This window comes from Ovis aries, chromosome 18, assembly GCF_016772045.2.
Source record: "Ovis aries strain OAR_USU_Benz2616 breed Rambouillet chromosome 18, ARS-UI_Ramb_v3.0, whole genome shotgun sequence".
NCBI lineage: Eukaryota > Metazoa > Chordata > Mammalia > Artiodactyla > Bovidae > Ovis > Ovis aries.
The window spans coordinates 15581267-16157982 of record NC_056071.1 but is presented as its reverse complement, the minus strand read 5'-3'; the positions used below and the strand labels follow the sequence as shown (position 1 = coordinate 16157982).

The 576716-nt window shown below is 46.5% G+C and overlaps 2 protein-coding genes and 3 non-coding genes across 20 annotated transcripts; 3 read left to right on the top strand and 2 right to left on the bottom strand.

Annotated features, from left to right (window-relative positions):
- Positions 1-141186: 141186 nt before the first annotated feature.
- On the top strand, positions 141187-191475 carry KLHL25 (kelch like family member 25). 4 transcript variants are annotated; one of them, XM_042235073.1, is made up of 3 exons: positions 141187-141319; positions 176001-177800; positions 189872-191475. In XM_042235073.1, exon 2 carries the CDS (start codon positions 176012-176014, stop codon positions 177779-177781), a length of 1770 nt encoding a protein of 589 aa, XP_042091007.1. In that variant the 5' UTR covers positions 141187-141319; positions 176001-176011; the 3' UTR covers positions 177782-177800; positions 189872-191475. The 4 variants fall into 4 exon arrangements, with proteins under 4 accessions (XP_042091007.1, XP_042091008.1, XP_004017781.2 ...); XM_042235074.1 differs by having other exon boundaries at positions 175998-177800; XM_004017732.4 differs by lacking the exon at positions 141187-141319 and adding an exon at positions 156562-156633.
- A 27043-nt stretch (positions 191476-218518) lies between these two features.
- On the bottom strand, positions 218519-539328 carry AKAP13 (A-kinase anchoring protein 13). Of its 13 annotated transcripts, none has more exons than XM_060402005.1 (39): positions 539125-539328; positions 478967-479057; positions 448208-448251; positions 417302-417449; positions 403076-403372; positions 393370-393553; positions 367962-368160; positions 362254-365263; positions 358279-358412; positions 313429-313504; positions 307033-307169; positions 299482-299852; positions 297245-297298; positions 293981-294046; positions 291962-292154; positions 288971-289079; positions 278717-278759; positions 276871-277003; positions 269814-269988; positions 255973-256040; positions 253718-253784; positions 249104-249239; positions 247618-247730; positions 246868-247020; positions 246017-246267; positions 244381-244506; positions 244147-244264; positions 242845-243093; positions 239525-239601; positions 238577-238758; positions 238402-238484; positions 235757-235951; positions 231191-231352; positions 230444-230514; positions 229946-229990; positions 227368-227418; positions 225922-226344; positions 224045-224384; positions 218519-222951 (listed from the first exon to the last, which is right to left on the bottom strand). In XM_060402005.1, exons 3-39 carry the CDS (start codon positions 448238-448240, stop codon positions 222902-222904), a joined length of 8322 nt encoding a protein of 2773 aa, XP_060257988.1. In that variant the 5' UTR covers positions 448241-448251; positions 478967-479057; positions 539125-539328; the 3' UTR covers positions 218519-222901. The 13 variants fall into 13 exon arrangements, with proteins under 13 accessions (XP_060257988.1, XP_060257984.1, XP_042091000.1 ...); XM_060402001.1 differs by lacking the exon at positions 478967-479057 and adding an exon at positions 529324-531941 and having other exon boundaries at positions 539125-539316; XM_042235066.2 differs by lacking the exon at positions 478967-479057 and adding an exon at positions 529324-531941 and having other exon boundaries at positions 227368-227415; positions 539125-539316.
- Positions 311301-311372, bottom strand: TRNAW-CCA (transfer RNA tryptophan (anticodon CCA)). Its single transcript has one exon. It is a non-coding gene; the product is annotated as a tRNA-Trp (tRNA).
- Positions 539329-543193: 3865 nt separating the features above from the next.
- Positions 543194-543265, top strand: TRNAY-GUA (transfer RNA tyrosine (anticodon GUA)). The gene has a single exon. It is a non-coding gene; the product is annotated as a tRNA-Tyr (tRNA).
- Positions 543266-573490: 30225 nt separating this feature from the next.
- On the top strand, positions 573491-573593 carry LOC114117041 (U6 spliceosomal RNA). The gene has a single exon (XR_003590836.1). It is a non-coding gene; the product is annotated as a U6 spliceosomal RNA (small nuclear RNA).
- The last annotated feature ends 3123 nt before the right edge of the window (positions 573594-576716 follow it).

Here is a 576716-nt window from a genome sequence, read left to right as displayed (position 1 = left end):
CCCCGAGCACTCCATGCAGCCACCACCAGTCAGCTGGAACTGGCATGCAAGGTAGAGGCTCGTGTGTCCTGTGGAGCACTTAGATTTAGGAATTAGAAAGACCTGGAAGCTCTATCGTGGACCATTGTATGACTAGGTCCCTGGATGATTCTGCCCCTCAGTATCCTCCCCTTAACACAGAGGCTGACTCATTAAAAAAAAACTGAAATCATGCCACTTATAGCAACATGGATGGAACTGGAGGTTATCATACTAAGGGAAATAAATCAGATAGAGAAAGACATATATCACATGATATTCCTTATATATGGAATCTTAATGAGCTTTTTACGAAACAGCAAGAGACTCGCAGACTTAGAAAATGAATGGATGATTAATACAGGGAAGAGGGGAAGGGGCAGACTGGGAGTTTGGGATGGACGTGTACACACTGCTGCTTTTTTCAAAATAGATAACCAACAGGGACCTGCTGTACAGCACAAGGAACTCTGCTCGATATTCTGTATTAACCTAAATAAGAAAAGAATTTGAAAAAGAAGAGATACATGTATATGTATAACTGAATCTGTTTATTTTATGCCTGAAACTAATGCAGCATTGTTAATCAACTGTACTCCAATATAAAATTTAAAACATTTAAAAAAATAAACAGGAATAATTTAAAAAACACACACACACACACAAAAAACAGAGGCTGGCTGAGGCAGTACTGGAGAAGTGCCTAGTATCTCTAGCACATACTGAGAGCTTGGGAAACAGAAGCAGCTGGTGAGGGGGGAAGAGCCATGTACTGGGAACAGACAGGACACCTAGACAAGTTCGAGCCCTGGTAGTGCCCGCCGAATCACTTGGCATCTCTGGGTCTGTTTTCTCACTCATTCATCAAGAGGTTGGATTACAATTCCAAGGACCGCTTGTAACTTTTTTTTTTTTTTAGCTTTTTATTTTGTAGGGTATAGCTGATTAACAAACAATGTTGTGAGAGTTTCAGGTGGACCGTGAAGGGGCTCAGTCATACACGTACATGGATCCATCCTCCCCCAAACTCCCGTCCCATCCAGGCTGCCACATAGCATTGAGCAGAGTTCCCTGTGCTAGACGACAAGTCCTTAATGGCTATCCAGTTTAAACATAGCAGTGTATGTGCCCATCCCAAACTCCCTAACTAGCCTTTTCCCCCATCCTTCCCCCAGCAACGATAAGTTCCTCTCCTAAGTCAGTGAGTCTCTATTTTGTAAGTAAGCTCATTTGTATCATCTCTTTCTAGATTCCACATATAAGGGATGTCAAAAGACATGCTTCCTTCTCTGTCTGAATTACTTCACTTGTTGTCTGACACCCTCTAGGAAGGACCACTTGTAACTTTAAATTTTCTGTTTCACCTTGCAGAGTCTGAGGAGTGATGGAGGGAGAGGGAAAGAAGATTTAGAGACAGTTATACGAATGTATATACACATATAGACATATATGTGCTCATAGACATATATATAAATGAATACAAATCTGTACATAAGTGCAAATTCTGTATATATATTATATATATATATATGCTTCTTTTCTTTTAAGATTTCTGTCTTCTCAAAAATGCTTTCATTAAGTACTTCTCTTGTCCAAGGGCCTCCAGCAGGTATCACATTGCATGGGGGCAGTGGTTCCAGGAGACACAGCTTGCCTGCACCTGAGCACCAGGCACAGAGCTCAGGTCATCCTCTCTAGGGACAGCATCTTCCCTCCAAGCAGAGCTGTCTCTTGCCTCAGGCTCCTGAAGGCTCAGAGCCAGTGGAGGAGGAAGAGAACGTGTTTGTAGAAAGATGCTAAGAGTTTCCCCTGACTTAAGCACCAAAAAGCGTTACACTTGATCCTATAGCTTCTGTGTTAGGAAGCTAGAATTCCCAGGAGCTTTCTGCGAGACTGGACTTGAGTAGGTGGAGAGGCTCAGAGGAAGGTCTGGAGCGTGTGCTGAGTTCTGCACACACCTGAGGTTAGAGCTGGCCAGGGACCAGGAGGAAGGATAATAACAGCTTCCTTGGTACTGCCCCTCAGGGAAACGCGCTGAGAGAAGGTGGGGGAGCAGGGGTGTTGAAGGATGAGTCAGGTACTCTGGGAGCAGAAGGCAACCAGGGTAAGCTCACCTTCCTGGAGTTCTGGTCAAGAAATGGAACCCTTTCCTCCAGCAGAACTGTGTAATGGCTTCGTTGCTACTAGAACACTCAGCATCCGTGTACTGACTAAAAGAGAATTCTTGGGCTTCCCTGGTGGCTGATGGGTAAAGAATCCACTTGTCAATGCAGGAGATACAGGTGTGATCCCTGGTCCAGGAAGATCCCACGTGCCGCAGAGCAACTAAGCCCCGTGCGCCACAACTAGGGAAGCCTGTGCTTTAGAGCCCGGGAGCTGCAACTGCTGAGCTCATGAGCCCTGGAGACCGTGCTCCCCAACAAGAGAAGCCACCGCAATGAGAAGCCTGGGCACCACCGTTAGAGAGTAACCCGCGCTGGCTTCAACTGGAGGAGAGCCCGTGCAGCAACAAAGAGCCAGCCCAGCCAGAAACTGACTGATTAATTCATTAACTTTTTTGAGCTAGACTGCCTGTATTTGAATCCTAGCTCTGCCACTTTTACCTGCGTGACCTCGGGCAAGTCACTTGACCTCTCCGTGCTTCAGCTTCTTCAACTGTAAAACAGAGATGCAAAGAGTATCTACTTCATAGTGTTACTGAAGATTAAGCCAGTGCTTAGAACACTTGGCCCTTAGTAACCTCTATACACATATGAATTATTATTATTATAAGGATCCTGTTTAAAGTTGCTACAGTGCTCTTGCAGTGGGCAAATGCATCTCTTGTGGCTGATCACTTACAATTTCTCCCTTGACTCCTGGGCATCCCGTGGTACATCTTCAGCCTTTTCCTTCTGAGGTCGTTTCACTCCTCTGGGTGACAGTCCCTTATCAGGGTTTTCTCTCTCTCTCTGATCTGCAGCTGTTTGCTCTGTAGATTCCCCAATTTGAGACAGATGACAGTCCACTGTGGCTTTCAAGAACCAGGGGATATGTGTCAAGATCTTAGAGAATTCCCACTAGCATCCTTCTCAAAAGATGTGGGATCAGAAAGACAGTGTCCCCTGCACCTGTGCCATCAAGGGTAAGATTCACTGCACACGGGACTTCCCTGGTGGTCCAGTGGCTAAGACTCTATGTTCCCTATGCAGGGGGTCCAGGTTCGATCCCTGGTCAGGGAGCTAGATCCCGCATGCCACAACTAAGACCTGGCACAGCCAAATAATGAGAAAATGCATATTTTTTAAAAAAGAATCACGGGACAGCGCTTTCCAAAAGTAATGCTTCAATTTCCAATCTCTCCCCCCTACCTTTCTAACTTCACATATCTTGTCTTTATGTCCCTTTTGATATTCTCCTGTGGATAAGGGTTTCAAGTTCCAACACCAGTTTCCAAGTATCTCCTTTGTCAGTCTGCTATCACCTTCCTTTGCAATATGAGAATAGTTGGCCTTTATTGGTTTTACTGAACTCCAGCTGAAAACGAGTTGAGTCCCATTTTAAGATTCTTTTGAGAGCAAGGGTGTTCATGAGCAAAAGGCAACTGCTTCATATAAATACTGAAAGGAAAATGGCCTGGGAACCTTGCTGGATGTTCAGGATTACTCCCAGGGTTCAGGGTTGAAGGAAACAGGTTATTTCTTCCTTTGCATGAAGCCATTTCCTCACCAGCAGAAGCAGGCTGCACCGGCATTGGAACTAAGGCTGAATCTGCACAGGAATGCTTTCCACCAGCTGTCTGCTCACTTCCCTTTGAGGCCAAGTTCATGATCCTCTTAAAAGCATGTTTTCTCATGCAGAGGAGCTTGGCAGGCCAGGGAGTGTATGGTTCTTTGAAAGTGTGAAAGTATTAGTTCTTCAGTCCTGTCTGACTCTTTGCATTCCCATGGTCTATAGCCCGCCAGGCTCCTCCGTCCATGGAATTTTCCAGGCAAGAATACTGGAGTGGGTTGCCATTCCTTTCGCCAGGGGATCTTCCCAAATCAAGGATCAAGTCCAGGATCATGTATGTGTGTGTAGTGTGTGTATATTTATCAGTTCAGTCGCTCAGTCGTGTCCGACTCTTTGCGACCCCATGAATCGCAGCACCGCAGGCCTCCCTGTCCATCACCATCTCCCGGAGTTCACTCAGATTCACGTCCATTGAGTCCGTGATGCCATCCAGCCATCTCATCCTCAGTCGTCCCCTTCTCCTCCTGCCCCCAATCCCTCCCAGCATCAGATCTTTTCCAATGAGTCAGTTCTTCGCATGAAGTGGCCAAAGTGCTGGAGTTTCAGCTTCAGCATCATTCCTTCCAAAGAAATCCCAGGGTTGATCTCCTTCAGAATGGACTGGTTGGATCTCCTTGCAGTCCAAGGGACTCTCAACAGTCTTCTCCAACATCACAGTTCAAAAGCATCAATTCTTCTGCACTCAGCCTTCTTCACAGTCCAACTCTCACATCCATACATGACTACTGGAAAAACCATAGCCTTGACTAGACGGACCTTAGTCAGCAAAGTAATGTCTCTACTTTTGAATATGCTATCGAGGTTGGTCATAACTTTTCTTCCAAGGAGTAAGCATCTTTTAATTTCATGGCTGCAGTCACCATCTGCAGTGATTTTGGAGCCCCCAAAAATAAAGTTTCCACTGTTTCCACTGTTTCCCATCTATTTCCCATGAAGTGATGGGACCAGATGCCATGATCTTCGTTTTCTGAATGTTGAGCTTTAAGCCAACTTTTTCACTCTCCTCTTTCACTTTCATCAAGAGGCTTTTTAGTTCCTCTTCACTTTCTGCCATAAGGGTGGTGTCCTCTGCATATCTGAGGTTATTGATACTTCTCTCGGCAATCTTGATTCCAGCTTGTGTTTCTTCCAGTCCAGCATTTCTCATGATGTACTCTGTAGAAGTTAAATAAGCAGGGTGACAGTATACAGCCTTGACGTACTCCTTTTCCTATTTGGAACCAGTCTGTTGTTCCATGTCCATTTCTAACTGTTGCTTCCTGACCTGCATACAGATTTCTCAAGAAGCAGGTCAGGTGGTCTGGTATTCCCATCTCTTTCAGAATTTTCCACAGCTTATTGTGATCCACACAGTCAAAGGCTTTGGCATAGTCAATAAAGCAGAAATAGATGTTTTTCTGGAACTCTCTTGCTTTTTCCATGATCCAGCAGATGTTGGCAGTTTGACCTCTGGTTCCTCTGCCTTTTCTAAAACCAGCTTGAACATCAGGAAGTTCACGGTTCACGTATTGCTGAAGCCTGGCTTGGAGAATTTTGAGCATGACTTTACTAGCATGTGAGATGAGTGCAATTGTGCGGTAGTTTGAGCATTCTTTGGCATTGCCTTTGTTTGGGATTGGAATGAAAACTGACCTTTTCCAGTCCTGTGGCCACTGATGAGTTTTCCAAATTTGCTGGCATATTGAGTGCAGCACTTTCACAGCATCATCTTTCAGGATTTGAAATAGCTCTACTGGAATACCATCACCTCCACTAGCTTTGTTCGTAGTGATGCTTTCTAAGGCCCACTTGACTTCACATTCCAGGATGTCTGGCTCTAGATGAGTGATCACACCATCATGATTTTCTGGGTCATGAAGATCTTTTTTGTACAGTTCTTCTGTGTATTCTTGCCACCTCTTCTTAATATCTTCTGCTTCTGTTAGGTCCATACCATTTCTGTCCTTTATCGAGCCCATCCTTGCATGAAATGTTCCCTTGGTATCTCTAATTTTCTTGAAGAGATCTCTAGTCTTTCCCATTCTGTTGTTTTCCTCTATTTCTTTGCATTGATCGCTGAAGAAGGCTTTCTTATCTCTTTTGCTGTTCTTTGGAACTCTGCATTCAGATGCTTATATCTTTCATTTTCTCCTTTGCTTTTCGCTTCTCTTCTTTTCACAGCTATTTGTAAGGCCTCCCCAGATAGCCATTTTGCTTTTTTGCATTTCTTTTCCATGGGGATGGTCTTGATCCCTGTCTCCTGTACAATGTCACGAACCTCATTCCATAGTTCATCAGGCACTCTATCTATCATATCTAGGCCCTTAAATCTATATATGCATGTAACTGAACCACATTGTTGTACATTGTTGTACAGAAATTAACACAATATTGTAAATCAACTATATGTCAGTAAAAAAATTTTAATAAAAAATTTTAAAGGGAGAAATTTGGCCATAGACACATACAGAGGGAAGATGAGATAAAGAGACACAAGATGAACGTCCTAGGAATACGCAGGACTGAAGTGGTGCATTAACAAGCCAGGGAATGGCAAAGATTGACAGGAAACCCCCAGAAATCAGGAAGAGGCAAGGAAGGATTCAGAAGCACCATAAACTTAAGACAACTTGATGTTAGACCCCTAGCCTCCAAAACTGTGAAACCATCAATTTTTCTTCTATAAGTTACGCAATTTGTGGCACTTTGTTACAACAACCCTAGTAAAATACATGGATACCCACATACCGTACTTAGCCGTCAAATCCTCCCCTGTCAAACTCAGAAGCATCTATGCCTATCACTCAGAGAGCTCCCAGATGCCCTTTGACAATAAAGCTGGCCTGGCCCTCCATGTCTCATTCATTCATTTCCTTAAATTTCCCAAGTATCAGTTCCATGCCAGATACTATTCTGGTAGCTTGCCTTGGATTTCCCAGGCAAGAATACTGGACAAGTTTGCATTTCCTTCTCCAGGGGATCTTCCCGACCCAGGGATCGAACCTGTGTCTCCTGCACTGGCAGGCGAAATCTTTAACACTGAGCCACCAGGGAAGTCCAAAACAATTATACTCCAATAATAAAATAAAACTTTAAAAATAATAATGAAAAGTCAACTTGATCAACCATAGTAGAAAGACAACTATATCATCTTTACGTTAGACTGTTAAAGGCTCTCTATAAAAATATTACAGAATCATTAAGTGAAAAGGAAACCAAAGGATCCACAGCAAAATCTTGGAGGGAAAAAAAGTGTGATAGAGAGTGGGCAGGTAATTAATTTAAAAACATGGATCATGTTCCCTTTCTAGATTGTGTGATGTCTGAGCTATTTGGCAGCTTTTGTATTTTTAATTAATAGACTTTGGCAAGGGGGAGGGGGTGGGCAGGGGCGGTTAGTTTTAGATACACAGAAAAATTGAACAGAAAGTACAAAGAGTTCCCCCTCACACACTCTCCCACCTCCAGTTTATCTGGCAGCTTTTTAAAATTTGTAATCTGATGTGCTTTCTCATCCTAAAGAAAAATCTTTGTGTCTAATTTTATGTCTGTCACTGTGTGTCCTTTTTCATTAAGAGCACCTGCAAAATCTCACCCGCTTCAAGTCCCACAAAACCCAGGCCCCTTCCTGTCCCCTCTTTAGCCTGTTTCATTACCACTGCAGTACCACGAGGTGGGCATATTAGAGCCAGACTAGGAACTGAGCCACAGGGAGGGTGAAGGACGTGTCTGGAGACACAGGAGGAAACACTGAAGCCAAGAACCAGCACCCAGAGCCTCCTAGACAGGCCCGCCGCCAGTCGCCTCCTGCAGGGTGCCCGGATGCAGTCACCTCTGCAGGCAGGTATTAGACTTCACCTTCTCATCTGGGAACAGGGACCATAGCAACAACAGGCTGGTGGTCACTTAGCCACACACCTGAAATGCAAGAAGCTCCAAAAACAGAGGGCTTTTCCAGAATCAGCAGCAGCAGAGCCTGAAACTCAACTTTAACTAGAGCAGGCTTGAAACTCATCATTCAAAAAGCTAAGATCATGGCATCTGGTCCCATCACTCCATGGCAAATAGATGGGAAAACAGTGGAAACAGTGACAGACTTTATTTTCTTGGGCTCCAAAATCACTGCAGGTGGTGACTGCAGCCATGAAATTAAAAGATGCTTGCTCCTTGGAAGAAAAGCTATGACCAATCTAGACAGCATATTAAAAAGCAGAGACATTACTATACCGACCAAGGTAGGTCTAGTCAAAGCTATGGTTTTTCTAGTGGTCAAGTGTAGATGTGAGAGTTGGACCATAAAGAAAGCTGAGGACCAAAGAATTGATGCTTTTGAACTGTGGTGTTGGAGAAGACTCTTGAGAGTCCATTGGACTGCAAGGAGATCCAACCAGTCGATCCTAAAGGAAATCAGTCCTGAATATTCATTGGAAGGACTTATGCTGAAGCTGAAGCTCCAATGCTTTGGCCACCTGATGTGAAGAGCTGACTCATTGGAAAAGACCCTGATGCTGGGAAAGATTGAAGGCGGGAGGAGAAGGGGGTGACAGAGGATGAAACGGTTAGATGGCAGCATTGACTCAATGGACACGAGTTTGAGCAAGCTCCGGGAGTCGGTGCAGGACAGGGAAACCTAGCGTGCTGCAGTCCATGGGGCTGCAAAGTCAGACATGACTGAACAACCGAGCTGAACTGAACAGCGGCAGAATCTGACCCGAATGGATCGGAGCGTATGGTTTATCCTCACTGACCCAGTGTTTTTTCTTTCCCCCTCTCATTTTATTTTTAAAAATTTATTTATTTTTAATTGAAGGATAATTGCTTTACAATCTCATGTTGGTTTCTGCCATACAACAACATGAATCAGCCATAGGTATACATATGTCCCCTGCCTCTTGAACCTTCTTCCCACGCCATCCCACCCTTCTAGTTGTCACAGAGCCTGGTTTGAGTTCCCTGATCTGACCCAGTTTTGTGTGAATATGTACCTGTCTTGCTGTTTGATTTCAAAGGCTGCCCCAGACCCCACAGGGGCTGCTGTGTTATACACAGGTCATGCACGGCAGTAGCTTTTCACAAGTCTGCAAGGCTCTGAATTCTGAAATATATCTAGCCCCAGGGGCTTGGATAAGGGGTTACAAACCTGAACCTAACTCATAGGGTGATGGTAAGGATGCAAAATGATAAAGCATGTGAACAGGCTTGGAGAAATATACAGTGCTTGCCAGATGTCAGCACCGTCATAGCCCTAAAAGCAGAAAAGTAAGAAGAGAGAAGAGAAGTAAGAAGAGGGAAGTAAGAAGAGGGAAGCTGGACTTCCCTGGAGGTACAGTGGATAAGAATCCACCTGCCAACGCAGGGGACATGGGTTTGATCCCTGGTCCAGGAAGATTCCATAAGCCTCGGGGCAACTAAGCCCATGTGCCCCAGCTACTGAAGCCTGTGTGCCCTAGAACCTGTCCTCCACAACAAAAGAAGCCACTGCAATGAGAAGCCGGTGCACCGAAACTAGAGATCAACCCCCACTCGCTGCAACTAGAGAAAGCCTGCACACAACAACAAAGACCCAGCACAGCCAAAAATGAGCTAATTAATTTTTTAAAAAAAGATGGGAGAAGCCTCATTTCAAGCTGAGCAACAGGTCCACTTGAAACATTACCTGAGAGCAGGCTCGCCACCTACATAATGACACCAACTCCATGCCCATTTGGGGTACAGTCGCCCCTTCATACACCTGGATTCCGAAGGAGCCCTGCAAGGGTAGTAGAAAGCTGGGATCCATTCCCAGGTCCCCACTGATGAACCATGCTGCCCCAAGGCTCTCTGGGCCCCCATTTCTCGTCTGTAAAAAATGGGGGAGAATAGCTAATTGCGGGCTGTTATAGGCTGAATTGTGTCCTCTCCCCTCATAAAAATTCATTATTGTTGACATTCATTATCTCAGAATATGACTGTGTTTGGACATAAGATCTTTATGGAGGCCATCATGTTAAAAGTAAGTTCATGAGGGTAGAAATAAACCTAATATGACTGATATCCTTATAACCAGAGGGAAATTGGACACAAAGACATAGCATGGAGAGACACGGGGAGGCTCCACCACCCACAGCCAGAGGCCTGGAAGAGACAGATCCTTTCCTCCCAGCTTCCAAAGCAGCCAATCCTGATAAGACCTCAGTTTGGACATCCGGCCCCCGGAACTGTGAGACAATAAATTACCTACTGTTTAACCCATCCCATCCATGGAGGCAGCCCCAAATGAATATAGCCTGTGTCAAAGTAAGGTCTCCCTTTTCGTCTGTCTACCATTCCTGTTACTCGGGTGGCGATGATGTGTGCCATATGATGTATATATGATCATTTCAGCAAATACAGCTTCAGGTTGAGCCTGATGTTGACAGGAAGCAAATTTCATAATTCTCCATGAAAAATCAACTTTGCATAAGCACCTGGCGCTAGTGGTAAAGAACCTGCCTGCCAGTACTAGAAATGTAAGAGACACGAAGTCAGGAAGGTCCCCAGGAGGAGGGCATGCCAACCGTGGACAGAGGGGCCTGGCCTCCGAAGAGGTCCCAGATGATGCCTTTGCCTCCCAAGAGCCCCATCTGTGTCTGGAGCTCCCACTTCTTGGACATAAAAATTCAGCCTATTTGTCAGTGCCTGAAGCACCCATGTGGAGGAGGAAATGGCATCCCACTCCAGTATTCTTGCCTGGAGAATCCCATGGCCAGAGAAGCCTGGTGGATTACAGCCCATGGGATCACAAAGAGTTGGACACGGCTGAGCGACTAAGCATGAAAAACACATCTGAACTTCTGAGAGTCCCCCTGTACCTTCCTCTGTGATAGGAGAGAGAGTTAAGACATTAGATACCATTACCTAGACTTAATGCAAAAAGCATAGAAAATCATCACCCACCAAAGGCCAATGAATAAAACCAGCCTGCAAAGTATTAATAGAATACACTAATTTGCAGCCCCTGACCGGATCAGCGCTGCCTTTCAGATTTGCCTGCCTGAGCTCCACTTCCCAGCCTGGGACACCAAAGCCTCCAGTGAGCACGCAAAGCTTTCTTTTCCATTAAGCAAAGATCAAAGAACAAAGATTACTAATGGCAAGAAGCACCCAGGGAGCACCGCGATATCAGCACTCGGCGCACCAGGCGCATAAGCAGGACCTGCAGTCCTGTTCCAGGTGCTCAGAGCTGACCTGGCCCCAAGGCCCAGCTCATCAGGTCTTCTTCCAGTGCTGTGTAATAGGCTCTGGGATGCAAATATGCCTGCGCAAATCCTCAGGGACCGTCTAAACACCCACCAGGCCACTTAGTCTCTGTTCTTGATTTCAGGGGCAGCTCCAGGGCTTCACTGGTGGTCCAGTGGTTAAAAGTCTGCCTGCCAATGCAAGGGACATGTGTTCGATCCCTGGTCTGGGAAGATCCCGATGCCTTGGGGCAACTAAGCCCATGCACCGCAATTACTGAAAGCAAGCTCTGGAGCCCACGAGCTAAAACTACCGAAGTCTGAGCATCCCAGGGCCTCTGCTCTGCCACCAGAGAAGCCACCACAATGAGAAGCCCAGGCACCGAAATGAAAACCTGAGGCTGGAGGCAGATGGGCCCCCCTCAGCAAAAAGCAATTGGGGATTCATTGTCCGTTGACCGAAACTCCAAGACAAGAAGAGCAGGGCAACTAAGGGAGGAGGCTGGACCCTGCACAGACCACATATTTCTCATTCCCAAAGTCAAGAGACCTCCCCAACCACACATGGCACAGAAAAGGCTCCTTGGAAGCCAAAGGGGAGTCATGTCAAGGGATGTTCTACCCATAGGCCTTTGTGGTAGGATCCATCTTGACTACATTCACACACATGGGAGGATCCTGAGATGCAGCAGATATGGACTGTGAACCAGGCAAGTCAGAAAGACCGGCCAAAGGAAGCCCAGAAGGAATGCCCCCCATAGAAGTAATTCAAACTGCCACCAGGGTGCAACTCAGCAACTCAGGGACTCTCCCTCTGAGTCTGCCCGTGTGTCTAGCCACACATACTGTAATCCTTTTTCCTCCTGATAAATGCTTGACTTGCTTCACTACTTCCCATCTGTGGAAATTCTTTTCTGCAAAGCTGAAGGGCCAGGGCCCTGGTCACTGACCACGGGTCCAGTGGCTAGGATCTGGTGCTTTCACCACTGTGACCTGGCCTCAATCTCTGGTTGAGAACCCAAGCCCCACTCCAAGCCGTCTGCAGGCCGAGGCCACCCGAGATCAGACCCAGCACAGCCATTAATAAATAAATAATGTTTTAATGTATATGGAACATCTGAAACTCAAAAACAAAAAAAGTTGGCTCCAAATCACCAATCCCATAAAGACAGACAAGGGGATGTTAGCAACTCCCCACTCCTCACACTTTCACAGCAGCCGAGACAGAGTTCCTTCCTCTTGCCCTGCAGGGTGCATAGTGACAGATTCCCCAAGAGCATGTTGCCCGAGCGCCAAGCTGGGTGAGAGCTGAACGGGCCCTGGTATGTCCTTTACCTGAGCCCACATTTGCTCAGGAAGGCTCTTCCCACAGCCAAGTGTCCGCGTGGCTGTGGGAAGATGCTGTGACAGGCCAGGTGCCCTTCCAGTTGAAGTGAACAGTCTGCCAGGCACAGACTTGCTGGGGTCAGTGACAATTAGCTGCTTCCAGCTGGGACCCTGAAGGATTAAGCTGTCTTTCCATGGCACCCTGGATGGTCCCCTGAGAAGCAGAGAGCAGAGCAACACCACCAGAGCCAACAATTAGTTGCTGAATGAATGAATGGAAGACACTTTACCCTAAGTCATCCAGCATGCCATGCTTTTCTGCTAACTGTGGCTCGGCCGGTAAGGGGTCTGCTGGCAATGCAGGAGACCTGGGTTTGATCCCTTGGTAGGGAAGATCCCCTGGAGTAGGAAATGGCAACCCACTTCAGTACTCTTGCCTGGAGAATCCCCATGGACAGAGAAGCCTAGCAGGCTACAGTCCAAGGGGGTCACAAAGAATAGGACTGAGGGACTAACACTTTCACTTTCATTCAAGTGTAGGACACGCTGCCCCGTTTCACACAAAATCTAGTGGAAAACATCAGGAAAGCAGATCCTACAACATGAAGCACCTTCTGCAGTAGTAGAAAGTTTAACATGGTCACTAAGGTCTAATTTACCTCAACCTCCTACTGAGGGCTGCCCCAAAAAGCCCTATTCCTGCCTCCCACACTGAGCCACCTCACCTTGTGCACATCTTAGAACAGGTATGCCAGCTCTGTGCCAGCTGTTAGGCTGCACTACATTTCCCAGAATTCCCTTTCCTTGGGTGTTTCCTCTTAGCGCGGGCTCCAAGAGAAAGTCTCTCAGGAGAGTTGGAAGATGGAAGGGAGGCAGCAGCTATTTTGTAGCACAGAGGTTGCTGATCAGCATATTCGCCTCTGAGGTGAAGCGGCAGCTAGTCTTGTCATTGTTCTCTTCTCCTTCTAAATATTCCTTCCCTGTCTCTGCCTTCTGGACGTGTGTGTTCAGCTCCATGTGTGTGCTCTACCTCCTGCAGGTTATCTTCATTTCCAAGGTCAAATGTAACAAGAACAGACGGAGAGTTCAGTTCATCTTTATGGGATTTCAACTTGTGCACATGGGGTTCCAACCTGCTTGTGATTTTTCCTTCTTGACCACCTGACTGGTGCCTCCCTGGACTGAGACAGCCTTGCAGAGACAGCTTGTCCAGTGTCCTTAATTGCAGAAGCCACATCCCTGCAGAACATGAATTATATATTTATCCTGATTCTTGACATGAACTCTGTCCAATAAAACAAGGGATTTTAGAGACAAAAATCCCTATCTTTTAAAAAGAGATAGGTAGAAATGATGGCACAAGATATAAAAGCACCCAGCACAGATTATGATACATAGTCAAAGCTCACTAAACATCAATATCAATTTTAAGTGGACGAGGGTTTTGTGAAGATGAAAGGAGCAATGCTTACGGAAATGTTTTGAGAACTATGAAATAATATTCAGATGTCAGGTTTCATTATTTCTACCCTTAGGGATGTTACTTATATTATCAATAATATAGACAAAGACTGGGCTTCCCAGGTGCACTAGCCTGCCAATGCAGGAGACTTGAGAGATGCATGTTCAATCCCTGGGTCAGGAAGATCCCCTAGGGGAGGGCACGGCAACTCACTCCAGTATTCATGCCTGGAGAATCCCATGGACAGAGGAGCTTGGCAGGCTACGATTCACAGGGTTGCAAAGAGTCGGACATGATGGAAGTGACTTAGCATGCATGCATGCATGGACAAAGACTATCGCTGTATCTGAGGAGACAGTTCTAATTCTTTCAGACTGGTAACCTGTCTTTTCTGGTAACTGGGAACGTGTATCTCTGTACCAAATACCACCTTATGTCAACTTTACCTGCATGCCCTCTTCTGCTTATGTGGCAGGCTCACACATGTTCCCAGGCAATCTCAGAATGGTCAGGGTATGCATGGATTGCTTACTTCCCCCCACCCACACCCCATGGGACTTGCAATGAAGTCATGTTTCCAGAACTGGGATCCAATGGCCAGATGCCACTGCTGGGCTCCTACCTTATGAACCAAAGAGTCTTGTTTCTGAACATATGTGATAATTAATGTCCTAGGAGAGCTATGAAGCCAGTTACACACTTTCTTCCCTCCAACGTAGATTGACCCCACTGTCTCCAACTCAGTCCCTGCCGTTTCATTCTCTGCCTGCTCTTCTACTTCCTACAAATACTCCTAATTGAGCTGGGGACCTGAAGCCATCTTCCGCATCCCACAAGAGCTGACATTTTTCTGTCTTCTTGTGGTGACTCTCCTGGAATGACTGCTATTCCCACCAAGTTCTCAAGGATTCCACTGCTGTGTTGGAAGCCAGAGGATGGAATGACCCGGCACAGTCCACTTCTAGAATTTGGAGTGAGACCACCCTCCCCCTTGAGGATTGTGGCCAGTCAATCAGGGACCCTCTTCCAACCAAGCCCAAGAAGCCAGGTTAATTCTCCGTTGTTAGCTCTACTTGCACTCGGCCCTAACTAGCAGATGGCACCATCTGCCTTAGAGCCCACGTTTACCTTAGTTACCTTAGTTCTGGTCTCCCAGTCTACGAAGGCAGTTGAGGCAGCCCAAGGGAGGCAGCTATGCTTCAGAAAAAACATTCAGTAATTGGATCCTTATTCAAACCAAGCAACCACAGAGGACATCTTTAAAACAATCAGGGAAATGTTAATATGGGCATTGTATTAGATGCTAAGGGAACCATTAATTGTTCTGGGTGTGATCATTGTAAGGCAGTTTTTTAACAGTCCTTAACAGAGATTTATATTGAACTGCTTACAGGTGAAATGATAATGATATGGAATTTGTTTTAAAATAATGCAGAAAAAAATAAATGGGGAAAAGAAATAAAATAACGAGCAAAATGGTGATAATGCTGGATCTGGCCAAGGGTATGAGGGGGTTTGAAAAACTATTCTCTCTACAGAAGAAATTAACACAATATTGTAAATCAACTATAGTTCAATTTTTAAAAAGATATGGTGGTGGTGGTATAGTCGCTAAGTTGTGTCCAACTCTTGGGGCTCCATGTACTGTAGCCCACCAGGCTCCTCTGTCCAGGGGATTTCCCAGGCAAGAATACTGGAGTGGGTTGCTGCGCCCTCTCCTAAGAGCTCTTGCCAACCCAGGGATTGAACCTACATCTCCTACATTTCAGGTGGATTCTTTACCACTAAGCCATCAGGGAATAATTTTTTAAAATTATATATGTATATAATCACTGCAAAAACTAAGTGGCTGTAAATTTTAAAAGTAAGAATGTATATTTATAACTGAATCACTTTGCTATACAGCAGAAATTAACACAACATTGTTAATCAACTATGCTTCAGTTTAAATTTTTTTAACTCTCTCTATATCTCATACTGGTCAAAATTTTCCACATCAATGTTTTTAATTTCTGAAAAATGTACAGAGACTTTCTACCTACAGCTGAGTTTCTACTCTATCAGAGCTTTTGACAATCTGAACTCCAGTCAAGAAATGGGAATCCAAATGGGATAGAGAAAATCTGAGTTTTCCCCCAGGAAAATGGCACCAGGAGTGAATGAACACAGAATCCTGAGGTCCCTGTTTAAAACTTACTCTCTCTGGGTTCTAAAAACTGCAGTTTATTGACCAACTTTTAATGGCTATGCCCAAGACCATCAAGGACTTCCCTGATGGTTCAGCGGTAAAGAATCTGCCTGCAGTGCAGGAGACACAGTAGACACAAGTTTGATCCCTATGTTGGGAGGACCCCCTGGAGGAAGAAATGGCAACCCGCTCCAGTATTCTTGCCTGGAGAATTCCATGGACAGAAGAGCCTGGTGGGCTACGTACATCCCATGGGATTGCAAAAAGTCAGACACCACTGAGCAACTGAGCATGCTTACATCAAGCCTATCAGACTCTACGAGAAAGTAAAGCCTAGAAATAAGAATGTATAAAGATTTTTCTATCTTTTTTACAAATTTACTTTATGTCTTGAAATATATGTGTAAATCATAAATATATTTAAAATGAAAGAGTTGCTACTGTTTGAGAAAGCAATAAAACATGCTATCAAGTTCAAATCACCTTCAAATGTTAATAAACATATAGGCAACAAAAACTACTATCCATATTATTAGATTTGACCATTAATATGAAATAGAAACCTCATCTGCACCGTCAAACAGAAAACTTCTCACTCTTTCAGATTATATAATCAATCACCCAATAAAAATACTCCTACATTTTGATCCTAATGGAGTTTTCAGGGGTTCTAAGGCAGAGTTTCAAATCCTGAAAGATGATGCTGTGAAAGTGCTGCACTCAATACGCCAGCAAATTTGGAAAACTCAGCAGTGGCCACAGGAATGGGAAAGGTCAGTTTTCATTCCAATCCCAAAGAAAGACAATGCCAAAGAATGCTCAAACTACCGTACAATTGCACTCATCTCACACACTAGTAAAGTAATGCTCAAAATTCTCCAAGCCAGGCTTCAGCAATACATGAACCATGAACTTCCAGATGTTCAAGCTGGTTTTCGAAAAGGCAGAGGAATCAAAGATCGAATTGCCAACATCTGCTGGATCATCGAAAAAACAAGAGAGTTCCCAAAAAACATCTATTTCTTCTTTATTGACTATGCCAAAACCTTTGACTGTGTGGATCACAATAAACTGTGGAAAATTCTGAAAGAGATGGGAATACCAGACCAACTGACCTGCTTCTTGAGAAATCTATATGCAGGTCAGGAAACAACAATTAGAACTGGACATGGAACAACAGACTGGTTCCAAATAGGAAAAGGAGTACATCAAGGCTGTATATTGTCACCCTGCTTATTTAACTTCTATGCAGAGTACATCATGAGAAATGCTGGGCTGGAAGAAGCACAAACTGGAATCAAGATTGCCGGGAGAAATATCAATAACCTCAGATATGCAGAGGACACCACCCTTATGGCAGAAAGTGAAGAGGAACTACAAAGCCTCTTGATGAAAGTGAAAGAGGAGAGCAGAGAAGTTGGCTTAAAGCTCAACATTCAGAAAACTAAGATCATGGCATCTGGTCCCATCACTTCATGACAAATAAATGGGGAAACAGTGGAAACAGTGTCAGATTTTTTGGGGCTCCAAAATCACTGCAGATGGTGATTGCAGCCATGAAATTGAAAGACGCTTACTCCTTGGCAGGAAAGTTATGACCAACCTAGATAGCATATTCAAAAGCAGAGACATTACTTTGCCGACTAAGGTCCGTCTAGGCAAGGCTATGGTTTTTCCAGTGGTCATGTATGGATGTGAGAGTTGGACTGTGAAGAAAGCTGAGCACTGAAGAATTGATGTTTTTGAACTGTGGTGTTGGAGAAGACTCTCGAGAGTCCCTTGGACTGCAAGAAGATCCAACCAGTCCATCCTAAAGGAGATCAGTCTTAGGTGTTCATTGGAAGGACTGATGCTGAAGCTGAAATTCCAATACTTTGGCCACCTCATGTGAAGAGTTGACTCATTGGAAAAGACTCTGATGCTGGGAGGGATAGGGGGCAGGAGAAAAAGGGGATGACAGAGGATGAGATGGCTGGATGGCATCACTGACTTGATGGACAAGAATTTGGGTGAACTCCGGGAGTTGGTGATGGACAGGGAGGCCTGGCGTGCTACAATTCATGGGGTCGCAAAGAGTCGGACACAACTGAGCAACCGAACTGAACTGAAGGCAGAGTTAAGGTTTCCTAAATTATCCTGAGAAATTTCACTTCATCTTTTTAAATAGATGACTAATTTCAATTTTCTTACACAGTGTTGGACACTCCACACAGAGGATGGTACATGTGTATAGAAATCCTCATCTTTCTTTCTGGGAGAAGACAGCTTCATTCAGATATCTTCAGCCCATCTTACCCAATGGTCAAGGAGTCTTTCAATTGGCAAATAGGAATTGAATCGCTATAATGCTTCAGGCACTGCCACAGGCAAAGAGTGTAAGGAAATGGGCTTGCTCAGTGATACAATCAAAAGTATGGTTTTTTCGGTAGTCAAGTGTGGATGTGAGAGCTGAAGAAGGTTAAGCACTGAAGAATTGATGCTTTTGAATTGTGATGTTGGAGAAGACCCTTCAGAATCCCTCGGACAGCAAAGAGATCAAAGCAGTTGATCATAAAGGAAATCAACCCTGAATATTCATTGGAAGCACTGATGCTAAAGCTGAAGCTCCAATACTTTGGCCACCTGATGTGAAGAGCCGAGTTATTGGAAAAGACTCTGATGCTGGGAAAGACTGAAGTCAGGAGGAGAAGGGGGTGACAGAAGATGAGATGGTTGGATGGCATCACTGACTCAACGGACATGAATTCGAGCAAACTCAGGGAGATGGTGAAGGACAGGGAAAGCCTGGCATTCTGCAGTCTCCATGGGGTCACAGAGTCAGGCACGACTTAGCAACTGAACAGCAATTGTGATACAGTAATGAGAGCTAACGTTTAAAGTGCGTTTTTGTGGCTTACAAAGAATAAAGTTCTCTTACTATCTGAGCAAGTCTCTGAACCGTAGTTTCTTCATTTGAAAAGGAAGGACAATATTATCCCCCAGTTGAACAGTTTTGAGGTTTGAGTAGTTCTCAGGGTTTTTGTTCATCTGCTTTGTGCTTTTGTTTTCAAGGTTTTGAGCAGCCACTTTGCACCAGGGGACATGTTTCTTGATAAGGACTTTTCTTTTTTCAGCTGCACTGTGTCTCTGTTGCTGCCCAGGCACTCTCTAGTGGCTGCAAGTGGGCTACTCCCCAGTTGCCATGCATGGGCTTCTCACTGAGGTGGCTTCTCTTGCGGTTGAGCACAGGTTCTAGGCAAGCAGGCTTCAGTAATTGCACCTCTCAGGCTCCAGAGCTTGGGCTCAGTAGCTCTGGTGCACGGGCTTAGTTGTCCTGTAGTCCATGGAATCTTCCTGGACCAGGGATTGAACCTGTGTTCCCTCCATTGACAGGTGGATTCTTAACCACAGCACCAGGTGCTGTATTCCTATGGCTACCCTAGACAGTTGCTGTAATGCTTTTATGAACTGTGATACCTCCTAGCACCCAGCTTGACAGAGTGCAGGCTCCTTAAATGTCCCTTCCCCTCCCATTCACTTATTTCACTGGATCTTTCCTGGGACCCCCTCCTGGCTCAGGTTCCCAGCCCGCCTCTTTGGCAGTGATTCAATCTCCCTTCTGCCTCAGGCCTCACACGGATGAAGCCCAGCCCATCATGAGAAGCATCCAGTTGTCAGCACAGCACTGTGATGGGCAGGGCTCCCACCAGCCCTGCCAACGTGACCCAGACAGGGCAGTGGGCTGTGGAACTGGAGACAGGAGGAACCAGTCAGTTCTGCTGCATTGAATTAGACAGACTGAAACTTTTTAACCGCTTCTGATGCTGCTGAATTCTTGGGAACCACTTGAACAAGCAGAGCTTTGTGTTCCGTTCTTGCAAGGCTGACCCTTGCACAGAGCCTACAAGGGAGCTGGGGGGCGAGGAAGCTAGGCAGACTCTCCCACTCCTCAATTATTAGTAACATCAATCCCCCTCATCCCCATCACATTGTCTTAGTTCTCCCTTCTGACTGAGGAATCCCATTAATGCTCTGTGATGTACATTCCAAATGACATCACCTCGTTCTTTGAAATTCAAAGAGCTGGATTAATGAACCGCAAACTTCAAGCAGATTGGCCGTGTAATCCATCACATCAGACCGCAGCTTTGCCACTGCCTTGAATTCCAAAGGATGGCAGAAATTTCCCAGGCTGTTTTTGAAAATGAACACAGGAGCTTGAAACAACAGCCTACGCTGCATTCATCATTCCTAGCAATGCCATGTGTCTTCTGTGCGCTGGAAATCAAACAGTCTCATTCTCTGTCCGGCATTTTTTTGTTGAGAATTTAACCTGTTCCAATGTCATATTAAATTCCAATCTTTTCCAGAAAAGTCTGCATTTAATCCCTCATTTCACCAATCTATTGAAAATATCCCTCTTGGCAGCCTTTCAGAAAAGCCATATGAATTGCAAACTCTTTTAGATTTTGTTGAAGTATTAAGAACACTACTTATCTACAGATTCAACAGAGGCTCTTTTATTTCATTTCCCCATGCTCCTTTAATATAATGTCAGGGCCACAAAAACCAGGAGCAGTGACTGGTCACAGCCATTCACAGTTCCTTCTGTGGTGAAAATGACATTAAAGTCAGCAAATGAAAAAATATATATCAAACTAATTACCTCCTTTTCCTCCAAAGCAAAAGATAATCTAACACCATTCTTTTGGACATAATGCCACTTATTTCACATAAAGGGGTTTCTATGTGCTCAGAGAAAGGTGGTGTTCAATACGTGTGAATCAAAACCCAAATTAGCTAATTAACTGATGTGTCTGACAATGAAATGATGAATCCATATGCTGTGAAAATTGTCAAAGGCACAGAAGATGTCACAGAAAAATGTCATGTCAGGTGAGATTAGTTCAGAATTTCTCTGCTGGTAAAACAAAAGAAGCTTCTTTATTTTTTAAAGCACCATCGCATAAAAGTTTGGTTAGCTGGGATGATCAGGAAATGAATCGTTGCTGGATTACTAAGTTTTCCAGAGAGCTGAAGGGAAGCATTTGGTTTTTAGTTTAACTATTTCCCTATTAATGTGGCTTGCTGATTCAGAAGCATCACTATGAACACCACAAATTACTTACTGAAGGTCTAGGAACTTGTTGCCTCAGGGGATTATTTGTCCTTTCGTTGAGTTGCTGCAAATGGTGCTGGATATGTCTGATGAAAGAAAGTGAAAATGAAAGTCACTCAGTCGTGTCCAACTCTTTGCAACCCCATGGACTATACAGTCCACGGAATTCTCCAGGCCTGAATATTGGAGTGGGTAGCCTTTCCCTTCTCCAGGGCAGAATATTGGAGTGGGTAGCCTTTCCCTTCTCCAGCGGATCTTCCCAATCCTGGGATCAAACCCAGGTCTCCCACATTGCAGGTGGATTCTTTACCAGCTGAGCCACAGGGGAAGCCCTATGGATTTTGCCTGATGGTGACCTCAAACTGAGCTCTCTGTTTCCTGCCTCTCAGGTGGACTCTCAAAGTCGACTGAGTCTTAGACAGTCGACATGCTGCTGAGGTGACTTCCAAGGTGTCATTTCTGATGATGATGCGTTTACCTTTCCCAAATTCCTGACCTCCAGTGAGAATTGGTTAAGATTTGGGTCATGTAGAATGTACCCAAACCAAAGGCTCCAATCATGTACTTTTTTTGCAAGAAGAGACTAATGCAGTAATCATGTCTTTAATAGTCTCCAGCGTTTATATGGTGTGATGGGGAAACCCATTCCTAACTAATCCAATCTTGAGTTATACAGAAGAGAAAAGACAAAATCAGATTCTCAACTAGAGCTTACCAACGTGTGTGTGCTCAGTAGTTCAGTCGAGTTCGACTCTTTCCAACGCCTTGGACTGTAGCCCACCAGGCTCCTCTGTCCATGGGATTATCCTAGCAAGAATACTGGATGAGTTGCCATTTCCTGCTCCAGGGGATCTTCCTGACCCAAGAATCAAACCCATGTCTCCTGAGTCTCCTGCATTGGCAGGTGGAGTCTTTACCACTGAGCCACCTGGGAAGGCTGGCAATCAAATGTCTCACTGAAAATTCCAGCAAACCACAGGAAATGTCTATGCTGATGGAGAAATGGATGATATCAATATCACTGAAGTTACCAAGTAACACTTAAAGATAAACCAGTCCTTGAATTTAACTACTGCTGTACCAGCTCTGTGTTTTGGTTTGTAAAATTTTTTGAAATACCTAGCTCTAAACATTTGCACTTGTACTTCAAATTTTCTAGAAACCTGAAGCTGTTTAAAGCGACTATGCACTTCTAACTTTTCCCAGTTTGTGGGGAAGTCAGCACATTTTAAAGCACATCATGTGGCCTCTTGCCTGCCTCACCAGGAGACGCAGGACCTCCGTTTTCCTTCTGCAGTGTCGTCAGTTTATCTCTGCATGTTCTATGCTTCGTCACGGAGCAGTAAGACAGTGTTCCTCAGGCTTTCCCTCCCAGCTGGGGGACTTTAGGAATATTTCTTCATTTTTTTAAAATCGGTGAAATACAGAACATTATAGCACCTACCTCAGAAAGCTGGTGTGACGATTAAAACAGACAACGCAAATCAACAGACAAGTATGATTGGTGATGGGCAGGAAAGCCTGGCGTGCTGCAGTCCATGGGGTCGCAGAGTCGGACACGACTGAGCGACTGAACTGAACTGATGATGTACCCACTGGAAGGAAGATGAACCTCCTTGGCCTCGATTTCAATTCTTCCTGGATTCTGTGCCTTCTCCAGTTTTTGTCTGTTTGGGGGTTTTTGTTGGTTGTCTTCTTGGCCAGCCCTCACGGCATGTGGGATCTTAGTCCCGTGACCAGGGACTGAACCTGTGCCTCTTGCGCGGGAAGCACCGAGTCTTAGCCACTGGACCACCAGGGAAGTCCCCGGTTTTGGTTTCTCGTTTATCTTCTGTTTTCCCTTCAATCGTGTAGCTGTCATCCAGCCCTTTTCATGTCTCCTGACCACCTGCTCCTTTTAATTTTCCATTTCATACTTACTGTGGGTTGCCAGAATAAAATGAAGTTTCTTAGAATTGTGTGTAAAGCAAGAGAAAAGAGGCCCTGAACTGGGACCTCCTCTCAGCCTTAAAATCCTTCCTGAGAGACTTTGTGACAGTTACATCTGGTCCCCAGTAGCTGACTTCCCTTTTCCAGCAGCTGTGTTGGGACTTCCTGAAGCCTGACTCATCTGGCGTGATAAAAGACCAGGGCATCTTCCCAAAACATTCTTCACATTATCAGTTTTGTCCAAGAATGAGGACCTGGGAATAAATGCATATTTATGAAACATTATGCAATACTATTAAAATTTTATCATAATGAAAATTTATCATAAATGCAACACTATGAATTTTTTTCAAAATGTTGGTTAAAGAAAGTGCAAATGTTTAATACATGCAGTATTTTTTTTTAAGTACCTGAATCTAGTCAAGCCTCTAGACCTAATTCTTTTTTTTTTTTTAGAATAGAGGAGAAACTATTACAGATTGAAAGAGATATAAGAGCTGGAAAAACCAAATGCCGTGTGAAGACATTGTCTGAAATCTGATTTGAAGAATCGATCCAGAAGAATCAGAGGATTTTGATACAATCACGGAACATTAAACACAAAAGAGGTAGTCTCTAATATTAAGAAGTGATTGTATTTTTGTTGTGATGATGATATTGTCGTTCCATTCAGTTCAGTTCAGTCGCTCAGTCCTGTCCGACTCTTTGCGACCCCATGAATCGCAGCACGCCAGGCCTCCCTGTCCATCACCAACTCCCGGAGTTCACTCACACTCATGTCCATCAAGTCCATGATGCCATCCAGCCATCTCATCCTCGGTCGTCCCCTTCTCCTCCTGCCCCCAATCCCTCCCAGCATCAGAGTCCTTTTCAATGAGTCAACTCTTCGCATGAAGTGGCCAAAGTACTGGAGTTTCAGCTTCAGCATCATTCCCTCCAAAGAAATCCAAGGGCTGATCTCCTTCAGAATGGACTGGTTGGATCTCCTTGCAGTCCAAGGGACTCTCAAGAGTCTTCTCCAACACCACAGTTCAAAAGCATCAATTCTTCAGTGCTCAGCCTTCTTCACAGTCCAACTCTCACATCCATACATGACCACTGGAAAAACCATAGCCTTGACTAGATGGACCTTTGTTGGCAAAGTACTGTCTCTGCTTTTGAATATGCTATCTAGGTTGGTCATAACTTTCTTTCCAAGGAGTAAGCGTCTTTTAATTTCATGGCTGCAGTCACCATCTGCAGTGATTCTGGAGCCCAAAAAAATAAAGTCTGCCACTGTTTCCACTGTTTCCCCATCTATTTCCCATGAAGTGATGGGACCAGATGCCATGATCTTAGTTTTCTGAATGTTGAGCTTTAAGCCAACTTTTCTGCTCTCCTCTTTCACTTTCATCAAGAGGCTTTTTAGTTCCTCTTCACTTTCTGCCATAAGGGTGGTATCATCTGCATATCTGAGGTTATTGATATTTCTCCCGGCAATCTTGATTCCAGCTTGTGCTTCTTCCAGCCCAGGGTTTCTCATGATGTACTCTGCATAGAAGTTAAATAAGCAGGGTGACAATATACAGCCTTGATGTACTCCTTATCCTATTTGGAACCAATCTGTTGTTCTATGTCCAGTTCTAACTGTTGTTTCCTGAACTGCATATAGGTTTCTCAAGAGGCAGGTCAGGTGGTCTGGTATTCCCATCTCTTTAAGAATTTTCCACAGTTTGTTGTGATCCACACAGTCAAAGGCTTTAGCATAGTCAATAAAGCAGAAATAGATGTTTTTCTGGAACTCTCTTGCTTTTTCCATGATCCAGCACATATATTTTTAATCTTTATCTATTGACAATGCACACATACATACTCAGGAGTGATATGACGATTATTATTCTATGATGATATTGTGGTCATCTATTTTTAATTAATTTATTTGTTTTTGATTGTGCTGGGTCTCCATTGCTGCAAGTGGGCTTTCTCTAGTTGTGGCCCTCAGGCTTCTCAATGCGGTGGGTTCTCTTATTGCAGTGCATGGGCTCTCAAGCACACAGGCTTCCGTAGTTGTGGTGCACGGGTCTAGCTTCCCCATGGCATGTGGGATCCTCCTGAACCAGGGATCAAACCCGTGACCCCTGCACTAGCAGGCGGATTCTTAACTGCTAACCCACCAGAGAGGCCCCTATAGTTATGTATATATATGGATATATATATATATATCCTGAAGTTGGGGAAGAATACCTCAGGGATTATTATACTCTTCTCTTTACCTTTTGTAAGTTTGAAATCTCACATGACAAGGGACTATTGTTTAACCACCTCAAAGTGTTAATCAGGTGTAAGAATAGCCATACATCACCCCAGGTGCCTCTAGGACATCCTGCCACTATATCCACCCCTCACTGTCTTCTTAGAGACCCAAGAATGAATAGACTCCACCGTTCAAATGAACACAAAGATGACCCAGGACATCATTTTGCTGCAAGAGTAGGAAGGTTTGAACTGCCGTCTCAGGTGTCTTGAGATGTCAGTTCCTGCCTCTCAAGTGATTAAACATTACTTTTCATGTCTTACCTTTTGTAAGTTTGAAACCTTTCCAAATGAATCTTTAAATATATGGGCTGATACATTTTTAGAATGTCATCTTAGCTCACACATTAAAGCACCACAGCTCCCTGGGATGGAAAGCCAACTGAGAACTTGATCAATCCAGCCATCCATCATCACTCATTTAGAACCTACTGTGCCCCCAGCCAGGCAGCTCTGAGCAGTCAAGCTCATTAGCAACCATTCCTAATGTAGCCTTTGACACTTGGAGGCACTTCTTTTCATCCAATCAATTTGGCAAAATCATAGTCACCGTGAGATTCTTATTTGCAGTTAACAAGTTTTGAGAGAAAATGCAATGTGTCATTTTTGACCTTGTATCAAATTGTATTTTTAATTAATACATAGACACATATAAAGGCAGCATCAACTGCTCTTAACCAAGTTAATGAAAACTTATACAAGGAAAAACCTCACCTATCTCAATCTCCTTTGGCCTCAGTTCCTCTGGTCGTTCCAATTTGTTAAGCACCAATTTGTTACGGCTGTTTTTGGAATCCCTCATTGCTCCCGAATAAAGAGTCTCAGTTCTTTAACACAGGCAGTCTAAAAAAAACAAAGAGCATGTACCTGGAGAATCAGGAAATAGATACTCATGCCCCAGACTCTCCAGTGTGAAACGTGTGACTTCAGAAAGTCACTTCTCTGCTCTGAGTCTCGGTCTCCAAATGTAAGAAGTCAAGGCTAACTGGACCTGTCACACATTTATAAGGATTATAGAAAATTATACCAGCCTCCATATTATGAGAATTGTGCAAAAATACCCAAGAGTTATCAGTAATGTTTAATCACTTGAGAGGCAAGAACTGACACCTCACACCCATGGCTGATTGATGTCAATGTATGGCAAAAACCACTACAATATTGTAAAGTAATTAGCCTCCAATTAAAATAAATTAATTAATTAAAAAAAAAAAAAAAAACAAGAACTGACACCTGAGACCTCAGTTCAAGCCTTCCTACTCTTGCAGCAAAAAGATGTCCTGGGCCATCTTCCTGCTTATTTGGATGCTGGAGTCTGTTCATTCTTGGGCCTCTAAGTGAGGGATGGACATAGTGGCAGGATGTCCTAGAGGCATCTGAGATGATGCATAGCTGGGCTTATACCCAGTTAACCCCAGAGGTGGTTAAGCAATATTCCCCCGCCACGTTCTTCACTTCGACTACCAGTCATGGTGCCTCACTGCAACTCAGTGAGGACCTATCAGAATCTGGGGGTCCTCCTTCTCTAAGACGTCCCTTGCTGTGTTATGCTAATACCACTGCTGCAAAATATCAAAGGAAATAACTTTGCACCTCACATTCCCGCACCAAGTATTATTGTTGTTGTTGCTGTTTAGTCGCTAAGCCGTGTCTGACTCTTTGCCACTGCATGGACTACAGCCCGCCAGGCTCCTCTGTCCATGGGGTTTCCCAGGCAAGAATACTGGAATGACTTGCCATTTCCTTCTCCAGGGGATCTTCCTGACCAGGGATCAAACACGAATCTCCTGCATTAGCAGGTAGATATTTTTTATATGACAATATATTGGGTTGTCCAAAAAGTTCATTCGAGTTTTCCATATCTTACGGGGAAAACGCAAATGCACTTTTTGGTCAACCCAATACATTCAAGCAACAGATGCAAGCATTTCTTCACACGACCACCCTCCATGGACAAGGAAATCCAATGATCCAAACAAGACAGGGTGGTGGAGGAAATTACTGTCTTATCTAACAGGATCATTAAAACCTTGAAAGTGGCATCGAGGAGGACTGGAGGGGTGCTCAGGATGATTGGAACTTTGCATAAGACGAACGGCGGCTGTCCACCCAGAGATGAGTTAATCCAGGGGACAAGAGCCCCCTCTGCTAACTTCTCCAGAAACTCAGCGTCCTGAGCTGAGCCCTAACAGGACATGGGTAGGCAGGTGGCCTCAGACCTTCCAGCAGATGCATCTAGAATGAGTGCCAGTGTCTTAGAGCCCACATCTGGCAGTAACATCAGTGTTGAGTCAGCTCTGGCTTACCCACCCTCAGGCCGCTCCACTGTCCCAGCACCCCCAGGCCTTTCACAGCCTCCCAGCTTCTCCATGCCCCATTCCCTGCCTGATTAGGTAAGGCCACTATCATTTGAGAACATGCTTATCATATATGTGATATTGAATTTCTGTTCTTTCTAATAAACAGGAGCAAATCTCCGCTCACTCAGCCTGACCCTTCTCATTCTCATTCTGAATTAGACTGCTGCTGCTGCTAAGTCGCTTCAGTCGTGTCCGACTCTGTGCAACCCCAGAGACGACAGCCCATCAGGCTCCCCTGTCCCTGGGATTCTCCAGGCAAGAATTAGACTGAGAACACCACAAAGCTGGAGGGGGATCTCGAAGTGACCAAATCCCTCAGGTCCCTTGGTTCTATTCTTCTCAGTCCCCTAGCAAAAGTCTCACCACCCCCATCTCAGATGTGAATAATTCCCCATGCATTCTGGTTGCTCTCCAAAGTTTTCTGGGTAGCCTCCTTCCCTGTGTTTTGGGTACACACAGAGCAGCGTCAAAAATACACCATGACAGTTGCAATCTGGGATTTGGAGAACGCTAGGTTCACATGGCAAGCCGGGGTGATGGACAGGCCCTGAAAATAGAGCCCATCTGATGAGCTGGAATGAAATGCATGACACACTCCAACCTGCCCGGGGGGGGAGCAGAACTGTGCAGTCAGAGAAACAGATCAGAGTTACCGGCAGCCTCCTGCTTCAATGAGCCTGGGGTCAACTTCTGCCCAGACACCCAAAATCAGGACATGTGGAAGAGACCCTTGGGGTGATCCTGAGGCAGAAAGCCAAGAGAAGGACTGTCCATGCAAAGAAAATGTGGAGCATAGGCCACTGCTGCAAAATGCAGGCCCAGAGTCTGCCCTCCGATTACAGATACATGAGCCCTCACCTTGCCTACCGCCTACCTTTAGGATGAGAACCGGTAGGCTACAGAGTTAATTACAGACCAAGCTGCTCCTGCTGTGTCCTCTTCCCAGTACATTTTACACACCGGGAGTTGGGTAGAGGTTGCTTCCTTCCAATATTAGTCCCCAAATAGGTACTCTCTATACAGTCGCTCTAGTGGTAATGGCACCCCACTCCAGTACTCTTGCCTGGAAAATCCCACGGACAGAGGAGTCTGGTAGGCTGCAGTCCACGGGGTCGCTGAGGGTCGGACACGACTGAGCGACTTCACTTTCACTTTTCACTTTCATGCATTGGAGAAGGAAATGGCAACCCACTCCAGTGTTCTTGCCTGGAGAATCCCACGAATAGAGGACCCTGGCAGGCTACAGTCCATAGGGTCTCACAGAGCCAGACACGACTGAAGCGACTTAGCTCAGCACACACAGCATACAAATATCGGTTAGGGCTTCCCGGGTGACTCAGGCAGGAAAGAACACGCCTGTAATGCAGGAGCACCGGGTCCCATCCCCGGGTGCGGAGGATCCCCTTGAGAAGGAAATGGCAACCCACTCCAGTACTCTTGCCTGGGAAATCCCATGGACAGAGGAGCCTGGCGAGCTACAGTCCATGGGGTCCCAGAGTCAAACACGACTTAGCGACTAAACACCACCGTGATAAGTAAAACTTTTCGATTTTACATGTAATGTTGAGGTTTTTCTCCAAAGTTAAAGCCCATGGGGATGGGTCTCCCCACAGTGTGCTGAGAGCAGTGAGAGTATGTATGATCATACCCTCACGTGGCCATGGTGGACAACGGACGCCAATCAATTCAGACAGTGCTGGAAAGTCAACCTCTGCCCCTGACCTGGAGAATTCCACGGGCTGCAAAGAGTCTGACTCGACTGAGCAAATTTCCCTTTCACTTTCATTTTCCGCCCCACCAGCTTCTCTGAGGACAGCCTCTCCATTCCTGAGCCTCTGCATATGCTGAGTCACTCAGTTATGTCCCCTCGTGGCCCCACGGACTGTAGCCCACCAGGCTCCTCTGTCCATGGTGTTTCCCAGGCAGGAATGCTGGAGTGGCTTGCCATTTCCTCCTCCAGGGAGCCTCTGGACAGCCATTGCAAACTCACCATGAGTGGGAAGAATGTGGGCAAATCCTGGCCCCAAGGGAGAGAGCCTGGGGGGAACTCTGACCTTGCAGGCAACCGATTCAGGAGTCACAGAATCCCGAAGCTCAGTGATCCTCGGTGTCAGAGGATAAAGTGTCCATCAGGATTAAGTGTCTGCATAGTAGCAGGCACAGAATGATGACCAGGGAAGAACAATTTCACCATGATTTTTTTTTTAAAGATTTTTTTTCATGTGGACCATTTTTAAAGTCTTTATTGAATTTGTTACAATATTCCTTCTGTTTTATGTTTTGGTTTTTCTGGCCTGGAGGTATGTGCAATCTCAGCTCCCAGACCAGGGATCGAACCCACCCACACTCCCTGCGTTGGAAGGGAAGGCTTAACCACTGGACCAGGGAAGGCCGCTCAGCATGACTTCAGTGACGACTGGGAGACATACCGTGGCATCGTCTAAGTGGTGTTAACATCCATTGCTCCAAAAATATTACTGGGCGAAACAACTAGAGAGAAGCTCCTGCTCACGGCAACTAGAGAAAGCCCCATGTGCAACCCACTCCAGTAGGACCCAGCGCAGCCAAAACAAACAAATAATTAAAAAAGAGAGAGAGAGAGAGACTTAAGCAGGACCTTACTCGGAGCTAACGCTTGTTTAGTTATTACTAGGCGCCAGGCCATGTGGTAAATTCCTCACCAGGCTTTGAGAAGGGTACTGTTATTATCTCCATTTTGTAAATGAGTAAATGACACTTAGAAACATTGTCACCAAGGGTCACCTTGTGCTCACTGCAGTAGTATCCAACTCTGTGACACTGTGGATAGTAGCCCGCCAGGCTCCCCTGTCCATGGAATTCTCTAGGTAAGAATACTAGAGTGTGTTGCCATGTCCTTCTCCAGGGCATCTTCCCAACCCAGGGATCAAACCTGCATCTCCTGCACTGACAGGCAGATTCTTTACCACTGAGCCACCAGGGAAGCCCCAAGGGTCAACTAGGCCATGATGACATTAAGCGTCACCCAGCCCTTTCTGATTTGATTACCACCGTATTATTAATACTCAGTCTCCCATAACAGTACCATCCTCCAAGAGGCACCTAGGGGAGCACCAAAAGGGAGCTGAAAGCTAAAGTGGGGTTGAAGGTAGAAGAAGGGAAGAAATGTTCACAAAAAGATGGTGTCTTGTCCTAGACAAAAAGCAAGCATTTCCCTCCTAACTATAGCGACCTTCATTTTCTTCTCTGTGTCCATCTACATTTCCAAAATTTCTCTGACAAACACATGAAGGTGTATAAAAAAATAACAGGTGACTCCCAGCATAGCCATGGCAGCTAAGTCAACCACTAACCCATCTCAGCTGCTCCCTCCAAAGCTTGTAAACAAGTGTGCAGCATCAAGAATTCACATTGTGATGAAGAGTGACAAGGAGACTGTTGACACACTTCAGAGATTTGATGGCTTTGGCACTATGGTTCTGGGAAATGTCACTGAGTTTGAAGTCGCACCAGAGGGAAGAAGAATTACTAAATTAGATCAAATTTTCCTAAATGGAAACAACAATGCCAGTTCCTAGAAAAGGGCCTAAAGTGTGAAAGGATTTCCTTGACTTATGCTAGATTCTCTTTTGTCTTATAATGACAACAAAATAGAACTTTTTAACATTTTAGTGCTTGTATTCTGGAAACTAAGTTTCCAATTAAAAGGAAATGCTTGGAAGATGTAAATACCTGTTTTTGCAAGTTAATCATGATTATATTGAAAAAAGAAGAATAGTTTGTTTTTTGAAGACCAAAAAAAAAAACACGGCAATATTGTATAAAAATTGTCAGTGAGGCAGATTCAGAGAGTTTTTAAGCAGAAGAATCAGGGTTCTTAACATTGCACTAATGGTCAGTTTTCATTCCAATCCCAAAGAAAGGCAATGTTAAAGAATGCTCAAAGTATCGCACTACAATTACACTCATTTCACACCCTAGCAAAGTAATGCTCAAAATTCTCCAAGCCAGGCTTAAACAGTATGTGAACCATGAACTTCCAGATGTTCAAGCTGGATTTAGAAAAGGCAGAGGAACCAGAGTTCAAATTGCCAACATCCGCTGGATCATCGAAAAAGCAAGAGAGTTCCAGAAAAACATCTACTTCTGCTTTATTGACTATGCCAAAGCTTTTGACTGTGTGGATCACAACAAACTGTGGAACATTCTGAAGAGATGGGAATACCAGACCACCTCACCTGCCTCCTGAAAATCTGTATGCAGGTCAAGAAGCAACAGTTAGAACTAGACCTGGAACAACAGACTGGTTCCAAATCAGGAAAGCAGTATGTCAAGGCTGCATATTGTCACCCTGCTTATTTAACTTATATGCAGAGTACATCATGAGAAACACTGGGCTGGGTGAAGCACAAGTTGGAATCATGATTTCTGGGAGAAATAACAATAACCTCAGATATGCAAATGACACCACCCTTATGGCAGAAAGCGAAGACGAACTAAAGAGCCTCTTGATGAAAGTGAAAGAGGAGAGTGAAAAAGTTAGCTTAAAACTCAACATTCAGAAAACTAAGATCATGGCATCTGGTCCCATCACTACATGGCAAATAGACAGGGGAAACAATGGAAACAGTGACAGACTTTATTTGGGGGGGGCTCCAAAATCATGGCAGATGGTGACTACAGCCATGAAATTAAAAGACGCTTGCTCCTTGGAAGAAATGTTATTATGGCCAACCTAGACAGCATATTAAAAAGCAGAGACATTACTTTGCCAACAAAGGTCAATTTAGTTAACGCTACGGTTTTTCCAGTGGTCATGTATGGATGTGAGAGTTGGACTATAAAGAAAGCTAAGCACTGAAGAATTGATGCTTTTGAACTGTGGTGTTGGAGAAGATTCTTGAAAGTCCCTTGGAAGGGATTCATCAATCTTAAACAAATTCAACCCTGAATATGCACTGGAAGGACTGATGCTGAAGCTGAAACTCCAGTACTCTGGCCACCTGATTCGAAGAACTGACTCATCTGAAAAGACCCTGATGCTGGGAAAGATTGAAGGCGGGAGGAGAAGGGAATGGCAGAGGATGAGATGGTTGGATGACATCACTAATTCAATGGACATGAGTTTGAGCAAGCGCCAGGAGTTGGTGATGGACAGGGAAGCCTGGCGTGCTGCAGTCCATGAGGTCGCAAAGAGTCAGACATGACTGAGCAACTGAACTGAATGACATCATTTCATATCACAGAGGAGGATGGTGAGACATCAAGATAGTAAACACCTGCTGAGGGACAGGGCGTGATGAAGTCAAGGGGAGAGAAACCAGGGATGCACCTGGTGGGGGCTCGCTCCATCTCACTGTGTTCTGCTGAATTTTTCCAACAAGGAAAGCATCAGGAAACCAGAGACAGTTTAGGAAGATTAGTAGTGTGGCAGAGTGAAGGGCGGAAAGGAGTTGGGAACAGCTGCCCAGAGAGGGTCGGACACGACTGAGAGACTTCACTTTCACTTTTCACTTTCATGCGTTGGAGAAGGAAATGGCAACCCACTCCAGTGTTCTTGCCTGGAGAATCCCAGGGACGGGGGAGCCTGGTGGGCTGCCGTCTATGAGGTCTCACAGAGTTGGACACGACTGAAGCGACTTAGCAGCAGCAGCAGCAGCCCAGAGAGAAACTACTGTAAGAAAGGGCTGGCCAGGCTCCAGGTTTGATCTCAGCCAGGGTGCTTGCGTCAAGGAGCAGCAACGAGAAAATGTCAGACCACAGAGAAGGAAGCTGTGACCAAACCTGAAAACCAGGTGTGCCTAGAGCATGAAAGTGCTAAAGGGGTGAGAGACATATGTTCCGGAAGAGAAAGCAGGAGTGCAGTGCTTGACCTTCCTCACCCAGATATCAACCAAAGTTGAACTCCAAAATCCTGAAAGCCAAGAACTTAGGCACCTTCTCCCGACCCAATCCCGGTCTGCCTCCACCACCACAGTTCAGGACTCTAAATTGGTACATCACAATCTTTTCCCTTAAGCATCACGCGGGACATTTATTATTTCCAAATGCAACATGCCTCTCATATGTTGATGAAATCCATTAAAAAAACATTTGTGGAAATAAAATGCTATGCAATATTTTACTGTTGCACCTATGAGAAGAAATTTCATTGCAGGAAGTGATCTATGGAAGACAGCCCCACAGTTCCTTGTGTGTGACCTGCACCCCTGACCAGTTTTCTCCAATTCGAGAATGTTTATCATGGCTTCCCTGGTGGTTGAGTGGTAAAGAATCCACCTGCCAATGCAGGAGACACGAGTTCAATCCATGATCCAGGAAGATCCCACACGCCGAGGAGCAACTAAGCCCATGCGCCACGACTATTGAGCCTGTGCTCGAGAGACAGGAGCTGCAACCACTGAAGCTCGCGAGCCCTAGAGTCCAGCTCTGCAACAAGAAAAGGCACTCAAGTGAGAAGCCTGCTCACTCCAACTAGAGCGTAGCCTCCACTAGCCACTAGAGAGAAAACCTATGCAGCAACAAAGACCCAGCACAGCCACAGTTTAAATATACATATATATAAATTAATTAAAATAAATTTTAAAAATCATTAAAAAAAAAAAAAAAACTGGGACTTTCCTGGTGGTCGCTAAGAGTCTGTGCTCCCAATGCAGGAGGCCCGGGTTCAATCCCTGGTCAGAGAACTGGATCCCACACGCTGCAGCTGAGAGTTCACATGCCACCAAGACCATCAAAGGTCCCGAATGCTGCAACTAAGAACTGATGCAGCCAAACAAAGAAATAAATATATTTTTTTAATTATTAAAAAAAAGAATGCACATCAGAACACAGGTCAGTACATTTTTGTAGACATAATCTTGAATCTACTTCAATTTACTGAAACATGGATAAGTACTGATTCTTTCACTATTGCTACAATGAGTTACTTATGAGTCCCCCTCTACCGCGTTAAGACTATGTCTCTGGTTTGCCACTTGGTGGTCCCTAACCCTGTAAATATCCTCTGACCTCCTGGCTACTAGGAGAGGGGGGTGAGGCAGGGGCCGAGGGGGCAGGTGCTTAGGCACTTTTCAGACCCAGACACCACCCTGACCTCAGTCATTTTCTGATTTCTCATCTCCTGACAGACAGATGCCTGACCCTGTCCATCGTACGAGCCCCCAACATTCTGACTCCGTGGATTAACCCTCCTGATCAAAATCAATTCATATGCCTGATCTTCACTCATTCCATCTTGAGCAGGGATTGTATGGCGTCCTATGGATTAGTTGGTATCCTCCATGACACAGGCATTAGTAAAATGCTGGTAAGGGGAGATATTGGATGGTGAAGGAAGGATTCAGGAGTAGAGGAGCTGGAGCTACAAAAGGGTAAAGGGAATGAAGATAAAAGAGCTTGCAGAAGAGTCGACACATAGGGACTCCCTGATGGCCCAGCGGTTGAGAATCTGCCTTCCAGCACAGGGAATGTGGGTTCAATCCCCGGGCCAGGGGGGGAACTAAGACCCCACATGCCTTGCAGGTCAACTAAGCCTGTGTACACACCGCAACTGCAGAGCCCATAAGCTGCAGCAAAGGACCCTGCATGGTGCAACTGAGACTCAACACGGCCAAAAATAATAATGATAATAAATAACACATAGAGTGCAGACTCCGACCCCCTTCTACCTTCTCAAGGGTCGTCTCCACATATGACACTTTTTGAACCAGTATTTCAGGTGGCCCCTGGTCTGCCATGTTATTCTGTTCCAAACAGCAGTGCTCTTACTTTATTCCCTGGTGGAAATAATTAGGTGAACAGTGCACCACTCAATTCCCTTTGTCCAAACATACCTTACCGATGTTCATATGCCTTCACCCTAACCAACAGGCCATCTCTCTCCCGTGGCTACTCACTACTCAGTAGACTCAGTCTCATGTAGAAAGAAAGAAGCTCTCAAGTGAGAAGATTCTGTTTTCTAGGAAAATTGTGGCTTTGGAGCTTGGAAGAATTGATGGCCTTCAAATGAGATAATTTTTTCCCCATTAAGAAACTATAAATATGCTTATAGGAGGAATTTAAGAAGTTCCAGACATTATTAGCATTATATTTACCTATATATGTTACCTATAAGGCAACACAAGCTTATATGAATTTATCAAAACTTTCCAAGACCTGTTCATTCAATGGCCATATTATCCCAATTGAACTGACCATTAAATATATTTCTGGGAGCAAGAAGCCAGAATATTTGAATTCAGGAGAGGCCTCAGGGGTTAAAAAAAAAAAAGTTGAAGTTTATAACTGCTCTGTCTGTGGTCTGAACACACTTTCCCAGCCATTACACAGGGAGAAATTTCCTGGCATAATCATTACTGTCATTTCCTTCAACTGTTGGATTAACACTTCAGATTTCCACCTTCCAGAGTTTTTAGAGAAAGCCATGTGTACTCACCCTCTGAATTATATAAAAGGTAGCTTGAAATCAGCCTTGCTTTCTTTTCTTTGATTGATTTTTATGTCTAAGTGGATTTTTCAGACACTCGACTCATTGGAAAAGACTCTGATGCTGGAAAAGATTGAGAGTAGGAGGAGAAGGGGGTGACAGAGGATGAGATGGTTGGATGGCATCACCGATGCCATCATCACCCTGCATCATCGATGGACATGAAACTGAGAAAACTCCGGGAGATAGTGAAGGACAGGGGAAGCCTGGCCTGCTGCAGTCCATGGGGTCACAAAGAGTCAGACACAACTTAATAACAGAACAACAACAACTTGAACTTGAATCTGAAACATGGAACCTGAGAGACCAAGCCAGGCCGTGAAAGGGAGAGAGAGTCACACCAGCTTGGAAAGCTCTTCCCTTGTATTCTGCCACCTCAGCCATAGCTCATGTCCAATTTGAACGGGAGTGAACATTTAGCTGATCTCAGGAGCAAGCTGAAACAGAAGAAACTATTTCAGGAAGGAAGGGTGAGGGACTTCCCTTTAAGACTTCTAGTTTCTCCAATGCGACACTGTAAAGCAATTGTCCTTCAATTAAAAAAAAATAAACAATGGCTCCGAGTTTCCAATGCAGGGGTCATGGGTTCAATCCCTGGTCATAGAACTAAGATCCCACATGCCAAGTGACAAGGACAGGAAAAAAAAAAAGTCCCTTGAGGGAAGGATGATCTCTTACAAAGTAACCTTTGAATCACTTGAACTTAAGGCATTTAATTATAAGACAAATGTACATAAACTGGGGGTTAACTGGGTCCCTGATTGGACCTCAAATATAAGACCATCACTGTCATTTTACAGATGAGTAAAATGGGGTCAGGGATGGAAGACAGGCTGTTTATACGAGTCAAGGACCCATGATCATATAGCAACCTCCCATCCCAACTGATTTGTGCACTCCTACTCCCAACTCCATAACTGCATCACTTATCCACCCTTCATTCATTCAAAGTTTATTAAGCATCTAATAGGCCCCAGGCCTTCGTAACCATGATGCGGTTGCTACTGGGGAAGCTGATAGACTAACAGGGAGAGAAACACAAAACTCTCCGCCCTGTGAGGACGCTGAGTTTGAGCCCAGTGGGCCACAGCAAAGAACCCAGCTGGATGGCTGCTGCAGAGACCTCTGGGAGCAGTGACAAGGACTCAAGCTCCAGGCATCACACCAGAGAGGAAGGGATGAGCTCAAGCAATATTGCATAGGTTAAAATCAGCAGAATTGCTGCTTGATGGAATGGGAGAAGTAATGCCAAGGGGGCTCCCCAATATCCCCTCCCTCAGAATTTGTCTTGAGTGTCTGGTCACCTATAAGAAATGGGATGTAGTGAGGAAAGTGGGCAGGTTATCCAGAAGGCCAATTAGAATGGGAAAAATAAGAGAGCACCACCAAAAAGCCCCTGAAAGGGGAGAGAAGGAAAGACTCCCTCCAATCAGGAAGGCTTCCTAACAGAAGTGACCCCTGAACTGAACCTGAAAACAAAGTAAAATGTGAAGAGCTGATGGGAGGGCAAAACATTCTGGGTAATGGGCCAGAATGGGCCAAGCAAGAGGAGGCAGGTTTGGGGGATGCAGTGGAGCCCATTGTGGCCCAAACAGAGGATGGGGAAGGAGGCATGGACCACAGGAGATTTAACTGGCTAGTGATCCCGCTTTCTATACAGGGCCTCAAATGCCGGGGGGAAGAGTTTGGGTTGTCCCCTGGGCAGGGGAGAGCAGACAAGTGACAAAATCAAAGCAGAGCTTCAGAAGATGCGTCCCCAATGTTTTCAGAGTCAGTGAGATTTCTGTCAGTCTTCTGATCCTAATCCAAAAGCAGAGGAGTCAATCCCACTGCTTTGGAGGCTTGAAAGTGAATAGAAATGAAATTAAATAAAACCCCTTCCACCGTCCTCTGGTTGGTCTCTCTCCAGCAACAGCGGATGGAAAGAGGGAGCAAGGATGGTGTTGGCCCTTTCATACTGTCTAACTGGTAAGTCTCAGATAAACTGATGGTCATCAGTGAGTGCCTAGTGACCAGAAACAATGTCCACCCTCCGAGGAAAGGGCGAGTTTTCCGGAGAAGCTGGGGAGAGGAACTTTTGGAGTCCTCTGACAGACTTGCAGGTGGAGAGGGGGCGGGGCGGAGAAAGCACCACCTCACTCCCGGTAGCCCTGACTCCATCCCAACAAGGAGCTGGCCAGGGGACAGGGCACCCAGGGAGCCCGGCATCCTGTGTCCACAGCCCATAGCATCCTCATGGCACACGTGGGTCCAGCCAGTTGGCTCTGGATTTGTGCAAGTAAGACACAGGATTCCAAAAGAAAGAAATGAAGTACCAGGTTTGAGAAAAGTCCCAGGAGTCCTACAGAATGGAATACAGCAAGTATCTCAGCCCCTGGTGCCCTGGCAGTCAGCACCCCAAATCCAAACACTGGCCCCCTCGAGGTCACCAGCCAAGAGGAACTGGCCCACCCATCCGTCGGTCTCTCTTCATCAATTTGGGACTCCCTGGCAACAAGGGCCACCAAGGCCGGTACCTGGACTCCATCTCAGAGTCAGAACCTCGCACAGCACCTGGCAGAAGCCGGACAGACTGGCTGACTCAGAGGGCGAGAGAGCTGGGCAGGAGGCTGAGAGCTATAAACAAATTAGCATCTCTTAGAAACGGGTAATGTTAGCGAATCGTGTCACTTCAAAATATTCTACACTAACCCTGCCTCCTTGTGTATGGGCTCCATCGTTAAGTTGTGTCTGACTCAGTGCAACCCCATGGACTGTCGCGCACCAGGCTCCTCTGTCCATGGGATTTTCCAGGCCAGAATGCTGGAGTGGGTTGCCATTTCCTTCTCCAGAGGATCTTCCCAACCCAAGGATCGAACCCGGGTCTTCTGTCCTGGCAGGTGGATTCTTTACCACTGAGCCAGTTACATGTATGTGTATACATATATGACTAGACGTACAAATACACATATACATACATGTGTGTATGCAACACATATGTATGTATATATGTGTGTATCTATGTACGACAAATGATTAAATTGTGCTATTTCTTATGAGTTTTTAGGTCCAAATCTGAACTGCCGTTTTGGAGAAGTCTCTTTATTGGGCTCTATCATTTTCATGGGAGTAAACAGTGCACACCCTGTGGTGGAGATGTGGAATTTTTGCACACCCGCTGCATGGGCTCTGTGTACTCCTGGCAACTGTGACCCAGTTTCCTTTCATGAACATCATCTTGCCCTAATTTGCTTGGTGGAACTGTCAACAAGACTGACATCCTCTCCCCTGGCTGAAGGGCTGGGGCCATCATCAAGGCCAGACAAATGAAACTAACTCTCTCTCTTTAGGGATTTGATATCCAGCAGAGGGATCCAAGGAAAGAAATCAATTATTAGACTTTTATTAAAAAGAATATCTACTTTATACTTTTCACACAAAATAACGTATAATGTCAAATAAAACAGCAATGCCACATCACTCCGGAGCCAGCAGGGAAATTGTTAAGGGGACTGTGATCCCAGAAGCATGGACAGGGGCTGAGGGGGGCACCAGTGACCAAGGACTCAGCTCTGCACCCTGGAGAGATAAAGTAGCTGAGAATATGGCCACCTTCCCCTTCTTTCACCTTCCTCATGCCTTAAACATGTTTTTAATGTATTACATTTTTTATGTCTTTATTGAATTTGTTACAATATTGCTTCTGTTTGCGTTTTGCTTTTTTAGCCCAGGAGGCTTTGGGATCCCTGATCAGTGATCAAACTCGCACCCCCTGCACTGGTAGGTGAAGTCTTAACCACTGGGCCACCAGGGAAGTCACTAAACTTTTTTATATAAACCAACAATGTCTTGCTGCTGCTGCTGCTGCTAAGTCACTTCAGTCGTGTCCAACTCTGTGCAACCCCATAGACGGCAGCCCACCAGGCTCCTCTGTCCCTGGGATTCTCCAGGCAAGAACACTGGAGTGGGTTGCCATTTCCTTCTCCAATGCACGAAAGTGAAAAGTCAAAGTGAAGTCGCTCGGTCATGTTCGACTCTTAGCGACCCCATGGACTGCAGCCCACCAGGCTCCTCCATCCATGGGATTTCCCAGGCAAGAGTACTGGAGTGGGGTGCCATTGCCTTCTCCAAACAAAGTCTTAGTCACTGATTATTCCAGGGGAGTGGAATAATCCCACAGAAGAAATATAAAAGTTATAATCTTTGTCTTTTATATTTCTTCCTACTACATAAGGTGTGATGACTATCATATAATCTAATACAACAAACCCACCATGTAGGATCTGTTGCGCCCATTTCACAGTATAGTTGGGGATCCAGGAGACCACAGCACCCTGGTTGGATTCTGACATGAGTGCGGCAGACCACAGAAAAAATTCTGTCGCCAGATGAAGTGGTTTGGCCAGTGGGGTTATCATATGGCCCACAGGTGGTTCTTCGCAGATACACTGTGCTAAGTAAGCACTTAGCTACAAAAGCCAAATGTATTAGGCACAAAACAACTAAACAAAAGCACCAGGTGTGATGGGAAATTAACTGCCCAATACTCATAGATTAATATTGAAGGCAACACCACACACTGGGCCAAACAGTGAACTTATTAAGGTTCGCAGGAATGAACATTCTTATGTCTGTTATATCTTGTAAGGATGCTGGGCGTGGGGTAATAAAAAGACTGGCCCTCTGATATGACACTGCCTGTGGTCAGCTGCTGCTATCAGAGTCCTGGGGCGAGGGGAAGGTTATATTTGGGAGCTGACGCCAAGGCAGTGGCACCTTTGGGAACGCCAGACATATTTTGTTAACTAATAAGAAACATTCAAAAAGAGAGAAGAGGAGGAAGGGGAGCAGTGGGGAGGAGGAGGAGTAGGGAGGAGGGGGAGGGAAAAGGGGAGGGGGAAGGGGAAAAAGGAGAGGAGGAGAATTAAACGGGAGAAAAAAAAAAACATACAAAACCTTCAGTTCTTTCACCCCCATGGAATTGCCTCTCAAGTAAGTCCTAGATTCTGACTGTCTACTAACCCAGCTCTCCAGGCTTCCCCAGGCACGGGTAAACCCCATATAGCCACCGACATTAGCCGGACTCGGTTTCTGAGTCCAGGTGCTTGCAACCAAACACCTGCTTCCGAGGGGGCCCCAAATTAGAACTAAATAACCAGACCATCAGGGTACAAATGGAAGCAATGGTCACCCTCAGCTTATGCTGTAATCTTAAGCGGGTAGAACAGTTAAGTCTCTAGAACATCCTTCTTTGAATGAAGAACCATCAAATGAGCACCCGTTGGGTACAGCATCTCATCACAACCATTTTCAGAGAGAGAGAGACAATCAATAACCATTTTGTCCTGTACGACCCGCCCTGCTCTTAAACATTTCTTCGGGGGACAGGGCCTACAGCAGCTGTGGGCCCGGGTTATGTATCAGTCAGTTTTCCTGCAATTTAGTGTTAAATAATGCACTAACACATGCTAAGCAGGGCAACATGCTGCTTTGATCGTCACTACCCTCTTTTTGCAAGAGTTTGGAACATATTTTTGGGAGACTGAGTTGAGCAAACACAGACTACCTTAGGGGTTAGTGTGGGGAGCACAGAATTGAAGTGTTTCTAGAGAGGGGGAGAAGTAATGCATGTTTGAGCATTTCAGTCTAACGAAATGGAACACAGTGGAAACATGCAGGGTTTTCACGTTTTCAGTGACTGTCATAATATTAGCATCTTTTCTTGGTGTGCTCACTCACTAGGTACTTGCGGCTATTTTAGGTTCTTTTTATTTGTTATTTCATTTAATCCTCACTGGTGAAGAAGCAACACAGACTGGGACTGAGATGTGTCCATTGCCTCCCAGATGTTGAGTAGGACAAGCAGGGATTTAAATTCAGGTTTTTCTTCATATGAACAGACTGAGGATTGCCGGGGGAGGGTGGGGGGTGGGAGAAGGATGGAGTGGGAGGTTGGGGTTAGTAGATGAAAGCTTTTATATACAGAATGGATGAATAACAAAGTCCTACCCTATAGGACTGCTGTATGGCACAGACAACTATATTCAATATCCTATGATATATATTGTTAACCTTAAAAGTGTATTCTAATATACACCAGGTGCAAACAAATACTGTTTGATTCTATTTTACAAGGTACCTAGGATAGTCAAATTCACAGAGTCAGAAAGTACATTGGTAGATGCCAGGGCCAGGAGGTGGGAGGGCTGGGGAGGGGGGAAAGGGGAGTTGGTGTTTAATGGGGACAGAGCTTCAGTTTAGTTAGGTGACAAACCCAGGAGATGGATGATGGAGAGAGTTGTGCAAAAATGTGAGTGTACTCAGTGTCACTGAAGCTGTACAGTTAAATACAGTTATAATAGTATTTCATTTTCTATTTTACCACAATTTTTAAAAATAGTGAAAAAAAATCCTTTGATAAACATATGACAAATACTATGATAAATAATAACAGAAAAGAATCTTTTAAAACATGCCCATATATATATACACACATATATATATATGAATCACTTTGCTGTATAGCAGAAATTTCACACCATTGTAAATCAACTATACTTCCATTTTTAAAATTGAAAATTAATTAATTAATTAAGTTCAGGTTTTGCAAATTCCAGAGCCTAGGGTTTTCCCAGCCTTCCTTGACAATCCTTCTAAAAATGAGGAACTCACTTTAGACTCACTCTATACATGAGATTTTGAGATTTTGGTTTCTGAGTTGGTTTCATCCAACCTTCTCTTGTAAATGAGAACAGTGAAGCTGGGGGTGAGGGGGATCTTAATTAGCACTAGAACTTGGGTCTTCTGAACCCCAAACAAGTTCCCTTCCCACAGCCTCACCCCACAAGAAACCCTCCCTTAAATCCATCACTGTGCTTATTAGGTTGAAGTCCTTGTTATTCCAATTCTGCAAGTAACAAATCTTACAAACAACAAATCAATGCATGAGGCCTGCATTAACACTTGCTACTCTCTCCTTTGCCTGCATATTTCTGTTTTTTCATCTTCTCCTTACTGGAACCACCTCCCAGGTCCTTCTGCCGTGTAGCTCTAGCAGCTGCTGGCTTCTGGCTATAGCAATCCCATTTTGGAGCCTGGAGTCATTCGGGAGTGGCCAGGGACAGTGGGAAACAGGAGAGCTGTTGAGAGGGGCTGGTTTCAAGGGCAAAGGAACAGCTGGGACTGGAGGTGGCCACTGCCAGCCGGGTGAGGGCAGAGCCGGCCCTGGGGAGCGGGAGGGTGCAGACGTCTGGCCACAACCCTGCAGAAGCCAGCGAGCTGGAGCCTGACAAGGCTTAACTGTCCCTCTAGGGCCGAGCTTGGGATGAACAGGTGTTCCCACGGCTGATTGGGCAGCTCAGGTCCTAACAGGAACACGGGGCGGAGTCGCCCGGGTAGGGAACAGAGGCATTTATTCCTAGGTGAACAGGAACACTTAGCCTGCAGCCGGCCAGAGGTTAAGGCAACCCTGAGGGGCAATGCTACTTAAATAGTGGTCCATAAATGTGGGGTCTGGATGCTTGCCACCCAAAAGCCAATAAAACAGGCCAGCTTGTGGACAAGAAAGCTTACTTTATTTCAGATCCCAGCAACTGGGTGGGGAGGGTGGACATCTGTCTGAAGGCCAACTGCCCCGCAACCCCCGCCCCCCACGATAAGCAGAGAGTGAGAGCTTTTATAGACGGAGGGGGCTACAGGCGGAACCAGCACAGTCAGCTCTGATAGTCAGCTTCAGATTGGTCATCGGTGGTATGACCAGTGTCGTCTTGATTGTTTTAGGTACAGTTCATCTTCAGTGCCAGGGTGGTTTGCTTCCATTCCTCTGAGGCCAGTTCTGGGAACTGTGGCCATTCATGTCCTGGGTCGAGTCTGGTCATCCTGCAGGTAACGTCTTCCACCCAGTGGGGGTTTCAGTATCTACAAGACAGCTCACGGGACATGGCTCAGAGTATTATCTAAAGGTCCTTGACTCTGCTTAATGACTTCCTTAGTACTATTTGGTCTCCTTTGACTGTTTTCCTTAGTTGCCGCATGTTCTCACTTCTCTGGTTAAATTTCTTCTTTGACTAAAGTTTTTCCACAGACAAAAGGCAGGCAGAGGACACGGGGGACAAGGACCACAAGGTCCTGCTGTGTTTCACCTAGTGAACAGCATCAGCATCACCCAGGAGTTCGTCAATATGCAAACTGTCAGGCCCCACCCCCAGGCCTACTGAATCAGAACCTGCTTTTTAACAAGATCTCCAGACGATCCCCACGCACAGTAAAGTTTGAGAAATGCTGGTGGAGGACCAGAAATGCTGGTGGTGGGTCTCCAGGTGTTGTTCCCAGACCAGCGGCACTGGAGAATTTGTGAGGAATGCACATTGTCAGGCTCCATTCCCAGCCTCTGAGGATGGGGCTCAGCAAAGCGTCTGAACGAGCCATCCAGGCAGCCCTGAGGCACATCAGAGTTGGAGCAGCGCTGATTCAGAACATTGTAGCTGTGCAGTCACTCAGTCATGTCTGACGCTTTGCCGCCCATGGACTGCAGTCCACCAGGCTCCCCTGCCCATGGGATTTCCCAGGCCAAAATACTAGAGTGGGTTGCCGTTTCCTTCTCCAGGGGATCTTCCCGACACAGGGACTGAACCTGCATCTCCTGCATCGGCAAGCGGGTTCTTTAATGCTGAGCCACCAGGGAAGCCTGATTCAGAGTATAGCTTATACATCTCAGAACGAGGCAGTTTGGAAGGATCTCAAGAAAGCCATCCTTATTGTGGCTGGAAGACCCAGGAAATGAGCTCCAGTTGGCTGTATCTGCTGCTGTTGCAGCCTCCTGACACACTAACCCACAGAGATCAGATCCAGAATCCTCACTTCCCCAATCCTCATATTCCCCACTGAGCCGAGATTCCCAGGTTTCACATCTGAGCTGGTCCGAAGGTCTCTGTATCCAGAATTGGTCATTCCAAATTAGTGTAACATATTCAGGCAATCTGGACCCGCCTTCCTCACCACCCCCACTCTGGCCACAAACCAGAAGAGCCAAGATAGGTAATCTAACTAGGGTCTCCCTGCCCTTAAGGACCAGATATGACCCGCTGGAACTTTTGTCGGTCCTTGACTTGTAGAAATCCAGGTTCCTCTCCTAAGCTTTCTGGCTGTTCCTGAAAAGTTTGCATAATCTAAGGGTCCCTTCCAGGTTCAGGTTCCTGTAGCTAAATCCGGTCAGCAGGTGGATAACCTCACTTACCCCTGAATGGGGCTGCTAAGTCGCTTCAGTCGTGTCCAACTCTGTGCGATCCCATAGACAGAAGCCCACCAGACTCCCCCGTCCCTGGGATTCTCCAGGCAAGAACACTGGAGTGGGTTGCCATGTCCTTCTCCAATGTGTGAAAGTGAAAAGTGAAACTGAAGTTGCCCAGTCGTGTCTGACTCTTAGCGACCCATGGACTGCAGCCCACCAGGCTCCTCCATCCATGAGCTTTTCCAAGCAAGAGTGCTGGAGTGGGGTGCCATTGCCTTCTCCATGAAGCCCCTAATTCCCAGAGCACCAACCTGGGCAATGGACCCAGCACAGTTGTGGTGTCTGTGGATTAAAAAAAACACCTCCCATTGGAAGTAGCAGACTTTCCAAAGGTCCTGAGAAAGGGGAAAGGGAAGCATGTCTCAGAAAAGCAAATCATTTCCAATTAAGTAACATATCCCCATTCTTTCTTTTAATTAATTTATTTATTTGGTGGCACCAAGTTTTAGCTGCAGCATGTGGGATCTAGTTCCCTGACCTGGGATGGAACCTGGGCCCCTGCATTGGGAGTGTGTAGTCTTAGCCATGGGACCACCGGGGAGAGGGTCCCTATTATCCCCATTCTTAAAAGTCCCAGCACCTACCACGATATCCTAATATCCTTTCCTGTCTCTTTTCACCCCCTTCCTATCTTCTCTCTGCTCCTTTCTTCCCCACTGCCCCACCCCATCACCACACTGTTGCTTATTTACAATGCAGAGAAATTTATCTCTTGACACACACTAAAGTATGCCCTCCTTACCTCATCTTCTATACCGAGCAGGATATTTTCCTAAATAAAATATTTTCTTTCCTAACAGTAATTCTAGTGTCAGCTAAGAGACAAATAGATAAAAAGCATGAGTTTTTGCTCTACTAAAGCACACAGCCCCTCCTCCTTCCTGTTCCCTCACTGGAAAAGTCTTGATCTTCCTTCCTTGTCTTGTTTTCTGAAACCTAACTTGAGACCTCTTCTTTTGTTTTTATTAATTCAGGTTATTTCTCTCCTTCCTTTGTTTGAGACCAAAACCTCTTTCCTAGCTCTTTTATTTTGTACAGAGCTAGCCATTACCCACACTACTGCCAAGAATTTTATAACTTTCACCCGGGAATCCTTTCCAAGGCAAGCTTTACTCAAAAGTCAAAATTTGGATATTCTCAGTGTAAAGGCTAGAGTTCCCTTCCAAGGTCTAGGGGCTTAGGAGTCCCGGGGGAAAGGAACTCCTTCAGTAATTCTGCTCTCATATTCATTCCCAACACCAGCATCCTAGCTTAGGACCCTCACTATCCTTTCCTCCACAATTACAACGTCATGAATGATGTCCCTGACTGGGTCCCCATTCTACTCACCACCTCCAGGTCCCCACTGACGGAGCCAGCTCTGTGCTCACAAATCTTCAACAGCTCCCAGTGGCCGATAGAATAACACTAACAGTCCCCCAGCTCAAGTCGTCCACTGAAATGAGAATGGAGCGGTGGAAGGAAGATGGGAAAAACAGAAAGCTGGGAAGAGGAGGAGACAGCACTGGTGTCTCAGTGTGGAGGGAGGAAGAGGAAGAGCTGGTATCCACGCAAGACGGTAGAAATCGGGGCACTAGCCACGAAGGTAGTTACCAGAAGGTAACCCACAGGACGAGGGCGAGACATCCTGGGGGCCACCTTGGCCATCAGAGAGTCAGCTCAGGAACCAGACCTCCGGGCACTCTCATTATGAAAAGAGCTGGAACAGAACAAGTTACGATAGAGTCAAACATGGGGCATGGAGAAAAATGAGCCAGGTCAAAGGCCAGTTTGCCAAGGGAACTGGTGCTCTCCAGAAGTAGAGAATAAATGTATGGATATCAAGAGATCCAAACGTATGGATCTCTATGTTCGTGATGCAAACGTGTGGATCAGGAGATTAGGGTTGACATATATACACTATGCGTACTGTGTATAAAATAGACAGCTGATGAGAACCTGCTGTGTAGCGCAGGGAACTCTGCTCAGTGCTCTGGGGTGATATAAATGGGAAGGAAATCCAAAAAAGAGGGGATACGTGCACACGTATAGCTGATCCACTTTGCTGAACAGCACAAACCAACAGCACTGTAAAGCCACCATACTCCAGTAAAAATTAATCTCTAAAAATCCGTGCTAACGCAATGTCTCCGTTTTCTCTTGTTACACTCCCCTGAGGGGTTGGGGAGATGTGTATGAAAGGCCAGCTTTGGGATCTTATTTCCAGAATAAGCGCCACTTGTTCCACCCCTTCACCTGAACAGGCATAAAGGTTTTGTTTGCCTTCCACATTCCTGCCTCTTTGCTTGAGTCGAGCACCTATGGCCGGTGCTTTGGGACTCATGCTGCCCTGGACAGAAAGTTCTCCAAGGTCAGGTGCTCCACCTTATGGGTTAAAAGGCTGTGTGTGGCCCTGTTTCAGCATATGAACTGTGTGTATAGCGTCATTTAGATGTTGCTAATGAAGGTCTGGGAGAAGGAAATGGCAACCACTCCAGTGTTCTTGCCTGGAGAGTCCCAGGGACAGAGGAGATTGGTGGGCTGCCATCTGCGGGGTCACACAGAGTCGGACACGACCGAAGTGACTTAGCAGCAGCAGCAATGAAGGGCTGGAAGCAGCCAAAGGAACCATGTGAGGGGCTAAGAAGGTGATGCTAGTCGAGAAGAGTCTTCAGCCACATGCAGTGAGAAATCATTATTTTGTGTGTGTGTTTAAAGCCAAATCTAACCCCTGGGGAAGTCTGAGGAGTGGAATATTGAAAAGCACAGATGAGATGGAGAGAAAGTCATAGCTATTTGTCCAGAAGGTGATGGGGTAAGGCTCTGGTTGTTTCAATGATGGAAGAAAGGAAAGCATTACCTAGGGAGACTGGTAAGGAGGATAAGTGTTCTGTGAGTGGCAGCAAGCATTTGGTTCGCTTTTGGTTTGGATTCAGAAAGACTTGGGTTTGACTCCCTGCTTGTTATTTTCCAGATTATTGGCTAATTCCATTTATGTAGTCTCAGTTTCCTCATCTGTGAAATGGGAATCCAAGTACCCGCCCCAAAGATTTGTGGGAAGAATGAAATGGGGCCATTGCCCTGTAAGTATCAAATATCTGGTCCACACTCAAAAAGCGCTGGTTCCTTTCTTCCCTCCCTCCTTCCTTCCTCATTCCCTGCCCTTGTCCCATTAAACCAGCGCCTAGAAGGCAATCCCTGCGTGCGTGCTGTCTTGTATCCGACTCTCTGCAACCCTATTGACTGTAGCCCGCCAGGCTCCTCTGTCCATGGGATTGTCCAGGCAAGAATACTGGAGTGGGTTGCCATTCCCTCCTCCAGGGGGTCTTCCGGACCCAGGGGTCAAGCCCCATTCTCCTCTGCCTCCTGCACTGGCAGGCGGATTCTTTACCACTAGTGCCACCTGAGAAGCCCAGAAGGCAGTACATTCGTAATGAAATAAAATTACATTGTCCTCCCCCGGAAGCGTGTCACCAGTGAACTCTGACAAAGTTTGGAGGACTTGCAAATAATCATATAGGAATTATCCGGAGTGCAAAGAGGAATCGCTGAGAAACCAATTTCATCCCCAGCTTCTGAGGGATTATTACAAGCAGTGGTGAGTAATAAGTGTATAAAGATGACTGGCATTACAATAGCCCCATTCATCCACCAACATTTTCAAAGTCGCTCAGAAATTTTTCCAAAACCGAAACCCATCCCTCTCCCAAGAAACAAGCATTTTGCTGGTTTATCTGTGAAATGATGTCTCCACCATTCCCCCCAGCCCTCTCCCCCATCCTGGATGAAAAACATTCCTTCTACTGAGCTGCCTCAGAGACATGGCTGGGAACAATGTTCACGTGGAGAGGGTCAGAAGAGACCGGAAATGAGGATTTGCCTGAGATCCAGCCAGGATGTCAGAGGTAACTGTTCAAAACTTTGACAATGGTTCATTAAAAGTAATGAAACAAGGCCATTTGCAGCAAGATGGATGGACCTAGAGATTGTCACATGAGGGAAATAAGTCAGACAGAGAAGGAGAAATATTGTACAACATCCCATATATGCGGAATCAAAAAAGAAATGATACAGATGAACTTACAAAACAGAAAGAGACTCACAGACTTAAGAGAATGAACTATGGTTGTCAGAGGGAGGGATGGAGGGAAGGGATAGTTAGAGAGTTGGGGATGGACATGTACACGCTGCTGTATTGAAAGCGGATAACCAACAAGGACCTACTGTCCAGCACAGGGAACTCTGCTCAGTGCAACGTGGCAGCCTGGGTGGGAGGGGAATTTGGGGGAGATGGATTCATATGTATGTATGGCTGAGTCCCTTCACTCTCCACCTGAAACTATCACATTATTAGTCAGCTGTACCCCAATACCAAATAAAAAGTTCAGTACACACTGCTATATTGTAAATGGATAACCAACAAAGACCTATTTTATAGCACAGGGAACTCTGCTCAATGTTATGTGGCAGCCTGGGTGGGATAGGAGTTTGGGAGAGATGGATACACGTATATATACGGCTGAGTCCCTTCACGGTTCACCTGAAATGACCACAACACCGTTAATCGGCTATACCGCAATACGAAATGTTCTTGGTGGTAAGAAAATATAAATAAATGAAAAAAATGAAAAGTTAAAAAGGAAACTTTTGAAATGGCTGTGAGTGGTACATGCAAGAAGTCTCCAGACAGACAGGGCACCCTGTGAGGTACCTCCACCCCCGACTTCCAGATGCTTCTCACCCACAGAGCTGAGGTGCGTTGTGAGCCTTAAGAGCTGCCGTGGGGACCATTTGCTTCAGTTCATTTTTCTGTGGGCATGTACGCTGAGAGCAGCCAGCTGGTGACCCGTGTAGGCAGAAAAACAACTTCGCTGTCAGGAAAAACACAATGTCTGCATCTGGCAAAATGCAGACCCCCACAGGGCCCTTCACGGAGCTCCTCGGTGACTCAGAGAGGAGAATGTCACCTTCTGAGTCACCAGCGTTGCCCTGGCCAGCTGGCCTTGCCACCCCCCAGATCTCCTCCTCGGACCCTGACAAGCTCTTCAGTGAGACCACCACCAAGGGCCACCAGGAGATGCTGGGTTGGTGTTGACAGCCACAGAGGAGTCCTTCTGACTGCCCTAGTTCAGTGGAATGGCTGGGGCCTTTGGCAGCTAACCTAGAAGGACACATTACTTTATGTTGGCATAATCCATTTTGATTAAGAAATCCATCCAGAGCAGGCTTGAAATTGTCCTCTAGCAAACAGGGTCATTTTGGCAAAGAGGACAAGAAGAAAGAGAGTGGACAGAGAGCCTCTTCTGCGGTGGAGGCCCCTGGTGAGCGTGTCTTCAGGTCTGACTGCTCCATGCAGAGCCGGGCGTGACCGAGCATCGAAAGCAACCCAGCTGGTCAAAGACTCAACTCTACCAGCGCGTGGCAATGACACAGACCCAGGGTAAGTGCATAAGCGAGACTGCAGACAAACAGCCACTTGGTTCAGGACAGAGGCCCTTGGTTAAACTGTTTCAACTTTCAGCTGGGCTTGTGGCTTTGAGTTCATGGAGCTCCAGGAAACACCAGGAAGAGATAACATGGCATGGTACAAAGAAAACAAACTTATTTTTTCCTCAAATGGTAATATTTATTGGGCAAAGGGATTACAGTTTAACGAGGTGGTCATAAACTACATAATAAATAAATTGATACTATATATGTATTCGTAAAAAGTGAAAGTGTTAGTCACTCAGTCTTGTCTGACTCTCTGTGACCCCATGGACTATATAGCCCACCAGGCTCCTCTGTCTATGGAATTCTCCAGGCAAGAACACTGGAGTGCATAGCCATTCCTACTCCAGGGAATTTTCCTGACCCAGGGATCAGACCTGGGTCTCCTGCACTGTAGGCAGATTCTTTACCATCTGAGCCACCAGGAAAGTCTCTCTCTATATATACTTATAACGTGATGTAGATATTATATAATCATAATCATTACAATATTTGTATAACTGTAATATTTATACACATGTATTGTGTGATGTAGAAATACTATAAATATGCATATGTTTACATTATTTCCATAATATATAAATACATGCTGCCTGATGGGTGTGTGTACGTGTATGTACAGTTAGGAACGAGTGCTCTATTTTAAATGCAGATCCTCAATAGCATTCTTTTGTCTGTTTTTCGGTTTGTTTGAGAACAGCTTTGAAGGCGGGTCTGGCCTTCTTCTCCCTTAGTCTTCGCGTTAGTAAAATGGGAGCCATGCATATCTAGCTCACAGGGCTGTTGTCAGGGTGAAGCCTTGCCGTGGACTGCATCATTGCCCTCAGTCTTTGCTCCTCGCTCAAGCTTTGCCTGGTGGGTTTGATGCGCCCCGCTCCCGGCCCACCACCTCCTGGCACTGTAGGCATTGTCTAACCATCCCCTGGCTGTGGACTCGGCCACGTCACTTGCTCTGACAGAGTGAACGAGCTGAGCACCACAGTGTGCCAATTCCTAGCACAGGCCATGGAGGTCTTGTGTGTTTCCACCTGGCCCCCTGTCCCTCTGTCATAGGCAAGAGAAAAGCATGCCTTGGCTGGACTCCGGCTCCCAGAGGATGCGAGACACATGGAGAAGAGCCACCTCAGTGACCAGAGCCCAGAGCAGAGCCATCCTGGTTAACTCACAGACCTGCGGCAAGAACCACCTAACCACCCCCAGCCCCACTCAACTCAGATCAGCCAAAGCCTGCACAGTATGAATAGGAACAAACGATTGGCTTTGGGTTTTGTTTGCTCTTCTTTCTCTACTTGCTTTAGGAGTAAGTTTAGGTTGTTTGTTTGAGATGTTTCTTGTTTCCTGAGGCAAGACTGTATTACTATAAACTTCCTTGGAAGCAACTTAAATGTCCATTGACACGGGAATAGACAAAGAAGATATGGTACATATATACGATGGAATGTTACTCAGCCATAAAAAAGGATGAAATAACGCCATTTACAGCAACATAGATGGAGCTAGAGACTGTCACACCAAGTGAAGTAAGTCAGCCAGAGAAAGACAAATATACGATATCACTTGTAATCCAATCTAAACATGATACAAATGGACTTGTTTACAAAGCAAAAATAGACTTACAGACATCAAAAACAAACTTATGGTTACCAAAGGGGAAAGGTGAGGGAGAGGGGTAAATTAAGAGTTTGGGACTAACATATATACACTACTATACATAAAATAGATAATCAATAAGGACTGCTGTATACCACAGGGAACTCTACTCAATATTCTGTAATAACTTATATGGGAAAAGAACCTGAAAAAGAACAGAAGTGTATATACGTATAATTAAATCACTTTCCTGTACACCAGAAACTACTACAACATACTAAGTCAACTATACTCCAAAGAAAATAAAAGCTAAATTTAAAAAATAAATTAGTCAATAAATGAAAAAATCCCTGCAACAGAAAAAAAAAATTGAGGCTTTTTTAAACTGGTGAACTTTGGGATGGTTTGTTATATAGCATTACTGTTGCAATAGCTAACCAATACACTTATATCTACACACACACACAAGTACATACACACACTCATAAAGTACCTCCCTAGAACTAACTGTATAATGGATGGACACGCAGTAAGTAGTAATTTCCTTCCTTCTCCCTACTACATTTCAAACACTGCTATACACTGGGAAGCCGGAGAAAAACAAACCTCAGAGAAATTTTCAGGTTGGTGGAAAAGGAACTATAAGACATTAGTTCAAATCCTAAGTCTCTTGCAAAAAATTAACAGAAGCCATGGAAAGGGAAAGCAATAAGCAAATTCCTTCTCTTCCTCAGTTTTCCCCTAAAATATGATAAAAGCAGATGTTTTCCCAAAACAAATTTCTATTTCCTGAGACCATATTCCATCAGATAATTTTATGAGTTTAGAAAGACTCCTTTATTATGGGAAGAGCTTTTGAGGTTGTGTCTATGCTTTGCCTTAATGCTAAGTTTCTGTTGGAGATTCTTCAAGAGGCAGCCTGCTTTTGGTGGGGTCAGAGAATGTTGCAAATCCAACTAAGGTGAGCCTCAAGCAGAAAAGAACTTCAAGGGAGATAAAAGGGCTTTTCCCTTTATCAAAGTTAAAGAAAGTAGTTCAAAAATGGACCTACTTTTCTGAAGACAAAAGCATACGCTCTCCAGGCAATGAACCCTCATGAAAGGAAGCGGTTCCTGAGAAGGACTTTGTCTGCCCTGGAAGGATCATATCCACTAGGAGGTAAATACGAAGATACTGGGGATTTTTACCTCTAATCAGGTAATACCCGTCATTGAATGTTCATCCAGTAATGGGACAGCCCAACAATTCCTTTCCTGTCCTTAAATCTCCCCTGTCAAGGCAGCTTTAAGGATCTTTCCTGCGCTTTACCCCTTTGAAATGGCCATTCCGTGGTGTGCTGTGAGAGCAGCCTCGGCCTGACGGAGAATTACTGGCTCTTGACTTGTCAGCTCCAAGGAAACGGCTGTGCTCACTGGCAGCTGAGGCAGCTGGCGGAAGGAAGGGCCCTGAGGTGTGAGGTCTGGAGTCCAGCGGGAATGATGGTGTCCAGAATACAGTCCTGCCCCTACTCCAGCCAGGTCCAGAAGAGGGACCTGGCTTCAGAAAAAGGACTCGGAGATGTGTTGGCACGATCAGGCTCAGTTCAGGAAAACTCGGCGCCCTGGACAGCACTTCCCTGTCACTCTGATGAACAGAGAATTCCCTTCTAGCCGGATGGCTCAACCAGCATCATCCTTCTTATACCATGGACCGCAAAACACCCTCCCCTAAGTAAGTTCCTTGCAGACTTGCTGTCTATTATCTCGCTAGTGTGATTTATCGTGTCACATATCACATCACATGAAATTGCAGCTATTTGATTGTTTTTGATTGATGGAAAGTACAGTTTCAAGAAGTGTTAATTTTTGGTCCGGTTTTGTTTAAGTCTTTATTGAACTTGTTACAATATGGCTTCCGTTTAATGTTTTAATCACGAGACATGTGGGATACTAGCTCCCCAACCAGGGATTAAACTCACACCTTCTGCATTGGAAGGCCAAGTCTTAACCACTGGACTGCCAGGGAAGTCCTTTGTCAGGTTTGTGATACTCAGTGAAATTTAAGCATTTTAATAGACTGTTCTATGCATGCATGTGCGCATCATAATTCAGTCACGTTGGATTCTTTAGATTGTAGCCCGCAAGGCTCCTCTCTCCATGAGATTTCCCAGGGAAGAATACTGGGTTGCCATTTCCTCCTCCAGGGGATCTTCCCAATCAAGAGATTAAACCCGACTCTCTTGTGTCTGCATTACAAGCAGACTCTTTACCCACTGTGTCATCAGAGAAGCCCAATACATTTCTCTAAGTTTTGGCAAAACACAGTCAATAACCACACCCACAGTCAAGATTCAGAACCCTGCCAGAACCCCCAAAAGTTCCCTCATGCAGCTTTGCAGTCAGTCCCCTCCCCACCACACCCAGCTGGGTGAAATCACTGATGAGTTTGCCATTCCTGTTGATTTGCCTTCTACAGAATGCCATAGGGATGCAATCATGCCATAGGTAACCTTTGAGTCTGGCTTCTTTCAAACATCATCATATGCTTGAGATGTATCCATGTCTGGGTCTGTACAGCAGTCTGTTCCTATTTCTTGTTGAGCAGAATTCCAGTGTATGGATTCACATTTTTTTTTCATTCCTTCACCAGTGGATAGACAACAGGGTTGTTTCCAATTTGGGGTGGTTATAAATAAAACCACTATAAACATTTGCAAATAGGTTTTTGCATGGGTGAATCTTTTCATTTCCTTTGAGTAAACACCTAGCAGGGGCTCCTGAGTGGTAAAATATGTGTTTTCAACTTTATAAGAAATGACTGAACTACTTTCCAAAGTGATTGTTCGACTTTGCATTCCCACCAGATGCTTCTAAGGGAACTTCCTGGTGGTCCAGCCGTTAGGACTCAGTACTTTTACCGCCATGGCCCAAGTTCAATCCCTGGGCAAGGAACTATCCCACAAGCTAGAAAAAGGAAAAAAAATCAAACCTTCTGAGAGCTCCAGTCTAACATCATCGCCAACAATGACCAGACTAGTGGGGAGTGGGGATGGTCAGCCATTCCAATAGGCATGGTGTGGCAGCCAATGGTAATTTTGTAAAAACCTGTACTGGAATATAGCTGATTTACAATGTTGTATTAGTCTCAGGTGTACAGCAAAGTGAATCAGTTATGATATATACATGCATGTCTGGTCAGTCGTGTCCAGCTCTTTGCAACCCCATGGACTGTAGCCACCCAGGCTCCTCTGTCCATGGGGATTCTCCAGGCAAGAATACGGGAGTGATTTGCCGTTTTCTACTCCAGGGGATCTTCCCAACCTAGGGACTGAACCCACATCTCCTCCGCCTCCAACATTGGCAGGTAGATTCTTTTTCAGATTCTTTTCCCGTATAGATTGTTACAGAATATTGAGTAGAGTTCCCTCTGCTGCACAATAAAGTCCTATCAGTTATCTATTTTAAATATAGTAGGTATATATGCCATCCCCAATCTCCTGATTCATCACGTCCCCCCATTTTCCCTTTGGTAACCATAAGTTTGATTTCAAGATCTGTAAGACAGTTTCTGTCTTGTAAATAAGTTCATTTGTATCATTTTATTAGATTCCACATATAAGTGATATCATATGATATTTGTGTTTATCTGACTTACTTCACTTAATATGATAATCTCTAGGTCCATCAATGTTGCTGCAAATGGCATTATTTCACTCTTCTTACGAGAAAGATATTCAGATGCCCGAAAAGCACACAAATAGATGCTCAACATCATTAATTATTAAAGAAAGGCAAATCAAAACTACAGTGAGGTATCACTACACACCAGTCAGAATGGCCATCATCAAAAAATCTATAAACAATAAATGCTGGAGAGGGTGTGGAGAATAACCCTACGCTGCTGATGGAAATGTAAATTGGGACAACCATTATGGAGAACACTGTAGAAATTCCTTTCGAAACTAAAAAATAGAGCCTCCATATGATCCAGCAATTCCACTCCTGGGCATATACCCAGAGAAAACCATAATATGAAAAAGATAGATGCACCCCAGAGTTCACTGCAGCACTATTTATTCACAACAGGCAGTACAGGAAGCAACCTAAATGTCCTTCAACAGAGGAATGGGCAAAGATGCAGTTCATAGCTGATTGTGACTTTAGTTTACATTTCCTTAATAACTACTAATGCTGAGCATTTTTTCATGGGCTCATTTTCTACCCATACATATTCTTTGGTTAAGTATCTGCTCTTTTGTCCATTTTGTAAAAACTAGGTTGCTTGTTTTCTTATTTTGAATTGTGAGAGCTCTTTATTCAAGTTCTTCATTCACAAAGTTAATACCAGAATACTAGTTCTTTATCAAATGTGTTTTGCAAATATTGTCTGCAAACTATCTTGTTTTTTCATTTTCTTGAAATAAGTGTCTTTTGAAGAGCGTAAGTTTTTAATTCTGATGAAGTCCGATTTATTTCTTTTCTGTTATGGTTCATGCTTTTTGTATCCCGTATAAGGAATCCTTGCCTAATGCAGGGTCACAAAAGAATTTTTCCTATGTTTTCATCTGGAAGTTTTGTAGTTTTAAGTTTTACAATTATTATGATTCATCTTAGCTAATTTTTGCATAGGGTGAAAGTATGGTTCAAAGTTCTTTTCTGGCATACGAGATATCCAGTTTTTTTCCAGCATCATTTGTTGAAGAGGTCATTCTTTCTCCATCGAACTTCTTGACATCTTTGTCAAAACCAGTTGACCGTATATGTGTGGTCTATTTCTGGATTCTGTTCTATCCCATTGATTTATGTGTCTATCCTTTTCCCAATACCACATGGTCTTGATTACTGTGGTTTTATAGTATGTCTCAAAATCAGGTGGGGGAGTCCTCTAACTTTGTTTTTTTGAGTGGATTTTCTTTTTTCAAAACTGTTTTAGTATGTCAGGTCCTTTGCTTTTTGTATACATTTTTAAATTAGCTTGTCGATTTCTATAAATAAGCCTGATGGGTAACTTACCCAAGGTCACACAATTCGTATGCATTAGAGTCAGTTCAGTCTCCAATCACTGTTATGGATCCAAGTTCACGATCTGCCAGTGGGCCCCACACAGACGGCTGAAGGAGAGTATCGTTATGGCGAGTTCTAGCAGAGCTCTCCAAAGGCCAGGAGTGCCGCTCACAATACTTGGGGAAGAAAACCAACCCTGTCTACAGGCACCTAGCCCCTGTCTGGCCTTATCAAGGCAGGAAGGACAATTGGATATTTGTCTGGAACAAATCAGACGGTCATAGACCCGTTGTCTGGGGACCCAAGCTGAAGCCTTGACATCCCAGGATTCTCAGTTTTAATAATCCCTTTGCTGTTGAAAAGTCTATTCAAGCAAGTCTCTGTCTTGCTTTCCGGGTTTGCATTCTCAGTTCCCACTGGAAGGAGTCCTAGCGCTGCACGCTCTTATCTGGTGCCCAGACACCCTCCCCACTCTCTCCAGTACTCTCTGTCACTGGCTGCTGCTTCAAAGCAATGGATACTCAAGACACAGCCAGGCTCCCCGGGCCTGAGTCTATCCCATGGCTGGCCCACCCACAGGGCAGTTCCTCTTATCTCTATCCCCTTCCCAAATCAAGCCCAGCATTATTCTCCCCCACTGGAGAGCTTCTAAAAACACCCCTTCAAGCAACCCACTATCCCCACAGTTTTTCGACCATTGTATGTCTTCTTTGCCATCAAAAAAATGAACCAATGCCATTTGCAGCAACATGGATGGACCTAGAGATTGTCATACCAAGAGAAGGAAGTCAGACAGAGAAAGAACTCTATCATATAATGTCACTTACATATGCAATCTAATAAAAATGATACAAATGAGCTTATTTACAGAATAGAAACAGACCCACAGATCTAAAAATCAAACTTATGATTACTAAAGGCAGACTAGGATAGCAAGTTAATTCCAAAATTGGGATTTGAAACCAGATAAAACCGTGTTTGAATCTCAGATCTGTATTTTAGATACTTAATTTTCTGCATTGATATTTCCTCCTTTGTAAGATGCCCCGCAGGGCTGCCAGGAGAACTCAAATGAAAGAAGGCATTTGCAGAGTCTGACACAACTGCAGGTACATAGTGATGCTGGGCTGGATGAAGCACAAGCTGGAATCAAGATTGCAGGGAGACATATCAGCAACCTCAGGTATATGCAGATGACACCACACTTATGGCAGAAAGCAAAGAAGAACTAAAGAGCCTCTTGATGAAAGTGAAAGAAGAGAGTGGAAGAGCTGGCTTAAAATTCAACATTCAAAACAATGAAAATTATGGCATCCAATCCCATCACTTCATGACAAATAGATGGGGAAATAGTAGAAACAATTACCAACTTTATTTTCCTGGGCTCCAAAATCACTGCAGATGGGGACTACAGTCACAATTTTAAAAAGACACTTGCTCCTTGGAAGAAAAGCTATGACCAACCTAGACAAATTAGCATATTAAAGCCCAGAGATATTATTTTGCCAACAAAGGTCCATAAAGTTGAAGTAGCCATGTATGCTTTTCCTGTAGTCATGTATGGATGTGAGAGTTGGACTATAAAGGAAGCTGAGCCGAAGAATTGATACTTTTGAACTGTGGTGTTGGAGAAGACTCTTGAGAGTCCCTTGGACTGCAAGGAGATCAAACCAGTCAATCCTAAAGGAAATCAACCCTGAATATTCACTGGAAGGACTGATGTTGAAGCTGAAGCTCCAATACCTTGGCCACCTGATGTGAAGAACTGACTCATTGGAAAAGACCCTGATGCTGGGAAAGATTGAAGGCCGGAGGAGAAGGGGATGACAGAGGATGAGATGGTTGGATGCCATCATTGACTCAATGAACATGAGTTTAAGCAAGCTCTGGGAGATGGTGAAAGACAGGGAAGCCTGGCATGCAGCAGTCCATGGGTTTGCAAAGAGTCAGACATGACTGAGCAATTGAACAACAAGGGTTGCAAAGATTTCAACTGTAACAAAGGTTACAACTGAAGCGACTTAGCACACACATGCCTGATGATAATAAACTCTATGTTGGCCCCTTGACTCCAGATCCCCATTAGGGTCTGCACCCTTTCCCCACCGGCCCACACCACTGAGAAGGTGGCCCTCCACAGAACCCCCATTGTACCACCAGTTCAATGTCTTCTCCAGCCAATCATGTAGAAACAACCTTGGAAATATTTGGCTGCAGAAAATTCAAAAAATCCTCCATCACAAGAACAGCAATCTTTCATCCATAGATCCCTCGTGCTGACTTGATTAAGAAAAATGGGCACTTACTTTTCATGATCCAAGAAAAAATAACTCTTTCATACTTAGAGAAAGGGACTCAAGCCTGATATCTGACTCTCTGGATAGAGCCATTCTCTTTTAATCGTGAATGGCCAATGAGAGAGCTTGTCTCCATCCCTGAAGGACCATAATGAGTGTTTAGATTTCATTTTCTGACTTACAGCAGAGCTAGACAAGAAATTAGCCTTCCTTCCCAATGATGATTCCATTGACTTGTGATTAGAAAAGCTCGAGACTGTTTCCCAATGGAACTGATGGCCAGTGCCTGTCTGCCCCTGCTTCCGGTCCTCCATCCACCCCTGCCCTCCTCCTCCTCGCCTCCAGTTAACATACTGTCCACCCTATTCACCCCCATCTTATAGATCCTGATTCATTTTCCAAATGTTGGTCAGCCACCTCCTCGCTTATAGCAAATCTCACTTGCCACATCTAAGGGGCCACCACATGTCAGCCTTAGCTGGGGACACGCTGACCTCACACATCCCACATCTCTACCCCAGCACAGCCTGAGCACAGCCACCACTGGGAGGCTGCAGGTGGAATCCCAAACCTTGGTCCAGGGATGGCAAATACCTCGTGGGTGCAGGCTAAGTTACTTCAGTCCTGTCCAACTCTGTACAACTGTATGGATTTCAGCTTCTCCTCTGTCCATGGGATTCTCCAGGCAAGAATACTGGAGTGGGTTGCCGTACTCTCCTCTAGGAGATCTTCCTGATCCAGGGAGCGAACTCGAGTCTTTTATGTCTAACCTGTGTTGGCAGGCACATTCTTTACCACTAGCACGACCTGGGAAATCCCAAAGAGAAAGGTACTTAGGTTCAGCTGAAGCACCAGCCTGCTCCACCCAGAGAAGGTCCCTTGGTGAGAACCAGGGAGCCTGAGCTGTTGGAGCCCATTCCCTGTGAATCATTGCGGGCTCTCTTTCACACCCTTATCAAATCTATCAGCAGATTCAGTTGGCTCTACTTTAAAAACATATCCGGAATTAGACCATTTCACCACCTCCATTGCTGCCACCCTGATTGAACCACTTTCAGATTGGAATAAAGAGAGTAAAAATCCTGAACTGTAAGGGGAAAAAAGTAGGACCCTCAGTGGGCAGAGGCCCCAAATGCCTCTCTATCCTACATACTTTTCATGTGCCTGGGTTGCAACAGGAGAATATTGCAGGCTGGCAGAAGTAAAAACGAGAGAACACAGGAACTCCACTCCTGGATGTGTAGCCAAGAGAAATGAAAACTTGTCCACGCACAAACCTGAACATGAGTGTTCACGGCAATGTTGTTCACAAGAGCCAAAAAGTAGAGACAACCCAAATGGCCATCAACTGATGCATTGATAAGCCAAGTATGGTACATCCGTACAATGGAATATTGTTCTTCAGTCACTGAGTCATCTCTGACTCTTTCGTAACCCCATGGACTGCAGCCCACCAGGCTCCTCTGTCCATGGGATTTCCCAGGCAAGAATACTGGAGTGAGCTGCCATTTCCTTCTCCAGGGGATCTTCCCGACTCAGGAATCAAATCAAGGTCTCCTGCACTGCAGGCAGATTCTTTTACCACTGAGCCACTAGGAAGGCCCTGCTGGAATAGTATTCAACCCTAAAAAAGGAAGGAGGGACTGATCATGTTGCAAGAGGGATGAAATCTAAAAATATTGTGCCATATTTGCATCAGGCACAGAAGGGCAAATATTACATGATTCCATGCATATGAAATGCCCCAGATAGGAAAATCCATGGAGGGGTACGTGGGAATGGAGAGTGACTGCTAACAGCTACAGGGTTTCTATTTGGGGTGATGAAAATGTTCTGGAATTAGGTAAGGGTGATACTTTCACTATTTTTAAATATACCAAAAACCACTGTATTGTTTTAGATGGATTTTATACCATGTGAATTCGGAGAAGGCGATGGCACCCCACTCCAGTACTCTTGCCTGGAAAATCCCATGGACGGAGAAGCCTGGTAGGCTGCAGTCCATGCGGTCATGAAGAGTCGGACATGACTTCACTTTCACATTTCACTTTCATGCATTGGAGAAGGCAATGGCAACCCACTCCAGTACTCTTGCCTGGAAAATCCCATGGACGGAGAAGCCTGATAGGCTGCAGTCCATGGGGTCATGAAGAGTCAGACACGACTGAGCAACTTCACTTTCACTTTTCACTTTCATGCATTGGAGAAGGCAATGGCAACCCACTCCAATGTTCTTGCCTGGAGAATCCCAGGGATGGGGGAGCATGGTGGGCTGCTGTCTATGGGGTCACACAGAGTCAGACATGACTGAAGTGACTCAGCAGCAGCAGCATACCATTTGAATTATGTCTCAATAAAAAAAATTAAAATGAGAGAAAAATAGAAGGAGAAGTTGTTGCCACTCTGCTCCAGACCCTCCCACATCTCCCTGCCATCCTCACTGGCCCCCTCCACGGGCCCCTGGCACTACCCTTGCCCCACAGCTGGTTGGTGGGTAGCAAGAAAGCACACATACAGCAGTTGCTATGGTGACATGTGACTGGTCCGAGCCTTGTTTCTGCTCCTCATCTCCAAAGCAGGTGGGCAGCTGTGCCCAGGACAAGCACAGATGCATTGATACCACATGGTACCATTGATCTTCATTTCTGCAGGGCATTGCCAGGGCACCGAGGTTTCTAACTGAACCATGGAGCTTCTGGAAACAGTAGCCTAAAAGGTTTCTCTGCCATCTGGTCTTTTAATGACCCTTCAGCTCAAAACACTGAGGCTTCCAGAGAAGCAGTCTGGATTAAAATGCTACTTTTTCTTGCTGGAGTAGCTGCAGAAAGAAAGTTCTGAAGACACAGACAATCTTTAGATTCCTTCATTTCAGGAATAATAATTCCTTGCCCTTGAGTAAGAACAACTCCTTATTTTTGTATCTGTGGTTTGCAGCTTTTTAAATTCTTTTTTCAGTTTTTTAAGGGAATTCCACATTGTTCTGGGGCTTCCCAGTGGCACAGTGGTAAAGAATCTGCCTGCCAATGCAGGAGACACAGGAGATGCGAGTTCAATTCTTGGGTTGGGAAGATCCCCTGGAGGAGGAAATGCAACCCACACCAGTATTCTTGCCTGGGAAATTCCACAGACAGAGGAGCCTGGGGAGCTACAGTCCTTGAGGTCACAGAATCCAAAATGACTGAGCACACATACACACACACACACACACAAACACACACACACACATACCACTACTCTCCCTAACAACACCTGCTTTTCAATTCACTACATGGGGCAGGGGTTATTGGTTCCATTTTCCAGACAAGGTGAGTGAGGCACAAAGGGAGCAGGTTTGTTTAGGATCAGCGTCTCACAAAGAGTAGATCTTGCTCTCAGAGAGTATTGGAGTCAAAGGAATCCACACATTCTCAAGTCCAAACCCTTCCCTTGACAAAGGAGGAAACTCAGGCTCAGGGGGTTAAGTGTCTGGTCTGCAGTCGCACAGCGGGACCCAAAATTCAGGTCTTCTACCCCAGCCAGGGGCCCCAGCTCAGCATCTCCAGGAATGAGCCATGTGACAACACACGCCAGCTACGGTGATGCCACAGGAAGGACACCTGATCAAATTCTCGTCAAAACATTGACTTTGAATCTGAACATACAGGAACAACAAAACAGATCCAGGCTGACGGACAATCTACAAGCCAAATGAACAGGACTGTCAAAAAGAATTTCAAAATCCTGGAAGAAAGTTCTCCCCCAAAAAGAGGGAAGACAGTTCTAGAAAAAAAAGGGGGGGCAACTAAAGAGACATGATCACTAAATGCAGTGCATGGTTCTTGAATGGACTCCGGACCAGGACTGAAAATCCCTGCAAAGAACAGAAAGAGAAAAGCAACTATGGTATATTAACACACACATGTGGAATGTAGAAACAGATGAGCCTGTCTCCAGGGCAGGAACAGAGACTCAGACACACAGAACAGACTGTGGACACTTGGGGCAGGGGGAGCAAGGGGAGGGCGGATGAACTGGGAGAGGAGCGTGGACAGGCAGACACTGCCGTGTGTCACGGCTACCGCTGGTGGGAAGCCGCCGTAGAACCCAGGCAGCCCAGCTCGGGGCCCTGTGATGACCCAGAGGGAGAGCGGGAGGGGGCGGGGGGGATATATGTACACAAGTGACTGGCTCACACTGTTGTACAGCACAAACTAACACAACATTGTAAAGCGACTCTACTCCAATCAAAAGAAGACCATACCTGGGATCACAGGACCATATATTACACGGCGGTCGTTTAGTCACTAAGTCGTGTCTGACTTTCCACTCCGTGGACTGTAGCCCACCTGCCTCCTATGTCCATGGGATTCTCCAGGCAAGAATACTGGAGCGGGTTGCCATTCTTTCTCCAGGGGATCTTCCCAACCCAGGAATCAAACCAGAGTCTCCCGCATTGCAGGCAGAGTCTTTACCAACTGAGCTACCAATATTCAAGTATTGATCAATTTTTTGAGGGTCACAATGATGTCGTGCTCGTGTGGGAAAATGTCTTCACTCTTAGGAGATGCATGTTGAATCACTGGGAGGTGAAACAGCAGAATGTCTGCAAGTTACTTTAAAATGTTCAAGCAAAAAAGGGAGAGAGAGAGAGAGCAGAGATAAAAGTAGTTAAATGTTAGTAATCGACCGATTGGAGTGAAGAGTAAGCAGGTATCCATCTTCCTGCTTGTCTATAGGTTAGAATTTTTTAGAATAAAAAACTAGGAGGTTGTAATTATTCTGCAATAAAAAAATAACTGGGAGGATGGGAAATATGTAAACAAATGAGTCCTTCGATTACACAAGAGATTGGAGGAGCTCCTTTCCCTGATCACTCTATGACCAGGGCGCTCGCAGTGATTCAGGCTCAGACAGTTCTGGAAGGATGGAGGCAGGGCTGGCATGAAGGATTTTCATGGTCTTCTCCAGACTGCGGATGTATTTTTTTTTAATTTGGAAATCCCCCGAGTATCAGGGACAATGTGTGTGATACTCTAGTGGCTGCTGCCATCTCGTGGCTCGCAGAGTCTTGGAGCGGCTGAAAGCCAGAACTTCAGGCTCACCTTATGCTAATGAGCTGCCCTCCTCCTCCCGGTGGTCTGGTGGCCGAGGCGCTGGAGACTAAAGGTTTAAACACTTCTGTTAACTTCCTTCCGGACTGAGCATCAGTGAGACACAGCCTCCATCCTTGAACCCACTCCCCAGATGCTCAGTGTCTTTTGCCTTTAAAATGACCAAGACTAAGAGAACTGTCATTGATTTTATTCTATAAACCCAGAGCCAGGGAGCCAGTTAGTGGGATTTTACTGCCGTTTGCACAGAAGATTGACTTGCTGGCATTGTTTTCTTGTTTGCAAAGACTACTCAGAATGATACCAGGCACTGTTGATATCCTGATGCTGGAAAAGGTTGAAGGCAGGAGGAAAAAGGGATGACAGAGGATAAGATGGTTGGATGGCATCACCGACTCAATGGACATGAGTTTGAGCGTTCTCCAAGATATAGCAAAGGACGGGGAAGCCTGGTGTGCTGCAGTCCATGGAGTCACAAAGAGTCAGACACCACTGAGCAACTGAGCAACAACTGCTGATACCACCTCTTCAAACCTCCTAACAGACAAAACTCAGAGAGCAAGGCAGAGAAGGCTCCCTTGACTGGGAGATGGCCACAAAAGGGAGAAGGAGTGGGCTGCCTTGGGGGGAAAAGGGAGTGTTAGGAGGAGTGTTAAGAAATAAAAGTGAACTCTGGGTTTTCTTTGCAGGCAGGATGGATGTGGTGCGACCTCTGGGGACTTTGGGGTTGGGCTGACTTGGGTGTGTATTTCAGTTTTGTGAGGCCACTTCCTGTTTGAGGCAGCTTGGAGATAGCACCTTCCTAAGGGTTCATTATCTACGTGAGAATGATAACACTTGGGTTATTGAAAGGACCAAAGATTTTTTAGGCAGTGCTTCTCAAACCTGAAGATCTGGGGGCTTAAAACATGCACTTTGAGGCCCACCTCCATAGTTTCGGATTCACCAGGTCCCAGGTGGCCCGAAAACGAGCATTTCTTTTTTCTTTCTTTTCTTTTCTTTCTTTTGGTGGGGGACATTAAACCACAGAAACTTACTTTCTCATTTCTGGAAGCCAGAAGTCCAAGATTAAGGTATAAGAAGGAGTGGTTTCTTTTTTTTTTTATTCAAGTATAGCTTCCCAGGTGGCACTATAGTAAAGAATATCCTTGCCAATGCAGGAGACACAAGAGGTAGGTTTGATCCCCGAGTTGGGAAGATCCTCTGGAGGAAGAAATGGCAATTCAGTCCATTATTCTTGCCAGGGAAATCCCATGGACAGAGGAGCCTTGTGGGCTACAGTCCATGGGGTCACAAAGAGTCAGACACGCATGTGCATCTTATAGTGATTTACAATGTTGTATTAATTTCTTCTATACAGCAAAGTGAATCATTTATACATACATACATACATACATACATATACATATATACATTATTTTCCATAATCTTTCCCATCATGGTTTATCCTAGAATGTTGAATATAGTTCCCTGTGCTGTACAGTAGGACCTTGTTTTTGATCCATTCTGTCAATGGTAGTTTGCATCTGCTAACCCCAAATTCCAATCCATCCCTCTCCCATCCCTCAGCCCTCGGTAACCACAAGTCTGTGCTCTGTGTCCGTGAGTCTGTTTCGTAGATGAGTTCGTCTGGATCACATTTTAGATTCTGTATATAAGTGATATCATATGGTGTTTGTCTTCCTCTTTCTGACTTACGTCACTTAGTATGATCATCTCTAGGTCCATGGATTGCTAAAAATGGCATTCTTTCATTATTTTTTACAACTGAGGAGTCCGAATGTGCGTTTCTATCTATGTCCCAGGTGATGCTGATGTTGCTGATCTTGGTAGCATATTTTGGGAACCAATATTTAAAGGATTAATCATCACAAAAATCAGGCAAACACCTAGTAGGTAGCTGACAGGCAATGAAACGTCTGCCTGACACCTCACCCCACTCCACACTACATACCCTTGTTCCAGTGTTGACGCATGCATTTCTGAGACTGAGGCTGTCTCTAAGAGCACGCAGCAAAGTTCCTCCTAAACGTACTTCACAGCATTTGTGAATGGATTTGTTGCTGTTTAGTCATTAAGTCATGACCACCAGCTTCCTCTGTCCATGGAATTTCCCAGGCAAGAATACTGGAGTGGGTTGACATTCCCTTCTCCAGGGTATCTTCTCAACCCAGGGATCGAACCCACGTCTCCTGCATTGGCAGGAAGATTCTTTACCAATGAACCACCAGGGAAGCCCATTTGTTTTATTGACCTACCCTAAAGGGTCAGAGTATGTCAAGGCTATATATTGTCACCCTGCTTATTTAACTCATATGCAGAGTACATCATGAGAAATACTGGGCTGGAAGAAGCACAAGCTGGAATCAAGATTGCCGGGAGAAATATCAATAACCTCAGATAGGCAGATGACACCACCCTTATGGCAGAAAGTGAAGACGAACTAAAAAGCCTCTTGATGAGAGTGAAAAAGTTGGCTTAAAGCTCAACATTCAGAAAACTAAGATCATGGCATCTGGTCCCATCACTTCTTGGCAAATAGATGGGGAAACAGTGGAAACAGTGTCAGACTTTATTTTTTCAGGCTCCAAAATCACTGCAGATGGTGACTGCAGCCATGAAATTAAAAGACGCTTACTCCTTGGAAGGAAAGTTATGACCAACCTAGATAGCATATTCAAAAGCAGAGACAGTACTTTGCCAACAAAGGTCCATCTAGTCAAGGCTATGGTTTTTCCTGTGGTCATGTATGGATGTGAGAGTTGGACTGTGAAGAAAGCTGAGCACCGAAGAATTGATGCTTTTGAACTGTGGTGTTGGAGAAGACTCTTGAGAATCCCTTAGACTGCAAGGAGATCCAACCAGTCCATTCTGAAGGAGATCAGCCCTGGGTGTTCTTTGGAAGGAATGATGCTAAAGCTGAAACTCCAGTACTTTGGCCACCTCATGGGAAGAGTTGACTCATTGGAAAAGACTCGGATGCTGGGAGGGATTGGGGGCAGGAGGAGAAGGGGATGACAGAGGATGAGATGGCTGGATGGCATCACTGACTCGATGGACATGAGTCTGAGTGAACTCCGGGAGTTGGTGATGGACAGGAAGGCCTGGTGTGCTGTGATTCAAGGGGTCGCAAAGAGTCAGACACGACTGAGCGACTGAACTGAACTGAAAGGGTCTCCCTACCAGCTCTCCAGGACCCAGGCTCACTGCCTCTCTGGTCACAACCATCAAACGAATCACCAGCAAAATACCTAATAGAGGAGACTGTTTCAAGAGCAGTGTGTGTGGAAAAGACCTGAAGATTCAGTTCTTCCACAAACCCAATGAAATAACCAATAATAGGTGAAGCTGCCCAAAAAACTATTTAAAGCAAACGCCATCTTCAGCCACCTTGGTGGAATTCTAGCCTTCAGCTCAAAGGGAGATACAGATCCAAACAGGTTTACACAGATTGGGCTACACTGGAAAACTCACATCTTGAATAAAAAATTAGTTCTATGAAAGTCTAAAAACAGACAATAATCAAACACAGCCTCCAAACACAGATGATGAGTAAATTCTATGTGTTCATTAAAGGTTTAAAACAGAAGATCTCAACCTTCATTGCACATTAGATTTAACAGAGGAGCTTTTAAAAATATTAGTGCCAGAGCTCCCCCTCCCCACCCCACCCCAGAGACCCTGGTTTAATTGGCCTGGGGTGGTGCACCAGGTAAGGTATTTTTTTAAAAGCTCCCCCAGTGATCATAGTGTGCAGTCAGGAATAGAAGCCACTGTTTTAATATTAGCCAGACACTGCAGGAACATTAGCTAAATAATGCAAATATCACCTAACCCAGGAGTTCCCAATCTGAAATGATTGTGAGAAACACCTGAGGTTGTTTTTTTGAACTTCAGATCCCTGGTCTAACTCTCAGTCTACTGAATCAGAATCTTCTACAACAAGTACAGAACTCAGCATTTTTTCAAAGCTCCCTGCTTCTTTCCAATAGTCAGTCAGTGATCTGTAATAACATTTTTTTCCTGCTAGGGGTGCATGTCAGCCTCCTCTGGGGCTCAACCCAAGTGAACTAAGTCAGCATGGGGGCTGAAAAATCAGTATTCTAGAAATTCCTCTTCTCTGTGATTTAGCTGTGCACCCTGTTAATATCAGTAACCAGAGTTAGGACAGTTAAAATAATAAACATACTCTGGGGGCTACTGTGCCTGTTAGCTACTGCTGCATAACAAAAGATCCCAAAAGTTTCTGTCTGAGAAACTGTATTTGTTTTCTCACAGTTTCTGTGGGTCAGGAATGCAAGTGTGACTTAGCTGGGCCCTCCAGGTCTGGGTCTCTCCCATGCTGCACTGAAAGTACCACTGGGGTTGCACTCAGCAGTAAGTCAGCCAGGGGCTGGATCTGATTCCAAACTCACGTAAGTGATTGGTGGCAGGACTTCCTGTCAAGTTCTTGGATTGAGGGCCTCCGTTCCTCACTGGCTGTTGCCTGGAGACCTTCTCCTGATCCTTGCCACATGGAGCTGGTAAACAGAGGGAGCAAGCAGAGGGCCAGAGAGAGATAGAGCTAACAATAGGAAAGTTGTGGTGGTTGTGATCTAATCACAGAGGGGGTACTCCATCACCTTTGCAGTGCTGTTTATTAGATCAAGTCACTGTACAACATGAGATGCCACCGCACACCTATTAGAATGTCCAAACTCCAGGACACCGGCTACCCCAAATGCTGGTGACACTGCGGAGCAGCAGGGATGTCCCCTCACTGCCGGTGAGAACACAAATGGTACAGCCACTTTGGGAGACAGCTTTAGTCTTACAAAACTAAACATCCTCTTGCCATATGATCCAGCAATCACTCTCCCTGGCATTCATCCCAAGAAGTCGAAAGCATATGTTCACACAAAAACCTACACACAGATGTTTAGAGCAGCTTTATTCATAATTGTCAAAACTTGGAAGCAACCAAGACATCCTTCAGTAGGTGAATGGATTAAAAGAAAAAACAAAAAACTGTGATACACGTAGAGAATGAAATAGTATTCAGTACCAAAAAGAAATGAGCCATCAGGATATGAACAGACGAGGAGGAACCCTTAAGTTCCTATTACTAAGTGAAAGAAGTCTATCTGAAAAGGCTACGTACTGTATTATTCCAACTATCTGACATTCCACAAAAAAGCAAAACTGTGGAGACTGTAAAAAGGTCCTTTCAGTGGTTGTGAGGGTAGGAAGGAAGGGAGACGAATAGGTGGTGCACAGAGGGTTTTTAGGGCAGTGAAAATAGGGTGTGTGCAGGATTTCCCTGCTGGCCCAGTGGCTAAGACTCTGTGCTCCCACTGCTGGGGGCCCGGGTTCGACCCCTGGTCAGGGAACTAAGATCCTGCTTGCTGCAACTAAGATCCAGCACAACCGAAAAAAAGAAATACCCTGTCCGCTACTACAATGATGGATACGTATCATTACGTAGTTGTCCAAACCCACAGAATGTACCACACTGAGAGTGAACGCATGTAAACGATGGACTTTGGGTGACAATGATCCATCAGTGCAAGAACACCCATTGTAACAAAGACACCACTCTGGTGGGGGACGGTGCATGTGGTGAGGGTGAGGGTGTCTATGGGAGTTTCTGCACCTCCCTCTCAGCTTTTCTGAGACCTTAAAGCTACTCTTAGGGACTTCCCTGGTGGGCCAGTGGCTGACTCCACTCCCCCACTGTAGGGGGCCTGAGTTTGATCCCCAGTCAGGGAATGAGAGCCCACAGGCCACAACTAAATCCTAGCACAGCCAAATAACTGAAAATTTAAAAACAACTCTTAAATATTTATCTAAAATGGATCTTCCCAGGTGGTGCTAGTGGCAAAGAACCCGCCTGCCAATGCAGAAGACGTAAGAGACTCAAGTTTGACCCCTGGGTCAGGAAGATCCCCTGGAGGAGGGCATGGCAACCCACTCCAGTATTCTTGCCTGGATAATCCCATGGACAGAGGAGCCTGGTGGGCTACAGTCCACGGGGTCGAAAAGAGTCTGACAAGACTGAAGCGACTGAGCACACACATTTTTTAAAAGTCCTTAAAAATGTTTTTAAAGCAAGTCAGTAGACCAGGCCACCCTCAGGGGATGGAGGTCAGTGGGAACCACCGTGAGAATCGACGTGGCACAGCTGCCGTGTACCAAGAGCTCACCAGACCCCTTCCAGGACTCTGCACACCTGACTCGTGGAACCCTTAGAATACGGGGAAGAGGGGAAGCTAAAGTCAAGCAGGGCAGGAGGTGTCCCTGAAGCCACGCGGCTGGTAGGCGCAGAGCTGGGACGCCAGGCCCCGGCCCATGCAGTGCGCCCCCCGCCCCTGACTCCTCATCAGGAGCGTCTCCATACAGATCCTGCTCCACCCACGCGTGCGCAGCCATAGGGAGGAGTTGGGGGGACAGACTGACGGCCGTGATCCAGTTGCCCAGATGGGGCATGGACACGGCTCCCTTAGCCGGGCCACAGTTGGGAGGTGGCCGCTCGCAGCCAGGCCCAACTCTTCGGCTCCCAAAGGGGGCTGTGAACACCGCCCACCCCCACCTCCTCCCACCTCCACCCAGCAGAGGCCCGGAGCACCGTCCCAGTTAGCGTCGAGAATATTCATGGGCTGCTTCTGCCACCCGACTGTTTCTTAGGAGCCCTGAATAAGCTGGATTAATAAGCTTTCATTTGCCATCCATCCTTTGGCATGAATTTTGCATTAGGCTGCATTCAGCTCGGTTCCAGCTGACACCATTCTTTCTAAGACAACGTGCTCCACTCCTGGACACGGGTGTGTTTACAGGAGGATGCTACCAGGGGTGGTACAGGAGTTCCCAGGGCCTCTTCAGAGCATTTTTATGAACACGTGGGCCCTCCGTGCTTAGGAATTAAGACTCATGCAGACCCTCTGGGATTTATGTTGTTACTGAAGTGGGCGCCTTTCTCTTCGCATTAGAGGAAATGACTAGGGTTTCTGCTGAGTGTCTGGCTTGGGTTGGCGCTGGGGAAGACTGCCCACCTGGAGGAGAATGAAGGGTCAGAAGTGGCCTTGTGAGAGGGGAGAGGCCACAGACACAGTGTCCTCAGGCTGTGGGCCCCGCTGGGCTTCAGTGACCTCCACGTGGGCCTAAAGTCAGTCCAGCGGTCTCCAGGAGGCCCTTGGGGGTTGTAATGCATGAATCTGACCCCTGAGCTCAGAGCAGAGAGCTGCCTACCTGGGGGTCCCTATATCTATCACTGAGGACCTGGGAAGGACCCCTCAACCACTGACACGCATACCATGACTGAGGACCATTCGCTCAACAGGCCGCGCTGACCACACAGGTTTCGTGGGGAGGATAGCAGCCCCCTTGGGGTCAGGCGCAGCCCTGGGGTGGGCTGGGATGCTGCAGCGCCAACGCGCTCCAGCTGATGCTGCTGGTCCGCGGACCACACTTTGAGTAACCGAGGCCAGTTCAGAAGTTACCAGATGATGCAGTGACTGGCCACTCATGCGGGTGACAGGAACACAGGCATGGCACTGCCAGGGTGCCCAAGGCGCTGCCTCATGGTGCCCTCCTGCCCCGAAGACAGCATTCATTTCTCTTCTTAATATTTATTTATTCATTTATTTGGCTGTGCCGGGTCTTAGTTGCTGCATGTGAACTCTTAATTGTTACATGTGGGATCTAGTTCCCTAACCAAGGATCGAACCCCAGGCCCCCTGCACTGGAGCGCTCTCAGCCACTGGACCATCAGGGAAGTTCCCAACAGCATCCATTTCCGAGCAGGAGTGAAAGTGAGAAGACAGAAGGTGTCAAGAGAACAATCCCCTTTCCATCCTGACTTCAGCTCAGTGACTCCAGACTGTCTCCCCAACAAATGTCCCAGCTGCCACAACAGGCTGGGTACCAACTAATGGGGAAAAAATATATGAGAGGGTTTAGAAAAGCATAAAACAGAGACATAATACAAGGTCAAAGAACCACAACCTAGCTCGGAGGTTTAGGGCAATGAGCTGCCCGCAGCATCCTTGCGGCCTCGTCCTCATGGAACCCCTTTGGTCATCACTCCCGTCAGTGACCCCGAGAAGCCCCCTGAAGCCAACATGCCAAGAAGCCATGCTGTATACACAGCTCGTGATGTCATCAAAGTGGTCATCCCCGAGACGAGAGGCTTTCAAAAGGGATGCCTGATTGCCTCCTAGGCTTTCAGCTCCTGACTGCTGTGTTTGTTCTTTTAATCCTCCAGCCCCTGAAGAGGTTATGGGGAAAGCATGTCATTTTCATGGGTCCTTCCCCAGAGGCTCAGATGGTGAAGAAACCACCTGCAATGCAAGAGGCAGAGACAGGAGTTCGATCCCTGGGTCGGGAAGATCCCCTGGAAGAGGAAATGGCAACCCACTCCAGGATTCTTGCCTGGAGAATCCCATGGACAGAGGAGCCTGGCGAACTACAGTTCATGGGGTCACAAAAAGTCGAATGTGCCTTAGCAACTAAACAACAAACAGCATATCCTTTGTGGGTAGTGAGGCAAATATGTATGTAAGGAAACAGAGGGTAAGGAATACAGTTGAGGAGACCGGATGGAGGGCCATGGATTTAGGAATATCTGGGTGTACCCAGAAATGGGGCTTCCCCAGTGGCTCTGTGGTAAAGAATCCGCTTGCAAGGTGGGAGACATGGGTTCAGTCCCTGGGTCGGGAAGATCCCCTGGAGGAGGTTGTGGCAACCCACTCCAGTATTCTTGTCTGGAGAATCCCATGGACAGAGGAGCCTGGTGGGCTGCAGTGCATAGAGTTGCAAAGGGTCAGACACAACTGAAGCGACTGAGCGCACACACACCCAGAAATACCCAGCACCGAGCAGGCCTGGGCCTCACGTACGGTTTCTGCATCCCTCCCCGGCCAGCATCACCCCATCACGACACGTACACGGCGAGCCCCTGTTGGACCTAGTGCCAAGCTAAGGACTGCTTGGCAGGGGGTGGAGGGGTGGGGGAGGCGGTGGGGGTGGGGAGCTGTTGGCTAGCAGAGAAGGGGATAAATCAAAGAAAACTGAAGATACATTCCTTCCCCCAGGAAATGTAAAACTGAATGTAGAAATGTTACACTAAAAACAAAACTTGCAAGAAATGCCAGAATATGCCACAAGCCAAGTGAGATTTCCGGCTGCTCAGCCCCCAGGAGTCCCAGGAAGGAGACGTTCCGGGACTCAGAGGCAAGAAAGGGTTTCTGACCTGCGGCTGTGGTCGAGAGGGAGAAGCAGCGGGTGTCGGCCGTGACGACAGCCGTGGCTGTGGCTCTGAGCTGCCGCACACGGCGCTGCTCAACCAGTGGGGCCGGGCCGCGCGGCATCAGGCGGCAGCAGGAGGCGGGCCACACTTCCCCCTAGCGGCCACCTGGGGACTGGCACGGAATACTGCAGACAAGGCCGGGCAGCCACTCCCTGGATGTGCCTGGGGGCATCCTACAGGGAAAGATTTGAGCCTGTCTCCCATATGGGCTTCAGACCTCCACAGAGCTTCTTCTGGGCTGCAGGTCCCCCTAGGTGAGGCTGACCTCTGGACTCAAGGCAGAAAGGAACCCAGGTGCCCGAGATGTCCAGCTGAGAGCAGGGCCGGGACGCCAGAGTGGGCAGGCCAGGTGCAGAGAGGCTGGCCAGATGACCACAGTCCCCACCTGTCTGCCAGTCTGGGGAGAAGAGGACTGGGTTTTGAGGAAAGGACTCAGCCGCTAGACACACACACACACCCCTCCCCACCCCTGCACACAGGCGTCCTGATGGGAACTCTGGCACAACTGGTTAATACATTCAGCTGTTAAACAAAATGGTGATTCAAGCCCACCCAGGGACGGTGGGATGTGATTTTGGCTTCCCTGGTGGCTCAACTGGTAAAGAATCTGCCTACAATGCCAGAGACCCAGGTTCGATCCCTGGGTCAGGAAGATCCCCTGAAGAAGGGAATGGCATCCTATTCCAGGATTCTTGCCTGGAGAAGCCCATGGACAAGAGGAAACTGGTGGGCTCCATCCATGGGGTCGCAGAGTCAAACACGACTGAGCGACTAACACTATGGTAAACTAACACCAAGAGACATAAGCTCTTTCTCCATCATCCAGTGAGCCCACTTCAGCGGGAGGGAGGGCTAGACAGAGCCCAGGGTGGGAGCCGAGGTCTGCAGGCAAAGGGCAGATGGTCAACCTCCGGGGACTCTGTTTAAGCCCAGGACACACCTGTGCCAAGCTACCACCTACGTGTGCCATCACCTGTGTCAGCCTAGACCCACACACACCTGCCACACCTGTGCCAACTCACTCACCTGCAGTGATACTGAAGTGTACAGTCAGTTACCTTCCTGCTTACGAAGGAGAAAATTTAAAAGACCACCATCCAGTGCCTGGAGCCACTAATTTAATTTCATTAATTTTAGCAAAGCCAAAACCCACACTGTCAAGTGGCTCCATGTCTTCCCAAAAAGCATCCGAACCAGCATTCAGGAGTGAACACTAATGGAGAAAATAAATTATACTGTTAGAATCCTGATGGGGGAAAAAAACGTATACCTTGAACATGCCTGAGGCTTAAATGGGTAGCAAACTAGTTAAATTACCTTCCTGCAGGTCAACTCAGGGCATCCTAAAAACTGCAAACTCGAGGTGTTCAGGGAAGTTCTAATGCACATCAGCTCCCAACCTGCGGCCCCGCTTCCACATTTATTTCTATCAGCGCTGCCTTGGCTGTGTTGGAAGTCAAACGGCCAGAGGAGACAAAGTTAAATTCTTACCCCACAGCGAAGACGGGCGGAAAACTTTCCCTGACAGCCAAATGCAAAGTGATCTCCCATTTTCCTAGTGAGAATATGTTATTTTAAAAAAAGTGTGGGGGTCAACTTGAAAACCCAAACTTTCTGGGGATGTGGAACGAAGAGTCAAATGTCAGTTTATAAACAGTTCATTTATTCACTTTTGTGCTAAGTGTCCTGCCTGGCGTAACTCGAGTTTTCACATCGAGTGTCATCATTTAAGTCCGCAGCGGGAGCCGTAGCTCATTCACGGCCCCTCACGCATCTGCCAATCACAGCTCCTCTATAGTCACTTACACTTGGCACTGATGCCGCCTTTCTTAGGTCCTGTAACTGAAGGAAGTGCAAGGTATGAGCACCAAAAATGCAAAACTTAAGCCAGATTCATGAAACTTGCCAAACAATTCCTCCTGGATTTGTTTTTCTTACTTTTACAGAATTGGCAATTATGAGAAAATCATTATGCCTCAACATTGTGTGTTGTTAGAGATCCTGCTCCAGAGTATCTTATCAATTGTTGGGAATTTTTCATATTTCAATAATCTTGTTTCTTGAGAATTGTTTTATTTTTAATACTCTCACTATCGGAAAATAAGAATCTCTGATTTCAAGTTTTGAAAAGGTTTTCCAAGAAAAAAAATTTTTTTTCTCAAGTATTGCTCTTTTAGTGGAAATACAGACCAGTCTGACTACTTTCTGGCCTGGAAAAGTTTGTATGTCCTACTGTGTGACCAGCTTAATGTTCAGTTCAGTTCAGTCGCTCAGTCGTGTCCGGCTTTTTGTGACCCCATAGACTGCAGCACGCCAGGATTCCCTGTCCATCACCAATTTCCGGAGCTTGCTCAAACTCATGTCCATTGAGTTGGTGATGCCAACTGAACTGTGTGACCAATTTAATGCAACTGAAGTCAGCTAAGCTCTAGAAAGCAAGCTATAGAGCGTGACACACCATGCAATATATGTTTATTACTAGCCAGCAATAAACAAAAATAACCATTTCTTCAGGCAACATGAATCTCCAGAGAGTTATGCTGGATGCAAAAAGCCAGTCCCCAAAGGTTACATACTGTGTGGTTCTACATATATCAGATTTCTGAAATAGTGTAATTAGAGAACTGGAAGATAGATTCGTGGCTGACGGGTGATGGACGGGATGAAGGAAAGAAGGAAGCAGATGTGACCAGAGAAGCGCAGCAGGAGGGACGCTTGTGCGATGGGCATGTCCTGCATCTCAGCTGCATCAGTGCCAGTATCCTGGCCGAGACGCTGCACCAGTGTTTTGCAAGAAGTTCCCAAGGGGCCAACATAGATAAAGAGTCCATGAGCTCTCTCTGAATTGTGTCTTATAACTGCACGTGAATCTACAATTATCTCAAAACAAAAACTTTCATTTATAAAAGCACCACTGGGAATTCTTTCACCCAGTGGTTAGAACTCTGTGTTCTCACTGATGAGGGCCTGGTTTTAAGTCCCGGTCAGTGACCTAAGATCCCACAAGGCATATGGTGTAGACAAAAGAAAAAAAAAAAAAAAAGCACCACTGTGGAGAACAGTATAAAGTTTCCTCAAGAAACTAAAAAGAGAGTTACCATATGATCCAGTGATCCCACTCCTGGGCATATATCCAGAGAAAACTCTAATCCAAAAGGAGACATGGACCCCAATGTCCGCCACAGCACTGTTTACCGTAGCCAAGACATGGAGACAGCCTAAATGTCCACTGACAGGTAAATGGATAAAGAAGATGCGCTTCAGCGGAATATTGCTCGGCCATTAAAAAGAATAAAATAACGCCATCTGCGGCAACATGGATAGACCTAGAAATTATCACACTAAATGAAATAAGTCAAAGAGAAGCATCATGTGATATCACTTATATGTGGAATCAAAATGTGATACAAATTAACTTGTAAAACAGAAATAGACTCACAGATCTAGAAAACAAACGTACGTTTACCAAAGGGAAAGCAGAGGGAGGGATAAATTAGGAGTTTGGAATTAACATATACCCCCAAAAAATGTTATAGAGATTTTTTAAATGTTTACAATGGTTGAAAAAGTTGAGGTAATGAACAGTCTTTAAAAGTTTACTTAAACTACTTTGTGGTTTAAATCTAAGAAAATGAAAACACAGTTTCAAATATTTTGAGCATTCTTTAATACTTTTAATAGGAGAAAGTGCATATAGAGCTTCTTCCACCAGGCCCTGCAGTGGATAAGTTTTCATTGGATAATATCTATTTCATTTATCCTCATACTGACTTTCCAAGACTCAGATTATGATCTATAGTTTATAGAGGAAATTGCTGCTCAGAGAAGTGAAGCAGTTTTCCCAAAGTCACACAGCTAGGAACTGGCAGGTCTGAGTTCAGGTTTGTGTCAATTTATGGGGTTTATTTGGCCATGCCCCACAGTCTGTGGGAACTTTATCCCCTGACTACCTGGGCCCTCCTCACTGAGAGCGTGATCCTAACCCTTTGACAACCAGGGAATTTACTGGATTTATATATTTTCCATCACCAGGTCTGCCAGCCACTGAAGATACAGCCATGATTCCCAGAAGCAGAAAAACTTTCAATTACAAGGCCCTGACTCACAATAGCAAGAAAAGGAAAAAATCAAGTAAAAAACAAACTTACTCTTTTTTAAAGGCACAAATATACATGAGAACTAAACGAAATATGTGATCCTGGATTAGGTCCTGAACTGTGGGAAAATGTTTGAGATGAAATTAAATGAAAATGAAATGAAAAACACTAGTGGAAAAGTTGACAAAATTTTAATAAAGTTCATTATTCTTCCCTTGTGGCTCAGACTGTAAAGAATCTTCTTGCAATGTGGGAGACCACGGTTCACTCCCTGGGTCAGAAAGATCCCCTGGAGAAGGTAATGTCTACCCGCTCCTGTATTCTTGCCTGGAGAATGCCTTGGACAGAGGAGCCTGGCAGGCTATAGTCCATGGGGTCACAGGGAGTCGAACATGACTGAGGCCACTAAGCACGCATTGATTAAATAACAGTATTGTGTTGATGTTAATTTCTGGCTTTGGGTAATTGTACTGTGGTTTTCTGAGATGTCCTTGTTTGAGGGCTTCCCAAGTGGCGCTAATGGTAAAGAAGCCACCTGCCAGTGCAGAAGACTTACGAGATGCAGGTTTGATCCCTGGGTTGGGAAGATCCCCTCGAGAAGGAAACGGCAACCCACTCCAGCACTCTTGCCTGGAGAATCCCACAGACAGAGGAGCCTGGTAGGCTATAGTCAGTGGGGTCGCAAGATTCAGACACAAGTAAGCAACTAAACCACCGCCATCATGGCAATTCTTTGTACTTTTTAAATAACTTTTCTCTAACTCTGAAATTACTTCAAAATATTTTCAATTTTAAAAATATTCTGTGAAATATTCAGAACAGCTATCCAGGTAAAACTCTGAGATGAGCATATTCTTACAAAGAAAGGTCTGCAAAAATACCACTCAGGTCCTGTGTTTTCATTCTTTCCTCTTTCCCTTCTCTCCATGAAAACAAAAATTAAAGAATGATTTGGGAGGCTTCCCTGGTGGCTCAGTAGTAAAGATTAAAAAAAAAAAAAAAAAAGAATGATTTGGCTCCACTGTTGTTCAGTTGCTAAGTCATATCCAACTCTTTGTGACCCCATGGACTGCAGCACTACAGGCTTCCCTGACCTTCACCATCTCCTGGAGTTTGCTCAAACTCATGTCCGTTGAGTCAGTGGTGCCATCCAACCATCTCATCCTCTGTGGCTCCCTTCTCCTCCTGTCACTGTAGAAAACCAACACAAATTCTACACCAAGGCAAGCCCTCTGAAGGTGTAAGCTGGTCACCTTCAAAACATTCTCTCTCATGTATGGCAGAAATCAAACCAGTATTGCAAAGCAATCATCAATCAATTAATATTAAATAAATGTGTATATATGTTTAGAAACATTCTCTGGCTGCTAAGTAACTGGATTGGGGGGAGGGAATTTCTCCGGAGCAGCGTTCTGATTTACTCGCTGTCAGCATGGGAAGTATGTCTGCCGCCCTGCAGGTGTCAGAGTTGCCGCCCTCTTGGCCCAGAATCTAAGTCAGCACGCAGTGAATAGGGAGCCCCAGGCACCTCGCCGGTGAGAAACTACAGCACCAGGGAGACAAAGACCAGGGAGCTGGGCTTATGATCAAGCAAGAGGGGTCTGGAGGGTTAGCAGAGCCGCATTCTGGTAACGTTTAATACAAAGAGCTGGGATACCCACATTCAAGAGAGAGTGATCATAAACGCCTGGATACCCACATTCAAGAGAGAACGATCTTAAACGCCTAGACACGAAATAACACGTAGAACTGGCTGTCTGGGCTTACGTAATATTTTATGTAATAGAAAACCCTAGAACACCCACAGTTCAAGCCACCCCAGCTCCCCTCGGGGCTGACCTCCTGCAGTGTTATCTTGCGCAAAAGCAAATCCAGCCTGCCGCCCACCCTCAGGCTCCCAGCCTGCCTCGGATCCCTGCTTCCAAGTCGCGTGCATTAAAGAGCATCAGAGTCAGGGAAAGCCGTAAGAAGGTGCTTTGTAAATGTATGAGAAGGAGCGACTTGTAAATGTATTAGAAGGAGCGAGTTCTCCGCTCTCACGTTCCTCATCGCCTTGCACAGTATGATAAAGTTTCCGTGATTCTGTCTCTCTTTGACACCTACATATCAACAGTCCCTGCTGCACAGAGCTGACTTCTCTCAACACTCAAAACTGCTTCTTACACCACGCACACACCCAGAGGACGAGGCCAATTTTCTCCATAAATTTGTAAACTTGTTACCATAGAGACAGGCCCCGGGTGTTTCAAGGGTGGATCCGCAGTGCCACCTAGTGGGTTATCGGTTATCCTGCAGTCCCCCAACCACACTATTGGATGACATTTTTTTCTTCTTTTTTCCTGTTTTCTTTTTTCACTCTCTAGTGTTCCCCTTCAGTGGAAACAGTGTCAGACTTTATATATTTGGGCTCCAAAATCACTGCAGATGGTGATTGCAGCCATGAAATTAAAAGACGCTTACTCCTTGGAAGAAAATTATGACCAACCTAGACAGCATATTCAAAAGCAGAGACAGTACTTTGCCAACAAAGGTCCATCTAGTCAAGGCTATGGTTTTTCCTGTGGTCATGTATGGATGTGAGAGTTGGACTGTGAAGAAGGCTGAGCGCCGAAGGATTGATGCTTTTGAACTGTGGTGTTGGAGAAGACTCTTGAGAGTCCCTTGGACTGCAAGGAGATCCAACCAGTCCATTCTAAAGGAGGTCAGCCCTGGGTGTTCTTTGGAAGGAATGATACTGAAGCTGAAACTCCAGTACTTTGGCCACCTCATGCAACAAGCTGACTCATTGGAAAAGACTCTGATGCTGGGAGGGATTGGGGGCAGGAGGAGAAGGGGACGACAGAGGATGAGATGGCTAGATGGCATCACCATCTCGATAGACGAGAGTTTGGGTGAACTCTGGGAGTTGGTGATGGACAGGGAGGCCTGGTGTGCTGCGATTCATGGGGTTGCAAAGAGTTGGACACGACTGAGCTACTGAACTGAACTGAACTGAGTGTTCCCCTTCAAGATTTCTAGGGATGTTTCCACAAATATCTACTTAAACCAAAGGTTTTCTCATTCTGGTTTTATTTGAGATGTAATTGACACACGTAAAACACTATGTAAGTTCAAGGTGTTGGCTGACTCACATCCATCATGAAATGATTATCACAATAAATGTAGTGACCATCCATCATTTCATATAAGTAGAAAATTAAATAAAAAGAAAAAAGTATTTTTCCTTGTGATGAAAACTCAGGATTTACTCTCTTAACGATTTTTGTGTAACATACATCATTATATATCTTAATTACATATAAATTATATCTATCATGTTGTACATTACACCCCAACATTTATTTATCTTATAACGGGAAATCTGTACCTTTTCAGCACCTTCATCTACTTCCCTCTCTCTCCACTCCTGTCTCTGGTAACCACTCAGCTGATCACTTTTCCTATGAGTTTACTCGTTCAACCAAGTTTTTCAAAGCTGTTTGCTTCCCCCATGCAGAAATAGTGTCTGATGTCAGACCTGGCACAAGCATCCTACCTCATTTCCTGAATGCTCTGCCCTTCTATTCCATACTGACTCTAGAGAAGTCAGGAGCAGCCACGGAGGTCCCTTGAATGTCACGTACAGTGACAAAGATAAACCAGTGCCTGACGCGTAGGAGAGCAAAACTCATCAGGGATTTAAAACAAAAGATTAAGCCCTCCTTTATCACTTTATTCATTTGTTCAGCCCATGTGGCTTCTACTTCACTAATGTAGATGTGCAGGGTGTAGGGCCTTTTTTCTTTGTTTTTCTCTAAATGAACTTGTTACCAAAGAGTGTTTGGGATCCAGTTGTTTGCCGCTGAAAAGCCAGTAAACAGCCCAGGTTGGTGGAAAGGCAAGTTTGCTTTGTTTCAGATGCGGGCAACTGGGGACATCTGTGCAAAGGCCGACTTCCCCCACCACTTGGCAACCAGTGGAACGAGAACTTTTACAGACAGAGGGAAGGGGCAGTAGTCTGAGCATTCTTTGACATTGTCTTTCTTTGGGATTGGAATGAAAACTGACCTTCTCCAGTCCTGTGGCCACTGCTGAGTTTTCCAAATTTGCTGGCATATTGAGTGCAGCACTTTCATAGCATCATCTTTTAGGATTTTGAAAGAGCTCTACTGGAATTCCATCACCTCCACCAGCTTTGTTCATAGTGATGCTTTCTAAGGCCCACTTGACTTCACATTCCTGGATATCTGGCTCTGAGTGATCACACCTTCATGGTTATCTGGGTCGTGAAGATCTTTTTCGTACAGTTCTTCTGTGTATTTTTGCCACCTCTTCTTAATATCTTCTGCTTCTATTTTAGGTCCATACCATTTCTGTCCTTTATCGAGCCCTTCTTGGCATGAAATTTTCCTTTGGTATCTCTCATTTTCTTGAAGAGATCTCTAGGCTCTCCCAGTCTATCTGGTCATCATGTAGACAACTTCTTCCACCTGGTGTTTTAGTATCTATAAGACAGCTCACAGGATATGGCTCAGAGTATTATCTATAGCCCTTGAGGAAGAACTAAAGGTCCTTGCCTGTGCTTGCTGCTGCTGCTGCTGCTAAGTCGCTTCAGTCGTGTCCGACTCTGTGAGACCCCAGAGACGGCAGCCCACCAGGCTCCCCCATCCCTGGGAGTCTCCAGGCAAGAACACTGGAGTGGGTTGCCATGTCCTTCTCCAATGCATGCCTGTGCTTAGTGGCTACATTATTATCATTGAGTCTCCTCTGACTGTTTTCCTTTGTTCCCACACTTCTCACTTCTCTGATTAAACTTATTCTTTGACTCAAGTTTTCCACAGACAAAAGGCAGGCAGAGGATATGATGGGGGAGGGCAAGGACTTAGGGTCCTGCTCCATTTCAAGCTTTCTCATTCCATTGTGGAGCAGAGAGTTGGTATCAATAAATTCAAGCTCTCCTGCCCCCATTTTATCCTGAGTCTGGGGGCAGGGGAGGGGTGGGTCTTCAGGGTCCACACGCCTACCTTCCTGCCCATTTAGGGCTATGACTGCCCACCCCCCGCCCCAAGGCACAGTGTACCACATCTGCCTGGTCCAGCCGTGCTACATCTCATGGTCGAAGCCACCCCGTACAGCTCAGCCCTGTCATCCTCTCAGTACAGTAGAAGAGGGACACCCTCAGTGAACAGCTCCGATTAATAATCTGTCGACAGATAGTTTTCATGCTTATGGACATGACCCAATCGAGGGCCCTGGCATATAAAGATGAAACTAGGCTCCTCTCGCAAGCTCATGGGCTCCTGAGGAGACAGACTTTTCAACAAAGTCAGAGCATTTACTGCAAGAAAGACCCGGGTCCACAATCCCTTAGTCAAAATGCTTGGGCCAGAGGGCTTCCCTGGTGGCTCAGACGGTAAAGTATCTGCCTGCAATGCAGGAGACCTGGGTTCAATCCCTGGGTCAGGAAGAGCCCCTGGAGAAGGGCAAGGCTACCCACTCCAGTATTCTTGCCTGGAGTATCTCACTGACAGAGGAGTCTGGTGGATGACAGTCCATGGGGTCTCAAAAAGCAGCCAGATGGGTCTGGAACTCTGAATTTGTGGGTTTTAGGAAAGTAATCAGTCTAAAGATTGTTTATTTCCTACTATCTGCAGCAGGGTCTGGGATGTCATCTGTAGTCAACCTCACCCAGAATTTTGTAGCGAAACTCAGGAGGAGGAGTAAAAGAGAAATAAAGATGATGCAGAGCTTCATGGGAGCTCAGGCAGGATTTGCCACCAAATGAGGTTTAGCCTCAAAAAAGGAAAAAATTCTGCTTCTCAGCATTTTTGTTGGAGATGACATTGGGAAGTGAGACCTGGCCGGAGAGCCTTGTAGATGGTGGGAGGCAGGTACAGGGACCCCGGTGAGGGCTACCCAGTGTGTCAGGGATCTTACAGGGGTCCGCATTCTGGAACCTTCAAGCCAGCTCTTCCTCAACTCTTCAGCTCTGCCTCAAAACTTTGCAGGATGCCTTCCCTGACCACCCACCCTGCCCTATGTAAGTTACATTGACATTCCAGTAAAAAGTTCCATGTGTTACTTCTCTGATCCATGGGCCTGAAATTCTTTCTTTCTGTCTCTGTTTAGTTGCTCAGTCACGTCTGACTCTTTGCAACCCTGTCCATGGGATTCTCCAGGCAAGAATACTGGAGTGGGTTGCCGTTTTCTCCTCCTTCCCAACCCAGGGATCAAACCCGCGTCTCCTGTGTCTCCTCATTGCAGGTGGATTCTTTACCCACTGAGCCATGAGGGAAGCCGCTCAAATTCCTTAAGTACAAGCACCATTTTCTCTCCCTGGCACTAGCTGCTATTCAAAGTTTTTCGATCGCAGCCACTCACACCCCTGCAAGTACAATCGCATCCGCCGCTAGTAAGAATAACAGCAAAGCATTCATCAGGAATTTGGTGGGGAGGGTGGAGGGTATGACTTCAGTCTCGGACACAAAAGGAGAGGAGACGAAACCCCTCAAGGGTGGCCTGGGCTTGTATTTTCTCTCATCCTCAATTCTCAGGATTAAAAAGCTGTCTCCTACTCTGGCCAGGAGACAGAATCTTTTTCTGTACATTCATCCTCGAATCGGTGAAACTTCCAAAGCAGCAGTGTAAATATTCATGCAGTAAACAGGGTGGGGGGAAGCCAGATGGAGGGGGTCTCCACAGTTATTTTTGCTTCACTGTCAAAATATTTAACTGATACATAAATCTTTTAAAACACGTTCATTTGGCACTGCGTGCAAACATTTCCACGAACATTCATCTCTCCTCTGTCACTAAATGTGGTTTCCACTTCAGCGTATCTTTCCCCACTTTATTCAGAAAGGCTGGATCCAAAACCCAGAATATAAGACCCGAAAGGACTTGCCTGGACTAGGGGGCAGGCCAACCTCTGAGCAGCCTTGGCAAGCTGACCCCGGCTCCTGCCTTCCTAGCCTCCTCAGAAATTAGCAGGCAAAGCCACTCCTAGAGTTGTAAATAGATGCCAAGGCAGTTCAGAGAGCCAGGGGAAGGGCCAGCAGAGAGGGGATATTTCTGGAACATGTCTGTTCTCTGAGGTTGGATAAATCAGCCTGAACTGCTCAGAACTCTATTTCCTGCAAACGAGGGGAATGTAAAACCATATTACTGGTTCAGCATGGGTTTTTTCTCAGGTTTTGAAGACATGCACAGCCTAACACCAAATATATTTTTAATACACTGGAAACGTGTGGTGGATTTTAATGAAAGTGATTAGACCCAGGAAAAGAGGTGATGTAAAGTCCAGCCTTCTGCCACGCTTCCCTCCCCGCCACCCCAACCGGGTCAGAAGTCAGGTGGAGCATCTACTCAAGTTCAGGGGGACTGCGCTGTGGCCCACGGAGAGTGCCCAGGGCTGTCCCCTGACGCTAAGAGCAAAGCTTCCAGGGAGGAAGACTCCAGCTTTGTGAATTCCCTTCCATGTGGCCAGCTTCCCTTGGTGGCTCAGATGGTAAAGAATCTGCCTGCAATGCAGCCTGGGTTCGATCCCTGGGTTGGGAAGATCCCTTGGAGAAGGGAATGGCTTCCCACTCCAGTATTCTTGCCTGGGAAATCCCATGGACAGAGGAGCCTGGTGGGTATAGCCCATGGGGGTCACAAGAAGTCAAACAGGGCTGAGTGACTAGCAGTTTTCACTTTCCATGCAAGACCACATGAAGGACCAACTTTGCATTCAGCCTTGCCCTAAGCAGGGAGGGTAAAACAATGCCTACAGTGCCCTAAGCAGGGAGGGTTAGACAATGCCTACAGTGCCCTAAGCAGGGAGGGTTAGACAATGCCTACAGTGCCCTAAGCAGGGAGGGTTAGACAATGCCTACAGTGCCCTAAGCAGGGAGGGTTAGACAATGCCTACAGTGCCAGTGCGGCCAGCCTGGCAAGATGCTGGTTCAGTGGGGCCAAACAAGGGCCCCCAGAGATGCTCAGCGACTAATCCCCTGAACCTGTGGCCGCGTGATCTTACCTGGCAAAGGAAACTCGGCAGAAGGGATTCTTTTCAAATTTATTTTTAATTGGGGTGTAATCAGTGTTGGTTTCTGCTGTACAACAAAGTGAATCAGCTGTACACACATATAGATCCTCCCCTCTTGAGCCTCCCGCCCATCTTCCACCCCATCCCACCCGTCTAGGTCGTCCTGGAGCACAGGTTTTAGATCCCTGTGTCTCACAGCAAATTCCCACTGTTTCACATGAGGTAGTGCACGCTACCCTCTCTATCTGTCCTGCCCTGTCTTCCCCTGCTGTGTCCACAAGCCTGTTCCTTATGTCTGCATCTCCTCTGCTGCCCTGCAAATAGGTCCATCAGCACCATCTTTCCAGATTCCATATATACGCATTAATATATGATGTCTGTCCTTTACTTTCTGACTTACTTCACCCTGTATAATAAGGCTCTAGGTTCATCCACCTCATTAGACTGGGCTCAAATGCATCCCTTTATATGGCTGAGTGATATTCCATCGTATACACATACCACAGCCTCTTTATCCATTCACCTGTCTGTGAACACCTAGGGCAGGTGGCATTAAGATGAGAGTCCTCAGAGGGGAAATGATCCTGGATGATGAGGATGGGCCCAGTGCCACCCCAAAGGTTCTTACAAGAGGAGGCAGGAGGGCCTGAGTCAACAGTAGGAAATGTGGTGAAAGCAGAGAGGTTAGAGGGATGCAGGGAGGGGCCGCAAGCCAAGGAACTCAGGCGGCGTCAAGAAGCTCGAAAAGGCAAGTAACAGTCTCCTCTGAAGCCACCAGGAGCAATGTAGCCTCGCTGGCCGCTTGATCTACCTCCAGACTGTGTCTTCAACCCCAGAGTGGTGGTGACTTTCATTATTGATAGCTCTGGGAGTGTCAACATCTTTTATTTGTTTCTTTAAAGCCCATCCACAAGCACCCTTTATAATTTGCTTTGTTGCTTTTTAGTTGGTAAGTCTTGTCTGAGTCTTCGTGCCTCCCTGGTCCCACTGAGCCTCCTGGGAAGCCCGCCCTCTATAATTAGACACTTCCTTAAAAGTCTCCTCGTTTGAATCATCTGAATGAATTCCACTTCCTGTCTGGACCCTGCCTGACGCATCTGCGAAGAGGAATACTTCTTCCCCTTTGACTACAGAGGCAGAGGCAAGAACAAGCGGAGATGCACTTGGGCAGGGCAGAGATGAAGTGGCAGGAGTCGGGGGAGAGCGCACGCTTGACTCCAGCTGTCTCTGTGAAGAAAAGGGACAGTGAAAGTGTCAGTCGCTCGGTTATGTCTGCCTATTTGCAACCACATGGCCTGTAGCCCACCAGGCTCCTCTGTCCATGGGATTCTCCAGGCAAGAATACTGGAGTGGGTGCCATTCCCTTCTCCAGGGGATCTGCCTGACCCAGGCATCAAACTTGGGTCTCCTGCTTTGCAGGCAGGTTCTTTACTGTCTGAGCCTCCAGGGAAGCCCTTGTGGAGAAAGGTGGGAAATTAAATGCTAAAATGGAATCAAGGCAGTTCTGAAGCTTTGAAGAGCGTGGCCAAAGCAGTGGAAGGACCACTGTGAATTTTCAGAGGCATAACTCTTCCTCTTTGGGTGATTGTTTTTATCGACTGAGCCGCTGAGTCAGGTCACATGCATCTTCAGGGCTTTGCCCTGTTCCGCTTAAGAAACCCCAACTGTAGCTAACAGTCAAAATGATGTTCAGGGCAGCTTGAGTTCATGGACCGAATAGGGCTCACTGTATTTATCACAAAGGGATTAATAGTGCTGGGCACATCAGTGAAGATCAAATACACACCGACTGCAGAGTAAGGGCCCTACCCCTTCCTATCTTATCTTGGACTATGTCATGGCTTGAATTATCAGAGGAGAGTTCATGACTCCTAATTCATCGAGGGCCAGGTCAACTGTGTAATCCACAAACACAGACTCCCATGGTAACACCTTGAGACAGCATGGTGCGGTGGAACAAGCAAGGGGTCTGGACGACTTGACGACTCACTAGGTGCGTTTTGGCAAATCCCTTAAACTCCTTGCCTTTCCTCTTTCTCTTCTGTAACCTGAGGACACGCGCGTGTCTGCTCCATCGTGTCAGTCATGTCCGACTCTTCACGACCACACGCACTGTAGCCCACAAGGCTCCTCTGTCCATGGGATTTCCCAGACAAGGATACGGTTGGGGGGTTGCCATTCCTTCTCCAGGGGATCTTCCCCGACCCAGGGATTGAAACCAGATCTCCTGTATTGTGGGGGGATGCCTTACTGACTGAGCCACCAGGAAGCCCCCAGGGAAGTGTGACTTTCCTTCAAGTGCTCTGAGCCTTTGAGCCCTGAGAACCAGAGCTGAGCTGGGACAGGCGGGGAAAGACGGGAAGCAGCGTTAGTCTCATCAATCCTGGAGCGGCACTTACTGCAGCACCTGCCGCAGAAAGAGCGCTGAGGGAGAGAATCTTCTAGCGCACACACATTGAGAGGACCAGCCTAAACAACAGACCCAAACCTGAGGCTCAGAAAAGTCAAGTCATTCACCCAAGGTCACACAGCCAGGAAGAATTCTTCCTTGGTGTGGCGATGGCTAGGCATGTCCTACTCCAGTTCCCCTTATTTGAACTTTGGTCTATTTGATCAGTGGTTGCAATTGACATATATCCACTACTATGAAATATATGGGCTTCCCAGGCGGTGCTGATGGTAAAGAACCAGCCTGCCTGTGCAAAAGACGTAAGAGACACAAGTTCAATCCCTCAATCAAGATGATCCCCTGGAGAAGGGATAGGCTACCCACTCCAGGATACTTGGGCTTCCCTGGTGGCTCAGATGGTAAAGAATCTGCCTGCAATGAGGGAGACCTGGGTTCGATCCCTGGGTTGAGAAGATCCCCTGGAGGAGAGCATGGCAACCCTCTCCAGTATTCTTGACTGGAGAATCTCCATGGATAGAGGAGCCTGGCGGGCTACACTCCTTGGGGTCCCAAAGAGTCAGACACGACTGAGCGACTAAGCACAGCACAGCTGATTCACTTTGCGGCATGGCAGAAACTAACACTACATTGTAAAGCAACTGTACTCCAATAAAAATGTTTTGAAAAAGAAATACCTGATTTTCTAAGATGAGAGACAGTGCTTTTGGATCAACCTGTCTCCAGATGGTTCAGACAGCGAGCAAATTCAGCCAGCCCCACATCCCTTTGCTAAAACCCACACTGAAACAGCTCAATAATAAAAAGATGAATGGCCCAATTAAAAACTGGGCAAAGCATCTGAAAAGACATTTCTCCAAGGAAGATATGCAAATGCTATTAAGCACATGAAAAGATGCTCAACATGGTTAGCCATCAGGGAAATGCAAATCAAAGCCCCAACCAGATTACCACTTCACAGCCACTGCTAAAGCTGTCATCAAAAGGTCAGATAGTAGGGAGTTCCCTGGTGGTCTAGCAACTGGGATTCTAAGCTTTCGCTGCCTTGGCCCGTGTTTGATCCCTGGTTGGGGACTGAGATCCCAAAAGCCGAGAGGCACAGCCAAAAAAAAAAAAAAACAAAACTTTAAAAAGTCAGATAGTAAGAAATGTTGGTGATGATGTGGAGAAATTGGGACCCTGAGACATTGCTGGTGAGAACACACAACGGTGAAACCACTTGGGAAAACTGTCTGGAGGCTCCTCAGATGGTTAAACATAGATTTATCATATGACCCAACAGTTCTCCTCATAGGTACATACCCAGGAGAAACGAAGACGTATGTCCACACAAAAACTTGTACGTGAACGTTCATAGCAGCGTTATCCATAAGGTGGAAACGCACCAAGCGCCCATAACCCAGTAAATGAATAAAATAAGAGGTGATGTATCCATACAATAGAATACTATTCAGCCACAGCAAGGAATGAAGTACTGATACACGCTACCCACAGACGAACTTGAAACCTTCTGCTACTCGAGGGAAGCCAGTCACAAAGGACCGAGTGGCACGTGACCCCGTGCAAGAAACGTGCAGAGCCGACAGCTCTGCAGAGACAGAAAGCAGGTGGGCAGCCGCCAGGGGCCCGGGGAGGGGAGATGCACCAAAGGGTATAGGCTAACTTTAGGAGCGATGAAGCGCTCTAAAACCCACTGTGACGGTGGCTGCACAGCTCTGAATATTCGAAATCCTCTGAATTGTCCACTTGGAATGTGTAAGCTGTACGGTGTGTGAATGACATCTCAATAAGCCTCTAAAGAAAACCCACCATCCTGTGCTCGCCTCAGCCACACACATACCAAACTCGGAACGATACGGGGAAGATGACCACGGTCCCTGTGCAAGCGGGACGCGGTGACACGTTCCACGCTTCATCTACTGTCAAAGCCAGACCCCCTCCCAAAAATGCTGAAACGTTTTGGTGCGCTTTGCCTAAAGAGAGAGTCCACCAACAGAACTCAGTTTCAAATGTTTTCTTTGTTTGATTTCATTCTATGCAAATATATCATTTAACGTCAAAAGCACGCATTGTTTTTAAAAGTTGGTGTGAGCTTTTGAAAGACACAGTCTGGTTCCCAGACCTGCCTGGGCTGAACCTTGGGACTTTAGGCTAGTCACTTCCGCTCTGGGCCTGGGCCTCCTCACTGCGAAGGGGGAACAGTGGCGCCTCTGCTACCCTGTAATGGGGCTCAGGCTGCACCTCACCAGGGCCGTCCTGGGAGGAGGTGAGCAGGCCACTGGCTGTGTCTGCTCAGTTGTTGCTGCTGTCGTGTCCCAGACTTTGTCACCCCGTGGACTGCAGCACGCCAGGCTTCCCTGTCCTGCACTCTCAGAGTCTGCTCAAACTGACGCCCGCTGAGTCGATGATGCCATCCAACCATCTGATCCTCTGCCACCCTCTCCTCCTGCCCTCAATCTTTCCCAGCATCGGGGTCTTTTCCAGTGAGTCAGCTCTTCACACCAGGTGGCCAGAGTACTGGAGCTTCAACTTCAGCATCAGTCCTCCCAGTGAATATTCAGGGTTGATTTCCTTTAGGGTGGACTGGCTTATCTCCTTGCAGACCCTCAAGGGTCTTTCTCCAGCGACACAATTTGAAACCATCAGTTCTTAGTCACTCAGTCTAGAAATACTATTTCTAAAATGCTAAGCAGGGACTTTCCTGGGGGCCCAGTGGCTGGGACTCCTCAGTCCCAATGCAGGCCAGGTTTAATCCCTAGTCAGGGGACTAGATCCCACATGCTCAACTAAAGATCCCAAATGTCCAACAAAGGTCGAAGATCCCATGTGCTACAACTAAGACCCAGGGCAACTAAACCAAAATTCGTTAATGACACACTGACAATTTTTAAATTAAATGAAATAAAATGCTAAGCAAAGTGAGGGTGCAAGCTAAGTGAACAGCTAAACACACAGTGTGCCTTCAGCTGCAAATAACAGAAAACACTCTCACAAAACTGCAAATTCTGAAGGACAGTGGGGACCAGGAGGTCTAGTCAGGCCCCCTGCTCAAGTGTGCCCTTTCCTGAGCTGCTCTGTCTTTAGACAAGAAGCAAGATGGCAACAGTGTTTGTGGTCTGCGTGTGTGTGAGCACACTCAGTCATGTCCAACGCTTTGCAACCCCCTGGACTATAGCCCACCAGGCTCCTCTGTCCATGCGATTCTCCAGGCAAGAATACTGGAATGGGTTGCTATTTCCTCCTCCAGGGGATCTCCCCAACCTGTGTCTCTTGCATCTCCCGCCCTGGCAGGCAGATTCGTTGCCACTGCGCCACCTGGGAACCTCGTAGACTGACACTCGAATGTCCGTCCCAAGGTCTCACATCTTAGAGACTTAGCGACTCAGGAAGCTGAGCAGAGAGCTCTTCGCTGATCCACTTCCTTCAGGACTGACACACGCTGAGCCCAGCTCTAGGTCCTGGAGATCCTTCCATCCCTGGGAGAATCAGATAACGATCAGAAAACAATGTTAAGACACTGTAATTCCTGATGATGAACAGTGTTAAGCAAGAAAGAAAAGGTGCTGAGAGCGCAGCATCCCTGGGGGCAGAGGCTACACGCAGCGGTCTGGGAAAGCACCTCCTGGTAGGGTGGATGGTGTTGGGGAGGACAGGGCGGGAGGGGACAGATGATGCTGGTCCTGGATGGCCCTGTGCTCGAGTTCTGCTAAATTCCAAGAAAAATGTAAAGCCATCAAAGGACATCTGATGTGGAAGATGCGGATTGAATCACGGCTTTGTCAAATGATCCCTTTTCCAGACCCTCAGTTTCCATGGCTGTAAAATGGGATTAAAAAGGGACTTCCCTGGTGCTTCACTGTTTAGGAGTCTACCCACCAGCGCACGGGACACACGGGTTCAATCCCTGACCCGGAAAGACTCCACAGGGGGCGGGAGCAACCAAGCCCCCGCACCGCAGCTGCTGAGCCTGTGTGCCCCAGCGGCCGCGCCCCACGAGGGAAGCCAGTGCATGGCGAACCCGAGCGCCTCAGCCAGAGAGCAGCCCCTGCTCACTGCAGCCAGAGAAAAGCCAGTACCCAGCAAGGCCCGCCGCAGGCAAGAGTAAGTGAATAAAATGATACCGAACGAAAATTGTAACCTGGGGGTAAAAATTCCTACCTCCGGACTTCCCTGGTGGGCGAGCGGTTAGGACTCCTCATTTCCGCTGCAGGGGGCATGGATTCGATCCCTGGTCGAGGAACTAAGATCCCACGTCGTATATTTGAAAGCTGCTACCAGAATAGACGGAGAAGGAAATGGCAAGCCACTCTAGCACTCTTGCCTGGAGAATTCCATCCAGAATACATATCAAAAGTTCTCATCACAAGAAAAAAAAAAGGTCACTACCTATGGTGATGGAGGTTAACTAGACTTGGTGTGGTGATTATTCCACAATATATACAAATACACAAATACCATTATGTTGTACACCTGAAACTAAAGTAACATTATATGTCAATTATGTGAACTTAATAAATAACTCATTCACAGGGTTACAAGGACAAAACAGGACAATGGAAATGCACACTGCAGCCCTCCAAAAAATATTAGCAACCTCTTCCATTGTTTTTTTAGAAACTGAAGCCTGAGATGTTTTGGGGGAGGTTGTCTGCAACCTACTTTGAAATGCATCAGAAAATAAACTGTTTTGATGGGTCTGGAGTGTGGTGGGGGATGGGTATGTGTGCAACGAAACAAGTAGAATAAAAGTTTAATGGATGAGTCCGGGTGATAGATACATGTCTATCCACTGTAAAATTCTTTGCACTTTTAGCTATTTTTGAAATTTTTAGTAATAAATTTTGAGGAAGGAAGAGGTACCACTTTTTTTTTTTTTAAAGAATTTGCAAATGTTGTCGCCTCCCTCTCCAGTTTCTTTCTTGTCTGATGGCGTTAGCAAGTCACCTTACAGTCCTGCCGAGTGATTCGGTCCGAAGCGGGATAGCCACCTAGGCTTGTCGTGGCCCCCGCTGTGCGCTGACCTCAAGGTGACAACGCTCTGGGCTTTGCAGGGAAGCCCCTGGCTAAACCGAGCCTTGGCCGGTGAAGAACGTGCGGGACTGCCGCCGCCAGAGGGCGCGCTCGGGGCGTCCTGCACTCGGGCCGCGAGGATCGCACGGAGGGAAGCCTTGCTCCTCCCCTGGAGCCCACGGCCCTTCCGACCAGGTGACCTACAGGTAACAGCCCTTCGATCGGGATGGTCTCCCCGAAGATCCTGATGAAGGGACGGAGGGAGCAAAGTAACGGTGAGCAAGTGTCAGACAGTGCGAGATGCCTTCCATCATTTTTATGTCGTTTTAGTTATGAATTGGAGAAGGCGATGGCACCCCACTCCAGTACTCTTGCCTGGAAAATCCCATGGGCGGAGGAGCCTGGTGGGCTGCAGTCCATGGGGTCGCTAAGAGTCAGACACGACTGAGCGACTTCACTTTCGCTTTTCACTTTCATGCATTGGAGAAGGAAATGGCAACCCACTCCAGTGTTCTTGCCTTGAGAATCCCAGGGACGGGGGAGCCTAGTGGGCTGCCGTCTATGGGGTGGCACAGAGTCGGACACGACTGAAGCGACTTAGCATGCATGCATGCATGCATAGTTATGAATCAGTCTGAAAACAGAACGGGTGTTGAAGCGCAAAGGGTATAGACGTCATTCCTGGCAGAGACTCCCAGGTTCTTCCCCGGGCAGAGCAGCTTTTTTCGGGGTACTGACATTTCTCCCCAACCCCCACCCCTCCACAAAGGGACTCAGAGTAGCTGCGTCCACATGGCTGACAGAGCACTTCGTGGTGGCTTCACCCAGCATCTCTGCCTCACCCAGCATCTTCAAGGAGGCTACCCACCCCACCCAGGTCTGCCCGTGGGGTTTCTTCATGTGGGGTTTCAGGTGGCAGGAAGAGGGAAAAGGAGGGAGGAAGGGGTGGAGAAATGAATGTTAACCTTGAACTCTCCCACAGCTTCATCTAATGGAGACACTTTCAGAGCCCATCTATCTGGTACCCTAGTTACCGAGATTCAGACCTAAGTTATCAATACCTCAGTATTTTTAAGTCATAATTACTCAAAGCCACTCTATACAAACCAGTAGTTTGCTCAAATTTTCTTTTTTGTGTAACCAGAGCCTGCATGGGTGCTAAGTTGCTTAGGTGAGAGTGTTAGTCACTCAGTCGTGCCTGACTCTGCGACCCCATGGACTGCAGCCCACCAGGCTTCTCTGTCCATGGGATTTTCCAGGCAAGGATACTGAAGTGAGTTGCCATTTCTTCTCCAGAGGATCTTCCCGACCCAGGGATCGAACCCAGGTCTCCTGCACTGCAGGCAGATTCTTTACTGAGTTAGGAGCTAAGTCACTTTAGTCGTGTCCAACTCTTTTCGAATCCATAGACTGCAGCCCACCAGGCTGCAGCCCTCTGACCATGGGATTCTCCAGGCAAGAATACTGCAGTGGGTTGTCATTCCCTTCTCCAGGGGATCTTCCCGACCCATAGATGGAATCCAAGTCTCTTGCATAGGCAGGTGGGTTCTTTACCACTAGCGCCATCTGGGAAGACCTGAAGTCTCAAATACAGTCCTCAGAAGCCTCTACCCCATGCCCCCATCTCTCCACCCAACAGACCAACCCAGAGCCTCTGGGTGTGAAGCTCCAAGCCCAGTGGGGCTTCTCAAATGTCAGCCACCTTATCCTCTCCTAGAAAGGAAGAGGGATTCTGCCAGAAAAGTCACCTCCTGACTTTAGACTTGCCAGATTGGGAGGAGAGGAGTTCTGAATCCCATGGAAATTTGATTAGAAAGGATGGTATGTCCCAGATTTCAACTGGCGCTTCTTTGGTGTTTAAAAACTTGTATTCACGAATAATACATGTTAAGCCTGAGAAATAAGATGAGCATGGAGACAATTAAATTCATCCATGAACCCATACTGAAATAAACAGTCCTGCGTTTTGATATATACTGCACTGAACTTTTTTATTTCTGTGCATCTATTAACACACATGCCATTTTGCTTTAAAAATATAAGGTACATTATTTGTAGCTTGTTTTGTTATTTAATAATGATCATGAGTAGCTTTCAATGGTTAAAGGATAATTTTTTAATGATGAAAGTGTGACTCTCCTACATATGTAAAATGAACACATGTTTAACATTTTATTTAATTCGTTACTAATGAGGGAACCATTAAGAGGTAACAAAGAAGTCAAAAGCAGAGACAGGGACTTCCCCAGTGGTACAGTGGTTTAGAACCCACCCGCCGATGCAGGGAACACGTTCCACCCCTGATCTGGGAACTAAGATCCCACACACCACAAGAGCAACTAAGCCCAAGTGCCATAACTATTAAACCCACCACCCGCAGCTACTAAAGCCTGCGAATTCAAGAGCCTGAGCTCCACAACAGAGAAGCCCCTGGAAAGAGAAGGCCTCCCACCGCAGGTAGAGAGTAGCCCCCATTCTCCACAACTAGAGAAAGCCCTCATGCAGCAACAAAGACCCAGCGCAGCCAAAATAAATAAGTGATTTTAAAAAGAAAGAGACATTTATGAGAAATACTGAAATGGATTTACAAATGAATGCGAAAGTAGGTTCTTCCACTGGAGAGGGGCTAGTCAAATGAACCGCCACTGGACAGAATATATTTGCATGTCTGTAAAAAATTATTTGCATGGCTATCTGTTGTGAGGATATAAAATAACCCGAAGGCCATGAAGTGTGAGGAACCCCATAGAATCAGAATCAGTTAACCCAGGCGCTTCGCTGGTGGTCCAGTGGTTAAGAATCTGCCTTGAAATGCAAAGGACAGGGATTCAATCCCTGGTCCAGGAAGATCCCACATGCCTCAGACAGAGCAACCAAGTATGTCCATGCTCTCTTTTTCATTTCAGTTCAGTCAATCAGTTGTGTCCGACTCTTTGTGACCCCATGGACTGCAGCACACCAGGCCTCCCTGTCTATCACCAGCTCCTGGAGCTTGCTCAAACTCATGCCTATCAAGTCGGTGATGCCATCCAACCATCTCACCCTCTGTTACCCCCTTCTCCTCCTCCCTTCAATCTTTCCCAGCATCAGGGTCTTTTCCAATGAGTCAGTTCTTTGCATCAGGTGGCCAAAGTACTGGAGTTTCAGCTTCGGCATCAGTCCTCCCAGTGAATATTCAGGACTGATCTCCTTTAGGATGGACTAGTGGGATCTCCTTACAGTCCAAGGGACTCTCAAGAGTCTTCTCTAACACCACAGTTTGAAAGTATCAATTCTTCAGTGCTCAGCTTTCTTTACAGTCCAATTCTCTCATCCACACATGACTACTGGAAAAACCATAGCTTTGACTAGACAGACCTTTGTCGGCAAAGTAATATCTCTCCTTTTTAATTATGCTGTCAAGAGATTTCAACAGGAAGGAGACAAGCGTATGAAACTTCAGAACATGGTCAAGTTCCCTTTGACTGGCCTGGACATGACACCTCACGTGGTTAAGCGAAGCCAGAGCAGCTGGAGTCTGCCATCCCACTGGTCTCCATGGAGACGGCCCTACGGACTCGGGAGGGACCCTGAGGACTACATCTATGACCTGTATGCCGTGTGCAGTCATCATGCCACCATGCACACAGGTCTGCAGTGCGAGAGGCCGGGCGCCTGTGCGGACGATCCCCCCAACGTGTTGTGCTTGCGACAGGGTGGCTGTGCTTTAGAACCTTTCTTTCTCTTCCAGCGGGAAGTGTGCCGACCACGAGGGCAGCTTTCACCTTCCAGTTCTCCGTTCCCTGGCCTCATCTGGTCAGGCTCTGACCCGAGCAGGGAGAGTGGTGGCCTGTGCAGAGGGGTGGCCTCCTCTGGCTCACCCAGGACTTGCCTTCTTGACCTCACCTGCACAGCCCCGTTTAAGGTTCTGCTCTGCTTCCTTGAGGGCCTAGCATCTCCCTGATTTGGTGTGGTTGTGGACCACTTTTTTTTAACAGTGTCTTTAAAGTGACTTGTAAGGGTTTTTCTTTTTGCTTTGTGTTCAAATTTATTTTTTTATTTGTCAAAGCAGTAGTGCTCCTCATGAAATTTAGAGACTAGAAAGGGGCAAAAAGAATAGTGCCATCAACCCATGAGGATACCACTCCAGAATAATCCATGAGATTATTACTCAGAAAGTGGTGGTGGGCATTCCCTGGAGTCTAGTGATCAAGACTTTGCACTTCCACTGTAGGGGGTGGGGGTCCAGTCCCTGGTCGGGGAGCGCAGAGCCCACATGCTGTGCGGCATGGCCAAAAACTTCAAAAGGAAAAAAAAAAAAGGTAATATTTTTAGAAACTGTGATAAATAACACACAACAGAATTTTCCTTTTTAACTATTTTTAAGCATACAGTTCCGGATAAGGCAATGGCACCCCACTCCAGTACTCTTGCCTGGAAAATCCTATGGACGGCAGAACCTGACGGGCTGCAGTCCATGGGGTCGCTGAGAGTCAGACACGACTGAGCGACTTCACTTTCACTTTTCACTTTCATGCATTGGAGAAGGACATGGCAACCCACTCCAGCGTTCTTGCCTGGAGAATCCCAGGGACGGGGGAGCCTGGTGGGCTGCCGTCTGTGGGGTCGCACAGAGTTGGACGTGACTGAAGCGACTTAGCAGCAGCATCCAGTTCAGTGTCATTAAGTCCATTCATATCCTCATGCAGTCATGACCACTGTCCATCTCGAATTTCTTTCATCTTCCCAAACTGAAACTCTGCATCCATTAAGCAGTAACTCCCTGTTGACCCCTCCCCAATCCCCTGGCAGCCACCGTTCTTTCTATGAAGCTGATTACTCTGGGTACCTCGTGTGAGTGAATCACACGGTATTTGTCCTTTCGTGTCTGGCTTACTTCCCTTAGCGTAATGTATTCAAGAGTCACCCGTGTTGTACTGTGCGTCAAAATTTCCTTCTTTTTTAAGGCTGAATAGTATCCCATTGTAAGTAGGTAACATTTCCATAAGTGGCGTTTATGGAAATAAATGTAAGTCCAATGTTTTCTGTAAGTTTTGGCCATTACTTTATACTGTTGTGACTTGTACTGATGGGCTCTGTTCAGGTGAACCTCTATGGAGCACCTGCTCTGTTTCTTGCTTGCCATGAGCCATAACATCTCAGAGGCATGTTGGAAATGAAAAAAATCTCAGCCTCTGTCTCCCAAGAGTGTAAACAAGCGATTGGGACGGCGTAGGCACACATAATATGAAAGAGCGGAGGTGTGTATTAGGTTCTATGATTGAAGTGTGGACTGTGGGTTCCAGGAGGAGAGAGTGGCCAGAGCACCCCTTTCCTGGAGGGTCAGGGGAAGCTGCGATTAGTAACCTGCCACCTACACTCACGGGGCAGACACTTAGTTTTTGTAAACGTTATTTTTATGACTGCAGGATATTCTGATGATGAAACTCTAGTGTGATATATGACCATTTCCTGTTGTTGAACACATACATTATTTCTGGTGTTTAACTTTGAGGACGACAGTGGTGAACACCTTTGTGCATAGTCCCCTTTGTGTCTCTGTGAGACTGAGTCTCAGAAATGGAGTGATGGGGTTCAGGGCATGCATGCATGCTGGGGAGGCACGTATACCGGGGGCTTCTTGCCTGGACATCTGTGTGGGGGGAACTCGATGTGTGGGTGGCCAGGACTCGGGTGTCTGCGTCCTTCCCACTCAGCCCGTTTGGCAGAAACACTTCTCTGGGACTTTATTGCGTCCTCAATTCAGTGGTTTCCACCACAGGGCCCCAGGGTGCTGTTGGTTCGTAAATGCAGGGGGAGGTGGAGGAGGGTTGGCCCTGCCGGTTGGTCTTTCAGGCTTTCTGAGACTCCTCCCTGGCAGTCAGCCCCATAACATGGTGAATGAGCCTGGCGGGTCCTAGACCCCCTCCTTGGCCTTGCACACTTCCTCTCTTAACTTGCTCTTCCTCCAGGAGGCAAGAGCTTGAGTGTGACTGGACACAGTCTTTTGTTCCTGAAACCCAGTAAGTTCAAATTCTTTCAATATTTAGATGCTGCAAGCTGCAGTCAGTTGTGAAAGGAACGATCCAGCTTGGAGTGTGTCTCATCATGGAGCGCTTTGGATGGCCTCTACTTGCCCTGCGAAGCACTTTCTAGGAGAAAAAGGAGATAGAGGATCTACTGAAAAATCTATTAAAACCAGATTTTAGTACTAGACTTTGTATCTTACATATTTTATATTTATATTCTGTGGGAACCCCTTTGTGTGTCTAGTTGGATTTTTCCTCTTGGGGCATTCCTGGTCATATCTCCATTCCTTGATACTAAGTCACAGAGTTATGTACTCAGGGACTCTGAGAATTGAAAGAGACTTAGAGGGAATTTAATTCCACTCATTAGCTGGTGAAGTAACACCTTCTCCAGCATCCCTGGTTGGTGTTTGTGTAACTTCAGCTTTGGTAAAGAATCTTCCATGTGGAACACTGTTTCTCAGGAAAATATGGACCAGCGTGTTGCGTGGTTTATAGCTAGAAACTGTTGAGGAAATAGGACATGCTAGCCTCATGTTGCTCTTTTTATGGGATAGACAGGAAAGTGCCTGGAAACCCATAGCTACCTTAGAGGCAGTACAATTAGAGGAGTGTGGGCTAGAAGCTAGACACGTCTTCCTAGCTCTGTGACGTTAGGCGAAGAGCTTTATTCTAACCTGGTGGCCACGCAAGGGAGCTGAAACGCTCATGTCTGCTTCTTGCGGTCTGTTACCTAGGAGTGACTCAGATATTTTCTGTGTTTATTTCCCCTTTCCCATGCTTAGACGGTATAGCATCTGCCTACAATGCAGGAGACCCGGGTTCAATCCCTGGGTCGGGAAGATCTCCTGGAGAAGGAAATGGCAACCCACTCCAGTATTCTTGCTTGGAAAATCCCATGGACGGAGAAGCCTGGTGGGCTATAGTCCATGGGGCCGCAAAGAGTGGGACACGACTGAGCGGCTTGATTTAGGTTGGACATAGCTTTTTTCCAAGAAGCAAGCATCTTTTAATTTCATGGCTGCAATCACCATCTGCAGTGATTTTGGAGCCCCCCACAATAAAGTCTGTCACTGTTTCCACTGTTTCCCCACCTACTTGTCATGAAGTGATGGGACCAGATGCCATGATCTTAGTTTTCTGAATGTTGAGTTTTAAGCCAACTTTTTCACTCTCCTCTTTCACTTTCATGAAGAGGCTCTTTAGTTCTTCGCTTTCTGCCATAAGGGTGGTGTCATCTGCATATCTGAGGTTATTGATATTTCTCCTGGCAATCTTGACTCCAACTTGTGCTTCACCCAGCCCAGCATTTCTCATGATATATTCTGCATATAAGTTAAATAAGCAGGGTGACAATATACAGCCTTGACGTACTCCTTTCCCGATTTAGAACCAGTCTGTTGTTCCATGTCCAGTTCTAACTGTTGCTTCTTGACCTGCATATAGGTTTCCCTGGAGGCAGGTCAGGTAGTCTGGTATTCCCATCTCTTGAAGAATTTTCCACAGTTTATTGTGATCCACACAGTCAAAGGCTTTGGTGTAATCAATAAAGCAGAAGTAGATTTTTTTTATGGTATTCTCTTGCTTTTTTGATGATCCAATAGATATTGGCAATTTGATCTTTGGTTCCTCTGCCTTTTCTAAAACCAGCTTGAACATCAGGGAGTTCATGGTTCACGTATTGCTGAAGCCTGGCTTGGAGAATTTTGAGCATTACTTTGCTAGCATGTGAGATGAGTGCAACTGTGCGGTAGTTTGAGCATTCTTTGGCATTGCCTTTCTTTGGGATTGGAGTGAAAACTGACCTTTCCCAGTCCTGTGGCCACTGCTGAGTTTTCCAAATTTGCTGGCATATTGAGTGCAGCATTTTCACAGCATCATCTTTCAGGATTTGAAAGAGCTCAACTGGAATTCCATCACCTCCACTAGCTTTGTTCATAATGAGGCTTCCTAAGGCCCACTTGACTTCACACTCCAGGATGTCTGGCTCTAGGTGACTGATCACAGCTCATGGTTATCTGGGTCATGAAGATCTTTTTGTATAGTTCTTCTGCATATTCTTGCCACCTCTTTTTAATATCTTCTGTTTCTGTTAGGTCCATACCATTTCTGTCATTTATTGCTTTCTTTTTAATGGTCACATATTTTTATTATGTTGATATTTCTATAATTTATTTAGCAAACTGTTACTGGACTTCCAATTCTTCATTTGTATAAACAATACAGGGACATTTCCTTCAATTTGAATATCTTTGAACATTACCTGACTAATTCCTTCAGATAAATTCCTAGAAATGGAAGTCTTGTGTGGAAGGATAGGCACATTTCCAAGGTTTCTGATACCTGATGACAAATGGCCTTTATAAGCCTCTTTCTAACCCACTTTAAATCCTCCCTTAATCTCAAATCTGATATAGATTCAGAGACTTGAGGCTCCCTGAGGTAAAACAAAGATTGCCAGTTATTTCTCCAGCAAACATGGGTTTATTTAGGATCAGAAAAGAATTGCAATTTAGGGTCTGCAACCATGATGAGCCACAGGCAAACCCCCGCGAAAACCAAGAAGAGCGCTCTTACAGCCGGGAAAGGAAGTGGGCGGGCTGTAACGTAGTCGGTGGCTTTTCATTGGCTGGGTTGTGATGGCCTCTCATTGGCTGAGTTCCTGTGTCCCCTTAAGAGGGAGTTCGTTCTTCTTTATAGAGCCTGAGAGCTCCCTGATCTGGTCTTCCGACTCTATTTTAATTGAAGTTTCTTTTTATTAATATTTTAGATGCCCTTTAGCAAGAAATCATTCCTTGCACTGAAATTTCACTTGGTTTCTCAGTAAAATTATTTGCTAACGAAGGAAAACACTACAGAGTGTGAAATCAATGGATGATTCAAACAAATGGGCAGATAAATCAACCTGCAGTTTCGTTCTTGCCAAGACACTTCAGTCATGTCCGACTCTTTGCGACCTCGTGGGCTATAGCCCACTAGGCGCCTCTGTCCATAGTGATTCTCCATGCAGGAATACTGGAGTGGGTCGCCATGCCCTCTTCCAGCGCCCCTCTTTCATAGTCTGCTCCTAATGACACCTTCTCCTCTCTGTGTCCAACACCACCGAGAACTCTCCACCCTCTAGCACCCTCTGCTCAGAAGCAGAGAGAAAAGGATCCTTCAGAACACTGATACCAGGACTTCCCTGCCGGTCCAGTGGTTAAGACCCCACGCTCCCAATGCAGGGGACCCAGGTTTGATCCCTGGTCAGAGAACTAGATCACACAAGCGGCAGCTAAGATTTGGCACAGCCAAAAAAAAAAAAAAGAACAACAGTGTCTTGAGACCCAAGTTCCCCACCCCCCCCCCACCCCCTTGTCGCTACTTTTTCCCAGTTAGAGTGATTTCCCAGCACTTTTGAGCAAAGATTGAGGGCATCTTGTCTTACTAAGCCTGTCATAAAATTACTCTGATAACATCCATCAGGCAAGGTCACTGGGAGATTTGGACAATGTTGAACTTTACCCAAGCCCCGTTCTTCCAGCAAACAAAGATGGTTAAAATGTTTCCCCCGAAACTTGTATGTTCCAAAGTCCTTCCATCCTTATGCATTCTGGAAAACAGAAAGCATACCACAAAGGACTGTCCCATCTGACTTAGATAAGACTTGTTGTCAGGCTCTCTCATGACTCAGATACCCACTTATTACCCATGATGAGGCCAGACACAGTCCCTCCCACCTCAAGTTCTTTGTGATTGCACAAACTATTGGTCTGCCTGAAACTAATAGTCACAGAGGGGAACACTTCCTGTCTGGCTGACTGAGCCGCCCCCCTGATTACAAAAACAAGTCCAGTTGTACAACCACCCTACCGATAACTTGTCTGCTCCTCCCTAGACAAGTTTAAGGTATTTTTTTAAGATTCTTTTTTTATGCGGACAATTGTTTAAGTCTTTATTGAATTTGTTACAGTATTGCTTCTATGTTTTGGTTTTTCCACCAGGAGGCATGTGAGAGCTTATGTCCTCAACCAGGAATCAAGCCCGCACTCTGTATATTAGAAAGTGAAGTCTTACCCACTGGACCAGCAGGGTGGGCTCCAGGACTCTTCTACTCTCCCCTACAAAACACTCAAATCTTCAAATCTGGAGTATCCTGCCTATTGCAATGACTTAAACCAAGTCAGTGACATTGGTTTGATTTTTGTCTCGTTTCATAGAGGAGGGTGGGAGTGATGGGGGACCTCTAACACACTTCTCTTAACTCAGAGTGCAGTTCTCTCTCTGGCTCTCCTCTCTCACTCCCAGAAGCTATCAGCTGGGGGCAATTTCTAGTAACTCCCAGAAAAGCCGAGGTGCGTGTGCTCCCACCAAGGATCCCATCCCAGGACATCTCTGCCTATTTCCTTTCTTTAAGGGATGTCTCCAACTCCTGAAGTCTCTTAGCCTGGCAGGCTACAGTCCATGGGGTCACAAAGAGTGTGATATGCCTGAGCGCGCACGCGCACACGCGCGCACACACACGCGCACGCACACACACACACACACACACACACACCCTGGCCCATAGAGTCTGGTGTACATTAGAAGGAGTCCGAAAAAAAATAAAAAAAGGAGTCCACCTTGACAGATTCAGCGCCCTGGTCCTGTCATGGGGCAGAACCTTTAATACAAGTTAATCACTAAAGAGATAGTGCCTATAAGCATAAATTATACATAATGGCCCATCTCTGGCAACCCTGCCTCCCAGGCAATGAGCATTAAGCTAAAACACCTTTGTTCAGCTCACAAGAAACATCTCCACCAGCTCCACCCAGGATTGGTTGTAGGCAGGAAGGCATTAACACATCCCTACCCCACCACCTTCCTCTCCAGAGTCTGGTCTGAACCAGGTCTCCCCGCTCCGCTTTTAAGTATAAATGAAGCCTGAATTCTAACTCAGGGAAGATGGTTCTCTGGGACGCTGGTCTGCGGTCTGCTCAGTCAGCTGGGCTTTCCCGGTAAAGTCACTGTGGCTCGCTCCAGTAACTCGGCTCTCGGTTTACCAGGCTGACGCAGCGAGCGGTAGGAGCGTGGGCTCGGGATAGGCTGGAAGTCTGGCGTAAACGAGGAGCAAGCTGGCTTTTAAACCCCATCCCTCTCCTCCCCCTCTGCTAGGCACTCCAGGTCAGGACTCGGCCGGCTCTTCTGCGAGTGGCTTCATGGCGGAGAAGCCGTGGAATCTTCTGGAAGGACAGGTAGGACAGGTGGAGATGGGGAGGTGGGGGGCAGGGGGCATGAGAGCAGAGGAAGGGTCTTCCAGGCGGAAGGGGTGCTGGGCAGGGAGGAGCAGCCCCTGGGGGCGGGGAGCCGCTGCTGGAGCCCTGCTCCGGGGGCTTAGAGCGAGGCCCCCCTCAGGCTGAGTGCTCCCAGCCCACGCCACCCAGACCGGTCAGGCAGGGCCGCCTGGTGACTCAGAGGGCACAGGCCTAGGAGCTGTGGGCTGAACCGCCCGCAGATCCGTCATCCCCAGAACCTTAGAAAGTGACTGTGTTTGGAGACCGGACCTTTAAAGAGATAAAAGTGAAAGTCGTGTTCAGCTCTCTGCAACCTCATGGACTGTGGCCCACCAGGCTCCTCTGTCCCTGGGATTCTCCAGGAGGAATACTGGAGTGGGTGGCCATTTCCTTCTCTAGGGGGATCTTCCCAGCCCGGGGATCGAACCTGGGTCTCCTGCATTGAAGGCGGCTTCTCTACCATGTGAACCACCAAGGAAGCCCATTAGAGAGGTGAGTGAGTGAAGTCGCATCTGACTCTTCCTGACCCCATGGAGTGTGACTGTGTTTGGAAACAGGACCAGAGATGAAAATCATGTTCAGCTCTCTGCGGCCGCATGGACTATAGCCCACAAGGCTCCTCCATCCATGGGATTTTCCAGGCAAGAGTACTGGAGTGGGGTGCCATTGCCTTCTCCAGGAGATCTTCCTGACCCAAGGATTGAACCCAGGTCCCCACATTGTAGGCAGACGATTTACCCTCTGAGCCACCAGGGAAGTCCACTTTAATGAGGTAAGAAGGTTAAATGAGGCCACCAGGGTGGAGCCCTGGTCCCATCTAACTGGTGTCCTTGTAAGAGGGAGAGACCTCCGGGATGGACAGGCACAGCGAAGAGCCCCTGTGAGGACGCAGTGGGGGAGCGGCTCTCTGAGAGCCGAGGAGAAGGGTCTTAGGAGAAACCAGCCCTGCCAGCACCTTGGTCTTGGACTTGCAGCCTCCAGAATGGTGAGAAATCAACGTTTGTTGTTTAAGCCCCTGGGTCCTTAGAGCGGGTTTTTCTTAGAGCAGCCTGAGCAGGAGTCAGCCTCAGACTCCAAACCTCCATGCATGCGTGCTCAGTAGCACGCAAAGGGTCCAACTCTTTGTGACCCCATGAACTGTCGCCCGCCACGTTCCTCTGTCCATGGTCTTCTCCAGGCAACAGTGCTGGAGTGGGTTGCCAATTCCTTCTCCAGGGGATCTTTCCAACCCAGGGACCGAACTCATGTCTCTCATATCTCCTGCACTGGCAGGCGGGTTCTTTACCACTAGTGCCCTCTGGGAAGTCTCCAGACCCCCTTACTGGGTACCAAACGCCTCACTCAGCCTCTCTGAGCCTGTCTCCTGATCTGATGCATAAAACAGAGAGAAACCCCACCCAGGGCAGCCATGAAGCTGGAGTGAATCATGTGTGTGAAATGGACATCTAATAAGTGTGCAGATATGGACAGAGAGTGTAATCTCTAAAATGAGATAGAGACTTCCCGGGCGGTCTAGTGGTTAAGACTCCACACTCCTAATGCAGGAGGACTCAGGTTCAGTCCCTGGTCAGGGAACTAGGTCCCACACGGCACCTCTAAAGATCCTGCATGCAACGACTACAATCCTACAGGCTGCAGCTAAGGCCCGGCGTGGCCAAATAAAAATAGATAAAATGAGGTGCGTGCCTGGGGTAGAGGGGAGCAGATGCATGGGGTGGCAGAGGAGGAGGAAAAGCTAGCTTCTGTATACGTTTATTCTACATCTTCCCAGGACTTGTCCCTTTTTACATACGGTGTTCATAGTGTAATACAGAAACACACGGGTGTTTCCAGCGTGTGAAGAAACATCACCCTTGTACATTCTTAGTTTGTGCACGGTCTTAACGCACGTTTATGCATAACTGCAATGCTGTGTGTGTGTGTGTGTGTGTGTGTGCACGCGTGCGCGCGCTCAGTCTGACGCGAGTAAACAGATGCGCATCTTGTCGGGGCCCATGATTCTTAGATGGACTGACGTTGTTTCTATTGTTTAACTGCCAAGATGTGTCCGACTCTGCGACCCCATGGACTGTAGCCCACCAGGCTCCTCTGTCCATGGGATTCTCCAGACAAGAATACTGGAGCGGGTTGCCGTTTCCTTCTCCAGGGGATCTTCCTGACTCAGGGATCAAACCTGCATCTCCTGAATCGGCAGGTGGGTTCTTTACCACTGGGCCACCAGGGAGGCCCCAGATGTAGTGCTAGGATTGTGCAATTAAAAAAAAAAAAACCTCTGGAGACCTGTGTAGAGAATAACAACTTGGCCACTAAGATTTCTGTGCATCCACTGATCTGCCAGGGGAGGGAGGGAGTGCGGCTGTGGCTAGATGGCATCAGGAGGTGGGAGTTTAGTGGAGAAGGGCAGAGTACCTGTGCCCACCTACCCCTCTGGACAGGATCTCTGGGTGGGAGCTCCAAATCTCTGCAGGTCACTGTGAGATTCCATCAATGAATGAGGGCCTTCCGGGCACTGGGGGCGCCTCACTGGCACAGACATTGGCATGAACATCACTCTTGAGATGGTCCACTTTCATGATTAATAATAATGTGGTTATAACCAGAACATGGTTAATAATCCACAGTGGGAAAGCTATGAAGAGGAGACAAATAGAAACCAGAACACAGGAAAAGGGAAAGGGGTGGGCGCTGATGAGGGTGCCCCAGGCAGCCTGGGCATGTATGAGGCTCCCTTTGAGGCCTCCCCAGAATGAGCAGAGGTGCTTTGATGGGGCAGGACACGTCGGGGGAGTAACATTCTTGTTTGGAGAGATAAATGGCTTGGGGCTTCTGTCATTTGGGCATCAGGGTAAATGTGGCCGCTGTCACAGTCACAGACGTGGCCCCATGGCTTGTGAGTTCTGTATTTCACGGGACCTCTGTGTCCAGAGAGCTCAGTGTCTAGGATCCTCACAATGAGGCAGTCTAGGGATCCCCAGAGCAGACCCAAGTGGGGAGGAAATGGGTCTGCATTCACTCCATGAGCAGTTTTTATCTATTTAGCCTGAGAAACACAATATACACCTCTGGGTCTGTGATGCTATGTTGTATCTAGAAAAACAACAAAAACTGCCCAGACTTAGGTTTCATCCAGCTGATTGAAATTCCTGGCCATGTGACCCTGGACAAGTCACTTAATGACTCTAAATCTCAGTTGCTCTGTCTGTTGTTCAGTGACTCTGTCGAGTCCAACTCTTTGCGACCCCATGGATGGTAGCCCACCAGGCTCCTCTGTCCATGGGATTCTCCAGGCAAGAGTACTGGAATGAGTTGCCAGTTCCTACTCCAGGGGATCTTCCCGACCCAGGGGTTGAACCGGTGTCTCTGGCGTCTCCTGCATTGGCAGGCAGGTTCTTTACCCCTAGTGCCGCCTGGGAAACCCCACTGGACTGGGGTCCAGCCTTCATTCTAACTTAGTCACCTCTCTAAAGATGTCATCTTCAAATATGGCCACATTCCAAATGCTGGGGGTTAAAGCTTCAACATATGGCTTTATGGGAGTGGGGGATACAAATAGCCCATAACATTGAATAAGTAAGAAAAATTCTCTACCATCTGGGAGCTCAAAGAGGTTCTATGACTACTATCTTTAAAGCACGTGCATGCATGCTAAGTCACTTCAGTTGTGTCTGACTCTGTTTGACTCTATGGACCGTAGCCTGTCAAGGCTCCGCTGTCCACAGGATTCTCCAAGCAAGAATACTGAAGTGGGTTGCCATGCCCTCCTCAAGGGGACCTTCCCAACTCATGGATCAAACCCCTGTCTTTTTCACTGGCTGGCAGGTTCTTTACCACTAGCGCCACCTGGGAAACCCTATCATCTAAGGCAGTTTTCAAATATATTGTAGGCGACCTATCTTACTATGTAAAAAAGATTAAAAACTCTGATATCTCTGGTTGCAGAAGCAAGAGCAGGAACCCACATCACACTCCCAGGACCTGCAGGGAGTTCTCAAACCCTTATCAGGGCTGTGAGATCTTGAAAACTAATAAAAGCTATGGTTATTAGGCAGTGGTTACAGGCCAAGTGCACTTCTGAAAACAGGAGCACATAACTCAAGCAGCAAACACCTGAGATGAGAGCTATAATCCCATTTTACAGATGAGAAGACGAGCACAGAGGGGAAGGTCACTTCCCTTCTATACGAGCTGACTCTGGAGCCAGGACCTATGCTGAGCTTTCCCACGAGCTGCGGAAGTACAAGGTAAGTAATCCTGACTCCAGGGCCATCAAATCTGATGATGATGGTAATGATGATGCAGAAACTCTTCAACTTCCTCTTCCTGGAGGGAATGGCTGCTTCCTCTACACCAGGGATCCCCAACCTCTGGCCCCCAGACTGGTACCTGTTATCAGATCAGCGGTGGCATTAGATTAGAAATAAAATGCACAAGAAATGGAATGTGCTTGAATCATCCGGAAACCACCCCCCGCCTTCCCAGTTCATGGGAAAACTGTCTTTCACGAGACAGGTCCCTGGTGCCCAAAAGGTTGGGGACTGCTGGTCTCAACTGCTTTCTATGCCAGGGTGCCCGTCCTACTATAAGTCCTTTTTGTGATAAGACATCCCTGACACTTGGGGAAGGAAACAGCATATTCATCAGGAAGGAATACTGCTTGCCTAGGCAGCCCCCTTTTCTTCAGCCAGTCACAGGAGAGAGGGAGACAGACAGAATAAGAGAAAGTCTGCTGAAGACGTGACCTAGGCACTCAGTAAACGTTAGAGGACAACTCAGGCTTTTCACTCCGTCATTCATCCTGGGGGCCTCTGACCCACCTTATACTGTACAACATCAGGCAAACGCTATCAGTTTTCTGAGCTCTGGTTTCCTTGCCTGTAAAGCAGCAGATCCCATAATGGGTTTTGCCCACATCAAATGAAATGATAACAATTTGCCCAGGACCTGGAATATGTTGGAACCCAGCAGGCATTGCACCACCCACCCCAACCCCACCCCCAACCGCCCCCCGCCCTCGGATGGCTGCCTGGAGCCTGGTCCAGTGTGGTTCGGCACAGCTTCCGTCTTGGGGTAGAAAGCTGAGGACTTTGAAGCGTGGTCTGGTTTACCCGCCTGCGGGCACCGCACTGGGGATGGGACACAGCTCTCTGAAGGCGCAATTAGGCATCATTTGCATTTCTTATAGAGAGCAGATGCTCATTTCCATCAAGAAATGTTCCCATACGGCCCTGGCCTCGTTGCAAATTCCATCAAGGGCCGGTCTTGCAACTCTCAATTAAAGGTATCCCTAGGCCGCACCAGAAAAGGAACTGATTTTCCATCTGGCCCAGAGGTTCTTTGTTGCTTCAAACAGGAGGGAAGCCGGCTTTCTTGCGTGCAAAGTCCCCCGCAGCTCTCCCTGATTCCCACGTGGGGGAAGGGACGGCACCAGCACCAGGCTCATGTTCGCACACGCCATCTCCACCTGGGGGCGCCCCTGGGATTCTACCCCACCGTAACACCACCCCACCCCGGATAAATTTGTGTGCGCGCGCTCAAACGTGTCAGATTCTTTGCAACCCTACCCTAGAGTTGGCTATAAAATGGAGAATCGGATTCCCAGATCAGGAGACTTCTTCACACTAAATATGCAAAGGGGGTTCCCCTCGAGGCTGCAGTTTACCGGGCATCCTCAGAGTCCTAAGGGGTCTTCAGGCACCCTCCACCCCGTGGCCTGGTAGCTGGTCCAGCTCTCCCTCATCAGGACCTCCAATTCACTGTAGCTTTTCCCCAGTCTCTCCTTGGCCTCGCTCCTTCAATCTGATTCCTGACCGTGCCCAGCTTCCCTCACCCCCACCCACCCGCCTGCACAACTCGCCCTCCCCTCCCCGGGACTGCGCCCCGCATCGGTAAATGCAACCAAGGCTCTGCCCACTTCTCAGCCGCCTTCCCAAGGACCGGCCCCACCCACCTGCCACCCGGCAAGCTCGCCCTGCTGCTCTGGTGGGAGAGCGCGGCCTCGGTCGTGCCGTGTTTTCCCACAAGTGGCCGTCAGAGGGCGCTGGTTACCTCCCGTCCCCCGGCCCCTGTCCACCCAGCGCAAAGCCTCCTGCTAACACCAGTGCAGCCACTCAGTCCCCTCCTGCCAGGACTGCTCAGCCTGCCCTCCTAAGCAAGGGTCCGGGGCTCCCTTGACTTTCTTCTTCCACCGCAAGATCGTCTCCTTTTTCGTCCTCTCAGGACCCGCCTGGGCTCTGAAACCCTTCACTGGAAGTGAGAACTGAACTCCTTGTCCTGTCTGAACCCCACGCTCCTTAAATATAAACGGGTGGATCGGGTGTGGTCATAGCTGTTCAATGATTCCATGAGATCAGTAGAAAAGTCTCTCTCCCCTTTCTGGGAGGCAGGAAGTGTCTTGGAGGGGGTGTAAGCCAGAAAGAGGCCATCTCTCCTTTTGTTGTTTAGTCATGAAATCGTGTCTGACTCTTTGGTGACCCCATAGACTGTATCCCGCCAGGCTCCTCTGTCCATGGGACTTCCCAAGCAAGAATACTGAAGTGGGTTGCCATTTCCTCCTCCAGGGGATCTGCCCCACCCAGGGATCGAACCTGCATCTCCTGCACTGCCAGGCATGTTCTTTCCCACCTGAGCCACCTGGGAAGGTCCCATCTCTCCCTTCTGTTTCTTCTAATTGTCCCAGGAGTTCCCAACAGATGTCCTCTCAAGGCTGGTTGGCCTGAAATACGCCATATACCCTTATCTACATCCACCACCAGCAAAGAGTTTGGGCCTCCATGACTGACTTGGATCTATCAGGATTGTTCCCCTCAGGCTGGGACTGAGATGAATGCCCCTCGAAGCCCAAAGCTGACTGAAGGAGGACAGATGGGTGTTCTGATCCAGAGAGGAAAGCCGGGTGGGCGAGAAATGAATGTCGAGTGGGCAACTGGCAAACTCCTGGTCCCCAGATCCCACATGGCTGTAGGGCTCTTTCCACCAGATTTTTTCAGATCACGCCTAAACACCCATTCCATGTGTTGTAGGCAAAGTTTGGCAGAAAGTGGCAGAAGGTAGCATCCCACCAATGTTCTGATCTGTGCCTCTGACGTCAGTAGCACAAAGGGTGAAAAACAGCTCAATCGGCTTTCCTGCTGGTTGCATAAACTCGGAAGTGGCTTTTTGAAAGATGGCTTTAGGAGACCTGTGAGAGGCGGGGCATGCTTCCCTGCTGTAAGTCCACGGACCAGGGCCTGGACTGTGCACACCCCTGCTGCATTTCTTGGCTAGAGCCCTTCGGATGCCCTCTATGTAAGCTCCACAGGAAAGAATCCCATCCACTACCTTTTCAGCTGGGAAAAGAGCCTGAGAGGGTGATTCCAATCAGGCCAGTTGGTTTAACCTCGTGAAATCAGGTGGTAAGCAGTTGAAAAAGAAGTCTCTTTAAAAAAATAAATAAATATTCATTTTATTTTTGGCTGCACTGGGTCTTCATTGCCCCATGGGCTTTCTCTAGTGGAGCTGAGTGGGAGCTATTCTTTGTGGTGCACGGGCTTCTCATTTTGGTGGCTTCTCCGGTTTATAGAACACAAGCTCTAGGCACACGGGTTTCAGTAGCTGCAGCTCATGGGCTTAGCTGCTCCTCAGCATGTGGGATCTTCCTAAACCAGGGATCGAACCTGTGTCCCCTGCATTGACAGGTGGAGGCTTATCCATTGTACCATCAAGGGAGTCCAAATGTGTTCTTTGCCGTTAGTCTCCAGCCACAGCAGCCTCTAAAAGGAGCTACCACGGTGGTACCCCAGGCCTTGTTAGGTCAATTTGTGGAAAGCCATTGTGCTCTGGCGGCAGGAAGTGAATCTCCTTTGAACCCAGCCCTTGCAAGGGGGAGCCTCAGCCCAGTTTTCCTGTGATCTGTAGGGCTGGGGCAGGAGCCTCTGGACTGGGGTAAGGGAAGCCACTTGGGAGAGGGGCAGGCTGGGGGTGGGAACCTTGTCCCCGGTAGGGCCTCCTGGCACAATTCTCCTTGCCCTTATAAAGAGACATAAATGAGAGAGGGACACTCCCTGCCTCAGAACTTTGTACCCGAATATGATACCTGGACCTGCTTCAGCCACCCTCTGACCACGCAGGGACCCTCAGCCTAGGAATGGTCCAGACACATGGAGAAAGTGTCCCCTGCTGTCCTGCCTATGACCCTCCTGTTATGCTGGCTTAATTGAGGTTGGCCATGTAGATACCTGCGTGACACACGGTGTGTGCTGCATCAAGTTGATTAATATGGCACCCACCCCTACTGGGGCCAATAAAAAAGATATTTATTTATAGTGGCAGCTAATAGAATTGTGACAACTGGGGTCTGTATCATTTTATGCATTTTAAGAATTCTTTTGGTTGTCTGTAACAGTCACTCAGCGATAGAGAAACCATCTGCTAATGCGGGAGACGTGGGGTTGATCCCTGGGTTTTCAGCTGGGAAAAGAGCCTGAGGGTGATTCCAATCAGGCCATTTGGTTTAACCTCATGAAATCAGGTGGTAAGCAGTTGAAAAAAAAAAAATCTCTTTTTTAAAAAAAATATTCACTTTATTTTTGGCTGCACTGGGTCTTCATTGCCCCGTGGGCTTTCTTTAGTTGAGGTGAGTGGGAGGGGGTCACAAACTGAGCAACTGAACAAAAACAACAGTAGTCACCTAACTTGAAGGAGGTTTAAACACAAATGAGAATTTATTGTCAGAACATGGGCCTGTCTGAGAACACACAAAGCTTGGAATGTGGTTTTGGCCTTGAGAACACATTGAAATCAAGGTTCTAGATGCCCTCGGGCCACCCACTCTGTACCTGGGTTGTGTAGTGTCCCCCAAAACTCATGCTGACCTGGAAGCTCAGAATGCAGTCTTATTTGGAAATAGAATCTTTGTGGTATGATTAGTTAAAATTAAGGTGAGGTCACACTGGGCTCGGTTGAGCCTTCATCCAATGACTGGTGTGCTTATAAGAAGACATGCAGAGGGCTTCCCTGGTGGTCTGGTAATTAAGAATCCACCCCCCGATGCAGGGGATGTGGATTCCTTCTCTGATCAGGGAACTGAGAGCCCACAGGCCAGGGAGCAACCAGGCCCAGGAGCCACACCTACTGAGCCTGTGCTCTAAAGCCTGAGCCGAAACTGCTGGAGGCCAAGAGCCCGTGCTCCGCAGCAGGGGAGCCCCACAGTGAGAGGCTCGTGCGCTGCAACAAGGGAGCCCACGTGCAGACAAAAAGAAACAAAACCAACATCTCTCTTTAAAAAAAAAGATATGCAAACAGATGCAGAAAGAAGATGTGAAGACACACACTGAAATATCGAGGTGATGTGTCTACAGACATGCCAAGGACTGCCAACAGGAGCTACAAGAGAGACAGGGAAGGATCCTCTTCTAGAGACTTCGGATGGAGTATGGCTCGGCTGGCGTCTCGATTCTGGACTTCTAGCCTCCAACTATGCACAGTTTCAGTTGTTTTAAGCCCCATGGGTTGTAGTAATTTGCTACATCAGCCCTTGGAAACAAATATACCCTCTTCTTGCTTATGCCAGTTTCTCTTTTCCCTCTGGCTACGGACCAGCCCCTCTACAACGTAACCCACCAGGCCACCACGAGCTTGCAGAATGGGTAGTCGTCAATCAAGCTTCAAAAAAAGAGTCGTCCCTTTCTACCTCCCCAGTAGATGTCTCTGGGAAAGAACTTGAATTAGCCCAGCTTATTGCAAGATGAATCTGGACCACTGGGACGTCCCTGGTGGTCCAGTTGTTAAGACTTCGCCTTCCAATGCAGGGGGTCCAGGTTCCATCCCTGGATGGGGAGCCAAGATCCCACATGCCTTGTAGCCAAAAAATCACAATATGAAACAGAACCAGTATTGTAACAAATTCAACAAAGACTTCAAAAACGGTCCTCATCAAAAAACTAAAAAAAAAAAAAGAAAGAAAGAAAGAAAAGAAATCTAGACCAATCAGCTATGGCCACAGAGAGTGACGTAGCACCGGATGTTAGCTCCCAAAGTTGCCATGACGATGGGAAATGGGATAAAGGAGAACTTCTAGGGTAAAAAGGGCTCACTGCAGACACCCTTAAGTCATTATTCCATAAATGCTGGCGTCTCTGGACTGTGTTCATCTGTCCCTATTATGTCCGTGTGTATCTGTTGATGAAAACTGGGGTAAAAAAAAAAAAGGAGGAAAAAACACTGAATCTTAAAAAGCCAGAAATCTAGGCTGACCAATGGAAGACTTTGGCAATGTGCAATGTCAAAGAGAGGAAGGACCCCAGTGATCTGGAAGGACTAATGGCACAGCTTACAAAGTAAATAATCTGATGGTCCTTCCCCCGTGCTGTCTGCCTGGAATGGCAAATTGATGGCCTTCAGCTCTGCGGATCTCAAGAAGTGGTCGAAGAAAATGGTGCTTGCTTCAGTCTTTGTCTCTGCGGGTCTTTCTCTTCTCAGTTGCAGTGTGGAAACTGAGACAGTCACAAAAAGACAAACGCTGTGTGATTCTCCTTACAGCAAGTAACCAGAGTAGGTCAGTTCATCGAGACAGAGGGTAGAATGCTAATACTTTGATGCAAAAGAGACCTGGGTTCACCTCTGAGTTTCCCATAGACCTGAGCATGAACTTGGCTGGGCAACATAGATGCTCAATTTTCAAAAATGTTTATTGAACCAAAATAAACATTTTCTCATTCAAGTAACTAATTCATATTGAGTGCCAGGTTCCCTACAATTCTTGGAGCCACCATCCACAAATTTACAGTAGCCTCTGATTCCCCAGCCTAAGCTGGAATTGGTAAGCTGCCCTAGCCCATGAACATTTGGGAGTGTGCGCTTTCTCTGCTCTGCGTGTAAGGTCCTGGCAGCGTTGCAACTCTGGTTTCAGAAATGAGGAGCAGTGTAGCCCCACTGCCATTAAACTTGTCAAGTTTAGTTTCCCAAAAGGTACGTTGCACGTCTAACACTGCCACCTAACGAAGACCCTGGTTGGTTACGTGGACTCATCCAGCCCAGCTCAGCAATGCAGTCACTGACATTCACATTAGTCTATTGGGTTCACATCAGGGAGGAGCTGGAATTCACCCCTTGAGATGTTCATCATGGAAGGGTCTCAGCCATCATTTAACGTTCCCCTTGTTTTTATCTTATTCTAATTTATTTATTTATTTTTGGCCATGTGGGGTTTTCATACCAACCAGGAATTGAACGCATGTCTGCTGCAGTGGACGCAGAGTCCTCACCAGTAGACCAGGAAGTAGCACCCCCCCCCCCACCTCCTTATTTTTATTTATTTAGTTTCAGCTGCATTAGAACATCATTGCTTCGCCCAGGGTTTCTCTAGTTGAGGAGAGTGGAGTGGACGCAGAGTCCTCACCAGTGGACCAGGGAAGTAGCCCTCCCCTCCTTATTTTTATTTATTTAGTTTCAGCTGCATTAGAACGTCATTGCTTTGCCCAGGTTTCTCTAGTTAGGGAGAGTGGGGGCCACTCTTCGTTGAAGTGTGTGGGCTTCTCATTGCAGTGGCTTCTTTAGCCGCAGAGCGCAGACTCTGGAGTGAAAGCTCCATAGTTGTGGCGTGGGCTCAGTGTTCCGAGGCATGCGGATCTTCCCGGACGAGGGATCGAACCTGTGCCCCCTGCACTGGCAAGCAGATTCTTACCCACTTCACTACCAGGGAAGTCCACCACCTCCCCCCTTGTTAAAAATGAAGACACTGACACCCAGAGACAGTTAAGGGACTTTGTAATAGAAACAAAAGGTATAAATGGGGATCAAACCCAGACCTTTGGAGACCAAGTACAGACGAATTTCCACTACAACAGGCTACTGCCTGAGTTTTTAAGTCATCTCTGCTCAGGAACCTAGCCAATTTTCTTAGTACTTCTCCAGTTTTAATGTATGCACTGTCAAAGTAAGCGTGTATAAAAATGTACATTGTTAACTATGATAATTAAATCCTGGACTCCTCTGTACATTTTACTATAATAGCATATATCACAACATTTTATAATTATCTCTTTGTGGCCTGTCTCCCATTCCTCCCCCACCAGACTGTAAATTCCCTGACAACAAGGACCGTCTTGTTCTCAGGACCAAGCAGAGCAGCTGACACAAGTATGATCCTGGATAGATGGTAGTTAGATCGTTAACTGCGAATGAGACGTGTATCGTCTGTAATAACAAATGTGCATTTCATCTCTTAGCCTTTGGAGAAGCAAGTTATCTGAGAACGCTTAGGGCATGCATAGATGCCCCAGTAAATTGTCAGAAGTGTAACAGAATTCTGCAGATTCCTTGTGGTTTTTTGTTTGGGAGGCTTTTGTTTTATTGCTCTGTAATAAATTTCAAGCATCCTTTATGTGTCAGGAGACAGGATAACTGAATCAAATATTTTAGCAGGACCCAAATTTTAAGCATGTGATCTGCTATAATAATTTTCAGAATTAACTCAGTTGTTCATAATTCTTTATGTGCTAAAAAGCTGGGTGGCCCAGCCAATGATATATCCATCTGGGAACCAAAAGCAATTTCAGAAAAAGTCAAATCCTTCACTCGTGTTTCTCAGAAACCAGAAAGTACAGCTTAACACATGGTCCAGAGAAGCCCTTATTAGAAAATCCTCTCTTTTCCTAATTCTCTCCCTCATATCCTGCAAATTTTCAGCATCACCTTCTATACATTTTTGGTGCACTTCTGGATCAAAGTGGTGAAATCATATCATCAATGCATCTCCTCTCCAGCCTCAAGCCAATAAAATGGTACTAAATTAATTTTAAAGGTACAAACACCCAATAGAAAAGAGATGGAAAAAATACAAAAAAAAAGAAAAGATGAGGAGATGGGATACAAAGAGGCAAGAGATTTCAGCACAGTCCTGCAAGATAGTGAGCCCACTGAGACACCATAGTAACTACTGGGTGAGAAGTCCCAGCCAGGAATATCCTAAATGCTATTACACTCTGAGGCTCCCAGCATGTCATGCAGACAGAGAGACTCAGGATTCAGAAATGCTTGGTGCAAGTGAAATGTGAGGCTGACACAGAAAATTATAGAATATGTGCCCAGGGAGCCAGTGGACTCACCGCCTCACACACGCACATGTGGAAACACTGACGCCTGGAAGCAATACATACCTCCCCCACGCAAACCCTCAGACAGCTTCCCCTTAAAGAAATGGAATGTTCCAGTGGAAAGAAGCTCTGTGTTCTGGCGTTTAGGCACCCCGGATCATGAACAACAGATCTCTTGATCATCTTTCTTGAGAAGCCTCACCTAGGAAATGCAACAGGGCATAATCCTTCCAAAGGGGAATTTAGCAATTCCAAGGCAGAGGGCAGCTGTGTGTGTTCTTGACCAGAAGGTCAGCTTCTGCAAATCTACTGAAGCAGCATGAAAAAGACACGTGCACAAGGGTATTCTGTAATAGCAACTGACTGGGCCCAAATATCGTCCATAGCAATGGATTGAATAAACACTGGTACATCAAGGGACTTCCCTGGTGGTCCGATGGTTGAGACTTCATCTTCCAGTGCAGGGGTTTGGGGTTCGATCCCTGGTCAGGGAGCTAAAATCCCTCATGCCTGGGGGCCTAAAAAATACAACATAAATAGAAACTGTATTGTAGCAAATTCAATAAAGACTTTTTGAAAAATGGTCCACATTAAAAAAAAGAAAACTTTATAGAAAAAGAAACAATGGTACCTCAAAACAATGGGAAGCTTTACACCCACAAAGAGAAATGAGGAAGTTGCTTATAAACTTAAGACCCCATGGGCTGTAGCCCACCAGGGTCCTCTGTCCATGGGTTTCTCCAGGCAAGAATATTGGAGCAGGCTGCCATTTCCTTCTTCAGGGGATCTTCCCAATCCAGGGATCGAACCCGAATCTCTTACATCTCCTGCTTTGGCAGGGGTGTTCTTTACCACTAACACCACCTGGGAAGTCCCGCCACAGTGCTGATCTGCCTTAATTATACATACATCCCCTCCCTCCAGAACCTCCCTCTCTTCCCCCCAGTCCCATCCCTCCAGGTCATCACATTAACAGGGGTGGGGGGCAGGGAAGCAAAGTACAGAGCAATATTTAGAGTATGTTACCTTCTACATAAGAAAAGAAATGTGAATATAGACACTTTTTTTAAAAAGAATAGCATGATAAAACAAAACCAGTTGTAAAAACCGTTTACCTAAACACCTCACTTAAAAGTCAGAAATTGACAGACTCAATAAAAACAAAACCTAACTGTATTATTTGCAGGAAACACACTTGAAACATAAAGATGGAGGCAAGCTGACTGTAAAAGGATAGGTTAAGATCTATCACACAACCACTAAGCATAAGAAAGCTGGCGTGACTCTGAAAATAGGCAAGGGACTTCCCTGGTGGTTCAGTGGCTAAGACTCCACACTCCCAATGCAGGGGGCCCAGGCTCCATCCCTGGGCAGGGAACTAGATCCCCGTTTTGGATAAGGCCTGGCACAGACAGGTAAATCAGAAAAGAGCTGCCGAGGTAAACTTCAAGAGAAAGAACTCTACTAACGATCAAAATGGGGCATTTTGTTATAATAAAAGGGTCAGTTCATCAGGAAAATATAACAGTCTTACCTGTGCATACAGCTCGTAACATAGCTCCCAGATACATGAGATAAAATATGAGAGAACTGGTTTTCCTAATAGATCCCTGCAGCTTTAGGCGGTAAGCTTCTCGTTTGTCACTTTGAGAGCGTGCCTAGAGTTGACAACTGGCTGCCCTGATTTATCGGGGTTTTTTTTCTAAGACTTCTGCTGTTAACAATAGCCAGTGTGCTCCCCGATCCTCAGGCTTTTCTTCGCTTCCTACCATCCAGCTCTCACAGCCACTGCAGCAGCAGATGCCTTGCTTTCCACCCACATTTTACCCCAATTAACCACAGGTTAAAGGCTTAATAATCGCAATGCCGCTGCATGCCAGGTGTCCATCACACCCTCTTGTCACTAATAACGGGATCCTCAAGGCTTCAGTTGGTGAGTAATCCAGCTCCAAACATCTGTCTGCTTTCTAGGGGTCACACCTGTTATGACTGTCTCTGTCTGAGCCTCCCAGACAGCCAAGCCTGAGGCCATCTGAAGGAGCTGGAGTGTGTGTGTGTTGGAGGTGGGGTGGGGGCGGGTGGGAAGGAGAGTGCACTGTAGGGAAGGGAGGGGAAGCGAGGCAGGAGAGAGAAAGAGCCAATACAAGGGTGTATTGCCAGCTGGCCATTGCCTATTAATGTGCACAGCCCTGTGGGACCGCCCGCTTCTCAGCACAGTCTGTCTAGGAGGGGGAAAAAGGGAAGAACTGATCAGTTGGCTCCATCTCCACCAGTCAAAGGTTGGCCCTAGAGTTGTCCTTGTGGGGACACCAGCAGGGAATCACAAAGTCGCCCTCCTCAGCATCAGTGGGGTAGCCCTCTGGCTCAAGACTAGAATCGTACAACATGGGAGCTGTGAAGGAAAGCGCAGTCAAGGCGTGTGACGGCAGTCAAAGCCCCTGAAAAGAGGCTTCTTGCAGCAACAGCTGGGAAAGGACGTCTGAGGCCGAGAATCCAGATGGTCCATAGGAAGGGTCTGATACAAAGTATCTGCCAAACCTAAAGAGTAAATTGGCACAGCCACTATGGAAAACAGTGCAGAGATTCCTCGTAAGATTAAAAATAGAGCCACCATGTGATACAGCAATCCCACCCATAGGTATATATTTGCGGAGAAAATGAACACAGAAAGTCAAAAACATGCATGTTCATAGCAGCGTTGTTTACTAGTGCCAAGACACGGAAGCAGTCCAAGAGCCTATCAACAGATGAATGGGTCAAGATGCCGATGAAGGTGGTATGCATATACAGTGAGCACCACCCAACCACTAGAAAGAAAGGGAACAATGAAGTCCCACCTTTACAGTAGCACGGAGGGACCTGGAGAACAGTATGAGAAAAGTGAAATGCTGAATGATATCACTTATATGTGGGGATCTAAAAAATAACACTATTGTATGTGCATGTAAGACAGAAACAAACTCACAGATCTAGAGAACAAAATAGCTGTAACCACAGGGAGAGGGAGAGCATGAGGGACAGGTTAGAAGCGTGAGATTAGCAGATACAAGCTATAATATCTAAAATAGATAAGCAGCAAGGATACACTGTATAGCACAGGGAATTATAGCCGCTATCTTGTAATAACTTATAGTGGAGTACAGCCTGCAAAAATACTGAACCACAGTGCTATCTATACACCTGAAACTAATATAATATTGTAAATCAACTATAGTTTGATTTTTAAAATAATAAAATGGGAAGTTCTCACCATCAAAAAGGAAAAACCCTATAAGTAGTGCATTAAATGTGAAGTATCAAATGCGTTCCCTTTGAAGTCAGAAAGGAAACAAGGTTGCTAAGAGCACCGTTCCTGTCTACAATGTTACCCTTCAGGGCAGTTCAGTAAAGCATGAAAAGGAAAGAAAAGCTATAAGGATTGGACAGGAAGAAATAAAGCTGTTCTGATTCACAGAGAATAAGGCTGTATTCTTAGAAAATTCAAAAAATCTATAGATGAACTGTTAGAATTAATAAGTGAATTTATAAGGGACAATGGGAGAAAAAGGTCCATGTAAAAAATCCATTTTATTTCCACATGGGAGCAACAAACCAATAGAAAATGAAAATTTAAACATATACCATTTACAAAAGTACCAAAAACACCAAATATTGCTCAACTATGGAGCCCACAGATGAGCAGCTCAACACTAATTACCGAAAAGCAAAAAAGCAAGTCAAGATAAAATGAAGTAAAAACACTCAATGCCCGAATGGGCTCTGAGCTGTTAACTTCCATTTCTGTTTCATTTTGTTCATTGCCTCCAGCCTAGCCCAGGTCCTGTCTCCAGTAGTATTCCTCCCTGGGAGGCGTAATTGAAAAGGTGATAAGACCTGTTCTGTAAACTGAAAGATAAATATGAGTGGTAGATTGAATGCCACCAGACCACTCTGAAGGCCTTCTGGGGAAAAGGCAAAGATACTCCCTGGATGGGATCTGACTCTCGCAGTGTACCTGGAGGCCAGAATCTGAAAGAAGAGCTCAGAAACTTTACAAACTGTGCGATGGAGCCTCTGGCTCTCCTTTCCTTCCACTCAGAAATCTGAAAGAAGAGCTCAGAAACTTTACAAACTGTGCGATGGAGCCTCTGGCTCTCCTTTCCCTCCACTCAGGCGTGGCATTGGGAGACTCTGCTCTACACCCGTGTCAGTCGAGTGGGAGAAGAGCCTTTCTCACACATGGGAAAAGAAACCTGTCCATTGTTCGAGGAATTGGGCCAAAGCTCCCTTGGGGTTGAAAAGTGAAAAAGTGTTCATCATTCAGTCGTGTCTGACTCTTTGCAACCCCATGGACTGTAGCCCACCAGCCTCCTCTGTCCATAGAATTCTCCAGGCAAGAATACTGAAGAGGGTAGCTGTTCCCTCCTCCAGGGGGTCTTCCTGACCCAGGGATCAAACCTGGGTCCCCTGCATTGCAGGCTGAGCCACGAGGGAAGCTCCTGGGGTTGGCTGGAAGCTACTTGTATATATCACCCACTTTCCCACCCAAAGCCCCAGCCCCTTGCGTCTCACCCTCCACTCGTTTTGCCCACAGCACCATTTCGTTTGTTTGCCTGAGATAAGCCTTCCAAGCCTGATATTGCAACCCTCAGTCCCTCATTCTTTGTCACGTTCTGCCAGGACATTCCCGGGGCTTCAGGAGCCTGTGCTGGCACGTTAGAGCTCCTGGACGGTTCACCACAAGGCAATTTGGTTTCCTTAACTAAAGCTGACAAGGTTTAAATGACCTTTTGACATGTTGGAAGCCAGGGGAAACGCATGGACTCTAAAACACAAAAAGTCAGTACAGTGGTTCAGACTCCACACTCCCGATGCAGGGCTAGATTCCCGGTCAGGGAACAAAGACCCCACATGCCAAGTGATGTGGCCAAAATAATTTTTCTCTTTAAAAATATCAGTATGAATATGTATTTAAATGTTCACAAAATGGAACCTAAGCAGCTAGTCAATTTCAATTCCCTTCAGCCTTTCCTGGGTTCTGTGTGAATTACATTTAGCGTGGTTCATGGATACATTTTAATGTGCTTAGGGGGAAGATGCTGTCTCTAAAATTTGGAGCACTCAGTGGCCTTCTGAAGTCTCATATGGTGGTCTCAAGTTGTGTCTGACTCTTTGCAACCCCATGGACTATAGCCTGCCCGGCTCCTCTGTCCACAGATTTCTCCAGGCAAGAATACTGGAGTGGGTTGCCATTTCCTTCTCCAGGGGATCTTCCCAACCCAAGGATTGAAGCCAGGTCTCCTGCATTGCAGGCGGATTTTTTTACCCACTGAGCCATCAGTGAAGGCTGGAGTCTTATATATGGGCCTCCACAATTTCCAAGGTGGGCTTGCAGGGGAACTTCACAAGTTGAAGATTAAATGAGATCATAGAAAGTAAACTACTTTGAAAGAACAAGAAGTATCTGCATAAATGCCAGTAAATGTTTTTTTAGGCTCTTTGAGGATCTCTTCTTATCCTCTGCTTTTCTGATATTAGAGAATGAGTCACGATTCCCCAGGCCTCTTCCATCCCCAACTCCTACTTCTGTTTCCTCCACTAACCCAAGCCCACTCTAAATCTGCCACCCAAGCCTAGACAAACTTCAAGTAAAGAAAACTTCGCTCTGTCATTTCTTGTGCCCCAGAGAAACATGGTTTTTCTAAGGCTCACAGGCTCACAATGTCACATCACCCGTGCCTCAAGTGAAAAAAGTGTTAGTCATTCAGTCGTGTCCAACTCTTTGTGACCTCGTGACCATCAGCCCACCAGGCTCCTCTGATCATGGGATTCTCCAGGCGAGAATACTAGAGTGGGTTGCCATTCCCTCCTCCAGGGGGTCTTCCTGACCCAGGGATGGAACTCGGGACTCCTGCATTGCAGGCAGATTCTTTACCATCTGAGTCACCAGGGAAGCCCCACCCATGCCTTAGGTATCAGCAATTGATTTAGGAAGATTTGGGAACCAAGATTAATAGGGACAAATTTGGGGTCTCCTCAATGCCCTGCACCAGGGACAGGCTTTGTGGACGACAGTTGTTCAATGGATGGGGAATGGAGTCTGGTGGTGGTGGTGGGGAGATGGTGCAGGCGGAAATGCAAGCAATAGTTGGGGTGGGGAGAGGCAGATGAAGCTGTCCTGCTGCTCACCTCCTGCTGTGTGGTTGTGAACTGGGGGCTGGGGTTCCCTGCCCCAGCCCATTGTCATCTGTCCTCCCGGAACCCTTCCCTTTTCCCCTAAAATGTTTCCAACATACTTAGTTCTCATGCTCAGTCCCCCAGGATTGAAGCAAAGGGGCGTTTCCTTCCTTCTTCCTCCCTATCTTTTGAGTTTGAAAGCTCTTCTCAGCAAAACCAGGATTGTCTCACATTATTGTTAGTTCATGGGCAGGGGATGGTGGTGATGATGATGTGCGTGTGGGTGTGTGTGTCAGTTGTGTCAGGCTCTTTGCGACCCTGTGGACTGTAGCCCACCAGGCTCCTCTGTCTGTGGGACTGCCCAGGCAACAATATGGAGTGGGTTTCCTACTCTGGGGGATCTTCCCTACCCAGGAGTCAAACCTGTATTTTCTGTATCTCCCGCAGTGGCAGGCAGATTTTTTACTATCAGCGCCACCTGGGAAGCCCAATAATTATGATACTAATAATTTTTGTGTCGTAGAGTTGTTTTTAAGGGATGCAAGACCACACTTTGTGATTTCTCCAGCAGCCTCTTGGACTTTAGAATCCATATTCTCAAACTATAGCATTTATTAGAGAATGTGTGATTAATCTAAGTTTTGCTCATGGTTTAAAAAAATCCCCTGGGGTGTTAGAAGACCTTGAGTCTAAAGCGATGAGGGCTCTTTGAGGAGATACTATTTCCCCACACTGCGCATCACCTGTGGAGTCACAGACAGATGGACAGAATCAGGAATTTTCTTCCCTACCCCCCGAATCTGCTCTTCCTCCTCTACTCCGTTTCTGAGTCTGAAATTGGTCATTGATTCACCCTCTGAACCTTGGAGTCACTTTCAATTTCTCTTCTATCTTCATGGCAAAAGCCAGTGTTAATTTCCTCTCCTGTGACGCACCTCTTTCTGGCCAGCCCTGCTCTGAATCCTTGCCTGTGATCGGTCCCCACACCTGGAGCCCTATCCACACTGGTCCCTACCAAACAGTCCAAAAGTTGATGTTTTCCCAACCAAAGTTCATGTCATGAAGAGCTGGGGATAGTTCTCACCTGATCGTCTATCAGGGTAAGGAAATTTTCTTTCATTAGCAATTTTAAAAAATCAGGAGTAAGGATTTACTGTATAGCAGATATTCAATATCTTTTAGCATCCTGTCATGGAAAAGAATCTGAAAAAGTACATACATATGTGTGTTTACATATGTGTGTATGTATATGTGTATATGCATAGATATTATAGAAGTATATATGCTGAATGTTTGTATACTGAATCACATTGTCGTATACCTAAAACTAACACAGTATTGGAAATGAACTGTACTTCAGTTGGGCTTCCCAACTGGCCAAAATGCACAGGAAATCTCTCTGGACTAGGTGGTACTAGTGGTAAAGAACCCACCTACCAATGCAGGAGACATAAGAGATCTGAGTTTGATCCCTCTGTCTGCAAGATCCCCTGGAGGAGGGCATGGCAACCCACTCCAGTGTTCCTGCCTCGAGAATCCCATGGACAGAGGAGCCTGGCGGGCTACTGACCATGTGATCTTAAAGAGTCAGCACGATTGAGGCAACACAGCACAGCATACCTCGATTCCATAATAATTTTTACAATCAGGAGTAAGTATTAAGTTTACTATTATTTTTTAGTATCTTAAATAGCATGTGGAATTCTTATTGGATCAACTGGTATGCTATATCTTATTAAACCATTTTTTATTTTTATGCCATTTTACCCCCCTATGACAAACCCTACTTCATCAGCGCAGCATATAATTGTTTGAAGTTGAATTTTGTTTGTCAGTGTTTTGTTTGGAGTTTTCACAGATATGATTCTCAATAATCAGGGCATTACAATAGTAATGATTTTCAAACAGTGAGCTGTATGGCCCTTAGTTTCCATAGAGGCCCCAAGTATATCTGAGGATGAGGAATAGAAATAGAAAGGGAAATAGAAAAAGGAATAGCAACTCTTTAATTTGACATTTTTATTGAAATGGGTGTAGATTCGCACGAAGTTATAAGAGATAGTCCAGAGAGATTCCCTGTGCATTTTGGCCAATGTACCTCATTCGTAACATTTTCAAACTTACAGTATATCAGAACCAGAATATTGTCATTCCGTAATCCAGGGTCTTACTCAGATTTCCTGAGTTTTACTTATACTGTGTGTGTGTGTAGGTTTATGTAAGTTCACCTGGGTAGATTCATGTATCCACCAGCACCGTCAGCCACTCAGCAGTCCCAGCACCACAGAGACCCCTCATGTTACCCTTTTATAATCACTCCCATACCTCCTGACCCCCCTTGACTCCGCCCTTCTCTAATCCCTGGAAACCTATATTATGTCCTCCATTTCGGTTTTTTTTTCCACTTCAAAAAAATGTTTCTTGAATGGAACGTACAGTGTGTAACCTTTCAGGATTGGGATTGGCTTTTCTCACTCAGCATGATTTCCTGGCTATTCATTCAAGTCAGTGTATGTAGCAACAGCTGGTTCCTTTTTCATTGCTGAGTAGTACTCCATGGTATGGATGTTCCGAAGTTCGTTTAGCCATCTGTCTGCTGAAGGACATCTGAATGGTTTCCAGTTTTTGACTATTACAAATAAAGCTGTTATGAATATTTGCATACAGGTTTTTAGGGAAATGTAAGTTCTCATTTCTCTGGGATAAATGCTCAATTGATGGGCTGTATGGTAACTGCATATCCAACCTTATAAGCAGCTGTCAAACTGTTTCCCGGGGGTGATGGTAGCATTTTATATTCACTTCAGCAAGTGTAAGAGTGAGCTCGTTTCTTCGTTTCCCTGCCAGCATTTGGTGTTGCCACTACTTTTTATTTCAGTGATTCTAATACGTAGGTAGTAATAGCTCATTGTGGATTTTTTTTCCCTTTGAGATGTAGTTGTATACAATAATTATTAATTTCAGGTGTTCATCGTGGTTTTATTTTGCATTTCCATGATGGTTGATGATGTTTAAGACTTTTTCACACGCTTATTTGTCATCTTACACCCTTTTCAATGAAGTGTCTATTCATGTCTTTTACCCATTTTCTAATTATTGTCTTTTAGAAATTGCTCCTTTGTTGAATATGCTTTGCAAGTATTTTCTCCCAGTGTGTAATCTTTCCTCTTCAGAACAAAAGTTTTTAATTTCAGTGACATCAAGTTTATCAATTTTTCCTTTTATGGATCACATTTTTTTGTGTGTCAAGTCTAAGAACTCTGTCTCTAGTTCTAAATTCTAAAGATTTTTGTTCTTTTTGCTTTATGTTTGTATCTATGATCTGTTTTGACTTAATTTTTGTATAAGGTGTGAGATTTAGGTGAAAAGAGATTCTTTGTGGATGTTCAGTTGTCTTAGCACCATCTGTTGTAAAGGCTATTTTCTCCTCCGTTGAATTTTTTTTTTTTGCACCTTTTCAAAAAACAGGTGAGGATGGTTGTTTGGGTCTGAATCTGGGTTCCCCATGACCTTGCGTATATCTCTCTGTCATTAACACACAGCCTTGAACCCTGTAGCTACGCAATGTCCTGAAATCAGGTAGGCTGATTTTTCCCACTTTATTCTTCCTTTTCAAAATTATTTAGGCTATCTATTTTGTTTTGTATGTCTATATACATTTTATTTTTTTAATGTTTATTTATTCTTGGCTGTGCTGGGTCTTTATTGCTAAGCAGGCTTTTCTCCATGTGAGCGGGGGCTACTCTCCAGCTGCAGTTCGTGAGCTTCTCATTGGAGAGGCTTCTCTTGTTGCAGAGCACACGCTCTAGAGTGCAGGCTCAGTAGCTGGGGCACATGGGGTCAGTTGTCCCATGGCAGATAGGATCTTCCGGGTCAGGAATTGAACGTGTCTCCTACATTGGTAGGCGAATTCTTTACTACTGAGTCACCAGGGAAGCCCTCCATATAAACTTTAGAAAAGGCTTATCTGCATCTGCAAAAAACCTTGTGAGATATTGACAAGAGTTGTTTTAAGCCTATCAGTCAGTCTGGGGAGAACTGGCATCTTTATTGAGTCTTCCAATCTATAACACAGTATGTCTTCCCATTTACAGAGTTGTTCTTTGATGTTTTTCATCAGCATTTTGCCGTTGTTAGCATTCAGATCCTTTACATGCTTGGTTAAGTGTATAATATAAGTATTTCATTTTCATTAGGCTGACTGAATGGCATTGTGAGACTATATTAGCTCTCAGAGGGCTGGGGCGGGGATTTTCTATGTAAACAGTCAGGACATCTATAGATAAAGGTAGTTTTCTTTTTTCTTTCTTAATCTGCATGCCTTTCATCTATTTTTTTCTTAGGTTTGTGGACTGGCTAGCATTTCCAGTACCATGCTGAGTGAGGGTGGTGAGAGTGGACACCTTTTGCCTACTCCCAGATCTTAGAGGGAAGGCAGGCAGTCTTTCACAGTTAAGTTTAAAGTTAACTGTAGGATTTTCGTAGAGGTTCTTTATCAATTTGTAGAATTTCCCTTCTGTCACAAACTTGCTGAAAGTTTCTGTCATAGTGGGTATTCAGTTCAGTTCAGCTCAGTTCAGTCGCTCAGTCGTGTCCAACTCTTTGCAACCCCATGAATCGCAGCATGCCAGGCCTCCCTGTCCATCACCATCTCCCGGAGTTCACTCAGACTCCTGTCCATCAAGTCGGTGATGCCATCCAGCCATCTCATCCTCTGTCGTCCCCTTCTCCTCCTGTCCCCAATCCCTCCCAGCATCAGAGTCTTTTCCAATGAGTCAACTCTTCACATGAGGTGGCCAAAGTACTGGAGTTTCAGCGTTAGCATCATTCCTTCCAAAGAAATCCCAGGGCTGATCTTCAGAATGGACTGGTTGGATCTCCTTGCAGTCCAAGGGACTCTCAAGAGTCTTCTCCAACACCACAGTTCAAAAGCATCAATTCTTCGGTGCTCAGCCTTCTTCACAGTCCAACTCTCACATCCATACATGACCACAGGAAAACCATAGCCTTGACTAGACGGACCTTAGTCGGCAAAGTAATGTCTCTGCTTTTGAATATGCCATCTAGGTTGGTCATAATTTTTCTTCCAAGGAGTAAACGTCTTTTAATTTCACGGCTGCTGTCACCATCTGCAGTGATCTGGATTTTATCAAATGCTTTTGTGTCATGATTCTGGGTGGCACCAGCAGTAAAGAATCAGCCTGCTGATGCAGTGAGATGCAGGAGACACAGGTTTGATTCCTGGGTGGGGAAGATCCCCTGGAGAAGGAAATGGCAGTCTGCTCCAGTATTCTTGCCTGGAAAACTCCATGGACAGAGGAGCCTGGTGGCTACCGTCCATGGGGTCGCAAAGAGTGAGGCACGACCGAGTGACTAAGCACAAATTATAATCATATGAGTAATGTTTTTAGCTTGTTGAGATGGTGGATTTCACTGAGTGGTTTTGAACACTGGACCAGGCTTGCCTACCTGAAATGTATCTCACGTGGCCTTGGCATATAGTTCTTTTTATATTTTGCTAAATTCCGCTTGCTAGTATTTTGTCAAAGAGTTTTGTGTCTGAGTTCATGAGGAATGCTGGTCTACAGTTTTCGTTTTTGGTATTGTTTTTGGTATCAAGGTAATAGTAACTTTATAAAATGAGTTGGGAAGTGTTTCTTTCTTGTCTGTTTTCTGAAGAAATTATATAGAATTATATACAAATTATATAGAATTATATAGAAATTATAGAATTATAATTACATAGAATCATGTGGAAATTATATAGAAGAATATTAATTCTTCTTTACATGTTTGGTAGAATTCTCCAGTGGATCTATCTGAGGATGGATTTTTTTTTTCAACACTTTTAAAATGACTAATTCAGTTACTCTAGTGGTTACAAGACTAATCAGATTGTCTGTTTCATCTTGTTTGGATTTTGGTAGGTTGTGGGGTTCTTTCGAGGAAATGGTCCTTTTTCACTAAGTTGTCAAATTTATCACTGTAAAGTTATTCAGTATAGTATAACCTTATTACCTTTGTAGTAAAAGATATATAATGCCCCCTCATTTTTAAAACAGAAAAACAAAGAGTTTGTTACTCTATTGTATGTTATAAAATAATTATAGATTGTGGAATGCAGTTTAAAGATGACAAATGCTAACAAGCACCTTGTATTATATGGCACTGCCATAATTCAAAATCTTTTTATCTTGGAATTGTTTGGCACTAAAAATTAAAATTTGTGTTCACAGGCACACCAAGGCGTGTATCCTATAAGGATGATATCAGTGATTTTTTAAAGTTGTTATTATTCTGGTGCCTCAACCAAGCTTTATAAACTTCTGTGATAATTATTTAACACTTTAATTATTTAGTTAAATTATATGAATTATTAAATTATTTCTTTAACGTTTTAATGTTTATTCCTGTAACAGTCTACATTGATTTTTGGAAAATCATCCCCTTTTTTTTTCCTTTTAACAAAAAGGGGTAGAAAGTTTATTACTCTATTGAATGACAAAAAATTGACAGAATCTGTAGAGATATCCTCTATTTAATTCTTTTAATTGTTAATTTAGGTCTTTTCCTGCTTCATCAGTCTTCCTACAGCCTTATCAGTTGTACTGATCTTTTCCCCAAGAACCAGATTTTTGTTTCATTGATTTCCTCTATTTTCCTATTTTCCATATCATTGATTTCTGCTTTTGTCTTTATTCCTTCCTTCTTCTTGTTTTGGGCTTATTTTGCTTTTCTTTTTCTAGACTCTTGAAGTAGACTCCTGGGTTATTAACTTGAGACTTTTCCTCATTTCTAATATAAGCATTCACTGCTGGAAGAATCCTTCTCAGCATTCCTTTTGTGTCATCCCAACATATTTTGATACATTGTATTTTTTGTTTTCATTCAGTCCCCTGCGGTTTAATAGAGTGTGTTTCATTCATTCTCCATGACCCACTCTTAATACAATGACACCACAAAAAACTTCAGTTTACAGACAGATCTCAGCTATGTCCTGTGTGAAAAAGAAAAACACCAAGAAAGTAGAAATGCTCTCAAACTCAAGTGTGCATCTGGAAGCAATTCAAAGGTATCACACTGGCCTTAGAGGAGAGTCAGAAAGAAATTATGTGGGAAGAAGTGAATGTAGTAGACAGTCAGTCCAGCCATCTGTCAGCTTCCTGAAGACCTGCTCAGCTTCCTGAAGACCTGCTCAGCTTCCTGAAGACTGGCTCTGCTCCTGTGAGGAGAAAACATGAGGCATTACTAGATGGTGTACGTGAAATTCAATCCTCTGTTCATTATGCCAAAAAGCTTCTTATTAAGACCTCGTTTTCTCTGCTTACAATAGTTTTACAGGGAATTGGACTTCTGTGGCCTTTAATATTGAAAAGATGTCTTATTGAGATTGATTGTGTGTGTGTTCTATTCCCCCCCCCGCCCCCCCCACCCCCGCCTCCTGCCCACTTCCCCCCACCACCACCACCGCCCCCTGCCCTGAGATGAAGGCTTCTTTTTTGATCCATGGATTTTTGGAACTGAGTTGTTTAATTCCTACATGTACAGAAATGTTCTAATTGTCTGTTATTGATTTCTAGTTTGATTCCATTATGGTCAGAGAACATTGTGTGATTTCATTTTATTTATCTATGTTTTTATTAAAGTGATTTTGTTTTTGAAAAAAATTTTTGAGGTTTATTTTATGTCTCAGGAGATCATCTATCTTGGTGAATGTTTCTTGGGCGCTTGAAAAAGAACTTATATTTTGTTGGTGGGCAGAACGTTTTATAATTATGAATTAGAGCCTGATGATTGATTATGCTGTTCAGACCTCCTGTATCTCTGATTTTAAGGCTGGTTACAACTCTAGTTGTTGTTGAGTCACTAAGTAATTCTGTCTCTGTGTGACCCCATGGCCTATAGCCTGCCAGATTCCTCTGTCCATGGAATTCTCCAGGCATCTAGTAATTCTTTTTTAACAGTCATTTTTTATTCATTTACTTATTTGGCTGTGGTGGATCTTAGTTGTGGCATGCGGGATCTCTAGTTGAGTGTGGGTTCTAGTTCCCGGACCAGGGATTGAACTGGGGACCCCTGCCTTGAGAGCTTGGAGCCTTACCCACTGGACCACGAGGGAGGTCCCAAGAATGCTAGTATTTCTGTAAGTTGCTGAGAGGGAAGTCCTCGACTATAACTGTGGATTTGTCTGTCTCTCCCTCCAGGTCTATTAGTTTTTACTCTACCTATCTTAAGGGTCTGTTGTTTGGTATATATATTCTATTTTCCTAGTGGATTGATCCTTTTTAGGAACTTTTCAAACCCCTTTTGTTGCCATTGAGCCCTTTCTGTTTTCTATACCTCTTCAAGGTCTTTTTAATAACTTATATTTTCCCAGAAAACCTTCAACATCATTGAGGTTCTCAAAACATTTTGTTATCCCAAAGCATATTATGTGTATATGCATACATGGCGTTTCTATATTTACATAGCATAAACAATAATGTGCAAACACTATATACTTTATAGCATTGCTTTGGAAGGTTTTATAATATACATAAATGTGATTGCACCCTATGTATCCGTTTGTAGATTGCTTTTCTCACTCAGCATCATGTTATCCAGATGTATCCATATTAACACATAAAGATACCTCATTGCCTTTAAGTGCTGTGCAGTAACCCTTTGTCTGAATACACATGAACAATTTATCCGCTCTCATGCCTGGTTTTTCCTGTCCTGAATTTTCATTGTTATGGGCCTGAGTAGGCTCTGATGCAGGACAGTTAATTGGGAGTTAGTCACGCTTTTCCCTGCCTTCTGGTGTTTTCTCCTTAAACCCCACCACCCATCTCCCTTCTCCCTGCCCTCCCATAAAACTCCAGACTCCTCCCGGGACTCCTCTTCTTTTCTGAAATCTCTCTCCAAAGTTTTTACATGTCAGGCCTTTATACCTTGGGAAGCTTTCTCTACCACTGTGGAATTTTCCTCACTCAGCCAGCCAGGGCAAATGTTGTTGTTCAGCCTCTTGTCTCTTCACAACCCTGTGGACTACAGCATGCTAGGTTCCTCTGTCCTCCGCTGTCTCCCAGAATTTGCTCAGATTCATGTCCATTGAGTCAGTGATGCCATCTAACCAGCTCATCCTCTGCCGCCCCCTTCTCCTTTTGCCTTCAATCTTCCCCAGCATCAGGGTCCTTTCCAGTGAGTCGGCTCTTCGCATCAGATGGCTGTGGTATTGGAATTTCAGCATCAATCCTTCCAATGAATATTCAGGGTTGATTTCCTTTAGGATTGACTGGTTTGATCTCTTCACAGTCCAAGGGATTCTCAAGAGTCTTTTCCAGCATCACAGTCTGAAAGCATCAGTTCTTCACTGCTCAGCCTTCTTTGTGATCCAACTCTCACATCTGCAAGGGGCAAACACTGTCTCCAAAATTCATCTCCCCCCTTCAGCTCTGCCACGGTCTTTCACTTGAATCTCTGTGGAATTGCCAGTTTCATTTTGCTATGTGTGCATTTTCTGCCCCCATTGGGTCTGGTTTGTGCTATTTTTAAGGACAAGTACAATGATTTATTGACCTCTGTGCCCCATCTCCTTTCAGATTTACTCAGCTCCCAGTGTTGTTCTAGAACCTGCTGGGTGCTTGATCGACATTTTTGAAAGCAGCACACCAATGAACAAAGCCTGCAGCTTTTAAACAACTTCTACAGGCCACTCCCACTCAGCTATGCAGGGACTCATTTGAGTGTGGAATAAAATCCCACAGGGCACACTGGCTGTTTTCCTGGAGAAACTTTTCTGGAGCCAGACTCAGGAATCCTGCAGTCCAGTCCTGGCCACACCCTGCACTGCTTTTGTGCATGTTTGAGAGAGGTCCTGAGGGGTGGAAGGCCCCCATCCGAATAACCGGGAGGGATCACACCCCTAATTGGAACAGATTTTCATGGGTGGCCAGTGAGAGGTACAGGGCTCCCACCTATCCAGCTGGGGAGTCACCAGAAACCACCTGCAGAGTTTAGTATTCCTGAATGAAAATTACAATTGATTCAGTACTTAGGGTAAGTCACCCACAAACATTGCTCAGCATTTGACAAATCCCAGCTGCTAATCATTTATGGTTTATTAGGTCCAAGACTCTGGGCTAGGTGCTCTTTTCTTCTTAATTGAACCTTTTTAAGTACCCTACGTGTGCTTCCCGTCTGGCTCATTAGTAAAGAATCTGCCTACAATGTGGGAGCCGCAGGAGATGTGGGTTCAATCCCTGGGTCGGGAAGATCCCTTAGAGGAGAAAATGGCAACCCACTCCAGTATTCTTGCCTGGACAATCCCACGGACAGAGAAGCCTGGTGGGCTAGTCCGTAGGGTCACAAAGAATTGGACACAACTGAAGTGACTTAGCATGGCATGGCATAGCAAGAACCCTTGCTGTAATAGGAATTAGAAGCGGTGCTAGTAGTACCATTCCCACTTTATTGATGGAGAGTCTGAGGCTCAGATGAGGCAAAATATCCTGCTTATGGTCACACAATAAGTAGCAGAGCCGGGATACAAGCCCAGGTGAGTCTGCAGTCTCCAAATGCTGTTTTTCCTTCCCTCCCTCCCTTTTCTTTCTCCCTTCTTGTTAAACATGATTCTTTATCATACAAAGAAAACCTGATTCCAGGCCATATACCTAGAGTACAAATGTCCTTTACCCTTCTTCTCCCATCCTGGGGCTTCCCTGGTGGCTCAGATGGCAAAGAATCTGCCTGCAATGATGAAGACCCAGGCTCTAGCCCTGGGCTGGAAAGATCCCCTGGAGGAGGGCATGGCAACCCACTCCGGTATTCTTGCCTGGAGGAGCCCATGGACAGAGGAGTCTGGAGGTCTATAGTCCATAGGGTCACAAAGCATTGGACATGACTGAGTGACTACCACTTTTTCTCCCATCCTAATCTGAGCATAGAAACACGTGGTCTATTTCATTTCGAAGCCCATGACTAGTTTTTAAATGATATTTTTGGAGAGGCAATAGATTCCCACGGCTCAGAAATCAAACTCCAGGACTGTCAACACGTCTACCCCGCACCAGCCCCACCTCCCCTCCTCACCCACTGGGCTCATTTTTCCAAGTCCTCCCAGAGCATCTTCATTTGCATCCATGCATGGACAAGTGCCCTCTCTGATTCCTCCCACTTCAGGCCCAGAGATAGCACGCGCTGCACACTGTCTTGCGTCTTCAACAGTTGTTTATGAACCATTGTTCCATGCTGTGTTTTGCCTCTGGTTTTTGAGAAGGAAGGGAGTGGGTTGAAGGCCCCAGCCAACATTTCTCAAAGGAGGCGTTTGTTCTGAAATGTTCTTTTATCTTCCTTCCTTTGGTTCATTCCCAGCCCCTCGGCCTGGCTTCTCCTTTGCTGGTCCCTGGATGTCTGCACCTCTTCCCTAGTGTCTTTGCATGTGCCCCCTGACCAAAGGCATTCCTCCCTTTGCCCTTCCCACACCGCCAGGATGCACTGCTTGATACAGAAGCTCGAGTGTCCCACTCTGTTAAGTAACAGAGGCTTTTCTGGCAGTGTGAGGAGAGTGCCTGTGAGAAATGGGGTTCATTTGTTGTTCAGTCGCTCAGTCGTGTCCGACTCTTTGCGACCCCATGAACTGCAGCCTGCCAGGCTTCCCTGTCCATCACCAACTCCATGAGCTTGCTCAGACTCATGTCCATGAGACAATGATGTCATCCAACCATCTCATCCTCTGTCGCCCCCTTCTTCTCCTGCCTTCAGTGTTTCCCAGCATCAGGGTCTTTTCCAGTGAGTCACCTCTTTGCATCAGGTGGCCAAAGTATTGGAGTTTCAGCTTCAGCATCAGTCCTTCCAATGAATATTCACAGTTGTTTTCCTTTAGGATTGACTGGTTTGATTTCCTTGCAGTTCAAGGGACTCTCAAGAGTTTTCTCCAGTACCACAGTTCAAAAGCATCAATTTTGTGGGCTTTATGGGCAGTGCTGAATGGAGACTGCCAAATGGCTACAGCATCTTGGGTTGGAAGGAACAGGAAACCCAGAGTCCTTCTTCTTCATGCCTTCCCACACTGCCACCAGTGAGGGCAGGACACTGTCCCGCCTCCCGTAGCCTCTGTCCTGCCAGCTCCAGCCCTGCCCAGCTCCTTTGTACTCCCAGAGCTGAAATGATGACTCATCAGTGACCTTGATCCCTGCTGCTCTCCTAGAAGGGCCGTCATTCCCTCCTGGCCCCTCCCTTGGGAACCAAAGCTGACAAAGCCATCTCTTGCCACAGCCTTGCCCTAGGTGGGGCCCACCTGACCAGGAGTTCCATTCTGGGGGAGCTTGACCAATAATGCAAGGCCTGATTGAATTTATCCAACACTGAGATCAGCAACTACTGACTTAATGGTGGCTAATACTGCTGCTAAAGCTACATTCAATTCATTCTGAATTCATTCAGTACAGATGTATGGAGAGCCTACTGTAGGCAGGCACTCTTCAGGCCTAGAAATGAAGCAGCGATACAAACCCTTGTTCTCAGGGAGTTTGCATCCTGGGAGAGCAGGCAGCTAGTTAGATAGCCCCATGCCAAGTAAAGTGTGTGTGTGTCGGGGGGCGGCACTGCCAGTATTTGTGTGTTTGCATGGTCAATCAGGAATACCTGTAGATGAACAAGTTGAGTCTATTACTTGTTGCAGTGAGGGAGCCCACATACCATGGGAGAATGGAGGGCATCTTGGCCCAAGGGTGTTAGGTGGAACCTAGAGTAGGATTTGGGCTTTGGCTGGGTAGTTTGGGAGAGAGCCCAGGGAAGTGGAGGCATTGATCTGTATTGTGTGCTGTCAGAAAGCAGTGATGAGTCCATGATGGTGTATCTTAGTAAACCTCATCTAAAAGGAAGGAGACCAGGTGGAGGCCAAAGCTGTAAGTCATAAAGAAACAGAGGTCAGTCTGATTAACCAGGAGATACAGATTTGAGTATTTTGTGGCTTGGATGGTGCTCATGTTTTCAATGTTCAGATGTGATTATGGTCTTGTTTTTGTCTTGACCCAGTGCGGTCACAGAGAGACCTTGTCTGATGGTGATGTTCTGCCAAATTATTTACCTTCAACTGGAAAACAGCACAGCCTAGCTGTGCATGCAGGGCCAGTTCCTGGGGCCATGGCTGCTTGTCCGTCAAGCTCTCTCTCGCTTATTCGCTCTACCTTGTCCAACTCTTTGCAACCCCATGGACTGTAGCTTACCAGGCTCCTCTGTCCAAGAGATTTCCCAGGCAAGAATACTGGAATGGGTGGCCATTCCCTTCTTCAAGGGATCTTCTCGACCCAGAGATCAAACCCAGGTCTCCTGCATTGCAGGTGGATTCTTTACCATCTGAGCCACTGAGGAGCCCATATATGCTAGTATACCTGTTTAAGAAGATAAATAAAAAGCCCCCTCCAGCTGCTGTGTTGAGAATGGACTCTAGGGAGCAGAGATGGAAGATGCTTTGGGGGGTTGCTGAGATGGCTCAGGAGAGGAGAGATGATGGTGGTTTGGATAAGCCTGGCAGAAAAAGTGGTAGGAATTGCTCAGATTGGACACAGATTTAGAGGTGGGGTAAAACAGAATGGTGTCAAGATTTTTCATTGGGGCAAAAGATTGAATTGTCTTTTCCTGTGATGGAGAAGCCCCCTGAAGGAGCAAAATGTTTTTTGCAAGGTAATGCATCAGGAGCTCATGGGGGAGGGGGTGTGCCAAGCTGAGGTGTCCCTAGAATCCAAGCCCAGCCATTGAGTAAGCAGATGCCCCTGTAGGCCTGAAGTTCCTGGAGAAGTTTGGTGGGAAGACAGATTCAAGAGCTGCCAGTGTTTATGTGAATATAAGGCATGGCCCTGGATGAAATCACATAGATCTGAGCATATTTAGGGAAGAGGTTTTGTCTATCTTCACTCACTTCCCAAGCACTCCAATTATTTGGACATCTGGGAAGTGAGGAGGAATCACCAGAGGAGACTATCACCAGACTATCATCCAGTGAGGTAGAAGAACCAAGAGTTTAGCCTTCTGTTCACAAATATGTATTGAATTCTGCACATCATCTCAGAATTTCTAAGACTTTAGATTTTGAACTACTGGAATACTGGACAGGTGGCATTGCCAGGTCAGGAAAAGAGGTTTGAGCCAAGACTGTTGGCTGACACCAAGAATTTGTTCCCTTTTTCTTGATAAAAGAACCATGGCTCTGCTTGGAGAGGCAGTGTACCCATATAAGGGTCTACATAAAATGTAAACGGAAGCATCATGTGGGACTTTTGCAGCCTGCTTCAATGGAGTTGGACTGCCCTGGTGGCTCAGATGGTAAAGCGTCTGTCTACAATGCAGGAGACCCGGGTTCGATCCCTGGGTTGGGAAGATCCCCTGGAGAAGGAAATGGCAATCCACTCCAGGACTATTGCCTGGAAAATCTCATGGACAGAGAAGCCTGGTGGGCTACAGTCCATGGGGTTGCAAAGAGTCAGACACGACTGAGCGACTTCACTTCACTTCACTTCACTTCATTGGAGCTAATGCGGTTGGGAGGCACACACCTGCTCTTCTACTCTTATTCCTTCCTGCTGTCTGAAAGATAGATGTGATAGTCGGAGCTCCAGCAGCCATCCTGAATCATGAGGGCTCAGCAAATGGAGACCAAGCATTGAGGATGGCGGAATGGAAGTACAGGAACCCATAATCCTCATAACTGTGGAGTTGGCAACGCGTCATAGATTACTTAACTTTAGATTAAGTTAAGAAAGAAACAAACTTCTATCTGTTTAAAATTCACAGTTATTTTAGGTTTTCTGTTATACTGTAGCAAAATTCCATTCTGACATGAGATTTAGTCACAGTATTTCTAAACTATGTGGGCCACTTGTGTGAGGAACCAAGCTGTCTGCAGTTTGTCATGGCCCCTGCTCTCCCAGGACTCCGTGCACAGTCGAGTGGACTGACCAGTACACCTCTGTTACTTGGGTCATAACAGCATTGGCTGGTAGGGGCTATGCTGGTGGGTTTGCTCCGGGGTCTGCAGTGAGGACTGAGACAGATGGCAGAGCAAGTTCCATCTTCTCAGCTCCTTTCAAATCATATCTAAATGCAATGACTCAACACGTGTTCTTGGTCTGATTTTTGTTCCATTGCCTACATTTAATTTTAATTTATTCCAGTACCTAATTTGAGCTTGGAGTTGAGGAGGGGGGAGAAAAATGATAATGTGGACCAGATTTTAGATGGTTGCACTTATAATTTCACAGAGAACCTCGATGGAATAATAAGCAATGGTTATGAACTTGCTAAGAATCAATTTGGTATGTGGAGCTTCATCCAACTGACAATTATATAAAGACACAAGCTCTAGAAAATTGGCAGGAGGCTAAAACTACAAATGTGATCTGTGTCATTTCTTTAATGGACCAGCTATTTTGATGCCTCTTTTTCCCCTTGGAAGGCACCTTAACACACACTTGGCTAACTTCTTACCTCTGGCCAAGACTGCTCTTGACTATCAGAACTTTTGTGTCTGACCTATCTCCAGATCGAGGCCCAGTGGAGACGTAAACCTATTACACATATGTGCTGTAACTGCGCAGTTGCTCAGGCTTGTCCTGACCCCATGGACTGTAGCCTACCAGGTTTCTCTGTCCATAGGATTCTCCAGGCAAAAATACTGGAGTGGGCTGTCATTTCCTCCTCCGGGGGTTTTCCCTACCCAGGGATAGACCCCGAGTTTCTCTTGTCTCCTGCATTGGCATCTGGATTCTTTACCACTGCACCACCTGGGAAGCCGAAATCTGTGATATACTGAGCACTGAGTACCAGGCCCATTGCACGTGTGCTCGCATCTGTTTACAAATAACCCTGCACAATAGGTTCTAGAATCTTCCTTTCACCAATAAGAATCCACCGCTCAGAAAGCCTGAGCACTCTGTCTCTAGTCCTCAGCAGCTCTTGAGAGTAGAGCCGGGATTCAAACCCTTTGCTCTACACCGTAAGGCTTCTGTCCCACAATGCCTTGTGTCTCCCCCTGTCCTCTAATAGCTTTTGAAGCCTGGAATCTCTTCTGTTCAATCTAAATGGCTTCCTGCCCTTGGGGTCTCCTTCCCAGTGTCTACCAGTCACAATTCCACCCCTCACCCAAATCTTTTGTGCAGTCTCCCTCCCTCTGCCATAAACTTCCTTGTGCTTTCCGTCCGTGTGAACTCTGCTTCCTGGGAATTCTCCCCACCCCATGCGTGGCTCTTACAACGCATTTTCTGGACGTCACCAGAGCTTTTGGTATCCTTAAGTGACATACCTGAATGATCCATTTTCAGTGAGAGGGCGGAACGAAAGGACTTTTTTTTGTGCACTTAATTTTGTTATAGTTTGTTTCTTTTCATTCCTCAAATAACCCTACGAGGACTTTTTAACCCGCCGCTTTACAGGTGAAGACGCTGGATACACAGCAGCCTAAAGAGGTGCAAACCCAGGAAGCAAGAAGGAGAAATTATAATTCCCGCCCCCGCGCCCCCGCCCCCACTCTGAGCCTAGCTCATCGCTCAGGCATCCAGCGAATGTTAGTGGAGTGAATTAATGAACGGATGAATGAATGAATGCCTGCCGGTCAGCTTGCAAAAGGAACTCGGTGAGAAACGAGGAGAACTGAGAGATCTGAAGTACCCTGAAAAATACTTATTCCAAGTACAGACGGGGTTCAGTGGCTGAAGAAAATCTCAAACACTGAGGCAAGCTCAGCATAAAAGAGAAACGTTTGTTTAACGCTTTCATGACTAAAAGTATGTCTCCGAAGAGCAGGCAGAGAAAATGTATTCGCAGTCCACAAAGCTCGCTCCTTAGGAGAGCCCCGGAACACCCGTCGGTTTTGTTCACCAACTTCGGCCGGCCGCCGGGGCGGGCCGGTGCCTGCCCCTTTAAGAATCTGGTCGAAGTCCTTTTCCTCTGCCTGCCCCGCCCCCTCGCGGAGCCGGCGCGGCCCGGCGCCCACCCCTTTCTCCCCCGGAGGGCTTAGCTACGGGCTCGACTGCCCGTCCGTCACAGAGGCGCCGCCTCTAATTGGCTGAGGGTCGGGAGGCGGGGCGGGAAGGCCGGAGAAACTAGTTTGTTGGCGGCGCCGGGGCTGAACCGCAAAGCGGCGGCGCGCTCCGCGGCGTTTGGGAGCCGGGGGGAGGGGAGCGGCAGCGGCGAGGGCTTGAGGGACCTCGCGCGCGCGCGGCCGGGGGGGCGGCCTCTGAGCGCGGCGGGCGGAGCAGCCCCGAGCGGTGAGTACCGGGGCCGGGTTGGGGACGAGAGTCGGTGTAGCTGCGCTTGCGGCCCCGGCGGTGGCACTTGTCACCACCCACCCCGCCCCGGGACCGGGGGCGCCGGGTCCTGCGCGCCCCGCCGTGTGGGCACCAACCCCCTCCTCCCGCGCCAACGGGCAGAGCGAGCCTCGCGGGCCCGCCTGCCTGGGGAACAGCGCCCCGGGGCTCGAACCCCCGGAACCCCCTAGAGCACCACGGGGTCTCGGGGCCGGGGACAATGGTGGGGAGTGGAGGTCTGGAGAGAAGCACCCCTCCCAGCTCCGCTCCTCCGGCCTCGAGCGTGCCTGGGGACCCGACGAGGTTATTTGCTTGAAAGCTCAGAGCGACGGAATGAATTGTTTTACAAATAGGATGTTGCGCGCGGGAGCTGCAACTCTTTCCCCCACCCCCCAGCCCCCGGGAGTGCTTGATTCATTGAGTCCGCAGACTCTCTTTTTAAAAAATTACTATCGATCCTGGAAAGAGGAGGCTGCCTGTCTTTGAGGATGTGAACGGCCCGGGCTCTGCGAGGTAGTCCCCGCGCACTTGACGCCGAGGGGCCAGATGGCTGCCTGCCTCGTGCAGAGACAGCCGAGGGGCTTCCCCACGGGAAAGATCGTCCACGCGAGCCGGGCCCCGCTTGCGTCCCACCTGACAGGGCCCCTCGTCCTGTGCTGAGAGCTTGGAGCCGCCGAGGAATGGGCACCCACCCGAAGTCCCGCCGCCCGGGGTGGCCGCCACCCTAGCGGGTGCAGAGCGAGCCTCCTTTGGCCCGGCTGTCTGGTTCACCCCATTCCGCCCTGGCTCCGGGACCTCGCTGCACCTGGGCACACCTCACTCCTTTTCCCCCTTGTGGTTGCTTGAGGGATCTTCGGGTTGGGAGTCCGTGCCCCTCAGGGGCACCCTACACTTCTGCGCTGCTGTTTCAAAGCCGCCCCCGCCAAACTGATTTCTGCTCTCTTTGAGCAGAGGAATCTTTATAGAGACCTTGACAAAGGGGTTGTTGTGGGGATCGACCCAGGACCCCCGCAGGTTTAGTGCGGCCGCTCTTGTTCCTGCTGGGTTGCTTTGGGGCTGGGTCAAGGCTCCCTGAGCTTTGGCCCTCCCTGGTGATTCAGGGCGGAGAAGGCCAGGTGTCTGGGCCTTTTGGTTTCACTCTGGCGGCGTGCTGGAGGGAGGGAAGCTGCCGGCGGCCGTGGGAGAGGAGGCGGGAACCTCAGCGGCTTGTCATGAGCCAGACTCCGGTGACTGTGACTTGGGGTCAAGCCCTTTCGGACCCAGGGCCTCAGTCGCCCCATTCACAGATGGGTCTGATGCTCCTTGAGCCCAGGTGCTGTTCTGATTGCTCCAGGATGTTGCTGAAGGCTTGCATTTGAGGACTGGGAGGAGCAGGACCCAAAGCCCACCCCAACCAGGGGGCAGGTTTGGTATTCTTAACACGGGGGCCTCGAATCCCCAAGACCTGCCTTTGAGGATGACGAGTCAGTCTTCTTACAGGCCGGGCAGCTGTCTCCACCTTGAGTCATTCCCTTTGTCAGGAAGTGACTCCGCGGAGGTTGTTAAAAGGAAGGTAGTTAATGGTAGACACCTTGGTCCTGGGGCTGCAGCTGGTTTTATGTTTGCAGTGCCCAGAGAGGAGCTGGGGGCTAGTTGCACACTCCCCCTCGGAGGCGGTTTCTGCAGCCTGATGCCCCTCAATAGCATCTTAGACCTGCAGGCTCTCCGTGTGGGAGAGGAGAGCAGGAAGAAAGACCACATTACCCGGGCCTTGGACTTGCTGGGCTGCAGGGAAAGGAGGCTTGGCTCTTTCCATCTCTCACTGTGATGGGCTAGGGGCATCAGAGGGAGTGTCCTTTAGTGGGTGGTGTGTTCATTCATGTGTTAATTGATGTTTGAAGGGGCTTGATTGAGCCCACACCTTCCGGGAGCCCCCTTGGACCAGGATGTGCTGCCACGTGGGGTTAGGAGGTGCCCACGGTACCCCCAGTGACAGAGATAGCGAGGGGATCTAAGGGGGGCACAGGAGGGGAGCACAGGTGGTGAAGGCTTCCTGGAGAGAGGATGCTCTGGTTGGGTAAAGATGAGAAAGGCAGGTCCTGGGCTACCGCCTCCCCGGACCCATTCACACTTCTCCCAGAGGCCGCTTCATTGCCAGCCTCCAGGCCGTCGCAGGTTGAGGGCAGAGAGCAGGCAGGTGGGAGGCAGTGGAAAGGTTCACCTGGGACTGTGGTGGTCTGGCCCAGGAGTCCCCCAGGAAGATGAGGGGGGCGCTTCTGGATGCTGCCTCTCTGCGCAGGGAATCCTGCGAGGTCCCACCCCATGAACCCCCAAGACCAGCCCGTCCCCTGAGCCCTTAGTAGCTCTGGACCGACGAGGCCTCAGTGTGGGTGTGGCCCGTGAAAGGCCAGCAGGTCTGGCACGAGAAAACAGGGTGACCAGACACAAATGAATTGGCTGATTGAGATGCTGGTTTTCATCTAATGTGGTAAATTTCATAATTGAATTGCCTTAGGCAGCCCAGGCTGTTGAAGCGTTTTCCCAGCCAGAAAACACTTAGTTTTCCCAGACATCTGGGGTCCGGGGGCAGCAATGGGGAGTGTGTGTCCACAGCTTTTTACACCGCCTCCCAGCAGGCCTTTCCCCTTAGGAACCTGGGTCTGTCTGCAGGTGATGGAGTCAGTCCCGCCTCCCAGCAGGCTCCAGTCCCTTTCCGGGATCCCCGGGCCCCTGAGCCACACTGTCCTCCCACCCCGATTGGCTGAAGCTGATACCTGTCAACTTCAGGTGCTCACCTGGCCAGCCTGACTCCGGGTCCCTCAACTGTTCATTAGGAGCAGGGAAGGGGGCATGTGGGGCTGGAGGTCAGAGAGGGACTCAGGGCTGGGAGGGCTCCCTGTTATGAAGTCTCTTCAGCACCAGGTTGGGGAGGGGGGAGAAGAGCATGGACTCTTTGAACCCGACCTTCTCCTGGGGCCCCCACCACCTGCACCCACCCTGCCCCCTCCCTTTAGTGCCAGGAGACTCTCTTCTTTCTTACTGGTAAACCTTTCCTTCCCAGCCCTGTCACTACCCTTTTGGATGAAAAACGGTAGGCGCGTGTGGCTCATCAGCCTGTTTTTAGAAGTGCCAGCTCTGTCGTCTCAGAAACCCAGTTAAGCTGGGAAATTCCACTGCATTTTCTGCAAATACGCAACGATCTCCCAAGCCATTCCTTTCCCCACTATCATTTCCTGCACCCCTGGGCTGGACAGAGTTTAGAAGAGGGTCTCTGGGCTTCACCTTGTTTCAATGTGACCGAGACCAAGGCCACCTCTTCACCGGCCATCTCACAACTGGAACCCTCGCCCCTGGAAGGTGTCGGCAGATAAAGCCCTGATGGTGGGGCCTGGGGGTCCTGCCCTGCCCCTGCCTGGCTGTGTAACTTCCCGTAGGTCTGCTTACCTCCCTGGGCCTCAATTTGCTCTTCTGCAAATTGTGTGGATGCTCTTCTGTACAGTGTTTCTGTTAAATATCTTGCTGCTAAATCTCAAAAGAGAGTTTTGGTATCACGTCGTTTTATAAGGCACGAGTTACTTGCATAGCTCTCTTGGGCAGGAGGGGCGAGGGGCAGCTGGTAGAGTGGAGGGAGCTGAATTAGAAGACAGGAGCCTGGCATCCTGGTTCCCAGCTCTGCCGCTGACGATGGGTGCTGGGCCTTTGGGCATGTCACCTTCCTTCTCTGGGTCCTCATTTTTTCCATCTGTAGAGTGAAGTGAGGGCAAGCGCCCCACTTCCTTTTCTTTCTGGGTGAGTGGAAACTGAGTCAGACTTTGCCGATAACTCCAGAGGGACAGGGCTATTCCCTGCCTCTGGCCCCTTGGAGTCTGGGGCCCAGGGGTGAAGGGCAGCAGGTGTGGGAGAACTGAAGTTGCTCCCTCCACTCTGGAACAGATGGAATGAGATCTAGCCTGGGAGATGTCCCCTGGGAATGTCCCCTGGGCATTCCCAGGGGACACCTCCCAAAGAAAAGTGGGACAGAGCTCCCAGGAGCTAGTGGGATCACCAGGGAGTCTGGGGGCACAGAGGATACCATGCTCCCCACACTTTGCCAAGGAGGTGCCTGCAAGGCCAGCCTGATGGCTCCTTATGCGAGGAGGCAGGCTGCGGGGGCTGAGCAGGGCCGTGGGAGAACTGTGTCAGACACCGCCAGAGGGAGGCCCACATTGGCTACGGTGAGGCTCCCCACCCACTTCTGTCTGCCGGGAAGGCGCCTCCGACTGGCGGCTGCCCCTCAGAGTAGCATGCAAGGGATAGGGTGGAAACAGAGCCTGGCTGGGTTTCTGCCTACTCCTTGAAGGAGAGGCCGACCACAGATCAACCTGGGCTGACCAGAATCGATCTCCTAGTTAAGATAAGGAAGGCGCGGCCCCTTCCAACTCCTGGACTAGCTGCCTGCCAGGTTTGCAGTTGGCCAGGTCAGACTTGTCCGCTTCATCTGGGCTGGGGTGAGGGCCGAGAGACGGGAGAGCTTTTTTTCTCAAAAGCTATGGTGATTGTACCCTCCATCCAGTGTTCAAGTCCTGCTGTGTCCCGGCTGGGCTTGCGGGACCCTGGGCAGCAAGTCCCTTAATCCACCAGTGAGCGCCTGTGTTGTTCGCAGCTTTGGAAATCGGATAAAGCAAGAGGTACAGCTCCATTCAGGCAGCGAGCATGTATTTAGCACCTTCTGAATGGCTCACCCCAGACTAGAAACTGGGAAGGGAAAGTCAGCTTTAAAGAGGGTTGTCCTTGGAATTCCGCTCACCCTCTGGCTTGGGAGACAGACAACTAGCCGGGTGGTTATGGCTCAGCGCTAGGCTGTGAGTGATGTGACGGAGCCACAGGACACATGAGGAAACAGACTGTCGTTGGTGTCCCGATTCTTCACGTGGCCAGTGAACTTTTAAAATTCTGTCTGCTTTTGGCTGTGCCAGGCCTTTGCTGCTGCACACAGGCTTTCTCTAGTTAGAGTGGGGATGACTCTCGTTGCGGTGCTCAGCTTGCTGCACACAGGCTTTCTCTAGTTAGAGTGGGGATGATTCTAGCTGCGGTGCTCAGCTCGTTGCTGTGGTAGCTTCTCTTTTGCAGGGCATGGGCTCTCGGTGCACGGGCTCAGTACTTGCGGCTCTTGGGCTCAGTTGCTCTGTGGCATGGGGGATCTTCCCCGATCAGGGATCAAACCTGTGTCCCCTTCGTTAGCAGGCCGATTCTTAACCATGGGACCACCAGGGAATCCCCAATGAGTGTTTTTTTGCAAGCTGTTTTCTGCCAGGCTCTGCGGCGCAGCAGAGAACAAGACAAGGTCCTCACCATCCTGGAGCCCCCATTCAACTGGAGGAGGCAAGCAACAGATAGATAAATAAATAGAGCTTAGGTTGGGCTGCAGGAGGTGGGTGGGGTGGGGTGGCAGCGTGAGGAAAAGGATCGAGGTGGGGCATCCGCTTAGACCAGGGAGCCTAAAGAAAGCTCCTCTAGGCTGACAACATTGAGCTCCTCTAGGCTGACAACGTTGAGCCGAGACCTCCAGGACAGCAAGATGCAGCCATGGGAGGATCTGAAGAAGAGGGTGTCAAACAAATGAACAGGCTGTGAACATCGTGTGCTGGAGAGGGGTTTGAGACGAGACCCAGGGAGAAGCTGCTTTTCTGATTTTACAAAGGCCAAGAAAACATGTTCCTTTTAAGATGTGTTATTATCTTTAATGTTAATCATACGTTGGTGGATTCCTTTATCAACAAACAGTATTAGAAGATGTGGAACCTGCTGTGAAAGCAGCCTGGTCCTTGGTATCTGTCTTCAGTTTGGGGCATAGCCTTCTCGTCCCCCTTTTCTTATACAGATTTTGTCCTTATGTAATTTGGATCATACTCAGTATTCCAGTGTCTATCACTTAGTGCATGGGTGGATCTTGTTCCCTTTTCACAGCTGTGTAATATTCCACAGCATGGCCAAAGCGCTATCTTTTTTTTTTCTTTTAGTCTCCTAACAGGGCACTTTTGACTTGTGTCTGATTTTTTTTTAAACCCTCCATACAAGCCATGAATTCATGTACGTCTTGATCATGTATCTTCCTGGTCTTTAAATTTTCGTTGTCCAAACTAAATGCTTTTTGCAAAGACTAATAAGCCAGTTTACTGTCCTACTGATGGTGTCTGGGAACCCACCTCTCCACCCATACTTGCTATTATCTACATTTTCCCTTTTAGCTAATGTGATTGGTAAAAATGATCTCATATTCCTTTAAAAAAAAAAAAGTGATCCAGTTTATTCAGGCTTCCAGGTTTTTTGTAATCCATCATTGTTTTTTCCAGAAGATCAAGGTTTAGCGAGTGCTGGCTCTGCCTCTTGCTGGTCTCCTGACCACGGCTGGGGACTCAGCCTTCACCCTGTGTGGTCATCTGTGAAATGAGGCCCTTTTAATCCCTGCCCCCTGCCAGGCTGCTCCGTGTTGTGCATGGGGAAACATTCCGGAAAGTTCATTTTATGCTGAAAAGCTCTGCAGACATCATGGGTTTTACTAGTGAAAGGTGACTATCTGGAGCCTGGAACATCTGAACGGATGTGAGTGTTTCTAAGCAGCTAGTGTGTCCAGGGGAGGGGCCGGATGGCTTTAGGTGGGACGTCTGCCTTGCATCCCTGAGATGGAGGAGGCCTCATCCAGCCCAGGAGGGTAGAGAAAATTCTCTAGCTGGTCCAGGGAAAGGCTCAGAAAGGGGCATTGATAACTACAGACTGACCCCTCCTTTATCTTTTGTTCAGTCACTAAGTCGTGCCTGACTCTTTGCGAGACCCCATGGACTGCAGCACGCCAGGCTTCCCTGTCCTTCACTGTCTCCTTGAGCTTACTCAAACTCATGTCCATCGAGTCGGTGATGCCATCCAACCGTCTCATCTGCCGTCCCCTTCTCCTCCTGCCTTCAATCTTCCCTAGCATCAGGGTCTTTTCCAATGAGTCAGCTCTTTGCATCAGGTGGCCAAAGTATTGGAGCTTCAGCTTCACCATCAGTCCTTCCAGTGAATATCCAGGATTGATTTCCTTGAGGATTGACAGGTTTGATCTCCTTGCAGTCCAAGGGACTCTCAAGAGTCTTCTCCAACACCGCAGTTCCAAAGCATCAGTTCTTGGCACTCAGCTTTCTTTATAGTTCAGCTCTCACATCCGTACACGACTACTGGAAAGATCATAGCTTTGACTCTACGGACCTTTGTTGGCAAAGTGACATCTCTGCTTTTTAATATGCTGTCTAGATTTGTCATAGCTTTTCTTCCAAGGAGGAAGCATCTTTTAATTTCGTGGCTGCTGTCACCATCTGCAGTGATTTTGGAGCCCCAGAAAATATAAAGTCTGTCACTATTTCTGGAGGCCAAAGGCTGGGGCTCCTAGAACTTTGTGGATTGCCATGTTTATTACTTTGGGAGTCCTTGTCTGTTTTCCTTTAATGGGAGGCTTTAAAATAAGCAAAAGATTGACCTAAGAGCTTTTGTACTTGATGTGGTAACAGGCGGGAAACTGTGGGGCCTGTTGAAGGAAAGATGGGACCTGGGGCCTCTGGCCCCATAGTGGGGGAGGTAGGGAACCTGGTGGACAGGAGTCCCTGGAGAAATTCATCTCCACTGGGATTCAGGAGCCTGGGGACATACAGGCAGGCTCTCCTGTCCTTCCCCAAGTGGACTGTGACATGGTGAGCCCCTGTTTGGGGGAGCAAGCAGCATCCAGGCTTGGCTACAGTTCCCCTGCAGCAGTGTGGGACCTCAGGCCTGATGAAGGCTTCAGCCTGACCTGGTTGGGACGGCTGCAGGGCCGCGGACAGGAAGATGAACTGGGGAGCATGACAGCATATGAACGAGGGGGCAGTGGCTCTCCCAGAGGGCCCTGGTCAGGAGGTGTCCTGCCTTTTTAGCTCTGCAGCCAGTGAGCAGGAGGAGAGCAGGCGGCGACCGTGGCTGCAGACGCATTTCTGCCTGTATTTGTTGTTGTTCAGTCACCAAGTCATGCCCGTCTCTTCTGCTGCCCCATGGACTGTAGCCGGCTGGATCCTCTGTCCGTGGGATTTCCCAGGCAGGAATAAGGGAGTGGGTTGCCATCTCCTCTTCCAGAGGATCTCCCAGGCCCAGGGATTAAACTTGCGTCTCTTGAATTGGCAGACAGGTTCCTTACCACTGAGCCACCAGGGGAGATCTTTTTGCAGTTACTGGGCTGGTTTTTTCACGGAGGGAGTGAGGGGAGCATCTCACGCAGGAGCTGGCCGTCAGTGGGGGCAGGGCAGGGTTTTCTGGCTAGGTGCCCCCTCACTGCATGCCCAGCCCAGCTCAGAGGGGCTTTGTGGAGTCACAGTCAGATGGAGTCCCCAGGTTCAGTTTCAGGCAGTAGAATGGACTGGCCTGTCCGTGTCGCAGGAAGTTGCAGTTGCTATTTTTACCGCTCCAACTAGGACTTTTTACAGGAAGGTACAATTACAATACAAGCAAAATGTCAGGGTTTGGCTGGTCAGCTGAGCCCTGGGAGGCTGCCTCAGCTCGAGGCTGGGACCGCAGCACGGTCCGTGCATGTGTAAAGTGAGCCTCATTTGCCTGTGGACACATACCTACCCTGGGTGCTGGGTGACTTCCTCTGAACTGCCTGCAGTGTCTGGGGTTTTTCCTCCAGGCCAGAAAGAGACCTTTCCTGGGATTTGCCCAGATTGGTGCCCTGATTGGGGCACCTTGACCTTGTGATGGGTCTTACGGTGGTGAAGCCAGCCTGGACAGTTGTAAGCCTTTCTGTTCCTGACTGCCCGGGAAGTTGAAGTCTTATCAAATGAAATTATTTAGAACCTACTGCGTGATAGCCACACTGCTGAGTGCTAGGGGTAGAGGTGGGTTAGACAGACCTTGCATCACCCGTGTAGCAGTAAGGATGCAGAAAGTGCCAGTTGTCCGAGTTGGACAGCACCTGATTTTTTAAAATATGTATTTATTTGTACCAGGCCTCAGTTGTGGCACACGGGATCTTCGGTCTTTGCTGTGGCATGCAGGACGTTTAGATGCAGCAGGAGAAATCTTAGTTGCAGCATGTGGGACCTAGCTCCCTGACCAGGGATCAAACCCAAGCCCCCTAGATTGGGAGCTGAGTCTTAGTCACCGGACCAGCAGGGAAGTCCCCACCTGATGTTTTTAATGTATATGCGTTATGGCTGGAGGACAGGCAGGGCTTACGTTAGCTTCTGTTGCTGCCTAACAGATGAGTACTAACTTAGTGGCTTAGACAGTGCCTGTCTGTTAGCTCGCAGTTCTCTGGGTCAGGAGCTTGGGCTGAGTCAACTGAACTCTCCACTTAGACTGTCACAAGGCCAGGGTCAAGTGCCAGCTGGACTGGGCTTTTATCCTGAGGCCCGGGGTGGGGGGTGGGAGGGAGATTCTGCTTCTAGGCTCATTCAGGTTGTTGGGAGAATCAAGTTCCTGGTGGTTGTAGGACTGTCAGTAAGTGGGCTCCTTAACTCCATGCCAGATACCCTTCCCCCACACCCCACCTCCAGGCCAGCAGGACCCTCAGGTCCTTCCCTGCTTCAGATCTCTGACGTCCACTTCTGCAGTCAGCTGGAGAAGACTCTGCTTTAGAGGACTCATGAGATTAAGTCAGGGCCACCCAGAGCATCTCTCTATTTTAAGGACTCCTGATTAGTTAGTAACATCATCAGTTATGTCTGCAACTCACTTTGCCATGTAGGTAACATGGTCACAGGGGTGGAGAGAGTCATCTTTGAATTTTTCTGCTAAGGGCTCCTGCCAATGGGTTACAATAGCAGCAGCCTTAGTAACTTCTGTTCTCTTGAATGGAATGAATTTTGTGTGTCTCACTGTGCTCTTTACATGGGCTGTCTTTTATTTATTTGGCTGTGTTGGGTCTTAGTTGTGGTGTGTGGTCTTTCCCTGTGGCGCATGGGATCTTAGTTCCCCAAGCAGGGATCAAGCCCTTATCCCCTGCATTGCAGGGCAGACTCCGAACCACTGAACCACCAGGGAAGACCCTGGACTATCTTATTTAATTCTCAGGAAAGCTGTTGATATAGGAACAGTTATTTCTCATTCCCCCCCCCCCCATTTTTCAGATGGAAATACTGAGGCTCAGAGAATGTAAGGACCTTGGGCCAGTCATATGGGTAGAAACAGCAATGCTGGGATTCGAAATCAGGGCTTTAGCATCTCACCACCCCATCAGGTGCTTGTGGCCAGCATCTCTGGTTTAAGTCCTGTGATTGGTAGAACACCCTTTAGAACACAGAGGAAGGTTGCTCTTTCCCATCCAACCTTTAAAACACTTCAGTGTGAAACATGCCTATCATACTTCAGGTTAGCCCAGCAGATACTGACGGCCACTCGCTTGGATATTTTTGAACCTTATTGCAGTGGGTATTTGTGGTTCATCTTCTTCCCTGCTCAGCAGTATTACTGAACATCTGATGTACTCCAGGCAGCAAAGAAGACACAGAATACCGTCCTCAATGAGTTGGAGATAAAAATAAAGGCAGAGTACACGATACTCTGAAGGAATAGGTATTGCTAGAGAAGCACGGCCACAGCGCTGCTGCCTAGGCCAAATAGAACGTTAATTGCAGGAAATATAGTTGTTTAGTCAGTAGGTCATGTCCGGCTCTTTGCAGCCCCGTGGACCGTAACCCACCAGGCTACTCTGTACCTGGGATTCTCCAGGCAAGAATGCTAGAGCGGGTTGCCATTTCCTTCTCCAGGCGATCTTCCTGCCCCAGGGGTTGAACCTGGGGCTCCCACACTGGCAGAGGGAGTCTCTACTGCTGAGCCCCTGGGGAAGCCCTGATAGCAGGACACCAGACGAAAACTGTTCTCCTGACTCTCTGCTGTGCTCCTGGTGCAGCCCAGGGCCCAGCAGCTCGCAGGCGCCCAGAAGTTACTTGTAAGGTATCTGTTGGGTTGGTTAAAACATTGGTCTGGGTTTTTCTGAAGGATGGAATGGAAAAACCTGAGTGAACTTTTTGGCTGACCTAATACTATGTCCAAGGTCCTGTACATGCCAGACAGATGTCAAGTCCAGGAGCCTTACGGAGAGAGGGAGTGGGGCTTGAGCAGGAAGACGGGGGAGGAGAGAGCTTGAAAGTCCAGCATGTGCCCCAGCAAGTGTCGGGGGCGAGGGGCTAGGGAACAGAGTGAACGAGGCTTGGACGTCAGAGCCTCCTTGAAGGCTTTTGAGCAGGTGGTCCAGAACCAAGTGTCTGGCACCGGAGTGCCAGGAGAGGGGGAGCCCAGCCTACAGTGGCCAGGCCCTCCCCTTGTTTCTGGAAAAACTAGCCACACAAGGGACCTGGGAAGCAGGATTTAATGGAACTTGGTGGGGCCAAACGATATGCTAAAAATGTATCTATGAATGAGTTGCAATTTCTGGGCACCCATGTATTTGGCTATAAATACACATTACATGTGTAATTTCAAGAGACCAAGAATTATCAGCTGCAAAGCCCAAGGGCAGCAGCCCACGCCCAGCCCCTGTAGTTTGCTGTCTCAGGCCCTGCCCTCTGCAAACCGCCAAGGACTGTTATTTGGGGGGAAATGAGGGGTCCTGTGGCGAGAAGACAGCATCTGGTGATGGAGGGAGGAGCAGAGGGGCCTGAGTGCCACGAGGGGAGACTGGCAAGTGGGGATCAGAGGGCGGCTCTGGTGTGCCCGGTGCCCGCACGCCGGGGAGGAGCTCTCAGGAGCCCCTCCGGGCAGGTGATTGCCCTGTCACTGCCCAGCACTTTCCATGGCAGTTTCTTTTTCCGAGTTCTTATTTTAAAACCATGGTTCACGTGGAGGGTGAGGAAGTTCTGCTTCTCACAGCATGGTGCTAGAAAGTCCCTGGGAATCTGTTGGGGTCCATGGCATCAAAGCTGTTTTCATAGTAACATCCAGATATTATTTGCCTTTTTCACCCATTCTCTCCAAGTGCAAAACCCCGTGAACCAATGTTTTCCAAGTAACCATTGCACGAAGCTACCAAGTCATGCGTGGGTGAATGAGCCAGAGTGCAAGACAGACTGGAAGATGGGAAGGTCAGAGTATGTATGTTCACCACGCGGCTCAGGTCCCACACTGCAGTTGATCCTTAAGAAACTGCTGTTCAGGATGCCCTGGTGGCTCAGTGGTAAAGAATCCGTTTGCCAGTGCGGGAGATACAGGTTCGACCTCTGTTCTGGGAAGATCCCACAGGCCGCAGAGCAAGTGCTGCTCAACAAGTCTTAGCGTTTTGTCAAAGAGGCATATCCACAGTAATCTGGAGAGGCTCTTAAAATCTCCTCCCGTTACCAACCCCCTATCCAGGTGAGGCTGTATTTTCTTCTAGTCTTCAATGAAAATATTTTACAATGTTTAGGAGTATGGGATTCATAGCTACATACTGCTGCTGCTGCTGCTAAGTCTTGTCCGACTCTGTGCGACCCCCACCAGGCTCCCCGGTCCCTGGGATTCTCAAGGCAAGAACACTGGAGTGGGTTGCCATTTCCTTCTCCAGTGCATGAAAGTGAAAAGTGAAAGTGAAGTCACTCAGTCGTGTCCAACTCTTAGCGACCCCATGGACTGAAGCCCCCCAGGCTCCTCCATCCATGGGATTTTCTAGGCAAGAGTACTGGAGTGGGGTGCCATTGCCTTCTCTGAGATACATACTACTATATATAAAGTAAGCAATGAGGATTTACTTAATAGCACTGGGAACTACTTTCAGTATCTTGTAATAATTTGTGATAGAAAATAATCTAATATTTATATATGTAACAGTCGCTTTGAACACCTGAAATTAGTACCAGATTGTAAATAAACTATATTTCAATTTTAAAAAAAAACACTTTAACAATAAATTGGATGCAGAAGCAGATAGAGAATCTGACTGTTAATAAAAAAAAATTTTTGAAATTAGATTTATGAAAAACAACTTATCTATGCTAACATATAGCAAGTTTATTATTATTTTTCAGTTAACTAGTATACATTTCAATTTTGTCTCAATTTTAATTTTGTGTGTAATAAATGTCAATAGATTGAACCACATAACAGAAGCCCCTTAGGGCCCTCAGTCATGTTGAAGTTGTGAAAAGACCCTGAGACCAAACCATTTGAGAATAGCTGTACAAGGCAAAACCCCTGCGAGCTGGGGGCCGGATATGAGCCCAGCACCCAGCTCTGTTCATCTGTTTCCCCTTCAGTCCCTCAGGGATCCTGCAAGGTTGATCTGATTATCTTCACACCCATTTTACAGATGTAGAAGCTGAGGCACTGAATGTCTGAATACCTGGCATAAGCTTTGCAGGACAGAGGTGGCTTTGCTGGCAGCGCCCGCCAGCGGGGAGGTCCCAGACCCAAGTCCCTGCTCCCCAGGCAGAGAGGAAGGCAGACGCCCAAGAGAGAGCCTGTTAACACAGGCCGAGTCTGTGTCCTCACATTACCGTCAGATGTATCACGCATTCTTCAGGGTGGCCTGGGGCCTGGCCAACTGCAAGCACACATCCTCACCCTGCCTCTTCTCCGGAGGCCCAGGAAGGAGGGCTCAGGTTTGCCAGGTGGCAGCGAGGCACTTGAGAAATCAAGTGCTTTTCATTAAAAACAGCATTTCCTGGTCAGGCACACCCAGCCTTGGCAGCCAAAAAGTTTCTTCTTTCTCAACAGCCCATGAGGTGCCGTTTGAGCAGGGCTTTGGGGTTTTTTTGGTGGGTTTTTTGGTTTGTTTGTTTTTTCCCAAGTTTTAATAATCTAGAATAAAGCTGCTGTAATAATTTATATACAGGTTTTTGAGTGAACATGGTTTCATTTCCCTTGGATAAATACAGAGAAGACAGTGCTGCTGGTTACTGAGCAGTGATATGTGTACAGCAGTTTCCTGGCGGCTTAGATGATAAGAGAATCCACCTACAGTGTGGGAGAGCCGGGTTCGATCCCTGGGTTGGGAACATCCCCTGAAGAAGGGAATGGCTACCCACTCCAGTATTCTTGCCTGGAGAATTCCAGGGACAGGGGTGGGCTACAGTCCATTGGGTCGCAAAGAGTTGGACCCGACTGAGCAACTAACATTTCCACTTTTCATGAATATTGTATAGATAGAAATGTATTATTAAATGGACTTAGTAGAGCGCAGAAACAGTTATGATGTTTTGGAAGCTAACTTTACAATTCTTTAAGCCTGCTAACTTCTCAAGACTAAAATTTCACGTTAAAACCTTAGTCCTTTCTTTGCTGAAAAAGATATTAGTTTGGCCCAAAAGTTCATTAGGATTTTTCTTTTATTATTTCTTTGTTATTTTTTAATTGGAGGAAACTTGCTTTACAATGTTGTATTGGTTTCCGCCACACCGCAACCCAAATCAGTCACAATTTTATATACATATATCCCCTTCCTCTTGAGCCTCCCTTGCCGCTCCCATTCCACCCGTCTAGGTCATCACAGCGTGCCATACTGGGTGCCCTGTGTGAGCAGGGACTCTGGAGCAAAACAGCTCTGGGTACTGAGGCCATGTGCACATTTCTTACCTTCTCTGAGCCTCAGTTTTCCCATCTGTGTAATGGGGACAATGATGGCCTCGAAAAGGTGCCATAAGAATACAGTGAAAGAAGGCTTGTACAGGGCTTGGCAGAAACACTCGCTCACAGCAGGGTTAAAAACAAAAAGTGACCCTGGGTCTGGCATAGCATCCGGCAGGTTCTTGGGGTTGTGAGGTGAAGACAGTCTCCTCTCCGTTCTCACCAGCAGTACCTACTGTCAGCTGGCTTTCTTGCTCAGCCTACTGAGACAGTCTGTGCAAACCCAGCAGGTGTGTGTGTACTACGGGTCTGTGTGAGTGACTAGGTAGTCGGTTTTTAACAGATGTAAGAGACAGCCTCCTATTCACAGCGCTTCTCATTTTAGCAGAGAAAGCCAGTTTATTGTGTGTGTGTATATATATAATACAGTCCTGTAGTACTCCACTGTATGAATGAGCCACTGTTTCTTTAACTGGGCCTCTCACCCATAAACATCGAGGCATTTGCAATCTTTTGCTTGTAGCCAAAAGGCAACAGAGGGCAGGAGTCCTGGGTGTGGGGAGGCTGGGGCAGAGGGCACGTGCTTCTGTCCTTTTGAAACATCTTGCCAAAGCGCTGTCTAGCCACACGCCCCTGCCCTCCGCCCTCCCCATGGGAGGGGAGACCCAGAGCTGTGTCCTGGGCTTTGACACTTGAGGCACCTTCGCATTCTGGTTTGACACTGCCAGCCTGAACTAGAAGAAGCTTCTGGAACACCGAGAGAAAGCAGCTCATGACCAGTAAGTGGCTGGTGCTTGACTATTTTTTTTTTCCTCTCTTCTGGCCTTTTCTGTATGTTCATTTTCCTCCCAGGCTGTCACTCCAGGTGGCTTGCTGAAAGTGATATCTAGGCCAGAGTGCTCTTAATGACTCCATCTCTGGGCCGCTGCAGATCTTTCAGGGGGCCAGACAGGAAGAGAGACAGCCTCCCTCCCCGTCCCCAGCCCCCGCACCACCTCTGTTTGCCAAGGGCCTAGCCAGCCCTGCTGGCAAAGGAGGAACCCGGGACTGGGTGGCGATGTGTGCTTTGCGCGGGGGCTGTTCTCTGCCCCCAGCTTTGTTTCTCCTCTCTGTCTTGCTCTGGATAACTGAAAGGAAACAAGCGATTTCAACAGATGGGCGAACCTGAGCGCCGAGCTCTCTGTCCCCTCTGAGAGCCGGGATGTCCGTTTCATTGGCCCTGCTCCTGTTTGCAGCAACAGCTGGGCTTGCAGACCCCCAGTCTCGGGGCCAGAGATGGTCTGGGGGTCTCCACCGAGCTGAGGAGCAGCAGGACACAGCACTGGAGCTCAGGTGGCAGCTTCTCTCTGCCCCACCGAATGTGGAGGCATCTGAGCCATCCCTGTCTAAGCTGAAAGAAGCCTCTTTGTTGCCAGGTTGCTTTCATGAAGCAGGGTAAACAGAGCTGCTAGGACAATCTGACATCAAATGTCTGTAATAATCCTCCAAAGATTTTTATCTCAAAGTGAAAGTTGCTCAGTCACGTCCGACTCTTTGTGACCCCATGGACTATACAGTCCATGGAATTCTCCAGGCCAGGATACAGGAGTGGGTAACCTTTCCCTTCTCCAGGGGATCTTCCCAACCCAGGGATTGAACCCAGGTCTCCCGCATTGCAGCTGGATTCTTTACCAGCTGAGCCACCAGGGAAGCCCAAGAATTCTGGAGTGGGTTGCCGATCCCTTCTCCAGGGGATCTTCCTGACCCAGGAATCCAACCAGGGTCTCCTGCATTGCAGGAGGATTCTTTACTGAGCTGTCAGGGAAGCCGTCAAGAGAGGAGCGTAATTCACAGTTCACTGCAAGCAAAGGCAGTGGGGGAGGGGGCTTCCCTGGTTTCTCAGATGGAAAGAATCTGGCCACAGTGCAGGAAACTCGGGTTCAATCCCTGGTTTGGGAAGATCCCCTGAAGAAGGGAATGGCTACCCACTCCGGTATTCTTGCCTGGGAAATCTTGTGGACAGAGGAACCTGGTGAGCTACAATCCGTGGGGTCGCCAAAGAGCCGGATGTAACTGAGCGACCAGGCACACCATAGCACAAAGACGGTTGTTGGATACAAATCCAAAACTATGGATGAATGAATGAGTCAGGGTGGTTCTCTACTGCGCAGACATTAAACATTACAGCCAGGCAGAGAGACTGCGCAGGTTCATCCAGTGTTTGCACGCAGGAGGCCCCAGTCAGTCTGTGTTCAGTGATGAATGGAGCATGCCAACTATGTGAGTGGGTAAAACAATGTAGAATAGTGCTCTGTAACTGCAACAGTATAAAATGTTTGGGGATAAAGGCTGAGAATAAGAAGGCAAAGTGAAAATAGTTACTCTTTTCAGTATTTCTCAGCCTTAATCACTTCCCTACCACAAACCGTTTTGGACCTTTTATTCCTAATTGCATTCAGCCCTGCCCTTCCCCCGCATAAATTTTAATACCAAGTATACTCTATGGATATACTTAACCTTCCCTGGTGGCTCAGACAGTAAAGAATCTGTCTGCAGTGCAGGAGAGTTTGATCCCTGGGTCGGGAAGATCCCCTGGAGGAGGGTGTGCAACCCACTCCAGCATTCTTGCCTGGAGAATCTCATGGGCAGAGGAGCCTGGAGGGCTGCAGTCCACGGGGTCGCAGAGAGTCAGACACGACCTGGTGACTAACGCTGTACGTCTGTGTTCAGTATGTGTGTCTGTGCTTCGTACCCGAAACACGTAAGAGTGTTTTCTGTCCTCCAAGAGCCAGTGGCTGCCTCCTTAGGACAGTGTTCCCTCCCTCCACCTGCTGACTGCCTCACCCCCATGAGGACGTCTGTGTTGGGGCTGTGATTCCTGGGGATCTTCATCTTTTGTATTTTGTGTTGTCTTTTCAGTAACAATGACTGAGCTCTGGGGTGTGCCTGTGGGCCTGCCTCACTTGGTTGGTGGAGCTCACACCCAGTGGAGGAGGTCTTGGGCAGAAGCAGGGGTGTCAGCCGTCCGTGGCTGCATCTGCTGGGCTGGACATGTGGCAGTCATTTCAGGGCGTCATTCCACATCTTGCCCAGTGGCCCAGCCTGTCCAAAGCGCTCGGTACAGAGCCTAGTACATAGTCGGTGCTCATCACTGTGGTTTATTGGTAGTAGTACTGTTGGCATCGCCATTCGTCTCTGAGCTGCCGTTTCCTTATTTGTAAATTACAGAACTGAGAGGCCGTATGGTAGGATCCCACCTCTGATGCTCTTCTAGGTGAGTGAAGCCACGTGACTGTGTGCTAAGTCATTTGGGGTGTGTCTGACTCTTTGCGACCCCATGAACTGTAGCTCTCCAGGCAAAAATACTGGAGTGGGTTGCTATTTCCTCCTCCAGAGCATCTTCCCAACCTTGGAATCGAACCCAGGTCTCTTAAAGTCTCCTGCATTGGCTGGTGCGTTCTTTTACCACTACCGCCACCTAGGAAGCCTAGTTTTGGCCAGTGAAACGGGGGCAGAAGTGATGTGTGTCCTTAGAAGCCAAGCACCAGTGTCACACTTGCCAGAGCTTTCTCTTCCTTCCCAGTGGCACGGTGACTGGTGATATGGTGTCATTTGGGTGGCCGGGAGTGACATTGATGAGAAGACCACTCTCCGCCCCCTCGCCCCCACCACCAGCTGACCCACAGAGCACGTCACATGAGCAAGGAATATTTCTGCCCCCAGCACCACTGAGACTCGGGGGTGTGGGTTGTTGCAGCACAGCCCAGCCCATCTTGATTAAAACCGAGTCATCACCTTGTCAGGCTTGGCTATGAGGATGAGATCTTCATGTAAGATGCCCAGCACAGTGTGGGTACATGGTAGTCAGGCGCTCCATCTGGCTCCCTTCCCAACCAAATTCCCCACTGATTCTTTGCAACAGGTGTTGCTTCATTTTTCAGCAGCCTTTCACAGGCCTTGACCCCTTGCCTCCTGTCCTCTGCCTCTTCTGGGAAGAAAGCCTGTTGCCCGGGAAATGCCAGGGCAGCGTGCCACCCAGACCCTTCCTCCGGGGGCAGCCCACCCACCCCTGTGGGGCTGGTGTCCATCCACACAGCATCTATCAACTCAGAATAATAGTCCTGATGACAGAGACCGCGTCCGCCTGGGGCCTGGCTGTGTCACTCCTGAGAGCTCAGTGGCTGCACCGCAAGTGTGCTTAATGGTCGTGTGCATCAAGTGAAGAGGCCGGGGCACGCGGAGCAGGCCCTGAGGTGTCTGCCCGCCCCTCTGGGTGCTCTGGGACCCCCTTTCCCTTCCTGACTTTGGGTGTGGGCGGACGGGGTCACTGCCCGCCTGGGAGTGTGTGTGAGTGTGTGCACGTGTGTGAGACCCTTTTGCGGTGGCACTGCTGCCCACGACCTCAGGACGGCAGGTGGGTACCTGGCTGCCCCACAGGGTGCCTCGTCAGAGAGTGTGGAAGGGTTGGGCTTCCGTCTGTGGGGATGACCCCAGGGGCGGCCTCCGCCCCTCTCTCTGGGTTGCTGTTTGACACAGGACATTCTGTGCTGCCGGAAGAGAAGCCCCACTTACTGCCGAGCTGTGTATGAGGCAGACAGCCTCACCACTTGGCTGAGGCTCACTGTGCTCTAGAACTGCCCCCAGGGCCAGCCCAGTGCCCTGCAGGAGGGCCGGGGCTTGCAGGAGGCCAGGATGGGGTGAGGCCGCAGGCTGGGGCGAGGCAGAGCAGCACCCAGCAGACGCTATGACCCCATGAGACCAGGAGGCATGCCTTACGCAATTCCCGGGACTTGCCTGCAGGTTTGAAACCTTCACAATCCCAAGCTGAAAAATGAGATCAAAATAATAAACGCATAGTGGAGAATATCAACAGTTTTAAAACTGTTGCAGGTATGTCCAGTTTTTGAAGAGATATATAGTTTGTTTTTTGGTTTTTTTTTTTTGGTTCTCTTTTTTCAAAGAAAGGGCCATTGAAAAGCAGAAGTATCTAGGGAAAGGCCCCATTGACAGCTCACTTGTATCTAGGATGATCTGTGGCTCTACTTCTGTGGCAGCGATCATACTGATTTTACTCTCAATTAGCAGTGAGATCTGCCTGCTTCATGAGGTACTTAGTTTGTTTTCTACTTGAAACCTGAACAGATGGCTGCCCTTGCACCCCAAGAGCTCCCCGAGGTGTGTGCGTCCTCCAGGTGTGGGCAGAGCGGGGATCTGGGCTGCAGCATCACGGGGCGTCCTCTCGGAAGCCCCCCCCCCCCCCGGGACCCTGGCTGCAGCATGCGGCTCTGCACGCATGTGTTATCTGATAACGTTGGAATCCTTCGTGATCACAGCTCTAGAAGTAACCCAGACCCAGCAGGCTTGAAGAAAACCTTCAGGGTTTCTCCTGACTACAAAAATACTGCATACTTGTTAAGAAAAAAACAAAAATCAACTTAAAAATGAACAGAGTGGACAGTGAAAAAGCCCTTTATTCAGAAGTGAAGGTTGTAGTTGGAGCAAGGCTAGGGGAATGTCTTCTGTGTTTATTCCGTGACAGTGGTAATAGCAGCAGTAATAAAACAGCTGACTGGGTGAGAAGGAGAGGGCACGGCCGGCCCGATGCTTGTCCCATGCAATTATCCTAACAAACCTATGAGGCCACAGCTGCTTTCATCATCACTTTTGTGGCTGAGAAAAAGTAGGCCCAGAGAGGTGAACTCACTTTCCCAGGGTCACACAGGAAGGGCTGGGCTGTCTCCAGGGGCCCTGTTCCTGTGCGGGAGGGAGATCCAGCTCCAGAATGCATGCTGCCCCTCCCCTCTCTGGGCTGGGGTCCGCTTCTTCCAGCTGGGACGTCCGCGGCAAATTCTTCTCGCGCACGTCTGGCTCCAGGCCTCGGAAGTCCCTGGCCCCGTGTGATGGTGTCCCTGGCCCGTCCCTGGCCTTGCTCTTCCCTGCAGGGCCGGCGGCTTCTGGCCTCTGCACCTGCCGCTTCTCTGCCTGAAGCCTCCCTTCCCTGCCAGCACATCCTGGCTCCGCGCATCACTCAAGTTTCAGCCCAAGCGTCCCCTCTTCAAAGGGGCCTGAAAGAACCCACCGTCGTCTTCTTGCCTGGTGGCCCACTGCCTTTTTATTTTCTTCATAGAACTTTGAGGCCGTGAAAGTGTCCTGTTCCCTGGTTCGTGTGCTGACTGCTGCCACGTCTTGTCTGCCCCCTTCCCTACTGCCAACCCCACAGTGCAGCCCCGCTGGGGCAGGAACCTGGCTCCCTGCCTGGCACGTGGGAGTTGTTCAGAAAGTTTGTGGTGGATGAGCTGGTGAGAACATTACCTGCAGCCCCTCAGCTGGGCCCTGGGCTTTTCCAGCTCCCTCTGGCCTGGAAGGATGCAGTCGACACCCTCATTCAGAAAATTGCTGACTCCTAGCTGGGGATGGAAGCGGGGAGGGGTGAGTGATCCAGGACAGAGCTGGGCCTCCCAAAGAGTGGCCTTCAAAATGCAGCTCTGGTCTCCGCTGCCTTTTTCTCTGAGAGTGGCACTGGAATCTTTGGAGAGCTTGGCAAGTTTTCTTCTGAATGTTTTGCCCCTTGGCTTGTTTCCTTGTTTATTTGGGTAACTTTCCAAGGAGCAGGGAAGGGATGAGCTGGACCCCTTGTTATTTGGTGCCTTTTTTTTTGGAGGAGCGGGCAATTTTAAAACATTTATTTTAATATATTTTTTATTTTTTTTGGAGTATAGTTGCTTTATATTGTTGTCAGTTTAAGGGGTACAGCAGGATGATTCAATTAGACATACACATATATTCATTCTTTTTTATTGTGTGAGGTGATGTCTCATTATAGTTTTGATTTGCATTTGTCTAATAATAATAAGCTATGTTGAGCATCTTTCCATGGGCTTGTTGGCCATCTGTATGTCTTTTTTGGAGAAATGTCTGTTTAGAGCCTCTGCTCATTTTTTGATTGAGTTGTTTGTTTTTTGGATGCAGAGCAGCAGGAGCTGTTTGTATATTTTGGAGACTAATTCCTTGTTGGTCACATTGTTTGCAAGTATTTTCTCCCATTCTGTGGGTTGTCTTTTCATTTTGTTTATGGTTTCCTTTGCTGTGCAGAAGCTTTTAAGTTTAATTAGATCCCACTTGTTTATTTTTGTCCTTATTTTCATTAGGAGGTGGACCCCAAAAGATTTTGCTGTGATTTATGTCAAAGAGTGTTCTGCCTCTGTTATCTTCTAAGAGTTTTATAGTGTCTGGCCTCACGTTTAGGTCTTTGGTCCATTTTGAGTTTATTTTTGTGTATGGCATTAAATAATGTTCTGATTTCATTCTTTTACGTGTAGCTGTCCAGTTTTCCCTGCATCACTTATTGAAGAGCCTATCTTTTCTCCACTGTTATTCCTGCCTCCTTGGTCATAGATTAATTGAGCACAGGTACAGGGTTTATTTCTGAGTTTTCTATCCTGTTCCATTGATCTAGTCAGTTTTTGTGCCAATACCGTACTGTTTGGATGACCATAGCTTCGTAGTGTAGTCTGAGGTCAGGGAGTCTCATTCCTTCACTCTGTTTTTTTTCCTTAGGAATGCTTTCGCTGTTAGGGTCCTTTGTGTTTCCATACAAACTTAAGAACTTTTCGTTCTAGTTCTGTGAAAAATACTCTTGGTAATTTGCTAGGGATTGTATTGGGTCTGTAGATTGCCTTCGGTAGTATAGCCGTTTTAACTGTTGAGTCTTCCTATCTCTGTGTCCTCTGTGATTTCTTTCATCAGTGTCTTATAGTTTTCAGTCTACGGGGCTCTTGGCTCCTTGTGTAGGTTTATTCCTTGGTATTTTATTCTTTCTGATACAGTGGTCAGTGGGATTGTTTCTTTAATTTCTCTTCTTGATCTTTTGTTGCTAGCATATAGAAATGCAACAGATTTCTTTGGGTTAATTCTGTATCCTGCAGCTTTATCAGATTCACTGACGAGCTTTAGTGGTTTTCTGGTAGCCTCTTAAGGATCTTCTGTGTATAGTAGTATCATGTCATCTGCAAAGAATCACAGTTTTACTTCTTTTCCACTTTGGATTCCTTTTATTTCTTTTTGTTTCTCTGATTGATGTGGCTAGGACTTCCAAAACCACACTGAATAAAAGTGGTGAGGGTGGACATCCTTGGCTTGTTCCTGATCTTAGAGGGAATGCTTTCAGGTTTTCACCATCGAGAACGATGTTAGATGTGGGTTTGTCATATATGGCCTATATTATGTCGAGGTATATTTTCTTTGTGACCACTTTCTGCAGAGTCTTTACCATAAGTGGGTGTTGAATTTTGTCAAAACCTTTCTCTGCCTCTATTGAGTTGCTCATGTGGTTTTTATTCTTTGGTCTGTTAATGTGGTATATAACATTCAAGAGTGTGGTGGCATTTGTTAATGTGGCGTGTAATATTGAAGAATCCTTGTATCCCTGGGATAAGTCCCACTTGATGGTGGTGTATGAGCCTTTTAATGTATTGTTGGATTCAGTTTGCTAGTATTTTGTTGAGTTCTTTTGTGTCTACGTTCACTGTCCATGGGATTCTCCAGGCACGAATACTGGAGTGGGTAGCCATTCCCTTCTCCAGGGGATCTTCCCAACCCAAGGGCTGAACCTGGGTCTCCTGCACTGCAGATGATGCCCCATCTGAGCCAGCAGGGAAACCCCTCATCAGTGATACTGGCCTGTGATTTTCTTTCGGTGGCGGGGCGGGGGACAGATGTCTTTGTCTGCTTTGGTATCAGGGTGATGGTGGCTTTGTAGAAGGAGCTTGGGATCTGTTCCTTCCTCTGCAGTGTTTTGAACGAGTTTCAGAAGGGTAGGTGTTAACTCTTCTCCAAATACTTGAAAGAATCGCCTGTGAAGCCACCTGGTCCTGTACTTCTGTTTGTTGGAAGCTTTTAAATCATGGTTTCAATATTAGTACTTGTAATTGGCCTATTCATACTTTTTATTTCTTCCTGGTTCAGTCTTGGAAGTGTGTATCTTTCTAAGAATTTATCCATCTCTTCTAGGTTGTCCATTTTACTGGCATATAGGTGTAGTAGTCTCTCATGATCTTTTCTATTTCTGTGGTGTTCATTTTAAGTTCTCCTTTTTCATTTCTGTTTCTATTGATTTGAGCCCTCTCTCTTGTTTTCTTGATGAGTTTGACTAAAATTTATCAATTTATTTATCAATTGTTTATATTTTCAAAGAACCAAGTTTTAGTTTTATTGATTTTTTTTTCTATTTTCTTATCTATTTCATTTATTTCTGTTTTTATCATTTCTGGGCCTTTGGGCTACGATCAAATGTATTTCTACTCTGATCTTTATGATTTCTTTTTTTCTAACTTTGGGTCTTTGGATATTTGGATTTTTTGGTTCTTTCTGTAGTTGCTTTGGGTATAAGGCTAGGTTATTTGAGATTTGTCTTGTTTCCTCGGTAAGACTGTAAACTTCCCTCATGGAACTGCTTTGGCTGCGTCCCATAGGTTTTGGATGATCATATTTGTGTTTTCATTTGTCTCAAGGCATCTTTTGATTTCCTCTTTGACTTCTGTGATCCACTGATGGTTTAGTAACATATCGTTAAGCCTCTGGGTTTTTTGTTTTTCATAGTTTTTTGCCTCTGTAATTGGTTCCTAATCTCACAGCATTGTGCCTGGAGCATGGTGATATGATTTCGGTTTTCTTCAAGCTTACCGAGGCTTGACTTGTGACCTGAGATGTGACTGCGCTGGAGAATGTATGCTGTGCAGTTGAGAGGAGAGGGTGTTCTGCTGCTGTTTGGACGCAGAGTTCCATAAATGCCAGTTCAGTCCATCGGGTCTAATGTGTCGTTTAAGGCCTCTGCTTCCTTATTGGCTCTCTGTCTAGGCATCTGTCAGAGAAGTCCCTCCCTGTTCTGTGTTCCTGTCAAGCTCTTCTTTACGCTGTTAGTGTCTGCCCTGTGTGTCGAGGCGCTCCTCTGTTGGGTGCATAGAAATTTACAGTTGGTGCATCTCCTTCTTGAACTGACCCCTTCATCACTGTGTAGTGGCCTTCCTTGTCCCTTGTAGTCTGTTTTGTCTGAAACGAGTATTGCTGCTCCAGCTTTCTTTTGATTTCCATTTGCATGGAGTATCTTTTCCCATCCCCTCACTTTGTTTCTGTCCCTAGATTGGAAGTGTGTCCCTTGCAGATAGCACATAGACGGGTCTTGTGTTTATATCCATCCAGCCAGCTGATGTCTTTTGGTTGGCGCATTTAATCTATTTACATATAAGCTAGTCATTGATATGTATGTTCTTATTGCCATTTTAATTGTTTTAATTTGTAGGTCTTATTTCCTCTCTTCTTTTGCAATCTTTTGATTTGGTGTCTGTCTTTAGTGTTGTATTTGGATTGCTTTTTCTTTATTGCTTGTGTGTTTACTGTAGATTTTTGGTTTGTGGTTCCTGGGAGGTTTTGCTATTGCGGGTTTGGTATTTATGTGCCAGTTTGTTTTAAGTTGCTGGCCTCTTTCTTTCCAGTGCATTTCTAGTATCCTGCATTTGTATTCTCATCTACTCACAGTTGCTGGCTTTGATATTATATTTAATGTGTAGATGTTCAGTGTACTTCGTTTGCCTTTACTTCGTGTTTGCCTTTACTGATGAGTTTTCCCATCTGTAATATTCTTGATTCTATTGTAGTTGGGCCTTTTCTACGTAGAGAAGTTCCTTTAGGATTTAAGGCTGGTTTGGCGGTGCTGAATTCTCCTAGGTTTTGCTTGTCTGTAAAGCTTTTGATTTCTCCATCAAATCTGAATGATGAACCTTGCTGGAGAGAGTATTTTTGGTTGTAGGTTTTTTTTTTTCCTTTCATCACTTTAAATATATTGTGCTACCCCCTTCTGGCTTGCAGAGTTCCTTCTGAACAACCAACTGTTACCTTATGGGGATTCCCTTATACGTTATTTGTTGCTTTTCTCTTGGGCTTTCAGTAATTTTTCCTTGTCTTTAATTTTTTTCAGTTTGATTAATATATGTCTCATTCTTTTCCTCTTTGGGTTAATTTTGTATGGGACTCTGTGCTTCTTGGACTTGAGTGTTTCCTTTCTTGTGTTGGGGAAGTTTTCAGCTAATGTCTTCAGATATTTTCTCAGGTCTGTTCGTGTCCTTTTGGGACCCCCACAATGCCATTGTTGTGTGTTTAATGCCCCAGAGGTCTCTGACACTGACCTCATTTCTTTTCATTCTCTTTTCTTCATTCTGTTACACTGCAGTGATTTTCAACACTGTCTTTCACCTCCGTTATTTGTTCTTCTGCCTCAGTTATTCTGCTATTAATTCTTTCTAGTGTATTTTTTTAAGTTAAAAAATTTTTTAATTTTAATTTTTTTGGTACAGCATTCTATTACAGAGATGCATTTTGTGGTCCTTTCTTTTTGCTTTTAATCTTTAAAGATTTTTTACTTATTGTTATTTTTATACAATTTTTAAAGGTTACTTTCCATTTACAGCTGGTCCTGGGGCTTGTTCAGGCTTCCTGGTGGAGAAGACTGGTGTCTGCCCACTGCTATGTGGAGCTGGGTCCTGTCCCCATAGTGGGCGGAGCTGGGAACTGTCCCCGTAGTGGGCGGAGCTGGGTCTTATCCCTGTAGTGGGCAGAGCTGGGTCCAGTGGTGTGTGTAGAGGTGACTGTGAGCTCAGTACCGCTTTAGGCGGCCTGTCTGTCAACGTGTGGGGCTGTGTTCATGTGCTGCTGTTGTGTGGCCTGTGGCAATCCAGTGTTGGTGCCTGTCGGTTACTGGGTAAGGCCAGGTCTTGATGCCAAAACGGCAGCCTCTGGGAGAGCTAACGTGGATCAGTGTTCTCCCGGGGCTCTGCCACAGTGTTCTGTCGGACAGTCAGCCACAGCCGACCCTTGCCTTCCCAGGAGGCCCTCCAGGACTCACAGGCTGGTCCAGCCCCGGCTCCTGGGAAGCTTTGGGCTGGGTCTCGGTGTACCCTGTGTGCCCTCCCAGAGTGGAGTCTGTTTCTCCCATCCTGTGGAGCTCCTGCACTCCAGCCCCATCGGCCTTCAAAGCCAAGTGCTCTGAGGGCTCTTTGTCCCGACGCCAGACCCTCAGGCTGGGGAGCTGACCAGGTGCTCAGGACCCTCTGGTGGGAGAATCTCTGTGATGTAATTACTTTCCAACCTGTGGGTCGCTCACCTGGAGGCTGCAGGATCTGATGGTGTCATGAAAGCACTCCTCCTACCATCTCGTGGTGGCTTCCTTATCTTTGAATGGAAAATGTTTTTTTTTGGGGGGGGAGGGCAGGTTCCTGTCTTTTTCTGCTGATGGTCGTTCAGCAGGTCATTGTGATTTTGAGGTTTTTGTGAGAGGAGGTGAGCTCGAGTCCTTCTGCTCTGCCGTCTTTTCCAGTCGAGAGCCTTCTTTCATCGAATGCGTGCTGCCTCTTCACCTGTGCTGGCCGTTCCCCCCTTGGCGTGGGGTGTGCAGGCGCAAAGGCCCTTGTGCACCGTCGGGATGGCGTGGGCATGCTTGGCGTCTCGTAGCGGCAGCTTCTGTCCATGCCGCTCCTGCGATGGTGGGAGCAGGGCTTGGAGCCTGCTTGTGGGTCTCCTTGGGAATTCCCTGGTAGCTCAGTTGGTAAAGAATCTGCCTGCAGTGCAGGACACCCAGGTCTGGAAGATCCCCTGGAGATGGCAATGGCACCCCACTCCAGTGTTCTTGCCTGGAGAATCCCATGGGTGGAGGAGCCTGGCGGGCTACAGTCCATGGGGTCACGAGAATCGGGCATGACTGAGTGACTAAACCACCACCACCACGTGGGTCTCCTGGGGGCAGCTGCCGTCTGTGTACTCCCAGGACAGCGGGCACAGCGCTTGGCACCTACTTGCGGGTATTACGGCAGCAACTCGCTCCCACCCCCAGAGCTCCTGCAGATGGTGTCCCGTTGCCTAGGAGCAATCACAGGGAAGGACGCTCTTATGATGGTCTGGCCCTCTCCTGGGGCAGCCCCCTATAAACGGTGCCTACCTCTCTGGCGGGCCCTCGCTGCTCCTGAGCACACCCTCAGTTGCACACTCCAGCCTCTCCACGCAGCCGGCCCCTGTCCTCTTCTGACCTCTGAAACCTGAGCCAGCACCCAGCACCCCCTGCACCAGCAGATGAGTGACTCAGGTGGTGCCCACCTCCCGGGCAGGTTACTCTCTGCAGTGCCTTCTGCAAGCCAGATGCCATGCTCTCCTCCTCCTCAGCGCCGAAGCCCTCTAGTCTGGTCTCCCCACCAGTGAGAGGACTCCCCAGCTTGAGGGACCTTTCCTCCTCGACAGCTCCCTCCCTGGGGCACGGGCCCTGTTCCATTCCTTTCTTTGTCCTTGGGTCCTGTGTGGCTACATGGAGGCTTCCTCTCCCTTAGAGGAGTCTGTGGCCTTACGGCGGCATTCAGTAGGTGTTCTGCATGAGGCGTTCCGCTTGCAGGTGTACTGTCAGTGTTTGGCGGGAGCAGGTGAGCGCCCCGTGCTGGTCCCCCACCATCGGTCCCGTCCCTTCTGTGTGGTGCATTTTAACCGCTTCCCTGCAGGGAAAGCCTGTGGTCACAGGAGCAGAGCTGTTGTAGGAGCGGGATCGATACCTCTTAGCGGGATGATAAATCGCTCTTCGGGAGCCTGGCAGTGTCGTGCAGGTAATTGATGTGCCTTGTATCCATCAAAGCCCAGGGTGACGCTTAGGTCATCAGAATAATCCTGAGATGCCTACAGCTCGAGAGGGTCTGACTTACTGGGGCCCCCGAAGGTAGGTGGGCCACGGAGACAGGCTTCCAAGAGCCAGGACAGACTGACTTGGCAAACACTCTTGTTCCCCCCGCCCCTTCCTAAAATCTTTAGTTTTGAGACAGGACAGACGTCTTACAGGTACTCACGGAGAAGCAATACATGATCACAGTTGAAAGTGAAGACAGTCCCGTCAGAAAGTTTTCACACCTGTCAGCTAATGCTGAAGCTGAAGCTCTGAGCGTGGCACGCTGCAGGGCTCAGAGGATTGGTAGTCTGTCTTCCTCCCCCTTTTCCTCTCCCTCTTCCAGCACAATCCACGCCAGCCCCTCTTGGTCCTCCTCAAGGGCAGCCATATCCTCACGGGCCCCAGAAAATGCTCCTTCCTCCGTGCCCTCACCCACGTGGCAGTGACCAGAGGCACACTGGGCATCCCTCAGGTCAGACGTGTGGTCCAGGCTGCAGCAACGGCCGTGGTGTTGCTCAGCAGGCACCCACCTCGCTGGACTTGGCCCACGCTTTCGGCGCTCACCCCTCCCGCCGCTGGGAACCTCCCGTCTCACACCGGCTCCGGGTCCTCCAGCCCCGGCACAGGGCTGCATGTGTCACTGGAAATCATCTCGTGAAACCCATTCTTGGTGAATGGGGTGACCTCCCCTGGTGGTGGGAGGAGTGGCAGGACTCCCCCTGCTGAGAGCCCCTGGCAAGGCCAGCATCCTGTCCCCCAGTCCCAGTGAGTCCTGCACTCGCTGGGACTCCCGGTGGCCGGAGACAGGAAGGAAGGGGCAGAGGGCCTCAGGTCGGCGATCACCAAGCCCCCACGCTCCTCCTGTGCACAGCTCCCATATGGGGTGGCGCTGTGCTCCCGGCCTGTGTTCAGCCTCTCAGCGGCCCCGGGGATGGATGCCATGTCACCCCACAGCTGAGTCACCACCGCAGACTCGTCTCCAGGCTCCTCCTGGGTGTGGGGCCTGTCACCATGGCTGGGCAGGTGCCGGGACCCCAGGGATGCGCCGCTTTGTCCAGCCCTGGATCCCGTGTCTAAACAGCCTGGAGCGGGAAGAGAGTGGTTCCTGAGAACAGGCGGGTGTCGGGGTAAGCAGGAGGGGTGCCTTGCTGGCTCAAGGGTCTCCCACTCGGGTCCGCTGTCACAGTCGGCCTGGCAGCATCCACAGCTGCCTCGCCTGCATCTTCTCTGGGCCTGGAGCACGGCTGTGTGAGCACTGCAGCAGATGTCAGCAGGGAGAGGCTCGTGTGCCACGTGCAGCTCGTCCTGGTCATCCAGTCCGGCTGAGCCTCCACTCTGTGCCAGGTCCCATCAGTTATCACCACACACGGTCCTTGCCTTCAGGGGCTGGAGATACAGAAGGCAGATAAGCCGGTGATTGTAATTTGTGACAAGTGCTGTAAGTGGGGGAGGCGTGGGGAGGAGATGACCTCAGCAAGGTGGCCACAGTCAGGAGAAGAGAGAGCAAGCCATTCAGGGACAGTGAGGTGGACGGCAGAGCATTCCAGGCAGAAGAGCAGCTTGTGCAAAGGTCCTGAGGCCAGGGACACGTCCAGCACGGCTGGAGGGGCAGCTCTTTGGGAAATAGCAGGATGTAAGGACCCAGAGGCCACGGTGGGGACCTGGGATTTTACTAAGACTGCTGAGACGTCCCTGCAGAGTTTAGAGCTGGGTGTGGTGTGATCAAGGTGATGCTTTTTAAAGGATAACTCTGGTCTCTGGGTGGATTCAGACCTGAGCAGAAGCAGAGGCTGGTGTGGGGGTTCTGTGAATCGGGGTGGTGGGGAGGGTCAGACAGGGACTCGTGTAGAAGGTGGGGCCACAGGGCTTCTGTGAACTGGTGTGGGGGGGGAGTCGGGGGTGGGATTTGAGCACGAGGGAGCATGTTGGTGCTGTTTCTCAGGTTTAGGGGAACACTGAGAACTTTCCCAGACATGTCACAGTGGAGGGAACAATTCGGCTTCTGGGGATCTTGTAGCTGTGAGGCAGGGAGCCCAGGGTGGGGTACACAGCCCTGGGGGCCCCCGGCTCCCAGGCCTGACCTCCCACACTGCTGGCCCAGAGCTGAAGGGCAGTCCTGGGTACCTGTGGGCTTGGGTGGACACTGTGGTCCTCTCCCTGGACCACTTTCTCATCTTGAAGGTCCCCTGGGCCTCAGTATTCCTGTCAGTAAACTGGGGCCAGTGGGTCTCTCGCTTCCTAGAATCCTGGGGCTTCGGGGCTGTTGCTAAAAGGCTGGCTCAGGTCCCGGCATCTCCTGAGACAATGTGGGGCAGACGGGGAAGCGACTGGCCTGGCAGGCGCCCCTGCTCCCGGCTCTTCTTCGTGGAGCTAGGCCGGGCGCCGTCTGGGGGTGGGAACCTGCTGGGGGTATCTGGGCGTCTCAGGATCTTGGCCTGGGAGGGGGTTGGCATTAGCGGGCAGGCATCCTCTGCCGAGAGGGACAGAAGTCAGCTCTGGGCCCTGGCCGCCCACTCAGCGCTGCCCTTGGAGAGCTCACCTGACCCCATTCTCCAGGTACACATGGCTACTCTGTCGGGGTCTGCCGTGCTCTGGGGCACTTTCTTATCTTGGAGTCCTGCTCTGTCCTGCCCCTAACACCCCCCGCCAAGGGTGTCTCCACCTGGATCCCTCCAGGGTGGTCCCATGCACAGCACCCCATGGTGGAGGCGGGCTCAGCCCAACCCCACGGCCCCCGGGCTGGCTGCCCCAGCGTGGACCTGGGCCAGGGATGGAGGGAGGCGGGCCGCACGGGGCCAGAAAGCCTGAGAGGGCCTTCGCCCAGCGGCTTAGAGTGTGTGTGTGTCCATGTGTCACTGCGTGGGGAGAACAGGACTGTCCACTCTCTGGCTGGCCCTGGGGCCAGGCCCTGTGCACAGCAGCCTCCGAGCCCCCCCCCCCCCCCCCCCCCCCCCCGCAGGAGCAGGTACTGGTGACATCCTGGTCACACGGCTGGCATTACACTCCAGCGTTGTCTGTAAAGTGAGTCCGGGAGGAGCTACATACCCACAGCGTTCCAGACCACACTCCAGTGGGGCTCAGAAGCAGCCTGGCTTCCTGGCTGGGTGGGGCACTGGGCAGAGGTGTTCAGGGACCCAGAGCAGGTGGGGCTATGGGACAACAGGAACTGAGGTCAAGCCTTACCATCAGGGCCCCGAATCAGAGGCCTTGGAGCCAGTCCCCCAGGCGCCCCCAGATCAGAGGCCACGTCCCTCTAAAGGCCTCGGCACACGGGGGCGTGGTGGATGGCATCACCCAGTTGCACGCCTGTGTGTGCTCCGTCGTGTCCAACACTATGCAACCCCGCAGACTGTAGCCCTCCAGGCTCCTCCATCCACGGGATTCTCCAGGCAAGAGCACTGGAGTGGGTTGCCGTTTCCTCCTCCAGGGGATCTTCCCCAGCCAGGGACTGAACTCAGGTCTTCTGCGTCTCCTGCATTGGCAGGTGGATTCTTCACCGCTGAGCCATCTGGGAGGCCCCGGTGGATGGCCACGTTTGGGAAGGTGTCCGACAATTGAGGGGCAGTAGCAGGAATGAGGATTAAGCGGTCACACAAGGTGTGGGGACCGTGCTGTGTGGTCTGGAATCGAGGGTGGGCAGTTCAGACCTGGTTGGGGGTTGCTGCTGCTGAGCTTGTGAGGCCAGGTCAGCACAGCCTGTCGTCTGTGGGTCCCAGGCCCAGGCTCAGAGGTCAAGCTCTGTAAATAATTGCCAACAAGTGAGGGGCTCTCAGGAGGCCTGAACAGGGCAGGGGCTTTGTCTTACAAAAGAGGAGACTGAGCTGCAGAGAGAGTGGTGCCCTGGGTGGGCGGTAGCTTGGGGACCACTGTGTGCAGTCTGGGTGTGGGGTCCTGCATTTTCCCACTCCTGCAGACTGCACACGGACAGGCACACACCCCTGAGCCTGAGCTCTTCACCTGAGCCCTGTGGGCCACAGTGGCTGGTTTGCGCAGCAGTGTTCCTGGCGGGCCACTGGCCCATGGTCTGCCTGGAGCTTGGGGGCCAGAGCAGTGAGGCCAGGCCCAGCCCCGCTGTCTTCCCCACCCAGCCAGGGAGCTGGGGCCTTGCCCGGGCAGCTCTGATCACGTCACTGTGGCTTCCTTGGTTCTTTGCCAGGAGAGGAGGGAGCAAGGGAGATAGCCGTGTACTTGGATCCTGACTGACAACCGAAGCTGGAGCACAGCCTTCCGTCATCAGGTCGTTGTTCAGTTGCTCAGTTGTGTCCGACTCTGCAACCCCATGAACTACAGCACGCCAGGCTTCCCTGTGCTTCACCAGCTCCTGGAGTTTGCTCAGACTCATGTCCATCGAGTCAGTGATGCTATCCAACCATCTCATCTTCTGTTGCCCCCTTGTCCTCCTGCCCTCAATCTTTCCCAACATCAGGGTCTTTTCCAAAGAGTCAGCTTTTCAATTCAGGTGGCCAAAGTATTGGAGCTTCAGCGTCAGTCCTTCCAATGAACATTCAGGATTGATTTCCTTTAGGATTGACTTGATTGATCTCCTTGCGGTCCAAGGGACTCTCAAGAGTCTTTGCCAACACTGCACCAGTTCAAAAGCATCAGTTCTTCGATGCTCAGCCTTTATGGTCCAGCTCTCACATGCATACATGACTACTAGGAAAACCATAGCTTTGACAATACGGACCTTTGTTGATGAAGTGATATCTCTGCTTTTTGATACGATGTAGGTTTGTTATTGCTTTTCTTCCAGGGAGCAGTGTCTTTCAATTTCTTGGCTGCAGTCACCATCTGCAGTGATTTTGGAGCCCCCAAAAATAAAGTCAACAGGTCATTGCTTCAGTACAAAAGTGACCTGGAGTGAGGAGGGGTCGGGGGGAGTTACACACTTTTGAAAGTAAAAATGAAAAGGGGGTTTTTCTGGCCTTGTTACCAGCTGGAAGCACAGACTTCTGGGGTCAGGACGCTGCATGCAGTTTGCTTTTGGCCACTTCGAGGCCTAAGGTTTTGCCTCGTGTTGGCTGAGCCTCGTTTCCACAGCACCATAGTGGGGTTTGAGGTCGTGTCATTGACCAGACTTTATTAATTAAAGTGCTTTGGAATCCTTGCATTCAAGCTCGTGTCTGCTCCGGGGACCAGCACTCAGAGCCCCATGTCCCTGGCCCAGCAGAGATGGGCAGACTGGGGCATGTGGGGCGCTCGCTGCGGCCCAGGAGCCCGGAGTCACCTGTCAGAACCAGGGAGACTCCACTGGCTGCAGGTGTTCCAGCTGCTGTGGTTGAGGCAGATCCGGGTTGCGTTAGTGTCCCGCTGTCACCCAGGGCTTTGTCTCGGCTTCCCACTGGGATTCAGAATGGAGCAGGTGTCCAGGGAGTGAGCCACAGGCCAGCTGGCCTCATTGCAGCTGGGTCCAGAGGCCTCTAGAGAGCCCTGGATTTGCAGAGCATGTCTACACTGAGCGCTTAGGCTGTGACAGTGGCTCATGGTGAGCTTTCTAAGGGCAAGGATGATGAGGAATGTGGCCACGGCTGCGTGGAGCCCGGCTCAGGACAGAGCCCTGCTGGGAGCATAGCAGGGGCATGAGGCTCTGCCTGGGCTCTGTGGCTCCTTGGGGATGTTTTGCAAAAGGCCCCCTGCACGAATGTAAGTCTCCTTGGCCAACGGGGTGGCTGCTGGGCTGGAACTGGATGGCCCACGTGGGAATCCTGGCTGTGGGAGTCAGGCAGCCGGGCGCCTCTCCGAGCCTTGGCTTCCCTGGCTGCAGAATCATGCAGCAGCATCCCTGAGCCGAGGAATGTATCCCGAGCGCATGCCGCTTAGCCCTGCCCTGCTGTCCTCTTTTTTATTAAGATTCATTTATTTTTGGGTGTGCTGGGTCTTCGTTGCTGTGCAGGCTTTTCTCCAGTTGCAGCAGACGGGAGCTCCTCCCCAGTCGCAGTGCCCGGGCTTCTCGTTGCGGGGGCCCCTCGGTGCAGAGCACAGGCTCTAGGGCCCGTCACCCTCAGTAGTGGTGGCGCATGGGCTCAGTAGTTGAGGCTCCCGGGCTCTGGAGCACAGGCTCAGTAGCTGTGGTGTACGGGCTTAGTTGCTCCCCAGCATGTGAGATCTTCCCAGATGAGGGATCCAACCCATGTCCCCTGCATTGGCAGGGGGATTCTTTACCACTGAGCCACCAGGGACGCGAGCCCACCTGCTGTCCTCTTAACCGGGCTGGGGACACCGTGGCATGTTCTTGCAACCATGGGAGATGACTGTAGGTTAAGGTCACCTGGGCAGGCTCCTATCCAGAGATGAACCTCAGGCTTTACCGCCAGAGCCATCCTTTGACCTTCAGATTGAGGGGCGGGGCTTGGTCTGGGTGTGGCAGAGCTGAGCAGGGGTGGGGCGGGGCCGGCCGGCCAGGTTTGGGGGACGCTGCGGGGGCCTGGGGCCTGGCCCCTCTCACCTGTGGCCCCATCCCTCCCCCCCACCCAGCAGGTCGGCTCAGCATGTCGGTCAGCGTCCACGAGACCCGCAAGTCGCGGAGCAGCACGGGCTCCATGAACATCACGCTGTTCCACAAGGCCTCACACCCCGACTGCGTGCTGGCGCACCTCAACACGCTGCGCAAGCACCGCATGTTCACCGACGTGACGCTCTGGGCCGGCGACCGCGCCTTCCCCTGCCACCGCGCCGTGCTGGCCGCCTCCAGCCGCTACTTCGAGGCCATGTTCAGCCACGGCCTGCGGGAGAGCCACGACGACACGGTCAACTTCCAGGACAACCTGCACCCCGAGGTGCTGGAGCTGCTGCTGGACTTTGCCTACTCGTCGCGCATCGTCATCAACGAGGAGAATGCCGAGTCGCTGCTGGAGGCGGGCGACATGCTGCAGTTCCACGACGTGCGGGACGCGGCCGCCGAGTTCCTGGAGAAGAACCTGTTCCCATCCAACTGCCTGGGCATGATGCTGCTCTCGGACGCCCACCAGTGCCGCCGGCTCTACGAGTTCTCCTGGCGCATGTGCCTGGTGCACTTCGAGGCCGTGCGCCAGAGCGACGACTTCAACAGCCTCTCCAAGGACACCCTGCTGGACCTCGTCTCCAGCGACGAGCTGGAGGCTGAGGACGAGCGCGTGGTCTTCGAGGCCGTGCTGCAGTGGGTCCGGCACGACCTGGAGCAGCGCAAGGCCCACCTGCCCGAGCTCCTCCGCGGCGTGCGGCTGGCCCTGCTGCCCTCCGACTGCCTGAAGGAGGCCGCGTCCGGCGACGCCCTGCTCATGGCGGATGAGCGCACGCGGCTGCTGGTGGACGAGGCGCTGCGCTGCAAGGCCCGGATCCTGCAGAACGACGGCGTGGTCACCAGCCCCTGCGCCCGGCCGCGCCGGGCCGGCCACACGCTGCTCATCCTCGGGGGCCAGACCTTCATGTGCGACAAGATCTACCAGGTGGACCACAAGGCCAAGGAGATCATCCCGAAGGCGGACCTGCCCAGCCCCCGCAAGGAATTCAGCGCCTCGGCCATCGGCTGCAAGGTGTACGTCACCGGGGGCCGCGGCTCCGAGAACGGGGTCTCCAAGGACGTGTGGGTGTACAACACGGCCCACGAGGAGTGGTCCAAGGCGGCGCCCATGCTGATCGCCCGCTTCGGCCACGGCTCCGCCGAGCTGGAGAACTGCCTCTACGTGGTCGGGGGCCACACGTCGCTGGCCGGCGTCTTCCCGGCCTCGCCGTCGGTCTCGCTGAAGCAGGTGGAGAGGTACGACCCCGGGGCGAACAAGTGGGCCATGGTGGCGCCGCTGAGGGACGGCGTCAGCAACGCCGCGGTGGTGAGCGCCAAGCTGAAGCTCTTCGTGTTCGGCGGCACCAGCATCCACCGGGACATGGTGTCCAAGGTCCAGTGCTACGACCCGTCGGAGAACCGGTGGAGCATCAAGGCCGAGTGCCCGCAGCCCTGGCGGTACACCGCGGCCGCCGTGCTGGGCAGCCAGATCTTCATCATGGGCGGCGACACGGAGTTCACGGCCGCCTCGGCCTACCGCTTCGACTGCGAGAGCAACCAGTGGACGCGGATCGGGGACATGACCGCCAAGCGCATGTCCTGCCACGCGCTGGCGTCGGGCAACAAGCTCTACGTGGTGGGGGGCTACTTCGGCACCCAGCGGTGTAAGACCCTGGACTGCTACGACCCCACGTCGGACACGTGGAATTGCGTCACCACCGTGCCCTACTCGCTCATCCCCACGGCCTTCGTCAGCACCTGGAAGCACCTGCCCGCCTGAGGCGCGCGGAGCCAGCCAGGTGAGCCCCACTCCCCCGCGCGAACCCACTCGGGGCAAAGCCTGCATCTTCAGGGGAGGCTGGGCCAGCCAGGAAGCAGGTGACTGGGGGGCCCTCTGGGACTCCTTTTTTCTACTCTGGAGCCAGAACCTAGCCCCCCCCCCCAACCCCCCCGCCCCTTTTACAGTTAATCTTGAGCAAAGCATGTAACCCTTTTGCCAGATGGGGGCAACCATCTTAGACTGGTTCCTGGGGCCTGGCTGTAAATCAGTCGCTGGGGGTCTGTGGACACATCGTATGTGGCGTTTAGGCTAACTTTCGCAGTCTGGGGGCACAGTCTCCATGCAGGGGCACCCTCAGAGAATGGGGTCTCCAAGGATGTGTGGGTGTACGACACTGCCACAGCCACCAGCTGTGAGGTGAGGGTTCCCCAGAAGCGGCTTAGATCCAGCACTGGAGGCGCTCGTGGATGTGCTGAACGTATATATCCCCCGTTACAGTCTAATTACGGGGAAAGGATGCGGATTAATCCAGGGCGGAGATGCCTGGGGCAGAGCCCTGGACGCGGGTCCAGACGCGGAGCACCCCGCCCACACCCCGTGGATTAACAGCGTCTGTGAGTGACGGCACACACACTGCCCACCAGGGGCGCTCACACAGCGTCAGTGTCCAGAGTTTTTATCAGGGCCCCATTGTGTGGGCGTGACTGACTGGCCACACAGTTACTCTCAAGTCAGCTGGTCCAAAGTCCAGCATGACCCAAAGCCCCCTAGGTCACATGGACGTCACTGTAAACGAAGACCCTCCTGTCAGGTATGACACAGATCACCTCCCAGAAGCTAAGAGCGGACCTCTGGGGATTGAACTTGGGTCAATTACAGGCAGATTCTTGACCGTCTGAGCCACCAGGGAAGCCCCTCTGTTTGGGCAAGGCCACCAATTCTGTCCTCCGCAAATGCTGAGCCCAGGCCTCAGCCCAGACCACTGCAGTCAGGGTGTCTGGGGCCCAGGGCTCAGAGCTGGGGTAGCTCTGGGAGAGTCCAGAGTGTAGTCAAGGTGAGTGCCCCACCAGGCGGTCTGTGAGGAGCAGCAGGAGGGGAGTGGACGGGGCACTCGGGTGGGCTTGGGGCCAGGGCACTGGGCCCGGCTGTGGGCTCAGCCTGGCCTCTCCTGTGGGCAGCTGTGTGCTCCCCGGTACGTGAGGGAGCCTCTCGTCTCCTCCCATCCCTCCACAAAATGGAGAGGAGGCCTTCCCAGCAGGGCTGCCCTGGTTACCCTGGGTTACCACACTCTCTGATCTCAGTGACATCATTCCATGAAGTCACCACGTGAAACAGAAAGGACACAGTGGAGGCCAGGGGCGAGGTGACACGGTCAGGCGCTCCTTGTGGGCATCGAAGGGGCAGGGGGCTGGCAGGAGGGGCTTGTCCAGGGTGCAGAATGAATGGAGTCAAGGGAAGGGGGCCAGCCTGTCCTGGCGGGGCCCTTTGGGGGGGACGCTTTCCTACAGCCCCTCTGGGGTGATCCAGCCTGCTCTGAGGTTGGATTTGGGTGTCCTGAGCCAGCCTGGCAGGGGCACAGGGGCTGGGACGGGGTGTAGACTGGTGGGCATTGGAGAAGGTCATCCATGGTCAGGTCCCGCCTCTTAGCTCGCCTCGGATCTTCGTCCCTTGGGGTGGTGAGGTCCCGGGACCCCCAGTGGGTGGAAGGCAGAAGGCATCGGTCCTGGGGGCTCCAGGAAGCTCAGGGGAGGGTGGGATCAGATGCCAGGTCATGCCAGGGGTGCCTTGATGCCCACCCCAGGCTGTCCTGGGTTCCAGCCTCTCCCTGCCCACAGCTGCTGCCCCATGCTCCTGCAGATCGGAGGAGCCAGCCGTTGGCCCCATGCTGTTCAGGTCACAGGAACAGTGTATGGGGCCAGCCTGAGCTGAAAATTCATTTCCTCATTGGCCTGGCGGCTGCTGACAAAAATCTTGAAAACTCCATGCAGCGGAGGCAGGCAGAGGCAGTCGTACTTGGCTGGGTGGCTTCTGAATGGAATCTGATGTTTCAGCTGCTAAGTCAGATCCAGCCAGGCCTTCGAGGCCCTTAAAGGGCTCCATCCCCAGCAGGCAGGCGAAGCTGGCCCCCGCAAAGGCGTCAGATCCATACAGGGTGCGAGGCGTCGTAAAGAGCGAACTGGTGGGAACAGGCTTTGTTCTCCTTTACGGTTTCTCTGCTTTGTTTGTTGAATCTGCTCTCTTTCTCTCTGGGAGAAAACTCTGACCGGCCACAGACCTTGGTCCCCTGGGGAGCAGGCTTTAAAGAGAACATTGGTGTCTCCTTCTTGGAAACCTGTGGTCTGTAGGCCCTGACGCCTCATCCCACCTCAGGCCACCCAGGGCCAGGGGCTGTGACCTTGTCTGGTGTTGGCCTGTCCTCGGGGCCCTGGAGGGCAGTTCCTCCCAAGCAGGAGAGGGTTTGGCGGGGGGGCGGGGAGATCAGCAGGACCCCATGAGCCTGCTACTTTCCCAGGACTTCCCCCTGTTTCAGGGACTGGGGAATGGAAGCAGGCGTGGGCCCTCAGCTCTGACTCGCTGGCTGCTTGATCCAGTTGCTCAACCTCCCTGAGCCTCAGCTTTGCCATCTGGGAAATGGGGATAAAAATTGTATTCCTCACACTAGTTGAGTAGAAGAGATCAGGTGAGGGTCCAGGTTCAGAGTCAGCTTTCCTTCGAGGTTGTGATGAGGCGAGGATGGTGGTGATGGTTTCAGAATGCTTTAGGCAGCCACGGCCTCTGGTTTGGGGTGTCCCTGGGCCAGCCCCTCCTTCTGGAAGGGTCCCTCCCGCACGGTCAGGATTGCCTTTTCCGTGCCCCTGGCCGAGTGACGCACAGGCCTTGCCTCTTCAGCACTCCCCAGCCCGCAGCAGGTGCTGTGGTCTCGGACAGGGACCCGGCAGGGGCGCTGGGGCGGAGAGTGATGCCTGGGTGTGCCTGGCCCGCCCTGGGCTCTGGGTGGATGGTGCAGTTGTGGCCGGTGGACGGGGTGGGAGGGGCCCCAGACAGCAGCGGTGGGTGAGGGGCTGGGCTCGAGCACCCTTGGCAAGGCTCACGGAGGCCGGGATGAGCAGACTAGTGCCCCTGGTGCCCCCGCCCCCTCCAGCATGGACCACCCCCGCACCCAGCCTGGCTGCCAGCCGGGAACCCCCAGTGCCGGGGCCAGAGAAGGGGGTCTGTACCAGCGTGTCCCAAGTGCCCCCTCCCTGCGCTGCTGTTCCAGCCCCTCCTGCAGGCATCGGACTGGCCTAGGGTCCAGCCTGCAGTGCCTCTCTGGTCCCCGAACCAGAGACTCCAGGGACCACCAGCTGGAGAGCTCCACGCTCTGCAGCCCCGCTCGCCACCCCGGGTGACTCCCCTGGTCATCCCCGAGTGCTCTGTTTCTCGGCCATGAGCTCATTCCGTCCGCTCGGAAGTGTCTGTTGGAGGTGCTCCTGGTACCGAGACCCAGGTTGGGTGACTGGTGTGAGGCCACAGCTGGTGAGGGCCGGAGCGGGATCTGAACCCTGGCCGGGCCCCAGGCCTGCAGGTGGCTCTGGAGACCCAGGCCCCGAGCATCCCCGTGTCTGCACCCTGGCACCAGTCGCTGCCCACTGCAGCCCACCGGAGTGCTGCCCGGCAGTGGGGTGGGACGCTCTTTGAAGCTGACCGTCTGCAAGATCTCCAGGGCCAGCCCTCGCCTCCCGGGTCTCAGTCTGATCCTTGTCTCTGGATGACAGTGGCCAGGAGGCTCCTGGAGCTGGGGTGGGCGCCCACCTCTCTGGGCTGCCCGCCAAGTGTAGGCCACGCGTGGTCGTCCTTTCCTCTCGTTCTCTCTCCTGCCCTGACCCTGCCTGCCTCTGGCCTGTGGTCTTTAGAGCATCAGAAGCCTGCCTGGAGCTGTCTTCTCCTCCTGGGCACTGTGGGGGACCAGCCCCAGGGGGTGGGTGTGGGCAGGCACTCCCTCCAGTCCCGCTCTGGGAGAGGCTGAGCCTGTGATCCCCCCGCCACCACAGGAGGGTAGATTCAGCACATTCTGTCTGGCCTTAAAGAGGTGGCGGCCAGGAGGAAACCCCAGAGCTCAGGGTTTGGGGCTGGGCTGAAGGGGGATGAAGCACCCCGCGTCCGTCCGTCCATCTGCACAGCGTGGCCCCGTGCGAGCCGGGATGGCCTTGGTGGCTGTGGGCTGCCTGCCAGGGCCCCCGTGGATGACCCTCAGGACTGGGCAGTCACAGGGCTGGCGGGGGGTGCTGTGCACGGCGGTGGGGTGACCGCTGACCCCACGTGTGCTCTGTGAGGTGGACACGGGTCCTGTTGACTGGAAAAACAGTGCATAACCTAAGGGTTGAGAATTATGTTTTGTTCAGCAGACAAAACTCAGCACTTAAGCCCAGACCACAGCATCTCAGCTCTGAGGGACCTCTCTGAAGAGGTCAGAGGGGAAGCCAGTGTATATAGGAGATTGTGCAACAAAGACCAGGGAGTCCGAACATGAAAAGATAACTGGTGATTAAAGAAAACCAGCAGCTCAGCTGGTAAAGAATCCGCCTGCAATGCAGGAGACCCTGGTATGATTCCTGCATCAGGAAGATCCCCTGGAGAAGGGACAGGCTACCCACTCCAGTATTCTTGGGCTTCCCTGCTGGCTCAGATGGTAAAGAATCTGCCTGCAATGCGGGCGACCTGGGGTTGATTCCTGGGTTGGGAAAGTCCCCTGGAGGAGGAACTAGCAACCCACTCCAGTATTCTTGTCTCGAGAATCCTATGGACAGAGGAGCCCAGCGGGCTACAGCCCATAGGGTCCCAGAGAGTCAGACGCGACTAAGCAGAGCACAGACATCACAAGCACTCTTTCCTCTGTGCGGGAAGATGCAGGAGTCCGGACTCTCTGAGGCCACCCCTCTGATGCGCACCTCAGCTCCTGGGGCCGGTGCCCTTGCCTTCCCTCCTAGTCTCCTGGGTGCACAGTCCGAGGAGGCTGTGACAGCTGAGGGCTGCAGCAGCTTTTGTTTACTGATGTGGCAGGCAACATTTTGTTTTTTTAATGTAGTCCCGTTTCACAGATAAGGAAACTAGGTCCCAGAGAGGCGGCTGCCAAAACTCCGGGCGGCCCAGACCAGGGCGCCCTGAGTGACCTCAGAGTGAGTGTGGGCCTGGGCAGTGCCGCCCCCCAGCTCCTCTGCTGCCTCCTCAGCAACTCAGGACAGCCTAGAGGGGCTCCCCCGGGTCAGAGCCTTTTCTGGGGCAGCAGGGGCGCCCTGCCCTGAGGGGAAGTCCATGTCCGTCTTGTGTGCCGGGCGGGGGTGGGGGGCCCAGGCCCCCAAGTTTTGGGTTCACCACCTTAGAGCATCTCCGGGTGTTAGGGGCCCATTCGGAGCTCTGGCTAGTGAGGCCCTTGGAGGGGTTGGGGGGCCTTCACCAGCCCCACTGAGAAAACAGCAGTCGCCCTGCCCAGCGCATGGGAGTGGCTCAGGGCTGTGTGTGGAGGGAGCAGGGCGCTGACTTGACTCAGGCCAATTTCCCAGAGTCAGGGCTCTCCAGATGTGGCGTGGGTGGTGCACCCTTCTGGGAGCTTGCTGACCCCTGGGCTCCAGCAGCTTGGCAGAGCCGGAGTCCGCCTTCAGAGCCGTGGGAGCGAGGGCTGCATCCCGTTGAAGGAGAAGGGCCCACAGGTGCCTGCGCTAGCTGGAACTGTGTTCATGATCCTGTGACTTAAGCAAGTACAGACTTACAGCTAGACGTGAGCTCCCTGCCCTCGTGGCTCTTTCCCAGCTGATGTCAGGCTGACAGCCACACAGGCGAAACACGCCCAGATCTGTAAGACCGAGGACGCGGCCGCTGGGGACCAAGGCTCTGCCGGCGGGGAGCCTCCTCCTCTTTCCTTTTGGAGTCTCTGTGAAGCCCCCTCCAGCAGTTGGATGTCATGGAGGCGGCGTCATCTGTGTCTCCTGGCACAAGCCTGCTTCCTTGGTTTGGGCCACCTCTGAGCCCGTGGCGCTCAGCTGGCCAGAGTACGAGTGGCATCAGCGTGGAAATGGCTCATGGGTGGGTGTGGACCGTCGGGGTGGGGAAGACCCTTGGCGGCACTCCAGAGAGCCTGTTTTTGTTTTTTAAATGTCTATGTACTTGGCTGCGCGGGTCTTGGTTTCTTTACCTTCTGAGCCAGCAGGACGGCCCTCAGGTTCGGCACGTGGGATCTTTGATCTTTGTTGCAGCATGCCAGCTCGTAGTTGTGGCATGCGGGCTCGAGTTCCCTGACCAGGGGTTGAACCTGGGCCCCTGCTTTGGAAGCATGGAGTCTCAGTAACAGGACCACTGGGGAAGTCCTCAGAGAAACTGTTGTTAGAACTGCACGGAGGTGGACAGCCCTACGTCGCTGTCCCGAGTGTTCCCCGCTCCGCACCCACTCCAGCTCCTTCCTGGGCCTGCTGTGTCCTTTCTCCGCGAGGTGAGCAGCCCAGGAGCTGAGCTCCAGCCAGGGACCCCACCTCCTGGATGGACACACGGCCACATCCCTGCTTGGAGTTGGGCCAGATTACGCCGAGCTGTCACTGCGGGTTGGGCTTTAGAAACTGACCGTGCTGGCTAGCTGGGTTTTCTTCGCTGCTCCCAGGCCGTTTTACACTAGACCCTTCACGTGCGTTAGATGGCTCCATCCTTCTCTGGGAGGCAGGTATCGCCTTGTTTTCCACAGGAAAACGTGAAGCTCAGCGCAGCTGCTCCACCGAGCGCCTGGCACTGGAGTGTGAGCTCTGCTACCGTCTCAGCTCGTCCTGCGGGGTCCGGGTGGACAGGCAGTGCAGTGAACACTGGTCGAGTGCAGGAGTGAGCGTGTTGCCTGCTGCCGCAGCCGTGCTGTTCCTCCTGGCGGCGTGACTAGCTGTGGCACGTCTGCGCGCCGCCTGCCCCCGTTCTCTGGCCTTGTCCGCCCGCCCTCCCTTAGCGTCTCCACCCCACTGGCCTGCGTTCAGCCTCAGACGTGCTGGACTCCCACCCCAGGGTTTCTGCACATGCTGCTCCTTGCCTCTCGAGCAAACTCCTATGTCCTGCAGGTCTAGGGGTGTCCTTCCCACACCCTCTGCCACAGTAAAAGTTCTTGTTTTAATCTCTAATTTTTTTTTTTTACTATTATCTTTAAGGTTTTTATATTGGAGTGTAGTTGATAACAGTGTTGTTAGTTTCAGGGGTACCACAAAGTGATTCAGCTGTATGCATACTTGTACGTATTCTCTCTCAAATGCTTTTCCCGTTTAGGTTATTAGAGAATATTGAGCAGAGTTCCCTGTGCTATACAGTAGGTCCTTGTTGGTTATCTTTTAACTTTTTTTATTACTTAAAAAAAATCTTTTTCTCGGAGGATAATTGCTTTACAGTATTGCGCTGGTTTCTGCCATACGTTTTGTCTATGTGGGTCTTTGTTGCTCTAGTCTTGGGGAGGTGGGGCTGTTCTCTGTTACGGTGTGCGGGCTGCTCCCTGCAGCGACTTCTCATGGAGCACAGGCTCCAGGGCATGCAGGCTCAGTAGCTGTGGGCTCTGGAGCATGTGGGGTCTTCAGACCAGGGATTGAACCCGAGTCTCCTATATTGGCAGGCAGATTCTTTACCACTGAGCCCCCAGGGAGCCCCTCATTATCGTTTTAAAATATAGCAGTGTGTACATGTCAGTCTCAAACTCCCAACCTATGCCAACCCCCAGCTCTTCCCCTCTGGTAACCATAAATTCATTCTCTTAAGTCTGCAAGTCTGTTTCTATTCTGTAAATAAGTTCATTTGTATCATTTTATCTATAAGTGATATCCTATGATATTTCTCTTTCTCTAACTTCACTTAGCATGAATCTCTAGGTGCATCCATGATGCTGCAAATGGCATTAATTCTTTTTTTTTAGTTCAGTTGCTCAGTCGTGTCTGACTCTTTGTGACCCCATGGACTGCAGCATGCCAGCCTTCCCTGTCCATCACCAACTCCTGGGGCCTGGCTCAAACTCATGTCCACTGAGTTGGTGATGCCATCCAACCATCCATCCTCTGTCGTCCCCTTCTCCTCCTGCCTTCAGTCTTTCCCAGCATCAGGGTCTTTTCCAGTGAGTCAATTCTTCACATCAGGTGGCCAAAGTATTGGACCTTCAGCATCAGTCCTTCCAAAGATATTCAGGACTACTTTGCTTTAGGATTGACTGGTTTGATCTCTTTGCAGTCCAAGGGACTCTCAAGAATCTTCTCCAACATCACAGTTCAAATGCGTCAGTTCTTCGGTGCTCAGCTGTCCTTATGGTCCAACTCTCACATCCATACATGACTATTAGAAAAACCATAGCCTTGACTAGACAGACCTTTGTTGGCAAAGTAATGTCTCTGCTTTTTTAATATGCTGTCTAGGTTTGTCATAGCTTTTCTTCTAAGGAGCAAGCGTCTTTTAATTTCATGGCTGCAGTCACCATATGCGGTGATTTTGGCGCCCAAAAAATAAAGTCTCTCACTGTTTCCAATTGTTTCCGCATCTATTTGCCATGAACTGATGGGACCGGATGTCATGATCTTTGTCTTTTGAATGTTGAGTTTTAAGACAACTTTTTCACTCTCTTCTTTCACTTTCATCAAGAGGCTCTTTAGTTCCTCTTCACTTTCGGCCATAAGGGTGGTGTCATTTGCGTGTCCGAGGTTATTGATATTTATCCCGGCAATCTTGATTCCAGCTTGTGCTTCACCCAACCTGGCATTTCGCATGATGTACAAGTTAAATAAGCAGGGTGACAGTATACAGCCTTGACGTACACCTTTCCCGATTTGGAGCTAGTTCATTGTTCCATGTCCAGTTCTAACTTGCTTCTTGACCTGCATACAGATTTCTCAGGAGGCAGGTAAGGTGGTTTGGTATTCCCATCTCTTTAAGAATTTTCCGGAGTTTGCTGTGATCCACACAGTCAAAGGCTTTAGCATAGTCAATGAAGCAGAAGTAGATGTTTTTCTGGAACTCTCTTGCTTTTTCTATGATCCAGTGGATGTTGGCAATTTGATCTCTGGTTCCTCCGCCTTTTCTAAATCCAGTTTGAACACCTGAAAGTTCTCAGTTCATGTACTATTGAAGCCTAGCTTGGAGAATTGGAAGCATTACTTTGCTAGCATGTGAGATGAGTGCGATTGTGTGGTAGTTTGAACATTCTTAGGCATCGCCTTTCTTTGGGATTGGAATAAAAACTGACCTTTTCCAATCCTGTGGCCACTGCTGAGTTTTCCAAATTTGCTGGCATATTGAGTGTAGCACTTTCACAGCATCATCTTCCAGGATTTGAAATAGCTCAGCTGGAACTCCATCACCTCCACTAGCTTGTTCATAGTGATGCTTCCTAAGGCCCACTTGACTTCACACTCCAGGATGTCTGGCTCTAGGTGAGTGATCACAGCATCGTGGTTATCTGGGTCATGAAGATCTTTTTTGTACAGTTCTTCCGTGTATTCTTGCCACCTCTTCTTAATGTCTTCTGCTTCTGTTAGGTCCATATCGTTTCTGTCCTTTATTGTGACTGTCTTTGCATGAAATGTTCCCTTGGTATCTCTTATTTTCTTAAAGAGATCTCTAGTCTTCCCCATTCTATTGTTTTCCTCTATTTTTTTGTACTGCTTATTGAGGAGGGCTTTCTTATTTCTCCTTGCTATTTGGAACTCTGCATTCAAATGGGTGTATCTTTCCTTTTCTCCTTTGGCTTCCGCTTCTCTTCTTCTCACAGGTATTTGTAAGGCTTCCTCAGACAGCCATTTTACCTTCTGTTTTTTTTCCCCTTGGGGATGGTTTTGGTTACCACTTCCTATACAGTGTTAGGAATCTCTGTCCGTAGTTCTTCAGGCACTCTGTCATATCAAATCCCTTGAATCCATTTGTCATTTCCACTGTATAATCATAAGGGATTTGATTTAGGTCATATCTGAATGGCCTATTGGTTTTCCCTACTTTTCTCAATTTAAGTCCAAACTTTGCAATAAGGAAAAACTGTCTCTTGTAACAGACCTGATAAAGTCTATTTTGTCCGATATGATGATTGCTACTCCAGCTTTCACCCCCTCACTTTGTCTGTAGGTGCCCTAGATCTGAAGTAGGTCTCCTGTGGGCAGCATGTATCCTCTCCTTTTGCCATTTTGTTAATTGTTTTGGATTTGTTTTTGTAGATCTTTTTTCATCCCATTTTGTTCTCTCGTGATTTGATGACTGTGGTGTTATGTTTGGATTCCTTTTTCCTTTTATGTTTATCTGTTGTCAATTTTTGGTTTGCAGTTACCTTAAAGTTTTGATATAGCAGCCTATATATAAACAAGCTTGTTTTAAGTTGCTGGTTTTTTAATTTCAAATGCATTTCCAGTATCCTGCATTCGTATTCTCCTCTTCTCACAGTTGATGTCATATTTGTGTGGAGGTCATTTCCTACCTTTACTGTATGTTTGCCTTCATCAGTGAGTTTTCCCATTTGTAATTTGTTTCTAGTTGTAGCCTTTTCTTTTCCACCTGGAGAAGTTCCCTTATCATTAGCTGCAAAGCTGGTCTGGTGGTGCTGAATTCTCTTAGCTTTTGTCTGTCAGTGAACCTGTTGATTTTTCCATCAAATCTGAATGGGAACCTTGCTGGTAGAGTATTCTTTGTTGTCGATTTTTTTATCAGTTTAAATGTAGTGTGAAGCTTCCCAGGTGGCTCAGTGGTAAAGAATCCTCCTGTCGATTCAGGTGCTGTGGGTTCAATCCCTGAACCCCTGGTGGGAAGATCCCCTGGAGAAGGGAATGGCAGCCCACTGCAGTATTCTTGCCTGGGAAACCCTGTGGACAGAGGAGCCTGCTGGGCTACAGTCCACAGGGTCACAAAGAGACGGCTGTGTTCTCAGGATGTGTCTAAGTAACCTGCCTGCTGATGGGTGGGGCTGCGTTCCCACCCTGTTGGCCTAAACATCCCAGCATGGAGCCCACAGCTTGTTGGGTGGGGTCAGGTCCTGGTGAGGAAATGATGCTTTCCCAGGAAGGCTCACATCAGTGAGTACTCCCCAGAACAACTATCTTCAATGTCTTTGTCCCCGCCGTCTGTCACAGCTGCCCCCCACCTCCACAGGAGACCCTCCAGTACCAGCAGGTTAGGTAGGTCTTGCCTAGGCTCTTATGAGGTCACTGGTTTGTTTAACTGGGTCCTCGTGTGCATATGACCTTCCATGCACCCTCCCAGAGTGGAATTCCTGCAGTCCAACCCTGCTGGCCTTCAAAGCCAGGTTCTCTTGAGATGCCTCCTCCCATTTCAGACTGGGGAGCCTGACAGCGGGCTCAGAACTTTCACTCCCGCTGGACAACTTCTGTAATAATTTCCAGTTTGTGAGTTGCCCTCCTCGCGGGTACGGGATCTGATTTTATCGAGATTGCACCCCTCCTGCCATCGTACTGTGGCTTCTTCGTCGTGGACGTAGCGTATCTTTCTCGGTGGGTTCCAGCATTTTGTTGTTGTTGTTGATGTCTGCTCAGCAGTTAATTGTAATTTCGGAGTCTTCGTAAGAAGGGGTGAGCGCACATCTTTCTGCTCTGCCATTGTGTCTCCGCTACTGTTTTATGCACTTGCTTTCTTCCATGTTTTATTGGCTTTTTTTTTTTTCCTTTGAGTGGAGCTCAGTTTCACTTGCTCATAGGTTGCAGATGCACAAGGCTCTCACCCAGGACTTTAGACTGCAGTTCCTGGTGCAAAATGGCTCTCTAATCTCTTTTAAGTTTTGTTTTTTTCCCCCACATATAGCATTTCTCTGTGTGTTGGCTGTATATATTTGTTTGTACAAGCCTGCAGTTTCTCCCACTGGAGCACGATCCACGGAGACGGTAGCTGTGTCTCTGGGCCTGGCAAGTTGCCTGCTGGGTTGAGGGTGTGCAGAGCGTGTGTCTGGAGAAGCTGAATGGAGGTGAGCAAAGCACAGCTCAGGGAGGTGACGGGCCTGTTCCGGGCCTCACTGCTGTAGACCGGTGAGCCCCAGCCCCTCCCTGTGGCCTTGTGATCACGTCTGGCTCCAGGTAAGGACAGAGGGTGGTGGGGATTCACCTTTTCTCTCTCGTTCCTCTACAGACGCTACGTGTTTCTCCCCGCCCCACGGCCGCGGCCCTCACTCATGCACGTGGCCCTGACCTTGTCTGTGGGATGCTCCACCCGGCCCAGCGCTCTGAGCTGCCAGAAGCTGGCCCACCAGTCCTGGGAGCGGTGGCCTCGGGGGCTGCTCCGAGCTTCAGGGAAGAAGAGCCGTCTCTGCGTCCTGTGGGTCTGGCTGAGGCCTTGCCTGCTTTGCGGTGGTTTGCGGGGTTGGGGGGTAGAGGACCTTCCAGGGGGCGTGGACAGACACCAGGACTCCCTCAGCCTGGAGGAGAAAGACACGTCTGCCAGGCCTTGAGGGCATCCTGGACTGGGGCAGGAGGGCAGCACAGTCTTGGGCTCCAGGCTTCCCTGGCAACATTGTAAAGCCTCCCCACACGGGACGCCCCTGGGAATGGGTGCATCGGGGCTGAGACTGGATTGTGCTGTGGAGAAAGTCCTAAGGGAGAGAACCGTTCAGTGACAGCCACCAGGCTTTCTCAACACCAGTGTTAAATAGGCTCCCGAGAGCTGGGCCTCACCCCCAGCGACCTCACCATCTTCCGGTCAGACCAGCCGTGCCCCGGGTGCAGACACAGGTGTGCAGAGGCCCCGGGCGGCACGTGCCCATGGGGCTGCCCAGTACCTCCCCTCAGAGCCCAGCCAAGAGGCAGAGATGACCCCGTTTCCTGCCAGGAGCACCCTGCCCCCAGAGAGGGACCCTACCTGCCCAGGTCAGGAGCAGATGTGAGTGGGGGACTCCAGGGTGCCCACGACAGACCCCACCAAGGGCTGGACTCAGCTTGGAGGATGACACAGCCCCATGATGCTGGCCTCTCAACCTTCCAGCTGGTGATGGGGTCTGGATCATGTGTCCCCTAAGCTCAAAACGTGACAGTGGTCGTGAGAGAACTGCCAAGCGTTTGTTCATTTTCCCACCTCCCAAGTATCGGGCACCTCACAGGTCCAGCCGCAGCCTCGGGTTTCTGGAAAGGTCGGCTCCTATCAGCGGCCCCCGTCACCTAGTGTTAGAGGGTGTGGCTTTGTTCCTTGCCTGCCCCGGTGCACCGTGGGGGCCAGAACGGGTGGTTTCCCAGACCGCCTGCTATGCGGACTGTGTGGCTTGGCGCTCCCAAGTAGGCTGTAGTACTCATGGGGCCGGTTGCTTTCCAGTTGGCCCTGCCCCCTTACAGGACACCTCTGTGCCACCTCCGGGCCTGTGGGCGTCTCCTGGGGCCCCGAGGGCATCTTTAGGGCAGGATTCGCCCACAGATATGCACCAGCCGTAGGCCATCAGCTTCCCCTAGGGGAAAGTCAGAAGGCATGTCTCCAGGTTCCTGGGACCCCACGGCCCCCGCCTTTGTCAGAACTTCCTCTCAGCCACCCAGAAGCCAGGGGCCTGGTCCCAGGAGATGGCTCAGCCCAAGATGCCGGGGAGGAGGCAGCCCCGGTCCAGCATCCCTACTGCCTGGAGGGGCCCCCGGCCTGTTGGATTGCCGCGCTAAGTACAGGTCTGACAGCACAAAGGACCTCACAGTGGTGCTTTCTCCACAAGTTGTGTTTTTACCCATTTCTAACTTAATAAAAGAGTTGAGAAATCTTGCCTTCCTGGGGTGCCGAGGCCAGTCTTGGGGGACGCAAGGCGTGAGCAGGCTGATCTCTGTTGCAGCGGTCAGGGCTCCCGGCCTGCTGTGCTGGGGGAGACCCACAGGCACCCAGAGGACAGGGCCTCCTGTCTTCAGGTCATTTCAGCACCACAGGCCTTACACTGATTCTCAAGTGGTTTGCCGAATATTCCTTCCCTAAAAAGCCCCTGCATGAGTGTCAGCTTAAAGATGATTGCCACGTTTGTGTGCTGTGAGCCCCCAGTTAATGCTACTTTGTGTGAAAATAACACAAGCAGTGTTAAGGGAGGCATCACTACTCGAGTGTCTAGCATCAGCTACGACACTAATGCCCAGGTTGCCTGCGCTCCTTTCACACATTTTCGTAGCTATTAGGCTCTCTAAACTCAAGAAGGTGGGACAGACAGGGTTGTGACGACCACAGAGTAAAGAGGAGGCCCTGCACAATGTCCCACCGCAGGCTCTGGACACCACACACACCCCTGATCCAGGGGACAGTGGCCAGCACACCTTGGGGAAGGATGAGGCTGGCGTCCATTCCAACAGTGGTCCTCACACCTAAAATACTGGACTCAACACAGTCTACACAAGGATGCTCCCACAGGAAAACACGCCCTTCAGAACCACAGTAAGTAACTCTTCCTTCTAAATTTATAGACACGAAAGTAAAATGGAAAAGCAGAGGACCTGATCCCCATTAAAAGAACAGGAAATCCTGTGAAAGTACCAGTAATGAAGCGGACCTCACCAGTCTGCCAGACCCCAAGTTCAAAGAGCCGGTAAGAGAAGTGCTAAAGTCATTAAGAAAGGTTATTGATAGAAATTATTCTTCAGGCATCTTTGCTGAACACAGTGGGTATGAAGCTCAAGATCAACCACAGAAAGAAAAATGGGGAAAAAATAAATACATGGAGACTAAACAACAGGCTACTGAAGAAGCGCCGCTCAAGGATCACATCACAGAGGGAATCAGGAAACACCTCGAGACAAAGCGATGAGAACACAAGCGCAGGAAACCTGTGGGGCGCAGCGCAACAGTCCTAACAGGGAATTTCACAGTGGTACCGGCCTCCTGAAGAAATTAGAGACTCTCAAGCAACTTCAAAGGATAAACAAAGCTAAAGTCAGCAGAAGGAAGGGAATAAAAAGTTCAGAGAGAAAACAGATTTAAAAGGAACAGTGAGTGAAGTCGCTCAGTCGTGTCCAACTCTTTGCAACACCATGGACTGTAGCCTATCAGGCTCCTCCGTCCATGGGATTTTCCAGGCAAGAGTGCTGGAGTAGATTGCCATTTCCTTCTCCAGGGGATCTTCCCGACCCAGGAATCGAACCCGGGTCTCCCACATTGCAGGCAGACGCTTTACTGTCTGAGCCACCAGGGAAGCCCCAAATGGGGGGATAAAAAAAACAACAGTGAAACTAAGCTACTTTAAAAAAAATAAAATTGACAAACCTCTAGTCAGGCTCACCAGGGAAAAAAACCAAATAATCAAAATAAGAACGGAAGAAGCGAAATACCTTCCAGTACCACAGAAACACAAACATCATGCTAGAATACTAGGAACAGCTGGTGCTGGTGAAGTCGCTAAGTTGTGTCCGACTCTTCTGACCCCATGGACTGTAGCCCACCAGGCTCCTCTGTCCAGGAGATTTCCCAGGCAAGAACACTGGAGTGGGGTGCCATTTCCTTCTCCAGGGGATCTTCCCAACCCAGTAATCAAACCCAGGTCTCCTGCATTGCAGGCAGATTCTTTACTGACTAATCTATGGGGGAATCCAGTGGACAGTTAGACAGCAACAAATTGGACAACAGAAGACACAGGCGCACTTATAGAGACCTACAGCTGCCAAAATTGAGTCAAGAAGAAGTGTCACTTTAACAAACCAATCACTAGAAGTGAAGCAGAATCTGTAGTTGCAAAAACTCCCTGCTAACTGAAGTCCAGGACTGGACAGCTTCACTGGGAAATTCTACCAAAGAGTTTATCCTGATCCTTCTCAAACCCTCCCAAAAGACTGACAAGGAGGGAACAATCCCAAAGTCATTCTATGAAACCACCATCACCCTGATACCAAAACTAGACAAAGCCACTAAAAAAAAAAATTCACAGACAAATATCTTTGATGAATATTAATGCAAAATTCCTCGACAAAATATTAGCAAACCTTGACAACCAGCAGTCTAGTGAGAAGGATGTATCAGGATCACACCGCGATCCCCTGGCATGTGGCCTGCTCCATATCTTTCTGGTGTGCATTTCTTGGCCTGGGATTGGGGCTGGGGACCAGGATACAGGGACTTGGCTACCTTTTACTGAATGTTCCTGGGCCAGGCAAAACTGCCAGGTGAGGGTGGACAGGGTGGGTTACTCTCCAGCCTGTCTCCTGGGCTGTGCGGGCTGGTTCCAGACACTGGAGTTTCACTGCAGGCATCCTGCTGGGGCCACCCTCAGCCAGCCCAAGCACTCAGAAATTTTCACCAACAGAAAGACGTCCTTCCTACAGCAGCTTCTGTCATTTGGACACCCTTTGTGCATGAAGAAAGTACTTTTTATCCTCCACTGTTGCTGGAATGAAAAAAAGTCAATAAATAAGACTAATAAAAATATAGGAATACTTAAAAAAATCAGCAGACTGAGGGACTTCCCTAGTTGCTCCCAATACAGGGGACAAAGTTTCGATCCTAGGTCGGGGGACTAAGATCCCACATGCCACATAGTATGGTCCTATAAAAAAAAAAGATTAGCAAACAATTCAGCGGTACATAAGAAGGATTATACACCATAGTCCAGTTGAATTCCATTTCAGGTCTCAAGGATGGGTCAACATCCACAACAAATGTGATACACCCCACTAACAAAAGACACAAACTACATGATCACCTCAATAGAGAAAAGGTGATAACATCTAACATCCATTCGTGATAAAAGCTCTCACCAAAGTGGGTGTTGAGGGAACATATCTCAACATCATAAAAGGAATTTATAACATCCCCACAGCTAATACGACAGTCAGTGATGAAAAGATAAAAACCTTGCTAAAATTGAGCAAGACAAGGATGCCCACTCACAACTTCTATTCAACACAGGATTGAAAGTCCCAGCTGTGGTGAATGAAACAAGAAATAATAGGTATTCAAATTGGAAAGGAAGAGGTCAAACTCCCCACAAACCTAAGGCCTAGAATAGAGAGCCCAGAAATAAACCCACCCACCTATGGTCAATCTACAAGGAAAGCCAGAATGTACAGCGCAGAAAAGTCTCTTCAGTGGTGGTAGGAAAGCTGGACAGCTACATGTATTAACACATGAAATTAGAACACTTCATATACAAAAAGACAAAGGCCAAAATAAAAGATGACATCATAAGACTCCAAGAAAACATGGGCAAAACATTCTGTCATAAGTTGTAGCAATATTTTCTTAGATCAGTCTCCCAAGATGAAATAAAAAATAAATGATACCTAATTAAACTTAAAAGCTTTTGCACAGCAAAGGAAACCATCAGCAAAATGAAAAGGCAACGTATGGAATGGGAGAAAATATTTGCAAACAACGCAAAAGATAAGAGGTTAATATGCAAAATATACAAACAGCGCATACAACTCAATAGGAAAAGAACAAACTCCCCAGTCAAAAAAAAGGGCAGAAAACCTAACTAGACATCTCTGCAAAGAAGACAGTGCCGATTGCCAATAGGTACATGAGAAGATGCTCAACATCACCATTAGAGAAATACAAACCAAAACCACAGTGAGGTATCACCTCACAAGGGTCAGGACCATGATCAGAAAGTCTATAAATGAATGCTAGAGAGGGTGTGGAGACGTTGGTACAGTCACCACAGAGAACAGTACGGAGGGTCCTTTCAAAATTGAAAATAGAGCCACCATATCATCCAGCAGTCTCTCCCCTGGGCGCATATCCAGAGAAGGTGAAAGGTAATTTAAAAAGATCCACGCACCCTAGAGTTCATAGAAGCACTACTTATGATAGTCAAGACGTGGAGACCGCCGAGGCGTGCACCAGCAGACGACTGGCTTAGGATGTGGTCTATATGAACAAATATTAATCAGCTGTAAAAAATCATGAAATATTGCCATTTTTAGCAACATGGACGGACCCAGAAATGATCACACTAAGTGAAGTAAGAGAAGGACAAGTAGGATACCACTTCCATGTGGAATCTAAAAAAAATAATACAAGTTAATCTGTATACAAAACAGAAACAGACTCACAGAGGAGAAAACAAACTTGCCGTCGTCATCCAAGGGGAAAGGGAGGGGTGGGGAGGAATACATTTGGAGTATGGGATTAACAGATAGAAGCTACTATACATAAAATAGATAAGCAACAAGGATTTACCGTATAGCACGGGGAACTATGTTTAATATTTTATAATAACCTATGATGGAAAGTTATCTGAAAATATATATATACACACACATAGCTGAGTCACTTTTCTGTATACCGAAAACCAACACAATATTATAACTCAACTATACCTCAATTAATAAAAAATTGTGGGCACAGGCAAGACACACCACTGGGCGCTGTGGGTGACCTGACCTCATGGTGCACCCTGGTGGCAGGGTGAGGGCACCTCTGCTCTCAACCTCAGGATGCCCAGGCCTCCAGAGCCCAAACTGGGCTTTAACACTGTGAAGTAATGCTTCAGATGCTGAGGCTGAGGTATTACAGCACGTTTCTCATAAAATTAATCATCACCTGAGTGAGTGAGTGATCTCAAAAGTACAGTGCTGGTAGAATAGCCAGGAACAGCTGCCCTGCACGGCCTCCAGCGCCACCCCCGGGAGGACACTCCAGCCCCATCACACTGTTCACTCCTGCCGCAGTGCTGAGACCAGCCAAGGCAAGCACCTTCTCCTCCCAGGCCTGGTATCTGGACACTTGGGATCGGCCTTGGGTCAGGCTGCTGTAGAAAAGGCCGACAGGAAGCAGAGATGTGTTTCTGCTTTATGCAGCTGTGCCGTGAATGTAAAGAAGCCAAGACCAGAGTGGCTGCACAGGGCTGGGCCCAACCTCCTGTCTGGTGAATCTGCTGTCTTGCACTGAGGCTTCTACCTCCTGGCCCAATATGGCCACCTAGGCCCTGCCATCTCATCTGCATTCCAGGCACTGGGAGGGGAAGATTATGCTATAACCAGCAAACCTCTTTAAGGACACATAAGGACACATAAGCCTCTTTAAGGACACATAATTTCTGCACACTCCCAAGGAAGGCTGGGAAGTGTCAGTAAACCTGTATTACTGAACAAAGGGGAGAGAGGCTACCAAGGGACAATACCATCTCCATCTACCTGCCTGGTGTGCAGTGGAACCTGCCTATGTGGACCTGCTGCTTCTTCTCTGAACAGGACATGTGAGTCCAGCTATCGGCCCCTTGCAGAGCCTGGCCCTGCATGTGCTGGCATCCGTCAGCTGCAACTCTGCTGCCCCCTGACCAGTGCTTTACCTCACCTCCTTTAATCCTCACAGTGACCCCCTTAGCGGTGGGCATCCTTGTCCCCTTCCTGCTGGCGAGGAAACAGGCCAAGAGGTTAAAGCTGCTCGTCACAGGCTCACACTGGTGGGAGGCACCAGCCTGCAGTGGGCAGAAGGTGGCCTTCGGGGCTAAGCCCACTGGTTTGGGTCCCAGCTGTCTCATCTGTGTGCAGGCTTGGATAAACCATTTGGTTCTCATAGAGGCTTACCGAAGGCGGGGTTAGCAGAAGGGATTGAGGTCAAGCTCTGTAAAGCACCAAACACCAGGGAGCCCTGGATACAGTCGGATGGCCACTGCCATCGCAGTGGGCGGGATATGCGCCCAGTCTGTGCCCTGCAGGCCTGACTCCAGGCTCCTTGGCTTCCCAGGGGCCAGACAGACTCTGGGATGCGAGCAGGAGTCCTCCCACCTGGGATGGGATAAGGGGTCCTGGGAACCTCGGACCCAAAAGGACCGACAGGGCCTTCAAGGGCTGTGGCTTCCAAGGCAGGAAAGAGGACAGGACTAATTGGCCATAAGGCACCTTTGCCATAAAAAATAATGAAAAAGAAAAGGTCTGTTTGGTCAAAGCTATGGTTTTTCCACTAGTCAGGTATGGATGTGAGAGTTGGATCATAAAGAAGGCTGAGCACTGAAGAATTGATGCTTTCGAACTGTGGTGTTGGAGAAGACTCTTTTGAGAGTCCCTTGGACTGCAAGGAGATTCAACCAGTTCATCCTATAGGAAATCAACCCTGAATATTCACTGGAAGGACTAATGCTGAAGCTTCAATACTTGGGCCACCTGATGAGAAGAGCTGACTCATTAGAAAAGACCCTGATGCTGGGAAAGACTGAGGGCAGGAGAAGGGGATAGTAGAAGATGAGATGGTTGGATGGCATCACCGACACAATGGACATGAGTTTGAGTGAACTGTGGGGGACAGTGAAAGACAGGGAGGCCTGGCGTGCTGCAGTCCACAGGGTCACAAAGAGTCGGACACGACTGAGTGACTGACAACAAAGAGCAATGTTTGAAAGGGCATGACAAAGCATGAGAGATGAAGGACAAAACTAAACGCCCTCCAACAGCAGGGTCAGTGTCTCTGGAGCTGCAGAGTTTCCCAGGGTGAGGAGGGGCGCCCCCTGCCCACTGCCTCCCCTCCCTGCTCCTCAGCCAGGCCTTCCTGGGCCAGGGGGCCCTACCGGAGGTTCCAGAAACTTACTCCATAAGGATCTTCGCCATCAACATCTTTGTCCCCAGCATTTTCACGGCCTAATAGGCCATAAGGCCGTGTTGGTGTAGAAAGTAAAATAACTGGTTGACAGTTTCACAACTGGCTTCATTTGCCCCTTGGTGCCATCCTCCTATCTGCATATCACGTAAATCTTAGGAACTTTCAGGAACCACTGGCATTTAGCATTTTCATAACCACGTATGCAGTGACAGGTAGACGTAGGGGGTCTGAAAATGGTGGATGACGGACCTCCCTGGTGGTCCAGTGGCAAGACTGAGCTCCCAATGCAGGGGGCCTGGGTTGGATTCCTCAGGGAACTAGACCCCACACACTGCAGCCAAGAGATCACATGTCTCCACTAAAGAGCCTGATGCAACAACTAAGACCCGGCACAGTCAAATAAATACATATATTTTTAATCGTGGATAAAACCACTACGTATATGGCCACGACATATGCGACAGAGGGTGAGATGGCTGGATGGCATCACCGACTCGATGGACATGAGTTTGAGTAAGCTCCCAGACTTAGTGATGGACAGGGGGGCCTGGCGTGCTGCAGTCCATGGGGTCGCAAAGAGTCGGACACGACTGAGCAACTGAACTGATGTGGCCATGATAAGGCTTCCCAGGTGGCGCATTGGTAAGGAATCTGCTGCCGAAGCAGGAGGCGTGGATTCAACCCCTGGGTCGGGAAGACCCCCTGGAGGAGGAAACGGCAACCCAGCCCAGCATTCCTGCCTGGGAAACCCCATGGACAGTCCACGGGGCTCAAAAGACTGAGCAGCCGAGCACACACGCAATATGGACGCGACGAAACTTACTGGAGGTGGGAAGTGAAAGAGTGAAGCCATACTGCCTGCTGTACTAGGCAATGGTGACAGCAGTTTGCAAACCCTTCTGTGATTTGAAGACGCAGAGCTGAAGCTACATTTCCAGTAGAACTTTGGAACATCTATCAGTGGACATGTGACAAAACGCCAGAAACAGTCGTGAAAGAAGTTTTCACAACACAACACAGAGCTCACCTATGAATATGCTCTTTGTGCTTGGAAAACAGATATTTAATACCTTTCTTAATGAAGGAGGAAAGTTGAATGAAAAAGTGTGATGTCGGCAAAACAAATGAGTAAGTCAAAAAATGTATAAAATACTATGACTTGGAAGGTAAGTTCAGTTCAGTTCGGTTGCTCAGTCATGTCCAACTCTTTACGACCCCATGAACTGCAGCACACCAGGCCTCCCTGTCCATCACCAACTCCCAGAGTTCACTCAGATTCACGTCCATCGAGTCAGTGATGCCATCCAGCCATCGCATCCTCTGTCATCCCCTTCTCCTCCTGCCCCCAATCCCTCCCAGCATCAGAGCCTTTTCCAATGAGTCAACTCTTCACATGAGGTGGCCAAAGTACTGGAGTTTCAGCGTTAGCATCATTCCTTCCAAAGAAATCCCAGGGCTGATCTCCTTCAGAATGGACTGGTTGGATCTTCTTGCAGTCCAAGGGACTCTCAAGAGTCTTCTCCAACACCACAGTTCAAAAGCATCAATGCTTCGGCACTCAGCTGTCTTCACAGTCCAACTCTCACATCCATACATGATCACAGGAAAAACCATAGCCTTGACTAGACGGACCTTAGTGCAAAGTAATGTCTCTGCTTTTGAATATGCTATCTAGGTTGGTCATAACTTTTCTTCCAAGGAGTAAGTGTCTTTTAATTTCATGGCTGCAGTCACCATCTGCAGTGATTTTGGAGCCTGAAAAAATAAAGTCTGACACTGTTTCCACTGTTTCCCCATCTATTTGCCATGAAGTGATGGGACCAGATGCCATGATCTTCGTTTTCTGAATGTTGAGCTTTAAGCCAACTTTTTTGCTCTCCACTTTCACTTTCATCAAGAGGCTTTTAGTTCCTCTTCACTTTCTGCCATAAGGGTGGTGTCATCTGCATATCTGAGTTTATTGATATTTCTCCCGGCAATCTTGATTCCAGCTTGTGTTTCTTCCAGTCCAGCGTTTCTCATGATGTACTCTGCATAGAAGTTAAATAAGCAGGGTGACAATATACAGGCTTGACGTACTCCTTTTCCTATTTGAAACCAGTCTGTTGTTCCATGTCCAGTTCTAACTGTTGCTTCCTGACCTGCATATAGGTTTCTCAAGAGGCAGGTCAGGTGGTCTGGTATTCGCATCTCTTGAAGAATTTTCCACAGTTTATTGTGATCCACACAGTCAAAGGCTTTGGCATAGTCAATAAAGCAGAAATAGATGTTTTTCTGGAATTCTCTTGCTTTTCCATGATCCAGCGGATGTTGGCAATTTGATCTCTGGTTCCTCTGCCTTTTCTAAAACCAGCTTGAACATCAGGAAGTTCACAGTTCACGTATTGCTGAAGCCTGGCTTGGAGAATTTTGAGCATTACTTTACTAGCATGTGAGATGAGTCCAATTGTGCAGTAGTTTGAGCATTCTTTGGCATTGTCTTTCTTTGGGATTGGAATGAAAACTGACCTTTTCCAGTCCTGTGGCCACTGCTGAGTTTTCCAAACTTGCTGGCATATTGAGTGCAGCACTTTCACAGCATCATCTTTCAGGATTTGAAAGAGCTCAACTGGAATTCATCACCTCCACTAGCTTTGTTTGTAGTGATGCTTTCTAAGGCCCACTTGACTTCACATTCCAGGATGTCTGGTTCTAGATGAGTGATCACACCATCGTGATTATCTGGGTCATGAAGATCCTTTTTGTACAGTTCTTCTGCGTATTCTTGCCACCTCTCCTTACTATCTTCTGCTTCTGTCAGGCCCAGACCATTTCTGTCTTTGGAACAACTCACAAAGTCAGTTATTTCTGCACTATTGCCATGAACCTACACATATTTTAAATATATTCAAATATTCTGTGTGTCACAAGAAAGTGTTTTTAATTTTGTTATTCATTTCTCATGCTTTACTATGTCCTTTTTAATGTCCCTCTTATTTTTCATTATTTTATCTCCTTGGACAAAGTTGCTTTATGGCCAATTAGTCATGCAGTGGAAATATTTGGAGGAAACACGCGTAGGGCAAAAGAACCAGACATGCATCCTGGCACACCTGAGCCTGTAGATTATAGTCAGGAAAGAAGGACCTTAAAAAAAAGAAAATAGAGTGTAGCTGATCTACAATATTGTGTTAGTTTCAGATGCACAGCAAAGTGATTCAGTTACACGTTCATGTGTTTTATCTGTGTGCATGCTGAGTCATTTTAGTCGCGTCCGACTCTTTGTAACCCTATGGACTGGAGCCCACGAGGCTCCTCCATCCATGGGATTTTCCAGGTAAGAATACTGAGTGCGTATTATATTCATCAAGAATACTGAAGATACCTCCAGGGGAACCTTCCCAACCCAGGAATCGAACCCACGTCTCCTGCGGCTCTGGCACTTCAGGAGGATTCTTTACGTTGAGTCATCTGGGAAGCCCAGATGTATATTGTTCAGTCTCCCAGTAGTGGCCGACTCTTTACGACCCCGTGGGCTGCAGCACGCCAGGCCTCTCTGTCGCTCATCATCTCCCGAAGTTTGCCAAAGTTCATGTCCATTGCATTGGTGATGCCATCCAGCCATCTCATCCTCTGATGCCCTGTTCTCAAATATATACGAGACCTCAAATATATTTCCTTTTCCATTATAGAAGGAGCTGGCAGGTCCCATGGGACAGGAGCCCATGGCCCAGGCTCCTTCAGGGCCAGCCAGGGCCCCAGCCCCCCTGGCAACCCTCCCGCCCCGGTACAGGAAGGGCAGGGGCCGCCCGGCCTTGAGGTCCACTCCAGGGCCCGGGTGGGCAGGCCTGGGCAGGAGTTGGGGTCCCTCTCCTCCCCGCCGGCTCGTGTGGCCCTGCTCCAGGGGCCCTGGCCAGACCTCAGGTGACGTGCCCAAGTGCCGGCAACCCCGTCCAGGGGTCCCAGGGCAGCACTCACTCGCTGAGCCTTCTCCTGACCCTCAGTGCTCCCCGGGGGACACGGCTGCAGAAGCCGCTCCTGGGCTCACTTCCAGCCTTATGCACCCTGACGCAGCAGGCAGGCCCTGGACCCTGGCTGGGAGACGTGCCAGCTGTGCCTGTTGGGCCCCCTGAGCACAGCGTGTGAATCTGTAACAGGTCCACGAAGCCAAGATCCCATTTCCCTGATCCTGAGAAGGACGTGAGGGCCAGTCAGAGCCACAAGCCCTCCCCCGGGCCGGGGCAGAGCCTGCAGGTGGGATAGTGCTGGGTCCTTGCAGCCCATCTTCCTGTGCCCACTCACCTGGCCGCCAGGTGCTTGTCCAGGCCAGGGCCTCCTGGCCACTTTGTAAGAAGTGACTGTGAAGGATCCAGTGGAGAAGTTCGCACCAGGTGCTCTTCACCCTCATAGATGCACGTGCATCTGACGCCAGGCTCGGGGATAGCCCTCCAGCACCAGCTTTTGTATTGCTTGGCTTTTGTGTGTCCCCCTGTCCTGCTGCTCCAGACAGATAGGACCCTGTGGCTATCACACACTTGGGCCTTGCCGCAGACACTCCAGGTCCCTGTGCTTCAACTGCATGCATGCTGAGGCGCTTCAGTCGTGTCCGACTCTCTGTGACCCCATGGACCTTAGCCCGCCAGGCTCCTCTGTCCATGGGATTCTCCAGGCAAGAATACTGGAGTGGGTTGCCATTTCCTTCTCCAGGGGATCTTCCTGATCCAGGGGTCGATCCCGCATCTCTTATGTCTCCTGCACTGGCCATTTCACCGGGTCCTTAGGAGAACTGAAGACATGTGAGTCTTAGACAAAGTCCTGAGACCCGCACCTGGCACTCAGGAAACTCCACAAAGGTGAAAGTGAAAGTCGCTCAGTCATGTCTGACTCTGCGACCCCATGGACCGTATAGTCCATGGAATTCTCCAGGTCAGAATACTGGAGTGGGTAGCCTTTCTCTTCTCCAGGGATCTTCCCAACCCAGGGATCGAACCCAGGTCTCCTGCATTGCAGGTGGATTCTTTACCACGTGAGCCAACAGGGAAGCCCAAGAATACTGGAGTGGGTGGCCTATCCCTTCTGTAGCAGATCTTCCTGATCCAGGAATCAACCCGGGGTCTCCTGCATTGCAGGCGGATTCTTTACCAACTGAGCTCTGGGGGAAGCCCCACAAAGGTGAGCCATTGTTAACTCTTACCGTGAGCTTCCTGTTGGTCAGCACCTTTCCCTGAGTTGAGACCCCAGCTCGTCCCCACGCACGTATCCGTGTACATCACCTGCGGTTTCGAGGTTAGGGGTTATCAGCTGGATCACCACAGGTATTTTTGTGAACATCACGCTTTCTTCTGTTGATGCTCCAGGCCATGTTATACCCAGAGGTCAGAGTGCCGCGCAGTTTTCATGGAAAAGACGCAGGCCCGGAGGTGAAAGGGAGGGTCTGCACCGGAAAAGCGTGCAGCTTCAAAGCTACGCAGATCCGGACTGATCTCTGGCATCGCCCTCAGCAGCCTGGGCTTGGGCAAGAGACTCTCTAAGACTCGTTTTTCTCGTTCGTAAAATAAAGAAGAATCCTTTTACCTACCTGGAAGCATTGGTGGTGGAAGTAGTGGTGGTGATTTAGTTGCTAAATTGTGTCCAACTCTTTGTAGCCCACCGGGCTCTTCTGAGTGGGTTGCTATTTCCTCCTCCAGGGGATCGTCCCAACTCAGGGATCGAACCCACATCTCCTACATTGCAGAAGGATTCTTTACTGCTGAGCCACCAGGGAGCCTGGAAAGATTGCTAAGGGGCTTTGTATAAGAACATGCGTATTTTTTTCTTTCCTTAAAAATTGAGTTGGGTTGGGAGAAATCTGGGGGTTGTCGGGGGCGAGGGGAGGGGATGGTCCTCCAGCTTCAGGCTCTGCAGGGGGCTTCAATCCCTTTGGGATGCAGACCTTGGGCCCTCAGGCATCAGGGACCTTGCTTGTCAGCTCAGGTATCTGTCCTGTCTAGCTTAGGGCATTTTTTTCTAGGTGGGCTGCAGAAGGGGGTGGCGCGGAGGTGGGGGGGATGCAGGGGAGGCCTTCAGAAGAAGGCTGAGCGAAATAACTGTGGTCAGGACTTGGGTGGTACCAGGGAGCCTCAGCACCAAGTGGGTGGGGTGGGATGGGATTTTCTGGGGAGCATTTGGTTTAGAGAGAGTGGGTGTTTGTGCCTGTGTCCAGGACGACCACATGTCCTGGTCTCAGGATGTGGGAAAGCCCCCTGGAGACCAGAATAGTCGCTCGCTCCTCCCGAGGTCCCTCTGCCGACCCCTGGCCTTCCAGGCCCCCTGAGCCAAGGAAGCCTGGCTCTGGGACTGTGGCTGACCTGGGCGCGGCAGCTGGAGGTCAGAGCCCTGGGGTCATAGCAGAGGAGGGGGCTCTCGGGCCTCCGGCCACGTGAGGGCCACGGGAGGACCCCAGCACCTCTCCGGTCCCACGTCTGTCAGGAGGACCGGTCGCTGCTTTGCGGGGTTGATTACCCACACTCCTGTCTGAACGCACCCGGGGCGGTCCCCCAAGGCAGGCGCTCAGTCACTGGCTTGTTGAGCTGAACTGGTTAAGAAGGGAGTTGTGTTGGCCTTTCTGCAACAAAGAGAGAGGAAGGGCCTTGCTCTGGGAACCCAGAAGAAGCTTCCAGACACCCCGGTACTGCACAACTAATTCATCTGTTGCAGAGGGCACCACCCCACACAGGGCACTGGCTCCAGGTGGGGGCCTGTTCCCCTCCCGGGGTCCTCCCCTCCCTGTGGGTGACAGGCCCACTCATGTGCTCACATCACACCTCTGCCTGCCTGCCCCCCCCTCCGCCCCAGCCAGACCCCCATGATTGTAAAGTTGTTTCCAGGTAGACCTGTGATACCCAGGGTGGTCCCACCCGAGCAGCACCCTCCGGGGTGGGGGTCCAGAGGAGGAAGACGGGCAGCTCTCCTGTCCCCAAGATTAATCCGAAGGCCAGCATGGAGGGGAAAGCGGGCTGAGACCGGGTGGCTTCTCTCCCTCTCGGTGGCTCATTTCAGCTTCGCAATATCTTTGAGACAAGCCTACCCATGTCCGCAGAGGGGATACGCTGGTGCTGTGGTCCTACAAGGGTCTTGTCTGTTCCCCTCTCCAGCCCCAGTTCTCAGGGAGAGACATCAGAGTTTAACACGAGCGAAGAGACGGTACCCCAGAGGCCGGGCTGCTGAGTGCGGCTGGGGGTCTGGCTCCCCCGCTCTCCAGGCTGTGCTCTGATGCTCCGGCGGGCCACGGCACCCCTGGCCCCCGGCCCCTCCCGGGGGAGGCTGAGCTGTGCTCCGGCCTCACAGGTGGTGTGTGCCATCCCATACCTGAGCCCCCAGGGTGCGCGGCGCAAGGTGGTCTAGGGGTGCACTGGGAGTCAGGGCAGCGGGGGCCCAGGTTGCAGCCCCCCTTGTCTGTGGGTACCCTTATCCAGAAGTTTCCCTCACTCCTCAGGAAAATAAAGACCTCTTTCCACAGTGTCCTGTGCCCCCAGAGACGTTTCCAACAGAGTCATTTTGGGGGACGTGTTAGGAAAAGCATTATCAGAAAGGAGAAAGCACTCCAGAATTCTGGGGGTGCGGGAAGGGTCAGAGGAAACTCCATCAGAAATCCACGTTTGCCCCTGAACCCTGGCTGCAGGAAGCCCAGAGCCGCCTGGGAGCCTCAGCACTGAGGCCACCGTCTCCCACGTCTTGGTACACACGCCTCCTCCTCCTGCCGCAGCTCACTTCAGGAGCCAATGGTTCCTACAGTCATAGGACCTTGGCTCCTGCCTGGAAAGCAAGCAGAGTCTTAAGGAACCCACTCTGGCTCCTGACGCAGAGGCTTTTCTCCTCCGGAGGCTGAGTGCCTCCAGGAAGGGCTCAAGCTGCAACTAAAGACTCTGCACGCTGCAGCTGAGACCCGGCACAGCCAAATAAATAAATAAATGTGTTGGCCGCTCAGTCGTGTCTCTTTGTGAGCCCATGGACTGTAGCCCGCCAGGCTCCTCTGTCTGTGGGATTCTCCAGGCAAGAATAGTGGAGTGGGTTGCCATTTCCTTCTGGGGATTTTCCCGACCCAGGGACTGAATCCGGATCTCCGGCATTGCAGGCAGCTTCTTTGCCATCTGAATCACCAGGGAAGCCCCAAATAAATAAATAAATCAGTTTTGTTTGTTTGTTTTTTTTTTTAAATCAAATTTCTTCCGGGGAAACAAATTCCAAATTGGCCAGTTTGCCAGTAAGGACTGGCCTCGTTGATTAGGTTACGTGGTAGACTTCTATGAAGCAGACAACTTAAATCTTCAGCCCTGAATCTACTCAAAGCACATAAATACTGTGACAACTTCTAAACTTTGTAACTGCTAAACTTGTGACATCACTTTAGAGATCAACCTAAAAACGCAAGAAGGGCATGTGGTTCTGCAATTATTTTCAGGACATACGACCCTGAAAGTCTGCTGATCCCTGCCTGGGCTGCCCGCCCTGTGCTGGCACGGGCCCAGTGAATTTCTCTCTGCCTTCTGGGCCCCCTGGGGTAGAAGAGCCCCTGAAGCCAGAAAGGCTCAGAAGGATCATTTTGGATTCCCCTGATTGGAATAAATTTACTGCATTATTGGACTTCCCTGGTGGTACAGCGGATAAGAGTCCGCCTGCCAGTGCAGGGGAAGCGGGTTTGTTCCCTGGCCCGGAGGATCCCACATGCCTCGGAGCGACTGAAGCCTGCGTGCCACAACGATGGAGCCTGTACTCTAGCGCCCATGAGCTACCGATACTGAGCCTGCGTGCCGCAACTACCGGAGCCTGTGACCCTAGAGCCTGTGCTCAGCGACAAGAGAAGCCACCAAAATGAGAGGCCCACACACCGCAGCTAGAGTCCCCCCCGTCACAGTAAGAAGCCCACGGACGGGGGAGCCTGGCAGGCTACAGTCCCCCCTCTCACAGCAAGAAGCCCACGGACGGGGGAGCCTGGCAGGCTATGGTCCCAAGAGTCAGACACGGCTGAACGACTAAGCACGTATGCATGCATCACGACTAGAGAAAGCCCAGACACAGCAGTGAAGGCCCCGCACAACCAAAAAAAGATAAATAACAAAAAATGTACTGCATTATTGAACGTAAAAGGCTATGTGGCCATCAAATATTTCCTAAGCTTTTAATGACGTGGAATGACGATCATGACACATTACCAAATGGAGAAAGAGCAGGCTTATCTCATTTTGTAAAATAAACTGCGTTCATTGAAAAGAGATTGGAAGAATATATCAAACTGTGAAGTGTGCTTATTTCTAGATGCTCACTGTAGGTGATTTTTAGAAATAGTTTTATGGGGTGTAATAGATATGCCATAAACTGCACATACTTAAACTGTACAATTTTATACCATTTGAGATACGAATATACCCATGAAATCATCACAGTCATCAACTGTGGTGCCACATCCTTCACCAAGAAAGCCCTACACCAAGGGTGTAACCCAGGGGCTGTTAGTGTACGCAGAGTTACGTGACCTTGATCAGAGTCTATGTTAGAGTATTTTCATTCATCCCAAAAGAAACCCCATCCCCATGAGCAGCCACTCTCCTTCCCTGCCAACTGCCGCGGTCCTAGGCAACTGAGGCTCTCCCTGCCTTTGCCTGTACTCTGGACGTTTTGTATAAACGGAATAAAACAGTATGTGGTCCTCTGTGATTGGGCTCTGACTCTGCACGATGTTTTCAGGCTCATCCTTGTAGCAAGTATCCGTACACTATGGTTAACCACTCGAGAAACTGTCAGAACATTTTCAAAAGTGGCTGCGTCACTTTATATTCCCAGGAGCAGCACACAAGGGTTCTCATTTCTCTATACCCTCCTGCACACTTGTTATCTGTTTTTTGTTTTGTTTTTTTTTTTTAACCATTATAGCCTTCCTAGTGAGTGTGAATTGATATTTCATGTTCTGTGGTTTTGATTTGCATTTCTCTGATAACTAATGATGTTGAACATCTTTGCATGAGCTTATTGGCCATTTATGTCTCTTCTTTGGAGAAACGTCTGTTCAATGGCTTTGCCCATTTTGAAGTTTGGTCATTTGTCCTTTTATTATTCAGTTGAAAGTGTTCTTAATATATTCTAGATAAAACTCCTGTGTCAGATGAACAGTTTTTAAAAATATTTTCACCCGTTCTCTGTGCTGTCTTTTCACCTTCTTGACGGTAGCTTTTGAGGCACAAGAGTTTTTAAATCTGATGAAGCCCATCTTATTATTTTTTTTTGCCATTTGTGGTTTTAGCCTCATATCTACGAAGGCTGTGCCTAACCTCAAGGCATGAAGATTTGACCCTGTTTTTTCCTTAGCTCTTACAGTAGTGTTAGTCCCTCAGTCGTGTCCAACTCTTTGTGACCCCATGGACTGTAGCCCACCAGGTTCCTCTGTCCATGGGATTCCCCAGGTATGAATACTGGAGTGGGGTACCCTTTCCTTCTCCAGGGGATCTTCCTGACCCACGGAGAACCCATTACAGGCAGATTCGTTACCATCTGAGCCACAGGGCCCAGGTTACTTACTATGTGTGGTGTGTGTGTGGGGGTAGTATGTGTCTAATTTCAATTTTTTTCACATGTATGTATTCAGCTGTCCCAGTATGATTTATGGAGAAGACTGCTCTTTCTACATTGAGTAGTCCTGACAGCCTTGTCAAAAATCAGTTGATCACTGGAATTCCCTGGAGATCCCGTGGCCAAGAATTCACCAATGCAGGGGACACAGATTCGATCCCTGGTCAGGGAAGATTCCACATGGGGCGGGGCAGCTAAGACCATGTGTCACAACCACTGAGCCCACGCATTCCAGAGACTGTGCCCTGCAACGAGAGAAGCCACTGCAATGAGAAGGCATGCGCCACAACCCGAGAGCAGCCCCTACCCCGCCGCAGCCAGAGAAAGCCCGTGCCCGGCAACGAAGACCCGGCACAGCCAAAGCAGAGAAATAAAAAAGGTTCAGAAATCCACTGACCATAAGCGTGACAGCCCAGTTTTGGACTCTCAATTCTACTCTGCTGGCTTAAGGACAGATCTCCGTGTCTGTCCTTGAGCCAGTAACACCCTGTCTTGATAACCATAACTCTGTAGTGAGTCTTGAAACTGGGAAGTGTGTGTCTTCGAACTTGGCTCTTCTTTTTCAAGACTGTTGTAGCTGTTCTGGATCGCTGGAATTCCCATACGAAGTTTAGGGTCAGCTTGTCAGTGTCTGCAGGGAATCCCAGTTGCTGCTGGGCTTTTGATAAGGACCATGTGAACCCATAGATTAATTTGGGGAATACTGGCCTATTAACAATGGTAAGTCTCCTGATCCATGGACACAGATGTGTTTTCACTTACTTAGGTCTTCTTTTATTTCTTTTAACAATATGTTGTTGCCTTTGGAGTATCAGTTTTTCACTTCTTTCTGTTAAATTTGTGGAACACAGTTACACTGACTTCTAACATCCTTGTCTGGTAATTCTAACATCTGTGTCAGTTCTGCGTCAGGTTACAGAACTTTTATCCTCACTATGGATTAAATGTTTCCTGACATGTGTAGTCATTGTCCCGGATGCCAGACACTGTGACTGTAACTCTTGTGTGCTGGCTGTTTGCCTGGATACTCCTGAACTTTGTTTTGGGACATGGCTAAGTTATTTGGGAACAGCTGGATCCTCTTGCACGTGTGTGTGCTCAGCCGTGTCCGACTGTTTGCGACCCTGTGGACTGTAGCCCACCAGGCTCCTCTGTCTGTGGGATTCTCAGGCCAGAATACTGGACTGGCTTGCCATTTCCTCCTGCAGATCTTCCTGACCCGGGGATCGGACCTGCATCTGCTGCACTGGCAGGGAGATTCTTTACCACTGCACCATCTGAGAAGCCCAGGCCTTGCTTTTCAAGACTCAGTAGAGCTGGAGCAGTGCTCCCTCTAGGGCTAATGAGTCCCTGTTTCCTAAGAAAGAGCCTCTGTGGGGCCTCTGCCCTGTGCCCTGGGAATGGTTTTACCAGGCCAGCTGGTGGGAACAGGCCCTACGCCTGGTCCAGGGTGACACAGGCACTTTGACTCTAATCCTCTGTGCTCATTCGCCTCAGTCGTGCCTGCCTCTGCGCGACCCCATGGATTGCAGCCCGCCAGGCTCCTCTGTCCGTGGGATTCTCCAGGCAAGAATACCGGAGTGGACTGCCATGCCCTCTTCCAAGGGAGCTTCCCGACCCAGGGATGGAACCCTTTTCCCTTGTGTCTCCTGCATTGGCAGGTGGGTTCTTTACACTGGCGCCACGGGCCCATTTACTTGGCTGCACCGGGTTTTCCTGCTGGGATCTGTCATCGCGGCCCTCTGCTTCCTTGTGGTGGCATGCGGGCTTCTCTCTAGCTGTGGCACGTGAGCTCTGTAGTTGCAGTCAGGCCTTAGCTGCCCCCAAGGCATGTGGGATCTTAGTTCCCCAACCATGGATCAAACCCGTGGCCCCTGCATTGGGAGGCACACTCTTAACCTCTGGAGCACCGGGGAAGCCCCCTGTCCTGCCAGCTCCATCTCATAGCTCTCAGCTCCATCCCTGCAACTCGGGGAGTCTCCCAGATTCCACCTGTGTCTTCATCCTTGGCTGCCGCTGGGAAGCTCAGGGCAGTTGCAAGGTTTAAGGTGGGCTCAGACAGGACCTTGGTCTCTCAGGGGTAACTGTACTTTGTTGTTTGATTTCCAGCGTCCTTTAAACCGTCATTCCACGTATTTCGTCTGGAGTTTTGGTTGTTGTAGGAGGTGAGTAAATCTGGTCGATATTACTCCATCTTGGTTGGAGGCAGAGCTTCCTACCATAATTTTAATTTATTTATTCTACTTATTAATAGTTTCCACATTGTCTCTAATAAACACATGTTTACTTTGAAATAGGGGGGAAAGTGGTGGTATAAACCAGCCCTGCATGTTATTTGTAAGAGTTAAAAGTTGGAAACACCTGAAGTCCCAACAGTGACATGTATACAGTGGGATATTAGGTACCCAGTGTTCATATGAAAATGTGAAAAGAAGTAAGTAAGATATGTGTCTATATAGAACGTGGCTTTAACTCTGATAAATAAAAATGTGTACAAAGACTGTTGGTGCGAATGTAAATTGGTGTAGCCACTATGGAGAACAGTGTGGAGGATCCTTATAAATAAACCAGTCACCATGTGATCCAGCCACCCCATTCCTGGGAGTGTGGTTAGAAAAGACGAAAACTCTAATTTAAAACGATACATGTGGGGCTTCCCTGGTGGTCCAGTGGCAACGACTCTGTGCTCCCAATGCAGGGGCCTGGGTTTGATCCCTGATCAGGAAATCAGACCCCTGCAACTAAACTGATCCTTGCAACACGCCTGTGACTGAAGATCCTGCATGCCACGACGAAAAAGATCTGGGATGCTGCCACTAAAAGAGCCCCCAAACAAAAGGGTACACGCACCCGAACGTTCACACGGCGCAGCTTACAACAGCCAAGACACAGAGACGGCCAGTGCCCACCAGCAGACGGCTGGCTTAGGGAGACACAGTACACGGACACAGTGCGCTGCCACTCGGGCGTAAGGAAGCGCAAAACGGTGCCATCTGCAGCAACACGGATGGACCAAGAGAATGTTACGCTCAGTGAAGTAAGATGGAGAAAGACAAATACTATATACCATATCACTTATACGTGGAATTTTAAAACTACAAATGAATCTAGAGACAAAACAGATTGACAGACATAGAAAACAAACAACATTACCAAATGGGACTGGCGGGAGGGAGGAATCAGGAGTATGGGATTAACAGATACGAAGTACTATACATAAAACAGGCAAGTAATGAGCTTCCCAGGTGGCTCAGATGATAAAGAATCTGACTGCAGTGCAGGTGACCTAGGTTCGATCCCTGGGTCAGGAAGATTCTCTGGAGGAGGAAATGGTAACCCACTGCAGTATTCTTGCTTGGAGAATCTCATAGACAGAGGAGCCTGGAGGGCTACAGTCCATGGGGTTCACAAAGGTTTGGACATGATTGAGAGACTGACACATACACACAGATTAAATAAAACAGATAGCAATTGAGGATTGACTGCACAGTATCATGGCATCTGGTCCCATCGCTTCATGGGAAATAGATGGAGAAACGGTGGAAATAGTGTTAGACTTTACTTTTTGGGCTCCAAAATCACTGCAGATGGTGACTGCAGCCATGAAATTAAAAGATGCTTACTCCTTGGAAGGAAAGTTATGACCAACCTAGATGGCATATTCAAAAGCAGAGACATTACTTTGCCAACAAAGGTCCGTCTAGTCAAGGCTATGGTTTTCCAGTGGTCATGTATGGATGTGAGAGTTGGACTGTGAAGAAGGCTGAGCACCGAAGAATTGATGCTTTTGAACTGTGGTGTTGGAGAAGACTCTTGAGAGTCCCTTTTAGACTGCAAGGAGATCCAACCAGTCCATTCTAAAGGAGATCAGTCTTGGGTGTTCTTTGGAAGGACTGATGCTAAAGCTGAAACTCCAATACTTTGGCCACCTCACGCGAACAGTTGACTCATTGGAAAAGACTGATGCTGGGAGGGATTGGGGACAGGAGGAGAAGGGGATGACAGAGGATGAGATGGCTGGATGGCATTACCGACTTGATGGACATGAGTTTGGGTGAACTCCGGGAGTTGGTGATGGACAGGGAGGCCTGGTGTGCTGCAATTCATGGGGTCACAAAGAGTCGGACACGACTGAGCAACTGAACTGAACAGGGCCAATATCTTATAATCTATAATGGAATATCATTTGCCAAAACAAATAAACCCCAAATCACTACGATGTACACCTGATTTACATATAAATTGACCATACTTCAATTTTTTCAGTATTCTAAATTAACTATACTTCAATTAAAAAAAATGAGTACAAAGGAAACATGCTGTAACATTAGTGGATAGTTTCTTTTCTGGCTGATGGGATTATAGGTGTTTAAAAATATTTTAAAAATAAATCTCAATATGTCCCACATGTTTTAGAGAATATGAATTATAATAACTAACAATGAACCCCCTGCCCCCAAATATTAAGACAGCATCCTTGCAGAGGAGTGGCTCCTATCAGGTTGGGATAGAGGGTAGGTGGAGAGGCTGTGGGTGAAGCTCTTGAAGGGCAGGTGGGGCTGAAGAAGCAGCCCTATGGTCTAGAATCCTTGGTGGAAAGTCAGCTGGAGGTGGGCACCAGCTGGGGCTTGTAGGCGGCACTTGACTCAGCCCCCAGAGTGGGCTGGGTGCCCTGTCTTCCCTGCCCCCAACTTTCACTACTTCTGGAGGCCGCCGGTTGGCCCCTGGGGCTGTGCTCCCCAGGGCAGCACTTCAGCCTCCTGTTTGCGTGATGTTCTCAGCTGCCCCGTCGTGCCCGACTCTGTGCGGCCCCATGGACTGTAGCCCGCCAGGCTCCTCTTTCCATGGATTCTCCAGGTAAGAATTCTGGAGTGGGTTGCCATTTCCTCCTCCAAATGGGTCTTCCCCGCCCGGGGCTCAAATCTGAGTCTCCTGCATTGCAGGCAGATTCTTTACTGCAGAACCACCAGGGAAGCCCTTGGCAGCCTCTGGCGGGCGTCACAGGCCCAAGGGGAGAGCTGTCCCCCTTCCGGCCTGGAGCACCGACTGCTCGCTCAACGTTTAGACCCTCAGCAGAGCCAGAGCCAGCTCCGTCCATGCCAGTGGCTCCTGGAGACACCCAGGGAGGCAGCCTCGTCTGCAGAGCACAGCTGACCTCTGGGATCAAGCTTGGGGATCAACCAGCCTTTCAACCTCAGCCACACATAGGAACCAACCAGAACTGCTCAAATGTTGGGGTGCTCAGACCCCCATCTCCAAGGTTCTGGGCGGGGTGGTTCCCCACCCACCTGCTGATGAGTCCAGTTTGCGCAAGGCCAAGAGAAGAGCTCTATCTAGTCCACCACCTGCTCTGTGGATGTGACCCAGCCCTCCAGTGACAAGGTCTGAGCACACAGCAACGGGAGGAGGAATCTCCGGCGCCGTGATTCTGTGCTGCCCCGTCATCTCAGCAGCTCGGCGGGGTTGTAGGGGTCCCACCTTGCAGATGGAGAGACTGAAGCCTGTCTCTTCAGCCCAGGGTCAGGCAGCAGCTCCCACGACTTGTCAACAGACTCATCGACAGCCAGAATGTTCACAGAGAATTACCTGCAGAGCAAGAATGGGATTCCATGGAGGGAAGTTCTGTTTGGAGAGTGGAGAGGACCTCGCTGCTCTGAAGGGTCGGACATGGGTGCTTCTTTCTTCACCTCCCTTTCCCCACACTTACCTCTCCTGGGTGGGGGGGGGGGAGTCTGGGTGTGCACCTGGGGTCTCTTGAACTATCCCCAGGGATTTCGTGAACCCTGCAAATTCCCCAGATTCCTCCCTGGAGACTCTCAGTCATTAAACCTGGGTTAGGCCCAGGGAGGTGCATTTTTAACAGACAGCTAGTTCAAACACAGGGATCTAAAGACTGGTTTGAGGAGCTCGGGCTTAAGGGAGAACCTTGTATCTGCACATTGGCAGGATGGGCCTGGCGCTGGCTCTGGCTGGGCTGGTCTAATTCCACGAGCCTTGGTGTGATCATCCCCACATGGGGGACCTGGACCCCATTCAGGCATCAAGGGTGTGGGTCTCCAGCCAGTGAGCGCCCCTCACTCTTGGGCCTTCCACGGGGAGGTCATCCAAAGCAAAAACGAGACACTGGCAAAGCTTCATTGACCCAGAAGAACCTGAAACACTATAGGGGCCCTGGCGTCACAGTAAATACTTCCACCTAGGCCCACATGACGCACATCCCAAGATCCAAGCCTTTATCTTGTCTCTTCCTGCCAAGGCCCACTGTCTGCACATCCCAAGATCCAAGCCTTTATCTTGTCTCTTCCTGCCAAGTAAAAAGAAAGAACATGCTTTTTTTTTACAATAAAAGGCTGGAGGTAGGTGCCTTCATTCCTGTTTTACAAACTGCACTCAGAGAGGTTAAGCAGTTGGCCCAGGACACACAGGAGTAGGGCACCAGGGCATGAACTCGAGGGGATCTATTTCCAGACCTGGCTTCTTTGCTCGCCCAGTCCAAGCCAGGGGGAGGGGACGCTAGCCTAAGGCTGGGCATTCCAGGTGCCTAACTGTTCTATCGGCAGGTGGGTTCTGGATGCTAAGGGACAGGCAGGAAGGAGGGGCTGGGCTTGCCCTGGGTGTCCGGGAAGGCTTCCTCTAGGAAGTGACGGTTCACTTGAGCCAAGTGACGGGAGGGGGGACAGGTATTCCAAACCAGAAGCCCAGAGACAAGGAGCCCTGAGCCACGCTGGGTGATGGGAAGGTGGTCTCCGCCTCCAGGTGCTCACCTCCAGATGTGGAGACGGGGTGGGGGACGGGATTCCGGTGCGGCAGCTGCTGGGACAGGCTCCTCCTGCAGCCACGGGTGACAGGCTCGGGGCTCACCAGCATCTAGCCTCTCGTGAAACTGTCACAGCAAGTCTGAGCGACACCGTGGCTGCTGCCGCATGGAAGAGGGAACGGGGGCAGACAGGATCAGTAACCTGTCCCAGGTTATTCGGCCATCAGATGGCGAGACTGGACGTTGAGCCCAGACTCTGCAGTCTGCGCCTGTTCTCCCGCTCACCCTGTGGCCCCCAGACTCAGTCCAGGTCCCCTCAATGGCGTGGGACCCCAGCCTGGCCCCGTCCCCAGCTCCTTGCAGCTGCCAGGCTCCTGCGGGTGGAGGGAGCATTGTTTCAGGTGACTGGGGCCCCACCACTCTGGACACAGGGATGGGGCCAGGATGGGAACCCGGTCGTCCAGGCAACCACCCAGCTCCAACGCTGAAACCGTGGGGGTGGGGTGGGAAATTCAAGGCCCTGGAGGGGATGTGCCGACAGAGGCAGACAGAAGCAGGCCCGTTCTCAGCGGGTCTGCAGAGCCAGCCTGCCGCTCCCTTGCTCCCCCGTGCCCCCACTTGAGTCCCGCCACTCAAGGCCCTTCCCCTTCTTGGGTCCCTCTCCTCTCCCCTCCTCCCACCTCCATCCCGAGGGTCCAGAGACTCTTTCCCAGGAAGAAAGGAAGTCTCTCAAAGCTCCTGGAGGGAGGAGCAGCCCAAACCTGAGTAGGACCATTTGCAGCCGTCTGAGGAAGCGATGTCAATAGTCCAGAGGGACCTGGGGACGGCCCGGGTTAACTGGGACACCAGAGGACTTGGGAGGCCGGCAGGGCCCACAGCCTCTGGGGCGCACCGGGTTCCACCCCTGTCCGCTGGGGACTCCTCTCAGGGCCTCCGAGGAGGAGGACATGGTCCACCTGGATCGTTCCGCCTCTGGGCCCCTGAAGGAATGGGGGTGGGGGGGAAGGGGTGCAAACTCTCCAGGCAAGAATACTGGAGTGAGTAGCCCTTCCCTTCTCCAGGGGAACTTGCCCACTTCTCCTGCACTGCAGGCAGATTCTTCAGCGAGCCACCAGGGAAGCCCAAGGAAGAAGGAATCTCCCACGGAGCCTGGAATGGGAGGGGTGGCTGGGGAGGCAGGGGGATTTGCTGGGAGGGTGGTCGCGGCCCCAGGCTGAGCCAGGAGTGTAGTGCCAGAGGGAGGGCTCGGATTTTTAACTGAAGTCTCTGGCTGTGCTGGGTCTTCAGAGCAGCAGCTCTCTCTGGTCGTGGTGAGCGGAGGTGCAGTGTGCACACTTCTCACTGAGATGGCTTTCTCGCTGCGGAGCACGGGCTCCAGGCACAAACAGGCTCCAGCACCTGTGGCAAGCGGGCTCAGCAGTTGCGGTCCCTGGGCTCTAGAGCGCAGGCTCAATGGTCGGGGTGCACGGGCTTACTGGTTGCTTGGCGGCAGGTGGGATCTTCCCAGACCAGGGACAGAACAAACCTGGAACCCGCGTCTTCTGTGTGGGCAGGCGGATTCTTGACCCCTGAGCCACCGGGGAAGCTACTCTGATCCCCTTTTTGACCTTGGATCTGCTTCTATTTCTGGTTCCAAGGAAGTCACAAAACCGGGGCCCTGTTCCTCCCTGCCCAGCAGGCTCTTCTGCAGCTTGCTGGCTTCATTCATGACTGTCTCTGTCCTGCGGCATCAGTTAGCGCACTTGCTTCCTGGGTGCACGGCTGGCTTGCCCTTTGAGTCGGGTGCGGGGGTGGGGGTCCTTGGGCAGAAGTGGCCCCTTCTCCTTCAGGAGCAGGCGGGGACCCTGCACCTGGCTGACTGGCTGGTCCTCACAGAGCCTGCCCAGCTTTGTGCCTTTGGCTTCTCCTGGAACAAAGGATGGTTCCTCCCCGCCCCCCACCCCACCTCTCCCCACCCCCCGCCTCCTGCCTCCTGCCTCCGGCGATGGGAGCCTGTCCTTGGCTCAGACCCAGGCGAGGAGCTGGTGGGGGCAGGGCAGCAGAGGAGCTCAGGGCCGTGGGAACCACTCTCCCACCCCGCTGGGGGTGTCCAGATGCCGCAGCTGCCCTGATGGCTGCGGCGGGCGGCGGAGAGAAGGGACCGCTGTTCCCTGGCTTCTGGGGCAGCAACTATTGCCAGGGCTACGAGACTCTTTAGAAATCCGGGCGCGTCCAAGCTCACCGAATGAGAGAAGGCACTTGGCAACCCGGCGGGACTTCCTTCTTTTTGGCTGTGGCTGTGTGGGGAGGGGCGCGGAGCTTGGGAGCACAGAGCTGCGAATTGGGCTGATTCTGTTTCCCGCATCACACTGGGTGACCAGCTGCACCCAGGGGCTTCTCGCGGGAACAGCAGGGCAGGCTCGGCTCCAGGAGGCGCCAGCGGTGCAGGAGTTGCAGCACAGGCGCCTACAGGCGGGTTAGGGTTGGGAACAGCAGCTCCTACTGTGCATTCCAGCAACTTCTGAGGATCAGACCCAGTAAATGCCTTCAGAGCTGCATGCAAACGAGTCTTCTCCCTGAATTCGTTTTTTTGGCAATTGCCCTGTTTGGGGGTGGGACGGGCTGGAAAAAAGTCAGTAGAGAGAAGTAAACTGACATTCATCTTTTTCACACAGTAGGATCTATGTAAAGGATTACATAGTAGGATCTGTAACAAGGACGTTTTTCACTGCACTTATCTGACGGGAAATGGTTCTGACTCTTGGCGCCTTCAGGCTAGGGTCTGGCTCCAGGGGGACTTGAGTTCCCCAGGAACCACTTTGTGCTCCGGGGTGGTCCTTCCTGAAGGTACAGAAATAAGGCTTCACTGGGTCGAAGGCTCTCTCACAGCTGGGGAAGGGGGCAGGCCCTTTGCTGGGAACCAGAGTACCCTGGGACTCACTCCAGGAGGCCCACCTGGACAGGAATAAATCAGAGTCACCATCGAGACTTAAAGGACATTTATTATTATTATTTTTTTTTTGGAAGGTGGAAGGGGGCTTTACAAGGGTCTGAAGCCGATAACTAGAAAGGAAGATAAATAAAATACAAAGCCAGTATGTTGTGGCAAAATTCCAGGAAACACACTGAAAAAAAATCTTTACAGTTTAAAACTGCTTTTACTTTATACATAATTACAAATTAATATACAGCATCTGGGTTTTAACCCCTTTTTATTTAATAGGATTCAGCACAGAAATGTCCATTCAGCATCTGAAAATGACGAAATGACAGCAGAGGTATCAGGTGTCTGGGAACCGGCCTCCTGCATGTCCTGGGGTGTCCTGCGCGTCAGGTGGGGTGACACGCCCGGAACCTCAGACGGAATGGAGACCGCGGTGGCCCGTCGGAGCCCTGGAGCCCGGGGCGGTCCGGGCGGGGTGAGCAGAGGCCGGCGCGGCCCAGGCAGGAGACACGTCAGCCAGCTGGGTCTGCCCGTCTTTAAACCTTCGCAAGATGGAGAAGGAACTCAAGGCCGGCTAAGCTTCTGACAAATTCGACTGGTACACGGAAAGAAGCCTTTGTTGTTTTTGTTTTTTCCCTCTTATGGCAGCACTGAAAGACTTCTCGTCTTAAAACCTGGCCAGCAGGCAGATTTCAAAGCGCAGGTTAGCTAGGAATGTTACGCTACACTGAAAGAAAGAAAATGAAGCCAACCAAAACGAGCCGCTGGCCTTCTTTCCTGTCTCTGAGGGTCGATCGGAGCAGCAGCGCCGGGTGGGGCTGTGACCCGGGGCCGCCGGTGAGCGTGTCCCAGGGCTCCGCTGCGGGATGGTGGGCACCATGCCTCAGCCACCGCCACTGCGACACGGAGGGTTCTCTCTGGGCGTCTGCAGTCCAAGCATGTCCAGAGCCCTTGGCAGTGGCCGGGGTCCCCTCCGAACCACCCTCTTCTGGCTGCTGAAGCCCACTTTCAGTCCGTTTCTCCCAACTTCCTCCCCGGCCCAGCCCCTGGACATGGCCATCCATGGGGCACACCGGGCCCTCCGTCAGTGCTGCGTCAACAACCGCAGCTCCAAGCTGACACCAGATCCTCGGCAGCAAGAACCGGCTATGGAAAAAGAACTTCGGGGTCCGAGGGATGAATTACAGAGTACTGCTGTGAACCACACCTTCCGGGCTGGAGGTCTGGCCACCTTTTAGTTAAGGTGGGGCCTATTTATAAACCAGACACACTAACACCCACCCTCCAAACAAAGGGACAACAAGTCCCAAGGGTCTTACAGTGCGTGCTCCCTACTGCGGCAACTAGGGGCTCGGGAAGACAAGTAACAGGAGAATGTCTGCCAAAAACAACTTTTAGTGGTATTACCCTGAGACATGAGAGGATAAAAGGTAAGGTTCGTACCTTTCCAAATAAAAACCAAAACCTCGTTAAGGAGTTCCTCCCCACAGACTGCTCTCATGGCGGTAGAGGGGGGAATGTTGGCAAAGGCTGAATGACGGCAACTGGGCTGTTGTTAACCCTTTCCATTTTCAAAGCAAACAGTCAATAGCTGATTGTCATGGAAGTGAAGCCAACCGTGGGGAGCGTTTAAAGTGCACACGTCGCCCGACTAGGACAGCGACCACTGAGATGACGGGAGTCCTGAGAGAAGGCGCAGCCTCCTTCCAGGTGACTCACTCAATTCTGGGACCCTGGGTGGTGTCTCCATCTGCCCCCCCAAATCTGAATGCAAGGGAGGTCAGGCCCGATTCCCTAAGCTGAGAAGCTTGCCTTCCCAGCTTGCGGACGCTGCGGAGAGCCGAGTCTGAGTCGCCCTGAGAGGCGGCCCCTTCTCACAGGAAAGAAACCTCAGCGACCAGGTGAGGCCTCCAGGTAGGAGGCGGCCTCGAGGTCAGAAGCAAAAGCAGGAGCAGCAACAATCCCAGGTGGCTCCCCAAACCCACACCAGACGGGGAGAGGGGACCAAGGCACGGAGAAGCACGGGTCTGGGCCAGCAGGAGACACCCTTGGATTCAGATTCGAAACTCGTCCAACCACAACCTGACCAGGCGGGGGGCAGGCGGAGGGCTAATCGTTTCAGAAAACTGCCACCAAACAGCCGAGGCAACTGCAACTTCACAACCAGGTGGGAACAAAGGACACTTTGAAACTGAAATACAGCTGTGTGGCGATGGACAGAAGCTGTCCGGGCACCTCTGGTGGAGAGCCTGTGTGAGGGCATGGATGCCAGGAGGAGGACGTGGGCCCGCCGAACCAGTGACCAGGATGGAGCGCTGAGCTCCCTGGGGGTCTAAGCAAGGCCACGGCAGGCCAGCCATCCTCGGAGCTGTAGGGACTGGCGGCGGAGGCAACCTAACCTTCTGATGTTCAGGGTCTTTGGTCGGGGGGTTGGGGCGGGGCATATCGAGGTTCAGCAGAAAATCAGCTGGTTCTCAAAGCCTTTCTGAAGGGTAAGAAATCGCCGTGATAAAACGAGGCACATGAAGCCCATGGGTGGCGAGTTTTTTTAACTCTCAAGAAAGGAAGAAGACTTCTCTCGGTCAAAGAATGAGGTTGGAGTGGGAGGAGGGAAGGAAAGGGACTTCGCCCCCTACCCTTAATTTTCCTTTGGGCCTTCAAGGCACTTTGATAGACCTGGAGGAGTGAGGATGCAGCGTGGGCTGCTTGACGGGACACAGTCAAAACCGTTGGGCTGGTGTGTTCACCCTTAACACACACACGCACACACACGGACACACACACACGCACTCGGCACACAAATAAATAAATCTAGAGCTAAAACTTTTAAACCAGACCTCTTTCAAATAAACTGAAAGATAGATATCTCCATCTGCAAGGCCAGCTTGCAATTCATCAACAAGCACCAAGGTACAGATCTGTTTGTTTTTAAAAAGGTTATGTTCAAAGACCCATGCTCCTGAGGGGCGAAAGGCAGGAATCAAAGGCCACATGGAAAGCACAGAAATTTTCCAGGGTCTTCCCCACCGCAATAAGGGGGTAGCAAGCGTGGCAGGTGCGGGGGCCTCACAGGGAAATGCCCTGCACCTGCCGGCTGGCGACGAGCCTGCAGGAATACAGATGAAAACACAGAAAAAGAGAGAGAGGAGGAAAAAGAACAAGCAGACGGCACTTGTGCCATCCTCAAGGGACAGAGTACAGCAACCATCAGAACTTTAGACTGCAAAACTTGGAGAAATCAAAACTGTGCCAGGCCTCCTGACAGGAGACCCTCCCAGGCCGTGCTCTCTGGGCCAGCTCTTCTCCCAGGCCGTGCCCTCTGGGCCAGCTCTTCTCCTGGTCTGAATTGGAAGGAACCACTTCATGCGCCCAACGCACCTACCTGCACCTGCTTTTCGGCCAGCTGTCTAGGATAGGGCGGCCACCCCACCCTGGAGGGAGAGGCGGGCAGCCCCAGGGCGGGCGGAGGAGCACCGGGGGGCCACCCTCTCCCCTGGCGGGGGCGCAGGCAAGAGCGGCTTCCCTGGGGAGCCACTGCGAGATCCCAGGGGGATGGCCTGGGGGTCGTGGTCACGTGCGAATGGCCAGGAAGACCAGAAAGTGTCACTCTGCAGGGGTGACGGGGAGGCGGCCTCTCTACTTCTTCTGCGCTCAGAATCCGTGGGCAAACATCTTGGAAAGCCAATACAGGATTTCTTTTAGATCTGATGACATTACTTTTTTGTTCCCCCTAAAGTGACCAAAACACCAAAATCAAGGTGTTTCAGGGTCATTTGCTTTTTAAAGACAGCGAGCCTTCTTTCACTGGTTTTCACAACTGTTTGCCGTCCCTTCTGAATGAGAAATACACGCAGAAGTAGGGGGTGAAGTGTGCATGAGTGGGTTTGCCGGGAGACAGCCTGGGGGGACCAGCGGCTGAGACTCGGAGTGCACCCACCAAGTGGTGGCGGGCAGCGCCCTTGTGTGGAGCTGAGCTGAGCCCTCCAGGCGTCTGGTGTAGAGCACGCACAGTCCCGTCGTATTCCACGTGTCTATACAGATGGGTACCATACGCGTTCAGACGAAGAGCAAACTACCTGCTGTTTGATTTTTGGTTCTGCTCTCCCAAATCAAAAGGCAGCCAGAGCTTCAGACCACATTCGGAAACACCCTCTCGGCCTCGAGGCATTCCTGACATGTCCACAACCATCGCCTGGACTTCCGGGGCCACTATCCTTGTTGTGATGTGACCTCAGCAGGGTCGGCCAGTGGTTGGGTGGCAATCCTGGGCCTCCTTCCCCACCCTGACCCCCAGGACCGTCTGTCCCTTGGGCCCAGGCCCTGGGGCAGCGAGGAGGGCCGCCGGGTGTGGGCATCGGTGGGGGGGAGTGCACACAGGATGGTGGGGGAGGACAGTCACCGGGCAGGACAGCAGCGGGACCGGTCAGCAGAAAATCTCTTCCCCCTCCGCAGGCGCCTCTGATGCAGGGCCGTCTGGAAAAAGGAAGCCAAGAGGGAGAGAGAAATTCAGACAAAAATGCTCTTTTCATTGGTAAATTCTGTCCTGTCTTCCCTAAACACAAGTCCCCCGGGATGCAAACAGACGCTGGGCAGGTGGATGATGACTGCTGCTGCGGCGCCCCCTCCACTGATATAGTCAATGAGGTCCTCAATGATGTCCTCTGCCTATAGATCCTTGAACTCGACAGAAGACAAGCCTGGAAACAGGGATTTCTCTACATTCTCCTGCACAGAAGGGAGAGGCCAACCCTGATGAGAAGGACTCAACCTCATGTCGTGCGAGCTGATCGCACGCCCTGCGCCGGCGGGCACGTCAGCTAATCCCGAGCTGCAGGGTTCCTGGGTGTCTGGGGTCAAAAACACCTGCCTCATATCTCCTGCAGGATTAAAGCTGCCCTTGGAAAATGCTCACCAAGCACCTATTAGTATATTATTTTTCTTTTTCCTCCTGGGTCTTTTGGAAGACAGCGTCAGTTTTATTGCTTTTTGAAATGCTATATAAACCCTTAAACTTTACAACAGCACATAAGCAATTTGCATCTTTTATGTTTAAATATATTTATGTGGTAAGGGAAAGTACTTGCATATGAATATATAGAATCTTTAAAAAAAATCATCCTCCTTTACAGTAGAAATTTCTTTATACAAGTATCTCAACTTGTGTCTTTAAATAAAAAAGTTAGTGACTGGTAAAGAATCTTCTGAGATTTCAACAAATTCAGCTTTCCATTGAAGTAGCTTATTACTGGACCAGGCCGAAAGGCAGGGAGGCCTGTAACTGATTCAGAGTCTCCGCTCCTCATCTGGACAGTAAGCGTGAGAAAGGAGCCCGTGCTCCACACTCTGCCCACGCACCGCACAGAGTGGGTCCCTAAAGGCTCCCTGAATTTCGGTTCTCAGCGTCAAGTCCCAACAGCCCTCTATGGGCAGAGCAAGTGGGTCTGGTGAGACGTATGGGGGTCAGCCTCTATGCGCCCGAAAGGCAGGCGCCCCTTTCTGACCCCTCCTGTGCTGCCAGAGCCCCCCGGGGCGGCGCAGCCAGAGGGAGACCTGGTGTGCGACTTACCCCCGGGCTGTGAGCGGCTTCCTTTGCCCTTCTTCTTCTTCTCCTTCTTTTCCTTTGGCTTAGCTAACCCGAACAGGCGGGTGGACGTGGACGTGGACGTGGACACGGGGGTCTGGCTCTGAGCCTCTGGTACTTTGTTTGTCTGGCTGGCGGAACCCAGCATGTGAAAAGGCCCCTTTTCTTTGTGTGTCCGAGAGATGCTGTTCCTTTTGGGGGACACTGAGAGCTCTGAGTCCAACGACCCTGATTTGGCTATTGAAGGTGCAGGTGGCGAAGGGGTCTCCTCGGGGTTTGGAGAGAAGGATGGGATCCGCAGCAGCTTGGTGTTTTGATATGAAACCTGTGCATGGTTGAGAGAAGGGATGTGACTTGGGGGACCAGCAGCATCCTCAGTAACTGCTCAGTGGGCAATGCACAAGGGCACTGGGGATGCTGGCGTGTCAGACCCGTGCACACTCACTGCCTTGGACTCTGGAGAGCTTGAAATCAATACCCTGAACTTCTCAGTTTCATTTCCCGCCCCCACTCCCTGTGGTATCTACGAAAGTGCTAAATGACCATCTTTGATACCTTGACTACATCTATTACTAGCACTGCAAAGAATGAGTAGCACCTTGGATGAGGCAGCTCGCAATTCCTATCCCCTGGAGAGGCAGGAAGAGCTGCTTACCCCATGACTGATTTAAATGAGGGAATGGATAATTATTTCAGTGTTATGAGATTAGAGAGGTCTGTTCAGGTTAGAGGGCAGGTAGAGATGTGCTTACACCAAGATCTTGGTCAAAGGTCAAACCGAAGATTAAAAGAGATAGACTCTGAGTTCTCTGGGTAGCCTTCCCTGGGGAACCCATTCTTAGGCCACACGAAGCACACCCAGCTCCTGTGCTCCCTGCACACCTGGAAACCTTTTGCACGAAGCCTAATTGCCCGCCTCTGGAAGACGGCAATGTCCTTTTCCTTCACTGTTCAAGGTCAATCGATCAAATGAATGGCAACGTGGGTATCAGGATACCCAGGAGGCTCTGGCTTCCCTGTTCTAGAATAGCCAGGGACTATCACTGAAGCGAACTTGGGGGTCAGTGTGCTCCCCACATATGGAAGGCCTTCCTTAATCAGCAGTGGCTGCAGGAAAAGGCTTCATCCACAGTGGCGAGACATATCGGGAATGAAGCAGAGCCCAGATGTCTGAGTGTCCCCGAGCAAGAATGTCCTCTTTCCCCTCTGTGGCTGGGATGGGCCCGGCCCTGTAGCTGAGGCCCACTGACCCCGCCACGTGCGTTCTCTCACTAACCCGGGCATCAGAGCCCTTACTGCTCTGTGAGCTCAGGCACCGTGTGTCTGGTACCTACAGTGAGTTGTCTCTGTTTCGCTAAGAGGTCCTTTAGGTTCTGATTTCTCACGTGGCACAGAGCAGAGGGGTTGCTCCCCAAATCCTGGATGGCTGACCGCCACCCTCACAGACACTGAGGCTACCCCAGCCTAAACGGGCCAGGCTCAGGGCAAGGGCCTCCCAGGTACCCCTCCTTCAGTGGCCTGGCCAAACTACAACCTTTCATGCACTTCTCGACCCCTTACAGACAAAAAGGAGAAAACAGACTCACTTCCTCACCTGCCCCTCTGCTGATGCATAAACAGATTGAATAAAATCAGCCTTTATATACTATATATTCTATCTGCCTACTTTCCCCCGTGCGGGGCACACAGAGGGTAATTTTTTAAATTGCAGGATAACTGCTTTACCATGCAGTTAGTTTCTGCCGTACAACAATGCGAATCAGCCATATGTATACACACATCCACGCCCTGTCGGGCCTCCCTCTGTGGCCCCGCATCCCGCCCTCGAGGTCATCAGGACTCCGAGGGTCCTCGCCGGGTACCTGGCTGAGCCGCTCCGAGTCCCGCCGGAGCTGCTCCTGCTCGCGCTCGAGCAGCCGCTGGGCGGCGCGCAGGCGCTCCAGGTCCCCCTGGTAGGCATCCTTCCGCTGCTGCAGCTCGTCGCGCTCGCGCTCCAGGTCCTGGCGGCCGCGCCGCAGCTCTTCCTCGCGCTGCGCCAGGCGTGCCTCGCGCTCCTGCAGCGCTCTCTCGCGGGCCTCCCACGCGCGCTCGTGCCGCCGCTTCTCCTCCTGGTGCTGCGCCTGCTGCCGCTGCAGGTTGGCCAGGTCCTGGCGTTGCTTCTCCAGGCTGCGCTGCTTCTCCTGCTCGATGAGCGAGCTGGGCCTCGACGCCGTCCGCGTGAGCGCCCGCTCGCTGAGCAGCAGCTTCTGGTCCTCAATGTAGCTGTCCTGCTGCAGCACCACACCCTGCGGGGAGACGCATGAAGGGGCGATGCACACGACGGGGTGATGAGCACAAGGGGGGCAATGCCCACGAGGGGGTACGATGCCCACACGAGGGGCTGTGTGCCTAGCCCGCCTGGAGCATGGCTGGCACCCACACCCAGACTCCAGCCCTCCCCTGCTTTCTAAGCTGCTCTAGGATAAGTGCTCTAGGATAACCCTGGGCGGCAACCAAGGGGTAAGGTCAATGGTGCCAAGACTTCGATTTTGCAGTCAGAGGTCTTGTCTGGGGTGGAGTGTGCCTTTACAGGTGGGAGGAGGTATGAAGTGGATTGGTTAGATCTTTAAGAAAGGAAGTGACCCGAATTTGAGGATACTGTGTGTGAATGTGTGCTCAGCAGCGTCCCACTCCTTGCAACTCCATGGATTGGACCTTGCCAGGCTCTTCTGTCCATGGGATTCTCCAGGCAAGAATACTGAGTGGGCTGCCATGCCCTTCTCCAGGGGATCTTCCCGACTCAGGGATTGACCCTGCTCTCTTGTGTCTCCTGCACTGACAGGCGGGTTCTTTACCACTGGTGCAAAAAGTCGGACACCTACAAAGGCCGTCCAGACTGGAAGCATCTCCTCTGTGAAGGCCTGCACCCCCTGCGCTCTGGGGCATGGCTGTTAACTGTGCTCCAGGTACCTGCCATCCACCATCTGCTCAGCAACTCTAGTCTCAGAAGATCAGTGAGACTCTGTAGTGTAGTGTAAGTTGCACAGTCATTTCCAACTCTTTGTGACCCCATGGACTAAGCCCACCAGCCTCCTTTCTCCATGGAGTTCTCCAGGCAAGAATACTGGAGTGGGTTGCCAGTGCCTCCGCCAGGGGATCTTAACCACTGCCTTTTGGAAGCTTTCTCATCATGAGAGCTAGTCTCTCTTGTCTGAGGGCTGTATTTACCCATAAGAAATGTATAAACCTCAAAGATCCAGGCCAGCCACACCCTTGCTGGTCTCCCTCTCAACTAGGAAGTGAAGGGACAAAGGAGAAAAGGCACGTACCTGCAGAGCACTGAGGAGCTCGTGGAGATGGACGACGCTCTGGATGACCTGCTGCAAAAGGAATCAGCAAGCCGTCACCTCAGACCCCAGCACGCTGTGCGCCACCCGACGGGAAGCCACCCTACCCCACAGCAAGGGGCCTGCGACTCAATCAAGCACTTTCAAACTGGAAGTGCCACACAGAGTAAGCCAGTGCCCAAGTAGCCAAGAGAAACAAGATAAGATCAGACAAGCGCAACCGTGTGGGGGAGGAGTTACGTACAGTGAAAAGTATCATAAAGCTCCAATTATTTAAAATGACTGGTACAAAAATGGCATACATCCCAATTTAACCCAGCAGAAAGCTCAGAAGCAAACCACAGCATTTAGTGTAGGAGATAAGAAGCATTTCTAGTCAATGGAGAAGGAAAGAATATCAGTCAATTATTTTGAGGAAACTGGGTAAATCTTTGGAAGAACTTAAGTTGGGATCCAGCCTCACAGAAAAAAAAATTCAGTGAGCTATAAGAAAATATGAGAATGTTTTTCATTTTGAAACGGGGAAGGCTTTTCAAAGACAGCAACAAGAAAGAACACACACACACACACACACACACACACACACACGAAATTTCAACTTTTACTATATAAAAATATAAAATAAAAATCTGGCAAAGAAGACAGTGAACAGAATGAGGCAAAAACAAACAAACAAAATCTTTGATTTAAAAAAGGCTCTCAGATTAATAAGCAAAAGAAAAAACATTCTAGTAGAAAAACAGGCAAGGAACATAAACCTGCGATTCACAAAAGAAATACAAATGGTCGAAGATGTAACATTGAAAATGAGTCAACCTTATTTCAAGTCAGAACAATGCAAAAATTAAGAAGTAACTACTTGAAATTATCAAGCCAACAAAACGTCAATTAAAAAAGAATTCCCAGTGTTGGTGAAAGCATGATGAGAATGGATGAATCCTCTTGTACTGACACGGTTGGATGCAGTATAACCTTTTTAGGGAGAGGATGGCATGCTGAGGAAATAATATAGCCTTGCCAAAAAAAAAGGTATGAGGATGCTCTTGGCTGCATCATTTACAAAGCAAAAAAGCAGAGAAAGAATTGACCGTTGGAAAGATTAAATTATGGCAACTAGCATAATAATATACAGCTGTTAAATAGCATGTTTTGTACAAACGTCTCAGGAAAATGCTTCTCAAGTGTTAAGAGAAAAAAAATCAGGATATGAAGTTCCAGGGAGTATTGAAACAAACTGTGCCAAACTATTTTTATGCAATTCACACTCACAGAAACTTAGACACATAAATACATGTCCTGTGGAAGAAAAGGCTGAAAATAGAGCACCACACATTTAATAATAGTAGCTATTTCTCAGGGGTAGGCTATTTACTTATTGTTTTCCTGTTTTACATTATTGGATGGTTTTCCAGTCTTCTACCATGAACCATGTATTCCTTTTATCTTATTCGAAAACACAAAAACTTAATTATCAGGCTTAGCTCTTCGGAGAATACTTTTTGCCCCTCATTTAACTTTATTCTTAATTAACAGAGAGAAGGAGAAGTCCCAGCCGGCCAGCTGACTCTGGCTGAGCACCTGCAGTGTGCAGTCCGTGCTGGAATGCCTGGAAACCACTCATCTCCTGTGATCTCTTACCCAACTCTTCTTACTCAATGTGGGGTGGGGTGGGGGGAGTTGGTAAGTGGAAAAAACAACTAAAGGGCTGCTTTTTAAGCAGCACAGGAGTGGGGCAGTCTGTGTGAAAGCAGGTTTACTTCATTCACTGAAGGGGCTTCCTTCAGGGTGCCACAGTGTGCACACTAAGAGGCCAACACAGAAGACAAACAGCCGTCTGTGTTTAGGGGAAAAAGGAACGATTCCCTGCATCTGAAATTCTGAAACGAAGCCCCTCAGGGATTTTACGGTGTTCTATGAAAAGCAGAGAGAAGCGCAGAGCACAGCCTGCGAGGTACACCCTTGCCCCTCCCTGTCCCGGGTCCAGCTCCAGCCTGCTGACAATGTCACATGTGCAGAGTCAACTAAGCTTGGAGCCTTCAGGAGGATTTCCTCAGAGGAACCCAAGGAGATGGGGAGATGGTGAAAGACCTGGCTTACCCTGCAGGGTCGGTGGAAGGCAGGGAACCTGGTCTCTGCCAGGGGACGCCTGGGCTACTTTTTAAAGTGACATATGGAGTCAGAAGCAGTGCTCAGAGAAGAAAACTCAACTGGAGTCACTGGGCAGAATCACTCACAAGTTCCTCTGCCACGCTTCACACTGCAGCTTTGGTGCCAGGTTAAAGTTACAGCCAGGCTGGCGACAAATTCTGCTCAGCGTGAGTGGATGGAGAAGCCACGGTGGGAGCTTCGCGGCCCACGTTCAGAGAAAGCAACGGGCTTCTCAAGGACAGAGGAGCAGAGGCTGGCTTAGGAGGCAGCGATTTTCTGGCAAAAAACTGACAGGACGATGCCCTGGGGCCGACGACAGCAGTTTGCTCACCCCAGCAAAGCAGAAACGAACAGGCTCAACCCAGCAACTACAACAAAGTCCTACTCTTTGAAGAGCTCAGAGTGTCCTTACCTCACTGTTTCTCTTATGCATAAATACCAGGTTAGCATTTCCACCCTATAAAACAATAAAAAAAGTGCACGTAAAGAAAATGAAGATTGAGGCAAAAATTATAGTCATTGTGTGTCTAACTTATGCTGTGACGTCCCATGTTCGTTCTTTCTACATTAGGGCAGTGAAGAGGGGACGCTGAACTGTTGCGGAAGCCTTGCGATGAGTTCAGGTGGGGGCGGTGTGTGTTTAAACAGGGCTCTCAGTGGAACCGGTCCGCCGGCAGAGCTGTGTGCCGGAACGCGATGTCCAGAACCAGAGAGGCCTGACGGCCAAGAACACGGGGCCCAGAATGGTGCTGTTTGCTTTGAAACATGCTTTCCTCTCAAGATGAAGCAGGAAATTAAAAGGGCAAACTGGGCGTCCAAACACAATCACGGTGGACTAAATTCAAGATGCCGCGCTTAGAGGAAGGGCCCGGGAGGACGCAGGGAAGGAGGGTCTCCTAGGAAGAAATACCTTTTTCAGACCGCTGTCCGACTCGGTCCTCCTGAGGTCCTGGCCATCATCTCCCTCCTCCTTCTCACCTCCTACACAAACAAATTAGTATTGTTTCAAGTCGCAAAACAGATTAGTCAAGAAAATACTATATGCACAGCTTCGGTGCAAAATACTCCCGAACCCCAGTGATGCTGGCAGAAGGGAAGCCGCATGATTGTTAAACAGGTTTACTGACACAGAAGAACTAGGAGCAGAAAGGAAAAAACCAGTCTTATTGCCTCTTTGGCTATAGCTTAGCTGAGATCCCAGGAAAATCTTTTATTACTCAAAATGAACTCGACGCAGATGGAGGTCCCTGAGTTCCAGCAGCTGGATACTTAGGAACTCACTAAAACCTTTCCTGTCTGAGCGGGACAGAGGCGATGGAGCCACTGAGTACAGAGGGTTTCTCGCTGTGATGAAGGACTGCCCAGAAGAGCACATGAGCTCAACACCGCTGACCGAGGGGCCTCCCTGCCGAGAATCCACCTGCCCGTGCAGCAGACTTGGGTTCCATCCCTGATCCAGGAAGATCCCACATGCTGCGAGGCAGCTGAGCCCGTGCACCTGAGAGCCGGAGCTCCGCAGAAACCAGTGAGAAACCCACACACCAAAACCAGACAGGAGCCCCATGCAGCAACAAAGACCTAGCACCGCCAAAAATAAATAAATACAATCATATTAAAACACCACCACCACCACCACCACCACCGCCACCCCACTGACCTTTTGAAGCATTCATCTGATGGCTGTCAAACCCTCCAAAGGTCTCCGCTCTCCGGGGCAGGGACACAGGGCCGACCACGCCCTCCTGCTCTGCAGGGCTACTGACGACCTGCCCAAGCGAGCCTCTTAGGCTGCCGCTCACCAGACCCTGCAGGATCTCCACTGGAAGAGAGTAAACACACAACACTGACATCTCTTCTTACAATGTGAAGAAGAAAATCTCCTGATTAACACACTATATGCATAGGGAAGATGATCAGAAAATCTCAGAGCTGACTACGAGACTTCCTTTGTTTGGAGAAAGCTCTCAGCTAAGGACAGGTGTTGTAGTTGGATTCTGTTGGAAATGCAGAGATTAAACCTCCAGCCTTATTCACGTGAGATCCAGGAAATGTAAAAAGGTACAGGGAAGGTTGGAGAAGGAAATGGCAACCCACTTCAGTATCCTCGCCTGAAAAACCCCATAGACAGAGGAGCCTGGCAGGCTATAGTCCAAAAGGTCACGAACAGTCGGACATGACTGAGTGAGCACGATACAGGGAAGGCAGAGTAATTTACTGGAAGGAGCATGGCTCCTGCAGTCAGACCAGAAGCAGCCAAAAAGAAATCTCCAGGAAGTGAGGTGTGCCAATCTGAGAACAGCAGTGGAAAGTGGCAGGCTTTCTGCCCCTCCTGTAGTGACGTCAGGGGGACAGGAAGTCTGAGCATCTGAATTATCAAACCCGACCAGCCACGGTTCTTTTCTAGAGCAGCAGTGTTCCACAGAAAGGACAAAGAGCTGAACGTGGAACAGAAAATGAGCACGAGAGATGCAGCAGAGATGAAGGAAAAAGAAGGTCCATGTGGAAAGAGGAGGAGAAAAGAGGCCAGGAATCTAAGGAAAGTCACTGTCATCTTCTGAAAACACTGCAGGAAAACAACAGAAGAGGCCAGTGAAGTGAAGAAACCGATCTGAGCCTAAAAGTTTCAGTTCAGTTCAGTCGCTCAGTTCTGTCTGACTCTTTGCGACCCCATGAACCACAGTACGCCAGGCCTCCCTGTCCATCACCAACTCCCGGAGTTTGCCCAAACTCAAGTCCATCGAGTCTCATCCTGTTGTCCCCTTCTCCTCCTGCCTTCAATCTTTCCCAGCAGCAGGGTCTTTTCTTCACATCAGGTGGCCAAAGCATTGGAGTTTCAGCTTCAGCATTAGTCCTTCCAATGAATATTCAGGACTAATTTCCTTTAGGACTGACTGGTCTGATCTCCTTGCAGTCCAAGGGACTCTCAAGAGTCTTCTCCAAAACCACAGTTGAAAAGCATCAATTCTTTGGTGCTCAGTTTTATGGTCCAGCTCTCACATCCATACATGACCACTGGAAAAACCACAGTTTTGACTAGACAGACTTTTGTTGGCAAACTAATGTCTCTGCTTTTTAATAAGCTGTCTAGGTTTGTCATAGCTTTTCTTCCAAGGAGCAAGCGTCATTTCATTTCATGGCTGCAGTCACCATATACGGTGATTTTGGAGCCCCCAAAATAAAGTTTGTCACTGTTTCCACTGTTCCCCATCTGTTTGCCATGAAGGGATGGGACTGGATGCCATGATCTTAGTTTCCTGAATGCTGAGTTTTAAGCCAGCTCTTTCACTCCTCTTTCACTTTCATCAAGAGGCTCTTTAGTTCTTCTTCACTTTCTGCCATAACGGTGGTGTCATCTGCATACCTGAGGTTATTGATATTTCTCCCGGCAATCTTGATTCCAGCTTGTTCTTCCTCCAGCCCAGTGTTTCTCATGATGTACTCTGCATAGAAGTTAAATAAGCAGGGTGACAATATACAGCCTTGACGTACTCCTTTCCCAATCTGGAACCAGTCTGTTGTTCTATGTCCGGTTCTAACTGTTGTTTCTTGACCTGCATACAGATTTCTCCGGAGGCAGGTAAGGTGGTCTGGTATTCCCATCTCTTTAAGAATTTTCCACAGTCTGTTGTGATCCACACAGTCCAAGGCTTTGGTGTGGTCAGTAAAGCAGAAGTATATGTTTTTCTGGAACTCTCTTGCTTTTTCTATGATCCAACAGATGTTGGCAGTTTGATCTCTGTTTCCTCTGCCTTTTCTAAAACCAGCTTGAACATCTGGAAGTTTATGGTTCACATACTGTTGAAGCCTGACTTGGAGAATTTTGAGCATGACTTTGCTAGTGTGTGAGATGAGTGCAGTTGAACGGTAGTTTGAACATCCTTTGGCATTGCTTTTCTTTGGGATTGGAATTGTTACACGAAAATGAGCGACAGAAAAGTATCAAAGTCAAATCCCACGCAAAGTTAAGAAAAGAGAGAGAGAAAGAAAAAGGGGTGCAGCTGCCCTACACATAATAAAAGCACATCAGAAGGCCGCATCTATAGAGTGAGTAATAGGGTAAAAAAAACGCAAGATGCGGAAGACCCCAGTCAGAAGGAAGAGACACAGAAGGGAGGCGGCAAAACTCAAATAATTGGAAACAAAAGGGAAAAAAATACCCCTTTCTGAAAACTAAACTAGACTCTGAGAGAAAGTAAACCCACCAGAAAATGACTTAAGAAAACAGAAGGTGAAAGGATATGTTTACATGTTAAAAAGATGAAGATATAAAAAAAGCACTCTGGGAAAGCAAGAATTGCTGCAGACAGGCAAAGGTGATCCAATAATATGGAGAGTGGGAGTTCTTGAGGAAGAAAATCAAAGCCAGCGCACAGGAAAGACACTAAGAGCTATAAGAACACATCTCTGAAATCTGAAAAGTTTGCGACTATAAATTAAAACAGAATGCTGTAAACCTGAGGACATCATTCCAGAATCACCATCACTAAGGCATATTCTAGTAAAACGACTTGGATTTAGGGAAAAATAATCCTTTGGGCATCAAGGCAAAGAGCATGTGACTTACATATATATGGGGGAAATCAAATTATGACTGGACTCTGGAATGTTTTATGTCAGAGAAAAATGAGTAACACATTTGAGAATTAGGGTACTTGAAGAAACTGGGAACCAAGGATTTTATATCCAGTAGAACAGACTTTTAAGAGTCCTATTTAGTGACAGCAGTATTAGTGCCTGTGTGTTAGGGCAAATATAGGATACTTCATAATGTACCCTTAAGAATGAGGATTCACAGTATGGAGGAAAAGAGATACAAGTATATTACAGAAGACATTAAGTAAAAACAGGGCTTCCCAGGTGGCTCAGTGATAAAGAATCCACCTGCCAATGTAGGAGACATATGTTCGATCCCTGGGTTGGGAAGATCCCATGAAGGAGGAAATAGCAGCCCACTCTAGTATTCTTGCCAGAATAATCCCATAGACCGGGGGGGGGGGGGGGGGCTACACTCCACGGGATCACAAAGAGTCAGACAGAACTGAGCATGGAAGTAAAAGCACTGTAGCTCACAAGGGGAACTAAGTATATATTGGTGTGATTCATTACCAGCCAAGAGGTCCACTGAAAAGGCCCAAACTACTAACAGTGAAAACCCCAGCAGTGACAACCACCCCCAGCACCTAGATAGTGGTCTTGAGACATCATTTCTCACGAGAAGAAACCACAGCTTCTCAGAGAAAGGCTAATGCCAGACATGTGCAGAAAACAAGATGAGCCCGGAACATTTTAACAAAGAGCAGAGAGGCTCTCAAAGACCACTGGGGTCATGTCAAAAGGGTTCAAAGGTAACACGAAAAGGTACACGTTGGCAGAGAGTGAGGCCCTTTTAAACTTTTTCAATAAGGATAAGAAGCGTAATGGCTCAAAGACCATCAGATATATTTAAATGAGTCTATAATAATCTTTTAAAAGTACTGGTCACTTTCAGAGAATGACCATAAGTCAGTTCACTATTTTGAAAGCTGGTAAATAATAGAGGAAACCTACATGTTACAAAAAATAATAAAAAAAGACAACTAGACAGCTTGTGTCTCCAGATGGAATACTATAGGAATACAGCTTGCCAAAGGCGTTTCACCTTTGAGCACCTGAGCCCCCAAACCCAGCTGAGCACCTTCTGAAGGAACCAGAAGGCTGAAGAACAGAACTGCTGCAGGGATAAAGTTCAAAAAAGAGAAACCTGCAGGCCAGAAAGCTCAAGGATAAACTGTGTGGAAAAGAGGGACAGTGCGGCGGGTGGAGGACTGTAAATGAAGAACCTTAAAAATGAGTATCAAAAACCACAGACACAACTAAATCACAGTGTCTATCAACATGCCGAAAACCACACGTACGATTTTACATGGCCACATGAAACCATAAAGAAACCTAAGTAATTACTCTAAAAGTCATAATACCTACGGCTTGTGGGAGGGAGGGAGAGAGCTGTGATGGGGACAGGAGATGCAGAAAGGCTTTTAGGGATCTGGCCACATTTTTATTTCTGGACCTGGGAAATAGTTAGAAGGATGCTCACCTGATAATAATTTACTAAAGCAAAACATATTTTGGGTTGTTTTCTGTATTTTGTGCTTCATTTTACAACAAAAAAAGTGCTCAATGGTAGATAATGGTAGCGTGCACACCACTATGGGGGGGGGGGGCGATGCTGAATGTAAATTACCTTCATTTATTGCACTTTTCATTAAAGGTCCTCCTTTGAGAGCCTCTTCTGTGTTGGAGCGGAAGAGGGTTCTACAGCTGTGGGTTGGGGAGCAGTCCTCTGGCAAGAGCGTGCTGCACTCAGTCATGTCCCGGAAAATCATCTCCTTCTCTTCCAGCAGGAGCAGGATCTGCTGGTCCTTTTGCTGAAGTTGCTCTGTGGGCATTTGGAGAAGGGATCTGGTCATCTGACAGGTCAGCGAGAGGTGGTGACTAAGACACGCGCGCCACCTCGTGGCAACGCCCGGGACAGCAAGGAACGCGGCTTCCCCTACGCCCCCTTCCTGTTTCATCCTGAGGGTGATCTTCATCTGTCCTGAGAATTTCCGAGGTAACAAGTGTGCGCTGTGCCCCACTCTCCCACCACCCTGCTTGTTCCTCAGCCCCTGCACTCCTCTCTGGCTCTGTCCGTCGCTGCATCTGCTCTCTCCAAGGGGGCTTTCACCCCTGCATCCAACCAAGTCTTCCATCTCCTCTTCTCCAGCGACATGTAAACCTGTTGCCCGCCCCAGGCCCTCAGACACTGCCAGGCTGGCTCTCTTCCTCCCACTCCTCTGGCATGTTACGGACCTGCGCGTGGTGCCCTTGCTCCCCCTGGACTGCCTTCCATAGCTTACACACTTCCTTTTCAGGGATCTCATCCACTCCCACGGCTTCAGTTACTTCTCAAGTGCTGATAACTCAACGTGTTAGTCGCCCAGTCGTGGCCGACTCTTTGCGACTCCACGGACTGTAGCCCGCCAGGCTCCTCTGTCCATGGGATTCTACTGGAGTGGGCGGCATTCCCTTCTCCAGAAGATCTTCCTGACTCAAACCTGAGTCTTCCACATTGCAGGCAGATTCTCTGTCTGATCCACCAGGGAAGCCCATTAACTCACACAAGACACCCAAGTTCGACTCACTTTTTGGGCACCAGACTGCTGAGTCTCATTGTCAAGTGGCACCTCCACTTAGACGCCTGGTTCTCTGCAGGTCAGAAGCCTCTGTTCTCTGCTTCTGCCCCCACCCCATCCACCTCCTCCCTGGAGCCCTGGCCTCTTCCTCGGTCAACAGCACCTTTACCCCCCGGTTACCCAGGCTGGATACCGGGGGGAGGTTTCTCTCCACACTCTGTCCCACCACCCCCAGTGGTTCCTCATCTCTCACTTGCCTCCACCCCGCCTCCAGCCCACTTCTCACCCAACTTATCTGGAGAGTCCCCCAGTTGGCGTGCCCACTCCTAGTGGGCTCTCTCAGCACCTGCAAGCAATTCTCCCAACTGGCATCAATATAGATTTAAAAAACTTGCTTACATTTTGCTAAAAAACTGTATCATTCCCTGCTTGAACTTCAACCTGAGGTGGCCCCCAGGCTTAGCCTCCCGCCACTCAGCCCTGACTCCCAGACACACTAGACCTTCACTCCTTTTTCGTTTTCCACCTAACTGTTCTTCACCTGGTGAATTGGTGTTTTTTTCCCCCCAGATGTGGGTCATGTGTCAGTTTCTTGTGAGACTGACTACAGGCAGGATTCCCGGGCCCCACACACTCTCTACGTGCCTGTGGTCCACAAGGCATCTATGTACGTCCCCCCCACGGCAGGGACTCCAGTTCAGGAATCACTGCATCCCAGCACCGAGCACTGTGGCTGGCCAGGTGCCTCAGTGAAGACAAGGCTATTCCCTTCACGCTCACGTACACGGCAGAAAACCAACACGATACTGTAAAGCAATCGTCCTTCAATTAAAAAGCAGGCGGGTCTCATCTCTGCCATCCTGCTCACAGGAAGCGATAACAAGACACTGGCTCCAGTCTCAATCTGTCCATCGTTTTTTTTCCATCTCACTGTTGACAGAGAATGAACTCCTCAGGAGCCTACATGTACTTGACTCCTGGCCTTACTTCTTTCCAGAGCACAATACATGCTTCTTTCAGAACCACCTAGTAGCACCAAAGGGGAAGACACACGAGCAGCTCAGCAGACAGCAGAACCCGGCTCTGCAGGGAGCGGGGTGTGAGGCCCTGGGCCGCTCTGCGGTCGTGGGCCCGGCTTTCTCACCTGCTTAGAGTACAGCCTTGCAGGGGTGGAGACAAGCTCGCACGAGACAGCAGCCTCGACAGACAGTGGTCAAACCCCACCCGGAAGCACACTTCGCCCTGAACCACCCAGGGCCACACTTGGAAAGCAGGGCACCGTGGTGGGGGTGACTGATAAATGGATTAACTGGGAAATTATTTCCCTTAAGCACTTTTCTCTCCTTCCTGTTTTAATCTTAGATGTGCCTGTGAATTCCAGCAACTTCTTCCGTTACAAAGTACCGAGACTCACCAGGGCCCACGGACGCTAAAGCCGAGTCAGAGAACCAACATCCCCATGACCTAGCATCAGACACGTTCCCACGGGCCATGCTCACTGTACAGGGTTCCTGCACGACCTGCGTCGGCTCAGACCTGGTTTCTCTTTTGTGACGAGCTATCCCCCTCCCTGGCTCATGCCTGTCCGGCCAGCTGTGGGATCAACCAAAAATCTACAGGGGTTCTGTGTGACGGCACCCCCTTCTCCCTGCACCCCCTTCCCCCCACAACCCCCTGCCCCGACAGGCCCTTCGGCCACTTCCACCAGCTTCACCTTTTAACTCCCGGGCCTTGGTGTCCAACATCTTCTTTTCTTCCTCGTTCTCACTAGGAATTCCTTCATCTTCATCTCGGTTCCTGACACAACAGAACAGCGCGCTATTCAGAGGCCCGTTACCCCGACGGCGGCCCGCCCATCAGGTGATCCTGGAGGGTGGGGTGTGACTCACAGGGTGTTGATCGTGTCCTGGATGATCTGAATCCAGCTGCTGCGCTCCTCCTTGGAGCTGGCGTGGACTTCCACCATCTCCGGGTCCTTCATCCCCATACTGATGAGGAACAAGCCTTTCTCCTCGTGCGCCACTTCCCTCACAATCAGCTTCTTCAGAGAGATCACTGTCGATTTCTGGTCCTGGAAAGTGGGGAGAGTGCATCTAGAAAGACGTGGACGCAGCAACCCAACTCTCAAGACAGCTTCCATCTCAGGGCGGGCTAGATGCCCTCGAGGAGCCTGCGGCTGACTCGCGGCGGCGGATATGCGCCAGCGCCGCTCTCTCCACGCACCCACCCTCTCCTTCCCCCACTGCGTCCACAAGCCCACTTTCCACATTGTGTCTCTATTCCTGCCCTGAGACAGGTTTATCAGCACCAATCTTCTAGACTCCAAACCTATGGGTTAATACATGATATCTTGTTTTTCTCTCAAAAAAAAAAAAAGCACATGGCTTAACAAACAATGGCAGATTTGGGAGAAAAACCAAATAGCTGGTTATTTCACTCACATTTTATCCAACAGAAAATGATTTCTAAAAAGGAAACAGAAATTTAAGGCTATCAAGGTTCGAGCCCTTTCTGGTTTTTGTCATAGACTCTGGTTGGCAAGGCTATAAGGGGGACAATCTGTAAGACACAATGCATGAGAAATACTACAGCGACAGGCTTCTTTTGGGATCAAATGCCGCAGGCTCTCAGAAGGATCCTGAGGGAGCAGGAACATAACTGGAGGGGAGGGAGGTGGGCAGAAAACTGCAAGGGTACGTGAGAAAAGACCCAGAAGCCTCTGCCCTAGTCAATTTTGAGACGGCGCCAGAGCGGTAACCCTGAACTGCACTCACCACCCACCCTCACTGTGGTGGACACTGTTAATTACGAATAGCAGAGATGAGCCACTTGCTTACCAATGACGCAAAGACGTACTTCTGGTCTTTTTCTTGAAGGAAGACCAAGATGTCAGTCAACAGGACCGCTTGGACCTCTGCAGAGTGGTGAGGGGAGAGAGCACCACAGTCACTGGGCAGGGAAGCACCTCCAGGGCGCGCAACCAGACGATAACCCAGCAGCCCACCGACACGGCGCTTTACCACGCTCCTCCCGGGCCAGGGTCTGACACCTCCACAGGGTCCACATCTGGCCACTAGATTTCTTAGAGGCATTCTGAAATGGCATTGATCACCAAAACCCTGTTCAGGGAAGGTCTGAGCACTAAGTGCTGGAAAGACGGAACCCACAAGACAAGGTCTTTAAGAATAAAACACTTTAAAAGTTGGGAAGCAGGCTACAGCAAACACATTCCTCAAAATGCTCTTGCTCACACTGTCTCTCAGCTCCTGACCACAGTAAGGGGAAAGGCGTGGGGCAGCAGACAGGAAGGCTGCCAGGAGGTGATGCAGAGGACTATCTCAGTCTCGCCATGAAAGGCAGGCTTCTTCCACAGGCCCTGGAGGACAAGGGGGCCCCTGACACCCACACCATCTCAAATACACTGAGCACCGTGCTCTGCTCGGCCCAACACGGCGCTGGCAACCTCAACCTCTCCGTGCCACAGAGACGGCCTGCTCTTCTCAACTGAGATGCAGCAAGAGGCAAATTAACATCTCTAACTGGTTATGCTTGCCAGGGGCGGGGATGGACAGTTAGGGCGTTTGGGATGGACATGTACACAATGCTGTATTTAAAACGGATAACCAACAAGGACCTGCTGTCTAGCACAGGGAACGCTGCTCAACGTGCTGTGCTAGTCCGGCTGGGAGGGGGTTCGGGAGAGAATGCATGCATGCGTGCAGTGGCTAAGTCTCTCTGCTGTCCACCTGAAACTACCACCTGGCTGTATCCCAATATAAGATGCTTTTCGGTGTTCAAAATTAGTAACTAAATAACATCTCTAGTTGGATCCAGAAATCAAAAGAACGCCACCAACAGTTGCTCTAATTCTCAAGGCGTATGTGGTGACATTTCCCAGCACTCCCTTAAGGACAAGGTAGGACATCCCTGGAGGCGAGCCGTCTACCGAGACCTCACAGGATGGCCCCTATCTGTACCACCTTCAGCCAGGAAAAGGGCTGGGGCGCCTATGACTCCCTGGGGAAAACAACAGGCTGACTTCTGCAGCCCCCTCCTGGGTGGTCAGGCCCTTTTCCAACACTTCTGCCAAGACGGGGTTGCCTCCCTGTGTAATTCACGGCAAAGCTACAAGGAACAGAGGCAAGCAGGCCCGAGTCCTGGGGAGGTCTAGTTTTCAGCACAGACCACAGTAATTTTCCATGCACTACTATGAGTTTTGACAGCTTAGTTTTTTTTTAAAGTTTAAACAGTTCAGGTGTCTGCCAAAAAAAAAAGTCCTAACACGTAAGTTTTCAACTTTAGTTTTGATCCTACGGTTTATGTGACCAGTGTCAGCAGATGAGAGAAAAACAGTTCCATCCTCTTTCAAGGGTTACTCGACACAGGACTGGCTGTTCTTGGCACAAGTTCACTGGGGGGGGTGAAAATGAGTAGAAACCAACTCCTCTTCCGGCTGGAGACGTTTTGGGCCAGGAAGCCTATCGTTCTGCCATTGCTTGGACCAGGATTTCGTCCCAACAGCTGGAATCGATTATTTTTTATTTCGGGAATGAATGAATCAACTGCTGTGTAGAGAAGGAACAGGGCGCTGGCTCCAGGCAGTGGCCGCTCTAGGAAGCCTGCTCTCACAAGAGGACTGGCACTTCACGACCAGGAGGCGGCCTCGCTGCAGTGGGGAGGTCAGAGTCCCTGGCTGTGGTCTCAGGATGTCACAGGAGGGAGCTCCGGGGACCACGCAATGCATCACGGAGCAGGGAGATGCAGAGCTGGCTGGGGGCTGGAAGGGGTGTTTCTTCTCTCTGAAGTGACCCTGCCTGGAGGACCCTCCCCCGGGTCCTGGCACCAGGGACCGTCCTCAGCTAGGTCGGCAGTCCCCCCGGGCTCCGGCTGTTCTCCGGCCACCCCCAGCAGTGCACCACCCACACTTGACTCCACCCCTGTCCTGCTCAAACCCTCCGTTGTGAGCCCCTGCCACCACGGGGATCCCGGTCAGCCCCTCGCCTGAGCACATGTCCACCCCCAGCTTCTTCCTCTCTCCGCCGCCCGCCCGCCCCTCCCAGGGCTCCACGCTCTCACGCTTCCTTCTCTCCCTCCTTCAAGACGTGACCTGAAAGCCCCTCTCCTGGTCGCCCCTTCAGGCCTCTGTTCCAGCAGCCATCACACCACAGGGCAAGAACCTCTTTAAACGCCTCTGCAGTCCGAGCCCAACTTCTAAGCAGGGTGTCCTGCGTCGTCTACCTGCGTGCCTCGCTCTGAGCAGGGGCAGACCCGAGCTGGCTAAGGACGCTTAGGCGTTGTCGGCAGCCTACGGCATCACTGACCCCGTGGCTGGTTCACTCCCCTGAGTTTTTTGCCAGTGGGGCGGCTTTGTGTGCTCAGCTCACTGAGGGCAGGGAGGCATGCTGGGGGTACTCAAGGCTACTAGTGAGGTTAAGAGTTATGAGACAGACCCAGAGGATACGGGTTTGATGAGGAAAATTATTAAAGAAACCAAACAAAAAACCCAACAGACCAGATGCACAGATGAATGAACAGACCTCCTAACTTCCTTAACTTGATGGGGCTGATCAAAAAAAAAAACAAAAAACAAAAAAACTAAGATTAAACAGGAAATGAGTATCTTTCATGATCTCTTTTTCTTAGAGAAAAATAAAAGATATGAACAACAAATTTTAATAATAAGTCGAGTTGTGAGTTAAACGTTTCTCTAAGGTCTCAGGAACTAAGAATTCCTCTAACATTTCTTCAGAACAATCGATGATGTATTTTTAATCTCAGAGAACCTATGAATGGGGCAGCTGATGGTGCTTCCCTCCTGGCAGTGGTTTTGCCAGAAACCCCGACCCCAAATTTGCTGCCGTCTCTCATGGGGGATTACATCTGCCTTAGGAGCTCGCATCTGAGTATGAAGCTGACTCTTTGCTTTTTAAAAATCTTCTCATGCCCCTGGCTGCACCAGGTCCTTGCTGCCTTACTGTACTCGGCGTGGTTTGTGAGCCAGCTCAGCCCAGGCCTTTCTGATACAAGACTAAGGACTGAACGACGGCTGCTCCTGGGGAGCATCCGGACGAGGGTGCCCGGAAGTGGTCTGGGGACACCTGCATCCTGCCTGCTCGCCCCTGGAGCGCGTGGAGCCTCAGACATGAGCAGGCCTCACCTTTCAACCTCCCGGTTGCGCTCTTCAGAAACACGCTCCCGTCTCGCACCAGCTTCTTCCGCTTCAGGTCCTCCTTGGCAAACATCTGACCGCTCTTCATCCTCATGATCGACTTGCTGTCGGTCTTCGTGTAGATCTCGTTCAGACGGACCTTCTTCTCGTAACTTGCCACCTTGCTGTCCACGGCGCTGATCACGTCCTTCACCAGGCCCAGGGACTGCGTCAGGTCCTGCTGCTCCACCTCGTTGTCTGAGGAGGAGAGGAGAGCTCAGTCCCTACCGGGCAGGAGGGGGATGCCCTGCCTCCGTGCCCCACGGCATTGTCCGTGCTCTGCGGGCAGAGCGAGGCCGACACGCTGCGGTCACGCCCTGTCCTCTGGCTCAGTCAGAATTTAACTCTAAATAAGGTTAGACGTTTCAGTGGGACAGATGACGCGCAATCCCGAGCTACGTTCTCTATATACACATGTGTGCTGTGCTTAGTTGCTCAGTCCTGTCCGACTCTTTGCGACCCCACGCTCCATGGGGATTCTCCAGGCAAGGACACTGGAGTGGGTTGCCATGCCCTTCTCCAGGGGATCTTCCTCATCCATGGATCGAACCCAGGTCTCTTGCATTGCAGGTGGACTCTTTACCATCTGAGTCACCAGGGAAGCCCCATATATACATATATAGCTGTACAGATACTTACTTGGCCACACCAGGTCTTAGTTGCAGTACATGGGACCTGTAGTTGACGCATGTGGGATCTAGCTCTCTGACCAGGGATCAAACCTGGGCCCCGTACACTGGGAGGGAGGAGTCTTAGCCACTGGACCACCAGGGAAATCCCACAAGCTCCCTTCTAAAGTGGAAGGAATCCAACATCTTTAGGCAGGGAGAGGAGCCTCCAGTTTCTTAATCTGTGTCTTTGTTTTACCTAATCCTTAATGTAACTGTGGTGGAGCAGGATCAGCAGAGAGAAAATAAGCAGGGACTGATTCACTGAGAAACAATAGCGATCCCTGCACTTGCAGGGGAGGCGGGAGTGTCCTCTCCCAGCCGAGAGACAAGTGACCAGCTCTGCAGGCCACTGAACGCTCGGCTGGGGTCACCCAGTGGTTCCTTCCCTTCTCGCTCGCATTCACTCTAAGTCTGGTGACGTGACATTTCACGTTTGCACTCAAGAAAACCATTTTTAAGAGAAAACACAGGCTTCTCTTTTAGTCCTCTTGGATGTGGAAGAGTCCTTCAACGGGGCCTCTGCTGGACAGACAGGGAACAGGCCACTGGCAACTAAGATTGATTCGAGAGAGAGACTCACCTTTGGTACACTGCAGTATCCTCTGGAACAAAACTGGGTATTTGGTGATCCGCTGGGTTACAAGCAATATGCACTCGGGGATTCCCAGCCTCCGGACGACAGAACTGCTCATCTTCTTCTGCAAGGGAGGAGACCAAATGTCAGGAACAACCCAGAGGGGAAGGCTCGGGCTAAACCTCACGGGGACGCCAGGCTCTGGGCAACGGTGGGCAATTCTACATTTCACGCCACTACCTTCACAAAGGCCTGAAAGCGCTTGTCTTTGGTGTGGAGGTCTTTGAAGTAGTTCACAGACTGGTTGTGCTGCCCACAAAACTTGCCATACGTCTTCTTTAAGCGTTCGGCATTGTCCCCCGAGAACTGTGGAGGAGAGCAAGCAAAGTTACGCCGTCACTCGGCGCGCTAAACCCGTGTTACCGCCATGTGCCAAGAGCCCATGCTACTTGTGTGACTCAGGAGGGTTTCCTCACTGCGCTCAGGCTCGGGGGCTCAGTCCTGTCTGACTCTGTGCAACCCCAGACTGCAGCCCGCCAGGCTCCTCTGTCCATGGGATTCTCCAGGCAAGGATACTGGAGTGGGTTGCCATTTCCTTCTCCAGGGGATCTTCCTCATAACTTCCCCCAGAAGACTGAAATGGTGCAGGAGGTTTGGAAGACAGGCAGTTCCTCGAGAAGTTAAATGCAGAGTTACCATATGACCCCGCAGTTCCACTCCTGGCCATAAAAACATGTCCACACAAGAACAGGCACATGAATGTTCACAGCAGCGTTGCTCACAACAGCCCCCAACCAAGGGGAACTAATCCTAGTGTCTATCAAAGGATAAACGGATAAAATGCGGTACTCACATATGAAAAGTCCAATCACTAAGGACAACATACTGTTTTATTCATTTATATACAATGTCCAGAACAGGCAAATCCAGACAGAAAGTACATCAGTGGTTGCCTAGGGTGGGGGAAGTCGGGGAAGCTGGGGCGGGTGCTGATGATAAAAACGTTCTACAACTGGCCCTGGTGACGGCTGCTCAAATCCATGGATATACTAAACACCACTGAACAGAACGTTTTACACGGGTGGATCACACGGCTTATGAATTATAGTTCAATAAAGCTGATACGGATATTCAAAAAATAATAAACACAGAAGTATCCATGTACTGTGCAAAACGTGTTCTAACTCCCATTTGTCATAAAAATAGCAATAAAACAAAGGGACTCACTAGAAGTCTTTCATGAGGAAGCAGGCTTAAGAATGTCTCCTTGGTAAGTCAGAAAGCCATGGTAAGTTATCTAGGGCTGTTTATCCTGCTTAGCTCGGGGCAGCAGTCCCAACAGTTCTGCGTGGCCCTTCTATCATTCCCATGTGTGCTACCTCATCTGAAGCTATGCTCACTGCGGGGCAGCCGCTGAGTTTCTGTAAGTGGTCCCTACAACACACGCTAGCAGCCATTCCTGCTGAACGAAGCCTCTGGAGTCAGTAAGGCTTGATCCTCACCCCAAAGCTTCAGGGGAGCCTTTCCTTTCCCCCTGACCACCAGAGAAGCTGAAAGCAGAGATGTTTTAAGTGATCACAAAGCAAACACCCTCCAAAGGCAAGGAAACCCGACTTTTACTGCCTACCTAGCATGTACGCTGGGCACTTTGTATACACATGGCTTTTAAATTTTGAAATAGCGTTAGAAGAGAAAACCTACTGCCCTCAATTTCAAAAAGGGAAAACTGAGGGCTGGAGACATGGAACCACCCGCCCAAGCTCACAGAGATCACAGGCAGTTCCGGGACGAGAACACACGGCTGCCAGTCCCCACGTGTGTCTGTGTGCGTGCGTGTGTACGACAGAGAAGTGCCCGGGGCCCTGCTCCTGCTCACCTGCTGCACAAGCACGTCTCCGATCCTCTTGATGAGAAAGTTCTTCTCGCTTTTATCCACCAGGGAGTCCTTCTTCCGCTCGAGGATCCGCTGGAAGAACTGGCTGTGGATGCTGATGAGCTCGTCCAAGCAGGGGAAGAGCTTCTCCACCATCTGCTGCTCGAAGAGCAGGTCGGCCATCATGCCCCGGCTGTAGACGTCGCTCATGATCTTGAGGGTGCGGAGGTGGTGGAACTCCGTCTGCATCAGCTCTGGGGTGGGGGCGACAGGGCTGGACTGTCAGGGATGCCCCCCTCGCCGATTCCCCTGCTCCTGAGAGCCCGGGCCTGTCTAAAGGCTGCTTACGGCCCAACTTAAACTTTAAGGCTGGGTCAAGAGCTGCCTTTTCCCCAAAGAGTTTTCGTCCTGTTCCTGCTTTTCACGGGACCTCTCACACTACTTTCTGACAGGCAAACTGGACTCCATCCCCCTCAAATGGTGCTTTCCAAAGTTATCTTCACTGGGATTCAGGACCTTCCGTAACTGACCGTGCTCCCATTTCCCAGAAAGGACTTGTATTTAGTCTAGTTTATGCTGCAGCTGAGGAATTAGACTGTGCTGCCACAGGGGCTCTCTAAGAATACTGCATGAAAGAGCACTCACACTCAATAAAATGTTCAGTAAAAGTCAAGCAGATCATTTTACAGAGAGGGAAGGTCGGAAATAAGAGCATGTCTCTATACCTCAAACCTTTTAAAGAAAATCTTGGAGATGGCTATAATACATACTTGAAAACTGACTTGCCAAAGTGCAATAAACCACCCACCAGACAATGTGAATCGGATCTCAGCAGAGCAGATGAGGAGTCTCACCGTAAATCACTTCTTGCCGCTTGACGACATCTTTCTTGTGCTGTTTCAGAAACTTGCTGTCCACGATCTGACTCCAAGACTCTGCTTCCAGCTGTTTGGACTCAGTTTCAAAATCTCCCATTAGCTGTCCTTCATTCATGTCTGTACCTACTCCTCAAAATAAAAAAGAAAAAGAAAAAAATTGGCGTCAGAGTCCTGCATCAGTGACCTCTAAAAAGCCTCTGCTGGACATTCTTTGGGGTGATAACTTCATGCGACTATGCACTCTGCACTAAGACAGTGATATTCACAGTATATATATATATTCTATTAGAAAGGAGCATTTTCTGTTCAAGAGTGACGTACACTATATTCAACTTTGGTTAAGGGTGAAAAAGTCACCTAAATTAAGGTGATTAAGACATGATTCCTATGTGAAGCAAGAGCTAGAAGGGCCCTGGTGACTTTCCTTGTTTAAGAGAGTAGGTTTACAACTGTGAACTGAACGTGTACTCAAGGCTAGGACAAGAAGCAGTGGCTGCGGCCGAGGCAGACCACATCACTCAATGACGTCCTTCAGTGGACGAGTACCCATCAACTGGATAAGCAGGTTCACCAGCTCACTGTAAAGCATCTGATGCTGCACAGGCAGTTCAGAGACACATCACAGGAGCCAGGACAGCAGGCACCATTACTCCATCAGTGCCTGTATTCCAGCTTACGGCACAGTCTCTGCAGACACCCACCACACAGGCTGTGGCCTCCGCTTACCCTCATCAGTAAGGGACTCTGTGGACTCGTTGACCTTGCTGATTTTATTCAGTGAGTCTGTTGAGTGGGACAGGAACTTCCAGGTGTTTGCTATGTTCTCATCGTTGCCAACTCTAGGGACAGAAGGAAACACGTATGTAAGGTGTATTCTGAGAAGCCATGGTTTGTGAAGCTCTGAAAAACTACAAAAATGACAACATGGAAGGCAAATTACTTATGTCAGGTACCTGGCAACGTGCAACATGAACTATGAAGGAGGTCAGAGGCTTTGAAATACAGCTGCAACCATGAACTTTTTGAACCTTGCAGTTTTATTTTTTAAACCATAAGTAACAAGAAGAATGCTCTTCTTTCAAACTGGGTACACATTATAAATGAAATTTCTCTGTTTGAAACTCGTGTCTAACTACAACACCTTTTCCTTGTGTTCCCTAAACACCTACAGAGCCAGCACTCAACACTAAACCATATTCTTTGGACTTTTCTCGATCCCAGCGAGCACATCAGGCACCTGGTTTATGTTTGTGGTATGGCACAGAGGTAAGCCAGAGTCACTTAAAACTAAATTTTATTTAAAGGCCAACTTTTAAAAGTCATAATATAAACCAATTGAGAGGAACTTAACAACTCTGAAAAGAAGATAATCATGCCACCGAGACAGAATGATATAAAAATACCTGGATTTTTTTTTTTTTCCCTTAAGGAGGAGGAAGCACTATCCAGCACAGAGGTTAGGAAACACAGACAAAAGGAGATTTGCATCCTTCAGCTGGGAATTTTCCTCCAGCCTGAGTGAGGAGAGCTGCCAGGGACGCTTTGAGCCCTATATTTGAGGTGACTTCTTTACTTGGTAGAAAGGCAGGCACCTGACCCCGAACAACCATCCACATCACAATCAGCCCTGTACTAACCACACACAGCCGGAGCCTCCACAGCCAGGGGCTATGGCAGCTTCCACAGGGACAACATAGGAGCTCAGGGCAGAGGAGGGGCTGGGAGCCTACTGCCATCCTCGGCCCATTACTCACTCATGACTGAAGAGGCAAGATGCAAGGATGGAAAAAAAAAAAAAAAAAAAAAGATAAAACAGAACTACCCTCTCCTCCCAGGTTCATTTGACCAATAGGGAAATGTGACATCTGAAAATGTAAGTGGTTGCAGGCCAACATTCAGCATTAAATCCCTTCCCCCCCCCCCCCCCCCATTTCCACTTCTTATTTTGATCTAAAAAATCATCCTCTTAGAAGGCAGGTTCTTTAAAGGCAGGACTGATCATGGACAAAACCTTACTTGAGACGGTGTTCAACGGGGATCCTTGTTATAGAATGGCTGCATCAAATGTAACCCTCACCCTGCTTGTCTCAGCTAAGCACTGACTCGTTAAGTTACACGTTCTTTCCCAAGAGCATCTTTCTGTCAAATGGTATAAATTATGATGCTCTCATCGCCTAGATGTCACCTGTGCTGTCTCCACACCCCCACTTACCCAGCGATGTTCTGAATGGAGACGCTTTTGGAAAGCATGACGCTCTGCTGGGACCGTCTGTTGGAAAACATGTGGGCGGTAGTGGTCTCATCGGCCAGAAGGACAGCAGACCGAGGGCGTTCCTTGGGCTGGGAGGCTGCACGGGAGAGGACACCGCCAAAGTGTCAGTGACTCGGGCCCTCCACCACGGACCCGCCTGACGAGTATCAAACAGGAACAGACCGCTTTAAAAGAGACAGACCCTGGGAGTGTTAACTGGAGACAAAAACTCTACGGAGGTCAGTGTGGCGACAGTTACTGAAACTGTGAATGCCTATACCTATTGATCCAGTGGTTTCCTTCAGGACGTCTTCATGTCACAAGATTTACTTGTTTACACTTGCAATGACATACGACCAAAGGTATTCAGTGCAAAGTTCAGTAAAAGCAAAGTGAGTTACCAAAATAAGGTCGGTTAATAAATCACGGTATATCCTACTGGTGGATACTGTGAAGCTTTACAATAAAAATGAGGACACCCTGCCCGAACTGACACAAAAGTGCACGACAATATATTACGGGGGAAGAGAAAATTGAAGTGCAGAATAAAGTGCGCCACAGACCATGTCTATGTTTAATCCAAACTGGTGTCTGCTTTCATTTTAAGAAAAAAACTTGGAGAAGATAAACATAAGAAATGGAGTTACCTGTGGAGTGTGATGGAAATGAGGCAATAAGGATAAGAATCACAAGAAAGCACCATGTGTTTAAAACTTTAAACTAATTCAAAGAGAAAAGGAGACTGAAAGAATCTTAAGGACACAAGCAGCCTCAGAGATGACCTAGGCCAGTGTTTTTCCTGTGAGGGGCTTTATAGTTATGCAAATTCCCAGCCCTGTCTGTCCTGTGTGGGTGGGACCTAGGAGTCTAAGATGTTTTTTACCAGCTTCCCAAGAGTTTCTTCTGTGCAATGTCTGAGAACACAGATTTTGACCAATTCCTCTAATTTACAGGGGAGGGAAACGCAATCTGTGATCGATGTCACCCAGCTAAGCTGTCCTCATAACTACTTCTTGTGCTGTTCAGCCACTCAGTCGTGTCCGACGCTTTGTGACCCCATGGGCTGCAGCATGCCAGGCCTCCCTGTCCCTCTCCATCTCCCGGAGCTTGCCCAAGTTCATGGCCATTGCACACGCCCAAAGAGGACACTGGGGCTCTGATTTCGGGTCAGGGAGTCACACTGACATCTGGGCAACAGATGATTTTTCCGTGGTAACGAAGCTCCTGTCCCAGACGTGAGCAGCATTATCCGTCCAGCCCTAGGAGCGTCAGGAGCTGAAGGAAATGACTGGGGCAGCTGTTACAGCTTCACTGTATTACAGGATGTGCTTGACTTAATAAAATGGATAAAGCCATTCAGATTCTTTTCAGAAGAAGGTGATGTAATCATCAGAAACCTGCCACACAGCGGCATGACCAGACCCTGCTTGCAGGAAATATGCAGGATGCCAGGAGATGGGGGCCTCGCCCAACAGGGAAGAAGGGCGAGAGGCGAACAGGCTCTAGTGTGAGGGACTGGAGTACCTCAGGGTTTCAGAGGGAAGCTGGTGAGCAGATAGAATATGATGCAGGAGCAGTTCCCTGGGGGCTCAGGGGTAAAGAACCTGCCTGCCAACCGCAGGAGACAGGGGTTTGATCCCTGGTCCGGGAAGATCCCACGTGCTGCAGGACAGCTAAGCCCGAGCGCTGCACCTACTAAGCCCTCGTGCTCGAGAGCCCGTGCTCCACAGGAAAAGCCTCCGCAACGAGAAGCCCGGGTACCACCACCGGAGAGCAGCCCCTGCTTCCCGCAACTACAGAAAAGCCCGCGTGGCCACAAAGACCCAGCACGGCCAAAGATAAATACATGACATTATTTAAAACACGTCAGATGGAGGGAGGAACATCAGTCCTTGAATGGGGAAGTCCCTGACGTGAGGACGTGGACAGGCGGACGGGAAAAGAGGACATTCTGAAGAGGAGGGCCATCTGAAGGAAGGGCGAAGTTCTCGCGCAGCGCTAATGTGAAATGGAGATGACAAGCAGAGGAGGCAGGCAGGGTGTGGGCATGCGGACCAGGGAGATGGCTGGAGAAGCAGCAGCAAGTCAGCAGAGCCCTCCAGACTGTCAAGGGCAACGTGCATCAAGGGCAGCATGGGTGTGGGGGGAGGTGAGAGAGAGCTCTGTGACTGCTGGGAAACCTTCCCCGCTCAGGAAGCTGCTCACTGTCTGAGCCCCGGCATCCTCACCCGCGAAGGCCGCGGCGGCGGACGTTCCCACTGAGGGAAGCCCACCACCAAGGGCTTCACGGGCGCCACCTCACTTAAACCCGACGACCGCCTGATGATACCACCACATCCTTCCACGGAGGAGGAACGCGAGGTGTGGGGGGTGGGGGGAGCCGTAAATATTTGTCTGAGGTTATGCAGCTGCTAACACATTATTAACTAGAGGATTTTTGCAGAAACTAATGCGTGTGGCCGGCAATTTGTGAGGTAGGTGGATACCAATAAAGTCATAATGTTAAGGTAACGAAAGATGTATTAATATGCCTCTGGTTAGTAATTTGTTAAGTGGGGTGCTAGGACTCAAACCCATACAATCTGAGCCCACCACCTGCACTCTTACTGCTATGTTACCTTGGTGGGTAAAAGGGGAGTAAGACTACACATGGGGGCTGGAGGTAATCTAACAGGTAGCTTTGGGGAAGACCTTTTCATCTGATTTGAAAGAAAGCAGATTTCTGAAAGAAGAGATAAATGTCACAGAGCCAAAAAAAAGAAATTTAGTAAGAGCAGGCTTGTAAAAGGCGCTGGGGTAGGCGGACCCCTGGTTAAAGTGAGTGACGGTCTGGTGTAACTTTCATCCAGGAATTTACATGCAAAGATGGGTAATAATCAGACTTTGTCTGACCAGGACTCCACACCCTCGCCGGCAGCACAGCCTGAGTGGCTGTTCCGAGTCGTCTGGAAGCGCTCAGAACAGTCAGGCCTGGGGCAGTGGTTCTCACACTCAAGTGTGGACACTGTCGTCACCTGGAGCAACTCCTAAAACAGAGCACCGGCTCCACCCTGGACTCTCTGATGTCGTACGTCTGGGTAGGGCCCCAAACTGGCACTTATAATTGATCCAGGAACTAGGCCTTGAAAAACACGGCCTGGGGGCGAGTCTCAACCGGGTTCTGTGAGCTAATTAACGTGGTATTCATTACTGCGGTATTTATGGCAGCGGGTGGAGACAACTCAAGTCTTTGGGGGAACTGGCAATTAAAATGTGGTGTATGTTTCTGAAAGAATACCACGAAGCAATTTGAGATGATGGCTTTCAAATAATATCACACGCAGATCTCAAAACCATATTGAGGGGAAAAGCGTAAGTCATACTGTCTGATTTAAATTCAACACACAAAACAGTGAGAGATATTTTCAGAGGTACACATATGTCTGAAGACAAGGCAGACTAGAGAGGTCTGCATTAAACAGACCACAGTGTGTACTAACGAGGGGAGAGGAGAGAGCGCGGAGAAGGAGAAGGGGAAAACATTCTGCAAAACCAAAGTGGAGCTTTGCCCAGACCGGAGAAGACAGGCTGATGTGACGAAGTGTGATGAACTCAATCGGTGTGCCCCTTGAAAAAGAGAAAAGAAAAGAACACCCCCAAACTATATAATTTCAGTCTGTCAAGGAGTTTAATAAGCAAGGTCTCGTTTGATGTTGAGAGCACCGAAAGCAAGTTTCACTGTTGACTCATGGAAAAGGAGCTTCAAAAAACATGGGGGTCACTTGGTTTAATAAACAAGGCTCAGGTGCTGCCTTGTAAGCTCACTCACACACACACACAGAGGTGCACACACACACTCACTCAGGTGCCGCCTTGTGAGTGCACACACACACACACACACAGACACACACACACACACAGAGACACACAGACACACACAGACACACACACACACAGACACACACACAGAGACACACACACACAGAGACACACACACACAGACACACACAGACACACACAGACACACACACAGACACACACACACAGACACACAGAGACACACACACAGACACACACAGAGACACACACAGACACACACAGACACAGACACACACACAGACACACACAGACACAGACACACACACAGACACACACAGACACAGACACACACAGACACAGACACAGACACACAGACACACACACAGACACACACAGACACACACACACAGACACACACACACACACACAGACACACACACAGACACACACACACACACACACACACACACACACACACACACACAGACACACACAGACACACACACACACACACACACACACACACACACACACACACACACACACACACACACACACACACACACACACACACACACGCTCTCTTCTAAGATCTTCCAGAGGGTCTGATGGTAAGACTGCCAAGCTTTCAGTCCACGAAACTGCAGCCTTCTCTAAGTTACCACAAAATAGGTATTCAAACCGTGATTAAGCATAACAAAGGGACACGACAGGAGTGCGAGTGAGTCCTGAGCCAGAGAGGCCGTGCGGAGCCGTGAGGGGCGGCAGACTACTTACACTTGCTCCTCATGATGACCGTGGGCAGCGAGGACGTGTCGTGCGCCTGCAGGTTCCCCTTGGGCTGCTGCAAGGGAAAGAAATGTCGATGAATTTCACAAGTTTTGATGAATTTTACAACTTATCTTCTGTCAAGTCTCAAGAGGCCTGGAACACAAAGCCAGCTGCTCCTGTTCCTGCCAACGGTCCTTGGGGTCCTACAGAGACACAGCCACCCACGCTGGCTATCGCCTGAGCCCGCCTGGCCTGCGACTCTGTGAGAGCCGTCTCCTCTGCCTGGAACACTCCCCTCCCTTCACATGCCAGGCAGTCTCCTGTTTCAAGGTCAGAACCCGGGGGCAGAGCCACCGTGAGCTTCTGTCTTCTCCTCCCATGAGGCAGCGACTGGCACCCCTCAGAATGCTGTGCGAACCCCCCCCGAGTTCTTTCCTTATTTATGGTCATTGTCTGCGGGTCCATCACCCCCACAACGCTGGTTCCCTACGAGCAGCATCTATGCCCTTTTCATTTCCATCTCTCCAGTGACCAGCATTTATGTATAAGGTGTTAAATAATTCTTAGGGAAAGTGCTAATTTTAAGACTTTTTTGTGGCATGGAACAGAGACACCATGTGAGAAAACGGGTTGAAGCAATTCGTCTGAGATAGATCATTAGTGGAGAAGGGTCTGTTTGGAGTGGGACTCCCCCTCTTCAATGACATTCTTTTACACAGGGCAGGCTATGTCCCCGTCGCTGTCTTTCTTTGGCACAGTCACAGTGATGACATTCATACCAGAGGTCACAAATTCCAAGGCCCATGGGGTCAGGCAGGTGACAAGGAGAGAGGCATGTTGGAGGGGCGGGAGACAGCAGCCTGGGCCTGCGCATCTTGTCCAGAGGAGGCGGCAGCCACTCAGCCCAGTGGGCTGTCACCTCCATCCGCCTCTCCAACATCTAAGGACCTACAGCCCAGATTCTGTTCTGCAGGCTCAGGAGCTGCCAATGGATCAAACGCTCCTGACTTCAGACTGCCTGCCAAGTTTGATGCTTACATATATTCCAGTGGGGGTAAGGTACAGATCACAGAAAGTAAATGTAATATACACACAGACCCTAAAAAGGTGATATTTTGCATTCGTCACTCAGTTGCGTCTGACTCTTGATGACCCCATGTACTACAGCCTGCCAGGCTCTTCTATCCATGGACTTCTTCAGAGAAGAACACTGGAGTGGGTTGCCATTCCCTTCTCCAGGGGATCTTCCTGACCCAGGGATTGAACCCAGGTCTCCTGCACTGCAGGCCAATTCTGTACTGTCTGAGCCACCAGGGAAGCCTCAAGAAGGCGATAAATACTGTGGAAAAGAAGAAAAGTTCAGCCTTTGGACAAAATTTACGTCCATGGGCTGAGTAAGATCCAGGGCACAGAAGCCTGTCGCCTTTACACTAGTTCAGTGCTTCTCAGAGTGAGGTCCTCGGACCAGCAGCCACAGCACTTCTGGGAAGTTATTAGAAAGGTAAATTCCGCGGCCCCACCCACCCAGAATCGGAAATTCTGGGAGGGGGTCACTGGCCCAGTGTTGTTTTATAACAAGCCCCCGAGGCGACTCTCAAGTCTGAAGCCACTTCACTAAACGTGTTTGGTTACTGGAAGCAAACAGCACGCTGAACACACGTGTAGATGGAGCTGGATAGCACTCTTCTGACAAGAACAAAGACAGTTACGAGTGACTGAAACACTGAAAAACCACACGGGCCACCTAAACGCCCATCTGCAGCCAGTCTCGCACTCTACAAGGGCCTCTGATGAGCACTGGGCGTTACTATGTGACGTGCATACTCAGAGCCTGGACCGCCATCCACTTCCCTTGTCGTGTGATCTACGTGAGCCTGTGGAGAAAAGGGATGCCGGGCAGGCTGGCTCAAAACCCTGCCCTCCCCGCTGTCAGCACGTCAGAGCCCCTGATTTCCGCCTGCTGCCCTCATGGTCCCCAAGGAGGAAGGCTGGAGTATGAAGAGCAGAGCAGGTCTGCAGACATGGTTAAGAAGAAAGTCACTGTACTGGTGACACAGATTACAATCACAGCGAAATGTGTGTCTAATGTGGACAAGTTCTGAAAGCATTTCATCTTCCGAGAGCCACAAATTCCCGAGTGTGTCAAGAAGAGATGAAGCATTTTGGGTTACTGCAATCTCAAAGGAGGTACCGAACGATGACAAGACAAACAGAAACTCCCAACTCTTAGGATCTCATTGGTTCAAGCAGAAATGTCTTACCTTCATCTTGACCTTTGCACAGGAGATCAGACTTTCTCTACAGCCTTTGTGGACCAAGGCGCCACAATCTGAAAAGAGAGCAGAACGCCGGGTGACGTTAAACACACAGCGACTAGAGGCCACACTGATCTTCACTGCCAGGGTGGCCTACGGACTGCCGGGGAAGCTGCTCACAGCAGGGTGTGGACTACCCAGGATGACAGACTGCAGCCTCCTCCAGGAAGCAGGCATCTGACATCATTTGGAGGAGGAGAAACAAGAGCAGGTGCCATCTCTGATTAATAAAAATGAGAAAGCTGGTACTTCTCGGGCAGGAAGCCGAGAGGCTACCGAAACTAAAAGGGAAAGTGTCTGCCGTTGACGGGAATCTGCGTCACAAGTAACACATAAGTGATACGGAACTATATGTGCATACAATTCCTTCCTGGAGGAGGAAATGGCAACCCACTCCAGTGTTCTTGCCTGGGAAATCCCATGGACAGAGGAGCCTGGTGGGCTACAGTCCATCGCGTTGCAAAGAGTCGGTCACGACTGAGCACGCACGCACGCACGCACACACACAGACATTAACATAAACATGTAAGAACACCCACAAATGATATGGAAAGGCACCCCCATCACAGGGGCTTTGAAACCTGTACAACTGCGTCAAAGGCGGGGTATGAATCCGAAAAGCCACCTGTTCGTGTCCTTTTGACTTGGACTCCTATCCACCCTGAGTTTTTTGCAAAACCCTGGGTCAAGAGCTGCCGGGGAAAGGTCATCAGAATTACCCCTCAGCACCTCCAGAAGCCCTGACTCAAGAGCAAGTGGGAGACTTCCTGAAAGATGAAGCCGCGCCCACGATCTGCTGAGGACATGATTTTCAGCTCAACTCCTAGACCCACAAGGGCTGCTGACAGAAAAAACCCAGCCCTCAGGGCCTCAAGAGGGCCAGCATCAGCTTGTACTGCTGCTATGAGGTCATAAGCTGAGCTGGGCCAGGAGGCTGAAGGGGAAGTAAAGCAAGTGTGATCTGTCTGTGGGGATCCCACGGCGAGAGCCTCCCCAGGGCAAGGCTCCCTGAGAAAGTCAACAGACACCGCCCTGCAGCAACACTTCCATTCTGACTCAGGAAGGACCGCAGGTCCTTGAATGGTCACCCTTGAATCAAGGGCAGGATGCTCTCCTGATTTATATGCCCGGGTTCTGAGGATATGAGCGTGGAAAAGGCCGGAATCCCAGACCCCAGGGCCTTCTCCATTCCTTCCTCAACATCTGCTAGATTCATAGGCCTCTTTCCTAATACCACCAGTCACAGAGGATTGGACGATCCCACGATTTTCTCCTCCACTGAGTAAAGAACCCGCCTGCAATGCAGGAGACCCAGGTTCAATCTCTGGGTCAGGAAGATCTCATGGAGAATGGAATGGAAACCCACTCCAGTATTCTTGCTTGGAGACTCTCACGGACAGAGGAGCCTGGCGGGCTACAGCCCCTGGGGTCACAAAGAGTTGGACACCACTGAGCGACTAACATTTTCTCTTCCACTGAGTGAGTGTTCCTTCAGGGCAGGGTCTCTCCATCTACTGCTGAAACTTTAATTAAGCCTCCCTAGCACAGTGCCTGCCTCATGCTGCCTATTCCACAGTCTGTTTTAGACTTTAAGCTTATTTTATACAAAAGCCAAATGCCCTGTCACAGCCCTGATCCCAGGTCAAATGCGCACTTCTAACACTAAAAGGCGCGCTAGAGGCACAGCCGTCATCACTTCAGGTCCTGGCTCCCCGAGTTAGCTACTGTGACTCTAGGCCGGTTGCCCCTCCATAGGCCTCAGGCCTCAGATCTCCAAAGTGAAAAGACCCCAGTTTCCTTTCTCTGAGCTTCTCTAAGACTCCTTATGTTGCATCTCTTGAAAGAGATGATTTTTCAAAGTAAATTACTTCAAAATGTTCTACAAGGCTCATGCTGCAGAAGAGTTTTCAACTTCTTAGTCACCTGAATCGTCACTAGGACACACCCATCCTTCAGGGCCTGGCTGGGGGCAAGTTCACACTGGAGGAATCATGGCGGACAGATACGATCCCCACGAAAGAGGCCACCAGGAGCAACTCTATTCTGGTCAACAGGATGGCCAGAGCAGGAACTAGTTTGGAAGTGGGATGGGGTGAAGCTTTATTCTGGGCCTTTCACTCTCAGGCCTACGGAGCCTTCTGTTGAGTAACCTCTTCTAGCTTCACCCCATGAGAAATCGAACCTCCAGTCATTTTCCTGATGCCCTTCAACTAGAAGAGGCACTCAAGTTCATTTCCCAAAGTCAGCATGAGGGGAGACTCTCCTGGGAAAGGTTTATTAAAGGAATCAGCAAGAGGAAGCAACCTGGAGGGTTCTCAGTCAGAACTCCATCCTTGCTTCCACGATGACGCTGCAAGGGAGCCGCAGAGATGCTGTGCTCCTGGCAGTTTCTACTGTTTGTGATTATGAAGCCTTCCACGTTAAGTCATGAAGTTGCTCCAGAGGTCAGCAGTTATGAAAGGGTTATACATCTCTGAATATTAATGCCAGGGTTTCTCAGCAATATCCCTTTCTGGGGACAAGGAAGCCTTTGCAGAGAGAGTCCCCTGGGGAGTGACTCATTCTAATCAGCAAAAAGGAAACCTTTTGAGGATACTTTTCTCAAGAACTGGAAATCACTGACCCTTGTTAAATTGTCAAGTTCTCTGCTATTTGGAAATAAGGATACCTTTTGACTAAGAAATCATCATACTGCTCCCAGAAAAGAGAAGAATCGCAAACAGAAATCCAAATAACTCCTGAGACTCCAATGCCTTTGTGCCCTTCTATACATCATGCGATGAAACTCACATTCCAGATCTAGACTCTGAACTTTCATTAAAGGCTTTAAGCCCCATGAGCCAGTGGCCTTCCAGAAAGGGTCAAAGAGGAAACAGGTGGGCCGGACCAAATTTGTCTTTATTGACTTATATTCAAAACTTTTTTCCACTTACTTCTCAGAAAGTGAGACTCCGAGACTCTCAGAAAGTGACTTTTTTAGTGGTCCCCCATCATCTTTAGGATAAGCGAAAGTGCTAGTTGCTCAGTCGTGTCCAACTCTTTACAACCCCATGGACTGTAGTCCACCAGGCGCCTCTGTCCACAGAGTTCTACAGGTAAGAATACTGGAGTGGGTGGGCATGCCCTTTCCAGGGATCGTCTCAACTCAGGGATTGAACCTGGGTCTCCCGTTTTGCAGGCAGATACCTCACCATCTGAGCCACACTCCTTACTCAGCTTGATTAAGCCCATCGTGCGTGTGCACTTCCAGCCCTTGCCGTGTTCTGTCACACCTCTGAGCTCTGAATAAACTCCTTCCTGCAACTGTGTCCCTTGCTCACTCTTCCTTCCCTGACTGGGTTGGCGGGACTCCGCTCTCTGAAGTCTTCTCTGACTCTCCCAGGGAAGCAGACCCCCAGTGATCTCGGAGCTTCTGGAACTCCACACCCGCCTCCATCACGTACTGTGCCGTGCCTGTCTCCGCTCCTTGCTCCGCAGATGCCTGAGACTGTGGCCTAGTCCTGCTGACCCAACGCGTCCTCATGCACAGGCTTCTCAGCTCCCCTTCCTCCCTTCCTTGTCTTTCACATACACTGTCTTTAACTCCATTCTTCCTTGCTCTCTGAGTCTTGCCTAAGTGTCCAGAGAGAACCTCTTCTTCATAACATTTTACTTACACAAAATAATACTTTGAAACATGGGTGAAAAAAATATGAGGAAAGCTAATGAATTCATATCACGGCCAAAGAAACCACAGATTTCGAAATGGAATTAAAATGGAGTGCCACATCTAACAACTCTATCTTAAAAATGTTTAAAACTGATCATAAAACAGTAAGGCGAAGAACCAAATTAGAAAAACGGAATAAAGATTATGAACAGGCAATTCACAAAACCCATAGTTTCATCACCCTCTAGAGAATTAAATAGTGGGAATGGTACAATTACTTTTAAACAGATTTTAGGAATATTCAAGTTCTCAGACCAGTGTTTGAGATTTAAAGGACGACTCCAACTGACGTACCATAAAAGCAGAAGCAGTGTTTTTAAAATGTGCTTCTGGTAAACAACTTTTCACACAATCCACTGTTCTGGTTAACTGAGACACACATCCCCAAAGCCACAACCCAGCTGAAGCTTCAGCATACTTTATAACATGGCCACAAGCCTGAGACATGAACAGTCTGCACACGTCTGCTGCACACTCGAGAACCTACTTGAAAACCACTCAACTTGTTACCCGGCTGTTCAGTTCACAGTAATGGATTTAGTGGTGCATGTGGGCGATTTAGAAACTTTGGCCCAACTGACATCAGCTGAAGTCTTGAGGTTAAAACCTCTGTTTTGGAAAACAGACAATTACCAAGAACACACGAATTGAAGACAATCTACCACCACTTTCAAGCTTCCTGTCACAAACTCTATACCATGTTGTTAGGGAGATCAAATAATTATTTGGCCTTTCATTTATTTATTTTTCAAAAAAGATTTCCTAAGAGCAGTAAGCAATATGCTTTCATTCTTCAAAGTTCTTCAAAAAGGCCTTAGCACCATGGTTTACAGGAACAGAGCCAATCCCTAATTGACTCCTCTGAAAAAGCAAACAGCCCAGCCTTCAGTTTCTTTCCTGGCTACACAGAGGCATCAAACAAAAGAATATGAAGGAAAACTCACAGGGCTGTGAGCGCGCATCTATTTTTTGCCTCACCTTTTCAAAACTGCCACCAGAGCTTTGGTGAACTGTTATATACCACACACCCATTCACCCTCAGCAGAGAAATCCAACAACCCACTAGAGAGACTGGCCTAAGAAAATCAGCTTTAAAGAAGAGTTTAGAGGAGAGGCCAGGGCAAACTGAAATGAAATTAGAGAATGGCGTGAATACTCCAGGCCTGCCTGTTAAAGGAAGGATTCACCTTCCCGAGTTGTGTCAGGTTCTGAAGAAAGGGCTCGTCCAGCGCTTTTCCAGGAAGGGCTGTGCTGAAGAGCTCTGACTACTCTTCCTCCTGGAGACTGGTCCTAGCAGCAGAATCCACATGTAGGAGAATTCTCAGATCCTTCTAAAGGTTCGGGGTTAGAGACACATTTCTAACTTTAAGGAGAAAAAGGTCCAACTTCCTGCTATCACGTCAACACTCACCAACAACAGCAGAAAAACATTTAAATACTGATAAATTTAGAAATACATGCTCAAAAAGGATTTCTGCAACTTCTGTTTTAAATTCTCCGGGGACTGTGAGACACAGCCTGGTCTGGACTGATAGAGCAAATGACTTGTAAGATATTTTCAGTAGCTGGTGTGATAACCACAGGGCTGGTGGTACGGAACAAGACCAAAGCCACAAAAGAGAGCTACATCACCGTAGCTGGCGGGCTCACCTAACAGCAGTTTTTGTAAGAATGCTGGTAAACAAATCAACAAAAAGCAAAACCCAAAGTGCTCTGCTTGGATAAGAACTGGCTTTATTGCTGAGGCTCTTCCACCCGTCGTTTCCCCTAAACACACACTTCTTTTCTTTACCGGTTATATGTATTTCACCATCTAAGCAACGAACTCTAAATGTGAGAAAACTGCTTGTCCAGAGAGCTGCCTTTCAGGACAAAAATCTCAAGGTGAACCAGACCATCACAAGCAGTCTGAACTCTTTATGTTTCCTACTTGGGTTGAGGCTGGTCTGCTTGTTTCTTTTCTTCTAATCAAGAGAAGCAACCTACCACAAAAGTACTCAGAAGCTGCTAACACAACAGAAAATAAATCCACAGTAATCTCAGTTATCATCTTGCATGTGTTTAAAGCAAACAAAATGGAACCACTGGCAAGATCTGAAAACCCGAATATAGTGGATGCCTTGTGCTGAAGGACTCCACCAGGCATTCCAGAGACCAAATTATTCGTGGTGGTTGGAAAACAGTTGACTTATTCAAGAGGAGCTTTACATAACTGCAAGGGGGAAGAAATGGAAAGATGCTCTCCTCCTTTCTCTATTCAAGTTACGAAAATCCTAAATTAAGAGTAGAGTTTTGGTGGAGTTAAAACAAACGAACAAACTCGCCAAGTTTCTCCTAAATTAAATTACTTATTCCCAACAAAGGGGGAACTCTGCTTTCACCGTGTATTTGTTTTCCAGGAGTAAACTGCAGAGGAACCAACCTCAGGGAGGCTTTGCTCCTGCCCTTTAGCTATTTCTAGCATCTATGATCTTGACCATTTCCACCTAAGTCCACCAAAGGAACTCAGCTTTCACCACGACTATGACTTCAGACTGGTCGAGGTGTTTTCCAGTGAGGTCAAGAGTTGCTGACTTGTTCTTAAAAGTTCCAGCCTGCTGGATCTCTCAATATTTGCATGCAGAAAGATGTATTAAAGTGACTTAGAGATGTCTGAAAGACAGGCGAAGACTGACATCAACCATCGTCACACCGACCACGATAGACCAGGTGGCTGATCTTTCTAAACCGCGGGTCAAAACTGACTGAGCAGCCACCTGGGGTCTGAGGCTCCAGGGTCAGCAAACAGAATTATGTTAAACCAAGGAAAGGGCTGCTAACAGCACAAGGGTTTCCTAGGAGGTAAAGGAATTGGAGGGATGCTGTTGTTTCCTGAGATTCCTGGGAAGATCCCGGACATGAGAGGGAATGGAAGGAAGCGAAGAAAGATTCTGAGTCCTCAAATTACTCGTTTCCACTTCCTGCCAAGATCACAAATGGTGCTTCACACCCACAAACAGGAGCTGCAGGCTCTGTTCTTCAGGAAGCTGCAGAGAATCAGCCCATTACCTCTGTTCCTTGGGGAAGGTGACTACATGTTGTTTCCTTTGCTTTCAAGCCTCCTCTTTTTACAAGTGGCAGGCTGCACCGTCACACACAGATCTTAGGGCCACCACTGAACGTTGAGCTTCTTTCAACACTAACCCTGGAGTGAACTGCAAAGCCACAGTTGAGACTGGGAGCCCCTAAGTTTCTGGGGTGGGGTGGTATACAAACTGAAAATGTTATTTTTGCACCTAGGTATATACTAGGGTAACCAGGCCTTATCAAACAGTTCCTTTTTGTCATCTTTCAGTTTAAACCTAAAAGCACTAACTCTTCTTCCTTGTTGTGCTACGCAGACTTAAGGTAACTTGAGACATCTGTAGTTAGATCAAGTGACTTCCGTCAGTCAAAGAGCTGCTGGCAGAGGACATCAGGACAACACTTCCTCCCCGATAGATTCTCCAGAAAGAAGACTCTTGTGATGACACACTGGACTCCATGCAACAGTCTGCTTCCAGAAGAAACAGACAACTTGGGTGACTCAACATTAAAACTACAAATTAAGACCAAAAAACCTCCATCCTACTATTATTAACACTGTTAACATAGAACTAGTAGTCAACCCACTATTTTATTGATCTTCCATATTTAAAAAGCCTTAATAAAATATTGCTATATTGTGTGCTATCAAATATGTAAAATATTTAGCACAGATATTTGAACTCTAATCTCAACATTTACTTTTGCAATGAAAGAGAACAGTGAAGCTGTTCTGATGGATCAAAATATAAGCAATCAGGTGGATATTATACTTGCTGTTCATGTATCTACCTCAGCATCTAATTTATGTCTGTATTTATTTTTGTGGCTTAGACAGTGAAGAATCTTCCTATGACGCAGGAGGGAGGACCTGAGTTCGACCCCTGGGTCAGAAAGAGCCCCTGGAGAAGAGAATGGCAACTCATCCCAATATTCTTGCCTGGGAGATCCAACGGACAGAGGAGTCTGGTGGGCTACAGTCCATTTGGTTGCAAAGAGCTGGACACAACTGAGCGACTTTCACTTTCACTTTTCATGCATTAATACAGAGTACAGTATCTTTGTTTTCACAGATAGGTAGGTACAAATGTTAGTAGTTTTCTTTTTTTTAAAATGGCTTGCCTTGGAATCATATTACATTCTTCAATTAATTCAAGATGGAAGGAAAAATTCAAACAAAGTAGGTAGACAGCTAAAGTTAATATGTTGATGTTAAAATTTGGTGACACTTTTGAGAGTGTATTTTTAAGTAGGCTGTAAATTAGTTTTAAAAATATATAAATCCCACAATCTGTGGAACTTCCAAAACACCAGTTCCACAAAAACCATTCTGAAAACCGCTGTCTTACTGAGCTATTTAATTGCTACACAGACCGGGGGCTGAGAACTTCAGTCTACAAGCCTCAAATCTCTTGAGTCAGGTTGTTCCCCATCAGTACCAGCCCCCCACAGGTGACTCTTTGTGGGTGGTTCAGTGTCCCTGGGCCACAGACATTTCCCAGAAGCTACATGGGCCCCCTCTTCAGGGGGCATCCTGTAAACACTATTATCCACAGTACAGGCACTTCAACAGTCTGAGGTGCCCTAGCTCTATTTCATCATGGAGTGAATACAGTAAGAGAGAATTTCTATTTAACAGGGAAAGGTATGGAGGGAACAAAAATGGGCTTACGATGCCTGGTTACAAGAGGTGCATTCTCTTCCACCAGAGTGGATATTCTGCTCTAGACAAAGCAGTTGCACGCCAGACGCAGGTTCAATTCCGAGTCACTGTACTCTAACACAGACTAACAGTAATCCAACTCTTTTCACCTGAAAATAACGTGTATGCAAAAATCAATGACAGTAATAAGATGTTTCATATACCGACATCATCAGACAACTTTCTCCAGCCTGCACTTAAATCGAAAAGTTTTCTGGAGCTACTCGTGGAAGTACATAGTGAGTCATCCACTCACTATAACCATAAACCTATGGTTCTCTATGAAAGTCAACCAGCTGGTCGCTCAGTCGTGTCTGACGCTTGGAGACCCCACAGAGTGTAGGCTCCTCTGTTTATGGAATTGTCTAGGCAAGAACACTGGAGTGGGTTGCCGTTCCCTTGTCCAGGGGACCTTCCTGACCAAGGATCAAAGCTGGGCCTCCTGCATTGCAGGCAGATTCTTGACCGTCTGAGTCAGCAGAGAATAGCACAAAGAAAAGGATTCTTTGGGTCTTTAAACAAGATCTTCCATCTCTTTTGCCCCTCAACTTTCTGATAGTATTTCACATCATAACTCAGAACTGAGAGCTGGTGGGGTCCGCTTCTCATCCACGCTGGTGCTACCATGACAGTGACAGAGTGACTCTGATCTTCTCTCCAACTGCTTAAAGCCATTTCTCTCTTCAATCAATGTCAACATAGTCTGCGCTTTCTTCAGAGACCAGCTGACAAGCAGAAAAACCTTTGAAACTACCACTGAGATGACATTTACATTTTTTTTAAACTCAGTGAGCCAATATTCAAGTACAGTCTTAAAAAATTCAAACAATGCAGAAGTATAAAACAAAAACTTAGTCCCCTTCAATCTCTCCTCTAACCTCTTTTTCAAATTGTTAACAGTTTGGTGTATATCCTTATAGACATTCTCATATAGCTACATAAACAATTACTATTTACTTATCTGTTTCCTATAATTTGGGATCATACACACAGTTCCATTTATTGCCTCTCAAGTTTCCAAAATGTCGTGGAGATCTGTCGGTACCTGCAGATCTATTCCACTGGCTGAGAAACCACAGCCTGGGGGCTGAAGTCAGCTCACACCTGTTTTGCAAAAGCGGGTTCACTGGAACACAGTCACGCTCCCATTCATGTCTAATCTGTGGCTGCTTTTCTGCCATAAGAAGTGAGTAGGGTGATCATCACAGATGCTTAATAGCCTCCGAAGCCTAGTGTCCTAACTATCAGTTTCTTCACAGAAAAACTTTTTAAAAAAAGTTTATTTATTTATTTGGCTGTGCAGGGTCTTAGCTGCAGCACGTGGGATCTAGTTCCCCAACTAGGGATCGAACCCAGGTCCCCTGCATTGGGAGCTCAGAGTCTCAGGGCCACTGGACAACCAGGGAAGTCCCCACAGAAAAACAGCTGATGACCTTTGAGCGATTCCATTTTTACCACTGGCCTAATATTCCACCTAAAGAATATATTATCTTTTACTGTTAGATACTTAGCTCCTTTGAAGTTTTCCACAACACGAATAATGCTGCAATGAGTAAGTACCAAGGATCACACCTTGAGAACTCTTATTCTAAGCCACTGTGTAATAAGCAACTTGAGAAAGGTGTTTCTAATTACATATTCCAACCACTAAAAAGGATCATGTGATGGGGCAGAGGTGCCAAATATGGAAACATTAACACCAATCAGATTATAATATACAAATGCATCAAGTTAACACTTGGCACTGTTAAATTTACACAGTGTTACACGTAAAATACACTCATGGGGAAAAAAAAGAGTAAGAGAAAGGTGCTAGGCACACAGGTTGCTCAAAGAATATTTGCTGACAAACAGCTTTTGAATGAATTACACAGTGCCTTGCATATCGCAGGCAACTGATCTTCGCTGAATAAGTTCATTTAAGATAAGGAACTCAAATGCATACTTATTGGTGCTGTTAGTCACTCAGTCTTGTCTGACTCTTTTGAAACCCCATGGACTGGAACCCACCAGACTCCTCTGTCCGTGGAATTCTGCAGGCAAGAATTCCTTTCTCCAGGGGATTATTCCTGACCCAGGGATCAAAACCAAGAGTCCTGTGTCTCCTGCACTGGTAGACGGATTCTTTACTGTCTGTGTCACCAGACTTATTGACAGTTAAAAGTAAAAAAAGAAATGCAGTCTGAAGTCACCAAGATCTCCTAGAATATTCACTCAGCTCTTCCCCACTACTGAAGCAGATGACAGAATGGAAGCCACTGCTCCTCTATGTATATAAATCTAAATCACAGCAACCCACCAGTGATGCAGAACACTAAATCATATGAAAAATCTCCATGAAGATTCTTCAAGAGCTACTTACATTCAGTTATTTATTTTTTATTATTAGTTTTATTTTTACTATTAGTTTTATTCAGTTCTTTTTCTAATCCACCCGCTGGTTGTGTGGTATTCTAAGAAGCACAGATCGTCCCCCTCAGACACGTGGTCTCTGGGCACATAGTGGCGGCTGGAATTGAGACCCCTGAATATAGTCAAGAGCTTTAAACTAAAGACGGGAACAGCCCCGCCAAAGGGCCTGGAAAAAGCCATGTACACCTGCCCTCCCTTGGACTTAGAGTGAGAATTCTGTGTTACCTATGAATCCAGGGTCTGGATTTACACCATTTGTATCTCCTAGAACCCTGAGTTAGGAAGCTGTGTCTACAGGTTTGGTGGAATTCCAATCCGGCGATGATGAAACCCTATGGGATCCCCGCTGAAACAGACGCAGGACTGCGGCACCACAGGGTCACTGCGACAGAACAGGGACTCCAGAGATTCCCACGGGAGCGGAAAGAGTCTTATGAAGCTGAAGCTGAACTTATGACAAAAAAGAAAAAACCCAGATCCCATGCAAGGAAGGTAAACCGTGATGAAGAAGCATTGGCAAATGCAGGCAGAAGATGCTGACGGTTATTAAACGGTTGAAATGAATCAAGTTCCTAATGGAGAAAAGGATGTACACTGCTTGGGGATGTTCTTTTCTGCGTGCTCAGCTGTGTACGAGTTTTCTAAAACACTTATTTTGTTGAAAAGACATTTTTAAGAATTGTTTCATAGCAGAAAGCGGGTGTTCGGCCTGCTGTACTGCTGGGATACGAACTTCATGCAGCCAACTAAGAAACGTGGTCTCTCCCCGTTCTTCTCTGAGGCCAACACTCCTGTCATGGAGAACAGGCACTTCACAGGGGAGTCAACTCTCTGCAGTGGAGGAGGGAATTTCCACAGCTCTCACTGGTACAGACTTAAAAGAGAAATGGAGTATTTAACACTCAGGGCGGCTCACTCTGCCGCGCTGTTAGGCAGCCCCATGGTATGTGTGATCCTGGAGGATTCTGGAGGGAGGAAGAGGTGCCAGGATGGTAGGTCAGGGGTGTGAACAGCGATGTCCTCCTCGTGTTTACTTTAAGTACCTTGCAATGAATGCAAATTTACCTGTGCTCAATAATATCACTCATAAATTATATGTAGTTTCAACTAAAAGACAAACTCCTGTAGAAACTGTACATCTGAGAATATTAAAATAACTAGTAACTGATCAGCAAACAAGAAAATGGCAAGGCTGACTTCTCATTCCTAGAATGAGCTCTTTGGAAGTATAATATAGGACACGTGTGTCATCTTATTACACACACACACACACACACACACGCAACAGACTCTTCTGGAAGTATAATATAGGACACGTGTGTCATCTTTTTACAGTATACACACACACAGCAGACACACACACACAGCACGCATAGCACAGCACACACAGCACGCACACACAGTACGTGCACGCGCGCACACACACACCAGACTCTTCTGCCCACGAATTATCCAGGCAAGGAAACTGGAGTGGGGCGCCACTTCCTGCTCTAGGGGATCTTCCCGACGCAGGGACTGAACCCACGTCTCTTGCACCTGCAGTAGCAGGCGGATTCTTTACCACTAGTGCCACCTGGGAAGCCATGTGTAGTAGGCTAAGAATGTTCTAATGCTAGATAAGCATATCAAAAAGGACCTGGTGACCGCTGCCTCAGACAACCAAGTCACTCCAGCACTGAGAAACTGTGTCTAGCAGCTAAGAAACTATCCTGGCGACAAGGCACTGGTCTACTAAGAATGAGTCCTCTTAGAGCCTGAGCTGCAGACTAACGTGCTGGGGACATACTGGACAGTGACAGCCTTTTGTCTCCTCGAGGTCGCACGGAACATGTGACAGTGCTGGAGCCCTCTATTTCCTGGTAAGTCACACACGACGGAGGGCATGCATGTGTGTGGTATCTGCCCACGAGCACGAATACAGACACGAGAGCTCCCCAGAGGCTTTCTTTAAGGAAAAACAGGACAGAAGAACAAAGAGGGCTGAGACAACATGTGGAGTAAAATACATCCATGCAAGGCATTTTACGAACACGTGTGGGTTAACACCAGTTGTCTAAAAAGTCACAACAGCTGCAGCACGGATAACACGGGCTCTGTGCCAGCTGTCACTCCACTCTGCCTCTAAAATTTAAGGAGGCAAGTAACTGGAAATTATTATTGTAACTCTTGACTCTGCTCAGGTACAGTTTTAAAAATTTTCAAATTTCAGTAAGTTAACTATCTTGTGTTAACAAGTCACTCACAATATTTCACACAAATGACTAAAATCAAGACCGGGTCGTGACATCACAGTCTGGGCAGTGCTTCTTGGGGACTGGGTTAGTCACTGTTCAGTCCAAACTGGTTACAGGTGTAACGTGACGCCCATCACCTCCGCCTTCTGATGACTGGCCCTTCACATCAGCCACGTCTGACCACAAGCGGCCTCCCTGATCTTCCCCACTGTGCACGATGAGCCCTACTCCTTTCTGTGTGCAACCGCATTTTGAGATGTAATGCCTCATAGCAAGGGTTTGCAAACTGCAGCCTGCTTTCGTATGGCCCATGAACTGCAAATGGTTAGCACTGGAGTGAGCCAAAGTGACTGACAAGGGACCACTGGGCGGCTTCGGGCTTTGAGGCTATGAGATGGTTTTCATGCTGACATGGACTTCCAGAATAAGGCAGTGGCTTAGGGACAGCAGGAGAGGAAATTTGAAATCGGGCTCTTTGAGAGACATTAAGGGCTCCGCATTCTCTTATCTGGAATCTATGTCTCCAATGCTGTTTAAAGGAAGACAGAAAAAGGGCTACTTCTCCACATCAAAGAGGGACAGATAAGGGGTGGGAAGGACAGGAAACTAGAAACGAACGTTTCCAAGCCTGGGGCGTTTTACTGCACAGAACACACGCATCTCTTACTTGCACACGTGTAGGCGTCTTTGCTGGTGAAGGGCTTCATACACTGGCTGCAGACAATGGGACCCACGATCGAGATGGAACTGAAAGCGTGCCCGTTCACACTCTTCTTGTCCTTCTCCTTCTCTTTACACTCTTTTTCCTTCTCCTTAATTTTATCTTTTTCTTTTTCCTTTTCCTGCCAAAGAAAACAACCGACATTACATTGTTAACCAAACACTGGAAGGCCTTCCCTTCTAGAAGGCTACTGGGCTACCTGTGGTCAACAGTGGCTGGTCAATGTTTTGAATCAAAGTTAGGAATGCTGTCCTGGACATAAAAAAATTTTTTTATCAAGTTGTGTGCATTCGAGTTGCATTAGAAAAACCTTAGGAGGATTGGGCAGGTTGAACAGTTTTGTCCCTGGCTTGGAAAGTCAAAGTGTTAGTCGCTCAGTTGTGTCTGACTCTTTGCACCCCCATGGACTGTAGTTTGCTAGGCTCCTCTGTCCATGGGATTCTCCAGGCATGAATACTGGAGTGGGCTGCCACTGCCTTCTCCAGGGGATCTTTCCAACCCAGGGATTGAACCCAGATCTCCTGCACTACAGGTGGATTCTTTACTGTCTGAGTCACCAGGGAAGCTATGCCAATAGACACGTTCATTGCCTAGGCACCAGCATGGGCGCTGGAGGAGGAGGAGCCTGCAGGCCTCCTGAAACAGCCAGCGCCGAGCCCAGTTGCAGGGCGGGGAGCAGAAGAAAGGATGCGATGGTTCTGGGACCAGCCTGAGGGAGAGATGATTGGGCAGCGTGAAAAACGACTCAGGGTTCCCCACAACTGCTTCCCATCCATCACATACCCTTAAGAAAAGGCACACATCTGATAACTGCCTCCCCTACTCTAGCCAGAAACGTGAACTATCCCCCACACAGACATTTGCTGTTCCTACTAATCAAAAGTTTCAAGGTTCAGCTTTGGCCCAGTTTTCAAACTGGAGGAGGAGGGGTTTAAACCCTAAAAATGCAAAGAAATAGTAATAAGTGTTAGATCCTTAATAAAATATCCAAAGCAGCCAGGGGCATTTCAGGTACACACTACCCTTAGGAGATGAGGACCGTGTGGTCTGATCATACACTCTTCATAAAAGGTCCTTCCCAGACACGGTTAGATAGACACTTGGCTGGTTAATCAACAGCAAATGAATAATTTTCTTTCAAACTAACTGGACCCTGAACTGCAATGTATAGAGGCAGGAGGAATGCATTTAGTAGTGGTGGTCATCACCAACTTTAGGGTCCTCATTTTCCAGGGCATAGAACAACACTATTGCTGTCATCCAAAACAATCCCTGAAAAAAGAGATACCCCGATGTCAGGTATCATGACAACTATCAAAGGTCTTATTTTCAATCAATGCCTTCTATCTACATTATTTCATCTGAATCAACAACTCTGAAGTGAGTAAGGTGGGCGTTATGCCTCCCATTTCCTAACTGAAAAGATAAATAACAAAGATAATAGCAGGCAAGAGTTGGAACAATCACTATGTGCCAAGCACTGCAGAAAGCAACTGACGTGAAATTTTTCATTAACAACCCAATGGCGTGTAAGGACCAGCTATGATTTCCATGAAACACTCGAGGGCCGAGGCTGAGAGATGGCTCATGTACTAGATAGAGGCCACACACCAGTAACTGCCCAAGCTGGAGCTAACTTCCAGATCTGCCAACTGTAAAGCTCAGCTCCTGGTCACTGCACTCTACTTCCAAGGACTAGAGACGTTTGTGCACTCACAGAATGTCACACAGCAAATGATCTGCAGTTAAAATAAAAAACCCAGGTCTTCTGACTCTGTATTCAGAACCCATCTGCTATACTGAAATGGTGAACATTTGTTAAGTTTGTGATTCACGTAAAGTCCTTTGTTAATAGCATGCATATAATAAAAATCTAAGAATCAAATTGCTACACTTTAGAACTATAAAAAACAACAGGAGAGGAAGGGAGGGAAAACAAACCACTTCACTTTATAAAACAGGAAACTGTTCTGAGTGAAAATTCGTTAACTGCTAAAGTATCTAAAACTCTAATAAAAATCAGGATGAAGAAACTGAGTTTTTCTAATAATTTTTCTTTGAACTAAATTTTGTTAAAGGCTTCTCATATACAAAATGTTAAACTGAAGAGCACCTGACCTTTTTGCTCAAGAAAGCTAAAAAAGTTGCTCTGAGAGTTAAGGTCTGTGGGCAGCTAGCTTACTCTCCCAAACCTTGCTATGCTCTTCAAATCTGAACAGATAATCTCCCCATCCTTTGCGAGAATCCCAACCAGCTCCTCCAAGGATAAAAACAAAACAAAACAACAAACTCCACTGTCTCTCTCTGTGCTGGTCAGAAGCTAGTGCTGTAAAGAAGTCAGGCGCTTACCTCCCCATGCTTTGGTCCTATGAATCTCACTGTTATGAGGGGTGCTTCATGAAACCGACCCCATTTTGCCGACATGATTCGACCCCCATGCCAGGAAATACGCTCTCACGGGAGGAGGGGCTCATGCCGGCGGGCCAGGGCCTGGCAGTTTTGAGCTGCCATTAGAGCAACCACTAGAGAAACTGTAAGAGGAAGCTGGGGACTGGTTGAGAAAAGGAACGGGGGAGGGCTGAGGCTGCGGGTTTCCTTAAGATAAGCTTAACCATTTGCATGCTGCTGGTCCGGCCTACCGCCCAGGCACAGAGGACCCAGGGCACGACACCGGACAAATTCCCCTGCACACGCTGTGCGGACAGTGCTAAAGTGGCAAGACGGGAGCTCTGGCAAAACGGAGGCGGATTTTTTTCTCAATGCTGGAAGTTAAGGAACACATCTATTTAAACAGAGGTCCTCATTTGAAAAACCATACATTTCTAAAGAAAACATTTTTGGTGAAGTCGCCTGTGGAAAGGCAGTGATTGGCTGTTTTCTGAAGTTTGATTTTTCCAGGTTTAACTCCTGCCAAAATGTGTGCTGGGGAAACGGAAACAAATAGCATTTAATGGGGATAATGCAAGAGACAACTACACTGGGATACTATGAGGGGAAGTGATATTTTGATTCTTCTAAACCTACCATTTTAGACAAGTAATTATGATTTAAAAAAAAACTCTCTGGAAAACTGTGAAACATGCTATGATTAAGCGACTGAAGAAAAAAGAGAGATGATGACATCTAACATTGGTTTAAGTCTTGGCAAACACTTCTTTACCCTAGTTGGCACCTTTGAAAGGCTAAGATGTTTAGTTCTTTTTCAGACACTTCACGGGAACTGGGAGGTGAAGTTGAATGTCTTGTCATGAAGCCAGGGAGCAGATTAACATCTGGGCAGGAATCTAATCCTGGCATCCAAAAAGGCCTACTTCAAATCAGATTAAGAATCTATCTCAAACATCTCTGACCATCTCCTACTCGTCTGCAAAGAGGAAAGCTTAGAAAAAAATAAATCGATGTGACAGGGTGGTTTAGAGAGGGTCACACCCCACTCCCTCTGTAATGAGGACACTATACACACACACACACACACACACACAGTATGTACAGTATGTGTGTGTGTCTGTTATGAGCCTGCAGCAAGCAGACTCACTTATCAGGAAACAGTACTACCTCTTAAAGATGCTGAAACACAAAAGCAGGAACTGCCTGCCAGTCTTCCTGTTCTATTTCCTGTTTAGGTTCTCCCTCTTTCACACACACACACGACTCAACATATTTATTAACTCATGCCAGTTAATGAGAATTCTTGAAAGGACCTATAAAGGATCAGTACTCAACTTCCCCCAAATTTCTCATACTCACATGGCTACAGATATGAAAAAATAAATATATATATAGCATGTATTATGTTACACATATAGCATACTATATATAGAGTGCTTACACTAAAAAACTAGTGCTAACACCTATAGTAGCATTTCAATTTTTTAAGCATTATGGAGAAGTAACATTATTCAATGGGTAAGAAAACCAGTAGAGCCAGCATCATGACACCAGGAAAATATTCACTTATTTTTATGTTATCCTTTTAGAGAATCAAACATTTCTGAATGGAAAAGCCCTCCTGTGGGTACAATGGCAAAGACAGACAAGGTATTTAATGCAACTTAACATAAATGTGGGGCTTTCCTGGTGGCTCAGTAGTAAAGATTGCCCTGCAATGCAGGAGACATGGGTTTGATCCCTGGGTTGGGAAGATCCCCTAGAGAAAGAAATGGCAACCCATTTCAGTATTTTTGCCTGGGAAATCCCACGGACAGAGGAGACTGGTGGACTACAGTCTGCTGCTAAGTTGAGTCAGTCATGTCTGACTCTGTGCGACCCCATAGACGGCAGCCCACCAGGCTCCCCTGTCCCTGGGATTCTCCAGGCAAGAACACTGGAGTGGGTTGCCATTTCCTTCTCCAATGCATGAAAGTGAAAAGTGAAAGTGAAGTCGCTCCATCGTGCCCGACTCTTAGCGACCCCATGGACTGAAGCCCGCCAGGCTCCTCCGTCCATGGGATTTTCCAGGCAAGATTACTGGAGTGGGATCCCATTGCCTTCTCCGGGACTATAGTCTATGGGGTCACAAAAACAGCTGGACACGACTTAGTGACTAAACAACAATACCATAAAATGCATTACTTCACCAATTCTCCTGTTTCTTACTATTTTTTTGGTACATAGACAAAAGCTGAGCTATCCTTTGTGAGCTATCCTTCAAAAACAATCTTATTTGAAGTGAGCTGGTAACAATGATCAAAGGTGAATCTTAAGCTTCTTAATAAACTGATAATGTGGCTAAAGGGGTGCCTGCACCCCTGATAATGTGAAGTGGGTTGCAATCCAGGGTTACAGATTTGTAACTTTTGGAGAATTTCCATCGCTAGAGATAACACAAGCTGCCAGAGACCAAATCTTGGGGCCAAGAGCCTGAAAGGGGAAGCAGTCTCATTGCAAAAGAGTCCAGCCACTCTGACGGAGAAGCTGGGAGGTGAGAGGTCACCTAAAGATGGCCTGCTGCTGCCGCCAGGCTGCACTTGCACGGACACTACCTTCTTTTTGCCTGCCCCCTTCTCTTCAGCCCTCTCCTAGCCAGCTCCAGACTCCAGCCCTTTGAGGTTACTTCTTTTTGCCTGCCCCCTTCTCTTCAGCCTTCTCCTAGCCGGCTCCAGACTCCAGCCCTTTGAGGTTACTTCTTTTTGCCTGCCCCCTTCTCTTCAGCCCTCTCCTAGCCGGCTCCAGACTCCAGCCCTTTGAGGTTACTTCTTTTTGCCTGCCCGCTTCTCTTCAGCCCTCTCCTAGCCGGCTCCAGACTCCAGCCCTTTGAGGTTCCTTCTTTTTGCCTGCCCCCTTCTCTTCAGCCCTCTCCTAGCCGGCTCCAGACTCCAGCCCTTTGAGGTTCCTTCTTTTTGCCTGCCCCCTTCTCTTCAGCCCTCTCCTAGCTGGCTCCAGACTCCAGCCCTTTGAGGTTCCTTCTTTTTGCCTGCCCCCTTCTCTTCAGCCCTCTCCTAGGCAGCTGCAGACTCCAGCCCTTTGAGGTTATTAACAAAATTAAAAGAAAGAGACACTGTGCAGCTCACGCTTGCCAAAGAGTGAACAGAACTGGACAGTATTACTCGGCAGAAGTCAGATCACAAGATATGACCTGGTCTGTGACCTGAAGCGTGCTTCTCTGGGCCGCGGTTGGGGAAATAAGGAGAGCGGTGCGAGATGTTTTGAAAGGTCGGGTCCCAGTTTCTGTGTTCAGCCTCGCGTCATTTTGCTCACGTCTGCTCGTACTGCCTCGCCAAAGCCATCAGTGGCGTATTCACTACTCTGCCCCTAAGCTGGCGTCACGAGGGAGGTGGATGGAGAAGGGGGAATTCTCCACTTCACCCTGGTCTTCTGGTTAAAAGTTTGTTTGGAGAAAAGATTTCACGGGTTAAAACCAAAAAAAGGCAAGAGAAACACTTGGAGTCATCCGAACAGACGGTAAACATCATCCAGGTAAAGACCGTGTGCTTTGGTTCCTCCACCTGCTTGTCAGCACCTAGCAGAATGCTGACTCCATCAGACTCTCTTGGCCAATTAACACTGCTCTTTCAAGGAGGCCGCCTTCTGTTGACGCCCAACCAGAGGCCAAGGCAGCTGGTAAGAGAGGCACGGCTCTATTTTGAGCCCTGCGGCCACACAAAGAATAATTAAGTGTTCTGCCTTCTTTAACCTTAACTGTTTTGAATCATAAAACAAGGCTAAGCAGGAGGTTAGCGCTTAAACAGGAGACTATTCTAGAAACGGTTCGCTAGCCTCTTCGTGAGTCTTCCAGTTTGCCTACTTTCTGTCCATTCTGCACTTGGGCAGGTGAAATGAGAAAACAAAATTGTGGTGGCAGGTTTTCTGGAAAAATCTGAGTGATGACCAAACCTAGTATTTGCTGAAAGAAAAGAGATCTTACCTCATTTACAAAACTTAATAATTATGTACCTGTGCGTATGCATATAACACACAGATATATAGTGATTCCTGTGCAAGAAGTCCTTAACTGAGTCCCAATTTTTTTCCTGCTTATTTTGTTGGAGGCTAGATGGGTGAACAGAGTGAGTGTAGGAAAGTGAGAGGCAGAAAGTTTTCCCCACTGATTTGAAACATCTTCCGATTTAGCAATGGGAATTAGTATAAGAAAGTTAACTTTTTTTTCTTCTAAAAATACATTCAAAAAATATCAGAAGAGTTTTTATCTGTAATGTGGAATTATTACAGATACTTTTTATTTCTGATGTTTTTCCCAGATGAGGTACCTTACTCCTAATAAAAAAGGAGATAATATCTACTTTACAGTATGTGGAAAGGATTAAATCAGATAATACATGGGAAGCTTTCAGCATACAGTAAAAACTCAACTGATAGTGTTATCCCTTATTGTTGTTTTTCTTGCTGTTAGTTTTCTTCAGGTATTAGCTTCCTGCAGCCAGCATCTCTCAACTCAATTCCACAGGACCCCCCCATGTAATTAGTTTCTGGGTGTGTGCTGTGCCTGGAGCCTACTGAGGGCTGGCTGAGGGGGTCACACAGAAACGCCCACAACAGTACTTACCTTGCTCTTTTTACTGCTGGACATTTTGTTCTTGATGTAGCTGAATGTACGACTGACTTTGGTTCCACTCTTTAGTTCACAATCTTTCTTGGGGCTTTCTTGTGGCAGGAAATTAAAGTTCTCTTCTGTTATACTAAATAGAGAACAGAAGAGTTTTTTAAAAGATTACAGAAGTTGTTTTTTTTTTTTTAAATTAAAACACTCTACATATAATTCTTTGTAACCATCACTATCAGGTATTATTTTGGCTACAAGTCACAGCCAACTTATATGCTCATGTGCAAATGAGAAAAGGGCTAAGAGGTGGCCAGAGGCTGCTGAAAGGTTTTATATAATAATATCAACTCAACATAGCATACCACAATGCTCACGTCCTATTGCGAAAACTTGGCTAAATTTTCTTATGTCAGTTATTAGTGTTTCACTAATGGGTTTTCAGGGATCTGATGCTAACTGTTGATTAGTATTAATGATCAATTAGTCATTAATTACTGTATCTGAAATTGCTTAACCTAAAACAGCACCCAATGTATAAACTTCTTTGCATTAAACAGGTGTCTAAAAAGGAACCCACAGATGCAAACCAAGGAGTTTTTATGACTGAATGCATGTACAAGTTCCCTCATAGCAGAGGTCACACCTTTTATTTAGGTTTCTGGCACACTGGACTGTCAACATGTGAAGTCGGCTATGCACGATTTAAGGAGGGAATATATTGAATGGTAGGTAGAACCGATACTGAGGGCAGAAAGATCTACTGCAGGGCTTTCACAGAGACCTGGAGGTACTGACCTACTTGTTTAGGACACCTATGTCCTAAGTCCATCCATGATGGGTATCTCCAGACCCTGGGAAATTCACAAAGGTTGAGTTCCTCAAAGAATGCGGGGCCCTTGTACACATTATCATTTTTGCACAAAAAGAACTACGTAGAACTGTTACATAATACATCATCTATTATACAGAAATCCATTCAAACTACTTTTCCTAGTGTCCCAAAACAGTTACGCTAGAAGTTTTCCATTGGAAAAGTAATGTTTGCCTCGAGGGCTTCTGTGAGAGCAGAGACAAGCAGGACCACATGGGTCCTGTTCAGTAGCTCAAGTCTATTTATATTTAAAATACTGCTTGAAATATAAAGCAGTCTGTTACTAAGACAAAGGGGAAATGAAAATCACTGCTCTAGAAAGAACAAAGAGTAAGCAGAATATGGTTAAGTGCAAACAAGAGGACTCATATCGAGAGAGAGTTCTGGATTACTGGGTCACAATTGATTCCTTTGTGAAAAGGAAGGCAACTTATAAGACACTGCAGGGCAACAATCAGAATCCCAATTATGCTTAAAATCAAATATTTAATCTCATAAGCTTGAATAATAAACAATGAGTCAAAATAGCAATCTTCTGCCTGCTGTTAAAAACCAAGTCACTTCCCTGGACAGAGATGTGTACTGTCTGAACCTACACAGAAGAAAACAGCTTTAAAGCTTCCGAGGGCTAAGTAGGCAGCAATACTGCGTGAATACCAACACACACACACACTGTGAAACACAATGTTCTTGGACTTGGAAATTCCCGTAAGCAAACAGTGCAAAGTTCATGAAGTTAATACAAGTGTATCCTTATGTGAGTAGGTGCACCGATAATCTCCATCTACAGGACGCCACAAAGAATAAAGTAGAATGCTATCCAGGACATAAATTTAAACCGATATTCCAAATTTATCAACCAAGGAAGTAAAATTCCAGTAAGCGCAATTAACTTATTTTGCGTAAATGTGTTAAGACATTCTGGATTTCCTTCATTTCATCTTGAGAAAAGGGTAGCAAAATAAACGTATATAGTACCTCCCAGTCAGATTAGAGCTGGTGCTGTGGAAGGGCCGCGAACCTGGAAAACAAGAACGGCAGGAAAAACATCAGAACAAAAGCATCTTACCTGGATAACAGATAAAATGTTTAATGTTTTTGTGACTGACACAGATAAAGCAAAAGTAGCCTCTGAAAGCCAGTGTGGGGTGCTTTTCCTTCTGAGGGTTTGGAAGAAGGAAAACTTGAAAATGAAACCCTCAAATTAGAACTGGAAATTGGCAGCAACTGGGAGTGAATTTCTCATGGGGAAAATTTTTTTAAATCCAGGATTCAAGTAACCAAAGAAACCCCAAAATGAAACAACAAAAATGCTCAAATGTATGTCTAATTCCTGTTCTTACGAAGGTTCAGAGTCCATAGGCCATCTTTCTGAGATGCTGTCAGAGAGGAATACACAACAGGAAACGACATGTCATTTTCTGCATGCTGTTTAACCTTGTGTTCATATATGTCTATATTAAAAGTCTAGCTAATATATGCCTGACATTTTCTTGAGCATTCCTAGAAATGGATTAGAGCATTAGGAAACCAACAGAAAAGAGCATTAGACCCAACTTATAAGGTCTAGGGTTTGCCACTAATTTGGGGTGAGATCTCCAGACTTCACTTCTTCATCTCTGAAATAAGGAAGATAAAACAGATGCGAAAGGTCTTTCTAATTGATACTGATCAGATGAGTAGGGCAGATATATTATTCCTCCTTCCATAACCATCAGACCATAAACTGAAATGAGCCATTACATCAATAGCTAAATAAGACAGGGCATTAAATAAAACAAACACAGAAGCAGTGATACCATTATTTTACCTATGATAGGTTAATGACAAACGGTTTCCAAGTTTTAGGAGATCAGGTATAGAAACACCTTCTGTGTGTGATTCCAGGTAGACAAAGGTTGCTCTATGTAGCTACTGTTGTAATGTGGACAAAATACGCCTTTCTCCTTGAGGTTACTGAAACTTCAGTTTGATAGAGATTTGGAAAATGTTCTGCTACCAGATTATCAACATTTGAAACTCTTAAGAACTCCCAAATTGTTCCAGATTTTTGAATAGAAAAGTAGCTAACATGTATAAATAATGCATTAGAAACTTCAAAATGAATTCAAAGGCTTCAAAAAATTGCTTTTATAGTTTTTCCTTTTACTTGTCTGGGGTTCTCCTTCTGCTTCACTTATGATGCACAGTAACAACAGCCAGGAGAGAGAGGAAGAGCAAGACCTGGGATCTATCTTCCAGCTCTGCATGATCTGGTGAAAACACCAACATTTAAACCTCAGAATGCCTTCATTTACCTAAACAAATGAGTGTGGTTTAGACTGGGGGCTTTAGAAGTTTTACACTTAAGGAGCCCCGAATGATATAAGCACCATCAAGTTCTCTCAGGCTGCCAGGATTCTGCTGTACATGTAATCAATTATCTAGTAAGTTACCACCTTAGTAATATGAACCAAGCAAAAATAAAACCCATAAAGAAAAACACCAACCAGCAGAGAGCCTGGCCAAGACTAAGCTCCCAGAAGGTTTCTGTCAAATAAACTAAGAACTCAACAAATACTGTGAGAATCTGTAACTCCTATAAGGATTTCCAACTTTTTTTGCTGCTAAAAGATACTTCAATTCATTTTAATTCATTCATCATAACCTCTCAGGTATGGTTCTGAAAGCAGTGATTAATTCACCAATGTTTCTAAAATAAATGCTTCTGACTTTCCCTAAGTGTCAAGTTTTCAGAGCATCTAAGAACATGATATAACCAACGTTACTTCCATAACATAATTACAGACAGAAGCAAAGAAATCTGTCATTGAATTTAGCCTATTAAGTACTACTGCAAGTAAATAACATATTTCAACGAGACCTATTTTGTTTTAAGGCATGAAACAACCTGCAGACCTAATACAGTAACATTCCAGAACTGGAGCTGTTAGGCGGACATAGTATTCGTAAAAGCGTGTTCCACCCATGGAACACTTGTCTCCTGAGACGTCACACGTTGTCTTGCACATACTGTGGTTTACCTGGTTAATACATTTTGGAATCACAGCATATTGAACACTACCTTCAAAATTCGCAAGATACACATAAGCCTTTGAAACCTGCTTAAAATAGTTTCCTAAATTTATATGGTCAAGAATCAACCCTTTCCCCCTACTGCCCCATCCCTCTACCCCATAATTCTCACTGTATTTTTGAGTTTAAGGAACACATTTTGAGGAATGCTGGATATTTGATTCAAGGGTTTCTTTGAGCTTCTATACTTTGTGATGCTATTCTGTTGGATTAACTGAGTAACCGGTACTGATTAACTGAATAACCAGTCATAATTTTGTATTAGTGGTAGAAGAAATACTATTGGAACCTTAGTTTTATTTGTCATCTAACCTATTTCCAAGCATATTACAAATACTCAACAGCCTTGAGAATTTGTAAAAACTCAAAAGTTGTGGATGGAGTTTCACAACTTCCCTCCTATGACAGCTGGTATGGAGTGAAAATCTTATGTTCCTATACCAAAGGCATCTTACTTGTGAAAAAGTGTTGAACATATAAGATACTCATTTGTGCATAAGCCACTTTCCTTTAAGAACAATGCAAAAATGTCACCCTGAAGTTGATATTGCTAAATATTAAATTTTAATGTTTAAGTATTAAATAAATACTGCTCAAACTTAGGATCAGCAAATGGTGCTGAATTAGGATGCTTAATCACATTTATATTATAATTGCCTAAGACTAATATGATCTATATGAAATGAAAACAATTCATTATTTAGCTTTATATAGCAAGTATTTTCTCCATTAAAAGCAGCAATCCTGGAATTGTCTAGAAATCTCATACAACTGAAAAGAGTAATTTTCATGGGGGTCAGCATTCATTTCTTCTCTGAGTTTACTAAAACTAATACTAAATTAGGTTATTATTAAGTAATGATATAGTAATCTGAAACCTACAGTGTAGTGAAAGGATTCAAAACTAAAAGTTCCAAAGGAACTTCTTCGATCCAATAAATTCATGTGGTTTAATCTCAAAGAAAGATATTCTTAAAGAAACGGTCTGGGGTAGTTCCCTGGTGGCCTAGAGGTTAGGATTCGAGCTTTCACTCCCATGGCCCGGGTTCAGTACCCGGCTGGAGAACTGAGATCCCACAAGCCATGCAGCATAGCACCCCCGCCCCACCCACAAACGAAAAAACGGACAAAGATGGGGGAAAAAAAGGTGAGAAGAAAGAAGTCTGACAGTGACTTTTAAATGTCACAGGTGGACATCTAGGTATCTGCCCTATGAGACAAAAAAGGGGAAACAATGACAGTGAAATTCACATGACTGAATGGAGCGTTTTGAGAAGTCAGTAGGCAGCGTTATAAAAGGCACCAGGTGGGATGGGAGCCCCGTATGCCTTTGCAGGTATCTCTGTTCTGAGACGACGTCTTGGGCCTTGGAACTGGGTCACTGGATCAGGCAACATTGGTGGTGTACAAGACAAAAACTTTATTCGTTTATCCAAATTCATTTTCAAAGCTAAGCATGAAGGCGAATGATGCAGCAGTGGTGACATGCAAGAGGATAAAAGCCCCCCAGTCTCTTAGTAGGAAGCCTACGGCATTTTCAGCGCTGGTCAGGCCCTGGAGAGCAGCCACTGGACCCCAAAGTTGCTTACTTACTATGCAACTCCTCCTCCTCATCACTGGAGTAAGAAGAGCCAAGAGAAAAGAGAGTTTTAGACTTAAGGAGGAGAGGTGAGATGCTGACGGAGAGCGAGATCCGCCGTGCCGGCCGCATCTGCTGCTGGGCTGAGGAACAGGTTAACAGAAGACATTAGCGCCTGCGGATCACACCAGAACAAAGACCCACGGTGCCGAGAACCGTGCCACTGGCCTGAAGGATGCCAGGGGCGGCTGTCTGGGCCTCGAGGCACCAACTATTCACAAGTCCACCTTTCTTTTTCAATATGCAGAAAGGTAATGCGGCTTAAGAAAATGCCTCCAACAAAGACAGTACTTGTTAGATTATGAAAACAGGAAGCGCGCTACTTTTCACAGCCATCATTTACAGCTGGAGTGCCCCCCACCCTGTTTAAGGTAAGGAAACGCCTTGAGCATGGTGGTGGTCCTCGGGATTCAGTATCGGCTCTCTTCCCGCCCACCCCAAACCTCCTCACTCACTGTTGCCTCTTCAGGTACAATCTGCAGGTGACACAGTGATGATTCAAAGCTTTCGATTTTCAAGTCTGGTCTGTCCTTTGAATTCAAGCCTCATTCATCTCACTGCCTACCTGTGGGCAGACATCCCACAGCAGCTCAAACTCAACAAGCACATACGTCAACTCAGCCCCTTGCTCCAGACTTGTTCCTCCTCGTTTACTCTCTCCTTCAGTGAGTGGTGCCTAGCATCTAACTCATCATACAGGACAGAGACCTGGACGCTGCCCTTGAATCCTTTTATCGCCTCTCACTCAGCCCTTTTAATTCTGTCTTCTAGAATCCTCTGAACATCAACTTCTTCTCTGCTGCCACTGGTCTGCACCTGCTTTGGGCCAGCATCTGCTCTCATGAGAACGCTGCAAGAGCCTTCTACTCACCTACCAGCCTCTCCTTCCCAACATGGTCTTCAGTGAGGCCTCTCTGCAGTGTCAGAATCAATCAGTTGATTTAACAAAAACCACTCCACTGCCCTCAGACAAGAAGCCCAGAGTCCTCAGTCTCGCTTTCCACCTGCTAACAAACCCAGTGATCCCCTCTTGGTCTTGACGTTGGTATCACTTCTCCCCAGGGCTTCCCTGGTGGCTCAGACGGTAAAGAATCTGCCTGCACTGCGGGAGACCTGGGTTCGATCCCTGGGTTGGGAAGATCCCCTGGAGGAGAGCATGGCAACCCACTCCAGTATTCTTGCCTGGAGAATCCCCATGGACAGAGGAGCCTGGTGGGCTACAGTCCAAAGGGTCGCAAAGAGTTGGATATGACTGAAGTGACTCAGCACAGTACCCAGTTAGGCTTCTCTGACCCCTTGAGTAGGGGCTTCTGAGCACCCAATGTTTCTTTCAACTGCCACATGTACCATCATCTGCTACCTTCAACTGTTCTCATGCCCTTGAGCTGAAGTGCGGGGAGAAAAGGAATTGTACCTGGAGGCCATGCCCCTCCTTTCACTGTCTCGCCTGGTGCCTGGCAAAGGACAGGTAACTTTGACTAATTTAACAAATGAATACATGAATTTCCTTTTGTCAGGCTTTCTGGAAGGTCAACATCCTAAATAAAATGAAAGAAAAAACCCTGTACCTACTCAGCACAACAGACACTCCACACCCCAGGTAAATGCCGAGCAATGGCAGACCAAAGGGTGCAGCCACAGTGCCTAACAGAGTGCAAAGAACGCCACAAATTCACGTGCATCGGCTTTGTCAGCAGTGGCAGTCCAGTGCAAAAGGAAGATACCATTTTAATGTGTGTTCTACAGTATTCCCAAATGTGAAGCATGTATATAAGAAATGAAAATAAGCTCTCTTAATTACCCAAATCTCAGAGAATCCCCTTCTTCTGTCACACAATCACGGATCTTAAAGAAAAACCTACTTGTAAGAATAAGGAGTATCTCCAACATGTATGGAAAGAATATGTTCTGCTAATACAGGGATTCAGTTTTAAAATGCACTCAAATTTAATGACCATGAATACATTCCAGCCTCATACTTTAATCAAAAGGCCAATACCAAAAGTCAATCTGGGGATTTCCCTGGTGGTCCAGGGGTTAAGAGTCTGCCTTGCAATGAAGGGACACAGGTTTGACCCCTGGTTGGGGAACAAAGATCACACCTTCTGAGGGAGCTTATAAGCCTACACACCACAACAAAAGACCCTGCTTGCTACCTGAGACCTCACGCAGTCATAAACACGAATTTTTTAAAAAGTCAATTTGCTTGACCGGATTTCTGTTCTGATGAATTTGTCAAATATTATCTTCTCCAAATAGAACTACCCTAAGAAAGTAAATGTATTCCAATAATGTCTCCTCACACCGTCCAGTTAAGAGAGAGAGACTAAGCACAGAAAGCAGAGATAAAATACTGGCACCGCTGCCCAGCTGCCCAGAGGCCCACTCTGATCTTTGGTCATGTGGGTCACTTCGTGTTGAAGATCTGGTACATTTTATACATCAAATGCCACAGTTTGGTTCTTAAGACTCACTCAGCTTTCGTGGTCAATTACAAGCGAACGTTACTGTCCAAGCATGCCCAGGAACCTGGCCAATTCACCCACCCCGAGTGAAGGTCTGAGAACGATCCCAAGGACAAGCGCCACCTGGGGACACTGTTCTCTGTGACAACAAGCCATGTGAAATGAAGGGCAAAATGAAACCTCCGTAAGAAGCCCAGGAGGTCTCACGGTGCACTGGGTACCACTCTCCCACTGACATGCTCAGCAGGGCACGCACGTGTGCATGCTGAGTCGCTTCAGCTGTGCCTGACTTTCCAGCGATGGACTGTAGCCCCCCAGGCTCCTTTGTCCATGGGATTCTCAAGAATACTGGAGTGGGTTGCCATGCCCTCCTCCAAGGGATCTGCCCAACCCAGGGATCGAACCCCAATCAACCCCAGAGTTTACTGTCTGTAAGCATCTTCTGGGGGCAAGCGGTAACAAGTTTAAAAATACAGACTTGTGAAGGGATTGTCTGTAATAACTGGCTTATTCTGCGTATGCAAACATAAAGTTTATTCTTAAGTTCTAATGATGAAGCATCCGAGTCTCCTGGCAAGCTGGGAGTCTACACTCAACCCTAGGCGGCAAACACATTTCCTGGAGCGGCTTCTCTGAGGGCAGTGTCCCGCCAGTTTGGGAATAATGCCGAGTCTGTCTGTCTTTCTAATCTGGCCAGTGACCCAGTGACAGTCCAGGCAACAGTTTGGTGGACGTTTGCAGAAAAGCTCAAATGGTAACAGCTGGGAAAGGCTGTGGGAAAAGTTGCTAACTTCCTTCAAGGGGGAATCTAGAACACAAGTAAAAGCTGGGAAGTAGTGAGAGAGTGCTGGGTTTAGGAAGTATTAATATATTGTACTCAGACAAGCAGGTTTGCTTGTATGACACAGCCAGTTAAAGACAAGCGAGAGATCATGTTCCAGGTCTTCACCACTGCTTAGACCCTGGTCAGAGAAAAACGGACCCCTACACTGCTGGATGATGAACACATTCATTCCACAGTGACAACAAATGTTCCCCACAAGCCAGGAAACATGCTAGTACGAATGTAAAAGAAATACACATTTTAGCCCTACCCCATTATTAGCCCTGCCGAATAGTTCAAGGACTTGAGGTCACACAGCCACTAAGTATGCTTACCATAAAATACCTGAAGGGTTCCACACACTTTAGGCTTTAAAACCACAGGGTAGGTTTTAATTCTGATACTTCCAGCAGGGAAGACCATGACCAAAGGTGAATCATGCAGGCTATTTAAGAGATGTGGAGTGAAGATTTGCATGTGTGGCAGAAACCAAGAACCATCCAGTTACCCTGAGGCTTAGAGGCATAGCATGCAAGAAAGAAGTTTTATTAGTCTTCTGTTAAACAGCCAGAATTTTTATATCTGCCAAAAAAAAAAAAAATGTTTCCAGAGCAGAATAAAAAAAAAAGAAAAAGTCGGGAAATTAATTCAATTGTACATGAGGAGGGACTTAAGAGAAATACTGTCATTAAGAGTGGATAAGCCCTCCAATTATAGCCTGTGCTCACTTAGGGAAGTAGTTAGGGCCAGTTCATCATTCAAATTTACATGAAATGTACATTACAAATCAGAATGAGTGGCCTCCACTTTGATGAAAGGGCTGAACTCTCTCACTCCAAGCTCTATCCATGACGGCCACCAGCCACAGAGCTCGGAGCTCAGTCCCCCTCAGGGAGGGACAGCGACCGGCCACGGAGCTCAGACCCCTCTGGGAGGGACGGCCACTGGCCACGGAGCTCAGTCGCCCTCAGGGAGGGACAGCCACTGGCCATGGAGCTCAGTCCCCCTAGGGGAGGGATGGCCATCGGCCATGAAGCTCAGTCCCCCTCGGGGAGGGATGGCCATCGGCCACGAAGCTCAGTCCCCCTCAGGGAGGGACAGCGACCAGCCACGGAGCTCAGTCCCCCTCGGGGAGGGACAGCCACCGGCCACGGAGCTCAGTCCCCCTCGGGGAGGGACGGCCACCGGCCACGGAGCTCAGTCCCCCTCGGGGAGGGACGGCCACCGGCCACGGAGCTCAGTCCCCCTCGGGGAGGGATGGCCACCGGCCATGAAGCTCAGTCCCCCTCGGGGAGGGATGGCTATCGGCCATGAAGCTCAGTCCCCCTCGGGGAGGGATGGCCATCGGCCACGAAGCTCAGTCCCCCTCAGGGAGGGACAGCTACCGGCCACGGAGCTCAGTCCCCCTCGGGGAGGGACGGCCACCGGCCACGGAGCTCAGTCCCCCTCGGGGAGGGACGGCCACCGGCCATGAAGCTCAGTCCCCCCCGGGGAGGGACGGCCACCAGCCACGGAGCTCAGACCCCTCAGGGAGGGATGGGCACCGGCCACGGAGCTCAGCCGCCCTCGGGGAGCTCAGCTGCCTGGTCCCCACAATAAGATGAGCCAGAGTTCCTGGCGCTCAAGGACTGTGCTTCCTGGGGAGTAGCCGCACCATTCAGAGGGTCTGGCTAGCAACTGAAAGCACAGTCAAAAACCATTTTGCTTTTTGGAGGAAAAATAAGAAGAGTCCATGTGTCACTGAACACTGGCCACCTTCTGTTGGTTCTGGGTAGCTGTTGCTATGGAGACGCAGACCCTCCCCCAGGCCCCGGGAGGAGGGACTCGGGGCTGAACGGCCTCACTGACTGTCGGGTTATCCATTTCTAGTACTCTGGGTTCAAAGCCACTATAAACTGTTCAGTTATAATAATGTCCCTTCTATACAGCAGAACCACTCACCCAAAGCCAAGTCAAAAGCAAACCAAACCAAGATCCAAACAAGAACAGGAACAATGACTTCAGTTACAACTCTGAGAGTCTGTGCCTATTATCTTGGCGAATAAGTCACTATTAGGCACCTTTATTTCCAAAAGGCTAGGCTGAGAGTTGAACTACTAATCATATAAAATGAGAATGAAGTTAACACAATCATCCATTTATGCCTTAACGCCACTGTGGACATTAAAAAGATGAGGCCTCTAGTAAGTCATGAACTGAGACAGAACATCCCATTAACACAGGGCAGCTACTTCTGTCCTCACTCTTTTAAGATGAGTTCTATATCAGGAGATGGTGAAGAAACAGCAGGAGGGTTTTATAGCCTTTATTGCAGGTTCCTGAATACATGATCTCTCAGCAAGGAATGTAATATACCATACTCTGATGAGAATTTTAATCTTTGCATCAAGATCCCACACTGCAACTACTCATGAAAAACAAAAAATCTATTTTGAAAATAAAAAAAAAAGTGGGGCTTCCCAAAGACACCTGTCTGTGGCAAACATCTGGATCCAATTCAAGTATATTTTTGAGCATCTCTGATTTGCAAACGCTCTGGGCCTGTGGATGCCAGACGTCTCTACGTAACTTTCATAGCTCACTGATCTTGAATCTGTATACAGTTTCAGTAATCACTTTTGGCTGTAATCCTTTTGACATTTGCTTAACTAAAAACATATCTCAGTCTCTCTCTGTCCTTTATGAGTTTGACATTTTTGAAAAGCTCAGGGAATTAGTATTGGATAATGTTTGGGTATCTGTACTATGGTAATACAAGACAGTGTCTCTGACATAAGAGCATTACATGTGTAGCTTACTTTCCTGTGTTTCAGAACAATCCTTAAGGAAAGTGACAAAGCCAGGGAAAGGAGCAAGATGGATAAAACAAGTGTTAAAATAACACTCTGGAGGCTCCAGGTGAAGACTATGTGGTGAGTATTAGTGCTGTTTTTTGCAACTATTTTAAAAACCAGAAATTATTTCAAAATAGTTTTAAAAAATAATATCTGTCAGGTTTAGGCCCAAGAATACAATGCATTTAATGCGCTAAGGAGATTTTTATGTAGTAAAAGGAGGAAGGTCTCCAAACTGAATTCTGTGTCGCCTTTTCTGTAAATGATCAGTCAGTCATTCATTCAGCGGAAGTCAGGCACATGCTCTAAGGCAATGTCACAGGGTCTTAAAGGGAAAAAAATAAATGAAAGGGAAAATGTTCTGAATATATTTAATGAAAAAAGTAGCATACTCACTGTCCAACCCAGGATGGCTGATTGTCAGTAATGAGACGGATTTTGTCAGTGGAGAAGAAACGGCTGCTGTACAGTAATTAAATCCCTGTTGTTTAGATCTGTGACATGTCTGTGAGGGAAATAAGGGTAAAAGAGTTCTCAGTTCATGCCCTTATATTTCTAGGTTAGTACAAAACTTGACATTCCGACCCAGCAGAAGGAAATAAGGCAGTACACAGAGGAAAAGACCACAAGCCTTGTAGGCCACAAAACAGGTGCTCAACTTCAGAGAAGCAATCGAGCTTTTCTGAGCCTCAGTGTTCTTATCTGTAAAATGGGAACAATTAGAGTATCTGCCGCTTACGGTCATTTCGTATCCTTCCTAAGAAGGACGCCTAAGGACGCCTCAAACTTTGTAAGCACTTAATACATGTCTACTAAATGCACTGCTGCTGCTGCTGCTAAGTCGCTTCAGTTGCGTCCGACTCTGTACGACCCCATAGACGGCAGCCCGCCAGGCTCCGCCATCCCTGGGATTCTCCAGGCAAGAACACTGGAGTGCGTTGCCATTTCCTTCTCCAATGCGTGAAAGTGAAAAGTGAAAGTGAAGTCACTCAGTCGTGTCCGACCCTCAGCGACCCCATGGACTGTAGCCCACCAGGCTCCTCCGTCCATGGGACTTTCCAGGCAAGAGTACTGGAGTGGGGTGCCATCGCCTTCTCTGACTAAATGCACAGTCAGATAAAAATAACTTCACTGGAAATATCAGACTACGTATACACTGCCTGCCCTTTGAATATTTAAATATCATGTACACATATAGTAGGATACCAGTAATATCATTCTGATATTAAAGAGTTAGAAACAGAGATACAAATAGAAAAGGTTTTAAGATCACAAGCAAAGTAGGCTCTGCATCTGGATAGAAACCTAAATCGTTTTCACTTCCTCTTCTGAGATTAAACTGCTTACATGCAAGCATGTGGGTAACTGCAACTCCCTCGGTGAATTCACAGCTACTTCAGTGTGTAATCAGACCCACTGCAGAAGATCCTGCAACAAAACCCGTTTCCAGTGATGGTGGGACTCCTCTTGTTTTGCTTGGAGAGAGGCCATCCTAATTGCTAACTAATTTTAATTATCATCCCTTCCCTTCCTAGCAGTCTGAAATTGGTATGTACTGAAAGGGAAGCAATGAAAATCCGTTACTAGGGTGAACTTGACTCAGTTACACCAAAGACTTCTCATTATTTAGAGCTTGTTCCATGGGTAACCATGGAGTCTGAGGCAAACAGTTGCTATGTTTCAAATACAACTGTGAGGTCTGAAAAATGACATCAGTTGAAAGGCAGAGACCTTCAGCAGGAAGCTGGCTGCTGGCGACTTGTGCACATCAGGGATACAAGCGGCTCATATACCCACTCTGAGATTGCACACGAGATGGAAGACTCTGGTGAACAGAGCCCTGGGCAGGCTGAGCACACCAGGTGCTACAGGGTCAACACTTCATCTCGACAGACTCAGAAAGGCCACTTACACTGACACCACTCACGGAAAGAGAGGGCCATCACTCAGACTCCTAGGAACGTCAGTTCAGGAGAAGGTTATCACATCAACATGAGTAAGAAAACGGAAATGCTCTCATTTCCTCATCAAACGTCATCTACTTCAAAGTAACAGGGAGACTAAAAGCCTGCCATTCTGAGTTTAATACTGTTCAGCTAAGAGCCAGTTATGGAGCCTCAGGCAAGTCACTTAAATGGGCTTGACTTGCTCACACACAAAGGCTTAAGCAGAATTTGAGGGGATTTACTGGCTCTAAGTAAACTCAAGTTTTGGTATTTCACCTGGTCCTACAAGTGATTTCCAAAGGACTCTGTACACATAAGATGCAACATGTTTTTCAGATGTACTTGTCAGAGATGCTCTCTGTAGTCACCAAATTTATTGTTTCCTATTTTCCCCTCTTTTTCTGTTACTGTTGGGCTGAATAAATAGACACCATCTACTTCAATAATTATATTCTCCATATTCTTGTTATTTTTCTTTACTTCCAAGAAGCCACAAAGAGGGGACAAAAGCAGGCAAAATTCCTTTAGGCCTTCAATTTCATGTCCTTTGGACCTTCACATGACTGTAAGTGATACATTCATCACTAAATCACCTAGTGCTAGACTTGAAATATTTGGTCACTTCATTGCTACGTAGCAGGATGTAATAAAAAACTAGATTTCTACACAAAACCTTGGTCACTGATTCGAAGGACAGGTTGTTTAAATTTTTGTTTGTTTAGTTTGAAACGATGCCTTATACTTCTACCTAAAATGAAAGCCTCCTACTCAGAGACTGGCATTTTAACTTTTTTGTTTTATTAGAAAAAAATTCACTTGGAAGTGTATCCCAGAATACTCTCAGAGGTTCATCCAGGTGTTAGTTTTAAAATTAATACCTTAATTTTAAAAGTTTGCTTTGCTGAAATATTTAGATCTATGCAGATTAATGGTATTCTTTAATTAACACTGGGCTTCCCTGATAGCTCAGTTGGTAAACAATCTGCCTGCAATGCAGGAGACCCTGGTTCAATTCCTCGGTTGGGAAGATGTGCTGGAGAAGGGACAGGCTACCCACTCCAGTATGCTCAGGCTTCCCTTGTGGCTCAGCTGGTAAAGAATCCACCTGCAATGCAGGAGATCTGGGTTTGATCCCTGGGTTGGGAAGATCCCTGGAGAAGGGAAAGGCTACCAACTCCAGTATTCTGGCCTGGAGAATTCCATGGACTGTAGAGTCCATGGGATCGCAAAGAGTTGGACACGACTGAGCAGCTTTCACTTTAAAGTAGCATTAAATGCTAAAAACTGCTGTTTGCAACACTGAGTATATGCGTAATTATAGCTACTAACCTCATGTGAACATAAGTCTCGCATTCTTTGTTCCTAATATGAGGATATATTTAGGGAAACGAAACGAATCTTTTCCCCCAAAACTAGCAACATATACCTCTTTCAGCCTTACCTGCTGATTAAACATTCTGTGCTCCCTCTGGCCTGACTCAAGATCCTCTTCTGAAAGCGACACCAGAGAGTCACCCCTTTCCTGGCCACCAAAAGGGTGCCTAAGTTCTTTGGTGTTTGAAGAGTTTCCTTCTAGAGATGAGGACGGCTTGTTTCCAATACCAGCTCCTCCTGTCAAGCCTTCTAGACTGAAACTGAACACAAGACACCAGAGTTAATTCATTCTGAGACTCAGAAAGGAAGGAGGATACAAAGCCCCTGCTTTTGTGTCTCCCTTGCTTGTAACTTTCTGTCACCAGGCAAAACTGTCTGCAAGGGCCTGGCCAAATGAGTGCCCCCTACCCTTCCCCCTAGATCTTGGTGGGCTGAGAAATATACTGCACTTGGTTTGTTTTTTTAAAAAAACCTCATTCAATTTACTCAAATGCTGAACTACTTCAAGTCATCTTCTCAGACATTTTTCAATATACCATATGGATAAACTGTATTATCTATAGATCTTTTATTTGTTTGGTTTTTTTTTTAACCCTTGATCTGATGTGATCAATTTTTGCCAGACTCTGAAGCCTGCCAATGCCAAATAATTAAATGGCACAGAGAAAATATGAACATTAAGTTACCTTCTGGAGGAAAATAGGGAAGATCCAGACTTGCCCTTGCGGCCGTCCAGTGGACCTTTGTAGCTTCACATTCGACTACAATCCAGGTAACCTTTGTAACTTCACCTTCCATGACAGTCTAGGTGACCTTTTTAACGTCACAGGCATGCGTCCACCCCAGAAACCCCACATCACATAGGCGCGTTACCATCTGTGCACACCTGCGCCAAAAGCACCGCTCTGGCAGGTTTCCTGAGAATTGTTAGTTGCAGACAGGCACATGGGACACCATAAAGGGCAAAAGTTGGAAAGTTACTGTGTCTAAGAGAGGTTTAATATCTTCTTCCTTGATACTGACAAGGTGGGAGAAAAAAGCAAACTTAAGGTTTGGTATGGAAAATGGGATCCCTGGAATAAAGACTGTGGTTTGCAGAGTGAAAAGCATTTTTTGTGAGGAGGAGGCTATGGAGAAAGGTTGGCCAGCTTTCACCCTTGGGGATGCTAGCCAGAATAAATCACGTGTGTTACCACTGGATCTCAGAATGCAGGGGAGAGTGCCATGCCCTCAGTTACAAGCATGCGGAGCTGTGTTTGAAGGCATAATGAAGCTCTTTCGTTACCTCTGCTCAAAGTTAACTGCTACAGACAAAGTTCATGTATGCCGGTCCAGAAGGGTTTCTATTTGCCCTTTTCCCTATGAATCACTTATTATGAACTGAAACCATGTGCCTCTATAAATTAAACAATGGATTTTATTCTGATTTCAATATGACGACAGAAATCATGACTAACTCCAAGTAAATGTCTCCGCAAAACTCATTTTCAATAGCCAGGGTAAGAAGACAGACTAACTGAAGAAGAAATTTAGTTTTCTGTTATGAATTATTTCTAAAGCCTGAGAAAGCCAGATCCTATGGTTACCACAACATTTAATCCTGAAAGTGATTAAATCTGGCTGCTTAGCTGAGAGAAGAATATGTAATGATGAGCAATCTGTGAGCTTAGAATCTAAAGAGATGACTGGATTTGGAAGTGTAATTAAGAAATGAGTGCATCTTAGTAGCTGCCTTGTTTTTGTTATTGCTTTCCTCAGGATGTGCTAATTCCTAGGAGCTGGGAATTGGGATGGATGAAAACAAAGAGAGAAGTGGTCTACCGCAGCATGGAGACAAGCCTGTGCAGAAAACACCCGAATCTATAGCCACTTGAGACACGCAGAATGCATCGGGGAACACCATCCAGCTCCGAGGCTGCACCCCTTGAACTGGATAGGATGCCCACAGCAGAGGCAACGCAACACCGAGCTCACAAAGCAGGCCGCCATACGCATTCCAGCCGCACACAGCCAGTCCAAAGCTGAAAGCTCGGTGCTGTGCTTCATGATCCCCCCTTTGGTGGCTGCACACATAACAATACTATACCTTCTGTAATTAAAATCAGCACTCAGGGCAGCAGAGTATTGCACACCAGAGGGACACCAGCTCATACTGGGGATGACATGAAAGGCAGAAACAGAAATGGAAGAGGGAACAGGGATGGGATTATTGGGTTTAAAAAGAAGGGACACAGTTAGAGACAGATGGATTTTCTGATCAGTAAAAAATTAGGAATGTAACACTGATTTAGAATTTAGAAAACAGCTAGAACAAAACACACAGTTCTTCTATTGATGTCCATCAACATAATGTGTTAGAAATGACTACATGAACTCTTTACAGGTTAACAAGTTCAGTGTTGGAAACCCCAGAATTCCTCCTAGTAAATCCTGAACAGAGTACCCACACTCCCTGTGGCTTCCTGGCTGGGCACGCTCACAGCAGTGTTTCAACCCCACTACTGGGGACACTCTCTCTATGCCGCCCACCACTCCTCCACCCATTTAGGCTTGGATGCTAAACATAAAGCATATAACAACACAACAAAAAATCCACTTGATCATCTCCGGACCACAGCATCTCTAATCCTTCATTAAAAGGAATGATGACAAATTGCACTGGGGTAGGCCCACTGAGTCAGGTTTTCTTTTCTCCCCGTTTCCATTAAGGATGAATCTAAGCCAGAAAATTCATATATCTTTCATAATGACACCCAACATCAACATCCACCTTCAAACCGTATTCACCAGGCTTGGATGCTGAAGATAAAGCATATAACAATGGTCCTATTTCGCTGTATTTTAATGATAATGAAGGGATGTCTTTCCTTGAAAGAGAATTTTATAGTATTGACCAAAGAGTTCCATAATTTTAGGTATGTATCCATTTGGTCATCTATTTCCTTGACTATCTCAGCACTTATATTTATTCTCATGCAGTAGGAACAGAAAATCTGGGGTTGGAAATGATAAGTGAACATGAGCAGACAAAAAATAACCAACTCAGAGTATCAGGTACTCTGTAAAAAGAGCTGCATCCACAGGTCAGGATTTTTGATTAATAAAAGCTATTATTTTTAAAAAAATACACACTGCTACTATTTCAGCCTTAAAGTTCTAAGTGACATGGTTTTGTTTTTGGAAGGGAGATAACAATAAAACTAATCTGCTCCCTGAACCTTCAATGGGAAGATCTGCAGACATCAAAAAAACCAACCAACAAACAAAAAGAAAGCTAAAAAAAACCACAAACAAAAAACCCAAAAAACAAAAAAAAACGAGGAAAATGATGGAAGAATAAATATGAGCTAACCCTATGGATCTACTAAAAGTAAATCTTTAAAATAATACCATTAAAAATAAATTAAAAGGTAACATATTTTAAATCAGATTATATTAATAGTGCAAAGCTCATAAGTACAAAAGCAGAGAGTGGAAGTACACAGCTGAGACATGTCTCTACAAGTCTGCTAAGCAAGACCAGACTGACTCAGGCAAGCAAGCCCTGATACAGTTTACAAACACCCATGAGCTTCACAGTCTGTTCTTTGAAAAGTATTAATTTTATACCTCTAAGCTGTTAGTAAAAAGGCATATTATGTCTACATGGCCAATTTACTAAAAACAGAATGCGGAAAAAAGTAGAAAGTGAATATACATGCCAATTTATCATTCATTAAAAATTAAACAATATCTTTCTACGGATTTTAAACATCCCTTTACTCTCAGAAAATGATAATGATGTGAGAGACTGGGATGAAATTTAGGATAAAAAGGATGAACAACAGGGAGACAAATGGAGATCAGAAAAACCTAAGGATCCAGTGAGGAAGCTGCAGATAGTCCTAGGGTGGCAGAAACTCCTTTCACAACAGTAAGAGTATTTTTCAGAGCATCCTAATTTCCTCAATTCCTCAGCTGGGGGAGTAACATTTCATGGTTCTTTAGCTTTCGGATTTAGATAGTTCCAGATTTAAAAAAAAGTATCCTGATGCCCTACCTTTTAATACTTGCTGAAATGTTTCCATTTTAGTAGCTAAGGCTTAACACAAAATTTAAAATCGGAACTCCTGTTCTTCATACAGAAATACGACAAAGGATGAAGCCGTCACTGAAGTGGCTGTGATGGCTGTGTCCACATGGTAACCTGGGCTGCATCCAGCAACGGGTCGTCTTTCAGGGTTATCCAGGGCATGTTTTTAATAAGCCCATATTGAAGAGTTTAAAGAAGAGTCAGACAAATAAACCTCTAAAGGTTTTAGATACTTCTACTGAAAAAGGCCTTTAATAACTTGTTCTCCTGGAGACAAACGTAACCAGGCTTATGATTATCTGAGATTCGTGACAACACTGTGCTTGAGCTCAACTGTGTGCCTAAAATCTGAAATTAAAGGAAACACCCACTTAAAAAGACCAGGTAGGCAACAAAGATCATTATCTGCCCACTTCCTAAAAAGACAGCCTCAGCTAATAGTTTAAAATCTCTCTTTACAAGTATCTCCTAATATGAGACAATAACCATACTCAAACCATCGTTTTCAGATTTCTAAATTTTTTTCCAAAAATGGGAAAAGTCACACATGACTCCTGTACAGGAAATGCACTGATAAAACAAAAACTCAGCATTTGAAAAAATTAAAGCAAATCAGTACTTTTCGACGAAAAGTGACTTTTCAGCTGATAAATCACTGCAATTTTTAGCTTCAAAATTTTATGTGACCAAAAATCAGTATGGGACTGAAAGACTGAGAGGAGCCCTGAGAAATCAGGGCCATATCCACAGTGCACGGGAGACTCCCAAGTGGCTGAGGAAGAAAGGCTTTCATCACGTTATTGAAGAATGTGCTGAAAATAGTTTAGGGCCTGGTACATACATGAGCACACTTCTATTTTCGGTTCTTCCTCTCCCCCTTTTCTTGGGAAAGAAAGAAAAAGTACTCTCCAGGGTCCATTACCTATGCACAACAGACACTTCTGGACTCCTCCTTAGATAAAGTTGGGGAGACCCTACCCTATTATCAAAGTGATCTGAATACCAAAAAAAAAAAAAAATCAAGATGGAAAAAAATATTTTAACTTTTTTTTTTTTTTTTTAATAAAAGCAGAACAGGAAAAAACTTCAAATTCGAGAAACCATTTCATACAGGATGGACATCAGCAGTTAATAAGTACCTGTATTTTATTTTTCTGAAGCAGACAGGACTTATTTAAAATTAGACTGTTTAATTGTGGATGAAGCAGAATGAGATGCTTGTTAGTAAAATAAGCTCAGAGGCAAACAGTTAGTCCATCAAGTTAGTGAGCTCTGTACCTTCTCCTATGAATGGGAGGCCTCCTGACAACATCCCCAAGAACTCGCATTGAACTGAAAATGAACGGTGGAAGAGGTCAGTGTCCAGGTCAAACAAAATGGATACAAACGCGTGAAACACACAAACATCACACTAGGAAGAGACAATCACCAAAGAGAAATGGTTTGGGAGTAAGGGAATGAAAGAATGTGGAATAAGGAAAACATCATCGCCAAAAAGGCCTGATGATTTCTGAGAAGGGCTACTTTAACTCCTTGGAGCATGGAGGGAACAGTCAGGTGACCAGGAGTGAGGTTTATTAAGTTATAAAAGCAAAAGGACTTTTAATAAACACCATCCAAGAATAACTTTAACAGGATTTTCTTAAAAGTCTTTAAAATTCAGGTAATTCTCGATGCAGCTAACACTGTAAAAATTAGTTAAACTGATGAAAATGACCCCTAACTCTCATTCCAGTATCTCCAGAGGTATCAGACAGTGGTGCCAGGCAATTCTGAATGATAACTGCAATAGGAGAGTCCATGATATTATACAGGCTGAAGATACAAGCGATTTAGTGATAGGTTCTAACTGTAGCTCTGTCCTAAAATCACCGTGTAATCTTGGGCAAATCTTTTCATCTGAGCCTCAATTTCCTCACTGGAGCGACATGATGCACACAGTCACATCTAGCTTGGAAATAAAGTCATGCCAAAGGGATCCATCGTGGTTTATAAAGGAAAACAGATTCCATATAAAAGGAATCCCCCTTTCCCAATGCTGTTGTCATCTAGGACACGCGTATCCCGTCAAGCAGATTCTCTTGCCTCAGGAAGGGAATTCTGTCTGTAGGGATCATTTCCCCATCCTTATTTTCCCATATGAATGCTTAAAAAAAAAAGAAAGAAATTACAGCTTGAACAAAGTTGGGAAGGAGAGCTTTTACAAATTGCTAGGATTTCAAATACATAATAATTGCCCATCAGATAGAGCAACTGCTTATGTTATTTTTAAGGTTTGCACCCTGAACTGTATTCCAGAATAAAACGGAGTTGTAGAAAGACTGCCTGACCAGGAGACTGGAAACCTGGATTCCACTGACACTGGGTAAATGGTTTAAACTACCTACGCAGTCTCACCTGCAAAAACGGGGATAATCCCACCTGACTCATGAAGAGGATGGGAAAATTACATGAGACAATCTGATATTAAAGGACTCTGAAAAGGGTAGCAAATCAGGAGGGCGTAAGGTACTATATGAAGGTAGGTCTTCATTCACCTCGGGGCCTCCAGAACCTAGGAACGCCTGCTCTGCTTAATACATGTTAGCCGAATAAAAAAATACACGAGTGAATGACTGTAATCAGATTACGTGTACTTACAGCTATGAAATCTGAGCCCAAATATTAGGAGGTCAAGGAATTTTTAAAAAGCAAAAAAGCCAGTAACCGCTCCAGGTGAACTGTTGATATCAGTGTTTTACAACAACTGTCAGCCTCCTGCCCTGGCTGTTCGTCCTCATTTAGAACGCAGCCTTGGAGTAGGCACACTTTTACACAGAGTAGGTATCATGGCACCTGCTCTTCAAACTTAAACTCATCTAGGCAGCCAATGGTTAGAAACCAGACCCTCATTTCCACATAGCCTGCTTGGCAAACTGAAAGGGTGACACCGAGTGCCACAACAGATCCCCAGGCTGAACGACATGTGGAAAGACAGTACCAATTCAATAATGATTGTGACCTCTTTAACAGTTAAGTGCTGGTAATGCAGACTTTATCAAAACTTTCTACACTAGAAACAGATGGCAAATCCTATGAAGCACTGTGAAAAAACTTGTGTTGAGACTCTAAGATTTCAAGTTTATTTCTTAATTCAAAATTGACAGGAAATTATTCCCTTCAAATTTTCTAACCTCTCAATTTTATGAACAAATCTGGCCTAAACAAACGTTACACCAGTGTTTACTCACTATGTGACTTATATATCTCATTGTAATCTTTACTCTTACAAATACTCTGAAAGGCAGGTGTTTTACAGATGAGAGAATTAAAGCTCAGAAGGGTCAGGTAACTTGCCCAAGGTTATCCAGGTAGTAAGTGTCAGAGCTGGAGTTGGCACACAGGTTTTCCTGATTCCTATAGGAAAGCCTATATTCTTTCTTCTATACCATGGTGTCTCCTGAAAACTTTCACTAACGGTAACACCAAATCAAAAGCAAGCAGACACAGACGAGACGAACAGACCACCGCCTCACCTCCGGTGGTTCATTTCTGCGTCGCTGGCTGCGTTCTTCCCGGGACCCCAGCTGTGCCTCCGGAAAGGGGACAGAGAGCGCATGGAGCTCCGCAGGACAGAGCAGCTCGCAGGCACCTCGGTGATGCTGTCCATCTCCTCCTCCTCCATCTCACCCGAGCCAGCGGGCTCGCTCTCGCTCTCTCGACCCTCAGCTCCCACCCCATGGCTGAAGAAGCCGTTGAGACACTGCGGGTCTCTGGACCTGTTCAAGCTGGAAATCCGGGGGAGGGACACATCACTGCCGTGAGACGAGTGCCGGCCCAGGGACGCCGTGTCATCGGTGGAGGAGCTGGATCCAGTGGTGTCGCAGGCCAACTGCTCCTCCTCGGGCTGCAGCAGAGAGAAAGCATGCATGGTCGGAAACAGCAGGACTGAGAGGCCTCGACTGCTCTCCACCGAGTCAGTGCCTCTACAGGGGGTAGGACAGGCAACATCACAGCGGGCTGCAAAACAGCTTTCTTTCTTAAAGCACAATCACAGATGGACTCAGCCTCCAGTAAAGGTACAGTCCAGGTCCATCCTCTTTCTACCTTTTTACTAGAGGTGCAAAATGGGAAATATACTGTCTTCCCTTTCTTGCAGAGGAAAAGCTCTAATTCCGGCCAGTTATTTTCAGTCAATACTATCAACTATAATGAAGGGAACTTATGTCTCTGAGGTTTCTGATGTATGAAAACTCTAAATTCATACCATGTAAAGGTAAATTTTTTTTTTACAAGCCCTATCTAAAAACAAGGTAGTGTGCTTGGCTACAACAGTGATATACTGAAGTTTATATTCAAAGAGCAAGTCTATTTTCAGTGGCATTTTCAAAAATGCAGAACAGCTTATGATCCCACCTAAAGTCTGCCACAAATGTCCAAATTCTGGGCCACAAATACCTAAATGCAAGAAATTTATCCCCCCTTTTTTCCTTCAACTGAGTACTGGCTGAGTTTTATCAAGCCAAACTGTACCTAAAATAATGAGTCCTCTGCAGTCTTTGATAAAGTGATGGTGCTCTCTCCCTGGCCAACTTCTAGAGCCTACCAGGAATTGTGTCATTCTGATCCAGCAGACCGACAATCTCTACCTGCTGAAAAGCACCAGAACACATCATGTGATGGGTGAGGGAAAGATGAGCATTGTGGCATCCAAAAAGTAGAAGATAAGTAAGTGTCTGAAGATGCACGCTCACCCTCTCAGCTACACAGGAGGGCACTGTACTGTCTTCGCATCTTTCTTGTGCGTTCTTATGGTACAGGGAGCAGGAAACAGAAACAGATATTGTGATTCCCCCCCACCCGCCCCCTTCTTCACAGTATTTCCCTAATTTAGGAGTAAAGAAACTTACAGTTCTTCAAAACAGATTTTAAAAATTATAGCAACTCATGAGCCCTTTCGGAGAAGGCGATGGCATCCCACTCCAGTACTCTTGCCTGGAAAATCCCATGGATGGAGGAGCCTGGTAGGCTACAGTCCATGGGGTGGTAAAAAGCCGGACACAACTGAGCGACCTCACTTTCACTTTTCACTTTCATGCATTGGAGAAGGAAATGGCAACCCACTCCAGCGTTCTTGCCTGGAGAATCCCAGGCGCGGGGGAGCCTGGTGGGCTGCCGTCTATGGGGTCGCACAGAGTCGGACACGACTGAAGCGGCTTAGCAGCAACAGCAAGAGCCCTTTTCGTCTTGAAAGAGAAAATAACTCCTATACTAAAGAGGCTGACTCCTTAAAGTCTTAATGAAACACTTCAAAAGCACTCTCTACCTTCTCAAAGTAATCTTTATACCCTTGGGGCTGAATCTCACTAGCTCATGGGAGGTTTTTCTTTCTACTCTCTAGAATCCAGCTTCCCAGCTTAACTGCTCTTTAAACAATCAGTGAGGGATGAGACTGAGGGAGATGCGAGGGGCTGGAGAGTCAGGACTCTGAGGCCCAGACCGTCTCCTGGGCTCCCCCAAGTACAGCCGAGGCAAGATCTGAATGCAAGCTGATTTCAGCTTTTAAAAATGCCCTGTTCTATTATTATCTTCATGACTTAAAAAACGAAAACAAAAAGACCCTGAAGAAATAAGATCTCAGAGTTTGTATCAGAAATCCTCAGTGTTCCTTTTACTGGGCCACACTGGGCCATATATTTTTATTTTATAGTAAAATAAAATTATACTGAGTAGATTCTAAAATAGGGTAAGTTTTGGTTTAAAATAAAATTGTCAATGACTCCTTTCAAGTTAGTGAGGAGTGATCTGGGCAACCTACAGTTTCTATTCCTGGGGCCACTCTCCATTGAGAGGAAGAATATAAATGGTCGTGAACAGCAACTTCAGAAGACACTTTTAGGATGTCTTAGCTTTTTCACTGGACTGGGTTGAATAGTGTCCTCCTCAAATTCACATCCTTCTCAGAATGTGACCTTATTTGGTTGGGTCTTTGCAAATGTTGTTCGTTAAGATGAGGTCATACTTCACACGAGAATATTTCCTAAATCCCAGAGGAGTAGGATCCTTGTAAGAAGAGAGAGCAGCCCCTCGGGTACATGGCTTTTGGGACCCCCTGCCTCCAGAACTGTGGAAGGACAGTTTTATACTGTTTCAAGCCACCAAATGTGTGGGAATTGGTTACAGCGGCCCTAGGAAACTAAAGCTGCCTAACCCAGAGAAGCAGAAGAGATGCTAAAGCGTAGACACAGGAAGGAAGGGGTGGATGGAGTCATGTATGCGCATGGCCACCTACTCCCGCATCCTTGCCTGGAGAATCCCATGCACAGAGCAGACGGGTGGGCTCCAGTCCACGGGGCCACACAGAGTCAGACACGACTGAGAGGCTAACACACATGCACGCGGGGAAGCAAGCTTAATGGGGAAATGAAGACCACGTCTGTGCCTGAGGCTGACACACGAATCCGTCCTCTCTCGGGCTTTCAGAACTGCTTTTCCTCCTGCATATAGCAGGATGGAACACACACAGAAACTATCACCTCTACCATAAGCTTCTCTTTCCTTGGGGTTAATAAAATTATGAATATCTGCAAGTGGTGATCAGGCTAGAAAAACCCACTAGGTGTTGGAGAGAACGCCCTCTGGGCACAGAAAGGTGTGAGGGCGGCGGCTCTTTCCAACACTGGCCTTCTGGCTTCAAGGGCAGGGCTGAGCCAACAGACTGACCCAATCACACTTAGGTTTTATTTAATCTAAGGCCAAATAAATTAGGGAAAATGAAATTACAAACTAATTACACAAATAAAAGTTAACGTAGAAGTCTAAAATATGGCACCCCACTCCAGTACTCTTGCCTGGAAAATCCCATGGACAGAGGAGCCTGGTAGGCTGCAGTCCATTGGATCGCTGAGGGTCAGACATGACTGAGCATGGAGAAGGAAATGGCAACCCACTCCAGTGTTCTTGCCTGGGGAATCCCAGGGACGGGGGAGCCTGGTGGGCTGCCATCTATGGGGTCGCACAGAGTCGGACACGACTGAAGTGACTTAGCAGCAGCAGCAGCAGAAGTCTAAAATGAATGATGTTTATATGATGTTTATAAAAAGCTTGAGAGAATCTATTTCTTAAATATACGTGCAGTATAACTATTACATAAAATTGAATGGTAATTATGTACTAGATACTCATCACTGTGAGGCTTTTACTAAGAGATTAAGATGTATGATTTTTGTTAATCCTCACAACTGTTTGATTTAGTAGCTATTCTTATTTGCATCTGATGAGAAACCTGAAGCTTAGTGAGGTTACATAATAAACTCAAGTTTCTGAGGGACAGGCTTTTTTCCTTCATCTATTTCCCCTTCCAAGCTCTCCAGGTGATTCTAGGCTCAGCTAGGATTCATACACCTAAAATACATGATTTTAATTTGTCAATTGTAACTCAATAAAGTTGGGAGCAAAGTCACTGAATGGTACCCTCGAGACCATGTACTTCATTTTATGTGAATATTATTTAAAAAATCTTATAAACAAATGCTGTTCTAAGTATTGAGAAGTGGACTGTATTGATATCTATAACTCTGAAGTATATTAAAGAAATTAGACGACCTACTGGAAGAATGAGGGACAGATGCACAATTAAGCAATGAAGCAGATAATAAAAGGTTAACTATAGAATCTAGGTGGTGGGGATTCACTGCAGAATTCTCTCTACTTTTCTGTTTCAAAATTTTAAAAATAGAGTATTGGGGGGAAAAAAATGCCTGACTGGCTTTCTTACCCAGAGTTACATGATGCAGGTGTGATACAGATATGTATACGGAGAGGTGTAAACACTATACACGCTTATACACACAGAAATCTAGAAATAGCTATGCACTTTGTATCTTATTACTACACATGAAGGAATCACCCTTAACACTTCCAAAATACTAGTCCTTTAATTTTCACTCATTTATTCAAATACTTATAAATTATTATCTGTTATAGCATACTCAAGCACTTGGCCATGTGCCTTGAAAATAAAAGCATATATTTTAAATGCCTAGTACGGGCCAATCACTTAATCCATTTATGCGCTATACTGATGGCAAGCATCAGCCCCACTTCACAGTTCTGAAATTACAATCATTTCAACACTTGTGCCTTAAGAGTTTCCAGGTTTTCTCATCTGGATTCTGTAAATATATTTACTTTTATCTGAAAGTTTAAAAAATATAAGGTAAATTTTTGGCTTGATGTTTAAGTATTTGAGGGCAATTGACAGCACATGAAATAAAAGGATTTTCCTTTAAGAGCTAGCATGTTGGTGAAGTCACTCTGCTTTTTCTTAATCAATTGTGGGTACTATCTTATGATTTTGGAAAACAAAAAAAACAAAAAAAAAAACAATAAACAAGGTGTAAGGGCTGCAGCAACTATTAGTATAATTCTGTGGACTTCAATTATCCTTTTGGATAACAGAGTGGCCCAGATCATGTATTTTACAACCACATTTTCTTTCTTAGCTAGGGCCAGAAAGAACCCTAGGATTTCTTCTCACTTTAAAAGCAAAAATTAAATTTTTATGCTACTGATCTATGGAAAAGCCAAGACCTCGGGAACCAGCAAATATCCATCAGAAAAAAACATGAAGCTCGCAACACTCACCAGAGAGTCATATTTGCCAGGCAGCCAGCATGCCAAGTGGAAACATGAGGTTAAGGTGGAAAGTTCTGACAAACACTGTGGGCTGATGTTAAAGAGCCCTCTGTAAGGCTAAAGTCACACAAGTGGCTGCAGGAAGTGACCTAACGCAGTACTCATGGTTCACAGAAAAGGATGGTGCAATGCCTTGCCTACAGATTAGTCTTTAGAGAAGGAGCGTGGGAGGGCTGGAGCCTGCAGAGAGGCTCCGGGAGGGTCTGATGCTTCGCAGCAAACGCTGTGCAGATGACCACAGGGGAGGGCCTCTAGGGAAGTAGCTGACGGCCTGTCTGCCACCACTGCCATGCTTCTGTACACAGCACTGGCTACTAAAGCAGGCGTGTGGAGGCTGAGAGCAAAATCAACGAGTGGGTTTCAGAGTTGGGCCCAGCAACACATCTCAGTTTTGTCACTTACCAGCTGAGTAATGTTGAGTCAACCTTTTTACCAACCAGAGCCTCTGCTTCCTCAGGGGTATAATGAGGATAAAACCACCCACCTTGCAGGGCTGCTGGGAGCACGAAATGAGATCACCTATGTAAAAAACTTCTGTTCAGTGCCTCACATGAAGTAAGCACCTTGGAAACATTAGCCTGTCTCCTTTTCCTCGCACGTGTAAACCCGTGGTTTTGTGAATGTTAGAGAAAACGTGGCTGCAAAGCGTCTCCTGGTCACCAACCGCTGTGGCAGGGTGGAGACACTAAGAGGAAGGACCCTCCGAACCTCACTCCCGGCCTCCAGACGTTCTCGTGGGAGCGTGAAGAGGAGAGCGCGTCTCCGCCATTTCTAGCCTTCCTGAGGAACCCCAGCACGGGGTGCTGGCCAAAGTTTAGTCAGGGATATGCTTCAACTTTTAAAAATGCTACCTGTGCTGTCGTCCTGGAAAAAACTCCTAAAATCGAGCGCTGGCCATTTTTTATGAACAAAACCTAAATGGTTTTGGCAGGTTGAAATAATTAAGTAACATATAGTCAATTCTAATTCTCCTCAGCTAGGAAAATCATTCAACCTAGAGATGGCAACATTCAGGGCAAGCTGGCATGCACCTAGGAGGTTCAAGCAAGTGTTTCTTCATGGAGGAAACTTAACAATTGGTTAAAAAGTTTTTTACTGAGAAAACTGTCACACGTATATAAATGTTGAACAAATCCTCACGTATCCAGGGCCCCGTGTGAGTGATTACCAATGATTCCATTTTAAAACTGGGATTAAGAGATGATATCTAATGTATTCACCAATGCCTTTTGAGAGACAGGCACCTAGAGAACGGTATTCCCCTTGGGAAGAAGCAGACACTTTTAGGAGTCCTTACAATGCAAACCTCAAAATCACCCTGGAAACTACCTAAATTCTTTTGGTTAAATAAAGAGATCATATTGATGTTCTCCTCTGTAAACAACTTCAGAGAAGGATAGCTCTGCCAAGTTAGTGGACTTTTCTACTTTACTTTTCCCCCTTCTACAAGGAATGATGACAGGACTGCTGAAGTCCCTGAATCTTTCCAAGGCCCCCTGTGGCAAGAGGCCAAGGGTAAGGGGAGGCCCAGCGGACACAGGAGAGCCACTGAGCAGAAGGCAGGGAAAGTGCAGGTACGGTCAGAGAGGCTCACGTGCGTTCCGCACCAGAGTCCCAGAAGGCCCCTGGCGTAGCTCTAGACCAGCACCATCAGCCTACCTTGGGGACCTGATGAGCCACTGACCCAACCTCCCGCTGCTTCTCTCACGAGTTCCCGCACCCTCACAAGGGCGTCAGCACAGCCGCTGTGTCTACCCCTCCCCAGGAGGTTAAGACAACCTCCTGCAGCAGGTTAACAATACTGTGCACTGACCCGGCTACGGGAAAGGCCTCTATTCTTGGGAGACAAAACGGACCTTGCTGCAACTAGATACAAACCTGAGTCAAGAGAGCATGCCTTGGAGCCTCAAATACTATGAAAACGTGAAGTGACTCATGTGGATGGGTTTGGCTTTCCACCAGGGAGATAGCTGGATTCCCAAGCAGAGATCTAAAAATTTCCAATTAAGCAGGCAATGAGGAGGGCTGACCTCACCAAGCTCAGCCGTGAGCTTCAGGCCTAAACACATTAACCAGCCAGGACTCTGTGGTGAGCTTGTACACATGACATCTTACAGTCTGTCCTGTGGTCCTTCCTGCCCCCTGAGAAGTAGTCATTGTCATCTGACTTCTAATTCACTTGAAAGGAATGTCCATTTCTTTAGGGCTCGGTGTGAGCTTCACAACCTGCATGGAACCAGCCATGATTCTATAGAAAAGAAAGTAGTCAAGGCCTCTTTCTAAGGCCTGGCCACCTGGAGCTTCATTCTCCAAAAGGGAGCCTTTACAAGTCACTGAGATCACATAAGAGATGATGGCTAGCCGGAGTCGCACACTGAGGCTGACGGTACCTTGGAGAAGACAATGCTGTCCACGTCTTCACCGGGCGAGTGAAAAAGGTCAGAATCGCTCCCAGATTCTCGTTTAAGGACACCTGGTTTTGAGGCACACTCTCGGCCTAGTCCAACATCCAGGAAGCTGTCACATTCTGAGAAAAGAAAATTCATTCAACCACTGCTTTAAAAAAAAAAATCAGTTTCTTTTCATTCCAGCCATCAGCCTTTTAAATTGATTGACTACCCAATCTCCTCCCCTTTCTATATTTTTTCTTAAAAAAAAAATTTATTTATTTTAATTGGAGGCTAATTACAATATTGTAGTGGTTTTGCCATACGTTCACATGAATCAGCCATGGGTTTACAGGTGTTCCCCATCCTAAACGCCCCTCCCACCTCCCTCCTCATCCCATCCCTCCCCAGGGTCAGCCCAATGCACCAACCCTGAGCACCCTGTCTCATGCACTGAACCTGGACTGGCGATCTATTTCACATATGGTAATATACATGTTTCAATTAAGAAGCTGTAAAGGATACAAATTTAGTAGCTTTCAATTCTCTGTTGATAACCTGAGTTTGTCATATAAATCATGGGCACAAAAAGGAAAAAAAACAAACAGTGATTTAGAACTGTAATAACACCTATGTATTTAAACATATATCTCTTCCTCTTGGTAATTAGAGAATGTATTTCTTTTGCCACCAAAATCTGAAATTCTTCGTTAGGAAACTATGTAATAGGGTTTGCAGGCAATTTCTGTTTTGAGACTTAAGTTCTTTCTGGATCCCACTCCAGTGCTCTTGCCTGGAAAGTCCCATGGATGGGGAGCCTGGCGGGCTGCAGTCCATGGGGTCGCGAAGGGTCGGACAAGACTGAGTGACTTCACTTTCACTTTTCACTTTCATGCACTGGAGAAGGAAATGGCAACCCACTCCAGTGTTCCTGCCTGGAGAATCCCAGGGATGGGGGAGCCTGGTGGGCTGCCGTCTATGGGGTTGCAAAGAGTCAGACACGACTGAAGTGACTTAGCAGCAGCAAGATGACAGACAAAGAGGAAGCATAACTAATAAGCATGCCAGTGTATTAAACTTACAGATTTTATTATGCAATAACTAAAATATAACTATTTAACTTGTCCTAGATAGATCTGATATTGGATGAATAATGTGATGAAGAAAAATACATAATCTAGAATCTGTTTTCAGTTCAACAACTAGGATATGAACTCTGGGGAAGCAGACAGAGGGGGACCTTGACAGAAATATTGTACTGGTACCTCAAAGAATTCAAAAGGCTTAGTATACCTCAGTTAGCTCAGTATTTAACTCATTCTCTCCCTTAACTTTGTATCCAAAAGGGACATGTGACCTGGTAACAACAGAAATTAAAACACTGGTACACAGTGATACCAAGAAGATATCAGCCTCCTTCAGGAAGTTTTGGAAGATGGTACGATTCCATTCTAGTTGGCATGATGTGTGACTTGGAAAACATATGGAAGTTTATCAAATCTTTAGGTGCTACTAAGTGATGAGGGACAGAGCAGACAACCCAGCTGCCAAGCAGTTCAAGAGAACTCTACCTGGAGGCTTTGCTTGAAAGGAAATTCAAGAGGAGTTGACAGCACAAGGTGATGGCAAAACAAAACCCACTGAGCGTTTCCAGGCCTATTCACAGACAAAGCACAAGCGTAACAGACAGTGTACCCAAGTCCAGCATGCGGGCGGCCTGGCCACGGCCAGAGGGGCCACCAGCGCTGCACCTCCACGGCGGTGTCTGTCCCTGAACAAATCAAGCTGGAACACTGGTAAACATGGCAATAAGGTCACGGGAGTGGAAATGCCCGAGACACATTCAGGCTGCAGAGGAGCTTGAAGAAAATGTGTATGAGGACGGCTGAAGGCTCGCGCAGTGAAAGCAGAGCTTCACTGTACCTAGGCTTCTGGGCCACAGGCTGACAGACACCTGAAGTCATCAGGCATCAGGGTCATTCACTAGAAGGGCTGGAGCAAAGAACGCGTGCCTGTGGCAAGAGGTCTCGAAAAAACCGTCTACACAGAAGAGGGAGTGGAGGCTGAATGAGATGATGCTAGTGTTTCTCCTAATGCTTACAGTCTATGCGTAGACAGTGTGCTTCGTAAGTGGCGCAGTGGTAAAGAATCTGCCTGCCAATGCAGGAGATGCAAGAGATGCAGGTTCAATCCCTGGGTCGGGAAGACCCCCTGGAGAAGGGAATGGCAACCCACTCCAGGCTTCTTGCCTGGAGAATTCCACGGACAGAGGAATCTGTCGGGCTACAGCCCATGAAGTTGCAAAGAGTCGGATGCAACTGAGCATGCATGCACATCACACATAGGCTTAGACGGTAACTGTGTGTGTACATGTCGGTGTTCAGAGATGAGAACAGAAAGGCTTTCTTATCTAAATTAACTAATAAGTGATCATTAATTAAGTGATTAATTATTAGCCCTGGATTCATGTCGATGTTTGACAGAAAACAATAAAATTCTGTAACGCAATCATCCTTTAATTAAAAAATAAATTTATTAAAAAAATTATCAGCCCTGGATTAACCAGGAATCTAAGCCAAGGTCAAAAAGGCACTGCACTGATACAGGTCATGAATTACTTGTCAACAAAATTACCTTTTCTGTTAGTGAAGCATCTGATTGGGGACTGGGGATTATCCAAATAAAGAGCTGTCTTATGTTTGTGTGTGGGAGGGTAGGGGGCATTTTACAATCTTGGGATAGAAATGAATATATTAAGAGGCAATTTCAACACAGAAGTACTAAAACATAAATCATGCTACAGGAGTTGAGGTAGGGCTTACAGATTAATCTGCAAATGTTTCCGTTTAAAGTAGAAAAGTAGTCCATTTCAGTCTTGGTCCAAACTGTTTCTGTGTGTGTTAGTTCAATGGGAATAGCCCTGCTTTTAAAAGCCTGGAAATCACAGGTATTCTAGAATTTTGGGTGTTTCCCCCCACCTCACAGTTAGAGTATGTACTAACTTAGGTGGAGTCAGTGGCTGTGATTTTTCTACTTGCTCCCCCCACTCTCCACCATCCCGGCTTTCCCCACTTGGAAAAATAAAAAGCTCCACTCTGTGGTTGAGGGGAAAAGAGCAGGGGAGGGGGCTGCCCAAGAGCAGAAAGGGCTGTCACAGCAACTACGCCGAGCTGCTCGCTGTCCAGCTGGCAGTCAAACAGACCACGTCCAAATTCCAGACTGGAAAACACAGCGGTTCAAGACATTCTAACGGAAAATTCACAGGGAAGATCCAAACTCAGTCCCAGGAGGAACACCTCACCCAGGGAACGAACCCGAGTCTGGGATGGGATACAACGCTGACTGTAGAGCTGGGGCGGAGGGAAGAGGATGAAAACAAGGCAAACGGGAGAGAAGAGGACCCGAAGGCTAATGAAACCCCCACAGATGGAAGTGCGGGGACCCTCGTCTCACATATGCTGGCAGGTTTTCAAAATGGATGGAATCTTTCTTCCTAATCCATACGGTGGAGCATAACGAAGGTATAAATAGGAAGAACCATCACGGGGTTTAGACAGAGTGAGGTGAAGGTGAAGGTGAAGTCGCTCAGTCATGTCCGACTGTTTGCGACCCCGTGCACTGTAGCCTACCAGGCTCCTCCGTCCATGGGATTCTCCAGGCAAGAATACTGGAGTGGGTTGCCATTTCCTTATCCCTGAGGTGGGTACGGCTTCAATCCAGATCTGACTACTAAAAGACCGCCAGGCAAGAAGTCATTCTTGACCTCTAAGACTCAGTCTCCTTACCAATGAAATAGGATAGTATGTCCCTCCCTAAAATAGTTATAGTGATGGTGAGAATCTATACACTTAGTAATGGGCATCTGCGCCTCAGCACACAGCAGGCATAATGTGATACACACACCTAGTGGGGTTAGCACTTCGTCACCCTTTCCTTGTGACCTGACAAATGTCCAGTGAGGACACGACACTTTGCAGTGGGTCAGTCCTATTTTATGACCCGTTAATAAATCTCTTACTTTTGTGCACACCTTTCTAAAAGCAAGCAACATGTCATGTGCGCTTTCAAAGTGCTTACCGAGTCACTCGGGCTTAAATTTTACATATGCAAACAAATTATAGTTGGGGAGGGAGAGGAAGCAGAGGAAAAGTCTCTCAGTCGTGTCCGACTCTTTGTGATCCCATGGACTGTAGCCTACCAGGCTTTTCAGTCCATGGGATTTTCCAGGCAAGAGTACTGGAGTAGGTTGCCATTTCCTTCTCCAGGGGATCTTCCCAGCCCAGGGATCGAACCCGGGTCTCCTGCATTGGAGGCAGACACTTTACCCACTGAGCCACCAGGGAAGAAGGGTAGGAAAACTCAGCAGCAGCCCGCTCACTGGGCTTTGCTGAACCACGTTAACCGTAATCCCCATGCACCTATTTCTACTTAAATAAGCGTGCGTTTATCCTGGACTGAAGATTACACAAATGAGAGCAAGTCAAAGTGTTGGTCACTCAGTCAGGCCCCACTCTTTGCAACCCCATGGACTCTAGCCCACCAGGCTTCTCTGTCCATGGGATTCTCCAGGCAAGAATACTGCAGTGGGTTGCCATTTCCCCCTCCAGGGGATCTTCCTGACCCAGGGATCGAACTCGGGTGTCCCACACTGTGGGCAGATTTTTTACCATCTGAGCCTCTAGGGAAGCCTGAAGAGTATACAAAGTGACGTTAAATAAAGGTTATTATCTTATTTAGTCTAACACTATTGTTCTCTTGAGCTGCGTTTAAAAGCAAAGGAAACCTGCATGATTGAACATATTTAGAATTCACAGGAAACTATGCCTACAATCATCTCAGGCCTCAAGTTCAGGAGCATAATTCAGGATTTTGTTAAACTGAGGTTTAAAAAGATTCAAAAGAAACAAAGTCTTTCAGGGGGCTGGAGTATGGAGAAAGTCAACGATATTTAAGACTATGCCCTGGGGAAAATGCTCAGGGGTTCAAATTCACCTCTTTAAAGGAGTAAAAATAAACTGTGGCACGTGGAGAACCTTCCTGTGAATATTCTAACTGTGAGGCAACCTCTACAGGGCAGACAACTTCACAGCTTGAGTGGCTGAGAGCAATTGCACTTCTAGAAAAAGCCCCTCACAGCTAAGGAACTATAACAGAGTGAGTAGTATACTTTCAAGTAGAAGATTCTAGGGGATTAGATGGGGAATGGGTCAGCTACAGCTGGGAACAAGGTCAATCTTACAATATTTGGAGACCCTAAACACAACAGCATGATAATATTCTTTAACTTCTGTATGAGAGAAAAACAGGAAAAAAAAAAAACCAAAACAACCTCTTGTCATATTTGTTTCCAACACTTTCTTTGGAGCAAAGTCAGAGGGTTGAGAATCAGCAAGAAACTTCTCTTTAGGAAGAGGATTTGAACCATCTTGTTCTTAAATTTCCTCCTACTGCCATATATCCACAGCTAAACTGTTTCTAAAAAGACCAGTAAATGAGAACTCAGTAATTTTTAAAGCAAGTCAGGAAAAATTGAAAAGGTTAACAGAGGTTTTGTTGGGTAAAGCAGACTCAAGAGCCCAAAATGCAAATTACCAGCTGCAACAAAAGGCATAGGGTACTTGAGTTACTCACCAGTCATTTGGATTCTTCCCTTAAGGAAAGCCAGTAGGCTTCAGGGATGGAAGACAATAGAACACAGACATTAGGAACAAACCTTGCGTCACAGTGAATTAGTGGCTCAACTCGGGTAAGAAGTCAGGACTCCTAACAACCACAAAACATGTACTGTGTCATTAACCACCAAGGTCTTCAGGGCCTTTTACCCTTATCTAATGTCACCAATACCTCGTGAGTGCTTAAGGAAAGCCTCAACTGCTGACAGTATTTCCAAAGATTATGATTCTCAACCTAGGCTACACAGCAGAGGAACCAAAGGCTCTTTTAGAGATCTGATGCTCAGACCACACCTCAGCCTAATTAAATGGGCATCGCTAGGGGGTAGGACTCAGACATCAGTATATTTTTTAAGCTCCCCAGGTAATTTCAAAAATCAAGAGACCTGGGATTAGTCCTTAATAATATATATTTATAGTTTTATCATATTAAGAAGCCATTATCACATGTACATATATGCACAGCATATATACCTTCACAGACGAATTAATCAACTATAAAGCCACCTGTGGAAACTTACTACTAAAATGAAATTTAGGTAATTACACCTTCATTTTCAGCTCTGAGATAGATAAAAGGCCTAGAAACACAAATCACGTAACACTCTTCTCACTTATGCCACTAATGCTCATGCAGGACAGATCGCCAACATTCTGCATCAGAGTGGGATGGTGGCTCTGGATGTAGTTATTCAAGCAAACCGGAAGATGGAGAATCCCTGCTTACCTGGGCTCTGCGTGGGAGCCAGAAGAGATGCTGCGTCAGGGCACGGCTCAATGGTACACCAGTTTTCTCGGTTTATCTGGAGGGAAAGAAAGAGAGACTGAGTAAAAGTCAGGCATAAAAAACGGAAACAGAAAAAGACATGCAAAGAGGAAGATATGGTGCGGTCAAGGGTAAGATAAAGAAAAAAAGAAGTTAACAGGCAAAAGGGACCAAATGTTGAAATATGTATCTCACATCCTGGTTTGCAAGTCAGAAAAAAATACAAAAATAATTCCTGTTTATTCAAGGATTACTATACGTTGGGTATCAGGTTAAGAATTCTACATACATTATTTCATTTCATCCTAAGAACTCTACATATATCATTTCATTTAATCCCCACACTAGCTCGAAGAAGTGTATTATTTCTCTTGCCAAAGAATAACTAGGTTTGGAGGACCTACATTTGTCAACTTCTGATCTTTGGTGAGAAGATACTAAAGTATATGGGTGAGAAAGAACAGCAGGTTTCCCAAACATGCTAAGCGAGATAAGGTAGAAAGCTATGGGGCATTCTGTCCAATTACAACTGTCTGACAAAGAGCAAATGCAAGAAATTAAACAGCTTGCAAATGAACTACGCAAAACCTAGAGCCACAGGAAACAAACACCAAATCACTGACTCGTTTCAGCTCTTTTCCCAGTAGAGACGAATGGAGGCTGGGACCAGGGGCCATCATCACTGTTTCAACTCCTGGTGTGTTACAGAGTGATGCCAAAAATTTGAAAGTGATCCTTGAATGGAAAAAAATATTCAGCAGGTTCCCTGGGATTATGCGAAGTATCCCCTTTCAAAATGCAATTTGAGTGTGTATGAGGAAGAAACCTCAAATTTGGTAACCTTAACAAACCCAATCCCCATCTTTCAAAGAATGGAAACAGCAAATTTTCCTTAAAAAACAAAATAGAACCTTTCATTTAGAGAAGGATTTTCTGACTTTGAATTGTGCCTCACTTGAAATGAGCCAAATTTCACTTCCAGTGAAGTAAGTTTCTCTGTCAACAGGAAAAGCAAGGATCCATAATTACTGTACTTTTGCTCCATGAACACAGCAACAAATTTTAAATAGATAACACAAATTTTAAAAGCAGACTCTTTAACAACAGTGAAGAATGCAGAGCAACTCTGAATTATGAGGACACTGCTCTCTCCCAGTCCATGACCTTCAACACCTCTCCGGTCAACATTTTAGGAAACTTTGTTAAAACTCTTGATCTGAGAATGTTTTCATCACCTTTTCAGACATTACTCTATGGCCAATGAGTAAACAGAATTTTCTTCATTGTCAATACTTGAGGGACGAACTGACTTCACTTTTCATGTCATTTTAGGCATTTGTGTGTTACAGAAAATGAATTACGTATTTTGCAAAATAACACAAACATATAAATCATACAAAAAATAATGTACCACTTAACAAAAAAGTTAGCAGAGTATTATTTAATATACAATAAATATTGAAAGAAAGAAAGTTAAAATTCAATCAAATCCCTTTAATGGAACACACTGATGTCTGAATAATAATGACGAGAACATACTAGTGACGGGAGACAGCTCCTCAAGGATCTCCCTGTGAGTGTCTAGTGAGCAAAGGACACTGCCTGTGCTGTCATTCTAGGCTGTCCTGTTAACGAGGTCTCCATATCACACAGCCTCGGCAGACAGAGATACTGTTTCTTTCTGTGTGATGACAGATGTGTGAAGTCAGAAGAAAAGTGAGGGAGGCTTACAGCACACAGTAAAAATTCAGGGGTCCCACGGCTGGGGTTCCTCAGCTGTAACACAGCATCTCCCCGGGCCCCTTGTGTTGCCCCCGTGGGAGCAGGGCGGCAAGCAGCACCAACAAGAAGCTGACGCTCAGGGTGCTTTCTGACTTCAGACAGCAGCCATGAAACTGTCAGGCTGACCTGGTAGCTTGCAAGTAGGGTGAAATCTCAGACCCCATCACAGTTTTGACAAGTCAGTTCAGTTCAGTTGACAACTAGTATATATTAAATAGTTCTGATATACTTAAAGGTAGCAGTGGCCAAAAATCTCCTGATGACATCTATGTGGTGAAAAGCTTTAATGATTCAATGTTTCATAGAGTGGTTGTGCCTGAGTGATCATAAAGAGACAACTAATATCCACTCTAACTTTTGTATAGGTTCCTGAATCTTCTTTAATGACTACTAACTGGCTATATCCCAGTACAAAATATCTTTGGTGTTAAAAAAAAAAAAAATTAAAACTTAAAGAAAGAAATCAACACTGGAACATTATTGTTAATTAACTCCAGACTTTGGATTTCATTCCTTTTTCCATTAATGTTCTTTATTGTTCCAGGATCCAGTCCAGGATCAGCTAGTTCAGTTCAGTCGCTCAGTTGTGTCCTACTGTCTGTGACCCCGTGAACTGCAGCACGCCAGGCCTCCCTGTCCATCAGCAACTCTTGGAAAAAACCCATGTCCATTGAGTCGGTGATGCCATCCAACCATCTCATCCTCTGTCATCCCCTTCTCCTTCCGCTTCAATCTTTCCCAGCATCAGGGTCTTTTTCAATGAGTCAGCTCTTTGCATGAGGCGGCCAAAGAATTGGAGTTCCAGCTTCAGCATCAGTCCTTCCAGTGAATATTCAGGGCTGATCTCCCTCAGAATGGACTGGCTGGATCTCCTTGCAGTCCAAGGGACTCTCAAGAGTCTTCTCCAACACCACAGTTCAAAAGCATCAATTCTTCGGCGCTCAGCCTTCTTCACAGTCCAACTCTCACATCCATACATGACTACTGGAAAAACCATAGCCTTGACTAGACGGACCTTAGTCGGCAAAGTAATGTCTCTGCTTTTTAATATGCTGTCTAAGTTGGGCATAGCTTTTCTTCCAAGGAGCAAGCGTCTTAATTTCAGGGCTGCAGTCACCATCTGCAGTGATTTTGGAGCCCCGAAAATAAAGTGTCTCATTGTTTCCACTGTTTCCCCATCTATTTGCCATGAAGTGATGGGACCAGATGCCATGATCTTTGTTTTTTGAATATTTAGTTTTAAACCAACTTTTCACTCTCATTAAGAGGCTCTTCAGTTCTTCACTTTCTGCCATAAGGGTGGTGTCATCTGCATATCTGAGGTTACTGATACTTCTCCTGGCAATCTTGATTCCAGTTTGTGCTTCATCCAGCCCAGCATTTTGCATGATGTACTCTGCATTAAGTTAAATAAGCAGGGTGACAATATACAGCCTTGATGTACCCTATTTGGAACCAGTCTGTTGATCCATGTCCAGTTCTAACTGCTGCTTCTTGACCTGCATACAGATTTCTCAGGAGGCAGGTCAGGTGGTCTGGTATTTCCATCTCTTAAAGAATTTTCCACAGTTTGTTGTGATCCACACAGTCAAAGGCTTTGGCATGGTCAATAAAGCAGAAATAGATGTTTTTCTGGAACTCTCTTGCTTTTTTGATGACCCAACGGATGCTGGCAATCTAGCATACCACATTACATTTTGTGTGTGTGTGTGTGCAATTTTGCATTTTAAGACCTTTATTGAAATATATGACAAAGGTATGTATAGTCAAAGCTATGGTTTTTCCAGTAGTTATTTACAGATGTGAGAGTTGGGCCATAAAGAAGGCTAAGCATGAAAGACTTGATGCTTTCCAGTTGTGGTGCTGAATAAGACTCGAAAGTCCCTCGGACTGCTAAGAGATCAAACCAGTCAATGCTAAAAGAAATAAACTCTGAATATTCATCAGAAGGACAGGTGCTGAAGCTCCAGTACTTTGGCCACCTGATGCAAAGGGCCAACTCACTGGAAAAGACCCTGATGCTGGGAAAGACTGAAGGCAGGAGAAGGCGGTGTCAGAGGATAAGATCATTGGATAGCATCACTGATTAAATGGACAAGAGTTTTAGCAAACTCTTAAACTCTCTATCTTCACTCTTCCCGATAGTGAAGGACAGGAAGTCTGATGTGCTGTTTCCACGGGGTTGCAGAGAGTCAGACATGATTCAGTGACTGAACAACAACAAATTGAAACATAACTCATATACTCTAAAACTCCTCTACTTAACTGTCTATTAAATAGTCTATTCAGTGGTCTATTGTCTTAGCACAGTTGTGAAACCATGGCTACTATCTAATTTTAGAACATTTTCATGGCACAAAAAAGAAATCTTGCATCCATCAGCAGTCACACCCTACCCCAAACCCCTTCCCTCCCAGTTCCAGGCAACCATTAATCTACGTTCTGTCTCTGTGTATTTGCCTACTCTGGACATTCTGTATAAACGGAATCATACATTTTGATGTCTTTGGTTACTGGCTTCTTGCACTTAGCTTTCAAGGCTCATCTGTGTTGTAGCATTGTATCAGTACTGTGCCCACTGCCTAATAATCCAGAACACTGTATGGATATGCCCACACTTTCTGTATTTATTCTTCAGCTGACAGACATGTGGCTGCTTTCACTTTCTGGCTGTTATGAATAATCCTGTCGTGAATATCCACATACGAGTATTGGACATGTTTCACTTCTGTTGAGTATACGCCGAAGGGTGGAACAGCTATGTCAACTCATGATACCTTTACGTTTAATGAAGTCTGAGGGCTTGCCAGACTTTTCCAGAGTGGCTGTGCCATTCGACATTCCTACCACCAGTGCCCGAGTGTTCCAATTTCTCCACACCCGTGCCAACACCTGCTGCTCTTACCTGTTTCGATGTATCCAACTTGGCAGGTGTGAACGGTATCTCATGTGAGTATATGAGATACACTTTCAACTCTTCATTTTTTAAAATATATACATTTTATCAAAGTACAGTGGACTTTCAATGCTTCAGGTACCCAGCAAGGTGATTCAGTTATACACATACACATGTATTGTTTTTGAAATTATTTCCCATTATAGGTTATTACAAGACACTGACTGTAGTTCCCTGTGCCATACAGTAAACCTCTGTTGCTGGTTGCTTTTTTTTTTAAAATTAGAAATCTAGCATTCTATTCGTACTAAGTAGAATCAAAATGTCATAAATTTTTTCAGTAGGCAAAAATTCACAAGTTTTCTAAAAATATATATATTATACATATTATGTATATATATGTATACAAAAGCTTTTCTACTAAGCTTGATAGAGGCTTGAGAAAAAAATTTAAAAAAAAAGATGGAGAAACTGGAAAACAAACTAACTGAAATCAGAGCACTGAATATGAAATAGAAAAAGTGAGACAAACTAAATAAAAGTAAATAAAAGATGATGTAGTTCATGATCATGTGGTTCAGCTGGCTTTAAACATGACTGCTCACTGGAAACATACTTCCAACTTTTCTTTTAAAATGGAAACTGTTGATTACTTTCTAGGAAAAGGAAGACTCTATGAAGACATAATGCTGAACACCCTCAGATTTGTTTCTTTCATTAAATAAAAGAAGTACTAAATATCCTCAATGTATCAAAACATTTGTGTCAAGCCTTAAAAGCAGTAGCAGTAAAAGAACTGAGTCCTCTAAGAACTCAGTGGGTGTGAGAGAGACCTGGAAAAATTAAGTAAATACCTCTGCCACAGCATTCTGCACACATTCGGCACGGAGATGAGTGTGGACAAGGCATCCTATGATCGGTAGAAATGGGAATCAGACTGGATGAGACACTCTAACGCCAAACGATATCTGAAATTCCTTATACATTTCTGCCCAGGTCACAAACGAAACACACAGAAACACTGGGCCAGACAACAACTCTTCTCTTTCACTTTGCACAAGGCATTATTGCGCAATACAGGTTGGGGAGGAGCCAGAGACTGCCACACCCTGTATAAGCAGAAGAATGGAGAGATTAGCGTTTCAGGGAAGTTAAACGCAGAGGGTGGAAGACGGAAAATAGGACCACAGTGCCAACTGCTGCTGAGAAGTTGGAACTGATACATTTTTAAAAAGAAGTCACTGAACTGGGCAACCGTGAGGTTTATGGCGACTTTGGAAAGAAGAGTTTGAAACAAGACAGGTGATACCAGAATTAAAACTGTAAAACATCCCATTATATTTCTAAATTGATGGTACTTTCAAGTTTGCAGACTACTGTCGCCTGGATGGGACCCTTTGCCTGTCCCATTGGGAGGCACGTCGCCATTTTTGAGACGAGGCCACATGCTGAGTGAGGCTAGATTTGGGAATGGTAGATTTGTGTGCGAACTATATTGTATTGGTAACTGCATCTGCTCAAAAGACCGTAAGCTCCTTGAGAAGTGAATCCTATCTTTAAAAATTCCACAGATCTCCCCATGAGTGCACAGCAGATGCTTAGTGACTCATCTTTGAGTTTATTATCCTCAATGATTTTTATATAGAACTAGAGGGAGAACCTTTGAGATGATCACCCTGCCTCCCTTTATCAGATCCATTAGAAAGGGGGGCGGGCACAGCAGGTGAAGGGACCTGAAGGAGGCACAGAGCATTCAGAGGTGGAGTGAGGACTCACTTTCCCTCGCTCCCAGTCCAGTGCTCCTTCCCCACCCTTGCAAGTATCTCTTCTGGTTCTTCACTTTGTCTCAGAATTCAGCAACTGTTTAAACAATTTTTAATAGCAATATGAAACTGAAAAAATCTGGCAAAGGAGCATTTAACATCTCTGGAGATTACTGGCTGGAAAAGAGAGTCACTGCTTAAATTAGACAAAAATATTTAGAAAGTAAAGTATTATAATGCGAAAAATAAAATATGAACCCGGGGGTGCCAATTTTTGGAACATCAAAATGCTGTAATTGAAAGAAATGTTTTGCTTGTTTGGCTTGGCTTCGTCTGCTTTCAGGAGCCTGCGTTTTCAGTCACTAACAGTTAATTACCAACGATTTGCTGAGCAGGCTCACCGCCTCCAAGCACTCAAGGAAACCTCAGGAAATCTGACAGCTCTGCAAGCTCCCGCTAGTTCCTTCTGTGGAATCAGGACTCATTCACAAACACTTCCAACTAAAACCTACGCTGAAAATCAATATGATTTCAGGTAAATCAGAGACTTCCTCACCAGGAAACGGTGAGTAAATCTAGCCCAAGAAGCCGTCTTCCTATTGCTACCTTGTTGATTAAACCACACAGCTGGCCTGCCAGCTTTTGGGGAGGACCATGCCCACTTTAGGCAAGAACCAGCGTCAAGGTACAGCAGGAGAAAGACGGATCGTGACCCTGGTGACAATCTGCACAACAGGTCCCACAGTTTAAAAGTACGAGGAAGCTTCCTCCATTTAAAATGTTAAGGATGGACTTCCTTGGTGGCTCAGCGATTAAGAATCCACCAGCCAATGGCAGGAGACACGGGTTTGATCCCTGATCTGGGAAGACCCCACATGCCGTAGAGCAACTGAGCCCATTTGCCAGAACTACTGAGCCTGTGCTCAAGAGCCTGGGAGCCGCCACCACTGAGCCCATGTGCTGCAAGGACCAAAGTCCACGTGCCCTAGAGCCGTGCTCTGCAATGAGAGAACCCACCGCAGTGAGAAACCAGCAACTAGAGAGCAGCCCCAACCCCCTGCCCCCGGCACCAATGAAGACCCAGTACAGCCAAAACTAAACTAACTATAAAGCGTCAAGGGTTATACCCGCCTCCACATCGCAGGACAATGCATATACCCACATGGGCCCACGGATCATCCGGCCTCACGAAATAGCTCCACAGCCATGGACTACAGACTGGACAGTCCTTCCTGCCATGGAAAAAAGAGGGTGGGCACGGCCGCCGGGACACTTCAGAGCTGGAGTTCGTGGCCTTTGGTGGCACACACTCCTTCAAGGATCTGACGGAAGCCAGGGACCGCTCTTTCCCAGAAACACGCATGTGTGTGTCCAGTTAGCGGTTCTGGAGGCGGCTTCACAACTCAGAGTAGAGACTTGTCCTTCCAAGTTTTTGAGGAGCACGAAAAGCCCAAGGTGGCCAGAGTATGACTGAGGAAAGAATGGGAGACACGGCAACCGTGAGTCTCCACCAAGGTGAACCCCTCACCCCAGTTACATAAGCAAGGGAGTAAAAAAATAGGTATTATCCTAGGAAAACTGTAGCAGGTTTTCTCTTCTACAAGAAAAGAAGGAAGGAAAGCATGGAACAGCCAGGACACAGCCCAGTAAGAGGCGGCTAGGCACCTCCGGTCTGGAGGGAGCGTCCCTGGGCTGGCGAGTGTGGCCTAGTGGAACACCGAGGAAGCAGCAGGCCAGTGAGCTGGCACAAAAGGCAGGATCCACAGAAACGAGAGAGGGGTAAAGACTCCACGCTTAGAAACAGACAGGAGATCCAGAGCAGACGGTAGCGGCGCCTTCTCTTTGAGTCTGAAGTGCCAAGATGTCTTTCAGATGCTTAAAAGTCATCGATATTGAGAGAAAGACTGGAGCTAGTTTCATCTGCTCTTGAGTACAAGGTGGTGAGAAGAGTGTGAATTGGAGAGGGAGCCGCCTGGACGTGCCAAGAGGGAAGACACGCTGCTGGTGGTGCCGGTGCGGGTGACACACAGCGGCAGGCGAAGAAGCCGGGCAGGCTGGCTGCGTGCAGGCAGGACCCGCACAGCAGCGAGTGCGCAGTCACGAAGCGAAAGAAACCAAAACCACAGGCAGATACTGCATCACACCTGTCAGGATGGCTCTCATTTAAACCACACACACACACACACTCAAAAAAAAAACCCAACCCTCCAGAAGATAACCAGTGTTGTTGAGAATGCAGAGAACTGAGACCTGTGTGCACGTAAACTCTTGGGGATGTAAAAATGTGGCAGAAAGCACAGGGGTTCCTCCAAAACTTAACCAGAATCAGCATACGATCCAGCAATTCCCCTTCTGGGCACACCCCAAAAAACTGAAAGCAGGTACTCATAAATCAACATCCACAGCACCACCATTCACAATAGATAAAAGGGGAAAACAACCCAGCTGGCCATCAGCAGATGAATGGATTAACAAAAGGTAGCATACACATGTAATGCAGCAGTACTCAGCCTTAAAATAAGGAGAGGATTCTGATGCCTGCTTTCACATGGATAAACCCCAAAAACATCATACTCAGTGAAACAGGCCAGTCATGAAAGGACAAATACTGTACAATGCCACTTACACAAGATACCCAGGGTAGTCAAATTCTAGCACCAAAAAAATAAAACGGTGATTGCCAGGGACTGGGGGCAGGGGAAACAGAGTTACTGTTTATAGAGTACAGAGCTTCAGTTTGCAAAGATGAAAAAGTTCTGGACGGTGGTGATACGACAGCTGCACGGCAACGTGAACGCACTCAATGCCACTGAACTGGACACTCAAGTGTGGCTGATGCTACGTATTTCCTTACAATGACAGCAACAACAGAGTGAGCGTGCGGTAGCTCCAGAGAAGCGAGCGTGTTTAGAGAAGAGCGGTCAGGCGGCCCACAGCTGGAGGCGGCGCTGGTAATCTGGGCCAGATGCTACCAGTCGTGGTCAGTGCCATTAACCAGAGGACAGAGCGCGCAGACACGGGTGTGGAAAGAATGTCGAAACTGGCATCAGCGTTTGCGACCACATCCTGTAGGCAGTGACAGCAGCGCCAAGCAGGTCATGTTCACGCGTGACAAGTACTGCGCGGAGTGCATACAGGTAAGCCGTTTAAGAGGCAGAAGCTGAATTACAAAACCTCTCTCTCTCCTCCCGCCTGGCTTCAGAAACACTGGTGTGGCCGATAAAGTGGCCCTCGTCTCGGGTCTATTTTTCAACAACTCCACTGTTTCTCACTCATACAATGAGGTAACTTAAAGGCCACACACCCAACGTGGCTCCACTCGAACATCTTCAGAGTGCTTGCTACAGACCACAGGAAATGCCAGGCCCTGATTATACTCATGGTAACACATCTCTTCTCATGGTAGTCTCTTTTCCAAAAGGTGACCTCTAAGACCCAGGTTTCTCCATTACTGGATGACGGACTGCTCTCTGTACCACTGACACTCTTCTTAGCCATCCTGAGACTAGGCTTAGCCGGAAATTCTGATTGCCAGCCGAACTAGGAGATGGACTAGAAAGAAACAACAGTGTTGAGACTGCTAATAATTTGAGCTTAAGAGGAAAACAAAGGTAATAATTAACAATAATAAGGCCCTTTATCCAGGTTTTGCTCTATGGAATCTCTGAACTATTAGCAAAATACAAAACTGGCAACTGATTAAATGGGTAAGAGGAGTAGATCAAAACAATTCTGAAATTCTGTGTAGCAAGCAGCTGGAAATGAGGAAAACAGAGACTGCGCCGTTAAATATCCACAACTCTTGGAGGAATAAGCCACCCAAACCACTTTCTGGCTCTGACTCCATTTGCAACTCTTTAGCTAAAAGACAGACTTAATCCTCTGTCCATGCTGTATCTCCAGGACAGTCAGACTGTGGACATTACAGGTACCGAGCATCCAAAGTTCTGACGAGTCACAGTGCACATGGAACATGGGATGGGAGAAGTTAATCCAAAAAAAATGTTGACCATGCTGGTAATTTTTCACGTCTATCATGAAGCCTCGGGTCCCTTGGAATGATCTAAACCACGCCCAAACTGTGTTCCCGTCAGTCAGAAAACAGAGCGTGCATACTTCCAGTGGAGAGGGAGCTGCCTTGTTTTTGGCAGTGCTTCTGCTACTGTTTATATTTGAACATCCTAATAACACAGCTCATGGTTACACCCAGCCTTCCCAGCCACTGCCTGTATTTGCTTCCTCTGCAAATGTCTCAGGAGATGTAGCTGGAGTTACAAGGCTGAAGAAAAGGAAGCAGAAACCCCACCATCCGGACAGGGGAGCCAACACTTGAGACAGAAGTCTTTTTAGGGAATCAGACTAACTGAGCAGATAGGCCTTTGGCCGTCTTTTGCCTCCTAATGTCTTTGGTTTGAAGCGGCATGGAAGTGTCTTTGAGCAAGCAAACTTGTTAAAGAATGAGTATTTCCTGGAAGATGACACTGGGCCTACAGACAAACTGCTCCTGCCCTAATGAGGCCAGGTGGCCTGCCTGAACATCACGGGTGGGAGGGGGTGGTCGTCCTCCGTACAAATTGTCAACTCAGTGTTGACAAAACATGGCTGCAAATGTTTTCACCATTCATCTGCTACTCTGACTTACTAGTTACAAAGTATGCTGCCAGTAAATCATCAGTAACAAGAAGAATCACGTTGTTACTAGCAGGCAATATTTTTGCAAGTACCCAAAGTAATAAAGCTAGTGAAACGGAAATGGCCCCTGGATTAAAGTCAGTAGCTGATCTAGGACTCTGACTTCTTTGTCTTCGGCATGCTAGTTTTGCAGCAAGTCCCTGACACTTGGTGTGATGTCCTCCTGTGTTAAGAACAGCCTCTTAATGTGATCATGAGTTAGCTACTGAACTGTGTTAAGACAAAGGCTCCTCTCACCAACCTGTGTAGGCTTTAGAGGGACTTCCCTGGTAGTCCACTGGTTAAGAGTCCACCTTCCAATGGAAGGGACTCGGGTTCGATCCCTCGTCAGGGAACTAAGATTCCCACATCCCGAGGGGCAACTAAGGCACCACAACTACTGAGCCAAGCTGCAGCAAACCACAGAGCCCACGCACCATAGCTGGAGAATCCCGCACGAGCAAATGAAGAGCGCTCTTCCTGCAATGAAGGCCCCGTGTGACCCCCAAACAAAACACACAAAACTAGGCTTCTGAAAGATGCTGGGGAAAATGGGCCTGTTGATACCAAAGGGTGTCTGCCAATGATTCAAATTCTTCCTTATCCCATTCTGTGCACATGATTCATAGTTACTAACCATTTACCTACCATAGGAAGCCAGAAGTCACACAGGCACGGGGGGGATACTGTGAGGAGTGACACGTATGTATGTGTGTACTGGGACGGCGGAGCCAAGAACACTCTTCACCTACTTTATTATCAGAAAAAATAATTCAAGGAGGTAAGACTTCAGCATCTATTGGGTTTGATGATGGGAAGCAACGGCTGATGTGAGGATAAAGACTGGTGTACCCAGCCTTGGGAAAAATCCCAAGGGAAGGCTCTGATGCAGAAGAGCTTCCATGAACGTCACTGAACAGAACTGCCAGAGGGAATGGGTCAGAATGCAGAGTAAGTCTCAGAAAGGAGGGGCACATAACAGAGGACAGGATTTTCAAGTTAATTCACAGGGAATTGTCTGGATGTCAGTGGGAAGGAATGGAGCTGTAAATGTTATGATACCAGAAGGACAGGGTCACGGTCCAAACTTTGTGGTGACCATCACAACTCCTCTCTCTGTTCTTTACCCCAACAATCCCAGCGCACTAAGCACAGCTCACATACCATTACGCGTTATGAACCCATACTTATAAATCTTAACAGATTAACTCATTCAACTAACAAAACGTATTGAGCATTTAACATGAATTAGGGACACTGTTTTGAGGCTTAGACATAGTGAATAGATTAAAAAAATTACAAACTCCTCGGTATATTAAAAAAAAAAAAAATCTTCCACCAAAAAGGGGAGTGAGAACATAGCACACGGTCACTTGGGAACTCAAGCAGCTCACACACCTAACATAACACACCTTTAAAAACACTGATTTAAAAAAGCAAATTCAAAATGGCAGCTAAGTGAGGAGGCCACTGCTGAATGAATTAAAAAAAAAAAAGTTGTGGGGGAAAGGCTGTTAACAATGACGGATTCATATCTGAATTCAAAGTGCTGTAAAAGGAATCCCACACTGGGAAAGAAGTGAATGAGATCAGCTTTTCACACTGAAAAAGTCTCAGCAGTTAAAACTTTAAAAGATACATACAGATACAGATACACACATTCACGAAATAAAAGTGTTGGCCAACTCAAAGAAGACGTCTAGGGGACTAAGAAAGAACATGAGCTTTGAAAAGAATCACGTCTGGGGCTACATCCTATTACCTAGGATGAGCTGTGAGAAAAGTACTGATTATCCGAAAATGCTTTTCCCCATAAGATGAAACAGATACTAGGGATGTAAACATTAAGTGCCTGTCCACTGGAGGCCACAAAGCCATTCCATCACGCTGGGCCTACCATAATGGCAGCCTGCGTGACTCCCACGTGCCAGAAGGATCTTTTGAAAACATAAGCTGAGAAGTAACATACCCAAGCAAAGCAAACCCCTCCCGATGGAGGTCAAGGCCTGGCTCTTCCAGGCCCAGCCTGCTCAGCTTTCTCCCATCATCTCGGCCTCCCCCATCCTTCCCCGCCCCAGGGCCTCTGCCAATCCTTTCTAGAACGCCTTCGCTAGGTGCAGCGCTGGCATCTTCTAGTTCTCTGGACACCAGTTTTTTTAAATGTCAGAACCTCAGAATGATCTCCTACCTGAAATGTCTTCCCATCATGTGCACTTACAGTACACACTGGTTATTTCTATCAAGTCACTTACAGTAACGTGTACTTCTTGTTTCTATTGCCTGTCTTTAAGCAATACAGAAACTTTGAAGACCTATGTGCCCCTTGGACGGAGCACCATGCTTGACACTGAACAAATCATTAATACTGTTTTCATGTAGGTCTCTCAGTGACGTGACCTTCTCTGTCTTCAAAGCAAAGAATCAGCACCAAAGCTGCCCAGCTCATCTCAAACTGGAAATAGCCTATTTTCAGGACTTTTTGTGCTTCCTTATTTGTAATAAATGCCTGTTTTCTGAGAAGTGAAGTTTCTTCTACTGAAATTCTTTGGTTATGTAAAGGTGGTATGGTGCAAAGAAAAAAGAATACAAATACAGGCACATCCAAAAAAAAAAAAAAGAGCAAGAGAGAAAAAATTATGTCCTTTATGAGCTGTGGCCTTGTGTAGGGTAAAAAAAACAAAACATCACATCACTCAAGTCTTTCACGGTCCTCAGCCAGGCGCAGGAGACACCTCAAACTCTTCCTAAGAAAAGGAGTCTGGGGTGGGCGTGCAGGGACCACTGCTGCCTGACCAATCCTCTCAAAGGAAGTAACGTATATAAAAGCGTTCTGTTAAAACTGTAGAACAGCATCTGTGAAGGCAGCAAGCCTGTGCTGAGTTAGCTCCACTACTAAGGGCTGTCATGCCCCAGGAGACTGGAGAGAATTATGTATTTCAGCACGGCTTTCAATGCACCACATTCCTGTGATCCTAAGACTGAGACTTTCTATCCTCCCTCCCCTCCTTCCCTTTCCTCCCCAGACAGGGAACATCATAAAGCATGCAAAGAGCTCAGTCATGTCTGACTCTCTGTGACCCCATGGACTGTAGCCTGCCAGGCTCCTCTGTCCATGGGTTTCTCCAGGCAAAAACACTGGAGTGGGTTGCCATTTCCTCCTCCAGAGGATCTTCCCGACACAGGGACTGAACACTCGTCTTTTACATCTCCTGCTCTGGCAGGCAGTTCTTTACTACTAGCGCCACCTGGGAAGCCCAATATCATAAAGAGTCGAGCACATAAAAATCCTAACAACTAGACTCTTCTAAACAAAGGAGTACAAAAACGAAAAAAAAAAAAAAAAATCACTGTGATTTCATAGCGGAGCTCACGTGTCAGAGACACTAACATGAATAGTTAAGATCTTGGATCAGGTTCAAAATGCCAAGTTGCCCACTGCTCTGAGCCTCGGCCTGGCAAGTCAGAGCACCAGCTGATGGAGGTTATGGTGGACAGAGAGCAGTTCCCCATGATCGCAACCCCTCCACTGAGCCCCTCATCTGTGTCCCAAAGGGTGGTCTTAGTTCACTGGCATCCATGTCTAGCTTTCCGAGCCATGCTTGGCCTCAATGGATCAGTGGAGAAAAGGAGCGAGTCTCAAGTAATAAACTGAACTGATCAATCAATCCGAGAGCGCCCCTACCTCCCAGACCAGGACAACACATCCATTCCTCCTGAGCCTGCGGTCCCCTGGCTCCACACCCTCATCAGCTCAGGTACTGAGGTTCTCTGGCAACTCGGAAGCACTTGGTTGGCTTCCAGTTTCCCCTGTCTTTGCCAGAAAATGGCTAAACTTCCAAAAAGTGCTCCCTGAATCGTCCAACATTCTCAGACTCCCACCTTATGGCTGGAGTTCTTACTAATTTTAGACTCAAGGATGCCTTCTGTGAGCAATTAGCCGCCCAGGGGCCCCACCCCCATCCTGCCGAGACAGCCAGCATCACTAACGGGAGAAAACAAACACAGCAATTAACAGTCAGAGGCGAGACCTGTAAAGCAGTGAAACCGAGCCAGAATGCCCACTGTGCCACTTCGATAAACAGACTGAGCGGAGATCTTTCCAAAGGAAATAAATGCTATCTTCCCCCCAAGAGTTGTGAGAGAACAAAAAAGAGCAGAAAGAGCAAGGGAAAATAAAAAAAAAAACCTCAGGCAAAAGACAGACTAGGAGACAGAGGCAGAAGGGGAGAGACCGATAGATAATGACACCTCTACAGACGGGGCCCCGGGGTGGGGACGATGGGGACCGAGGGACACAGACCTCTCTGGAAAAGAGCAACTGATGGTGAAGTTCTCCACCTGTGATTTACAAGAGTAGGAGGTTCTCTTGAGCAGAAGAATCCACTTTAAAGCAAGTAAAATGACGCTGAAACCTAAGTGACTCGATGATTCTGAAGTCCCCACTGTTTCTGGTCAGATATTCTGCCAGGAACCTTAAAATCACCAACCCAACTCCACAGTCGCCACTGTGTGCACACACACACACAGCCTCTCAGCTCTTCTCCCAGTACAGGCTGGCCAGGGCCCCGGCTACCGGATTCAGAGGCAGGAGGAGGCTGCGGCGAGGCCCTTACCTTCAGCAGCACCACGTCCACGGTCCTGTCCACCTTGGAGATGTCACACAGGCTGTAGCGCCTCTTGTGCCGCTCATACATTTTGTCCAAACACAGAACAGAGGACACGAGACACAGGGGCAGGACCCACTGTAACCTGGGGGGGTCAGGGTGCTCCCGCAAGCCCCCAGGTCTGAACCTCTCGCGTGGAGCCGGAGGGGGTTTCTGCCGTCCAGACTCCTCTATGAAGAAAACCTCAAGGGGGTCAAACCACGCAGGAACCCAACTCCCTCACCGGCTGGAGAGCTTCCTGGCAGTGCCTGAGCCCCGGGGCGACGCACGCACAACTCACAGTGTCCACAGCAATCGCCCCTGGATGCTATACTTTAGTCAGATCTCGACGGAGAGAGAAGCACAGACCGTTTCCATCACGGGTGATAACTCCAGGAAAAAAATGAAGGCTTAACGGGCTACGCATGCCGGCTGACACACGTGGCGGGGAACAGCCCAGAGCAGGCAAGAAAAAATCCAGTATGTGCCTTGTCGGGAAAAAGACAAGCAGAGAAGAAGGGAAGACAGCTCTACTTTGCAGGGATGGCAGGACAAAATTTTCTCATGAAAACCTCTTCTTGCTTAAAAAAACAAAAGCAAGGAAAAGCAGTATTTCCTTCACAGGAAAAAAAAAAAAGCAAGCGAACTGAAATTCTGAGATTCTGTCCAGAGAAAGAGTCTCCAGTCAGCTTCTTGATCGCCAGGCAGTAGGGCTTGGTTCTGATTTCAGCTGAAAAGTCTAAATGACAGCGGAGTGAAAGCAGGAAGGGAAAAAAAAAAGCCCACTCCTCCTCCCGTGCTCCCTCCCTTCTGGGGCGCGGGCCCCTCTTCCCTCCCTCCCTCAGGAACGTCACAACTGGCCCTTTCGGCTCAGCACCAGCAGCCGCCGAGGCTTGAAAACCTAAAGGCAGTGCTGGGAACATGATTCATCCCCAGACGAAGAGGAGAAAAACAAGGCTTCCTTTTCCAGCCGGCTTCCTCCTCCTCCTCCTCCTCTCATGCTGCTTCCTATGAAACAGGCTCTGAAGGGCACCCCCAGACGCGCCCCGCGCTGAGGTCGGGACAGCATCCTGCGCACCGCAGGCGAGCACAACACGCTTCTCTGTCCCACGAAGTCAGGGAAGTGGCCACGACCCCGGGTGCGCGCTGCAGCGCCCTGCCAGCCGCAAACCAGTGATTTAACGTGAGAAAAATGCTAGCCTGAGACTTCAGGGACATGTCTCCAGGATCCACAAGGGCTTACGGAAGTGGCCAGCAAGGCTTAGAGATCGAGAGGTCAGTTAGGTTTTTCTTTTTTTTTTTTTGCAGAGAGGAAGGGAGTGATGGGGTGGGTGAGCAGGAGGGGTGCTTGAAGTCCAGTGGAGAGGAGAGAAGGAGAAGGGACCGGTGTGCGGGCACACTCAGCCGAACTGGCGAGGCCAAGGGGAGCCCCTTGAGCGCCTTCTCCCCCTTTCGAGACCGGCCTGCGGGGGCCCCATCACTCCACATGCCCGCCCTCTGGCCCCACCCTAGCCACGATCATCAGAGGTGGACCTGCTCCAGAACTCGTCTTCTCACTGTTGTCAGAAACGATCTGGGAGGGAAAGGAGGAGAGAGACCTGGGGAGGACACAGGCGGGGGCGGGGGGTGGGGGGGTGGGGCAGCGGAGATGGAAAAACTGAAAGGATATTCTCCTTCTAGGAGAGTAAGGCTGCTGACGTTTCCCTCAAGGGGCCACAGGCGGAGTCCTTGGCTTGGCCCTGCCAGTGAGGGTGAGGGGGCTCCAACGCCACAAGCAAAAGGAGAAGAGATTTAATACCGAAATTTCCATCAGTATCACCAACAGAGCTGATCTGATGGGGAGGCTTTCCAGGAACAATAAAAGAAGCAGAGATGGGCTGGTGAGTCACCATGTCCTCTGGCCAGGCTGTCAAGTGGCTGACCAGCTCAGAGGAGAGCGAGGCAGTGAACCCCACTAGGACGCACCTCCCTGCTCCCCCGGACATGAGGCAGCTGTGTCTCAACCAGCTCAAAGCCTGCAGCCCGTCCGTCCCAGTCTCATCCACGGGGTGGGGCGGACGGGCCCTCCCCTTCCCCATACGCCCATAGCGAGCATCGTGCTGTGACGCTACCAACGTGGACAGTGAACCAGATGTTGCTTTTCATGAGAGTGACAATGGAAAACAGACGACCGGAGAGAGAGTAGAAAGCTGTAAATAAAATTCTAACTCAGGCTTGCCCAAAGGGTGGGAACCCGGCCGGTGGCTTACGACGACTTTGAAAACTATGTGGCCTAGGAATACGAATGGAAAGATCCTTTAGGTTTTGGTGCAGGGAAAAATGGATGGTTTATTATCTCTTCTGTACAAACTTTCACGAAGCTGTCACTCAGAACTCTCCCTCCTCCCCACAGAAAGACAGAGCCGCCTCCCCTCTGTCCTCAGCATGGTTTATTCCCCAGTGCCTTCCCCAGTGCCGCTCCCTTCTGTTTTAATTAGAATCAAATGTTTCCTGCTTCCAAGGTTCCCAGGCTTCTCCCTAGGGATCATAGATGCTTTAATCACCATACAGCCTCTCCATTCCCAGTCTTGTCTAACTACTGACTTCAGGGCAGATAATCTACACTGATCGAAGAGATCCTCTGCCTTTTGTGTTACCTGCATGTACACTGTCTTGCAACAAAGGCAAACAGAAGAAACAAACAACAAAATCTCTCCCCTCAAAAAATTTAAAAGAAATATGTTTCACAGTAACACAACTGTCTGAAATGGCCCAGGTTACGGTTTTGAGACAGTTTTTTTTTTTTTTTTTTTAAATTTCTGCTGAGATGCTGGCTTTGCGCTGCAGGCTGGAAATTGAGACTTCCTAGCTATTCGGTACACATAAACATGTTAAGAGGATTTGGAACTGTAATTGCGTGTTCTGTTCCTTCTTGGAGAACAAAACCTCTGGGTAGGGAACACATGCCCTGGGTGGGGAACACGAATCTGCTTTGCTGTCCCTCTGGATCTGTTCGATACTCGCCACAGAAGACAGAGTCTGCGGTCCTGCGCTTTCGCTGTTGATCTGACAATTCCAAGTTTTTATCAAAAACATCTGGAACTGCCGAGCAGTTATTCTGTTAGGATTTTGAAACTCAGAAACCAATCGTTTTATTTCCAAACCAAAGCTGAGACCTATGAAGCTTCGTTTTGAGGATATGTCTTTTTTCCTTTAATTTTGGGAACTTAAAGAGTAAAATACGTTTATTATTTACAACTTCTTTTCACAATAGCAATTATTCACAAGATTACTTATATCTCCCTCGATCCCACACTCCAGCCATAACAAGGAGGCCTCAGTTCAGTTCAGTTGCTCAGTCGTGGGGACTCTGTGTGACCTCACGGACTGCAGCAGGCCAGGCTTCCCTGTCCACCACCAACTTCCGGAGCTTACTCAAACAAGGAGGCCTACATTCTTCAGTAGAAGCAACCAGTGCTAAAAGTCTGTTCATACCACAGGCCTGATGTATCTTATTAAAGATTCCAGAAAACAAAGTATAAAAATATTTTTATGAAATTTACTTTAACTAGAGCGTTTCTGTTCATGAGTTAAATTTTCCCTCGATATTTAATTTCAAGATCTAACACCTTATCCAAATTATTTAAGCATTCTTATGAGTCAGCGCTATTTGGCTTGCTTTTCAGTGATGGCAGAACCCTACCTGAAGCCCCATAGCAAAGTTTCTGAAATAGGACACCATCTAGTGGGTATACTGAAGACCCAAACAGAACACAAAGGCCAGTAAGCATCGTGGTTGGTGGGTGGGGTGTCTGCTGCTGCTGCTGAAACATCTGCTCTGTAACCTCAAAGTTCGAGCCTACAGCAAGCAGTAGCCTGTCTCTGGCTCGAAGACACCCCAATGATCAATTTCGTCTCTGCAAGGAGCAAAAGGTGGAAATCAAAAGTTCTTCCCACTCCTGGGTCTGTCACATCTCACTGCGCACCCTGGGATAATCAGACTGACTCTTGGACCTAGGTTTCCAGAACTGGGGAGTGAGAAGGGCTGGACACTAGGTCATATCTGAAGTTGCCTCTTGATCTGCTATGGTCAGCCCGAGACTAACAAATCTTTATCACTTGCCATATAACTCACAGGATGTGGGTGCAGGGGAGAAAGAAAAAGGAATTGAGACGTTCTCTCAAAACCTGCTGTAGAAAACAGTGTATTCTCGCATAATTATATTTCTCACCTCCACTTTTCACATGAAATGAAAAGGAAGGAAACGACGAGCACAGTCGTCAATTTTCACGAATCCATGACTTCATTAACTTAAACATAGTCATCAAGAGCTACAGACTTGTTGGTGGCAAAATTTACTAAAATACAGATAAAACATTGATACTGCTTTTTTCTTATGAACAGCCTCCACTTGAGCAACTCCAGACTGCTCACACTAAGTCTGCTTCCTATAAGATACCTGAGTATTTGAGAGACGATGAGAAGTATTTATAGCACCTGCACTGCGCCCACAGAGGACTTCCTTTTCCATTTCAGCTTGGGTGTTTGATCAGGCGCTGCTGATCCAGGAGAGCGAGGCAGAGGCCCCCTCCCCTGCACCTCTTCCACACCCTGCTCTGGAGGTTGCAGGAAGGTTAAAAGAAGAAAAGGGGAATAGGAAGACCTGCAGGGCGGCGACCAGCCAGCCAGCAATTCCACCGGGCAGTCCCTCTGCTATAATCCTTTCTCACCTTTCCCAAGAAGAAACTTGAACACAAGTTAGCTGATGGCGGCAGCAAGAAGCAGTTAAGATGGAAGAGAGCACGACAGAGTTTTGAAAACGTCCCTTCACCAACCTGTGAGCCTCACAGGAAAACAGGTCTCATGGAACAAGCACACAAATGTTAAATTTTACTAAAACTACCAGCAGCTTGATGATAGAAAAGGAAAGAGGAGGGGAGAAAGGCAGACAGCCAGACCAGATTTCGTCTGGCGAAGTGGTGATAGGACAATTTAACCTCTAGGGCAGGTCTTCTGGAGGCAAGACTTATTAATAATTTACTGAGTGCTTCCTGCATGCCACGTGCACCCACATGTACCATTTCGCTCACTCTTCATAAAAAGCTAAAGGGTGAAATGTCACTGTCCACTTCACAGATGCAGAAAAGTACCACTGAGTTTAAGTCGGGAGCATCAGGCCAAGTGGGCTTCCCTGGTGCCTCAGCAGTAAAGAATCCATCTGCCAACGCAGGAGAGGCAGGTTTGATCCCTGAGTCAGGAAGATCCTCTGGAGAAGGAAATGGCAACCCACTCCAGTACTCTTGCCTGAAGCATCAACCTCACGGACAGAGGAGCCTGGTAAACTAAAGTCCATAGGGTCGCAAAGAGTTGGACACGACTTAGCAACTAAACAACAAAGAGGTCACACAACTAATGAGTCTGCATTAAATTCAATTCGAGAAATCTTTCTCTCCACATGCATCTTATTTTGTCTTGAGTAATCCTCTAAACTGAAGGAAAGAACTCTCAGGGAGAAAACGCTAAGTCAAAGTTTCAGGAAACAAAACTAGAACTCACTTCTCGTATCACTGGCATTCTTTTTTTCAATCATTGGCTTTCTCACATCTGATTTTACAGAAACAAAAAAGGACAGAAAAAGACTTTTTTCAATAAAAATGACAAATGGTTCCTAATTTTAGAAAGTACCAGTAGAAAAAGTGTGTTATTACACTAAATGGACTCAACTTATTTGCCATCATTTTAATACTTGATGTTTAATTTTTTAAAATAGCTTCTCGATATGTTCATGTTACAAAAATCAGAATGCACACATCTAACAAAGAGATGAAGAGTTTTACTGACAACTGGTCTCCAGGTCTCCAGGTCTCCTTCAGAATGAGCGGCTGTACTGTTCTCAGTTTTCCTCTCGGGAACAAACATGAAATGAAGTGAAGTGAAGTCACTCAGTCGTGTCCGACTCTTTGCGACCCCGTGGACTGTAGCCCACCAGGCTCCTCCGTCCATGGGATTCTCCAGGCAAGAATACTGGAGTCGATTGCCATTTCCTTCTCCAGGGGATCTTCCCAACCCAGGGATTGAACGCAGGTCTCCCGCATAACAGGCAGACCCTTTAACCTCTGAGCCACCAGGGAACAAACATAAGTTACTTCTTAAGGCAGCTTTTAAATGAGTATCTGAAGATACTCGTCATGGCTCACCACCCTCCTCAAAGCTTCTCCTCTGGCTTGTGGTTCCCACAACTGTTCCCATGCCACAGGGTACCCAACGGAGGGCCCTTCAGTTACTGGGTGTCCTTCGCGTGATGCGAACACCAAGACAGAAGCCCCCTGGTGCCAAGTACCCTGGGACGACCAAGATCAACAGACACACCACACTGCTAGACGGATGTAAGCTTGTGCTGAAGCAAGTCACTTCCCACACCTTTTCGATGGACATATCAAAACAGGTCTCTTTCATACTATAATCACGCGATTTTACTGTAAACCCCACTTTATACATTTTCCTCTTAAAAGTGTACTAGGTATTTTGTAAACATTTAATTTTTTAGAATTTTCAAAGTGTCCCAAAGAATGCAGCTTTAAAATACATTAGTATTTTAAAAACCTAGACTGCTACGGATGCCAAAAATGCCAAGTTTAGTATCAATAACCATTTAACAGGCAACAAATTCTACATGGAAGAAACTGTTGGGATTGCTACAACATCTCACGAGTCACTGTCCTGAATCTTCAACGAGCTTTTTGAAATTAGTTCAATCGTGAGACAAATATTCACTGAACACCTATGTTTGGCACTGAGAATATAACAGAGAACCAGACGGACATTAAATGGTAAGAACAATGTGTGTGAAAAATGCCTGAATAGAGGACTCCCAGGCTACCACGAGCTCACCGGCCTTCAGATGGAACATCGGCGTCTGGCGCGTGGGAGAGTGGCTGGGATGGGCACACTGACGACAGAAATCAACAGACAGATGTGACACTGAGGAGCCAGAGAGCAAGAGTGGTAAACAGAGCCCGACGCTGGGAAAAAGTCAGGTCACGGGAGAGCTGGGCTTTGCTCTGTGGATGCTCCGTGGACCCTGGCTGGGGAGAGCAAGCTCGGGGGCCATAGTGGAGCGAGGAAGGCTGAACTGCAATTTCTTTTGAATTTCTACCATTTCACAGGGGAAATTTTAAGCTCTGTCATATACTCCACCTCCTCTGGTTATCTCTGGTTGTGAAGATATCTTACTCTTCAGACATAGTGCCTTAGTGAATCCTTAAAGAATGGCTGCTACAGGATGGCTAATCTGGGAATAAACACTTCCGTGCGTAAAAACCTTTCTGAGAAGGAAACAAGCATCAGCAGAGAAAATGGACCACTGACACGAGGTGAGTTCTATGCCCACTATGTCGGTTCTGCCCGAGAGACTGTGTCAGAGACCGGAGGAGAACCCTTGCGTGCACGCACTGGGTCTTGATCAGGAACATGGACAAAAGCTACTGCTTGAGGAGAGAGCAGGGTGGACAGTGTTTGGCAAGGAAATGGAAACAGAAGGGAACGGCCAACAGCTGAGAAACTCCCTTTCCATATGATCATCCATGAAAATAAGAATGACCTCATTTCATAAAACAGAGGCAAGGAGGTCAGGGAAACAGCTCTGACAATCGCAGACCCTGGTTTCCCAAGGGATGATGTCATCACCAGCGCGTCACGGCCGACTAGCCGCCGACCAGCCAACATCGGCCAAGATTATTTACCTGTTTGACAGTACTTAAATATCGGCTGAAGTTACAGGGCTCTGTGAGGTGTCACGAGAGATGTCCAGATGGATGAGACACTTTCGGGACCTTAAGGAAACAAACCAGGGACCAGCGCATGAAATGTACATATGAGAAAACTTGGGTAGTACAAATGAAACTCAGATTTCAGCAAGGAGTACAGAGCTCTGGCTGAGCTGCCCAGGCAGAAAAGTTTCATGAAGGTGGTGGTTTAACATGAAGGGACAGAAAGCCAGAAAAAGGGAGGGAGGAGGCAGGCAACCCCGATGCAGACAGAGATCGAAGGCACAAGTGCTGATGTGCGGCAGGCAGGACCGAGGCATCGGGACTCAAGACGGTGCTGTGACACCGGTCTGGACAAGCGTTCACAGCCTAGATTCCCGAAGCAGGCAGTGCCCGGCTAAAGAGTCAAGGTGCTACTCAGGGGCAGCAGGGAGCCGCCAAAGATGCCACAGCCTGGGAGCGGCACATCCGAGCTGTGACTCAGAAACTCTGTGCAAGTCTCCAGCCTCATCAAGGCTCCTGCTTGAGAGGATACCGCGCCATGATCCTCATCCAGCCTTGCTTGCTGTCGGTCCTCAAGGTGAGTAAACGGTTGGTCTCTAGAGGTTCCACAACTAGGATGTGAGGGTTCTTCCTACTTCAGTGACCCTGGTTCTTAGGACAACTGTGGTTTCTGTAATTGCCTACCTGGTCTCTCCGCCTGCCTACATTTCTATCAAGAGTCACGCTCTCTGCCAACTCTGACTCTCCTTATAACTCTGTGCTGTGAACCATGGTGTCCTCAGACCGCTGCACCGCCGTTACGAGTTCCATGCTCTGTTCTTCCTTGTGGCTGCACGCTGCTCTCTAGGTAGAATGCATCTCTCCCAGTCTCTCCAAAACTGGTCCTAGACATCCGAGAGCTAGGCTGTCTCTCATCCACAATCATAATACCTAGGACTTTTCAAAAGGCTGACCAGATTTAGTTAGTAAACGAGAGAAGAAGTCTTGGTCAGTGTTATACACAAAAGGTGAGCCATCTGGAAGAGTTTTTACACTTAAAGGACAGAAGTCCTGGCCAGACATTAAAACTGGTGCTCAAAATAATCATACCTTTAGGAAAAATTTGAATCCCACATAAAATGAAAATGTGTCACTTTAGGAAATCACTTGACTTGTTCTTATTTTTCACTTCACAGAATGAAGAACAGCTCCAGCAAAGTCAGTCAGACGAGCCAAAAAGTGACTCAGCTTCCCATGGACAATGTCCCTTGGCCCTCCCAGGCAAACCCACAGTACAGTCATGCCTTCCAAAAAATGAAGAAGTATAACTTGCTTTTTATATCAACTGTCTTGCTTTTTATATCAACTGTCTTAAAGACAAAACAAAGGGAAAAGAGAAAAACCCTCCAAGAAGAAAACCTACTTTTTAACACTACTGACGGGAGATAAAAATAATAAAAAGACATACAGTAAAAAAAGAATACACGTAAGTATTTTGTATATTCATGCCTGTGGCATGAATACTATGGAAATACTAGTTGCTACGATAGTTTATTTTTATTATCATTGCATCTTTGCCTTCTTTTTCTAAGGAGGTGTCTAAGTCAGCTTACAATTGATGCCTTCAAATGGTGGTGCTGGAGAAGACTCTGGAGAGACCCCTGGGCAAGAAGATCAAATCAGTCGATTCTAAGGGAAATCAACCCTGAGTATTCACTGGAAGGACTGATGCTGAAGCTGAAGCTCCAATACTTTGGCCACCTGATGCAAAGAAGAGTCAACTCATTGGAAAAGACCTTGATGCTGGCCAAGATTGAGGGCAGGAGGAGAAGGCAGAGACAGAGGACGAGATGGCTGGATGGCATCACCAACTCAATGGACTCGAGTTTGAGTGAACTGCAGAAGACAGTGAAGGAGAGCGGAGTCTGATGTGCTGCAGTTCAGGGGATCACAAAGGGTCAGACACGACTTACCAAGTGAACAACAGTAACAACAGAGGGTGCGTACAGGAAAAAAGCATGCAACTGAGCACCCCACTCAAGTTAGAGCTGAAAGAACACAACGCTTCTGCTTTGACTCAGATCACTGCGTTCAGTTCCCTCTGAAAATATTGTGTATCATGAGACAGCAAACCAGAGGGAAAAGTCAGGCTTTCATTCCTCTGCTAAGTGGAGAAGGTGGGGAGCTGCCGCAGCTAAGACTAAAGGAACGTCTCAGTATCTGAACCTGAAAGCCGAGCGCTTTTAGGGAGAAGCGGTTCTGTAAACTTTAAGGTCAAGACAGGACTGGGAACCCAGATTTAAGAGTTAGCCTTAGGGAAAAAAAGAAAAAAGCCTCTTCACATGAGGGTAAGGGAAAGAAGAAAAAGACAGATATTTATAGATGTTTTTTCCTGGCCAATCCCCAAGTGCCCAATTTGGACTGAACTGAAAATGTCCCTGAACAGTCCCTGTCCAGACAGCCAAAATACCAGTGACCGCTGGGACAGAGAGCACGCGGCTCTCGGAGGAGACTGGGAGGAAAGCTGAGGACCACGCCAGCCTCGAGGGCCTCTCCCCTCACCTGACCCCGGAAGACTCGCCCCCTGTGCTCAGGTGAGATGCGACACCTGCCTGCCTCTGAGTCCATGCTCCTTCCCTTGCACTCCTCCCCACGGAAGCAACACCGGTCGGAAGACGCCTTCGAGTGCTGCCACAGCCCAATGCCTCCACTGAACCCCTCAAGTCAAAAAACTAGCCCGTCCTTCCTCTGACCCTATCAGAACTATGCTAGCCCTCCTACCACACTTGAGTCACCCACACACTGATTATCACTGCTTTCTGGGAATCTGCAGTACAAGTTTCTTGGACCAAGAGATCTGTTTACCTGGGCTTTCCTATAGGTTTGTTGAGCATCCAACAAACAGTTCCTATGTGAATGAAACAGTATCTACCTGTCGGAAGAGGAACTTTCAGGGAAGGTCACGCATTCTCAGGAGCCAATCAAACTGGGGCAGGCAATCTAGATTCAGAAGCTCCTTTAGTCATAAATTTACATAATTCATGGATTTCTGATACAGAAACATGATCTTGTATCAAAGCGATGTCTGCTCTGCTCAACACAAACAGATGGTGTTAGTTAAACCTCATCAATAAATGGGACACGTCAGAAATTAATCAGTAAGTAAAAAAACAATCCTCTGCCTACCCTGAATTTTTTTTAAAACAACTGCAGTTTGGGTGGCTTCTGTAAGATCATCCCTGCTTGAGATTTATCTAACTAAATACATATTAATCAAGGGTTATTATTTCATTTGTTCATAATTTTCACCTGATATCCCACTATGTATTTTATACATACTTATATAAACATAATATATGTACACAACAGTCAATTTAGGACCAAGCTTCATGGAAGCATTGTGATGCTTTCTCCAAAGATATGCATGTGTGTGTGCAGGTGTGCACACGCGTGTGTGTGTGTGTTTAGGCATGTAAATTCACGCCTCAGAATACCGCACGTCACTGACTGGCCGTGCACTGTGTCAAGAGTAGCACATCTAGCCAACCAGGGAGCCCGTGGAGACAGTGTAAGTAACAGGTAAGAACATGAAGTGCTATTAGGGTAACCTTGTGAGCTCCCAGCTCTCAGCAGGAAGGACACAGAAGGCCTGGCTCAGTCTGTCCCTGCAGTCTGTACATGTAAGAGTATTATTAACCCTTCTCTTTTGCCTCCCCTGCGAGGATGTTATGACAATAAGCACTGTGTCCGTGCTCATTTGCTCAATCCTGTCCAACTCTTTTGTGACCCCATGGACTACAGCCCTCCAGACTCCTCTGTCCGTGGGACTTCCCAGGCAGGAATACTGGAGCGGGTTGCCATTTCCTTCTCCAGGGGATCCTCCCTACACAGGGACTTGATCTGTGTCTCCTGTCTCCTGCATCTCCTGCACTGGCAGGTGGATTCTTGTCCCATTGAGCCACTTGGGAAGCAACAGTAAGCATTAGTATTCTGAGGAGCACAATTTGTTCAACGTGGCTTGCTGTTACTATTTTTCTTTCATACAAGTAGACTTTCCCTGGGTCTGAATTCTAATGGCTCTATGCCATTCTTACACTGATAAACCTAAGAAAACCCTTGATCTGTTCTGTGTTACTACAGAGGTCACTCTCAATTCTACATAGAGGTTCAATCCCAAATACTTGTGTTAATGGGTTATCAATGCGAAATTTCCTATTCTCCACATAATTTTTAGCTGCAACTCCTGGCATCCCAATTAAATCAGCCTTTTCAAGCTGTACTAACAAAATGTAAAAGCATCAAATATATTTGCTATAGAAATAGGAAATCAAGAAAAAATTAAGGAAAAGAAAGAAAGAAAGAAACAGGAAATCAAATTTCAAAAGAAAGGGAATTACTTAAGGTTCTAACAGTGCCCTAAGGAGAGATGTTGATAAGTGAAGTATAATCTTCAGTCCAGTGAAGTCATACTTACAAAAAAACTGTCAATTAACTGGAAAATATGCCTTGTCAAACTACTTCCTGTGTTCTTTCTTTCAAGACACCCACCAGGCATCGAACATGATAATCGCCCATCGTGTGTGGGATGCTGTGGCAGGTCCCTAACACGGCTAAGGGAGCATCCCTGGCAGGAGGGGCGGTACTGCCAGGCTTCTTGGTTCCTAGCAGCTCCACCAAGAGCCAAGAGGAGGCTACACAAGAGGTCTGTGGTGCAGGATGACACAGCCCTTCCAAGAAGCATCTCAAAGAATCAAAGACTAAGTACCCAGGGAGGTTCCCAGGATGCATTTCACTCAAAATACCCGGTAGATAGAGAGGAGGCTGGCATGGCTGGCAGCTGGCCTGTGGAACAGCAGAGCTGACGGGACTGTCCAAGTAATCCGAGGAGCCAGACTGTGAAGCCCTTGCCACACCACTAAGTTCAGCAAGCATCTCTAACATGACGCAGAGCAGTGGGTCTCAATGTGTGGTCTGCAAAACCTTCAAGGGCCTGGAGACCTCTTCAGGGCATCCATGGGGTCAAAACTGTTTTCATAGTCACCCTAAGATGTCATTTGCCCTTTTGCTGTATTGACATTTGCACTGACAGGCCTCAGCACAAACTAAGGCAGAGGTACCAAAGTGGATCAGCACTTTGTACTTCTTCACAGTACAAAAAACAGAAAGAAACAACACTTTCACACAGAACATCCTTGAGGAAGCTGTAAACATTACTCAATTCAAGCTTTAGGTACACATCTTTCTAAGGCTACGTGACAAACAGGAAGTTGACATAAAATCCTTTTGTTATGGAGGTATGATTGTTGTCTTAAGGAAAATCACTTGTGCAATTTTTTAAGTTGTGAGAAACTATTAAAATCTCCCTTCCTTTTCATACACTGTATTTGTGAAAGGCTGGGTTTTTCCCTTTTGCAATGGCTTAAATGTGTAAGAGATGCAGAATCTGTTTTCTACTGAGCCAGAAGTCTCAGTAAAACAATGTCACCTCTTCTAATTTTGTTTTGGAAAAGTTGCTTTTTGATGAAAATATACTCTTTATGTTAACAAGTCATAAGTTTACTACTGTTGAAAAGTGAAGTAGTGGAAGTGTTACTCACTCAGTCATGTCCAACTCTTTGCTACCCAAAGGACTGTAGCCAGGCTCCCCTGTCCATGGGATTTTCCAGGCAAGAATACTGGAGTGGGTTTCCATGCCCTTCTCCAGGGGATCTTCCTGACGCGGGATCAAGCCCGAGTCTCCTACTTTGCAGGCACATTCTCTACCATTTGAGCCACCAGGGAAGCTCCGATGTTACCGTGAATGAATATTTTAATGTTATCAGTTTTAATTTCTATCATAGTAGATATTTATAGATATAACTCATATAAACAAAATTTCCTTGGAGTTCTCAATTATTTCTTGAACTACTAACGAATCTTGAGACCAAAAAGTTCAAGAACAGCTGAGTTGTAAGGCAGGAAGAGATGAGTGCTAAGGAAACCCAGGAGCCCAGGTGAGAGATGAGGGCACGAACATTCAAACCGGAAGCTTGAAGGGACAAGGTAAATTTGACCAAAACTTTTAGTCTGGGCTAAGAAGAAGGAATCTGGGATGAAAGCTTTCTAGCTTGAAGTCTCTTCAGTGGTGTTGGGTAAGTTGGACAGTCACATGTAAATCAATAAAGTTAGAACACACCCTCACCCCTCACACCAAACACAAAAATAAACTCAAAATGGCTTAAAGACTTGAAGACTTAAAGATATGACTCTTATGGGCCCTCATCAAATTCACAAGCTTTTGAACAGTAAAGGAAACCATAAACAAACAAAAGGACAGTTTGTGCAATGGGACAAAGGCTTCGTTTCCAAAATAGGCAAACAGCTCCTACCACTCAACAAGAACAGAAAGTAAACCAACCAACCAAAACACGACCTAAAGAGACTTTTCTCCAAAGAAGACATACAGATGGCCAAAGGCACACGAAAAAATGCTCGGCGTGGCTAACTACTAGAGAAACTCAAACCAAAACTACAGTGAGGTACCACACCTTACACTGGTCAGCACAGCCGTCATTAAAAAATCTACAAATAACAAATGCTGGAGAGGGTGCAGAGAAAAGGGAACCTTCCTTCCGCACAGCTGGTGAAGCATAGTTCGGTGCAGCCACTGTGGAAAACAGCATGATGGTCCCTCAAAGAACTAAAGGCAGACTCGCCCAGTAACCCTAGCTTCGGCCGTAAACCCAGCAAAACGAGACTTCAGAAAGATACGGGCACCGCTATGGCCACAGAGCACCACTCACAACAGCCAAGACACGGAACACACCCTAAATGCCCACCAACAGATGAATGGATAAAGAGGATGCGGTCTGCGTGCAGACACAGACACAGAGAAGCATCAGTCAGCCAGAAAAAGGCAAGAAAATAATGCCATCTGCAGCAACACAGACGGGCCTAGAGAGCACTGCACTAAGTGAAGGAGCTAAGAGAAAGACAAATATCCGGACATCACTTACATGTGGAATCTAAAATATGACCCAGATGTACTAATCTGTGAAACAGGGAGAGGCTCACAGACAGAGGGAGAGACTTGCGGCTGCAGGAGAGGGTGGGGAGGAGGCAGAGGCCTGATGTGGAGTCTGGGACACAGAATGGATAGACAAGGCCCTACTTTCTATTACAGGGAACTATACTCAATGTTCTGTGAGAAACCATAATGGAAAAGAATGCACGTATGTGCAACTGAATCACTGTTTAGCAGAAATTAACACAGCACTGTAAGACAACTGTATTTCAATAAAATACATTAAAAAAAAAAAAAGAAAGCAAAATAGAGACTACATGAAAGCCAATGTCTGTAGCTTTATGGATGTGAAGCGAGGGACCAACAGTTTCCTACTACGTTGAATGAAGCGGATGAACGGAGAGAAACTACAGCAGGAGTGAAAAGTAGAAACGGTTTTCTGAAGAGCAAGTAAGAGCCTTTAGGAAAAGACTATTCCCGTGAGCTGCGTGCAACCAAATTTACCTGAAAGGCACTTTCTCATAGACCATATGGCTAATTCCATTTTTGAGAGACTGAGGCCCCTGACCACACCGTAAAGTGATAAGAGTGACTCCTTCACCCGAGTTTCTGAACTGCTAGTGAGACCAGTGTCCAGTGATGCTCACCTTTATGACACAACAGTTTAATGATAGTCAGAATGATGCTGGCAAGCCATCAAGAAGAGGGTAAATTTTTTTCAGAATTTAACAGGCCTGTCAAATACATGGATATTTCAGAAATACATGACAGCAAAGACTCTTGAGGCTTTACCTCCAGCGATCTGAAAACTCTGCCATTTCTAAAAGACTCCCGTGTCCAAGCTTCCAGAGTGGAGAAGCTACTGTCTAACTGTACAGTGGTCTTCACTCCTGGGCAGGTGGTATGGAGAGCTGCAAGCCAAAATTCTAAGGAATGGCTGCTAAAGACATGGTAGGAGGCTTCATAGATTTTTCTCTCCCTGCCAGAGTCGAGTTGTCTCAGCTCTGCTACTCCCTGTGGTCATCAGCGCATACACACATTTGGGAACAGGGGGTAGGAGGAGTTATATCTCTTTAAAAGGCCATCTTATAAAAATGACAAGTATTTGTCACATGTCTTAATTAGCCTTTCTTTATTAAAAAGAAGTTCCCAAAGAAATACTTGTTTGGTGAAAATGGATGCCAATATTTATAAAGTCCTATCTATTACGTTAAAGGTGGCCCAGCAGTGCCTCTACTGAGCAACAGCTATTGAGATTTCCTCTGAGGACCAGTTTCTATCTAAAAGTTAAAAACCTTGCTTTAAAAAATATTTTGACAATTCCCACTTTCTCCTTAGCTAAATTTGGGCAATTATCATCCTCCATTAAGCTAATTGGTTAGGTGATAAAATCCTTTACACAAGAAGGATCGGCCAGCCCTTCTTTCTTTAATATCTCATAATCTCCTCTACCCTGGGGTGATGAATTACAAGAACGTACGTGCATAACTGCTGGAAGAACTGGACAACCCGGGCCTTTTCACAGCTGTTACCATTTCATGCCTTGGACAGTCGCAGATGCCGTAAAGAGACTCAGGCTGCATCATCCTTGTGCTTCCGCAGCCCCCACATTAAAGCTCTCCTTCATCTTCCGTTTCCTTTCTGCCACCTCCCTCTTTCCCGCTCCACGTTGGCACTAACTAGCTTGAGGGAGGAAGGATCAAGGCACCTTTTCACATCAGTCACTTTCAGGCAACCTTCATGCTTGCCCACCAATAAACAGGTGGTAACCCACGGGGACAGTAAGTTTCAAAGAACAGTAAGACTGATTCAAAGATTATCATGTTGAAAGGGCATGCATTATCTTGCTTTTACTAAACAGCCATGCCATGAGACAGACGTGTGGCAATAAAGGCAAAAATTCCCCATGAGGAATTAAAGATGAGAAAACTTAGCATTCTTAGGCATTGATGAGGCTTCCACATCCGGCCCCGACCCCCGCAAGGACAGCTGAGACAGCAGCTTCCAGTATGGCACCCAAACCAGAGCAAACAGGTAGAGGAACATGGAAACAGTGGCACTGAGCGGCAGGCGTCAGTCATCTGCACTCAGCCTTCTCAAGAACCTGCCCTGGCTTCTCAGAGCCTGGGGGGCTGTGCGGGTGGAATGTGCCAGGGGCGAACTTTCTTTCAAGGCCTGTAGGACACATTCTTTGGACTTAAAAAGCAAAGCAAACCTCAGAGTACAGTCCACGTTATATGCCAACCATGAAACAGTGATTTCTGCTCATAGCCTGTACGCTGGGTTCTGCTGCAAGAGCAAATGCATTAAAGTCCCACGTCAAGAGAGCCTGGCCTGCAACCCTCTTCCTGAGTCAAGGAGGAAAGAACAGTCTTAGGCAAGGAGAAAAACAATTCAATGAGCTTGATGCGAGGCAGACACAGCACTAATGAGGGAGCAGGGCCAGAACTCTATTTTCTTCCTCTGGATCATCTCATTAGGGAAGTCTAATGACTCCGAGGAAGGAACGCAGCCCACCGTGTTGCTGGACAACGGTGCTGGAGACAGGAACTGCTCCCTGGCAGAGCAGCGACAACACGAGCATCACTTTCTGGAACTGGAATGGAAAGACCGGCTCTTTATTTTAAGGCCAGCAAGGCTGTCAACAGGGGAAAAATCCCCACGTGAAACATTTCGGCAGAACTCCACTGAACAGCTGAAGGTATAACGGCACCAAAGCCAACTACAGGGACATGGGTATAAAAAGGCCTCGGCGAAAGATGGCTCCTTCTCTAAGCTCCCAGGCCTCAGGGGCCAACTAGCAGCTCATTCCTTTGCCTCTCCCAACACGGCTTCTTGAGGGGTAGGATGTCTCCCACTCATCTGACCATCACAGCACCGCCAGCTTCTGTTACAGAGCTCAATACACAGAACAGGAGAGGTTCGCCAATGGAAGGCTTGATTTAGTTATGGAAATGCACAACAGTTAAGTCAGACCTGTAGAAAGGGAACACATCCCAATAGTCTCATTTACCACTAGAATCTTCTGTTATAAATGTTTAAAAGTAAGGAACTCAGGCAATGGATACACACATGGTCTCCCCACACAGCCCCCACTGACAAGTCAAGCTGCGGCCTTCCACCAGCCCTGGCCTCACAGGGGTGGAACGAGAAAAGAATCTCCCGCGCTTCCTGGAATGAATGTGCTGCTGCCCACGGCGGGGGGTGGGGGGTGGTGGTGGTGATAACATGCGACAAGGTTCTGGTGCGACCTGAAGAAGCCAGCGGCGGAGGTGGTGACATGGCTCTTCTCTCGACACCTGTGCCACTAGCCTGGCATGGGGGGGTGGGTGCGGGAGGCTGATGCCAAACCCTTGTCCCAAGACACCTAGACCCCACCGCCTACAAGGCGCTCGGCTTGTAGATGATTCAAAGGGGAAATGAATGTGAGAATTTGACACAAATGAATTTACTTACTAAACAGAGGGAGACACACAGACTTCGGAAACACATTTATGGTTGCTGAGGGCAGAGAGGGGAAGAAACGATAGTTAGGGGCTCTGGAAGGTCATGGACACACAGCTGTATTTAAAATGGGTAACCAACAAGGGATCTGCCATATGGCACAGGGAACGCTGCTCAGCGTTAGGTGGCAGGCTGGATGGGAGGGAGTTTCGGGGGAGAATGGACACGTGTGTATGTTTGGCTGAGCCCCTTTCCCTGCTCACCTGAAACCACCACAACATTGTGAAATCGGCTATACCCCAATACAGAATAAAAGACTGAGCTAAAAAAAAAAAGAATCTGAGGTGGCCAAGTAAGGAGGAAGGTTGGCAAAGAAAGAAACTGACGTCAGAAGCGAAAAAGCCCACAAGCCCATTTCCAGAAATTATTATTTTCATAGAACAGAAAGATGAAGGGTGCTGCAAAGGAGATCCTAGCTTTGTGCTCTCCCCAGGGCGGCAGGGGCGACTCCTGAGTGGAGGACACGGCACGCACAGGGGAGCCCAAGGCCCTTCCCCGTCTCACACCATTCGTCCACCAGGGCACAGCCAGGAAACACACACTGTGAGACCCACGTGGGGTCCTGGGCAGCTCACACGTGCTTGTTTAGATCCAAAGATCCCCCTGCCTTGGTAGATGATGGTCTGCACTGAATCACAGGGAAGGCAGCGTGCGTCAAGCATGCATCAAAATCAAGATGCCATGCTCTGGAGAGGGGAAGGCCGCAGGGGTGCGACCCGTACACCTGTCCAGACAGCCTGGTGCTGTGATTATGGCACCAGGCCCCAGCCCGGACCTCCCAGAACCCACATGAGCTGGCAGCCTCCTGAAGGTGGAGCTGCAGAGCCCCACAGGCAGTGGGTGACCCCAGCACAGGAAGCAGCGTGCAGATTCAGCTATGTCTGTCCTGTGACTTCTCTCTGTGTATGGGGATGGCACAAGGGCTCCATGAAACAGAAGAGGGCCACTGACCAGGAGAGCCGGTCCTATTTAAGGACTGCCCCAGCAGAGGGAGCCCAGGCCTGGAGAGGCTGGCAGGGTGCCTCAGCTTAGCGTGGGACACTGGAGAGCTGACTTAAAGGACGAGGTGGCCTCGCAGGTAGAGGCGGGCAGGAAGGGAGAGGCCAGGCTCCAGGGTTTGGGGGCCTGGGCTGGGCTCTGTGCCAACCATCTGGGCACACAAAGGCAAGCCCTTAGAGCACTGGAGCGCTCTGGGCTCCAGTCGCTTCCTTGCAAACGACAGGGTAGAGACTGCGTGACAGAGGCCACAGTGCCGCCCACACTAAGATTCTATCAGGAGAGCAACGTGCGCTGGAAGATCTGGGATCCTGTAAAGGCAGAATCCCAGTGCAAACAGCGAGGACCGCTACACACCCCCACTGCACATCTATTATCCCATGCTTGCTACGTCTGCAAACCAGCCAAACGGGTGGCGAGGTGGCTCTAACTTCAGCCCCTTTTTCTACTGGACTAGCTTTCTTCACGGAGAAGGCAATGGCACCCCATTCCAGCACTCTTGCCTGGAAAATCCCATGGACGGAGGAGCCTGGTAGGTTGCAGTCCATGGGGTCGTACACAGTCAGACATGACTGAGCGACTTCACTCTCACTTTTCACTTTCATGCATTGGAGAAGGAAAGGCAACCCACTCCAGTGTTCTTGCCTTGAGAATCCCGGGGAGGGGGGAGCCTGGTGGGCTGCCGTCTATGGGGTTGCACAGAGTAGGACACAACTGATGCAATTTAACAGCAGCTTTCTTCAAGGAGACTGCAAGCAAGAACAGTAAATCCTGCCCGTCAGCTACTTTGTTGCTTTTCTGGTTATCAGAATGACTATCTCAGTATCACTTTCTGGTGTTCAATTAACCCTTATTTTATTTCACAAGTCCCAAAGCACAAGAGTAGTGATGCCAGCAATTCGGATCTACCAGATACAAAGTGCTCTAAGGGAAAAGGTGAAAAAAAAGTGAAAGTTGCTCAGATGCGTCTGACTCTTTTCGACCCCATGGACTATACCATCCACGGAATTCTCCCAGCCAGAATACTGGAGTGAGTAGCTATTTCCTTCTCCAGGGGATCTTCCTAACCCAGGGATCAAACAGGTTTCCCGCACTGCAGCATTCTTTACCAGCTGAACCACCAGGGAAGCCCGAAAAGGTGGAAGTTTCAGACTTAATAACGGGTGACAAAAAAACAACAACAAATCATATGCTGAAGTTGCTAAGGTCTATGGCAAGAATGAATCTTCTGAGAAACTGAAGCAGGAACTAAGAAAAAAGGGCTGGTTTTGCTGTCTCATCTCCAATTACAAGAATTACAGGCATAGTGCAATGGTAAGTGCTTAGTTAAGATGGAGAAGACATTAAATCTGTACAATAAGGTATTTTGAGAGAAAGATCACATTCATGTAACTTTTATTACTGTATATTGTTATAACCACAACATTTTATTGTTGCTGTTGTTAATCTCTTACTGTACGGATAAAGTAAACCTTATCACAGGTGTGTACGTATGCAAGAAACACAGCGTATATAGGATTTGACACTATCCCAAGGTCCAGTAGTTTGGCTACCTGATGCAAAGAGACAACTCACTGGAAAAGACCCTGATGCTGGGAAAGACTGAGGGCAGGAAGTGAATGGGGGTGGCAGTGGATGACATGGCTGGGTGGCATCACTGACTCAATGGACATGAGTCTGAGCAAACTCCGGGAGATAGTGAAGGACAGGGAAGCCTGGCATGCTAGTTCATGGGGTCGCAAAGAGTCAGACATGACTGAGTGAACAAAACAAGATTTCAGGTGTCCAAATGGGTCTGGGAATATACACTCCACGGATAAAGAGGAACTACTGTTTATCTCACGTAAGTGAAAGCTCCAAGTCAAATTTAGACACTTAAATATTTTCCACAATGTCCACTTTGGGAAGCTATATACTTATTCTAATTATTCCTATCATAAGTAGTTCAAACAGTCTCAGAAATCTTCTAACTATCTCAACAGAAATCTAGGAACCAAAGACAAAACCATTTCATTCTTACACTGATATTACAGTTCGACTCCAAGCTCCAACCCCAGAACGATTAGGCTTTCAAAACTCTTAAATGTGTATCAAGTCTGATGGCTCAGAACAGAATGCCACCTGCGACACAGACAAGGAAGACCAACATAATAAACATTTGGCTTAGCTGGACTTCTTATTAAGGCCTGAACTGAAGACAAGATTTCAAATGTGTTCGTAATAGTATTTTCTGTTCTGAACTTTATGGGAAGTATTTTCACCAGCAAGTAAAGACTACATGTGTGGTGCGGACTTAAGACCATGTTACAATTCTCTGGGTCCTTAAGCCAAGATGAGGGCATGCAGGATTCTCAGAACAGCACAATAGTGGCTATATCACTGCATGGAAGAGGCAAAGAATGGAAATGTTTAAACAGAGAAACTACTCTTTACTTCCTACATGATTCGCACACTACCGAACACTTCCATTCTTCATACATGTACGTGTGCTAAGTCGCTGCAGTTGCATCAGACTCCTTGCGACTCCATGGACTGCAGCCCGCCAGGCTCCTCTGTCCGTAGGATTCTCCAGGCAAGCACACTGGAGTGGGCTGCCATGCCCTCCTCCAGGGCTCTTCCTGACCCAGGTGTCACTGAGCCCACACCTCACCAGCACCACCCGCGACTCTCTCCCCCGACTCCTGTACTTCTTTTGGTAAATGCTACTTTTCAGTTTCCTAAATGGAAACGAGGGCAATTCTGGCAATTCTGAGATCTTCTAAGGGCCGAGCACATCGTGAAAGCAATAAAGAGCTGTCAAGCTGGGGGGCACATTGAAAGTTCCCTGAAACCATCCCTACTGTCTAGTGAATATTTCAACCACAAATGTTACAAAAAGGTTTTACTAAGGAAACATCACTGCATCCAGACAAGCACGTCTCAGGAAGAGCTCATCTGAGTTCTGTGACCCTCTCCTCCAGCACCCTGAAGGCACGTCATGGCCCATCTCACGGACAGCAGCCACAGAGTGTGAGTGTGCCCTGCGTGCTTGCTTTATTTAACTGGACTCGGGGCAGGGACAATATCTAACCTCTTTTTACCTCCCTACATATTTGATGCAATACCTTGAGAGGGAAAGGAACATTCACTTAAGGCTTACTAAATGAATAAGTAAATTGAAATTAAAGCCACAGGCCCCATCACAAAGTTGAGCAGCTGAAGAGGACCAAGATATGAGCAATCAGTATCTCTGAACCCTTTCCTGGCTAGAGTAAACAATCCCACATACAGTGTGTAGCTTTTATTCTTATGGTGGCCAACCAGTAAGGCCTCTTCTTAAAACACACAATCAAAATCTAATCTGAGAATATAACTGCCCCCATTATGCACATTATCAACAGGGACCTAAGCTTTTCTTCCTTCAAAGATCAAATGGTCACTTAAAAATACATGGCCATATACAATGGTATACTACTCAGCATAACAAGGAATGAGCTTTTGCCAGTTGCAATAAAATACATGAACTTGGAGGGAATTATGTTAAGTGAAGCTAAGTCCAACAGAGAAAAACACATACTACATGATATCGTTTATATGTGGAATTGACAGGGCAAGGGGATAAAGAGGTACAGACTACTATGTGCAAAATACGTTATAAGGGCATATTGTACAACACAGGGAACATACCTGATGTTTCTAATAATTATAAATGGAACATAAACCTTTAAAAATTGTGAATCACTGCTAAGCAGCTAAAATATTGTACACCAAGTGAACCTCAGTTTTTTAGAAAAGGGGAAGATTATGCTATTTTGTTTTAAATTAAATCATTAAATATTCTTACATATATTATCTATAGATATCATTAAATTGTACTCTTACATGACTGCGCACACACACATGAACTCACAAACATTATCTACAGATACTTTTACACTGAGGTTGCAGGTTTTTCCGCTTGTGGCTTTATGATCTGGGGTTCTTCAAGGCACTTCTTTTTGGCAACTATCTTCTTTAGAATAATATGTTGTTGTTGTTTAGTTGCTAAGTTGTGTCCGACTTGGCAACCCCAGGGACTGCAGCATGCCAGGCTCCTCTGTTCTCCACTATCTCCCAGAGTTTGCTCAAATACTTGCAAAAATTTCTTGTTTAAGTCCATGTCAGAAGAAACATCCAGAGTATCTCTAAAAATTCTATATGAAAAAGCTGAGGAGTAAGTTTCCCTGTGACTAAAGGTACCTCTAGATTTGGACCCCAAAAAAGATCACTGGCAATGGAGGCGGGGGTGCCAGTTCTCCTAAATCCCAAACATAGGTAGAGGAGACTTATTGGCAAGGCCACTTTGCTTTTTCCGGGGTGACACACACACCACAAAACTCTGTATGTAAATATGATAGCACAGACATTTTCAAAAATCTCTTTTTAAAAATTGGAAACTGTCAAATAACAGGGTAGGCTGTGTGAGCCATCTTGTGTTATCAGTGCTAGGACCTGCCCAGTCAGTTACCAAATAGTCTGAGAGAGCTGCTGTAGCCCAGCATAAAGGCTGTGAAAAGCCACACACAAAAAAACAAAACCCTTTTTAGAGACTCCTGGCCTAGGTATGGAAATGCAAGCTCGCCCCCTTGAGACAAGAGGAAGAAAACACAGAAAATGACCAAAGCACAGGGAGAATTCAGAAAGATTTTAACCAAAAACAGTCTGACACCGCCCTTACCGAGACCACGAAGAAACAGATAGTAACACTGTTGCAAAAATAACCAAGAATGAAAACTGAGCGAATTCCACGTTTGGCCATGTAGTTTTCATTTTTTATTTTTAAAGGGAGTGGTTCCAACTGGGGAGTGTGTGTTAAAGGAAGACTAGACTTTCCCGGTAGCCTAACGCTCAGCATACGGGATTTCAGAGTTGTGCTTGACTGTATTTCTTCTTGAGTGTTTGGCTGCCAGGACCGTGGGCATCCTGACAAGACACTCTGTTGCTGAATTAACTCTTCCGTGTGGCTAACAAGCTCTTGCAACGATCATTTGGAAAAGGAATTATTATAGAAATACCTCAATGAACAGACAGTCCTTCCTAATTAATCTGGCCATATACTGAAAAGATCCACAGAAGACACGGAGTATGCTGGTTTGAAGCACTAGGGCAGGCAAGCAGGAGTCAGAACTTCTTCCTGGCCTCTGTGGAGCATATCCCCAAGGTGAATGGTCCCAGAGGCTTTCTGTTCTGGACTCAATACTCAGAGTCATCTCTGCACAGCATTCTTTAGGAAATAAACAGCAGGTCTGGAAAGTCTTATCTATTCAGCAAAAGCAAACTCTCTGGACAAATACCATCTTGACGGTACTTAGCTACAGGTGAGCAAATCATAACAAGATCACGAGGCTTCTTTTAAAGCAAATGAAAGTAGGTGCTACAGGAGTCAAAGGGATCCCTCCGACTACCACTGAAAGCACGGCAGCATGACACAACGGTTTCAGAATCTTCATGTGTGCATCCATCATTCAGGGCTGTTTGTTTAAAACACAAAAAATCAAAGGGAACTGAATTGCCCAGATGTATATCCCCAGGAGGAGTTTTCTGAAAACCACAGTGTAACAGAAACATTACCCGTACAGAAACGAGTTCCAGTCAAGCGTACAGAGTTAACTAGCTCTGAAATGAGGCTAGTTGCTTAACTTTCCAGAAAGCATTTTTTTCCTTCCTATTTTGGATACTCTTTCAGGTCCATTCGAATTTCTAAAGATCTCAGAACTAAAACAAGCACCCTGTCTCCCAACTTAAATTAATGCTTGCTGCTACTCCTGAAGCTTTTATAACAATGTTCAAGAAGCAGAATCTGCAGTCTAATTGCCTTAGGAACCACTGTAAGTCACCAGTTACTTCAATGAGTAAAAAGGATACTGGAATATGAAGTTTTGAAACTAATTAATAATAAGAATGCTAAGCTGTACTTACTGCATGTCGAGCTCCAAGTCCTTGATAGATATTAACTCACCGGGGGAAAAAAGGACAGCAAAAGGTAATCTAGAACTGAACTGAACTGAACTGAAAGTGTAACTAGTATTGAATCTTTGGCAATACGTAGCGACAAACCATGAATATAACGTGGTGATAAAATGACGAACGGGAATGGACCATTCTGTGTTTAAAACTGGGCCTCTGGAATCAGGACCATGTATCATGTGCTGAGAAACCTGAAGCATTTAACATCCATGTGCTTTCTCTGCGCATACACAAGTACTAGTCTTGATACTGCCCGATTCCTTTATGCATCCTTTATTCCTTACGCAAAACTGTGTTCCAGGTTTTCAAGACAGCAGCAAAGCGCAAAGACACACAGATTTTTTCCTGTTTTACATTTGGAAGAGGTTGATTCAGAGAAACAATGAGTCAATGAGGCAATGACTGGTTTATTCCCAAGGGCAATACACAGACTGGGCATGTGTCTGAGAGACCAAATTAAATAATCCTAAACGAACGCCACTCCGCCCTCGACTACCATCACAATCTCAGACTGCAAGCCCAGGCTCCAGAAGGTTAAGGCCAGAAGACAGACAGGCTAAGAAAGTCAAGATACCAAGTCAAAAGACACACTTGGGAGAGACATGAAACTCTCTGCTTCCTCTGTGCGGTTTAGTAACAAGCTCCCCCGCAGGCTGAGACCACTCAGAAGAGAAAAAATTTTACTTGCTTTCTCTTTCTTCTCATCCACTGAGGCACACATATTCTAAAGGCAGGGACCGACAGATTACCACAACCCGTTTTTTGTTTTTTTTTTCCCCCACCATCCGTTTTTGTACAGCACGTGGGAAAAAAAAAACACACCAAAGAGCAGATTTTTATATTGTTTAGTGATGAAAGAAAAAATTCAAAAGAGTATTTCATGACATGAAATCATTTCACAATATGAAATTCAAAATTCAAAGAAAAGAAGAAAAATTAAAAAAGAAATTCAAATTTCTATGAAGATTTTATCAGAACTGTCAGTCAAATGCTTCTTTACAGGCAGCCTCGGGCTGCTTTCGCACGCAACAGCAAAGGTGATCAGCTGTTACAGAAACTGTACATCCCACAAACTCTGAAGTATTTATTCTCTGTCCTTTACAAACGTGTTCGCAAACTTCCCTCCAGGAAAAGAACAAGCAGAGTTAGATGGGGAAAAAAGGAGAAAATGCAACATAGGGAAGATGCAAAATGCTGTGTTCACGCTTCCTGCTTTCGATCCACAGCAAGGGAGGGCAGGTCAGAGGTCAGATTTCACGTCCCTGTAAGAACGCTGTGAACGCTGGACCTGAAGATCCTCATGAACTAAAAATGTCATTAAAGTATACTTTCTCTAACTACATGGAGTGGAGGCACACACAAAGCAAAGACATACCCCAGCAACAACAGACAGATTACACGGTTCTCGAATCCTGAGGCTCCTTAGGATAAGCCCACAGTAGAGAGCCTGGGGTAAGAGCTGGGGAAGAAAGCACCCCACTGGGCAGATTCTAGCTTAGAACCAAACTAGAAGTTCCCATTCTAGCAGGCCCTGACCTTGAGCTAGCCAAGGGACTATTTGGGGGTCTACTTCTTCTATCTGTAAAATGACGCCTGATGACCAACCAGAGGAGTGTCCTCTCTCTCAACTTCTGAAACTGGGGGGAAGATGAGAAGAGGGAAAGAGACAAGGAAAGGAGTAACTGTCAGTCAGACAGAGGAGGAGACCTATCCAGCGCCAGCCCTGGCATCTGGAGGCCGAAAAGAACGATGCAGACGGACTTACTTACAAAACAGGGACAGACTCACGGACTTCGAGAAGGCACTTATGGTTATCAGGGGCAAGGATGGGAGGAAGGGCTACTTAGGCAGCTAGGGATGGACGTGTACACACTGCTGTATTTAAAATGGATCACCAGCAAGGACCTGCTGTCTAGCACAGGGAACTCTGCTCAATGTTATGCGGCTTCCTGGATGGGAGGGGAATTTGGGGGAGATGGATTCCTTTGTATGTTCGGCTGAGTCCCTTCAGTGGTCACCCGAAACTATCACAACACTGTCTGTTTACCAGCTATACCCCCAATACAAAGCAAACAAAAACAAACCCAAAACAAAACAGAGTTTTGCTCTCCTCTTTGTAATGGTTAAGATACAGTCAGGACAGAGCTATCCTCACAGGAAAGCACGGGGTCTGCGGCTAAGCCTCAGGCTGTACACAGGACGCTAATCACAGGACTTCACGTGGAGGACGAAGAAAGACAGGTATTTGAATTCAAGGATGTGAGTTTGTTCCTTCCCTTTTTCAGGGGCTTCTGGAAACAAAGACACATGTTACCCATGCAGGGCGTGTTCTCTTTTCTTTCCCCAGGAGCAAAAGCAACATTTGTCTGAATAATGCCTGCTGTACAAGTAGCCACCCAGGCATTAGTCATGAATATTATCGGTAATAAGGGGTGGGTGAGAATAGCCAGCACCTCCCTACCACTGCACTCCAACAAAATGAAGCTTGTTTATCCCACTCCATACACTTGAAACAGTTTGGAAGGGTACCGTTCTGTTTAGCTAACTGGGGTAATTCTATGAAAAATACTTAGCCCTCTGAAGAGCAAAAAAAACACACCCTCAAGTCTAGACAAGGATGGCTGATTCTCTGACTGGCAATGTGATTTACTCCAGTAACTTGATTTTCCAGCCAAAGATGTGCGCAGTTTTGTTTGCTTTTGGTGCTTTTTAAAAAAAGAAAAAGAATCATGGCATCTAGCTTAGACCACTGTTCAGCAAGTTTATAAGTTCTCTTGTTTTACAAGTTAATAGCTTCAAACAAGAACAATAATCAAGACTCTGAAAAAAAAATCATTTTTGAAAACTTACTGAATACGAAATATAGAATTACCACATGAGTCAACACAGTAATTACTAAGCATATAAAAACATATGTCCATACAAACGGACAGTTTGTTAGCAGTTACTATTCACAACTATTCGGCCAAAAAGTAGAAACAATCCAAATATAGAAAAAAATATGGTACATCCATACAATGGGGTACTACTTGGCAATAAAAAGAAATTAAATACTGATCAATGTTATAACATGGATGAACTTTGAAATAATACACTAAGTGAAAGAAACCAGTTGCTGAAGGCCACACGTTCTGTAACTGCCATCTGTATGACGTTTTGGAAGAGGCAAATCCTTGGAGACAGCAAGGAGGCTGGTGCCTACTGACTGAGGCGGGCAGGGGTGAACTGCTAGTGAAGACGGGGTTCCTTGTGGCGTGATGCCAAAGTTATACAGTTGGGCAGTGGGGACGGTTGTGCAACTCTATAAATATGCTAAAAAACCGCCGCACTCTGCACTTCACCTGAATGAGTGAACTGTACGGCTATGTGAATTATGTCTCAATAGAGCTGTTATGAAAATCTAATAAACCTTTTTTTTAATCATTAAAAATGATACACTTTCTATTTTGGTCAGTATTGGGTTTCAAATTAAAAATCATCTTCGCTATCAGTTTCTATAGAGAGAGAAGCGTCAGGTTTAATCAGTGTCAGTAGATCCCTTTTCGTGGTAATTCCCATCTTGAGACATGTTAAACCTCCTGACAGACTGGAAAGGCTTGTGCTCACAGGGGAAAAAACCTTTTTCATTACAGCCTCCAAGGGATCCCTGCAGGGATCTAAGACATCCATTCTAAAAGGATGCTGTGTAAAAGCTTCACCACACCACGTCCACACCTGTATATTAGTGAACAAGGGAGAAGGGGAAAAACCCTACTGTGAATTTAAGAGCTCCCCCCGGCAGCACCACAGAGCAGACACAGCAGAGCAGGCTGAACACATTTTGTGCTCGCACAGACTCACCGCCTGGGTCTTTGGGCCTTGTTTCACCTCCGGCGTAGAAGTTCTGTTTCCCAGAGCCAGCTCTTCAGAAACTGAACTCTCCCGAGTGTTACTCAGAAAATCCACTTCATCTTCAGCTTTCGTGTCGGGCATTTCTAGGGAGAGCAAGGTAGTTACAAAGTGCATTTGAAAAATTGATTCCCTGGGCCTGTTTACACAACTTGCTCCAGGTTTCATGCATTTTGTTTGCCTTTTTTTTTGCATTAAACAGCAAGTATTGTTTGGGAGCTGGTGTCATTTCTGGCTCTGTGCTGAGCCCTGATCACAGGGTTGTGTGGTTTTCTCCAGCCTCTGTGTGGGTTTGTAGCTAAAGGAAGATCTTGTTCAATGCCTACTGAACTTCCATTTTCACTATTACCTTTTCATGATGATTCTGAGTGTGGTGCTTACTTGCACATGGAAAAGAAAACTTACAAGCTTTAAGGGAACCGATTAACAACTACAGCTAGTAGTCAGTCCATCTTATTATCATACAGGCAAGACATACTTGTGCACAGCAAGAAGAAAAGAGCCGCTGAGAATGAGATAAAGCCTTTGGGAAGAGTCTTTTAAAAACATACTACACACACTCACCCACCTAAAGTAGCCTGAGTATATTAGATGTTAACTTTCATTTCTTTTCAAACCAAAACACAATTACAAACCAGCAGGCCCTTTTCTTAAAAAGTTTCTCATGTTTTCTTTAGACTGATGCTTCACAGACCAAACGGTAGCGGTTTTGTTCCCTGACCACCATATGGTCAAGCTAATACAGGAAGGAAGTGATAAAATGATACCTGAGACAAATTTAAGCTTTGACACTTTTTTTTAAAGGGGACTCTGATGGCTGAACAGTCAAAACTCATCTTGATAATCCAAAACCAAATAGAACTATCATTTCGATTTCATCTTGAAAATTTTCTATGATTATTAATCTAGTGACACTACTACTCTGGCAGAGAAAAATGCTCCCTACAACAGAGGGCACCAAACAGAGGTTTCTTTCACCAAAGAGTACAGTTTATAGTATAGTATATACTCAGTATACAATAATGAAGTATATTAAGATTATATTCTAGGGCTGGGAAGTGGGAGAGAGGCTCAAGATGTAGGGGACATATGTATACTCACAGTCGATTCAAAAGGCAGAAACCAACATAATATTGCAATTATCCTCCAATTAAAAATAAATCTAAGAAATTGTATTCTAATAGCACACTGTGACATGTATAAAGCTCTACTTTAGATTTAGGAAAGCTACATTACTATAAATGAATACTTGTAAGTTTCCTTTCTTTGCCTTTATTTTTAATTACATGATCTTACTAGCAATTAAAAAAAAAAAAAGGCAAATGTTTTGTTGTCCAAAGAACGAAAATCTGTCTTCCATTTCATAATATGTGATTAAGGTTAAAAAAAAAAAAACTGACTAAGTAATCCCCTTAAATACTCCTTGATTAAAACATTTCTAAGTGAGTAAGACAAGTTTTTTTTGTGTGTTTTTTTTTTTTTGGTGGGGGTCGGGGGACAGGTGTTGATTTTTATTTCATTTATTTGGAGATATGATTTCTCATAAATCCTTACTATCCTGATGATAATATCCATCACCTGAAAATATGTATCTTGGCAAGCAGCACCCAGTCACAGCAGTAAACAGAGATTACTGGGACTTGCAGGGTGCTGACAGCCCCCCCAGGACTGGCCTGACTCCATCACGCAATACTAACTTCCCAAAGCACGGCAGGCAATGCTCTTGATACGTACCGGGGCCGCGTCCCTTCATTTGAATTGAAGGTATGTGATTCCCTCCTCTTGATTTCTATTTGGCTCTGCTGACAGCAGTATGTAATAAAAACAGAGGCCAATGCTATGTGGGCCCTTCCAAACCAGCAGTTACACTGATTGATGTCTGCCCACTTACAAAGCAGTAGGGTTAAATTCATAAGTGGAATGTAAACTTCCTAGAAAATACCCTTTGGTCTGAGATCACACTTGGGTGCTTTTTCTCTGGGGCAACGTGACCAGGGACTTTCCCCAGTCCTGGCTATTTTCTGAAAAAAAGCACCCATTGCTTCACCACTGGTTACTTCTCCCTGTCCTTGGAGGCCATTAGCATGGAGCACATGTGACGCCTCGAGGCGTCAGGAGTAACCCTCCCACACACATCCACCCACTCCAAACCCACAGACGCTGTTAAAACTTGATTTCTGTCTCATTTCCCTTCCTACAGCCTTAAAATCTCAGACCCAATTCCTTAGCATCCTTAATATATTTGTGTACTACTAAAAACCAAAGTCTGAAACTCTTCTTGGTATCTACCTTTTCTCATAGGGTACTCTGGAGACAACCTTACTTAGTCTGTAACTTACTTGGGTTAAATTCTGACTACTGAGCCGGAAAGAGAAATAATTCCAGCCCATGTGGCCAAAGACGCAGCACCCAAATGAAAAGAACATAGCTGGGCATCAGCTTACAGCCACTCCCGTTCTTCTGAAATGTCAACCTGCCAGGGCCCCCAAAATAGACCTGTTGTTGTGCTTTATTTTAAAAATTAAAGACCTTCTTATTTAAATCCTGAGATTGACAGTGATAGAAATTTGCTCATGGCTAACAATCCAAGATATTAAGAAAACAAAAAGCCTGAAGCCACCAAAACTACTACTATGGGTTTCTTAAATCCCTCAACTGGTAAAACAGATTATAAACGGTTAAAAACCCTTTATCAGGAAAAATGGCCACTGTGTTTAAACAGCTCTTTTTCCAAAGCAACTTCTTTCCTTCTTCTGTTCATTCATTTCTCTTCCTGCCCCACCCCTGCAACTCTTCACACATAGCTACAGTAAAGGGGTTTTTCGAAATTTAGAAGGAACTGCAAAAACAATCAAACGATAAAAACAAAACAGGCTTCTTACCTACGAGAGTCTGGGGGCGAGCATGGAGATAGGTCCTCTATCTCTGGGAAGAGGTGGTGGTCTCAAAGTGTGAACTCAACTGACCTTGAACGACGTCAAGAGTCAAAACCCAGTCCAACTTCAGTTTAAGCCTCAGCCTCAACCCCCAATAAGAAGTTCTATGAGGCTGGTCTCTTTCCACCGAGCACAAGTGGCTTCTCTTTGCTCTCTCTGGACACGGTTACCCGCAGACGGAACAGGGCTGCTGCTGTGTGAGCAATCTGCTCGCTGCAGCTGCTTCACCGAGATAAGCAGACACGTCTGCCCTGTGACAGCGCGGCAGACCAGGCTCGGGCGGAAATCCTGTATCCTAGGTCCTGCGCGGTGCGGGGTCCCCAGTTCCCAGACGGCTGGCTGCCCAAGAGCCACCGGCAATGGGACAGGAGGCCTGCTCCTCAGGCAGGAAAAGCAGGGCGTTCCCTTCCCCCCAGCCTTCACCAATGACCTAATGCCACCATGTGGGATGCTGGGCCATCGGCTTAGAAAGATACTGCCAGCTGTTCTGAAACCACCCTGACTCTAAATGTGCTCAGGACACAGACTAGGATGGTGGGCAAAGAAAGGGAGTTTCAGGTGTGTAAATAAAACACACTTTGTCGACACTGTGTGTCACAGTTCTCGAGAAAAAGGACTAAGACACGTCACTCAAAACATCTGCTCCATTCCTTTATCATTTTGGAGCACCTGGGATCTCGGAACTGTTTTCCAGGTTAGGAAACTTGTTAGGAAACTTGCAGCTGCTCCAGTGGGACAGACAGAGCATTCGTAGGTTCTGAGCTATCAAGCCAGGGCTCTGGAATACAGGAAGCAAAATCTGTCCCAGTCTGACATGACGTGTCTCTCCGGATGGTGTTGACTGGTAGCCTGGCAACCAACCCAGTGAACAGACCCAGTGAACACACAGCCTCCAAATAGCAGTGACACTTGTATTTTTACCAGCACATCCCAGAGACTCTGAAGGGAGTCTATCCCTCAAACGGTTGCTTGTGTACTCTGTGTGGCTTACCTGTCTCTGGTGCAGGTCCCTGGACAGGCAGAATAATCTCTGGCTCCTCGCTTCCAGCAAAGCACTGCTCAAGGCTCCCAGAGGCTTCTCTGCCACCACTGTCCACGGGCGGGGTCTCTGCAGGCTGCAGGGGGCTCGTCTCCCCGGCGGAAGCACGCGCTGTGGGCTCCGTCCCTGGGACCGCACTGGGAGGCCTGGGCAGTGACCCGTGCGCGGGAGCCCCCTCTGTCATCAGTGCTCCGGAGGCCTTTATGACGGAATCCACGATGCGGCTGGCAGCCTCCTCGATGGAGTCGGCACCCTCGGGCCGATGCAGGGCTTTGGTGGAGATAGTGCAAGGCAGAGCGGGGGCACCCCTTGCCTCACCTGAGGGCCCCGTCTCTGGGGGGCGTTCTCCACCCGCAGGCTGAGGAGGGTCGCGATGCGCCTGACTGTCCCCCTGGGCCTCCTGCAGGCCAACAGAGCCACAGTCTGCTCCCTCCAGCTTCTTCTCCCCACCGGGAGGCGCCACCAGCTCTGGGGGCGCAGTGCCCTGGGGGTCAGTCACGCCTGCGGCTGGTGAAGCTCCAGGCAAACCCAGGATCGTATTCTCCTCCTGGCAGGACGAGGTGTCTGGGGCGTTGTGAGATATATCCTTCGTCCTGGCCCCGAAGGCTTCTTGTAGACCACGGACCTGGTCACCGTCCAGCACTGCATCTCCACTCACCTCACACCCAGCGCTCTTCCCCAGGGACGGGGTGTTTTCCACCTCAACATCTGGAGCCGAGGAAGCTGGACTGCAGTTCGGCGCCTCGGACCCACCTGCTAACAGACTTGGTGCTGGAGCTGAGCTGCTCGGCTCTGCACCTGGGGCGTCCTGGCTGGAGTCTGCAGCCAGACCGGCTCCTGGTGGCACCAGGCTCTGTGCGGCCCCACCTCCCGTCGGCCGGGAGGCTGCTGGGGCCACTTCCTTGTTGGGTTTAGCTTCTGCATGAAGATGGGCCAAGGGTGTGCCCAGGGAGTTGCCGGGCTGCAGCGCTCTGTCCTCTGCCCCAGCTGCTGTGCCGGGCTCTTCGGGGACCCCTGGGGCCTCTGGCACAGGAGGCGGTGGTCTGCACTCTTCCTGCGATGCTTCTGAGCAGAGAGCGCCATCCTCAGTGGTGGGACAGGTCCGGGCTTTGCCCTCGCCTCCGGGGCCCTCAGGGACCACCCGAGTTCCTCCTCCTTCAGTCGCAGTGGCCTGACCCCCAGGAAGCAGGGCGGAGGCGGTGGCCCCCTCGACGGCCGGGGCTTCGGGGGCCGCTGAGGGGGAGGGGCACTCCTGCGCCCCAGTGAGTCCTCCGGGGCCGGTGTTCCCCATGCCGGGTGGTGGGTCTAGGGCCGCGGGGAGTGGGCCCAGGCCCGCCGCGCCGCCTTCTGGAGGCTGCTCCTCCGGACGTCTCGCGTCTCCGTCAGGCCCATCTCCACCACCTGTGTGTGGTTGGAGGGCTGCTCTTCCCTTTTCACTCTGGGAGGGGACGAGCAAGAGTGCGTCATCCTTGGTTACTGATTCACTGCCGCGACTGCCTGCCAGAGAGACAGTCCCGCCTGGTGTCACAGCCGGGCATGACACCCCTTCTTTCTCAGCCTTGGGGGGAGCGGCCTGCAGGTGTGGAACCACCTCAGCCGGATCTGCTGACGAGCGCTCCGCTTTCAGATCTTCTCCTTGGCTTTCTTTATCTGAAACTTGGAGAGGAGAAGCACCCACATGTTCCGGGGTGTCTGGGGTGTTCTGGGTGGAGTTGGCCAGCGGGCCGCTCGGGCAGCTGACAGTGGGCGGGCGCCGTGTGCTGAGCTGTTCTGTGGTCATGCTCTCAGGCTGGGGGGCCGTGTCGTCACGGTGTTCTGCAAGCGACACGCCACCAGACGTCCCTGTGCTTGGCTGACACCCAGGGGCTGTGCAAAGTTTATCACTCCCAGCTGTGGAGCAGATGGGTGATTCGCTGTCTTGGCTGTGAACACTAGATGACTCCACTTCTGATTTTGGGGTAGGCGTCACATCTTTGTGAGGCCCGGACAAGGTTAAATCAGAGGGCGACCCTGGTGCACACACGCTGGCTAAGGGAGTGTTGGGTCGGAGCCCTTCTGAAACCTCGTTGTCTGCAGCAGCTGGAATTAACTGAGGGTTCTGGACTCCTGAAGTGTGACTCTCTGTACAGCTTTTAGAAATTTCGGTTTCTGCAGTTTGGTCAATGGCAGCTTTGCCATTACTAATTGCAAGGATCGATTCTGCAGGTTTGTCAGCATCCAGGGGACTGGCGGCCAAGACACCGTCTGGAAGGCTGGCTCCATCCACAGGCTCGTCTGTGATTTTTCCGGCAGAGGCTCCAGCCGTGCTGATACTGGGGTCCTCAAACTGTCTCTTCATACTCTCTTCCACTTCAAGCATGTTCCCCTCAATGGCAGCATTGGGGTGCACGAGGCCATGTTCCCTTTCTCCTGTAGCCTCGGGGGCACTGGCACCTGCTGGTGAAGCGACCACCAGCCTGCCTCCAGGGCAGGCCTGGGCCAGGGCCCCCTGCAGGACGCTGCCTGTGGACCCCACGTCGGGGGCCACCGCCAAAGACGTAGTTCCTTCATCTCTGACTCCACAGGACGGAAGGCCTTCTGGGTCCTCTCCTCTGCCATCGGGCACGCTCGGAACGCAGCTGTCGGGAGCAGACGCCGCCCCAGGGTCTGTGACAGGTGCTGGCCCCACCTCACCTCCTGTTCTCGCCACACCTGTGCTCTTCTTCCTGCAGGAAGGGTCTGCATCCTCCTCCTCGGCCACGCCGGACACATCACAGGAGCTCTCAGTCTGCCCCACGGTGCTCCCCCGGCAGCGCTGACAGCTCTCAGCAGCTTCAGGAGAGGCAAGCTGCTGGCTGGGTGTGGGCTCTGACGCTCGGGGAAGAAAGTGACCATCTGCATCCTGGTCACGGGGGGGACCTGAAGGTTCCTGTGCTGTCACCGCTGAGGGCATGAGACTGTCCATCTGCTTGAGGCTTGTTTTCTAGGAGAAAATGGAAGATGTTTTTTAAAAAACTGACCATGAGAAAAGATGTCACTGACATCTGTAAGCGAAAATTCTGTGGGAGACAAGTCACTAGCATTCTAGCCCTTCTAAAGTCACAGGATGAGCCAACCTAAATAAATGCCAATAAACGCTCCCTCGGCCCTGACCTCAGTTTCCTGATAGCTGCATAATCACTAGAATGATAAAGATGCCAAGAAAATACAATATGGCTATTTTCTATATTATCGACTTTAGAAAGGAGATTAAAACTGAGCCTCAAGAAACCTTATTTTAAAACAGCACAGTTGAAAAAGCTACCTTTTATAGGGCCTTTAGAGGGGCAGAGGCAGCTTCCTTCCTGCCTTGTATACACAAGTAAAAACAAATCCTGACCAGTCTGGTAAACTCTCTCTTCAATCACAAGGAACAGACACATGCTCCCATGCCCGGAATTCTTACCTAGGAGTTACACAGCATCCCTCAATCTCCAAAACAGGCTCTGTTCAATCTAGGTTAACTACTTCAGTTACGGGGCTATAATAATTTCAAAAGAGTGGCATGATTCAATTCTTTCTTTCACTTTTGATAAAGAGTTCCTCTGTTCCTCTACTACTGAATATTAAACAAATAACATATCAAACGAGCAAGAGGGAATTTTTCATTATTCTCAGATGGTACTGTGCTTTGAGGACATTTTATAGGTCATCTCAAAAACAGGTCTTTGCAGCTTGAGAAGCAGATGCAGCCAACCATATGGGAATGGTCAGAACAGTCGTGGCTAATGACCTGGTGCGGAATGCTATGCTGTCACACATTCCAAACGCTAACAGTGAAGACTACAGTGAAGTCGGAAAAAGACGTTTGTAATGTTTTAGAAAATAAATAAAAGTTAATCTAAAGTTAAAATTATGTAAAAACCACAAGCACACGTTAGACGAAGTTTAGGAAAAAAATGGAGAGAAACAAAACGCGTCTGATCGTTAGAGAGGGTTTACCTCTGTATCAAAGTTTCAGGAACCCTTAGAATGACACTGTTTTTTGAATCCGTGGTTTTCTCTCCGTATTTATTTTTCGGCCGCACTGCACAGCCTGCGGGATTCCCGGCTTCCTGATCACAGACTGAAGCCAGGCCACAGCTGAGAAAGCCTGAAATCCTGACCACTAAGCCACGAGGGAGCTCCCAGAACTATTTTCTGAAACGCCTGGTTCGCTCCTCACTCATCGTTTGCTCTGTTAGGATAATCTCTCGCACACACCATGTGCTGCCGTCTCACTCCTCCAGCCACTCGGCCCCTGTGCCTCCAGCCCTGGATCATCACCTGCTCCTGTCTGGGTGCTGGGTCGCACGTGAAAGTTCACATGTCCAAGTGTTAAACACGTCAAGCTCACTCAGATCCTTCTAATAAGACAGTACGAGAAAAACAGGTTTGCACTGAACTGCCGTGCTACACTTCTTTACGAGAACTCAAAATCGCTTGCTTCCTCCCTCCTGAGATGGTGACCAACTCCAGAGAATTATGAAAAAGGGTCACTGAATTTAACAAAGGGTGAACATGACAGAATGGGGATTTGGAGGAAAAAAGTGGTATGGCTTGAAAGATTTTAGATGCTCCTAACACATGTATCTTCTCACAGTTCTAATTTCTCATGGTTTCTAGGAAACTATTTCCACATCTTGTGGGTAGCTTTGGCATCTGGAAACTGCTGTTTCTGAATGGACTACCATTCACCCAGTAGAAGAGCTCTAAAGAAAACCTGAGTTTTCAGCCATCTCCACAGAGGAAAATAAAATGACACCTAGTTTGGAATAAACACAACCCGGAGAGGCAGAGGCAAGTGCGTCTACAACCCTGCCATGAAGTGTCTTGGCCCGCCGGTCTCTGAAATAAGGTCTGCTCCCAGAGAAGACTCTGGCAGTGAGCTGACCCCAGATGACCTTAAATGAAATTACTGCCAAGATTTTTCCAAATCAAATCAACTCTGAAATAAAATGGGTGGAAAAATTATCTAAACTTAGCCTTTTAGATGTTACGGCCAAGAGAGATGGATCCACATGACGTGTATATTATCCATAATAAATGCCACCAGGGAGTCTGTAATGTTTTTATGTCTGGCAACAACTTTATCTTGAAGGCTTGAGTGGATTATAAAAATCTTTATTTTTTTTAGTGATCTTTTTATGCACAACTATCAATTTAAATATAGCAACGTGGTCATCACTCATTGAAAGAGTTGAGGAAAGACTTTCTTAGGAAATTTGGTTCCTGTTCTTTAGCAACAATCTCAGAAACAGTTTAGCTCATTTTGTTTTATAAAGTTAAACCAACAAATTTACAGTGTTAAACAAATTTCCTTTTAAGCCAGAAAATGCTAGCTCTAGCTGTTGCTCGGTTCTCTGTCTCGGTTCTGTGTGTGTGTGTGTGTGTGTGGGTGTGTGTGTGTGTGTGTGTGTGTGTGTGTGTCTCATTATTTTAAAAGCCTGGCAAAACCCAGTGAAGAATTTTCCCAGTCTCCTCTTGTTACTACCCCAGTGCTAAGCTCTATTGCTATAAATGCTGACTTCGAATGCAGCTAAAACTGCTCCACAGGTTTCATGATCTCTGAGGGACGCATGGCCATGTTCTAATTATGGCAAAGCTCACTGGGGGAAGGGGTGAGGGTACCAAAGACTCAAAATGGAAATTTTCTTCCTCACCATTAGCTGCTGTTGGATGTTCATAAGTTTAAAAATATGTCCAGTGCAACTGTCTCCAGGTAGTGGGGGCTCCTGGTGTGGTTCAGACTCGGAGGTTAGCATATAGACGTCCAGCTCTCGGTGATGCCTCACAGAACAGTCTCCGTAAGGGATTTCGTAGGACAAACTGCTCCAGGAGTCTGGTTCTCCAGCATCCTCCCTGGAAAGAAGCAAATGCTGGTTAAGGGCACATATGCATGTGTGTGCTCAGTCACTCAGCTGTGTCTGAGTCTCTGCAATCCCAGAGACTACAGCCTGCCAGGCTCCTCTGTCCATGGAGTTCGCCAGGCAAGAATACTGGAGTGGGTTGCCCTTTTCTTCTCCAGGGGATCTTCTAGACCCAGGGATTGAACCCACATCTCTTAGGTCTCCTGCGCTGGCAGGCAGGTTCTTCACTATTAGTGCCACGTGGGAAATTCCAATACATATGTATATTCTCTATATAAAACAGGCGAATACACTGTAATATATATATAAATATATAAAAACATACTAATGTAATATACACATATAGTCAGCCTCTCAGGCATAGGTTAAATTCTCTAACTCTTATGCAAACTTTCTAACCTCACTGCTCTTTGAGGCTCTGCTCCAGAAAGTTGGTTTGCACAGTTCCCAGGTAATTCAGACACATAACTTCAAAAGAAGTCACAAATGGGCTAAATGGAAAATGCAGGATTCCTTCCTAAGGATGTTCTTTGATGAAGATAAAGAGAAGACTGGGATCCTGAGAGAGTTAATATTATGCTCACAAACAAACAATGAGGAACAATGTATGGAGAATGGTTTTCCTCTGGTTTTCCAAAAAAGAAAAAAAGCAAGTCTTCCTAAGCATTTGTCTTAAAATGGGTTACAGCATATGCTAATTGTGGTCAATTTTACTTAGAAGGGAAGAAATTAATCGCTCCAATCTATGCAAGGTCAGTCCAATTTTTGTTAAAAACAAGTGGAGGATGTATCCTCAAAATTCTCAAAGTCAAAACTATATAGAGAAAAATACTATGTCTTATCATACTACACTTGTCAATATAATTATCAAATTCTATTTTGAATAAAGCAGTTGGTTCCAATAACATAAATTAAAACTTTTTAAATTTAAAAGATGACCAACTCAGCTCAACTCAAATCACTGCAGATAAATCAATATTCAAATAAAGCCGAAAAAGGAATAGGTAAGACAAAAGGCATTTCTGGGATAGACCTCAAAACATGAAATCTCTTTACATGGTTCCAATAAACCAGTATGTTGACAAAAGTGTCCCAGAGGTTCTGGAAGAAGGCAGAGAGTGGTGTTGGGGATCACCATCATGCTTTAGACAGGAAGAAACGAATGAATTAAGACATGTCACTACTGACAAACATGAGACGGAAACAGTACTTCAACTGTCAATCCAGTGTTTCGTCCGCTAAATCATACCTGTCCGTCCTTAACAATTCACCAGGGAATACGTGGAATCTGAAAGCTAAAACCATGTTACAGTAGAAAATCTGTAACAAACTGGAGAGCCATATACTGGCTGAAGGTGACAATTAAGGCTGTTCCAGAAGAAAACTGTTACAATTTCCATACTCAAGCAAGACTCCTAGCAGTTGCTTAAAATATGCCATGCTAAATATCTTACACATTTACCAAGTAAGAGTGTTAGTACGTCCAACTCTTTGAGACTCCAAGGACTGTAGCCCGCAAGGCTCCTCTGTCCATGGGATTTTCCAGGTGATAATACTGAGGTGGGTTGCCATGCCCTTCTCCAGGGGAACCTTCCCGACCCGGGGATCGAACCTGTGTCTCTTGCGTCTCCTGTATCGGCAGGCAGGCTCTTCACCACTGCACCACCCAGGCTGAGGTGACAGTGTCACTAGCCCTGCGTAACTCAGGCCTGACGGGCATACCTGCTTACTCAGATTACCACATACAGCCTTGCTCCGATCAGGAAAAAAAAAATCCTTGAAAACACAACTTAACTTATACAGTGCCATACGGTGTGAATCAAACACACAGCAAGCCAAGAGGGGGCTGCTGGCCAAGGCAGAGGCAATTAAACAGCGATACAGTCCATTCCTGGCAAAATGGCATTTTCTACCAACCATGCCACTGTTAATTCTCAAACTGCTTCTTTTGTAGTAAGGAAACCCAGGGACATTCCCTGCTGGAAGCACAGTCTGCTTGCCTCCCACCTCTCCCACGCTCTCCTGCCAGAGGAGCGCACACCGGCTGCCATCAGCGCTAACCCTACCATCTCCCAGTTCATCAGCCACGCGGACTGCTGCTGCTTTTGCGCCCACCTGGAAACCAAGTACTAGTAAGTGCAATTACCCTCCCACTGGCTTCCATGAATATGTGCTGCTGTGGACACTCTTCAAGCTCGCCTAGCCTGTCCATCTGGGTCAACCCCACCACCCAGCAAGTATTTACATGCCAGTACTCTCTGGGCCAGTCAACCGACCCCAAATCCTTGTCCCACCTGTGGGAGTCTGTGGACTTAGCAAGGGAGATAGGAGCAATCAAGATAAAACACCCAGTGTTCTGGAGACAGCAGGGGTGGTGGAAAAAATGAAGCAGATATGGGTTTGCAGTTTTAAATGTGGTGGGTCAGGGAGAACCTCAGTGAAGCGACCTGAGGCCAACACGTTTCCTGTTCTGCACTCGGCACTGTATAAAACCTTTACTGGATCCACAAATAAAATCCAGCAAGGCTCCGTGTAGGTGTGCTACAGCATTAAGGACAAATGTTACTAAGAAGTGGACACGACCTAACCAAGCCAGTAACTAGAGGGCCAAGAAAATATCTGCACCTGTGTGCTAGCCTTATAAGGGAAAGCCACTCAGTTGCATCCGACTCTTTGCAACCCCACAGACTGTAGCCGGTCAGGCTCCTCTGTCCAGGGAATTTTCCAGGCAAGAATACTTGGGTAGCCATTTCCTCCTCCAGGGGATCTCTCCAACCCAGGGATCAAACCCATGACTCCTGAGTCTCTCCTGCATTGGCAGGTGGATTCTTTGTACCACTGAGCCACTAGGGAAGCCCTACAGCCTATTCTGTAGTCATTAACTATAACTCAAGTAACAGTTCAGTAACACTAAAATCTATATTCAGCAAAATAAAAAAGGCAAAAAGCGTTGAGTATAAACAGTGAAGTGCACAAATTAAAACAGTGTTACAGTGGTTGGGTCATAGGTTTATTTCTTCTCCAGGATTTTTGTTTTACTTTTTCTTTCCTTTTTACTTTTGGCTGCGCTGGGTCTTTGTTGCTTTTGCATGGGCTTCCTGTAGCCGCGGTGCACAGGTTTCTCACGGCGGTGGTGTCTCCTGTTGCAGAGCACAGGCTCGAGGCGCAAAAACGGCTCCAGCAGTCAGGGCCCCTGGGCTCCAGGGCGAGGACCAGTACAGCATGCAGGCTTAGCTGCTCCGTGGCCTGTGGGATCTTCCCAGACGAGGAACTGAACTTGTGCCTCCTGTGCCCGTGGATTCTTATCCAATGAGTCACCAGGGAAGTCCTCCCCTCTAGGATTTTAGTTAATGTTGTGAGTAATTTTTTAAAGTCCCTATTCGGCCAGGCCTCACTGCTGCTCCGGATCACTTTTTACTCATGTGCGTTAGTCCATCCCCACAAGGGTTACCAAAATGTTCTGTAATTCCCTCAAAGACCCCACATTAACCTCATCTACTTCATCCTCAGGTGATCTTTTCTCTCTTCAGAGTGAGGAGCTCAAGGCCATGAACTAACATGAACGAAGTCCACATTAAACACATCTGCCCAGCTCTTCTAACTTCAGGGCACCGCTCTCAACGGTGGGTTTGCCCTGTTGCCCTATCAACTGCCCTCTGGTAACCAATTCAGGCATCGCCCCCTGGACGCCCGTAGCTTCCCACCTGTTCCTGGAGCGGTTCCTTCCCCATCCGCCTGCAAGTGCCACGAACACCCCAGCAGACAACGGAGCAGAGGAGAGAAAGCAGCAAAGTGGGTGTGCCAGCAGCAGTCTCGACCCCCCTGCACCAGCCCCCAGGGGACATCTGACACTGTCTGCAGGCGTTTCTCACTGTCCCCCCTGGGGGTGCGGCGGCTGCCCTCCGAGGCATGGGACCACGCCCTATGGTACAACACAGAGTCATCAGACCCCAAACTACCAGTAATGCTGGCGCTGAGAATCACCGCTGTAACCCCTCTAATCTGCACACAATGCCCACCGCCATTCCTTCCCTTCTGCCTCCCCACTGGCCCTTTAAACAATTAAAGGCTTTGCCATCTGGAGCCTATTCTCTCCCTTGGCAGCTTGCCTGGTGGCACAGTGGTAAAGAATCCACCTGCCAAGCGCAGAAGATGCTCGTTCGATCCTTGAGTTGGGAAGATCCACCAGAGGAGGAAGTGGCAACGTACTGCCTGGAAAATTCCGTGGGCAGAGGAGCCTGGTGGGCTACAGTCGGCTGCTGCTGCGTCGCTTCAGTCGTGTCCGACTCTGTGCGACCCCATAGATGGCAGCCCACCAGGCTCCCCTGTCCCTGGGATCCTCCAGGCAAGAACACTGGAGTGGGTTGCCATTTCCTCCTCCAATGCGTGAAAGTGAAAAGTGAAAGCGAAGTTGCTCAGTCGTGCCCGACTCTTCGTGACCCCATGGACTGCAGCCTTCCAGGCTCCTCCGTCCATGGGATTTTCCAGGCAAGAGTCGGGCTACAGTCTATGGGGTCGCAAAAGAGCCCGGCAGACTCAAACACCACCACCATCGCCTCCCCTATGGCTTCTAAGACTTCTGTCATGGGTCTCCATTGACAAAATAAACCCCCAAATCCAGTGGCTTTTTCCCCACTGAGTCTGGGTTTCATAGAATCTAAAAATGGTGACCTGATTCTTCTTTTAAAAACTTTTTCTCACTTGATGCCCTTAAGAACCCTCCTATTCATCCACTGTTTTCTCTGGCTTTTTCTTTCTCTTCTCACACCTTAGTTGAACACATGTCAACTTCCTGAACTTGGGCTTCTACTAAATGGCAGGCACTTTGCTAGACACCAGGGCTACCAGGATAAGCATGATATCTTTCTCAAGGATAAACAAATACCATTCTAAGGTCAAACATGGGATTCCTGTCCGGTGACCACAATGTGGCATATGCTGTTACTGCCACCTCCGTGGAAACAAAAAGCAGAAAGAATCTCATGGGAGTTTTACCCCTGTGTGGCGTATTATGCCCTAAATACATTTAATTGACTTTACAATGCTGTTACTTGTAATAATAAAATCATTTTAATGTATTACTAAGGAGGAAAATAATGGTTTTGAGTTAAATTATGATGCAAGCTAGAAAAATACATATTTCAACAGAGATAACACAGAGTATAAACACAGTCACTGTTGCTGGAAATACTGGTAGGGGTGGTACAAACAGTTCAAATAAACAAACGGTCCCAACATCATCTGCTTAACTTCATGTGGACACTGGCCTGGGAGCCCCTAGTCTTCAACACACGGGCAGCAGACGCACATGAAAAGGCCAGCTCAGAGGCTTGAGATAAACTGCAACAAGTCACCCGAGACACTGGTGTTCCCACTTCTATGTAGTTGAAGAGTTTCAAACAGAAACACATGCAGAAACGGAGCTGCTCTACTGATGGGGCCAAGAGTGGGCAGGAAAGGCAGAGCCCAGGCCTCCCCAGCCACTGTCCTGCCGAGTTGGGCTGGAGGTTCCCTCCCCACGCTCTCAGTTCTGAGGGACAGGCTTTCTTCCCAGTTTAAGTTCACTTCCTTTGTTCATAGAGTAACTACTCCCTGTTCTCCTGATTAGAAGCCCTCTCTATGCCTATTGTTGGTAATTGACTTGACCCTTGGCTTGCACTGACATTCTGGCCACGGAGAAGTGTGTGTGTGCCTGAAACCCCATGGACTGTAGCCCGCCACACTCCTCTGTCCATGGGATTCCCCAGCAAGAATACTGAAGTGGGTTGCTGTTTCCTTCTCCAGGGGGACCTTCCTGACCCAGGGATGGAACCCAAGTCTCCTTCGTCTCCTGCCCTGGCAGGTGGGATTCTGCAGCGGTGACTCAGTCACCCGACCCTTGGCCTTGTATTTCTGCTGTGAAGAAGGATACGCCTGGGTATCTAAAATTTACCTCAGAAACACACACCAGGATGTTATGCCATCAAGTCTGGCAGGACAGGAAGGCACACCCGCAAATTCATTAGAATTTCTGGTTATTTCAGCTGGTGGATTAAGAGGCGCCAGAGCCTCAGATGAGGCTTTGAGAGGAAAAATAAACAAATAAATAAAAATGAGAGAAAGAAGATCTGTAGATGAAGGCGTGTAAACGCTGCAGGGAGAGGGGAGCACGACGGATCTCCACGACCTCTCCGTTTTCACCCCGTGAGGACACCACCACCGCGAGTCAAGCAAAGGGCGCTTACTACCAGTGGCGTGAGCGGCACAGTGCAGGCGGTACTTCCTTACGACAGCGTCACAGGCTTCTGTGGGTCTCGGAGAACCTCTCGCTGGGTTACACTCAACCACGCCCCAGAACAGACTTCAAGACATAAAGGACTGACGCCGTGAATATGGGAAACTTTCAAGCATATATATAATTGTTAATATATATCCTTTCAAGCATCCTGTTAATATATTGTTTTCAGACCATTCTTGGGCACCCTGAGTTTTATCTGGAGAGTCCAGCTCGACTCCCAGAGCGGTCTCCCACCGCTAAGAGCTGAAAGATCTCTCGTGTTGTCCTACAACTTCTCCACTCCCTGTAACCGCTAAGGAAGGCCAGGACCTCCCGTCTTCTGACTGGCCGGGTCGCACTGTCCTGTTCCATCTCCCGACACATGGCCCGTGCTCCAATATTTGTTGGGATTTCACTCCAGGGCAGAAAAGTAGGGATATACTTTGTAAACAAATGGTTTGGGATCACTAAGAACACACTCTTTCTGAAGGGACAGATAAATCATTGCTTCAAAGGATAAAATGCTATCCATCTATTGGTGTGTGTATGCTAAGTTGCTTCAGTCATGTCCAACTCTTTGTGAACCCATGGACTGCAGCCTGCCAGGCTCCTCTGTCTGTGGGATTTCCCAGGCAAGAATTCTGGACGGGGTGGCCGTGTCATCTTCCCGGGGATCTTCGCGATCCAGGATCAAACCCACATCTGCACTGGCAGGAGGACTCTTTACCGCTGAGCTACGGGGAAGCCCCGGGACGTATGCGTGAAGTACTCACTGAACACTGGGCCCTGCTCTCGTCCATAAGCAATGGGTGCAACCTCCATCACTCCTTCACTGCTGGATTATTCAACGACGTATCAAATGCTGAGCTGTGTCTACAGACATCACCTTTCTAACTACCCTGTGCGGGAAGACTGGCAGCTGACGAAATTAAAAATGCTGAGCTGTGTCTACAGACATCACCTGAGTTATTCTCCTAACTACCCTGTGCGGGAAGACTGGCAGCTGAGGAAATTAAAAATGCTGAGCTGTGTCTACAGACATCACCTGAGTTATTCTCCTAACTACCCTGTGCGGGAAGACTGGCAGCTGAGGAAACCAACACCATAAGAGATTTAATGACGTGCCTAACAGCCAGCTAAGCCGGAATTTGGGCTGACATTCTAAACCACCACAGAAAACTCTCTCTGCTGCCTAGTTTGCACCAATGAATCAAGCTAGATATTTTTTAACATATGGACTTTGAGGGCTCAGCTTTGGAGAGATGTGAGTTCTGGATTACTATGCATTATGGACACAGAGTACAGTGTGTGCTCCGTGACTTTTCTGGACATTTTGCTCTGTCGCTTTCACTCTTGAGGGGCGACTTGGGCTCTCTTACTCCATGGTTCCATGACTTGTAGAATATCGTGTTCCTCTAATGGCCAAAGTTCTCCATTTTCTAGCTTCACTGCTTTCAAGATCCTGAAAAACGGTTTTCAACATCCTACCATGATACTAGTTGTGTATACATCAAGACCTAATACATCCCCAAGATAAGTGAAAAAAAAAATAAGTTCACACTAGATTAACATCTAAGTATCTACTGATGTGATCAAGCTATTGATACTTCGTTGTTGATTCTTCTTAATAGGATTTAAGCCACCAACCTAATTCAACAAACTCTCAGGAATTAATTTTCAGATGCAATGTTAAGCAAAGTTCTTAATCTTAACTGCATTTCAGAATTACCTGGAGAGCTTTTAAAAATCCTAATGTCCAGTTCACACCTCACGCTAATAATAAAATAAAAGTCTCAAGGAGGCCTTGAGGCATCAATATTTTTTAAAGGTTCCCAGGAGACTGTAATGTACAATTAGAATCCCCATGTGATTCTAATGTGCAGCTAAGGACACCACATAGGTGTTGATTCATTTAAAAAACAAAAGTATAGCTAAGGCTGTCAAGACTGCTATGAATACTGGCGTGTTAATATATCACACCAGTATAATATATCACCTAATCATACTATTCCCTGGAATTTATCCTACAGAAATAGTTTAACAGAGGTAAAAATTTGTAAGTAAAAAAAGAAGTTTACTGCAGCATTCATTAGTTAATTTCTGTTGGTTTTTAAGGTTAAAGTTAACATTCAACATTAAATGGTCTGAATACTCATGATAAACAAAATACTTTAGAGAGCCTCAAAAATAATTAGAAAGACCAGAGAAATAGGTAGAAGTATCATAAAGTGAAAATATATCAGAATACATAATGGAGTATCAGCTACAACTATTTAAGAAACTCCATGCAATGTGGAAAGTAGAATCTGACAATGAAATAAACTGGATATTTAAGAAACTCTGAGCAATGTGAAAGGTAATATCTGACAATGAAATAAACCTGTCTTCCGGTGGCAGCATTACGAATAATTTTGTTATGTTAACCTAATTGTTTAAAAAAGGCTGATTCTCCCTCCCTGGGATCTTCCTTGCTTCCGGCCTAAGTCACAAGACAGAGGCAGCTTAGTGCAAATGTCATTGAGACTGCTTTAAGGGAACATGGAGAAATTAACCATAACACAGAAGTCTCTGCTTGGACTCTGACACAGTCATATTTAATCCGTCCCCAGGACAACAACAGGCACTGTGAATAGATCCTCCGCCAAGAAGCAACCCAGATGGACTGACCTCTCCTTGCTCAATGCATCCTCTCTTGTTCAGCCCTCCTCTCTCCCCCAGATGACTTAGGTCAGCTAAGTGAGAGAGATTTCTATTTAAATATGACTTGGGTTGATCCACTGATTGCTCACAGAACTTACGGTCCTTTGCCTATTCCACAACAGCCATTGGCTTAATACCTACTTATTTCCCTTGTCTGGGCTTCCCTGGTGGCTCAGCTGGTAAACAATCCACCTGCAGTGCAGGAAACCCTGGTTTGATCCCTGGGTCAGGAAGATTCCCTGGAGAAGGGAATGGCTATCCACTCCAGGATTCTTGCCTGGAGAATCCCGGGGACAAGAAGAGCCTGGTGGGCTATAGTCCACGGGGTTGCAAAGAGTCAGACATGACTGAATGACTAAGCACGCAGACACATGTCCTTTGTCTACAAAGTGCCTGATGTTACTTAATGAGAATGAGAAACACAGGCACATGGGAATTATTTCAAAAGGGAGAACACTGTCACTGCTGACTAAAATTAAATTCAAAGTTGGAAATGGAAATGCTAATTATTTATTAAACAAATGTTATTTCTAGCATGACAGAAATGCTTACAAAACAGTATTTTTAAGCTGATTTAAAATAACCTATTTAAACCTTACTGATTTAAATAACCTATTCACAACAGAGGGAAAGGAGTACAAATCCATTTTTTCTGACAAGCATTTGAAACTCAGTATGACAGAAAGATTGAGAGCTAAATACGAATCCCAAACTTCAGAGTAACGGTGACCATTAAATCAGCTGATTAACAGGCTTCAAACAGTGAAGATTTCATGATTCTAAAGATAAACTATTTGCCTTACTTATACAAACCAATAACTTTAATCACAAGTCGTCACTCTGCAGACTAGCTTTTCCAGTTCAGGAAAAAGAAAAACTAATTTTAGTTCATTAATCTGGGTAGGACTCATCTTCAGGCATGAAGTTCATGTGACTTTATAGTATGTTGCTGCTGCTGCTAAGTCACTTCAGTCGTGTCCAACTCTGTGCGACCCCATAGACGACAGCCCACCAGGCTCCCCCGTCCCTGGGATTCTCCAGGCAAGAACACTGGAGTGGGTTGCCATTTCCTTCTCAAATGCATGAAAGTGAAAAGTCAAAGTGAAGTTGCTCAGTCACGTCCAACCCTCAGCGACCCCATGGACTGCAGCCTTCCAGGCTCCTCCGTTCATGGGATTTTCCAGGCAAGAGTACTGGAGCGGGGTGCCATTGGCTTCTCTGTTATAGTATGTTACGGTCATTTAAAAAAAGAAAATTTAAGAAAGGAAGCCATACTTGAGTCTAACAAACTTCTAATGATCTTGTCTATCTTTATAAGTCCCACTGCCCTTATTCAGCACTTTTCATAATTCAATTGATGAAATGGTTAATCTTATTTAGAAGCAATCAGACAGGTAAAAGAAGTCAAAATAAAGACTGGTCACGGCCTACAGGTGACATTTTTCCAGGTAACTCTCCTCTACTTTTTTCCCAGAAACTCTGTTACTTACACAGAAACCATAAAACATTGATCCACTCTCCCTGATTTATAGCACTGCAAAATAAGTAGATTAAATGCATCAGGTGTGAACTCAAACTATTTATGAAGGGTCAGATTTGTTAAAATTTCCTATTCATCACAAAAATAAAAATTCTAAAAATTACTGGAAAAAAACAAAACTTATACAAAAAACTTATGCCCAAAGCTTTAACAGATTCAACTGATACACAATTATTCTAATTACTGTGTGTGTGTTCAGCTGCTCAATCATGTCCGACTCGTTTTGATCCCATGGACTGTGGCCCGCCAGGCTCCTCTGCCCTTGGAATTTCTCAGGCAAGAACACTGGAATGGGTTCCCATTTCCTCCTCCAGGAGATCTTCCTGACCCAGAGATCGAACCTGCATCTCTTGCATCTCCTGCCTTGGAAGGCGGATTCTTTACCGCTGTGCTACCTGGGAAGCCCATGTCAGATATAAAGTTTCTAAACACATACTCTCAATCTACTTCATACTGATCTCATCATGGAGCAGGGCAAAGAGCTGGCAGACCAGCCCTGATTCAGGGCCTGCCCCATGCTGAACTGCAGTGATCCCTCCAGTCTGCCAGGAACCACACTTCACATTCCCAAAATCTACAGACTCTGGGGAGACAGGCCAGTGGCAGCAGAAAGAAACATCATGGCATGGATGGAAACATGGAATGTGGTACCAGCTACAGACCCACTGGACAAATTTCCTTTTCTCCCAAGGAATACTTCACATAGGCCTGGAAACTAACTCAAGAACATTCAAGAGTTCTTTAAAAGTTTGGTCCCAACCAGTGTTTAATAACTATTTTTAGAAAACCAAAAGCATCTAAAAATCTACTTTAACAGGCACGTCACAAAGAGCTTCTTTCACTAATGACATGATTTTCTTTAATAAAATGTGAAATATAGGCAGCTAATCACAGTACATAGTAAAAATGATACAGCTGATTCCTGAACAACTCAGGTTTGAGCTGTATGGGTCTCACATACATGCAAATATTTTTCAATAAATCCACTGAAGTACAACACAATTTACAGCTGCCTGAAACAGGCTACAGAGTTACAGCTACAGATGGCCAACTATGGGACTTGAGCATTCATGGATATTGGTATGAGTGGCAGGTCCTGAGGGACTACCATACACTGAACAGTAGGACTCAGTTTTTCAGAGTTCTTTCATTATAAATACTTGCAATATTCCAGGTGACAAGGTTGATGTTCTACATGTAGATGGAGAACAAAGTTCAGGTAAACCAAACAAGGTTTCACAGAGTTAGGGCTGCCTGAGGGCTAAAACATGATTTTTTAAAATATATATATATATATATATTCATTCCATGCAATCTATTCCAAAGCAGTTTAGTAACTCATGTGGATTAATGAGCTAAAAGAAAAGCTAAATGCTTCTTTAGATTACCGGTTAAAAAGGTAACAGAACTATCTGCATATTGGCACATATTCTCTAAAATGGTCTGCTTATAAAAAGATCCCAGAAGATATTTCCAATATAAATATACAGAAAATTTTACCTTACTCTGTACAACCTTAAAACGAAAATCTATATCCTATTAAATAGGAGCAAACTGGGTTATATGTGTAGCAATTACAAAAATACTGTTTCTCTACATACGAAAATGTATTAAGATCTATATGATTGCTTGTTTTCTAATACCAAATAAAATGCTTCCAGAAGTCCACTGAAAAGATAGCACTACAGGCGGTATGCCACTGTGTTACAAATGCATTTCTACAGGAATTTAGTCTTCTCTGTACTCTTAAGTTCTTATTTCAGGATTATCTTAAAAAACAACAACAACAAAAAAAAAACAATAAAAACACATACATTTTCAGAAGATGGTCTAGGCTATACATTTTTTCATTTATTCAAACATGCATACTCATGCAGTATCGACTATGTTTTCAGGTGCGAGAAATAATATTGACGAATAAATGAGATAGCCAAGATTCCTACCATACTGGAGGTTACAGTGTAGAGGGGTATGATTACAGTTAGACGTAAGTGTTTTAGAGCAAATAAAACAAGGTGCTTATGGCAGAAAATTCCTTGGAGTGGAGAGACTGGCACTGCAGACAGGTGCCAGAAAATGGTCTGAGAAGATACAGCAATTGATCAGAACCACATCAAAGAGCAAGCATGTGAAGCTGCGGACAGAATGCATGAGGCAAAGGGTTCAGCAAGTACAAAGAACCTGAGAGATGGCAAGCAGCTGGCCAGCGCGGCTGAGGCCAGCGTGGCTGTGCAGGGAAGGCGACGGAAATGAAGGAATGTTACGAAACGAGGTCTGAGGGTTCTACACAACTCAGATCTCACAGAGCTTCGCCAATCATGCAGGAACTAGAATTGTCTTCCCAGTGGGATGAGAACATACTGGAAGAAGTAAGCGACAGGGGTGGGGAGGGGGAAGAAAAGAATGAAACTAGTGATACTAGTAGTATGGTTAGTTAGTGGTAGCAGCTTTGGTCGTGCCAGACTCTTGGTGACTCCACAGACCACAGCCCGCCAGGCTCCTCAGTCCATGGGATTTCCCAGGTTGGGGTGCGTTGCCATGCCCTCCTCCCGGGGACCTTCCCGACCCAGGGTCCGAACCCAGGTCTCCACCGCAGGGAGAGTCTACCATCTGAGCCACCAGGCAAGTCTAGTAGTGCCGTATGAGGTGGACAGCGCTGACTTCTGCTCTCCACAACGACGGACACACGGGCTACTGTGTTCTCATTTTTCCTGTGAGGACAATGAGGCTGTAGGAATAACTAGCCCCAGTCCACAGTAAGTGAACCACCCAGAATCTGTACTAATTCAGATCTAATTCCAAAACTTCTGTACCGCTTTAGACTATCCACAGTGACAGACCCCCCCAACACTGTCCAATCATGAAGTGAAATGAAGTGTTAGTGTGAATCGTGTCTGACTCTGTGACCACACGGACTGTAGCCCACCAGGCTCTGCTGTCCAGGGGACTCTCCAGGCAAGGATACTGGAGTGGGAAACCATTCCTCCTCCAGGGGATCTTCCTGACCCAGGGATGGAACCCAGGTCTCCTGCACTGCAGGTGGATTCTTTGTCATCTGAGCCATGACGAAAGCCCACGTCAAATCATGAGGACACATTCAAATTCTGAAAATTCTAAGTCCGCTATAATACTTACCAGAATCTAGTCAGATGTCGGGTATAGTAGGGGCTTCCCTCATAGCTGAGTGGGTAAAGGATTTTCCTGCAACACAGGAGACTCAGGTTCAATCCCTGGGTTGGGAAGATTCCCTGGAGAAGGAAATGGCAACCCGCTCTAGTATTCTTGCCTGGGAAATCCCACAGAGGAGTCTGGCAGGCTACACCGGCCATGTGGCCCCAAGAGTCAGATAAAACTTAGCGACTAAATCACCACAGTCGGGTATAGTGGGCTTTCTGTCAGAATGTTTATAATATCCATAGCAAGTTTTCAACTGTAGAAAAGCACAAACTAAGAGGCCATTCCTCAGAGGAAGGGTTACATCATCCAAATGGAGAATCCATGGCTGGCTCCAAACCTCAAGGTCTCTGTATGTGGTACAACAAAATTCAGTAAGCCCAGAATGAACTTCGGCTAATTTGCCAGCGTTCCAGCTGTTACACAACTGTCAACCACCAGTCATCCTCCGCCTTCTCAGCTTGTGTCGCAACTCAAAAAGAAAGTTCAGTTTGATGCTAACACACATGTAAAACCCTGTCAAATCAACTGCAGAGAAAAACATTTTTCCGGTACTAACAACACGAGTCATTTGGGGAGGAAGCTCAAAGACACTTGCTGAGATACAGCAAAAGGCCCCATCAAATGGCAGAGAATAAACAGCGAAGGTCGGCAGCACACCCATTTGGAACCTGATACTCACTCACGGCTGCCCACGCACCACGAGTACCGCAAGCCCATCCTATTTGGGTCCTGGCTTAAGAGGAACGAGGAGGAACGGCCAGGTCAGGTCTCCTCAAAGGCGTGTTTTGCTGAGTCTACTTCTGACAGGAAGTGCAGCACCTAGTTCCGTATTTGAGGGTTACTGCAACATCTTCCATGAAACCACATCACCCTCACAGTGCCAGACCTCAAGGAGTCCTACGGCGTCAACCACAGCTCCACGGAGATGGAGCGAGAGAAGGCAAGCGTCAGCAGAGGGGAGGCGGGAGGGGGAGGGGGGCGGGAGGGGGAGGAGAGAGGGGGAGGAGGGAGGCAGAGCACTGATCCATCTTAAACTGAACAGAAAGCCACTACCTTAGGTGTTAACACACCGCGGGACAACTTATGCTCCACACACACGTGCAGATTCTCAGCACTGATACTCCTTCCTTTTTGACACAGTACAGCCATCTGCCCTTAACGACCCGAATGGGAACAGCACAAAGGAAGAAGAGCCCATCATTTGAACAACTACTCTGTATCAGCAATTTGGCACAGATTCTATGCTGCTGAATAATTTAAAGCACAAGTTTATAAGGCGATGGTTAGAACATGAGTTGGAAAGTCTGACAGACTTGGTTTGACTCCCTATTCAGACTGTACCAGCTGCAGGATCTTGGGCTAGTCATGCTTCAATTTCTCAGCAGCTCCGTTTCCCTGTCTATAGAGTGGGAATACTAGGTTTGCTGTGAGATCAAGCGACCTTGACTTTGTAAAGTGTTACCAGCATAGCATCTGGTTCTCCCAAAGTGCTCAATAAACTGTGACTCCATGGGATGCCAGGGGTGGTGTGACTCTAATGAATAAACCAGAAGGCAGTTTCTGAGTATTAGACATTTAAAAAGAAAAAGGCACGGAGACTCTGCTTATGGGGTAACGGTCAGGCAGCCACCCCTAAACCACTCTACCGCTAGAAGGAAACAGGACTCTCGGCTCCCTGCTGTTTCACGAGATAGCACTGCAGTTGTGCGGTGAACCTGACCAGAAAAGACGTTTTTAGAAGCTGGGTGGTGGTGCGGAGAGGTGTCACGGTCACACTAAGCTGAGTGCCCGTGCATCTTTGTTCCTCGCTGTCCAAATAAAGCGATGGGCTGAGTTCCTGAGAACTGCACAGGCATGCTCTCATTTAATCTGAACAGACCTATGAGGTACGTGCTGTGACTTCCTATGTCACAGATGAGGAAAACAGGTTCACAGATGACAAACAACAGGGGTGCATTCAAGTTCTGCTTTGCTATTATTTAAAGCCAAACAGCTGAATGCCTACCCAACGTGTATGTGATCAGCGATCAAGTACATAAAGAGCACAACTCCTTATACACTCTGGCTACAAAAATTCTAATAACCAATTAGAGCATACGTGTATTTACTGTTAAGAGTAAAACACCGCAATATTTAGTGATTGAGAAAACTCATTAATGCCACTACGCACTATACAAGAGTGTTTCAGATGGTTAAATTAATAGAGAAACAGCTTGACAGTTAATATGAATAATGAAAGAATGGTCTGGCTAGATAACTTTATGAAGATCATCTTACCTTTTCTGAGCCACTGCTGTTTACAAAAAAAAAAAAAGATACAAGGAAGAATTATATTCAGTTCAGTCGTTCAGTCGTGTCCGACTCTTTGCGACCCCATGAACCACAGCACGCCAGGCCTCCCTGTCCATCACCAACTCCCAGCGTTCACTCAAACTCATGTACATCGAGTCAGGGATGCCATCCAGCCATCTCATCCTCTGTCGTCCCCTTCTCCTCCTCTGCCCCCAACCCCTCCCAGCATCAGGGTCTTTTCCAATGAGTCAACTCTTCCCATGAGGTGGCCAAAGTACTGGAGTTTCAGCCTCAGCATCAGTCCTTCCAACGAACACCCAGGACTGGTCTCCTTTAGGATGGACTGGTTGGATCTCCTTGCAGTCCAAGGGACTCTCAAGAGTCTTATCCAACACCACAGTTCAAAAGCATCAATTCTTTGGCGCTCAGCTTTCTTCACAGTCCAACTCTCACATCCATACATGACCACAGGAAAAACCATAGCCTTGACTAGATGGACCTTTGTTGGCAAAGTAATATCTCTGCTTTTGAATATGCTGTCTAGGTTGGTCATAACTTTTCTTCCAAGGAGTAAGCGTCTTTTAATTTCATGACTGCAATCACCATCTGCAGTGAGTTTGGATCAAAAAAAAAAAAAACAAAGCCTGACACTGTTTCCACTGTTTCCCCATCTATTTCCCATGAAGTGATGGGACCAGATGCCATGATCTTCGTTTTCTGAATGTTGAGCTTTAAACCAACGTTTTCACTCTCCTCTTTCACTTTCATCAAGAGGCTTTTTAGTTCCTCTTCACTTTCTGCCATCAGGGTGGAGTCATCTGCATGTCTGAGGTTCTTGATATTTCTCCCGGCAATCTTGATTCCAGCTTGTGCTTCTTCCAGCCCAGCGTTTCTCCTGATGTACTCTGCATAGAAGTTAAATAAGCAGGGTGACAATATACAGCCTTGACGTACTCCTTTTCCTATTTGGAACCAGTCTGTTGTTCCATTTCCAGTTCTAACTGTTGCTTCCTGACCTGCATATAGGTTTCTCAAGAGGCAGGTCAGGTGGTCTGGTATTCCCATCTCTTTCAGAATTATGTTAGGATATATAAAAACTCTAATTCTGATTAACTGTTTGCTAACTTGTTCACAACACCAAATAAACACTGACTGGAATAAATGCTTTAATTTGCACATCTCTCATTCCATTTAAGCCATGTGCCTTTCAAGGAAGATTCTATTTGTAAATGATTCATGTCTTAGAAAAAATAAAAGCTGAAAAGTCAATGTTGCCACCTCCAAATTTTACAAAGAGGAGACATGCCAAACCCATGTATAGTCACTATGACAAATTATCCTCAATCCAGATATAAATGTATAAAGAAATAACAGGAAAAAATGAGGTACCTCAAATACGTTTTGCTAATCAAATGTCAAAACAACAGTATTATTAAGAATACTTCAAGGACATCACAATACACACCCATGCCTCTGTATCTGCAGGAATTGGTTCCAAGACCCCCCACCTATACCTATATCCAGGGATGCTCAAGCCCTTTATAAATGGTGTATAAAGTGTGTATGGACAATAAAACCATTGAGTAAAACCTTGCCAAAGTGACTTTTCTAGTGCTAACCAAGTTCAGCAGTTCAAGAACCTTTGAGAATCACTAAATCAAGAATCCTAGGTACAAAATTCCTCTTAGAAAACATGTTCTGGAAGAACTCTCCTGAATTATAATTTTCTAACACATACCTGTTTAGGGACACTAGTGTGTCAACAGAAAGTGAGTAAGCTGTTAAGGAATCAAGAGCAATGCAGATAGAAGCTGGTGATGCTGAGAAATTACTGCTTTTCTACTATAAGACTTTAAAAACTATTAAACGTTAGTAAACACATAGAATTACGTTTTTATACTGTTTCATATTTATTTGTATACAAGACAACTTCATTCTACACTGGTGATAGTCAGCTTTGGCTAAATACTGATTTTAGCCACACAGGTTTATTCAACATTCCTTATTTTCTTTGCTTAAAAATCATTTTCATTTCTGTTAATAATAAATGCAAGTAAGATGTTCAAGTCATTCTTTGTCCTGGTATGTCTTTAAGGAAATTTCAAAATTCATCAAATGAAAATAATGTGTATACTAAAGGTGTGTGCTCCTTAGAGAGTAGAGAGTGCCAACAGATCCTCATTTTCTCACAAACACCCATCAAGCCCTATGCTCTGGTTCCACGTTTTCTTCCACCTGGGTCTGTAGTCAAGTCAGAAATGCTTTCAATACCATGTGCTGTTGGCCACAGAAACTTTGTCGCCACTAATTAAGCTGTGTAAATTCGTAATTCTTTGAAGAAAACCTCTGAGGCGTAAATGTTACACCAAGAATAAACACAGGCTGGGACTGTTTGCATGCATACTGCAGCGGGGAAAAGACGTGCACAGTAGGAGTCACAAGACATGTGGAATGGCTCTGTTGTTCCAACCAACTACAAGGACCCACTCACCTGCTTAGAAAGACCAAGGTAGTACAAAAGACCATGGGTTTTAACTTAGACTTCTGATCTGGTTAAAATTACTGCCCCATTACTCGCCAGCTATGGTGATCACCTGTGACCTGAGGATAACGTGCCCACCCCCAAAGGGTTTGGGAGAGGAGAAATACATGAGAATTTACCCAAAATGCCTGACACAAATATAATAAATGGTAACCAGTGTAATTGTTAGATAAACACAAACATTATCCACAGAGAGTTCATTTTGCAATTTGCCAGCAGGTTGCCAGATAAGGAAATCCTGAGATTAGTAGCTGAATGGCTTTTTAACAAAGCAAACAATGAAATGTCAAAATTCTTAAAATGCTTCAGGTTAGAAATTTACCAAAAAAGGAAGGGGGAAAAGGGGGGCGTTACTGAAAACCAAATCTATGAATCATTAGTTTGGTTAAAACTCTGACAATTTTACCAAAAACACCTCCTCATAAAACTGTATTAAGAGTTTTAAAACAACCAATACACAAACTTGTGAATAATGCCAATTTACTAACCACATGGCCTTGGGCAAACTAGCCTTTCTGGGTCTGTCTTCTCATCTGTAGAAAAAATACTGATACTACCTGTATTAACTCTATCTGAGACATTTGCTAAGAGGTTTTAAGTACACAGTGTAAAGTGCCAACGCAGCAGGTATTCAACACTCAGTTACTGTTACCAGCCTAGTTTCCACTCAATTCTACCATCCTGTCTTGACCAAAACACAAAAGCCCCAGGTGACACAATGAGAAAAGAGGATGAGGGAATGGATACACGGAGGGAGAGAGGGATGGACAGACAAACATATGGCTGGATAGGACTTGGGCTAGAGAAACGTAAAGTTAAAAAATCGTTTGCTTTGTCCATCAATTTGAATCTAAGTTTGTACATCTGTTCATCCTTTCTCCTCGTAAGCAAAGGCAAAGCCTACACACTTGTTTTGCAGCTGATGGGCTACCAAGGACCCACTTGTCAAGTACTTGAAGAGGACCCTGAAAAGGCAACCACTGTGTTCACAGGTCGTCCTGCTCAACAGGACTGGGTCCCGTCGGGAAACGCGTACACTTGAGTATCAGTTACTCTACCACCTGACCCTGAACTCGGGTTTTAAGAACAAAGGTGTCAGAAGGTGGGCGTGGACGCCACACCCCCAGACTCTCAGAGCAGGGTCACCGCTGCGGATGCTGCGGCATGAACCACCCGCGGAGAGCCTCGGTCTGCCAGGCCGGGTCTCTGCCCTGCACACGAAGTCGTGCCAACCCCGCCCGGGCACACTGGACTCTGGGCCTGGTGTGTAGCCTCGTGATGCTGGGCAACTCACTTCACCTCTCTGGCCTCAGTTCCCCCGATTATAAAACGGGGAAAACAATACCTACCCTACTCACTCACTAGGCTGTTGGGAGAATCGAAATGCAAAAAGGTAGCCTACGGGTAACGAAAAAATAGATTTAAAACCGTATGATGGGAAATATAAACATTAGGTTATTTTAGTGACGATCTTGCACTGCTTGGGAGAGTACAGGCTGGGACTAAACTGAAAGCTGGTTGTCCCTGAGTGAGTGCCACTCACCCAGCATCCCAGGGGCCCTTCCCAAGTCTGCCTCCTGTCAAATCTGCACTGAGGGAAGTACGGTGCCCTGGCAATTCCACATTGCGTGTGTACCAGGAGTTCCGCCGTTTCTATAAAGCCTTGGGCCAATTACTTCAATTCTCTGAGCCTCTATATTTCATCTATAAAACAGATAAAACCTATTTCACAAGGCTGTAATAAGGTTAAAATGAAGTATGACCTGCAACGTACCAACCATGATTTCTAGGGCACTGCAGGCATTCAACAAATAGAGATTTGTTGAACTGATACGGAAAAGGAGGTGAAGTACTGTTAGGACAAATACTTTCAAACTCACTGTTTGGGCAAATAAAATATTTCAGCACTTTTATGTCAACACTGGGGAGTGGAAATTCCTCAAAGAAATAACTCTTCCTGTAAGGGTGATAGCACTGTAAATGATTCCTTACCCATCTAGTTCCAACAACCCAGAGGCACCGACATCACTGTTATGTATCAGAGAACTACACTAATCTTTTAAAGTGTTATCTGCTACACTGGGAAATAATTTCAAACTCTTATCAAACAGCAATGTTCAAACACGACCTGAAAAGACTTCCAACATTTTGGCCATATTTTTCTTAATATATGAAGGAAAGGACAATTAAAGAATGAACGGAAAAATAAGAAAAGGGCAGATGACATCTATGTCAGCCACTGTGCTGTGCCCACTCCCTGAAATGCTATCTATTCTTTTCTCAAAGCCCCTCCCTGAAGACGGTCCCTCTTATTCTTCCCATGTTATAAACAGGCACTAAGGCTCTACATGAGTGGATCACCCAACACCACGCAGCTCTAGCTCTACACAGGCAGACCCTGGACTCAAAACCAGACTGCTCTGCTACAACTCTCTCGACCTCTCTACTGATTGTGATTCGCAGACAACTATAATTAACATTTAAAAAAGGATAGTGTAGGCAGATCCATCAATGGGAAGGTGAGCTTCACTGATCAGTGAAAATCATTTCAGTGATTTTATGACTACACAGGGCACTTTCGTGCAGAGTCTTTAATAAGGTATCTGCACAAATCTCACTTGGTTCTAACAACCTATGGTGTAGACAGACGAGCTATTATCCATGAGGGAGGAGAAGCATGAGACTCAAGTGGGAAAGTGACTTTTTCTGAGTCACTTGTGCTACTAAGTGGGGAAATTCAGATATAAGTTTTTCATCCGTAAGCAATTCCACCATACTATACTGTCTCTCTTCAAGCTGATATATATTTATAGCTCCTTTGTGTGTTCCAAGAAATGACCATAAACCCTGTGATCAATACCCCTGATTTCTGACACTGTACATGCCCAGCCGTCAGTCATCATTCTACGAAGCCGATATTACTGAAGCTCAGAGAGGAAAAGTTACTTCATGGGTCCAAACTAACACAGCTAAAAATGGCAGAGCCAAAACACAAACTCAGATTTGACCCCAAAGTTTGCACACTTTGGCTGTACCATGAATTGCCTCTGGGTCTCAGCTCTGATGAGTGACCCAGGTCCTAAGGTTTCTTATTTGTCACTCAATGAACGAGATATCAGGTAGCTCCCAGCTCGAACATCCTCCTGTTAGACGATGCTGATGCAGCGCTTCTCTAACGCCGTCATTCCCGAGCACCCTAACCTAAGAGCCTGGGTCGTCTCCCTGCTCTGCCCATCACTGAGGGCCTTGGGCGGGGTGTGCAACCAGCTCCTCAAAACATGGGAGATGACCGTGCATCCACCTCAAAGAAGCAGGAGCAGAGGTGCAGGGTCTTCTTCGAGGAGTAAGATTTCTCAGGCAAAACTGGTAACATTTTACTTAAGGGGAATTTTCAGATTACAAATGCATCCATATTCACAATGTAAATCAAAATATGAAGACGTGTGTCCAACCCTGTGACCTCATGGACCATGGCCCACCAGGCTCCTCTGTCCAGGGAGTTTTCTAGCCACGAATACTGCAGTGGGGTGCCATTTCCTATTCCAGGGGATCTCCCCAACCCAGGGACTGAACCCACATCTCCTGTGTCTCCCGCACTGGCCGGCAAGCTCTTCACAGCCAAGCCACCTGAGCAGCCCTAGTCAAAATAAAAACTAAAGCAAAAGAGCTGTAAGTCAACAAGATCTCTTTCTTCCCTGTCACTGAACAAAGTGAAAATTAATAGCTACAGGTTACAGGAAAGGGGAACTCCCCAAAATGTCCTAAACAGAGGTTCCCTATAGACATGAGTCTTACTTAAGAGAAAGCTTTTAACCCGAAGCACATTTCACATAGAAATGACTCAGTCAGTCAAAACAGACTATGGAAATAAGCCTTAGGGACACAAACACAGAAAGAACTTGGACCCAAATCAGCACAGCACCCTTCAGTTCCCTGCTCAAAACACTCGGTATAAGCAGCAAAGAATCAAAACCACAGATTTCTCTTGGGAGAGGTATAAAGGGACTGAAATAAAGTTGATGTTTCAGCTAAGGCTAAACTGTAAACAGTTATAATTAATGTAAAATGGATACAAACGATACTTCAATTTCATATTAACTGCAATGGGAGGATAAGAGACAGGCCTACGTGAGAATTTACAGTTTGAAAGGGAGAAGGGGTAAGCATACCCAGGTCTAAAGATTTCAGTGAACAACTAAGAGAGATAACCATCACACAGCGCAGTAATTCTTAACTCCCCACAAATCTCACTGTGAATTTCACAAAACGAACTCTTTATTCAGAAACACACACGCAATAACTTCTGTTAATTTCAAAGGCTGTGGATCCCAGGAAGCCTCCTCTTGGGTTCTCCGAATCTTAGCGGGGAGCCTGGCCACTCTGGCTAGCCTCTCAGGAGATGTGCCTTCTGTTTCTGGCTCAGCCACCTTGTCACTCTTATCCCCTCACTCTGCCACTCTGGATCTCAGCTTCCTCATCTGAAAAGATGATCTCATCTCCTCTGACTCTTTATGCTGGAAATTCTAGAAGTCTACTGACATCACAGAAGAGTGAGGGATGTAGTAAAATCACCTCCTGATCATTTCTTAAATTGCTAACTATGACTCTTGAGAGTGCCTTGGACTGCAAGGAGATCCAACCAGTCCATCCTAAAGGAAATCAACCCTGAATATTCATTGGAAGGACTGATGCTGAAGCTGAAGCTCCAATACTTTGGCCACCTGCAGTGAAGAGCTGACTCACTGAAAAGACCCTGATGCTGGGAAAGATTGAAAGTGGCAGGAGAGGGGGATGACAGAGAATGAGATGGTTGGATGGCATCACTGACTCAATGGACATGAATTTGAGCAAACTCTGGGAGATAGTGAAGGACAGGGAAGCCTGGCGTGCTGCAGTCCATGGGTGGCAAAGAGTGGGACACGACTTAGTGACTGAAGAACAATTAGGACTTGGCACTTTTTCGAGGCTGCAGAACAGTAACAGCCAGAACAATCTCAGCTCAGAGTTAGATCTGTGACCGGGTGCTGCTACTGCCCTGCTGTAGCCCCACTGTGGTCGAGACTTCTCAAGTTGGCTTTCCTTTACCTACTCCCTTTCGGAAGGAGCTAAGCGGCTGTCTCACATGTAACAGAGGTGGCAGTATAAAGCAAGGCAAAGTCTTTCCTCCAAAAACACACTAGTTTCCTTAAAGCTGTGCTGCAAGAATGGTCTTGTGACATCCTCTCCTGGCATATAAAGAAGCTGTTGTAATCATTCTATTTCCCCATCTGGATGGCAATCCGTAACCAACTCTGGTTCCCGGCAAAACCTCTGCGCTCTAAGACTGAATCTGGAGAAAACTGCACTTGAACTTCACGGCAGTAATATGGAATTGATGGTCTCAACTTCTGGGACGAGGCCTGTCTTCCGGAGGCCGTAAGGCAGACAAGCAGAAGGAATCCAGTCGTGGCCAGATGGGAAGTGCGAGGGAAAGGAACGCGTTGCCCTCTGGAATACTGTCCTGGGAGAGCTCAAATATCCACAGCTCATCTGACATGAAGTGTGCCCCCTCCCGCTTGTCACTGGATCGGAGGCACCCATCAGAAAGCTTTCCGCAAGGAGCCTGCTGTTTGGAGTGATTGGGGATGTTTTAACCATGGGGCAGGTAAAGAAAAACAAATACCCCCAACCCCATTTGTATTACAGAAGTTATATTACATTGAGATCTCTTCTGGGCCCTTCCAGACTACCCCCCACCACACACACACACAGTTTAGAAGAGTGAAAAATAAAAAGCAACTAAATCGAATCTAACATGGGTAAGATACCCGAGAATTTGCAAAGACTTACTTAATTTACTGGCTGACGAGAATGGATACATGTATATGGATGGCTGAGTCCCTTCACTGTTCATCTGAAACTATCACAACTGTTTTTGTGTGATACCCCAATACCAAATAAGAAGTTAAAAAAAAATTGTTGGCTCTCTAATGCATTTTTCTATTTACTCAAGAAAAAAGGAAGACAAACTCTTTGAATGTTTTGACGAACGGCCTTCCTTCCAAGCACTCTCTGAAGAGTCAGAATGTCTAACAACTGGTCCCACAGACACACAGGCAGGGTTTCCGACAGCACGTTTCCAGGACAACTCGGCTGCTTCTCACTGCTCCTTGTATGAAGAGACCACTGCTCTCAATTTTATTTATAGAAATTACATTCAAACCAAAACTTAGTGGTTCAGTATACTTTCTATATGCAATTATTACAAGTATTTGTTTCGGGTTAACTCTTTCAAGAATTAAAGAACTTCAACTAAGAATTGAAGTTCAAGTGTATATCGGGGGAAAAAAATATATATGGCACAGAAAGACTGTTCCCTCTTGGACTAAGCTGGGGAAACTGGATGCCCTGGTTCATAGAGTGCTACCCCTACAGACCAGACTTATTCTGAGTTTTCAGTAAAATTTAAGAGGCAAGAAACAGTGAGGGCAGAGAAAGCTGAGGAAAGAGAAAAAAAGGGAAGGTGACTTACGTGTGTTCCTCTCAGACAATGAAGTGCTAAGCAGGAGCAAGCTTACCGACCTCCAGCGAAAGGCAAGGCCCAGAGTTGAGGGTTTACTTCCCAGCTAAGGCTGGAGATGCCACATGGGCGGGGTTACTGTGAATCGGGGGCGGGGCCAGCCCAGGAGGAGGAAATGGGAGAAAGCGCACTTACTCGGTCAGGAGCCTGTGCAGCTTGTGATAACCCCGCTCCAAGGCCAGGCTCACAGGTGTCGCTCCTTCCTGGTTGTGGATGCTCAGAGCTCCGCGGCCACCTGGCTTCTGCAGCAGGAACCACGTCAACCTCAGCAGCCCCAGCCGCACAGCAAAATGCATCAACGTCTCTCGGGGGCCACCATCTGCAGACAGTGGACAAGACGAAGATCAGGGAGGAGAACGTGAAAACCCAGAGCAAAAGAAGAAAGGGATGGTTCAGGTTACCGCCACTGCCTCCAAGCCCCTGAGAGCATACCATTAAGCCTCAACATATAACATGAACAATTTTACCGTGGCAGAGTAGAATCATCTCTCAAAGACAAAACGAAGCTAGAAAAAAGGATGAGAGGCCAAATCTCCTATAGGAGACAGTCCTACAAAAGAGGAACCATTTCTATATTCTGATTTAATGCAGACGTTAAGGGTGACTGCACACATATGGGAAGGGAGGGAGGGAGGAAGACAGACAGACAGACAGAAAACACTTAAGAAGTCAATGCAGCCTCGCTACATGGGGATCAGGATCCATGGGGAACAGTTGCTGGGGCTTAGATGGGTGTATCAAAAAGTATAATTACTTAAAATATATAACCCAGAGAGGACTTGGCTAGTTAAACACTAAAAACAGGTTCTGCTTGTTAAGTACACACAGGTCTTTTTATTCTCCCACATGAAGGGCAAATCAAACTGCTGGCAGTGGCAGCTTTTTTTGTTGTTTGTTTAAGAAAGAAATGCATCTTCAGGCATAATAAGAAAGACCAACTCCAAGAGGATAAGCTAACAGTCTCAGAAGGAAAACTACGTGCCTGTCTCACCTGAGGCGAAGGCCTCTTCTTGGTACAGGGTCACTCTGACAGTGGCAGAGTGAGGAAGGGCTTTGGAGTCAGACCAACCTGGGTTCCCATTTGGCATTTACTGCCCGTGTGACTGGACACAACCCGTTTCAGCTCTTGGAGCTCCCCTCCCGGCCTCCCTGGAGCGGCTCCCACGGCCGCAATAACAGCTCAGAGGGGTGGGCGAGACGTTTGTCAGGTGAAGGCTGCAGCGGTGTTCAGTGAATGTTGCCTTCCTGCCCTTTCCCGCTCTCTGCTCTGTCCCTCCTGACCTCTAATCACAATCCAGGTTCGCGACAACACTCTCTGCGCCTTGCCCGACTTGGAATGATGAGGCTGGGCTTACCTGACCCCAGGGAGTACCACTCAGAGTCCGGAATGGGAATGGTGCCCTGGGGTTGTGCCTGCTTTCGCCCCCCTCAGCTGCGCTAACATCTCTCATTCTCCAAAGCTTCCCGGAGGGCTCGACCTACCCCACCGGGCACGCCCACCCTTCTTGGACCCCAGTGATTTCCCCTTACATTTCAGTCCCTGATGCTTCAGACGTGAGCAGCAGGGTAAGAATAAATGCATCGCAACTCTGCAATTGTGAACTGCACTGTCTTCTAACGTTACACGTACCTTAGTCTAGTCTCCTTACTGCCGGGCTAAGTCTCCTGGGAGGCAAAAACCATCTTTCGTATTTGACACTGTCCTTACAGAACTCAGCACACTAAATGTTTAGATGATGGGTGACAGAGGCAGAGGCTGGAAAGACATCAACATTATGGAAGGAACCAGTGCATGTGTGGGCACCCGTGTGAATCAACACCTCGGAGCAGGTGGCCAGGCCAGAGGAGAGACGGAAAGAGTTTCCAGAAAAGGGCAAGTGTCACCACGTGACTTGTGCCTTGCGCTTGTTCACAGGCACTCTGACATCCTTACCAAATACAAAAAAGCGAATAAGGCACTGCCAGGGAACTCGGGGATTTTTTACAGACTGGTTAATCCGGTCTCACTAGATGGCACCTCCTCAAAGCAGTTCCTGTGCAACCCCAGTCTTCCTCATCCCTCACTTGCTCTGAGTCAGCTCAGCCTTCAAAAGGCAGAGTTCCAACAACAAGGCAATACACCTGCTTGAAGCTGGCACCCCAATCCAGCACCCGGAGGACCCCGAATCTCATCCTACAGTCCTCAGGAAGGTGCCACGTCTGCTTTTAGGCCGCCCCTCTCTGCGATCAACAGGTAATAAGAACAGTAACGTCCGGCAAAGGCTGCTCAATGCCATGCACTGCGCCAGGCGCTCTGTATTCACTCTTTCCGTTCTCACAATTACCCTATAAGGCCTCGTTATCCTCTTTCTGGGGCTTCCCTGGTGGCTCAGAGGGTAAAGCGTCTGCCTCCAATGCGGGAGACCCGGGTTCGATCCCTGGGTCGGGAAGATCCCCTAGAGAAGGAAATGGCAACCCACTCCAGTATTCTTGCCTGGAGAATCCCATGGACGGAGAAGCCTAGTAGGTTACAGTCCATGGGGTCGTAAAGAGTCGGAAACGACTGAGCGACTTCACCTTCACCTTCTATCCTCTTTCTGTGGATGAAAACAGGTTAATAACTGCCCACAGCAAAAATCAGCAAGATCTGAAGATGCTTCTGTCTTGAGTCTAGAAACCAATCCCTCTCCGTTCCTCCATCCCATCTCTTTTTGTAAAAAAAAAAAAAAAAAAAAAAATCAATCACACAAGCATTCTTATACTGTAGCTTAAGCACCTTCTCTTGTTTTTCTCCAAAAGTAATTTTTCTTACCTAACACACACTTTCATCATTGCTTTTGTTCCTTTCATCTCAGTTTAAAATCCAGAAGATCGACAATTTAGAACTGACCTCTGTTCTGTTTTCTCTCTTGCGATCTTTGTGTTTTCTCTGTAACTGTGAGAGCTGCTCAACTTTGCTATTCAGATCACTAACTGCATTTCCTATGAGGTCAATCGGGTCCTTTGTCCCCAATCTGAATTTAATTATGCTATGGCATTCTGGTTGTCCTTGCATCATTTAAGACAACTCCCTTCCATCTTTGCCCTCATTGTGATGGCTTTTCTGCAGATGTAATTAAAGGGCCTAATCAGTTGATTTAATAAGGAAGATTATCCTGGTGAATCTGGGAAGGCTGGATTCCAAGCCGGCTGGAAGGCTTTAAAGACAAAGCTGAGATTCCCCTGGAGAGAGAAGAAACCCTCCCGAAGAGGACAGTGTCAGCCTGTGGCTGCGGAGTCCATCCAGCGCGGGACTGCCCCTCCTGTCCAGGGGAGCTTCAGCTTGCCCCCATCTTCTCTTCCACTCTCGCCCTCCAAATTTTGGACTTGCTTAGCTAAGTCCCCACATGTGTGCAAGCCATTCCCTGAAATAACCTTCCTACTGGTTCTGGTTCTCTGGTCGACCCTGATTAACACAATCATTGAACTTATATTTTTTTCTCCCTCATTGCTTCCTTCTCTGATTTTATAACAGGTTTGACTTCTTCAATCTCTTAAAGGGCAAATGAAAAACCTCTCCTGAGTCTTTCCTGGGTTTCTTAATGAAAATCAGAGAGGCTACCATCTGAATACTCAGGACCCTCTCCCATGCCCTTTCTGTTCCAGTGTTACTTCCAGGACCTTACGCTGGTTGGTTGATTTTCCTGTTTAACTATTTTCAACTGGAAAAAAAAAAAACCCCAGCTCTGTGGGCCTGGGCCCAGCTTCCCATGGAGAAGGCAGGAGGAAGCGTCTCGCTTCCTATCTGCTCGCCTGCTGGAAGCATCCCTCACGCTCAGCTCGGCAGAGAAAGGCGCTGTGCCCGTCCTCGTGAGGCGGCTGAGAAAGGCGCTGCGCCCCGCCCTCATGAGAAAAAGGCGCCGTGCCCGGCCTCGGGAGACAGCTGCACCTTTTCAAGCCATTGGCTTTTCTGTCTACGCAAAGGGCCCCGAATTCTGTGAACAAAACGGTATCCAAGGCTCCACGTGCTTCGCCTACCGCTGGAGCCACCCTGCTCGCAGGGCCCTCTGAATGTGTGTCTGGGAGACTTCAGAATCTCCGTTCTTCCTACTGCTCTGGTCTCCTTCTCAAATAAACCTCAGGTCCAGCATGATGCAGGAATTCTCACGCCTAGTGGGGATGGGCAACAGCAGGCCCATGCGAGAAACGGGCATTTGGAAAAACGCCACGCACGACCTTGTGACGGAATCCAGGTTTGAGAGGCAATAAAACCTTTTGGAGCTAAAGTGCTCCATAATGAAGACAACACCTGTCTTGGAGTCAATCCTACAGATTATTATTATTATATACTATAAAATATCTCTACTAGCTTATTTTCTTTTTTAGCAGCTACGAATAGGTGAAAACAAAGTCTAGTGAGAGCAGCTAAGGAAAAATTTCCATGGAAAGCTATCGAGCAATCTGGAAAGGTATGGGAATTAAAACCCCAAATGATTACCATTGTGGTTTCACTAACCAAACACCAGATACAAAGAACTGAAAACTCAAGGGCTGCTGTTTAGTGCAAACTGGCTGAATGAAACCTGTCTCATCCTTCTCTCCACTCCAAATCTCTCTACCCCAGAGACGACCAGGTCTTCTCGGTTATTTATACAACACCGTGACTAAATAAGAATGTAGGTTTGCCCCAGGACCTTGGTCCTCTTTGCTTTCTTCAGAGCAGGGCTTTCAAGGCCCACCTTCTGTTACCAGAAAGTCACGTTGACTGCTACTGTACGAGGGTCTTTCAGGGGAAAAACCATCTTAGTTCACCCTTTCATTAAAAACCTGAGACAACCTCAGTGAAACTTGGTGGCTCAGAGGGAAGATACTCCCACCCCACCATTCACCCTCCACCCAGATGAACCTGTATTATTTGCCTTTAAGGCAGAACTAAGGCAAAAAAAAAAAAAAAAAAAGTCTAGTGCTTCATGTAACTAGGAAGTAAAGAACATTGAGGAAGACAAACAGAGAAGGCGATGGCACCCCAATCCAGTACTCTTGCCTGGAAAATCCCATGGACAGAGGAGCCTGGTAGGCAGCAGACCATGTGGTCGTGAAGAGTCGGACACGACTGAGTGACTTCACTTTCACTTTTCACTTTCATTCATTGGAGAAGGAAATGGCAACCCACTCCAGTGTTCTTGCCTGGAGAATCCCAGGAACGGGGGAGCCTGGTGGGCTGCCGTCCATTGGGTTGCACAGAGTCAGACACGACTGAAGTGACTTAGCAGCAGCAGAGGAGGATAAAGAAAGACTTTAGAAATAAGCTCAAATACTCTCATTCTGCTTCAAAGAAGTTTGTTTTTTTGTTTTTTTTTTTTAAAGTCCTTTATAGAACATGCTGCTTTCCTGCATCAGGGCTCATCACTGTCTTGTCCACAAGGTTACTGGATACTGGTCATGGCATGCTAAAAATGAAGAGCCTGGAACTTTCTTGCTGGTCCACTGGTTAAGAATCCACCCTGCAACGCAGGGACGTGAATTCGATCCCCAGTTGGGGAAGCAGGATCCTATATGCCGCCAGGGAACTAAGCCCACACGCTGCAACTGCAGAAGCCTGCACATTGCAACTACCGAACTTGCGTGCTTTAGAGCCCAGGTGCCACAGCTGGGGAGCCCAGCGTAGCCAAATTTAAAAAAAAAATTTTTTTTAATAATAATAAAATTTTTAAAAGCCTGCAAACTAGCACACACTCCGGGATATATTTTCCTCCATTTTACAGATGAACAAATTGAAAAACAGAGAGGTTAAATATTCTGCACACACTCTTGCAATGAAGCCAGGATATTAACAAATTGACCCTGCAGCCTATGCTTTCTCATCACAATATCAAGCCTAAGCCAGGAGTTCTTTTATTGTTTTTTAATTTATTTTTAATTGAAGGATAATTGCTTTACAGTATTGTGTTGGTTTCTGCCAAACATCAACAGGAATCAGCCACAGGTATACATATGTCCCCTCCCTCTAGAACCTCCCTCCCCATCCCACCCCTCTAGGTTGTTACAGAGCCCCAGGTTTGAGTTCCCTGCTAAAGCCAAGAGTTCTTAACGTCACGTTCACCCCTGTGGTTCAGGGAGATTGACTCCTGAAACAATATGTAAAATTTTGCAGGTAGGTTCCAATGTGTATTTTTCCCCTCCAGAGAAATCGGAGCAATTTCCAAAGGAGTTAGTGACCTGAGCTTTAAAAGTTAAAAGCACTGCATCTAAATGATTAGAGTGGGAGGATCAACCATAAATCTTTCCCCACTTCTTTGTATAAGTGTCAGGCTGAAACACCTGTAAACACCCAGCTTTCAACAGGAAGCAGTCCTCTTATGTAACAAGTGCTCTATTTAGCTGTGTGCTTACCCCAGGCACCAAGCTGACTTACCTTCCTCCTTTAAACATCTTTCTAAAAGCATCTGATGTGCAGCTCTCTGCTCTAGGCAGACTGCTTCTTTGCATTTGTCCCCCTTCCCTGGTGGCTCAAGCAGTACAGAATCCACCTGCATGCAGGAGATGTGCAGGAGACCCAGGTGCAATCCCTGGGTCAGGAAGATCCCCTGGAGAAGTGAATGGCTCCAGTATTCTCGCCTGGGAAACCTCAAGGACAGAGGAGCCTGGTGGGCTACAGTCCACAAGATCAGAAAGAGTTGGACACCACTGAGCGGCTAAACCCACCACCACCCAACAATAAACGAGGACCTATTATTGATGCTTTGCTTGTTGTTTACTTGACTCTTCTGCAGCCCCCATGGACCACCACCTGCCAGGCTCCTCTGTCTGTGGAAATCTCCAGGATTTCCAGGATCACCACCAAGACACACAACCATCCAACACCCAGAGAATTTCCCCAGGACCCCCTTTGCGGTCAGACCTTTCCCCTACTTCAAGCCCCTGGAAACTACTTATCTATTTTCTGTCCCTACAATTTTGCCCTTTCTAGTGAGTGAGTGAGTGAAAGCTGCTCAGTTGTGTCTGCCTCCTTGTGACCCCTTGCACTGTGGCCCACCAGGCTCTCCTCTCTCCATGGGATTCTCCAGGCAAGAATACTGGAGTGGGTTGCCATTCCCTTCTCCAGGGCCCTTTCTAGAGAATCATATAAATTGTGTCACAGAGTAACTTTGGAATCTGACTTCTTAGTGCAATACATTTAAGATGCATTCAGGTTCATGCGCACGTCAACAGATTACTCCTTTTTCTTGCTGAGTAGTATTCCACTGCATGGATGTACCATAGTCTGTGTGTACAGTCACCTAGTGAGGGAGATCTGGGTGGTTTCTAGCTTGGGGTGATTATAAATAATGCTGCTACAGGTACATTAGGGCAAAGATTTCTTTAAGTAAATGTAACTTTTCGTTTTTCTAGGACAGAGAGCGAAAAGCGGGAATGCTGGGTCACGTAATAAATCTAACTTTATAGGAGACTGCACACTGGCTCCTGGGGCGGCTGGCTCTCTCCCAGCGAGGTCTGCGATGTGGTTGTGCATCCTCGTGAGCCCCTGGCTGTCCTGAGAATGTGCAACACTGCCTTGCTGCGGTTTTCAGGCATTTCCTTAAGTGCCCAAATTTGAGTTAGCCTTCCTGTACAACAGAAGCTTAAGAAGTACACGGAAAGACCATAAAAATATTAAATCTGGCAAGCTTCCGATTAAAGACAAAGATGCTAAGACCCAGACAAGAGAAGGATATGTGTCTAACATCTCAGATTGGTGCTTTTCCTACAGTTCTTTCTAACCAGGTGACACGAACAAAGTATCCAATTCCTGGGCCTCCTTTAAACAAGACAAAGCAAAACCACGCAGAACAACTTTATGCCCCATGAATAACTAATGCGACCCTTCTTGACACTGATCTATGAACGGCAACCAGAACAGCCATTCCAATCACAACACAGAAACCGCGGGAGTGGACTTCCCCAGTGGGGCACTGTGGAAAACCCTCCTGCCAATGCAGGGGTCAGGGGTCGATCCCTGATCTGTGACGATTCCACATGCCGCAGCAACTAAGCCCGTGGGCCACAGCCACCGAGCTCGCAGGCTGCAACGGCTGAAGCTTACCTAGAGCCCATGGTCTGCAGTAAGAGACGCCACTGCAATGAGAGGAGCCACCGCAGTGAGAAGCTGCCGCAGAGAAGCCCACACACCACAGCGAAGAGTGGCCCCCCCACCGTAAGCAGGGAAAGCCCACGCAAAACGATGAAGACCCAGGGCAATCAATCAATCACCAAATAATCAATATGGGGGGGGGGCGGAGCCCACGCAAAACAATGAAGACCCAGGGCAATCAATCATTCACCAAACAATCAATATGGCAGGGGGTGGGGAGGAAGCCCACGCAAAACGATGAAGACCCAGGGCAATCAACCAACAAACAAACAATCAATATCGGGGGGGGGGGGGGGGGTGGCCCACACACAACGTTGAAGACCCAGGGCAATCAATCAATCAACAAACACTCAATATGGGGGGGTGGTGGTGCGGAGAACAGGAGGAGCTAGAAATGTCTGAACACTAGGTTTCTGGAAAAGTGCCCACTGTCCTGTATAATGGCAAATCTTCTGATCGCTAGATCTCAGTGATGCAGAGGTTTCTTAGGCACTATGTTAAAAAGAAAAACGATAAATGCTTTTCCCTTCATTTGAGCATCCAAGGTTCCTTTTGTATTTCACCTGGCAGGAGTGCCCGGTTTTATCTTGACAGGAAGCCCCTGACGGTGGGGGCCCCTTCCTGCAGCTGGTCACCGCCCCAGTGGTTAAAGTCAGTGGATCTAAGAGAACCAAAACTAGCAAAACCTCACTGTCCTTCTTCCACGAGAAGAACACAGCTATCTGGTCGGTCTAGAGAGCGGGGAACTGAGCGCCCTCCCGGTTCAGCCCTGCTGGGCGCTCCTGCTCAGTCAGAGTCTGCCTGTCTGCAGGGGGCCGGGGCCTTCTGGGCGACCCCTTCATAACACAATAACCAAAGTCAGGAACACTGCAGGGCGGTCCTGTGACTGTCCTGTTCTTCCAGATAAGAGTCGAGAGGATAAGCAACCCCTTCTGACAAGCGAACTGAGATCAGCCTTTCCATTCAGGTTCTGTCAGGGACAAAGCAAACACTCTGATCTCTGTGTAACTCCTAAATCTTTCCATTACATCTGCACTCAGCAGGGAAAGATGATGCTGTTCATTGGACTCCAGGTATAGGCTGCTTCATCAGATGTGTGTGTGTGTGTGTACGCACACAGACATTTACAACAGGTGTCATTTACCACAGTAATGACATAGGAAATCCCTTGTCACAAAAAGAGGAACATTTATAGATACCTACTACATCACTGCTTTTTAAAAAGTGGAGCCCCGAGCAGATGAAATAGACCAGAGTGAGGGCATTCTGGTTACAAACGCGCGGGGTGGGCGCTCCAGGCCTCGGCTTGCTCCCCTGTGCGCCCCTCCTGATTTCTCCCGTCTTTTCCTTCTTCCAATCTCATGGAATCCCTAGATGCCTTGAGAATACAATAATGAAAATCCTGTCTTTGATCTTTAGAAAGAAGTGTCAAACACTCCTCTGCTGCCCTCCTCATGAAGGATGGGCCTCTCTCCACACACGGGAGACCAAGCGTGAAGTCCAGGCCACGGAAGGGTCTCGAGCCACCGGCTACTTGAGAGCTGCCGCTGCGAGTGAGCCCTCCGTGGGGTCGTTTCCCAACAAGAACAGGCCGACAGCTTGGCAGGAGGACGCAGGAGAGGCGCCACTGAGGCCACTCTGCTCCTACGCAGCCACCATGGGAGACGGGAGGATCATCCCCCTAAGAAAGCAGCCCCATCCAAATACAAAGAATCCCAAGCTCAAAGGCTGCGGGTCATCCGAGCTCCTTACCGTGTGAGGCTGCGTCTGTCCCCAACACATTCCACTCCGCTGGCAGCTTCAGGTGCCTGAAGGCCAGGGCGACCTTCTCATCGAGGGAGTTCACGTCCGTGGACGGGGGTCCTGAGCGATCCAGGAAGCGGGTGAAGTTCAGGGCCTGCTGGTTGCCGGCGCTGGTGGCCAGGAACTGGGCTGCGTCGTAGGCCTCGTCCTGGATGAACCGGAAGTCCTCTTCTGCCACCACGAGCACGGGCAGGCCCTCTTTGGAAGCGCAGAGCAGCACCTTCACTGTCTCGCAGCAGTCATGACCTAAGGAGGCACAGGCAGCAGGGAGACAGATCAGAGCCCTCCTCCTGAGAGACGGGGCGGCGGCGGGAACCTCAGCTCTTCCTGCGTGACAAGCACACACCCCCTCCTGAAAGGAACCCCCTCCTTCCCCAAAGCTCTGACGGCAATCTTCCACACCTCACAAAACTCCATCTCTAATTCACTTTTCACAAGTGCTATTCGCGAAGATCAACTGGTTCCCCTGTTGTTGTTCAGTCAATCAGTCATGTCTGATTGTCTGAGACCCCATGGACTGTAGCTCACCAGGCTTCTCTGTCCATGAGATGTTCCCAGGCAAGAATACTGGAGTGAGTGGCCATTACCTTCTCTAGGGGACCTTCCCGACCCAGAGACTGAATCCGCGTCTCCTTGTCTCCTGCACTGGCAGGCAGGTGCTTTACCACTGAGCCACCTGGGAAGCCCCAGTGCGCCTACCAAATAACCTGGCATTAACAGTCTCTGAAAATCTCAATATGCACTAATCTGTTCAACTTGAACAAATTAAAGAATGAAAGCTCAAGGACCTTGCGATGAGGCCTACCGTCCAGTGGGAAGGCTCCTGAGCCGCCCTGGATCTGGAAACCCAGCAGGGTAAAAGTCACTTCCACGGGTTACCCAGCAGGAACTGGACTGAGGCCCCAGCACCCCACGGACAGAGCCTGGTAGGGCACGGTCCATAAGATGGCAAAGAGTCAGACACGACTGAAGGGACTGAACAGGCACCAAGCACGCGACCTGATTTCACCTCACTGTTATGAACTGACTCAAGGCGGAGAAAATGACTTTTGCTCTGAAATGCCTATTGTTTCCTGTAATGCAAAGAGAACTTCAAAGAAATTGCCCGGTTTGCACAGGGATGATGCAATGCCAGGGCCAGGGACCACGGTGCCCACTGCCCAGAGGGGCAGAGAATGCATAAGCTCTGACACCAGGCAGCAAGCCACCCGCCACCCTACAGAGCTCCACTGGTGTCTAGACCAGGAAGGTGTGAGCCCTGTGTCCGCAGGGAGGCATTCCTGGAAAATCAGATCTCCCTGGGGTTTTCAGCAATGTTATTCATTTCCAAGATGCGGAATGTATTCATCAAAACACACTTTTCCTCCACCTTTAGGCACTGATCTCAGCTCATTGGAACTATGCTCGTAACATCATCATTTCTTCCATAAATATCTTTGTGATGAGAAAAGAAACTGGAGTTGGTGTTTCTGAGTGAGCTGCGCCCCCTGGTGTGCTGCCTGAGGAACTGCAGGCACCTGAGGGCCAGGCTCCCAGAAACCACCCACATGGAGAGCCCATCCTGGCTTCTGGATGAGCTGGAGGGTCCCTGAGTGCCACCCTCCCAGACCACAGGCACAGCCAACAGAGGCTTCCCACCCAGCACAGCAAACGAAGCTTTCTGCTGTCTTTGAAAGAGAAAACAATCATTTTCTCCCCCCATGTGACCAACAAGAGAAATAAATTAATATTCTGCAGACTTCCCCCGACCCCTATGGTGTGTGTGTTAGTCGCTTAGTCCTGTTTGACTCTTTGTGACCCCATAGCGCATCAGGCCCCTCTGTCCGTGGGATCCTCCAAGCAAGAACACTGGAGAGGGTTGCCATTCCCTTCTCCAGGGGATCATCCCAACCCAGGGATGGAAGCTGGGTCTCCTGGCATTGCAGGCAGATCCTTCACCATCTGAGTCCCCAGGGAAGCCCCTTTCCCCCCAGGGGCCTCTTTAAAGGCTTTCCTTTGTGAGGAAAAGCCTCTCACTGGTGTGTAACCTAAGGATGGGAGCACGTGCCTATGACATACCAGGCATCTGCTGTGTCACTTTCTCAACACAACAAATTTATATGGCGTGTACTGTCTTCATGTCACAGGTAAGAAAACTGAGACTTCAAGAGATGAACTGCCCAGATCCACACAACAAATTTATATGGCGTGTACTGTCTTCATGTTACAGATGAGAAAACTGAGACTTCAAGAGATAAACTGCCCAGATTCACACAACCATGAAGCAGAATCTATCAGGTCTGATGCTAAACATCATGGTGTGAGAGCTCTGTAAAGCATCGCTTTTAAATAAAGAAGTAACAGTGACAGTTACGTCCCTGTCTGCAAGGAGCCCACCCTATACTTGGAATGACAGGCCAGTATGGCTATTAAAGCCAGAGGAACAGGCTCACGAACCCTGGAAATCAGTCTCCATACAAATGCCTAACTCCACCAGCTGCTCCCACTGCCTTCCCAGCTGAATTCCTTCTAGAAAGGCCGTGGGAATCAAGCATCCTCTGCCCACATGGGCGTGGCTGCGTAGGTATACTCAGGTATGCATTTCAATTCAAATATCCTGAATGTATACATCTATTACACAAAATGGAATTAGGGGGAAAAATAGTCATCTTTCTTTGAAGGGCAGCCAGTCAATTATGTAAGACACCTTCAGCAGGAACAAATCAGCTGGTTCAGGTAGTTAAGCTTCGGTTGGTTTTCCTGGCAGAAAATACTTCTTTGAAACTGTTCTGTCACATTTAAAAACTAACATCTGGGGGGTTCCCTGGCGGGCCAGCGGTTAGAACGTGGTGCTTTCACTGCTCAGGCCCAGGCTCAATCCCTAGTCAGAGGGGAAAAAATTACTAATATCTATCTGGACGTCTACCAAGCTCGGGACACTGAGTAGAAAGCTAAACACATCCACATCCACACACAAACCCAACACCACCCCCTGCTCTCAGCAGCGGCAGCTAATCACAGGAATCTACGCCCTCCAGGTTTAAAGAAAACACAAACCATGCCACTCAAGGGAGCGGGCCAGCGCATTTCACAAGGCCCCCCGGGGGGAGAGGCGCCAGCTAAGGACCTCCCCCACCACCCCACCCCTGCATATGTCTTTACTGGATTTGGTATACTGTTACTTCTGCAGGTAAGGACCTCCTCCTCCCCCTCTCCCATTTGTAAAGTCCTTATTGAATCTGTTACACTGTTACTTCTGCTGTTTATGTTTCCGGTTTTTTTGGCTGTGGGGCATGTGGGATCTAAACTCACTGACTAGGGATCCCCCTGTATTGGAAGGTGAAGTCTTAAACACTGGACTTTTCTGACAGGGGTCCTGTTCCCAACTCTCCAACCCCAGAGGTTCTTCACTGCAACCCTCAGCACTCAAGATGCTCGGTCGGGCAGCATCCTTCCTTCCTACATCTATCACTAATAATACTGATAGTAATTATCTCTATCACTAATAATCTCTGTTCCAGGCACCATTCCCAGTGCTTTCCAAATAACAGCCGGTCTAACCCTCATCACAACCCTAAGCGGTGGTACTACCACAATTCCCATTTGTCAGATGAGGAAATCAAGGCACAAAAAGGTTAAATATCTGCTCCAGAGTTCTAAAGCTCCTACCAGTGGCAGAATCCTGATCTGAACCCAAGTTTCCTTGCTCTCACGTCTGCCCCTACACCTACACGGAGACAAGAAGGCTTAAAGAGGAAAAGGTGCGACTGTGGCAGAACCAATGGGAAAGTACGGAAAACTCCACATTCAAATCCTGGCTATGAGACTCCTAAGCTGCCTGACCTCGGACCATCTTTGCTTCTCCAGGCCTCACGTACAGCGTGAGGGGGCAGCCTCTGCAGGTGCTAGGTGCCTCCAGCTGTACGAGTCTGCGGGTTTCACCAGGCAGAAGGCGGGGGGAGAGAAACTCAGGTTCCAGGAGTAGGAAACGGTTTCAAAAACGTAAAAATGGAAGCAGAGTCAAAAGGAGGCAATAATGACTGTAAGAGAGAGTGTCAGTCAGATGACTAATCAGGCTACTTTTAGAGGCTTCGTGTGAGGACAGACCCAGGTTCAAACCTAGCTTCTTACTTCCTAGACTGTGTGGCCTGAGGTAAGTGACAAGCTCGCTAACACTTTTAAATCTAGAGAGTGAGTACCCTCGTCTTCAAAGTGAAGACCTAAAATTTAGAAGACTCCTCTCAAATTCTTTAATACTTATCACCCCAAACAACATACACACAACCTCATTTCATTTCCAAATTAGATGGACAATACCTATTTCAGTCAGAATAACTATAGCTGACCCTTTAACAAGACAGGTTTGAACTGCATGGGTACACTGATAATGTGGATTTTTTTCCCCACAATATGTGCTACTATATTTACGATCCATGGTTGGCTGATGGAACCACAGACACAGAGGGTGGATGAAGGGACCAGAGCAGCTGCGGATCCTGGGGTCGGTGGGGTTCCTGGAACCCAGTGCCCTGCAGATACTGAGAGGCGACTGGACCTGAACAATGGGATGTTTCTCCCTCACGAATCTCACCAGTAATGAGAGCATTTCCCATTTATGCAGGGCTTCCCAGGGGACTCATGCTTAGCCCTTCAGGGTTATTTTTCTTTTTAAAAGGGAACTATTGTGTGTATGTGTTTGTGTGTGTGTGTGCACACACATATATGTATACATACATATAGTACACACACACATAGGCTATATATAAATATATACACATAGGTTGTGTGTACATACATATGCTTCCCTGGGGGCTCAGCGGTAAAAGGATCCACCTGCCAATGCAGGAGATGTGGGTTTGATCCCTGGAGAAGGGAATGGCAACCCACTGCAGTATTCTCGCCTGGAAATCCCATCAACAGAGGAGCCTGGCAGGGCAGGGGGTCACAACAGAGTTGGACAAGACTCGGTGACTAGAGAACAACAAAGCTCATTTTAAAACTCCTGACAGTCCTTCGAGGAACTGAATGAATGTCAATAAAAGCTAAAATTTGAGGCTTCACAATTCAATGATTAGAACGTGAGTAACATGGGATCCAAACTGAATTCTACCTTCAAAACTTAAACACACTCTTAGCAGAGATCTTACACTAACCTAACCTACAGTAATAATACCCACTGCCCCATCCATCTTTCTTACCCGTCTCCTTCCCCAAGCCTGGGCAGAGGTGTCTGGGCCACCTGGGAGCCAGGTGTCACACCGTCACTACGGTAAACATCAGCACTGCTCTGTGAGGTCACCTCCCGTATAAATACAGGGGCCAGGCCACCGTCCAGATCTTCATCTCACACTCCCCTGCACAGGCACAGGCATGCGCGTGCACACGCGCACACTCTCTCTCACAGCCAAAGGCCATGGTGAAGCAATACCCACGGAACCCAAACCTGGAAAGTGCGGACTAATGTATCTGCAGAGGAATCTAAGACTGCTAAAATGACTGTTTACTTGGCTACTAGGGTGGGGACAACAAAGGGGGCGGAAATGGAAGGTTCGAGGGGGGGTGTGTGTGCGCGCGCATGGTTTAAGGGTGTGTGTGTGTGTGTGTGCGCGCGCATGGTTTAAGGGGGTGTGTGTGTGTGCGCGCGCATGGTTTAAGGGTGTGTGCGTGTGCGCGCGCGCATGGTTTAAGGGTATGTGTGTGCGCGCGCATGGTTTAAGGGTGTGTGGGTGTGCGCGCGCGCATGGTTTAAGGGTGTGTGTGTGCGCGCGCATGGTTTAAGGGTGTGTGCGTGTGCGCGCGCGCATGGTTTAAGGGGGTGTGTGCGTGTGCACCCGCATGGTTTAAGGGTGTGTGCGTGTGCGCGCGCGCATGGTTTAAGGGTGTGTGTGAGTGTGCGCGCGCGCATGGTTTAAGGGTGTGTGAGTGCGCGCGCGCATGGTTTAAGGGTGTGTGCGTGTGCGCGCGCGCATGGTTTAAGGGTGTGTGTGTGCACGTGCATGGTTTAAGGGTGTGTGTGTGTGTGTGTGCGCGCATGGTTTAAGGGTGTGTGTGTGTGTGTGTGCGCGCGCATGGTTTAAGGGGGTGTGTGTGTGTGTGCGCGCGCGCTCAGCAGCAGAAGCACGCCTAAGTCTCTCTGCTGCTTTAGCTGTTAGAAGGCACGTGGGCACATCATGGTCTGCTCTGTTTATGTGGAACTAAAACAAAACCATGTCCCAGAGGCGGCGGAATGTAAGGAAAAAGCCATGAGGCAGACATTAACACGAAGCCATCCAACAGTGTGCCCGACAGTCTCCCTTCAGACATGAATTCACAATCTGAAGGAGAAACTCTGAATCATGCTAAGTACGATGTGCCATATATATCGAACCTGTTTCGTAGGATTATAGGCTCCGAGGGTTAAAAGAAGACTGGAGAACTGAGGGGTCCTGGCACAGTCTTTGTTAAACTTTCAGTCAGTTGGCAGTGTTACTACTGAGCATGAACCAAGGGCCTTCCCTACGTCTGGAAAACCACCCTGCAAGGCTGACAAGGCTACCCTCTCACATCATGTTTTCTATTAGGCTCAAGTGGTTCACAGAATTGGTTTTTAATCCCTATGACCTTTCAGATAAAGAGTGTGTGTGTGTGTGTGTGTGTCTGTGTGTGTGTATTTATAAATAAATAAAATTTTTTTCAAAAGCAAAAGTTATATGATAATACAGACCCATCAATAAAACTGAAATCACTGCATCTACCCACATAAAATATCTTACTACCACAAATTAGCTCTAAAGATTCGACTATTTTCAGGGGCCATTAACTTAGGACTGCCTTTGTACACACAAAATACAAGGTATTAACAATGTCTACATCTTCATGGCAAAAGAAGGGATGGGATGGGAAACCATACCCAATTTGATATAATGACCACAATTTAACTCCTTTCTATATGAAAACAGGAGCTGCAGCATAAAGAAGAGTAACAGGGTTTTCAGCAAGTTCCTGGTAACTGAGAGAGGAAAGAAAAATCACAAGTCCTTTTAAAGAGGTGGGAAGTACTGGAAATTCTACTGAGACCCTTCTGAGGGAAAGACCGCCAGAGAATTGAGAGAGGGGAAGAAGTGAGACAGACTGTTAGAGAAACAAGGCCTGAACCTCAATTCCATCTTTTTTTTACAGTGACTTCTGAATATAATGCACAGTCAGGTCTGATAAGTTTCACATCGGAAGTATGGAGTAAATCACGGGCTGGGAGAGGTTTCACCGTTACTGAGTGAATTCTAAGAGGTCCAACTCTTACATCCATACACGACTACTGGAAAACCTACAGCTTTGACTAGAGGGATCTTTGTCAGCAAAGTAATGTCTCTGCTTTTTAATATGCTGTCTAGGTTGGTCGTATCTTTTCCACCAAGGAGCAAGCATCTTTTAATTTCATGGCTGCAGTCACCAGCTGTAGTGATTTTGGAGCCCGAGAAAATAAAATGTCACTGTTTCCATTGTTTCCCTATCTATTTGCCATGAAGTGATGGGAACAGATGCCATGATCGTCATTTTTCAATGTTGAGTTTTAAGCCAGCTCTTTCATTCTCCTTAAAATGATCCTACTCAGGTGACTCAAGGCAAACCGATCTCTATTACTGTACCAAGAGCTTCCACATAAGCCCAACACAGCTTCTGAGCTAAACGCTGTCCCTGACACACTGGAGAACTGAAAATATAAAGGGGGAAGAATGAAGAAAAAACAACATACAACCAGGAGCATCTAGGCGGGAAACAAAAATTTAACTGCTCATGGTCCTCTTAAAAGCATCTAATCCTTTTTTTTGAGCTCAGAGGTTGGGAGGTGGTATGCTCCTGAGGTCAGCGAGCTTTTCCGCAGGCTCCTTATCACTGGATGAAGCACCTGTATCCATGGCAACGAAATGGTGCTACAGATAAACAAAAGTGCTTAAGCATGACCCAACAATTACTTCATTTCCTATTAGGCTAAAAGTGGCACACATCCCATCCGGGCCTTCTCTTTTGAGGATGAAACAATCGGGACTTTGTTTTGCCCGCGCGCCAATAAAAGGGAACCCTGGAAGTGCTTGCTGGGCCAGCCAAGCCCAGATCCCCTCAGTTGTTTCCTGCGACAAAGACCGCATTTGCAGTCAGTGGTGGAAAAGACAAAAAGAATACACTTTACTACTTCAGTCTGGCAAAGTATTTGAAATTGTGGTGTCTTTTTCTTCCCTCTAGAGTGGCTACACAGTTAAAGGAAATTTTTGATCTTCAGACCCACACTCTAACAGGAGAGAGGACTATTTGCTGAAGTTTACCTACTGCTAGTTTTCAGTGGCCTAATGGTAGATGTACAAATTTGCATAAAGGTACCAAAGATCTCTGTATGTGTGCAGAGAAGCATTTAAGGAGAGGGGGAGAAACAGCATGCACAGGAATCACATACATTTGGGGGGAGAAAGGGCCAAATTGACACTAAAAATCTGATGAACTATAATCAAGCTTATTACTCCAAGGCACTATGCTCCATCTTTCAGTCACTGACATCTCCCAAGCAGCTTTTCTAAACATTTCTGTTTGACATCCCCATCCCATGAAATTTTAATACTACAGACATCGCATACATTTGTATGTTATATCTGGGCTTTATATGCGAAGAGTGAGATCAGGGAAGTGGGCGCTCTCCTGGTGGCTCAGTGGTAAAGAATCCGCCTGAGGCAGGAGATGTCGGTTCCATCTGGTCCAGGAGACCCCACGCGCAGCAGAGCAACTGAGCCTGTGTGCCCCAGCTGCCGAGTCTGCACTCCACAACAAGAGTAGCCCTGCTCACCACAGCTAGAGACAGTCTTCGTAGCAACAAAGACCCAGCACAGCCAAAAATAAATAAATAAGCAAACAAAGTTATTATTATTTTTTTTTTTTTGCAAAAAGAGTTTAAAAAAAAATTTTTTTTAAACCACCTAAGAACCAATTCTCACCCCTCTGGGAGGATGCTGGCCCCACTGTGACACGTGAACTCTATCCCAGTGCTGTGTCCACAGCTCAAGAGGGCACAGGTCCACACAGGCATTTCTCCTGGACACTGGAGAGCACACAGCTTCCTTCACCTGGTCCTCCCCAAAAACAGCCATGTACACTGATTAGCACTAGACAGTAACTCAAGTCTTTTAAAATATAAAATCATGTCTGTCTAGAGATAGCCTTGTAGTAGGAGTATTTTAGGATAGGGAGACTTAGAGTCCAGTGAAAAAATAAATGATTACTTTGGCAGTGAGCAAGGGCATCTCTGATTGGGCCAGTTAAGAGCCTGGAGCTTCTTCTCAAGTGTTATTTGACCTGGAGACCTCTGGACATCTACTGCCGGAAACAGAGCCTCGGTTCATGTGAACTGAGAGACCCGGTGGTTTCACTGCAGGCTACCTGTTGAGACCTTGGCTGTAAGCAAAGATTTTTAATTACGCCCCCAAGGACTTCTGATCATGGTAGATGTACTTTTTTCCTTCCTTTCAATAACAAATCTGCTTTATATAGTACCTTCCCTTGGTAAGTGAGAAAGAAAGGAAAGATACCAAAGAGCTGAGTCAAATTCTGTGTCAAGGAATGTTTGCTATTTTCCTGTCAAACAAGAACCTTTGCTGTGAATTCTAAAAGTAAATGACAGACATGCGGGGCGATGCTAGGATTTCATGTTATGACAGATTCTGCACCAAAGCCCTTCACAAGGCTTCACCCACCGAACGCCCTGCCTCATTTTCCATCCTGCAGTGACTGCCTGCTTGGTCTATCTTCACATTTAATTAATAAAAGTGCGCACAGGACAGCCCCTCACACCCCCCGGAATTCAGTGGGCACTCAGGTTTCTTTATATTACTCATCCTACAGCCTTTGAAAGAAAACATCTTGACCTCATCCCACAAGGAGAATTAGTTTAGTTAAAATGGGATTTGGGGTTGGATTTGTTTTATATGAAGAGAAAAGAATCGAGGTATTTTATTTTTATTTATTACAAAGGCAACACCTTTTGTCTTTAGACGTATGTTTCACAGCAAATTATATTCTTAAACTAATCAATTTCATAGGTATTTTGAATGTAGTATTATACTATAAAACTTTTTTTGGTCTAGTGTTAATTAGCACAAAGACAGCTTTACTTTCAAAATAGAGGACAGTATTTCCAAAGTCTTCATATGTTTTTCTTAAAAATTACTATATATGTTAAAAATTACACATACACTTTAAAACAGCCAAACAATTTAAAGGCAGATAAAGTTTCCAAAGGCTCCAATTAACTGTCCTGAGATGCTACTAATCTTAACATAATTTCATTTTTTTTTAAAGGGGAGACTGTATCATGTCTACAGCCTGTCTATGGTAATAAGGCAAGAAAATGCCTTTACAATTTCTTTATAACTAAACATACATATACAATTCACTGTTAATTTTATCATCAGAAAAGCCAAAAAGTGAGAAAATATGAAAGAAATGGGGTGGGGGTGGGGGAGCAATGGACTGTAATCTCAATATCTGGAGTCAGAGAGGTTTTTTTTCAGGGACTATCAAGAAATGTCTCATTTCTTTACCCACCAAAATCATAAAAGGTCACAGATGAATAAACATCAAGGAGTAGCTGTCTTAGGAAGGTCAATCAATCATCTCATCTTCGTGAAAACTAAAATATTACACAACAGTGATAGTGAAGCACACGGAGGACCCCAAGAAAAATCAGAGCCAGCAAAATCTGGATGCAACTTGACATTTGCAGACACAAAGCTCTTTTTCTTCCATGGTCGGCCGGCCGACCAGGACCCGAGGAGTGAGCCCCACACGGGGGCGGGGACGGGGGCATCGCCCCGACAGCAGCTGCTGCGGACAGACAGACAGCCCGGGTGCGCCCCCCTCTACCTGGGACGCACAAGCGGGAGCGGACTCCCCGCGGGGAATCGTGACTAATCTGACGCCACGCTCCGCACAAAGTCTGAGCCCATCAGCAGGACACACAGAAATCATCAGATGCAGCTCTGGACAGAAAGCACAGGCCCTTGCCTCCAGACAAGAAGCAACTCAAGAAGCCAGAGAGTCCTCTGGCAGTTTTCCAAAGAAAGGGGTGGGAGGTGTTGTGTCTGTGTGTGTGTGAATATGTGTGTGGGGTGTATGTGTGTGAACACACGTATGTACAACCTTTCTAGCAGGGCAGTTTCTGAGAACCAGGATGAGCTTCAACATGGTAGAAAGCCGGTCCCATCAACTGGGAGGAATTCACAGACACACCAGAGAAGGCGACAGACACGAATCCATGCCCTGGTGAAGCTGACACTCCAGCGGAGGCAAGCAGAAAATAAATGAAACGTATAAATGAGTCGGAAGTTGATCAGTGCAGGGCAGAAAGGTTAAGTGTGGAAAGGGACCAGGGAGTGTGCACAGAAGGCAGGTTTATATACATAGAAAGGAGAGGCCAGACTTTTATCAAGCGGACAGGGAAGGCCTCATTGAGAAGGCCATCAGCTGAGTAAAGGCCTCAAGGAAAATAAGAAACAAGTCAAAGAAATGCCCCAAGGCAGATTTAAGGCCATTTACTTCTACATGAAAACATTAACTCTGTAATATAAACAAGAAATTCAAAACCACCTTACTAACCCTCAAATCTGCCTCTCTCTCCCCCCTCCTCCACAACAGTTCCTGAGCCAATCTGGACAACAGCAGCTGAGAAAGACGAGAGAAGAATCACACGCCTGACGGCCAGAGCACTGAGATCACTCAGACGTCTTTCCTGCCTCAGTAGCCTCCCTTCACCAAGGAGGGAGGCTCACTGGGAGCCCTGCACACACATCAAAGGCTCAGAGCCGCCTCGCTCTTCATGCTTGTTCAACGGGGCCTTTCGAGGACTCGAATCCTCTGTCACCTCTGCTGTGATTAAGGGCCTCGTGCAGCAGCCTAACTGAATCATATGGGCTGCAGGATCTGCAGGCCAGCTGGGAGCAGAGGGGACGTGGATGGCACCAGGTAAGATCACAACTTGAGGGGAGGAGAGCTGCTTAGTGGCGAACTAGGAGAGGCCAGGCACTGGGATCCCAAGCGCCAAGCAAAGGGGTCAGGAAGGTACTGAGGATTTGGATCAAATTAGGGAGAAAGAGCAGAATACAACATCCATTCTGGCGGGCTGGAGCCAGCAGAACGAGGGCACCCAGAGTCAACTGGTACAAAAGGATAGCCAGCGATGTGTGGGGCTGGGAAAGAAGGGGTCCTGAGACCTATTACAGAGGTGGTAGCCCAAAGGCAAGGGGGGAAATGGAAACTGAAGTCAAAAAAGTCGGCTGGGGACAGTATACAAGGACCTGGTAAGAACCGGGAGCTCTTGGCTGTCATACGATACCATGGACTTGTGAACCGAAGACAGTAACTGCTTGCAGCCCAAGCTAACTTCACACTGCAGTATCAGGGCACAGCCCTCCGCACCAAGAGGCTGGGCCCCGCGGTGGCCGAGGGCAGCATCCAGGACACAGGGCGCTGTCCCGACAGCTGTCCCTCCTCTGGGGCGGTCGCTCAGCCGTGTTCCACTCTTCACGACCCCATGGACTGTAGCCTGCAGGGCTCCTCTGTCCATGGGAATTCTCCAAGCAAGAATGCTGGAGTGGGTTGCCATGCCCTTCTCCAGGGGATCTTCCCAACGCAGGGATCGAACCTGGGTCTCTTGCACTGCAGATGCATTCTTTACCGTCTGAGCCACCAGGGAAGCCCATCCTCCTGGTACCTGCTTGCAGGCTTTCTTGCTATCTATCTTATCTACCTACACACACACACCCTCCCCACACACACACACACCCACACACCCACACACCTACACATCCACAAACACACAAACAGCTACAGTACTCCTAAGTCAGGAGGAAGAGGAAGTTTATAAATTATCCTCATTCCTTTCCTAACAAGAGCACAGTCAGGGACCCATCTGAGGGGCTGTTTCTCACTGTCACGCACACAGAAGATGTGTCTAGCAGGGGTTACACCGGATGGCTCCCACTCAGCAGACAGCAAGGTTGCAGATCAGACCCTCTGACATGATATCCATCACGGGAACAAGACGACTGGAGCTTTTCGTTACAAAGGAAGGTATATAATACTCTTTAGGGGAAAGAAAACCCAATCAGCACCTCTCCTGAATGTCTTGCTCAATCTCCTGTCCCTAGAAGTTTGAGGGAGAATGTACATAGGAATCGCCAAAATCTTTAAATCCTGTATTTTCAAAATCACTTTTGTCAAGTAGGAGGATAAGTAGAGGAGGATAAATGTCAGAATCTCAGTTTGTGAATGTGGTGTAACTTCCGGATCTGGCAGGTATCAGAAGTGAAGTCAGTCTATGTAAAACGGCACAGCAGCCACCAAAAACTGGCAGTTTTTCACATGATCGAATTCCACAAAAGTGGAACTGATGTCACGTAAAAACACTGAAGACAGGAAAAGTTTCAGTAAGAACTAAATCCATTTTGTTCTCTGAAAGCAAACGGTTCAACTGTCAACACTTTTTATGGGTTCCCCGTAGCCTCCCCTCTTTTGCACTCAGATGAAATTTAACCAATTATTAACTTCGAAGCAAGGTTGAGGAAAGACAGAATAAGTTCATTTCCAAACACATATCAATTATACCTTTAGATGCCTGGGATCAGTCAAAAGCCGTTTCTGGCGGAATTAGCAATGATATAATGACTTTGCAAAGGATTTTTAACAAGTAAACAGTCTCCTTTTAATTCCATTAAATGGATAAATGCCACGGTGATTAAGTATTCATCTCACCGTGAACTATAATCTGTTAATTTGGCGGAACTTTGGTGTTTGCAATCTTCCCCTCACAGATGCGAAGGACTGTGTTAGTAATCACATTTTACCTTTGCTTTTGCCGTGAGGAAGGTCAGAGTCGAAACTGCAGGCACACCACAGTGGCCACACGAGCTTTTATCTTTTAAATGTATTTTACTTTGCTTCAACATTCCAATCAATTAAAATTTTTGTTGATCTTAACGATTGTCTTCTAATTTATAACACCATTTTATTTCAATTATTTTTAGTTAGGCTCAGATTTTGTGCAACAAGAAATAAAATGAAGTATATTTAAAACAAAAATCCAACTGCAGTTTCATCACCCTGATTTGTTCTTCCTATCACTCTATGCTAGAACACAGAATAAATAAAGGCGGGTGAAGATTGCGTTCAAATACTTACCAGGAGCAATGGTCTCCAGCGTATTGGAACTGACCTTCCGAGTACTTGTACAGTGGTGGAGGGTGGAACCCGAAAACACCAAGTAAAAGACTGCGTCATCTTCCACTTGGTCCTCTTCCGCGAGCAGTACAGTAACGACACAGTCGCCCTAGGAAAGGGGAAGAGGGGGCAGGTTTGCATTACTAAGGTTCTTTCGGGGAGCTGATTTTTACAAAACATCAAACTGAAAGGGAAATCAATGTATCCTACAAACTGCACCCATTCTAGCAAGTTTATACAACACAAAATGTGCCAGGAAATGGTCTAGGCACTGAGGATACGAAACAATCTGTCTTCTTTCAGCTTACATTTTAGTGGAGGTAATGAGAAAAACAAGTAAACCAACAAGATAATGGGATATTTACTTGGAAAAATTTTTTTAAAAGAACATAAAATGGCTCCCTTAAAAAGCTCTGTAAAAATTCCAGGAAAATCTAAAAATAAGGCAGAGAGGATGGGGAAGTATATTAAACAGCTACATCCTTATACTTCGAATGCCCCTTCACCTCTGTGTTCTGTTTGCGGCAATAACTCTCTGAACTCTGCATCCCACGAATCCCTGCCAAGTCCACCCGTTCTCCAGTGAACACGGAGAGCCTCTCAAGAGCTGGCCTGGAAGTGGTAGAGTGCAAAGGACTTGGGCTCAACACCAACCTGGGTTTAAACTCCATCTAAAAAGATTTTGCTTAAATCCTCTAAATCTCAGTTTCCTTGACTGTATAAATGGAGATAATACCTTCTCTTCTTACAGCTAATAAGTGAGAACTCTTGAAACACATTCACCACGCAGCCTAGGATAAGATTCTCAACCTGTGAGGATGGGAGGGTTGCTTTTCCAACAATGTGTGTTTCTGGACCATCTGGAATTGCTGTTCTTCTTTATTCCACCCCTCCATCAAGCCATAAATCTAATCCGGGTAACTCTGCCTGTGACTCTGCAACTATTCAGAAGTTAAGACATCTTCATCCTTCACTTGCTGATAATCATCTTCCTGGTAAGGAATCTGCCTGCAACGCAGGAGACCCAGGGTCGATCCCTGGGTTGGGAAGATCCCCTGGAGAAGGGAAGGACTACCCTCTCCAGAATTCTTGCCTGGAGAATCCCATGGACAGAGGAGCCTGGCGGGCTAGAGTCCAAGGGGCTACAACTATCATTTTCAATAATCTTCTAACAACTTTTTTTTTGGCTACACCACGCAACATGCAGGATCTTAAGTTTCCCAACCAGGAACTGAACCCATGCCCCCTGCAGTGGAAGCTGAGTCCCAAACCACTGGACCGCCAGGGAATTCCCTCTTCTAGCAATTTTTATAGATTAATTTTTTTTAAACTGAGATCATGGCTACATTAAATTTATTCTATGAAATAGAGTCCTAATTACCATTCTCCAAACAGTATATAATTTATGTGGTAGCCATAAACAAAGGACTTTAAAGCACTGAGGTTTAGGTTGTGTACATCTTTAATGATGTGCAATGGAAAATCTAATTAAGAGAAATAGGGGAGAGAATTCTCATTACTTACAGCATTTTTTCTCTTTCTACTTTAGCAGTAATAAAGCCAGTTAAAGAACCATGCCACTCTGTGGCATCAACTTAATGGCCAGCAGCAGAACAAAAAAGCAGGTAGTGTTTCAGTACATAATGAAAACCAAACATCTTAAAATCAAACTTGAGATCAAGGCTAGTAATAAGAATGCTCTGAATTCCAAGTAGTTCCCATAGCCCTAAGTGCCTCTCTCTAATGTTTTCCCCAGGGTTCTGTGCAGTGCCCTGTGTCCGATATGGGTTCCAGTCTGCTGTAAGAAGTCAGAATGCACTACAAATAAGCTGTAACTTACTAAGACTGATGAACCGGAAAGTTCCCAAGCACCCTAACACAAGAAGAGCACGATCGGTACAACAGCATTACCACTGACTTCAGGCACTATGTAGAATGAAACTTTAGGACTTGTAAGTCCCTGTTTTGGAAATGTTTTTGAAAAGTTTAGGCTGGTAAAATGTTTACTATCCTTTGGCAAAATAAACTACAACCAGAAAACATGTCTGCAGCATACAGAGAAGAATCAATTTTTCAAGGTACTGAAATATCACTATAACCTGAAAAAGAAGTTACTGAAAGTTCTAAAGTTTTATTTTTTAGAGCACAGGTTGGCAAAGTATGAGCCGTGGGTCAACTCTAGCACTCTTGTTTGTGTATGGCTCACAAGCTGGGAAAGGTTTTTACATTTTTAAGTTGTTGAAAAGAATAAATAAATATGTGTATGTATACACACACACACAAGCGGACACGTAAGTGCCAGGCTGCTTCAGTTGTATCCAACTCTTTGTGACCCCATGGACTATAGCCCATAGGATTCTCCAGGCAAGAATACTGGAGTGCGTAGCCATGCCTTCTTCCAGGGGATCTCCCCAATCCAGGGATCGAACCTGTGTCTCCTGTGGCTCCTGCATTGCAGGCAGATTCTTTACTGCTGAGCTACCGGGGAAGGGAAATATATATACATATATACAAATACATACACACACACACACACACACACACACACACACACGTATATACATGGAAAAGTAAACGGCAACCCTCTCCAGTACTCTTGCCTAGGAATTCCCATGGACAGAGGAGCCTGGTGGGCTACAGTTCACGGTGTTGCAAAAGAGTAGGACATGACTTAGCGATTAAACACACACACACACACACACACACACACACACACACACACACGCTTAGGCCTCACAAGCCCCTATTTCGGAAACATTTTTGAAAAATTGAGGCTGGTAAGCCTAGGAATTCTTTGGAAGGAATGATGCTAAAGCTGAAACTCCAATACTTTGGCCACCTCATGAGAAGAGTTGACTCAATGGAAAAGACTCTGATGCTGGGAGGGATTGGGGGCAGGAGGAGAAGGAGACGACTGAGGATGAGATGGCTGGATGGCATCACGGACTTGATGGACATGAATCTGAGTGAACTCCGGGAGTTGGTGATGGACAGGGAGGCCTGGCGTGCTGCGATTCATGGGGTCACAAAGAGTCGGTCACGACTGAGCAACTGAACTGAACTGAAACTATCCTTTGGCATGATAAAACTACAACCAGTTAAAATGTCTGCAGCATACAAAGAAGAATCAATTTTTCAAGGTATTGAAATAGCACTGCTGCTGCTGCTAAGTCGCTTCAGTCGTGTCCGACTCTGTGCGATCCCATTGACGGCAGCCCACCAGCCTCCCCTATCCCTGGGATTCTCCAGGCAAGAACGCTGGAGTGGGTTGCCATTTCCTTCTCCAATGCATTAAAGTGAAAAGTGAAAGTGAAGCTGCTCAGTTGTGGACGACTCTTAGTGACCCCATGGACTGCAGCCCACCAGGCTCCTCCATCCATGGGATTTTCCAGGCAAGAGTACTAGAGTGGGTTGCCAATAACCTGAAAAAAGAAATGTTACTGAAAGTTCTAAAGTTTCATTTTTTAGAGCACAGGTTGGCAAACTGTAAGCCATGGGCCAAGTCCAGCCCTCTGCTTGTTTGTGTGTGGCTCTTGTTGTGTGTGGCTCACACATATTAACATGGGAAAATTCTATGACATTCAAACTTAGATATCCATAAATAGTTTTATTGGAATATAGTCATGTTATTTGCTTACACATTGCCTATGGCTACTTTTGCAATACAATGGGCCACCAAAGAGTTGACTTAAATTGTGTCTGACTCTTTGCAACCCTGTGGACTGTAGCCCGCCAAGCTCCTGTCCCTGGGATTTTCCAGGCAGGAATACTGGAATGGGTTGTCATTTCCTCCTTCAGGGAATCTTCGTGACCCAAGGATCGAACCTGAGTCTCCTGCCTGCATCTCCTGCATTGGCAGGCAGCTTTTTTACCACTTGAGCTATCAAGGAAGCCCACTGAAGAGCTGAGTTATTGCAAAAGAGATCACATAGTCTGCATGCCTAAACTGTTTACAATATGGACTTTTGCAGGGAAAAAAAAATAAGTGGGGTTTTTTTTTTCACTTAGATATCTAAAATTCTAGGAATACATCTTTTTTCAATATCAAGAAGGTCCTCTCCACAAGAGCCTCAACATCTTGCCATGAGACTTTCTGTGCCCAAGACACTAGCGACAGCTGGGGCCTTCTCTTAATTGTGGTCAGAAGGGATGGCTAATAAGCAGTTGGAATTCCTTTTAACAGAGCTTTCAGGATCAACCTCTTTTTTTCATTCCCAAGAGAAAAGTAAGTTTTAAATTACTTTCATAGCTCTAATTCTTTTTTTTTAAACACTGAGTTTAGCCACCCACAGTATTAAATAGAAGTAAACATAGAACCCTAATTCACCTCAAACTCACTTGAAGTTTAGGTTCTGAAGGCACCTGGAATTAAAGCATCTGTTCTTGAAGGAGTATTCTCGGCTCTCTGATAAAGTTGCTAGGAGCAAGCAACAAACATCTGGCCTCCGCATTTCAGCCGCATGACTCCTGTTTTACTGCAGTAGTAACCAGACACTTAGAACTACTTGAGATGGCCTTAAAATAGGCGAATTAAAAAATAAAAATGGAAAACAGGTCTAAGTAAGAAGCTCAGCTGAGGTGGTGGATTTGATCACACCTTCCCTGAGAGATCCCTGCTGCTCAGGGGAAGGGCAGGCCCCAGGGAATAGACAGATCAAGCGGGCTGCTGCCCAGTTAACACGTTTGTTGCGTTTTTACCTATGACAGATGAACTTATTAACAAGGAAAACTTTCAAGACATTCTTGATCAAAATTTTAGTTTGACCCAATCCCAAGGAGAGGATGCATCTACATCTGCATCTCTCCAGTGATCTGAACTCAAAAACCACGGTGTCTTATTACAAAAACAATCCCATGTTTTTTCATTCACGAGAAATGTATCCTTGAACCTGACCATTTCTCCAGAGTCCTAACTAGTCTTGCTGATAGATGACACAAGAACTAATGGAAAGTGCCATTAGTTAGTGCCACCAGGCCTCATTTTGCAGTCCACAGGTGATCCCCAATATATAAACGCACTGTTTATATACAGTGAATATACTGATTCTAAACGCCACGATCAATCACTTTCACGGCTTTACATGGTAGCTACGGTCTCCGCGTCCCATCTCTAACTCATTTACACAGTAATTAAATTGTATTAATAGAACTAAAATTGTCTTTATGCACCTATTAATAAGCAGGGAAAAAATTCTATTTCCCACTTGGATTTCTATCCTGGAGCCCTAAGAATAGGTCGTCTTTTCTAGATCAAGGATTCTCTCTCTGCGCTAAACCTGCCATCTTGCTGAGAGGCTCTCCTTGCCCCAAGATGCTGGTCGTGTCTGGGGCCTTCTTTTACCTGGGGACAGTAACGTGACGAGGGACAGACTGAAATAGGGCAGAGAAGAGCAACTGAGGCATGGAAGGAGCGACTCCCAGTGTGGGGACAACCAGGGCCCTGGAAGCAGGCAAGATGCTGGGTGGAGAGGAGGAGGGAGAGATAGACAGAGTCCTGTGGGAGGAACGCTAAAAGAAGGGGCAGGACTGATCTCAGAGACAGCAAGACACTGCCAGTCACAAGGTTCCTGAAGGCGGGCCCCTTCCGCAGCAAGATCACTGCGGTGGAATGCGTGCTGGAGCTGGCCTGTACAGGCCTGTGAGGGCGCATCACGTTTTCAAGAATCCCACAAGCCAGCTGTTAAACATGGCCATTATTAAAAGTATATGATATCTGCTTTCCTGAATGGAGAAAGTAATATCAACATAATACGCTGTCATGTATAAAATGGACAGCCGGGAGAAACTGCTGAATAACACTGGGAGCCCATCCTGGCGCTGTGATGACGCAGAGGGGCGGGATGGCAGGAGGCTCAAAGGGAGGGGATATGTGTGTCATTACGGCTGATTCTCGTTGCTGTATGGTGGGAACCAAGACAACACTGTAAAAATTAAAAAACAAACAAAAAAACAGACATGTAATTAAATGCCAGGTGAAATGCAAAAAAAAGATAGAAATTTATAATTATATAAATATTAAAAAGAGATGTAACAAACACTCAAAACATCATGCTGTATTTCTTTTGCCACCTGAAGCAAGTGACACAAAAAAATGAAATGAACTAATATCACCTGTCTCCTGATCCTATCCACTGAGGACACAGCGTCATAGTGTTCCTCAACTGAGTCAGAGGAAAACATCACACGAAACCAAATTGAGAGGCTTTCTTTAAAAAAAAAAAAAAAGTTGATCTGAACCTCTCAAAAATGTCGCTAAAGACTCAGATTACGGAGACTGAAAAGACTTCCCAACTAAATGCAGTGCATGGTCCTAGGCTGGATCCTGAACAACAAACTGCTATTAAGGAGATTAAAGGGACATGTGTCCAGATTTAAATGAGGTTTACACACACTTAACACTGTACCAGTGTTAGAATTTTCCTGATTTTGGTGACCGTGCTGTGATTTATATGAGCCCTGTTCTTAAGAAGCACACAGTGAAGTATCTGGGGTAAAGGAGCATTGTCTACAGCTTACCCTCAAATGATAGGGGAGTGGAGGGGAAAATGAGTAAGTAAGTAAATGAGGTAAATGTTCACAGTTGGTGAAGCTGGGTTTAAGGCATATGGGATTTCTTTATAGTATTCTTAAACCTTTACTGTAAACTTGAAATCATTTTAAAGTAAGTTCTCAAGAAACAAATTTTCAAATAATTTATGTGACCAGATATTCAAACAGGTGCAAAACTAAGTTCCATTTCTGAAGCTGTTTAAAAAAATTTTTTTAACATCTTGCACTAATCTTGGTCACTAATACCATTCTCCTCTAAAAGGAACCAAGGCTGTTTCCAGGTCTAGGTCAAGGTTATGTACAAGATGAGCTTGGAACATTTTGTTTTGACAAAAGGTAAGGAAATGTCCTCCTCCCTCCCCCCAAAAAAGGACAGGGACATGCTGACATGACGCATGTCGACACAGCTTCCTCTGGCCAAATCTGGGACAATTTTAGACCAAACTGTCAATTAAGAAGAGTAATGAATTATAAACAATTTTTAAAAAAGGAAGGAAGCCATGACTCTATACTAACAGTAGACAAAGGGAGAAAGGTGAACACCTATGTATAATGGAATGAGGAAGCCTGACGGGCAAAGTGGGAAGAATGTCAAAGTAATGAAATTACTACCCATTTGCCATCATCATGGGAGAGATTGAGTCTGGCAAAAATTTTCACTGAGTACTCAATTTAGGGGGAAATTCTGATGAGGAACAAGCTATTTACATTGCCTTAGAAGTGTCTCCCCCCAGGCTGCCACCTTACAAGGCAGCCTGGATGGGAGGGGAGCCTGGGGGAGATTAGATACACTTACACGGACTGCTGAGTCCCTTCACTGTTCACCTGAGATGATCTGTTCATCAGCTGTACATCAATATAAAGTTTAGGGGGAAAAAAAAAGGAGAGGGATACTGTATTCTTCAAAATGGTTGATGCCATAGAAGATAAAGAGAGGCTGTGGGCTTGTTTCAGATAAGGAAGGCTGAGAAGAGACAGGACTGCTAAAACCAGTAATTAGCTCTGCTGTGATTTACAAGAGACAAGCTCCTGCCTTAGGAAATGCATACTGAAGCATGTAAGGGGTAAAAATCCATTACACAGGGCCCTTTAGCAAAAGACAGGAAAGGAAACACTGTGAGCGTGTACAGGTTTTTAGCTAGAGAGTACAAATGATAAATCAAATGGGGCAGAATGTTTGCGAGAGTTAATTACCCTGAGTGACTAGTATCAGGGTATTCTTTGCCCTGCTTTTTTTTTAAACAACTTTTTATGAATTTCAAATTACTTCTACATATAAGATTTTAAAAACAGAGATAACGGGAAAATCGTTAATTCACAAAGGTTTAAAGGACTCACGGACTAGGGATATGGCAAGTTCTATTAACACAGATGTGGACAAAGGTCTATACCGACAGCAAACTCTGTTTATACAGTTCCCCTGGTGCTCTGGCCCAAGCTGAGAGTGTGGACCACTGCCCACCCCTACGCACAAACGCCTCTCACCCAACCAGAGAGGGAAAATAACTAACACACCACAGCAACCATTTTATTCACTAAATTCGTTTTCTACAAACAGTAAATACATGGGAGCCTGGGGACCAGAGAAAGGCACGCGGGCTCAGCACAACCATCTTCCGAGTGGCCCCTGCAGGTCAGAGACAGCACCAGCTGCTCTGCAAACTCAACCAAGTATGTGCAAGGCAAGTATCTTTACCCTTCTTGGAGATGAGAAGAGCAGCCCAGAGTACTTTAACGTCTAAGAACAAAGCTAGGAAAGGCTAAAAGCTGGGGTTCAAATCCAAGTAGGATTCCAAAGTCTGTATTCTTTCCACAATTCTGACACTAAGGTTAGTGCCGGAGACAGAGTTAAGTGGCAGAAAGGAGAGAAAAGCAAAGAGGTAATTCTCAGAAGAAACACATGTTCAATAGCAAGCGACGACACCCAGAAGTCTGCAGGTAGAAGGAAGAGGGTGCTGAAAACAAGGGAAACAGAGGGCCCGGAGGTGACGTGAGAGTTCAGGCAGGAGACAAGCTGAAACAGGGCAAGCTCAAACCAGGCACACAGGCTGCGCAGCCCCAAGGATGCGTGACAAAGCCGAAGAGCGTGCCTAAGTGTACACTCAGCACCCCAGGGCTTCCCCAGGGCCCCAGCGGCAGGAGTCCACCCACAACGCAGGTGCTGCAGGAGACGCAGGCTCGATTCCCGGGTCGGGAAGATCCCCTGGAGGAGGGCACGGCAACCCACTCCAGCATTCTCGCCAGGGGAATCCCGTGGACGGGGGAGCCTGGCGGGCTGCAGTCAATGGGGTCACCAAGAGTCGGACAGGAATGACGTGACTGTGCACGCACGCACGCACCATCCTCTATGCTGTACGTATGTCTCATCAACATCTGAAGTTCATGGGAAGCCAGAGCCGTGTCTCAGAGGGCACTTCACGCACTGCCTTTGGAGCAACAAGAAGTTTCTGAGTGACTACATGAATGAACGAAGGGAGTAGGTGTCAGTTTACACAGAATATTAATGGCAAGCCAGAACATATTCACATTTGAACCTGAGTGTAGGCAAGAAAAGTAAAGAGAAAACAGCTCTGAGTGGCATGTTTTGGGAGAAAATTGGATGTAGCAAATGTTCTAGAAAGGTTTATCTCACAGAAGTATTCTAAGAAGGAAAAAAAGAGAACAGAGGCAAGGAAACCAGTCTGGGGAAACATTACAAAAACACAGTGCAAGGAAGCAAAAGGGAGTTAAAACTACTTTGGCACCAAGATGACCTAAAAAGAAATAAATGTGAGAAAGGCATGTGGCTGAAAATAATTTGATGAAATATGACAGCTGACGACGGGAGCTGGACAAATAGACGCAGAGGAAAAGAACAGACATAAAGCAACGCTAGGAGGAAAAAAGGGATATCTCTCCAAGGAAAATCGGGAGGGGGCTGTGGGAATGATTTGTGAGAAAGCGGATGATAAGCTTTAAATGCCAAGTTTCATCTGCCAGCCGGAGGGGAAACTGTAGACATTCTACAGACAGGACGTGCTCAGCCATATCCAACTCTTTGCGACCCCGTGCACTGCAGCCCGCCAGGTTCCTCTGGCCAAGAAGGACAAGGCATCAGGAAAGGTCTGGGTTGGTGAGGCAGATCTGAGAGTCAACCGCACTAAGTTGAGAAGCCTTGCCAGCAATGAGGTCACCATGGTAACAGAGAGCCAAGGCCTAGACTCCAAGTTCCTGTAGAGGAGGGCAGGGAGGGAGAAACAGGCTAAGCAAGGAAAGGCCAGCCAGCGAAGAGACGACATCGAGGAACACAGCATCAGTGATGCTAAAAGAGGTGAGGACCAAAGGATTCGCAGCTTCAAAAGCGATGATGGTTAAGCAGTCTTCAGAACACACAGGGGAGGAGAGCTGGGAAGACAGGAAAGCAGCAAACCCAAGAACTGTTTCATTTTTCTCCAGCCTTAAATGGGTCTTTTCACAACATACTATTCCAGGCCCTCAACCCCAGAAACAAGATCCTCTGGACCCAACAGGAACTCAAACTCAAATGCCATCAAGGAAGAGAACGAGACTTACCGTATTTCTCTCTGTTTAATGGCAGCCACAATCGAGTCCTCTCTAATCAAGGATACTGAGTTTTTTTCATTTTGCATACTCCAGAGAGCTCACAACTAAAATATCGCTTCCTAGATTCGTGACGCAGTTAATTTCCAACCATCAAAAATATTTCAAATTTCTCTTTACTTTAACCATTTTGTTAATAATAACCTCAATAACTACAAAAGTCTTCGTATTTTCTCCAAGATCATATTGCTCACAATCGTTGATCTGTACTAACGAGGTAGAAAGCCAGACTGAATTAATGAAAGTTAAAGGACTTTCAGAGGACTTATTGCTATCAAATATACGATAGGACCACTAACCATCAGTTATTGGGGTCATTTTTGAAATAGGAATATTTGAAATTTTAATGTTGATATGTAAATAAGCCTTAAAATACTTGAAAATATTTTATTACTTGAAACATTTCCTTGAGTGTGTTTTATTAGTTCATAACATTTTACTGCTAGAATAAATTTTTATTCCAGTCCATCCATCAAGTAGATAAGTTAAACAGTTGAAAGCTATTTAACAGCCCAATATTAATGTGTTCGTTCCCTTCCCTTCTGCTCTGTTCCCATTACCAAAGCCTTAAGTTATTCGTCCATTGATGCTTAACAAGCACACAGTGCCTCTGTTTAATGCAGTTTGTCTCTGGTATCATCTGGTACTAGAATTATAAATACTTCCTGTCCGCCAGGAGCCTCGACAGACATGCCTATGGACAGAAGGCCACCCGGTAAGTGCTATAATTAGCAGAAACACAAGCGTCTCTAGGCACCCATACTCTGTCCTGAGGCGGGTATGAGGAACGCCTCTGCAGGGAATTGGCTGCGTCTGAGTCTGCTCATGGCTCAGGACGGATCACCCAGGGAGGAAAGAGTCTTCTGAACGCTTAGCCATTTACAGTGGAGCTGGGGCTGGGCCCTCATCCAGCTCATCTCTGTACACACAATATCTCTCCAGAAGGCCTGAGACATCGCAAGTGCTTAATGTCTGCTGGGCTGAACCAAAAACATGTCATCCTTTTTCAAAAACAAAATGTAAAATGCCACAAATTAAACCCAACACTGAGTCTGTCTTCCTTGTCACTCACTTAACAGTGGCGGAGCATTTGGGGAGAACTCTACAGCATCTAGAGGTGAGATGGCTGGACAGCATCACCAACTCGGTGCACACGAGTCTGAGCAAGCTCAGGCAGCAGGTGATGGACAGGGAAGCCTGGCGTGCTGCAGTCCAGGAAGCTGCAAAGAGTCGGGCACGACTGAGCAACCGAACAGCAACAAATGTTAGAAAATACTGTAACCATTTTATTTGACATTTGAGGTTAGTTTTTATTTCAACCAGGCTAATCTTTTCCCAGATAAAGATACAGGTCAGTGAAATCCCTATAACCTGCTTTCATTTTTGATCATATGTCTATATTCCAGCCAAAAGGCATTCCCCTTCCCAAAGTTAACATTAAACTATTAAATACTATTACTAATTATGGTCAAAATTCATATTGTCTTCCAGCTTCATAATTTTGCAACATTAAGATATACATAAATACTTAAAAAGATTTCCAAGCACCACCGACATGGTCCGTTAAAATAAAACCAGTAGATGGCGCTCAATTTGTCTGTAGAGTGCTCCGTATGGACTGGTTTTAGGGACTACTCTCTCTGAACATGGAAGAATCTTGAAACTTCAGCTGGAAAAGGAATTAAAATTACAAAAAGTTTGGAAATCATTTAATGAATGGACCCCGTAATGGAAAGTGTTCCTTAAAAAGAAGTTTTTTTTACAATTCGAAGAGGATGAGCTTTCTGTTTCAATGTACAACCCTGCCTCTCAGTCTATTCCTGTTAATAAGCAAAGCTAAATTGGTACAAGGGTGTTGGCTGGCGGCTTTAAAAAACAGCCTCACCCTCTCACAAATGTTTCACAACTCTCTGGAACTGCTCGAGTAATTGGGTCAACACTTAAAGAGACAGTCCCCCTTTGCTAACAGGACCAGGTGTTTGGTTAAAATGCAGACACCATGAGGACTTCTTAAAATTAGTTCTTGACAGAACATTTCTCTCTTCCTTCTCTGCCCTCCTGGGAAGCGGAGGACGTAAGTGGCGCATTCTATCATTAAAACCCGGCTACTGGACTTGTGTTCTGCCCAGCTCCCACACTTATCTGTGTAGCTGCCTTGGCTACTCCTTGCTCAGGTCTCTTTTCTTCCTCTAAAGGCATCTATGAAACTGGGTCTCCAGGTTTCCGGACTCACCCTCCAAACAATACAAGGCAACAGGACAAATATCCAAAATACAATCTGGTCAAGTTACGCTCCTGAGACTCATGGACGACCAACAGGATGACGTCCTCACTCACGAGTGCGTCCCTTCAGCTTGCAGGAAACGAGGTTCCCCTCAACACAGGATTGCTCCCCAGCCGCCTCTGCCTCCCAGAGCCCCTCCCGCTGACAGTGGTGGTTTGGTTGCTCAGTCGTGTCCGATTCTCACGGTCCTATGGACTGGAGGCCCCCAGGCTCCTCTGTTCATGGGATTCTCTGGGCGAGAATACTGGGATGGGTTGCCATGCCCTTCTTCTCTACCCAGGGATCGAACTCGGGTCTCCTGAGTTGCAGGTGGATTCTTCACCAACTGAGCCACCAGGGAGGCGCCACACAAACACTGCGAGCACACAACACACAGGCAGGACACACCAGAGGCTGAAGCCTGACTCGTGTTACGTGCGTCTCACCGCCTGGGCACACAGCTCCCTTCACCTCACTCACTTGACCGGCGATGCCCAGGCAGGGAGGGCATGAAACCAGCCCCGCCTTTCTTTTCTGAGGAGCCACCTGGTCTCCTTCCTCGGGTGAAAGGCCTGCTTGCTGATCTCAGACACTGTGCCTGCCTCCTGGCACGGAGGCCAAGGCCTCCAGTTCCTTTCCTGTCTGTGCAACGGGCAATGTCTCCATCAGGGGACCCAGTGGGTCCAGGGCGCCTGCTCAGATCTCACTCCCAGCCCACTCACTCCCGTCACTTTGTCAGCAAAGTAACGTCTCTGCTTTTTAATATGCTGTCTAGGTTTGTCGTTGGGAAGATCCCTGGAGAAGGGGACAGCTGCCAACTCCAGTATTCTGGCCTGGAGAATTCCATGAACAGAACAGCCTGGCAGGCTACAGCCATGGGACTGCAAAGAGTCAGACACGCCTGAGCGATTTTCACTTTCAACCACAGCTGTACATTATGTCCCCGCCCTCCTGGATCTCCCTCCCACCTCCCGCCCATGTCTGTCATTTTAAAAATCACATTCAGCCTTCACAGAAAACCTACAATTCTGGCATTACCCTGCTGAATTTTACAGAGGAAGACTGTAAGGCTCCCACAGCTGATTAGCACTAAAGCAGGAGTTTTACCCCTATCTACTTCACACCTACAAGGAAGTTACATTTCTCGACCCAGGCTCTCCAAGTGTTGTCCCAGAACCAAAGCATCACCCAGAAGTTGATTAGAAATACATGTTTTCAGTCCTCCCCAAAATTAAAGAGCAACAAAAAATGAGGCCCCTTGGCCTTAACATTCCCTTAATATATATATTTTACTGAAGTGCAGCTGACTGTTTCAAGTGCACAGCAACCTGATTCAGCTATACATATGCACATATATTACTTTTCAGATTATTTTCCCTTTTAGGTTATTAAAACATATTGATTACTGTGTTGCACAGGGAACTATAAATCTTTATTGCTTGTTGCCTATTTATTTTTTCAATTAGAAATCTAGCATTCTATTCACACTAAGTCAAACAAGTGCAGTCAATGTGTCACAAACGTTTTAGCGAGGCAAAAATTCATTCTTAAGGGTTACCATTTTCATACCACCTGCATTTCTGCTGCCTTCTCCTGCACACACATCAACTACAGTAAGTAAGAGACCAAGAACCGAATCATCTTTAATCAAAGTAGAAGTGAGGAATGCAGGAAGTGAGCAGAGAGGAATGCACAGTCAGAAGGGGAAGTTAAGAGCACCCCAGGCTTTTAACTACCTGAAGATGACAACAGCAATGGCAGAAAATAAGCCCACAATCAGATCGATGGATCCCACAGACCAAACAGGGAATATACCACTGCCTGGGTTCAGTTCAGTCGTTCAGTCATGTCCGACTCTTTGCAACCCCATGGACTGCAGCACACTAGGCCTCCCTGTCCATCACCAACTCCCAGAGTTTACTCAAACTCATGTCCATTGAGTGGGTGATGCCATCCAGCCATCTCATCCTCTGTCGTCCCCTTCTCCTCCTGCCCCCAATCCGTCCCAGTATCAGAGTCTTTTCCAATGAGGCAACTCTTCACATCAGGTGGCCAAAGTATTGGAGTTTAAGCTTCAGCATCAGTCCTTCCAAAGAACACCCAGGACTGATCTCCTTTAGGATGAACTGGTTGGATCTCCTTGCAGTCCAAGGGACTCTCAAGAGTCTTCTCCAACACCACAGTTCAAAAGCATCAATTCTTCGGTGCTCAGCTTTCTTCACAGTCCAAATCTCACATCCATACATGACCACTGGAAAAACCATAGCCTTGACTAGACGGACCTTTGTTGGCAAAGTAATGTCTCTACTTTTCAATATGCTATCTAGGTTGGTCATAATTTTCCTTCCAAGGAGTAAGCGCCTTTTAATTTCATGGCTGCAATTACCAAAGTAAAGTCTGACACTGTTTTCCCATCTATTTCCCATGAAGTGATGGGATCAGATGCCATGATCTTCGTTTTCTGAATGTTGAGCTTTGAGCCAACTTTTTCACTCCCCTCTTTCACCTGCATCAAGAGGCTTTTTAGTCCCTCTTCACTTTCTGCCATCAGGGTGGTGTCATCTGCATATCTGAAGTTATTGATATTTCTCCCGGCTATCTTGATTCTAGCTTGTGCTTCTTCCAGCCCAGCATTTCTCATGATGTACTCTGCATAGAAGTTAAATAAGCAGGGTGACAATATACAGCCTTGATGTACTCCTTTTCCTATTTGGAACCAGCCTGTTATTCCATGTCCGGTTCTAACTGTCACTTCCTGACCTGCGTACAGGTTTCTCAAGAGGCAGGTCAGGTGGTCTGGTATTCCCAACTCTTGAAGAATTTTCCATAGTTTACTGTGATCCACACAGTCAAAGGCTTTGCCATAGTCAAGAAAGCAGAAATAGATGTTTTTCTGGAACTCTCTTGCTTTTTTCCATGATCCAGCGGATGTTGGCAATTTGATCTCTGGTTCCTCTGCCTTTTCTAAAACCAGCTTGAACATCTGGAAGTTCACGGTTCATGTATTGCTGAAGCCTGGCTTGGAGAATTTTGAGCATGACTTTACTAGCGTGTGAGATGAGTGCAATTGTGCGGTAGTTTGAGCATTGTTTAGCATTGCCTTTCTCAATATATGATTCACAATTTTTAAAGGTTATACTCCATTTACAGTTATGATAAAACATTGGCTATATTCCATGTTGTACAATATATCCTTATAGCTTATTTTATACTTAATAGCTTGTACTAAAACTTTAAAATATAAAGCTTTCCCCATCTGTAAAAGAAAACAATTCCTCCTAATTCACAGGCTTGTCAAACTAATAAAATGAGATTTGTATAGAAAGAATAAAACACAGAAATCCAAGTAAATAGACCATACACAACACAGACGTATTGAACTATTTAGACTGAAATGTAGTTTTTCATTGAGTATCGTTCCCGAGTTTTCTTAGAGACCCTATCTCAGAGGTCAAAGTGACACAGTGTCACTGGTTCCAGGTAACAAAGCCCCCTGGGTCACTTCATCTGAGTGGTCTACCCTTGGGGATCTTAAATATTACCACTCCCCCGCCCCAAGTCTCACCTTTGACTAATCAGACATTACTGTCCATGAACACAGCGAAGCTCTTTCTCGTAGAGTTTTGTGTGTGTGGCCACACATGCGCATGGTTGTGTCTCTTTGCGACCCCATGGACCACAGCCTGCCAGGCTCCTCTGTCCACGGGATTCTCCAGACAAGTGGGGTGGGCTGCCACGCCCTCCCCTCCAGGGGACCATCTGGATCCAGGGATCAACCCTGAGTCTCCTGCGCCTCCTGCACTGCAGGTGGGTTCTTTACCACTGCACCACTGCAAGCTGCCCTGAACAGCTTTAACTCTATTTAACCAAAACCACTGAGAACCTATATGTGCAAGGTACTGTGACGGAAGCTGAAGTGAGAGCAACAAAATCAATTCAAGTACAAAGTTTCTGTCCAATTTAATCTGCAGGAAAGGGGCTTTTAAGACCATCCTTTTTGTTTACTGGTTCATGCTTAAACACTGGGGTGCAACAGAATCATCTGGAGGGCTTATTTCAAAGTGGCTTGCAGAGTAATGTGCAAGTCAGTTTATGTATGAAACACTTCAGAAGGCTGCGGAATCAATGACCACCACACCCAAATAACTGGAACTGTTTACAAACAATCTACAGTCTGAGATTTTTATCAGTGAACTTATATGAACAGGGTTTCCCTGGTGGCTCGGCTGGTAAAGAATCTGCCTGCAACGCGGGAGACCTGGGTTCGATCCCTGGGTTAGGAAGATCCACTGGAGAAGGGAAGGGCTACCCACTCCAGTGTTCCGGCCTGGAGAATTCCATGGACTGTATAGTCCACAGGGTCGCAAAGAGTCAGACATGACTGAATGACTTTCACTTACATGAAAACTATCATTAAACTCTTTTTTTTTTAATGTGGACTTCCCTGATGGTTCAGAGGTTAGGACTATGGGGCTGCAAAGAGGGGGTGCTTCTGCTGCAGGGGATGAGGATTCGATCCCTGGTCAGGGAACCAAGATTCCACAAGCCTCTCACATGAGTGGGGGCGGGCGCCGAAGACACACACACACACACACACACACACACACACACACACGGTTTGCAGGGCTCCACCCCAAGCATTCTGACTCGGTAGGTCTGGATGGGGCCTGAAGATCTGCATTTCTAATAGGCTCCTAGTGATGCTCATGCTGGTGGGACCGCACTTTGAGAACCAGTGCTCTAGAACAATCCAACTGCAAGTCAGTCTGGGAAACTCCTCACGCCAATGACTGCCCTGAGTAAACAGTGTTTACAAGATCTCCAGCTTACATCTGAAGAAGCGACGGCCAAGGGGAATCAGGTACTGACGCCAACCTCTAAATGCAGAATGGGATACAAGCATCAGGCTTCGAGTTCCCAGGTTAAGAGAGGGTGGCAGCAATTTAAGGGACTGGGAGTGAAACCATTCTTATACGACGGATCTCAAGCAGGTGAAGAGATAACGTACGCAAGTCACCTTACACGAAAGGCACTCAGTAAGTGTCGTTCTCCTCTTTCTAAGCAAACAAAGGAAAGAGCTACCAAACCAACTGCTTGTGCAGAGATGCAAGAGGAAGCCACACAGTCATGTTCAAATGCTTTTGTGTTACGCAAAGTAAAGGAGCTGGGTGTCTTTAAAAGCCACCCATGTATTTAAGGCTTCCACCCGCCGTGGCACCCCTCGCTCTGGCTCTACATCATCCCTGTTCCTCTTTTAGGGAACCCTCGGAGGTCATATCTGTGGCTCTTTGATGCTTTCCGCCACTCTGTCAGACAAAGTCCACCTGCTCTCTGGAACCGCTTTCCCGTCCTCCTGTGCGCCCCGCACACTCCAGCGGTGACGAGGCCCTCACAGTCCTCCTCTGCTCTCTCCACGCCACTCCTCCATGTCCTCCGGGCACTGTTTCCACCGTGCGACCCCCTGCCTAGTTGGAAGACCTCCAGTTGTTCCCTATCCTGCTTGTAAAATGCCATACTCCCTCTATCAGTGCTGGCCAACAGAATTTTCTGCTCTGATGGAAATATTCTATCTGCGTTGTCCAACGTGGCGGCCGCCAGCCAGCATGGCAGCTAAGCTCTCTGCAGTGGAGGAAGTGATTTTTTAAATTTTCTTTTATTAATTTTCATGGCTCCATGGGGCCAGTGGCTACCCTAATGAACAGAGCAGATCTATGCAATCTTCTCTCCAAGTACCATGGGAACTGTCCTCTCCAGTCCAGACAGGCCCCTCACCACCCCTGACAATACCATGTCCACACCTTCACAGACTCTATTCCCCTCTCTCATTCTGCTCTTTCCTTCCTCCAGAGCCACATCTGTCCAGACTAACGGAACCCCATTTTTCCTGAAGGCCTTCCTATCATTTCTGCCAACATCTCATCCCTTTTCTTGCCATAAACCACCACTGCCTGTGTAACAAATCCAGCATCTGAGCCAATATTACCTATGCTGTCATTTAACTCCTCACACACATGAGCTCCTGCGAAAGAATCTATTCCTCGAAGACCAGGTCCTCCCTTCACTTAGCAAGTGCTTTGATGAGTGAGCTAAGGACATAGAGCATTACAACTTGGTCTTCTTTGGAAAGCAAGACTTCTCTTCACTGGAACCAAATGGAAAAGTTAATTCTATTGGTCCTGTCCCCACCACCATTCCCCTTCCCAAATATCCAGATGCTTGGGAAACATCAAGTTAGTGTAAAAGCATCCTGCAGAGAGACCCTGAGAAGGCTTTTGGCCTTTATGTATCTCCACTTGCTCGGAAAATGCCAAGGAAAATGAAGAAAACGCTATCTGCAAACGCAAAATCTGTAAACTTCAAAGCAAGTTGCTGCAGGTGGGCTAACAAGCCCAACAGAAGGAAAACTGAAGCTCTTGCTCTGTAAAGTCATCAAAAGCTAAATTGAGGAACACTTGACTTCCTTATTTCTTCTGGCACTAGTGACAATGTTGTCATTATCTAAAACACAGTACTCAGATCTGGCTGGAAAGAGCCTCCAGTCTACAAAACACTGCAGCTGACCCATCAGACATGTATTGTTGAGGCAAAGACAGGTAATTAATTTAAGAGATCAGAAAGCTGATAAAGCTCTCTTTGTAGGAGCAACATGTAACACAACAGCCAAGCAAGAGGGACAGCCTTGTTAGTTCAGCTCCTGCTAGGGAAACACATTTATCAGGAAGACATAAAATGTTGCCACTACCAAGCAGGTCCTCTTCCCTCCAAAGAGCAACAGAGGACATTAAAGTTAGAGGCAACCTACAGTAAAGAATCCGCTTGCAAGCCCTGAGAACTTGGTGTGATTCCTGGATCAGGAAAATCCCCTGGAAAAGGGAATGGCTACTCACTCCAGTATTCTTGCACGGAGAATCCTCACAGAGAGAGAAGCCTGGTGGCCTACAGTCCATGGGGTCGCATAGGGCCAGACACGACTGAGCAACTAACACTTTTACCTTTCTCAACTGTCGTTACGTATGCCAACTATACTTTTGCAGAAACAAACTTTTAATAGTTCATGTTAAATCCCCTTCTTTCTCAGCATGACATCCCCACGTGGACTCTCATCTTCTGGCCCTGAGGTCAGTCCTGATTAACACACACAGTTGCTGTTGTTCAGTCACTAAGTTGTGTCCAACTCTTTGCAACTCCATCGACAGCAGCACGCCAGGCCTCCAGGTCCTCCCGGTCCTTCACCATCTCCCGGAGTTTGCTCAGTCTCACGTCCATGAGTGGGTGATGCCATCCAGCCGTCCTGTCTTCTGTCACCCCCTTCTTCCTGCCCTTGGTCTTTCACAGCATCAGGGTCTTTTCCGAGTCTCAAGCAATACCTGTATCCTAACCCACCCACCCCTTACTTGACAGAACAGAGAGCAACATCATCTAAGCATGTGGTCCCTACTCTAACAGAAATAGTCATAATCACTGGATGTTGTTTTGTTTTGTAAGTTTTAAATGGAGAAAGGAATCCAGTGCCAAAGATACGTCAGGATGCTTTTCCTCCTCCCAGAAGCAGTTACAGGCAAAAACATTTAGTGCTACAGAAAAAGAGAAATGTGAAAGGACGTAATAAACCAGATCTGTTGGGGTTCTGAACATCTGTTTTGTAATTAGTATAGCTCTTCCCCTTGAAAATCTAATAAATGTGAGTTTCATTCCAGTCATAAGGCAGGTAATGATAAGTTTTCCATATATAACCTGTATTTCACATCTATCTCTCTGCTTTTAAAGGAGTACGTAGTTTTGGGATGGGAGCTTTTGGTTTTCCTGAGGGAGACCTTGAGATGGGTTCACCTGACCACAAATCTTGGGGAAACCAGCAAGTTTATAACTGAAGGATCTGAAAAATGAACCCCAAGTTTTTCCTCTTTAAATGTGTTCTTATGGTGATTCTAGTTAGCAGATCATCAAGCATCCAAGATAAACCTTCTGAGTCAGTGTCAGAGCCAAGCCATCCATTCCGGGGTTTCATTAACTATCAAGTGCCCAATGCCCACTGGAACACTTCGGCAACCAGTAAGGACATTATTCTAACACAGAAAAGCAGAAGGGAAAAAAAAAAAAATCTGCAGGAGTGTGCTTTACACAGAAATGCCTCAGTCATTTTTCAAGAGCCTTGGCTACCTCTTCCTTTCACAGGTCCAGGGCTAAAGAGCCACCCCCATCCTCCTGCAGAAGACCTAGGGATAAAGGTGAGTATCTGCCCGAGTTATTCACCAGAATGGTTATTAGTGACTTCTCTACACTCAAGTGTTACAACCCACAATGTTTTTTACTCATGGCTCAGACAGTTAAAAAATCTGCCTGCAATGCTGGAGATTCGGATTCAATCCGTGGATTGGGAAGATCCCCTGGAGAAGGAAATGGCTACCCACTCCAATATTCTTGCCTGGCAGGCTATAGTCCATGAGGTCACAAGAGTCGGACATGACTTGAGCGAGCAACACTACTCTGAAAGAGAGCTCAATGCTATCTTTTCAAATATTTCTCTCTCCTTCCGCTATTCCCACTGTTCCCTTTTTCTCTCTTACATAGCCCATGTATTCCCAGACTCTTACCACAGGGGCTCAGTGCGTGTACTCTGAACCCTAAATTCCAACCTCCGCCTCTGGCATGCTGGCTGGGCTAGTTACCTGCAGATCCTGCTACCTGACCAGAACCATCACAACCTCCATGAAACGTGGGGCAAATCCATCAGTCTCACAGTAGCTCAGTTTCTTCACTCTTGCAGCGGAGTGAGGTCAACCACCCCGAAAACACAATGATTCCCCTGACTCATCTCACTGTTCTGCAGTCCTGACCTCGGTCACAAAGTTCATTCCCACACGGGGCGCCACCCGTGGGGCCGTCACTTGGGGGCATCATCATGGCTTTTTCTCCAAATAAGTAAAGTCAGAGCGGGGAAAGGAGGTGACTTTCTCTGGAATCCAGATCTGCTTGTTCTTGACCCCTACTGTCTCCTTGTGCCCCAGAAAGGACAGAGTGTGAGGGATGCTATCAGAACAGAAGAAAAACCCTTCAGGGCTGGTCTGCCCAGATTTCTTCTAGAACAAGCCTGGGGGCCTTAGATAAGAGGCATTTAGAGAGACCCTTTCCTCCTCCTCCTTCCGCAGTTTTAAATCTTGCTTCCTTTTCAGCTGTTGGTCTGGGGGAGGATTTATTTATTGTTGTTCTTGTCCAGTTGCTAGGTTGCTAGGTGCTTAGTGTGTGGGGGTGGGGTGGCGGCGGGACCTATTTTGTTTGTTTTATAAATACCAACTTTTGTCTCATATGCCTGGCTTTTTCTTTTATCATCTGATAGCATTCTCACACCCTATCCTTTCTGGGGTAAGTATGTGCTTTTATCTTGACAGTGAAAAGGGCTCTACAGCCAAAGGGTACATATACTATGCTTATGAAAACTATCTGTTGTGTGTTGTTTACTATAAAAAGTGGCTTAAGTCCCATAAGGACTAAAGATAGTGATTCAGGACTCTATGTCTACCTTTTCAACTGGCTAAAGCAATGAGTAGGTTATTTATCCACAGAATACATATGTAGAAGAAAATCAGACATTCTTTGCTCCACTTTGCAAGGATGCTGTACACATCCCCTTACAGCTGTAAGAAGTTAGAGGTGCACAATAAGGACATTGTTTTCACATTTATTTCCTTGTGACCAATACTCTTAATCGCAAAGATGACAGCACTGTCGATTCAGGACTCACACAGGGTAAATCTAATGATGAAACCTGGAAACAAGTAAGCATCTTTATTTTACTTTTTAATGCGCAACTGTGAAAAGGCAATTGTTCTGTCAAAAAGAAGCGACATTGACTTGAATTTATGTAGTATTCCTGACCAAATCCAGAAAAAATTCAGCAAAATAAGTAGCTAACTGGCCAAATTCTCTTCCACAATGTCGGCACCAGGAAAGACAAACAAAAGAACTGTACTCAGTTAAGAGACTGTAAATAAATACAGGGTGTAGTCCCGGATTAAACCCTGAACTGGGGAGAAGTGCTCAGGAGGATGCTTCAAAGGGCATTTTGGGATGGTCAGAGAAATCTGGATACGGACCTACATAAGAGCATTAGGTAAATGTTATGAGACCTGTTTTGTAAACTGTACTGTCATCATGAAAGAGAATGAGTCAGTCTTTAAGAACTATTGATACATGCTGAAATATTTAGGGGGGAAAAGATATGATGCCTGCAACTTTCACACAGTTCAAAAAAATATGTAATAAAGAAAATGGTAAGAAAATCACATTTAGGTCACACCTAAATGTTAATAAAAGGTGAGCGGAAGTGAAGCTGCACTCTTGTCATTTTTCTGTAAATGTGCACTTTTTTCAAATAAAACATTAAAAAATTTTTAACGTGGGAAATGAAGATTAAACGTGGGTTACTTAGTTTCAAAAGGACTTTATTCGTGCAAGTCTGTGTTGTGCTGTGCTTAGTCACTCAGTCACGCCTGACTCTGAGACCCCATGGACTGCAACCCGCCAGGCTCCGCTGTCTTTGGGATTCTCCAGGCAAGAATACTGGAGTGGGTTGCCATGCCTTCCTCCAGCGGTCTCCCCAACCCAGGGGGCAAACCATGTCTCCCGCACTGCAGGCAGGTTCTCCACCGTCTGGGCCACTGGGGAAGCCTGTCTGTGCAAGTCTCTATCACATGAAGTGTAGCGAGATTCGCCGTGTTCTAGGTAACAATCATGGATAGCAGCCTTGCTTAGCAGCTTGGTACACGGAAGAAAGACCATGGGTTTGAGATTTACAATCTCTGGGTAAAGCATATACTAAATGAACCATCTTGGACTCTCACTTCTTCAAGTATTATGAGGGTAAGAATGAAGCTTCCTCCCCCCTCACAAGATTGTGAAGGAAAGAACGTGAAAGTTGCTTAGTCGTGTCCAACCCCGTGGACTATACAGTCTGTGGAATTCTCCAGGCCAGGATACTGGAGTGGGTAGCCTACCCCTTCTCTAGTGGATCTTCCCAACCCAGGAACTGAACTGGGGTCTCCTGCATTGCAGGCAGATTACACAAGGTTGTAATGAAAATCAAATGACACTCTGTGTGCAAATGTGCATTTTAAACCTGGAGGCAGTATACAAATATGAACTCTTTGTTTCTAAGGAGCTGTCATCCAGAAGGTTATGGGAGATGCAGGTGAGTGCTACGCCAGCTGGGAGGCTGAAAGAACCACTTGTGAAATCGCATCACACATTGTTCATGAAGCTTCACGACAGCAGGTTTTTGGAAAGACTTCCTTTTCTCCTCAAAAGCGATTCATCCAAGAAAGAAAACAGCAGAAACTTTTGATCCCACTGTCCTCGGACGAATGAGAGTTGGATCTCCTTTAAAACATTCTTCCATTCAAGGATGTTCCATTTACATCAAAACACAGATCTTAAAAATGACTACAGAATACGAAAACTGTTTCTCCTCAAATGGGGAATCCAAAACAATATGCTGCAACTGCCTAAGAACGCAGTCTGCCCGGGACTCAGTGCTCCGCCTCACGATAAATCCACGGTCCCTGAGAGGCCAGACCTGACCGTGAGCCAGAGGCTGGGGTTCAGAGGACACTCAGAGGTGGGCTTCAGCTGTGAGAGAAGGCAGGCCTGTGGGAGTCACCCAAGGGTCTGTGAAACCCTTCCAGGTCCGGCTTTTCCCCGTCTCCTCCCTGAGTCTCCGGTTTCCTCCAGGAGAGGACACACCCCGCCCCTCTCGGCCCAGGCCCAGCCCTGGCTTCAGAGCTCTGCACTTGTCGCCTTGGGCTGGAACACTGGGCTGAGATCCACACACAGCTGGTTCGTACCGGTCACTCAGGTCTAAGCCTCAACAGCCGGTCCACTCTGCCCTCTAGCTAGAGGTACTTCCCAACCCCTTTCCCGAGCACCCCTAAAAGAGCCCCTACTCAGACACAGCCACATCACATCTTCTTGTTTAATTTTCATGAAACTGTTCTTCCGGGCATTTTCCTGTTTAAGAGTTATGCCTAGTCCTCGCTATAAGGCAAGCAGCACAGGAGCCTTCCACTTTGTTCATGACTAAATTCCCAGCCCCCAAAAACGGGTCTGCACAAAGCAGGCATCTAAGAACGCCCCAGCTCCAACCCCAAATTCACTCCCAGTACTAACGTGTGACTGAAACTTAAGAATTCCAGGGATAAAAGGCCAAAAGTTCAAATGCAGCCCAGATTTCTGGAACTCCTCTTTCGACTCAACTTCACCTTCTCTTGCTACAGTCCACCATCCTAATTCTATTCACTCTTTTATCTTTTGTCTCTTCTTAGAGTCACAAGTACCAATTTCTTACAAATGACTCAAACTCGAAACCAGCTTTTTCAGCCCACAGTCCCAAGTCCTGCTGCAAATGGGACATCAACACGCCCTCAAGCATGTGGAAAGAACAGTCATCACCTGGCTCCTCTGCCACATCTGGCAATGGCACAGGCTGCCATCCACAGTCAAGTTCTCAATCCACCGTCATTCTTGCGTTTTTAAAGAATTCCGATCTACTGCTCCTTATCAATATTTCTTGCACCTGCCACTGCCTCTCCATTTTTACTTCCACTAAACAATCCAGATGGTAAAGAATCTGCCTGCGATGCAGGAGACCTAGCTTCGATACCTGGGTCAGGAAGATCCCCTGGAGACCTGGGAATGGCTACTCATTCCAGTATTCTTGCCTGGAAAATTCCATGGACAGAGGGGCCTGGCGGGTTACAGCCCACAGGGTCGCAGAGAGTCGGGCATATCTGACCACCTAGCACTTCCACTTTCCAACAATCCAGGCCCTTACCACCTAGAGGGGTGTAACTAAACCTGTCCAGGTTTTTACCACCACCACCCAATGGGCCTGAAACTGCGATTCTTATAAACATCCATCTGGCAATCATCAGTGTTTTTATAGAGGCTGAGGCAAACACCTGACCTGGTAACGTAACCAGCTGATCTAACACATAGGGTGTAGTCGTGAAATCAGAGAGCTGACAGGCAAGGAAACCGAGGCACAGCCAGGTTACAGTTCCTGGCACCCGAAGTTCCAGGTTCTGTGTGTTCCACCATTAACAGTCCACAAAAATCACCCATTACAATAGCTTCACTGAAGCATTCGACAGTGCTGCTACCTGTAAAATCTGGGACATTCCTAACATTTTAACTACTGCAGCTTTTTGTGGACTCGTTTTTACACAAAGCCTGGTTAAGATGTTTATTTGGTATATTTGGAACCCAGCCTATTTTTCTTAACTTTCAGGTAAAAGTTAATCTCAGTGTACATAGTTTTTCCTTATTAACTAGGAGTTTTCTCTCTTCTGTTGATGACATACACCCTAGCACATCTCAAATCATCAAGAAAAATTTCAACACACTCTTTCTATTATTTTGCTCAGTACTTGTCAAGGTACAGAGAATTGACTCCCTCACCAACGGACTGCCCTGTAACAGTTACGGCAGCTCTCCCATCCGGGGGGTTACACTCACCACACCCCAGTAGAGGCTTGAAACCGTAAACAGTCCTGACTTTATATATATGGAACATGTTTTTTCCCCTACACACACACACACTTGTGATAAAGTTTACAAATTAGGCACAGTAAAGAGATTAACAATAACTAATGGCTCAGACGGTAAAGCGTCTGTCTACAATGAGGGAGACCCGGGTTCGATCCCTGGGTCGGGAAGATCCTCTGGAGAAGGAAATGGCAATCCACTCCAGTACTATTGCCTGGAAAATCCCATGGACAGAGGAGCTTGGTAAGCTACAGTCCATGGGGTCGCGAAGAGTTGGACACGACTGGGCGACTTCACAATAACAAAAGAGAACAAGATAACAATTCTATACTGAAAAAAAGTGAGGTGAGTGTGGTGTCTCCCTCCTCCTCTCAGAATCTCTTACTGTACAAATGTAATGAGTGTGGTGTCTCCCTCCTCCTCTCAGAATCTCTTACTGTACAAATGTAATGCCTTTTCCATCTTAACTAAAGCACTGGTCACACTTTGTGCCTGTACCTTTTGCAGTCTGAGGTGCGAAAGCAAAAACAGCATGAATTTCTTTTTCCTTCCTCACAATTTCATGGCTAGAAGATTCATTCTTATCACAGATCTTAGCAACCTCAGCATATGAAATTTTTTTTCCCTTATTAAGTCAAGAACTTTCACCTTTTCACTTCAAGGCTCCTCTTCAGTGTATTTGAATTGCCAGCCTCACTACTCTTGTACTCTGGGGCCACTGGTAAGTAAAATAAGGGTCACCTGAACACAGCACCAAGATACCACAAATTATCTGATAACCCAGACAGATGCTAAGCGACCAGTGGGAAGGGCATACTGGAAAAGGGGATGATTCACATCCCCTACAGGATGAGGCGGGATGGTGCAAGATTCCACCACACCACTCGCAACAGTGGGAAACTTAAAATCTATGAATCATGCGGCTTCCTGGTGGTCCAATGGCTAAGAGCCTGTGCTTCCATGCAGGGGGTGGGTTCAATCCCTGGTCAGGAAAGTAAGCCTACACGCCTCTTAGTGCAGTCAAAAATAAACATATAAAATACATGTCTTGTTTATTTCTGTAGTTTTCCATGTACTATTACCACCATGGTGACTGCAGGTAACTGAAACCACAGAAAGTGAAACTGTGATGCTAGATCACTAGAAAAGAAGGGGGCATGACCATACTTTGCTTCACCCAAATAGCGTACACCCAAGACCTGCCTTAGTTCACTGCAAACGGTCTTCCCAGCCTGTCCAACTACACTGAACACCTAAGTCATATACAAAAGCACTATGTTAAGTCCATTCTTCAGAACTGATTTTTAAGAGCCTTGCTTCCCAAACAGAATGAAGCGTTTTTATGCTTCACAAGTTTCACAGTGATTGCTGCGACTAAGCCCCCCAAAATACAGATGTAAATCACAATTTACCATCAACGAGCTGCGTGACCTTATCACAGTATCTCCAGAACCCATTTCCTCATCTCTAAAATGGAGAGGTTGAAGCAGGTATCATCTACAGCCTCTGTTAGCTCTCAACTTCTCAGATTCACTGATGGCAAGACAAGAAAGTTTCTAACTGACCTCTCTGCCTCTGCTCGCTCCTTCTAAATGATCCTGCACACTACTAACTGAGTTTCCCAAACTACCACTGTTTTAGCTTTCTATTGCTGTTACAACAAACCACCACAAACTCAGAGGCTTAAAACAACACAGGTTTTATTATCTTACACTTCTGAAGGTCAGGGGCCTGAACGACGTTCACTGGGCTAAAACAAAGATGTCTGTGTTCCTCCTAAGGTCCTAAGGAAAAGCTGTCCGCCTGCTTTTCCCAGCTTCAAGAGGCTGCAGTCCTTGGCTCATGGACCCTTCCCCGTTCAAAGCCAGCAGCGTGGCATCTACAAATCTCTGCCTCCCTCTCTCACTTATGAACCTTCGTGATTACCCTGGGCTATCCAGATAATTAAAGGATAAACTCTGGTTTCAAGATCTTTAACTTTCTGAAATCTGTGAAGCCCCGTTTGTCATGTGAGATAAACATTTGCAGGTTCTGGGAATTAAGACATGGACACACTTGAACCATTATTCTTCCTACCATAACTATGCAGTTGTATCAACCCGTAACTAAACTCATTCAACAGCCAAAAGCAGACAAAAGCACCAGGAGAAAATGTGCATAGACACAAAAATACTAGCAAACCAGATCTAGCAACACACAAAAAGGATTATACAGTATGACCAAATGAGATTAATCCCAGCAAAGAAAGGTTGGTTTAAAATCAATCAATGTAATACAATCATGGAATGAAAGAAAAAACCCACACAATACATCTCAACAGACAGAAGAAAATATTCAACAACAAAATTCAATAGTTTTCAAGATAAAAATACTCAAATTAGGAACAGAAGAGAACCTCCTCAACCTGATGAAGTCTCCTATAAAAACTCACAGCTAACGTCATACTGTTTACAGTGAAAGACTGGATGCTTTCACTTTAAGATTAGAAACAAGACTGGGATGTCTCCTCTCACTATTTTATTCAACTCTGCATTGAATTCAAGGTTCTCGGGGCAATTAGGCAAGAAAAAGAAATAAAATAAAAAGACTGGAAAGACAAAAACTCTGTCTATTTTCAACAGGGCTTCCCAGGCGGAGCTAGTGGCAAAAACTCTCCTGCCAATGCAGGAGACATAAGAGACGCAGGTTCGATCCCTGCGTTGGGACGATCCCCTGGAGGCGCGCATGGCAACCCACTTCAGTATTCCTGCCTGGAGAATCCCATGGACAGAGGAGCCTGGCAGGCTACGCTCCATAGGGTTGCAAAGTTGGACACAACTGAAGCGACTTGGCACACACAGCACATTTGCAGCTGACATGATCTTGGATACAGAAAATCCTAAAGAATCCACTAAAAAAAGTACTAGCTAATAAACAAGTTCAGCAAGATTGTAGATTAAAAGATCAATGCACAAAAATCAACTGTATTTCTACACCAGCAATGAGCAATCTAAAAATGAATTTAAGGAAACAGTATCACTTACAATAGTATCAAAAAGGACATAATACTTGGGAACAAATCCTAAAAAAATTTAAGACATGTACACTGGAAACTATCAATCACTGTTGAAAGAAGCTTAACCAACGAAGGATGACATAAATGAAAGAAACAGAATTGAGTGTCTAGAAATAACTCCTTACATTTAATAACCAACTGATTCTCAACAAAAGTGCCAAAGAAAAATCAATGGGGAGAGAATAAAGTTGGGTGCCTACACAAAAATCTGCTGTTCACAGCAGCATTAACCTTAACAGCCAAAAAGTAGAAACAGCCTAAATGCCCATCAACTGAGGATTGGATAAATAACATGTAATAATAATCCATTATTATCTGTCAATAAAAAGGAACAAAGTAGTTATACTCACTCTGATATACACTTTATATATAAGATGTTAAGTGAAAGAGACCAGTCACAAAAGGCCAGAGACTGCATGATTCCATTTATATGAAAGTCCCAGAACAGGTGAAACCATAAAGACAGAAAGTAGAGAGCAGATGCCGAGGGCTGGAGGAGGGGGAGCTGGTGAGTGGCTGCAAGGGGCGTGGGGTTTCTGTTTAGGGTGCTGAAAAACGCTCTGAAGATGACACAACCGTGAATATACTAAAACCCATGGAATTGTACACTTTAAATGGGTGGATTTTATGGTGTGTGAACTTTATCTCAATTGTTTTCTTAAGTCCAAAGTATTCAACTCACGTGCAAACCCACTGGTAAACATAATAAATAGTCCCCAAGTGGTCTGGAAGGAATTTAAGAACACAAGATATCGCCTATGAACACGTGTTTTGCTTTGTATGAAGAGCAATCATATGACTGCTCTATGTTAGGAAAGTATATGACTTTTACTAACACAGCATGGTTAAAAAAATAAACACAAAAAAGGAACAGACAGTTTGAACACCATTAAATACTCCTCGGTGGCCACAAAATAAACTCCGCACATTTTTGTGCGCTTTCACAACTGAGCGTCACCCACATCTTTAGATCTGACTTGCACCGCCATGAACACAAACTCAGCAGGGCCAGACGCTGCCTGCCCACCAAACACCACGCTCACTGCCACCCGACCTCTGGTCTGTGTCCTCAACAAATTCTGAGCATTTTTCAGCCACTGAAATGATCCTTAACCTTCAGGATTAAGGATCTGACTGAAGTCCTGCCTGAAGTCCTGTGCCATCAAAAAGCTTTTTTCACCTCTCCAGACCACACGAACAGCAATCCCCCCCCCGGCCCCTCACAAGCCGAGCTACACCTCTAAGACGGCTGCTCACCAACCAGGCACTTTTCACCACCTCCATTTGGCTCACTCACTCTTACAACAGTTTTGGTGGGTTTTTTTAAACAAACAAAAACACCTAGAATTTACTTTTTTCAGCCTCAATTCATTCATTTATCCATTTCATCTTATAATTTCCTCACTTTCTAAGGCAATGATGGATAGCTTTCACCCAGGTTCTTAAAAGAAAATAGCACTTTTGCCAATGACAGAGCGCCACCTAGTCGTGGCACAGAGTAACTCGAAACAGCAGTAGGAAGCTCGACTCCCTACTTTTACAGAAATGAACTGTGGGTTAAAATAAAAAGTTGTAGAATCATTTTGCAAGGCAATGCGACTGCTTTATACGTGCTTCTTATCTACCTGATCAGTCTACCACACAAGGCTTACAGGTGTGATTTGTTCTCTGCTCAGTATCATGTATTATTCATCATTTAATATCACTAAATCAAATTCAATTTCTGATGTGCAGTATGTCAACATATTCATATGTAGATGGTTCAACATTCCTTTGATAATCACAGGAGAAAATTTTTGAGTTTATTATAAAAATTAAACAGCAGAAGTAAGGATAAAATGAAATCTGGTGATTTACTCACATATAATGGAGCTTGCTGTGGATTAAGTTTCATGACCCAGGACACTGGAACAGAAAAGAAAGAAATAAATGAGAATAAAATTAAAAGTTATCATCAAAAATTTAAAACCCACTGGAAAAGTCCTAGATGTCAAGCAAGGTTACATGAGCAAAATCAGGAGTCTGGGGTTACAGATGCCCAGCTTTCCTCCGAGACAGAAGTTCAAGGACTGTAGCATGCCTTGTGGCCCAGATTCAATCTTTACAAGTGGGGAGAAAGATGTTCTGATTGAAAAAGACAAAAGTCTTTGCAGTCATATAAGATGTTTTAACAACCAACCAATAGGATATTAAAAGCAGTTACCAAAAAAAGAACAGTGTGTGCACAAGCTACTCTTTTATATAATCCCCCAAACTCATAAGATGCTTCCCCAGTTATCACTAGGGCACTCAGGGCGGAGGGGAGACCTCGAGACAGCCCTCCTCCTCTCAGAGAAGGGGGCTACCAGTCTTGCCTCCATCAACTAGAAGCTTTTGGTCTCCTGAAAATCAGCGGCTGGATTCCCTGTCATTACCCCTCTAAATGAATTCTCACAAAAATCTTAGGAAGAACTTTAGAGAAGACTTACAGCATTATATAATACATTTGTGAATATTGAGAACAGCATGTTCTTAAAAGCTCACCTTGGTGATTTGACCAGGATTTCATCTAAGCTAAAATTATCTTAGTCCAGAATTACTTCAGATGGTCAAATCTTTTGTTAAATAAACCAATCTCAGAATAAGCTAATCCCATCTTCATAAGAATCAGAGAAGAAGGCCCAAGTAATTTCATTCTAATAGATTTTGAGTGTCTTGCTCAAAATAGGGGACCTGATCAATTACAATCTTAGCAGTATTTAAAAAAAAAAAAAAACCATACAGGAACAGCATTCAAGGTGCAAAAAGAAAAAGATAAAATCCCATACTTGGCAAGATGCCAGACCAGATCACAAAAACTTAACAATCGAAATGCTAACAGCGTAAATTAGAAATCAAAGACCAAATTTTAGAATAAAAAGCAATGCCTGAGCAACCACACATACCTCAAACAACAGAATCCTCTCAGTATTAAAACTTTTTCACAAATCGGCCAATTTAGTCAGGTTGTGAGTCTGAGGATCAAAGGCTCACCCCAAAAACAGTTAACACACACCCCTAGGGAAAAAGATAAATCTATAACCAGACTCCCACACACGATCATCTCCAACCAGTAGCAGGCCACGGGTTTCATTCACTCTGCTGCAAGACGTGCCCAGCCAGGTGGCCCCACAGGGACTGACTACCTCCCCTGCTTGCCCCGTTTGCCCTCTAGTCCACACTCTCACCCCACCAACACACACACAATAACAGACCTGCCAAACACACACACGCACACACACGAAGACACACACAATAAGAGACCCACCCAACACACACACACACACATAAACAGACCCGCCCAACACACACACACACACACTAACAGACCCGCCCAACACACACACACACACACACACACAGCTTAGGGCACTCTTGTACCCTTAGGTGCTAAAATCACCTACAAAAATCCACACTGAAAACCAAACTTGAGAAATGGAGCAGGAGTCAACTCTTTCAGAAAACCTTTGTTTTTCTAACCAACAGATTCAAAAAGCAAGCATGGATGATTACAAAAAATTTTAAAAAAAAAAACAAACAAACAGGAGAAAAGACAGACTGAAGATGGAGTACTTTCTCAACACATTGAATATCCATTTAACTTAAAATTAAGCACCATGCTCACTAGTCTTTTAATCAGCTTTCTAAGTCCTGTTCAGACTTGCCCAGGACAAAAGACTCAAAGAATCTATAAATGCACGAACCAAATCCATTTGCTTTAACTGACTTATGAAGTATTGCTGACCATCCCAACAGAAGAAACATCAGTGGAAACCAAAACAAGAATTAATACCTTGTAACCAGACCTGCAAGGTTTGGAGAAATCTATGGAGACAAACTAGTGACCTACTAGCCTTCTGGTGTTTCCTGATTTGCCAGAAGACCTAGAATGACTGTGTGTACAAGGAACACAAACAAACTTCTCTGGTGTGCCCGCTACATCTGAGCGAAAGGTCTCGTGATGCCCTCTGAACTGTCTGGAATCATGGACTCGCCTGAACTTGTTTCAAAGCCAGAACCCATACAAGTTATTCTGATATGAGGATTAAAGAGGGCTGACAAACTGTCTGTCCACCCACACTGGTCAAAGGGACAGTTCATTGTTGGGCTGGCAGCACAGGCTGCTGGAAGGATAGACCTGCCAGAAGTCATCAAGGTGATGACCCTAGAAGCATCGGATTGCTAGACTCGGACGCCTTTAGGCTTCCTCAATGCTGACAAACCAGGGGAAGCAAGGACTAACATTTACAGAGCGTTAGAGCCAGTATCAATAACCTCAGACATGCAGACGACACCACCCTTATGGCAGAAAGTGAAGAGGAACTAAAAGGCCTCTTGATGAAAGTGAAAGTGGAGTGTGAAAAAGTTGGCTTAAAGCTCAACATTCAGAAAACTAAGATCATGGCATCTGGTCCCATCACTTCATGGGAAATAGATGGGGAAACAGTGGAAACAGTATCAGACTTTGTTTTTTGGGGATTCAAATTCACTGCAGATGGTGACTGCAGTCATGAAATTAAAAGACACTTACTCCTTGGAAGAAAAGTTATGACCAACCTGGATAGCATATTGAAAAGCAGAGACATTACTTTGCCAACAAAGGTCCGTCTAGTCAAGGCTATGGTTTTTCCAGGGGTCATGTATGGATGTGAGAGTTGGACTGTGAAGATAGCTGAGCGCCAAAGAATTGATGCCTTTGACCTGTGGTGCTGGAGAAGACTTTTGAGAGTCCCTTGGCCTGCAAGAAGATCCAATCAGTCCATCCTAAAGGGGACCAGTCCTGGGTGTTCATTGGAAGGATTGATGCTGAGGCTGAAACTCCAATACTTTGGCCACCTCATGTGAAGAGCTGACTCACTGGAAAAGACTCTGATGCTGGGAGGGATTGGTGACAGGAGCAGAAAGGGACAACAGAGGATGAGATGGCTGGATGGTATCACCGACTTGATGCACATGAGTTTGGGTGAACTCCGGGAGTTGGTGATGGACAGGGAAGCCTGGTGAGCTGCAATTCATGGGGTCGCAAAGAGTCGGACACGACTGAGCGACTGAACTGAACTGATAGTCAATATTATTTTTCTATATGCAGACCACTTTTTAAGTTTTTATTGAAATTGTTACAATTTTTCTTCTGTTTCATGTTTTGGTTTTTTGATCACGAGCATGTGGGATTTAAGCTCCCTGACCAAAGATCGAACCCACAACACCCCTGCGATGGAAGGCGAAGTCTTAACCTCTGGACCGCCAGGGAAGTCCCTCCAACACCATTTTTAATCCCCTTTTTAAAAATACTATTTTCCCCATTTTTCCCCCATCTCACTGGTTGGGGAGAGGGGTGTTTCCTTTAAATGATTAAATTATTTAATATCAACATAAGAGGTAGATGAACCTAGAATTCAAGCCCAGTCTGATGTCACCAACCGACCTGCCCTGCTTGCCTCTAGCCCTCATTCTCAGACAGTACAGATTCTTCTCGACTTCGTTAACTCAACCATCACTGGGCATCTACAGCATGCTGGGCACCCTGCTCAAGGCATTGAGAGTACAAACAGAGCTTATCTGAGGACTAACAGAGAGAAAGCACTAGTGAGCGCTACAGGGAAGCACCAATAAGAGGGAACAGGCAGTGAGTAGGATACAGTTTTAAATATGGGGCTGAGGGAAGGCCTCCTGGGGTGGCTTTTACCCCCACAGTGAAAGAGATTAAGAAAGCAAGTAATACAAATTAATAGATGAAAGACCCTCAAACTGGTCCTAAAACGGAGAACTCAAGAGTTCGGATGCGCAACCATCACGCACTTGCTATATACAGTGCATCAACTTATTTCACACATTTAAACAGACTTAGTTTACTTGAGAACTGCATTCTAAAAAAAGGAGACTACGTATTACAGGAAGGCAATCTTCTCAGTCAGAGCAAACGCACTTGAAAACCAACCTATACCCCAAGCCCAATTTGGAGACCACAGGAGTCTCTGCTTTGTCTACAGACTTTTTATCAAGAGGAAAATTGAACAAAAGCACCATGTCTGTCCAATCATTTCATCAAGGAATTTTAAGAGAAAATCCCAAAATGTTTTCTGTCTCCGATAACAAACTGGTGAATGACTTCTCAAGCAGCTGTGACTGACGCTGCGGGACCGGTAAAGGCTGCACCCCATTTGAAAGAGACCATGAAGAAAAGGAACTATCAAAATGCAAAGATTTACATGACCTGATGGTAGGTGTGTCTACCAACTCTGCCACTCCACAGCAACCTGTTACAGTTCTGGGGAAGTCATAAACTTGGGGGTGTGTGAAGTAATAGTAATAACAAGTGCAGTAAGTGTATTTATTCTTCCCACATTTTGCGTTGCATTTCAAAATGCTCCAAGAAAAACCAAACAGTTTGCTCCTGTATAAATGGAACATGTTCACTTTATGCCAAAACAGGCTCCTCCAATTTTAATGCAGCTGTGTCAATTACGTAAGTCTACGCATCCTGCTGCAACACCCACATGCAAGAAGCCTCAGGGTGGACATCCTGGCCGCTTCCATGCCCCCTCACCATGTGCGTGCTCTGTCATGCCCAACTCTTTGCGACCCTATGGGCTGCAGCCTCCCAGGCTCCTCTGTCCACGGGATTCTCCAGGCAAGAGTACAGGAGTGGGGTTGCTGTGCCCTCCTCCAGGGGATCTTCCCAACCCAGGGATTGAACCCAGGTCTCCCACACTGCCCACATTGCAGGCAGGCAGTTTTATTCCTACTTTCTTATGGAATCTCCACACTGTTCTCCATATGGCTGTAATCAATTGACATTCCCACCAACAGCGCAAAAGGGTTCCCTTTTCTCCAAACCCTCTCCAGCATTTATTATTTGTAGATTTTTTGGTGAGGGGCTTTCTGACAGTTGTGAGGTGATACCTCATTGTAACTTTGATTTGCATTTCTCTAATAATGAGCAGCCTTGAACTGCAAGGAGATCCAACCAGTCAATGCTAAAGGAAGTCAGTCCTGAATATTCACTGGAAGGGCTGATGCTGAAGCTGAAACTCCAATTCTTAGGCCACCTGATACAAAGAACTGATTCATTGGAAAAGACCCCAATGCTGGGAAAGACTGAAGTTGGGAGGAGAAGGGGACAACAGAGGTTGAGATGGTTGGATGGCATCACTGACACGATGGACAAGAGTTTGGGTAGGCTCCAGGAGTTGGAGATGGACAGGGAGGGCTGGCGTGCTGCAGTCCATGGGGTCGCAGAGAGTCGGACACAACTGATCGACTGGACTGAATAATGAGCAACCTTGAGCATCTTTTCATGTATTATTGGCCATCTATTTGGAGAAATATCTGCTTAGGTCTTCTGCCCATTTTTTGACTGGGCTATTAGATTTTCCTGCTGTTGAAGTGCATAAGCTGCTTATATATTCCGGAGATTAACCCTTTGTCAATTGTTTCATTTGCAATTATTTTCTCCCATTTTGATGATGTAGCTCAAATCAGGTGCTCTGTGACTATCTAGAGGGGTGGGAGGGAGGTTCAAGAGGGCAGGGACATATGTCTACCTATGGCTGATTCATGCTGATGTACAGCAGAAATCAACACAATAAAAAGCAATTACCCTCCTATTAAAAATATAAAAGAGAGAAAGAGGAAAAAAAGTCTCAGGGTGCTGCTGATTAGAGAAGCAAAGACTGTTGCAAGGATCCTTTCCTGTACTTTAACATAAACTAGCATCAGCCTTTTCCTCACAGGGTGCAAAGCACAGACCACCATCAGAATATACCAGCACCGGGCATGCAGCACTGACCAAGTTTACAGGAGTAAAAGTTCTGGAACGTTCTGCACCTTGCTCTACCTGAAAAATGACGGTGCAGAAACTCAGTCACTATACAGGATCACAATAAGCCTGTTTGACTAGTTTGCGGGACGGACAGGACAGAAAGCACTCTCAACAACCGATGTGCCTGAGCAAACAAATGCAAAATCTTACCAGGTACCCCACCGCCCCCCACCCCAAAAAATACACACCTAAATAAAAATTGGAATCTTTAATAGGTGTCAGCAAACATTTCTGTAAAAAGTCAAACAGGAAATATTTTATGCTCTGCAGGTCACAGCATTTCTGCTGCCATATGTATGACTGGGTGTAGCCTTATTCCAATAAAACTTTATTTACTAAAAAAGGCAGAAGGCTAGATTCAGCCAGTGGATCACAGAATGCCAACTCCTGGTCAAAAGCTAAAAAAAAAACACCAACTCAATAATCCAAAGAAACATTATGTCCTCATTCAACAGTTTTATAGGTCTCAAAGATATTTTCCATCTTTAAAAAAAAAAAAAAAAAAAGCATGTCTCAATACAGGAAAGGCATAAGTCCCCTGTTACAACGGACCTAGAAAGGAGTAAAAAGACCTGTTTTTTTTCCCTCGATGTCAAACTGAATAAATCTACCAGCTTTACTAGAGGTCCCTAGAGCTGATTAAAAAGCAAAGCAATTAAAACCAGAATGTCTGCACCCATATGTCTGTAAACATAAACCAAACTCACTATTCTGCGGTCACAGTCACACTTTACACTAAAGAAGCCTTTAACAGGTGCTCCTGTTAAAAGTCAAATGTTCAAGGAGGGGCAGCGGGCAAGTCACAGGTGCCCCCAACACCATAGCAGGTAATTGTACCGAAAACTTTTTCCTAAGGACCAGCTGTCCACATCTGACAAACTCGGCATGGTTTTTGTCATTCACAATAGGGAAGCATCTAAATCCATTAAAAAGATGTGCAAACTGCCCCCCTAAACACAACCACCCCAGTCTCATTCAGGGAAGGACAGCTGTTTGGGATGCAGCCAGGCATAAATAGAGTATTCCTACCTGCAGGGTATTTCCATGGAAAAGTGTGCTTCAGATGAATTTCCATGGCCAGGGACCTGGCTACGACTGGGCTAGAATAAATCCTTCAAAACCCACAAACATCTGGGTGGGGGTTAACATGGAAATGACAGTGCATACTCTGGATTCTTGCAGAACGGTCAACATTCAGGTCTTCCTCAAGGAAAACAACAAGATTCAAAAGACTCTCTCCTTCATTCCTAAGGAGTTTGGGCTGCTGGCTATAAACATGTCATGTACTGGCTGAGGGTAGGAGCCAGGGATTCTGGACAACAGAAAAGGAAGCACAGTAAACGGGTAGATAGGCTTTTCCTGGTGAGGATGTCAAGTTCTTTTTAAAAAACAAAAAAACTACAAGTATATTTTCTGAATAAGGAACTGAGGAAATCTTACGGAAGCCTTGTAAATGTCCAAGCTCTTCTGTTTAAAGATGCACTCACTGACTAACTGAGCAGTGAGCTTTAAGCAGCGATGCTCAAACGTCATGGTACATGAGCATCTGTTGGCGCGTTCTCAGATGCCAATTCTTGCCCAGCCCCTCCCTGTCTACTTCCACCATCAGAGTCCAGATCAAAAAACCTAACCTTGTGATGTTTTCCTTTGAAATCACAGCCCACACTTTTGGCAACGGTGTTGAGACTCGGATCAGGTGTCTGATTCTCACGGCACAGTGAGCCTTGTTCTAACCCACCCTTTCATGACACAGTGCTTACTACACACCAAGAAAAAAGCAAAGCACTAGTCAGAAGAGGGGTGGGAGGGGAAGGGGGTGCCTAGGAGAGGTTGTCAGGACACAGAGTCTAACAGAGGGCAATACTCACAGGAAATCAAAAGGATACCGCAAACTGAGACAAGAACCTAATGGCCACGTTCACTCATTTGATTTATTCTTATAAGTGCTGCTTTACCCAGGAGGCAGAATGACCCAGAATTTACGGCAAACACACACACACAAGCAAAGTGACCATCGTGGAATACAACAAATCAGAACTTTGTCACAATAGTTTATCAATTAATTAAAATAATTGAGGAAATTAAATTTAAACTCTGATTTTCTTACACTCATCTTAGAACTTGCTCTAAAATTCATATGGGTAAGCACACCATAGTCTTTACTGATTGAGGCCTCATTTTCTTTATATATGCTTATAATACCCGCCTGGCAGGTAAAGACTTAATAATGGTAGATAATCTTATATTACTGAGCCCTTAAAATAGTCCATGGACAGCTAGATGCTGAGCTTTAGGGACAATTGCCATTCACCTGCTAAGTCGTGTCCAGCTCTTTCTGACTCCATGGACTGCAGCACGTCAGGCTCCTCTGTCCTCCGCTATCTCCCAAGGTTAGCTCAAATTCATGTCTACTGAGTTAGTGATACTATTTAACTATCTCATCCTCTGCCACCCTCTTCTCCTTTTGCCATCAGTCTTTCCCAGGATCAGGGTCTTTTCCAATGAGTTGGCTCTTCGCATCAGGTGGCCAAAGTATCCGAGCTTCAGCATCAGTCCTTTCAATGAATAAAGTGAAAGTTGCTCTGTTATGTCCGACCCTTTGCAAACGCTATGGACATGGAATTCTCCAGGTCAGCATACTGGAGTAGGTAGCCTTTCCTTTCTCCAGGAGGTCTTCCCAATCCAGGGATCTAACCCAGGTCTCCCGCAATGCAGGTGGATTCTTTACCAACTGAACCACAAGGGAGCCCAAGAATACTGGAGTGGGTAGCCTATCCCTTCTGCAGCGGATCTTTCTGATCCAGAAATCGAACCAGGGTCTCCTGCACTACAGGCAAATTCTTTACCAACTAAGCTATTAGGCAGGGCTAATTTCTTTTAGGACTGACTGGTTTGATCTCTTTGCTGTCCAAGGGACTCTTCAAGAGTCTTCTCCAGCAATATTCAAAAGCATCAATTCTTCAGTACTCAGCCTTCCTTATGGTCCAACTGTCACATCCATACATGGCTACTGGAAAAACCATAGCTCTGACTATATGGACTTTGGTCAGCAAAGCGATGTCTCTGCTTTTTGAATACACTGTCTAGGTTTGTCATAGCTTTCCTTCCAAGGAGCAAGCATCATTTAATTTCATGGCTGCAGTCACTGTCTACAGTGATTTTGGAGCCCAAGAAAATAAAGTCTGTCACTGTTTCCATTATTTCCCCATCTATTTGCCATGAAATGATGGGACCAGATGCCATGATCTTCGTTTTCTGAATGCTGAGTTTTAAGCCAGCTTTTTCACTATTCTCTTTCGCCTTCATCAAGAGGCTCTTTAGTTCCTCTTCACTTTCTGCCACTGGACTGATATCATCTGTATATCTGAGGTTGTTAATATCTCTCCCAGCAATCGTGATTCCAGTTTGTGATTCACCTAGCTCGGCATTTCACATGATGTACTCTGCATGGAAGTTACATCAACAGGGTGACAATACACAGCCTTACTGTACTCTTTCCTAATTGTGAACCAGTCCATTGTAGCTTCTTGTTCTGCATACAGGATGTTCAGGTAGACAGGTAAGGTGGTCTGGTATTCCCATCTCTTTAAGAATTTTCCACAGTTTGTTGTGATCCAGACAGTCAAAGACTTTAACATAATCAATGAAGCAGAAGTAGATGTTTTTCTGGAACTCCCTTGCTTTCTCCATGATCCAACAAATGTTGGCAATTTGATCTCTGGTTCCTCTGCCTCTTCAAAACCAAGCTTGTGTATCTGGAAGTTCTCGGTTCACATACTTCTGAAATCTAGCTTGAAGGATTCTGAACATAACCGTGCTAGCATGTGACATGAGCACAACTGTATGGTACCTTGAACATTCTTTGGCACTGCCCTTCTCTGAGACTGGAATGAAAAGTGACCTTTTCTAGTCCTGTGGCCACTGGTGAGTTTTCCAAATTTGCTGGCATGTTGCGTGCAGCACTTTAACAGCATCATCTTTTGTGGTTTTAAATAACTCAGCTGGAATTCCTGAGTAGCCTAATGGAAGGTGGGGGGCTCACTTTCCAGTATCATATTTTTTTGCCTTCTCGTATAGTCCACGGGACAAGACTACTGGGGTGACTGGCCAGTAATACCTCCTCCAGTGGACCATGTTTTGCTAGAACTCTTCATCTTTACTATGTCTGTCTTCGGTGGCCCTGCACAGCATGACTAAAAGCTTCTCCGAGTTACACAAGCCCCTTCACCACGCCAAGGCTGCAATCCATGATAGGGAAATAATACATGGCCCCTACCAGTATAACAAGTGACACATATATTTAAATACTTAATTTATAGTACATTATGATAAGTGCAATAAAAATTTTACAAGGATCAGGAAGGAGCTATAAACCCTCTAGAAGGTGGAGCCCAGACACAGCCTACTGTAGAAGGCCAATGCCAGAGAAGGTTTAACCAAGTAGACACAGCAGGAGATGCGTAGTACAGAAAAGAAAGAAAATAAAAACAGCATAGCCAAAGACAGGACAGTGCCGTTAGTTCTGAACAACGATGCAGAAGAATGAGAAGAGCAAGCAGGAGGCGAGGGAAGCAGTCGGGAGACACACTTGCGTAAACTCTCATGCCTCCAGGCTGCTGAGGAAGGAAGACAGGAGGAAACACACAGGCCGCAGTGACACGGCGCTAGCCCAAAGAAATGACGGCCACATGATGACACGCGCATCAGCAAACCTCTGCTTCTTCATCACCATCATCTTCTTGGTTTTGCTTTGTCTTCTGTTTTTTTTAAGCTCAGCTCAAATGTCTGATCATTCACAACTCAGGTTCAAAGACTCATAAAAAGTACCACTGGAAGGTCATCTCCTGTAGCCTAAATTCAAACCCTGAGAGTCCAAGTATCTGCTGAGGGTTACAACCAGGAAGGCCAGGCTAGAACTCCACAGTGGCTTCCCCAAAGTGCAGCAGGCAGAGACTGGCTTTCCAATCAATGTCCAGGGGCCCTGGGATTCCCCACCCCAAAACCGAGCCAAACCCTGTGAGCCATGAACTCTATAATGAGAAGGGGTCCCAGAGCAGCCCACATCCCCTCCTTCCCCAGGCAGGAATCTGCCAGTCCGCCTGCCTCTGCTTGCAGACCTGCATGCCAGGGCCTTATCACCTTGAGAAAATCTCTCCATGCTCCATGTGCAGCTCTGACTCAACCTTCCTAAAACGCTGCTTTCACTCTGCAGCTTCCCCTCTGCCTACACAGTGCTGAGCCATCTCTCACCTCTTACAAGGCTCTCTGGGGGCACCAGCCTCTTCTCTTTAGAAGATCCAGGCAACGACGCTAAGATCTGCTGGCCTCACAAAAAGGAGCACTGCGTGCATGCGCGGTTGGATCCCACACTTTGTGACCTCATGGGCTGTAGCCCCTCAGGCTCCTCTGTCCACGTAATTTTCCAGGCAAGAACACTGGAGTGGGTTGCCATTCCCTTCTCCAGGGGATCTTCCCAATCCAGGGATCTCCCGAGTCTCCTGCATTGGCAGGCAGGTTCTTTATCACTGAGCTACCAAGAAAGGGAGAGAAAAGCCTAAAAACAGGGAGTGATCACAGTTTGGGGAGCACATTTAACCCATGTTAGTTCTTCTAAAGGGGGAGCCCTGAACCCGAGGGACCAGGCCCAGATGCTGCATCCACACAGGGGCTGCTTGGGACAGGCAGCTGCCAAAGGGGAGGTTAATGAGCTCGGCACATTTCCCCTGCAAAAAATTCAGCATCATATTTATTTCCCCCCATCTTTCTATAAGCCATTTGGATGAATAATAAAGATATTAAAGGAACAGATGGCTGAAAAGTGCCCATCTAGATTGGGAAGACAACCATCTAGCATTTAAGGATTCTTTAGCAGTCCCTACTAGAATGCTGTGTACTTTTGTCCACCTGATGTGAACAAGTGACTCAATGGAAAAGACCCTGATGCTGGGAAAGACTGAAGACAGGAGGAGAAGGGGGCAACAGAGGATGTGATGGTTGGATGGCATCAGCGATTCAATGGATATGAACTTGGGCAAACTCCACGAGATGGTGAGGGACAGGGGAGCCTGGCGTGCTGCAGTCCATGGGGTCACGAAGAGTTGGACCTGACGTGGTGACTGAACAACAGAAACAACTAGAATATTGCAAGAATAAAAATGGGAAAGGCAATACAATTCAGAGAAGGACACAGAGTTGGATTTGAGCTGTATAACTCTTGCACTTCTGGCTGCACTGCCTGCAACAAGCTATTTAACTGCCAAGCTTTAGTCTCATGTGTAAAATGGGGAAACCTAAGAATAAAAGACGTATATGAAATGTTTATACGATACTAAGCAATGAAAAAATAATAAATTACGTTCCTATCGTTACTGCCTGGCACGAGTTACGTCTTTAGCCCTCTCAACATTAATCTCACATCACGTTCAAGGAGCACTTCTCTTGGACCATCCTAATTGCCGTGCTGACCCCTAATTCTAAATGAAGGGTACTGAAGCGAGAAATGGGAACCCCAACAGACACAGCACTCTATTAAATATGCCCTTCATCTCTGGTGACCTCAAGAGGCCATCCAGGCTCCCCCAGAGACCCACCCTGACTTCTCCAAATACACTATCTGCACCGCCTTATTGAGCGCTCCTCTCCCCCACGCTCCTCTCCCCCACGGCGGCCCTGCAGCTCCTACACACCCTCGGCACGCACCACCCTGGGCCCAGTGCTCACTCCTCTGGCTCAAGATAATGCCCTCCGCCCTGCTGATTACTGCTGATAGGCTAATCCACACAGTCAGCAGTAAGGCACACACTGGCATTTTCCCCCTTTATTCCATGCCTGCTTTTTCCCCTCGGCTTGTTTATTCTGGCCTGCCACAAAGCAGATGTCCTCTGGAGCATTCTTCCTCCAGACCACCATGGCTCCTGACAGCATCTGGCACGGGGGCACCCAGTAAATACTAAAGAGACGCCTGACTGACATGACCATCATAGACAGAAATGAATGAGCTTCCCCATACCATGTGACAGCCAAGGGTCCACAGTGTGTAAGAACAAAAATCAATCTTCCCCAAAATATCTGAAAGTCCCAGAAGGCTTACCTAGTAGCTCATTATGAAATCCAGCCTGGTTCAACTTGCTCAGCTGGCCAGAGAGGTAACAGAGACGAGAGTAGGGGGGAGTGAGCATCAGCTAACTAAACAAGAACCTCAAAGCCAAGGGGAGGGCAGAAGGCAGTGCTCGCACAGTGATTGGTACCTTCGGGAAGAGGAACACTCACACATGTTATTTCAATTCTCCCTTGGTGTTTAACACAGGCCTGTGGTTTCCTGCAAAAATGGTTTCTGCTGCTTTGCAGAGACCTACACGGAGGAGAGAGCTCCAAAGGGCTATTCCACAGGTGAGAATTCAGCCGCCAGCTGCATCCTGTTACCCAAAGGAAACGGAACTGGGAGCTGCCAGGATGTCCAGATAGAGGAGAGCAAGACTGTAAATTCAGGGAGTGCTGACAATCTCATCACTATGGTAATAAGAATAAACTTTAAATTTAGAAAACTTCGTGCACACACACACAGCTGGGTTTTATGTAAATTAACCTCAGCAGGGGTTAAAAGAGACATCCTGTAAAGAGACTGCCAAGTTCAAGCCTTTCTACTTCCTTCATCCTCCCCAACCTGTATCATCCCAAAAGCAAGCAATCCAATGGGCCGAACCAGTTATAAACTACTTGGAAAGACTAAATCTAGGCCAGTGGGCGCGCACACAAATGCAGACATTACTAAGCTGGAGGACCTCACCTGGACAAATCCCAAGGCCTGGAGTGGCTACTTGGTTAGAAATCATTTCGCAGTGACCCGCAGACCACCTTCTTGGTCACGGTGCAAGACAAAAGCAGTATCGGGTCATTCCCACAAGGGGCAGGCAGAAGAGTGTACCAGAAGCTGATGCTAAGGATGTCAACGTTAGCTTTTAAAGTGTTAAAATGGCTTTCATACGTCGGGGCTAAATAACTGCCTTCAATATTATGATTCTCCAGTAGTAGGTCTTCAAATAATGGTATCTGAGAATAATGGTATTTGAAAACACAAGGTTTGTTTGTTTAACCATCGCAAAATGGGAGGGAAGGTTTTTGAACAATAAAGACTTCGAGTAAAAGAAATTTGTGTATTACAGAATTAAATGAAAATTTTACAGAGTCAAAGAAACTCCAATACTTTTCAGCAGCCCACTGGTGGGTTTTTTTAAATTTCACTCTATTAACTTAAGTGAAGACTTTCATTTTTCATTTTAAAATTAAAGAATTTCTATTCATAAAATATCCCTTGGGGAGTCATTTTGTTTTTATATCATACAATGAGCGGAAAGTAATTTTTTTTAATTACTGATAAACTTAGTTTAGGAAGAAACAACTAGGGCCAGTCAACTAAAAGCACATGAAAATTATCGCCCCTACTTCTAACAATCTGGAAGCCATCTGGAACCGTAACATACTGTAGAAAATGCGATAACTTGATCAGCAGTTTCAGCAGAGAATCCAGCTACCTGAAGACCAACACGTACCCACGTTCTGACAGCAATCCCGGCCCTGTCACTCTGTGGGAAGGTCTCTCTCAGTGATCTCTCCCCAAGTCATACTCAAGGCGAGTGTAACACTGCGCTCTCGGGGTCCACAGTAGAGGAGGAAGTGCCCATGCATTTTGAAAATGGTGCTTTAAAAGAATTGTGTCTAATTCTGTTAGGATGTTAATAAAGCCCACTCACTTTCAATTTGGACACACAGCTTCACAAAACAAACACAGGTGTTTAACAACACTAAGGTAAAGAATTGATAAGAGGAGATCTTGGCTGAACTGAAAATCAATGACAACGTGCTCTGCAAATTCTCCTCACTTGATCAGGTTATTGCAAACGGTTTTAAAGCTAATGATTCAAAAGGTTAATTGCCTGGCTAAATTTAGGTGATATTACACTTGTTCTGGAACTAGAAATAACAGGGCTAAGAGAAACTTCCGATATTATTCCCTGAATCTCGAGTTTTCTGAATTCCTCTTAAAAGGAAACTCGTAGAGGATCACATATATTAATAACTTACACAGTAAGAAATGGAAAATTAATTTCCCCACTTGAACTAAGCTAAAAAAGAAAACTGTTGCTTTAAAACATTTAGCATTCCTAGCTCTGTGTGGAGGCAAGTGGTGCACAACAGAGTACATGGCAATGCACTGTCGCTTCTAGCTAACGCCGCTACGCACTGTGAAACCTCACATACTGAGCGTATTTAGAAGGCACAAAAAACAGCTAGAGAAAGTCAGGCTCTACTACACAGTGCCCTTTCCTTTACATTTCAGAATACAATGTGTGTGTGTGTGTGTGTGTTTCATGCAATCCGTATTCTCACAGAATGACCCAAATGCTAATAATGTGATCATCATCAATGCTTCACTTGGCTGCTTTTCCTGAAAATCTTTACAATCAAAAGGTAAATTAATGTGGAGGAAAAAGAGTAAAGGACTGCCTGACGTACTGTCCCCAAAGCAAAACTGTGGCTCTGCAGGTTTGGTTAAGTGGGCGTGAGGTGGGGTAGGTGAGCAGGTCCCTGTACAGGAGTCTTCACGGGCCCAGCCTGTCCAGAAGCCAGTCTGATGTGGAAGGGATGACGAGGCCCGACGTAAAGGATGCCAGACAGAAGGCATGGGAAAGGCACCGAGAGAAAAGAGTTCACCCAACCAGAATGTGACCGTACTCCAGAGAAGGGGCTGCGGGCAGAACAACAACCTATAAACAGTCCAAATAAACTCTCCTGAGAGCGCTGAGACCTTTGACTTTCCGACTCTCCGCATAGATTACACAGGCCCCCAGGGCCCCCACCCCGCTGCAGCAACAGCGGCTCAGTGCTGATCAGTCGTGGTGAGAAGACCAGGCCAAGGACTCTGACTGCTCCTAAAGACTCAAAAGCCATGGCTGCTGCAAAGACCCCGGGAGACAGAGAGACAAGGTGCACCTTAAACACCCCTGCCCCCTGATGAATGCAAGGACTGAGCTGACCAGAGTAACAGGGCCCCCAGCGGGAGGGCACTGAGGTCAGTCAAACGTGGGCGGCGCTTCGGTACAGCGGTGACAGAACAGATGATCCCTCTATACACACTGTCCTTCACGGGCACGAACCCGGCCAGCACACCGGGCTCCGGACAACCACCAAGAAAGCCTGCACGGTGGAAGCAGCTGCCAAGCAGAACCCTGGCTCCTCACTTGCAGCAACAGCAGAATCTCCGAGACACGGAGGCCGCTCGACTAACCACCTGTTTGGAAGCTGAGAGTTGAAACCTCAGTTGGTGCCGCCTCTCCGTCTAAGTGACTTGAAGAAAATTAAAAGGGTGATTTCAACCAGCAAACTTGGGCCCACAAACAGCTGACTCTGTGGCAGAGCAGGAAGTAAGATGGTGAAAACCGCAAGCCAGCGGTCTCAGCCCCTGCCCCTTTAGGTAGAAGCTCATAGGTCAGTTTTTTTTTCCAGCGTTTTAAAAATATATTCCTGGTTCCTCTTTCTTTCCCTCTGTTCCCCTGCCCAAGTGCTGGTACAATCAAGCTGAAGATGGCACTTCTAAAATAATCTTCAGAGGCCTTTAAACACAACGCAATGGCCGCAGGACCTACTACAGGCTCAGCATGGATGAGGCTCAAGGCTGGCTCTGGGCTCTGACCCTCATCTCCCTCGTCCTGTGCACCTCCCTCTCCAGTTTGACACGCGACGTATCTATGGAGAGAGCTAGCCATTTTCTAGCTCCTGCGTTTCTACAGAAATAGAAACACTAAACGTTCAGAGAACAGAGTAAAGGAATTATCAACTCGCTCCAATTATACCAACTGACCTCATCCTCTCATTACAAGCTGCTTCCTGGCATCTGAAATCCACTTTTGAAATTCAACCAAGGGCATTTTAAAAGAAAAATACTCCTTCCTCCCCCGTTCTCTCTCTCTGAAGTATATGCTGGAAATAACATTGGTGGTAAGGAGCACGCACTGGCTTGCAGAATTCATACTCATCAAAAAGCACACAGTGTGTCTGTCCCTCACTGACAGGTACGGCACGGTACTTCATTCCTCAATGGGTGTTCTTGTTGGTTCATCCAAAAGGCAAACCCCGTAAATTCTACGTTCCTGACACCCTACAGCTTACCAACTAAGCAGAGCTATGCCATCACCATCATCTTTACTGGCGCTTAACAAAGAGTTTCTAACTCTGCTTCAAGCACCTACAAATCCTCACATTAATCCATTTCACAAGTGAAGAGATCCATGTCTCTTTAACACATCGTAATTTCATGAATAGAAACACTGGGAACCTTAGGTCTACAAGCAAGGAGGCAGAAAGGTGATCTGGTGAGCTGGGAACTAAACCCCGTGAGAATGAGAAGAATTTAAATGGAAAATGCTTGGTGGTAGAAGCAGCGCTTCACCAATAAGACTGATGGGAGAGGAAGAAGGCAAAGACATACTTGTTCAGCACTTCTCTGTTAACTAATTCATCTGTTTCATCTCCCCCAGAACTCAACCGTTTTCCACTACTTTACAGATGTGCCTTATTCTGTTTTCCCACAGTAGTAGGTAATGGCCTACAGGAAAAGTCAGCTTCGCAATCACCCAACAAGTAATGCAACTCAACAGACCAACGTGTTCCTACCCACCTCCAAATGGAAATGTTTACAAGCTTGAGAATCGATGGGGAATGGACAAACTCCCTTTTACACAAACACAGGCTAACATCTGCCAAGCTAAAATCTGCTGGCCCCCAAAATTCAGCTGCTGTTACGTAAGCAACAGGAACTTCTGAGAATGTTTTCCCTGAAATGCGACAAAACTCTGATAAAGCAAATAATCTTCAAAACCAACGGCCAGTCTTCAAGAGAATGAACAGGGAGTCTTTCCCATTCAAAACTGCAGTCACAGTGAAGAGCCACATCTCTGCTGGTACGATACAAAATCTTACAAACCGTAAGTACTAGTAAGAACCATACCATCCTATACCATCCGTACCTGGCACATACACACTGACTTTTCACACAGCTGATCAGCAGTCTTGAAGTCTGCTACTCAAGCGAACAGCAAATTAAAACACAAAGCAGTTAAAAGCAAAATGGACAGACCAGAGACAGGCTCTGCAACCTTCCATTACAGACCTTGATGGCTATCCCAGGTCAGAGCAAGGGGCAAGTCAAGAATGCAGCCACCCACAGAATACCTCCCCACCCAGTCCAAGAGGGAAAAAGAACACCAAAGGGCTGGGGAATCTAAAAACTCAGTTATGAAATCTCCAAGGAGACACTCCTTATGGGCTAACAGCCTGAGGCCTGGAGCTTTAACAAACACAATGAAACACCCCACTCAGGGCCAGCATCAGCTGCACTTATGAAGACAAGCTCTGCCCTTCAAGGAGTCAGGTCAAAACAGACAGGAAGCAAGGAAAACATTTTTTTAAATCTTGCAGAGCAAACCAACCTATTTATTTCACTTTCAAAAATCTGAAGTCTTGAGTTAGGCTTCAGTCCCTCTTTAGAAGATATATACTATGGAAAGTTAACTGCAGATGACCAAAAAAGAGTGTCACCATTTAAAAAGCTGACAAAAAAATAAAAGCCAATTACCCTGTATTAGATCACCGCGCCTGCACGTGTCCATGCTCAGTGGCTTCAGTGTCTTGACTCTGCAGCCTCACCTTACTAACCCCCTTACCTATCAAGTTCCTTTCTCGATCACCTCCCTTCTCAAAGACCTTTCCTTGCTCACTTCCTCTCACAAAAGTGGAAGTGAACATGTTAGCAGCTCACTCTGACTCTTTGCGACTCCATGAACCATGGCCCACCAGGCTCCTCTGTGGGCTACAAGTTTTGCTTGGAATTCTCCAAGCAAAAATACTAGAGCAGGTTGCCATTTCCTCCTCCACGGGATCTTCCCAACCCAGGGATCGGACCCGTGTCTCTCAATCTCCTGCACTGCAGCCGGATTCATTACTGCTAAGGCACCAGGAAGATGTGCTCCTGGAGAAGCAACTGTAACTGACTAAGACACAAAAAGCTGTCGTTTCAAGGCACTGGAAGGAGATAAACACAGACAGAAAGCTGAAGAAAGAGAAAAGCACTAAGTCAAAGATTTACTTTTACTTTGCTTTTCAAAGATGGTTACTTCCCAGATCCCTTAAGACAGTAGACAGAACTAGAGCAGAAAGCTGCATTCTTAAAATCTGCATATAAGCTTTCCCCAAATCCTTGGCAGACCCCTGAATTGTACATATACTGAGTCTCAAGATTTCTGGCAAAAAGCAAATCTCTGAGGCTGAAAGAACTGAGCAGAGATCAAATTAAAGTAGGAGTTTAAGTCCAATTCAATTAGCTGCCTGCCAGAACAAGTTAACACTTTTAAGAAGATAAAAAACAGAGAAGTCTCTAAACGTATCATCCAGAGTGTGTAACATACAATAAAAAATTACTAGATATGTGCAATCACATATCACATTTAACATCTTGCTGGATACCTCATTAATAAATAAATTAGATAAAGTCTTCAACACAGGTTCATTTCATGTTGGACCAAGATTCATAGCTTTACCTCTGAGAAGCCAAACACAATATCCACAAATCATATATCTGATAAAGTACTCACATCCAGGATTTCTAAGGAACTCTTCCAACTCAACAATAAGAGCTCAACTAAAAACGGCCCCTTTTCACTAAAGAAGACACATGAATGGCTACAGGGCACATGAAAATACGCTCAATATCACCAGTCATCAGGGAACAGGAAAATTAAAGCTACCATGAGCAGCACATCTACCAGAACCACCCCATTTCTATTACAGAACTTGAATTCTTAGCTAAGATGCATCACAAAGAAAACTGGCCCACATGGCATCGGTGACATGCACCAAAAAGATAAGCAAAAAAAAAAAAAAAAGGACATCAATATCAAAAAATGGAGAGGTGTGTGGGGATTTTCTAACTTCCTTTACTTACATTACCCTGATACTAATACCAGACAAAGTGACTATAAGAAAAAACATACAAGCCAAACCTCTCATCAACATGGACACAAAAACCCTTAATAAAATGTTACTAACTCAGATCCGGAAATATGAAAAAGGATAACATGCAATGATCCAACTGGGTTATCCTGGGATACAATGTTGGTTTAGCTTTTGCAAATTCACCACATCAACAAAATAAAATAGAAAAATGACATTACCTCATTAGCAAAAATCCATTGTATTTCTACATGCTACAACAGATAACTGGAAGTTGAAACTCCAAATATCTATAACAGTATCAAAACCATGAAATACTAAGTATAAATTGAACAAAATGTTGTGATTTAAAATAAGCTTTTAAAAAATACATAAGATATTTTAAAACATAAAAAAAACCTAACACACACGCATCATAGTTCAATGCCAACTCTCCCCAAATTGAGCTATAGATTTAATGCATTTCCAATGAAACAATAAAAAGCAGTATTTATTACAGAAATCAACAAGATGATGTGAAAATGCAAATGACCTATAATATCCATATGAATTTTGAAAAAGAACAAATTTGGAGGGTTTACACTACGGTCCTCAAGACTTAACCACAAAGCTATCAATATCTTAACTAACACAGGCTTAGTACTGGTCTAAGGAGAGAGAGAAAGACCAATGAAACAGGATACCCCAGAAAAAGACCCACACAAAAATGGGTCAAGGTAATTCGGCAAGGAAAAGATGGGTTTTTTCCAACAAGTGGTGCTGAAACAAGCGGGTATCCATAAGCAAACAGTGAATGTCAGCCCTTACCTCACATCAGCTGTAGACGTTGACTCCAACAGACCACAAGCCTAAATCTAAGAGAGAATTTCTCACAGGAAGCACATGAGAAAACACTTGTGACCTTCAGTTTGGCAAAGATTTCTTATACAGAACACAAAAAAACATTAACTAGAGAGGAAAAAAACACCACGTAACTGCTAACAAAATCAGTAACCTCTTTCTGTTCTTTGGAAAACATATCTAGCAAAGGACATGTCTTCAGAATATAAAGAACTCCTACAACTCAGGAAGACAAATGTCTCCAAGAAATCCATTAGGGCACCCCAACTTCATTAGTCATAACAGCAGAGGCAGAGAGGCAGGAGAGAAGTTATTTTGAACAGGGAAAAGCTACTTTTAAAAAGCTGTAAGCTAGGTGAGAATTTAGAAAAACCTTGTACAAGCTACTTAATCTCTCTAGGCATCAGTTTATTCCCCTATACAACAAACTATAATCCCCAGGCTAGTATTCTGAGACTTTCTGTTTAGGACCGAAGGTGTCCTGGCCAAAGTTTATATGCATGGTTATTAAAACAGATCCGCTGTGTTATTTAATACATGCTGCTTAACAGTCACAGTGTCCTTGGGTTGAAAGCAGAGGTTCGTACTTAATCCATATCTGAAGGGCAGCAGAGTACATCTGCTTCCGCTTTATTGACCACACCAAAGCCTTTGACTGTATGGACCGCTACAAACTCTGGCAGATTCTTAAGAGGTGGGGATACCAGACCACCCTACCTATCTGCTGAGAAATCTGTATGCAGGTTAAGAAGCAACAGATGGAACCAGACATGGAACGACAAACTGGTTCCAAATTGGGAAAGGAGTACATCAAGGCTGTATATTATTACCCCACTCATTTAACTTGTATGCAGAGTACATCATGCAGAATGCTGGATGAAGCACAAACTGGAATCAAGAGAGAAGTATCAAGAATCTCAGATATGCAGATAACACCATCCTTACAGCAGAAAGCGAAGAACTCAACAGCCTTTTGATGAAGGTGAAAGAGGAGAGTGAAAAAGCTGTCTTAAAAACTCAACATCCAAAAAACGAAGATCACGGCCCCAGTCCCATCACTTCTTGGCAAACAGATGGGGAAACAATGGAAACACTGACAGACTATATTCTTGGGCTCAAAAATCACTGCATATTCTTGGGCAACCCAACTGTACCTCTGGATCAGTCAGCTCTCTGTAAAAATAGGTAAGAATGAGAAAAACTATTGGTTTTAGAGTCCTGTAAAATTAATAACTTAAAACAGAATTACACAAAAATGCACAAAATTAGAGATGACCTAATAGCTATGATGAAACCAAGAAGCCTATTACCATATTATCTAATTTAAATCAATTAAATTAAATTAATTATCATATACAGATTATTTTAAGCTTCGATGGGTATTATCCCTATTCTACAAGAAAATGGACGTCAGGGTTCAAGGAACTTATCTAAAGACATTCTGCGCAAAACCGGTAGACTCTGGGGTCAGTCTGACTAGAAAACTCCTTTTTAATCCTTAGACCACACTATCTCCCCAAATTTCTAATGCCTATATAGGACACATACTGCTGCACTGACATGGATGGACACAAACTAGAGAGACAGACAGGCCGATGTTGGAAAATGTATGGCCAAGGAACTCACTAGTCTGACAAAGCCTAGCAGAGGCACCCAGTCCTCATGCCAGACTTGACCCCTTAGGCTGCTGGGTCACAGGGAGGTGAGTTGGTGGGGGCCAGCTTCAGGGGGAGTGTGGTTTCCATAGGCAGACAGAGCGAGAAGATGGGAACAAGGGCTTGGGGCAGTATTTCAAACTTTGAACAATCAGCACGGTCTCACCAGTGCACACTAGCTGGATGTGAGCTTGCTAGCAGGCTTCTTTTTTAAAAGGTTAAGGTCAGAATTACAGGACTGCGGCTTCCACATTTCAATCAACACTGACTCATTACCAAATGACTTCAGGCCCTGCCCCCAGCAACGGCATCTTGGAGAGGAAAGCAAAGACCCGACCAAGGTCTCCCTCGTGGCTGGACTCTGCCAAAGCTGACTGGGATCTCAACAGGACTCACTGCCTTTGACGTAGCCAGTCCAGCTCAAGTGCATCAGGCTCTTTTCTCAGAAACAAGAGGGTAGCAGGAAAGCAAAGCCAAGAAGAAAGGCAAAGTGCACACACAAAAGGACCCAGTGTTCACTGCAGACCTCCCCAAGAAAGCAGCCCTCACACGTTCAAAACCCACTCAACTGCCCCACTCTGTGCAATTCAGTCTTGGCTGCAACTTAACCTCCTGATCTCCTGACAGTGTAGACCTGAAAGGCCCAGAAACAAACACCCTAGGGATGAAATCAGTCAGGTGAGGTAAGACCCGACATTCGAGAGAAAGGAGGGCGAGACCGCCTCAATCCTTCCTGGGCTCTATGGCCATCACCCCTTTTCCCTTTCTTCTCATAAACAATCTCAAACAGTAATGATTTCTCGTTAATTATTTCCTCAAATAATAATTCTCCTGCTCTTCTCTTTCTGGAACTTCAACTGCACGCATATTACAGACCCTTTAAAAACCGTCCCACAGAGCTCAGTGGTTCTGTTCATCTCCGTTTAAATCTTTCAGCTCTCTGGTCTTCAGATTCTTCTTGCTGATCTGAAAGTTCGGTGATTCTTTGGTCTATCCTCTCCCATTAGACTTATCTTGAAAAGTTTTTATTTCAGACAGGTTTTCTTCATACGTTCTATTTTGGTTTTGAGATTTCATAGTTTTCCACTAAAGGAGATCTCCCTATCCATAACTAAGTATAGTAACAATAGCTGCTTAAAAATCCTCCTCCCCTCAACCCAAGATTTGGGACATATTGGGATCTATCTCCACTGATTAGACTTCTTTGGAGCATGGGTCACTTTCCTGTTTCTTCACATTCTGGGTAATTTTAGAATGCATCCCGGATACTACAGAGGCTTTGAATTATGTAATTCCTCCAAAGAATCTCTATTTTTGTTGTTTGTTTTAGCAGGCAGTTAATTGAACCCAGACAACAAACTTCTGCCTCTTGGATGGCAACCCCCATCTACAGTTTAAGCCTTAGCTTCGCTGCCCTGTTCGTGCACAGGTCAGGGGTCAGGGGTCAGAATTTCTACATAGAATTTGGGGCACCTCCTCTTGGGGCTCTCTCCTCTCCTGAACTGTTCCTTCCTGTTCAGTGGCTGTGATTGTCCAGAACTGTGACTTCTGGTGATACAAGCCAAAAATATAAATACTGGGGCTTTCCTATGAACTTAAAAATGAGAAATTCACCCACAGACTGAAAGCTTCCACAAGTCAACTGCCCTCCAGAATCCACTGTTGGTTACTCTCTAGTACCTTTATACTGTTCTTGTATTTTACCAAGAATTTATGGTTGATAAATGACAGGCTAAGTGGACCGGAAATTCATGCTAGATTTACACGGAATGCAGTTTAACAAAAAGAGTGGGGAAATCAATAATTTTGTTTCATTTATAGAAATTAATTAAGTAAAATTTTGGTTCAGATTTGTGAGAAAGAAGGACTGCTTAAATAAGACTCTGTATCTATACAAGCTTCTCTCCTAAGGGACAATGCTATTCTAAACTGTCACCTGCAAATGATATAAGATAGACTGTACTGGAAGCAAAAAATAAAAACAGGAAAGGAACCACCATAGGTAAAGAAAACAGGCACAGAGGACTCCCCTAGTGATTCAGTGGTTAAGAATCTGTGCTCCCACTGCTGCGAGGTCTGATCCCTGGTTGGGGAACTAAGATCCCTCCTGCCACACTGTATGTACTCTCCTGCCCCTGGCCAGATACAAAAAAAAAAAAAAAGAGCTAGAGGAGAAATCAGGAGCAGTAGAAAAGTAAGTTAACAGGAGACAGAAAAACTATTCAAAACGAGAAAACATTAACTCAAAAAGTGGCTTGGGGAATTTATGTGGCAAAAATCCTGGAAGATATAAGGATACAAGCACTGCTTCCCTGGTGGCTCAGCTGGGGAAGAACCTGCCTGCAGTGCAGGAGGCCCGGGCCCAGTCCCCTCGCTGGGAAGATCCCCCAGAGAAGGGAGCGGTTACCTACTCCAGGACTCTTGCAGGAGGAGCCTTGCGGGCCATAGACCATGGGCTCGCAAGTCAGACCTGACGGAGCAACGCTGTCACTATATTAGCCAGGTCGTATGCGCAAACTGTGGGGTGTTAACACCATGTTAGCACCGTACTACATGCTGAGGACAGAGGCGGCAATCAATACAGTCCTGCTCTCACAGAGCCTAAAGCTGGTGAAAAAGACGTGAAAGCAGGCAGATAGCACAGTAAGACACAATGGGTGACAGTTCTCACGCTTCGATGGGAAAACTACCACAAGCCCAGTGCTGCAAAGCAACAGCAAAAACTCTTACTTTACAGTTCTGTAAGTTAGAAATCCATAACATGGCTCTCACCGGGCTACAGACCAAAGTGGCGGGAGGACAGGACTGCATCCCTGAAGGGTCTCGGGAAATATCTGTCCCCTGTCATTTTCTGCAGCTTCTAGAGGGTGCCTGTATCCCTTGGCTGCGGCCCTTTCCCTCCATCTTCAAAGTCAACAAAATTGAACCTCTCTGACCCTTTTTCAATCCCCCTCTCGCCACAGTCACCCTGGAGAAGGAAATGGCAACCCACTCCAGTTTTCTTGCCTGGAGAATTCCATGGACAGAGGAGCCTGGAGGGTTGTAGTCCATGGGGTCAAGAAAAGTCGGACATGAGTGAGTGACTAACACACACACACCCCCCAGTCAGGAAACGTTCTATGCTTTTAAGGACTCCTATGGTTAGACTGGCCCACCTGGATAATTCAAAGTACTCTCCCCACTTCAAGGTCCCCAATCACATCTACAGTGTCCTTTCTGCCATGTAAGGTAACTTATTCACACACAGAGAAAGATGTGGACATCTCCGGGGGGCCAGCAGTCTGTCTGCCATAGGCAGCATCATAAAAGGTTCAACAGACATGAAGCGGGAGAGGTGCTTCTGGCCAGTGTGGGCTGCCACGCGCATGAGCGAGTGAACTCAGCTCTATCCTGTAAGAAACACGTCAAGCTGAGGGCTTAACCTGGCGGCTCAGTGGTAAAGAATTCGCCTGCCAATGCAGGAGGTGTGGGTTTGATCCCCGGGTCGGGAAGATCCCCTGGAGGAGGGCATGGCAACCCATTTCAGTATTCTTGCCTGGAGAATCCCATGGACAGAGGAGCCTGGCCAGCTATAGTCCATGGGGTCACGAAAGAGTCGGGCATGACTTAGCAACTAAACCACCACAATAAGCTATGTGAGGAGCTGTGTAGACTCCAGCAAACCAACAGCATGTGCAAATGGGTATGCATATTTAAAGTTCATATAAGTGCTGTGGTTATATGACAGTGTGTTGACTGAGTATGTGTTGCTGTGTGTTTGTGTGTGAGAGAGAGACAGACAGGAGATAAGGCCAGAAAGATATGAAGAAACAATTCTAGACTATTAAGAAATTTAGTCTTTACTCTCAAGGCAATGAGAAACCTATTAAAGTCTGTAAGCAATAAAAGAGCATGATATGTATGCCGAAGTGTAATTTCTGGCCATTATGTGAAAATAGCCTCAAAGAGGTAATAGTCTATAAGTAGGAAGTCAAGAGACAACTGCAATTGTCCTGGTAAAAACTAGTGAGTTTAAATATAATAAAAAGGATGGCAAGGAGAAAACAGATTTTGTGAAAGGCAGCCGAGCTAGAATTTAGTGATCAGAATCCTTAGTACTGAAGACTAATCAGGAGTCTAGGAAGATTTTTACCTTGACAACTGGTATGATGGTACTTTTAAGGAAAAAACAGATGAGCAGGTGGTAACTTGGGGGTAATACACAAGCTAACTAGACATGCTGGTTTTGCAATACCCTTGATTTAGACAAGTCACAGCTCTTGACAATGGAGTTCCCGAGAATCATGTGCATGCACGCTCTGCCACTTCAGTCAAGTCCAACTCTTCATGACAGAAAAATCTAGAAATAACCTATCTAAAGACAAAGATCATGGCATCCGGTCCCATCACTTCATGGCAAATAGATGGGGAAACAGTGGAAACAGTGTCAGACTTTATTTTGGGGGGCTCCAAAATCACTGCAGATGGTGACTGCAGCCATGAAATTAAAAGACGCTTACTCCCTGGAAGAAAAGTTATGATCAACCTAGATAGCATATTCAAAAGCAGAGACATTACTTTGCCAACAAAGGTCTGTCTAGTCAAGGATATGGTTTTTCCTGTGGTCATGTATGGATGTGAGAGTTGGACTGTGAAGAAGGCTGAGCGCCGAAGAATTGATGCTTTTGAACTGTGGTGTTGGAGAAGACTCTTGAGAGTCCCTTGGACTGCAAGGAGATCCAACCAGTCCATTCTGAAGGAGATCAGCCCTGGGATTTCTTTGGGAGGACTGATGATAAAGCTGAAACTCCAGTACTTTGGCCACCTCATGCGAAGAGTTGACTCATTGGAAAAGACTCTGATGCTGGGAGGAATTGGGGGCAGGAGGAGAAGGGGACGACAGAGGATGAGATGGCTGGATGGCATCACTGACTCGATGGACATGAGTCTGAGTGAACTCTGGGAGTTGGTGATGGACAGGGAGGCCTGGAGTGCTGCGATTCATGGGGTCGCAAAGAGTCAGACACGACTGAGTGACTGAACTGAACTGAACATCAGGAAAATGATTAAGGTTATTTAAACTGTATGAGGAGCTCAATCGTGTGTGAATTCCTTATAATGTAAAGTGATAAAAATCGGAATACAGAAATGCAGCTTTCTCAGACATATAGTAGGGACAGAGGGAAGAGACTCAAATGTTCAGTGATTATCCCTAGAAGGTGCGATTATGGGTAATTTTCTTCTACTTCATATTCTAACACTTCCATAATAAGTCCATATATTTTGCATATTCCAGATTTCCATAATGAGCATCACCAAAAATAAAGGGAATACTTATTTTTAAGGAATACTTAAAAGTTAGTATTTTCCTCAAAACTGCTTAAGGCAGAGGCCTCATCCATTAATGGGACCTACTTCTATTTGGCAAACATTCAAATCTCTTTTCTTGACCCTTTGGCTGAGAACAGTCAAACAGGGTGTTCATGACAATTTAGCAACGTAGATAAAAATCAAAGTCACCCTCCACCAGGGGCTGGGGTTTTGTATATGAAGACAGACATAGTAAATGGAAGAGCCTAAAATAAAGGTCAACCACCCTGTTCTCACCCCGCAGATCGGCAGTGGACAAAGCCTGAGCTGTGACCAAGCGGAGGGTGACACACAGACAGACGGACGGACGGCTGCAACAACACGGTGCTGAGACAGGGAATGTCCAGCTGCAACAACTACGGATCCAACTCCGCACACTCATTAGCACACTCACAGATTCAGCCCACTGCTTCCCAACGAAAGGGAGAGCCTCCCCTAAAACTCCTAATGGCTCCCCTTGCCATTATTCTTCAAAAAAGTCTTCAGAGGCCAAGAATGTGTTTGCTTCCATTTCACATCCTACAAAGCAACGCACCACATAGCAGTAGGCCCCCAAGAACAGTAAGAAAAATCACTTACTCTGGAGGTCAAACAGACCTAGGTTAGAACTCCAGGTATGCTTCTTACTATTTCAGGTAAGTCAGTTTCTTAAAGACTGGTAGAAACACACAAGTATCAAACAGATTATTTCAATGAGGTCTGGGGCAACTCATTTAATCTCTCTAAGCTTCCAGTCCCAAGTCAATAAAAGGTGGGGCGGCGGGGGTGGGGGTGGGGTGGGGGGGGGCGGTATACATTTCTTACAAGGCTACTGGGAGGACTGGGATTCCCTGACAGCTCAATTAGTAAAGAATCCACCGGCGATGCAGGAGACCCTGGTTCGATTCCTGGGCTGGGAAGATCCTCTGGAGAAGGGATAGGCTACCCACTCCAGTATTCCTGGCCTTCCCTTGCGGCTCAGCTGGTAAAGAATCCACCTGCAATGCGGGAGACCTGAGTTTGATCCCTGGGTTGGGAAGATCCCCTGGAGAAGGGAAAGGCTACCCACTCCAGTATTCTGGCCTGGAGAATTCCAATTCCTGGAGGATTAAGCAAGCAAATTTACATAGAATGCCTGGTGCACAGTAGGCAGTAATTTGTAGTTACTATAGTTTAAAGTATTGAGTGGACTGAGGAACATCTCCCCAAAGCTGTAACCTTCACCGGACTCTGAGGGAGAGCTCATGATTACAACAGGAGGTCATGGGCAGTGGTCTTACACGAGCCACAGACTCAGTGTAGGGAAGAAAGCTGCCAACCTGAGCAAGAAGAAAACAGAAAATGAGGGCAGAGTCTCCCACAGACTCTGAGGCAGCGCGGTCCTGATTATTTGGATTCTGATTAAGGAGGAGTGGTCAGGATTAGCTTTCATCTCTAACACCTTATTAACTGTCATCTCCAACCCAAAGCAGAAAGGCCTGTTTAACTAAAATGTTCAGTGTATATGGCCAAGTGACTGAACAATCAAACACTTCTGATTTTTTGCTTACAACAAGAAGGGTGAACTTACAACTGTTTAGAGTAGAAAGACACAAAGCCTAAGATTCTTTACTCCAAAAATGACCTGAAGGTGGGGAAAATGCCTTGGGACTACAGAAAGGCTCTTGGGGTTTTCTATGTTTGAGACAAGACAAGGATGGAAGATCTAAGACCCACTGCTCAGGGTGGTGGTGTACAAAAGGAAGTACACAAAAGAACTCCATATCTATTTTACTTCCTCCTTTTCTCCCAATCAGAATGAACTTCAGGCTTCATTATTTATAGCAAAGAAAAAAAACTAACAGCCCAAGACAGGGAGACACTGTAAGAGTGTCTGACTTAGAGCAGTTTGTCCCAGGCTAGAGAGACTTCCCAAGTTCTCAAAGACTATTCAAGAGTAAACGAGATGCAATATTCTGTAATAATCTACATGAGAAAAGAATCTGAAAAAGAGAGAATATATGTATGCGTATCATTGAATTTCTATGTGTACACCTGAAACACAACACTGTTACTCGACTATACTCCAATAAAATTTAAAAAAAAAGAATAAGAGATTGGAGATTAAACACAGACAATGGCAGTCTGCAGGAAGAAAGCAGATTCCGTAAACTGTCATCTATTGAATTTTATCTCAATGTCAGACACAGATTGTTAAAGGGATGTTTTGTAAGCCTTGGGCAAACAATAACCCAGCATATAGCCACAATTCAGACACACAAGACAGTTTGTGGCTTGGTTTCTGGGATTTTAGCATCATTTTTTCATCCTAGGGATTGATAGTGGGTCTGAACTTCAACACAACACCTGTCCAAATCTCCCATGATAATGCTGTGAATAAAATGAAATCTGGCAGCCTCAGATATAAGCATATAAATTCTCCATCTCCTGGTACATGATTTTGTCTGTATTTCGGAAGCCACGGGGTATGCTTCCAGGCTATAGCATGTTCCAGGAATTTGAGGAAACGCTTTAGGAGGGGTAGAATGTGCCCCACAGTCCACTGTTTCCATCCTAACCCTACAACAGTTTCAACAACAAAGCGAAAGGAATAACCAAATGAATGCCTACCAGGAACAAGGTTCTATCACAGCTAACTGCAACTCCTCCCTACCCCGCCTCTGTCCAATTCTGATGAACACTTTTACCGAGGGCTTGAAACAGCTCACGATAAAACGATCCAATATACTGACTACTTGAGATTCATTAAGAACACTGATATACTGACAGTTAAGACTGAAGATCCAAAAACCCTGAAAGACTAAAAGGGGGGACCAAGAAATACATGAGAGGCCAAATGTACTGAGATGGAATTTAATACAGGTCTAAATGAACCCTGCACTTCTACTTCAAAAACACCCAGAATTTGCACCAAAAGACCCAAAGGAACAGAGAGAAGAGAGAAGAAACCTACCTTGTCAACATATGTAGAAAAAGACCTGTGACTTTGGATAACCAACAATTTCTCCTTTACCAATAGTGATCCTGGCTCAATTTCTTGAAAGCTGTTAGGAGATCAAACAAGAAAAGCGAAATGAGCCTCGGAGAGCGTTCAGTGGGTTGAAATTAGGGTGGAAAGGATTGTAGAGGCCAGACCATATAAGGCCTACTGTCAACTACTTTAGTCTCTATTTTAAAAGTAAGGGTCATGATTAGATTTTTATTTTAAAAGGCTCACTTGTTTATGTAATGGGAAGACGTGAAAGAAGGCAGGAAGTGGACACAGACTCCAGCTAGAACGCTGTGCAGTAACCCAGGTAAGCAGGAACAGCCAGCACTAGCGGGAGAGTGACGGAGATGGAACGAAGGGGGCAGATGACAGATACTCGGATACTAAACACAAGGTGTGCTGATAAACGTTATATAAACAGGGAGTAAGAAAAAGGGAGGACAAGAATGATTTCTAGATTTCTGTGTCACATGACACAGACCGATAGTGATGCCAGTTATTGAGAGGAGTAAGGAGAGAATCACAGCCACACGTGGGCCGGCGAGACTTTCGATTCTATGACAGTTACACAGTGGATCCCCAGGTGCTAATTAACTGATTAATGGTATACATTGCCAGGAGCACTGTTTAAGTGACTTCTCCGTTTGAGTCAATATTGAAAAATACCAGTTGAGCAACACAAAAGAAAGTCTTCATGAAACTCCTTGAAAACTGAGCTAACATTGAGTAACTATCCCACATTTCAGGTACACCTCTCAAAAGCACATGCCAAAGTACTAAGCATGTTCCCCTCAAACACCACGAAGCTGTGAACGTGTGCCTTTCCCCAAACCTGCTTCTTTCCTGCGCCAGATGATCAAGCTATGGCGACAATAAAAAGATAAAACACTGAACACTTTTAAATCCGCGTTCTTATTTTCTACATTTCTTGCTAGGACACACTTAACTGTTGAGTCCTGTTTCTAGGAATGACATTACCAGAGCTCGATGGAAATGCTGATAATGAAGACCCCGTCCCTTTTCTCTTACAGAGAAGGACAATGAGGCCCTAAAAGGTAACGTGATCAACGGTAGAACCGGGTGGAACTCAAACCCTGACCACCCACCCAACAACCCACGTTACCAAGGCTAGTCTGCCTGACACAAAATATCACTTTTACTTACCTGGCCTCCTCTGACATTTCTAGTGACTACAGCAGCTGACTGGAGGATTGAAAGTACAAAGTTCAATGAATGGCAGCTCATCCTCAAGCCCCAAATAGCCCGTGTGGGGGCTGACAGCAGCATCCACACAGACAGACAGAGCAGAATGAGGAGGGAGGAGGGGAAAGCAACAGGCTCAAGATCTGCTACTGCTGTGCCTACACTTTCTGTATCATCTACAACCAAGAGGGACACAGAGCTGCTCCAACTTCGCCCAGAACGCAGCAAGCAAAAAGCAGACAAGATTCAAATCCACTTCTGCTCATTAGTTTTCAAGTTACTGGCAAGGGAAAAAGATCCGGAGAGAGTCATTTTTAACTGCGAGTTACTAGACTCCGAATGTACCGGGTTACCACTGGAATCATTTAGAACAGATATCAGAGTGTATGATGACGATAGCTAGTTAACTGCAACTTGAGCTTATGACATGTCAAGTTCTGGTATAAGGGCTTTAAAGTAAGAAACCATTTAATCCTTGTGATAATCATTTTTATCTCAGCTTTACAAAAGAGGCAATGGAGCAGCCGAGGTGGAAGACACTGTCAAGGTCACACAACCAGTATGTGGACAGCCCAGGCATTCTGGCTCTAGAGTTTATGCTCTTATTCATCAGGCAGGACTGACTCCATGGAGTACATTCTGAAACCCAAATATTTATGCTGTCATCTAGGTATATGATGATTAATGACATGATGGGTTTTAGGTTAAATTCTCATCAGAGCCCAGCGCTTCAGGCAGGGTTGGGCAAAAGGTGGAGGAAGAATAGGCATGTCTGCCTCGCCAGACGACCTAGGCAACTCGCTACCTCCAGGCAGCCCTCGCAGCCAACAAATATTTTCCCCACCCCGCTCCCCCAGCTGCAGCCATCACTCACATGCAGGGTGCTCCTGACATTGACTCCCCAGCTCTAACTTAAAAGCTCCACACCCTCCTAACTGCCAGCCGCCTGCCAGACATCCTATTCCCCATGAACGCTCCCTACCAACCCACCTCCCATACGCTCACTCTGTTAATGGCCTCACCTCAAGTTCTCGAATGCACCAACTCCCCTCTCCTTCACCTCCTACAGCTTCTCAACAAACTCTACTCCACCTCTGGTTGTTCAGTCTCTAAGCTGGGTCTGACTTAGCAACCCCGTGGACTGCAGCACATCAGGCGTCCCTGTCCTCCACTATCTCCCCGAGTTTGTGCAAACTCATGTCCACTGAGTTGGACATGCTGTCTCAGCATCGCCTCGTCCTCTGCTGCCCTCTTCTTCTGCCTTCAATCTTCGCCATCCTCAGGGTCTTTTCCAATGAGTTGGCTCTTTGCATCAAGTGGCCAAAGTACCAGAGCTTACACTGTCTCTGTACCTATTCCTCCTACCCAAATCCTAACCCTCTCTTTTGGACCATATAGCTTCCCTACTGTTCTCCCTGCCACTGAGCATAACCACCAGTTATCACAAGGTTCAGCTTCTCCACAATCTGATGACGATTTGTGTGGCAGTTCTCTAATGAAACCCTCCCAGGGAGTCCTTGCTTTTTTCACAGTCAGGTCAGATTCGAGAACCCAAACTGTATCAAGATCTTTAGATCCTGCTGCTGTTGCAGCTCCAGCAATTCCAGGCTGTGCACCAACCACGGTGATTCTATAACTAAGCCAAATACATAGAGGAAAAAAACATCAGGCAGCGCCATTTACAATAAGACAAATATAAATACTCTTTGGCTCTGTCCCATTAGTACCTTTATTAATTTAATTATAAACTGGCTTTTTTTCCACAGTTAGTATCTTTCATCTCAAGTCAGTCTAAGGTAAATTACAGTGCTGCAGGAGCCCAAAGGAAGACATAATTAAATGAATTTATACAGTCTATACTTCTACATAAACTATCTTCATAATATGACAAGCAGACAAGAAAACAGAATTTAAAGACATTTCAGGATACAGACTACCTTCAGTAACAAATTTCCTGCGTCAACGATCACTAAAAATTCTAAGATATATTAGTTTATACATTTCTATTCCAAAAAGAGAACACATCAATCAAATTTTCTCTAGGCTGACTCTCAGGAGTATCATTATACCCGTAACTTCCACTGTGAGTTCTAGAAATGCTGGTTTAGAGGCAGTAAAGTGCCAAGCTGTTACCACTTTCTTCGGTGTTTTGCGGACTTCAAAAACAAGGCCCACGAACTATGGTGAGTACTGATTAAAACTATCCGACATCTTTAAAACAATGTGAGTGAGTGAAGTTGCTCAGTCATGTCCGACCCTCTGCGACCCCATGGACTGTAGCCTATCAGGCTCCTCTGTCCAGAGAGTTTTCCAGGCAGGAATACTGGAGTGGGTTGCCATTTCCTCTCTCCAGGGGACCTTCCCGACCCAGGGATTGAACCCGGGTCTCCCGCATTGCATGGTAAAGCAGACACTTTACCGTCTGAGCCAATTAAAACAATGTCAATAACCTCAGAGACTCATACCAGAGAATTGTCTTGATCAGATGATAATCTCCCAGTACCTATCAGAGATCAGAAGATAAGAGATTTGGGGTTGAGAAAGCATGTAGAAGGTGAGGGAAAAGCAGGGAAGAGTTCAAGTCTCAAACCCTGCAAGAGAAGGCAAGATGTGAAACGGGAACACGATGCTGTGCAAACGCGCTCTGCCTTCAATGCCTGGTGAGTGTGCCACATGAAGACCTAACTGGGGCTTCCCTGCTGGCCCGGAGGATAGGAACCAGCCTACCAACGCAGGGACACAGATTCGATCCCTGGTCCCAAAGGGTCCCACATGCCGCGGGGCAACCGAGCCCGTGTGCCACAAGTACTGAAACCCGGGCGCCCTAGAGCCTCTGCTCTGCAACTCGAGAGCAGCCCCCGCTGGCCACAACTAGAGAATGCCTGTGCGCAGTGACAGAAACCTAGCACAGCCAAAAACAAATCAACCAAAAATGAACACATTTAGCAGTTTGTGCATGTCAAAACAACAATAATAAAAAATACGTTAAATTTTTGTTAAAAAAGGAACAGTTAACTATTCTGTGGTAACAGAATACTCCAGGGCACAGGGGCTGGGAGAGAACGTGGCCGGAAAGGAAGAGGTTCAAAAATGGAAAGCAGAAGCCCGCCCAGAACAAAATCCGATCACCAGGACGTGCTGCAGGATTCCATGCTGGCCTCTCTGAATTGCACCTAAACTGTAACACCTTTCCCTCAAAGCCTACACGGGCCGGTGTCTTCGGAAAAAGGTAGAACCAGATTCCGCGTTTCCCCTCCAACATCCTAGACAGACACTGTTGAGCCTGGCGGTATTTCACTCAACCACTGACAGCTTTTTTTCTCCCCCAGTTCTTCTGAACACGTGAAGAGCAAAAACAACCATCAGTGCAAAGTGAGGGTTTTACTCTCAACAACCTCCTATTCCCATGTGGATGAATCCTGCAACCAAGTCAGAGGTTCACTGGCACTAGAATAAGAGCCCTGCTTATTTCCTTTAGAATTTCTCTTCTGCGTCTCCAGAACCACCTTTTATCATTTTTCACTCTGATTCACTGGTCCAAATATGTTGAGAGTGGCTGGAGCCCACTGTCTTCGGTTGCTTTCTGTTTTGTTTTAATGGGTCTGATACACCAAGAAGCAGGAAGATGCCGCAGTCTTAGTTCTATATGTTCAGCTCAAACAAGACATTTGTCAGGAATAAATGTAATTCCTATGACAAGCAGATGGTTCAAGCAGAAAGCCTTAAATCACCAACAACACAGTTTAGTGATTAACAGAGTGGGTTAATATAAAGACTCTGCTTTTAACTGTCCAGAGTCCAAACATTCCACCCCCCCACCCCACCCCCAACCCTTAGCACTAATTATACCCCCAGGCCTTGGCCTGAATCACGAGAAAAAAAAAAAATATCTCCTGGCAAATGTCAATGAGGGGGAAAAATCTGATTCCTGTACAAACTTATCAACCACCTTTCTGTTTCCAGACAGGATACTATGGCAACAGCATAAGCAAAAGATTAGAGTAAGCTATGCTATCTGATAAAATGAGGGCGTCAATGGGAAGTTCTGGCTGTCAAGAAGGCCTTGACAGTTGTAAATACCTCCTAAACAAGAAGGAAGAAACACGAGACTCCAAGATTACAAATATCCGACACAGAGTACACTGGAATTGACACGTTTTACCCATTAACTCCAATGCAAATAGTATGATGATTTGAGACTTGAGGATACTGTGGAGAAAACAGGGGCTTCCCAGGTGACTCACTGGTAAAGAACCTGCCCGCCAATGCAGGAGACACAGGGGATGCAGGTACAAGCCCAGGGTCAGGAAGAGGCCCTGGAGGAGCAAATGGCAGCCCACTCCAGCATTCCTGCCTGGGAAACCCCATGGACAGAGGAGCCTGGTGGGTTACAGTCCATGGGGTCACAGAGACTCAGACACAACTGAGCACCCACACACGCAGGAAGAGACAGAGGTTCTTTTAATACGGATCCTTATGGCAATTACGCCCAACCCTATCAACAGACATGTATTAAATCTCATGGTTCCACTAACACAAAAATCTATCTAACGTACGCTAGAAAAGTCTATGTGGAGTAACTGATTCATTTTAGAGATGAAGAAATGGAGTGGCTTGCCTGGTAGTCAACATCTAGTTATTAGTTAATGCTAACTTAAATTACTGATGAAATCAACCCAATTCAAGAGATTTTCCTTGTTAAAAATCCTAGCTCTCTTCTTCATCTTTCTATTCAGTTAACAAATACCAAAGTTAGAACTAAGGCTCTTGGAGCTGCAGGGAGTGGCAGAGAGTAGAAGCCTTAATCTGAGCAGGACATAAGGAGACCCGGGAACTTCTGACAGACAACAATAAAAGGGAGGCCACATGAGCAGGACAATAAAAGAACAAAAGAACTATTTCATCTTCTGGCTTTTAAAACTCTTCCAACCATGAAAGAAAATGCAGGTTAACTATTTTAAATGAATGATGCTCACACTTTCCCCCCCGATATTCAGGTTTATCACACTCCCTGAAAGACACTGGGCAAATAATTTAACCCAAGCCTAAAAAAGCAAGGGGGAGGTAAGGAAGTTGGAGAGGGGGAATAAATTTTTCAAACTGAATTGTTTAAAATTTAATAATATTTTAAATAACACATAATGTAATTTTAATATTTTAATAAACTTTATGGGGTACAAAGCTTGGCTCACAATAGATTCTCATGAAGCATTAGCTCTTCATCTTTTCCCTTCCCAGGAGAAATGCAAGAAGACAGGCCTGAATTCATCAGGAGATCAAAATACTGTTCCCCAAAACTATGCTGTACAGGGTCCATATACCAACCACATGAAATTTAAACTAACTGGCAGTACCAAAACCAGGTTGATAGTGGTGAGGAAAGAAAGGTTTTTCTTTATACTTTGATAATTTTCAAGTTTCTGTAATAACCTGTTTCACTTACAGTTAGAAACACCTGTTTTGAAAAAGAGAAAATGTTTTCAGTAGGGTTTCATCACTCTCCTAATAAAACTAGTTTTAACAAATGTGCAAGTTAGCTTGTACTATCCCAGGCTTATCCAACCCAAACTGTGTGTTAAAATAAAATTCCATAATCACCCTCAGAGGGAGAGGATAACAGAGCAAACATCATCTTAACTAAAGCCAAGCTGCCTAAAACTCTACTGCTTACAAAGACTCTGTGGATGTCTTAATAGACAAAATCAGAATCAAGCAAACTATGGTACAAGATCTCCTCACAACAAGGCCAAGACTCAAGACAAACCGCCTCCCTCCTTCTTGCCCTAACTCGGCCAGGAAATGAAGGCTTCTGCTCTCTAGTGAGTCCCAGACTGAGAGGCAGCAACACAGCTTAAAGCAGCTATTACGAATCTTTTCAACAAATGACGCTAGGACAAGTGAATATCCACATGCCAAAAAAAAAAAAAAAAAAAAAGGAACTTAAACCCTTAGCTTGCATCACACACAAAAATGGATCACAGGCAAAAGCCAAAGAGCTGAAAATGTAAAACTTCTGGAAGAAAAGCAGGAGAAAATCTTCATGATTTTGGCTAAAGCAAAGATCTCGTAGATATGACGTCAAAGACACAGAACGCATAAAAGAATACATGACAAGCTAGACTTATTCAGAATTTAACACTTTTCCTCTCCCCAAAGACGTCAGTAAGGAAATGAAAAGACAAGCCGCAGAGAAGGAAAAAATGTCTGCAAATCAAATATATGATTTGTATCCAGAATACATAAAGAACTCTTAAAACTTAACAAAAAATTTAACGGTCAACTGGTACTTCATCAAAGAAAATAAATGGCAAATGAGTACAGGAAAAAATGCTCAACGTCAATAACCATTACCAATACACACCCACCAGATGGCTACAATGAAAACGACTAACAGAGTCCATATACCAGTCACATGAAATTTAAAGTAAATGCTGTTACTTTAAAATAACAACTGTTGGCAAAAGTGGGGGGGGGGGGGGGGGGGGGGATGAAACCCTCTAGTACTGCTTGTGGGAATGTAAAATGGTATAGCCACTTTGCAAAACAGTCTAACCCAGCAATCCACTCCTAAATATTTACATGTGTGAAAACGTAACCACATAAAGACCTGAACAGAATGTTCAAACCTGCAAATGGCATGAGCCTGAGCTCAGAGTGAAGTATGTTTTTGCAGTTCCTCCTGCTATCATACTGCTGGCTCTCATAACCACTACTGCAGTCCCTTTAGTGAAATCCACTTGCATTGTTTAAACCACTGTTTAAAAAAAATTTTTTTTTCCGATTTCCACCACACTAAGCCATTCCTAAACTTAACCCTTGGCTTCTGAATAGCCATCCTTTACTTTGCTAGAGGCTGGGCAATGAGTTCCAAGTAACCTTGCTAGAGGCTGGGCAATGAGTTCCAAGTAACCTTCTTCCAACTGCATATGAGCAGAATAAGTGAATGACTGAGAAAGCAGTTTTCCTAGGACAAATAAAAAGTGTGTGAGAACTCTGATGCACCAGCCTACTGACATCTTTGTGAGTGCGCCTGAACAACCTTAAGGTAACTGAAAACTAGTGAATTTAAGAAAAGATTCACCCATCTGATATCAGATGGGACCATTTCTACCAATGAATTTAGAAGAACTGCTCTTTTTCTTCTTACAACAACTGCTTGTTGAAGATCCTTGCACCAGTCTCCACAGTATCAAAGTCAAGTCCTCCCTGGGTAGGATCAGGAGTTTACAATATAGTCAGTTACAATAACTGAAGCATTTCAGAACGCGGGATGAAATTCCAGAAGGAGAGAAATTTAAATAAAGAGTTTAACCTATAAAACAAAAATAGGTCTAGTAAATACAGAGCTGAAGTTTAATAAGCAAGTCTGTATGTAACCTGTCAACTAGCTGCAAACCTCTGAGTTCCAGCCAAAAGCAAAGGCAACATGAGGGGACGGGCAGAGAAGTCTGGACTGGCTCTTCCGGACGCACAAACTGGTTCTCCAAAAGCAACTGCTAACCACACAAGGGATGAGCACAGAGCACCATACACATGGACAGCTCTGCTGGGTGTTCTTTTTCCTTCGTGGAGAATGTGCAAATGTTTGCTTAACTATTCAGTGATAGCGGGGTTTTACTGAACCCACTCCAGATGTGGTCTAACACAAACACTCAGGTGTTCATTACAAAGCTTAGATAACAACATTGAAGGGATGATCATGAAGTCCCCAGAACTGGGTTCAGACCAAAACGAAGGCCAAGGAGCTTATGAGCTGACCAGGCAATCACAGCATTTCTAAGAGAGGTATAACTCCACTGCCTCTTTCCACCTATAAAATAAGAATCGGCAGGAAAAATAAAAGCACCTGTTGATGACAAAGATGCAGCAAAATATCCCCTTACTCAGATGGTAGGTATGGAATATAAAGCAGTCAAAGCATTTTAGATACAACCTTATGATGTGTATAAAGAAACTTGAAGACTCTCAAAGTTCAACTTGGTAATTTTACTGTACCACAAGGAAATAATGATCAAATTGAGGAAAAACTTATTTTGGAAAAAAAAAATTTTTTTTTTTTACTAACAATTACTTAAATATGTTAACTCCAAGCATTAGAATTATGTGATCCCTTAAAATAGTCTAAACTGTATTACATGGGAACACACGATTAAATGGAAAAAGGCAGAAAACAGTTTATATAATCTGATCAACAGTATGTTTTGTTTTTTTTTTTTTTAAACCACATACAAGGAAGAAAAAGGCTAGAAGAAAACCAAAATCTTAACTATCTCCAGGTAATGGAACATTACCTAGGTGATTAACAACTCTTTCATATATTCACCAAATTCGATGAACCACTTCTCTAACTGGGAGGTGGCGGGGGAGGAGACAGTGCCACCTCCAGCACAGGACGGCAGATCTCTGAAGCATAAGCAGCAAAGTTGCTGGAAATCTTCCCAGAGTGCTCTCGGTAGTTTCCTGCTTTTTCGGAGTAATAAGACTCTGCATTATTAGTTTGCTCAAATTCATGTCCACTGAGTTGATGACGCTATCTAACCATCTCATCCTCAGTCACCCCCTTCTCCTTTTGCCTTCAGTCTTTTCCCAGCATCAGAATCTTTGGCAATGAGTTGGCTCTTCGCATTACGCAGCCAAAGCATTGGAGCTTCAGCAACAGTCCTTCCAATGAAAAGTCAGGGTTGATTTCCTTTAGGATTGACTGGTTTGATTCCTTTGCAGTCCAAGGGATTCTTAGGAGTCTTTTCCAGGACCACAGTTCAAAAGTATCAAGTCTGCAGCACTCAGCTTTCTTTACGGACCAACTCGCACATCCGTACGTGACTACTAGAAAAAACACGGCTTTGTATGGACCTTTGTCGGCAAAGTGATGCTTCTGCTTAATACACCATCTAGTTTTGTCATAGCTTTTCTTTCAAGGAGCAAGTGTCTTTTAAACTCTAGCAGACTCTTTCAAAACCTAGAACTATTTCAGAATAGTAAGCTGGGATACTACTAGTAAGCTGTACTCTATCACAAGCAAGCTGCTACTGGATGATGATTTGAGAGGGAATTTGCTAGAATTCTCCCACATTTCACAAACCACTCCTACATAAAAAAGTGCTTCAGCTACCCTCAAATTCAATCAACATTTTTTAAGACTGGCAGAGGCATGGCAAGGGGTTATGAAAATAATGGGAGGAAAAAATAATCCAAAATAAATATGCGTTCGCTTGCATTTTTTCCCCTCATTGAAGGAAAAATGCATTTTTACAACAGATAAAAAGTGGGCAGGATTTTGCAGCCAAAATAAACTATGAAGTTAGGTTAAGTTAGAAAGGAGGCTAGAATGAGTTAAGACAGCTAAAAGTAAAAGCTGTTTTCTATTGTTCTTAAGTAAAGTACACAGTCAACTGAAAAGGAAAAAAGAGAGAGAGAACTAATCTGGTATGCAACATTCAATACTCAAAAACACAGAATTCCAGAAACAGAGTTGGAAAGAGCTCCTGATCTAAACTGCCTCTTCACCAAATTCAGAATTAGTTAAAACAAAAAAAAAAAGTCTATCAATTGAACTTTTGAAATTTTCAAGTATTCAGCTATTTCAGTCATTATTTCCATCAGATGATGACGAAGAATCATAAAAATTCTAGAGCTGGAAAAATTCTTAGATATCGTCCTGCTCCAACTCATCAGCTGATCAAGATACAACCAGCAAAACTGTCACTTTTCCTGCAATCGTAAAACTGTAACACAAGTTCATCCTTTAACTGACAAAAAGCCTGAAGATGGGGGTGATGCTGCATTCTGTCACTTTCTCATCTGAAGAAGGTTACGAATATACGTACCACTCTACAGAAAAGTTAGCCAACAGCTTCCGACACTCTGCTGTCTACTTCATTCTCCGTTTCCTTCCCCCTGGACTGACCACAATATATATTATAAGCTTGCTGCTCCTTAAACAGTTTTGAACAGTCTATGTTCATAATTTCAAACATGGAAATTGAAACCAAACAAATCACCAGTTAAGTCATCTGCAAGTTGTCATGCAGTCGGAGGCCCTACAGTGAATCTGTGCACGGTTCAGAGGACTTCACTCAGAAGGAAATGGCTTCCCAGCCCACCTTTATGGCAAGACAGTTTTAATGGCTTTCTTTTGAAAACTTATGACGTGTTTAAATATTACAGAGAAGACAGAGTTTGGTTAGATAAATGCTATTTCTCAAAGTCATTTTAACATTAAAGGCATCTTTTTCATACGCCACACCCCACAATTGGCACGATTCCATCAACTCTTCCTTCTGGTCAGTAACTGTCACTTGGCATCACTCCTCCCTGCAGCCCTCCAAGCGAACACACACAGCTGTACTTCATCTTTCTCGAGTTTTAGCTATCCTACAGCCAGTCTACTAAAATAACCTGGTAATCGATTTCCTTACCGTTTACTTCACTATCATATTAACAAGAATATTTTTAAACATAAGCCACTCTAAAGTGTTTCAAAATACTTCAGAACTTGGAATTTTTATATTCCTGAAACGACTACCTAAGGCTGTAAAATAGCAGACCTTAAGGCCACAGACATGAGTCTGCTTAGCACTAAGGGACAAACTGGATCATGTGCACCTCAGAGCTTTTACGTAATTTAAATTTAGTACCACAATACTATGATCTCCTATCGGCTCACAACAGGAAGGCAATATGTGAAGCTTACTATCTGCAAAATACTCTGGGTTACCCAGAATATTTATTATCTTATTCAGTCCTCAAAATCTCTCTTTGGAGGAAGGTACTAGTAATACACTTGTTTCACAAGTAACGAAACCGAGGACTGGAAAGGTTGAATCGTTTGTCTGGGGTCACAGGACTGGCAGAGGTAAGATATAAATGTAAAACAGTTCAGCTCCCCACCTGAGTTCTTAACTGTTACAATGGCATAACCAGTGGTAGTGCAGATTTTACCGATACACCCAGTTCCTATATTTATAACAAATATGCTTCTACTAAACGAGAAGGAAATGGCAAACAGCTCCAGCATTCTTGCCTGGAATGTGCCATGGACAGAGCAGCCTGGTGGGTTGCAGTCCATGGGGTCGCAGAGCTGGATGCGACTGAGGGAGTGAGCACATACTTCTGCACAACTTTCTAATGGTGACAGTCCTGGACTGAGCGTGACCCTCGATTGACACCATCCATGTGAATGCCTGGGAAGTAATACACTTGTGGCTGGCTACTCCATCGCCCCTGGAATCACAATCCCCAGTGATCATTTAAAAAAAAAAAAAAGGCTGACTAGTCACTGACTGTAATCTCTCCCTATTAGTGTCACCAGGAGACGGCTCCTGAAGGAGCACTGATGCTTATCAATTTGAGCAGAAGAACACCAATGATGAAGACCCGGTGTGGTCCTGGTACAGCCAAGTTCCAACTCCGGGTTCCCAGCACAGATGTGACTCTGCATTAATTGTTACCTCTATGACCTAAGGCAAACATTTAAATCCTCAAAACTTTCCCATGTGCAAAATATGGCGAACAGTACTATGCACACAGGTGTTACTATTGCTATGAATGTAATGCACTTATGCTAGTAAGTGTAAAGCCATCAAGCACGATGCCTGGTAAACAGTAAGTATTCAAGTGCTAGTTGCTACGTGTAATGATTAGGAACAGGAATGGAGGCGGCCCAGATCAACAGTGACTGTCAAACATGTTAAAACAGGATGAAAAACAGAAGCATAACCAAGGCCCACAGTACCACTTCCAGACCAAGTGCAGGAATGATTAAGAGCTGCAAGACACGCTGCACAGCTGGAAATCAGACAGGCTGGTTCAGCGAAACACAACGCACTGCTTTTAAGAAACAAACCCACCAATAGCCACTAACGGACATATCACTTATCTCCCCTGATTGGAAAGACTGAGTCATACACAGCATCTCTCTACAATTAAAGAGAAAGTGTCAGCACATTTCTGTACAGAAAACAGTTCACAACTTCAACCAGTTTCAAACTGCTTTGGAAAGATAAGCTCCTTAATAGTTTTGACTAAATTTAGAATGCTTTACTACTTTAATGCAGATAAATGGAAATTGGGAAGCAATAAAAATTATCAAAAAGAGGTTCTATCTGACCTGCTATAATATTAAAACATGCAATCGGCACTCTCAGTAAACAGTGGTGCCATCTGCCTCCGAAATACAAATTTAAATTAAGAGTCCAAATTAATTAGACTTTACAGAATATGATGATGCTTTGTTATTAAATAGATGAATTTAATCCCCAAAGATGTACAAATAAACAAAGTCTACCTCACTACATTCTGCATTAACTCCTTAAAAGACTGAACCTACCTCTACTCTACTCTGGAAATTCTGTTAAGTGAGCCACAGATCACGTTCACAGATCTACAAACTAGACAAAGGGAATAAGCCAAAATTTACCTGGATTCAACCTAAAGTACAGGCTAGAGGAAAATGCAAAAGTTTATTCAGAAGAGAAAGACACACCTGTTTCTGAGAACTAAGCGATACAAGAGATTCTCCTCAATGGCATAAGTCACTGTGCATATCAGCATCTCCGATTCCTGCCTTACACCAGACCTAGTGAATTTAAATCTTCCCCAACATTCTGATCCTAAGCCAGGACTGAGAACCACGGCCTCTCTGTAATATTAAGGTGTGCTCCTTTCCCCGTCTAAACTGTTGTTTGGTTTTGGGTTGTTTGGCTGTAAGACAATCAACCAAGTGCCTGCACGCAGCACAGCGTCAGCTGTACAGCAGCTCCCAATGCATGCGTGCGCAGTCGGCAAGTCGTACCTGACTCTTTTCGACCCTTTGAATTACAGCCCGCCCGCCTCCTCTGTCCATGTCATTTCCCAGACAAGAATACTGTAGTGGGTTGCCATGTCCTTCTCCAGGGAATCTTCCCAACCTAGGATCGAACCCATGTCTCCTACATTAGCAGACGGAATCTTTACCACTGGGCCACCAGGAAGCCCATTAGCTCCCAAACTAAATCCTAAATCTCCAGAGGGTATGTCAGGCTACATCATGTCCATACCAGATGCTCAGTCAATAAAGGAAATTAGTCCAATAAAAACAAAATATTAAGAAGCAGTTTAGGGAATTACCTCCCATGCTTCCCTCTTCCCTGGCCTGAAAAACAACTCCCAGATGGACCATTCATCTTAAAAGGGAGACAGGAAGCAAGAAGATAATCCGGGAAAATTCTAAATTAGAAACTCAAAAACATTAAAAAGTCAAGAAAATTCACCAGGGAAAGAGGGGAAAAAAATGGATAACAGGCCTAAGAAGTATAAAAGGAAAAAACTGGATAGAAAAGAATGGTGGTTGTTAGGCCATTCTAAATAAGAAAAATATACTAATTTGTCTTCCTTGCTCATAAAACAAACGTGACCCAATATTAAAAAGCAGAGACATTACTTTGCCAACAAAGGTCCCTCTAGTCAAGGCTATGGTTTTGCCAATAAATAGTCATGTATGGATGTGAGAGTTGGACTATAAAGAAAGCTGAACGCCAAAGAATTGATGCTTTTGAACCGTGGTGTTGAAGAAGACTCTTGAGAGTCCCTTGGAATGCAAGGAGATCCGACCAGTCCATCCTAAAGGAAATCAGTCCTGAATATTCATTGGTAAGACTGATGCCGAAGCTGAAACTCCAATACTTTGGCCACCTGATGTGAAGAACTGACTCAATGGAAAAGACCCTGATGCTGGGAAAGATTGAGGGCAGGAGAGGGGACAACAAAGGATGAGATGGTTGGATGGCATCACCAACTCGATGGACACAAATCTGAGCAAGCTCCAGGAGTTGGTGATGGACAGGGAAGCCTGGTGTGCTGCAGTCCATGGGGTTGCAAAAAGTCAGACACAGCTGAGTAACTGAACTGAACTGAAGAGCTTTTGAGTCAAGACACAAATGAATTCCAGTAACTACTTGGCATGACACCATTCATGAGCCAGTTTCTTTATCCTACCCTGTAAATGAGGTAAGACCATTTTAAGAAGATAAAGAGATAGTTGTAAAGCATCTGGCTTCTTATCCAGATGCTCAATGAAGATTAGCTCCCTTCCTCCTCAGGTGGAAATTCAGACGGTCAGATAATAAAAGACGGATGATTATCTTGCAGAAAAGGACCATGTGGTCATACCAGCACCATGTGAAAGCGTCTTCTCAGGCATCTGTCGCTTTCTGGCTCTTGTAACTGAGTCATTCCTCAATGCTGTCCTCAGCTACCATCTCTGATATATGCATAGCCCCAGGGAAGCTAAAAGGTAATGGTAACGTGCAGGAATCTCTAAAGTCCTTTCTGGAAATAAAACCTTAACAGCAGAACTACAAACCCCCAAGTGACCATTTAAAACCTATGCCCCAGCCATCACCCCCCAAAATAGCAAAGAGGCCTCATCTTCACTGAGGTTCAGGGCCTGACTCCACAAGACACTGATAAATAATCTTCTATCCTTCACAACTTTAAATTAGGGTACCAGGTCCTAAGCAAGCCTGGAGAAAAGTAAAAGGCGTTACTGTGATCCTGAGGCAGTAGACAAGGCTAGAGAATCATGTTAAATAAAACAAGAAAGAAGCCAGCCTTGCTCCAGGAGCCAGGAACACCACCTGAAGTCAATCGCCTGGGGGGCTGCCTGGGGCGCCTGGTTTCAGGCAGTGCTCAGGAGTACCAACTGGACAGTCGGACAACTCATCTGTCACTGTTTCTCTGAAAGCAGATAACCCAGAACTAAGTACCTTAACAGCCTGAATCTTCAGGAGTGGTCTTCTCTCTAACACACCACCAAAGTCTTTTTGGACATTATGCTTTTACTATGGCAATTCAAGATGACTATTCCAACTCAAGGTGAATTTAGTGGTTCTGATGGCCATGTCACTCATGACTAAAATATGCCTATTATGGTCAATTAATGCTCTAATTACATCAAGACCTCCTCCATCCATACCTGTGCAACTGGTTTTCTGGACCCAAATGCAGATCTTTACACATACTTCTACTACAATCAGTCTTATCAGATCTGGCAGGCTATTTCAGTCTCTTTCCACTCCTTTGACCCTTAGTTCTCTCATCAATGAAATGAACAAACTGGACAAAATGGTTTCGGTGATGTCTTCAAGTTTTAAAACTATATTTTAGCATTTACCAAACATTTATGGCAAACATTTTACTTTAAAAGCAATTTTACTCCACTAGGATTTTCAAAGGAATAAAAACAAACAAACAACAACAACAAAAAAAAAAACCCAACAGCTACAGATTTTTGCCTAAAGGAGTCATTATCTTTGCATGCCTCTCATGCCCCTGTCTAAAACTACCCTTACTGGCTTTTAGCTCAGGATAGAATAACCTTCTCCAAACTTCCTATACTGGGAGAAGGAAGAAAAATCCCACCATTGCTGATGACCAGGATTCTCTACTATTAAAGCATGAAGAACAAGGTTTTAATGTAGACCACAAGATCGTGCTGAAACGGGAATTCAAGCGTGCAGTCTAAGTCTCTATTCAAAGTAATGATGTACACAAGAGATGTCCACAAGAATTCCCAAAAAGAAAACTCCTCAGAGATGGTGATGAAGGAGAGGGTCTGATAGAGAAGAAAGCCAAAACCTCCTGCAGGGCACTGCCCTTTAAAAAATCGTTAGGGGTGGGGATAGAATTGTGGCTAGAAGTCTCTCCTCCTAGGATTTTAAATGACAAAACGGTGGCTCAGCAGGTAAAGAATCCGCCTGCCAATGCAATAGGTACAACTGTCAGTTAACGCTAAAAAAAACTCACAGACTATGTTAACTCAATACATACAAGTGAAACTGCCTAAACAAAAACTTAACTCTCTTCAGTTCACTTCAGTCGCTCAGTCGTGTCCGACTCTTTGCGACCCCATGAATCGCATGCAGCGCTCCAGGCCTCCCTGTCCATCACCAACTCCCGGAGTTCACTCAAACTCATGTCCATCGAGTCAGTGATGCCATCCAGCCATCTCATCCTCGGTCGTCCCCTTCTCCTCCTGCCCCCTATCCCTCCCAGCATCAGAGTCTTTTCCAATGAGTCAACTCTTCGCATGAGGTGGCCAAAGTACTGGAGTTTCAGCTTCAGCATCAGTCCTTCCAAAGAAGTCCCAGGGCTAATGTCCTTTAGAAGGGACTGGTTGGATCTCCTTGTAGTCCTTGGATTTTTACCTAGTTTCATATGATCTTTGGCGATAATGTCAGAGGCCCCCAACAGTAAGGCTCATTCATTCACTGTAAGAGATGATTAAGTTCTCATCTCAATGATCACTGAACACTGCTCCTCTGCTTTAATTAGCACTTGGCTTAATAATTAGCAAGGCCCCATACAACAGTGAAACCTTACATTTCCATTAGTTAAGGGAGCTACCCATTAATATTACTCAGTAAACCAATACAGAATATTAAAAGATTTTGATAACAAAGAATTCTAACTGAAAAGGGAGGCCTTCAAGAGAACCACCACACTTTCCTATTTTCGAATTAGCCATTTAGTACACCAAGCACTCAAAACTGGAAACGGTACAATGAACCATGGATTATCTTATTCAAAGTCCTTTTGGAAGCAACAGTTCTTATTCCACCAGCACTGCCCATGGTTCAAAGCATTTTTGGATCTTCTCCTTTACAACAATCCTCAAATAGCATTAGATATTTATAGATACGCCTCTCATTTTCTTTCTTTGCACAAAACCGTTCTTATGCAATTTATTATCAAATCTTGTTTCTAAATATCTTTGGGGCTATTTTTAAAAACCAAAACTATCTCTCACCCCCAAAAACGTATCTATTCTCCCAGTTAGTATTAATACTTTCAAAGACGCTTTGTCCTGAAATGAAGATGACAAGTCTTCCAAGTGCTAAAGTCTCTAGAGGACTTTTTAAAAATGAACAAATACTGTCTGATACTGAATTACTTCCCAAGAACTGAAAGTTTTTACCTTTTATAACTTAAACACGCTCCCCAAATTACTGCTTGTAATCAAGCTCTTCATTGTAAGTAACGTAAAGGCAATTTCAATACAAATACAATAAATCTGAACATATAACGTTGTACAATATTCAAGTAGCTCACTTGTACACTGGCTATGCAATATATCAGAATTAATCAGGTATCAATATCATAGGAAAATATGACGCTAAGCATTTTTCAGTTATCCCTTTGACTACAGAGCACCCACATCACTGCAGTGGACTTGCCGCCAATGAAATGTACAATAACACAACTTCTAACCCATAAGAAATTAGAAATGGGCTTTTTCCTTAATTTAGAATCATGTACAGGAATATAATGGGAAAGATGCAACGACTGATTTGGTTTGATTAGGTTAGGTAGGATTTATAAAAGAACTTATTATTTTTTAATTTTAATAATGCATTTTATTTAACTCCATATATTCAAAGGAGAAGGCAATGGCACCCCACTCCAGTACTCTTGCTTGGAAAATCCCATAGACAGAGGAGCCTGGTGGGCTGCAGTCCACGGGATCGCTAAGAGTTGTATACGACTGAGTGACTTCACTTTCACTTTTCACTTTTATGCGTTGGAGAAGGAAATGGCAACCCACTCCAGTGTTCTTGCCTGGAGAATCCCAGGGACGGGGGAGCCTGGTGGGCTGCCGTCTATGGGGTCGCACAGAGTCGGACACTACTGAAGCGACTTAGCAGCAGCAGCAGCAGCATATATTCAAAATATTAACATTTCAACATGTATAGCAAATAAAACAATAAATGGTATATTTTACCTATTTTATTTCCTAAGCCTTGAAATTTGATGTATATTTCACAGTAATAGCACAACTCAGTTTGAAGACTGATAAAGAACTTATTCTTTCTTAAACCCGCCCCACTGGAAAGGAACTTCGTTCACATTACAAGAGGAGTGAAATCCAAATGAAGCCATTACTCCTTACACAGGAGTCAAACTGGTGGGCAGCCTGAGAACACGGAGCTTCAGCACTGCAAGGGACAGGCCTCCTGGCCTCCAAGCCTCTCCTGCCCCAACCCAACTCTTCCCCAGCCAACCCTCCCCCTCCTTCAGGACAAGGGAAAAGAAACATCACGTTCAGGAAACCATCACCAATTCTCTCAGTGCATGGAGAAACTGGGTCAAAGAGGCCCCCTTCTATACTCTCCAAAGCACACTTTCAAACCTCAACATAGCACCTCCATACTGTAGTCACTGGGTGACTAGTCTAGCCTCTCCTACTAAAATACAAACACCCTGAGGGTGTTCTGGGTCCTAAAAATGAAGATCCCCAGGGCCACACACCCTGGTTGGTGCACAGCAATCATTCGAATGACTGGGTGAACCGTTTGCGGAGAGAAACAATGGTCGGGTCCACCATCGGTATTCCCCACACCAACCCTCCAGCTGCAGTGTAACAAAGGCCTGAGGGACACTGACGTGTCCTAGGGGGGCTCCTATTTTCCTGCCAGGCAGGGTGTTCTGGGAGGTGGATATGAAAAGGGGGTGAGGGGAGGGCAGACCTCACTCAGAGCAGTGGCAGGGGCATTACCAGAACAAAGGGTCCCTTAGCCAACATGCAGCTGTTAAACAGCGCATCCAAACTGAAAAGCTGTAACTTGAGAAATGAGCTCTGATTCAAAGACTTAAAAACAGTATTAACAAACCTACGAAGTAAGAAGTTCCCTCCAGTACCCTCCATGCACCCACGAAAGTTTGCAACTCACTCAAGAGAGAGGGGAGTCTTTGTTTCGTCCATTACATTGTCAAAATCTACGCAAGAATGAGTATTAGAGTGGAAGAGAGAAAGGCAAAGAGAGAAGAAAAAAAGAATGGGAACGTGAGCACACACACTCTCTCCGCCATCAAAACATCAGCTACTCTCCTGCAACTTCTCCCACCAAATCTTGCTCTAATTTTGACAGTGGCAGAAATCATCCAATGTTCCACGCTACTGAATCCACTTTCTGTGCTCCAGCCCAAGCCCCTTTCACACCTTTCTCAAAAATGCCCTCAGAGCCGGTGAAGACTTCTCAAAGAAGCTGCTAACAGAGAGTGAGAATTACTCGGCTGGGAGGGCTAGGGAGACCCGCTCCAGCTGCTCCAAAAGTTCAACTGTGCAGATAAGCCTCCATCTATTTTTAGGTTTAGCCCTGCCCACCCTTTTAAGAGTCTCTAGCACACTACAAGAGCTCTAAGGCAATCTAAAGCAGCATTCTCCCTTAACTGACCTCAATTCTACGTGCCTCAGGGTCTGTCTGACACCTAGATGTCTCACAAAAGACTTGTTTACTCTATGAGACTGCTGTGCTATTTATTTTTCGGTTACCATTTTTTAAAAACTTAAGAAACCAAATAAACAATCAAAATCATTGTCATCAGGATTTCTGAGTCACTGTCCATTTGCACCTTTGTTTAATGAGAATGGAAATGGTTTGCAGACTTCCACATAACTGAAGATTCTTAATCTGTGGAAAACTAGGAATGAGTCATAACCCCATTCAGGGTGAAATCTCATTTTTCAGGTGTAGTCCCTTAAAAAACAAAAGACAGGAGTGAAAAGAAAAATTATTCTATATTTCAGCTTCTCTTTCTTCAATTCCATGCTGTTCAGGTAGCTTCTCCTTTTACATAACGGAGTGAGCCCTTCATTTTTACCCTCAACAGAGTTTCCTGGCGTCCTATTCTGGTCAAGTGAGGTATTCCCCCCTCCATGTCCCAGTCACGGTATGAGTTTTAAGTATCAACTTCCAACTTGTAGTGGCCTTTTCTGTCTCAGCAGATGGTCAACTGACTAGCTGGGCAATGGTCTCCACATCCATTCCTTCAGGCAGGAAGGGGCAGACTGGACTAAACTGAGCCTTTCTCAGAAGCTGGTCTGCAGACCGTCATAGAAATGGAGTGACAACAGTCTGCACACTGAAGCTGCCGCTGCTCTGTAAAGACAGTTTCGAGGGCCAGACACCCTGTGGCATCTAGAAATGACATGGCAATATAAGCGGTATGTCTTTTTTCTGGTTATAAACCCCGGAGAGAAAATGAAGCGACCTTCTCACCGTCCTATCCACCTGGAGGCAATGGCTTTTAGCAATCGAAAGCAGGACACCCACGCATGTTTACCGCTGACAAAAGACACACATTATCTTTAAGAGCTTGCGATTTTTTGAAACAACAAATAAGTGTGGATTAACTGATCATTTCTCTTCATTTCCCCTTTCCCCTCACCAGAAAAAAAAGAGCGAATTTGGAAAAACATTACTCTCCTTCCCAGCTCGAGTAAACCAGAACGCAACCGACTCTTTAAATTTAAATGATGAAGCACCTCTACTTCCAACTACCTGGCAACCAAACAACCCTCCACATAATGATATCCAGCTCAATACTGACATACCATCACACTCAAGACGATACTTGTATGAAAAGCTTAGGGGGAAATGCACACCAAGTTAATCAGCATGATCACAGTTCAATCTATCAGGAACAGAAATGTGGCGACATAATGGCAAGTCACAGACTATCAGAAGGAGAACAGTATTTTTTAAACTTGTTCTGGGGCTCGCGATTTAACCCTTTCAGTTCAATGCAATACTTTCTTAAAATGCACAGAGATACACAGTTGGCCTCTTCCCATCAACACCAATCAGGTGGGGAAAATTGTTTTTTTCTTGCTGGAAACAACTGTTCTAATTAAACCTTTGGGAGTGAGATTCTTGAGTAAGAGTCTATTTTCTTATTTTAATCTCTCAACATGCCTGACACCCAGTATTCACTAAAAGTGGACTGCTGAATTTAATTATCTACCCTAAGCCCATGTACACTGTTTCAGCTGTTCCCCTTTTGTGGTTAAAAGTGTTCTTAGCCACTTGTGGTCTTTATTATTAAGGACAAGTATGTGACTGGATTCCTTAAAACCTCCAGGCATACTGCTTGAGTAGCCAATGCTACGACTGTAGCTCTAAGCTGAAATCAAAAACACGCGCAGCTTGGGCTGACGCTGAGCTAGAAGAGCAGCAACACCACAAGTGCTAGGGCTGCACCATCCAGCCCAGGAGCCACCAGCCACACCAGGCAGTTAGTCTTCCCTGGTGGGCCAGTGGTTAAGACTTCACCTTTCAGTGCAGGGGCTGCAGGTTCCATCCCTGGTGAGGGAGCTAAGATGCCACCTGACTCAGGGCCAAGGACCAAAGAACCGAAACAGAAAAACAGAGGGAATACTGTGACAAATTTAATAAAGACTTTAAAAATGGTCCCCATTAAAAAAAGAAGGGCAGTCCAAACTGAGATGTGCTGTATGTATCAAATACACACTGACTTTCAGACTCAGTGCCAACAAAAGGTACAATATCTCAATGTCCATATTAAGTAGTTGAAATAGTATTTTTGTGTTATTTTGAGTTGAATATTAAAATTAATATCACTTGTTTATTGCTACTACAAAGTTTTAAATCCCATGAGGCTCACTTTGTACTTCTATCAGACAGTGCTAAGTTGGAGCCAGACAGATTTAGGTTTAATTCCCAAGACCAATAACTCCCTTGGTTTTGTGCAATCTGAACATCTGACCGATATCTGGGTTAAATTCCTCCTCCTATGAAATTACAATGATGTCATCTTCTTCACTGGTCGTGGCTGAGGGAAAGTGAGGACTTAGGACATATCGGCTAGAACAGCAGAAACGCAGTGAACGGCAGCAAGCAAACAGACAGACGGTAACTCATTCTTCTGCCACCGCCACCAAAGCGCTCAAACAAGCATCACAAAAAGCCTCTAGATGGGTTAACAAAAGGGCTGTTCTTTTAACACTGTGTGACCTGTCACTGTATTTCAATATTTCTATGTCTGAAAAATACCCTTCAACCATACTGATTAACTTGACTTGGCAACATTGACCAATACTCCAAAACCATATTTCAGTGATTTCTCGTTTATTTTTACATAAATAATATTTTCTAACCTAAAGGTACATTGTTTGAATGCTGTTCCAATTTTATCAGAAGAAGCATATCAGAAAGATTCATTTGATCATACACAACAAGTTTAAGACAAAAAGAAAGCAGTCAAAATCTCACACAAAATGAGGCTTCTAAAATTTCAAAGTCCAAAAACTACTGGAACTTACTTGGTATACATTTAGGAGGGAGGAAAGACCTTACCCCTACCTAGAATGAACATATGAATATTTCTAATACCACTCTAGGACCTACTCAGCAAAAAAAAAAAAAAAAACAACAGAAAGCAAGAAAAAGTTACCTGCTGTTAGTAAATCAGCAAGCTTGTAAGAAAAAATTATTACAAAAATCAAGTTAAGTTGTTCAAGCTAAGCACTAATAATAATCTGGGAAGAAAGGAAGCAAGACTGTATGGTGAATAAAATCCCGTGTCTCATACTGAAGTCTAACACATCTCTACAATCCCAGCATATCAAACTCCACCACAGTTGGCAGATGCCAACTCTAGTAAGCGTCTGACCCTATGAGGGCAGGTCACCTTCCCTGTCCCAGTGAACTGTTAAGGAAGCCTGTGTGTAGAATGCCTGAAATTTACCTTTAAGTGGAGAAGGAAGAGACAAGAAACTGTGGCCTTGGGGAGAACGGACTAGAGCGAACACACTGGTCCTCAGGTGGGTCAGTTTTCTGGAGAATGACCTTGACACCATCTCTAGCGTTCCAACAGACACCAAAGTTCCCATAATCTATCGTGATGTGATATGATACTTCACATGTCTTGCAAGTCACAGCCGATTACCCAAATGCTCTCAAATTTCCTTTTCCCCACTGAAAACTAGTCAGCCGTAGAAGAAATTAAGAACCTTGGGCACACTCATTGACCACCGAAGGCCTTGAATTATTGTGGCTACCAGCCGTGACCATGGGTACTCACAGGGAGGGGTATAAGGTGTGATTTTACATTAAGGAGATGGATGCTTTCCAAAGTGAATTAATAGCAGGAAGAGGGGAGATTCACAGAATGAACAAAAAGGCACCAGTCTGCCACAGTGCCTGGCTACCCACAAGTGAGTCTTAAACCCAAAGTTAATCAGGCTGCTCACAAAGTAGTCCCCCAAAATTACTGACATAATTTTAACATATATTTCTTTTGTGACTCTTTCCCCAAGCACATGTCACAGAGCTAAATATAAACTGCACAACAAATAGCTGTTCAGAATAGTATTTCTTAAATATCTGGCAGTCCAGTGAACTCCTGAGTTTATAAAAGGATAATCTCGTCCCATTCTTCTTTAACACTCTCGAGGTTTCAGACTGCAACAGCTGACCCTTGAACAAAGCATGGGTTAGGGGCGCTGATCCTGGGGCTAAGCTGAAAATCCACACAGAACTTATAGTCGACCCACCATATATGCTCCTCAGTACCCATGGTTCGACATTTGTGGACCATGTAGTACTGTAATATTTACTACTGAAAAAAGATCCAGACGTAGTTCCGATCAGTGTTGTTCAAAGGTCATCTCTACTTCCCTTCTTCCCTTCTCAAAGCAGACACAGCTGCTCTATCCTGTTTCCACCTTCGTTCAAATCTTTCTACTGCCCTTTACCATATCGACTCAACATCTTTCTGTTTATAAATCTATCTCGAGCCACAGATTCCGAGCTTAGTCAAAGCACCAGTTCTCTCAGAAACTTCCTGTCACATTTTTGGAGCTAATCTTCCATCTATGCATATCTCACTTTAAAAAGTCATTGCTCTCTGAAATTTCGCAGAAGACTAAGCAAAGAAAAAAATGATCAGACTTCTAGAGTAAGTTCCCTACCACCCCAAACCTGAAACTAACACACAAAACATCCCAATTCCAGAGAACTCAACCAAGAAAGCTCACATAATATAGCCTTTGTCACAAGTCAGTTTTTCCCTTCATCAAAAAGCTGCAAACCTATGTAACACAAAGCCTGGAATCAACTTTAGAAAACAAAAAACTAACCCTCCTCCCAGGCCATGCAAGTCTCATCCAGTCATATACATCCCAAATACAACGGGAAGGATGAAGAAAAAAATTCAAACAGATGCCAAGAGTCTCAGAGTTAGGACATCTTTTCAATTTGTCATTTGCTCAAAGACGGTCATTGAAAAGAACCAAGAACAAATTAACCATTCATCTTAGAAACCCATCCACATGAAGAAAAGGCATTCTGACATAAGAGTTAACAAAACACGGAGTCCACCAACTTGCTTATCCAACTCTGGAGCTCCCTAACTCTTCCCAAATTACTAAATAAAGGAACACTCTGAAGCCGTATCATTTGTATTTATAGTACATTTTCCATCTTCGTTCTATATATAATCAGCTACATCTCACTAAAACTCATTTTTATTATGTCTGGGAATCTTTTCTGTTAATGATCACTGGAATAAATAGCTATTGACCAGTTCAGAGGAGAAAAAGCACAATGTTCATTTTCCTCCCCTATTTTTTTTTAAACTGTGCAACTATTCATAAGTTCTTGTTTTGTCTTCCCCTCATTTTAAAACTCCTTCAACACAATTAGCAATTCAATTCTACCGCAAAATACAGTTTTAGAAATGAATAGGCAATCTTCACAACAGTTTAAATTTGCCCTCTGTCAAAGCCTATTTACATAATACAAAAGTCCGAAAGACAAGTTCCAATTACATGCTGGCCCCAGCAATGCTGAGCAAAAGTAAGACTCTGGCTTGAAGGCACAGTATGAGAAACCTGGGAATAAAACTCGAGTTGGTCAAGACCAAAATACGGTAAAAGAATTACACCTCCTTTCCCTGCTTTTTGGGCTAAAACAGATACTCATTTCCATTTCCTTGGAGGGGGTTAAAAAGAAAGAAAACAATGAGAGCTTAATAATTATAAAAAGTATAAAAACTATGGGGCTTCCCTGGTGGCTCAGGGAATCTGCCTGCCAGTGCAGGAGGCCTGGGTTCGATCCCTGTGTAGGGACGATCTCCTGGAGATGGAAATGGCAGCCCACTCCAGTACTCTTGCCTGGGAAATCCCACGGACAGAGGAGCCTGGAGGCTGCAGTCCATGAGGCGGCAAAGAGCTGGACACGACTGAGAGACTGAGCACAGAGGCATGCAGTGAAATATACGCGCTCTCTAATAAAGCACTATTTTGTGTAGTGTAAGTAAAACTGTTCCTGCAGTTAATTTCAGAACAAATCTACAGAGACAACTTTGAAGTACCCAAACAGCAGAATGCCCAGCTGCTTGAGCCTCTGGGACACTGAAAGTGCAAGCACTGGTGACGCTCTCTCGGGCAACAAGCCGCTCTGCCAGGCAGAAACGAGGGTTCTGCGGGCGATCCCTAACGAGCGGGCCGCACACCATCCAGAGTGGAAACCACAGCAGCGCGGCTCCTGTGCGAGGCGCCTGGGTGGGCTGGCTTGCCCTTTGCTCAATCTGCTTTCACACTTGCTTGTCTCGAGATCACCCGATGCTCTCAGCAAGTAACACCCAAGAGCCCGGGATCAGACACACAGCACTATCCTTGATTTACCGCCTTCAACCCCATCTTCCTGTTTCCTCTTCTGCCAGCAGGGAAACCAACCTCTGATCCAAAATGACACTTTGATGACCTAAAGTTTCCTGTACCCCTGAGTGAAACCAGGAACAGCAACTAGCCCAAGCGAGGGTCTCTGAACTACAGCCGCCCTGAAAGTCTCCCCCACCTTGAGCTACACCACATACTAATGACTACCTATGAGACATAAAGCCGGGCTTCCCTGGTGGCTCAGGGGTGAAGCATCCACCGGCTAGTGCAGGAGACTCCGGTTCGATACCCGGTCTGGGACGATCCCCCACGCTGCAGAACAACTAAGCCTGTGAGCCACAACTACTGAGCCTGCACTCTAGAGCCCGGAAGCCCCTACCAGAGAGGAGCCCCCTCCTCGCAGCTCCTAGAGAAAGCCCGTGTGCAGCAACGAAGGCCCAGCACAGCCAAAAATTAGCCAATCTTCAAAATAAAACAAAGACACAAAGCCTACAGCCTTCCAGGCAGGGTCTGCTGTGAAATTCTGCTCACCTTCTAAGGCTCTGATTCCACGAAACAGCAGCAGACTACGGCCTGGGTTCAAAAACAAACCAAAAAAAACCAACCATAGGCAGGACCTTTAGCCAAGCCGGAACCCTCCACGAGCTGTCTCCAGATTATGCACTCTTCAGGACATCCCTGGCTGTCCAGTGGTTAAGACTCTGAACTTCCACTGCAGGGGGTCACTGGTCTGACCCCTGGTCGGGGAACTAAGATGATCCTGCCTGCCACGGCATGGCCCCCTCCCCCCAAAAAAGATCATGCACTTTTATTCCACTGACTGCTCCGAAGCATGCTTATAGTGCTGATTCATGACACATAGCTTTCTGTGCAGTGGTAGAGAATCGCAAAGAGCTCAGGCTTTTCAATCAGACTTGAGCGAGCCCCAAAGCTTGGCTCTGCTACTTAACCTCCTGAATAAGTGTGAGCCGATGACTTAACCTCTCTGTCTTTCTGTGCCTCTGCTTCCTGATTTGTAAAACTGGGAAAATATATGCACTGCGAGATAAAGATTAGAGGAAGTAATTAATATAGGTACTTTGGCACAGGGCCAGACACATGTTAAGTGCCCAGTAACTCAGCACAATACAAACAAAAACTAATTATTTCTCTTTTCTTGTGTGTTGTTCCTATACGGATTTTCAGATATGCCGGAATCTAAAGTTTTCCCTCAGAAGCTAATTCCAACCTGTAACCTACAATCAGTGGTTTCAAACTTTATATAGAATAAACTCACTATATGGAATGAAATCATTACATATTAAAATAACCTGTTTTTATGAAAAATAATTATATTTCCCCAAAACATAAGTTTAATGAAAAAGTGGCTTGTTTTATATTTTTGCATATATTTTATATCTCTCTAACGTCTGGCTTGCGATTACTAGATTCTCATGTCTGCTTCTACATTCAAACGATGTAATATATGAAGTTCTGACTGAAGTATATGAAAAAAAATTCAGCTTCAGATCCACAGCTAGGAAAAGAGTTTTTTAGCCTTTTCAAATAATCGTGAGTATTTTCTTTTGATATTATACTAAAACTTGACAGCGGTAGGTAGTTCGCCGTACGTCAGGGGTAAGTCCTCTGTTAAAGTCACTGGTCTTCCACTCTGAATGAACCCTTTACCTACGGGGTACCATGTGGACTTCCCTGGTGGCCCGTGGTTGGGGCTCCATGCTTCCACTGCGCAAGTCTGAGCCCTTGGTCAGGAAACTAGGATCCCACATGCCATGTAGCATTGGTGGGGGCGGGGAGAAAAAGACATTATAAAGGCTGAGATTTGATAAAAGTGAAAAGTTCCTGCTTCGTGGAGCACGTTAAATAAAACCGACATTAGTTTTCACTCAGAGCACACAACTGTTCAGTTACCATGACTACTCAAGCTCACCTGAGCACCCCCGCCTTGGCTCAGGCTAGCACACCAGCAGTCTTATCCAGCGCTGCTTGTGCAATGCCGGTTTCCCCGGTGGCTCAGCAGCAAAGAATCTGCCAGCAATGCAGGAGATGTGGGTTGGATCCCTGGGTCAGGAAGATTCCTCTGGAGGAGGAAACAGCAACCCACTCCAGTACTCTTGTCTGGAGAATCCCATGGGCAGAGGAGCCTGGCGGGCTACAGTCCATGGGGTCACAAACAGTCGGACACAACAGAGTGACTAAACCCAAAAGAATACCGGCTGCATCAAAGGCCACAAACACAAGAACAGACTGGAAGAAAACATTTATAAAGCATATATTCAATAAGGGGTTTCAGTTCAGTCGCTCAGTCACGTACGACTCTTTGCGACCCCACGGACTGAAGCACGCCAGGCTTCCCTGTCCATCACCAACTCCCGAGTTTACTCAAACTTATGTCCATCGAGTCAGTGATGCCATCCAACCATCTCATCTTCTGTCATCCCCTTCTCCTCCCGCCTTCAATCTTTCCCAGCATCAAGGTCTTTTCCAAGGAGTTGGTTCTTCACATCAGGTGACCAAAATATTGGAGTTTCAGCTTCAGCATCAGTCCTTCCAATGAACATTCAGGACTGACTTCCTTTAGGATGGACTGGTTGGATCTCCTTGCAGTCCAAGGAACTGTTAAGAGTCTTCTTCAACACCACAGTTCAAAAGAATCAATTCTTTGGCGCTCAGCTTTCTTTCTAGTCCAACTCTCACATTTATACATCACTACTGGAAAAACCATAGCTTTGACTAGAGGGACCTTTGCTGGCAAAGTAATGTCTCTGCTTTTTAATATGCTGTCTAGGTTGGTCATAGCTTTTCTTCCAAGGAGCAAGGGTCTTTTCATTTCATGTCTGTAGTCAACAAGGGGTTAACGTACAGCATATATAAAGAACTCCTTCAACTCAATAACAAAAATTTAACCCAATTTTTAAAAATGGGCAGAGAACTTGGAATATTTCTCCAAGGAAGATAAACAAATGGCCAATAAACACATGAAAAGATGCTGAATATTATTAGTTATTTGAGAAATGTAAATCAAAACTACAATGAGATACCACCTCACACCCATTAGAATGACTACTATTGAGGGGGAAAAAAAAAAAAAAACACAACAAGAGGACGTGGAGAAACTGGAATTCTTGGGCACTGCTGATGGAAATGTGAGACAGTGTTGACCACCACGGGAAAAACGTATGGCAGTTCCTGAAAAAATTAAAAACAGAACTACCATATAATCCAGCAATTCCACTTACAGGTGTATACACTCCAAGAATTGAAAGCAGGAACTTCAAGAGACATTTGCACGCCCATGTCCACAGCAGTATTATTCATAACAGCTAACGGGCAGAAGCAGCTCTACTGGTTGAAGAGTCTACTGGTGGACAAAGGAAGAAAGAAAACGTGGTACATCCATACACTGAAATACTATTCGGTCTGAGAAGGATATTCTTAGACACAAGCGGACGTTGCGGACCTGATGCTAAGCGAAACAAGCCAGCAACAAAAAAGACAAACGCTATCATGACTCTACTTATATAAAGTACCCAGAACAGCCAAACTGAAAGGAAGAAAGTAGAATGGCGGGGGCTGGGGGGTTAGGCGAAATCTGCTGACTGTCTCCTCCCCCTCTTCTGGGGGCAGCGCTCCCCTGTCACCAAGTCACTACCCACACCGCTTCCAGAACAAACAATCCAAAATAAAAACCAAGGCTCCTCCCTTTGGCTTCAGGAGGATAAACTCAATTCCTAGCGTGACACGGAGACACTCCACCCACTCCACCTTAACCACCCACACGACACACCACCACCCGCTGCTCAAGCACACAGGGCTGGCTGTGGTTCTCTGACCAGACGCTGTCCTGGTAGGACCACTGTTCTATTGCTTCTCTCCTCAGCCCATGCCTGGCCAACTCCTATACTCATGCTTTAAGATCCAATCCGAATATCCCACCCCTCACCTGTGTCCCTTAGAGCTTTTTAGGCATCACTGTCATATCACAAGTTTCCATCTCACCCAAAAATTATCTGCGGGCCTTTCCTGGTGGTCGAGGCTTCTAAAGCAGAGGGCATGGGTTCCACCCCTGGCTGGGGAACCAAGTTTCCACAGGCTGTGCAGCGCAGACAAGAAAAAAAATTATCTTTGTGTTCCTAGTGGCTGGTTCCATTCATTTTGCTCATTTTCTTCAATGTGCTAATACTACTTACAACTGGCCTAAGATTAATTTTTGTTTTATGAGCGAGATGCTTACCCTCTAGAGATGCGCTTTAGTGACATGAGCTGCGTCTTACTCTCCACCGGTTCTTTCAGGGCCTGGCACATAACAGGACGCTTCCAATGCCTGCTGAACGGAACCCCCAGATACTTTTCCCTAGAAAGTCAGCTTCATGCTCATATACTTTCCCCTCAAAGTGTCTAAGCTCTGCTTTAAGATGCTGATTCTTACATCGAATTGTACTTAGAATACTCTGCAATGAAACAAAGTTGTGAGCAACTTATTAGGGCACTAGAAAACTCTTGTGTCCTAAAACAGGAAGACACAAATAACTTACTTCTCAACAGGCAACACACACTGTCAAAGTGAAGTCAGTGCCTTCTGCGTAGGTCTCCTCTTATCTTCCATCATCCTGGACCACGGTTTGTGCTGAGAAGATTTTTCTCCAACAACAGCTGCAACCACAGACGAAATCCAGCAGCATGCGATAGCAGGTATTGTTTACTCCATTTTAGACTCACAAAAACTACTAAAAAAAACCCGACATTTCGAAAAGGCTTTGTATGCAGCCCAAGGTCGCAAAAACTACTGAGGGGGCAAGCAAAACTTAAAACCCACACGAAGTTGTGGGGACTTCAGTCAAGTCCCTTCATCTCAGGACGTAAAGCACAAGAACAAAGGTAATGACTCCACTCTAACAGGGTACACAGGGTAACAGAAGATCCAGAAAAAAAAAAGAGTTTATCCAGTCACCCTCCTTTGTATTCTAAGATTATTCTACCACCTATCACACGCAACCCGCAGTGCTTCCTTCAAGACACATCCAGGCCCTCCTTCATTCTGCCCCAAAGGCCACTCTGTTAGCAAAACCAAGAACTGCCTGCAATTTACAACAGGCTTTGTAAGTGAGCCTTGGCTTTGGAGTGAGACTGATCTGGACCAGTGTTCTGGATCTCGCTCTTACCAGCTGTGCGGCCAAGGATCCTCATAGCTTCTTGGAGCCTCAAATTCCTTAACTGAAACACGGAAATAAAAACTCCCTCACAAGACAGTGAACAGACAGCATCCAGAACAGAGTAAGCACTCAGTAAATCCATAAATCCACAGGCTCCTTCACCCTGTCCCAACTCTAGCAGGATGCTGTCTCCAATTCTTGTATCCACACCAGATCAGAATTCAAAGTACTTGGTCCTCTGCAAAATCAGAAAAAGAATCACAGAATCTTGTCCAGCCCACCTGTTCTGTGGATACCAAGTTCACAACCAAAACCACCACAGTCAGCTAACAGCCAAATCAGAGGAGGATCCGGGCCTTTTTCACCACCCACGTCAAAATTCTGAATCAGTGGCACATATTTTTCAGGAGATTGTCAATAGAGACAGCAAAACATCAAGACAAAAAACTATGAACTGGTTAAAACATTTGACCCACACATTCTTATGCCCTAGAATTATCCCACATGTCACATCAAGAAGCGCCAAGGCAACTCTTCAAGAAAACACAAGACAGACTTTGTACAATGGCAAATACTCAGTGTGCCAGCATGTTCTAGGATACAGCATTGCAGATATGGTCTCCTTTTTTTAATGCCATTGCCACATAAGGTCCTATTACTTAACCCCAGAAGCCAGGAGGCGGAAAGTGCAAGCAAAGAAGGCAAAATGCCTAACAATAACACCACTTGTCAAACAAAAGCAGATTAATCATTAATAGCCTTTTCAACACAATCACCCTCGAACAACCACTCACTCGGTAAATATTACCGAGTCCCTACCCTATGCTAGGAGCTAGGGAAGAGTGTGACATAAGCCCCAGGAAAGGGAATGAGACACAGTGTAAAAATTTACAACGCAGGACAGAAAGTGGCATGCCGGAAAGGCTTGAGAAGTCAGAAAGAGAAACTCTATACCACTACTAAGAATAAAGCAGGGTTTCAACAGGAAATATCCTTCAAGGCTCATATAAAAGCCGAGTCAAATCTGGACGTGTGGAGATGGTAAGGAACGTTCTGTGTGTTCCCAGAGTCAGATCCCAGCACAGGCGTGCAGAATGACCAGCGAGGGTTTTTCAAACGCGTGAATGGGCAAAGGCACGTCCAGTTCAACACAGCAAAAGAACAGGTTCAAAGCATGCGGTGGGCCGGACAGAGGCTTTATTCTGTGGGCACTGAGGAACTACTACTGTTTTCAAGCAGGGCAGCGACAGGACCGAAGCTCTACTCCTGCAAGAATTAAACTGACAGAACATACAACAGCTGACAGCTGAAAGAGCAACCTGGCTGTTCTATCACCGAGCTCCTCTACACCCACACCAGACTTGGCTCTGCTCTCGGTCGGCCCCTCTCCTCAGCAGTCCTCCACCCCAACCAGCACTGACAATGCGTGTGGTGGCCCACAGGCAGGAACATCACACAGGCCGGGTCACAGTACGCAGACAACCAGGCGGCGGTGGAGGCGGAGCCCAAAGCTCCTTTCCCGCTCATCAGCAGGGGTCCCAGGAAGTTCTCCAGAGCCTGTCCTTCTCAACTCAGCATTCCCTCTGCACCAGCCACGTGGTGGGACCCCAACCGCAGGGAAAGAGAGAGGATTTCACATCAGCTTCTAAATGCTTTCGCCCAAAGGTGATATGTGTCATTTCTGCTCAGTTTCACTGCTTACAGCAGGACACGGGTGGACTTGAGAGACACTGGGTGATGACTCTTTTCACATGAGTAAGGAAGAACTAGAAAGGCTGGTGAGCAGCATCACAAGGTCGTGTCTTTACAATGCCCAGGAATCGATTATTACATTTTGGGGAAAAAAAAAAAATGCCTAGTTTCTTTGCAATTAGGTAATATCACAGTAAACTTGTTCTCGAGGCATCAAAGTTATCAACAAATTTCCCTAGCTTTATGGATATCATGAATCTCACACTGATTATGAAATAATGTAATCTATAAAAGAATTCAGCATCATCTACTGCAGAATTCTGTTCGTCTTCACATCTATTATTCTTTCAGAACTCATTTCCAAGCTTTCATACAGACTATTTCACCCTGCTCTAATCTGATAAATGTCTCATTTATTCCTTATTTGGAAGGAGATAACAGATAAGGAATATATATATTCAGTCTGATCAAACCATTTCTGCCCTCCGATTAAGAGTCCTTGGCATAATCCAAAGCAGGTTAAGAACAGCAAGGGAGCTTCCCAGTGATCTAGTGCTCGTGACTTCAGAGCGTTCACTGCCGTGGACCAGGTTCAACCCCTGGTCAGGGAGCTGAGATCCCACAAGTCACATGGTGAGGCAAAAACAAACAAAAACAATGAGAGCTGCCAACTACTTATATTGCATGGTTTCATTAATGAGTAACCATGAGCAGTCACGGGGCTATAACTTCTTCGGCTACAAGTCTACTCTAAATGCAGGAGAGGCAAGCTAACAACAACGCGCGCACATGCTTTAGAAGCACAATCCTACTTTCAAACCCCAGCTCTCCCCGTTGCTAACTGCGGAAGCTTGGCCAAGCCACACGATCTCCGTGAAGCTGGACAGTCCACACCGACAGCACAGTTAACCCCAGCTCCTTCCACAGGGCCATCCCAGGGTTAAAGGAGACAACCTATATGAAATGCTATAAGGCAGATGCTCCAAGAAGTGTCAGGCAGCATAAATGTTTTGATAAGCATGGAATATGGTTTTCTTTACCATTTTATTAAGATTCTCCAAATCAGGAGAGGTAAAAAGCACTTTTGATTTCTAACTGTGTAGTTGAGAAGCCTCTCACATACAAGGGGCATCAGAGCAGACAGTCAAAGAGCACACTTTCGCCCACCACTCTGCACAGTGGCTTCACAACTGAACTGGAACCAGCTATCTCCCTACCTCTGAGAGTCACACCAAGAACAGAGACTGTGCAGTGTTCAGAAGCACCACTTCTTAGCATCCAAAGGCATTTTCAAGATGTTTCAGTCTAGATGTTTCCAAACTGATTTTGGCAATGGGAATTTCTTCAAAGGAATTATCAGAAGAAACCCACAAAAGTAAAATTTTTCAAGTGGAGTTACTCTATGGGGAACAATTTGGTCTCTTTCTCATGGCGTTCCCAACCCTACTTGGACCCTTGATGTAACTCTAAGGAATCCCGAGGGATTAAGAATACCTTTTGAAAAAGGAAAATAAACTAAAAAACAAAAATGGATGCACTTCACAGAAATCGGGGATGGGAAGGGTGTGCCTAAGTGACCTGCCCCTGGCTGTCAGTAAAAAACTAAGTCTAGAACCCACATCTACTGAATCCGAATCTTCTGCCTGTCCACTAACAATCAAGTTTTTCTCAGCTACGGAATGCTCTGCATCAAAATTTACCTTTACCTATATCACAGTCCAACAGCTTTGATTCTCAAATTTTATATCTGACATCCTTACTTTCTTACTAGTCTTATACACTCTCACATTACATTCTGCGAATACTTTTTTATATCTTAAAATTTTATTTATTTTGTATTGGAGTATGGCCAATCAACAATGTAACAGTTTCAGGTGGACAGCAAAGGGACTCAGCCATACATATACATGTACGCATTCTTCCCCCAAATTCCCCTCCCATCAAGGCTGCCACTTAACACTGAGTAGAGTTCCCTGTGCTAGACAGCAGCTCCCTGCTGGTTATCCACTGTAAATAGAGCAGTGTGTACGTGTCTACCCCAAACTCCCTAACTATCCCTTCCTCGCAACCATAAGCTTGTTCTCTAAGTCTGAGTCTGTTTGGCAAATAAGTTTATTTATATCATGTCTCTTCTCTTATTACTTTGTTCCCCAGTAATCTTGCCATGTGTCCCAGAACAACTGCAGTGAAACATGTAACTCCTAGCACTGCTGTATTACCAGGCCTTTTAGGTTAACGCCCCAAACCACGGGCCAAGAAAGAAAAAGTAACCCAGACTCAAGGGGCAAATCCTCTGAAATGTTACAGGCTGAGATCCTGGTCCTCGCCTGATCTGCTAAACGTTGTCGCTCCCCTTTTATCTCCCAAAGGGCAGCGTGTCAAGAAAAACCTAGGATTAAAATGACTCAAGTTGCCAAGGGGAGAAAACAGTGAATGCAGGATGGCACGCGTTTTAAGACTCAAGTCCAAGCAGTGTGATTGTAACAGGGAAAAGAAGAAGGTGAAAACTCTTCTGACCCAGGAAGATTTCCAAAGCAACAGCCCTCTGAAAATCCAGGTCAGCGGAAAAGATGTCCTCAAAACTCCACGTAAGAGGGTTCCTATGAAACCAAAACACCCAGACACATCCATGAAATCTGCACAGTTCAAGAATCAGGTGTGCTACATAAAAAACTGGGTGTTTCCAAGATCACATTTGTTCTCCCACAACTGAATAACAATCTACAGGTTCCAGGCAGCACTGTTATAGAGCTATCATAAATCAACTCTTCTAGGAATGATTTATCTACTAAGTCAACCAGCAAATCTTTCTCTATAACCAGGACTAGGCTAAAGATCAGCCACATAATACTGTTAAGAATGCCCAACAGAACTGACATACTTTAGTGTTATCAACAGTGCCCAGAGACCAACTTACACAATTTACCTGACTTATAACTTGCGATGCAACCGATTCTTCCTACCTATAGTACAGAAAATTCTGACAAACGTTACCTAATTAAAAACCACTGCTATCATAGGTGAGACCAGTTAACTCATCTGTCTCGCAGAAAACTGTGTGGCCATATTAGTAAGTGAAGAGCATGGATCAATTTTTAATTTGATTTTTATTTTCCCGGTTAAACCACAATGTCAACACATGACTGTGATTTGGGGCACATATGCGAATTCTGCATGTCCGTTATTAGATACAGTGTTGATTTTTAAAGCTTCTTACATGCATTTGGATGTGCAGTAGAATGGCCACAGATCCTCTCTCATGGATCCCTCTGTGTAGTTGCTGTTCAGTAGCCCAGTCATGTGAGACTCTCTGCAGCTCCAAGGACTGCAGCACACCATGAGTCTGAGCAAACTCCGGGAGACGGTGAAGGACAGAGAAGCCTGGCATTGCAAAGAGCTGGACACGACCGAGTGACTGAACAAGAAGGCTTCCCTGTCCTTCACTATCTCCCAAAGCTTGCTCAAACTCATGGCCGCTGAGTGAGTCAATGATGCCACCCAACCATCTCATCCTGTCACCCGCCTCTTCTCTGTGTAGTATGCAGAAGGTTACCTAACTCTGTATCATCTCTATAAGTCTTATCTCAAACACTCCTACACCGCATTCCTGGAGTTAATGAGGACTGCTAATTAAGGTGCTGCCAAAGATCATGACCATCAGTCTTTATTTGAAAGTTCCCTTATGGGCCTTTCAATACTGAGAACCAACCTTAGATTAACTCTCAGTGCTTAAGAGAGTAGGGAGTATGTTTCACGAGCTTCTTTCTATTCTTTCAGAAATACAGAGTTCTTTTACTTATAATTGGTTGCCTGTAGGTTCAGTAATTCTACTAGTAATTTTACTATGGCGTTTAAAACTTCCTTTTAAATACTGGATTAAAACAACAACAACAACAACAACTTTAAGATTATAGAGAGTTCGTTTTCTGGCGGCCTAGTGGTTAGGATTCCAAGCTTTCAATCTCTGGGTTCAACCCCTGTTTGGGGAAACTAATATCCTGCAAATCACACAGTGCAGGCAAAAAAAAAAAAAAAAAAGATGGAGAAGTAAACGGTAAACAGGCACTCGTATTCTGCCAGTGGGAGTGTAAATGATAATAAGCTTTCTGTAGACAACAATATTTATTAAAAGCTGTTGAAACATACAGTCTTTGCTCTAGCAATTCCACTTCTGTGAGAAATAAGTAAACAAGAATACCAAGATTATGTACATGGCTGTTCATCACAGCAGTGTTTACAACAGGAAAAAGGGGGAAGGGAGGGACGGAGGGGAAAGGAAAGAAACACCTCTCCTAAGAAAGTAATGAGGGCACTCCCTCCTGATCCGCTGGTTAGCGCTCCAGGCCCTCACTGCCAAAGGCATGGATTCAGTCCCTGATCAGGGAATTAAGATCCCACGAGCTGTGTGACATGGTCAGAAAATGGAAAGAAAAATTAAAAAGGTAATGAGTGATCTGAGGATAAATCTAAATCCATACAATGAAATGCTATATAGGCACTGTATTCACTTGACGTTGCGTAAAAATATAGTTGTGAAACATACTTAATAATCTGTTTATACATAAGAGAATCGATCACATACGGTATACATAAATGTACACACACCTTCTACAAATTTAGTTTGGGAAGAAAAACACCAGTTGTACCCAAAATATTTTCCAGGCAGTGTCATTTATTCTTATGTGTACTTTTTTGTTTATGGCTAATTCCTGAATTTCTGCAGGGACTGTACATTACTGCTGTTAGTAAAAATAAAACAAAAAATCTCTCATGAATCATGAAAACTCTGATGACTTCTAGAATAAGAGATTATATAGCAGAAACTGAACTTTAAAAATAAATCTACTGGCAAAGTCAAAGTTACACAAAGTTCTGCCAAAATCAGAGCTCACAGTGGATGTTCCTTTCACATAATTACTTATTTCAACTCTTGGTAGCAATGTTCTTGATGCATGAAGAGGTTGGGCCCTGAAGTCAGAGACCGGCATTCAAGTCCTCATTCTGCCACAGGCTGTGAAGCCCTGAGCAAGCTCTCCAGCCTCAGGTCTCCTCATCCACTAACTGTGTGTAGCTGACCCCACCTCTCAGAGCTGTGGGGACTGAAATGAAATAAGGCTGTACAGAACACAGCGGACTGAGCTTGGCACACGGAAAGCAGTAACAAATGACGGCAGCTGTTACTATTATTGTTGCTATCACACATTAAGAAACAAAATCAAGAGTACTTAAGAACAGGAATGGTATCTCTATTTTTGATCATCCCTGGACCCCCAGCACCTAGTAAGTTACCCTAAATGTCTGCTGATTAAGTATACCTATTAATACAAATAATTATTACCCTCCTTAGACCTCAATCTCCTTCTTTGGCAAAATCATACAAACACCTACAGAGGTGAGAAATGATAAACATAAGATACCCAGTTCAATAGAGGTTCCCACTAAATGATAGCGGCTGTCTTCCGCAACAGGCCTCTGTAGATTTCCACAGGCATCAAGACTGAAGGGACAGGACAGATATAATTTTTCCTCTGAGTTTCCTTTGGTTGTTTGGGTCCTGGAGGTATCTCACAGGTAAATCATTACTTTTACTCAGACTCAGGAAAGGAAATTCTCTGTCTACAGGCACATATCCTAGAGAGGCAACTGTTAAAGTGGAAAATCTTTAGACAGCCACAAGTGCTTTTGGCCAAGCAACCCAAATAGCAGCTGGGGGTGGGGGAGTGAGGGAAGTGAGGGTAGAGGCAGGGGGGTGGTATTTCAGAGAAATCAGGAGCTTAAGGACAGAAGGTATACAGATAGGGGCCAGGAAAAACAGTCGATCAATTGTTCTCGGGCTTCAAATGAAAGCTTCTAAGACGATGATCTGAATTAGGAACCAATTCTAAAATCAACACTACCTTTACATACACTGCCAAATGAATTCTTAAGGAAGTACTAAATTTATGAAGATATTCAATTACCTGAAAAGTATTTCCTTCACAAAAAAATCAAAATAAATAGGAATGCATTTTAGGAAGAAAAAACAGATTCTCAAAAGAAAAAAAGAACCATTAAATTCTATGGGGGTGGTGAAAAACTACTGATGTGAATCCAACAATAATTTCGTATAGATCGTAACATTCTTGTACTAGTATTTGAGAAACAGCCATCCAAAGAAGGGAAAAAAACAGCCTAAGGGAGAAGTCAAAAACTGCAAAGATCAGTAACTTGTGCAACTCTGTTTAATTTTCCATGTCTAATTTCACAGAAACCTCAGATTGCATACAAAAGTGCTTAATAGAAGGTTTATGATCCTATTTCTGAAATGATTCTATTGAAAGGGAAAAAAAAAATCCTACTCAGCACTCACTAGCTTTGAGTTAAAGTCGTCTTATCTGTATCCTGGAAACATACCATGCCATGACTTAAGAGACATTTCATGGTTTACAAGCATTAAACACTGGAGTGAAAGTCTAATGTAAAATTCACTGTTAAGAAAATAAGTCTGGCAGGAACTTTCAAAACAACTGGAGTAAACATATTGTTTTATTCTATATGGATTATATCACAATATGACTGTAATTTTAAAAGGGATGTGGCAGAGAATGGCAAAATTTCACTAGTTCTCCAGAATCTGAGGAATGGGACTGCAGGGATTAATTCTACTGTTCTATTTTGAATATGATTTTTAAACACATTTTTTTAAAACTTAGGCAGGCGACCCACACCTACACCCAGGTGCGAGCCACACTAATATGACAGTGACGAAGCTGCGGAACAGGTTGAAGTATAAAACCACAGACAGAAAAAATGAGGAAGAGCTGAACACACACTACTGCCAGACTAGGTCACAGCGCTGGCCAGTCTTCCGTTTAACGTGGGGCCCTTCGCTTCCCCCGAAAGGCTAATTTAACTCACCATAATCAGACCACAATTGATGCTGGGATTAAAAAAAAAAAAATCTGTTCATTTGGTCTCAAAACATTTTATTAATATTGGGTTGGCCAAAATGTTCATTCGGTTTTCATACCATCTTATGAGAAAACCCAAACAAACTTTTTCGCCAACCCGATATCAATAATAAGCACTTTATTAATATATAGTTGTATTACAAACTCATCCATTCATCCAAACATGTCCCGAGGAGTAACTAACCGCTATGTGTCATGAGGAATGCCACGTACTGGGAATACAGCGGTGAACAAAGCAGACACAGTCTGTCCTCCCCGACCTTATAATTGAGGAGGAAATACAGATACGTGGGTTTACCTTGCCCCCACCTCGTCAGTGAGCAAGGAGACAACAAAGCCTACTGAACGAACTGGAAACAGCGGGCAAAGAAAACACAAAAAAATTAAAGACACACTGAAAACAGTACAAGCCAAGATACTCAAAAAACAGGAAGAACATTCTTTTCACCTAGTTGCTGGCATAGTATCTCAGAAAACTTCATTTATTTCTGTAGTCTATGATACTTGCCACCGGTTCAGTTCAGTTGCTCAGTCACATCTGACTCTTTGCGACCACATAGACCACAGCACGCCAGGCCTCCCTGTCCATCACCGACTCCCCGAGTTTACCCAAACTCACGTCCATCGAGTCGGTGATGCCATCCAGCCATCTCATCCTCTGTCGTCCCCTTCTCCTCCTGCCCCCAATCTTTCCCAGCAACAGGGTCTTTTCCATAACCACCTGAAGTTTCCAAAACTTCTATCTTGTCTAATTTATACACATGTTAGCTGCTCAGTTGGGTCTCCCTCTCTGAGACCCTGTGGACTGTAGCCCGCCAGGCTCCTCTGTTCATGGGATTCTCCAGGCAAGAATACTGGAGCAGGCAGCCAGTACCTTCTCCAGGGGAATCTTTCCAACCCAGGGGTCGAATCTGTGTCTCCGGCATTACAACCAGTTTCTTTACCACCTGAGCCACCGGTAAAGCCCAATTTATACAAAACTTGGCCCCAAAAGACTCCTTTTTCAAAAAAGTATTAATTAACGTGTTGCCCTACAGGCATCCTCTAAAATAAAATGGTGGGTTACAACATTTATAAGTCAATCTCAATCACTCAAAGTTCACAATATAGTACTATTATTTAAGGTTCAGCTGTATAACAAACAGTCCTTCCAAGTTACCAAAAATTTAGGTAGAACAGGATGAAAAGCTTAAACTTGGGTATATTTAACGTTATAAAAAGGTTCAAAAGCCAACTTATCTCACTTGTAAGTTTTTAGTGAAGGAAGAGGGCAGTGGGAAAAAAGATTTGAAAAACAACATGATTTGACAAAGAGTAAAAAATTCAGGGCCATTCCTACCTAGCCCCATTAAAAGGACAGATTCCCATCCATAATAAAAATGTTATTAAGAATATACGCCAAGCTCTCAGAATCCTTCTCCTTTCTGTCATCACAGACTAAGGTTTCTTGGGCAAGATCAGCTCAACAAAGATTCATCAACAGGTTCCTCTGACTGACCGGGCTATAAAGCAATGATGGCAAGGGACTTGCATGTCCTGTCTTAAGGAAATAAGGCAGACACAGTATTTACCAAAGGGTTCTGTTTATTGTTCTGTATTAGAAAAAGGGCAGTGGAAGGGAGATATTTACAGCACAGCAGGGTGGCTGGCAACAATAGTAAGAAAATTAATTATATAAACCAAAGTAGGAGGGACGAAGTCACTGCAACTTTGAAGAATCTTCACTGACGTGAAAATACCACCTGCTCCATTTCGTGTCCAAGAGCGTAAGTTTTGTAGCATCCTGCCAGTCACCCTGCGAGGACTCAATGAAAGGTGACTTCAACACATTATTCACAGAACAAAAGGATTCAAGGGCAGAAGAAGAGCAGTAACCAGCTCAAGGTCACACAGCTAGCTAGGTGACAGAAACACAGCTGAACTATCTTCCTTCCCAATCTTTCTGCAGCTACACAACTTTGCCAGGTTAAATGCCGTTTTACTGGGGGAGGAGAAGGAATCAGGTGACAAGTGAGGAAACCAGCAAGGTATTTAGTTACAGAGTTATTATCTCCCAAGCCAGGAGTGAAAAGGAAAAGAATTTTCCCCAGAAATTAGCATACATAGCGACTCTGTTCACTTGCCAGAGTCTCTGTGCCAGTCACTTCGCGTTCACTTCACAACCCCACAGGAATCAAGGACCATTCACATCGAAGGGGCTGCAGGAAAGAAAGCTGCACCACAGCTCACGGAATCATCCACATCTTTGCACCCTGCACCTTACAGTCCACATAATTCGATCCCTTGGCACTAGGCAAAAGACGTGCATACCACCCCCAAAAACACTCCTGGTGTGAGCTAAGCTGGGCGCAAAACTAAGGGACTCGGAAGAGATGTTTAATGTTCCACAGTTCGTACCTACATTTTTCTCACTGAAGGCTTATGTTCCTAACATTTCAGGACTGCTAAAATGAACCTAAAAAACTGGTCTTTCAACTTCCAATATAGATTAAACATGAACTAATTAACTGTTTGTAAAACACTTTGAAGTCGTGAAAGAGTAGGTAAATGTTAATTATTAATGCTGATCCACAAAGCCCCTGCATCTGAAGTAAAATACAATTCTCCAGGCAAGTTTCTGCTACTTTCAAGGTACAAACATGGAAGCCCAGCATGCTTTTAGGAATTCTAGGAAAACTTGAAAGGCAGACCACAGTGATTTCTATTTACAACAAGAACAAGCTGGAATTTTAAGCCGGCTGTGTTGGGTATAATTATATCAGAATGAATAAAAAATGTGACTTATGCCATATATAATAAAAACTAGAGTATGTTTATAGTCACAAAGCCCTGGATGAAAATTATAGTCCATTAACCTGAGAGGGGCAAAGTCAAAGCTCTGAACCATACTTTTCTCATCAAAAAGGCAGGGAGGATAAAACCTATCTTACAACATTACCGTCAAGAATTGAGAGAATGTAAATCAACACGCATTAATATATATGCAGGCATCCAGCACCAGCTTCTTCTTCCCGTTAGCGACTTCACTTTTTAGAAGACACTTCTTGGGAAATGGCCTGATCTTTAGCAAAAGATCTCTCTAGAATGAAAAAGTCCTTTAAACACACACTAGCTTATGCGCTAAGCACACATACAGCACTCGTTTAGCAGGAGGACCCAGGCAAAAACTTTTGGTCATTCCTGTCCACTGACCCATATACATTCTTAATCCTCAAAGGCAGAAAGCACCTCGGCCAGGCCCCAAGGCTGCATGTGATCAAGTGAACAATTAGAACTCTGCTTCTCAAACTCGAGCTGTCCCGTCTTCCTCCTAAATAACTCCCAAACTGCAAAGCCACAAGCAGAGTTCCTTTGTATTCTGAGCCCAGCCTCTCTGTGCACAAAGAATGCAAGGTTTAAAAAAAAAAAAACCGCTGTCCCCCAGACAAAGGCAAAAGAAATGACTCCCGCGCAATGCCACAGTGGGTCTCTCTTCTCCTACCTTAAACAGGGCAGAACTCAACAGGCAACACCAGGTACACGGACTGATTTACAGACATATTTCAAACTACACTGCTGTGTTTTCAGAGGCGATTCATCAGCTACAGAAAATGTCAAATCTGCAAAAACTCCCTGTCACCTTTGACACTGTTAACACCTGAGGAAAGGAATGCTTCTATCGATCTGAGCTAGCTCAGAAAGTTACAATTCAGATCTAAGGAAAAAAAATATTCACGCTTGAGTCAATTTACCTGAAGTGATATGCCCACCACAATACGAACACAACACAACGTCCCCTTTGAACAACTAGTGCCACAACCAGCTTGGTGGGGAGAACATGTGCCAACAATGTTCACAGGAGCTGCTGTGAACTCGTCTATCAAAACCACCCAAACTCTCCCCTGACTTCCCCGCTGGAGATCAACGGCTCAAAGTTTCAAGACAACAGACCACAGTCAAAGACCCATCTGTGGGAGAAGCAGTGTGAACCACCACAAACAAATCAAACTGCATCAGCCCAGAGACTCACCAACTGAGCAGATGCTCCCAATTATTGCCTCTGTTTGAAAAGGAAAAATTAAAACATATACAAAGATGGATACAGATATAGCAAGCATTTAGGAGGTTAAAAAATTCTACCATCATCTCACTCCACAAACAAACCTACAGTTAACGCTCTGATGAATTCCTTCCAAACTATCTTGTGTGTAAAAATTACATGCAATACACGCGTGTGTGTGTGTGCTTAGTCGCTCAGAAATGTCCGACTCTTTGCAAATCCATGGACTGTAGTCCAACAGGCTCCTCCATCCATGGGGATTCTTCAGGCAAGAGTACTGGAGTGGGCTGCCATGCCCTCCTCCCGGGGATCTTCCCAACCCAGGGATAGAACCCTGGTCTCCTTCATTGCAGGCAGGTTCTTTACCATCTGAGCCATCAGGGAAGCCCCAATATACCCCTGCATCACATTTAAAGATCACTGATAGATGGGCACAATAAAGGACAGAAGTGGTACAGACCTACCTAACAGAGGCAGAAGATGCTCAGGAAAGATGGCAAGGATACACAGAAGAGCAGTACAAGAAAGATCTTCATGACCCAGATAACAACAATGCTGTGATCACTCACCTAGAAGCCAGACACCCTGGAATGCAAGTCAAGTGGGCCTTAGGAAGCATCACTATGAACAAAGCTAGTGGAGGTGACGGAATTCCAGTTGAGCTGTTTCAAATCCTAATAGATGATGCTGTGAAAGTGCTGCACTCAATATGCCAGCAAATTTGGAAAACTCAGCAGGGGCCACAGGACTGGAAAAGGTCAGTTTTCATTCCAATCCCAAAGAAAGGCAATGCCAAAGAACATTCAAACTACCACACAATTGCATTCATCTCACACACTAGCAAAGTAATGCTCAAAATTCTCCAAGCCAGGCTTCAACAGTATGTGAACCCGTGAACTTCCAGATGTTCAAGCTAGATTTTAAAAAGCCAGAGGAACCAGAGATCAAATTGCCAACATCCCTTGGATCATTGAAAAAGCAAGAGAGTTTCAGAGAAACATCTACTTCGGTTTTATTGACAATGCCAAAGCCTTTGACTGTGTGGATCACAACTGTGGAAAATTCTTCAAGAGGTGGGAATACCAGACACCTTACTTGCCTCCTGAGAAATCTGTATGCAGGTCAAGAAGCAACAGTTAGAACTGGACATGAACAACAGACTGGTTTCAAACAGGAAAAGGAGTACATCAAGGCTGTATATTGTCACCCTGCTTATTTAACTTATATGCAGAGTACATCAGCGAAGTGTCAGGCTGGATGAAGCACAAGCTGGAATCAAGACTGCCAGGAGAAATATCAATAACCCCAAATATGCAGACACCATCACCCTTATGGCAGAAAGCGAAGAACAACTGAAGAGCCTCTTGATGAAAGTCAAAGAGAGTGAAAAAGCTGGCTTAAAACTCAACATTCAAAACAGGAAGATCATGGCATTTGGTCCCATCACTTCATGGCAAATAGATGGAGAAACAATGGAAACAGTAACAGACTTTATTTTCGGGGCCTCCAAAATCACTGCAGATGGTGGCTGCAGCCATGAAATTAAAAGACGTTTACTCCTTGGAAGAAAAGCTATGACCAACCTAGACAGCATATTAAAAAGCAGAGACATTATTTTGCTAATAAAGGTCCATCTAGTCAAGGCTATGGCTTTTACAGTGGTCATGAATGGATGTGAAAGTTGGACTATAAAGAAAGTTGAGCACCGAGAACTGATCATTTGGAACTGTGATGTTGGAGAAGACTCTTGAGAGTCCCTTGGACTGCAAGGAGATCCAACCAGTCCATCCTAAAGGAAATCAGTCCTGAATATTCATTGGAAGGACTGATGCTGAAGCTGAAACTCCAATACTTTGGCCACCTGATATGAAGAACTGACTCACTGGAAAAGACCCTGATGCTGGGAAAGATTGAGGGCAGGAGGAGAGGAGATGACAGAGGATGAGATGGTTGGATGGCATCACCAACTAGATGGATATGAGTCTGAGCAAGCTCCAGGAGTTGGTGATGGACAGGGTGGCCGGGCGTGCTGCAGTCCATGGGGCCGAAAAGAGGCAGACACAACTGAGTGACTGAACTGAACTGATATCCTTTGAGACTGAAAATGAACAAAAGATTTCACTGGTAACACTTTTATCATGCTCAGAGGAGAAAAGTTTTCAACAGATTTGGAGTCTTAACTCCCTTGGGCACAAATATACAAGGTGTTTTAGGTCACCGCGCCAAGAGGAACAACTCCACGTCCAAGGTCAGGAGGGGCAGCCATGAGGAGATACCCCTTGTCCAAGGTAAGAGAAACCCAAGTAAGACGGTAGGTGTTGCGAGAGGCATCAGAGGGCAGACACACAAACCATAATCACAGAAAACTAGCCAATCTAATCACATGGACCACAACCTTGTCTAACTCAATGAAACTAAGCCATGCCGTGTGGGGCCACCCAAGACGGGCGGGTCATGGTGGAGAGGTCTGACAGAATGTGGTCCACTGGAGAAGGGAATGACAAACCACTTCAGTATTCTTTGCCTTGGGAACCCCATGAACAGTAGGAAAAGGCAAAACAAAAGGATACTGAAAGAGGAACTCCCCAGGTCGGTAGGTACCCAATATGCTACCGGATATCAGTGGAGAAATAACTCCAGAAAGAATGAAGGGATGGAGCCAAAGCAAAAACAATACCAAGTCGTGGATGTGACTGGTGATAGAAGCAAGGTCCGATGCTGTAAAGAGCAATATTGCATAGGAACCTGGAATGTCAGGTCCATGAATCAAGGCAAATTGGAAGTGGTCAAACAGGAGATGGCAAGAGTGAACGTCGACATTCTAGGAATCAGTGAACTAAGATGGACTGGAATGGGTGAATTTAACTCAGATGACCATTATATCTACTACTGTGGGCAGGAATCCCTTAGAAGAAATGGAGTAGCCGTCAGAGTCAACAAAAGAGTCTGAAATGCAGTACTTGGATGCAATCTCAAAAACGACAAAATGATCTCTGTTCGTCTCCAAGGCAACCCATTCAATATCACAGTAATCCAAGTCTACGCCCCAACCAGTAACGCTGAAGAAGCTGAAGTTGAACGGTTCTATGAAGACCTACAAGACCTTTTAGAACTAACACCCCCCAAAAGATGTCTTTTTCATTATAGGAGACTGGAATGCAAAAGTAGGAAGTAAAGAAACACCTGGGCTAACACGCAAATTTAGCCTTGGAATACAGAATGAAGCAGGACAAACGCTAATAGAGTTTTGCCAAGAGAACGCACTCGTCATAGCAAACACCCTCTTCCAACAACACAAGAGAAGACTCTACATATGGACATCACCAGGTGGCCAACACAGAAATCAGATTGATTACATTCTTTGCAGCCAAAGATGGAAAAGCTCTATACAGTCAGCAAAAACAAGACCAGGAGCTGACTGTGGCTCAGATCATGAACTTCTTACTGCCAAATTCAGACTTAAATTGAAAAGTAGGGAAAACCACTAGACAATTCAGGTACGACCTATGTCAAATCCCTTATGATTATACAGTGGAAGTGAGAAATAGGTTTAAGGGACTAGATCTGATACATAGAGTGCCTGATGAACTATGGAAGGAGGTTCGCGACATTGTACAGGAGACAGGGATCAAGACCATCCCCATGGAAAAGAAATGCAAAAAACCAAAATGGCTGTCTGGGGAGGCCTTACAAATAGCTGTGAAAAGAAGAGAAGCAAAAAGCAAAGGAGGAAAGGAAAGATATAAGCATCTGAATGCAGAGTTCCAAAGAATAGCAAGAAGAGATAAGATAGCCTTCCTCAGTGATCAGTGCAAAGAAATAGAGGAAAACAACAGAATAGGAAAGACTAGAGATCTCTTCAAGAAAATTAGAGATACCAAGGGAACATTTCATGCAAAGATGGGCTCGATAAAGGACAGAAATAGTATGGACCTAACAGAAGCAGAAGATATTAAGAAGAGCTGGCAAGAATACACAGAACTATACAAAAAGATCTTCACGACCCAGATAATCACGATGGTGTGATCACTCATCTAGAGCCAGACATCCTAGAATGTGAAGTCAAGTGGGCCTTAGAAAGCATCACTATGAACAAAGCTAGTGGAGGTGATGGAATTCCAGTTGAGCTATTTCAAATCCTAGAAGATGATGCTGTGAAAGTGCTGCACTCAATATGCCAGCAAATTTGGAAAACTCAGCAGTGGCCAAAAGACTGGAAAAGGTCAGTTTTCATTCCAATCCCAAAGAAAGGCAATGCCAAAGAATGCTCAACCTACCGCACAATTGCAGTCATCGCACATGCTAGTAAAGTCATGCTCAAAATTCTCCAAGCCAGGCTTCAGCAGTACATGAACCGTGCATTTCCAGATGTTCAAGCTGGTTTTAGAAAAAGCAGGGGAACCAGAGATCAAATTGCCAACATCCACTGGATCATCGAAAAAGCAAGAGAGTTCCAGAAAAACATTTATCTCTGCTTTCTTGACTATGCCAAAGCCTTTGACTGTGTGGATCACAATAAACTGTGGAAAATTCTGAAAGAGATGGGAATTCCATACCACCTGACCTGCCTCTTGAGAAACCTATATATGCAGGTCAGGAAGCAACAGTTAGAACTGGACATGGAACAACGGACTGGTTCCAAATAGGAAAAGGACTCTGTCAAGGCTGTATACTGTCACCCTGCTTATTTAACTTATATGCAGAGTACATCATGAGAAACGCTGGGCTGGAAGAAACGCAAGCTGGAATCAAGATTGCCAGGAGAAATATCAATAACCTCAGATATGCAGATGACGAGGATACCACCCTTATTGCAGAAAGTGAAGAGGAACTAAGAAGCCTCTTGATGAAAGTGAAAGAGGAGAGTGAAAACGTTGGCTTAAAGCTCAACATTCAGAAAACGAAGATCATGGCATCTGATCCCATCACTTCATGGCAAATAGATGGGGAAACAGTGGAAACAGTGTTAGACTTTATTACTTTTGGGGGGTGCTCCAAACTCACTGCAGATGGTGACTGCAGCCATGAAATTAAAAGACACTTACTCCTTGGAAGGAAAATTATGACTAACCTAGATAGCATATTAAAAAGCAGAGACATTACTTCGCCAACAAAGGTCCGTCTAGTCAAGGCTATGGTTTTTCCTGTGGTCATGTATGGATGTGAGAGTTGGACTGTGAAGAAAGCTGAGCGCCGAAGAATTGGTGCTTTTGAACTGTGGTGTTGGAGAAGACTCTTGAGAGTCCCTTGGACTGCAAGGAGATCCAACTAGTGCGTTCTAAAGGAGATCAGTCCTGGGTGTTCTTTGGAAGGACTGATGCTAAAGCTGAAACTCCAGTACTTTGGCCACTTCATGTGAAGAGTTGACTCACTGGAAAAGACTCTGATGCCGGGAGGGATTGGGGGCATGAGGAGAAGGGGACGACAGAGGATGAGATGGCTGGATGGCATGACCGACTCGATGGACATGAGTTTGAGTGAACTCCGGGAGTTGGTGATGGACAGGGAGGCCTGGCGTGCTGCGATTCATGGGGCACAAAGAGTTGGACACGACTGAGCGACTGATCTGAACCGATTTTGCTTAACCCGGCCTCCCAGAGAAACAAAGCTTAATCCCTGGGTCAGAAAGATCCCCTAGAGAAGAAAATGGCAACCCGCTCCAGTACTCTTGCCTGGAGAATTCCAAGGCCAGAGGAGTCTGGAGAGTCCATGCGGAAGAATGGGACACAGCTCAGCGACTAGCCACCAGCAACAGCTAGCTGCATACACGCTGCTCTTCCCTCGCGCCCCCTCCTCCGCCCCCGTCGGCACGTTCGCACTCTCACCTGAGGGTCTTTGCCCCATGCTCCTTCCACGCGGACATCCAGAGCTCTTCAGGTCTGCTCTTGCCGCTTCCCTCAGGTCTCTCTCAGGAAGCTGACATCCTCTCCCAGTGTTCTGAACACTCTTCATCTTCTTCCTACAGTTGTCACGACCGGCCTTCTACCTGTTTATGTTCTGCTTCTCTCACTAAGATGTCAGCCCCTTGATGGCAGCAACTGCCTTTTGTCTCTGAAATCCCATCACTTAGGAAAGTGCCTGACGACAGAAGGCACCCAAATGTGTGCTGAATAAATTAACAAACAACCTTACAACGTATGTCACATGCCTATTTTACGAAAGAGAATGCTGATTTTCAGAGACAATTTACCTAAAGCCACAGAGCAAATAAGTCCCCAAACACATCTGAAAGAGCCAATACTCTACCCACTGACTCACTTCATCCTGTGCCATAGAAGGAAATTATAAATACAGGTTAAGAAACAAAGATGTAAAAGAAAGAATCGTTATATGAAAGTATCAGACCACTTTTCTGCTCATCACTAGAGCATTCCACATCTTTGATTAATCTCACGTATATACTATAGAGGTAGTAAAGAATCTGCCTGCCAAGCAAGAGACCCAGGTTCGATCCCTGGGTCGGGAAAATCACCTGGAGAAGGGAATGGCAATATTCTTGCCATTCCAATATTCTTGCCTGGGAAATCCCATGGACAGAGGAGCCTGGAGGGCTACAGTAAATAGGGTCGCAAACAGTTGGACATGACTTCTTCTGTATTCCCTACAGAGTAAAGGCTAGCTACATAGACATTTAACAAACATTTCTTTGATATTTACAACCACAAAGACTTGAAGACTCCTGTACGGAGATTTTAAGCATCATCAATAAATTATACTCTTTCAAAGGATTTCAATTTGCAACGATGATGGAGTACCTAGATCCAGACTCCTTCCTGCTCCCACCCGCCCCCCAACAACCAAAAAACTGAACGGCAAAACGGCAACACCTTTTAGTCACGGGACCACCAGCAGCACAGGACTGGGAAGAGGTGACCTGCACACATGCACCAGCTTTCTCAGCCTGGGGGCACATCCTGGACCATGTGCTTTGAGGAGCTCAAGCAGAGCAAGGCAGGCTTGTGAAGTAGGAAGTCCAAGAGCATGAGAAGGCTTAGGAACCTAAAAACCAGAGTTCCAGAAAGGAGGGAGCTGCATGAAGAAGGATCTCCAGAAGAGGACATAGAAGCCTGCTTGAGTCTAACGACGAATAATAAGCTGTGTGTGCACACTGTGAATTTACAAGGGCAGGAAAGAGTGACCCAAGGGCCGTATGCTACATAACCCCAGAGCTCACACAGGGCAGGCAAAGAGTGACCCAAGGGCCGTATGCTACATAACCCCAGAGCTCACACAGGGCAGGCAAAGAGTGACCCAAGGGCCGTATGCTACATAACCCCAGAGCTCACACAGGGCTGGCAAAGAGTGACCCAAGGGCCGTATGCTACATAACCCCGGAGCTCACACAGGGCAGGCAAAGAGTGACCCAAGGGCCGTATGCTACATAACCCCAGAGCTCACACAGGGCTGGCAGAGACTCAGACCAGCGCAAACGGAGAACATACCACTCTTCAGTGAAAACTATGGCGGCTTCATGCCTTAATAATGGGGTGAAACAAGTCTGAGAGTCGAAGGATACAGCTAGGGTTGCTCTAACTTGGGCCAATTAACAGCAATCAACAAAATAAAGTTCACCATTTCTAGGATCTAACAAGAAATTACCAAGATGTGACCCGAAAAGGAAAACAAACAAAAAAGGCCTATAGAAACAAATAATGGAATTAATGAGCTAGGACTTAAACAACTATGATATGAGTATTACACATATGACCAAGAACTTTTTAAAGGAACATTAATAGACAAATAAAATAAAAAAGATTCAGTAGCAAATTGAATCCAACAATATATAAAAATACATCATGATTGAGGATTATCAAAAGAATACAAGGCTAGTTCAACACTGAAAAAGCAGTGTAATTCACCATATCTACTGATTAAAGAAGAAAAAATATATGATCACCTCAACAGATGCAGAAGACGCCTGTGACAATATTCAGTACCCATTCATGATAAAAAACTCAGCAAACTAGAAACAGAACTTTATCAACTTGATAAAGAACACCTTTGCAATTACAAAAACAAAAACTATAAAGAACATCATGTTAACGGTGAAAGAGGAATGTTTTCCCCCTAACATCAGGAAAAGGTCCACTTAGGTCCTAGCCAGTTCAATAAAGAAAAAGAAATATAAGGCATATAGACTGCAAAGAAGAAATCAAACTTCCTGTATGTGCCAATGACATTACTGTCTACAAACAAGAGCCCACGTAAGTTTAGCAAGTTTGTAAGACAAAGGAAAGGAAAGTGAAGTCGCTCAGTCGCGATGGACTCTCTGCGACCCGATGGACTGCAGCCTGCCAGGCTCCTCTGTCCATGGGATTTTCCAGGCAATAGTACTGAAGTGGATTGCCATTTCCTTCTCCAGGGGATCTTCCCAACCCAGGGATTGAACCCGGGTCTCCCGCACTGTAGACAGACGCTTTACCGTCTGAGCCACCAGGAAAGTCTGTAAGACAAAAGGTCAGCATAAAATAATTCAATCCTATTTCTACAGATTAGCAATGAACAACAGGAAACTGAAATTTTAAAAGCATCATTCACAACAGCACCAGAAAATATGAAATACATATTAATCTTATTTTAAAAACATGTAAGATCCAATGACTAAAATCTACAAAACACTAACAACTAAAAAAAAAAAAGTCGAAATAAATAGAACGTCATAAATCATGTTCATGGCTCAATATGGCTGAGCTGTCAATTCTACCCTAAGTGATCTACAGATTCAATACAGGGCCAATCAGAAATCCTGGCGGGATTCTTCTAAACAAGATGATTCTAAAATATACTTGGGGGGAATTCCCTGGAGACCCAATGGTTAGGACTTTCACTGTCAAGGGACCAGATTCAATCCCTGGTCAGGGAAGTAGGGTCCCACAAGCTTTGAAGTGCAGCCAAAAAATAAATAAACATAAGTAAGTAAAACGTAATTGGAAAGGCAAAGCAACTAGAACACGCAAAGATAATTCTGAAAAGTAACTCAGAGAACTCATACTACCTGATTTCAAGACTTACTATATAGATACAGTAATCAACAGTGTGGTAAAGGAAAAATGAAAGACAGACCAAAATGACAGAATCCAGAATCCAGGAACAGACCCACACATACATCATCAGGTGGCTTTCAGCAAAGGTACAAAGGCAATTCTATGGAGAAAGATGTCTTTTCAAACAAAATTGCTGGGAACAACTACACACACCCACATGCAAAAAAAAAAAAAATTAATCTCAATCCACACTTTGTACCACTAGAAAAAGTAACTCAAGTGATTCATAAACCTAAACTGTAAAATTCTGAACTATAATAATTCTAGGAGAAAAATACAGAGCAAAGTCTTTTTACTTTCAGGTGGGGCAGTAATAAGACAACTAACTTGAAAAGTTTAGAACTCTAATCCAAAAACATACATGCCCCCCGCCCCATGCTCATAGCGACACTATTCACAGAACTATGTCCAAATGTGCGTGTGCCCACGTATACACACACATGCAATGGAATAATATCCTGATTTTTTCTTAAATTAACTACAAAAAGCTATTTGGAAGACAAACAGGAAAAGCTGAATATGCACTGAATACTACAGAATTGTCCAAATGTCATAATTATAATTAGTTATACAGAACACGGCTTAGCACACTTTTTCTGTGAGATAGTAACTATTCTCAGCTTTGTGGACCACAGGGTGTCTTGTAACTGCTGTCACTGCAGCACCGAAGCAACCACACACAATATGGAAACAAAGCGACACTGCTGTGTCCCAATAAAGAGTAATTAAAAAACAACAGCAGGGCAGATCTGGTCTGCGGGCCATAGTTTGTAAACAAAACTGGTGACAGAGAGCAGAGTGATGGCTGCCTATGGTGAGCTAGGCAGCAGAGTGAGGGGTGGAGGCAGAACTCTCTGGAGAACACAAAGGAACTTTCTGGAGTGATGGAAACATTCTATACCTTTATTGTGCTGTTAAGCTACATGCATGAATATATTCGTCAAAACTTGTCAAACTCTGTACACTTAAAATGGGTGCATTTTATCACATAAACAGCAACTCAATAAACCTGATTTGTTTACAAATTGTACTATTTTCAGGTGACATTAATGATGTGAAAAGCATGCCCTTTGCAGTCAAAATAGAGTGAGTTCAGGTTATTCAAATTTTAGCACCAAAATTTAAAACTATGTGACCACTGTCAAATCATTTTCGTGGGTGTTTCCCCCTCCTGAAAGTGTCACTCACTCAGTCATGTCCGACTCTTTATGACCCCATGGACTGTAGCCTGCCAGGCTCCTATGTCCATGGAATTCTCCAGGCAAGAATACTGGAGTGGGTTGCCATTTCCTTCTCCAGGGGATCTGCCTGATCCAAGGAACCTGGGTCTTCTGCATTGAGGCAGATTCTTTACCATCTGAGCCACCAGGGAAGCCCTCCTAGAATGAATCAGTAAGTCCTGCCTCACTGATTTGTTTCAAAAATGAAATAAATGTAGGACTTTCCTGGTGGTCCAGTGGTTAAGACTTCACGCTCCCAATGTAGGGTTCAATCCCTGGTCTGGGAACTAATACCCTACATGCCACACAGCTCAGTCACATATAAAATGTAAGACACACAGTATAACATCTGACACGTAAGAGGCACATTCCCTGATTTGAGTAAACCTTTTTTTAAGAAAATGAGTCAGTAAAGATCAGACAGTGACTAGCTTCTTTTGTACACTTCTGAAACATTCTGACATTCTTTGTTCACTGTTTATTGTGGTTTCACCTGACTTCAAGTACTGGGATCCAATGTCAGTTCCTGTGATTTCAGAGTAATGTGGGTCTCCCAGCAAGCACTGAATTTAGAAAAATATCCCATAACAAATGCATTGTAAAAGGAAATCTGCAAAGAGGCGAAAGTGAGAAGTATCCATTTCCCTAAGAACAGCAAAAGAAATGATATAATAAAGAAAAAAATCAATAAACTTCATTAGATGTTTTCCCATTTTATACTAGGATTTGAATTTGATCCAAACCAGTAGCCAACCAACAAAACTACAATAAGACAAAGCACCTGTGCAGTGTTTTACCTCCGGAGTTTCTCACTGACAGTAGAGGGCAGGAGATTGGATGACAATATCAAATTTGTCCTTATTTTATAAGTAAGGATGCTAAGTCTGAGACACATGAAGTAGCCTCCTCAAGAACACACTGCCAATAACTGGTGAAACTCAGGAAGTCAGCCATGCAGTCCTGGATCACACGCTTTCAGCAGACATCACCAGCAATTGCCTTGGGTCGATGGAACACTACATTGCCTAACTCCAAGGTCCTTTTCTCTTGCTTGACATCTTCAGCTGTCTAGAAGACTAACTCATTACCGTGCAACATACTTAATTCCTAACCATTCAGGAATAACTAGCCTTTTGAAGTGGTAAAGACAATTTCTGTGGCCAAACACGGGCTTACGATAGGATTGTAAGTGAAACTTCAAAAGAACTGATTACTAATAGGAGAGCTTACTGAGGGACATAAATGGTAAATCCCTTCTCCCCATGCCAACAGCCACATCAGGCACACTGACACCCACCTTTCCAGGGCTCTGAACACAGCTCTGAAGAAGTAAAGGAAAATACACCACTGTCCTACACAAACACTCGTAATAACCAGCGTATCTCGGTATCAGGCCTCCTGGTGCCTTTCAGCAAGGACAGACCAAGATGGGTTACCTACCCATCTTCTACTCAATCTGTCCCCATCAACCCCTGTGGACTACAGGACCACAAATGCGAAGACGTGAAGGAAGCTAACTTCTTTCCACCAACAGCTTCCTCCTCTCTCCCCATGGACGGCGGGTAAGACAGCCTGACAGTGACTTGGGAGCACAGCTTCCAAATGGATGCTTGTCCCCACCAGTAATAACCCTGTGTATTCAAGCACACGGCAACGTTAACTTTAAAAGGGAATTATCAAAAGTCCAAGTGGGTTCATCTAGCTTTGTCAGCTTTGGTTTTTCCCCCTCCATCTGTGAGTCTGGTCAAATATAATTTTTAAAGGTTTACTGTAATCCTTCATGATTAACTTTTTGCCTTTATTTTATTAAAAAATGGAAAGATGAGATTCAATATACAGAAATGCCACGACAGGTTAATATTTCTGGAATGTATCTATTCCACTTGGTATTGTGAATTTTCTAAATACGTTGGTATAACTGATTTAAATCACTGCTTCCTCCCACAAATGGTGGCACCTTCAAAAGCGTTTTTGAAGAGGAAGTAATACCACCTCTGTTAACCCACAGGCCAGTTCCATTTTAAGCAAGTTTGAGAAATGCAGTCATAATCCATATCAACTATTTTTCAAAATTAAGGTAAAATAAGGAAGAAGAGCTGGAAATAAATAACTCAGATACCCTACTCCAAGTCTTGAAAACAACCCATTTCTGACCATTTCCTAAACACTATAAATGCAGAGTTCTGTCCTACTGAGTCACACTGCCAGGCCCACTCAAAGATTAACAACTGATTGAGAAGATAAAACTGCTAATTCTATTAACGTTCAGCTCAACTTCACCTTTTAAAAAATTGCATTTAAGACTCAATTCCCAGAAGCATTCCCTCTTTTTTTTTTAACTGTTATACTAGGGGCACTACTTTTGTAGAATTAACAAATCAAAACATAACAAATAATTATATATATTACTATCAGTAGGAATACCACATATTATTTCACAACAGCCACTGTGCATTTCTTTTTAAAAAAAAATTAATTTATCTTAATTGAAAGCTTTACAATATTGTGGTGGTTTTTGCCACACATCAAGATGAATCAGCTACGGGTGGACATGTGTCCCCCATGCTGAATCCCCCCCCCAACCTCCCTCCCCACCCCATCCCTCTGGGCTGTCCCACAGCACCGGTTTTGAGTGTCCTGAGAAGCGTTCCCTCTTTATGTAAAACAGAGAAACCAGTATGCTCAGATGCATCAGACTTTTAAACATGCTTTAAATCATTCAAAAAAGTACCCAAATCACTGTCATTACAGCTACCAGATAGCAGGCATACTATGACGATCATCACACAGCTTCATTTATTTCTAAGAAGGCTCTAAAGTATGTTACTATACCTTACACGGTAGGAAGCCGAAGCTCAGAGGGGATAAGGGACCTGCCTACCCAGGTCAAGGCTACCCACCTAATCAACGGAAGGGTGGGGATTTGAATTCAAATTTACCTAATTCCAAAGAATGTGCGTTCTTCTACACTGTGCTACCTCCCCAGGTCACAACAGAGGTATAAACAGGCAGGGGAGTGAATGAATGGATGTGCCGGGCAGTCTTAGCCATTTCAACAAAAAAGGGAGAAATTTCCCCAATCAGAAACCACTTTACAAAATCCACAGCACACGATTTAAACCTCGATTCTTTTCAAGAAGTAATTAACGGGTTAACAGGAAAGGTCAGACATCCTTGTATGAAGTACAGTAAATCGCATTACAGGCCTGCAAGTAAGCTGTCACCGTGAACGAGTCCTCAGGTTCAGTGGTTCTCTGGGTCCCATGTTTGGGTGAAGTACCAATCAAGCCACTTCGCCCAATACAAATACCTCCTGAGCACCTGTGCTAAGACTCCTGGGCAAAGAGGCACACAGCTGAGACTCATCACAGCCCTGCGGAGTCAACAGGCTGGAAAAGGAGTCCATTTATATTACATATGCAGTAACTAGTCGTTAGGCAAAAAAAAATGAAGTGCAAGAAACCCTAAAAAAAAGATTTAAAAAAAATAAAGTGCAAGAAACCCTTAAAAAAGATATGTATAACATGCTATCAGAGAGGCAGAGGAACTGATCTGCTTGTCACTTAAGGTTCTAAGCAGTGTTTGTTTACATTTTGTCCCTCCCTGACAACTCCTTTCAACCTCTGTCAACCCCTCCTCCCAGCCCCCACCCCACCCCCTACATACAAGCCATCTAAAGCTGCACAACTTTGGGAAGGAAAACCCAAAGGGCAAGGATTATGACTCCTAAAACCAACCTTGTGGCTGTACTTCAAAAATCCAAGCTTATGCCATCAGGACATTTTTCTTTAGCTTTGGCAGGTGAACACAGTTGCAAAATGAGGCCAAAGAAACCAGAAAAACCCAGGGCACACCTCACATCGGTCACTCAGCAGGAGAAACCAATCCAAAGGCAAACTGACCCGCACGGTGTTTGGTTCGAAGTTTACTTGTTAATTTAACAGACGGCAAAGGAATACAAAACAATGGATAGAAACACATTCTGGTCATTTTCTTCCACCACGCAATTTGACAGACATTTATGCTGGATCCACCGTGGGGATTTAAACAGAATCATTCTGACTTCATAAGCCAAATGAACTGAATTCAGCAGAACGAAGCACCCAAAGCTTGACAACAGGGCTTGCCGTCTGCAAATCCCCAAGAGACCACGGAAGGCTACGGGACTGTAACAATGATTTATCACAGTTCCTTTACAAACTTGCTGAAAACGATTCTTCCAAGTGATTTTTCCAGCGTTTATCCTGATCTGGGGGATCCAACGATTTAAAAAAAAAAAATAGAAAAAGTCACTTATGAAAATAAAACGGGGGAGGGGGTTGCTGAACGAGAAAAAAAGGCACTGTTTTTTACTTTAGTTCCGTATGCCTGCGGCAACAAACTCTCAAAATAACTTCACTGAGGAGTGTTAAAAAGCTCAGACTGAACACCAAGTATTGCTCAATCCAACTTACATTTGTGAACTTCTGAGTTCACAGTTAAGATCTAGAAAACTAAATGCTACGGAGTCATTTTGTTCTAAGCACTATTACCAAAAAAAAACAAAACCCTATCCTTTCTTCTGATAGAAAAACTCTTGAGGACTTCCCCCATATTTATTTAAAAGTTTAACCTACTGGTTGACTTTGGTGGGGGGGGAAGAGGGGGGAAGGAAAAGGGGTTCAGTAAGTGGTATTTACCAAAAAAAAAAAAGTATTCTTTGGTTTCAAAGTTTGGCTGCACTTGAACTCGACAAGAGCGGAGCCCAGGCCACGGTCCCAAGGCGGGTCCCCCCCGGGCTGCACGTCTCCGACCCGCGCGGGCGCCCCGGCCGCGCCCCCGGGAGCAGGCGCCCAGGGCGCCCCCGCGAGGCCGGCCCGGCCCGGCGTGTTTACCGCTCGCCGCAGCCCCCGAGAGCCGCTCCCTCGAGTCCTCGGCACTTGTTCGCCGGCACCCGGACCGGTGGGACCCGCGGAGCAGCCGCAGCTCCCGGGGGCGGGGGGCGACTGCGGCCCCCGCTCCCGGAGGAGCCGACCCGGAGGTCCGGGCCCCGCCGGGATGCCTCGCGGGAAGGGGCCATCGCAGCCGGGCGGGACCGGCCGCGCCCCCCCAACCCGGGAGCGGAGGCGGCCCCGGGGTTGGGCTGCGGGAGCGGCGAGGCGCGCCGCGGCCCCGGGCAGACAATGCGTGATGGGGGGCCCGGGCTGAGGCGCGGGGAGCCGGGGGGCGATCCCGCGCGCCCATGCATCCCAGCCCGCGCGCGCCCCCGGCCGCACCCCAGCAGCCCCGCGCCCCCTCCCGGAGCGGCCCGCGATCCCCGCCGCGACCCCTCCTCTAACCGCAAAACTTCCCCCAACTCCGCCGAGTTCAATCGCGCTCTCACCGTGCGGTGCCCGGGGCTCCCCCGCGGGCCGAGCTGGAGCAGCTCCGCACCTTGGCCGCGGAGAAAGACAATAAGCGGCCGCTCCCCCGGCGGCGGCTTGGAAACTGCGGCGGCCGAAGCGAGGAGCGGGAGCGGCGACCTCGGCGGAGCCCAGGAGCCTCTCCGCAGCTGCTCCGGCTCGGCGCTAGCCCTGCCCACAGCCCCAAACCGCCCGCGCATGCGCCGCGCGCCGCTAGGGAGGTGGGCGGGACACCCAGGGGGCGGTAACGCCTCCGAGCCCGCCGTGAGTGAGCGCGGCGCCAGGAGCTGCGCGCCGGGGTTGCGCGGCAGAGCTGCCCATCAAACCCCTCCCGGCTAATAGGAAGGCGCCTGGGCGGCCCCTCAGGTTGCTAAGGAAGGCTGAGGTTGACGGCAGCTGCTGCGCTCCGGCGAAGTGATCAAAGTCGGGTGGCTGGTGGAGGTGCCGACTGATATGCTCACCCACCCTCTCCTCTGCTCCCTGACTCCGGAAACCGCCCTTCCTCTGTGTCAGGGTGCTCACCTGAGCGGCAGCACTTACCATAACACACCCTGAGATGATTTACTCTTCTCTTTCCCTCCCCTTGAAATCAGAAAGTGGGGTCTTTTCCAGAGAGTGGAGCGCAGTGCCTTTGAGAGTCGCTGCTAGGTATTCAACAAGTGTTTTAGTTAGATGGGTCGCTGGCGTATGATGGCATCGGGATTGTGACAGGGTATTCCGTGAACTTTGGGCTTTTCACCGCAAATCTTCAAGTTGCAAGGACATAAAAAATCATCTGGTCGCTTTTGAGAAACAAAATGTGGTCTCTTGGTACACGAAGAAGCTCATTTTGCAAGTTGTGCGTTTTAGTGTATATTGGGGAGAAACACCTATCACATCAAACGATTATTTCATTTATGTTGTTTCTTAGATAAAAATGAATCTACTTAGAGAAAAACTTTACGTAAAAAATGGACACACTTTATATGAACTTGATATAAGTTCAGAGATGTGCAAATTGATTGTAATCAAGGCAAGAACAGTGGTTACCTAGAGAGAGAAGCATTATTGGCTGGAAAGTGTAGGGCGGGTGCTGGGTACGTTTGGTATTTTGATCTGGATGGTAGATAACAAAGGTATAGACTTAGACGGTGAAAATTCATCCAGTGTACAATGAAGATTAGTGTACTTTTACACATATTCATATTTTTATATCAACTTAAAATACTTACAAACGATATGCCCCACAAAAATGTGAAGATGCAAGCGACTATCTTTTGTGAAACCCTGATCTAGTCAAGTTCCTACCAGAGTGGGGATTTTGTGGATACTTCCTGTTTGTATGGGAGACAGAGCCTCTGGCCCTCTATCGCTGCAGCTCCGGGCTCTTTCTTCTCCTCCAGTCTCGGCGGGGGCGTCAGGAAAGGGCCCCAACCGCCTCTGGCCCCACACCCTGCGCCGTCCTGTCCTAGGCCCCAGCAATCTGAGGCCGGCCAGTCGGCTTCTCACCAGCCCTCGCCCCACCCAAGCTTTCCCCACCCCAAATCCCTGGGAAGGAAAACGCCTCCTGCGAAATCTGTATGCAGGTCAAGAAGCAACTGTAGAACCCCACATGGAACAACAGACTGGTTCCAAATTGGGAAAGGAGTACTATCAAGTCTGTATATTGTCACCCTGCTTATTTAACTTAAATGCAGAGTACATCAAGCGAAGTGCTGGGCTAGATGAAGCACAAGCTAGAATCAAGATTGCTGGGAGAAATATCAATAACCTTAGATATGCAGATGACACCACCGTTATGGCAGAAAGCGAAGAACAACTAAAGAGCCTCTTGATGAAAGTGAAAGAGGAGTGTGAAAAGGCTGGCTTAAAACTCAACATTCAAAAATTGAAGATCATGGCATCCGGTCCCATCACTTCATGGCAAATAGATGGGGGAAACAGTGAGAGACTTTTATTTTTTTAAACACCATTAAAACACCTGATGGCACAGGGTGTGAGGCCCGAGGCTGTTGGGGCCCATTCCTGACGCCCCTGCTGAGATTGGAGGAGAAGAAAGAGCCCGGAGCTGCAGCGATAGTGGGCCGGAGGCTCTGTCTCCCATACAGGCAGTAATAAATAAACACCATTTATTTTGGGGGGCTCCAAAATCACTGCAGACGGTGACTGTAGCCATGAAAGTAAAAGACGCTTTCTCCGTAGAAGAAAAGCTATGACCAACCTAGATAGCATATTAAAAAGCAGAGACGTTACTTTGCCAACAAAGGTCCACTAGTCAAGGCTATGGTTTTTCCAGTAGTCATGTATGGAAATGAAGGTTGGACCATAAAGAAAGCTGAGTGCCGAAGAATAGATGCTTTTGAACTGTGGTGTTGGAGAAGATTCTTGACAGTCCCTTGGAATGCAAAGAGATCCAACCAGTTAATCCTAAAGGATTATTCATTGGAAGGACTGAATATTCATTGGAAGGACTGATGCTGAAGCTGAAGCTCCAATACTTTGGCCGCCTAATGTGAAGAACTGACCCATTGGAAAAGACCCTGATGCTGGGAAAGATTGAAGGCAGGAAGAGAAGGGGACGACGGAGGATGAGTTGGTTGGATGGCATCACCGGCTCAATGGACATGAGTTTGACCAAGCTCCAGGAGTTGGTGATGGACAGGGAAGGCTGGTGTGCTGCAGTCCATGGGGTAGCAAAGGGTCGGACACGGCTGAACGACTGAACTAACTGCCTATATGAGGCACTTCCATTTATTTGGCTCTAAATCTTAGAAAGGTTCCTAGCCTTGAGCTGAAATTTGCTTCCCTGTAAATGAACCTGGTTCTCATGTATATTTTCTTAGTTCTGCCTCACAGAATGAAACACCAAGGCCAGCTGTTTTCCAGCGCTGCATGTGAAAATATTTCCCAATCACCTCATCATTCCCTCCTCCATTCTCACTCTAATCTGTCCTGTCAATATTTGAAAGGTCGCCCAGAGAAAGGAAACTCCTAGATCCTAGATCCTAGATCCTGCCCAGAGGCGCCCACCTTGGGCAGGTCAAGCCTTCTCCAAGAAACTCAGTCTCCTGTAAAGCAAGGGAACTAACCTAGAAAACCTCTAGGACCCTAACACGTGAAAACCTCATGATCTTCTCTAGCACCCCGGCTGGTCTGTTACAGAAGCAGCAGCAGCAAATGTTCCATTTCTAGCGGCTGTTGACAGCAATATTCCCTACTCCCTGCCTCAGCAGGTTTTATACCTTCCCAGTGAGCTGCAGAAAAGATCAAGAGCCCAGCATTTTTCAAAGTTTGCCATGCCTATGGATCACCTGGGCCACTTCATTAAATGTGGATTCTGACTCAGTAGGGCTGGGGTGGGTTCTGGGATTCGGCTTGTCTAATAAGCTCCCAGGGGTTCTGATGCTGCTGGTCTGGAATCTCCCCTTGAGGAGCAAGGTGCGACTCCACATTTCCCAGCTATACTCTCCATCTTCTTGGGAAGTCCTAAATAGTGATTTGCATGGTTGGCATTTTCTCATCCTCCAGGCACCAGCTCTCATCCCACCTTTGAGAAAACATCTACCTAAAATAACTCACTCTTACTTCCTCTCATTCGTATCACTCAAACTTACTCATAGCATTTATCTCAGTGTGAAAGTATCTTATTTGGGTTTCTATTGGCTCTCTCTAATGTGAGCTCCCTAAAATCTGTTTTGTTTACCTCTCTCTCTCTCCTACCTAACAGACTGCCAATGGGAATAGTTAGGCACTCAGAAGTTTTGCATGAATGAATTTGTACAGAAGGAGCTACTGTGAGGTGCCCTGGAACTGACGGTCCCTGATACTAAAGACTTGTTCTTCCAAGGGACACCAAACGTCTCCATTCAGTGTGCCCCATTTCACCAGAAAGAGATTTGGAGTTCAGTCATTCTCACTTTCCTGAGTAAGTTTTCAAGCCAGGAAAGAGAGCAGAGTCTTATCAAGCAGCAGTAGGATTTTGCGTCTCTCAACTATCTCTAACCTGTCTATCTAGTCAACTGACATAGCTCTCCAGTTGATTTGCACAAGCCTTCCCTGGTGGCTCAGGCTTCCCTGGTGGCTCAGACGGTAAAGCGTCTGCCTGTAATGCGGGAGACCCAGGTTCGATCCCTGGGTTGGGAAGATTGGAGAAGGAAATGGCAATCCACTCCAGCACTCTTATCCCATGGACAGAGGAGCCTGATAGGCTATAGTCCCTGGGGTCGCAAAGAGTCGGACACGACTGAGCGACTTTACTTTCACTTTCCCTGGTGGCTCAGAGGTTAAAGCATCTGCCTGCAATGCGGGAGACCTGGGTTCGATCCCTGGGTTGGGAAGATTCCCTTGGAGAAGGAAATGGCAACCCACTCCAGTATTCTTGCCTGGAGAATCCCACGGACAGAGCCTGGTGGGCCAGTCCATAGCGTCACAAAGAGTTGGACACGACTGAAACGACTGAGCACAGCTCAGCACATGATACCTGTACATCTAACAAGAATAACCCAGTGTACAGAGTCCCTTGAAAATGCAAAAGCAAGGGAAAAAAACAAAATCAGTGCAGTTGTAAGAACATGAATTTCTCTTGACATCCATGGTCCCGAAAATGTCTACTTTTGCAAAAGAAGGCACTCTGGAACCAACTTGCCTCGGGGCTCTTCTTTCATTGCAGCAGACTCTTTATTCCCTTTGAATATGAAGAGAACCCTGCTGTTGCCCTCAGGAGATTTGCTTTCAGTCTCTTGCTTGAGGTGAGTCTCAGTTCCATTGCTTCATCATATGATTAAACCTGAGCCAATCAATGTTTCTTATCCACACATCAACAATTATTAGTTCAAACTTGGGCCCATGACCCCCAGACAGGCCAATTTGAGGCAGCAGGAGCAAATTCTACCCTCCATTCAAACTATCAAGGTGGCTAACATTGTTTATCTCAACTGGAAACTGGAAGATAGGCTTATCAGCCATCTCGTTGTCCTAAGGACAGAATCTCTTCACACAAAACCAGCACAGTGGAGAGGTAGAGAAATGGGAAAAAAGAAAACCAACATCTCAGTGACACTGATTGGACAACGGAATCCAGCAGTTCCTGAAGCTAGAACACACAGGCTTTTCAATCCTGTAAGACAATCAAACCGGTCAGAGTGGAGGTTTCTGTCACTTGCATCCACAAGAGTTCTAACTGATACACCATTTGGGAGTGGATGACCCTTGGTCAGTTCTCTGACCTGCTTCTCAATTCACTTACAAGCAGCTATTGAATGTTCACTGGGTGTCAGGCTTAGGCTTGGTCCTGGGATTCGAGATGAAGAACAAGGTTCCTGGCTTTAAGGAACTGAGTCAAATGAGGGAAGCAGACAATCGAGCCAGCAGGAAATCAGAACTGTAAGTGCCTCCACAAAAGCAGATGTAGGGTGTTAGGGAGCTTAGAGAAGAACACTTAAGAGGGTGAAAGTTCAGGGGAGGCACCAAGAGGAGCGACTGTAAAGCTAGGTCTTGGGGGACAATCTACCGGTTAAAGGACAGTGGTTGGTATAGCTAGTGCAGGACGTTTGGGTATGTGTGGCAAGCAGAGAGGACATTCTCAGGAAAAGGAAGAGCCAATGCAAAGACGAGGAGGTATCAGAAACACAACACACACATGAAACTGGAGCAATAAGGGTAAAAGGTGAAGCTGGAAGAAGTCAGCCAAAGCCAGGTTACACTCCTTTGCTAAGGAGTATGGCCTGAAAGCCCAGGACAAAAACCCCAAAGGATTTTAAGCCATGGAACCAGGAGGAGAACAGATTTTTATCTTGAAAGATCACCTTCATACCATGTGTTTAAACTGAATTTAAGTGAGAGATGACGATGAGGGTAGGGAACAGGAGAATCTCAAAGAGAAACCGGGCTCCAGGTGGCAGATTTTGCAGTCCAACACTTTTTCACTTCTTGGGTGGTTGAGAGAAATTTTCTTTCTCAATATCAAGCCCAAACCTGTCCAGTAGAAATATATGGTGAGCCACGTTTGTGATTTAAAATTTTCTAGTAGCCACATTTAAAAAGAAACAGATGAAATCAATTTTAATGGTATTATATTTAAACAAATGTAGCCATGAAATTAAAAGATGCTTACTCCTTGGAAGAAAAGTTATGACCAACCTAGATAGCATATTGAAAACCAGAGACATTACTTTGCCAACAAAGGTCCGTCTAGTCGAGGCTATGGTTTTTCCAGTAGTCATGTATGGATGTGAGAGTTGGACTGTGAAGAAAGTTGAGTGCCAAAGAATTGATGGTTTTAAACTGTGGTGTTGGAGAAGACTCTTGAGAGTCCCTTGGACTGCAAGGAGATCCAAACAGTCCATTCTGAAGGAGATTAGCCCTGGAATTTCTTTGGAAGGAATGATGCTAAAGCTGAAGCTCCAGTACTTTGGCCACCTGATGCGAAGAGTTGACTCATTGGAAAAGACTCTGATGCTGGGAGGGATTGGGGGCAGGAGGAGAAGGGGACGACAGAGGATGAGATGGCTGGATGGCATCACTGACTTGATGGACATGAGTTTGAATGAACTCCGGGAGTTGGTGATGGACAGGGAGGCCTGGCGTGCTGCGATTCATGGGGTCGCAGAGAGTCGGACACGACTGAGCAACTGAACTGATCTGAACGTAAACATGGTCATTTCAACATGTGATACATATGAGAATTTATTAATGAGGTATTCTTTTTTTTCAGCTTTCAACTAGAAAGGGTTAATTTTGGTTTGTTTTTAAATTTTTCCTTGAAGTATAGTTGCCTTATCATGTTGTGATAGTTTCTGCTGTACAACAAAGTGGATCAGCTCTGTGTATACATAGCCCCTCTTTTTTGGAATTCCTTCCCAGTTAGATCACCACAGAGCATTGAGCAGAGGTCCCTATGCTATACAGTAAGTTCTAATTAGTTACCTAATTTATACTAGTATTGTATGTGTGCCGGTTTCAATCTCCCAATTCATCCCACACTCTTTCCCCCTTGGTATCTATAAGTAGACACAGACACTACATTTGTGTCTCTATTTCTGCTTTGCAAATAAGTTCATCTGTACCGTTTTTCTGGATTCCATATATAAGCGATATTATAAAATAATTGTTTTTCTCTTTCTGACTTACTTCACTCTGTTTTACAGTCTCTAAGGTAATTCATATCTCTGCAAATGGCACTATTTCGTTCTTTCTTATGGCTGAGAAGAGGTTTTTTTTTTTTTTTTTAGTTTATTTATTTTTGGCTGCATTGGGTCTTCGTTGCTGTACAAGGGCTTCTCGTTGCAGTGGCTTCTCTTGTTGAACAGCGCAGGCTCTAGGCACGTGGAGTTCAATAGCCGCTGCTCGTGGGCTCACTAGTTGTGGATCCCACCTGGGCTCTAGAGCACAGGTTCAATAGTTGCGGTGCACAGGCTAATTAATAGTTGCTCTGAGGCATGTAGGATCTTCCCAGACCAGGAATTGAACCTGTGTCCCTGTGTTGGGAGGTGGATTCTTATCCACTGCACCATCAAGGAGGGCTTCCCAGGTGGCTAGTGGTAGAGAATCCGCCTGCCAGTGCAGTAGATGTAGGACACAGTTTCGATCCCTGGGTCAGGAAGATCCCCTGGAGGAGGAAACGGCAACCCATTTCAGTATTCTTGCCTGGAGAATCCTATGGACAAAAGAGTCTGGTGGGCCGCAGTCCATGGGGTCGCAAAGAGTTGAACACGACTGAGCAAGCATGCACACACCCCCAGGGAAGTCCGAGGTATTCTTTTTTCAAATCATACTGAGTCTTCAAAAGAAAACAATATGTGTTTTATGCTTACAACACATCTCAGTTCAGGCTAGCCTCATTTCAAATGTTCAAAACTCCACATGTGGCTGCGGCTACTGTGCTGGACAATACAGCTTCGGTTGACTGATTCTGATAGAGTGTCCCTCTGGGCATTTGCTCCAACCATAACATGTGTCTAGGCCATAATACAGTAAAGGTCTGCATAGTCACAGCTATGGTTTTTCCAGTAGTCATGTATGGATGTGAGAATTGGACCATAAAGAAATCTGATAGCTAAAGAATCAGTGCTTTTTAACTGGTGCTGGAGAAGACTCTTCAGAGCCCCTTGGACAGCAAGGAGATGAAACCAGTCAACCCTAAAGGAAATCAACCCTGAATATTCATTGGAAGGACTGATGCTAAAACTGAAGCTCCAATACTTTGGCTAGCTGATGCAAGGAGCTGACTCATTTAAGACCCTGACATTGGATGGCATCCCTGACTCAATGGACATGAGTTTGAGCAAACACCGGGAGATGGTGATGGACAGGAAAGCCTGGCATGCTTCAGTCCATGGGGCCGCAAAGAGTCGGACATGACTGAGCAACTGAACAGCAACAGAGGCCATAATGCCTTTACTACACCCCTTTCACTTAAGGCGTTGGAGTGCTGACTTAAGCGCTGATTTAAGTTCTTGTGTTAGACAGAAAGACCAGAACTTTGGAAGCATCCCAGGGCTGGCTTCAGATCCTGGACACTCAAATTCTTTGTAAAGCGATCACCCACACCCACTAGCCACACGACGGCCAAAACATAGAAACAGTCTCTGCATACCCCTTAGCACATTGCCTGGTGCCCTGCAAGTGCTCTGGGAGCTTTAACTTCCTCCTTCACTTCTGTTTTTACAGATGATAAGCAAAGACTCTAGGAGTAGACCTGACCATGCCCCAGAAAAGTGCTATTTAGAGGAATTCAGGGAAATCTGGATTCTGTCACAATCCTAATGGTAATTTCCAACAAAAAGCACATATTGTCATATATTGATCTCTCTCTCAATATATGTGGCAGCCACCTACTCTCTTGCCCCGAGGAGTTTCCCAGTCTTTAATTAATATTGGCCAGATGTACCATTTAGTGATAGATGATTTATTTAATTTCTGGAAACTCTGATTTTCTCCATATGACCCTTCCAGCAACAGGTTTGCTAAAGTCTGCTCATGGTATCAAAGTAAGCTTCTGAAGTCATTGTATTTCCCAGGGGAGAAGAGTTGGGGGGCTGCAGGGTTGATGGAAGGAAAGGGAGCCCCCAAAGCTTTAGGATTAGGGACATCCTGCCCTCCAGAAAAAAAGCTATTAAAGTATTTCTCAGTTTGGAGTCAGGGGAATTTAATTTGAGGGCCCAGAGATTCTCTCCCTATAACTGTAAAAGGAAACCAGACTCACTTTGGGGGGTAGCATAATTTTGAACTGGTTAGGTTTGCTTTGGTGTTTGCTTTAAACATAGGTTCCAGTTTGGAGAAGACGGGGAACTGTTACTCTGATTGCAGAGAGATTTATGGGCTGACTCCAGCACTGCACATTTCATCCTATGGTTTTTTTCTTTGTGCCTGGGCTTTTCCAGTTTATTCAGCTGCTCTCATAATTATCCCCAATTATTTATAATGGTAGGTTTGTGAAGCTGGAGTTAAAGAAACACCAAGGTTTTTTTTTTTTGAGCCTTAAACACTATTTAATGAAAAAGGACTCCAGCAATTCATGGGTGACCTAAACTTGGGGTTCTTTTGGGGGAGAGGGTGGATTTTTATTGGAGCATAGTTGATTTATGATCTTGTGAAAACTCAGGTTTTCTTGGGCAGATTTGTTTAAAATTTTCACCTTTAATACAATATTGTTCCCTAACTTGTATGGGGTTTTTAAAGAAGTCTTTATTTGCACACACAAGTGTTCCCAATAACCACAGTGTCAGTACAGCTTAAAAGAGTTTTTTTCTTTTTCTTCTTTTTTTTTCTATCAAGAGGCATGTGGGATCTTAGTCCCTGACCAGGGATCGAACTCACACCTCCTGCATTTGAAGTGCAGAGGCCTAATCACTGGGCCATCATGGAAGTTCCTTTTCTTTTTCTTTCTTTTTTTTTTTTTTTTTTACTTGGAACTAACATACTACTTCAGAGAAGGCGATGGCACCCTACTCCAGTACTCTTGCCTGGAAAATCCCATGGACGGAGGAGCCTGGTAGGCTGCAGTTCATGGGGTCGCTAAGAGTCAGACAAGACTGAGCGACTTCACTTTCACTTTTCACTTTCATGCATTGGAGAAGGAAATGGCAACCCACCCCAGTGTTCTTGCCTGGAGAATCCCAGGGATGAGGGAGCCTGGTGGGCTGCTGTCTATGGGGTCGCACAGAGTCAGACACGACTGAAGTGACTTAGCAGCAGCAACATATTACTTGGGCTTCCCCAATGGATCAGTGGATAAAGAGTTCACCAGCAGTCTGGGAGACGTAGGAGATGCGAGTTTGATCCCTGGGTCCAGAAGATTCCCTGGAGGAAAGCATGGCAACCCATTCCAGTGTTCCTGCCTGGGAAATCCCATGGACAGAGGAGCCTGGTGGGCTACAGTCCATATGGTCGCAGAAGAGTTGGACACGACTGAGCGCATGGCACGTACCACTTATAACTGTCGTGTTTTCAGGTCTTACGGTATAGATTCCCGGGTACCAAAGCACTTTGGGAAAAACCTGGGGAATAGAATGTAACTGAGTCAGAATCTTATTTTTGCTCTACTTTGTATTATCTAATGACAGTGTAGTTTCAAACTTTACCAGTTGTTCCAATAAGGATCTTTACAGCTGGGCTTATTTGTCCCCTAAGTGATCTGAACAAAGTTCATTCATTGCATTTATTAATAGTAGTTCTTTAGACTTTCATATCAGAACTTCCCTGATAGCTCAGATGGTAAAGAATCTGCCTGCAATGTGGAAGACCTGGGTTCGATCCCTGGGTTGGGAAGATCCCCTGGAGGAAAGCATGGCAACCTGCACCACTATTCTTGCCTGGAGAATCCCCATGGACAAGAGGAGCCTACCAGGTCATAGTCCATGGGGTTGAAAAGAGTTGGACACGACTGAGCAACTAAGCACAGACTCACATAATTTAGAAACATTTCCCCCCCCCCTCCCTTTTTTTTTCTTTTTGTCTTCCATGACATTGACTTATTTCAGGAGTCTTGGTTGTTTGTAGTTTCTTGCATAAATGGATTTGATCCCTCCTTGGTAGAATAGGGTGGTTTACTTGTTTTTATAAGAATACTACATAGGTGATGTTATATTCATATAATTCAACTAGTTTCTTTTCACAATGCTGTCCTTAAAACATTAGTTTCTGGAACTCTTCCTAAGAAACCACTGTCTATTTAAGATAATATGAGAAATGGTTTATATTCTGTAGTCTTGTCCTCTTGAGAATTCACTGTGCATAGTATCATTACGTATGAAGACTCTGAGAAGAACTGCCTTTAAAAATATGTTTAGTTTTTTTTTAATACTCTATTTCCCAAACTTCTTTCATCATGAAGCCAATTTCTCTTGGAAAATGCATTAATATCTCATATTGCATTAAGGAAACATTTTGAAAAACAATCCCTGGAATTCATTCAATTCCTCTTCCAGAAAAAACAGTATATGTGCATGTTCAGTCATGTCTGACTCTTTTGTGACCCCATGACTGTAGCCTCCAGGCTGCTCTGTCCATGGGATTTCCCAGGCAAGAGTACTAGAGTGGGTTGCCATCCCCAACTCCAGAGAATCTTCCTGACAGACGAAACCCGCATTTCCTGTGTCTCCTGAATTAGCAAGCAGTAGCATCTGCCTGTGATGTGGGAGACCCAGGTTCAACCCCTGGGTCAGGAAGATGCCCTGGAGAAGGAAATGGCAACCCACTCCAGTACTCTTGCCTGGAAAATTCCATGGACTGAGGAGCCTGGAAGGCTATAGTCCATGGGGTTGCAAAGAGTCGGACACAACTGAGTGACTTCCCTTTCCCTTTTTACTTTCATGCATTGGAGAAGGAAATGGCAACCCACTCCAGTGTTCTTGCCTGGAGAATCCCAGGGATGGGGGAATCTGGTGGGCTGCCGTCTATGGGGTCGCACAGAGTCGGACACGACTGAAGTGACTTAGCAGCAGCAGCAGCAGCAACAGCATCTGGCTGTGATGCGGGAGACCCAGGTTCAACCCCTGGGTTGGGAAGAAGCCTTGGAGAAGGAAATGGCACCCCACTCCAGTACTCTTGCCTGGAAAATTCCATGGGCTGAGGAGCCTGGAAGGCTACTATCCATGGGGTTGCAAAGAGTCGGACACAACTGAGTGACTTCCCTTTCCCTTTCTTTCTTTATCACTGAGCCAACAATAAGTCTGAAGCATTATTTATGATTTATCCACTGTTGTCAACCAAATGTTTGAACCTCGTAAAAATCACATGTTGAAGATAGAGGAAGTGACATTAAGATATCAGATAAAGGGGATATCTCCTTTGGGAGATAATGAAATATAAAGTCGTGAGGGTGGAGCCCCCATGATGGAATTAGTGTCCTTGTGAGAAGAAAAGACACCAGAGCCTCCTCTGTCTGCTATGAGGATACAGAGAAGTGCAGCCATCTGCAAGCCAGGATGAGGGCCCTCACCAGCAAACAAATTTTGAACTTTCCAGCACCATGATTTTGGACTTCCCAGTCTCCAGAATTGTGAGAAATAAATGTCTCCTATTTAAGGTACTCAGTCTATCATCAGTGGTAGTCACTCAGTCGTGTCCGACTCTATGTGACTCCAGGGACTGCAGCCCACCAGGCCTGTCTGTCCATGGAATTTCCCAGGCAAGAATATTGGAGTGGGTTGCCATTTCCTTCTCCAGTCTATAGTATTTTGTTATAGCAGCCCAAGCTGACTGATACACCCACACGTTATCCATTTCAAAGAGTCTTGATTCTTTCATCAATAAAGGAAAATGATGCTTCCTAAATCTCACCTCTAGCCTAATCCAATTATTGCTGTGAGATTTCTACTTGCAGTCCCACCCACTGCAAACATCATTTCACTTGGATAGTCTATTGAACCTCAGACTTTATTTCAAAAGTGAATTCTCCTTCTCTTCCTCAACTGCTCCATTTCCTGCTTTCCCCTTCCCTCAATTCCATCTAATCATTTCCAAAATTCTACCTTTCATATTCCTCTAACTCTTTTACAGGGCTTCCCAGATGGCAGTAGTGGTAAAGAACCCATCTGCCAATGCAATAGATGCAAGAGATGGGTTTGATTGCTGGGTCAGGAAGATCCCCTGGAAGAGGGCATGGCAACACACTCTAGTATTCTCGCCTGGAGAATCCCATGGACAGAGGAGCCCAGCAGGCTATCGTCCATAGGGTTGCAAGGAGTCTGACACAACTTAACACACATGCATCTCTTGTACAAATCAAAAAGCCAAGTTTTCTTTTCTGCTTCCCTCGTAATTAATTGCCAACTTGTGATTGAATGATTTCAATAGTCTTGTAATGGGTTTCCCTGCCCCTGATATCTCCCATCTAGTCCATATTTTTCTCTGCTAGAGAATGGTTTGCCTAAAGCACAGCTCTAACCTGTTGCTTCCCCTATCAAAAGACTATAATTGCTCCCAGTTGCTTACAGAATAAGACTTAACACCTTAGAAGACAATCCAAAAATAATTGACTTCCAGTGTCAATTTGCACAAAAACTGTATTAGACTTCTGTATCTGAACCCAAGCTGTCAAAGCTTCTAACTTTCCCCGTAGCCATCTTTTCCAGGAAGTTTTTCACTATCCAAACCCCCCCCGCCAAATCCTACTTAATATAAGCTATATTTGTCCCATCTAGAATTTTATTTTATAATTTAAACTTTTTGTTTTATACCTTTAGTCCTTATCCTCTGCCTTCAAGCTTATTCAAGTCTTTATTACCCTAAAAGATAAATAAAATCCCAACACAAATACATTCTTAAGACATTGTCCGATCTTCTTGCCTTCCCCATTATATTTTTTCACCTATAGTCACTGATTCCATTTCCTCATTAACAGCCCTCTTTCCTTAAAGTCAATTTTATTTATGGAAAATAAACATTTAACAAATAACACACATTTTAAGTGTACAATTCAGTTGGTGTGACAAGGTGTGTAACTGCCCTCACAAACAAAACAAAATAGAACATTTTTTATGATCCTCAAGAGTTCTCATGTGACCCATCTTGTCAAGCCCCACCACCACCTATGGTCCCAGACAACTTAGATTTGTCTTCCCTAATATTCATTTATATGAAATCAGAGAGTTTATGCCTTTGGCAAGTATATTGCTTAGTGTTGTGTAACGAAGGATCCCAAGATTTGTGTTAAAATAGCAAAACATTCTTTATCTGCACAGTTTCTGAGGGTTACTTCCCTGCTGGCTCAGACAGTTAAGTGTCTATCTACAATGTGGGAGACCTGGGTTCCATCCCTGGGTCGGGAAGATCCCCTGGAGAAGGAAATGGGAATCCACTCCAGTACTCTTGCCTGGAAAATTCCATGGAGGGAGGAGCCTGGTAGGCTACAGTCCATGGGGTTGCAAAGAGTCGGACACGACTGAGCGACTTCAAAGTGCTAAGATGGGTAGTTCTGGTTCCAGGCCTCTCTTGAGGTTGCAGGAAAGCTGGCTGCTGGGCCCACAGTCTCTGGACTAAGGCTGGAGAATCTCCTTCCAAGTTCAGCCTCCTGGCTGTTGGCCGCAGGTTTCAGTTCCTGGCCACCTGGTCCTCTCCATAGGAATGCTGACTGTATGACTTCCTACGGAGTGAACTATGAGAAATAGAGAAGACGGAGAGACACACAGAGAGAAAGAGACAGATGGTAGAAGCAACAGTGCTTATTATGACATAGTCTTCAAGGCACGCACCAACATGTCTTCCTCCTTATATTCATCTGAAGAAACTTGCTGGGACTTCCCTGGTGGTTCAGTGGTTATGAATCCATCTGCCAGTGCAGGGGACACAGTTTCAATCCCTGCTCCAGGAAGATTCCACATGCTGCGGGGCAACTAAGCCCTCACACTGCAGCCTCTGAAGTCCAAGCACCCTAGAGCCTGTGCTCTGAAGCAAGAGTAGCCATTGCAATGAGAAGCCTGCTCACCACAACTAGAGAGTAGCCCCTGCCCACCATAACGAGAGAAAGCCTGCACACAGCAATGAGGACCCTGAGCAGCCAATAAATGCATAAATAAAAGTAGCAAGGTGCTAAGTCCAGCCCACATTTAAGAAGGGGAGATCATATGAAGGACTGATTTCTAGGAGATGGGGACCATTAGGCACTCCGTTGGGAGCCATTTTGGAAGCTATTAGAGTCTGTTCTCTGATCTCCCATTGATTCACATTCTTCTCACATAAACAGTGTACTCATTATATCCCAAGACTGAGAAAAATATACTCATCACACCCTACGGTCTTCAGAAATCTCTAGACCATTGTAACATCAAAGTCTAGAATTTCATAACCTAAATGAAGTCTGGGTATGAATATGGCTTCTCAGGTGTAGACCTTAAGTATAGTTCCTTGAGTTTAGCTCTTAATCTTTAAACTTGTGAATTCTATGAAATAGACAAGTCATCTTCCTCCTCCCACCCCAGAGTACGCACCCAATGCATAACAGGCATAGGATATTGGTTACAGACATCCTGTTCAAAAAGGGAGAAATTAGGAGGCACAAAGTCTTCACTGGCCCATAGCAATTCTGAAATCCATCTTGGAAAATACTATGAGTACCTAGATTTGGACTCAGTCTTATCTCTGCCCAGGAATGTTTCTCATAGTTCTTGGTTCCATGGTCTGAGTTATCTTTCCTTTTTTAATGAAATGTAGTCAATGGCACCCTACTCCAGCACTCTTGCCTGGAAAATCCCATGGACGGAGGAGCCTGGTGGGCCGCAGTCTATGAGGTTGCTAAGAGTCAGACACACTGAAGTGACTTAGCAGCAGCAGCAGTGTGTATCCAAAACTAAGTAGTTTGTTTCCTCAGTTTGGTTCTGTCTTGTTGAATTTCAAGAGCCCAAGGTCCTTTCTACATTTTGTACGATTTTCACCTTTTTTAGCCCAATCTGGTGGTATTTCTGCTGATTGCTGTTGTTACTGTTCAGTCGCTAAATTGTGTCTGACTCTTTACGGCCCTATGAACTGCAGCATGCCTGGCTTCCCATCCTTTACTATCTGCCGGAGTCAGCAGATCTCCTGTGAATCTTGTTGGGGGTCCACTCTAGTAAAATAAAGCCACACTCAAAAATCTCTTTGATATAATTCTCCTCTACTTTTAAATCCTAGGGAAAGACAATACCCTTAAGCTTCTTAGAAGTCCTATTCTTTGATTGAGAGGACCTGTTAGTCATACCCTTAATATCTTAGAGGGTTTTTTGTTTGCCTTAACAGTACTGTGAGCAACACCTTTAAGCTTTCCAAGTATTAACAAAGCATTTTGCAGACACACCTTGGGCTTTATCTCTGGACCAGATTTTCCCAATAGTACTCTGGATTTGATCTTTTCTCAGAAGCCATTTTTAAATGTTGACATCATTTGGCATCTACACACGATGTGACTCTTCCAACCCTTCGTTCCTTTTTGGTTTAACAATCCTTCCATTAGTGTATCCCTCTCATTTGCATTTTATTATAAGCAGCTAGAGGAAACTAGGTGGCACCTTCAACATGCTGGCTGGAAATCTCCTTAATTTGATCACCCAGTTAATCAGTTACATTTTCTACCACCCACATCACTGAAGACAATACTACTACTAAACTCACTGCTATGCATAATGAAGACTCCCTTTTACACAGTTTTTAATAAGGTTTTCTCCGTTTTTCTTTACACTTTTACTGATGGGCTCTTTGAAGTCCATAATTCTACAAATTGTGTGTTTGTGGCCCTTTAAGCTTTCACTAACACCCTCCTCAAAATCCTTACAGCTTTTCTAGTTTCCACTCAAGTTGTATTTCCAAAACAACTTGGACATCTTAGATCTTTATTACATCAGCACCCCATTCTTGGTACCAAAATCTGTATTAATTATCTGCTGCTGTGTAGCAAATTAGCCATAAGCCCATCAGCTTAAAACAAATAATGACTTACTATCTACACAGTTTTTGAGGGTCAGGAATTGAGAATGGCTTAGCTGAGTGGTTCTGGCTCAGAGTTTCTCCAGAGGTGAAGCTATCAGTAGAAGTTATAGTCTCTGGAAACTTGACTGGGGTTGGAAGAGCCACTTCCAAACTCACTCTGATGGCCATTGACTAGGGACTTCAGTTTCTCACCTCATGAGGCATTTCATGGGGCTGATCACAACGTGGCTTTCCTGAAGATGAGAGAGAGAGAGGAGCGTAGAAGCTATACTATTCTAATGTCTGTCTCCAAGTCACACACCATCACTTCTGTCTTTCTCTAGTCATAGAAGCAAGTCACTAGGTCCAGGCCAAACTCAAGGGCTAGGGGCAAGGGAGAAGGGAATAATGGCATGAATGAGAGGCAGGTTTCATGAGAGTAGTCTTGGAGTCTGGCCACCACAGCAAGCTACTTAACTTCCCCTCCCCTTAATGTCCTCCTCAGTAAAATACAAAAAACAGCTTTTTACTCACATAGTTTCTGTGAGGTGAAATGAAAGAATAAATACAAGGCCCCTCAGAACAATACCTGGCACTAAGCAAAAGTGTGACACTTATCTCTTATTATTGCTTTTTTTTTTTTTAACCGTATGAACGACTCTTAAAACTCTATCTTCAGGCTCAAGGAATGTGTCCAGGGCACTAGTTTTGCTTTGTTTTTTGAACTGTCTGGGTGATTCCCAGTACCTAAAATAGGTCTGTCCCAAAACAGCATCTTTAGGACTTTCCTGGTGGTCCAATAGTTAAGAATCTGCCGGTCAATGCAGGTTCGATCCCTGGTCCAGGAAGATTCCATGTGCTGTGGAGCAGCTGAACCCATTTGCCACAACTCCTGAGCCTAAGAGCTGCAGCTACTGAAACCCACAGGCTCAGAGCCTGCGCTCCACAAGAGAAGCCACTGCGGTGAGAAGCCCGGGCAACACAATCAGAGAAAGGCTGCACACAGTAATGAAGAGCCAGTACAGCCAGAAATAAAATGAATAAACATTTTTTAAATGGCATCTTTATGTTGATTTCTAACATACTCCCACAGTGATAAGAGAACAGACTCTGTACGAGTTCAATACCGTTAGACCATGAAGCTTTGGCACCTTGTTTTATGTCCCTGAATATGTTCCAGTGTCTCCTAGTTTACAGTCTATGGGACAATGAATAAAATTTGTATCCTACTGTTGTGTGAAAATTGTATAAATCTTAACTCTGTTGAATTGGTTCATGGTGCTTCTCAAGCCTACTATATTCTCCTACTTTTCTGTATATTCATTCTATTAATCCTTGAGAGTTTGATATTGAAACTTCAGCCTAAAATCTTAATTTGCCTACTTAAAAAATAATTGCACTATAAAGTGGAACTCTGTGTACATTTGTTCTGTAATTTCCAAGTCTCCAGTAAATGTGTTATCTTGCATTCATAATTTTAAAAATAAAGAAAAGAGGGGAAAAAAACTTTACATTCAGTAAGACTTTTTTGGTTCACTGGTTCAAGAAAAAAAAGAAAAAGGAGAATTAAATCCAGTGACAGACTCCAAACAAGTCTGATTCCAAGTGATCCAGTGATGACATTAGCAGAAATCTGTCCTCCCCACCTTTCACCATCTCCTTCTTTGTCTTCCACCGTCTCCTTCTTGTGGCTCTGCTCTCTTCTATCTTGGTTTCTTTCTCAGAAAGTTCTTCTCTTATAGTAACAACGTAACTACCAGAAGCTCCAGGCCCCCATTTCATCAGCTTTGGATCCCCAATGAGATAAGAGCTCCCAACACGTTGATCAAAAGTCTCAGGGCTATCTTTCATTGGCTCAACTTTGATCACATGTCCATCCCTGAATCAATAGCACTGGCAGCATAGTACTGCAAACAGGTCACTGAAGAAGACCTAGCTCCCCCGTAATCACATCATCCCCCTATTTTTGGTGATTTCTTAATCTTATAAATGACTATGAGAACACAGCTCAAAGTTCCACCATCCCACCATTATATGAGCATCTGTTAGCAATTCTATATAAACGTATAGAGTCCTGATGGCCTGGGAGATGAAGTCCTGATTAGTCAGGCCTGGGTCATATGTCCACCCACTGAACTGAAGAGGGCGTCAGTTACACCCGAACCACATGGGTAGAGGATATGGGATAGGCGTTTGCTTGAAGGAAAACTGAAGTACCATGGATGTGAGATAGATGCTGGGAAGGCAAAATCAACAGATACCTGTCACAACCACCTCCCATTCCAAATTCATCCCTTTTTCTATTATTCCATTCTTCAATAAACATCACCACTGGACTGAACCTGCGTCACCTCCAACATCTCCCTCTGCCCTGCCCCAAACATCCAGACTGATGCCAAGTCCTTTGGCATCAGTCCTTTATCTTCACATGTCCAGAACATTTCCTCTGGTTTTTTCCTTCCCGCCCTTGTTGCTACAGCTACCTCGACCCAGAAACTCTTCCACTGCATGACTGCCTGGATAAGTCTTAAAAATCAGCTCAAGAACACCACCTCTGCGAAACTCCCGATTAGGGAAGAGTCAGATTAGTAACTGACACACCGGAAGATAGTTCTGGGCCTCACTTTAAGTTGGGAGCTGCTCTCACAGTTAAAAGGAGCGCTTAAACCAAGATCTGGGGAACTTAGGAAACCTTGGAACCAGGTACAGGCTGAACGCTGGCCCTCACCGCCCTCTTCTCTCTCTCCTGTCCCCACACTCATTTCCCCTCATACAAAGCAAGTGCCTTGCAAATGCCAAAACTGCCTAAATGTAGAAACCTATTCATCCAGAATGAAGGCATCAGAGAAGGTTTTTTAAATTTCACATCTGTGTCTCAGCTTGTGAAACTTGAATGAAATTTACGGAAGGACTATTTAATTTTGTTTTCTTTTCAGAGGGAATGGGTCTCTGTCACATTAATTGGAAGAGGTCCTTTGTTCATGCGCTTAAATCTTGACCTGCAGACCCCGGAGGGTGTATAATTCCTAGCTGAGCTGTGACTAAAATGCTGCGCTGCTTGCAGAGGCCTTGGCCTCAGCGTACATTAGGGACAAAGCCTGTGGACACAAGACACTCTGTAGCTGGAGTAATTTTAGCTGGTCTCTTGAAGTGGATATCGGGTCAGTTTGGAAATCTGCTTTCCTCCTTTTGTTTTTCTCTTGAAGATCTTAGTTTCTCTCTTCATTTTAAGTATGACGTTACCTCCTGATTTTCTACTTTAAGTATTCAGTGACAGAAAGACAACAGCTGTGTAACACACACACACACTCCTGGGGAGACTGATTTTAAAAGTAATCTCAAACCTAGGCTTCTCTGGTAGCTCCGTGGTAAAGAGTCCGCTTGTCTGTGCACTGCAACGATTGAGCCTGTGCTCTAGAGGCTGGGAGCTGCTGCTATTGAAGCCGGCACTTGCTAGACCCCAAGAGAAGCCACCGCAATGAGCAGCCCTGGCACTGAAGCTAGAGAGTAGCCCCCGCTCTCCACAACTAGAGAAAAGCCAGCGCGGCAGTGAAGACCCAGCAGAGACAAAAATAAACAAATACAATTAAAAAAAGAAAGTAAGCTCCAACCCGTCCAACTTCAGCCTGGCGGCCAAATCATGACCTTGCCTGTCTGAGCTGGTGGCTACACATTCCAGCTACTTTTTTGTTTCTGACTTGCTCTCCCAAATGCTTCCATTGAGTTATGCCACTTATCATCTGCTCAGTATGTGACACTTCATCTGCCAAGACAAATGTGACATTAGAAAAGCCTTCCAGTGAATGAGGGCAATATAGGATTGCAACACAGAAAGTCTGTGCTTTCTTTTTTCATCCACTTTCTAAGTCTGCTTTCCAGATCTTGCCTGCTGTTGAGGTCGGGATTTTTATGAGATGTGGGCATGTTGTATTGAAGTTACAGAGACAGAGCCTCAGATAATGGGTCCTGATTCGTAGGATAAACTGCCCTTGAAACTCCAAAACGCTGATAGTTGATTTGATCACGAGAAGTGACAATGATTAAAAACAAGTCATCATGAATGTTGTGGATTTGCCAAAAAAAAAATGAGGTCATCAGATTTTCACGGCACTTCGATAGACTTCTCATAATCATAATCTTTTTTTAATTGAATGAACTAAATGCTTTTGAAAGTGAGAAGGTAACAGCTTCAGTTAGGGCCAGAAATAGAAGGCAAGCACTGGGGTGCCTTAAGAGTGAGACTTGACAGTCGTAAACTGATTCTGCTAATAAATTTCAGGGTTGGGTTACAGCCCTCCTGCTTTTTCACTCTGGAGAGGCCTCTGAGAACTCATTTGCTAGCGTAAATATCATTGTCTCCAGATTTGGTAAAAATCTCAAAACTCCTGTTCATGTTATAAGGACCATGGACTCGGGACTTCCCTGGAGGCTCAGTGGTGAAGAATCCGCCTGCTAGTACCGGAGACACAGATTCATAGTCCAGGAAGTGATGTGATGTGTGCATGCTAAGTCACTTCAGTTGTGTCCCACTCTTTGTGACTACATGGACTATAGCCCACCAGGCTCCTCTGTCCATGGGGTTCTCCAGGCAAGAATATGGGAGTGGGTTGCCATTTCCTCCTCCAGGGGATCTTCCTGACCCAGGGATCCAAGCTGTGCTTCCTGAATTGGAAGGTGGATTCTTTACCACTAACGCCACCTGGGAAGCCCCAGAAAGTCAATATTCCTATTCAAACCCAATCTCTTCCACCCCAACAGCACCCTCAACACAAAACCAAAATCCCATCTAGCATGTGGTTCTTTGAAAATTTTAATTTTTGAAGATATAGTTTTCTCTTTCCATGGAATAAGGGTAGTGGGATTTTTTTTTTTTTTTTTTTGCTCAGTCGATTCAGTCTTTGTGATCCTATGGACTGTAGCCCTCCAGTCTCCACTGTCCACAGGATTCTCCAGGCAAGAATACTGGAGTGAGTTGCCATGCCCTCCTCCAGGGCATCTTCCCAACCCAGGAATCGGGCCTGCATCTCCCGTGCGTCTTGCATCGCAGGCGGGTTCATTACCCACTGAGCAACCTGGGAAGCCTGGGAAGGGTAGTGGGTAGGTCATGTCATCAGTTCCTAAAAACAAGTTAAATCTGCAGACATAAATTGTCATGGCAACTTTTTCTGGCTGTGCTGGGTGTTTGTTGTGGCACAAGGCTCCTTTCTAGCTGCAGCTCTAGAGCACTCAGGCTCAGTAGTTGTGGTGTATGGGCTTCCCTAGTGGCTGCGCAGGGGCTTAGCTGCCTCATGGCATGTGGGATCTTAGTTCCCGCTTTGGAAGAAATGGAGTCCAGGTCCCCTGCATTGGAAGACAGATTCTTAACCATTGAGCCATCAGAAAAGTCCCTGTCATGGCAATTTAGAAAAGCAAATCTGATCATGTTACCCTCCTGCTTGGAATGCTTCAAGGACTCACTGTACATGTCCTGTTAAAAGCCAAAAATTGCATAGCATAGCTCCCCAGGCGCTCTGCCCAACTCTCCAGGCACTGCCCAGGCCCCGCCCCCTGCCCTGGCCCCGCCCCCTAATGTGCTCTGGTCCCCTTGATCATCAGAACCCAAGGTGGTTTCACACTCCGTGCCTTGGCATTGTTCTCTCTACCGGGAGAGGCAATCCCACCTGCCTACCTCACCCAGTTGACTCCTGCTTGCCCTTTTAGACTCCCAGCTGCCCCTCTCTTCTTCATGACTGACTTCTCAACAGACACACACACACATACACACACCCTCAAGCAGTTCCTGAGAATCCCATTTAAATACTCTTTCTGGGATATGCACAAACTCTACTTTTGTCCTTATTGATATCCTAACTATAGTCTGATATGTCTGTTTTCCCCCTATAAACCAAGATCTACAGCTCAGTTATACATTCCCAGCTCCTGGTTCAGTCCCTAACCCAGAATATGTGCTTCATCATTTTATGGAATAAAGAACAATTGAATTGCCCATTTTTGTTTCTGGAATACAGAGAGAATCCCAGAGTGGCCTTTGATGCATTTCTGATCAACGATTCCTGTATCATAATGAATAGATGGTGCTGCTACTGCTCCTGCTAAGTCACTTCAGTCGTGTCCGACTCTGTGTGACCCCATAGACAGCAGCCCACCAGGCTTCCCCGTCCCTGGGATTCTCCAGGCAAGAACACTGGAGTGGGTTGCCATTTCCTTCTCCAATGCATGAACGTGAAAAGTGAAAGCGAAGTCTCTCAGTTCTGTCCGACTCTTAGCGACCCCATGGACTGCAGCCTACCAGGCTCCTCCGCCCATGGGATTTTCCAGTCAAGAGTACTGGAGTGGGGTGTGGACTCTCATAAGGACTTGGGAATGCAGAAAGAAGCACAGGTCAGTCAAGGAGACTGGGTGATGAAGATCTAATTAACTACAAGCCAGCCATCATCCTGGGCATTTTAACAAGTACGTTCTCACTTGGTCTTCTCAACAAGTTTCCAAGGTTAAGTCTCATTTTCTTCATTGTTACAGGTGAATAAACTGCCCAGTGCTTATGCAGATGGTAAATAGCAGAGTTTGCTTCTGGATCTTTATGATTCTAAAGTCCTCTTCTCGTTCCACAAGGATGGATAGATAACTCCCTCTTCTTTCTCTAGAAGGATATGAGAAAATTTCCTAGTTTCTGTGTTTTGAAAGAAGTGCAGATTAGTCTGTCTATAAGAACCTAGGGCTGTCTGAAGTTGGAGCACAAGGTGATTCTGATACCTTCTGACCCTAGAATTTACTCACAAAGTTCAGATGCAGAGACAGAGGTGACGTGGAGAACCCAGACCAAGGACAAACTATGACAAACATTTTTTCATTTTGTTTAGGTCTCTATAAACCCACGTGGGGGCTTCCCTGGTAACTCGGTAAAGAATCAGCCTGCAATGCAGGAGGCCCCAGTTTGATTCCTGGGTTGGGAAGGTCCCCTGAAGAAGGGACAGGCTACCCACTCCAGTACTCTTGGGCCTCCCTGGTGGCTCAGTTGGTAAAGAATCTGCCCACAATGCGGGAGACCTGGATTCCATCCCTGCATTGGGAAGATCCCCTGGAGGAGGGCATGGCAACCCACTCCAGTATTCTTGCCTGGAGAATCCCCATGGACAGAGGAGCCTGGAGCGCTATATTCCATGGGGTCGCAAAGAGCTGGACAGGACTGAGCGACTTTTGCTTTCACAAACCCATGCTATTGTTTTTAGGATAGCACGCAAGCATGTGTTGACATTTTATTTTTGGTTCGTTCACATTGCAAGCATTGTATTAGTAACACAAACAAACCTGTGCCTCCATTTTGAATGCATTATACACACCTTTACTGAGTATCTGGGAACAGTGCAGAGGAGAATTAAACAGATACACCGCCACCTACGTGACTGTAGGACTGTCTTCTGCCACAGTAGCACCAATGAGATTCAGTCAATGACAACAATTTCTATGACTGGTCCAGTGGTTTCTCTCCAGCCCAGTAGAACTGCTCTTTCTCCCCAGGGCAGTCCACTTTGGTCCTCTGGAGTTTGTGAGAGCAGCTGCACCTTGGCAAGCCCTGGCCTGGGATTAACTTGGCAGGAGGTTATCCTAAGACTTCTCTGACTCATAACTTTGGGGCTAACTCTCAGCACCAAGCCCCAGCCCTGCCCTCTTTTGCTTTTTCTTTGTGCTGATTCACACTGGGTTGGGATTTTATTGTCAGCGGTCATAATTGTGCATGGGTGGAACTTGGATTTTAAAGATGACAGGAGGCCAAGTCCAGGGCTTCTGTTAGCTTTGTTAACCACTGTGTCATTTTTAATTGAAAAGAGGAAGGAAAGCAAGAAGGCAGGATAGGAGGGAGGAAGGAAGGAAAAAAAGAAATGCCCCCCAGGGGTCTCCCTGGTGGTCCAGTGACCACGACTCCGTGCTCTCTATGCAGGGGGCCCAGGTCCAATCCCTGGTCAGGGAACTAGATGCCATACGCCGCAACTAAGAGTTCACACGCCACGACCAGAGATCCCGTGTGCCTCAGCTAAGACCGGGCAAAGCCAGATGAACGAAGAAATGTCCCCAGTCCATGCTAAATCTATTTTCTTTCACCCTCCGTATTTTCTCTAAGCCCTTGGAAAGGTTTATTCTGAATCTAGCTCACAAGAAGCTAGGTATAGGAGAAAACTTCTGGATATTGGAGTCAGCATATCTGAATAATTGGGTGATGGTAGGTAAATTATTTAGCTTCCTTGAGCCTCTGCTTCCTCATCAGTAAAATAGCAGTAATAATATTGACCTTGTAGGATTGTCATACTCTTAGGAGTATCATATATAACGCGCCTGGCACATTAGAAAGCATTTCATAAATGGAGAATATAATTGTTAGAGCTGTGTTTATTAAAAAGGCCCTTTAAAGGCCCTTTAAAGCAGCAAGAATGAGGCCTCACAGAGTAGCTGCAGGTCCCTATTTCCTTTCTCTGAGATTGTGGTGGATTGTCATAGCCTCCTCTTGAGTGGGGCCTGGGCTGTGTCTAGGGTCATCATGGTGGTTCGGTCCTAGGGCAGACTCAACTTGTCAAAATACCCCAAACAATCAGTACAAGAGAGAATGAAGCAATAGACGGGGGGATAAGGAGCTCTGTCTGGCTCAGAGGCCAGCGGCTTTCCCACTTACTATCAGCATAATCATGAGCAAGTTGCTTAAATCACCATGGCTTAGTTCATTTAGCTGTATCTGTCCTTTTCAGTTGTCTGGAGGAAGTCACACATGTAAAATACCTAGCACCAAAAAATATAAAAAATATCTTATTTTTATAAAATAAAAATGCTTAATAAAAAAAATCTCAGATATTAAGAAAACACAAGTTGGAATGTATGAAATTCAAGTGAAGTTTGGTGTAAGACTTTGGAACAATGCTGCCTGGTTCAAATCTGATTTCCCCTACTCTGGGCTTCATTTTCTCATCTGTAAAATGGGTATAATAACTTCCTTATCTGTATTTATCGCATACTTTTGTTACGAGAAGTAAATTACTTAATACACATGAAGCCTTTAGAACACGACTTGATATATGGCCAAATACTACATTAATATGTGTAGAATGGATAGAAAGGCCAGTTCTGGGACAAGAACAGAACACAAAATTGGAATAGTGGAAAACAAAATTGGTTGACCCTGCACCAGAAGGCAGCCTAAAGAAGAAAAACAGTAATGAGGCAAGAGTTTCCAAGGCAATTGCCCTAAGTGGAGCTGAAATATTCACATTCAAAGCATCTTTTTTGTTTTTTTTAAGTTGTGTGTCAGCCTGGGTTATAGACCAGGATCTTAGCGGACATAGTTCTCCTTCCCAGCTGTGGACTCCAGGAGAGGACTTTGGCCTCACTGGACCAGCAGGTCCTGTCTGCTCGGCTTCCAGACCTGGTGCTTGAGGCGCGTGGCTGGAAACCTCTGCCTGGGGGATGGGTTTGCTCAGGGCAAGGCTTGTTCTTCAAGGAAGGACCACTGCTTCACAAAGGCCCGGGACCATTTCCAAAGTCAATGCACGGAACTGCTGAGAAACCACGGCCGCTTCTGCTTCTCCTGCTGTCTAACTCTGGTACACAAGCACAACGTGAAATACTGAAATTCCAGCGACAGAGCCAACTGTGCAAATTCCTGATGGGCAAATTGAGGCCCATTATCCGTAATTACACTTGCCCGAATAACATGCCAGAGAGACCCTGCTTTCCAGCCGTCAGTAATCGCAGCTGCTGCCCTGTTGCCAAATGTGTTCAGGGAAAGTCCCAAGAATGGAGCTGAGCAGCACTCACAGAGGAGTCTTGGCAGCCTCCATCAGGCAACCCAAGTCTCCTCTGCTTAGCCCGTTCGAACGGCTCTATAGCTCTCAGGATAAACTAGTTAGTTAGGCTTATCATCACCTGGTCCATCTCCAGCTTGAAATTTTTCTCCCCGTCTTCATTCAAGCCGCATTGAATGACTTGTTCACCGTGAAAGACCTGGTCTTCAGTTCCATCCGGTGGTCCTTCACTAAGGTGCTTTCCCAAATGTGGGTTAGTCCTTCTCCGTGGAGTTGCCTCATGGCTAATTCCAGTTCATCCATAAGCACTTAGCTCTGCCCCTTTCTCTTCTCTGTGAAGCCTGTCTTGACTCCTTCAGGCTGTATATAATTCCTTTTTGCCGGGACCCCCGGGACCCCCAGGTATTGGGTTGGCCAAAAAGTTCGTTCAGGTTTTTCCACACCATCTTATGTAAAGACATGAATGAACTTTTTGCCCACCCCAATACCTGTAGCCACACAACACAGCATGATCGTTCTGTTTGATTTATCTCTCCAACTAGGCTATGAGCTCCCCAAGGTCAGGGACCATATCTGATGAGGGTATCTTAGAGCCTGGTGCGATATCTAGCACCCCTAGGCAACCATCCAGGAGCTGTTGGCTGCATGAACAAATGATGTTCTCCTCTGTGTGTGTGCACTCAGTCCTGTCCAACTCTTTGTGACGCCAAGGACTGTAGCCTGCCAGGCTCCTCTGTCCATGGGATTTCCCAAGCAAGCATACTGGAGTGGGTTGCCATGCCCTCCTGCAGGGGATCTTCCTGACCCAGGAATCGAACCCAAGTCTCTAGTATCTCCTGCACTGGCAGGTGGATTCTTTATCGCTGTGCCACCTGGGAAGTCCTACGTCTTTCTTGCTTGAGCACTAACGAATTACTCCTTCATTTGGTTAGATCAAAAGATTCCTTTCTTGGGATTACTGCTCAAGCCAACTTTAAAAGCAGCCAGTGAAAATCCAAGAAGAGTATTTCGTTGATACATTGAAGATAAATGCAACTTACCACATACCCTTCTATCTTTAATATTGTTTAATCTAAAGAGGCTGGGTTCCCTAGGTATATAATAGAACATAAAGACTTAATTAACCTTACTGCTTCTGTTTCATCATGATGCACTTATGAAGGCCTTATTTAAATATGATTTGCTATTAGTCTGCTTGTAGTTATCAAAGTCCAAAGGTTTTTTGTTTGATTTTTATTCATGGCATTGCTTGAAGTGTAACTATTAAGAAATGTTTATTTTGGACGGAAGAGCAAAAACCTAGCTATTTAAGTGATTGTATCCCCTCACTGCAGACTTTCTGTATGTCTAGCCACGTCTCTTGTGATAACATCGTGGCTGTTCAAAACATTCTGGGGTCTCAATTTTTTTTTTGCTTTCAGAGACAGTGGATGAGCCTTGCTTAAAGATTGGTCTTGTTACTCTAGAACCCAGAAGAGCAACAACGAACAGTATCGTTCATTGAAATGCTCACATTTTTTCGCCTCTGGACACTGCGTAAGGTTTTCCAAAGGTTGAACACGCACACCATTAGAGGAATCTGTTAGGTCACATGCACATGCCTTTAAATTTAAAAATTAATAGGTTATATAATTAGTTTAATGTGCATTCACAATATTGTCAATATAGGGCTTCTCAGATGGAACAGTGGTGAAAAATCTGCAAAAGAGACATGGGTTCAATCCCTGGATCCGAAGACCCCCCTGGAGGAGGAAATGGCAACCCACTCCAGCATTCTTGCCTGGAGAATCGCATGGACAGAGGAGCCTGGCAGGCTACAGTCCAAGGGTCGAAAAGAGTCAGACATAACTAAGCGACTGAGCATACACACACAATAATATTATTAACATAACATACATATACCAAGCACATCAAATTCATAATTTCATGAATACGGCTTAAAGAAAAATTAAACTTATAATACAGAGAGTTATCTGCTGAAAAATGTTAAACAATCATACATGTTAGAGGGTAAGACAAAGATAGTGAAGAAGGCACATACAGGAATGAAGCGTGAGCAACACTGATGGAATGAAAAGAGCAGAAGCTGTTGAGTTCCCATTATTTTACAGATTAGCTGGAAGCCTACAGGCAAATTACTTAACCTCTGTGAGCTGGGATTGCTTATTCCTACAACGAGGAGAGTGAGTTGCAGAAAGGTTCATGGAGTAACTAGGATAGGACCTAAAGGGCTCCATGGTGAGAACTGGAGTTTTTCTTTAAAAAACTCACATCCATTATCATAGGACAGAGGAGTCTATTTTAAATAAGTTGCCTGGGCTTCCTTGATGGTCCAGTGGCCAGGACTCCACGATCTCACGGTAGGGGGCTTGGGTTCCAGGGGGTTGGGGAACTAGATCCCATAAGATTGAGGATGCCACGTGCTGCAACTTAGATCTGGTGCAGCCAAATAATTTTTTTTTAACTTATAAAAAATAATAAAAAAGTTGCTACCAAAAGAGAAACTTCATTAAATGTGATAAGCCAAAGGAAGCAGCTTGTTGGATAGAAAAAGTGAAAGTGGAAGTTAGTTAGTCGCTCAGTTGTGTCCAACTCTTTGCGACCCCATGGACCATAGCACCCCCAGGCTCCTCTGTCCATGGAATTCTCCAGGCAAGAATACTGGAGTGGGTAGCCATTCCCTTCTGCAGGGGATCTTTCCAACCCAGGAATTAAACCTGGGTCTCCTGCATTGCAGGCGGATTCTTTATCATCTGAGCCACCAGGGAAGCCTCAGCCTACTGGAAAACTTCTCAACAATTGTTTTTCTTCTTTTTTTTTTCTAGTTATGCCACATGACATTCTGGTCAGGATCTTAGTTCCCTGGCCAGGAATCAAACCTGGGCCTGGGCAGTGAAAGCACCAAGTCTTAACCACTGGACCGCCAGGGAGCTCCCTTGGCAATTCAACATGTTCATTTGAACCTACTCACCTGAGCTTGTTTGGTGAGGCCCCAATCATATAATGATGGAGCCAAGTAGCCAAACCTTATACAATGCTAAATATTGATGCTTCTCTTGAACTCTAGAAGTTTCTAAACCCCTAGAGATTAAGCCAATGGGAAACTGCCCTTTGCTGACCCTTACAATGTCCCTCTATCTCTTTACTTTGGCCAACTGGAAACTCATAGAAATGTAAATCTCAGTGCTAGAACTCTCTATTACCCGATGAACGACTTGCTCCTCCCCTTTCTCTACGCTTTCTTTGCTAATGTGCACTTTCCTTGCCCCTGACATTTTTTATTCTCACTTTACTTTTAATTACACAGGTTCTCATTTTTTTTTTGCAACAAGAAAGGAAGAGTACCCAAGTGTCTTTCCCAGCTCGGGCTGCCATAACAAATACCACAGACTGGGTGGCTTAAGCAACAGGTATCTATTGTCTCACAGTTCTGCCAGCTAGAAGCTTGAAATCAGGGTATCGGCATAGTCAGGTGTTTGTGAGGCCTTTCTCCGTGACTTGCAGATGGCCACCTCCTTCTGTGTGCTCATTTGAAGGGGGACGTGGGGGAGAGGGGGACAAAGGGCAAGCCCTCGTTTGCTGTTATTCAATCACTAAGTTGTGTCTGACTCTTTGTGACCCCAGGGACTGCAGATCACCTGGCTTCCCTGTCCTTCACCATCTCTTGGAGTTTGCTCAAACTCACATCCATTGAGTCGATGATGCTATGCAACCATCTCATCCTCCGTCATCCCTTCCTCCTCCTGCCCTCAATCTTTCCCAGCATCAAGGTCTTGTCCAGTGAGTCGGCTCTTTGCATCAAGTGGCCAAAGTATTGGAGCTTCTGCTTCAGCCTTTTATTAAGGCTGAAGCCATTTATTAATTTTTTTAAAAATGTGCTTTTTTATTATTTTTGATTGCATTGGGTCTTCCTTGCTGTGCTCTGGCTTTCTCTAGTTACAGTGCACAGGGCCTACTTGTAGTTATGGTGCCCAGGCTTCTCACTGTGGTGGCTTCTCCCGTCGCTGAGCATGGGCCCAAGAGTGCAGACTCAGCAGCTGTGGCTCGAGGGCTTCGCTGCCCCACAGCATGTGGGATCTTTCCAGACCAGGAATTGAACCGGTGTCTTCTGCGTTGGCAGGTGGATTCTTTACCAATTGATCACTAGAGAAGCCTGGACACCACCTTTATTACCTCATCTAACCCTAATCACCTCCCAAAGGCTCCATGTCCAAACACCGTCACATTGTGGGGGAGAGGGCTTCAGTATAGGAATTTCAGGGTGGACACAAACATTCAATCTACAGCATTAAATAAATAAGCAGATAATACAAGTCACATCATCTTTTACCAGGAGACAGCAATTTATCATCTGTGACCCACAAGAATTCCCACACCATCCAAAAGCCTTCTTTCTTGGATCAGTCACTCTAAAACCAGGTAGACATGCTAACAGTGGACAGAAATCTTGGTTGTCATGCTGAGTCAAGCATATACCCTTGGTTGTTCCTCAGTCATCATGGACTCACAAAAGATGAGCAGGATCTTTTGATGTATCATTTTAGTGATTTCTCTTTCTCATTCTGGTTGGTTGCCCTGTGTGTAGGGAGTCTATAGGACCCTATAGGATGGCAGGCAAGGATTTTATATCTCATCTGATCTCACAATAATCTTGAGAGTATCGATTATTACCCCCACCCTACTTTATATGTGAGAAACCGAATCTCATTGAAATTCATGTAGAGCAAGTAACCATTCACTGGGGAGTCCAGATTTGAACCCAAGTCTGTCTGAGTCCAATGTGTTAGTTGCTCAATTGTGTCTTTGCAACCCCATGGACTGTAGCCCCCAGGCTCCTGTGTCCATGGGATTCTCCAGTGGAGTGGGTTGCCATGCCCTTCTCCAGGGGATCTTCCCGACCTAGGGATCGAACGCAGGTCTCCTGTACTGCAGGAGAATTCTTTACCATCTGAGCCACCAGGGAAGCCCAATGGAGACTTTAATGAATAAAACAGACTAAAAAAAATCCACCTTTATGACTCACATTCTAGTTACGGAAGACAGACAACAAAGAAAACAAACAAGTAAAATAAAGTCGTGTATTGCATGGCGAAAACGTAAAACCAGAACAGGGAGGGGGACAAGGTTACTGGGTTGGAGGAAGGCATAATCGAAATGACTTTAGCCAGGAAAGGTCTTACTGAGGAGACAGTTAAGCAAAGATACGAAAAAGATTCAGTTCTATCAGACTGTCATTAACTCTGAGGCCCCAAAACCTCAAGGGAGAGGGACTTTTCTTCCCCCCGAGAGGGACTTCTGTTTTGAAAAGCCATTGTGTCAGGACTTTTTCTCTTGCAAGTGATACAAAAATAGATTCAAAATGACTTAAGCAAAAAAGTGGGAATTTATTAGCTCAGGAAATTGAAAAGTCCAGGTCAGCTTTAAGGGTCAAACAATGTCATTAGGACACAACCCATAGGGTGCAACCACAAAACAAGGTCATTAGGACCTTCTTCATTTGTATCTGTCTTACTCTGTTCGAGCTGCTATAACAGAAATGTTGATGCCACAGACTGGGTGGCTTATTTTATTTAGTTTATTTTTGGTTGTGCTGGGTATTCACTGTTGCTCATGGCTTTTCTCTAGTTGTGGTGAGCGTGTTTCGGGGTTCAGGCTTCTCATCTTGGTGGCTCCTCTTGCTGCGGAGTGCAGGCCCCTCTAGGCACTCAGACTTCAGTTAGCTAGAGCACACAGGCTCAGAGGTTGTGGCGCACAGGCTTAGTTGCTCCCCAGCACGTGGAATCTTCCTGGACCGGGGATCAAATCGATGTCCTCTGTATTGGCAGGTGGATTCTTATTTACTGCACTACCGGGGAAGTCCAACTGGGTGGCTTAAACAGCAGACATTCAGTTCTCTCAGTTCTGGAGGCTTAGAAGTCTGAGATCCAGGTGCTGGATCCAGGTGCTAGCAGGTCAGTGTCTGATGCGGGCTGGCTTCCTGCTTCACAGATGGGTGTCTTCTCACTGTGTCCTCACACGGCAAAAGGAGCAAAAGAGAGCCCTGGAGTCTCTTTCATAAAGGCATTGAGCTTTACCCATTGATGAGGGCTCCACCCTCATGCCCTAACGTCTCCCAAAGGCCCCACTAACTGGTACCGTCACACTGGGGTTAGGATTTCAACATACGAGTTTGGGGCTGGAGTGCAGCCATTCAGTCCACAGCAGTACCTCTGCTTTCCTCTATGGTGATTTTTTAAAAAATAATAGATATATATGTATCTACTACATATATGGTTTAGCTCTACTATATATATATATATACAGTTGCTTGAGGCCTGTGTGATCCTAGTTCCCAGACCAGGGATCGAGTCCCCTGCATTGGGATCATGGAGTCTTAACCAATGGACCACCCGGGAAGTCCCTCCTCCGTGCTGACTTCATTCTCTAGCTCTGCACAGAGGGAAACTGGCTGCTCTCAATTCTAAGTCAACATCCTGCCAGGTGAAATCCCAGAAGGTAAGAGAGGGTGTCCCTCTACCTACAGCACAAGCAAAAGTCTCATTGGATATCATAGGTTGCGGGCTCATCTGGACACGTAACTGTGATCCAGAAGAGAACCCAGCGCTCTGATTCACTGGCTGGGTCACCTGCCTGCCCCTGGCGTCCTTGGGAGAGTCAGCTTACTGACAGCAGGGGAGGGCGGGGCTCAGAGGAAACCTGGGGTGTTTCAGGAAGGAAATGAATGACTGCTAAGCGGAGAATGCAATAAGTATTTGCTATATCTCTGATTTTAAAATGATTTGTGTTATTCCATTGTGCGCAATGTTGATCCATTGAGCTCCATGCCCAAAGGGTGGTTCGGAAGAGATTTCTCCCCAAGAGATGGCCTGCGGATAGCCGTTTAAACTTACCCAGTGGGACTGGTGGTTTCTGGGCTCTCTTGCCACCAGACAGATGTATGGGCAGCACACTCATGGGCAGTCAGCCCCTGGAGGATGGCTGGCTGTGTGGTTTTGGCTTGGCACCTCCTGCATTTCCTCTTGTGGTCTTCAGAGAGCCACATCATCATAATAGTGCCTGACATCATCAATGTCACCAGTTTGTGGCTTTCAGAGTTTTATTCCCCTTACATGGAATACCATGTTACTGATTGGGTCTGACAACCTGCCAAAATTTCAGTCCTAAATTCTGAAAACAGAGCCCACTACTTCATTTTTTCTTATAATTATTAGTTTAAAAGTGTATTGATTTTATTTTTGGCTGGGATGGGTCTTCACTGCTTTGCGTGGACTTTCTGTAGTTGTGGCGAGTCGGGGTTACTCTTCACTGCGGTGTGCAGGCTGCTTATTGCAGTGGTGTTCCTCGATGTGGACCACGGGCTCTAGGGCAGCTGTGGCACACTGGCTTAGTTGCCTCAAGGCATGTGGGATATGCCCTCCCAGACCAGGGATCGAACCTATGTCGCCTGCATTGGCAAGTGGGTTCTTAACCACCAGACCCCTAGGGAAGTCGCAGAGCCCATTACTTTAGTAGAACATCACTGTTTTCCTAGGAAGTTCCATGTCTGTGCTTTGGGTTAGATGGTCCTAACCACTTGGATCTGAACACACACTTGTGGGGGTAATCGAGGCCATCATGTGACTTCCTAAGCTTGGGTTTTCTTATTTGCACAATGAGGTGACTAGGAAGAGTGAATGTGTATAAAGAAGCTGGGGCTGGCATAGTGCTCATTTTGGCAGCACATATACTAAGACTGGAATGATACAGAGAAGATTAGCGTGGCCTCTGCACAAGGATGACAGGCAAATTTCATCCTTGAAATTTGAACACGTGAAGCGTTCCATGTTTTCGCTCTGTGGTGACCTGAATGGGAAGGCAGTGGAAAGGGGAGGGGACACATGGAAACGTGTTACTGAGTCTAAGCTGGCAGCGCTTGCCCCAGAGAGGCCAGTAAATCCGAGGATGAGGTGTTGAGGCAAGGAATACGACTTTATTGGGAAAGCCAACTGACTGAGAAGATGGCAGAGTAATGTCTCAAAATAGTCGTCTTGTCAGGGTCTGGATGCCAGGTTCTTTCACGTATCAGAGATGGGGGGAGGTAAGAAAACAAAGTAAAAAAGCTATTTACTCTTGCAAGTATCTTCCAGAATGGCAAGCCTCAGGCAGGGGGAATATGTTCACTCCTTCCTTCCTGCCATCTATAGGTGGACAGGGTTCTGAACGAAAGCATGTTAGCAAAGGGGCAGGGTTCTCTGCGGCGGGCCATTTTGTGTGACTATAATAACAAAAGTGGCCAAAGAAACAGATCTAGCATGAAAGAGTCAAAATTGAATCTTCTCTGTTAAAAAAAAAAAAAAAAAAAAAAACTTAAAAGAAATTGTAGGAATATTTTATGATCATGAAAGTGAGGAAGGAATTCTCAAGATACAAAAAGTTTAAATCATAATGAAAAAGACCGATGGGTTCAACTATATGAAACTAAAAAACTTCATCAAACAGCATTTTGAAAAAAATGAACAGCTAAGACACCAAAGAGGCTTCCCTGGTGGCTCAGCGATAAAGAATCCATCTGCCAATGCAGGAGATGCAGGTTCGATCTCTGGCTCGGGAAGATCCCCTCGAGTAGGAAGTGGCAATCCACTCCAGTTTTCTTGCTTGGAAAATTCCATGGACAGAGGAGCCTGGTAGTCTACAGTCCATGGAATCGCAAAGAGTTGGACACAACTGAGCAACTGAACAAGATCATCAAAGAAGAAAAGGAAGCAGCTAGCATATCGCCTGGCACACAGTGGAGTCTCAGAAAAATTTTTTCCTCTTCCCTACTCCCTTTTATCAGGAGGCCATTATCATTCTCCCTTGGAGTCGCTGTTATGCAACTTACAGATAAGCCTGTCAATGAAGAGGAATGAGCAGGTCGAGCAAGTCAGCCCTGGGGCGTAGCTGGGGGCTGTGCAGTTGAGTAGAAGATAGGGTTTGGAATTAGACTGGGCTTTGAATCCAGAAGGCCTTGGGAAAATAACTTAAATATCTCAGAGTCATTTTTCTCATCTCCAAAATGAGAAAAACATTTATTGCTCTTTATGGCTGTCGTGAAGATAACTGAAATAATGTGTGTGAGAACCTGGCACACTGAGGTCTTCAGTAAGTCTTAATTCTGTTTTTAAAAGTCACTAATGCTTAAGTGAAATCTGATTAGCAATCAAGAAATGCACACGAAATGCCCAGAGAGAATTATCTATTTTTCTATAGACTGGAAAGCCCAGACTTTTCCCCTATTTGCTTGTGTGATGTTTTTCGTTATTTTGGAGGCTGAGCCAGAGGAAACAAAAGGTGGCCAGGCAATCTGTCATGTGTGAAGAGAATGCTATGTGTCAGGGGTGGGAAACCAAGTAAATAAAAGATAAGATCCTTGCCCTTGAGAAGCTTCTGGCTTAAGATAAATAAAACATGCAAAAGAAGCAATTTTAAAAACTCGTGAACAAAAAATAATAGCCTGCTTGCCAAATGCCAAGGTAGAGTGAAGGTGTGACCAGAGCTGGGTGTGAAAAGCCAGGGAGATTTTTTTTTTTTTTGCCTAAAAAAATTTTTATTTATTTGGCTTCACGGGATCTTTAATTGTGGCACGTGAGATCTAGTTCCCTGACCAGGGATGGAACCCTGGTGCCCTATATCGGGAACGTGGAGTCTTAGCCACTGGACCATTAGGGAAGACCAGGGAAGTTTCTAAGGACAGAGATTAGCAAGGAGAAAGGGCCCCAGCAGAAGCCCAGAGAAAGAATGAAACGTCTCCTACATGTCAATTTACCTGCACAGAAGGAAAGATTGTATGGAGATAATGAGATAACAAGTCAAGAGGCTCTTAGGCAACTGAATGAGGTCAATCAAGTCAGTGTTTTGACCTGTTACTAGTGCTGGTAACCAAAACAAATCCAGCCTCCCCAGACAGACTGGTTGGAAGAAGGGTTGAAACTCTCACCCATACAAGGTGGGGACCATCCCTGTGCTTTTATTGACGTGTGAACTTTCTGGTGACTATTACAAGGGGGCAAGGCTACCTTTCTCTGGGTAGGGTTGCACTGAACAAGAGCTAGAAGTCTCTTCAGTCAGTTTAGCCGCTCCAGTCAGTTGAGTTGCTCAGTCGTACCCGACTCTTTGTGACCCCATGGACTGCAGCACGCCAGGCTTCCCTGTGCATCACCAACTCCCGAAGCTTGCTCAAACTCATGTTCATCAAGTCTGTGAGAAGTCTCTTAGGTGCTGTTATTTCAGCACAGAGCAAGTCAAGGTGTGGCCTCTCGTTGGAGCTTAGGTCACTGGATTGTCACCTTCACAGTCCAGGAGAGAGGATGCTGAAGACAAGGTTTCTATGTCTAGACACTGGTCTGCAGTTTCATCTTCCCAAGCCTGCCAAAGCTTCTGAATAGAATTTCCTCTCTGCTATTCTCTATAACTAGGTGACATCATGGCGTGCTGGTTCTGGGCATATGGCTCTGTTTCTTTCTGGCTGGGTAATTTAGGCAGCTAACAATAGGAACCTTGATGGGGAAGATTGAAGGCAGGAGGAGAAGGGGATGATAGAGGATGAGATATTTGGATGACATCACCGACTCACTGGACATGAGCTTGAGCAGGCTCCAGGAGATAGAGAAGGACAGGGAGGCCTGGCATGCTGCAGTCCATGCGGTTGCAAACAGTTGGACACGACTGAGTGACTGAACAGCAACAACAATAGGGATGATCTGAATACATGCAAATGTTGAAGATACTGTTGATTTGGTTCCAGACTGTCGCAATAAAGTGAATACTGCAATAAAGCGAGTTGCATGAAATTTTGTTTCCCAGTGCATGTAAACGTTAGGTTTATACTATGCTGCAGTCTGTTGGTGTGCAACAGCGTTATTACTAAAAAGAAACACATCCCTTAATTTAAAAATTGTTGTTAGTTTTTA

Excerpts from the sequence above, each read along its gene's own strand:
- AKAP13 (XM_060402001.1), bottom strand. The coding sequence starts at position 529,450 with ATGAAGAGTGTTCAGAACACTGGGAGAGGATGTCAGCTTCCTGAGAGA. Across the intron at positions 448,252-529,323 it reads CATGGGGCAAAGACCCTCAG|TGTCCTGGGTCATGAAACTT; the intron begins GTGAGAGTGCGA and ends TTTCTGTTCCAG. Across the intron at positions 292,155-293,980 it reads GCTGATTTTAATTACAGAAG|TTTCAGTCTAGAAGGCTTGA; the intron begins GTATAGTATTGT and ends TCTTGTGTTCAG.